This window comes from Carcharhinus amblyrhynchos, chromosome 17, assembly GCF_965287045.1.
Source record: "Carcharhinus amblyrhynchos chromosome 17, sCarAmb.v2.hapA, whole genome shotgun sequence".
NCBI classification, from domain to species: Eukaryota; Metazoa; Chordata; class Chondrichthyes; order Carcharhiniformes; family Carcharhinidae; genus Carcharhinus; species Carcharhinus amblyrhynchos.
Genome location: NC_137340.1, coordinates 56283299 through 56860014, shown reverse-complemented (window position 1 = coordinate 56860014; position 576716 = coordinate 56283299). Strand labels below are relative to the sequence as shown.

The window sequence follows — 576716 nt, the reverse complement described above, 5'->3', positions numbered from 1 at the left end:
TGTGTCTACCCCAGTCCAACGCCGGCATCTCCACGTCATGGGTGGGTGATGTCAGAAGGTGGAACAACTTTGTAACTTGAGCATACCTGTGCTGCAGCTTAATGTTTTTAAAATTTGTATTCATCTCCCTGCAGAGATTCTTGGGTTAGATTGTCGCAAAATTTGGAAGCTGTTCCAACACTTGATCCTAAAGCTAGGACTGGAAGACCATATTTTGGAGTGACTTACTGATCAGTTAATGCTGGAACTCAGGTAGGGTGAAAGAACGATTTAGGGTATGCTCTTTAATTACACTTTTTAATTTTTATTGTTGTTATGTATAGCTGTGATGATGGTGAGGGTCTGTTGCAGGATTAATATTCTAGAGAATTTAAATCTCAATATGACCGTTTGAGAATTTGAAATCTGTTTGAAGAGAAAGTTCTCTATGTAACAGTGATCAGGAACTTTCTGTATTGTCAAAACATGCCAGTAGGTTCATCAATGAAGGAAATCTGTCGTTCTTACCAAATCTAGCTTGCATGTGATTTCAGTTCCATCTCAAACACTCAATTGCCTTGTTACCTTCTGAAGGACAACTAGCAATGGGCAATAGATGCCAGCTTTTTCAATGATGCCCACACCTGATGATTAATAGGGAAAATGCTGCATCAAGGCTCAGATTGTAACGACAGTGTGCTCCTGAAAATATGGATTTCAGCAAGGCATTCGATAAGGTCCCCCATGTAAGACTTCTTGAGAAAGTGAGAGGGCATGGGATCCAAGGGGCTTTGGCCTTGTGGATCCAGAACTGGCTTGCCTGCAGAAGGCAGAGAATGGTTGTGGATGGGGCTTTTTCTTCATGGAGGTCGGTCACCAGTGGAGTGCCCCAGGGATCTGTTCTAGGACCCTTGTTGTTTGTCATTTTCATAAATGACCTGGATGAGGAAGTGGGGGGATGAGTCGGTAAGTTTGCTGACATGAAGGTTGGTGGTGTTGTGAATAGTTTGGAGGGATGTCAGCGGTTGCAGCATGACATAGATAGGATGCAAGACTGGGCGGAGAGGTGGCAGATGGATTTCAACCCGGATAAATGTGTAGTGGTCTATTTTGGCAGGTCCAATGGGATGAAGGAGTATAATATCAAGGGTTAGACTCTTAGCAGTGTAGAGGATCAGAAGGACCTTGGGGTCCGGGTCCATTGGACTCTCAAATCGGCCTCGCAGGTGGAGGATGTGGTCAAGAAGGCATATGGTGTACTGGCCTTCACCAATCGAGAGATTGAGTTTAGGAGTCGGGAGATAATGCTGAAGCTTTATAAGATCCTAGTCAGACCCCACTTGGAGTACTGTGCTCAGGTCGCCTCATTACAATTAAAATGTGGAAGCTATTGAGAGGGTGCAGAGGAGGTTTACAAGGATGTTGCCTGGATTGGGTGGCATGCCTTATGAGGATAGGTCGTGGGAGCTAGGTCTTTTTTCCTTGGAGTGACAAAGAATGAGAGGTGACCTGACAGAGGTGTATAAGATGTTGAGAGGTATTGATCAGGTGGATTCTCAGAGGCTTTTCCCAGGGCTGAAATGGTCGCTACAAGAGGACACAGGTTTAAGGTGCTGGGGAGTAGGTACAGAGGAGATGTCAGGGGTAAGCTTTCCGCTCAGAGAGTGGTGGGTGAGTGGAATTGGCTGCTGTCGGTGGTGGTGGAGGTGGATTCGTTAGGGTCTTTTAAGAGACTTCTGGATGAGTGCATGGGATTTAATAGGATTGAGGGTTATAGATAGGCCTAGTAAGTAAGGATATGATCAGTGCAACCTGTGGGCCGAAGTGCCTGTTTGTGCTGTAGTTTTTCTGTGTTTCTAAATATAGAAATCACAGATGGTCCTGGGGTTGATCCCTGATCTGTATTCATCTGTGTTGGGTGAGCATTTAATCTCTGCACCATCAACAAAATGGGGAGGTAATAAATCAGCTCGGCTTTATTCCTGACAAAGAACTTGAATTTCTATAGGTCACAGAATGTTGCAAAGTGCTTCCCCTCCAATGAGTTTGTGTTTCTGCAGTCAGGATGTGGAAAAAGATTGCCTCTGGATGAGAGAATGTCCAGTGGGGATGTTGAGTGAGCACAGAATCAGGCTGTGTGTGGTACCGTGGTGCATGATTCACAATCTGAGTTTTTGGGTGAATAATGTGTGAAGACCGTAGCTGCTTGTGAATCTATTCTCCCGCCAGCATCAGCAGCTCTGGGAAGTAACAGAAATTCAGTGGAGGAAATGGAAGGTGAGAGGAAAATTACAAATAAATTTTAGTACAATACTGATTCCCAATGAGTAGGCTGAACTTTTCTCGAGTTCCTGAATCAAATACTTTAATACGCGAAAGAGCCAGTAGGTTTTCAAGAAATCTGGGTCCAGGCCATTAATGTATTTTTGGACCATAATCAGAGGGCAGAATGGGAGAGAAACTTTGGGAATTCTGTTGGAAGGGAAGAATGTTGGTTTGGATCAGTGATTTTTTCCCCCGGCTGTGAGTTTTAATCTTGGTGGCTGTGAGCAGTTTTCTTCCCCAAGGGAGGACCAGACCGGAGGGCAGTCACTCTGAGCTAGTTCCTGGTTTCCAAGTAGCAGTTGTAGATCTGCATTGCAGAGTTTCTGACTGGGCTGTTCGATAAGGAGCGTGTATGTACTTTGGCACAGTGTGGTGAAGCATCAATTTGTACTGCAGCAAATGCACAGCCAGTTTCAAGGTGCAATAGAGGCAGTTAATAAGAGTGTACAAAACCACACTGTACAGAGAATGGAGAAACTTAGAGGAATTTATATCCGATCACCATAAACATTTCATAATGAGATGGCCTAATTAGCAGTTCAAGGAGATCAATGAAAGAAGCATAAAATGTGTGTCATATCATAATTACAGGATGTATTAGATCTTTTCTTTGTGTGGTTATTTACAGCCTAAATCTATTGTGGGTGTTGTGAGAGTCCAGAATGGTGTTGAGAATATTTTGTTCAGTGCTATCATGAAGGATATTTTTAGATATGTTACTGGATTCAGTGACCTGGATGAATAATCTGCAGCAAGTAAGACAGTATGAGCATTTGAATTCTGTTTGAAAATTCTTAAATAAAAGGTGGTTTTGGTAGACGTGACCATGAAGCTGTCAGATTGCCACGAAATGCTGAAAGGATTCACTAATGTTCTTCAGGGATGGAAACCTGCACTGCTGACCTGGCCTGGGCAGTATGTAACTCCACTTCCATGGGAGCATACCTGACTCTTAACTCTCCTCTTAAGTGACCTATCAAACCCATCTGCTAGTGGTCAAGAAGGAGGCCTCCCCTCACACTGCCTCCTGAGCTCTTTGCCCAGTCCCCTTCAGCTGGAGCTGTACCCCTGAGCTCTGCCCATAAGTTTTCCCCCAAGCTCTCTGCACTGCACATTATGTTCTGCTGCAATTCTTGCCCAATAGCTGAGCAGCTGACCTCAGCTGACCAACTTGTTTTAGAACAAATTTATCTGCTTGCTTTCCATTATTTTCCTTTTTCAGCTGGGTAACTTTAAATCCCAAAACTCTGTTTCACGGTCAGGGTTTTCCTAAAGGTTTACCTTTAGCTCAAGCTAGGGAAATCATAGAATCTTACAGTACAGTAGGTGGCCTTTTGGCCCATCGAGCCTGCACTGACAACAATTCCATTCAGGCCATATCCCCATAACTCTACATAATTACACTACGTAATTACCCTGACACTAAGGAGCAATTTAACGTGGCCAATCCATCGCACCCACACATCTTTAGAGTGTGGAAGGAAACCAGAGCACCCAGAGGAAACCCACGCAGACACGGGGAGAAGGTGCAGACTGCACACACACTGACCTGAGGCTGATATGAACCCAGATCCTTGTAAATCAGCAGTGCTAACCATTGTGCCACCGTGCTGCCCTTAAATAAGCAGAGGATGTTCTAGATGATAAAGTCATCAAAAGCAGCTCTCTCCTTTTGAGGGAGATAGACTGGTAGCATTTTAACCTGAGTATCACCACACCTTCAACCAGCCTTTATAAATAATCTCAGCCTGTAAGGGAATCGAGCCCACGTTGTTGGCATTGCTCTATATCATAAACCAGCCATCTAACCAACTGGAGCTAACTGACTCCCATCTTTCAGCCTTTTTCTAAATCCAAACCAATTTGGTCTTTTTAACCTTTGTGCAAGCTCCTTCCCACTTTCCTGTGCAATAAACATAGATTTCCTGTTCTCACCCAGACTGACTTGTCTGTGAGCTTCAGATATCTTTCAGAAAGTCTGTCTCTGATCTCGGATGAAGCTTCTGCTGGACCCTGCCTCTTGAAGCCTGTCTCCAAGGCAGTGTGAGTCACATAAAAATTCTACCTGGATATAAAACTTAAGTATCTATCCTTTTAGAATCCTCATTCTGTTCTATCTTAAAACTAAATAGACAGTTTAATTACTGTTTACAAAACCAAACATTCTCAACACCTTGGGGCTTTGGTGACAAAAAGTTTATCCACCGCTAGCACAGATACTTCTGCCAATGCCAATAAGTATCCAATACCTTGCATCATCTTCTCATTAAAACCATCTGGGCCCCTCGTTAATCTTTAACAGTCAAAGCACTAAGTTTTATTTTCAGCAAAAATCAGAACCAGTCACATGTTCCCTTTCGTTCCTCCATTTTACCCCAAGTTAAAGATACTGTCCCAAAACATAGCCCTTTTTAAAATAAACTTCATATTTACAACACGAGGGAGTTTTTCAACTTTCTTTGCCAGTGTAAAATGAGTGATAGATTGTTGGCAGCCTGTTCCATATCTCTCCCTGTTTTTAGTCCCATGCTGGATGTACACTGGGCAGCTGAGTGCAACAAGTCAGAATGAGCCTCCAGGAGTTTGGAAACTGGCAGTGAAGAGTCTGTGCAGTCGGAACAAAACTATTAAAAACGTTATATCAGGGCACTTGGTAAAATTCAAGAAATTATAGAATGTAGAATCCCTACAATGCAAAACCAGGCCATTTACCCCATTGCGTCTGTACTGACTCTCTGACAGAGCATTTTACCCAGGCCCAGCACTCGCCCTATCCCTATAAACCCCATGTATTCACACAGCTAATCCCTTAACCTACACATCTTTGCACTGCGGAAGAAAACCGGAGCACCTAGAGGAAACCCACGCAGACATGGGCAGACTCTGCACGGACAGTGACCCAAGCTGGGAATTGAACCTGGGTTCCTGACGCTGTGAAGCAGCAGTGCTAATCAGTGTGCCACCGTAATGCCTTGGATCCCTGGCACTGAGACAGCAGTGCTAACCACTGTGCTACTGTGATGCCCAGATCAGGCAGACTCAACATAGTTTTGAAAAAGGAAAAGCATATTTTAATTTATTTAAATTTTTTTTCAAGGAGTCACGTGCTGTGCATGATGACGAACCAGTGGATGTACTGTACTTAGATTTCCAGAAGGCATTTGATAATGTGCCACATCAAAGATTATTTAATAAACTAAAAGCTCATAATGTACACAGTAAAAAGGAAACTAAATGGTGATTGTAGAGCTCTGATGTGCTGAAGGATCTGGGTGTCCTATTGAATGAATCACAAAAGTCTGTACAAGTACAGCAAGAATCACAAAAGTCCAGAATACAGATACAGCAAGTAATGAGGAAAGCTAATAGAATGTTATAATGAGGGGAATTAACTAAAAAAGTAGGGACGTAATGATGCAGTTCTACAGGGTGTTGGTGAGACCACATCTGGAGTAATGTGTACAGTATAAGTCTGTTCATTTAAGGAAAGGCGTCAATGCATTCAAAGCAGTTCAGAGAAGGTTCACTAGACTAATCCCTGGAATGGCTGGGTTTTCTCACAGGGAAAGATTGGTGAGGTTAGATTTATATCTACTAGAGTTTCGAAAAATAAGAGGTGATTTAATTGAAAGCTTTAAGATCCTGAGGGGTAATGACAGGGTGGGTGTGGAGACGATATTTCTTCCTATTTTTTAAAAAGTTTATTTATCAGTGTCACAAATAGGCATACATTAACACTGCTATGAAGTTATTGTAAAAATCCCCTCGTTGCCACTCCGGCACTTGTTCAGGTACACTGAGGGAGAATTTAGCATGGCCAATGCACCTAACCAGCATGTCTTTCAGACTGTGGGAGGAAACCAAAGCACCCGGAGGAAACCCATGCAAACACAGGGAGAATGTGCAGACTCCACACACAGTGACCTGAGCCGGGAATGGTGCTGTGATTGCTAACCACAGTGCCTCTGTGCTGCCTCATTGTCAGAGAATCTAGAACCAGTGGGTCACTGCTTAAAATTAAGGGGCTCACTCATTTAATATGGAAACGAGCAGAAAACGTTTCACTCTGGGTGGTGAGACACTGGAACTCTTCCTCAAAATACAGTGGAAGCAAAATCTTTAAATATTTTTAATGGAGAGCTAGATAGATTCTTAATTAACTGGGGGTAGGGGGATGAAAGGTTGTTGGGGGTTGTCAGCAGTGTGGGATTGGGGTTACAGTCAGATCAACCATCATCTTATTGAATAGGAGAGTAGGCTTGAGGGGCTAAGTGGCCTACTCCTGCTCCTAATTCATACATATGTCAGTCTGATGCGCTTGTCTGTACAGTACTTGTCTTATATTTCTTTTGTCATTGAGAGTGCTGCCAATGTCCTTGCGTTTTGAGGAGTGGAATTTCATGACCCAGATTTTGGAATTGTGGCAATGCTTTCTTTTTTTTTAGTTTTCTATTTTTAGAAAGTATGAGACATGTGAAAATCCTGGTTAGACTTTTTGTCCTTTCCGTTTACTCTAAGTTCCCTACCTCTTGAAAGTTCTACTTCTTGCTGGAATATGGATTCTATCCACATTAAGTATCCCAGCGGACAAACATTAGAGTCCAGACATTGAGTGTCAACATTATGAAGTGCTTCAAAAGATTAGTCACTGCACAAATCAATTACTGCCTCGCAGATTGCCTGGATCCACTACAGTTCACCTACCACCACAACAGCTTCACAGCAGATGCCATTTTTCTGGCCCTGCACTCAACCCTGGACCACCTAGATAACAAAGATGTCTATGTCAGACTCTTATACAAAGGCTATAGCTCAGCCTTTAATACCATTATTCTCATGAGACTCGTTTCCAAATCCTGTAGCCTGGGGCTCGGCTCCTCACTCTGCAACTGGGTTCCTAACTCTCACGCACCACAATCAGTAAGTGTAGGCAATAGCACCTCCTCCATGATCATCCTCAACACCGGTGCTCCGCAAGGCTGTGTCCTCAGCCCCCTACTATACTCCTTATACACCTCTGATTGTGTAGCCAAATTCCCCTCCAATTTGATTTTCAAGTTTGCTGACAATATCACTGTAATGGGTCGGATCTCAATAATGAAACAGAGTACAGGAATGAGATAGAGAATCTGGCAAGCTGGTGCAATGACAATAATCTTTCCCTCAATGCCATCAAAACAAAGAAGATAGCCATCGACTTCAGGAAGCACAGTAGAGAACGTGCCCCTGTCTACGTCAATGGGAACAAAGTAGAAATGGTCAAGAGGTTCCACGTTTTTGGTGTTCTGGTCCACCCCAGACTAGTTAATAAAGCTCACCAACGCCTCTACTTTCTCAGGGGACTAAGGTAAGTTGGCATGTCAGCTATGACTGACCAACTTTTACAGACTCACCATAGAAAGCATTCTTTCTGGTTGTATCACAGCTTGGTGTGGGCTCCTGCTCTGCCCAAGACTGCAAGGAACTATAAAAGGTCGTGAACGAAGCCCAGTGCGTTGCTTATACCAGCCTCCCATCCATTGTCCACACTGCCCACTGCCTTGGAAAAGCAGACAGCATAATCAAGGACCCCACAGACCCAGACATACTTTCTTCCCTCAGGAAAAAGATACAAAAGTATGAGGACATGTACCAACTGATTCAAAAACAGCTTCTTCCCTACTTCCATCAGACTTTTGAATGGGTCTATCTTGCATTAAGCAGGTCTTTCTCTACACCTCAGCTATGCCTGTGATACTACTTTCTGCACTCCCTCCTTTTTTTTCCTCTATGAACGGTATGTTTTGTATAGTACACAAGAAACAATACTTTTCACAGTATGTCAATCCATGTGACAATAAATCAAATCAACAAGCTGTTCAACCATGAGGCTAGGGTAATAAATGTGCCAGATCCTGTCCTCATACATGTACCTGTGATCCAGTGTGGATCATTGGATAACAAGAGCAAGTTATCCCCTGATTTCTCTGCTCTAATCTTGGTTTCTGGAGATCAAATCAAAGATCTGACTCATTTTTAGACTCTGCCCCCAGTCTCCCCAGCCAGTGCAACTAATAAATAGTCCATCTGTTCTCCCTAATGTATTGAAAACTTTGATCGAGTTACCCTTTCTTGCGAAGGTGAGAGGGCATGGGATCCGAGGGCCTTTGGCCTTGTGGATCCAGAACTGGCTTGCCTGCAGAAGGCAGAGAGTGGTTGTGGATGGGTCTTTTTCAGCATGGAGGTCAGTCACCAGTGGAGTGCCCCAGGGATCTGTTCTAGGACCCCTGCTGTTTGTCATTTTCATAAATGACCTGGATGAGGAAGTGGAGGGATGGGTAAGTAAGTTCGCTGATGACACGAAGGTCGGTGGTGTTGTGGATGGTCTGGAAGGATGTCAAAAGTTGCAGCAGGACATAAATAGGATGCAGGACTGGGCGGAGAAGTGGCAGATGGACTTCAACGCGGATAAATGTGTAGTCGTCCATTTTGGCAGAACCAACGGGATGAACGAGTACACTATCAAGGGCAGGAGTCTTAGTAGTGTTGAAGAGCAGAAGGATCTTGGGGTCCGGGTCCATAGGACTCTTAAATCGGCCTCGCAGGTGGAGGATGTGGTCAAGAAGGCGTATGGTGTACTGGCCTTCATTAATCGAGGGATTGAGTTTAGGAATCGGGAGGTAATGCTGCAACTTTATAAGACCCTTGTCAGGCTTCATTTGGAGTACTGTGCGCAGTTCTGGTCGCCTCACTATAGGAAAGACGTAGAAGCTATTGAAAGGGTACAGAGGAGATTTACAAGGATGTTGCCTGGACTGGGGGGCATGCCTTATGAAGTTAGGTTGAGGGAGCTGGGACTCTTTTCCCTGGAGAGACGAAGGTTGAGAGGCGACCTGATAGAAGTTTATAAAATGTTGAGAGGAATAGATAGGGTGGATTCTCAGAGGCTATTTCCCCGGGTTGAAATGGTCGCTACGAGAGGACACAGATTGAAGGTGCGGGGAGGCAAGTACAGAAGTGATGTTAGGGGTAAGTTTTTCACTCAGAGAGTGGTGAGTGAGTGGAATCGGCTGCCGTCAGTGGTGGTGGAGGTGAACTCGCTGGGGTCTTTTAAAAGACTTCTGGATGAGTATATGGGGTTTAATGGGATTGGGGGTTATAGATAGGTCTATAGATTGGTAGGTGTTGATGTGATCGGCGCAACTCGTGGGCCGAAGGGCCTGTTTGTGCTGTAGTGTTCTATGTTCTGTGTACCCCTTACCCTTCCAAATTGCAGTCAATAAAATCCTAGTTCTTGTAATCTCTTTCAGTTTACTCTTTTGACCAAGCTTGTGTGACAATATGAAGCAGTCTCTGTTGTGGTTTCCATCCAGGAGCCCCTGACAAAACATCTGGGTTTGCAACTGATTTCTAGAACAAGTCATCCCTCTGACGAGCAATTTTTAATTTGCTTTTCAGACAGCTGCTATTTTCTATTGTAGAAAATACAAAAAAAAACCTGCTTTTGTGATGCTTGTTTTTATGTGAACTTTCTGGTATGCAGGAGCCAGTCCTGGTATATCTAACCCTGTGCTGTACCTGTCCTGGGAGTATTTGATGGGAACAGTGTAAGGGGAGCTTTATTCTGTATCTAACCCCGTGTTGTACATGTCCTGGGAGTGTTTGGGACAATGTAGAGGGAGCTTTACTCTGTATTCAATCCTGTGCTTTAGCAATTAACTTGGGGAAGCTTATTGCCTAGTGAAACATTTGATACAGGTAGGTATCAGAGCTTATAATAGAGAACAAGGAAATGGCAGAGCAATTCAACTTCATGGAGGAAGCCACCGATAACTTCCCAGAAATGGTAGAACATAAGAAATAGGAGCAGGAGTAGGCCATCCAGCCCCTCGAGCCCGCCCGCCATTCAACAAGACCATGGCTGATCTGTCGTGCCCCAGTTCCACAGTTCCTTAGTTCTTAGGAAATTAAGGTCTAGTGAGAAGGAGGAATAGAAGGAGATTAATATTGTAAAAACAGAGTACTAGAGAAATTAATAGCATTGAAAACTGATTAACCAACACCCCAGGCTTCTAAAGAAGATGGTAATGGAAATAGTGGATGTGTTTGTTGTCATCTTCAGAAATCCTGGAACAGTCCCAGTAGATTGGAAGGAGTCAAAGGTAACCCTGCTATTTAAAAAGGGAGAAAACAGGATTACAGACCGGTCAGCCTAACATTAGTAGGGAAAATGCTAGAGTCTATTATAATGGATGTAATGACAAGACATTTGGAAAATATCAACAGGATTAGACAAAGTCACCATGGATTTATGAAAGGGAAATTATGGTTGATAAGCCTAATGGGGCTTTTTAAGAATGTAACTAGTAGAATAGATAAGTGTGAACCAGTAGATGTGGTGTATTTGGATCTCTGAAATCCTGTGATAAAGTCCCATGTATGAGGTTAGTGTGCAAGCCTAAAGCATGTGGAATTGGGGGTAATATATTGGCATAGATTGAGAATTGCTTTGCAGACAGGTAACAGAGTTGGAACAAATGGGTCTTTTGGAGTGGCAGTGGTCAATGCTTGGGCCCCAGTTGTTTGCACAATATATTAATGATTTGGATGAGGGAACCAAAAGTAATGCGCTGGGAATGTGAGTGGTGAGGAAGATATAGAGACTTCAAGATGAGTAAGTGGGAAAATACATGGTAGCACCCAGAGAAAGCCCATGCAGACATGGGGAGAACATGCAAACTTCACACAGCCAGCCATCCGAGGCTGGAATTGAACCTGGGTTCCTGTGAGGTAGCAGTGCTAACCATTATACCACTTTGTAAATGATCATATTAAATGGTAGAGCAGGCTTGAAGGGCCGAATAGCCTACTCCTGTTCCTATCTTCTGTGCTTCTATATCAAGAGATATGGTAGGGGCCCAACCTGATCAATTTTTACATAGAACGTAGAACACTACACAAACAGGCCCTTCGGCCCACTAGTTGCGCCGATCACTTGTATACCTACTAAGCCATAGACCTATCTATAACCCCCAATCCCATTAGATCCCATATACTCATCCAGAAGTCTTTTAAAAGACCCCAGCGAGTTCGCCTCCACCACCACCGACGGCAGCTGATTCCATTCACTCACCACCCTCTGAGTGAAAAACTTACCCCTAACATCTTCTCTGTACTTGCTTCCCTGCACCTTAAACCTGTGTCCTCTCGTAGCGACCATTTCAGCCCTGGGAAATAGCCTCTGAGAATCCACCCTATCTATTCCTCTCAACATTTTATAAACCTCTATCAGGTCGCCTCTCAACCTTCATCTCTCCAGGGAGAAGAGTCCCAGCTCCCTCAACCTATCTTCATAAGGCATGCCTCCCAATCCCGGCAACATCCTTGTAAATCTCCTCTGTACCCTTTCAATAGCCTCTACGTCCTTCCTATAGTGAGGCGACCAGAACTGCACACAGTACTCCAAATGGGGCCTGACAAGGGTCTTATAAAGTTGCAGCATTACCTCCCGACTCCTCAACTCAATCCCTCGATTAATGAAGGCCAGTACACCATACACCTTCTTGACCACATCTTCTGCGAGGCCGATTTAAGGGTCCTATGGACCCGGACCCCAAGATCCTTCTGCTCTTCAACACAGCTAAGACTCCTGCCCTTGATATTGTACTCCTTCATCCCATTGGACCTGCCAAAATGGACCACTACACATTTATCCACGTTGAAGTCCATCTGCCACTTCTCCGCCCAGTCTTGCATCCTATCTATGTCCCGCTGCAACTTCTGACATCCCTCCAGACCATCCACAACACCACCAACCTTCGTATCGTCTGCGAACTTGCTAACCCATCCCTCCACTTCCTCATCCAGGTCATTTATGACAATGACAAACAGCAAGGGTCCTAGAACAGATCCCTGGGGCACTCCACTGGTGACCAACCTCCATGCAGAAAAAGACCCATCCACAACTACTCTCTGCCTTCTGCAGGCAAGCCAGTTCTGGATCCACAAGGCCAAAGCCCCCTGGATCCCATGCCCTCTCACCTTCTCAAGAAGTCTTGCATGCGGGACCTTATCAAACGCTTTGCTGAAGTCCATGTAAACCACGTCTACCGCTCTTCCTTTGTCAATGTGTTCAGTCACATTCTCAAAGAACTCAACTAGGCTCGTAAGGCACGACCCGCCCTTGACAAAACCACGTTGACTATTTCTGATTGTTCTAAACTTCTCCAAATGTTCATAAATCTTGTCCTTCAGAAGCCTCTCCATCAACTTACCAACCACTGAGGTCAGACTCACTGGTCGGTAATTTCCCGGGCTATCCCTGTTCCCTTTCTTGAAAATAGGAACCACATCCGCAATCCTCTGGAACCTCTCCCGTCTCCATCGACGATGCAAAGATCATCGCCAGGGGCTCTGTAATCACTTCCCTCACCTCCCACGGTAACCTGGGGTACATCCCATCCGGTCCCGGTGACTTGTCTATCTTGATAGAGTTTAAAAGTTCTAACACACCCTCTTCCTTAACATCCACGTACTCAATCTTTTCAGACTGCCACAAACCTGTAGTACAACCTCCCAGATCACTTTCCACCGTGAATACCGAGGCAAAGTACTCATTAAGCACCTCTGCCATTTCTTCCGGTTCCACACAGACTTTTCTCCCTTCACCTTTTATAGGTCCAATCCCTTCTCTTCTCATCCTTTTACTTTTTACATATTTGTAGAAGGCCTTGGGGTTCTCCTTAATCTTAGCTGCCAAGGCCTTCTCATGACCCCTTCTGGCTCTCCTAACTTCCTTTTTAAGCTCCTTTCTACAATCCTTATACTCCTATATCCTTACCATCTCTTAGCTCTCTGAACCTTTTATACACCTTTCCTTTTCTTCCTGACTAGGTTCACCACAACCTTCGTGCACCACGGTTCCCGTGCCCTACCAAAACCTCCTTGTCTCATTGGAATGATATCGTGCAGAGCTCCAGTCAAACATTCCTTGAATATCCGCCACCTTCCTTCTGTACTTTTCCCCAAGAACGCCTCCTTCCAGTTTATTCGTCCAGTTATCTGCCTAATGTCTTCATATTTCCCCTTACTCCAGACAAACACCTTCCTAGCCTGCCTGATCCTATCTCTTTCCAATGCAATTGTGAAGGAGATAGAATTATGATCTCCATCCCCAAGATGCTCTCCTACCAAGAGATCCGACACCTGTCCTGGTTCATTAGCCAGCACCAGATCAAGTACAGCCTCTCCTCTCGTAGGCTTATCCACGTACTGTGTCAGGAAACCTTCCTGAACACACCTAACAAACTCCTCCCCATCCAAACTCCTTACCCTTGGGATATTTTGTTATGTATTTTTGAATTGTATGGCACAGAGGAAGGTAATTTAGTCCATCATGCCTATCATAGAGTGCACAAGAGGTCCTTTGGCTCATCGAGTTTCTATTGGCGTGAGAAACACCTGACCTAGCCACCTAACCCCACTTGCCAGCACTTGGTCTATAGCCCTGAACGTTATGATGTGTCAAGTGCTCATCCAGGTACTTTTTAAAGGATATGAAGCATCCTGCCCCCACCACATTCCCAGGCATTGCATTCCAGACCGTCACCACTCTTCAAGTAAAAAAATTTTCCCCTCATCCCTACCCCCTTCCCCAAACCTCCTGCGCCTCATCTTGAACCTATGTCTTCTTGTGATTGATCTTTCAACTAAGGGGAAAAACTGCTCCTTATCCACTGTGTCCATGTCCCTTGTAATCTTGAACACCTTGATCAGGTTGCCCCTCAGTCTTCTCTGTTTCAGCGAAAACAGTCCAAGCCTACCCAACCTCTTCTCAACTTAAATGTTCCATCCCAGCAGCATCTTGGTGACTCTCCTCTGCACCCCCTCCAGTGCAGTCACATCCTTCTAATAATGTGGCGACCAGAACTGCACACAGTACTCTCTCTGTGGCCTCACCAAAGTCCCTATACAACTCCAACGTGACTTCCCTGCTTTGGTGATCTATGCCTTGATTTGATAAAAGCAAGTGTTCCCTATGCCTTTTTCACCACCCTCCATCATCTCATGTGAGAATACCATCCACCAGGTACACGGTACATACACTTGCAACTCGGCCAACGTTGTCTACCTGATGCGCTGCAGGAAAGGATGTCCCAAGACATGGTACACTGGGGAGACCATACAGACGCTATGACAACGGATGAATGAGCACCGTTCAATGATCACCAGGCAAGACTGTTCTCTTCCTGTTGGTGAACACTTCAGTGGTCACGGGCATTTGGCCTTTGATCGTCGGGTAAGCGTTCTCCAAGGCGGCCTTCATGACACACGGCAGCGCAGAGTTGCTGAACAGAGACTGATAGCCAAGTTCTGCACACGTGAGGATGGCTTCAACCAGGATTTTGGGTTCATGTCACACTATCTGTAACCCCCATGACTTGGCTTGCAAACTCTCACTAACTGTCCTGGCTGGAGAAAATGCACATCTCTTTAACCTGTGCTTAACCCTCTCTCCACTCACATTGTCTGTACCTTCAAGACTTGATTACCTGTAAAGACTTGCTTTCCAACCATTATTTTGTAAATTGAGTTTGTCTTTATATGCCGTTTTTGTGAACAGAACTTCCACTCACGCGATGAAGTGACAGTGCTCCAAAAGCTTGTGGCTTGTGCTATCAAATAAACCTGTTGGATTTTAACCTGGTGTTGTGAGACTTCGTGTTGTGCTTATCCCAGTCCAACGCCGGCAGCTCCACTTCATTGCGATTATATAGGGCCTTGGTCAGGTCACACAGAATTACAGAATACTACAGTGCAGAAGAGACCCTTCGGCCCATTGAGTCTGCACCAACGCATGAAAGGCCCTGATCTACCCACCTAATCCCGCTTACCAGCACTTGGCCCGTAGCCCTGAATGTTATGGCGTGCCAAGCGCTCATCCAGATACTTTGTAAAGGATGTGAGGCATCCCACCTCCACCACCCTCCCAGGCAACACCTTCCAGACCATCACTGCCCTCTAGTTAAAAAGTTTTTTCTCAAATCCCTCCTAAGCCCCCCACCCCTCACTTTTAACTTGTGCCCCTCGTAACTGACCCTTCAACTAAGGTGAACAGCTGCTCCCTATCCACCCTGTCCATGTCCATTTTGAATCTTGAACATCTCAATCAGGTTATCCCTCAGTTTTCTCTGCTCCAATGAAAACAACCCAAGCTTATCCAATCTCTCTTCATAACTTAAATGTTCCACCCCAGGCAGCATCCTGATAAATCTCCTCTGCACCCCCTCCAGGGTGTTTATGTCCTTTCTATAATGTGGCAACCAGAACTAAACACAGTACTCTAGCAGTGGCCTCACCAAAGTTCTGTACAGCTCAATCATGACTTCTCTGCTTTTGTAATCTATACCCTGTTTGATAAAGGCGAGTATGCCATATGCCTTATTCATTACCCTATTTACCTGCGTTTCTGCCTTCAGAGATCTATGGACGAACACACCAAGGTCCTTTTGTTCTTTGGAACTTCCCAGTGTCAGACCTGGAATATTGTGCGCTGTTTAGGTTTCCTTATCTGAGGAAGAATGTTCTTACTCTGGAGAGAGTGCAGAGAAGGATTCCTGGGATGGTGGGATTTTTGTGTGAGAAGAGATTAAGGTGGTTAGGATTGTATTTGCTGAAGTTTAAAAGAATGAGGGGGAATCTCATTGAAACCTGTAAAATTCTAACAGGGCTAAACAGGATAGATGCAAGAAGGATGTTCCAGATGGTGGGAGTGTCTAGAACCACATGTCACAGTCTGAGGATACAGGGTGAACCGTTTGGGACAGAGATGAGGAGAAATTTCTTGACCCTGGTATTCGCTACCACAGAAAGCAGTTGAGGGCAAAACTTTCTATGTTTTCAAGAAGCAGAAGCAGTTTGAATAAAGTACTTCAGATGAAGGCGATCAAAGGATAAGGGAAGAGGGTGGGATCAGGCTATTGAGTTGGAGGATTACCTGTGATCATAATGAATGGTGGAGCACACCTGAAGACCTGAGTGGCCTCTTTTCTTATTTTCTGTTTCCACAGAAGTTCCTAGTGTCATGCCGTTTATTGAATTCTTCCTTGTCAAATTATTCCTTCCAAAGTGCAACACCTCACACTTTTCAGGGTTAAATCCCATCTGCCACTTATCTGCCCGTTTCATCATTCCATCTGTCTCGTACAGTGGCTTCGGGCAAGGCTAGGGGAGTGGGGTCTGCTTACTAATCAACACCTCGTGTTGCCTAGAGATAGCAACACTGGCAAGTTTCTGCTCCCCAGACCTAGAATACTTGATGCTATAGTGCCACCCACCCCATGCGGACGTGAAAACCACGCTGGGTGAAATATACACAACTACAAATAGCCTTGAGATGAAACGTCCTGAGGCTTTGCTCATCGTGGCCGGGGACTTCAATCAGGCTACGTTTGAGCGTACTACCAAGATACCATCAACACGTCTGCTGTTCCACCAGAGGCCCAAACATGCCAGACCACTGCTTCACAAATCTCAAACATGCCTCCCAATCTATCGCCTGCCCACACTTTGGCAAATCAGGTCACAAGGCTGTGCTCCTGCTCCCGGCTTACAAGCAAAAACTGAAGCAGGAGAATCCATCAAAGTTGTGCAATGTTGGTCTGAGGAATTGGATGATCTCCTACGGGGCTGCTTGGAGTCAGAGGACCAGTCAGTATTTAAAAACTCTGCGACCAGTCTGAACAAGTACGTCACTACAGTAACTGACCTCATTGGTATGTGTGTAGAAGACTGTGTGCCAAAGAAACAAATCTGCATGTTCCCCAACCGGAAACCACGGATGAACAGGGATATCCACTGCTTGCTGAAGTCACGGTCTGAAGTGTTCAAGTCAGGTGACTCTGACCTATACAAGAAAGCCAGATATGATCTAAGGAGATCCATTAAAGATGCCAAACGACAGTAACGGATCAAGCTAGAATCCCAGGCTGGCCACACAGACCCCACCGACTGTGGCAAGGTCTGCAAGAAATAACAGGCTAGAAGTTTAGTCATATAAAACTGCCGACTCCTACGCACCTCTCCCTGATCAGCTCAATGTATTCTGTGCCTGTTTTGAGCAAGAGATTAGTGAGAGCATGTCCTCCATCCTAGAAGCCCTGGAGGAACCTGTATCTGGGGTCACCATTGCAGATGTCAAGGCAGCTTTCTTGAAGGTCAACCCATGGAAAGTGACTGACCCGGATGGGGTACCCAGACAGGCACTCAGATCCTGCGTGGATCAGCTGCTGGGGGTATTTGCAGACATCTTCAACCTCTCTACAACAATCTGAGGTCCCTATCTGCTTCAAGAAGACGATCATCATCACTGTACCTAAAAAAAAAACAAGGAGCATGCCTTAATGACTATTGCCTGGTGGCTTTGACATTCATTTTGAAGTGCTTTGAAAGGCTGGTCATGGCGCAAATCAATTCCAGCCTCCCAGACTACCTAGTTCCATGACAGTTTGCCTACTGTTGCAACAGGTCCACAGCAGACTCCATCTCCCTGTTGTCCCTGTGCTCAACTCTAGAACACCTAGATAACCAACACATCTTTGTCAGACTCCTATTTATTGACTATAGTTCAGCCTTCAACACCATCATTCCCACAAAACCCGTCCCCAAACTCTGATCTGGGCCTCAGCTCCTCCCTCTGTGACTGGATCCTGAACTTCCTAACTCACAGACCACAATCAGTAAGGACAGGCAACGACACCTCCTCCATGATCATCCTGAACACCGGTGCCCCACAAGGCTGTGTTTTCAGCCACCTACTATACTCTTATACACCTATGACGGTGTAGCCAGATTCCCCTCTAATTCGATTTTCAAGTTTGCTGACAACATCACCGTAGTGGGACAGATTTTAAACAATGACGAGACAGAGTACAGGAATGAGAGAGAGAAACTGGCAACAATAATCTCTCCCTCAATGTTAGCAAAATGAAGGAGATTGTCATCAACTTCAGGAAGCGTAAAGGAGAACATGCCCCTGTCTACATCAATGAGGGTGAAGAAGAAAGGGTTGAGAGCTTCAAGTTTTTAGGTGTGCAGATCACCAGCAACCCTGTGCTGGTTTCCCCCCCCCCATGCTGACACTATAGTTTAGAAAGCCCACCAATGTCTCTACTTTCTCAGAAGACTAAAGAAATTTGGCATGTCAGCTACAACTCACCAACTTTTACAGATGCACCATCAAAAACATTCTTTCTAGTTGTATCACAGCTTGGTATGGGCTCCTGCTGTGTCCAAGACTGCAAGAAACTACAAAAGATTGAATGTAACCCAATCCATTACACAAACCAGCCTGCCATCTGTTGACTCTGTCTACACTTCCTGCTACCTTGGGCAAAGCAGCCAGCATAATTATGGACCCCACTGACCCCGGACATTCTCTCTCCCACCTTCTTTCATCGGGAAAAAGATACAAAAGTCTGAGGTCCCGTACCGACTGACTCAAGAACAGCTTCTTCCCTGCCGCTGTCAGACTTTTGAATGGATTTACCTTGCATTAAGTTGAACTTTCTCTATACCCTAGCTATGACTGTAACACTACATTCTGCACTCTCTCCTTTCCTCCTCTATGAATGGTATGCTTTGTATAGCACGCAAGAAACATTACTTTTCACTGTATGTTAATACATGTGACTATAATAAATCAAATCAGCTTCTGTAGCCCAAGACACACTGCCACAAAGAACAAAAAATTACAGCACAGGGACAGGTACTTCAACCTTCCAAGCCTGCTGCACGATTGAACTAAAACCCTCTACAGGGCACTGTATCCCTCTATTCCCAACCTATTCATGTATTTGTCGAAATGCTCCTTAAATGTCTCTATCGTATCTGCTTCCACTACCTCTCCCGGCAACGAGTTCCAGGCACCCACTACTCTCTGTGTAAGAAAAAAACTTGACTCATACATCTCCTTTTAAACCTTGTTCCTTGCTTGTTAAATCTACACCCTCTAGTAATTGACTCTTCCACCTTGGGGGAAAAAACTCCTGACTATCCACTCTGTCTATGCCCCTCATAATCTTGTAGACTTCTATCAGGTCCCCCTCAACCTCCGTTGTTCTAGTGAGAAATACCAAGTTTCTCTAACCTCTCCTCATAGCTAATGCCCTCCATACCAGGCAACATCCTGGTCTGGTAAACCTTTTCTGTACCCTCTCCAAAGCCTCCAAATCCTTCTGGTAGTGTGGTGACCAAAATTGAACACTATATTCCAAGTGTGGCTTAACTTAAAGTTTTATAAAGCTGCAACATGACTTGCCAATTTTTAAACCCAATGCCCTGGCCAATGAAGACAGCCATGCCATATGCTGTCTTCACTAAATTCTCCATCTGCGTTGCCACTTTCAATGACCTGGGTGCCTGTACACCCAGATCACTCTGCCTGTCAATACTCTTAAGCGTTCTGCCTTTACTGTAAATTCCTATCTGTACTAGACCTTTCAAAATGCATTAGCTCACATTTGCCTCACTGTTAACCTACCAGCCAATCTTTGTGTCATCTACAAATTTGCTAATCCTACCCCCCACATAGTTGCTGACGTTGTTTATATAAATTATAAATAATAGGGGACCTTGTAGTACACCACTGGACACTGCCTTCTGTCATAACCTACTGTCTCCTACAACTAGGTCAATTTTTAATCCAGTGGATCAAATTGCTCTGTATTCCATGTGCATTTGCCTTTTTAAATTTCCAGTGTGGGAAAGGCACGGCTGAAATATGGTTTCTGTCTGATGGACTCTGATTACTCCCCACCCCTTTGCCAGGAACGCTTTTATTTGCAAATAAATTTAAAATTACACACTATTTACATTATAAAAATTTACATACTGGTCTATACCAGTGCTAGTGCTCATACAGGCCTCTTGCAACCTGGGCCACATCATCCTATCAACAACAACTGACTGGTATTTGTAATTGTGCCTCTAACATAACAAAACACCCCTGGTGCATCACAGAAGCTCAAATAAAATTGGATTTGAAGTCATATAAGAATATTCGGCCATATTACCGAGATCTTTGTCAAAGAGGTAGGTTTAATAAGCGCTTTAAAGGAGTAGAGAGAGAATTTAAGAGTTTAGATTCACAGCAGCTGAAGGCACAGCCATCAATTGTGGAGTGATTCAAGTTGTGGATGTGCAAGAGGCTGGGATTGGAGAATAATGCCAAACCTGGGAGCGTTAGAGGGTTGGAAGAGGCATATCCTTCTATTCCTTTTTCTCTGTTTATCTACTAACTTCCCTTTTAATGTATCTGTGTTATATGCCTCAGCTGCTCCCTGTGCAACGAGTTTCACATTCTCGTACACTCTGGGTAAAGGAGTTTGTCCTGACTGATTCTTTAAGGCCCTTAATTTTCATTTCCCCCCCACAAGTGGGGTAAAGTATATTCTTTAAAGTTGTTATGACAGGGTTTGACAGGGTAACCGTAAAGATATCTGAGAGGAAATCCTTGGTCTTTTCTAGAGAAAGACTTGCAGCTGCTGAATGGATTTTACTTACTACCTCTTGCATGTAGGGTATTTCATGTCCTGAAAATTTGCGATATAAAAATTAATAAGTAACTTGTTTTGCTGACCACTCTGTTTGCTCTCTTGTGATGAGCCTGATGCCCTCAAGTTGCCTACTCGCTGACTAGTGGAAATATATTTCCCTGGTTTATTTCACCATGCCCTCTGTCCTTTGCTAACAAACAGTTGTCCAGTGCTGTGGCCAACCACCAGTTGTTTGACAATGATCTGATAGCTGGGTCCACGTGGCTCTTGTTTACAGTCCAGCTTGTGAAATTCTTTACCCCCTCCCTCGTCCTGAATCTGCTGACATTCGCTGTAATTTGATCCCATGGGTACAAGCCATATTCAGTCCCCCTCTCAAATGGCTGTTAATCCCGTGTTGGGACAAAAGGAGGTCATTTAGCCTCACATGTCTGATCAGTAAGATAATGGCTGTTTTTCTGCCCTTTCTACATATCCCTAGTTAACATTCAATCTCTAATTCAAAATTAATCATTAATTTAGCTTCAATTGCCGTTTGTAGAAGAGAGTTTCCAAACTTCTGCTAACTCTTCAGTGTAGAACTGTTTCCTCTTTTGGCTATAATTTTCTGTCTATGCTTCCTGGTCCTGTACTGTACAGCCAGGGGAACTGGTTTTTCTCTATCCAATCTGTTCTCATTAATGTCTTGAAATCTTTGATCAAATCATCCCTTAATCACCTAAATTCCACGTTATACAACCCTAGTTGTATAATCCCTAATTTAATCTTTGGAGTGCAGCTATCATTCTTGTAAATCTACATGGCACTCTGCTTTAAGGCTTTCCACAGCTGTGGTGTCCGGAACTGCTCCCACCCCATATACTGTCTACGCATGTATAGTTAATTTAGAATCATCAAGTTTTTTAATATTCTTTCATGGGATATAGGTGTTGCTGACTAGGTCAGCATTTTATTGTCCATCCCTAATTGCCTTTGAGGTGATGGTGAGTTGCCATCTTGAACCACTGCTCTCCATGTGATGTGGTACATCAACAGTGCCAGTAGAGAGGCAGTTCATGATGTTGACTGAATGACAATGAAGAGATGCTGATATATTTCTAAGTCAGGATGGTGAGTGGCTTAGAGGATAGCTCCCAGCTGGTGGTGTTCCCATGTGTCAGCTGCCCTTGACCTGGATGGTACTGGTTATGTGCTGCCTAAGGAACCTTGTGATGGGACATGGGCGTTGCTGACTGGCCAGCATTTATTGACACTTCCTAGTTTCCCTTGAGGGTATACACTGCTACCGCTATTCGTTAGTGGTGAAGGGAATGAATGTTTGTGAATGTGGTGCCAATCAAGTGGGGTGCTTTGTCCTTGGTGGTGTTGAGATTCTTGAGTGTTGTTGGAGCTGCATTCCTCCAAACAAGTGGGGAGTATTGTATCACACACGTGACTTGTGTCTTGTAAATGGTGGGCAGGTTTTGGGGAGCCAGGAGGTGAGTTTCTCCCTGCACAATATCTAGCCTCTGACCTGCACTTCTTACCACAATATTTATATAGCTAATCCAGTTCGGTTTCTGGTCAATGGTAACTGTCTTTAATAAACCTAAACTAGAGGAAGTAAAAGGAGTAATGTAAAGGAAAGTCACGAAAGGGCAGTGCACCCATGTGGAGTGCTCCTCCTCTGATGTGGGAAGCTAGGCGCACTTCCAGTGTCACAGGTGACCATGTATGCAGGAAGTGTCTCCTGTTGGAGCTACTGGAAAGCCACGTTTCAGAGCTGGAGCTGCCAGCTCCAGTGACAGTGGAATGACAGTGGAACTAGATTCTCACTAGATAGAGATGAGGTCCCAGAGTATTGGTGGTCTGTAAATTTTGTACCATTATTTAAAAAAAGTTGAGAAAACTATAGGTCGGTCAGTTCTGACTTCAGTAGTGGACAAGTTATTAGAAACAATTCTGACACAGAGTAACCTGTCACTTAGAAAGGCATTGATTGATCAGGAATAGTTAACATGGTGTTAGGGGAAGATCAACTTCATAGAATTTTATGAGGAAACGGCAGGGAGGATTAATGAGGGTAGTGCAGTGGGATTTTGTCTAAATTCAGTAAGCATTTACTAAAATCTGTGTAAATGCTTACATGATTTCAGTAAGCAATTGACAAAAGTCCAATGTGACAGACTAATCAAGAAAGTGAGATGTCATATGATACAGGGGAAAGGGGCAGGTTGAATCCGAAATTGCGACAGGATACAAAGGGTAATGGTTGATGGATATTTCTGAGAATGATAAAGTGTTTCCAATGGTGTTCCACAGGGCGGTTGCCCTGGAGTTGTGTTGTTTGTTGTAAATATGAATGATTTTGACTTGTCTTCCTTTGGAATGTTGGAAAATATGGTGTCCAAAGTGGAGTAGAAGCCTTTGGACTCTTCAGTGGCATCAAGGGTTGGGGACATAGACACTCGTGACCTGTTGCCTGCAGGTTCTTGGCAAGTTAACAGAGGGTTATGAAGTGCTTGTTGATGCTGACAGAGAGCTCTGAGTTGATTGATGAATTTGTTCTTGATAGTGAATCCAATTCCATGTGTTCTGATCTGATGTGTGAGGTCTCCTCTCCAAAAGAAGGTGTAACCACTGCTACCTTCCTTCAGCTGCCCATCATCTGCTTTTTGATGGCTCTGCCCTGCAGGAGTCCCAGTGTTGAAGTGCCTGCGTTCACTGATTTTAGCAAAGGGCAGTTCTCTGTCCTGGTTGATTCTTTTGAGGGTTTGTGCATTCCAGCTTCTGAAATTGAAGTTAACATTGATTTTCTAACTGCAGGTAGATGAGCCTGTTGGATGTGGTTTCCAGCTGGGGTGGAGAGAGGACAGACTCAGGCCTGGTTTGTACTTGGATGGGAGACTGTCTGGGAACACCAGTAGGCGAGGCTTCCTCTTGTGGACTATATAAGAACATAAGAAATAGGAGCAGGAGTAGGCCATCTAGCCCTTCGAGCCTGCTCCGCCATTCAATAAGATCATGGCTGATCTGAAGTGGCTCAGTTCCACATTCCCGCCCTCTCCCCATAACCCTTAATACCCTTGTCTGTCAAAAACCTACCTACCCGCGTCTTAAATATATTTAGCGAGGTAGCCTCCACCACTTCAACAGGCAGAGAATTCCAGAGATTCACCACCCTTTGAGTGAAGAAGTTCCTCCTCAACTCTGATCTAAACTGCGCCCCCCCCATCTTGAGGCTGTGCCCTCTAGTCCTGCTGTCCTTTCTGAGCGGGAAGAATCTCTCTACCTCTACCCTATCCATCCCTTTCATTATCTTATACGTCTCTATAAGATCCCACCCCCATCCTTCTAAACTTCAATGAGTACAGACCCAGTCTATTTAGTCTCTCTTCATAGTCCAACCCCCTCATCTCCGGTATCAGCCTAATGAACCTTCTCTGTACTCCCTCCAAGGCCAAAATATCCTTGCGCAAGTGCGGTGACCAAAACTGCACACAGTACTCCAGCTGCGGCCTCACCAGTACCCTGTACAGTTGCAGCAAGACCTCCCTACTTCTTTATTCTATCCCCCTCGCTATAAAGGCCAGCATCCCATTCGCCTTCCTGATCACCTGCTGCACCTGCAGACTGGGTTTTTGCAACTCATGCACAAGGACCCCCAGGTCCCTCTGCACCGTAGCATGCTGCAGCTTTTCACCCTTTAAATAGTAATCCCTCCTACTATTATTTCTGCCAGAGTGGATAACCTCACACTTGCTAACATTATACTCCATCTGTCAGGTCCTCGCCCACTCGCTCAGCCTATCCAGATCTCTCTGCAGACTTTCCACACCCTCCATGCAATTTGCTTTTCCACTCATCTTTGTGTCATCAGCAAATTTTGTTACCCTACACTCAGCCCCCTCCTCCAGATCATCGATATAAATGGTAAATAGCTGAGGCCCCAGCACCGATCCCTGCAGCACTCCACTAGTCACCAACCGCCAACTAGTGGTACGGGTAACTGAACTGGTAAATCAGAACTCAGAGCAACGGCCTAGGGTTCCGAGTTTGAATTCCACTATGGTTAAATTTGAATTGTAAAACAAACTTGGTATGCTGTAACTGAAATGAAGGCAGTGTAGGACATTGTACTTTGACCCAGCGGATCTGAGACTTTGTACTGAACTTTCTGAAATGCTTGTGTCTCGAATGAAGGATATGTTACGAATTGGAAACCATGTGTCTTGGTGGGGAAAGATCTGTTGACAGTTTAATAGGAGTTAGTAACATGAGTGAGTACATGGAGCTATGTTTGACAAGAAGCTGACATTTGAACCATTGGGAGATGTGTGGATCAGGCTGTACTTCAGGTACTGTCTCCGACAGATGGCGAGTACATTGGATGTGACTTTTCATTGTATGGTGCTATTCGTCATTATGTGAATGACAGTCCAGCCTCCTGCTGGAATTGGAAAGTTGAGTTCGAGTCCTGATGTCGAGTTTTAGCAGACAGACGAGGGCAGTTCTGAGGAGGCTGCTATTTCTTCAGACAAGATATTGAATCCTGATAACCTGTTCCAGTAAATGTTCAAGATCAAGTGGCATTATTAGAAGGTGAGAACTTGCCCAATGTCCTGCCCAAAACAGAAATATTTAATTCTGGCACTGCCCCGAGTTAAAACAGATACTGAAGAGCAATGTGTGAGTTGTAAGGCAGCTGAGTGAGTCACTGCAGCTCAGGTACTGAGGAAATACAGGCTTTGATTGGAATTAGCAGCCACTTGTTCTCGTGGAAATTGGAAAATTCAGGTCATTATTTGAACAGCTCTCTTGGTGCATTGGCCAACAAGCATTCACTCGATCATCGCCACCAAGATATAATGAAGTGATCATTCAGCAAAGGATGTTGCTGTGTGCAGTTCAATTGTCAAATTTGTCTATTTCTGCACACAGAATGATTTATGTGAAAGTTTCAGTGCTCTTTCTGCTGTGCTGAGACTCTGTATTAAATTACACTTTCATTTTCTTTCTAGACAATGAGTGCTGCAGAGTGTAAAACTCCCTGATGTTTCTAAATGTACCTTTTAATTTGTATCTGTAATAGGTGAGCATTCTCTTATCCTGCTCGCTTCCGTTCCTGCTATGCCTGTGGAAAGGGTCAGTGATTAATTGGTGAATGATTAGAGTGAGACCCTGGAATTTGAGCGTTGGCACCTCTCGTCTTTAACTGAGAAATTATTTGTGCAATTAATGCACGTGGACCCCTTGTCCAATGATGTGCCTGGCCTTGCGGACCTGGGAGTTGAGTAGTGTGCTTTTTCCGGTGGCGTGCCCAGTCTGGCAGGCCCCCGGTCCAGCAGTGTGCCCGGTCTGGCAGGCCCCCGGTCCAGCGGTGTGCCCGGTCTGGCAGGCCCCCGGTCCAGCGGTGTGCCCGGTCTGGCAGGCCCCCGGTCCAGCGGTGTGCCCGGTCTGGCAGGCCCCCGGTCCAGCGGTGTGCCCGGTCTGGCAGGCCCCCGGTCCAGCGGTGTGCCCGGTCTGGCAGGCCCCCGGTCCAGCGGCGTGCCCGGTCTGGCAGGCCCCCGGTCCAGCGGCGTGCCCGGTCTGGCAGGCCCCCCGGTCCAGCGGCGTGCCCGGTCTGGCAGGCCCCCCGGTCCAGCGGCGTGCCCGGTCTGGCAGGCCCCCCGGTCCAGCGGCGTGCCCGGTCTGGCAGGCCCCCCGGTCCAGCGGCGTGCCCGGTCTGGCAGGCCCCCCGGTCCAGCGGCGTGCCCGGTCTGGCAGGCCCCCCGGTCCAGCGGCGTGCCCGGTCTGGCAGGCCCCCCGGTCCAGCGGCGTGCCCGGTCTGGCAGGCCCCCCGGTCCAGCGGCGTGCCCGGTCTGGCAGGCCCCCCGGTCCAGCGGCGTGCCCGGTCTGGCAGGCCCCCCGGTCCAGCGGCGTGCCCGGTCTGGCAGGCCCCCCGGTCCAGCGGCGTGCCCGGTCTGGCAGGCCCCCCGGTCCAGCGGCGTGCCCGGTCTGGCAGGCCCCCCGGTCCAGCGGCGTGCCCGGTCTGGCAGGCCCCCCGGTCCAGCGGCGTGCCCGGTCTGGCAGGCCCCCCGGTCCAGCGGCGTGCCCGGTCTGGCAGGCCCCCGGTCCAGCTGTGGGCCCGGTCTGATGCACCCTGATTTAGTTCTGTATGTTGAAATGGAGGAATGAGGCATGAACTCCATCAAAGCAGTTAGGCCCACAGCTCCGTGGGTTTATTGAGGCTGAGGCGACATCTGGTAAGAATACGTTTTACCTGCAGTGCCAAAGTGGCAATAACATTTGGTTCTCGTGTGTGCCCTTTAATTCCTCTGCTAACGTACCAGCCTGGGAGAATATTTGTAACTCCTTCGTGTTGTGATTGTCATCTGGGCAGAGATCAGCAAATGTCAACGCTTAGAAATATGCACTTAACCATTAAGATCAAATCACCATTTTTGATTTGATTTATTATTGTCACATGTATTAACATACAGTGAAAAGTATTGTTTCTTGGGTGTGATACTGACTACGCATACCGTTCATAGAGAAGGAAAGGAGAGGGTGCAGAATGTAGTGTTACAGTCATTGCTCGGGTGTAGAGAAAGATCAGCTTAGTGCGAGGAAGGTCCATTCAAAAGTCTGACGGCAGCAGGAAAGAAGCTGCACTTGAGTCAGTTGGTACGTGACCTCGGACTTTTATATCCTTTATCCAGCAGAAGAAGGTGGAAGAGAGAATGTCCGAGGTGTGTGGGGTCCTTAATTATGTTGGCTGCTTTGCCAAGGTAGTGGGAAGTGTAGACAGAGTCAATGGATGGGAGGCTGGTTTGTGTGATGGACTGGGCTACATTCACGACCTTTTGTAGTTCCTTGCGGTCTTGGGCAGAGCAGGAGCCCATACCGAGCTGTGATACAACCAGAAAGAATGCGTTCTATGGTGCATCTGTAAAAGTTGTTGAGAGCTGACATACCAAATTTTCTTAGTCTTCTGAGAAAGTAGAGGCATTGTTGGGCTTTCTTTAAAGATAGTGTTGGCATGGGAGGACCAGGACAGGTTGTTGGTGATCTAAAAACACCTAAAAGTTTCGTCCCCGTTGATGTAGACAGGGGATGTGGACAGCTTTGACTCTGTCTCTCTTCCAACGCAGGTATTTCTAATTCAGACACAGCAGCTGCAAGTTCAGCTTGCTAATGCTGTGTTTCCAAGATATGTAACCACAGTGACTGCTGCTTATTGTCCATATCCTGTCTGACAACCAGGCCTGTTGCAAGGTTCAATATTGCCACCAGATCCATTGTTCTGATATAGTTTATTGGTTTTTGCATGCATAGTACTGCAGGGACCGTAAGCGAATGGATTTTGAGTGACTTAAGAGAGTTGAAATTGGGTCCCTCATTGTTGCATCAAATGGGCATTTTCCACATTCATTGGGAGGTTACTGGTTTGTTTGGCTCTATAATAAAGTTCATCCATCCTCTGTCACAACCAGAAATGATTGACTGAGAACAAAGTGGTTAATCCCAAGCACGGAAACAGAAAACACTGGAAAACCTCAGCAGGTCTGACTGCATCTGTGGGAAGAGAATAGAGCCAACGTTTTGAGTCCAGATAGCATAGATGCTGTCAGACCTGCTGAGATTCTCCAGCATTTTCTGTTTTTTGTTTCTGATTCCAGCATCTGTAGTATTTTGTTTTTAGTTAATCCCAGACATGGGAACCTTTGTTCCTTGCCCTTCCTTGTGCATTGTATACCACTTTAACACCAATGTGGTGACTGAGTGATGACCTGTGTGCATCTGCCCATGTGCAATTAACCGCCCCTGATAATGGGTTACTGTCCAGAGAGCTGTAATTAAATTAAATAGTTTTCTCGAACTGTTGCTGTGTCTGAGGTTGGAGGTGTCAGTGACTTCTGGGATAGGACAGCAATCACATCTTGGGTCTGTTATTTAGCTTGGCTTCATCAGATGTTTGGAGTAAACTATTGAGCAGCTACAATCCTTATGGTCATCACAAAATAGTGAGATGCTGGAATTATTCAAAACAGATCAATAGTTATCTGCTTGGAGAACCTCACCTATTTGGGTCCAGTGTTTCTGAAAACTTGAAGCTTTGACCAGAAATTTCTGCTAGTTCTTCTGCTATGCAATGGCATTTTCTCTCATCTTCTCCCTCTCCTTTGCCCCTTCCCCATTTCAGATTACAGAAGCAAATATGTGCTCGTGGAGTGAGAAACTCAATGCTGACCTCTCTGGGACCATGGATGGCAGTACCATGAAGAAATACCGACGTGAAGCTTACCACCGGTATGTAGCAGTGAATTGCTGTACCTGAGAGACATTTACTTGAGAGATGAGGCATTGACATTTGTATGTTGAGGGAGGGATGCAAGTGACAGAGAGGCATGAGCATCAGGAAGCCTATCCAGGTATCTCGGGCTAGGGGAATCAGAAAGACCACTTGGACACAAGGTTTCAAACAAGTCCAAGAGCATTGGATATCTCAGAATTAAACAACATGGCCAGGTTATCCACAAATGGGCAACCACTGGTCATTAAGCACAGCAACAGTTGAAAGCTCAGGGATGGATTTAGCAGCACTTTGTACCATTCATCTCGGCTCAGTCAATATTTTGTGAGAAGAACAGCTTACCAGAATTGCTTGGCTGCAGATTATTTTCTCTGCTAAACAATCAGAAAAAAATAGCTCTGGATGTAGACTGTGATGACAGGGGAGGTTAGTGTGAGTGTGTTCAGTCAGGTGTGTGACTATGAAATTGTGGCGAGCTAATAGTATCTGAAGGTTATGTTGCTGAGATTGAGCGGGCCTGTACCTGGCCCTTCAAAGGGAAATGTTTGATTCTAGGATTAGTCAGTTCCATAGAGAGACTGCTTGTGATGTAGGAGGGACAGAATGATATGAAAATGCACTGCTGTTCACCCATAATCCTTGCAGTGATACAGTGGCTTGGGTGCTGGAAGCCCGTGGTGAATCAGGACACATATGACAGTCAGCAATTGTGGAAGACACTGCAACCTGGTTAGTCCTGCCCTCTGTCCAACATGCTCATGCATTTGCTGGTTAACATAGTTTACTGAGTAGTGATCAGAAACCCTGTGAAGTGGCTAATTGTATACTGCTACCTGAGGGCAGCTGTCACTGCAGAGATTAGGGAAGAACCTGAAACTAAAAACAGGAAGCGTTGGAAATACTCAGCAACTCTGACAACATCTGTAGGGAGAGAAACAGAATTAACATTTCAGGTCAAGGTCTTTTTGTCTTTGTTTTAATTACCTTCCACCTTTTACAATTTGCCCATCACAGGAGTGTTTGTAATAACTTCCATACAGTACTTTTTAACTAAAGAATAAACAACCATTCTAAAGGCTTTCAAAAGTGTTAAGCGGGTTTGTGATGGAGGTACAATCTGATTAATCTTCTCTGCTAGACAGCTGAACACACATTAAAATAAACTGTTTTTGACCATAATCTGAATTTAAATGTGCAAACTGAGCCTAGGGATTTGTATATAATGTTAGGAATAGGAACAGAAATAGGTCATTTACTCCCTGATCTGCTCGTTATAAATCCCACTGTGAATTGTATCCTGGTCTGGGAGACTATCATTAGGTTTGTAAACCATTTATATAACAAAGAATGAAATCTTCCAGTCTGACATCCAATATGTGTCAAACCAGTATGGAATAAATACAGGTGTACCATTCCTCTGATAGCTTTATATCTAAGGCATGATTGGCACCCCATTGTTCCACACAGACCAGAAAGGGTAAAACTGCATTCTTGGACTAATTAACTAATTTCAGTCCTGGGGGAGCAGGTGGGAGTAGGTCTGTACTGTCTGGGTTCATACTGACAGAACAGCAGGGTGCTTGTACAAGCAGGAGAGAAGACAATCCCTGTATAGTGACTGGTGGTATGTGTGGTACCCAGGAAACTAGATCTGAAAAATCTCTCTGAGAGTCGTGTTTGGAAAAATAGACAGTTCAGGACTTATAAGGTGTTATAACTCAAGTTAGTCAGATGATGAAGGATGTAACTGATGTGCTTATTGACAGAAACACCCACGGGGTGGCACAGTGGTTAGCACTGCTGCCTCAAATGCCAGTGACCCATGTTTAATTCTGGCCTCAGGTCATTGTCTGTGTGGAGTGTGCATGTTCTCCCTGTGTCTATGTGGGTTTCTTCCGGGTGCTCCGGTTTCCTCCCTCAGTCCAAAAATGTGCGGGTTAGGTTGATTGGTCTTGCTAAATTGACTCCAGTGTCAGAGGGATTAGCAGGGTAAATATGTGGGGTTACAGGAATAGGGCCTGGGTGGGGTTGTGTTTAATACAGACTTGATAGGCTGAATGCCCACCTTCTGCACTGTAGGATTCTATGATATAATGTGCACCTCCAGTCTAACCACAGCAGCTTCAGCCTGCTCCAAAATATATACTTACTAATTAACAAATAAAATCTGAACAAATGAAGCACAATTATTAAGAAACACTTGGTGGAGTTTCTGAAAACTCTGCTTTACAGGAGGAGATTTGTGGGATTTGTGGAGAGCTTGGATTAAATTGTCCTTGATTAAAGCTTGAGTAGCTCAACTGAAACACTGAACGAGTAGTTCAGTTTGACTATAACTCCAGTTTGTTAGAGCAAATGTCGCAATTTCACATCAACAACAGGAAATGCAAGTTCTTCAGGCAGCGTTAAGCAAATGGATCTCTGTCTGAGAGCACACCAAGGTCAAATCGCTACAACATCAGAGTAAGATGAATAAGATATTTGGCCGTGACATCTGCTGTGCTGCAATGGCTGTCATCTCTGAAGGGGCAGGAGCCATGAAGGAGGGGGCCAGTGGTGGGATTGGGGAGGGGCAGAGGCTGGAGTCACAGTTGTGTGGGCTGAGAGGCTGAGGCCAAGAATTGGGGCAGGCTGGGGCCTCAGTGGGGCAGTGTCCAGGGGTTGTGGAGTGAGGCCAGGCTGGACCTGTGGGCTCAGTGAGGACAGGGCTGCAGGCTTGACTGACGATAGGCCTGGCCAGCGGCTTGGGGAGGACGTGTTTTTTCCCACCATCAGCTACAAAATCAAGTTTCCTTTTTTCAAGTGCACACACGTCAAATCTGTAACCTCTTTGTAGCAAATTCCTGATGTGTGGGGTTATCCAAATGACCCCTTCATCTTTTATCGAGGACAATTCTTCAGCTTCTAATGGGTAGGTTTTCCTTTCTTTCTTTCTCCTTCTTTGGCTCTTTTCCTTTTCTAATACACTTGTTCCCCTTTTCAGTTATGTTGTTTCTGTTTTTCACTTTTGCTTACTCATTTCCCTGGTAATGATGAGTTTATTTTTCATAGAAAGATAAAAAATCGGTGTAAGAGTAAACTGTTCAGCCCTTTGAACCTGCTCCACCATTCAATATAATAATGCCTGACCCTCTTGTGTTATAATCCCAGTTGATGTTGTTACTGGAACCCTGGCTCAAAGCTGATAACTAGTACTTTTTTAAAAAAATGGTGGAGGAACAGAGATGTAAAGGGGAAAATGCATTTACTAAATGTGAATAATTTTACCATAATACAATATTCCTTTACTTCCATATATCTTCACAAATATGTACAGATTTCAATGGATAATACAGGTTACACACTGTATCTTAATGCTATAATGTTGTTGGTAAATACAGAGTCCCTGTAACCCAATAGGCTAATTGTGATCAGACAACATCCCACTCAAATCAAGAGATGTCACCGAATTTGTGGATTTCTTCTCAAATTCACACAAATGTTTCAAAACTCCAGTCTTGAAAAGACACACCTTAGAATCTTTCAAGCAATGTTTTCTCTTGGCTGTTTTGGCAAAGGTCCATCTCCAGGATTTCCAACTCTCCTTTCTGTACTCTTTTACCTTGAATTGCTACTTGCATCCAATCTTCTACAGAAACTCTCTATTCCCTAACAGAATACTGCTGTTTCAAAGACTGGAAATAACAACACCAACCGTATGATTGTATCTCTCTAGCTGATTTCAGCCAGTCTGCCCTTTCCAGTTCTGCCTTTAACTTCAGTGTACAGTAGCCTGCTCAAACCGAAGTTCCTGTTTTCCTTTTCAATCTTCCTGAGAACCTCTCTTCTTTCCCTAGCTTCTGGAACTAACTGTCCATTAACTTCTGAACTACTACTTGTCCCGTTCTCCATTTATGTGGTTTTCTGGTTACCAGCAGAGCTGAGAGCTGTTCAGTCTCTAGCTTCCAAGCTCCAAATGCTATGAACTCAATTAAAATACAATCTCCAGGTCTGTCTTTGCTAAAGTGGCTCCTGTTGTTATGCAACATCTTATTCTTCCTCCAAGCTCCTATTTTCACATTGTAAACCCTCTCAACATAATGAAGATATGGTTTGAACTGAAACCAAAAAGCCCCATACATGCAAACACCTTTGTTTATAACACAAACCCAACTAGAATTTTACTGGTTCTAACCCAGAAACGCTTAATTAAGCCTACTTAAAATCTATATCTTATTTCTAACAATGTTAGTGAGAAGACTAGAATACAAAGATGATCCTGGATAAGGATTGCAAAGATGATCCTAGATAAAGATTGCAAAGGTGATCCTGGATAAAGGATTGCAAAGATGATCCTGGATAGGTGTGAAAGTAACAGGGTAGTTGTTATGGGGGACTTTAACTTTACAAATATTAATTGGAAAAGCTATAGCTCAAGCACGTTAGAGGGGTTAGTTTTTGTCCAATGTGTGCAGGAAGGTTTCCTGACACAGTATGTAGATAGGCCAACAAGAGGTGAGGCTACATTGGATTTGGTACTGGATAATGAACCAGACCAGGTGTTAGACTTGAAGGTAGGTGAGCACTTTGGTGATAGGACCACAATTTGGTTACGTTTACCTTAGTGATGGAAAGGGATAGGCATATACCGAAGGGCAGAAGTTATAGCTGGGGGAAAGGTAATTATGAGGCTATTAGGCAAGATTTAGGATACATTGGTTGGAGTAGGAAACTGCAGGGGCTGGGAACATCTGAAATGTGGAGTTTATTCAAGGAGCAGCTACTGTGAGTACTTGATAAATATGTACCTGTCAGGCAGGGAGGAAGTGGTCGAGCGAGGGAACCGTGGTGTACTAAGGAAGTTGAATCTCTGGTGAAGAGGAAGAAGGAGGCTTATGTAAAGATGAGACGTGAAGGCTCAGTTAGGGCACTGAAGAGTTTCTCCTTGGCTCCTTCCTGGCTAATTTGTGAGTTAAGAAGAGCTAGAAGAGGACATGAGAAGACTTTGGCGGATAGGATCAAGGAAAACCCTAAAGCTTTCTACAGGTATGTCAAGAATAAAAGATTGGTTAGGGCAAAATTAGGGCCAGTCAGAGACAGCAATGGGAAGTTGTGCGTGGAGCCTGAAGAGATGGGAGAGGCACTAAATGAGTATTTTTCATCAGTATTCACGCAGGAAAAAGTCAGTGTAGTCGAGGAGAATACTGAGATACCAGGTAGTAGACTAGACAGGATTGAGGTACAAAAGGAGGAGGTGTTAGCAATTCTTGAGAGTATGAAAATAGGTAAGTCCCCTGGGCTGGATGGGATTTATCCTAGGATTCTCTGGGAGGGTAGGGAGGCGATTACAGAACCTTTGGCTTTGATCTTCATGTCGTCATTGGCTTCAAGTATAGTACCGGAAGACTGGAGGATAGCAAATGTTGTCCCCTTGTTCAAGAAGGGGAGTTGAGACCATCCTGGGAATTGTAGATCGGTGAGCCTCACTTCTGTTGTGGGCAAAGTTTTGGAAAGAATTATAAGGGATAGGATTTATAATCATCCAGAGGGAAATAAATTGATTAGGGATAGTCAACATGGTTTTGTGAAGGGTAGGTCATGCCTCACAAACCTTATCGAGTTTTTTGAAAAGGTGACCAAAGAGGTGGATAAGGGTAAGGCAGTTGATGTGGTGTATATGGATTTTAGCAAAGCATTTGATAAGGTTCCCCATGGTAGGCTACTGCAAAAAATGCAGATGCATGGGATTGAGGGTGATTTAGCAGTTTGGATCAGGAATTGGCTAGCTGATAGAAGACAGAGGGTGGTGGTTGATGGGAAATATTCAACCTGGAGTTCAGTTACAAGTGGTGTACCTCAAGGATCTGTTTTGGGGCCACTGCTGTTTGTCATTTTTATAAATGACCTAGATGAGGGTGTAGAAGGATGGATTAGTAAATTTGCTGACGACACCAAAGTTGGAGGAGTTGTAGACAGTGAGGATGGATGTTACAGTTTGCAGAGGGACATAGATAAGCTGCAGAGCTGGGCTGAGAGGTGGCAGATGGAGTTTAATACGGAAAAGTGTGAGGTGATTCACTTTGGTAAGAATAACAGGAGTACAGAATATAGGGCTAATGGAAGGACTCTTAGTAGTGTTGACGAGCAGAGAGATCTCAGGGTACATGTGCATAGCTCCCTGAAAGTTGGCACCCAGGTTGATAAGGTTGTTAAGAAGGCGTACGGTGTGTTAGCTTTTATTGGTAGAGGGATTGAATTTCGGAGCCGTGAGGTCATGTTACAACTGTACAAAACTCTGGTGCGGCCGCACTTGGAGTATTGCGTACAGTTCTGGTCGCCGCATTATAAGAAAGATGTGGAAGCATTGGAAAGGGTGCAGAGGAGGTTTACCAGGATGTTGCCTGGTATGGTGGGAAGGTCTTATGAGGAAAGGCTGAGGGACTTGAGGTTATTTTCATTGGGGAGAAGGAGGTTACGAGGTGACCTGATTGAGGCATACAAGATGATCAGAGGATTGGATAGGGTGGACAGTGAGAGCCTTTTTCTTCGGATGGTGATGGCTAACACAAGGGGACATAACTTTAAATTAAGGGGTGGTAATTATAGGACGGATGTCAGAGATAGGTTCTTTACTCAGAGGGTAGTAAGGTCGTGAAATGCCCTGCCTGTAGCAGTTGTGGACTTGCCAACTTTAAGGGCATTCAAGTGGTCAGTGGATAGCGTATGGATAACATTGGAATAGTTTAGGTTAGAGGGTCATTAGACGCAATATCGCGGGCCAAAGGGCCTGTACTGCGCTGTAATGTTCTATGTTCTAAAGCAGGGAGATACTATTGAGGCTTTGGAATATTGTGAGCAATTTTGGGCCCTGTATCTAAGGGAGGATGTGCTGGCATTGGAGAGGGTCGAGAAGAGGTTCACAAGAATGATCCCTAGAATCATTCTTGTCAAGAGCTTGTCGTATGAGGAACGGTTGAGGACTCTGGTTCTGTACTCAGTGGCGTTTAGAAGAATAAGGAGGGGATTGCAATGAAACTTAGAGAATAGGCCTGGATACGGTGAACATGGGAAAGATATTTCCATTAGTAGGGGAGACTACAACCGAGGGCACAACCTCAAAAGAAAGGGGATGACCCTTTAGAACTGAGATGAGGAATTTCTTCAGTCAGAGAGTGCTGAATCTTTGGAATTCATTGCCACAGAGAGCTGTAGAGGCCAGGTCATTGAATGTATTTAAGACTATGATAGACTGGTTCTTGATTGGTAGGGGGATAAAAGATTACAGGGAAAAGTCGGGAGAATGGGATCGAGAAACATATCAGCCATGATTGAATGGTGACGCAGACTCGATGGGCTGAATGGCCTAATTCTGCTCCTATATCTTAAGGTCTTATTTTATTCAGCAATGCAGATCACTTAGAACTACCTCTGCTTCTTGGCATTTTCTCAAAGGCCCACTTTCTTTCTCTCCCCAAACCCCTTGACCCCTAGAAACCTATTTCCTCCTCAAATGTATTCAGTGACTTTGCCTTCTACAGGTTCATCACCCTCTGTGAAGATCTTTCTCCTCATCTTAGTCCTAAATGGCCCACCCAATATCCTGAATCAATGACCCTTTCTTCTAGATGCTCCAACCAGAGGAAACACCATCATTGCATCCAGTCTTGCCTTGTCAGAATTTTATATGTTTCATTGAGATCCCCTTCCGTTCTTCTAAATTCCTATAATCCTACTCCACCCAATGTCTCCTCATTCAACAATCTTGCCTTCTCAGGAAACAGCCTGGTGAGTCTTTGCTGCAATCCTTTCTTAGATAAGGAGGCTAAAACTCACACAGTACTCCCAACTACTGATGTTTTCTCCCTTTCTCCTTTTTTAAGTCGTGGGGTTCCATTTTCTACCCTTGAGTCTGCCAGAACTGCTCCAGAATCTGTGGAATTTTGGAAGTTGATGACCAACACGTCTGCTATTTCCATGGCGACCTCCTTTAGAATCCTGGGCTGTAGATTATCTGTCCCTGGTGATTTATCAGCTTTCAGTCCCAGTAATTTCTTATCACTTTTTTTTACTAAAACTAATTTAGCACAATTTCTCCTTCTCTCTAGACCCTTGGTTGCTTAGTGTTTCTAGGAAGTTATTTGCATCTTCCTCCATGAAGACAGAACTAAAATAGTTGTTTAATTACGCAGCTGTTTCCTTGTTTCTCTATTGTAAATTCTCCTGTTTTAGACTAAGGGATACAAATTTGCCTTCACTAATATTTTTCTTTTTCAGAGTGTTTGTTAATCGTAGTTTGGCAATGGAGAAGATTAAATGCTTTGGATTTGACATGGACTACACCCTCGCAGGTGAGCAATGCTAGTTTGACTGTAATTCCTTGATTTATATTCTATTTGCTGTCTAACTCTGAAAGTGCTGATCAAGTGCAGTGTATCTAACTATTAGATTTTCTGCCTAATTCTCTTCCCTGCTGCCACTTTTGGGGTTCTAGGAGTTCTGGCCAGAGTTCAGAGTTCAGAGACCAGACTTCATGTGTGAGCCTAGGCGGTGCGTGTTGATAGGCTACAGGCTGTAGTGACTGTAACAGCTGAGTCTGTTTGTCCTCCGTGACATTGACACAGAATGGGTTCCAGAGGAGCCTGAATCCTGACTGATTATAGTTGACAAAACTGCTGTTGTAGTTGACAGCTTGAAGACCACATTCAAGTGGAATGGAATGTAGTAACCATCCCAGGACTTTACTTTTAAATGAAAAAGACTGATCTGTAAATCCAGAGGTCAGGGAGGAGCGCATTGGGGAGGTTCAGGCCTTGGTGTGCAGAGGATTTGGTCCTACATGTGGAAGTAAGCAGGTGGGAAAATTGGATGACCTTTCTTGTTCTGATAAATATTGTAGCTACAACAGTCTGAGTATGTTACGCAGTGCAGCCAGTCCTGAGCCAATATCAGAAGGATCGTTCCACTCCCTGAAGCTGCCAACTTCTCCCAGATTGCTTTGCATTCACTCGCACCAGCTGTGCTGTTTCCTAATCTCTTCCCAGCGAAGCCATTTAAACAGAACTATACACAGTGTTTCCTGCAGTGTCAAGGGATTTCTGGCTCAGTTCTTGGAATTAGTGAAATGCAGGGGCCTCATTATTGGCAGCAATAGAGGAATTTATACAGAAGGAATGCTGCTGTGTAGAGGTCTGTACTTGGTGCTCAGATACTTCATAGCTTTAATCTAGCTAACCATGTCACAGTAGAAGCAGACAATATGACCTTGGGTATGGAGTACCAACCTGTTCATCCCAGAATAATTGCTATCAGATCATGTTCCCTCCATGCTGCTTTCACAGCTTCCTATGACTATACGATTTCGGAGTTGGAGGAGGCCACTCAGCCCCTTAAGTCTGCTCCGTCATTCTATATGATCAACGCTGATCAGATAATAACCTCCCACCTATCTCCAACAACCTTTCACCTCCTCGCTAACCAAGAATCTTTCTATCTTTGCCTTAAAAATATTCAAAGACTCCACTGCTTTTGAGGAACAGTTCCAAAGACTCAATTCCTGTGGAGAAAAAAAGCTCCTCGTCTCTGTCTTAAATGGAAAATGTCTTAATGTTTTTAAACAGTGACCCCCTAATTCTAGATTCTGCTGTAAGAGGAAACATCTCTACATCCACTCTGTCAAAGCCCCTCTTACTATTATAAACTCCGATGGATATAAGCCTAGCTTGTCCAACCTTTCTTCAAAAGACAACATGCTCATTCCTAGTCTAGTAAACCTTCTCTGAACTGCTTCCAATGCATCTAAATCCTTCCTTAGATAAGAAGAACAATACAGTGCACAGTATTCCAGATGTGGTCTCACCAATGCCCTGCACAATTGTGACACAACCTCCTTACTTCTGTATTGAGCTCACTCTCAATAAATGATAACGATGACATTAACCTTAATTACTTGCTGTATCTGCCTTTTGTCCATTTGCATCTCGGAGCTCTGCAATCTCTCACTGTTTAGATAATACCCTTTTCATTCTTCCTGTCAAAGTAGACAATAACACATTTACTTTCATTGCACTTCATTTTCCAAATCTTTGTCCACTCATCTAACCTTTCTATGTCCCTTTGTAGTTGTCTTATGTCCTTTCACAATTTACTTTCCTACTTATCTTTATGTTATCAGCAAATTTAGCAACTATACATTTTGTCCCTTCATCCAAGTGATTTATAAACATTGTAAAAAGTTTGAGGCCCCAGCACTGATCCCAGTGGTTCACCAAATTTAATCCTTCCTCCCATATATGCCTCTTATATAAAGAGCAAGAGGGTAGCCAAGGAGAGGGTTGGCCCACTCAAGGATAAGGAGGTAGTGTATGCGTGGAGCCAGAGGAAATGGGCAAGGTATTGAGTGAGTACTTTGCATCAGTATTCACCAAAGAAAAGGACTTAGTGGATGATGAGTCTGGGAAAGGATGTGTAAATAGTTTGAGTCATGTTGAGATAAAAAAAAGAAGGTATTGGGGTTTTTGAGAAACATTGAGGTAGACGAGTCTCCAGGGCCTGTTGGGATTTACCCCAGAATATGAGAGAGGCAAGGGAGGATATTACTGGGGCCTTGAGAGAAATTTTTGTATCCTCACTGGCTACATGGGAGGTCCCAGAGGATTGGAGAATAGCCAATATTGTTCCTTTGTTTAAGAAACGTAGCAAGAATAGTCCAGGTAATTGCAGGCCAGTGAGCCTTACATCAGTGATGGGAAATTATTGGAGAGGATTCTTCTAGACAGGATTTATTCCCGCGAAGTAAGTGGATGTATTAGTGAGAGGCAACATGGTTTTGTGAAGGGGGAGTCGTGTCTCAAGAATCTGATCGAGATTTTCGAGGAAATGATGAAGATGATTGATGAGGGTAGGGCAGTGGATGTTGTCTATATGGACTTCAGTAAGGCCTTTGACAAGGTCCCTCGTTCATAGAACCCTACAGTGCAGAAAGAGGCCCTTCGGCCCATCAAATCTGCACCAACCGCAATCCCATCCAAACCCTACCCCCATATCCTTACATATTATTACCTGCTAATCCTTCTAACCTAAGCATTTTTTAGGACACTAAGGGGCAATTTTAGCATGGCCAATCAACCTAACCCGCATCTTTGGACTGTGGGAGGAAACCGGAGCACCCGGAGGAAACCCATGCAGACACGAGGATAACGTGCAAACTCCACACAGACAGTGACCCGAGCTGGGAATCGAACCCAGGTCCCTGGAGCTGTGAAGCAACAGTGCTAACCACTGTGCTACCTTGCCGCCCATAGCAGATTGGTGCAGAAGGTGAAGTCGCATTGGATCAGAGGTGAGCTGGCAAGGTGGATACAAAACTGGCTCGATCAAAGACGACAGAGGGTAGCAGTGGAAGGGTGCATTTCTGAATGGAGAGCGCTGAACAAGTGGTGCCCCTCAGGGATCAGTGCTGGAAGTTTGCAGCTTGTAATATATATAAATGATTTGAAGGAAAATGTAACTGGTTTGATTAGTAAGTTTGCAGTTGACACAAAAGTTGGTGGATTTGTGGATAGTGATGAGGACCATCAGAGAATACAGCAGGATATAGATCGGTTGGAGACTTGGGTGGAGAGATGGAGTTTAACTTACTGAAGTCCATGTAGACAACATCCACTGCCCTACCCTCGGACAAATGTGAGGTAATGCATTTTGGAAGGCCTAAAACAGATGGGAAATATACAGTAAATGGCAGAGCTCTTAAGAGTATTGATAGGCAAAGGGATCTGGGTGTACAGGTACACAGGTCACTGAAAGTGGCAATGCAGGTGGAGAAGGTAGTCAAGAAGGCATACGGCATGCTTGTCTTCATTGGCTGGGGCATTGAGTTTAAAAATTTGGCAAATCATGTTTCAGCTTTATAGAACCTTAGTTAGGCCGCACCTAGAATATAGTTTTCAATTCTGTTCGTCACACTATCAGAAGGATATGGAGGCTTTGGAGATGGTACAGAAAAGATTTACCAGGATGTTGCCTGGTATGGAGGGCATTAGCTATGAGACGAGGTTGGAGAAACTTGTTTTTTTTTCCACTGGAGCGACGGAGGTTGAGGGGAGACCTGATAGAAGTCTACAAGATCATGAGAGGTGTGGACAGAGTGGATAGTCAGAAGCTTTTTCCCAGGGTGAAAAAGTCAATTATTAGGGGGCACAGGTTTAAGGAGCGAGGGGCAAGGTTTAAAGGAGATGTACGAGGTACATTTTTTACACAGTGGTGAGTACCTGGAACGCATTGCCGGGGAAGATAGTGGAAGTGGATACGGTACTGACTTTTAAGGGGCATCTTGACAAGTACAAGAATGAAATGGGAATAGAGGGATATGGTCCCTGGAAGGATTGGGAGTTTTAGTTAAATCAGACAGCATGGTCAGTGCAGACCTGGAGGGCTGAAGGGCCTGATCCTGTGCTGTAATTTTCTTTGTTTTTTTTTGGTTCTATTCCCTGTTAGCTAGCCAATCATCTATCCCTACATTATTAGCTTTTTTCTATTATAACCTTTGATGCGGCACCTTATCAATTAACTTTTGGAAATCTAAGCCCAGTACCTCCATTGGTTCCCCTTTATCCGCAACCCATGTAACTCCTTCAAATAATGCCAATTATTTAGTTAAACATGATTCCCCTTTCACAAACCCATGTTGACTTTGCCTTAAGTTCTCTGCCATAGCATCATTAATAATGAGTTCTAACATTTCCCTGTGACAGATGTTAACCTGTAAATTTCTACTTTGTCTCGCTCCCTTTTGAAATAGCATTTGCTATTTTCGAATTGAACAAAACCTTTCCAGTATCTGGAGAATTTTGGAAAATTAAAACCCAACGCATCAACTATCTCATGAGTCACTTCTTTTAAGATCCTAGAATGAAATCCATCAGGAACTGGGGATTTATCAGTCCACAGTACTGCTTGCCTGGTGATTAAAATTTTTCTGAGTTCCTCTCTCTCACTTCCTGATTTACAGCTATTTCTGGGTTGATAATTCTATCATCTAGAATACAGACTGATGCAATAGACCTGTTAATTTCATCTAGCATCGTCTTATTTTCCATTATTAATTCCCCAGACTAACTTTCTATAAGACCAATGTTCACTTTGTTAGCTCTTTTCTTATTTAAATATTTATAGAAACTTTTTCTATCTGCCTTTATATTTTTGGCTAACTTTCTCTAATGTTCCCTTTTCATAAGTCTTTTTAAGTTTGATACTGTTTAACTGTATCCTGGAACTCCCTGCACATGTCCCCTAACAGTCCTGAGGATATATCTCCACCTCACGGACTACAGCAAAGTCAGCTCAGTACCACCATCTCAAGGGCAGTTGAGGATGGGCAATAAATGCTGGTCTAGCCAGTGGCGCTCTCATCCCATGATTGAATGAATTAAAAAAGTATATTTTTTAGTTAACCATGGATGATGGATTCACCACTAGGAATTTTTCTTTCTCATTGGAATGTAACTATTCTGGGTATTCTGAAATATCCCTTAAACTGTCTGCCATTGCAACTATATTGACCTATCCCCTAACCTCGTTTGCTAGTTTGCTTTAGCAAATTCTGCAGTCATATCCTCCTAATTGCCCTTAATTAAGTTTAAAATATTAGTCGTGGATACCCTCTTCTCTCCCTCAAACTGAATGTAAGTTTCAGTTATAATATGATTGCTGCCTCCTGGAGGCTCTTTTGCTGAGATTATCACTTAATTTTATCTCATTGCACAATACTAAGTCTAGTATAGCCTGCCATTTGATTGGCTTCAGAACCTGCTGTTCTTGGAAACTATCTTGAAAACATTCTATGAACTCCTCACCAAGGTTATCTTTGCCCATCTGATTTTTCCAACCTGTATGTCGATTTCATTGCCCCATGATTATCCCTGTATCTTTCTGACAAGTTCCCATTTTTCCTTCATTTATATTCTCTCCTACTTCATACACCCCTCCCCCCCACATAAGTGACATCTCGCCCTTTTCATTTCTCATCTCAACTCAAACCACTTCTACATCCTTGTTTCCTGAACTTGTCATCCCTCTCTAATCTACTAATACCCTCACTCATTAACAGAATCCCCTCTTCACCTTTTCCTTCCATCCTGTCCTCCCTAAATGTCATGTAACCTTCATATTCAGGTCCCAAACTGCCATCCTGTAGCCATGTCTCTGTCATGGCTAGCAGATCATACTTATTTCCATGTGCACCCGGTTCATCGGGTTTGTTTTGAATTTCCCAAAATTAATTTATGGGATATGGGCATTGTTCGCTACGCTGACATTTGTTGCCCATCCCTAATTGCCCTTGTGAAGTTGATGGTGATCTGCCTTCTGCATGCATTCTGAAACAGAGCCTTTAGCTTTATCCTTTTAGTATTTTGGTAACTTCTAGCCTTATATGCTGATTTTCTCTTAGATTTGTATGCACTATCCCTTCCTGTTATGGTCATAGTCATAGAGGTTTACAGCATGGAAACGGGCCCTTTGACCCAACTTATCCATGCTGCCTTTTTTTTTAGAAACGCTAAGCTAATCCCAATTGGCCCATATGTCCCCATATCCATCTTACCCAGGTAACTGTCTAAATGCTTTTTAAAAGACAGAATTGTATCCGCCTCTACTACCGCCTCTGGCAGCTTGTTCCAGACACTCACCACCCTCTGTGTGAAAAAACTGCCCCTCTGGACACTTTTGTATCTCTCCCCTCTCACCTTAAACCTATGCCCTCTAGTTTTAGACTCCCCTACCTTTGGGAAAAGATATTGACTATCTAGCTGATCTATGCCCCTCATTATTTTATAGACCTCTACAAAATCACCCCTCAGCCTCCTACGCTCCAGAGAAAAAAGTTCCAGTCTATTCAGCCTCTCCTTATAACTCAGTCGATCAAGTCCCGGTAGCATCTCAATAAATCTTTCCTGCACTCTTTCTAGTTTAATAATATCCTTTCTATAATAGGGTGACCAGAATTGCATAAAGTATTCCAAGTGTGGCCTTACCAATGTCTCGCACAACTTCAACAAGACGCCCCAACTCCTGTATTCAGTGTTCTGACTGATGAAACCAAGCATGCCGAATGCCTTCTTCACCACTCTGTCCACCTGTGACTCCACTTTCAAGGAGTTATGAACTAGATCTCTTTGTTTTGTAACTCTTCCCAACACCCTGCCATTAACTGAGTAAGTCTTGCTCTGGTTCAATCTACCAACATGCACCCTCTCATTTGTCTAAATTAAACTCCACCTAACATTCGTCAGACACTGGCTTAATTGATCAAGATCCCATTGCAATTGAAGATAACTCTCTTCACTGTCCACCAATCTTGTGTCTTCTGCATTCTTACTAACCATGCCTCCTATATTCTTACCCAAATCATTAATATAAATGACATGTAACAGTGGCTTCAGCACTGATTGCTGAGGCACAGCTCTGGTCACAGGCCTCCAGTTTGAAAAACAATTCTCTACACCACTCTCTGGTGTCTGTTCATCATTTCCCATATTAGTACCTTTCTCACTCCCCTTGTCTCTGCTCTTTGGTTTACTGCATGTTCCCAAATTTGGTCCCCTACACAAAACCCTGTCTACTTTCCTAGTTATATGGCTTGCTAGAACACCAGCTCCAGTACAGTTCCAGTGTCCCATAGGTGTATGATACAGCCTCCACTTCCCCAGTACAGGTGCCAGTGCCCCACAAACTGGCCAAGCTCCTCATACTGACTTTACAAAACCTCCTTCCTTGTTCTGCCTATGTCATTGATATCTGCATAGACCATAAAAGTGAATTCTTCCCCCTCCACTGCAAGTTCCTCCCCAGGCCAGAGCAGATGTTCTGAATCCTGGCACCAAGCAGGCAGAGTGGGTTTTAACAAAAAGAAAAGATGTCACTTGCAACTTAAAATCCAATCTAACTTATAACAGGTTTATTCTGGGACCTCTTGCCTCTACAGAGTACCAACTGACAGAGTTTTGAAAGTAAAACAGCATCCTCTGCAACATCCAAATGGCATCACCATCAAATTAAGTGATTAGTTTTTATATCAAACTGCAGCCTAAGAGTTTAACATCCCTCTCTCTTTATTTCTGTTGTCCTAACATCAAATTATTATGCTGTTATGCATAGGATCAGTAATACTCTAGACACAGTTCTATACATCTTTAATCATTATACACAGTCAACAAGAAAGTCGTTTATTCCTCTTTGGTTGTCATAAGAACATAAGAAATAGGAGCAGGAGTAGGCCATTTAGCCCCTCGAGCCTGCCCCGCCATTCAATAAGATCATGGCTGATCTGAAGTGGCTCAGTTCCACTTTCCTGCTTTCTCCCCATAACCCTTAATCCCCTTGCCTACCAAAAACCTATCTACCCGCGTCTTAAATATATTTAGCGAGGCAGCCTCCACCACTTCAACGGGCAGAGAATTCCAGAGATTCACCACCCTTTGAGTGAAGAAGTTCCTCCTCAACTCTGTTCTAAACTGCGCCCCCCCTTATCTTGAGGCTGTGCCCTCTAGTCCTGCTGTCCTTTCTGAGTGGGAAGAACCTCTCCACCTCTATCCTATCCATCCCTTTCATCATCTTATATGTCTCAATAAGATCCCCCCTCATCCTTCTAAACTCTAACGAGTACAAGCCCAGTCTATTCAGCCTCTCTTCATAGCTCAACCCCCTGAACTCCGGCATCAGCCTAGTGAACCTCCTCTGCACTCCCTCCAAGGCCAAAATATCCTTGCGCAGGTGCGGCGACCAAAACTGCACACAGTACTACAGCTGAGGCCTCACCAGTGCCCTGTACAGTTGCAGCAAGACCGCCCTACTTTTATATTCAATCTGCCTCGCTATGAAGGCCAGCATCCCATTTGCCTTCCTGACCACCTGCTACACCTGTAGACTGTCTATGACTTTCTGGAAATTGCTTGTTCTTGACCCAATAGGTATGATTTGTAACTTCAGTAGATACTTCTCTTGGAATCATTCTGATGTGGTATGGTTGCATAGACACAATCATTAAGAAACTTGGATTTAACTAAGTCTTCCATTGTAGTATTTACAGCACTAGGAAATAAAAAAGTTGTTACCTGGAGATTATTCTGAGAAACCATTTCGAGATGGCAAAAGTTGCTCAGCAAGGCGTTGCCAAACTAGTTCATCTTTGGTGAACTGTGTAAGAAATTTGACTTATTTCTGATAACACTGGCTGGTAGCCATTTCTCACTCCTGGCATAATTACACAGTCATACTCAGTGCACATTCCAACAAGGAGGTAATTTTATTCTTGTGTCTCATTTAGCAACTTTAGATTGTTTTTGACACTCTACTTTTGCTGAGGTTTCTGGAGGTAACAAATCAAATGTAGTTCCCAACTTTCTCTTAATGAAGGTGAACTTTGGGTAGTTGAATGAATAATGTTTCTGAGATGCCAGAAATATCACACAGTGTAATAATGAACCTCGCTCTTTTGAAGCTTTTAAAGAATGTTTCAAGGATTGAATGAATCAGCGAATGCATTGGCTATGGATAAGGTGTAGATTTTAAATGATGAACACCATTTACTTTGAGGTAATCCTCAAATTCTTGTGAAGTAAACTGTGAACAATTATTGCTAACCACCTGTTCCAGTTTACCAAATCTTGCAAACATTTCTTTGAATCTTTCAATGGTTTATTCAGTTGTGGGAGGTCCCAGGATAACTTCTGGCGACTTTGAGTGTGCATCAATTATGACAAAGAACGTGTAGCCCTCCAGGGCCCAGCAAAATCTACATGTAATCATTGCAATAAATTTTAAGCCATTCGCAAGGATTTAAAGGAGACAGTGGTGGTGTATTCTTGTTCTTGCACAAGATTGACACTGCGTCACTTTTTCTTCAATCTGAGCATCCAGATTTGGCCTCCAAAAATAATGTACTAATTCCTTCATCTGGACTATACCAGGATGTTGTTCATGTAGTTGTTTAAGAACTTTTCACTCAAACAAGGAGGATTGATCCCTCGGAGTCCCCACAATAGGCACTACCTTCAACTCAAGCTTTCTTGACATATCTGGTTCCAAGTCAAGATGTGAACAATGCATCCCAGCTATTGTTCCTGTTGAACCATATCCATCACCTTCCCATCATAGGATAATTTCTGCTCTTGAGAAGCTGTCACAGCAAATGATCAACTAGTGAAAAATAAAGAATATTAGCAAGACTAAATGGTGGCATCTGCTCAGTTGCTATACGTAAATGTGATAGTGCACCAGCATGGCACTCTGACAATATTTTATATCCTCTGCATATGCAGATTAGATCAGTGACCAGCTTTACAATCAGCTAGGAACTAATTAAAGCCTGCCTTTATGTGGCCAAAAAATAGTAATTAAAGGTCGATGATTAGTCAATGATGTGAAATGACTACCATATAAATAATAATGAAATCTTCCTACACCCAAACATTATACAGGTTGCTTCTTTTTCTAGCTAAGCATAGGTAGATTCAGCACTGGTCAGAGTACGCAAGGCAAAAGCTGTTGGTGTTTCTTCTCCCAAAGGCATAATATCTGAAACTGCTGCCCCTACTCCATAAGGCAAAGTGTCACAAGCAAGCAGTAATGGTAGCTTCGGATTAAATGAACTAATTTCAGACTTTTGCAAAGAATCTTTAACATCATAGAACATAGAACATTACAGCGCAATACAGGCCCTTCGGCCCTCGATGTTGCATTGACCTGTGAAACCAATCTAAAGCCCATCTAAACCAACTATTCCAATATCATCCATATGTTTATCCAATGGCAATTTAAATGCCCTTAATGTTGGCGAGTCCACTACTGTTGCAGGCAGGGCATTCTACGCTCTTACTACTCTGAGTAAAGAACCTACCTCTGATACCTGCCCTGTATCTATCACCCCTCAATTTAATGCTGTGTCCCCTCGTGTTAGCCATCGCCATCCGAGGAAAAAGGCTCTCACTGTCCACCCTTACTAATCCTCTGATCATCTTATATGCCTCAATCAGGTCATCTGGCGAACTCGCTGGGGTCTTTTAAAAGACTTCTGGATGAGTATATGGGGTTTAATGAGATTGAGGGTTATAGATAGGTCTGTAGGTTGGTAGGTGTTGATGTGATCGGCGCAACTCGTGGGCCGAAGGGCCTGTTTGTGCTGTAGTGTTCTATGTTCTATGTTCTATGTTCTATCTCGTAACCTTCTTCTCTCCAATGAAAATAACCTCAAGTCCCTCAGCCTTTCCTCATAAGACCTTCCCACCATACCAGGCAACATCCTGGTAAATCTCTGCACCCTTTCCAATGCCTCCACATCCTTCCTATAATGCAGCGACCAGAACTGTACACAATACTCCAAGTGCGGCCGCACCAGAGTTTTGTACAGCTGCAACATGACCTCATGGCTCCGAAATTCAATCCCTCTACCAATAAAAGCTAACACACCGTACGCCTTCTTAACAACCTTATCAACCTGGGTGCCAACTTTTAGGGGTCTATGCACATGGACACCAAGATCTCTCTGCTCATCCACACTACCAAGTATCTTACCATTAGCCCAGTACTCTGTATTCCTGTTACCCTTACCAAAGTGAATCACTTCACACTTTTCCGCATTAAACTCAATTTGCCACCCCTCAGCCCAGCTCTGCAGCTTATCTGTGTCCCTCTGTAACCTGCAACATCCTTCTGCACTGTCCACAGCTCCACCAACTTTAGTGCCATCCTCAAATTTACTAACCCATCGTTCTACACCCTCATCCAGGTCATTTATAAAAATGACAAACATCAGTGGCCCCAAAACAGATCCTTATGGTACACCACTAGTAACTAAACTCCAGGATTAACATTTCCCATCAGCCACCACCCTCTGTCTTCTATTAGCTAGCCAATTTCTGATCCAAATCGCTAAATCACCCTCAATCCCATGCGTCCGTATCTTCTGCAATAGCTTACCATGGAGAACCTTATCAAACGCTTTACTAAAATCCATGTACACCACATCAACTGCTTTACCCTCATCCACCTCTTTGGTCACCTTCTCAAAGAACTCAGTAAGGTTTGTGAAGCACGACCTATCCTTCTCAAAACCATGCTGACTATCCCTAATCAAATTATTACATAAGAACATAAGAAATAGGAGCAGGAGTAGGCCATCTAGCCCTTCGAGCCTGCCCCGCCATTCAATAAGATCATGGCTGATCTGAAGTGGATCAGTTCCACTTTCCCGCTTTCTCCCCATAACCCTTAATTCCCTTGCCTACCAAAAACCTATCTACCCGTGACTTAAATATATTCAGCGAGGCAGCCTCCACCACTTCAACGGGCAGAGAATTCCAAAGATTCACCACCCTTTGAGTGAAGAAGTTCCTCCTCAACTCTGATCTAAACTGACCTCCCCCCCCGCCTCCTTATCTTGAGGCTGTGCCCTCTAGTCCTGCTATCCTTTCTAAGCGGGAAGAATCTTTCTACCTCTACCCTATCCATCCCTTTCATTATCTTAGACGTCTCTGTAAGATCCCCCTCTCATCCTTCTAAACTCCAACGAGTATAGACCCAGTCTATTTAGTCTCTCTTCATAGTCCGATCCCCTCATCTCCAGTACCAGCCTAGTGAACCTTCTCTGCTCTCCCTCCAAGGCCAAAATATCCTTGCGCAAGTGTGGCGACCAAAACTGCACACAGTACTCCAGCTGTGGCCTCACCAGTACCCTGTACAGTTGCAGCAAGACCTCCCTGCTCTTATATCCCCCTCACTATAAAGGCCAGCTTACCATTCCTTACTCGATGATTATAAATCCTATCTCTGAGAATCCGTTCCAGAACTTTGCCCACAACAGAAGTAAGGCTCACTGGTCTACAATTACCAGGGTTGTCTCGACTCCCCTTCTTGAACAAGAGAACAACATTTGCTATCTTCCAGTCTTCTGGCACTATTCCTGTAGACAATGACGACCTAAAGATCAAAGCCAAAGGCTCTGCAATCTCCTCCCTAGCTTCCCAGAGAATCCTCGGATAAATCCCATCTGGCCCAGGGCACTTATTTATTTTCATAACTTCTAGAATTGCTAATACCTCCTCCTTATGAACCTTAATCCTGTCTAGTCGAATAGCCTGGATCTCAGTATTCTCCTGTCTTTTTCCTGTGTGAATATTGATGAAAAATATTCAGTTATCGCCTCTCCTTTCTCTATGGACTCCACGCACATCTTCCCACTACTGTCCTTGACTGGCCCTAATCTTACCCTAGTCATTCTTTTATTCCTGACATACCTATAGAAAGCTTTAGGGTTTTCCTTGATGCTACCTGCCAAAGGCTTCTCATGTCCCCTCCTGGCTCTTCTTAGCTCTCTCTTTAGGCCCTTCCTGGCTAACTTGTAACTCTCAAGCACCCTAACTGAGTCTTCACTTCTCATCTTGACATAAGTCTCCTTCTTCCTCCTCACAAAAGATTCAACTTCTTTAGTAAACCACAGTTCCCTCGCTTGACCACTTCCTCCCTGCCTTACAGGTACATACTTGTCAAGGAGACACAGTAACTATTCCTTGAACAGTTCCACATTTCAATTGTACCCAATCCCTGCAGATTCCTTGCACATCCTATGTATCCTAAATCTCATCTATTCGCATCATAATTTCCTTTCCCCCAGCTATAACTCTTGCCCTGCGGTATATACCTATCCCTTTCCATCGCTAATGTAAACGTAACCGAATTGCGGTCACTATCACCAAAGTGTTCATCTACCTCCAAGTTTAACACCTGGTCTGGTTCATTACCCAGTACCAAATCCAAAGTGGCCTCGCCTCTTGTTGGACTATCTACATGCTGTGTCAGGAAACCTTCCTGCACACATTGGACAAAACTGACCCATCTAAAGTACTCGAACTATAGCTTTTGCAGTCAATATTTGTAAAGTTAAAATTCCCCGTAACAACAACCCTATTAGTTTCGCTCCTATCCAGAATCATCTTTGCAATTTTTTCCTCTACATGTCTGGAACTTTTCAGAGGCCTATAGAAAACTCCCAACAGGGTGACCTCTCCTTTCCAGTTTCTAACCTCAGCCCATACAATGTCAGTAGACGAGTCCTTATCAAACGTCCTTTCTGCCACCATAATACTGTCCTGACTAACAATGCCAGACCTCCCCCTCTTTTACCACCTTCCCTGATGTTACTGAAACATCTAAACCCCGGAACCTGCAACAACCATTCCTGTGGGTGCTTTTTTGGTTGGCAGTTGGTGACTAGTGGCATGCTGCAGGGATCGGTGCTGGGGCTTCAACTGTTTACCATTTACATAGACGATCTGGAGGAGGGGGCTGAGTGTAGGGTAACAAAAGTTGCTGATGACATGAAGGTGAGTGGAAAAGCAAATTGCGTGGAAGGTACGGAAAGTCTACAGAGAGACCTGGATAGGCTGAGTGAGTGGGCGAGGACCTGGCAGATGGAGTATAACATTAGCAAATGGTAGAAATAATAGTAGGAGGATTATTATTTAAAGGGCGAAAAGTTGCAGCATGCTACAGTGCAGAGGGACCGGGGGTCCTTGTGCACGAATCGCAAAAACCCAGTCTGCAGGTGCAGCAGGTGATCAAGAAGGCGAATGGAATGTTGGCCTTTATAGCGAGGGGGATAGAATATAAAAACAGGGAGGCATTGCTGCAACTGTACAGGGTACTGGTGAGGCTGCAGCTGGAGTACTGTGTGCAGTTTTGGTCCCTGCATTTGAGAAAGGATATATTGGCCTTGGAGGGAGTGCAGAGAAGGTTCACCAGGCTGATAGCAGAGATGAGGGGGTTAGCTTATGAAGGGAGATTGAATAGACTGGGTCTGTACTCGTTGGAGTTTAGAAGGCTGAGGGGGGATCTTATAGAGACTTACAAGATAATGAAGGGGATGGATAGGATAGAGGTACAGAGATTCTTCCCGCTTAGGATAGCAGAAATAGAGGGTACAGCCTCAAGATAAGTGGGGGGGCAGTTTAGATCGGAGTTGAGGAGGAACTTCTTCACTCAAAGGGTGGTGAATCTCTGGAATTCTCTGCCCATTGAAGTGGTGGAGGCTACCTCATTGAATATATTTAAGTCACGGGTAGGTAGAGTTCTGATAGACAAGGGAACTAAGGGTTATGGTGAGAAAGCGGGAAAGTGGAACTGATCCACTTCAGATCAGCCATGATCTTATTGAACGGCGGAGCAGGCTCAAAGGGCTAGATGGCCTACTCCTGCTCCTATTTCTTATGTTCTTATGTCCCGGCTCTATCCATGTCTCCGAAATGGCCACAACATCGAAGTCCCTGGTACCAACCCATTGCTGCAAGTTAGAACATAGAACCCTACAGTGCAGAAACAGGCCCTTCAGCCCATTGAGTCTGCACCGACCACAATCCCACCCAGGCCCTATCCCATCTTCAGCTATTCTGAATATTCTTCTCAGGTGAAGCTGACATAGCCCAACAAGCTTTTACAATGTGACCCATTTTGCCACAATTCTTGCATTGAGTCTCCTTGCTCCATATTCAGTCACTAATGGTCCATTTTGGCACATTTGTGACATGCTTATTGCTGTTTTGACTTCTTATGGACAGTTCCCAACTTGTGAATCTTCATTCCTGCACCAAACTGCCTGTTAAGCAGCCAGCTCCATCAACACTGCTAACTTTATACTCATAGCATGCTCAGTGAGCAATCATCCTTGGATAGCCTTATTTTGGAGACCATAAATTAGACAATCTTGAACAATATCTTCTAATGACTTGCCACAATGTGGTGCAAGTCTTTTTGAGGTTGCCACAAACTGAGCAACACTTTTGCCCTCCGCTTGAGTCCTTTGATGGAACCTGAATCATTCCGCTATTACCAATGGCTTTGGAGAGTAATGCTCTTCAAGGATCTTTGTCAAGTCGACACAAGTTTTGATTTATTTGCTGGATAAACCAAGTTCCAGAGCAAATTAAAGGTTGTACTTCCTATTGTGCTGAGAAAAGCTGGTATGAGCAACTCATTTGCAATTTTATTCACTTGTACAATATACTGAAAATGCTTTGCCTCGGCACTTATGATTCATTTTCTTAATTGAAAATGCCCATGGATCATAGTTGACCCGCCAGATTGATTCCGGGGCTGAAAGGGTTGATGTACAAGGAGAGAAACACTTTGGGCTTATACTGACTGGAGTTTAGAAGGATGAGAGGGGATCTGATCGAGGTATTTAAAATTCTAAAAGAGATTGATAAAGTAAATGTAGACCAAATGTTTTCCCTTATGGGGCAATCTAGAACAAAACGTCGCAGGGTATAGGCTGAGAGATGGCAGATTTAGTACTGAGATGAGGAGGAATGACTTCTCAAAGGGTGGTGAATTTGTGGAGTTCACTGCCCCATAGTGTGGTGGTGTCTGAATCATTAAATGGTTTCAAGAAGGAGATAGATATTTTTCTAATAAAAATGGGTTAAAGTAATATGGAGTGCAGATAGGGAGATGGGTTTGAGACCAGGGAGAGATCAGCAATGATCTGATTGAATGGTGGAGCAAGCTCGCAGGTCTGAATTTGCCTCTTTCTGCTCCTAATTCCTATGTACTGCACCCTTCTGTAATCTCTCTACATTTAAATAATATTGCTTTTTTAGTCTTCCTGCCAAAATAGACAGCTTCACATTTTGCTGCATTCTATTTTCACCTGCTTTCTTTTGCTCACTTAGTAAACCTATCCATTTCTCATTACAAACGCTATCTTCCTCACAGCTTACTTTTGTACCTATCTTTGTATTATCTGCAAATTTGGGGACAATGTAATCTGTTGCTTCATTTGCCAGTAATACAGATCCAAATAGTTGACGACTTGGTACTGATGTCCAAGGCACTCCATTAGTTGCAGTTTGCCATTTGACCTATTTAGCCCAAGAATGGCACGGTGGCTAGCACTGCTGCCTCAGCACCAGGGACCCAAGTTGATTCTGGCCTTGGGCGATAGTCTGTCTGTTTGCACATTCTCGCCCAGTATCTGTTCGGGTTTCCTCTGGGTGCTCTAGTTTCCTCCCACAGTCAAAAAATGTGCAGATTAGGTTGATTGGCCTTGCTAAATTGGCCCTTAGAGTCAGGGGATTAGCAGGGTAAATATGTGGGGTTATGGGGAGAGGGCCTTAGTGGGATTGTTGTCGGTGCAGGCTCAATGGCCTCCTACTGCACTGTAGGGATTTTATGATTCTATTTTCTGTTCGTTAGTCAATTTTGTATCCTTGTAAATATTATCACCTCTAACAGCATGATCTTTATCTTGTGCAGTAACTTTATGTGGCGACTTATCAAATGCCTTTTGTAAAGCAAAATATACTACATCTACTGTTTCTCCTGTGTATAGCTTGCTTTTTGCATTCTCAAAGAACTCTAATCAGTGCATTCACTATCTTTGTAGTCACTTCCTTTAAGGCCACTGGGTGCAGGGCCTCCCATCCAGGCATTTTGTCAGTTCCTCAAGCTGTAGATATAGTTGCTGTGGAACACACTGGTGTCTAAATGCTACGGCTGCAACATATCACCCGCTCCACCGAAGATCTTGGGGTCCAGGTTCATAGGACACTCAAATTGGCTTCGCAGGTAGAGGCTGTGGTTAAGAAGGCGTATGGTGTACTGGCCTTCATCAGTCGAGGAGTTGAGTTTAGGAGTCGGGAGATAATGCTGCAGCTTTATAAGACCCTGGTCAGACCCCATTTGGAATACTGTGCTCAGTTCTGGTCGCCTCATTACAGGAAGGATGTGGAAGCTATTGCAGGTGCAGCAGGTGGTCAGGAAGGCTAATGGGATGCTGGCCTTCATAGCGAGGGGGATTGAATATAAAAGTAGGGAGGTCTTGCTGCAGCTGTATAGGGCATTGGTGAGGCCGCAGCTGGAGTACTGTGTGCAGTTTTGGTCGCCACACTTATGCAAGGATATTTTGGCCTTGGAGGGAGTGCAGAGGAGGTTTACTAGGCTGATGCCGGAGTTGAGGGGGTTGAGCTATGAGGAGAGGCTGAATAAACTAGGCTTGTACTCGTTAGAGTTTAGAAGAATGAGGGGAGATCTCATTGAGACATATAAGATGATGAATGGGATGGATAGGATAGAGGTGGAGAGACTCTTCCCACTCAGAAAGGACAGTAGGACTAGAGGGCACAGCCTCAAGATAAAGGGGGGGGGCGGTTTAGAATGGAGTTGAGGAGGAACTTCTTCACTCAAAGGGTGGTGAATCTCTGGAATTCTCTGCCCGTTGAAGTGGTGGAGACTGCCTCGCTAAATATTTTTAAGACGCGGGTTGATGGGTTTTTGATAGGCGAGGGGATTAAGGGTTATGGGTAGAGGGCGGGAATGTGGAACTGAGCCATGACAGATCAGCCATGATCTTATTGAATGGCGGGGCAGGCTCGAGGGGCTAGATGGCCTACTCCTGCTCCTATTTCTTATGTTCTTATGAAAGGGTGCAGAGGAGATTTACAAGGATGTTGGCTGGATTGGGTGACATGTCTTATGAGGATAGGTTGAGAGAGCTCGGTCTTTCCTCCTTGGAGAGACGAAAGATGAGAGGTGACCTGATAGAGGTGTATAAGATGATGAGAGGCATTGATCGAGTGGATTCTCAGAGGCTTTTTCCCAGAGCTGAAATGGTTGCCACAAGAAGACACAGGTTTAAGGTGCTGGGGAGTAGGTACAGAGGACATATCAGGGGTAAGTTTTTCACTCGAGGGTGGTGAGTGAGTGGAATCGGCTGCTGCCGGTGGTGGTGGAGGTAAATTCGATAGGGTCTTTTAAGAGACTTCTGGATGAATACATGGGGCTTAATAGGATTGAGGGTTATAGGTAAGCCTAGTAGGTAGGGATATGATCGGCACAACTTGTGGGCCGAAGGGCCTGTTTGTGCTGTAGTTTTTCTGTGTTCTATCTTCCAAAACCACCTCTCCTCGAGGACTGATTGGACAGAGAAAGGAATGTGTGTATTAGTCAGTAACTGGGATAAAGAGGGTGCGATAGTGTGGTCACTAACTGGGATAAAGAGGGTGCGATAGTGTGGTCACTAACTGGGATAAAGAAGGTGCGATAGTGTGGTCAGTAAGTGGGGTCCAGTTAACATGTGTGACCTTGCTTCAGTCTTTCTGTTAAGAGGAGGAAAGCTGCGCTTGAGCTGAGTAACTTCTCACGGACAAAACAAGGAGAGAAAAGAAAAGCCAAAGGTCATAGAGTTAAAATAATAGCTCAAAGAACTTGTGGGAAAAATGAGAAGTTTCTCCAGGGGGTTGTTAATACCTGGAACACACTAAGTTAGAGTGGTGGAAGCAGATTCTAAGGGATCTTTAAAAGGCATTTGGACATGTGTTAAGAGGCAGCAGGTACATAGGAACAACACCACCTACAAGTTCCTTTCCAAGTCACTCACCCTCCTGACTTGGAAATATGTCGCCATTCCTTCACAGTTGCTGGGTCAAAATCCTGGAATTCCCTTCCTAACGGCATTGTGGGTCAACCCACAGCATGTGGACTGCAGCGAGCTCACTAACATCATCTCAAGGGTACATAAGGATGGGCAATAAATGCAGGCCTGCCAGCTATACTCACATCCCACAAGTGAGTAAAATAAATCAGGACAGTGAGTGAAGAGCAGGAAAGTGGAATTAAATTTGATAACTCCTGCACACGGGCTGATACAGGCAGTATGGGCCAAAAGGCCTGGTTCTGTGCTACAGGGTTCTGTGATTTTTAAACTGAGCTTGCCATCTCCATCGGGAAATGGTTCCATTCAGTTGCTCTGAGTCGTACAGAATAGGTGGTCCCTTGTTTGACCTCGGCATGTCTCGTCTTACTTGGGACACCTATTGGGGATAGGTAACATGGGGGCTTCTCTTGTCTTCAGCATCAAGGAGTTAGGAATGATGTAGGAATGAGCTGGGGAAAGGGTTAATGGGTTAATATTAATGGGTGATACAGTGTTGGAAGTACTGAGATTCTTCCTGTCTGTTTCAGTGTCTGCAAATGATCCTCAAAGAGTAAGGAGTTCCCTTACCAACATCCCTGATTCAACCAAAGGCTGGCAACCTATCTGCTTACTGTGTACAGGTGGTGCAAACAGTGATTGTATTTCAATAAGAACTTGTGATTGTACAGTGATTTGGGATATGGTAAGACTCTGTAACACAGAAACTTAGAAGCAGAAGTAGGCCATTCAGCCCTTTGAGCCTGCTCCACCATTCATTATGATCATGCCTGATCATCAAATTCAATATCCCTTGATCTTTTTAGCTCCAAGAGCTACATCTAATTTCTTCTTGAAATCAGACAAGGCATCAATACAATGCATGTGCCTGTGGGTTTGGATTAGAAACCTGTTTTGTATATCACTGATTCTTTGCTTTATTGCTGGTTTAGGTTAAAATTGTGGTTCTCCTTTGTTTCTGTTTGTTGCCATTTTTGTATCTCGCATTTGTGCTCAGAATTTGACATTGCTCAGATGGGTGCTGAGCCAGAAGTGCATAAAATCTCACATGCAGTGTGGTCCAGCAAGCCCCTCAAGTTCAAGGGCAATTAGGGATGGACAATAAATGCTGGATCAGCCAGCGATGCCCACATCCCCTAAACTGATTTTTTAAAAAAAATCATCAAATCCTTGTGTGATATTTCAATCGCTGGGAGTGCATGCCTGCCGACAAGAAGGCAATTTAAATTAATTAATCAGCACTTGACTGGGATTTTATGTTGACCCGTCTGCCTTTATGGTTGACAAGTCATAGAATCATAGAACCCTACAGTGCAGAAAGAGGCCCTTCGGCCCATCGAGTCTGCACTGAACACAATCTCACCCAGTCCCTATCCCCATATCCCTACATATTATTACCCACTAATCCCTCTAACCTAAGCATCTTAGGACACTAAGAGGCAATTTTGGCATGACCAATCAACCTGGCCCACACACCTTTGGACTGTGGGAGGAAACTGGAGCACACGGAGGAAACCCACGCAGACACAGGGAGAATGTGCAAACTCCACACAGACAGTGACCCGAGCCGGGAATCAAACCCAGGACCCTGGAGCTGTGAAGCAGCAGTGCTAACCACTGTGCTACCGTGCGGCCCACTGTGGGCTGATTGGCCAGGCAGCCTTTACGTTTAGGCTGCAGCCTTAATCCAGAATGGGATGAAAGGTCAGATCTCAAGTAAAATTAACAAAAATGTCGAGGGACTGAGGTCTGTGTATGATTGTGCTGCTTTGAACTTGTGGCATAGCTGATTTTTTTTATGGGTTATCAGCTGCCTCAGGCAGCTGCGCAGCAAGCGTCCCCCTTGAGGGGAACATGATGTGGAGATGCCGGCAGGAGATGGGACAGGGGCAAGGCAGTGAAAATGGAAGTACCAGCCCACATGCTCCTTCTTCTCAGGCAGCACTCAGCCTTTCACAGAGCGTGTTGCACATTGGATGGCCACGAACTGGCCAACCAGTGGTTCATTGACAATGCATTAAGTTTCATATTCTCCTCCCGTGTGTGTGTGTGTGTGTGTGTGTGTGTGTGTGTGTGTGTGTGTGTGTGTGTGTGTGTGTGTGTGTGTTGTATCTCTCTGTGACAGTCTATGTTGAGCATTGTAGTTATTGCTGCCAGGGACTGCGACATGTTGCAGGAGGACATTGTTAAGCTTGCAGTTCTGGCCATCAAACTGACAAGTTGATTTTACCATGCAGGGTGTTTTGGTAGGAAGAATAAGCAGGCTGCATAACCCTAGGGTAGAGGAGTGAGGGATCTGTGATACAGTTCCATAGATCACTAAAAGTAGCAATGCCAGTTAACAGGACAATGAAAATAACTAATCAAGCACTTGGGTTTATTTTTAAGTGGGACAGAATTGTATGGTAAACGTGTTGTCAATAGTCTCTCGATTTGAGGCTGACATCCATTCAGGATGGTGACTTCCTGCCATTTTGTGTGACTGAATAGGTTAATTCTCCAGATCTCTGGGCATGTGGGGAAGGCAGCTAGTGGGATTCTGGACATGTGATTTGATTCCTTTTCTTTGCTTCTCTGCTTCTGCTCTACCTCATTATTAAGATATTATGGTTCAAAGTATAATGCAGTTTGATGGACAGTTTATTACCATTGGTCATAAGCTCCTCCCAGTCATTGTCAGTGTTGCCACAAGGAAAGCTTTAGTGTTTTTGAATTGTTTTCTTTCCCTTTCCCCCAGAACATTAGTCATTTGTCTGTGGGAGGAAGAGCTTTTCATCCATCCTTAGTGTCCAGTCCATCTCAGTTGATTTTGCAGGAAGTAGATTTATTGAATGGCTCCTTCTTTACTGTAGGCATTCAGCCAATTTTGCCTCCCTGAAGGAGCAATTCACCTGGAGCTTCTTCCTGTAGCCCTGAACAATCTTCCTATTGAGCTAATAATCCAATTCCCTTTTAAAGCCTCAGTTGAACCTTCCTTCACCATCCTCGGTGCATTGCAGAGTCCAACCACTCACTGCGTGGAACAGGTTTCTTCTTTTGTTGTCATTGCCTTTTTTTGGCAATTAACTCTGTGTCCTCTGGTTCTCAATCCTCCCGTTAGTGGGAGCAGCTTTTCCCTAGACTATTCTCTTTGACCCTCATGATTTTGAGTGCTTCTATCAAATCTGTCAGTCTTCTGTTCTCCAAGAAAAACATTCCAACTTCTCTAAATCTCTCTATGTAGAAGTTCCTCATCCCTGGATCCGTTCTTTGAATCTTTTCTGCACGCTCTCAAATGCTTTCACATCTTTCCTAAAGTGCAGTGACTAGAACTGGACGCAATACTCCAGCTGATTTCAAACCAATGTTTTATGCAGGTTTAATATAATCACCTTTCTTTTGTAGCCTATGCCCCAATTAATAACATCCTGAATTCAGGATGTTTTATTAAGTGTTCCCTTGACTTGTCCTGGCACCTTCAATAATCTATGCATATATACATTCAGGTGTACATTTATTCTGCTCCTGCACCCCTTTTAGAATTGTACCCTTTAGTTTACCTTGCCCCTCTGTATTCTTCCCAAAAAAAAGGAATTATATCACACTTAAATTTCATCTGCCATTTGTCCTTTTCACAGTTCATAATACTTCCAAGTTTTGTATTGACTGGAAATGTTGAAATTATGCCTGTACGTCAAGCCTAGGTCACTAATATATCAGGAGGAGAAGTCCTACTGCTGATCCCTGGGGAGCTCCATATAAACCTTCCTCCATAATGAAAATCAACCTTTCACCAGTATTCTTTGTTTACCATCACTCAACCAATTTTATCCACTTTGTCTGAATGCTTTATGTATTTATTTATGGTTATGATTTATTCTTTATTTATTATTATTTTTATTTAAAAATAATTTTTTTTTGCTTTATTTATTAGTGTCACTTGTTCCTGCAATGGAGTTACTGTGAAAATCCCCTAGTTGCTTGTGGATCCAGCTTCAAGAAAGACATTAGCATTTGATTCCTGCGTTGAATCTGGACGATGTGATGCAGGCATTGCTAATTCAATTTCTTTAGCACTGTGTCTTCGATCCAAAATCTAGGTCTCACTGCAATTCTGGAGTGTGAATCTCTGAGGGTTATTAGTCTATGGAATTCTCCTCCCTGGAGAGCAGTGGAGGCAGGGTCATTTCACACCAGAATTATAGGGAGAGGATAGCTTGATCTTGGGATTGGACATAGCTCGGTACAACATTGAGGGCCGAAGTGCTGTACTGTGCTGTAATGTTCTATGAATATTTTAAGGTTCAATTAGATTCTTGATTGACAAGATGGTCAAAGAGTATTAGGGGATAGACAGGAAAGTAGAACAGAGAACACAACCCAGTCAGTTGTGATTTAATCAAATGATGGAGCCAACTTGAGGGGTTGGCTCAACTGCTCCTAATTAATTTATTGCCCATCTTTAGCTGCCCTTCAGAAGGTGAATTGCTGCAGTGCATCTTGTAGATGGTGTGCACGACTACCACTGTGCGTTGATGGTGGAGAATTTAATGGTGCTATTCAAGCGGGGCTGCTTTGCCCTGGATGCTGTCGAGCTTCCTGAGTGTTGTTGGAGCTGCACCCATCCTGACAAGTGGAGAGTATTCCACCATTCTCATTGTGGTTGTTCAAAAGTGCCTAGCAGCAGAACTAACTAATAAAACCTTTTATGCCGTTCCATTTAAGAGAGAGAGAGAGAGATGAGAGTGGCCCAAGTCTTGGTCATTAGGGAAGGAGGAGGAGTACAGAACTGACCTAAGGAGTTGGGTTTAACTAATTCTGTCCTTCAGTTTGCCTCTGCTGCTCATTTCGAGTTGACTTGGCAAAATTCATATGAAAGTTTGAGTTGGAAGTGGAAGTCTTTCAGCCTGAGTTTTCCTCTTTTTCCAGCTAGGTTTCTGAATAGGTTTTTGGGGAGGAGGACAGAGTGGGTATCTGTCTCCACACTGAGCAGCCTGTATACATTAGCACTGGTGAGCACACACTCATTAATGTGAATTGCCAGTGCCTATGACACTGTACACATCAACACCTTGACTTTATAATTTTAAATAGAAGTCAACATTTATTTTAGAAAATGAAATCTTTCCACTTTCTTCTGTAATTTCCTGAAAATGGACCCTTTGCTGGAGGTATGAGTGTTGATAATTAATTAGTTATTTACATGCTGCTGGCACCATCTGAAGAGAATGTTGTGCAGCAGTTTATCCTTCAAGTGATTTGTAATGCATTCCAAACCTGGCAGCAGATCAATGCTGACTGTGAACTGGAAGAGTAACAGCAGATTTTATCTTTGCATCTCGCTGGCAGACATCACATGGTCAGCTACCCTTCATTGTTCTCTTCTAAAGCTGTTTCTCAGGATAGAGGGGGACCTGTTTCCACACTGATGTGTTCTGAGATGCTCATAAATCCAATGTGTGACCTCCAGTCTTTGCTTGGAGGGTTGGATAGATGTGTTGTTCTGAGAGTTATACTAAAGCCTTGACTCTGCATTTTCCCAATTCTCTTGGATGTATTCAGTATCGTCCTGAATTATATCCATTTCAGTTGGTCACAAGGTAGGGACTCCCAGGAGTTTGACCTTTTTAGGAGTCTTTTGACGATATTCCTAAAACATTCTTCAGTGTAAAATAATGCTGTCCTTTGATCCCTGTGTATAGTGGATGCATTGGAAATAATGTGCTCCTTAACAGTAAATTGGTGCAAGACACAGGCATAAGTTCTTCTAACTTGAGGCACATCTGTCTTCACACCATCCATCATACTATGTCTCATGACAGGCCCAACTCTCTCCTATCACCTAGTGAAATGAGATGTCTTAAAATAATTAATTCATCATGCAGTAAAAGCTCCTTGATTTCTCCATTTCTTCCAGACATGGATCGTGAGCCAAGACCTTGACTGCTGTCCTCTAAATGAAAAGGGCATTAGCTACTAGTTGGAGCGGCTACATATTTTGTTGTGTTTCGTTAAAAAAAAGGACCTGTGCTGCAAGGTGCTAACTATGAGAATCCTGCAGGAATTATTAGTGGGAGATGAAACTCATTCCCCATTCCTTTATCCTGTCTTTAAAACTATATAAAGTTGTATTAGAAAGTTCCAAAGAAGAGTCATAATTGACCCAACACTTAGTATGTTTTTCTCCCTGTGCATGCTGTCAGACCTGCTGAGTTTTTCCAGTATTTTCTGCTTATTCTATATAGAGATTGGCATGAAGACTGTGTTTGGAGATTTGTATGTTAAGTGAGTAACTATCAGAGTCTTGTCTTTAAGTTTAAAAGATTTTATGACTTTGTTAGAAACTGGAATTTTGAGTATTTGAGGAGGTGAGAAGTGAAGGGTTCTGAGATCTGAATTTTACCAGACTGGCAGAGGCATTGGGGGGAGGCCAGTGTCTGTCTCCCTGCTGCCATTAGATACTCTCAGTGGTGGAAGGGGCTTGCCAAGCTAGCCACTGAGAGGTTGTTTCTCTTGGCTAGGGAATCTGGAACATTGTTTAGATTATTAAGATTAGTTCTCAGGTTATTAGGACTAAGATGAAGATAATTTTTTCACTCCAAAAGGTTGTGAATCTTTGGAATTCTCTATCACACAGTTGTAGATGCATCATTGAATATATTTCAGACTGAAACAGATTGTTAGTCTCTCAAGGGAGTTATGGGTGGTAGCAGGAAATTGGAACTGTGGCTGAGAAATAGCCATGAATGTATTGAATGGTGGAGCAGGTTCAAGGGATCCCACTGCCTATTGCACCTATTCCTGTTCTTATGGGAGCATTAACAGCGTGGCCAAGTACTGATTGGAGATGGATGGCCAATTAACTGCCACTTGTTGCTCTTGCCAGGATTTGCCCGGTATCGGGAATGGACCCCGGCATTTGGGGAAACCATCAGCAGCCTCTTGGCAGGTTCCCAGGTTTGGAGGCCTTCCATTTGAACAAGTCCTGCACCATCCTGGACGTGAGAGAGAGATTGGCAGGGTCTTTAACCACTCGTCATGCTGCCCTTTATTATTCTATTTTTCAAATGCTCTTCTACCTCTTATAAGCTGTTAAGGATTCTGTTCCAAAACGGTTTCTGGTAGGGTATTTAATGATTAATAGCCCTCCACATAAGTAAATAATTATCTCAACATCCTTAGTTCCTTTGAGGAAATTGTCCTTTAAGAAATAATGTTCCCATTTCACCTTTTCGGAAACTTTAATTTACAATTCCTCTTATAGAAGAAACAGCTTGTTAATCTTGCACTCAGCTGCTCTTTTGAAAGTGGCCCGTACTGGGATAGGGGATGGTGGGACTCTGGGCCTCTATGTTTGAGACCCTGGGCTATTTTGGATGAATTCTGCTGGAGTTATCCCTTTCTAGAGGTTTATTTGCTTCTCTTCCCCATCGCATCCATATCTAGATCATTTTGTGAGGAAAATCCTACTGATTCACCAATGTCTTTTTTAGAGAGGATGTAAACTACTTTCCCATCTCAACATAACTGACTCCTAACAGCCCCACCACGACGTAGCAAAGCAGTATTAAGAACAAAGTACAGTGGTTCAGAGAAAATGGCCACCACCACCTCCTTGGATCTACTTAGGATAAATCTCAAGAATGAATGATTTATAAAGCACCTATTTTTCAAATACGCAGTGATAGTGTGAGGTCACTTTGTGTTAAAGCAATTGTTTTTAATTACATCTGTTTTTTCTTTACTTTTTATCATAGTTAAGCTGCTACATTGGGAAACGGATTAGCTAATGCAGGCCAAAGGTCTACGTTGACCCTTGAGGTGGGGAATCAGTGAGAGCTGAGTGTGAGGTAGTTTCTGTGGTTTGACTTTGCTGCAAAGAGGTCTTTTCTTGTTGAACACCAGCTGGAGTGTAAAGAGTGAGAGAAGGTGACGTGAACAGCAAATATTAGTTAGGTCATCCCAAATTATTTTTCAAGAGTTTGTACGTTGTAGAAGGCAAGGAAAGCTGTCATTTGGAGTCAGTGGAAAAGATGAAGTTAGAAGAGGATACTGCATCGTGATTGATTTTGTTTTCAACATGTTGATGGTGGGAAGTGAATCAGGATAGCTAATAGGCAGGCACACTTGGAAACCAGGGGACTGCTAAATATAGTGGGGATAAATATAGAGAAAGATTGTAATAGGGAGAATGAACGAAACGAGGGAGGGCTGTCAAGATTTTCTGGTATCCTGCCCAGGTGTTGCAAGGTGATAAGTATAGTATCAATGCCTTTGTGGATTTGCTTTTCATAGAAAATTAAATTGTCAGATGGGATATCCTTTGCAACTGAAATGGCCGTTCACATGAGTTCAAAAGACATAATGAAAACAAAAATATAACTAACTGGTAAAAGTGTAAGGATTGATTCGTGAGACGTGGCAGGTGTTGGACTTGAGTTAGGGAAGGAATAGTGCCTCTCCGTAATTAAAATCAATACAGGTTTGATGCTGCAATGCAGAGCTTGGAGAAGATCAGGATTCAGACTGTGTCACTGCTCACAAACTGGTGACTTTGTGCATTAAGGTTCTGTGATTAATGTAGAGTAAAATCATCAATAAAAAAGTGTGAGGTAATTTACTTGGAGAAGGCTAACAAGGCAGTAGATTACATGACGAATGGTTAGGACCCTGGAAAGTACTGAAGATTAGGGGGAACCTCGGAGTGCATTTCTACAGATCCCTGAAGGCAGCAGATAGTTAAGGTGGTTAAGATGCCATATGGAATCCTTGCCTTTAATAGCCAGTTATGGAATACAAGAGTGAGAAGGTCATGCTGGAACTGTATAAAACACTGGCTAGCCACAACTAGAGTAATGTGTGCAGTTCTAGTCACCACACTACAGGAAGAATGTGATTGCTTTGGAGAGGGGTGCAGAGGAGATTCACCAGGATGGTGTCTGGGATAGAGGGTCTAAGCTATGAAGAGAGACTGGGTAGGCTGGCACTGTTATCCTTAGAGCAGCAAAGGTAGAGAAGGGACCAGATAGGAGGTGTATAAGATTTGAGGGGCATAGGAAAATCGGTGGATAGGAAGGTAGTTTTTCCATTAGCAGTGGGGTCAATAACCAGGGAGCAGGGATTTATGGAAAGAGGTAGAATGCTAAAAGTGGAGCTGAGGAGAAACTTCAGCCAGAGAAGAGTGGGAGGCTGCAACTCACTGCCTGAGAGGGTGGTTGAGTCAGAAACTCTGGTAACACTGAAAAATGTTTAGATATTCACTTGCCTCCAGCTCTGTGGACCAAGCACTGGAAAATGGAATTAGTGTAGTCAGATCTTAGTTGACGACGTGGACACGATGGGCCGAATGGCCTCCTGCTGTGCTGTAAACGTCTACGAATCTAAAAAAGTAGGTAAGAAATGTGGAGGCTGTTGATAGCGAAGGAGAAATGTGGTGGAAGAGAGGGCAAAGCCCTCAGAACAGTGAATCAGTGAGAGGACAAATATCAGAAGGTGAGTCTTTAGCTCCAGCTGAGATACCACAGTATGAATGGAAACTGGGTTAGTCAAGAAATAAGATTCAGATGCTGGCTTCACACCACTGTGGTTACGGCTTGGTGGAAGGGGACCAACACTTTATCTGTTTCACCCCACAGCTAGCGTACTTCCTGTTGGCTGAGAAAGGAGGGTTGCTGTCGCACTCGAGGAGGAGTTTGCGGCCTCTCGTCCCCCTCCCAGCTGTAGGAGGTAAGATGGAGGGGATCTGCTACAAGTGGGAAAAACAAAGTAATTATTTATGGGCTAACAGGATATGAGTACTCTGATTTTCCAATGGTAGACAACACTCTACCCACTCTCTCTGGGCTGGTTTGAGTGTTGACTCTGGCTGGTACGTGACGATCAGTTTTAATCAGTGCATTTCACAGTTAGGAGAGAATCACTGACAGACGAGATGGCACATATTCTGCTCATTATATAAACTGGTTCTTCTTACTTGGGCCGCATTATACAGCTCTCAGTCTCACAGAATCCCATTGTAAAACAGGTGAGGATTCTCCATCCCAGAGGAGCTTTCCTCCCTGACTTTTTCCTTGGCACCATTAGTTGATGAATTGGGAGGAGGTAGTTATATTAGATAGGAACTATCGTAAGGAGGAGTGCAAGGAGTGCACTGGTTAAGAATGCATGTATGTAAACACACAATGTGTTGAATAAAATCTGTGATCGACAAGTGCAAACAGCTGTTTGGGTGCGGGCTGAAGGTTTAATATTCATGGGTGCAAAATTTCAAGAAAGATAGGAAAAGGAAAGAGGGAGGATGGCAGTGCTGGTTGGAGGAGACATGGTAATGTTGGAAAGAAAGGATATCCTGGAGGGACTGAAGACAAAATCCATTATTTAGACTTGAGAAGCAAGAAAGGTATGATCATGTTACTGAGAGGATTCTATCAGCTTCCAAATAGTCGGTAAGAGATAGAGGAGCAAATGTGCAGGGGAATGGCAGAGATGTGCAAGAGGTAAAGAGCGGTGATGTTGGGCAACTTTAACTACCCAAATATTGATTGTGATTTTAGAGTAAAGGGCAAGGTGGAGAAATTTATGAAATGTGTTCAGGGGAACTTTAGCTACAAGGTTAGTTTGGTGAAGCCAGGGATTGTTTTCCTTGGATAGAATGAGATTGAGGAGTGATTAGATTGAAGTATACAAGATTATGACAGATTTAGAAAAAGTAGTCAAAGAAAAACTTCCCATTAGCAGTTGGTACAGGGGTTAGGGGACCCAGATTGAAGGTTTTGGGGAAGAGATGCAAGGGAATATAAGAACATAAGAAATAGGAGCAGGAGTAGGCCATCTAGCCCTTCGAGCCTGCCCCGCCATTCAATAAGATCATGGCTGATCTGTCGTGGCTCAGTTCCACATTCCCGCCCTCTCCCCATAACCCTTAATCCCCTCTCTTATCAAAAACCCATCAACCTGCGTCTTAAAAATATTTATCGAGGCAGCCTCCACCACTTCAACGGGCAGAGAATTCCAGAGATTCACCACCCTTTGAGTGAAGAAGTTCCTCCTCAACTCCGTTCTAAACCGCCCCCCCCCCCATATCTTGAGGTTGTGCCCCCTAGTCCTATTATCCTTTCTGAGCGGGAAGAGTCTCTCCACCTCTATCCTATCCATCCCATTCATCATCTTATACGTCTCAATGAGATCTCCCCTCATTCTTCTAAACTCTAACAAGTACAAGCCTAGTTTATTCAGCCTCTACTCATAGCTCAACCCCCTGAACTCCGGCATCAGCCTAGTAAACCTCCTCTGCACTCCCTCCAAGACCAAAATATCCTTGCGTAAGTACGGCGCCCAAAACTGCACACAGTACTCCAGCTGCGGCCTCACCAATGCCCTATACAGCCGCAGCAAGACCTACTTTTATATTCAATCTCCCTCGCTATGAAGGCCAGCATCCCATTCGCCTTCCTGATCACCTGCTGCACCTGCAGGCTGGGTTTTTGCGACTCATGCACAAGGACCCCAAGGTCCCTCTGCACCGTCGCCTGCTGCAGTTTTTCGCCACGGAAGTGATAATCCTTCCTACCATTATTCCTACCAAAGTGGACCACCTCGCACTTGCCAACATTAAATTCCGTTTGCCATTTCCTGGCCCATTCGCCCAGCCTATCTAGATCCTTCTGTAGACTCTCCCCACCCTCCGCGCAATTTGCCTTTCCTCCAATCTTGGTGTCATCAGCAAATTTTGACACCCTACACTCGGTTCCCTCCTCCGGATCATCTATATAAATGGTAAATAGCTGAGGCCCCAGCACCGACCCCTGAGGCACTCCACTAGTCACCATCCGCCAATCCGAATAGCACCATTGACCCCCACTCTCTGCCTCCTATTTGACAACCAATCCTCTATCCACGCTAACACCCTACCCCCAACTCCCTGTCCCCTGACCTTCTGCAATAACCTCTTGTGAGGTACCTTGTCAAACGCCTTCTGAAAATCCAGAAAGACCACATCCACCGGCTCTCCTCTATCCACCGCCCCAGACACATCCTCATAGAACTCCAGTAAATTTGTCAGACACGACTTCCCTTTAACGAAACCGTGCTGCGTCTGGTCTATCAAGCAATTCCCCTCAAGATGCCTCACTATTTCCTCCTTGATGACGGATTCTAACATTTTACCTACAACAGACGTTAAACTAACCGGCCTATAATTCCCTGCCTTTTGCCTGGCAGCCTTCTTAAACAACGGCGTAACATTAGCCGCTTTCCAATCTTCCGGCACTTCCCCGGAATCCAGCGACGTCTGGAAAATAACCACCAAGGCATCCACTATCACCTCCGCCATTTCTTTCAGAACCCTCGGATGCATTCCATCCGGTCCTGGCGACTTGTCCACAATCAGCCCCTCCAGTCTGTCGAGCACCGCCTCTCTAGTAACAGTAATGTCATTAAGACCCTCCAGTCCTACCACCTTTCCATCTCTAACACCCGGCAAATTATTCACGTCCTCCTCTGTGAAGACAGAAACAAAAAAGTTATTCAGGACCTCAGCCATATCCCCATCCCCTACCACTAAGTCCCCCTTCTCATCCTCTAAGGGTCCAACGTTCACCCTAGCCAGCCTCTTCCTTTTTATATATTTATAAAAACTCTTGCTATCCTTTTTTATATTAAGCGCTAGCCCAGCTTCATAGTTTCTCCTACCCTTCTTTATCATCTTCTTTGTCAATCTTTGTTGACATTTAAACCTCTCCCAATCCTCTTCTTGCCCACTACTCTTAGCTACTCTAAACGCCTCCGCTTTTAATTTAACACTTTCCTTCACCTCCTTCGTTATCCACGGCTTATTACCTCTCCTCCTATGGTCCTTTTTGACCATCGGAATAAATTTCTGCTGAGCACCAAGAAAGATCTCCTTAAAGATCCTCCACTGTTCCTCAGCAGACCTACCTTCCAGCGCGCTCCCCCAGTCCACATTCGCCAATTCTTCTCTCATCCTACCGTACTCCCCTCTGTTCAAACAAAGAACGCGCGTCTGGGAACCCACTTTCTCCTCCTCCATCTGCACCAGAAACTCCACCATACAATGATCACTCTCCCCAAGAGGATACTTCACCGCAAGGTCCCTAATTCTACCTGCCTCATTACATAGCACCAGATCCAAGATAGCTCGCTCCCTCGTCGGCTCCAACACACACTGTTCCAGGAAACTATCCCGGCAGCATTCCAAGAACTCCTCCTCGAGCCCACTGCGTCCAACATGGGTCGACCAATCTATATGTAGATTGAAGTCCCCCATAACTACGGCTGTCCCATTCCTGCACGCCACACTTATTTGCGCGTTAACAGCCCGCCCCACCTCCAGATCATTATTTGGGGGTCTATAGACGACACCCACCAGCGTCTTCCTCCCTTTGCTGTTCCTAATCTCTACCCACAACGATTCCGCTTTCTGCTCCTTGGCTCCAATATCATCCCTTGCTACCACCCTGATGCTATCCTTAATCAGCAGAGCTACGCTCCCCCCTTTTTCCTCTCGTCTATCCTTCTTAAACACTTGATACCCCTGGACATTCAGCTCCCAGTCCCTGTCACCTTGCAGCCACGCCTCTGTAATGGCCACCAGATCATATCCATTTGTGTCGATCTGCGCCACCAGCTCATCCACTTTATTCCGAATGCTTCGTGCATTCAGGTAAAGTGTCTTCATCCCAGCCTTCACCTGGACCCTATTTGCCGTAACGCCACCAACCATACTCACGCCCCCTACTCCCTCTATTATTGGGAATAAGGAAGAATGTTTTTATGGAGCAAGGGGCAATGATTACTGGCCACAAGGATCGTGGGAATGGAGCAAGGCAGTGATTTCAGAAGGAAATTTGGTGAGCAGTTAAGGGAAATAAACTTGCAGGCCAGAGGGATAGAGCAAGGGAATGAGACTGAATGGTTTGTTCTGTGGAGAGCTGCCATGGAATCGAGAAGCTGAATGGCTTCCTCTGACTTCAGGGATTACTGTAGCTGCTGTAGTTAACAACCTTGTAATCCAGTCTTTTCGAAACATTTACAATTCTGCTAATCATTTCATCCATAACAAAATTGGCTGAAAAATAGGAAGTGGAGGGTAATGGTGAGTGGATGTTATTCAGGTCAAAGGAAAGTTTATAGTGGTGTTCCCCAGGTTGCTTTTCCTGATATATCTTAATGATCTTGATGTACAGAGGACAACTTCAAAGATTGTGGATGACGCAAAATTTGGAAAAGTTTGGAAACAAAAGGACATAGACAGGTTGGCGGAGCAGCTGATCAGTGGCAGCTGGAGGTCAATGTGGAGGAGTGTGAGGTGATGCATTTTGGTAGGAAAAACATGGAGAGACAATATGAAGTAAGGGGTAAATTTCTAAAAGGGTGCAGGAGCAGAGGGAGCTGGGTGTATCTGTGCATAGATCATCGAAGGTAGCAGATCAGGTGGAGAGAGCAGTAGATAAAGCATATAGTATTCTGGCCCTTATTAATAGGGGTAGAGAAGACAGGAGTGAGGAGTTTGTGCTGAACTTATTGAAGACACTAGTTAGATCTGAGCTGAAATGTTGTGAACGGTTCTTGGTGCCGCACCAGAGGAAGGATGTGAACACATTGGAGAGTGTGCAGAAGAGACATACAAGAATGTTTCCAGGAATGAAGTTTTACTTATGAGGACAAATTGGTGAGATTGGGACTGTTTTCCTTGGAGAACATATAGAACATTACAGCGCAGAACAGGCCCTTCGGCCCACGATGTTGCACCGACCAGTTAAAAAACAATGACCCACTAACCTAAACCAATCCCTTTTCGTCCATAAACCTATCCACGGATCTCTTAAACGCCCCCAAACTAGGTGCATTTACAACTGCAGCAGGCAGGGCATTCCAATCCCTCACCACCCTCTGGGTAAAGAACCTACCCCTGACATCCGTCCTATAACTACCCCCCCTTAATTTAAAGCTATACCCCCTCGTGCTAGCTTTCTCCATCCGAGGAAAAAGGCTATCACTATCCACCCTATCTAAACCTCTAATCATCTTATATGTTTCAATAAGATCCCCTCTTAGCCGCCTTCTTTCTAGCGAAAACAACCCCAAATCCCTCAGTCTCTCCTCATAGGACCTCCCCTCCATACCAGGCAACATCCTGGTAAACCTCCTCTGCACCCTTTCCAAAGCCTCCACATCCTTCCTATAATGTGGGGACCAGAACTGCACACAATACTCCAAGTGCGGCTGCACCAGAGTTGTGTACAGTTGCAACATGACGCTGCGACTCCTAAATTCAATCCCCCTACCAATAAACGCCAAGACACCGTATGCCTTCTTAACAACCTTATCTACTTGATTCCCAACTTTCAGGGATCTATGTACACATACACCTAGATCCCTCTGTTCATCCACACTATTCAGAGTCCTCCCGTTAGCCCTATACTCAACACATCTGTTATTCCTACCAAAGTGAATTACCTCACACTTCTCCGCATTAAACTCCATCCGCCACCTCTCGGCCCAGCTCTGCAACCTGTCTAAGTCTCCCTGCAAACTATGACACCCTTCCTCACAATCTACCACACCTCCGACTTTGGTGTCATCAGCAAATTTACTAATCCACCCAACTATACCCTCATCCAGATCATTAATAAAAATTACAAACAGCAGTGGCCCCAAAACAGATCCCTGAGGCACACCACTCGTAACCGAACTCCATGACGAATATTTACCATCAACCACCACCCTCTGTCTCCTATCTGCTAGCCAATTCCTGATCCAATTTCTTAGATTACCCTCAATCCCATACATCTGCATTTTCTGCAGAAGCCTACCATGGTGAACCTTATCAAACGCCTTCCTAAAATCCATATATACCACGTCAACTGCCTTACCCCCATCCACCTCTTTGGTCACTTTCTCAAAAAACTCAATAAGGTTAGTAAGGCACGACCTACCCGCTATAAAACCATGCTGACTATCCCCAATCAATTCATTACTCTCCAAATAACTATAAATCCTATCCCTAATAATTTTTTCTAAAACCTTGCCCAGAAGTAAGACTCACCGGTCTATAATTCCCGGGGAAGTCTCTGTTCCCCTTCTTAAACAATGCGACAACATTCGCTATCCTCCAATCTTCCGGTACTATACCTGAGACCAACGACGACCTGAAGATCAGAGCCAGAGGCTCTGCAATCACCTCTCTTGCCTCCCAGAGAATCCTAGGGTAAATCCCATCCGGACCAGGGGACATATCTATTTTCAAACCCTCAAGAATATCCAGCACATCCCCCTTATCAACTGCAATACTGTCCAGTTTACAACCCTGTAACCCAGTGTTCTCCTCAGCTACATTTATGTCCCCCTGCATGAACACCGAAGAGAAATATTCGTTCAATGCCTCTCCAATCTCTTCCGGTTCCACACACAACTTCCCTCTACTGTCTGTAACTGGCCCTAATCTTGCCCTAACCAACCTTCTGTTCTTAACATACCTATAGAACGCCTTAGGATTCTCCTTGATTCTATCAGCCAAAGTCTTCTCATGTCCTCTTTTAGCCCTTCTTAACTCACTCTTCAACTCCCTCCTAGCCAATCTAAAACTTTCTAGTGCACTACCTGAGCCCTCAAGTCTCATCCGAACATAAGCCTCCTTTTTCTTTTTAACCAACGAATCAACTTTTTTAGTGCACCATGGTTCCCTAGCTCTACCAATTCCTCCTTGCCTGACAGGGACATACCTATCAAGGACTCGCAGTAGCTGCTCCTTGAAAAAGCTCCACATTTCGGACGTTCCCAGTCCCTGTAGTCTCCTAGTCCAACCTATGCTTCCTAATTCTCTCCTAATAGCCTCATAATTACCCATACCCCAGCTAAAACTACTGACCCGAGGTTCATGCCTATCCCTTTCCATCACTAAGGTGAACGTAACCGAATTGTGGTCACTATCACCAAAATGCACACCAACTTCCAAGTCTAGCACCTGGTCTGGCTCATTTCCCAGCACCAAATCCAATACAGCCTCACCTCTAGTTGGCCTATCTACATACTGAGTCAAAAAACCTTCCTGCACACTTTGTACAAAAACTGACCCCTCTAACGAGCTAGAGCTATAGCAATTCCAATCAATATTAGTAAAGTTAAAGTCCCCCATAACAATTACCCTATTACTTTCACTCCTAACCAGGATTGTCTCCGCAATCCTTTCCTCAACCTCTCTAGAACTTTTAGGAGGTCTATAAAAGACTCCCAACAGGGTGACCTCTCCTCTCCTATTTCTAATCTCCGCCCATACTACCTCAACAGACAAGTCCTCATCAAACTTCCTCTCTGACACTGTGATACAGCCCTTGACTAATAATGCTACCCCTCCCCCCCCTTCTACCTCCTTCTCTACTCCGACTAAAGCATTTGAACCCCGGAACCTGCAACAACCATTCCTGACCCTGCTCTATCCATGGAGAGGAGAGGCTGAGAAGAGATTCGATAGAGATATTCAAAATCATGAGGGGGCTGGACAGAGTAAGACAGGGAGAAACTATTGCTGCTCGTAAAAGGATTGAGAATGAGGGGGCACAGGTTTAAAGTGATTTGCAAAAGAAGCAATGTGGTGTGAGAAAAGCCTTTTTCACCCAGCAAGCGATTGGGGTCTGGAATGCACTATCTGGAAGTGTGGTGGAGGCAGGTTCAATCAGGACACTCCAGGGGACATTAGATGATTTGTGCAGGGATACAGGGAAAAGGCAAGAGAGTGACACAGACTTGATGCTTGTTTGGAGAGTTGGTGCCAACATGTTGGGTCAAATGGCCTCCTTCTGCACTGTAATGATTCTGTGATACTTCACCTGTGAGCAAGAGAAGGCAGTGACCCCACACTTGCTCCCTGCTGGAGGAAGCTGCTCGATGAATGAGCTGTAAAGGGGCTGCTGGAGACAGCAGTAAAGTGTAAAGTTACTGGACTAGTAATCCTGAGGCCCAGGTTACTGAGGACAGGAGTTCAGATTTCACCATGGCAGCTAGTGGAATTTGAATTCAATCAATACATCTGGAATTTGCAGAAGGATCATTTAGATCCAGAACTTTAACTCTGTTTCTCTCTCCACAGACGCTGCCAAACTGGCTGAGCTTTTCCAGCATTTCCTGTTTTTATTTCAGATTTCCAGCATCTGCAGCATTTTACTTTCATATGAAACTATCATCGCTTGCTGCAAAAGCCCATCTGGTTCATTAATGTCCTTTAGGGAAGGAAATCTGCCTTCCTTATCTGGTCTGGTTTACATGTGATTCCAAACCCACACCAATGTGGTTAACTCTTCACTACCCTTTAAAATGAGGCTTCTCAGTTGGGGATGGGCAGTAAGTGCTGGCCTTGCCAGTGATACCCACATCCCATGATTGGATAAAGGGATTCCTGGATCCCTTTGAAATAGAGGCATATGTTGTTGATCTGATTTCACAGTCTGCAAATGAATCAAACCTGCCAGGGCTACCGATGAGTAGATTTATCGTTTCAGAAATAGTAGCTACAGGCTCTGCCAGGAGATAACGACACCACAGCCAGAGAGGCAAGTGAGAAGATTGGCTTGGGCAAGATAATGAATAGTAGTGAAAGGAAGTTGAGTGTGTTGTGTGAAGATAGTGTGCAGAAGGACAGTGGTATCTGCAGTGTTGTGTCACAGGGCCCAGTGAATGTTTTTGCACCTGGTGTTTGGTTAGCAAGTCCAGCAGCGAGGGGCTGTTTTTACTCGTTTTGTGTTGAGAATATTTGAGTGCTTCGGTTTACTGATGAACCATTACCATGTGGTTAATTTTTTTTATCATAAACGGTCTCTTGGTTATTTAGTAAATTGTGCATCATAATATCTAGAGAGCTTCCCAATTAACATCATCACTGCAGCAATTCCTCTTCCAGCATGCCATTTGGATGCAGTTGTATCTATAATGATATCTTTAAGAAATCATTAGAAATAGAAGCAAAGTCTAGGATTATCAAATTACTTTGAGGAAACCTGAGTAGTGTGCTTCTTAATTACTGCATAGGGATTTTTAAAATTATTTTATGGGAATGGGCTTCACTGTTGAGGCCAGCATTTATTGCCCATATCTAACTGATGGTTAGACGATGGTGAACCAACCTTTGAACTTGCGCAATCTGTGTGGCGTAGGCACACCCACAGTGCTGTTAGGGAGTTCCACGATTTTGACCCAGTGATAGTAAAAGAGCAGCGATATATTTCCAAGTGTGGTTCGGAAGAGAATTTGTGGGTGTTACCTTTGCTGTCCTTGTCCTTCTAGATGGTGGAGGCCATGGATTTGGCAGGTGCTATGGAGGGAGCTTTGGTGAGTTTCTGCAGCACGTCTTATAGATGGTACACACGACTCACTGTGTACCTGTGTTGGAGGGACTGAATGTTTACAGTGTTGGGTGGGGAGGCGGGCAATAAACAGGCTGCTTTGTTCTGGATGGTGTTGAGCTTCTTGAGTGTTGTTGGAGCTGCGCTCATCCAGGCAAGTGGGAGCATTTCTCTCAAGTAGAGTGTGAGTATTAGAAAGGAACATGAGAGGAGGAAATTACACACTTACACTTCTCTGCCTCTCTTTGTTGCTTTATTCTTTTAAAGCCTGTCTTAAAATATATCTGACCAAATTTTTGGCGAATTGACACAATAAGTGACTCAGTCTTGAATTTTGTTTTCTGATGCTCCTGTAAAGTCCCTTGGGAGGCTTAAAGATGCTACATAAATGTAAGCTGTAATGAGAATTGTGAGAAAGAGTAATTAAACCCTAAATAAGTGTGGATTGGTGAGAGGGAGCCTGCATGGATTTAGTGGAAGCAGTTGAGGAAGAAGCACTGCCTGTCTTGAGGAATCAGCTCATGGGTCAGGATAAAGAGCTGCGATCGTCATTGAAAAGCTGGATTGGTTTATGTGCTGAGGATGAAGAACCAGGATTGGTTATTGTGTGGAGGATGAAGAGTTGGGATTGGTTACTCTATGAAGAATGAAGAGCTATGATAGGTTACAGTTGAGACGAGCCCAGGATTGATTAGATTGGGGCAAACAATGTGTGGGGCTTGGCTACCATGGAGAAGAGCAGATTCCAGGCAAATGTTATCCAAGGTTTCAAATTCCTGAAAGGAATCAATAAATTGAACTTTATTGATTTTGGAATTACCACAAACTCTCAATCTTGGAAAATTAGGTTTAGGCCAAAATTCAGACAGGTTAGATTAAATGCTTATTAATGTAATGGAGCGTGGAAATGTCTCCTAAAGAGTGAGAGGATAATGGTGGTAGATATTGAAGGGTAAACTGAGGGAGAAGTGGATAGATGTTTAAAGGAGCAGATGATTGAGAGGTATGTAAAGACCCAGCAATGCTTTCAAATATCCTTGATGGTCAGTGCTTAATGATAGTAGCACACAATGTGGTTTCCATCAGACCAGAGTTCTGATACGACAGCCCACAGGATGACAGTTAGTTGTAGCACATAACTGTTTGTGCAACCTTTCCTCTTGTTTAGATCCGGTTGATGTCATGTGTAGCTGCATGTATCTGAACTGTTAAGGAGCAATAACTTGTCAACTCTCATTCATCTACTCCTATGGAAGCAGACCGCACTGAACTTGGAGGGGGTGGCTGGGACCCTGCTCGGCCTCTGCTAGGATTGGTGGTGAGGATGACTGGGAGACTGCTTGGCTAGGGAGTGCTGTGACTGGAATTCTGCTGGCCTTCTGATGGGTTTGATGAGGGGGCATTAACTGGGACCTTGCTGGGCCTCTGCTTGGCTTGGCTGGGACGATTGGGTCTCTTCTGAGCTTGAGGAAGATGGGAACAGGCTTCAGCTGGGTTTGTGGAAATTGGGAGCTGGGACCCTTTTGGGTCACTGGCGTTATAGAATCAGAGTCAGAGAATCCCAGTGCAGAAGGAGGACATTTGGCCCATTTGAGTCTACACTGACCACAATCCCACCCAGGGCCCATCCCCACAACCCCATATATTTACCCTAGCTAGTCCACCTGACACTGAGGGGCAATTTAGCCTGGCAATCCACCTAACCTGCACATCTTTGGGCTTACTCTGGATATTAATTATCCAGGGTGATGGGTTAACGAGAAATATTGGAAGTAGCTTGTGGAGAGAATATTGTTTCTCTGCTAAGTTGCTAGCTGTCTTGTACACTGAGTCTCTCCAAAACTAACCATACAATTGGGTCATTAAATAACATACTGAGTCGCTTGTATTTGACTGTGACCTTCCAACAAGGGTGGTGAGGGATTGGAATGCCCTGCCTGCTGCAGTTGTAAATGCGCCTAGTTTGGGGGCGTTTAAGAGATCCGTGGATAGGTTTATGAATGAAAAGGGATTGGTTTAGGTTAGTGGGTCATTGTTTTGTAACTGGTCGGCGCAACATCGTGGGCCGAAGGGCCTGTTCTGCGCTGTTATGTTCTATGTAACACCAACACCATTCCTTCCACAGGGTCTTGACAGGTAATCACATCTTTACAAGTGCAGACAGTGTGAGTGGAGAGTCTGCACCTTTAAAGACTTGATTACCTGTTAGACATGCATTCCAACCATTATCTTGTAATTGAATTTGTGTCTATATATGCCCTGTTTGTGAAACAAATCCTGCACACACCTGATGAAGGGGTAGCACTCTGAAAGCTCATGCTACCAAATAAACCGATTGGACTTAAACCTGGTGTTGTGAGACTTCTTACTGTGCCCACACCAATCCAATGCTGGAAACTCCATTTCTTGAATCGGTGCTGTGGGTTGAACCACAATGCCGTTAGAGCAGGAATTCCAGCATTTTGACCCAGCGACTGCGAAGGAACGGCGATATATTTCCAAGTCAGGATGGAGAGTGGCTTGGAGGGGAACTTGCAGGTGGCAGTGTTCCCAGGTGTCTGCTATCCTTGTTCTTTGAGATGGAAGTGGTCGTGGGTTTGGAAGGTGCTGTCTAAGGATCTTTAGAACATAGAACATAGAACATTACAGCGCAGAACAGGCCCTTCGGCCCACGATGTTGCGCCGACCAGTTACAAAACAATGACCCACTAACCTAAACCAATCCCTTTTCGTCCATAAACCTATCCACGGATCTCTTAAACGCCCCCAAACTAGGCGCATTTACAACTGCAGCAGGCAGGGCATTCCAATCCCTCATCACCCTTTGGTGAATTGCTGCAGTGCATCTTGTAGATATTACACACTGCTGCTACTGAGTGTTAGTGGTGAAGGGAGTGGATGTTTGTACATGTGGTACCAATCAAGCAGGGCTACTTCTTCCTGGATAGTGTTGATCCCCATCCAGGCAAATGGGAGTATTGCAATGCACATTTGACTTGTGCCTTGCAGATGTTGGACAGGTTTTGGGGAGTCAGCAGGTGAGTTACTCGCCACAGTATTCCCAGCCTCTGACCTGCTCTTGTAGCCGCTGTGTTTATGTGGTGAGTCCAGTTGAGTTTCTGGTCAATGGTAACCCCAAGGAAGTTGACAGTGGGGGAATCATTGATGGTAACACCATTGAATGTCAAGGGGCAGTTGTTAGAGTGTCTCTTACTGGAGATGGTCATTGCCTGGCATTTGTGTGGTGCAAATGTTACTTGCCAGTTATCAGCCCAAACCTGGATACGGTCCAGATCTTGCTGCATTTGAACATGGACTGCTTCAGTATCTGAGGAGTTGTGAATGGTGCTGAACATTGTGCAGTCATCGATGAACATCCCCACTTCTGACCTTATGATGGAGGGAAGGTCACTGATGAAGCAGCTGAAGATGGTTGGGCCTCAGACACTCCCCTGAGGGACTCCTGCAGAGATGTCCTGGAGCTGAGATGACTGACCCCCCACAACCACAACCATCTTCCTATGTACCAGGTCTGACTCCAACCAGCGGAGAGTTTGCTCCCTGATCCCCACTGGTTCTAGTTTTGATGCCAGACTCGGTTGAGTGCAGCCTTGATGTTAAGGGCCATCACTGTCATCTCACCTCTGGAATTCAGCTCTTTTGTCCATGTTTGAACCAAGGCTGTAATGAGATCAGGAGCTGAGTGACCCTGGCGAAACCCAAACTGGGTGTCACTGAGCAGGTGCTGCTTGATAGCACTGTTGATGTGATTCAGTTGGTCTCAGTGCTCTGTGTTAGGAGGATAAAATTAGCTTTGTGTGTCACTGTCAGGTGAGTATAGGATCAAGTTATGCTGTCATGCCCTCCATAGTTAATCAGCTTGCTAGCAATCCCACCCTTGTTCTCACACACGTGAAGCATCTAAGTGATGTATCATAGGGTGAATGGACCTTTACAAAGACCCGGGAAGAGAACCGGCTAAAGCAGTTTGATAGGTTGTGAAATTTCTTCCTAATACATGGCGGTGGCAGCCAGAAGTGGGTAGGAGTCCGAGTTCCTCTTGCCCGTTACCTGGTGTTACTAGTAGAGTTACTGCCATTGGCCAGGAAGCAGAATTGCCAAAGCGTTTACCCATGGCCCTGCAAACTCCGCTGCTGTGTGGGAGTTGATGATGACTAATTGCGCCACATCCTGCAGTGCGCCTGAGTCATTATATCCTGCCACTGCTTTTATCTGTGTTCAGAGATTAACGTAGCAACTTCTGCTCTGGTGTTCAGAGTAGAATTGAAGGGTCAGTTTCTGAAACAACCGTTGATTGTGGAGAATGAAGCAGCTACAGTTGTGCTAGTGAATGCCAGACTGGATCCACCTCACTGAGGGTCTTCACACCGTCACCTGCTTTATAGGATTTTTACATTTGTTCAGTTTAAATATATTTCAGCCACCAGTGGGAAAATTTTTTAAAAATTAATTTGAGGTGTGGGCATTTCTGGCTAGACCAGCATTAGAGCAACAAAGTGGTTAGCACTGCTGCCTCTCAGTGCCAAGGACCCAGGTTCAATTCCGGCCTCAGGTCACTGTCTGTGTGGAGTTTGCACGTTCTCTCCGTGTCTGCGTGTGTTTCCTCCGGGTACTCTGGTTTCCTCCCACACTTTAAGGATGTGCAGATTAGGTGGATTGGTAATGCTAAATTGTCCCTTAAGATGTCCAAGATGTTTAGATTAGTGGGGTAAATACGTGGGATTATGGGGATAGGGCGTAAGTAGGATGCTCTTTTGCATAGTCGGTGGGCCAAATGGCCTCCACTGTAGGAATTCTGCAATTTATTGCCCATTTCCAGTTGCCCTTCAGAAGCTGCTGGTAACCCACTGCGGTCCCTGATGTGCAGTCCCACAGTGCTGTGAGGCAGGAAGTTCCTGATTTTTGACCCAGTGACAGTGAAAGAACAGCGATATGTTTCCAAGTCAGGATGATAAGTGACTTGGAGGGGAACCTCCAGGTGGTGATACATGTATCTGCTGCTTTTGTTCTTCTATATGGTAGAGCTTGTGGGTTTGGAAGATGCTGCCTAAGGAACCTTGGTGAATTGCTGCAGCGTATCTTTTGATGGCGCATACAGCTGCCACTGTCCATCAGTGGTAGAGAGAGTGAATCTTTGTGGAAGTGGTAGCAATCAAATGGGGCTGCTTTGTTCTGGATGGTGTCAAGGTTCTTGTGTTGTTGGAGCTTCACTCCTCCAGGCAAGGAGAGAGTATTCCATCACACACCTGACTTGTGCCTTGTAGATGGTGCACAGGCTTTGGGGAGTCAGGAGGTGAGTTACCAGCCACAGGATTCCTATCCTTTGACTTGCTTTTGTAGCCACAATATTTATATAGCTCGTCCAATTCAGTTTCTGGTCAGTGGTAACCCCCAGGATGTTGATATTGGGAATTTAGTGATGGTAATGCCATTGAACGTCAAGAGGCAATGGTTAAATTCTCTCTTGTCAATGGTCATTGCCTGGCGTTTGTGTGGTGTGAATGTTACTTGCTACTTGTCAGTCCAAGCCTGGATATTGTCCAGATCTTGCTGCATTTGAACATGGACTGCTTCAGTATCTGAGGAGTGGCGAATGGTGCTGAACATTGTGCAGTCATCGATGAACATCCCCACTTCTGACCTTATGAAGTAGGGAAGGTCACTGATGAAGCAGCTGAAGATGGTTGGGCCTCAGACACTCCCCTGAGGGACTCCTGCAGCGATGTCCTGGAGCTGAGAGGATTGATTCCCAAGCACCACATCCATCGTCCTTTGTGCCAGGTGTGACTCCAGGCAGTATTGAGGCAGTGTTTGTAAGGGGTCCCTGGGGAAGTGACAGTATTCATAAGGTTTCCCAGTCTTCATTTGTGATTCCTTGTCCAGAAATGTTTGAAATGACAGCTTTAGAGCCTCAAGCTTTTTAACCTTCAGATTTTGAATTTAAATCCTTTAAAATTGACCGATTCCTCTGTCAACCTGTTGCCTGTAACCTTTCTTTGATTCTGTGAGTAGAAACAGAATGAGGCAGATCAGATGTGCGTGTTCGTCCTTATCTCTGAATCAACAAGCTGATGTGTTGGTTTGATGTCACTCGAGCTGTTTATCACTAACGATGACGTTTACACTCGCTTTCTCTTGCCAATCCATGAGCGTGTCTATTCTAGGCTCTGGCCAATGCCTGGGCTATCCCATCTATTTGAGCTCAACCAACTATAAATGTCTGAAAATAATTTAATAAGGAGCTATGAATAGCCATGAGAGCAGAATGATTACACTAAGGTGTCGGTGAACCTGTGTCACTAACATTGGTAATTCTCTGTTTATAAAAGCAAAATAACGCAGATGCTGGAATCTGAAACAAAAACAGAAAAGGCTGGAAAATCCCAGCAGGTCTGCCAACGTATCACGTTTAGACCCTTTGTCAGAGTTAACGCTCTGTTTGTTGGCGACTGGATATTTCCATTATTGTTCAGATTAGAATCAGGGATGTGGATTTGATTCAAAGATTTAACATGTGATCAATAATAACACAGTAATTCTCAGACTGCGAAATCAAACTTCCATACACGTTGTAAAAATAAACCCTCCCCCAGGCACACAGTATATAAACATCTCCTCATCCCCACTCCCACCCTGATAACAAATTAAGAACACAAGAACAAGGAGCAGGAGTTGGCCATCTGGCCCCTCGAGCCTGCTCCGCCATTCAATAAGATCATGGCTGATCTTTTCGTGGACTCAGCTCCACTTACCCGCCCACTCACCATAATCCTTAATTCCCTTACTGCTCAAAAATGTATCTATCCTTGCCTTAAAAACATTCAATGAGGTATCCTTAACTGCTTCACTGGGCAGGGAATTCCACAGATTCACAACCCTTTGGGTGAAGAAGTTCCTCCTCAACTCAGTCCTAAATCTGCTCCCCCTTATTTTGAGGCTATGCCCCCTAGTTCTAGTTTCACCCGCCAGTGGAAACAACTTCCCTGCTTCTATCTTATCTATTCCCTTCATAATCTTATATGTTTCTACAAGATCTCCCCTCATTCTTCTGAATTCCAATGAGTATAGCCCCAGTCTACTCAGTCTCTCCTCATGAGCCAATCCTCTCAATTCCAGAATCAGCCTAGTGAATCTCCTCTGCATCCCCTCCAGTGCCAGTATATCCTTTCTCAAGTAAGGAGACCAAAACTGGACACAGTACTCCAGGTGTGGTCTCACCAGCACCTTATACAGCTGCAACATAACCTCACTGTTTTTAAACTCCATCCCTCTAGCAATGAAGGACAAAATTCCATTTATCTTCTTAATTACCTGCTGTGCCTGCAAACCAACGTTTTGTGATTCTTTTTACCATTTAAATAATAGTCCATTTTGCTGTTATTCCTACCAAAATGGATGACCTCACATTTACCAACATTGTACTCCATCTGCCAGACCCTCGCCCGTCAGATTATCTATATCCCTTTGCAGACTTTCAGCATCCTCTGCACATTTTGCTCTTCCACTTATGGTGACAGTGCAGAACTTTTCCTGCTTGTTCTTGTCCTGTCCTTTTATGATTGGTCACACCATCTTTCTCCAAGATCTCTACACTCTAGTCAGAAGAAACCGCCACCCCTGGCACCCCCCTGGCCTGCACCCCTCTCTCCCCAACCATCCTCCCCCCCCCCCCCCCCCCCCCGCCCCATCCTGTTTATGTTTAATGCAAAATACAGCAGGTGATAGAAATCTGAAATTAAAAAAAGTGGAGGATGACATGTCCGGCCTGGCAGCATCTTTAGGGAGCGGAATAGAGTTAATGTTTCCAGTCTGAAGTTGCCAGCCTGAAAGATGCATTCTGCCTCTGTTCACAGGTGCTGTGTCTGAATTGCTGAATGTTTCCAGTATTTTGTGTTTTTATTCTATTATCAACGCCAGAGAATCATTTGTAACCACTTCTCCTGCTCCTGAACTGTTACTCGTGGTCTTCCCCCAAGGATTTATCCTTGGCCCCTCTCCTATTTCTCATCCACATGCTGCTTTTAGTAAATCCAAATGTGACAGGAACTATAAAATAAATGGCAGAACCATCAGGGACATAGACACACGGAGAGATCGGGGAGGACAGAGGTGGAAAAGGTGGTGAAGAAAGCAGATGGCATGCTTGGCTTCATCGGACGGGGCATCGAGTATAAAAGTTGCCAAATTATGTTACAGCTGTATGAAACATTGGTTAGGCCACATTTGGAAACTGTGTCCAATTCTGGTCACCACGTGGAGGCTTTGGAGAGTGTGCAGAAAAGGTTTACCAGGATGTTGCCTGGTATGGAGAGTAGTCACTATGAGGCGAGATTGAATAAACTGGGATTGATCTCCCTGGAAAGATGGAGACTGAGGGGCGACCTGATAAAAGGTTATAAAATTATGAGGGGTATGGATAGGATGAACAGTTGGAAGCTTTTCCCAGGGCAGAAATGACAATTACAAGGGGCACAAGTTCAAGGTAAGGGGGGAAAGGTTCAGTGGAGATGTGTGGGGGAATTTTTTTTACAGGGGGTGGTGGGGACCAGGAATGCGCTGCCAAGTGAGGTGGTTGAGGCAGATACATTAGTGACATTTAAGACATTTAGATAGACACATGAACAGGCGGGGAATAGAGGTGTTTGGCTTAGATAGGACAACGTGACCCATGTAGATTTGGTGGGCCGAAGGGCCTGTTCCTGTGCTGTATTGTTCTTTGTTCTTGTTCTTTGCTTCTTGGTGATTTCATCAGAAGCTGCTGAACATCGATTCCTGTTCGGCCCATCGAGCCTTCACCGACAACAATCCCACCCAGGCCCCATCCCCATGACCCCACATATTTACCCTGCTAATCCCCATGACACAAGGGGCAATTTATCATGACCAATCCACTTAACCTGGACTGTGGGAGGAAACCGGAGCACCCAGAGGAAACCCAAGCAGACACGGGCAGAATGTGCAAACTCCATAAGGTCACCCAAGACTGGAATTGAACTCTGTGCTCCGTGAACCACTGTGCCGCCTTAACCTCACCACCTCCTCTGCTGTTGCTAAATTATCAGACTGTGTATCTAATATCCAGTGTTAGATGAGTAGAAAGTTTCTCCAACTAAATGTTGGGAATACTGAAATTTCTGTAAACTGTTTCCTTGCTCATGACTTCACCTTCTCTATTGCCAGAGATTAAGATTAAACCATTCTGTTCACAAGCTTGGTGTTATATTTGACCCTGAGATGAGGGCCTGAGCTCCTTTTGCAGCATCACTCAGGCCATTTGTTTCCATAGCTGTAACATTGCCCCAAGGTGCTTTATGGAGCTTTATCAAAATTTGACACCAGGCCAAATAAGGGGATGTTCAGACACATCAGCAAGAAGCTTGCTTAAACAGATATGTTTTAAGGAGAATCGTAAGGAGAGATGAGGAGCGTAAAGTGCTTAGGGAGGCAATTCCAGAGCTTTGGAGAACTGAAAGAATGACTGCTATTGGTGAAGTAATTAAAATCTGGAATGCAATGGAGTCCAAATGTGGAGGAGAGCTGAGATCTTGGAGGGTTTTAGATTCCAGAGATTAGAGATTGGCAATGTCATAACCATGGAGGGATTTGAAAACTGGGATTAAAATTTTAACTTTGACTTTGAGAGCTATTTCAATATTGGTACCAAAACCTGATTGGAGGGTTCAAGCATGGAGCTCCAGGAAAAATGTAAACATCAAGATGTAAACATTGTAAACATTCAAGAACTTTGGAAAAGGAAGGGAGGTTTGAGATAGGGCGGTAGTTTGCAAGGATAGTGAGAACAAGGCGTTCTTTCTTTAAGGGGAAGTTGACAGATTTGAAGGAGGGAGAGACAGAACCTGAAGAAAGAGAACTTACAGCAATATCAGCCAACATGGGAGCACGGAGGAGAAGCTAAATGTCCAGCAGATGATGGGGTTAGGTCAAGGGCTTGTGTTTCATGGATAAGTGAGGTCATGAGGGAAGACAGGAGGGAGAAAGTTAACTGTGTGGGGGGAGGGGAGGGGAGGGAGGGGGGGAGGGGGGGAGAGGGGGAGGGAGGGAGGGGGGAGGGGAGGGGAGGGGGGGGAGGGGGAGGGGAGGGGGAGAGGGGGAGGGGAAAGAGGAGTGATCAGATTGTCTTAAAATTAGAGACAAATCCATGAGATTTGCTGTTTGTTATTGGAGGTGAGGACAGAGAAAGGGGAGGGGTTTAAGATGGTTTGTAGTGGGTGAATGAATCTGGGAGTTAACTTTTCATTCGAGATGTATTGCCCTCATAAAACAGAGGGTGATACCCTGCATTGAGTTTGTGTCTTCCATTGATGTTGCTGAGATGTAGTACAGCTGCCAGGAGATGATTGTGTGTCACTCGATCAGTTTAAACCAAAAGATAAAGGAACCTTTTTGGAAATGCTGTATTTGCTGGGGTTCACCGTACACCTGGCCAGGGTTCCTTCGGCTTCCTGTAGCTGGGCTGTTATAGGCTATAAGAAGTCAATATGCAATGAGACATTTCCGAGGGAACATAGAATCATAGAATCCCAACAGTGCAGAAGGAGGCCATTTGGCCATCAAGCCTGCAGCAACCACAATTCTACCCAGACCTTATCCCCTTAACTCCAGGAATTTACCCTGCTAATCTCTCTGACACTATGGGGCAATTTAGCATAGCCAATCAACCTGATCCGCACATCTTTGTGGACTGTGGAGGAAACTGGAGCAGCCAAAGGAAACTCACGCAGACACTGGGAGGATGTGCAGACTCCACACAGACAGTGACCTGAGGTCAGAATTGAACCCAGGTCCCTGGCTCAGTGAGGTAGCAGCACTTGCCACTGTGCCGCCAGATTAATGTGGACGCTGATGTGAATTTGTGGAAACTGGACCTGGTTAAGTAATTAGATCCACGTTCTGACTCTTGGGACAGGCTCTAAAGCAACCTCAGCCTCTCGTTCCCAGCCTAAAAGCAAACGGTAGCACGAGGTGAATTTTTGCTGGGACCTCAATGTTTGTTTCTCATTCTGGCTTGACCAATGTGACTGTTATTCCCAACATGCACTGTGGGACAGAAACATTGGCGTTGGATTTTGGCTGTTAACTTCCATTCAGTGAAAATAAACTTTCTTTGAGCTGTCATCAATCCCAGAATGGAATTCTGCAGCTTCTTGCTGCTGTGTGGGTGTCAGGTGAGTTCCACTTCAGGTTTGGTCAGGTTGCTCTGTAGCTTGGTCAGATAACTTACTGATTATTGCTGTGTTGCCAATATCATTCCCCAACCTATATTGCAAATGCACATTATCTGGTTACTACCATTTGCTGTTTTTGAAATCATGCTGTGCAAAATTCACTACCATGTGTTGGTGACCTACCTACTTAGGGCGGCACAGTAGCACAGTGGTTAGCACTGTTGCTTCACAGCTCCAGGGTCCTGGGTTCGATTCCCGGCTCGGGTCACTGTCTGTGTGGAGTTTGCACGTTCTCCTCATGTCTGCATGGGTTTCCTCCGGGTGTTCCTCCCACAGTCCAAAGATGTGCGGGTTAGGTTGATTGGCCATGCTAAAATTGCCCCTTTAGTGTCCAGGGATGCGTAGGTCGGAGGGATTAGTGGGGATAATATGTAGGGATATGGGGGTAGGGCCTGGGTGGGATTGTGTTCGGTGCAGACTCGATGGGCCGAAGGGCCTCTTTCTGCACTGTAGGGCTCTATGTTTTCAATTTTACAGTGTCTAAATTACAAAAGCATGTTGTTAGCAGTGAAATGTTTGGAATGCTCTGGTGGTTTAAAAAGCACCATACAAATACCAACCCTTCATTTGTGTCAGTTTTGTCAGTCTGATTTATACCAAGCCTCTGGCCTCTCCATTTTCTGAGACTGAATCGTGGTGTGCTGTGTAAATGCAGTTCTTTGCAAATGATGACATGTGCCATGTATCGGCAGTCCCTTACAGATAATAATCTGTGCCGTGTGTACACATTCCCTCACAGATAATAATCTGTGCCGTGTGTACACATTCCCTCACAGATAATAATCTGTGCCGTGTGTACACATTCCCTTACAGATAATAATCTGTGCCGTGTGTACACATTCCCTTACAGATAATAATCTGTGCCGTGTGTACACATTCCCTTACAGATAATAATCTGTGCCGTGTGTACACATTCCCTCACAGATAATAATCTGCGCTGTGTGTACACAGTCTCTCACGGATGATGACATGTGCCATGTGTACGCAGTCCCTCAGTTCTAAGTTGTTTTTGTCTTTGAATCATAGTGTTTACAATACAGAAAGAAGGCTATTTGGGGAGTTGTGGACATGCCAGCTCTCTAGCACATGCCCCCACCTTTTCCCCACCCCCTCCAAATTACTTATTCCTCTAATTATGCGGTCTCATTTGATTGCTTCACTGGAATCTCCCAGGCAGTGCCTGCCAGATCCTAAGGCTGGAATTCTCTGTATTTACCTGTGGCGGGGATTCTCGAATCCAGCTGTCGCGAATGGAGTTTTGACTGAGTTCCAGATTCTCTGTTCTCACTGGCAGTTATGTGAACGAGATCAGAGAATTCTGGCCTAAATATTTGCTGTGTTTTTAAATCAAAGTTTCTCCTCTGGTTGCTGTTGTTTCTTTTGCCATTCATCATAAATCAGCATCCTGGAGTTTCCAATCTTGCCGCTAATGTGAACACTTCCCTGTATTGAATTTCATCTGCCTCTTATCTGCCCATCCACCACCCTATGTCCTCTTAAGATTTATCACCATTGTCCTCATAACTCTCAATACTTCAAGTTTTAGACCAGGTGAAGATTTTGAAATTGTGCTAAGCATCCAGGTCTGTATCATTAATCTAGATCAGGAAAACAGGATCCTAACACCAAACTCTGAGAAGCCCCCCTGTATCCCTTCCCACTGTCTGAAAAGCAGCCACACACTCTCCTTCCTGTCACTCAGCCAACTCTGTATCCAAGCTGGCACTGTCTTTTTTTGTCAGTGTTCTCACTTTGCAGAACGTCTGCTCACTTTATTAAACACTTTTTGCAAGTCCACGTGCACAATATCAACACTCTCTGTTACCAGATCAAAAAATTCAAGCAAGTTAGTTGAAAATAATTTGCACTCAACAAATCTGTGTTGCATTTCCTTAATTAATACACATTTGTCCAGCTGACTGTTAATGTTGTCCCAAATTATTGTTTCTAAAATTCCCCATTAACGAGGTTAAACAGATGGGCCCGTATTTGCTGGGGTTATGTTTGATGAGGGGGTTGGCCTGTGAAGAGAGACTAAATAGACTGGATCTGTACTCGGAGTTTAGAAGGATGAGGGGGGGATCTTATAGAGACGTATAAGATAATGAAGGGGATGGATAGGGTAGAGGTAGAGAGATTCTTCCCGCTCAGAAAGGATAGCAGGACTAGAGGGCACAGCCTCAAGATAAGGCGAGGTGCGGGGGGGCAGTTTAGATCAGAGTTGAGGAGGAACTTCTTCACTCAAAGGGTGGTGAATCTCTAGAATTCTCTGCCCGTTGAAGTGGTGGAGGCTACCTTGCTAAATATATTTAAGTCACGGGTAGATAGGTTTTTGACAGACAAGGGTATTAAGGGTTATGGGGAGAAAGCAGGAAAGTGGAACTGATCCACTTCTGATCAGCCATGATCTTATTGAATGGCGGGGCAGGCTCGAAGGGCTAGATGGCCTACTCCTGCTCCTATTTCTTATGTTCTTATGTTGCACTGCCTTTTAAAGATTGTTGCAACATTTGTGATTCTCTGACTCCCCTCCTGGTCTGTCTGTCTGTCACATGTAAGCTTACATTAACACTGCAATGAAGTTACTGTGAAAATCCCCTATTCGCCACACTCCAGCACCTGTTCTGGTACACTGAGGGAGAATTTAGCATGGTCAATGCACCCTAACCAACATGTCTTTCGGACTGTGGAAGGAAACCGAGACACCCAGAGGAAACCCACGCAGACACGGGAGAACATGCACATTCTGCACAGGCAGTGACCCAAGCCACGAATCAAACCCGGATCCCTGGTTCCATGAGGCAGCAGTGCTAACCATGGTGCTGCCTGTTTCCACTCTCACTTCCCTCAGTATCCTGGGATTGACTCCTGATGATGTGTCAGACTTCAGTACAAAATACCTCCTTCAATTTTCAATCCACCCAATGTCCCAACTACTTCCTCTTTCACAAGACTTTGGCAACATCTTCTTCCTTAGTAAAAACGGATGCTAAGTACTCATTTAGTAGCTCAACCATGCCGTCCTTTCCAATTCAGCTCCTGAATGATTTCAATCCTTTCTCTGGCAACAGTTTGAGATTGTCAGTCTGTCCTCAACCTTGCTGACACATTTGATCATGAATATGTTTCTAACCTTGTGCTCACACCATTTCTAAAATTGCTTATTTTCAAAACACCTGTCTCAGTTTATCAGCTGTTAAACCTTTGTTCATGCCCTTGTTACTTGGTTATTTGGCTGGTCTCCTATATTCTTCCCTACGTAAACTCGAGGGTATGCAGAGTTCTGCTGTCTGCATTAGCTGACCTGTATTGACCCCCAGTCAAGCAATGCCTCGATTTTAAAATTCTCATCCCCATTTTCAGATCTGTCCAGGGTCTCGGCGCTGACTATCTCTGTAACCTCCTCCAGTCCTATAACCCTCTGAGACATTGGCCCCCCTTCTAACACTGGCCACTCAGCATCCTTGATCCTAATTGCTCCACCATTGGTGGCTGCATTCTAAATTGCTGTATTGCACCTCTCTCCCTCTCTCCCTCTCTCCCTCTCTCCCTCTCTCCCTCCTGAAAAGACATTCCTTAAAAACTACCTCTTTGCCTAAGCTTTTGGTCACCTGACTAAATATTTCCTAATGCTGCTCAGTGTCACATTTTGTTTTAGACTGCTCCTGGAAAGCACCTTGGGACATTTTGTTACGTTAAAGGCACTGTATAAATATGTTATCAAATATTTTAGGATATACTCTCTTTGTTTTGGCAGTGTACAAGTCTCCCGAATATGAGGCTTTAGGCTTTGATCTGACTGTGGAACGCTTGGTCTCCATTGGATATCCTCAGGAACTGTGCAATTTTGTCTATGATCCTGTTTTTCCAACAAGGTAGGAGTGTGTTGGCATGGTGGGGGTTGTGGGAGGTGGGGAGAATGACATTTATTCTGTTGGGTTTGTAAACAAGAGCATATCTCAATGAAGAAAAAGCCTGTGTATTCTGGTGTGTTCAGTTTACTCACCGGTTAAAGAAAATGTGTCATCCATAGTTGTGTGATGGAGATTGTGCTGGAGAGGCTGAAATTATTGCCGATGACTAAATCAACACTTTAATTTACAGTGTTTTTCATCGATACTTTGAAATCTTTTCGAAGGCATGAATGGCAGTTTGAGTATCTGCTGAGCAGGGACAGGTGAAGTTGGGTGATACTACAGAGGTGGAAATAGACAATCCTCTGTCAGCACAGATAGAGTGTCAGCAGCTTAGCATGTGGTCACATTTGACACCAAGGTTGCGAACGAGTCTGACTTAATCTCAGACTGTTTCTACAAAGAAGGATGGAGTTGGTAGCTGGGGAACAGAGTTTGCAACGGGGATTGAAAGCAATGGCTCAGTTTTCCCAGTATTTAAATGGAGGGGGGGGATTTCTGTTCATCCAATACTGATTTTTGGATAAGCAATCTGGCAATTTAGCAGTAGTAGAGGACTCAATAGAGATGCTGCTGAGATGGGACAGGGTATCACCAGGGTATGTGAGATCTTATCAGACGTATGTGAGATGAGTACCTGTGAGAAGTGTTTTGTTTTTAAATCGTGTTCTCTGCAACTACAACAGCTTTGGTTTTTATCATTATTGTCAGGCTGTCTGGTTAGAAGTCCTTTTATTGCTGCTTCAGTGGTTTAAATGGGGCTTAGTTTGTTTTTACTCTGGGCCTCAGATACTTTCTGGGATTTGTTTTATGAGCCTATGTTGTTAGGGGGAAGACTGGTGGGCAGGTTGTGTGTTTTGGTTAATTTTTTTTCTTTATAGTGAATTCAAGGTTTCACTTTCAATTTGGTTGCTGGCTGCAGTTTTAGTTTAGAAGGGAGTGGAAATCAGACTGAAAAGCAGCGTTTTTCTCCCTCTCTTTCTGTTATTGGGAATTCTGCTGGTGAGCTGGAAGCAAGACTTCCTGGATTGGAAAATCTGTTGGTGGGTTGCTAATTAGTAGCTAGAGCCTCAGTCTCTCTCCCCAGTGTTTTGGGAAGCTGTTCTGATTTCAAGCTGCTCTGGGTGTATATCCAGAGGGCTGCTAGAAATCACGAGGCTGGCAAGTCAGAGTTTCAATTCTCCAACCAAAGGGCTAAGTTCCAGCAACACGTGAGCATTTTCTGTGCTAAACCTGTGCAAGGGTTTTATATCGGGAAGTTAGATTGGAACATTTCCTATATTCATTAATGTTTATACATTGTCATCGTTGTTTTTATCCTTGTTTGTAATTGGTAAAAATTATTATTTAATATTTTCTTTCGATACATGTTAACTGTATTCTTAAATCAACTTTGATAAAAGGCAAAGGGCGGCACGGTAGCTCAGTGGTTAGCACTGCTGCCTCACAGCTCCAGGGTCCTGGGTTCAACTCCCGGCCTGGTCACTGTCTGTGTGGAGTTTGCACATTCTCCTCGTGTCTGCATGAGTTTCCTCCGGGTGCTCCGGTTTCCTCCCACAGTCCAAAGATGTGTGGGTTAGGTTGATTGGCCATGCTAAAATTGCTCCTTAGTATCCCGGAATGTGTAGGTTAGAGGGATTAACAGGTAAAATATGTAGAGACATGGGGGTAGGGCCTGGGTGGGATTGTGGTCGGTGCAGACTCAATGGGCCGAAAGGCCTCTTTCTGCACTGTTGGGTTCTATGATTCTATGAAGAGCACTCGAGTGGGCCATTTGAATCATACCTGAAGTGAAACATCTCATGTTTACCCTAACCAAATTCAAAATGTAAAACTTATGATCCAGGTAGACTTCATAAAACATTTTGTAGTTTCTGACCTGAGTTTTAATGTGTTTGTAAACTGCTAAGGTTCAGAATGTCAATGGGAAATTAGAGGGTGCCAAGAATAGATTCAGAAGGGACAGCAGAGTAAATGGAGAGAAGCCATTGCAAGCCAAACCCTGCCTGTAATTAGGTAAGGACTTTACCAGATTTAATTCAGTTTTCCAGTTGAATATGGTTAGATCTGAACTCTCTTGCTAAACCAACTGCATATTCTTCATTTGGATAACGTTAATATTTAAGGGACAACAAGCTGATGCTCTTAAAGGGGTAGGCACCTGATTTAAACATAGAACATAGAACATTACAGCGCAGAACAGGCCCTTCGGCCCACGATGTTGCGCCGACCAGTTAAAAAAAAACAACAACAATGACCCACTAACCTAAACCAATCCCTTTTCGTCCATAAACCTGTCCACAGACCTCTTAAACGCCCCCAAACTAGGCGCATTTACAATTGCAGCAGGCAGGGCATTCCAATCCCTCACCACCCTCTGGGTAAAGAACCTACCCCTGACATCTGTCCTATAACTACCCCCCCTTAGTTTAAAGCCATGCCCCCTCGTGCTAGATTTTTCCATCAGAGGAAAAAGGCTATCACTATCCACCCTATCTAAACCTCTAATCATCTTATATGCTTCAATAAGATCCCCTCTTAGCCGCCTTCTTTCTGGCGAAAACAACCCCAAATCCCTCAGCCTCTCCTCATAGGATCGCCCCTCCATACCAGGCAACATCCTGGTAAACCTCCTCTGCACCCTCTCCAAAGCCTCCACATCCTTCCTGTAATGTGGGGACCAGAACTGCACACAATACTCCAAGTGTGGCCGCACCAGAGTTGTGTACAGTTGCAACATAACGCTACGACTCCTAAATTCAATCCCCCTACCAATAAACGCCAAGACACTGTATGCCTTCTTAACAACCTTATCTACTTGATTCCCAACTTTCAGGGATCTATGTACACATACACCTAGATCCCTCTGCTCCTCCACACTATTCAAAGTCTTCCCGTTAGCCCTATACTCAATACATCTGTTATTCCTACCAAAGTGAATTACCTCACATTTCTCTGCATTAAACTCCATCCGCCACCTCTCGGCCCAGCTCTGCAACCTGTCTAAGTCTTCCTGCAAACTATGACACCCTTCCTCACTATCTACCACACCTCCGACTTTGGTGTCATCAGCAAATTTACTGATCCACCCAACTATACCCTCATCCAGATCATTAATAAAAATCACAAACAGCAGTGGCCCCAACACAGATCCCTGAGGCACACCACTTGTAACCGAACTCCATGATGAATATTTACCGTCAACCACCACCCTCTGTCTCCTATCCGCTAGCCAATTCCTAATCCAGTTCCCTAGATCACCCCCAATCCCATACATCTGCATTTTGTGCAGAAGCCTACCATGGTGAACCTTATCAAACGCCTTACTAAAATCCATATACACCACGTCCACTGCCTTACCCCCATCCACCTCTTTGGTCACTTTCTCAAAAAACTCAATAAGGTTAGTAAGGCACGACCTACCCGCCACAAAACCATGCTGACTATCTCCAATCAACTCATTACTCTCCAAATAACTATAAATCCTATCCCTAATAATTTTTTCCAAAACCTTGCCCACAACAGAAGTGAGACTCACCGGTCTATAATTCCCGGGTAAGTCTCTGTTCCCCTTCTTAAACAATGGGACAACATTCGCTAACCTCCAATCATCTGATACTATACCAGAGGCCAACGACGACCTGAAGATCAGAGCCAGAGGCTCTGCAATCACTTCTCTTGCCTCCCAGAGAATCCTGGGGTAAATACCATCCGGACCAGGGGACTTATCTATTTTCAGACCCTCCAGAATATCCAGCACATCCTCCTTATCAACTGTAACACTGTCAATTCTACTCCCCTGCAACCCAGTGTCCTCCTCAGCTATATCCATGTCCCCCTGCGTGAACACCGAAGAGAAATATTGGTTCAATGCTTCACCAATCTCCTCCGGTTCCACACATAACTTCCCTCTGCCGTCTATAACTGGCCCTAACCTTGCCCTAACCAACCTTCTGTTCTTGACATACCTATAGAACGCCTTAGGATTCTCCTTAACCCTATCAGCCAAAGTCAGAGATTTAGGAACGAAACCACCTCTAAGTTATGGGAAATTGGTACAATTGTTGACACCGTTCACTCTATCTAAACTTAAACAGGGTGTTGAATAAGTAACGAGGCAGGATAAGGACTCATTTTTCCTTGGATGATTGGTTGTACCACAGAATACATACATTGCAGAAAGAGGCCATTTGGCCCATCAAGTCTGCTCCAAGCTGCCGATAGAGCATGCCACTCAGGTCACCTCCCCCCGCCTCCTCCCCCCCCCACCCCGCTCCCCCAAACCCCCTCCACAAATCCTGTGTGTTTCCCTTGGCTAATCCACCTAACCCCCACATTGGACGGTGGGAGGAAACCGGACCACCCAGAGAAAACCCACACAGACATGGGGAGAATGTTCAAACTCCACGTAGACGGTGACCCGAGGCTGGAATTGAACCTGAGTCCCTGACGCTGTGAGACAGCAGTGTGAACCACTGTGCCACTGTGCTGTGGTTGGGTTACTTTGTAAAGATAGTGTTTCTTTGACTGATTTCCATGTGTATTGGAAGTACTTTTTTTATCCTCTTAATTGCGCAGGGGTCTGATATTTGACACATTATATGGGAACTTGCTGAAGGTTGATGCATATGGGAACATCCTGGTCTGTGCCCATGGATTCAACTTCATGAAGGGGTAGGTACTAAATCTCTGCTGATTTCCTCTGTGCTCCTGTGTGGGTTTGACTGATCCAACACATCTTAAGGTTATCATTAAATGGTGTAATTGTGTTTTTATGTTAATATTGAAATCAGATTTTGAATAACCTTAAGTTAACTGATTTTACTTGGAATAGCGCTCTATATTGTGCATGGTTTAAGTATTCTGAAGGCCTGCTGACTTCATTTATAAGATTGCTTTCTCCAACATTTCCAGTGTATATTGAGGCTCTTGATTGACAGTTCAATCCTAAAGACCAGAAATGCCCCCAAGAAGCTGCCTTCTTGAACCACTGCAGTCCCTCAGGTGTAGATAGACCACAGTGCTGTTAGGAAGGGAGTTTGACCCAGCAACAGTGAAGGAATGACAGTATATTTCCAAGTCAGGACGGTGAGTAGCTTGGAGGGGAACTTGTAGATGCTGATCCCATGCATGAGCTGCCCTTCTAGATGGTCGAATTCATGGGTTTGGAAGGTGCTGTTAAAGAAGCCTTGGTGAGTACTGTACTGCGTCTTTTAGATGGTGCACACGGCTGCTGCCGTGTGTTGGTATCGGAGAGAGTGGATGGGGCACCAATTAAGTGTGTTGTTTTGTCCTGGATGATCATGGACCTCCACTCATTGAAGTTTAAAAGAGTTGGAGGTGATCTTACTAAAACACACATGATTTTGAGGGGACGTAGAATATGTTTCTCCTTGTAGGGGAAATCTAGAACTGGAGGGCATATCTCTGCATTGAAGTCAATATGAGAAGGAATTTCTTTCCTCAGATACTTGTTAGTCTGTGGAATGCCCTTCTCCAGCCAGCAGTGGATGCCGACTCATTGAATACATTCAAGGCGCAGTTAGACATTGATTGACAAGGGAGGTGAGAGTTATGAGGAGCAGGCAGGAAAGTGTTTTTAGGGCTGTGTTGAATCAGTTATGAGATTCCTGAGTGTCAGCATAATTTATTCCTACTCCTATTACGATCATATAAGGGCTGTACGTGAACTGATCAGGTGAGAGTATTGATGAAGAAGAATAATGCATTACCTCAATAGTCTGCTAATATAATACACCACCACCCTAGTCCATATACACTAAAATAAATTGAAGCGACAGTGCTATTTCACACTTGTATATCACTGTAGGAATTTCTTAAGTCAACAGTTCTGCCCCTAGACTGGTGATGCAGCATAAGGATGAACATTGTGGTGAGTGGCAGAAACTGATGGTTGGAGTTGATGCTTGTTTCCCTGTCTGTTCCTACTTTCCCATCTTGTACCAGTTCACTGAGTAATGCCCCTTAAGTTATATATAACCAATTCTCTCTCTAATGGAGAGAGTTGCCAGTGGTCCTTTGTGGACGATGGGTGATTTATTTATTTACTTACACGGCCCTTACTGGATGAGCCTGCTGTGGTGCTGAGCTGTTTATAGATAAAGAAGTTTTTCCTGTGCTGATGTGGTGCTGTCACTTGGTGCTAACAGATAACTGTATTATGTGACATTCATGTGTTTTGTGCAGCCCAGAAATAAGAGAGCAATATCCAAACAAGTTTATTCAGAGAGATGACACCGAACGCTTTTATATCCTCAACACACTCTTCAATTTGCCGGGTAAGCTTCTTGACTCTGACTGACAGGAGAGGCTGGAGGTGGTTCGGGAACCAGAGGGAGAAATATAACTGTCGCCACTTGGAGTGAAATAAAATCTGTCCCCTGGGAGGGGAGAATATGAAAGTTACTGAGGTTATATCTTTGCATTTTTATGCAATAGTGATTGGAATTGTGGAATGCAATCCCCAATTGTACAAAAATCCTGCAATCTCACAAAAAGTACAATTTATCTCATTGGGGTTGCTATAAACCAGTGACCTTGATTTAAAATCGAGTGGGATCCTCACTGTTATCCTGGGGAAGGAACTTAAGATCCTGACACTTGGTCCATGTCTTGTGAGGGGAAATACCAGAAAGTGACATAGCCACTGGGCGAGGCAGCAAGACACAAAGCCTTGTGCTTAGGCCTTTGTAAAGATATCTTTTCAATGGAAACCTTAGGTTTTATTTTATCCCTTTAGTGGAACTGGGAAGCTTCAGTTAGTGACCTTCTGACCAGCTGTTGTGAAGTTAGAAGCTGCCAAGGGGGTGACATTGCAGTGGACAGTATACCATGTCTTGTCTTCTTTGGCACAGTGCTTTGACAAGCTGCTGATCCGAGCTGTTTTCTTGGTGTTCCATTCCATGACAGCGAAAGTTGTGAAACCCTTCCCTTATGTTGTTATCTAGTCACTCTTACTCAGTACCTTCCCATATTTCCCCTCTTGTGTTCCTTGGTGTTGGTTGTTACTGTTGTTTTAGGTGCTAAGGCTGTCTGAGTGCGAGTTTGGTTCTCATTGGGGTTCCTGTTATCTTTCCCTCTGCAGAAACCTATCTGTTTGCTTGTCTGGTTGATTTTTTTACGAATTGTCCCCGATACACAAGGTAAGCATTGGTGTGCTTGGGGACAAGCTCACGCCTACTGGATGCAGAACTGCATCGATCTGTGAGCATCGGGGCTTCCCCTGTCGGTTTGCTGGAGCCTCTCATTTTCTCAGTGCTGAAGTTTACATGCTGCAAGATGATTTATATGTGTGAATATCGAATAACTCCTTGGTGTAATTACGTTGACAACTTGGTGACAAACAAGTCTGTATTGCAAAGCATGTACTTTCCACCTTATCATTTGCTCACCCATTTAATCTCTCTCCTCAGTCGATATCCACACCCTGATCCCCACGGGTATGTGACCAAAGCAGCAGAACATTAATCCAGCCTCACAGTTTGTCCCGAGCTTGTTGGCCCTCCTGAGCAGTTCAGGAGTCACAGTCATAGAGGTTTACAGCATGGAAACAGGCCTTCGGCCCAACTTGTTCATGCCGCCCTTTTTTTTAAACCTCTGAACCAGTCCCAATCACCCACATTTGGTCCATATCCCTCAATACCCATCTTACCCATGTTATCGTCTAAACAGTTTTTAAAAGACAAAATTGTATCTGCCTAATGTGGCAGAGGGGTGGGGATCAAAACTGTAGGTTAGTAAGCACAGAGGCTGGGGACGACGTGGGGCCAGGACAAGGCTAGCTAAGAAGAAGAGCATTCTGGAGGAGGATGACCTCAGTGGGCCTGGAGTGCATCTGCTTCAGTGCGAGGAGCGTAACAGGTAAGACAGATGAACTTAGGGCCTTAATGATTACGCGGAATTTGGATGTGGTTGCGGTGACGGAGACTTGGTTTAAAGAAGGACAGGACTGGCAGCTGAATATTCCAGGGTATAAGTGTTTAAACTTGGAGTTGTCAGACTTTTTACTGTTTTAGAACATAAGAACATAAGAAATAGGAGCAGGAGTAGGCCATCTAGCCCCTCGAGCCTGCCCCGCCATTCAATAAGATCATGGCTGATCTGTCGTGGCTCAGTTCCACATTCCCGCCCTCTCCCCATAACCCTTAATCCCCTCTCTTATCAAAAACCCATCAACCCGCGTCTTAAAAATATTTAGCGAGGCAGCCTCCACCACTTCAACGGGCAGAGAATTCCAGAGATTCACCACCCTTTGACTGAAGAAGTTCCTCCTGAACTCCGTTCTAAACGCCCCCCTTTTATCTTGAGGCTGTGCCCCCTAGTCCTACTGTCTTTTTTGAGCGGGAAGAGTCTCTCCACCTCTATCCTATCCATCCCATTCATCATCTTATATGTCTCAATGAGATCTCCCCTCATTCTTCTAAACTCTAACGAGTACAAGCCCAGTTTATTCAGCCTCTCCTCATAGCTCAACCCCCTCAACTCTGGTATCAGCCTAGTAAACCTCCTCTGCACTCCCTCCAAGGCCAAAATATCTTTGCGCAGGTGCGGCGCCCAAAACTGCACACAGTACTCCAGCTGCGGCCTCACCAATGCCCTATACAGCTGCAGCAAGACCTCCCTACTTTTATATTCAATCCCCCTCGCTATGAAGGCCAGCATCCCATTTGTGTCAACAAAGATTGACAAAGAAGGGTAGGAGAAACTATGAAGCTGGGCTAGCGCTTAATATAAAAAAGGATAGCAAGAGTTTTTATAAATATATAAAAAGGAAGAGGCTGGCTAGGGTGAACGTTGGTCCCTTAGAGGATGAGAAGGGGGACTTAGTGGTAGGGGATGGGGATATGGCTGAGGTCTTAAATAACTTTTTTGTTTCTGTCTTCACGGAGGAGGACGTGAATAATTTGCCAGGTGTTAGAGATGGAAAGGTGGTAGGACTGGAGGTTCTTAATGACATTACTGTTACTAGAGAGGCGGTGCTCGACAGACTGGAGGGGCTAATTGTGGACAAGTCGCCAGGACCGGATGGAATGCATCCGAGTGTTCTGAAAGAAATGGCGGAGGTGATAGTGGATGCCTTGGTGGTTATTTTCCAGACGTCGCTGGATTCCGGGGAAGTGCCGGAAGATTGGAAAGCGGCTAATGTTACGCCGTTGTTTAAGAAGGGTGGCAGGCAAAAGGCGGGGAATTATAGGCCGGTTAGTTTAACGTCGGTTGTAGGTAAAATGTTAGAATCCGTCATCAAGGAGGAAATAGTGAGGCATCTTGAGAGAAAGTCCGTGCTAGAGCAGACGCAGCATGGTTTCATTAAAGGGAAGTCGTGTCTGACAAATTTACTGGAGTTCTATGAGGATGTGTCTAGGGCGGTGGATAGAGGAGAGCCGGTGGATGTGGTCTTTCTGGATTTTCAGAAGGCGTTTGACAAGGTACCTCACGAGGTTATTGCAGAAGGTCAGGGGACATGGAGTTGGGGGTAGGGTGTTAGCGTGGATAGAGGATTGGTTGTCAAATAGGAGGCAGAGAGTGGGGGTTAATGGGTGCTATTCGGATTGGCGGTTGGTGACTAGTGGGGTGCCCCAGGGGTCGGTGCTGGGGCCTCAGCTATTTACCATTTATATAGATGATCTGGAGGAGGGAACCGAGTGTAGGGTGTCGAAATTTGCTGATGACACCAAGATTGGTGGAACGGCAAATTGTGCGGAGGGTGTGGAGAGTCTGCAGAAGGATCTAGATAGGCTGGGCGAATGGGCCAGGAAATGGCAAATGGAATTTAATGTTGGCAAGTGCGAGGTGGTCCACTTTGGTAGGAATAATGGTAGGAAGGACTATTACTTACGGGGCGAAAAACTGCAGCAGGCGACGGTGCAGAGGGACCTCGGGGTCCTTGTGCATGAGTCGCAAAAACCCAGCTTGCAGGTGCAGCAGGTGGTCAGGAAGGCGAATGGAATGCTGGCCTTCATAGCGAAGGGGATTGAATATAAAAGTAGGGAGGTCTTGCTGCAGCTCTATCGGGCACTGGTGAGGCCGCAGCTGGAGTACTGTGTGCAGTTTTGGGCGCTGTACTTATGCAAGGATATTTTGGCCTTGGAGGGAGTGCAGAGGAGGTTTACTAGGCTGATGCCGGAGTTGAGGGGGTTGAGCTATGAGGAGAGGCTGAATAAACTGGGCTTGTACTCGTTAGAGTTTAGAAGAATGAGGGGAGATCTCATTGAGACATATAAGATGATGAATGGGATGGATAGGATAGAGGTGGAGAGACTCTTCCCGCTCAGAAAGGATAGTAGGACTAGGGGGCACAGCCTCAAGATAAAGAGGGGGCAGTTTAGAACGGAGTTGAGGAGGAACTTCTTCACTCAAAGGGTGGTGAATCTCTGGAATTCTCTGCCCATTGAAGTGGTGGAGGCTACCTCGCTAAACATTTTTAAGACGCGGGTTGATGGGTTTTTGATAAGAGAGGGGATTAAGGGTTATGGGGAGAGGGCGGGAATGTGGAACTGAGCCACAACAGATCAGCCATGATCTTATTGAATGGCGGGGCAGGCTCGAAGGGCTAGATGGCCTACTCCTGCTCCTATTTCTTATGTTCTTATGTACACTCGGTTCCCTCCTCCAGATCATCTATATAAATGGTAAATAGCTGAGGCCCCAGCACCGACCCCTGGGGCACTCCACTAGTCACCAACCGCCAATCCGAATAGCACCCATTAACCCCCCACTCTCTGCCTCCTACTTGACAGCCAATCCTCTATTCACGCTAACACCCTACCCCCAACTCCATGCCCCCTGACCTTCTGTAATAACCTCTTGTGAGGCACCTTGTCAAACGCCTTCTGAAAATCAAGAAACACCACATCCACTGGCTCTCCTCTATCCACCGCCCTAGACACATCCTCAAATTCGTCAGACACGACTTCCCCTTAATGAAACCGTGCTGCGTCTGCTCTATCAAACAATTCTCCTCAAGATGCCTCGCTATTTTCTCCTTGATGACGGATTCTAACATTTTACCTACAACAGACGTTAACTAACCGGCCTATAATTCCCTGCCTTTTGCCTGCCACCCTTCTTAAACAACGGCGTAACATTAGCCGTTTTCCAGTCTTCCGGCACTTCCCCGGAATCCAGCGACGTTTGGAAAATAATCATCAAGGCATCCACTATCACCTCCGCCATTTCTTTCAGAACCCTCGGATGCATTCCATCCAGTCCTGGCGACTTGTCCACAATCAGTCCCTCCAGTCTGTCGAGCACCGCCTCTCTAGTAACAATAATGTCATTCAGGCCCTCCACTCCTACCATCTTTCTATCGCTAACACCTGGCAAATTTAGGCAAGACAGAGGAGGGGCAATATTAGTTAGGGAGCATATTACAGCGGTGCAGAGGGTGGACAATTTAGAGGGGTCATGTAATGAGTCACTGTGGGTGGAATTCAGAAACAGGAAGGGCACAGTCACTATGCTGGGGGTGTACTACAGGCCTCCCAACAGACCACAGGAAGTGGAGGAATGGATATGTAAGGAGATTCTGGATATGTGAAGAAAAAATAGGGTTTCTGTAGTGGGAGACTTTAATTTCCCGTGTATAGACTGGAAAGTGCTTAGGGCTGGGGGTCTGGACGGGGAGGAATTTGTAAAATGCGTACAGGAAGGATCTTTGGAACAATATGTTGATAGTCCAACTAGAGAGGGGTCTACACTGGACCTAGTACTGGGTAATGAGCCTGGTCAGGTCATCAAAGTTTCAGTGGGGGAACATGCGGCAAATAGTGACCACAATTCTGTAAACTTTCGGATAGTAATGGAAAAAGATGAGTGTTGTCCTATGGGTAAGGTGCTGAATTGGGGGAAGGCTAACTACAGCTGGATTAGGCAGGAATTGGTGGCCGTTGATTGGGAGAGGCTGTTCGAGGATAAATCCACATCTGGCATGTGGGAGTCTTTTAAGGAACAGTTGATGGGGCGGCAGGACAGGCATGTGCCTGTTAAAAAGGAAGGATAGGAAAGGTAGGATTCGAGAGCCGTGGATAACCAGGGAAATTGAGGATCTGATTAAAAAGAAAAGAGGCGTACATTAGGTCCAGGCAGCTAAAAACAGATGGAGCTCTGGAGGAATACAGAGAAAGTAGGAAAGAACTCAAACGGGGAGTTAGAAGGGCAAAAAGGGGTCATGAAATGTTCTTGGCAGACAGGATTAAGGACAATCCTAAGGCATTTTATACATATATTAGGAACAAAAGAGTTGTCAGGGAAAAAATCGGACCTCTCAGGGACAAAGGAGGGGAATTATGCTTAAAGCCCAAGGGAATAGGGGAGATCCTAAATGAGTAATTTACATCAGTATTCACAAAGGAGAGGGACGTGTTGACTGGGAGTGTCTCAGGGAAGTGTTGACCCGTTAGAGAGAATCTCCACTACAAGGGAGAAAGTGTTAGGTTTTTTAGGGAATGTTAAAACTGACAAATCCCCAGAGCCTGATGGCATCTATCCCAGACTGCTCAGGGAGACAAGAGATGAAATTGCTGGGCCTCTGACAGAAATCTTTATCTCTTCACTGGACACAGGTGAGGTCCCTGAGATTGGAGGATAGTGAATGTGGTCCCGTTATTTAAGAAGGGTAGCAGGGATAACCCAGGTAATTATAGGCCAGTGAGCTTGACTTCTGTGGTAGGGAAATTGTTGGAGAGGATTCTTAGGATATATGCACATTTAGAACCGAATAATCTCATTAGTGATAGACAGCATGATTTTGTAAGAGGGAGGTCATGCCTCACAAATGTGGTGGAGTTTTTTAAGGAGGTGACAAAAACGGTTGACAGGGGAAGGGCTGTGGATGTTGTCAATATGGATTTTAGTAAAGTGTTTGACAAAGTCCCTCATGGCAGGTTGGTGCAAAAGGTTAAATCTCATGGGATAAGAGGAAAGGTGGCTAGATGGGTGGAGAACTGGCTTGGCCACAGGAGACAGAAGGTAGCAGTTGAAGGGTCTTTTTCTGGCTGGAGGTCTGTGACCAGTGGTGTTCCGCAGGGCTCTGTACTGGGACCTCTACTATTTGTGATATATATAAATGATTTGGAAGAAGGTGTAACTGGTGTGATCAGTAAATTTGCAGATGACACGAAGGTGGCTGGACTTGCGGATAGCGATGAACATTGTCAGAGAATACAGCAGGAAAATTGGGCGGAGAAATGGCAGATGGAATTTAATCCAGATAAATGTAAAGTGATGCATTTTGGTAGGACTAATGTAGCGGGGAGCTATACATTAAATGGCAGAACCATCAAAAGTACAGACGCACAGAGGGACCTGGGGGTGCAAGTCCACAGATCCTTCAAGGTGGCAGCACAGATGGAGAAGGTGGTGAAGAAGGCACATGGTATGCTTGCCTTTATAGGACAGGGTATAGAGTATAAAAATTGGCATCTGATGTTACAGCTGTATAGAACGTTGGTTAGGCCACATTTGGAGTGCTGTGTCCAGTTCTGGTCGCTGCACTACCAGAAGGACGTGGAGGCTTTAGAGAGAGTGCAGAGAAGGTTTACCAGGATGTTGCCTGGTATGGTGGGATATAGCTATGAGGACAGATTGGGTAAATTGGGGTTGTTCTCCCTGGAAAGACAGAGACCTAATAGAGGTGTATAAAATTATGAGGGGTGTGGACAGGGTGAACAGTGGGAAGCTTTTTCCCAGGTCGGAGGTGATAAACATGAGGGGTCACAGGTTCAAGGTGGGGGGCGGTAGCGGGGGGAGGTTTAACTCAGATATCAGAGGGATGTATTTTACACAGAGGGTGGTGGGGGCCTGGGATGCACTGCCAAGCAAGGTGGTGGAGGAGGCGGACACACTGGGATCGTTTACGAATTATCTGGATAGTCACATGAGCAGATTGGGAACGGAGTGATGCAAAAGAATGGTCTAGTTGGATCAGTGAGTCGCGCAGGCTTGGACGGCTGATGGGCTTGTTTCCTGTGCTGTATTGTTCTTTGTTCTACTACTACCTCTGGCAGCTTGTTCCAGACACTCACCACAGTGTGAGAAAAAATTGTCCCTCAGGACTCCTTTGTATCTCTCCCCTTTCACCTTAAACCTATGCCCTCTAGTTTTAGCCTCCCCTACCTTTGGAAAAAGATATTGACTATCTAGCTGATGTACGTCCCTAATTATTTTATAGACCTCTAAAAGATCACCCCACAGCCTTCTATGATCCAGAGGAAAAAGTCCCAGTCTATCCAGCCCCTCCTTATAACTCAATCCATCTAGTCCCGGTAGTATCTGAGTAAAGCTCTTCTGCATTCCTTCTCGTTTAATGATATCCTTTACATAATAGGGTGACCAGAACTGCACACAGCTGTACCAATGTCTTGAACAACTTCAACAAGATGTCCACTTTCAAGGAGCCATGAACATGTATCCCTAGATCTCTTTGCTCTGTAACTCTCCCCAGTGCCCTACCATTAACTGAGTAAGTCCTGCCCTGGTTCAATCTACCAAAATGTATCACCTCACATTTGTCTAAATTAAATTCCATCTGCCATTCGTCAGCCCACTGGCCCAATTGATCAAGATCCCGTTGCAATTGGAGATAACTTTCTTCACTGTCCACTGTGCCACCAATCTTAGTGTCATCTGCAAACTTACTAACCATGCCTCCTATATTCTCATCCAAATCATTAATATAAATGACAAATAACAGTGGACCCAGCAGTGATTCCTGAGGCACACCGCTGGTCACAGGCCTCTAGCTTGAAAAACAACTCTTTACAACCGCCCTCTGGCTTCTGTTAAGAAGCTAATTTTGTATCCATTTAGATACCTCACCCTGGATCCTGTGAGCTTTAACTTTATGCAACAACCTACCATGTAGTACCTTGTCAAAGGCCTTGCTAAAGTCCATGTAGACAACATCAGCTGCACTGCCCTCATCTACCTTCTTGGTTACCCCTTCAAAAAACTCAGTTGAATTTGTGAGATACGATTTTCCACTCTCAAAGCCATGCTGACTGTCCCTAATCAGTCCTTGCATCTCTAAATGCCTGTAGATCCTGTCTCTCAAAATACCTTCCAACAATTTACCCACCACAGATGTGAGGATCACTGGCCTGTAGTTCCCAGGCTTTTCCCTGCAGCCCTTTTTAAACAAAGGCACAACATTTACCACCCTCCAATCTTCAGGAACCTCACCCGTGACCATTGATGATTCAAATATCTCTGCTGCGGGATCGATGGGAACCATGGGATCCTGTAGAATATTTCCTGCTTCTAATCAGAGCCTATCCCTGTTATTCTCTCATCCTCAGCCAGATTTGTTTTTTAAGAGAGTGACAGTGGTTGATTTTTATTGTGTCTAATCCTTTACCTAAGCACTTTTCCAAATGTTCACAGTGCAGAAGGAGGTCATTCAGCCCAGTGAGTCTGTACTAACTCTCTGAAAGAGCACTGTGCCCAATCCCGTACCCTTGCCTTATCCCTGTAATCATGCATATCCTCTCTTTTCAAATAGCAGTCCAATTCCCCTTTGAATATCTTGGTCGAATGCATAACCCTCTCAGGAAGTGTGTTAAAGTTAAAAGTTTATTCCAAACTCCAAACATCTGGGTGAAAACATTTTTCCTCACAGCACCACAATTATTTTGAATCTGTTCTCCTAATTCTTGATTCTCTCTCGAGTGGGCACAGTTTCTCACTATTTACCCTGTCCACACCCTTCAGGACCTTGAATATTTCTATCAAATCTATTCTCAGCTGCCTTTTCTCCAAGGAAATAATCCCTGCCTCTCCAATCTACCCTATAGCTACTGTTCCTTATCCCTGGAATCATTCTGGTGAATCTCCAATTCCTTCACATCCTTCCTCAAGTGTGACTCCCAGGATGAGACACAGTCTCTGGATGAGGCCTAACTATGTCTTATACAAGTTCAACATGAACTCTGTACTCTTGTACTCAATGTTAATAAAACCTAAGATACTAAATGCTTTATTTACTGCTCCCTCAACATGCCCTGCCATATTCAGTGACTTCTGCATGTATACATTGAGCTCCCTCTGTTCCTGCATCTCCTTTAGAGTTTCTCCCTTTAGTTTGTACTGCCTGTCCATCACCTCACACTTCTCTGCATTGACTTTTATCTGTCACTTGTATGCCCAATCCATCAACGCGTCTCTGTCCTTGCAAAGTTTAATACAATCCTCATCATAGTTGACAATTTTTGTATCTTCTGTAAATTTTCAAGTCACTTCCTGGTGACGCCAATCCAGTAATTGGAAATGTAAACTGGAAAAAAAAACTAAAAACTTGTCTGAAGATGGACAATCATTTTGAATCTTATCACCTACTGGATAGTGAACCCTGTACTTGTACAGTGCCTGTGTCGATCTTGTATGTCTGTCAATCTTGTTCCAATGGGGAAAAAAGTCCATTCCAAGGAAATTCTCCTTGTGATTTCAGCCTTAAATCCCAGACTTATCCTTGTCACTTTTCTCTCAACTCTGCTGATGTATTTTAAAAGTAGAGACTTTAAACTTGTCCACGGTTCCAAACCTGCCCTCAAGTGAACCTGTGCAGACAGAGAATTGGAAGATGATGTGTGGCCTGCTGGGAGTGTAGAACAAGTGCTGGGACATGAGTGTGAATTCTAGGCTGGACTGACATTCAGGAGCTTTGTTCGATTGGGCTCAGAAATATTTCTGAGTTTCATCTCCATAACCTGTGATTGTCTGCTTTCTTTACCCTCTCTCCCTCAATGGAGTCCATGATAATGCAGGTTGTGCAAGGCTTAGCAATGAATCTGCCTGTTGGTTCAGGTGATGTCTTGTTGCACTCTCTCCTTTGGCTGCCATTGACAGTTCTTGTGCTGGGATTGGAGGAGAACTTGCCTGATCTAATGTTCTTTCACATAGCTGTGAGACAGGATTTAAAGATGGTGATCTCTTCATGTCCTACAAGAGTATGTTCCAGGATGTGCGGGAAGCAGTCGACTGGGTTCACTACAAGGTAATTATCCTGGTGTTAAAACAGACTTCTTGGTTTATCCCATTTCTACTGATGCACAAATCAACTTCTGACCCAGAAACTATGAATTCCAACCAATGAGCTAAGTATAAATGACATTGTTTTAAATCCCGAGACCTTGAAAGTGAGACTTGCGTACACGTGTGTAGGCTTGTCAGTCTCGCTCTTGTACATGTGTTGCCTGTATTGGGCTTGTACATGTGTTGCCTGTATTGGGCTTGTACATGTGTTGCCTGTATTGGGCTTGTACATGTGGATACAATCAAATGCTGCCATCAAGTGATACAAAGAAGAACTGCAGCATTTAATAATTTTTGAGTTGTGGTAGATCTTGACTCAAATCATTTAGAATCAGAGGTTTACAGCATGGAAACAGGCCTTTCGGCCCAACTTATCCATGCCACCCAGCTTTTACCATCAAGCTAGTCCCAATTGCCCACGTTTAGTCCATATCCGCGATTCCCATCTTACCCATGTAACTGTCTTTTCAAAAGACAAAATTGTACCCACCTTTACTACTACCTCTGGCAGCTTGTTCCAGACATTCACCATCCTGTGTGTGAAAAAATTGCCCCTCTGGACCCTTTTGTATCTCTCCCCTGTCAGATTGAACCTGTGCCCTCTGTTATATAACCACATCCCTCACACCGTACTCTGCTCAACAATATAACAATGAACAGTTTTTAAAATTCCATCCAGTCAATCAGGGTGTTTCAATGATGCTGCACAAATGAGAATGAATGTCTCACCTGTAGATTGTGGGGTAAGAATGCTCCACTATAAACACACTCTGTCATTTTATTTAGGGATCCTTGAAAGAGAAGACTTTGGAAAACTTGGCAACATATGTTGTGAAGGAGGTGAGTTAGTTAATTCACTACAGGTGTCCCAAAGCACTCTGAATGTGCATCTGTGGGCTGCTGGAGGGAGTGAGGTGCTGGGTGCTGGTCAGCAGGTGCTGTGGGGTATCTGAATGGGGGTGAGAGGCTGGATGTTGTGGGGTATTTGGGTGACGGTGAGAGGCTGGGTGCTGGAGGGGGGTATCTGGGTAGGAGTGAGGGGCTGGGTGCTGGGGGGTGTCTGGGTGGGGGTGAGAGACTGGATGCTGCGGGGTATCTGGGAGGGAGTGAGGGGCTCGGTACTGGGGGGGTATCTGGGTGGCAGTGAGGGGCTGGGTGCTGGTCAGGGGGTGCTGGGGGATATTTGGGTAGGGGTGAGGGGCAGGTTGCTAGAAGGTATCTGGCTAGGGATGAGGGGTAGGGTGCTGGGGGGTATCTGGGAATTGCTCCAGAGGTGAGTATTGAAGCTAAGTGGTATTATAGGAAATCTGGGGCAGGACTTGTTCCTGTGGGATCTTGATGCTGCTTTGGTGTAGGGAGTGTGGCCATGTTGCCAGATGTGGTATAGGGCCAGGTATAGTTTGACACTGAGCTTGGTTTCTCTTTTAGCCAAAGCTCGCATTGCTGCTGAGCCGAATGAATGAAGTTGGCAAAGTGTTTCTGGTGACAAACAGTGATTACACCTACACCAATGTGAGTATCTCCTCTGGGATTAGACATGGCCTGCGGGCAGTGAACTGTCCATGCGATGTACTTCTGTGTCTGAAATTCTTCCCGCTCATCCCCACTCTCTCTGCCTGGGGATAGAAGTGAAACGGTTTGCAAACTGCTTAATTACAAATCAGTGAGGACTACCAGATATCAGAATGAAGCAGTATGTGAGGACGGCCAATCTATCGACATCTTGCAAATTATCACAATGATTCCTTTGGCTTTTTTGCTCATCTTGTGAAACATTGCTTAAAATGGAAAGCTTTTTCTTTGCCCTCCTCCCATTCGAGATTTGGGCTACCTCCAGAACGGGTCAGTCTGGTTCAGTTTTTGAACCAGGTTTGGTTTTGTGTCAACGTTAAGAAATCCACAATGGATTTCAGACTTAGTCTGACCATTCAGAGCCTTTTAGTTTGTAATAGCCATCAGAGCTGGAGCGAGGTGAATGTAAAGACCAGCACTGGGATTTTCCCACCATTCACACCAATGGGACTCCCCCATCCCGCTGAAATGAATGGAGATTTGGCTATTAACCAGATTTTCCATTTTTGCTGCAACAGGAGTGAGGCATGAATGTGCAGTAAGATCACATTCCAGCTTTATTCATTCAGTATCATCCAAATATCTGCACTGATCAAATAGTAAGATGGATACTAAGGGGCAATTTAGCATGGCCAATCAGCCTAACGCATACATCCTTTGGACAGTGGGAGGAAACCAGAATACCCGGAGGAAATCCATGCAGACAAGGGGAGAACATGCAGACTCCACACAGACAGTGACCCAAGGCCGGAATTGAACCCGGGTCCCTGGCGTTTTGAGGCAGCAGTGTTAACCACTGTGCCACTGTGCTGCCCAATATGCTTGACATTCTTCAGTCTCCAATAGGGAGCAGAGATTATTCGGTTTTAATTTTAATAGAATGATCCTTATTTTTTTAAACAGTATTTGATAACCAGTCTCTGCAGGTGCAGCCTGGGACATTCATCCACTTTGGAAGAGAATGGAATCAGTTTGTCTCTCCTCTGAATATTAGTGTATGTTCAGTGACAGCTGAGTGTGTAAATGTGCCTGTACATGTTAGCTGTGTGAACTCAGTGATAGCAGTGTGTGTGAATATTCCTCTTTATGATGTGTTAATATTCAGCATTCTCCCCATCACAGGCTTTGTTGCTAATCATTCCAATGGTTCTTTTATTTTACAGAAAATCATGACGTATATGTTTGACTTTGCTCATGGCCCCAAGGTAGGTGATATTTGTGGAATTGCAGCATTGAACTGGGAATAGTAATGTGTCAACAGCAGCAAGTATTGTTCTAGGAATTTCTGATTATTCGCTGATTGACTGATACTGAGAGAGCAAATGGGGAAAGAGTAAAGCTGTCTGTGCTGCAGCCTGCTGTTGCGATCGGTGTGTTCATATCAGCAACAGCACAAAATAGATGCATGTTGCATTTACAAAGGACAGATCCAATTTACAGAAAGCTGTAGAAAACTGTAGGTTGTACTGCAGGTTTGCGGCGGACTTAAAAGATTGAGTATGTGGACGTTAAGAAAGAGGATGTGTTGGAATTTTAAAATTCTATCAAGATAGACAAGTCGCCGGGACCGGATGGGATGTACCCCAGGTTACTGTGGGAGGTGAGGGAAGAGATTGCAGAGCCCCTGGCGATGATCTTTGCGTCATCGATGGAGACGGGAGAGATTCTGGAGGATTGTGGATGTGGTTCCTATTTTCAAGAAAGGGAACAGGGATAGCCCGGGAAATTACTGACCGGTGAGTCTGATCTCAGTGGTTGGTAAGTTGATGGAGAGGATTCTGAGGGACTGGATTTATGAGCATTTTAGAAAAGTTTAGTATGATCAGAAATAGTCAGCATGGCTTTGTCAAGGGCAGGTCGTGCCTTACGAGCCTAGTTGAGTTCTTTGAAAATGTGACTAAACATATTGACAAAGGAAGAGTGGTGGATGTGGTTTGCATGGAATTTAGCAAGGCGTTTGATAAGGTCCCCCATGCAAGACTTCTTCAGGAGGTGAGAGGGCATGGGATCCAGGGGGCTTTGGCCTTGTGGATCCAGAACGGGCTTGCCTGCAGAAGGCAGAGTGGTTGTGGATGGGTCTTTTTCTTCATGGAGGTCGGTCACCAGTGGAGTGCCTCAGGGATCTGTTCTAGGACCCTTGCTGTTTGTCATTTTCGTAAGTGACTTGGATGAGGAAGTGGAGGGATGGGTTTGTAAGTTCGCCGATGACACAAAGGTTGGTGGTGTTGTGGATGGTCGGGAGGGATGTCAGAAGTTGCAGCAGGACATAGATAGGATGCAAAATTGGGCGGAGAAATGGCAGATGGACTTCAACGCGGATAAATGTGTAGTGGTCCATTTTGGCAGGTCCAATGGGATGAAGGAGTACAATATCAAGGGTAGGACTCTTAGCAGTGTTGAGGAGCAGAAGGACTTTGGGGTCTGGGTCCATAGGACTCTTAAATCAGCCTCGCAGGTAGAGGATGTGGTCAAGAAGGCGTATGGTGTACTGGCCTTCATTAATCGAAGGATTGAGTTTAGAAGTCGGGAGATAATGCTGCAACTTTACAAAACCCTTGTCAGACCCCACTTGGAGTACTGTGCGCAGTTCTGGTCACCTCACTACAGGAAGGATGTGGAAGCTATTGAAAGGGTACAGAGGAGATTTACAAGGATGTTGCCTGGATTGGGAGGTATGTCTTATGAAGATAGGGTGAGGGAGTTAGGTCTCTTCTCCCTGGAGAAACGAAGGTTGAGAGGCGACCTGATAGAGGTTTATAAAATGTTGAGAGGTATAGATAGGGTGGATTCTCAGAGGCTATTTCCCAGGGCTGAAATGGTTGGTTGCTACGAGAGGACACAGGTTAAAGGTGTTAGGGAGCAGGTACAGAGGAGATGTTAGGAGTAAGTTTTTCACTCAGAGGGTGGTGAGTGAGTGGAATCGGCTGCCATTGGTGTTGGTAGAGGCGAACTCGCTGGGATCTTTTAAAAGACTTCTGGATGAGTATATGGGATTTAATGGGATTGGGAGTTACAGATAGTTCTATGGTCTGGTAGGTATGGATGTGATCGGTGCAACTTGTGGGCTGAAGGGCCTGTTTATGCTGTAGTGTTCTATGTTCTAAAATAAGGAGGTCAGAAATAATATTAAATTGGAGAAGAGGGTACATGGGGTCAGGAGGTATGATTTAATCAAAGGTGGTGCTATTGACACTGGACTAATAATCTAGAGACCCGGGGACCCGGGTTTGAATCAAACCATGGCAAATGGTGAAATTTGAGTTCAATAAAAACAGCAGGAATTAAAAATCTAATGATGACTATGAAACCATTGTCAATTGTTATAAAAACCCATCTGGTTCACTCCTGTCCTTGGGAAAGGAAATCTATCATGTGTCATCAGATCCACAAAATTGTGGTTGACTCTTGAAAGTCACTCAGAGTAATTAGGGATGGACAATAAATAAGGATTCTCATTCTGGCTGTCTCTTGCTTGCCCATGTACAACTCTGCTGTCTTCCTCTTTCACATATGTCTGCAAGCTGTCTAGTCCCATTGTGCAACCCAGTGGTGTCTCGGTCTCTTTGCTCTTTCTCTGTGTTGCATCTCTGACTGCGTTTGTATTTCTGTCTTTTTCTTTCTTTGCCTGTTAGTGTCATGCTCTGTCAGTCTCTCAGGCACTCTGCCCTGATGTGACTCCAGTTTCCTGTTTCACTAAAGCAAGTTATCTTTCGTGAGCTATTTCCTTGGTATTTTGTGCGTGATGTGGAGATGCCAGCGTTGGACTGGGGTGGGCACAGGAAGAAGTCTCACAACGCCAGGCTAAAGTTCAAATAAACCCTGATGGACTTTAACCTGGTGCTGTGAGACTTATTTTGTATTTGATCTAGGGTATCTGTCACTCTGCATGCCTTTTAGATATGGAGTGTAGATTGTGACCTGTGATAAATAATTCTGAATGTTTGGAGCTCTTGCTAACATGTTTTGTTCTGCTGTAGCCTGGAACTGCTCACCGTCCCTGGCAGTCATACTTTGACCTGGTTGTAGTCGATGCTCGGAAGCCGCTGTTCTTCAGCGAGGGGACAGTTCTGCGACAAGTGGACAAAGTGAGTGATTTGAGATTGAGATGAGTTGAGGGGATTGAGCTATGAGGAGAGGCTGAATAAACTAGGCTTGTACTCGTTAGAGTTTAGAAGAATGAGGGGAGATCTCATTGAGACGTATAAGATGATGAATGGGATGGATAGGATAGAGGTGGAGAGACTCTTCCCGCTCAAAAAAGACAGTAGGACTAGGGGGCACAGCCTCAAGATAAAGGGGAGGCGGTTTAGAACGGAGTTGAGGAGGAACTTCTTCACTCAAAGGGTGGTGAATCTCTGGAATTCTCTGCCCGTTGAAGTGGTGGAGGCTGCCTCGCTAAATATTTTTAAGAAGCAGGTTGATGGGTTCTTGATAAGAGAGGGGATTAAGGGTTATGGGGAGAGGGCGGGAATGTGGAACTGAGCCACGACAGATCAGCCATGATCTTATTGAATGGCGGGGCAGGCTCGAAGGGCTAGATGGCCTACTCCTGCTCCTATTTCTTATGTTCTTATGTTCTTATGTTCTTATGAGATTCAGCCTTGAATCTTCATTTTGGATTGAGAGTGAATTAAATGGATTTTGGTGTCATTGTCTTTGGACCTAAGGAAGATTGAACAGGCTACTTTCCAAAAGGTGAAAAATTAGAATCAATAGATGACCAAATAGCTCTGGACACACGGATCATTAAAACATCTTTAACAAATGTAGAAAATAGTCAAAAGGGCTCATGGAGTGCAGCCTCTACATCTGGGGGATTAGAATCTAAGGGTAGAAGTCATGCTGCAGCTATATGAAGCCAGGATTACACTGCACCTGTCGTTACTAGGAATGGTTCTGGGTCCCACACTGTTAGGAGGATTAACCAGAATGATGCCTGGACTCCATGTGTTATGTTTCAAGAAAGAATGACAGGGATTAGGGTTGCATTCCCTAGAGCTTTGAAGGTCAAGGGACAATTTGGTTAAAACTTTCAAGATTTTAAAGGCAGCAGATAGATGGAGAGAAGCTACTTCTGCTGGTTTAGGGAACAGTCTAAACATTAGATCAAAACCTTTCACGAGTGGGAGTGAGGATGGTAGAGAGGTGGAACTTTCTACTGAAGGCAGCACTTGATGCTCGATAAATAAGATTTTAAATCTGAGGTTGGAAGATTTTTGTCAGTGGAAGGGATAGGGTGGCTGTGTGGAGGTGGGTGTAGGCATGTGAGTGGTGGGAAACAAGTGAGACATGATTTCACTGAATGTAAAACAGACTCAAGGGGCAGAATGTCCTCTGTGTGTTTATAAAACATGGAGATTAGCCCTGAGCTGGAATATTTAATTCTGGGCCCTACACTTGGATGTAAAGTAGATTTACCAGAATAGTAGCAGCACTGAGGGAGTAACCAGAGAGTCATAGAGGTTTACAGCATGGAAACAGGCCCTTCGGCCCAACTTTTCCATGCCGCCCTTATTATTTTTTTAAAAAACCCCTAGGCTAATCCCAATTGCCCGCATTTGGCCCATATCCCTCTATACCCATCTTACCCATGAAACTAAATGCTTTTTAAAAGATAAAATTGTATCCGTCTCCACTACTACCTCTGGCAGCTTGTTCCAGACACTCACCACCCTCTGTGTGAAAAAATTGCCCCTCGGGACCCTTTTTTGTATCTCTCCCCTCTCATCTTAAACCTATGCCCTCTAGTTTTAGACTCTCCTACCTTTGGGAAAAGCTATTGACTATCTACCTTGTCTACGCCCCTCTATAAGGTCACCCCTCAGCCTCCTTCCCTCCAGAGAAAAAAGTCCCAGTCTATTCAGCCTCTCCTTAAAACTCAATCCATCAAGTCCCAGTAGCATCCTAGTAAATCTTTTCTGCACTCTTTTTAGTTTAACAATATCCTTTCTATAATAGGGTGACCAGAACTGCACACAGTGTTCCAAGTGTGGCCTTACCAATGTCTTGTACAACTTTAACAAGTTGTAAAGTTGTTAAATGTTCAATGTTCTTGAACATCGAATGCAGTGTTCTGACTGATGAAACCAAGCATGCCGAATGCCGCCTTCACCACCCTGTCCACCTGTGACTCCACTTCCAAGGAGTTATGAACCTGTACCTCTAGATCTCTTTGTTCTGTAACTCTCCCCAGTGCCCTATCATTAACTGAGTAAGTCCTGCCCTGGTTCAATCTACCAAAATGCATTACCTCACATTTGTCTAAATTAAACTCCATCTGCCATTCGTCAGCCCACTGGCCCAATTGATCAAGATCCTGCTGCAATTGGAGATAACTTTCTTCACTGTCCACTATGCCACCAATCTTAGTGTCATCTGCAAACTTACTAACCATGCCTCCTATATTCTCATCCAAATCATTAATATAAATGACAAATAACAGTGGGCCCAGCATTGATCCCTGAGGCACACCGCTGGTCACAGGCCTCCAGTTTGGAAAACAACCTTCTGCAACCACCCTCTGGCTTCTGTTTGGATACCTCACCCTGGCTTCCGTGAGATTCAACCTTATGCAACAACCTACCATGCGGTACCTTGTCAAAGGCCTTGCTAAAGTCCATGTAGACAACATCAACTGCACTGCCCTCATCTACCTTCTTGGTTACCCCTTCAAAAAACTCAATTAAATTTGTGAGATGTGATTTTCCACTCACAAAGCCATGCTGACTGTCCCTAATCAGTCCTTGCATCTCTAAATGCCTGTAGATCCTGTCTCTCAAAATACCTTCCAACAATTTACTCACCACAGATGTGAGGCTAACTGGCCTGTAGTTCCCAGGCTTTTCCCTGCAGCCCTTTTTAAACAAAGGCACAACATTTACCACTCTCCAATCTTCAGGCACCTCACCCTGAGGCTGGAATGAATGTCCTCAGAATATAGAAAGTTAAAGGATATGAGGATGTGTCTAGGGCGGTGGATAGAGGAGAGCCGGTGGATGTGGTGTTTCTTGATTTTCAGAAGGTGTTTGATAAGGTGCCTCACAAGAGGTTATTACAGAAGGTCAGGGGGTGTTAGCTTGGATAGGGGATTGGCTGTCAAATAGGAGGCAGAGAGTGGGGGTCAGTGGGTGCTATTCGGATTGGCGGTTGGTGACTAGTGGAGTGCCCCAGGGGTCGGTGCTGGGGCCTCAGCTATTTACCATTTATATAGATGATCTAGAGGAGGGAACCGAGTGTATGGTGTTGAAATTTGCTGATGACACCAAGATTGGTGGAACGGCAAATTGTGCGGAGGGTGTGGAGAGTCTGCAGAAGGATCTAGATAGGCTGGGCGAATGGGCCAGGAACTGGCAAATGGAATTTAATGTTGGCAAGTGTGAAGTTGTCCACTTTGGTAGGAAGGACTATTACTTACATGGCGAAAAACTGCAGCATGCGACAATGCAGAGGGACCTCAGGGTCCTTGTGCATGAGTCGCAAAAACCCAGCTTGCAGGTGCAGCAGGTGGTCAGGAAGGCAAATGGGATGCTGGCCTTCATAGTGAGGGGGATTGAATATAAAAGTAGGGAGGTCTTGCTGCAACTGTACAGGGCACTGGTGAGGCCGCAGCTGGAGTACTGTGTGCAGTTTTGGTCACCGCACTTACGCAAGGATATTTTGGCCTTGGAGGGAGTGCAGAGGAGGTTTACTAGGCTGATACCGGAGTTGAGGGGGTTGAACTATGAGGAGAGGCTGAATAAACTAGGCTTGTACTTGTTAGAGTTTAGAAGAATGAGGGGAGATCTCATTGAGATGTATAAGATGATGAATGGGATGGATAGGATAGAGGTGGAGAGGCTCTTCCCGCTCAGAAAGGACAGTAGGACTAGAGGGCACAGCCTCAAGATAAAGGGGGGGCGGTTTAGAACAGAGTTGAGGAGGAACTTCTTCACTCAAAGGGTGGTGAATCTCTGGAATTCTCTGCCCGTTGAAGTGGTGGAGGCTGCCTCGCTAAATATATTTAAGACGTGGGTTGATAGGTTTTTGATAGGCAAGGGGATTAAGGGTTATGGGGAGAGGGCGGGAAGGTGGAACTGAGACACGACAGATCAGCCATGATCTTATTGAATGGCGGGGCAGGCTCGAGGGGCTAGATGGCCTACTCCTGCTCCTATTAATGTTCTTATGTTCTTAGGTGGATTTGAGGTGTTCAAAGAAGAAACTGTTTCCACTGACAGGAGAGACTGTATCCAAAGGACATAAATTTAACTGATAGAAGAATCGGGGGCAGATGAAGAGTATTTGTCTTGTGCAGTGCGTTGTGGTGACTGGGAATGCAATGCCTGCAAGGCTGCTGGAAGACACAGGCTTTCTCTTGGAATTTTAGTAATACAACACAAGAGGCCAGTGTGCCTGTATAAAAACCCTTTTTCCCTTATTGTGTCTCTGGTTGTTTTGCTAAAAAGGCTTAAATCTGTAACTTTCAGTTACTGGCTCTGACAGTCACCAGAAACAGTTTCTCATTAAACCTTATCCAAACCTTTCATGATTTTAAAGTTTTGTCAAATCTGATGAAAAGTCAATGGAACTTTGTGTTTATCTCTTTCTGTTTCAGAGGGTGGTTGTTGGTCATTCACATTGCCGTGGGTCTGGATTTGTGGACATTCACTATGCTCCGTCTACCTCAACTTGCCCTCCATGATTCTTCTTTCATGGAGTGTGGTCAACATTTATTGCCCATCCCTAATTGCCCTTGAGAAAGTGGTGCTGAGCTGCCTTCTTGAAACTGTAGTCCATGTGGTGTAGGTATGCATACACTGCTGTTAGGGAGGGTGTTCCTGGACTTTGACCCAGCAGCAGTGAAGGAATGGCCAATATATTTCCAAGTCTGGATAGTGAGTGACTTGAAGGGGAAATTGCAGGTGGCGGTGTTCCCAGGTGTCTGATGCTCTTTGTCCTTTTAGATGGTAGTGGTCATGCGTTTGGAAGAAGGTGCTGCCTAAGGAACTTTGGTGAGTTCCTGCAGTGCACCTTGTAGATGGTGCACACGGCTGTGACTGAGCGTCGGTGTTGGAGAGATTGAATGTTTGTGGATGTGGTACCAATCAAGCAGGGCTGCTTTGTCCTAGATGCTGTCATGTTTCTTCGGTGTTGTTGTAGCTGCACCCATTCAGGCAAGTGGGGAGTATTCCATCACACTCCTAACTTGTGCCTTATAAATGGTGAACAGACTTTGGGAATTCCAGTGGTGAGTTACTCACTGTGGAATTCTCAGCCTCTGACCTGCTCTTGTAACCACAGTGTTCATATGGCAAGTCCAGTCCAGTTTCTGGTCAATAGTAATCCCCAGGTTGCTGATAATGGGAGATTCAGCGACGGTAATGCCATTGAATATCAAGGGGTGATGGTTAGATCCTCTCGTGCCTGGCATTTATGTGGCATGAATGTTAATCATCACTTGTCAGCCCAAGCCTGGATATTGTCCGGGTCTTGCTGCATTTGAACATGGACTGCCTCAGTATCTGAGGAGTGGTGAATGGTGCTGAACATTTCGCAATCATCAGCGAACATCCCCACTTCTGACCATATGATGGTGGGAAGGTCATTGATGAAGATTGTTGTGCTTAGGATGTCATTAGTAAGCATCATTTTGTTTATATTGCCTCTCACCTTCCCACCCTTAAGCAGTAAACTTTTTTGGTTGTCACGTCCCTCTGAAATTTTTGTGTCATCTGCAAACTTTGATATATCCTGTGCAGCCTTGCTCACATCCTTAGTAAATATATAAAAATGTACTGCTGTATTATACGAAGCTTTGTGATGATAAGGTGAAACTGACTGAATCCACTAGTTGTGGAGGCAGGATGAGAGTCTGATCTTTCACTGCTCTGACACTCTCTGATAAGTTAGGTTAGTTACAGGAGGGTATCTACATTTTATTCTAATAACAATGGGGTTCCTAGTCTGGAGGAGGGGATTGTAGGAAGGGTATTGGTGGTCTGGAGGGTGTGTAAATAGAGACCTCCAACATGTATTGAATGCGTTTCACTTTTTTTTGTATAGGCAACTGGACACCTGAAGATTGGGACACACACAGGACCTCTCCAACATGGGATTGTATATTCAGGTGGTGAGTGACTAGCGTTTTGTTCGCACCTTCCATCCATAGGCAACCTGTTGCCTGACTTTGATTAAACTCACTGTAAGGGATTGGGGGGAAATAGAGTTCATTAGTCTCTACATTTACACTGCCTGTGTCCTGATAATATGGACAGCACTCCATCTGGCCAGAGTTTGATGACTCTCAAAGGCACTTTTACTTCCCTGTCTCCCAAAAGACTATCCTGGTGTGTGAGCGAGTAGTCCTAGGGTCTAGGGCCAGTGGTCCTAGGGGGAACTGTATCCCACTGAAGGATGGGGAAGATGGTTTTGGGGTTTGGGAAGTGTTGGTAGTGGTGCAAGAGGGTGACCAGTCCAGTGGATTGGAACCATGAGGTGGTTATTATTACAGTAAGTTCTTGCATTGAGATTTTAAAAAGATCTTTGAAGAAGTGGAATGCGGGTTGAGGGTGGCAGGCCAGTGGAATGGGTTGTTGGGGCTGAAGCTGTCCAAGGATGTTGGATACTTTGTCCAGACACACTCTGAGGAACTGGTTTGTATTTGAACTTTGGTAATTTTGGAATGTTGTCCTGGGAATTGGTACCATTGTTACATGTCCTCAGAGGACTCAGAATTGTTGAAAATACTAGGGGATTCAAGCTTGTTAAATCTAGTATGGTAAGTCCTTATTTTAAGTTGCTTCATTTTAAAGTTCTGTTGTCTTCTGTCCAATTTTCCTGGTTTAAGCTGCAAATTCATTTTAGAGTTGTTTTGTGGTGTCACCCATCGTGCAGCAAGCATCCTTATGCATCCGCTCACTTGATGTAATATCTGGTCCTGTGATCAGTGCCAGCGTTAAGGATGTTCTTTGTACTGATTTCTTTTTTAATTCCGTCATCCAAAGCCAGAATTGTTCCTTTCAAGTAGGAAGTGGGATTTAAATTTTGGAGGCTCAGAGGTACCTGCTCTGGGTGAGACTTTTAAACATGAGCCAGAAACCACCAGCTGGGGCTGGTAGTGTAGCTGCTGCTGCAGAGAAAGTAAGAAAAGCCATCAGCATGGCAGTGAAACTGGACATCTTACAACTTATTGAGGCTACGTAGTTTTGAATAATTTGAATTTATAAAGAAATTATTTTGTAGTTTGGTGATTTATTTTATTTCAGCTGAATGCACAGTGCTGCATTCATGGGGTACAGTTGAGAATTGGCCATTGGAACCGAACTCCGGCTTTAACATTGATTTCTATGAGTTGTTTCATTTCAAAGTTGTAATTTCTAGGAACACAACCACAACTTAAACTGAGGACTTGTGGAAATGTTAGTCTGAAGCCTAAAGCTGAAAGTTAAAAAGCCTCATGATTTTTGGGGGCTGTTTTTCAGGTTCCTCGGATATTATGGGTGACCTGTTGGGGGCAAAAGGCAAAGACATTTTGTACATTGGTGACCACATCTTTGGTGACATCCTGAAATCGAAGAAACGGCAGGGCTGGAGAACATTCCTCGTCATCCCTGAACTTGCACAAGAGCTGCATGTCTGGACTGACAAGAACAGTAAGAACACACCACAGACTGATGAGTATTGACTGTTGTTTACATGCCTTAGATATTTTTTGGCAACCAGATGCCAGGAAGCCCTCACTCAGTGTCTGTCCCGGAGTTGAGGGGGTTGAGCTATGAAGAGAGGCTGCATAGACTGGGCTTGTACTCGTTGGAGTTTAGAAGGCTGAGGGGGGATCTTATTGAGACATATAAGATGATGAAGGGGATGGATAGGGTAGAGGTGGAGAGGTTCTTCCCGCTCAGAAGGGACAGCAGGACTAGGGGGCACAGCCTTAAGATAAGGGGGGGACAGTTTAGAACAGAGTTGAGGAGGAACTTCTTCACTCAAACGGTGGTGAATCTCTGGAATTCTCTGCCCGTTGAAGTGGTAGAGGCTACCTCGCTGAATATATTTAAGATGCGGGTAGATAGGTTTTTGGTAGGCAAGGGGATTAAGGGTTATGGGGAGAAAGCGGGAAAGTGGAACTGAGCCACTTCAGATCGGCCATGATCTTATTGAATGGCGGGGCAGGCTCGAGGGGCTAGATGACCTACTCCTGCTCCTATTTCTTATGTTCAATTTTCTTTTGTTGGGCCAGTGACCCCATGTTGGAGCTTAGGGCACTGAGCTCCCTCTCACTTCTTACCTAGACCAATACTTGTGTGCCCAAGGATCAGTATCTCACTCCCACACACTCCCCTGTATCACAGTCTGTGTGTGTTTCTGTATCACAGCAAAGTGATGTTATTAAAGATAGAAGGATGGTAGGCCAGATAGTAAAGATAGAAGGATGGTAGGAGTTGAGGGCCTGAATGCGATTATTGTCACTAGAGAGGCAGTGCTTGATAGACTAAGGGGACTGAAGGTGGACAAGTCCCCAGGACCGGATGGAATGCACCCCAGGGTTCTGAAGGAAATGGCAGAGGTGATAGTGGATGCCTTAGTGATTATTTACCAAAATTTGCTGGATTCTGGGGAAGTGCCGGAAGATTGGAAAATGGCTAATGTTACGCCGCTGTTTAAAAAAGGTAGCGGACAAAAGGCAGGGAACTATAGGCCATTAGTTTAACATCTGTAGTTGGAAAAATGCTTGAATCCGTCATCACGGAAGAAATAGCGAGGCACTTGGAAAGGAATGGTTTGATAGAGCAGACGCAGCACGGATTCGTTAAGGGGAAGTCGTGTTTGACGAATTTATTGGATTTCTATGAGGATGTGACTAGTGCAGTAGACAGAGGGGAACCGGTGGATGTGGTGTTTCTCAACTTTCAAAAGGCATTTGATAAGGTACCTCACAAAAGGTTGCTTCAGAAGGTTAGGGTGCATGGAGTTGGGGGTAAGGTATTAGCGTGGATAGAGGATTGGTTGTCTAATAGGAGGCAGAGAGTTGGTATCAATGGGTGCTATTCTGGTTGGCAGTTGGTGACTAGTGGAGTGCCGCAGGGATCAGTGCTGGGGCCTCAGCTATTTACCATTTGTATAGATGATCTGGAGGAGGGGGCTGAGTGTAGGGTGACAAAATTTGCTGATGACACGAAGATGAATGGAAAAGCAAATTGCACGGAGGGTGTGGAAAGTCTGCAGAGAAATCTGGATAGGCTGAGCGAGTGGGCAAGGACCTGGCAGATGGAGTACAATGTTAGCAAGTGTGAGGTTATCCATTTTGGCAGAAATAATTACTATTTAAAGGGCGAAAAGCTGCAGCATGCTACGGTGCAAAGGGACCTGGGGGTCCTTATGCATGAGTCGCAAAAACCCAGTCTGCAGGTGCAGCAGGTGATCAAGAAGGCGAATGGGATGCTGGCCTTTATAGCGAGGGGGATAGAATATAAAAGCAGGGAGGTCTTGCTGCAACTGTACAGGGCACTGGTGAGGCTGCAGCTGGAGTACTGTGTGCAGTTTTGGTCGCTGCACTTGTGCAAGGATATTTTGGCCTTGGAGGGAGTGCAGAGGAGGTTCACTAGGCTGATACCGGAGATGAGGGGGTTGGACTTTGAAGAGAAACTAAATAGTCTGGGTCTGTACTTGTTGGAGTTTCGAAGGATGAGGGGGGATCTTATAGAGACATATAAGATAATGAAGGGGATGGATAGGGTAGAGGTAGAGAGATTCTTCCCGCTTAGAAAGGACAGCAGGACTCGAGGGCACAGCCTCAAGATAAGGTGGGGGGGGGCAGTTTAGAACAGAGTTGAGGAGGAACTTCTTCACTCAAAGGGTGGTGAATCTCTGGAATTCTCTGCCCGTTGAAGTGGTGGAGGCTACCTTGCTAAATATATTTAAGTCACGGGTAGGTAGGTTTTTGACAGACAAGGGTATTAAGGGTTATGGGGAGAAAGCGGGAAAGTGGAACTGATCCACTTCTGATCAGCCATGATCTTATTGAATGGCGGGGCAGGCTCGAAGGGCTAGATGGCCTATTCCTGCTCCTATTTCTTATGTTCTTAAAGTGCCTTTCCTTCTTTTCCAGCTTTGTTTGAGGAGTTGCAGAGTCTGGATGTGTTTCTAGCCGAACTGTATAAGTGAGTATCAACAAGCTTTTGGTGATGAATTCAAAATAGCAGGGTAATTAAATCAGGTTACTGAAAACTTTAAGCAGCTCATTAGCTTGCATTAACTCTGAAAGTGAATAGTTACATACAATGATTGCAGGGTAGCTGAGAGATTTAGTTGAGTTTTGTGTTAGTTAACTAGACCCCTTAATTAGATTCTAGTCTGGAAGTCACTTTGGCTATCTGCTATTCTATATACAGATCACTCAAACTTTTTGCTATTAGGATTTCTTCTCCATAATTATATAATGTTAGCTCTTTGCCAATTTACTAATCTTTGTTCCTTCTGCTCAGGCACCTGGATAGCAGCAGTAATGAACGCCCGGATATCAGTGCCATTCAGAGACGGATTAAGGTGAGGCACAAGCCATCTACACTGTTTGTATAGGAGTCGGTCTCTGATTGGTAAAAGGCTTTGAAGGTTAAACTATGGGTCCATAAATTCCCAAAGACTTGGAGTATAATTAGTATCCTCAATAATTCTTTGTGCGAGTAGTTACATTGTCATCAGCCCCTCTCTCTCAGGCTCCCACTGACCCACTTTCTGCTTCGGCGTTCCATTCACACAAGCTGTACTTCCTATACACTACCCTGTCATACTCCCTCATGATTTCCAATTCACCATCCAATTATTCTCTCTCTCCCCTCCTCTCATCATTAGCTCTTGTTTATATTTCTCCATCTCTCTTGGACTATCCCATCACTATAGTTTCCCATCGCTGGCATCATCTGGTTGAATCTCTACTGTATGTTCTCTATAATGAACACTAAATTGCACACTATTGTAATTGAGATTGAACAACGTTTGGATGAATTATTTCTGTCCTGAGGTGGATTTCCACAAAGCAACCCTTTCCCATCGATTCGTGTTCAGTTTCCCTGCAGCTCTGTATTTTGCCACTCTCTCCATTCTTGGTGCCAGGTTGATTCCTGTGCTTCCACCTCCTGGACTAACATCCAATAAACTGAAAGCCCCACACTTTCAGTACTTATACAGCCAGATGTTCCATTTGACTTCTTGTTCTCTGCCCGTCTGGCTTCGGTACAGGTCTTATCACCGTTATTGCTAGCTATGGAATCTTACTATGTTAACTTTCTTATCTCTAGTGTTCTGCACAAGAATCTTCCTCATCCTCCCAGTGTTATTACTTCCTAATGGATTATGAGCACCACTTATGTACCTTGAACACTGCTCTGAACTTGGTCACTCCCACAGCCAGAGTCCCTCATTTCCCTGCCAGTGTGTGTGGTTGACTGAGTACATTACAGATCAAAGAAAGTACAGCAAGTGATTGACACTCTGCACTTTCTAGCGTGATGTTTCTGGGTGTAGTGATTTGCTGGTTGTTGAATCTGTTCCTCTTGTGCTCTGCTCTCCATAATCACATTCGTCATCGGAAATGAGCCGCTGCAGATTGTCTTGTACTAGCTTATCTTCATAATTTAAGTATTTCTGAATTAATTTTTCAGAATGATTTGTTGTTTGAATGTGACTGTTTTCCAAGAAATACTCAGTACTCTAAATGGACCTTTGAGAGATTGATTGATTATAGAATCATATAGCACAGGAGAGGTCTTTTGGCCCATTGAGTCTGCACCGACACATTAGAAACAACTGACCTTCCACCTAATCCCGTTTACCAGCACTTGGCCCGTAGCTCTGAATGTTATGATGTGCCAGGTGCCCATCCAGATACTTTTTAAAGGATGCGAAGCATCCCACCTCCACCACCCTCCCAGGCAGCGCATTCCAGACCGTCACCACCCTCTAGGTAAAAAGATTTTTCCTCACATCCCCCCCCACCCCCCCAAACCTCCTGCCCCTCACCTTGAACCGATATCCCCTCGTGATTGACCCTTCAACTAAGGGTTACAGCTACTTCGTATCCACTCTCTCCATGTCCCTCATAATCCTGTACACCTCGATCAGGTCGCCCCGTCCACCTTCTCTGCTCCAATGAAAACAACCCAAGCCTATCCAACCTCGCTTCATAACATAAATGTTCCACCCCAGGCAGCATCCTGGTGAATCTCCTCTGCATCCCCTCCAGTGCAATCACATCCTTCCTATAATATGGTGATCAGAACTACACACAGTACTCTAGCTGTGGCCTCACTAAAGTGCTATACAACTCCATCAGGACTTCCCTGCTTTTGTAATCTATATCTCAACTGATAAAAGTAGATGTCCCGTGTGCCTTTTTCACCACCCAACTAACATGTGGTCAGAGATCTGTGGACAAACGCACCAAAGTCCATTTGTTCCACAGAACTTCCTAATGTACCCTTCATTGAATATTTCCTTGTCATATTACTCCTTCCAAAGTGAACCCTTTTAAGGGTTTAATTCCACCTGCCGTTTATCTGCCCATTTGACCATTCTGTCTATATCATCTTATAGCACAAGACACTCTGCCTTACTGTTAACCACCCGTCTAATCTTTGTGTCATCCACAGATTTTCTAATCCAACCCCACCCATAGTCATCAATGTTATTTATATAAATGATGAATAAGGGGCCCAGCACAGATCCCTGTGGTACACCACTGGACACTGGCTTCTACTCATGAAAGCAGCCTTCTGTTATTAGCCTCTGTCTCCTACAACTGAGCCAATTTTGAAACCATTTTATCAAATTACCCTGTATCCCATGTGTATTTACCTTAGAACATAGAACACTACAGCACAAACAGGCCCTTTGGCCCACAAGTTGCACCGATCACATCTATACCTACCAAGCCATAGAACTATCTGTAACTCCCAATCCCGTTAGATCCCATATACTCATCCAGAAGTCTTTTAAAAGACCCCAGTGAGTTCGCCTCTACCACCACTGACGGCAGCCGATTCCACTCACCACCCTCTGAGTGAAAAACTTTCCCCTGACATCTCCTCTGTACCTGCTCCCCAGCACCTTAAACCTGTGTCCTCTCGTAGCGACCATTTCAGCCCTGGGAAATAGCCTCCGAGAATCCACCCTATCTATTCCTCTCAACATTTTATAAACCTCTATCAGGTCGCCTTTCAACCTTCGTCTCTCCAGGGAGAAGAGACCTAGCTCCCTCAACCTATCTTCATAAGGCATGCCTCCCAATCCAGGCAACATCCTTGTAAATCTCCTCTGCATCTTTTCAATAGCTTCCACATCCTTCCTGTAGTGAGGTGACCAGAACTGCGCACAGTACTCCAAGTGAGGTCTGACAAGGGTCCTATAAAGTTGTAGCATTACCTCCCAACTCCTAAACTCAGTCCTTCGATTAATGAAGGCCAGTACATCATACGCCTTCTTGACCACATCCTCCACCTGCGAGGCCGATTTAAGAATCCTATGGACCCGGACCCCAAAATCCTTCTGCTCTTCAACCCAGCTAAGACTCCTACCCTTGAAATTGTACTCCTGCATCCCGTTGGTCCTGCCAAAATGGACCACTACACATTTATCCGCGTTGAAGTCCATCTGCCACTTCTCCTTCTTTACAAGTCTCCCATGTGGGACCTTGTCAAAGGCTTTGCTGAAATCCATATAAACTACATCAACTGCACTACCCTTGTCTACACACTTGTCCTCAAAAAATTCAATCAAATTTGTTAGAACAATGAGAACAAAGAACAATACAGCACAGGAAACTGGCCCTTCGGCCCTCCAGGCCTGCGCCGCTCATTGGTCCAACAAGACATTCTTCTGTATCACTCCGTTCCCAGTCTGTTCATGTGACTATCCAGATAAGTATTAAATGATCCCAGCGTGTCTGCCTCCACCACCCTGCTTGGCAGTGCATTCCAGGCCCCCACCACCCTCTGTGTAAAATACATCCCTCTGATATCTGAGTCAAACCTCGCCCCCTTCACCTTGAACCTGTGACCCCTCATGTTTGTCACCTCCGACCTGGGGAAAAAAGCTTCCCACTGTTCACCTTATCCACACCCCTCATAATTTTACACACCTCTATTAGGTCTCCCCTCATTCTCTTGCCAGTTTACCCAATCTCTCCTCATAGCTATATCCCACCATACCAGGCAACATCCTGGTAAACCTTCTCTGCACTCTCTCTAAAGCCTCCATGTCCTTCTGGTAGTGCGGCAACCAGAACTGGACACAGCACTCCAAATGTGGCCTAACCAACGTTCTATACAGCTGTAACATCAGATGCCAATTTTTATACTCTATACCCTGTCCTATAAAGGCAAGCATACCATGTGCCTTCTTCACCACCTTCTCCATCTGTGCTGCCACCTTGAAGGATCTGTGGACTTGCACCCCCAGGTCCCTCTGTGCGTCTGTACTTTTGATGGTTCTGCCATTTATTGTATAGCTCCCCGCTACATTAGTCCTACCAAAATGCATCACTTTACATTTACATTACAGCGCAGAACAGGCCCTTCGGCCTTTATCTGGATTAAATTCCATCTGCCATTTCTCTGCCCAGTTTTCCTGCTGTATTCTCTGACAATGTTCATCGCTATCCGCAAGTCCAGCCACCTTTGTGTCATCTGCAATATTACTGATCACACCAGTTACACCTTCTTCCAAATCATTTATATATATCACAAATAGTAGAGGTCCTAGTACAGAGCCCTGCGGAACACCACTGGTCACAGACCTCCAGCTGGAAAAAGACCCTTCCACTGCTACCCTCTATCTTCTATGGCAAAGCCAGTTCTCCACCCATCTAGCCACCTCTCCTTTTATCCCATGAGATTTAACCTTTTGTACCAACCTGCCATGAGGGACTTTGTCAAACGCTTTACTAAAATCCATATAGATGACATCCACGGCTCTATCCTCGTCAACCGTTTTTGTCAGCTCCTCAAAAAACTCCACCACATTTGTGAGGCATGACCTTCCTCTTACAAAAACCATGCTGTCACTAATGAGATTATTCTGTTCTAAATGTGCATATATCCTATCTCTAAGAATCCTCTCCAAAGGCAAGCTTAGGCATGATCTCCCTCTGACAAAGCCATGCTGACTATTCCTGATCAAGCTTTGCCTTTCCAAGTGGAGATAGATACTTTCCTTCAGAAGTTTCTCTAATAGTTTCTCTACCACTGACGTGAGACTCACTGGTCTGTAGTTCCCCGGTTTATCTCTACAACCCTTCTTAAATAGCGGAACTACATTATCTGTTCTCCAGTCATCTGGCACTTCCCTCGTGGCTAGAGAGGAGTTGAAAATTTGGGTCAGAACCCCTGCAATCTCCTCCCTTGTCTTCCACAGCAACCTAGGGCACAATTCATCTGGACCTGGAGATTTATCCATTTTTAAGATTACTACACCTTGTCCTTCCCCTTTCAATTTGCTCAAGAACCTCACAGTCTCTCTGCCTGAATTCCACACCATCGTCCTTATTCTCTTGGGTGAAGATGGATGTGAAGTATTCATTCAACACTCTACCAATGTCCTCTACCTCTACCCACAGATTGCCCCCTTGTTCCCTGATAGGCCCTACTCTTTTCCTGGTTATCCTCTTCCCATTGATATACTTACAGAACATCTTATGATTTTCCCTACTTTTACCAGCCGGAGCTTTCTCATAACCCCTCATTGCATTCCCGAATGCTTTCTTAAGCTCCATCCTGCACTTTCTATACCTCACTCATGCCTCCACTGATTTACTCCCTTATACTTTTTAAAAGCCTTTCTTTTCCTTCTCATTGCATACTAAATATCTCTGATCATCTGTGGTTTTCTGGGCTTGTTACTCCCACCTATCACCCTAGAGGGAACATGCTGGGCTTGCACCCTCCCCATTTCCTTTTTGAATCCCCCCCACTGCTGTTTTGTAGATTTTCCCATTAGTAGCTGTTCCCAGTTTACCTTGACCAGATTCTGTCGTCTTTTACTAAAATCTGCTCTCCCCTAATCCAAAACTTTGTTTTGCAGCTTGGCTATTTCCTTGTCCATACCAAGCTTAAATTGTACCATGTTGTGATCGCTATTGCTAAAATCCTCCCCCACCAATCACCTGTTTGGCTTCATTCCCCAGAATCAGGTCCAGCACAGCTCCTTCCCTTGTTGGACCCTCCACATATTGATATAAAAAGTTCTCCTGTACACATTTCAAGAAATTTAGTCCATCCAAGCCCTTAACACTATGTATCTCAGTTAATGTTGAAATCACTTTTATATAATAACCTTATTATTGTTTTTACACATCTCCACAAACTGAGCACAGATCAGGGTCTATAATAAGCACCTAACAATGTGGCTGCACCTTTTTTATTCCTAAACTCTACCCACAAAGCTTCATTTGATGCCCACTTCAAGATATCATTCTCTCCTTACTGCAGTAACTGAGTCCTTACTGATAATGCAATACTTCCTCCTCATTTATCTCCTCCTGTCTTGCCTGAAGTTTCTATATCCCAGAATATTGAGTTGCCAATCATGTCCTTCTATCAACAATGTTTCGTGGCTACCATATCGCACGTGTATTAATCATTGTCCTCTACACATCCATTTTACCTGTGAGACACCTGGCATTAAAATAGAGGCTATCTGCCCTGGCCTTACACCCTTGAAACTTAATACAGCTGCACTCCCTCTGACTTGTTGTATGATTTTGTGCCCATATTCTGCTAAGTCTGTACCCCTTTCCCTTACCAAATTAGTTTAAATTCATCTTAACAGCACTAGCAAAATGTCTCGCAAGCATGTTAGTCCCGTTCTAAATCAGTTTTGGTTGATATTGAAAGAGATGAAAGGTTGATGTTGAGCATATTGTACCAGTCAATGAGCTTTTATATTATCCAGACTGGGGTCTCACCTTCTGGTCACTGTTTCAGGTTGTGATTGGTAATGGAGGTTCCCAGTACTGCTGAGCAAATGCAAACCAGAGGGCTCTGAACAAAGCTTGCTCAAACTCCAATCTCTCTTTAATTCCCCTCCTTTCCCCAATGTTGTACTTTTCTTGTTTCTTCTATCTTTTGCCCTTGCTTTGAACACTGCACCATACCTGACCTCTGAAGATTGATTTTAAGGTTTTTTTTTCACGCCTCTGTACTTTTCCTCTTTGTAGAAAGTCACTCACGACATGGACATGTGCTATGGGATGATGGGGAGCCTTTTCCGCAGTGGCTCCCGTCAGACACTTTTTGCCAGTCAGGTGATGCGTTATGCCGATCTATATGCAGCATCCTTCATTAATCTCCTGTACTACCCCTTCAGTTACCTCTTCCGTGCTGCCCATGTCTTGGTGAGTATTTGAGATCTGCTCAGAATTTGGTTTGTTCTCCCTGCAGACTTGTCATATTTTCTAAAGACATGCTTCCTACACAGCTCAATGTTAGATGCGCTGCCCAGTGCAGTATTGAACCATTCAGACTTGGGCCGATGCTGCTAATCTCAGTCAAACTGGTAATGGAAATAGCACTTGCTGTCAGTGATCTGGGCTGAGAAGGAGGAGAATCAGCAGGATTCTTATTCCTAAGAACTATCCGGCAAGAGAGCAGCACAGTAGCAGAGTGTTTAACATTGCTTCCTCACAGCGCCAAGGACCCGGGTTCGATTCCCGACTTGGGTCACTGTCTGTGTGAAGTTTGCATGTTCTCCCCGTGTCTGTGTAGATTTCCTCTGGGTGCTGTGGTTTCCTCTGATAGTCATAATGTGGAGATGCCGGTGTTGGCCTGGGGTAAACACAGTAAGAAGTCTGACAACACCAGGTTTACCAGAGACTATCAAATACATCGGTTGGACTTAAACCTGGTGTTGTCAGACTTCTTACTGTGTTCTTTTGATAGTCCAGAGATGTGCAGGTTAGATTGATTGGCTATGTTAAATTGCCCCTTACTGCCAGGAAGACTAGGTGGTAAAAGAGGGGGAGGTGTTGCAAAGTTAGTCAGGACAGTATTATGGTGGCAGAAAGAACGTTTGATGAGGACTCATCTACTGAAGTAGTAGGGGTTGAGGTTAGAAACAGGAAAGGAGAGGTTCCCCTGTTGGGAATTTTCTATAGGCCTCTGAAAAGTTCCAGAGATGTAGAGGAAAGGATTGCAAATGTGATTCTGGATAGGAGTGAAAGTAACAGGATAGTTGATCTGGGGAATTTTAACATTACAAATATTGATTCGAAAAGCTATAGTTCGAGTAATTTAGATGGGTCAGATTTTGTCCAGTGTGTGCATGAGGGTTTCCTGACATAGTATGTAAATAGTCCAACAAGAGACAAAGAACAACACAGCACGGGAAACAGGCCCTTTGGCCCAACGAGCCCGCGCTGCCATTATAACATTAAGATGAAGTTACATTGGATTTGGTATTGGGTAATGAACCAGGCCAGGTGTTAGATTTGGACATAGGTGAACACTTTGGTGATAGTGACCACAATTCAGTTACATTTACATTAGCGATGGAAAGGGATAGGTATATACCGCAGGGCAAAAGTTAAAGCTGGGGGAAAGGAAATTATGATGCGATTAGGCGCGATTTAGGATGCATTGGATGTGGAAGGAAACTACAGGGGATGGGCCCAATTGAAATGTGGAGCTTGTTCAAGGAATAGTTACTGTGTGTCCTTGATAAATATGTACCTGTGAGGCAGGGAGGAAGTGGTCAAGTGAGGGAACCGTGGTTTACGAAAGAAGTTGAATCTCTGGTGAAGAGGAAGAAGGAGACTTCTGTCAAGATGAGAAGTGAAGACTCAGTTAGAGCGCTTGAGAGTTACAAGTTAGCCAGGAAGGGCCTAAAGAGAGAGCTAAGAAGAGCCAGGAATAAAAGAATGACTAAGGTAAGATTAGGGCCAGTCAAGGACAGTAGTGGGAAGATGTGCCTGGAGTCTGAAGAGATAGGAGAGTTGCTAAATGAATATTTTTCATCAGTATTCATACAGGAAAAAGACAAGGAGGAGAATACTGAGATACAGGCTATTAGACTAGACGGGATTGAAGTTCAGAGGGTTAAGGTTAGTAATTCTGGAAAGTATGAAACTAGCTAAGTCCCCTGGGCTGGATGGGATTTATCCTAGGATTCTCTGGGAGGCTAGGGAGGAGATTGCAGAGGCTTTAGCTTTGATCTTTAGGTCATCATTGTCTACAGGAATAGTGCCAGAAGACTGAAGGATAGCAAATGTTGTCCCCTTGTTCAAGAAGGGGAGTAGAGACAACCCTGTAATTATAGACCAGTGAGACGTCTGTTGTTGGCAAAGTTTTGGAAAGGATTATAAGAGATAGGATTTATAATCATCTAGAAAGGAATAATTTGATTAGGGATAGTTAGCACGGTTTTGTGAAGGGTAGGTCTTGCCTCACAAACCTTATTGAGTTCTTTGAGAAGGTGACCAAAGAGGTGGATGAGGGTAAAGCAGTTGATGTGGTGTATATGGATTTCAGTAAAGCGTTTGATAAGGTTCCCCATGGTAAGCTATTGCAGAAGATACGGACGCATGGGATTGAGGGTGATTTAGCGATTTGGATCAGAAATTGGCTAGCTGTAAGAAGACAGAGGGTGGTGGCTGATGGGAAATGTTCATCCTGGAGTTCAGTTACTAGTGGTGTACCATAAGGATCTGTTTTGGGGCCACTGATGTTTGTCATTTTTATAAATGACCTGGATGAGGACATAGAAGGATGGGTTAGTAAATTTGCGGATGACACTAAAGTTGGTGGAGCTGTGGACAGTGCGGAAGGACGTTGCAGGTTACAGAGGGACACAGATAAGCTGCAGAGCTGTGCTGAGAGGTGGCAAATGGAGTTTAATGTGGAAAAGTGTGAAGTGATTCACTTTGGAAGGAGTAACAAGAATAGAGTACTGGGCTAATGGTGAGTTACTTAGTCGTGTGGATGAGCAGAGAGACCTTGGTATCCATGTGCATAGATCCCTGAAAGTTGGCACCCAGGTTGATAAGGTTGTTAAGAAGGCATACAGTGTGTTAGCTTTTACTGGTAGAGGGATTGAGTTTCAGAGCCATTAGGGCATGTTGCAGCTGTACAAAATTCTGGTGCGGCTGCACTTGGAGTATTGTGTACAGTTCTAGTCGCCGCATTATAGGAAGGATGTGGAAGCATCGGAAAGCGTGCAGAGATTTACCAGATGTTGCCTGGTATGGTGGGAAGGTCTTATGAGGAAAGGCTGAGGGACTTGTTTTCATTAGAGAGAAGAAGGTTAAGAGGTAACTTTTGAGGCATATAAGGTGACCAGAGGATTAGATACGGTGGACAGTGAGAGCCTTTTTCGTTGATGGAGATGTTTGTAATATATATAAATGATTTGGAAGAAGATGTAGCTGGTGTGATCAGTAAGTTTGCAGACAACACAAAGATTGCTGGAATTGTGGATAGTGATGAACATTGTCAGAGAATACAGCAGGATATAGAAAGGCTGGAAAATTGGGCAGAGAAATGACAGATGGAATTTAATCCAGATAAATGTGAAGTTATGCATTTCGGTAGGTCTAATGTAGGGAGGAACTATACAATAAATGGCAGAACCATCAGGAGTGTAGACACTGAAGGACCTGGGTGTGCAAGTCCACAGATCCCTAAAGGTGGCAGCACAGGTGGAGAAAGCGGTGAAGAAGGCATATGGCATACTTGCCTTTATTGGACGGGGCATAGCGTATAAAAATTGGCATATAATGTTACAGCTGCATAGAATGTTGGTTAGGCCACATTTGGAATACTGTGTCCAGTTCTGGTCACTACACTACCAGAAGGACATGGAGGCTTTAGAGCGAGTACAGAAAAGGTTTACCAGGATGTTGCCTGGTATGGAGGGTCTTAGCTATGAGGAGAGATTGGGCAAACTGGGGTTGTTCTCCCTGGAAAGATGGAGGATGAGGGGTGACCTGATAGAGGTGTATAAAATTGTGAAGGGCATAGATAGGGTGAACAGTGGGAAACTTTTTCCCAGGTCAGAGGTGACAAACACAAAGGGTCACAAGCTCAAAGTTAAGGGGGCAAGGTTCAACACAGATGTCAGGGGGACGTATTTTACATAGAGGGTGGTGGGGGCCTGGAATGCGCTGCTAAGCAAGGTAGTTGAGGCGGACACGCTGGGATCGTTTAAGACAAATCTAGATTGCCACATGAACAGACTGGAAATAGAAGGATACAAACGAATGGTCTAGTTGGGTGCAGGAGGGCTGAAGGGCCTGTTCCTGTGCTGTACTGTTCTTTGAGATGGCGAGCACAAGGGGACATAGCTTTAAATTGAGAGGTAATAGATATTGGACAGATGTCAGAGGTAGGTTCTTTACTTGGAGAGTAGTAAAGGCATGGAATGCCCTGCCTGCAACAGTTGTGGACTTGCCAACATTAAGGGCATTTAAATGGTCATTGGATAAACAATGGATGATATTGGAATAGTGTAAGTTAGATGGGCTTTAGATTGTTTTCAAAGGTCGGTGCAACAGTGAGGGCCGATGGGCCTGTAATGTTCTATGATGTAGCTGGGGTAAATGCATGGAGTTATGAGATTGGGCATGGATGGGATTGTGGTTGGTACAGAATCGCCGAAGGGCCTCCTTCTGTACTGTAGGATTCTATGAAATTGTGGGCTAGGATAGGATCGGGTTCAAATATAATATCCTCCACAGCTAAGTGGAGTGTACATGAAGAATAATGAGCTGGTTGAGATTGAATTATTGCCAGTACGTATTGTATAGTAAGGTACCAAGTACTGATGCACTTTGATTGGAGGATACTTACTTCACTGGTAGTTTGTTTTGTTGGGGTATGGAATCCTCTTTATTTCAGGTATGGTTAGATCAAGACAATACCTGCTCTCTACCCTAACGGTGCAGTTTCTACCCCAGTATACACCTTCCTCCACTACTCACTGCCCCAGAACATTAATCCATTTAATTCATCAACCATTCATTGAAATCTGTGCTATTATGAATCTAATACGAAGTTGCATGCAGTTTTGTGCAGTAGGATTGAGGTTAAGATCACTTCAAGGAAGAATCCAACAATAACCTGAGTGGTGACTTGCCATGTCAGCTTTGGTTGATGTTGAGCATATTGTAGCAGTCAATGAGCTTTTATATTATCCAGACTGGGGGTCTCACCTTCTGGTCACTGTTTCAGGTTGTGATTGGTAATGGAGGTTCCCAGTACTGCTGAGCAAATGCAAACCAGAGGGTTCTGAACAAAGCTCGCTCAAACTCCAATCTCTCTTTAATTCCCCTCCTTTCCCCCAGTGTTGTGCTTTTTTTTGTTTCTTCTATCTTTGCCCTTGCTTTGTACATTGCACCATACTTGACCTCATTTTCCCTGTTTTTCTATTATGCACTGTCTGATCTCTTTTGCACACACTCTCCTCTTGAGCTTTCCTCCTGGCTGTTCCCTGAACTGCACTTTTGTTCTTTAGATGCCTCATGAATCGACTGTGGAGCACAGCCATGTTGATATCAATGATGTTGAGTCTCCAATGGCAACTCGCAACCGCTCAACAAGCTCGATGGATATCAAAGACACTGAATACAAACGACATCATCTGACCCGGTCAATTAGTGAGATCAAACCCCCCAATCTTTTCCCTCAAACTCCACAAGAAATTACACACTGCCATGATGAAGATGATGATGAAGAGGAGGAGGAGGAGGAGGAAGAATAACAAGAAAATGAAGCTCCTAATCCTACCCCCATCACATGAAAGTGAGAATCAGTTTAAAATGTGTACGGTTGAAGATTAGTGATCTGGTTCAGAGTGGAGAGACTATTGTGAAATACTCAACAGATTCCAAAGGACAGGATTTGGTTTAGTCCTGTAAATTTGTGAAAAGAGCAAAATCTTGAAACTTTTCCCTTTTTTTGTGATTTATGCAAATAAATTTTAATCATATTTGCATTGAATACAAGAAATTATGGACATTGAAGACTCAGCTGAATAAAGTGTTACATCTGGGACGGTGTTGGATGTTTCACTAAAGATTTGAAAGTGAAGCGAGTGCAGAATTCAGCCTGTGATTCCTCTCCATTTTTGTCTTAACGCAGCCCGAGATTCTGACAGCACCAGCAACAAGTTGTCTTTCAAGCTCCTCTTTTCCTGAGTTTTTCATGGATCCGTCCTTTGATTCTGATATGCTTTACTTTCATATTTTTATCAGCTTGGAGGCTCATCCCAAGCTATGGAATTTGAATGTGTGCAAGATAGGACCTCAATCAGGGAAATTTATGCATTCATTTTCATCAAAGCACAAACTTTGCTTCCACAGCAACCTCTTGAGTCCAGGGTGTGCAGAGGGGAAAGGGCTTGAAAAATGAGCTCTTGGTGAAGTTGCCTTTGTTGTACAAAAGGTGAATGGGTGGTGAGTGTTTATATGTCTTGTTATTTGTCTTTTCAATACAAGGCTGTAAGAGTTGCCACATCCACAACAGGGATATAAAGGGGAATGGGGCCATAATTCTTTATAAAATCACTGTGCAAGTGCAATTTATATTTTGGTAATTTTATTCTGCCTACTTTTCCCAGTTGAGATTTTGAAACAAAAAACAATACAGCACAGGAACAGGCCCTTTGGCCTGCCCAAGCCTGCACCGATCATGTGTTCCTAACTAGGCCATCCATCCGTTTGTATCCCTCTATTCCCAGTCTGTTCATGTGGCTATCTAGATAAGTCTTAAATGATCCTAGCATGTCTGCCTCAACCACCTTGCTTGGTAGTGTATTCCAGGCCCCACCACCCTCTGTGTGTAAAATACATTCCCCACATATCTGTATTGAACCTTGCCCCCCCCTTACCTTGAACTTGTGACCCCTTGTGTTTGTCATTTCCTACCTGGGAAAAAGCTTCCAATATTCACCCTATCTATGCCCTTCATAATTTTATAAACTTCTGTCTTTCCAGGGAGAACAACCCTAGTTTCCTCAATCTCACCTCATGGCCAATACTCTCCATACCAGGCAACATCCTGGTAAACTTTTTCTGCACTCTCCCCAAAGCCTCCACGTCCAGGCTCTGATCTGTGAATGGATACGAGGAAATCAGAGTGCAGCTTCCCCACAGTGGCTTGGATCAAAAACCAATCAGGTGCAGTACTAGCAATTTCTGTTAGTTGGATCCCTGATGTGGAAAATTAAAAAAAAATCATAATTGTAGTGATGGGGAGAGTAGAAGGAGCTTTACTCTGTATTTAACCTATGCTTTATCTGCCCTGGGAGTGTTTAACATAACAAAGTACATTTAATATGATACCATCCAGGACAAAGCAGCTTATTGGATTGGTATCTCAGCTGCCACTTTTAACTATTTAATCCATTCACCACCAGTGTAGTGTGGCAACAGTGAGTAACAGCTACAAGAGGCACTGTAGCAACTCACTAAGCCTCTTTCAGAAATATCTTCCAAATCCACACCCGCTAGCGCTACACAGCACCTTGAGGGGCGGAAACTTGCAACATGTAGACTGGATTTGACCACATTGCCATTTCACTGTGTCTACATAAAGCGGCAGTTAGTTGATGCCTTCTACTGCAGGCTGTCAGTTACCCACCACAGAGAGACTGCTGGTTTTAATAAAACTGATGCTAGGCTGTTTTGATGCTATTGTGAGGTTTGGGTGAAATTGAGCTTGGGTTATTCTGTATTTAATATTACTTGCACTTTTAATTGGTTTTAAGAAACAATGTTTGGGATACAATTTTCATTTTCTGATCCTGCCCAGCATGAGAAAATGCAGTTTTTTAGATGGCAAGCTTGTTGTCCCCACAGTAAATGTGCCAGCTATCCATGTTCTTAAATCATTGTTTCAGACCTTCAACTCTTGTCAACTTTGAAACCTTACAGGCAAAGGAGTCGTTTCAGGGATTCTCAGTGTGAACTCTCCAGAACGGTCTACAGCACTGGCATCTGTTTTCGTTCAGAGTACAGTCTTTGTTGCCTTATTATTTCAGTCCAAATATAAAAAAAATCCAGGTTGGAGATGATTATTATTTTATGTTTTTAAGTAGCTGACTGAATAAATTGTTTTGTCAGTTGGACCTGGCTTACCGCCCCCTCTCTGTCCCAGTCTGTCTGCAGAGACTTTCAGCAATTCCTGTTAAAATTTGATTACCATTCACCATAAGCAATGTTTACCAAGCAAGTTGGAGCTCTTGGCTGAGTGTACGCACCTGCCAAGCCAGAGCCCAGACTTCACCACACAAATCTCAGATGATCTTCAATGTGGCCTATATACAAGTGGGGTCGGGGCAGGGGGGGGTGGGGGGGGGGGGGGGAGGAGGGAAAGAATAGGATATGAAAGGAGGACAACTTGTGTAGAAATGAATAAACTTAGTTTTGGTGCCATCAACAGAAGCAGTTACTTCTCCAGTAGTGAAATGCCACATGAAGAAGAATACTGAATGAATAAGGAACTTTGAATTCCAAACATCAAAAACCTACACAGTATCAGTTAAAGAATCTAAAGTCTGTGGCTGCAGTTTCCCCTTTTTAATGCGTGTTTCCTGTAAACCTATCAGTACTGGGGCCAGAACTCTGTACCCTTGTAATATCACACTGATCTATCTGGTATGGCAAAAGATGAGCATTGATTAAAATAAAATCTATTTTCCCAGTTTTATGAAAGTGAGAGTTTGGAATTATTGTGGGTGGGAGGGGCAGGTCATCCTGAGAGTAATGCTCAGGGCCAGCAAATAAAGATGCACAAACTAGGGACTTGATGATAGTAGCAGTCCTTTCTGTCTCAGTTTTTCTGTTCAATTGTAAAATGTATATTATTCCTAATGCTATTTGTAAACTAAAAGGATGAAACATTGATCGTAATTATTATTAGAAAGTGTGAGCAGGATACTGCATCCTGGGAAGGAATAATATTGTGAACTGTTAATCAAGACTAGGTATGAGATTGTACTACCATCATTTCACACACACTCCTTACCCAATGCTGACAATGTCTCAGAGCAGGGGTATAGGGTAGGAGGAGTGATGGAAGGTTGCACTACACATTGCCAGCACTTATGGAATAGAGAGAAAGATTGTAGGAGGCCTGACCCAGGAACCACATGTGGGAAACATCTTGGTGAGCATAATTAAAAAAACTAACAAACTATAAAATATTATATATTGTACATTACATAAATACAAAGACAGCAATATTAAAAAAGGTTTTAAGATGTTCACTTAATACAAAAGATATCACATTCACATCAATTATTGAAGATTCAATAATTAAATAAGGTTTTTTGGAAATAAGAAGGGTATTAGCACTTACTCTCTAACTATAGAGATTTCACAGTCTTAATCTCCAGTAACTGTCGTATTCGCTGTAACTCTACAGAAAATGTTTGGAAATCAGTCCAGCAGTCGCTAACCCTTTATATCAATCCCAGTTAGCATGGCAGCAGGGTACAGGCAGCTGAACCTCTCCCCCACTTCTAGCAAGAGGGATGTTATTGGGTGATAATTTACTTGCTGGTGTGGAACTATTAAGGTCCATTCTGTTCTCCTACAGTCTAATGATTAGTCACAGAAGCAAATGTCACATATAACAGGATTTAAATGACAGCATCAGTAACACACACTACATGAAAAGCAAGGGATTAGCTCTGGAATTTGCCTAATATGAACATAAACTTATAAAAGCTATGATCAGTAATAAAAGGGATTTTCTGCCTGTTTAATGCTTTTATCCACTTAACCGATTACCATTGACCTGCTATACATCTAGCTTAACCTCTTACAGCATTCCCCTTCCTCCTGATGGGCTGATGCTGACTCAAAAGTGATCATCTTAGATGGTGAGCTGGAGGCCATAGAGGAATTGTTCAAGCTCTCTTGTCTAAAGATTACATTAAATCCTGTTGAAGAGTATGTGGACTATAAAGATGATCAGGAAGCAAGTGATGCCTGATAGGGACTGAAACATCAAAGCAGAAAAAAAAGCAAATCTTGAGGTGAGGCAGTTACACATCAAACACCAGCTCCCATGTCTGACATGTGCCTGCCCCAAAGCTCCTACTAACACCCCTGAACTTCTAACACCAGCAAATCTCCAACCCTCCACTCTGACTTGCTTTGCTGAGTGTCCTCATGGTTTTAGGTCACTTGTTAGTCCCACTGGATGTTGATAAATGGCCTGTGATCATACTGACATGAGTAATTATAAAATGATAAATGACTAAAATAAATTCATTTCAAATCAGCAGGTTAAGCCCAAACAGTAACAGCCTTATTTTCACAGTTACTCAGTACCTTTCAGCTACTTGCTTTTTCCACTCTCGCTCCACTCCCATAACCAGCCTGATTTTGTGCACCTAAACATAGCACGAGATTGTCCCTTTTATCTGATCCATAGGCTGGCCACCCTGTTAAACGAGGCAGCATTATCACAAATTATACAGTTTCATATTCAGTCTGTTACCACAGGATATTAAAGCAACTAGTCATAGTTCCCATGAGTGCAATTAGTGGTTTTCTTACAGCTCCCACAGAGATCTTCACAGCTTCACATTTTGAACAGGAAGATTGAACTACATGGCCGATTCCCTCGTTGACACAGTGATTATCCGGTTCACTCCAAGGGGTTCCTGCTTTTCCTAAAGAGATGAATGTGCATCAGCCAGAAGCATGGTATTGACCCTCAGCGCTGACCCTCTGACAGCGCGGCACTCCCTCAGCGCTGACCCTCTGACAGCACGGCACTCCCTCAGCAATGACTTGGATTGTTAAATTTATTATGCCATCATGTGCTACCAGTGTGTAAGATTGATATTTGCTCTGATTTGTTTTTCTTATGTCTTGTTCTGATTTGGACTCATTGTGGTCTCAGGCTCAACTGGATGTGCTAATGTTATGTTTAAAGTTTAGTTATTAGTGTCACAAGTAGGCTTACATTAACACTGCAGTGAAGTTACTGTGAAAATCCGTGTTGGAGGAGTCCAATGGCATCCTTCGGAGTATCTTTTGTGAAAGTACTGGGATTTTTATTGAGACACTTTGATTGGTGTTGGATTTGGTTTTACTAGACCGAGCTCAGGTGCAAGGAGTTATTTTGTTTTTAGGAGTGGGGCTTGTGGCCCATCAAAAAATTTGAAAGCTGTAAATTATTTTAAAAGTTAAATAGGCATTAAAAAGTGGAAGAAAACTGACCTGGATGGTGTCATCAGGGACTGGTGACCCACAGCAGTGGACCAAGGAATGGAAAACCCCTCAACGCTGTATTTAGGCAGTGCTTTCACCACCAACTTCAGGATCACTGCAAGCAATTGTAGCAATTCTGCAGCTAACTCAGCCTGGTCCAGAAAGTTTCAGGAAACCAGGGTAATGACAGAGAAAACTGGGGAAATGGTAGTTAGAAAATCTTTAGGACATTCCTACAGTGTTCCTCAACCTCAGTTCTTTCTCCTATAACGGAGAAGACATATGGAGGTTCAATGCTCCAAGTAATCAGACCCTATAACTCATTCCCAGGACAATCATTGAAAATTTATTCCCCAAGCTGGGCAGCAGGGCTTGTGTTCAGTTACACATCACAAGTCCTGTGATCAGTGAGCCACAAACATAGGCAGCAGCCATGAATCAGAGTTTACAACACTGAATAAGCCATATCAGCCCAGTGCATCTATGCTGACTGATCCCACTGTATGTTCTTGTAGCAGAGGCTTTTACCTTTTGTTTCAGAAGCAGATTCAAAAGTAACAAACCAAAAAGAAAATTGGAGAAATATTTAAAGGGAAAAGATGTCCAGGGCTGAGAAGTGAGAGGGGTGTGGAGGGATATGGTCCAGGTGCAGGTCAGTGGGACTAGGCAGAAAAATGGTTCGGCACAGCCAAGAAGGGCCAAAAGGCCTGTTTCTGTAATGTTCTATGGGGACAGAGCAAAAGGTACATTAATCAGATAACTCTACCCAAGAGCTGGCACATGAATGAGGGGCCAAATCACCTCCTCCTAAGCTGTCCCATTCAATAATTTTGTGTCCAATTTTCAAGGCAGAGCTACAATGCTTTCTATTGCAACCGCTCCATGCAATATATACCAACAGTTGAACTAGGTTTCCCATCCTACAAAAGCCATGTTGCATCTTCCCTTTAGTTTGAGGGAGATGGCTAACTGAAAGTTGAGCTGATTTAAGGTGAATGCCTGTTTCTGATTCAGAACCGAGACCAGTGCAGCCATTAGTCTCATAGCAAAATCAAGAATCAAACTAAACACAATACCTTCCTGTTGTTGAGAATTTCATCTGTGGATTTTGATCGGATGCGATTGAAGTACAGTGCTGGTGATTCTACACATTTCTGAAATTGTAAAGGACATTGAGAGAGAGTCCGGTACTGGCTTTGAAAAATTCCATTCTTATATCAGCTTCATCTGAATCATTACGGCCTTCAGAAAATGTAAAAGTTCAACACACTCCTGTGTTGTCTCATATCTCCTCCAAACACATTCCAGAAACACTATACATCGGTGAGATCATTTCCCTGCATGTTACTGAGAACGTGATCCCAGCACCAAGGCAGCTCCCTGGCACCTCTCTGCTATCAGTGCAATTCACTTCCATCATGAAATTGAACCGATCTTGCTCTTCCTATTGCAGACTTGCAGGTTTGGCGAATTTATAAAAAATTCGAAGCATCAGATTCTAAACCAACAAATAAGAGTGTGTGTTGTGAGGGTGCTCAGTCTCACCTGCGCCACATTCTCCATGTCATTCACGTGTGTCTGTCCACGGTTTTCAGTCATTGTGTCTGGTGTCAGGATTTTGTCCTTTCTTTCAGTGGTATACTGGCCACCCAAAACTTTACGCTGTTGAAAACAGAAGCAACTCTCAGTATGATTTCAAGACTGACCCTAGATCCAAGCAGTCTTCATCTGTACACACTGAAAAGGGAAACTTATCGGCCTCACATAAAATGTGTGACTGGACGCAGAGTAACAAGAACATAATCTACCCCATGCACACTGCCCCGCCTCCCCCTCCTCCCCGCCCCCCCACCCCCAACCACCTCATTCAAATCTGTGACACAAAATGCCACCTTTGAACAAAATTATCAACTCTCCATTCTACATCTTGCTCAAAGGAATTATCAAAGCAGGTGGGATCTTGGGCTTCATAAGTAGAAGTGGAAAGTTATACTGAATCTTTATAAAGCTCTGATTAGGCCCCAACTGGCGTATCAAATGCACTTCTGGTCAGCACACATTAGGAAGGATGTGAAGGGGTACAGAGGAAATGTCCCAGGATGGTTCCAGGGATGAGGGGGGGTTTTAGCTCCAAGTTCAAGGCAGGAGAAGCTGGGTCTGATCTCCTTGGAATAAAGGAGATTGATAGAGGTGGAGGAGATTATGTCAGGTTTAGATAAGGTAGACAGGAAAAGCTGTTCCCATTGACTAATAAAGTCCAAGATTAGGGGATAGAGATTTAAGGTTTAGCTAAGAGATGCTATGGGGAATGGGAGGAAGAACTTTTTTAAACACAGCAAGGTGGAAGCAGAAGCAATGACTTTGAAGTGAAATTGGATAGACACCCGAGGGCAATAAACTTACACGGTTACAGGAAGAGAGCAGGGGAACGGAACAGAATGGACTACTCCACACATCCAGAGTGGACTCAATGTGTAGTGGTCTTCTTCTGTGTTGCAATGATAGTTTGGACTGTGGTGGTCAACTCTGCAGTGAACAAAATTAATTTGGGGAATGTGGGTATCCAGCCCCAACTGCCCTCCATTTCAAAGGGCACTTAAGAGTCAACCACATTGCTGTGGCTCTGGTGTCACACATAGGCCAGAATGGTCTTGCTGCAGCTGTATAGGGCATTGGTGAGGCCGCAGCTGGAGTACTGTGTGCAGTTTTGGTCGCCACACTTACGCAAGGATATTATGGCCTTGGAGGGAGTGCAGAGGAGGTTTACTAGGCTGATACCGGAGTTGAGGGGGTTGAGCTATGAGGAGAGGCTGAATAAACTGGGCTTGTACTCGTTAGAGTTTAGAAGAATGAGGGGAGATCTCATTGAGACGTATAAGATGATGAATGGGATGGATAGGATAGAGGTGGAGAGGCTCTTCCTGCTCAGAAAGGACAGTAGGACTAGAGCGCACAGCCTCAAGATAAAGGGGGGGCGGTTTAGAACAGAGTTGAGGAGGAACTTCTTCACTCAAAGGGTGGTGAATCTCTGGAATTCTCTGCCCGTTGAAGTGGTGGAAGCTGCCTCGCTAAATATATTTAAGACGCGGATTGATAGGTTTTTGATAGGCAAGGGGATTAAGGGTTATGGGGAGAGGGCGGGAATGTGGAACTGAGACACGACAGATCAGCCATGATCTTACTGAATGGTGGGGCAGGCTCGAAGGGCTAGGTGGCCTACTCCTGCTCCTATTTTTTATGTTCTTATGTAAGGACAACAGATTTCCTTTCCTTAAAGATATTAGTGATCCAGATGAGGTTTTAAAACAATCAACAATAGTTCCCTGGTCATCATTAGACTTTTAATTCGGATTTTTATTGAATTCAACTCTCACCATCTGCTGTGGTGTATTTTGAACCCAGATCTTACCTAGGTATAGTCCAGTGACAATATCACTATGCCATTGCCTCCCCAAACATCCTGGTTGACAGATTAAGACAGTGGACAATTCACTGGCCTGATTTCTCTGAGCCCTCCTCAGTCAGCTGAAATTGTCATTTCTGCTTGCCTCTCCCAACACCCTTCCAGTCAGCCTCCAGTGACAGTCCCCAGTTGTCCCCATCTTCATATCTTGCAGATGTCCTTGTAGCGGAGGTATAAAAGTCCAGGAGATTGTGACCCAGCGGCCAGTTCACTGGATGGAAGGTATCAAGTATATATATGCCTGTCATCCATCCAATTACTGTGACTGAACCCACGCAAGAGTTGTTAGCTTAAAAAACAAGCATGTTGATGGAAGTAGGACCTGAGTTGAAGACCTTGCCCTGCCAAGAGCTGCTTTTTAAATGTCTGAGAAAGCAAAGGTAGAACTTCTGGAATATAGGTCAGACCAGGTGGAAAATCGCCTCTCACCAATTTGACTGCATTTTTTTTGAAGGGGTAACTAAGAAGGTAGATGAGGACAGTGCAGTCAACATTGTCTACATGGACTTTAGCAAGGCCTTTGACAAGGTAGTGCATGGTAGGTTTTTTGATTTATTATCACATGTATTAGCATATAATGAAAAGTAGTGTTCTTTCACACTAAACAAAGCATATTGTTCATCGAGAAGGAAACAAGAGATTGCAGAATGTAGTGTTATAGTCATAGCTAGGATGTAGATAAAGATCAATTTAATGCAAGGTAAGTCCATTCAAAAATCTGACAGTAGCAGGGAAGAAGCTGTTCTTGAGTCGGTTCGTGCATGACTTCAGACTTTTGTATCTTTTTCCCAACGGAAGAAGTCGGAAGAGTGTGTCCTGGATGCATGGGGTCCTTAATTATGCTAGTTGCTTTGCCGAGGCAGCGGGAAGTGTAGGCAGAGTCAATGGATGGGAGGCTGGTTTGTGTGATGGATTGTGCTACATTTATGGCCTATTGTAGTTCCTTGCGGAGTTCGGTAGAGCGGGAATCCATACCAAGCTGTGATACAACTACAACTATGCTTTCTATGGTGCATCTGTAAAAGTTGGTGAAAATCGTAGGTGACATGCCAAATTTCCTTAGTCTTCTGAAAAAGTAGAGGTGTTGTTAGGCTTTCTTAACTATAGTGTCAGCACATGGGGACCAGGACAGGTTGTTAGCGATCTGGATACCAAAAAACTTGAAGCTCTTGGCCCTTTCTTCTTCATCCCCATAAATGTCGATAGGGGCATGTTCTCCTTTATGCTTCCTGAAGTTGACGATAATCTTCATGTTGTTGACATTGAGGGAGAGATTATTGTTGCCGCACCAGTTCACCAGATTCTCTATCTCAATCCTGTACTCTAACTCATCATTGTTTGAGATCCAACCCACTACAGTGGTGTCATCAGCAAACTTGAAAATTGAATTGGAGGGGAATTTGGCCACACAGTCATAGGTGTATAAGGAGTATAGTAAGAGGCTGAGAACACAGCCTTGTAGGGCACTGGTGTTGATGATGATCACAGAGGAGGTGTTGTTACCTATCCTTATTGATTGTGGTCTGAGAGTTAGGAAGTTCAGAATGCAGCAGCAGGGGAAGGTGCCCAGGCCCAGGTCATGGAATTTGGAGATGAGTTTTGTGGGAATAATGGTGTTGAAGGCTGAGTTGTAGCCAATAAATAGGAGTCTGACATAGGTGTCTTTGTAATCTAGGCGTTCCAGAGTGGACTGCAGGGCCAGGGAAGGTGGTGTCTGCCGTGCGCCTGTTGTGGCAGTAGGCAAACTGTAGTGGATCCAGGTAGTCCAGGAATGCCATAAGCATAGACAAGGGTCATGGGTGGAGAGGGGACTCAATGTTAAAATGGTGGCGTGGGCTCGTTAGGCCTGTTTTGTTCTTTGTTCTTTGAGGCTGAAATTGATTTGTGCCATGACAAGCCTTTCAAAACGCTTCATAATGATGGATGTCAGAGCCACCAGCCGATAATCATTAAGACACGCTTCTTGGCTTTTCTTTGGTACCAGAATGATGGCCGTCTTCTTGAAGCAGATAGGGACCAGATTGTTGTAAAGAGAGGTTGAGGATGTCTGTAAATACCCCCACCAGCTGATCCACGCAAGATCTGAGTGCACATCCAGGTACCCCTTCTGGGCCAGTCGCTTTCCATGGGTTGACCTTTGGGAAGGCTGCTCTGACATCTGCAATGATGGCCTCAGATGTAGGTTCATCCAGGGCTTCAAGGGCATGTTCTTGTTGACCTCTTGCTCAAAACAGGCATAGAATGCATTGAACTGATCAGGGAGGGGTGCGTTGGAGCTGGCGATTGTTGCGTGACACTAAATTTCATGGGATCCAGGGTGAGGTAACCAATTGGATACAAAACTGGCTTGCGACAGGAAACAGAGGGTTGTTTTTCAAACTGGAGGCCTGTGACCAGCAGTGTGCCTCAGGGATCAGTGCTGGGTCCACTGTTATTTGTCATTTATGTTAACGATTTGGATGAGAATATGGGTGACACGGTTAGTAAGTTTGCAGGTGATACCAAGATTGGTGGCATAGAACTTAACAGCGCAGAACAGGCCCTTCGGCCCACGATGTTGCGCCGACCAGCTTTTAAAAAAAAACAACACTAACCCACTAATCTAAACCAATCCCATTTCGTCCATAAACCTATCCACATATCTCTTAAACGCCCCCAAACTAGGCGCATTTACAACTGCAGCTGGCAGGGCATTCCAGTCCCTCACCACCCTCTGGGTAAAGAACCTACCCCTGACATCAGTCCTATAACTAACCCCCTTAATTTAAAGCCGTGCCCCCTCGTGCTAGCTTTCTCCATCCTAGGAAAAAGGCTATCACTATCCACCCTGTCTAAACCTCTAATCATCTTATATGTTTCAATAAGGTCCCCTCTTAGCCGCCTTCTTTCCAGCGAAAACAACCCCAAATCTCTCAGTCTCTCCTCATAGGATCTCCTCTCCACACCAGGCAACATCCTGGTAAACCTCCTCTGCACCCTCTCCAAAGCCTCTACATCCTTCCTGTAATGTGGGGACCAGAACTGCACACAATACTCCAAGTGCGGCCGCACCAGAGTTGTGTACAGTTGCAACATGACGCTGCGACTCCTAAATTCAATCCCCCTACCAATAAACGCCAAGACACGGTATGCCTTCTTAACAACCTTATCTACTTGATTCCCAACTTTCAGGGATCTATGTACACATACACCTAGATCCCTCTGCTCTTCCACACTATTCAAAGTCCTCCCGTTAGCCCTATACTCAACACATCTGTTATTCCTACCGAAATGAATTACCTCACACTTCTCCACATTAAACTCCATCCGCCACCTCGCGGCCCAGCTCTGCAACCTTTCTAAGTCACCCTGCAAACTATGACACCCTTCCTCACAATCTACCACACCTCCGACTTTGGTGTCATCAGCAAACTTACTAATCCACCCAACTATACCCTCATCCAGATCATTAATAAAAATTACAAACAGCAGTGGCCCCAAAACAGATCCCTGAGGCACACCACTCGTAACCGAACTCCATGACGAATATTTACCATCAACCACCACCCTCTGTCTCCTATCTGCTAGCCAATTCCTGATCCAATTACCTAGATCACCCCCAATCCCATACATCTGCATTTTCTGCAGAAGCCTACCATGGTGAACCTTATCAAACGCCTTACTAAAATCCATATACACCACGTCAACTGCCTTACCCCTATCCACCTCTTTGGTCACTTTCTCAAAGAACTCGATAAGGTTAGTAAGGCACGACCTACCCGCTACAAAACCATGCTGACTGTCTCTAATCAATTCATTACTCTCCAAATAACTATAAATCCTGTCTCTAATAATCCTTTCCAAAACCTTACCCACCACAGAAGTAAGACTCACCGGTCTATAATTCCCAGGGAAGTCTCTGCTCCCCTTCTTAAACAATGGGACAACATTTGCTGTCCTCCAATCTTCCGGTACTATACCAGAGACCAACGACGACCTGAAGATCAGAGCCAGAGGCTCCGCAATCACCTCTCTTGCCTCCCAGAGAATCCTAGGGTAAATCCCATCCGGACCAGGGGACTTATCTATTTTCAAACCCTCTAGAATATCCAGCACATCCCCCGTATCAACTGCAATACTATCTATTTTACACCCCTGCAACCCAGTGTCCTCCTCAGCTACATTCATGTCCCCTTGCGTGAACATCGAAGAGAAATATTGGTTCAACGCCTCTCCAATCTCCTCCGGTTCCACACACAACTTCCCTCTACTGTCTGTAACTGGCCCTAATCTTGCCCTAACCAACCTTCTGTTCTTGACATACCTGTAAAACGCCTTAGGGTTCTCCTTAATCCTATCAGCCAAAGTCATCTCATGTCCTCTTTTAGCCCTTCTTAACTCCCTCTTCAACTCCCTCCTAGCCAATCTAAAACTTTCTAATGCACTACCTGAGCCCTCAAGCCTCATCCGAACATAAGCCTCCTTTTTCTTCCTAACCAACGAATCAACTTTTTTAGTGCACCACGGTTCCCTGGGCCTACCAAATCCTCCTTGCCTGACAGGGATATACCTATCACAGACAATAAAGAAGGTTATCTAGGATTGCAACAGGAACTTGATCATTTGGCCAATGGGCTGACGAATGGCAAATGGAGTTTAGTTTAGACAAATGTGAGGTGATGCATTCTGGATGATCAAACCAGGGCAGGACTTACTCAGTTAATGGGAGAGCACTGGGGAGAGTTATAGAACAAAGAGTTCTAGGGGTTCATCGCCCCTCAAAAGTGGAGTCACAGGTGGACCGGGTGGTGAAAAAGGCATTCAGCATGCTTGGTTTTTTTGGTTAGAACAATGAATACAGGGGTTGGGATGTCTTGTTGAAGTTGTAGGAGACACTGGTAAGACCACACTTGGAATACAGTGTACTATTCTGGTCACCCCTATAGAAAGGATATTATTAAACTAGAAAGAGTCCAGAAAAGATTTACTAGGATGCTATTGGGACTTGATGGTTTGAGTTATAAGGAGAGACTAGATAGACTAGTCCTTTTGCCCCTGGAGCATAGGAGGCTGAGGGTGATCTTATAGAGTTTATAGAATAATAAGGGGCATAGATCAGATAGACAGTCAACATCTTTTCCCAAAGGTGCAAGAGTCTAAAACTAGAGGGCATAGATTTAAGTTGACAGGAGAGAGATACAAAAGGGTCCAGAGGGGCAATTTTTTCACACAGAGTGGTGAGTGTCTGGAACAAGCTGCCAGAGATAGTAGGCAGGGACAATTTTGTCTTTTAAAAAAGTATTTAGACAGTTACATGGGTAAGATGGGTGTAGAGGGATTTGGGCCAAACGCAGACAATTGGTATAAGCTGGGCAGCATAGACAACTTGGGCTCTAGGGCCTGTTTCCATGCTGTAAACCTATACAAGTCTGCATTCTTTTCTCCCGCCTGGCTTTTGTTGTCCAGGTTTTACCACTGGAGACCAATGCACTGAGGACACAGCTTTGGCAAATTCGCAGTTTGGTGTTCTCATTCAGGGTGCTGTTGTTTCACACTCTTACTCAGCTTGGACATAACAGCTGCAGCTTTTGCAATGTGTGTTGATTTTATCATCTAATGGCAGATTGCTGGTGATTGTGGAGTTTAGATATGTAAAATTATCAACAACCTCCAGTGTCACATTGCCAGCGCTGATAGATGGCGGAATGGCAATGTCCAGGACCATGTTGTTTATCACCCTGATGCAAATGGTGAAACCAAACTTTTCATTGATGTGAAGGAGGCATCCATTTGCCGTTGATGGTGTTCCTCTGTATGGAATATCAGTGTGGAACCATCAGCATAGAGGAATTTTCTGATGAGGACTTGGCATTTATTTGTTGTGGATCTAAGGCGGACAAGACAAAACTCTGGTGCGGCTGCACTAGTATTGCGTACAGTTCTGGTTGCCGCATTATAAGAAAGATGTGGAGGCATTGGAAAGGGTGCATAGGAGGTTTACCAGGATGTTGCCTGGTATGGTGGGAAGGTCTTGTGAGGAAAGGCTGAGGGACTTGAGGTTATTTTCATTAGAGAGAAGAAGGTTACGAGGTGACCTGATTGAGGCATACAAGATGATCAAAGAATTGGATAGGGTGGACAGTGAGAGCCTTTTACCTCGGATGGTGATGGCTAACACGAGGGGACATAGCTTTAAATTAAGGGGTGGTAATTATAGGACAGATGTCAGAGGTAGGTTCTTTACTCAGAGGGTAGTAAGGTCGTGGAATGCCCTGCCTGCAGCAGTTGTGGACTCGCCAACTTTAAGGGTGTTCAAATGGTCTGTGGATAGGCATATGGATAACATTGGAATAGTTTAGGTTAGAGGGTCATTAGATTGGTTCCACTGGTCGGCGCAACATCGAGGGCCGAAGGGCCTGTACTGCGCTATGTTCTATATAAGACTGAGCCGCTTTCCATCAGTTCCAGTATGCAACACTCATTGTAAATAACTGAAGGCAATATGACAACAGGAAAAATAGTGTCAGAGTGTTGGTGCAGAGCATTACCCTGTTTGACCGCACTGTGGATCTCAAAGTGTTTGCTGTTGTCCTGTCACTGCTGACCTACACTCATTTGTCATAAAGAGTGCAGGCTGAAAATGAGAGGCAAACTGGCACAGAGCAAGTGGGAAGCATACTAACTGTCTTTGAAGAGCTCCAAATGTGACGCCCTCAAGAAAGGGTGTAAGGGCAGTACTACCTCAGGCCAATTAGTTTATCAAAGATGGGTAAGATTTCATAATTCATAATCAGACAAAAAATTAGAGAAAAAAAAAGTCAATTAAGAAGCGCGCACGCACGTATTTGTCAAAGACAGACCGTGCCCAAGTAATTTAACTGATTTCTTTTAGGACATAAGAACATAAGAAATAGGAGCAGGAGTAGGCCATCTAGCCCTTCGAGCCTGCCCCGCCATTCAATAAGATCATGGCTGATCTGTCGTGGCTCAGTTCCACTTTCCCGCCCTCTCTCCATAACCCTTAATCCCCTCTCTTAACAAGAACCCATCAACCCGCTTCTTAAAAATATTTAGCGAGGCAGCCTCCACCACTTCAACGGGCAGAGAATTCCAGAGATTCACCACCCTTTGAGTGAAGAAGTTCCTCCTCAACTCCGTTCTAAACCGCCTCCCCTTTATCTTGAGGCTGTGCCCCCTAGTCCTACTGTCTTTTTTGAGCGGGAAGAGTCTCTCCACCTCTATCCTATCCATCCCATTCATCATCTTACACGTCTCAATGAGATCTCCCCTCATTCTTCTAAACTCTAACGAGTACAAGCCTAGTTTATTCAGCCTCTCCTCATAGCTCAACCCCCTCAACTCCGGTATCAGCCTAGTAAACCTCCTCTGCACTCCCTCCAAGTGAGCTAATGAAGAAAGTTGATGAAGGGAATGCGGTGGATGTTGTCGATATGGATTTTAAGAAAGCTTTCAACAAAGTACCACATAAAATGCTGCTTAACAAAACTGCAGCTTATGGAATTGGAGGGATGGTGTGGGGGGGCGGGGGGGGGGGCGGGTGCGGTCAGTATCCAAATTGGATAAAAAAAGGCTAAAGAATGTGAATTGTAGTAGATGGCACTACTACCACCCAGAGGAATGACGGCAACAGGCATGAGAACACAAGACCAGTGATTTGTAAAGGGTAATATGCATTGGCCTTGACAATGTTGCCTACATCCCTCAAATGATCAAAATAAATGCCCTTGAGAAGACATCTTCTTAAGCCACTGCACTCAAGGCAGTGCTGTTAGGGAGTTCCAGGACTTTGACCCAGCAATAGTGATATACTTCCAAATCGGAATGGTGCATGGCTTGGAGGGGAACGTGAATTTGTTGCCCTTACACTTCCAAGTATAGATTGTGGGTTTAGAAGTTGCTGTCAGAGCCTTGGTGAGTTGTTGCAGTGCATCTTGTATATGGTACACACTCCTGCCACAACGTGCCAGTGATTGAGGGAGTAGATGCTCAAGGTTGTGGATTGTGTCACAATCAAGCTGACTGCTTTGTCCTAATGGTATCGATCTTCTTGTGTGTTGTTGAAGCTGCACTCATCCAGGCAGTAAGTGGAGAGAATTCCATTACATTTCTGATTTGTACCTTGTGGTGGACATGCTTTGGGGAGTCAGGAGGTGAGTTATTCACTGCAGAATATATAGCCTTTGATCTGCTCTTGTAATCACAGTATTTCTATAGCTGGTCCACTATAAATGTGGGGTGATGCATTTTGGTAGATTGAACCAGGACAGGACTTACTCAGTTAATGGTAGGGCACTGGGGAGAGTTACAGAACAGAAGGTCTAGAGATACGGGTTCATAGCTCTTTGAAAGTGGAGTCACAGGTGGATAGAGTGGTAAAGAAAGGCATTCGGCATGCTTGGTTTCATTGGTCAGAACATTGAATACAGGAGTTGGGAGTCTTGTTGAAGTTGTAGAAGACATTGGTAAGGCCACACTTGGAATACTGTGTACAGTTCTGGTCACCCTATTATAGAAAGGATATTATCAAACTAGAAAGAGTGCAGAAAAGATTTATAAGGATACTACTGGGACTGGATGGTTTGAGTTATAAGGAGAGGCTGGATAGACTGGGACTTTTTCCTCTGGAGTGTAGAAGGCTGAGGGGTGATCTTATAGAGGTCTATAAAATGATGAGGGGACAGATCAGCTATAGTCAATATCTTCTCCCGAAGGTAGGGGAGTCTAAAACTAGAGGGCATAGGGTTTAAGGTGAGAGGGGAGAGATACAAAAGTGTCCAGAGGGGCAATTTTTTCACACAGAGGGTGGTGAGTTTCTGGAGCAAGCTGCCAGAGGTAGCAGTAGAGGGGAGTACAAATTTGTCTTTTAAAAAGCATTTAGACAGTTACATTGGTAAGATGGATATAGAGGGATATGGGTCAAATGGGGACAATTGGATTAGCTTAGGGGTTTTAAAAAAAAGGACGGCATGGCCCAAATGGCCTGTTTCCCATGTTGTAAACCCCTATGACTTCAGTCTCTGGGCAATGGTAATGCCAGGATGTTGATTGTGGGTAATATAGCGATAGTCAGATTCTGTCTTGTTGAAGGTGGACATTACGTGGCACTCGTTCAACATAAATGTTACTTGTCATTTGTCAGCCCAGAGCTGAATGTTGTCCAGGACTTGTTGCATATGGGCATGGACTGTTTCACATGGTGCTGAACATTGTGCAACAAACATCCCTACTTACAGCCTTATGATAGAGGGAAGATCATTGATGAAGCAGCTGAAGATGGTTGGGCCTAGGACACTACCCTGAGGGACTCCTGCAGTTGAGATGCTTAACCTCTAACCACCACAACCATCTTCTTTTGTGTGAGCTATGACTCCAGCCAGTGGAAAGATTTCCCCCAATTCCCAGTGACCTCACTTTTGCTAGAATTCCTTGATGTCACACTCTGTCAAATGATGTCAAAAGCTGAGTGGTTTTGACAGACACAAACTGAGCATTAGTGAGTAGGTTTTTGTCTAACGGCACTGGAAATGACACCTTCCATTACTCTGCTGATAAATGTATAGATCAGGTTGGCAGCAACTGGCCAGATTGGGTTTGTCATGGGTATTGTGGACAGGAGATATTCTGCAAAGATTTCTAACCTGTGCTATGTCAAAGGCCAGTCCCACACACATATGGCATTGTGTACATTAAGATGGCTGCAGCTTTTGACATGAGCAACGTATGCCTCTTGCTGCACACCATGTAGCCGGGAGTCACTTGTATACATGCTCTCCTTTTCCCCTCTGGGTTGAAAGTGGGGTGGTTTGTATTTTAATTGTAGGTTTATCTAAGTAGCGCCATGCTTGGCTTACCTTAATGCGACCTCCAAAAGACTTGGAGCGCATGTGTTTCTTGTGTTTTGGTGAAATGAGTCCTTCAGGAGTACCAACCACGGAGCTTTTATGAAACTGCAACAGGACAAGAAGAAAAGATAGTGTGAAATGGAGAACCTATAGGAGATAGTGGATATCACATTGTACATGCCATCTGCCTCTTCAACATTCTGCCTGCCCTCGACATCTCTGAAAGACCAAAAATCTTTCAGCTTAAGCGCACCTTACAACAGAGCATCTACAACTCTGAGGCAGTGGTCCTCAAAGTACAGGCCAGTGTGAGGGTTGGTCAGGTGGCCGATTCTAAAATACAAATCATTGACCCGCAATGCCACAGGCAAGGCCAACACCAAAGAACAGGTTCAAAGCATGGTCCCCACCACATAGCACAACCAAACTGGTTCCCATATGCACTGCACAAGTCATCAGAGCTGTGAGCAACAACAATGCACCTTTATGAATAAGATTTCTGTTACATACAGCTGCAACATGTGAATCCCCAAGCTTTTCCTCTCTCCTATATCTCTGAGTAAGATCATTTCAAAGTTTTACAAAACTCAGAATGACGACATTTTTCAGGCTGCAAAACACAAGCAGCAATATTCTCCTCTTTTTGCTTTCCAAACTCTTATATTTTACCCACCTTGTTAAAATGACAAACAGACTGCCCCAGGGCAACAGGAGGGAAACTCGTGTGTCATTGCAGCAAGGGTAAGGTTTGGTATCTCCTATAGTGGTCAGGAGAGAGGCCAGTTGGATAAAGGTTTGAACACAAGGCCTCTATTCATTTCATTGAGGTTCTCTGCATCCAGGAATCAGAAGGAACAAATTTTGCTTCCCAGTTTCTGCCAGAGACTGGTGTGGACAGAGAAAGAACGACTACAACGATGATTTAACAACAATAATGGCAATACTGGCTTGAAGGAGCGATTCTGACAGAGTTAAGCATTCTGGGACTTTTGACCAATTTATAATTAACAGATGCAGATCATAAAGTTGCTGTTGCTGTGATTTGCTCTGTGAACTATGACCTGACATTTCCTGTGTTGACCAAATATGGGAAGTTGTTTGTTTTTGACTTAGACATGATGGCACAAATAGGGGAGCAGACAATGTGAGCTGCATGACATTTGAACTAAACATTATGGAGTTGTTTGAGAGTAACTCCATTGGCCTGGTCGAGCAATACATTTGGTTTCCGGTTACACCATTGACTGGATGTCACAGAGCTTTCTGGAAGGTTAGGACATTTTTGGGGATAAAGGCAGCCCTTTTGTCTCCAGTGATAACTCTAGAGTTCAACTATTGCAAGAGTATCCTGAAGTACGTCTTCAGATGAGGACAGAATCTACATAAGGAATCCTCGTGGCCATAGGAGTGAAAGTAATAGGGTAATTGTTATGGGGGACTTTAACTTTACTAATATTGATTGGAATAGCTATAGCTCTAACTCCTTAGAGGGGTCAGTTTTTGTACAAAGCGTGCAGGAGGGTTTCTTGACTCAGTATGTTGACAGGCCAACTAGAGGTGAGGCTATATTGGATTTGGTGCTGGGAAGTGAGCCAGACCAGGTGTTAGACTTGGAAGTTGGGGTGCATTTTGGTGATAGTGACCACAATTCGGTTACGTTCACCTTAGTGATGGAAAGGGATAGGCAGGAACCTCGGGTCAGTAGTTTTAGCTGGGGGAAGGGTAATTATGAGGCTATTAGGAGAGAATTAGGAAGCGTAGGTTGGACTAGGAGACTACAGGGTCTCGGAACGTCCGAAATGTGGAGTTTTTTCAAGGAGCAGCTACTGCGAGTCCTTGATATGTCCCTGTCAGGCAAGGAGGTATTGGTCGAGCTAGGGAACCGTGGTGCACTAGGAAAGTTGATTCGCTGGTTAAAAAGAAAAAGGAGGCTTATGTCCGGATGAGACTTGAGGGCTCAGGTAGTGCACTAGAGAGCTTTAGATTGGCTAGGAGGGAGTTAAAGAGAGAGTTAAGAAGGGCTAAAAGAGGACATGAGAAGACTTTGGCTGATAGGATTAAGGAGAATCCTAAGGCGTTCTATAGATATGTTAAGAACAAAAGGTTGGTTAGGGCAAGATTAGGGCCAGTTTGAGACAGCAGTGGGAATTTATGTGTGGAACCGGAAGAGATTGGAGAGGCATTGAACCAATATTTCTCTTTGGTGTTCACGCAGGGGGACATAAATGTAGCTGTGGAGAACACTGGGTTACAGGGTTGTAAACTGGACAGTATTGCAGTTGACAAGGAGGATGTGCTAGTTATTCTTGAGGGTTTGAAAATAGATAAGTCCCCTGGGCCGGATGGGATTTACCCTAGGATTCTCTGGGAGGCAAGGGAGGAGATTGCAGAGCCTCTGGCTCTGATCTTCAGGTCGTCGTTGGTCACTGGTATAGTGCCAGAAGATTGGAGGTTAGCAAATGTTGTCCCATTGTTTAAGAAGGGGAACAGAGACTTCCCCGGGAATTATAGACCGGTGATTCTTACTTCTGCTGTGGGTAAGGTTTTAGAAAAAATTATTAGGGATAGGATTTATAGTTATTTGGAGAGTAATGAAATGATTAGAGACAGTCAGCACGGTTTTGTGGAGGGTAGGTCGTGCCTTACTAACCTTATTGAGTTTTTTGAGAAAGTGACCAAAGAGGTGGATGGGGGTAAGGCAGTTGACGTGGTGTATTTGGACTTTAGTAAGGCATTTGATAAGGTTCACCATGGAAGCCTTCTGCAGAAATTGCAGATGTATGGGATTGAGGGTGATTTAGGAAATTGGATTAGGAATTGGCTGGTGGATAGGAGACAGAGGGTAGTGGTTGATGGTAAGTATTCGACATGGAGTTCAGTTACGAGTGGTGTGCCTCAGGGATCTGTTTTGGGGCCACTGCTGTTTGTAATTTTTATTAATGATCTGGATGAGGGTATAGTTGGGTGGATTAGTAAATTTGCTGATGACACCAAAGTCGGAGGTGTGGTAGATAGTGAGGAAGGGTGTCTTAGTCTACAGGGAGACTTGGTCAAGTTGCAGAGCTGGGCCGAGAGGTGGAGGATGGAGTTTAATGCGGAAAAGTGTGAGGTAATTCACTTTGGCAGGAATAATGGATGTGTAGAGTATAGGGCTAACAGGAGGACTCTGAATAGTGTGGATGAACAGAGGGATCTAGGTGTATGTGTACATAGATCCCTGAAAGTTGGGAATCAAGTAGATAGGGTTGTTAGGAAGGCATATGGTGTCTTGGCGTTTATTGGTAGGGGGATTGAATTTAAGAGCCGCAGCGTCATGTTGCAACTGTACAAAACTCTGGTGCGTCCGCACTTGGAGTACTGTGTGCAGTTCTGGTCCCCACATTATAGGAAGGATGTGGAGGCTTTGGAGAGGGTGCAGAGGAGGTTTACCAGGATGTTGCCTGGTATGGAGGGGAGGTCCTATGAGGAGAGACTGAGGGATTTGAGGTTGTTTTCACTAGAAAGAAGGCAGCTGCGAGGGGACCTTATTGAAACATATAAGATGATCAGAGGTTTGGATAGGGTGGACAGTGATAGCCTTTTTCCTCGGATGGAGAAAGCTAGCACGAGGGGGCATAGCTTTAAATTAAGGGGTGGTAGTTATAGGACGGATGTCAGGGGTAGGTTCTTTACCCAGAGGGTGGTGAGGGATTGGAATGCCCTGCCTGCTGCAGTTGTGGATGCGCCTAGTTTGGGGGCGTTTAAGAGATCCGTGGATAGGTTTATGGATGGAAAGGGTTTGGTTTAGGTTAGAGGGTCATTGTTTTTTAACTGGTCGGCGCAACATCGTGGGCCGAAGGGCCTGTTCTGCGCTGTAATGTTCTATGTTCTATTTCATTCTAAATTGGGTAGTATCGATTTTCAGTTAAAGAATTAAAGTTTAATAAAAGAGTTAAAGTGTCGCAATTGTTGTAAATTTGAGTTTGGTACCTAAAGTGTTAAAGAAGTTGTGTTTAAGTATTTAAAGTTGACTCAGTGTCTTTATTTGCTATCAGAGGTTAAAACATACTGGTTTAGTCAACACTGGGATACCAGAGACAGCTCACTTGCAATACCTCACCAGCTGATTCTCACAGCATGAACCTACAAGGGATATCCTGGTCCCTCCACACTGATGCTGTAGTTAAAAAAGTCTATCAACCCCAAACATCCGTCCTCTACTTTCTCAGGAGGCTAAAGAAATTCAGCATGTTCCCACAACTCTCACCAACATTTACAGATGCACCATAGAAAGCATTCTTTCTGCTTGTATCACAACTTGGTATGGCTCCAGCTCTGTCCAAGACCACAAGAAACTACAAAGGGTCGTGAATGAAGCCCAGTCCATCACGTAAACCAGGCTCCCATCCATTGACTCAGTCTACACTTCCCACTGCCTTGGAAAAGCAGCCAATATAATCAGGGACTCCACGCACCCCGGACATACTCTCTTCCACCTTCTTCCTTTGGGAAAACGATGCAAAAGTGCCAACTGACTCAAGAACAGCCTCTTCCCTGCTGCCATCAGACATTTGAATGGACCAACCTCGCATTAAGTTGATCTTTCTCTGCACCTTAGCTATGAACGTATCATTACATTCTGCACTTTCTTCTTTCCTTCTCTACGTATGGCATGCTTTGTCTGTATAGCACGCAAGAAACAATACTTCTCATTGTATACCAATACACGTGACATGGGTAGCACAGTGGTTAGCACTGCTGCCTCTCAGCGCCAGGGATCCAGGTTCGATTCCCAGCTTGGGTCACTGTCCGTATGGAGTCTGCATGTTCTCCCCGTATCTGCGTGGGTTTCCCCGGGTGCTCTGGTTTCTTCCCACAGTCCAAAGATGTGTGGGTTAGGTGGATTGGTATGCTAAATTTCTCCTTCGTGTTAGGGGGACTAGCTAGGATAAATACATGGGGGTTATGGTGATAGGGCTTGGGTGGGATTGTGGTCAGTGCAGACTTGAATGGCCTCCTCCTACACTGTAGGATTTTATGATTCTAATAAATCAAATCAAGCCAAGGGCATCCCTGTTCTCACCATCATTATGGGAAATAATCAGAAACAAGGACCCGACCTCTCCTCAGGCCAAACTCAGCTGGTCAAATGGTTAACCTAGCATAGGAAACAGCAGCTGATTAATTTCTGGGCCTTTCTGATTTGTACACTATCACATCAGCTCACCAGTTAGAGAAGCTACAACTGGATTGCTTCCAAACATCCTTACCTGTCTCACCAACCTCTTCTTCTTGGCTGAGTCAGGCATATTGCTGACATGTTTAAAGAGCTCCTTTAGGGCCTCCTCTGTATGTTGGTGTGTTTCCTCCTTGGATCTCAATACAGAATGCAGCCTGTTCCGCTTTGCAGAGTTACCAGGAAGGGAATCCGGGCAATTTGGAGCTGGCAACAAGTCCAGATCATCCTGAACAGAAAGAGAATTCTAAACATCCCAATAAGCATTACAAAACAATTCTCAAAGGACAGAGAAAACGAGATACAGAACACAGGGACTCATTCAGCACCATTCCTATTACAGCCTCTGTGCAATGTGCCCTATTACAGACAATAGCTACCGATTTATTTTCCACAGCCCCTGTACACTCTCCTAAATCACAAAACCTAACCACTCATTTAAACATCTACAAACATTCAATTCCTCACCACCAATGCTCAGTAGCAGCAGTGTGTACTATCTACAAGATTTACTGCAGCAATTCACCAAAGATCCTTAGACAGCACCTTCCAAATCCATGACCAGTTCAATCTAAAAGGACAAGGGCAGCAGATACATGGGAACACTGCCACCTGCAAATTCCCCTCCAAGCCACTCACCATCCTGACTTGGAAATATAATCGCTGTTCCTTCTCAGTTGCTGGATCAAAATCCTGGAATGCTCTCCCTCGCGGCATTGTGGGTCAACCCTTAGCACATGCACTGCAGCAATTCAAGGGCAACTAGGGATGGGCAATAAATTCTGGCCAGCCAGTGACACCCATGTCCCATGAATGAATAAAAAAAAAACCCATGTACGTTTTCCCCCATTACTGACTCCAAGCCGATTGTCATTGATGTCAGAAAGCATAAAGGAGAACATGCTCCTGTCTACATCAACAGGGATGAAGTAAAAAGGGTCGAGAGATTCAACGTTTTAGGTGTCCAGATAACCACAACCTGCCCTGGTTCCCCCATGCTGACACTATAGTTAAGAAAGCTCACCAACACCTCTACTTTCTCAGAAGACTAAGGAAATTTGGCATGTCAGCTACGACTCTCACGAACAGATGCACCATAGAAAGCATTCTTTCTGGTTGTATCACAGCTTGATATGGCTCATGCTCTGCCCAAGATCGCAAGGATCTACAAAAGGTTGTGTATGTAGCCCAATCTATCATGCAAAGCGGCCTCCCATCCACTGACTCTATCTATACTTCGTGCTGCATCAGCAAAGCAGCCAGCAAAATTAAGGACCACATGCACACCAGACGTTCTCTCTTCCATCTTCTTCCTTTGGGAAAAAGATGTAAAAGTCTGAGGTCACGTACCAACCAACTCAAGAACAGCTTCTTCCCTACTGCTGTCAAACTTTAGAATGGACTCACCTCGCATTAAATTGATCTTTCTCTACACCTTGGCTATGACTGTAACACTACATTCTGCACTCTCTCATTTCCTTCTCTATGAATGGTATGCTTTGTTTGTATAGCAAGCAAAAAACAATACTTTTCACTGTATGCTAATACATGTGACAATAATAAATCAAATCAAATAAAGCACCCGTTTAAACTTCACCGATACTTAATGACGTAGATGAACAGAGACACTCCATGGATTTAAATACTCAAATTCCTGGAACTGCCATCAAAGGATTCAGCAAACTCATAGAATCTATATCGTGCAGGAGGCGGCCATTTGGCCCATTGAATCTGCACCGACTCTCCAACAGATCATTCATACTAGGCCCTATTCCCATAACCCGACATAGTTACCCCTAACCAACACATCTTTGGACACTAAGGGGTGATTTGGCATGGCCAATCCACCTAACCTGCAGATCTTTGGACTGTGGGACGAAACCGGAACATCTGGAAGAAACCCATACAGACTCAGGGAGGAAGTGCAAACTCCACACTGACAGTCACCCAAGGATGGAATTGAACCCAGGTCCCTGGCACTACAAGGCAGCAGTGCTAATCACTGTGTCATCCTGTATAGAAAACTTGGAAGTATTGTAAACAGTGAGGGTGGTGAACTTCAGAAGGTTGGTGGAATGCGCAGATTTGTGGCAGATTAAATTTAATTGAGAGAAATGCAAAGTGATTCATTTTCATAGAAAAAAGGTGCAGAGACAATTTGGACAATTCTAAATCGGGAGCAGGAGCAGTGGGACCTGTGGATAAAAGTGCACAAAAGATTGAAGCTGGCAGGGCAGGTTGAGAAAGAAGTAAGTAAAATATATGGGTTCCTGGGCTTTAGAAATAGACTGCAAAAGCAGGAACATTGTGTTAACCTGCATAAAATGCTAGTTCAACCTCAAGAGGATTGTATCCAGTCCAGTTCTGGGCATTACATTTTAGGAAGGATGAAAAGGCATTGGATAGGATACATATGAATTAGGAGAAGGAGTAGACCATTTGGCCCATCAATGTGCTCTGCCATTCAATAAGATCTGTTTGCTGCCTCAGCTCCACATTCAACCAATTCGGATGATCTTAGACTATCTAACTCTGCATTCAAGTTATTCAATGACCCTTGCCCCTATGGCTCCTGAATTGCAAATATTCACAACCCTCAGAGAAAAAGTTTCTTCTAATCTCTACCTTAAAACGTGTCTCATAGTTCTACTCTCTCCTACAAATGGAAACATCCTTTCAGCATCCACCCTGTCCAGTTCCTGCAGGTCTTATATCACCTCTCATTCTTCTAAACTCCAATGGGTACAGGCCCAGCCTGTCCAATATTTCTTAACAGATAACCACCCCATCCCAGGAATCAGCTGAGCGAACTTTCTCAGGATTGCTTCGAACAGATCTTTTCTAACATAAGGAGAACAAAATTTTACACGGTATTCTCGTCTGATTAGCAAGTTTGCCAATGATATTAAAATTGGCGGAGTTGCAGATAGTGATGAAGATTGTCAGGGAATACAGCAGGATATAACAAAGAACAAAGAACAACCCAGCATGGGAAACAGGCCCTTTGGCCCAACGAGCCCGCGCCACCATTTCAACAAAGCATTTTCCTACACCTACCCTGCCCCATGTGTATGTGAATGGTACCCCTAATGTAGCCAGATTCAGGGGAGAATAGTGTAGGGTCAATTTGGTACACCAATCAGCCTAAGAGCACATCTTTGGGGTGTGGGAGGAAACCGGAGCACCCGGAGGAAACCCACGCAACCACAGGGAGAATGCGCAAACTCCCACAGACACAGGCCCAAATCCATGTATCTGCACAGCTAGCAGTGATAGTCACTGAGCTGTTGTGGTGCCCGTCTGCTGGTCCAGGATTAAGCACACACAATGACACGAAGTACTAGGCCACTCTCGAAACATCCAAGAGCAGCCCACGCACGGCCCACCGTGTGCATGCCCCTCGTTTGACAACAAGGTGGACCGACACCTGTGGATTAAGAGAGACAAAACATTAACAAGTAATATTACATTTCCAGTGTTGTCCCGAGGCTCTGACCCTTTTTAATACCGTCTTCTATAACCCTCCATCCCTGTTTCACTCATGTGCCTATCATAAGAACATAAGAAATAGGAGTAGGAGTAGGCCAACTAGCCCTTCGAGCCTGCCCCGCCATTCAATAAGATCATGGCTGATCTGTCGTGGCTCAGTTCCACATTCCCACCCTCTCCCCATAACCCTTAATCCCCTCTCTTATCAAAAACCCATCAACCCGCGTCTTAAAAATATTTAGCGAGGTAGCCTCCACCACTTCAACGGGGAGAGAATTCCAGAGATTCACCACCCTTTGAGTGAAGAAGTTCCTCCTCAACTCCGTTCTAAACCGCCCCCCCTTTATCTTGAGGCTGTGCCCCCTAGTCCTACTATCCTTTCTGAGCAGGAAGAGTCTCTCCACCTCTATCCTATCCATCCCATTCATCATCTTATATGTCTCAATGAGATCTCCCCTCATTCTTCTAAACTCTAACGAGTACAAGCCTAATTTATTCAGCCTCTCCTCATAGCTCAACCCCCTCAACTCCGGCATCAGCCTAGTAAACCTCCTCTGCACTCCCTCCAAGGCCAAAATATCCTTGCCTAAGTACGGCGCCCAAAACTGCACACAGTACTCCAGCTGCGGCCTCTAAACAAGTCCAGCGTGCCTGCCTCCACCACCTTACTTGGTAGCGCATTCCATACCCCCACGACCCTTTGCGTGAAAAACCTTCCTCTAGTATCCAAATTATACTTCTCCCCCCTCACCCTTAGATCGTGACCTCTCGTAATAGTTGTCCCCAATCTAGGGAAAAGCCTGCCACTGTTGACTCTATCTATTCCCTTCATTATTTTATACACCTCTATCAGAACCCCCCCAGTCTCCTTCTTTCTAAGGAGAAGAGCCCCAGTTTTTCCAATCTTTCCTCGTAACTCAGTCCTTCCATACCAGGCAGCATCCTCCTCTGCACTCTCTCCAGGGTCTCCACGTCCTTCCGGTAGTAAGGTGACCAGAACTGGACGCAGTACTCCAAATGCAGTCTAACCAATGTTCTGTACAACTGAAGCATTAGACGACAGCTCTTATACTCTACACCCCTTCCTATAAAGGCTAGCATTCCATAAGCTTTATTCACAACCTTCTCTACCTGTGTTGACACCTTCAGAGACTTGTGCACTTGCACTGCCAGGTTTCTCTGCATTTCTATACTCTTAATCGGTCTACCTTTTATCATGTAACTCCTCCCTGCATTATTCCTTCCAAAATGCATCACCTCGCATTTGTCAGGATTAAATTCCATCTGCCATTTATCTGCCCAATATACCAACCTATCTATATCTTGCTGCGTCACCTGACAATCCGCCTCAGTATCCGCCAAACCTGACATCTTGGTGTCATCTGCAAACTTGCTGATCACACCACGTACACCCTCTTCCAAGTCGTTTATATATACTACAAAGAGAAGAGGTCCCAGTACTGAGCCCTGCGGCACACCACTGGTGACTGACCTCCAGCCAGATAATGACCCTTCCACTACTACTCTCTGTCTCCTGTTGCCCAGTAAAAAGTCTGACAACACCAGGTTTTAGTCCAACCTATTTATTTGATAATATACTCACAAGCTTTCGAGGGACACCCTCTTCGTCAGGTGAATGGAGAGTTCTCCATTCACCTGACGAAGAGGGTGTCCCTCGAAAGCTTGTGAGTATATTATCAAATAAATAGGTTGGACTAAAACCTGGTGTTGTCAGACTTTTTACTGTGTTTACGCCAGTCCAACGCCGGCATACCCACATCCTGTTGCCCAGCCAGTTTTCAATCCGTCTACCTACCTGTCCTTGTATTCCATGTGCCTTAACTTTTTCTACCAGCCTACTGTGAGGGACTTTGTCAAACGCCTTACTGAAATCCATATAGACGACATCAACGGCTTGTCCATTGTCAACCGTTTTTATCACCTCCTCAAAAAATTCTACCAGATTCGTAAGGCAACACCTCCTCTGAACAAAGCCATGTTGCGTATCCCTAATCAGATCGCAATGCTCCAAATGCTGATACATCCTATCCCTAAGAATTTTTTCCAATAATTTTCCTACCACCGATGTCAAACTCACTGGTCTATAATTACCAGGGTTATCCCTACTGCCCTTTTTAAACAGCGGTGCTACATTAGCTACCCTCCAGTCCTCTGGGACCTCACCTGTGTCCAAAGAAGAGACAGAGATTTGCGTCAGAGGCCCAGCAATCTCATCTTTCACCTCCCTAAGCAGCCTGGGATAAATGCCATCAGGCCCTGGAGCTTTATCCGTTTTAATGCTACCTAAAAACCCTAGCACTTCCTCCCTCGTAATGGATATTTCCTTCAAATGATCTACAGCTCCCTCCAAGACATTACAAGGCACCAAACCCCTCTCCTTTGTGAATACCGACGCAAAGTATTCATTCAGCATCTCCCCCATCCCCTCAGACTCGATGCATAGCTCCCCTCCTTTGTCCCTAAGAGGACCAATTTTCCCCTCTAACCACTCTCTTGCTCCTAATATAAGAGTAAAATGCCTTTGGAGTTTCCTTAATCCTATCAGCCAAAGCCATTTCATGCCCTCTTTTTGCCCTTCTAACTCCCCTTTTAAGCTCCCTCCTACTCTCTCTCTATATTTCTCCAGTGCTCTCTCTGTTCCCAGTTGTTTCGACCTAACATATGCCTCTCTCTTCTTCCTCACCAAGTCTTCAATACCCCCTGTAATCCACGGCTCTCTAATCTTGCCTTTCCCATCTTTCCTCTTTGCCGGCACATGCCTTTCCTGCAACATTATCAGTTTGCTTTTGAAAGCCTCCCACTTACCAACCGTGGACTTGCCCGCTAACAACCCCTCCCAATCAGTGTCCTTCAGCTCCCTCCTAATTTGGCTATAGCTCGCCTTCCTCCAGTTCAGCACCCTCCCCTTTCCATTTTTATCCTAAAGTAGACAGACTTGTGATCACTGTTAGCCACATGTTCGCCTTCTGCAACCTTAACCACCTGCCCCGGCTCATTACCCAACACTAAATCCAGTATAGCCCCCTCCCTAGTCGGGCTAGTTACGTACTGCTCCAAGGACCCTTCCAGCACACATTTTACAAATTCCTCCCCATCTGTACCTCCAGCTCTAGGCATCTTCCAATCCACTCCAGGAAGATTAAAGTCACCCACTACATCCACCTTATTCTTTCTACACCTATCTAAAATGCCTCTGCAAATACCTTCCTCCATTGACCTCGGGCTGTTGTGTGGCCTGTAGTATACCCCTAGCATCGTAATCTCTCCCTTTTTATTCCTCAACTCCACCCACAGTGGCTCGATCCCTAACTCCTCCATATTATCCTCCCTCTGCACTGCTGTGATGTGCTCCTTTACTAACAACGCCACCCCACCACCTCTCTTCAACCCTCCTCTGTCACACCTAAAACACTTATACCCAGGAACATTCAGCTGCCAGTCCTGCCCTTCCTTTAACCACGTCTCCGTCACTGCCACCACATCTAAATTCCTCACGAACATCAAGGCCCTAAGCTCATCCGTTTTACCCGTCACACTCCTCGCATTGAAACAGATGCAGTCCAACCCTCCAGGCCCACTTGGAACCTCCTTCCCCCTGATAATTTTCCTTTCACCCAAACCTACCCTATCACCCAACTCACTCTTGACCCCAATGTCTAATCAGCCATCAGTCTCATCCCCACCCCCCCTCCCTATTAGTTTAAACCCTGCCTAAACACTCCAGCTAACCTCCCTGCTAAGACATTTGTCCCCCTCCCATTCAAATTCTCCCCATCCCTCCTGTACAGGTGCCCTTCTCTCACAAATACTTCCCAGTGATCTACAAAAGTAAAGCCCTCTACCTTGCACCAATCCCTAAGCCATGCATTCAGCTGCATGATCTCATTATTCCTAGCCCTGCTGGTACTAGGCAGCAGCCCAGAGAATGCCACTCTGGAGGTCCTGCTCTTCAGTTTGGACCCCAACTCCCTAAATTGCCTGCGTACATCTGCCCTACTCTGCCTTCCTACATCCTTCATTCATTCTGAATGGCTGGAAAATTAGGTGGAGAAATGGCAGATCGAGTTTAATCCGGACAAATGCGAGGTGATGCATTTTGGTAGATCCAATTCGGGTGGGAGCTATGAAATAAATTGCAGAACCATCAGGAGCATAGACACACAGAGAAATCTGGGAGAACAGAACCATGGATCCTTAATAGTGGCAGTACAGGTGGAAAAGGTGAAGAAAGCATATGGCATGCTTGCCTTCATCAGACGGGGCATCAAGTATAAAAATTGGCAAATTATGTTACAGTTATATAAAATATTGGTTAGGCCACAGTGGGACTACTGTGTCTAATTCTGGTCACACTACCAGAAGGACTTGGAGCCTTTGGAGAGAGTACAGAAAAGGTTCACCAGGATGTTGCCCGGTATGGAGGGTATTAGCTATGAGGAGAGATTGAATAAACTGGGATTCATCTCCCTGGAAAGACAGACTGAGGGGTAACCTGATAGAAGTCTATAAAATTATGAGGGGTATAGATTGGGTGAACAGTTGGAAGCTTTTTCCCAGGGCAGAAATGACAATTACAAGGGGGTAGAAGTTCAAGATAAGGGGGCAAAAGTTCAGTGGAGATGTGCGGGGGAGTTTGACTTATTACACAGAGGGTGGTGGAGCCCGGGAATGTGTTGCCAAGTGAAGTGGTTGAGGCACATTTAAGAATTACCTTGATAGGCATATGAACAAATGAGGTATAGAAGGGCATAAGTGGGTGGTCTAGATAGGGGAACATGATCAGTGCAGGCTTGGAGGGCTGAAGGGCCTGTTCCTGGAATGTACAGTTCTTTGTTTTGTTCTAGCTGTGATCTCACCAGTGCTCTGTAGAGTGCTATTTTTATATTCTTCTTGCAATAACCAACAACATTCCAGATGCCTTCCTAATTGCCTGCAATACCTGCACACGAACCTATTGTAAATCGGGGGAACAATCCGAGGATACAGGGTAGACTGTTTACAGCAGAGATGAAGAGAAATCTCTTCACCCAGAAGACGGGCAGCCTGTGGAATTCACTACCACAGAATATGTGTATAAGATGTTGAGAGGTATAGATTGGGTGGATTCTCAGAGGCTGAAACGGTTGCTACGAGAGGACAAGTTTAAGGTGCTGGGGAGTAGGTACAGAGGAGATGTCAGGGGTAACTTTTTCACTCAGAGGGTGGTGAGTGAGTGGAATCGGCTGCCGTTGGTGGTGGTGGAGGAGGCAAATTCGATAGGGTCTTTTAAGAGACTTCTGGATGAGTGCATAGGACTTAATAGAATTGAGGGTTATAGGCTGATACCGGAGTTGAGGGGGTTGAGCTATGAGGAGAGGCTGAATAAACTGGGCTTGTACTCGTTAGAGTTTAGAAGAATGAGGGGGAAGAGTCTCTCCACCTCTATCCTATCCATCCCATTCATCATCTTATACGCCTCAATGAGACGTATAAGATGATGAATGGGATGGATAGGATAGAGGTGGAGAGACTCTTCCCGCTCAAAAAAGACAGGAGGACTAGGGGGCACAGCCTCAAGATAAAAGGGGGGCAGTTTAGAACGGAGTTGAGGAGGAACGTCTTCACTCAAAGGGTGGTGAATCTCTGGAATTCTCTGCCCGTTGAAGTGGTGGAGGCTGCCTCGCTAAATATTTTTAAGACGCGGGTTGATGGGTTTTTGATAAGAGAGGGGATTAAGGGTTATGGGGAGAAAGCGGGAAAGTGGAACTGAGCAGCGACAGATCAGCCATGATCTTATTGAATGGTGGGGCAGGCTTGAAGGGCTAGATGGCCTACTCCTGCTCCTATTTCTTATGTTCTTATTATGTTCTTAGGTAAGCCTATTTGGTAAGGATATGATCGGCGCAACTTGTGGACCAAAGGGCCTGTTTGTGCTGTAGTTTTTCTATGTTCTATGCTCTAATGTAGTTGAGGCCAAAACATTGAATGTTTTCAAGAAGCAGATATAGCACGTGAGACAAAGGGTATCAAAGGATATGGGAGGAAGGTAAGATCAGGCTATTGAGTTGGATGATCAGCCATGATCATAATAAATGATGGAGCAGGGTCGAAGGGCTGAATAGCATTCTCCTGCTCCTATTTCATATGTGCCAGGATTACCAAATGCATCATACCTAGAGCTCTGCAACCTCTAATTAAGTAGCATAGGTAAATTCACATTTTCCCAAATTATGCTGCATCTGCCAGATTTTTCCCTCGTCACTTAACCTGTCTTTATTCTGACTTTTTCTTCATAAATTTCCTACCTTTGTGCCATCAGTAAATTCAGCAACAATACATTCAGTTCCTCTGTCCAAGTAATTGATATCAATTGCAAAGAGTGGAAGCCCCAGCACTGATGCCTGTAGCACTCCATTAGTTCCATGTGGGACTAATTCCCAGTTCTCTGGGAGGCAAGAGAGGTGATTGCAGAGCCTCTGGCTCTGATCTTCAGGTCATCGTTGGTCTCAGGTATACCGGAAGATTGGAGGATAGCGAATGTTGTCCCATTGTTTAAGAAGGGGAACAGAGACTTCCCCGGGAATTATAGACTGGTGAGTCTTACTTCTGTTGTGGGCAAGGTTTTAGAAAAAATTATTAGGGATAGGATTTATAGTTATTTGGAGAGTAACGAAATGATTGGAGACAGTCAGCACGGTTTTGTAGCAGGTAGGTCGTGCCTTACTAACCTTATTGAGTTTTTTGAGAAAGTGACCAAAGAGGTGGATGAGGGAAAGGCAGTTGACGTGGTATATATGGATTTTAGTAAGGCGTTTGATAAGGTTCACCATGGTAGGCTTCTGCAGAAAGTGCAGATGTATGGGACTGAGGGTAATCTAGGAAATTGGATCAGGAATTGGCTAGCAGATAGGAGACAGAGGGTGGTGGTTGATGGTAAATATTCGTCATGGAGTTCAGTTACGAGTGGTGTGCCTCAGGGATCTGTTTTGGGGCCACTGCTGTTTGTAATTTTTATTAATGATCTGGATGAGGGTATACTTGGGTGGATCAGTAAATTTGCTGATGACACCAAAGTCGGAGGTGTGGTAGATTGTGAGGAAGGGTGTCGTAGTTTGCAAGGTGACTTAGACAGGTTGCAGAGCTGGGCCGAGAGGTGGCGGATGGAGTTTAATGCGGAGAAGTGTGAGGTAATTCACTTTGGTAGGAATAACAGATGTGTCGAGTATAGGGCTAACGGGAGGACTCTGAATAGTGTGGATGAACAAAGGGATCTAGGTGTATGTGTACATAGATCCCTGAAAGTAGGGAATCAAGTAGGTAAGGTTGTTAAGAAGGCATACGGTTTCTTGGCGTTTATTGGTAGGGGGATTGAATTTAGGAGTTGCAGTGTCATGTTGCAACTGTACACAACTCTGGTGCGGCCGCACTTGGAGTATTGTGTGCAGTTCTAGTCCCCACATTATAGGAAGGATGTGGAGGCTTTGGAGAGGGTGCAGAGGAGGTTTACCAGGATGGAGGGGAGGTCCTATGAGGACAAACTGAGGGATTTGGGGTTGTTTTCGCTAGAAGGAAGGCGGCTAAGAGGGGATCTTATTGAAACATATAAGATGATTAGAGGTTTAGATAGGGTGGATAGTGATAGCCTTTTTCCTCGGATGGAGAAAGCTAGCACGAGGGGGCATGGCTTTAAATTAAGAGGGGGTAGTTATAGGACAGATGTCAGGGGTAAGTTCTTTACCCAGAGGGTGGTGAGGGATTGGAATGCCCTGCCTGCTGCAGTTGTAAATGCGCCTAGTTTGGGGGCGTTTAAGAGATCCATGGACAGGTTTATGGATGAAAAGGGACTGGTTTAGGTTAGAGGGTCATTGTTTTTTAACTGGTCGGCGCAACATCGTGGGCCGAAGGGCCTGTTCTGCGCTGTAATGTTCTATGTATGTGGCCAATCCAAACACGGCCTGTTTATGGTTTTGTTTGCCCGCTAGCCAGCTAATCCACTTTCTTTGCTGATAGTTGGCCCCGACACCATGAGTAGTGTGAGGAAAAGATTCACCTGAATGACGCCACAAAACCTGGTGGGAATGTGGATGGTGTGGAAGATGTAAAGAGGCTTCAAGATGATTTGCACAAGTTGAGTGAGTGTGAAAATACGTGGCAGATACAGAACAATATGGATAAATGTGAAGTTATCCAATTCAGACAGAGAAACAGAACTGCAGAGTATTATTTAAATGGAGATAGTTTGCTAAACACTGATGTTCAAAGGGACATGGGTGTCCTAGTACACCAGTCATTGAAAGGTACAGCAAGTTAGGAAGATAAATGACACGTTGGCCCTCATTGCAAGAGGACTTTTGTACAGATGCAGCTGTGCAGGGCTTTGGGTACACTGCACCTGGAATATTGTGTGCAGTTTTAGTCTCCTTAGCTGAAGGAGAATATACTTTCACAGAGGCAGTGAAGGTTCACCAGACTGATTCCTGGGATGGCTGGATTGTTGTATGATGAAAGATTGGGTCGATTGGGCCTGTATTCACAAGAATTTAGAAGAACGATAGGGGATTTCATTGAAATATATAAAATTCTGACAGCACTGGACCGACTAGATGCAGAAATGTTGTTTCCCCTGGCTGCGGCGGTGAGCATGGGGTCATAGTCACAGGATATGGGCGAGGCATTTAGGACTAAGATGAGGAGAAACCTCTGCACACAGGTGAGTGAACCAGTGGAATTCTCTGCCACAGGAAGCTGTGGAGGTCAAGTCACAGAACGTAGTGAAGCAGGAAATCGAATTCAAAACTCTAAAAGTGTCAAAGAGAGAGCATGGGAGTTTAGTGTTGAGATAAAGGATCAGCCATGATTATATTGAATGGCGGAGCAGTCTCAAAGGGCCGAATGGCCTATTCCTATTTTCTAAGTTTAATGGTCCCAGGGAAGATAGAAAGATTGGAGAAATTGGGGCTATTTTTCTTGGAGAAGAGAAAATGATGAGATTTGATAAATGTGTTCAAAATCATGAGGGGTCTGGACAGAGTAGATAGGGAGAAACTGTTCATGTTGTCAGAATGGTTGAGAACCAGAGGGCCAGTTAAGACGCGCACTGCCCCGGGCGCACGCAGCTTCAAGCTTACCTTTCAAATGCAATTGGATTATTATCTAAAGGGAAATAAATTCCAGGATTTCAAGGAATAGGCAACAGAATGGGATTACATTCATTTTTCTTCCAAAAAGAGATGGTACAGACATGATGGGCAGAATGACCTCCTTTGGTGCTATAACACAATCTATGGTTCCAGGTGGCAGCTACTGCCTTGCTTCACTCAGTGTTATAAGGGAAGCTGCTACATGCCCAGCTATTATCTCAGTAGTGATGTGGGGACTGACCTTAGGGTGTTTCAGGTTCTTTTAGACAATAAGAAATCAGATATCTTACCCTGATCACTGAGAGCTTTGATCCTGCAAACTGTAATCTGGCAAGTTCTCTGATATATGCTGGTGCCTGTACAGAAAACAGATTAGAATAGAAGCCTTAAGTTAATTATAATTAATCCAACAATCTAACCATCTCTCCGTGACATTACAATCACTGAATCTCTTGACGTTCAATGGGATTACCATTGCTGAATCCCCACTGTCAACATTCTGGGGGTCACCATGGACGAGAATCTGAACTGCACCTAGCCATATAAATACTGTGTGGTTACAACAGCAGGTAAGAGGCTGGAGGTCACTCAACGAATAACTCACTTCCTGACTCCCCAAAGCCTGGCCACCACCTACAAGGCACAAGTCAGCACTGTGTTAAAGTTCAGTTAAAGTTTATTTATTAGTCTTACTTGTGTAAGGTTTAAATTAACACTGTCATGAAGTTACTGTGAAATCCCTCTAATTGTCACAGTCCAGCGCCTGTTCACGTCAATGCACCTAACCAGCACGTCTTTCAGACTGCGGGAGGAAACCTGAGCACTTGGAGGAAACCCAGGGAAGAACATGCAAACTCTACGGACAGTGACCCAAGCCGGGAATCGAACCCGGGTCCCTGGTGCTGTGAAGCAGCAGTGCTACCCACTGTGCTGCAATACTCTCCATTGCTTGGATGAGCGCAGCTCCAACAACACTCAAGAAGCTCAACACCATCCAGGACACAGATGCCCGCTTGATTGTCACCACATCCACAGGCATGCAATCCTTTCACCACAGATGGACAATGTGCATCTACAAGATGCAATGCAGCACTCACCAAGATTCCTTAAGCAGCACCTTCCAAACCCACAATCTCCACCACCTCAAAAGATATAAGCAGTGAAAGCAGTAGAAGTCACCATGTGCCAGTTCACCTCCAAACCACTCACCATCTGACTTGGAAATATATTGCCGTTCCTTCACGGTCACTGGATCAAAATTCTGGAAGTCCCTCCCTAATACATTGTGGGTGTACCTACACCACATAGATTGAAACAGCTCAAGAAGGCAGCTCACCACCAGCTTCTCAAGGGTAATTAGGGATATGGACAATAAATGCTGGCCTAGCCAGTGATGCCCATATCCCATGAACAAAGAAAAACAAAAATCCAGATCTAAGTTGATAACTAATGAACCACAAATTATGGAATGAAGTAAATCTCAAAGACTCTCTAGAACCTGGCAGACACCAGCTTTGCTGTCTCTCACTAAATCCCAACAACCCATAAGCTTGTCTTCAGATTCATATCTAACTACGTAAAAACATCAATCACTGGACACAGCAACAAAAAACATTTCAACCAGACTTTTAAAGGGATTAGCTACATTTCTTGTCAGAACTTTGTTTTTACAGCACCTACTCCCAGTTTTCACCACAGCAATCATTCCTACAGGGAGCACATCTCACCATACCACATACACTCTGGCTTGCAGCCTGCCCCCACACACTCCCCGGTCCTCACACTGCCCCCCATACCTCCTGGTTCTGCACCAGCACGCAGTACCCACAATACTCCAATCACATTCTGTAGTGTGAATATTACTCCAAGCAGGTGCAATAACATGAAGTATTGCACTTGTACTAAACTTGAGTGCTTTACAGAGTTAGGAATTTTTAAGTCCCACAATTAACCAAAGTTTTGAATCAATCACATCTCCATTTGTCTCAATCCACAAGACAATCTGTATTCCCTTACCCGGAAGAGCTTCTGAGAGTGTTTAATTAAAAACGCTGTTCCGTTATTTAATTTGGTGATGTTTCCTTGAAGGTCAGCAGCCATCAACTGTTAGGTGCAGAGAAAGATGAAATGAAATCAGCAGAAAAGGACAGGTAAAGACAAAGATCAAATACAACAAATAATTGAATAAGTCAGTACATCCAAACTAGAAAATGCTGGATCTTATGCTCTATGTGTGATCTTTGCAACATCGCTGGAAATATATCAGCACTGCTGCCTCACAGCACCAGGGACAGGGACCAGCTTGGGTCACTGTCTATGTGGAGCTTGCACGTTCTCCCCGTGCCTTCATGGCTTTTCATGGATGCTCCAGTTTCCTCCCACACTCCAAAGGTGTGCAGTTAGGTTGATTGGCCATGTTAAATTGCCCCTCCATGTCAGAGGGATTAGCAGGGTAAATGCATGGGCTTACAGCAATAAGACCTGGGTGGGATTGTTGTCAGTGCAGACTCAATGGGCCAAATGGCCTCCTTCTGCACTGTAGAGATTTTATGATTCTATATGTGAAGGTACATGACATTAGAAAGAGTCAGTGAGATGTTTTAATGTCTCTGAAGTCAGTGTGGGAGGATATTGATTTCATTCTCAAAGACAGGATGAGGTTACTCACAGCAGACTTAAGTCTAAATTCTTGCTTTCGGGCATCAAAAATAAAATTAAGTTGGAGAATACAGTGCATTCAGAGGTTGTCAGATGTTACTTTTAAAAGCAGTTAGTCTCTTTGCCTATGTGAAAATAATCAAATGAGGATTGCCATTAAATCAAGGAGAAGCCTACTTACATTCTTTGGCCAGAGAATGTGTGGAGCAAACATTAGTGCCAGGTTGTAGGCAGTCATCTTGTTTCTGTCCTGGTGTTTGGCTGTTTGGTACAGTAGATCCAACAGTAACTTCAGCAGGTTGCGATTGGGTGAGGGCAGCAACAGGAAGAGGAGCTGAAGGGCTTCGATTTGGCGCTCCTTGTCAGGAACAAGCTTCTTTCCCTTCGTATCAAATACCATTAGATCTAACAGGAGAAAACCAATTACACATTCCAGAACCAGACACCCAGGAACATCACTTTCAGAAATGACTTGCCATTAAGTATCTAAGGGGAGATAGTGACATAATCGGGGGGGAATTAGTAAGCCAGAGACTCAGGGTACTGCTCGGGGGACCCAGGTTCGAATACCACCTCACAGATGATGAACTTTAAATTCATTAAGAAATCTGGAATGAAAAATCAATGACCATGACGCCTAGGCTGATTGGTGTAACAAATTGTCCCTAAATTATTCTCCCCTTAATCTGGTTTCCAATGGGGGTACCATAAGCATAGACATGGGTCAAGGGTGGAGGAGGAAAAGCACATTGTTAAAATGGCGGCGCGGGCTCGTTGGGCCGAAGGGCCTGTTTCCCATGCTGTGTTGTTCTTTGTTCTATGAAGCCATTGTTGATGGTCATAAAAGCCATCTGGATCACTAATGTCCTTTATTGAAGGAAATCTGCCATGCTTATCTGGTCTGGCCTACAAGCCACTCAGTTCAAGGGCAATCTGGGTTGAGTTCGAAATGTTGGCCTAGCCAGTGATATCCACATCTCATTAATAAAAAACAAACCTAGCCTTCACACAAACACACACGTGCACACTGCTTCCTGTATCTGCCTCCCCCGTCTCTCACACACATACGCATGCACACAGCTGCTTCCTGTAACTGTTCATGCATGCGTGTACACGCATGAGAGGATGTAAGTAGTAGAGTTGATGAGGAGCCGCCAGTGGTCTATTTGGACTTCAAGGCGACTTTCTAAACTCCCACATAAGAGATTAGTGTGCAATGTTAAAGCACATATGACTGTGGATATAGAAAACTGGGAATCAGGTAAGAAACAAAAGAGTAGAAATAAAATGGCCTTTTTCTGAATGGCAGACAGTGACTAGTAGCTATAAATTGAAGGAATGAGCAGAGACCTCGGTATCCTCGTACACCAGTCACTGTAGGTAAGCATGCAGGTGAAGCAGATGGTAAAGGCAAATGATATGTTAGTCTTAGAACAAAGAACAAAAACAGCCCAGGAAACAGGCCCTTCGGCCCAATGAGCCCGCGCCGCCATCCCAACACCACCAGTTCCCCCCTCCACCCATGAACCTTGTCTAATGTTTTATGGCCATCCACATTGAGGGAAACTAATTTAGGGACAATTTATTACTGCCAATCAGCCTAACAGCACATCTTTGGGGTGTGGGAGGAAACCAGAGCACCCGGAGAAAACCCACGCAAGCACGGGGAGAATGCGCAAACTCCCACAGACACTGGCCCAAATCCATGTGTCTGCACAGCAATCAGTGATAGTCACTGAGCTGTCGTCTTGCCCAGTATCTGGTCCAGTCTAGGCACACACTAACGACATGAAGCACTAGGCCAATCTCGAACAACCAAGAGCAGCCCAAGTACAACCCATCGCGTGTATGCCCCTCGTTGGACACAAGGCGGACAGACTTGAAACCTGTGAATGAAAAGAAGGAAAAAAAGTGAGCAGATTAGAGTACAAGATTGGGATGTCCTGCTGAAATTATACATGGCCTTGGTGAGACCACACCTGGAATTTTATGTGCAGGTTTGCTTCTCCTTACCCAAGGAGGGATGTTCTCACTCTTGACAGTGTGCACAGAAGGTTTATCACCCTGATTCCTGGGATGGCAGGACTAATGTATGAGAAGCGATTGAGTTGGTTAGGATTGCATTTGTTGGAGTTCAAAAAAAAAATGAGTGGGGCGATCTCATAGAAACCTATAAAATTCTAACAGGACTAGACAGGGTCGATGCAGGAAGGATGCTCCTAATGAGGCTGTCCAATACCAGGTCACAGACAGAGTCACAGACATTTACAGCATGGAAACAGACCCTTAGGCCCAACTTGTCCATGCTGCCTTTTTGTTTAAGCCCCGAGGCTAGTTCCAATTGCCCGCATTTGGGCCATATCCCTCGATAGCCATCTTACCCATGTAACCATCTAAATCCTTTTTAAAAAGCAAAATTATACCCATCTGTACTATTACCTCTGGCAGCTTGTTCCAGACACTCACCACCTTGAGTGAAACAAATGCCCCTCTGGACCCTTTTCTGTCTCTCCTCTCTCACCTTAAAACTATGTACTCTAGTTATAGGCTCCCCTACCTTTGGGAAAAGATATTGACTATCCAACTAAACTGTGCCTCTCATTATTTTATAGGCCTCTACAAGATCACCCCTCAGCCCTCTACACTCCAGAGAAAAAAATCCCAGTCTACCCATCCTCTCTTTATAACTCAACCATCAAGTCCTGTTAACATCCTGGTAAGTCTTTTCTACACTCTTTCTAGTTTAATAATATCCTTTATTTAATAGGGTGACTAGAACAGTACACAGTATTCCAAGTGTGGCCTTACCAATGACTTGTACAACTTCAACAAGATGTCCCAAGTCCTGTATTCAATGTTCTGACTACTGAAACCAAGCATGCTGAATATGTTCTTCACCACTCTGTCCACCTATGACTCCACTTTCAAGGAGCTACGAACCTGTACCTCGGATCTCTTTGTTCTATAACTCTCCCCAACGCCCTACCATTAACCGAGTAAATCCTGCCTGGTTCAATCCAACAAAATGCATCACCTCTCATTTATCTAAATCAGGGGTCTCCAAACTATGGCCTGTGGGCCGCATCCGAGTCGGAGTTTGGAGACGGCTGATCTAAACTCCATCTGCCATTCGTCAGCCCACTGGCCCAACTGATCAAGATGCTATTGCAATCTGAGATAACTTTCTTCACTGTCCACTATGCCACCAATCTTGGTGTCATCTGCAAACTTACTAACCATGTCTCCTACATTCTCATCCAAATCATTAATATAAATGACAAATAACAGCGGACGCAGCACCAATCCCTGAGGCACACTGCCGGTCACAGGTCTCCAGTTTGAAAAACAACCTTCTACAACCACCCTCTGGCTTCTGTCATCAAGCCAATTTTGTATCCACTTAGATACCTCATCCTGGATCCCGTGAGATTTAAGCTTATGCAACAACCTCCCATGCAGAACCTTGTCAAAAGCTTTGCTAAAGTCCATGTAGACAACATCAACAGCACTGCCCACAGGTATCTTCTTGGTTACCCCTTCAAAAAACCCAATCAAATTTGTAAGACATGATTTTCCATTCACAAAGCCGTGCTGACTGTCCCTAATCAGTCATTGTGTTTCTAAATGCCTGTAGATCCTGTCTTTCAAAATACCTTCTAATATCTTGCCCACCAGGGTAAGATCACTGGCCTGTAGTTCCCACGCTTTTCCCTGCAGCCTTTTTTAAACAAATGCACAACATTTGCTACCTTTCAATCTTCAAGCGCTTCACCTGTGACTATTGATGATTCAAATATCACTGCTAGGGGACCCACAATTTCCTCCCTAGCCTCCCACACTGTCGTGAGATACACTTCATCAGGTCCCGGGGATTTATCTACCTTGATGCGCTTTAAGACTTCCAGATGTCATAGTCCGAGGATTACTGAAATGAGGGGAAATTTCTTCATCCCGAGAATGGTAAATCTGTGGAATTCTCTATTATAAAAAGCAGTTGAGGCCAAAACATTGTATGTTTTCAAGGAGTCAGAGATCGCTCTTGGGATGAAAGGGATCAAAGGATATGGCAGGGGGAATGGGATGAAGTTACTGAGTTGGATGATCAGCCATGATCAGGCTCACACATACATGGATTGCTGTACTCTGTACCTGCTATTTTGAGATGAGCATTATAATGTCTATGACTGAGGAGAGGTTCTGGTAGTTCTCCGAGGAACATTTTCAACAGGGTTGCCACATCATTTGGATGAAACTCTCCGGAATCCAGATTTACATCTGTGCCGCTGTTCAAAGCGTCTTTCAGGGACTGCAGTCGGACACTGTTCCCTGGAATACGGAATAAACCCTCCACATGGAGATCTGTGGTAGAGAACAAGGGAAATAAGGTTGAAGAGTTAGTGATATGATGAAAATGAAGATGTGAACAATAGAAACACAGATCAAGTACAAACAGATTTTTTTAATGGCAAAAATTCAATGTTAATTGATCAGAGATATGTAATGTGTGATCAGGATTAGGAAGGATTCTGATTTACGATTGCAGTAAAAGAATCATTTTTAAATTCTCCTAGATTCTCAGTTTATTTCAGTTATGTAAGATTGCTGCACAGCATAAATGTCATTGGGAGATTGTGTCTGATTAAAGGCAGCACGTGCCAGTATGGAGCTATTGAGGAGACAACACAGAGACTTTAATGTCAGCTCAAGGTTTTGCTTCTCAGTGCAAAGACAGATAGGAAAGGATTGAGGGCAAGGGAAAGGGGAGGGGGCAAGATGAGTTGGATGATCAGCCATGATCATAATGAATACTGGAGCAGGCTTGAAAGGCCGAATGGCCTACTCCCAGTCCTATATTTTATGTTTCTAAGATAGAGGGGGGAAGTTAAGCTGGAAAAGGTAGAGTTGGGCAAAAATTAAAAGGAGAGAAGAGCAAATATGAGGGAGATGGAGAGAGAGGGAGGAACAGGTGGGGGGGTTTGAAACTAGATTGGCAGGGGTGTGGGAACCCAAGGGCTAATTCAGAGCAGGGAACAGGACTTGAAAAATTAGTGATTCTGAAAGACAGAAGAAGCACAGGTTAAACGTGTATAGCAGAGGAAATCATTAACAGGTAAATTTGTAAATGCAAGGAGTACACCAAATTAAGCTGATGAGCTGAGAGCAGATATATACACATGGCATCATCAATATCACAGAAACTTGGCTTAAAGAGAGGCACAAATGGCAAGTGACCACCCCTGGCTATACAGTTTTCAGCCACGGTAGGTTGGGGAATAAATAAAAAGGTAGAGGTGTAGCCTTATTGGTTTAAAAAAAAATCAATTACTGACGCGAGAGGAATGGTAAGAACAAAGAACAAAACAGCACACGATTAGGCCCTTCGGCCCACCAAACCTGCGTTGATATGTCATTTCTATCCCTCTAAATATACAAAATTAAGTGTCAAATGACGTCTTATGGATTGAGCTCAGAAATAAAAAGGGAACAGCTAGGAGTGTCTATCAACCCCGAAATAGTGGGAGGGAGTCAGAAGTGCAAATCTGTAGGAAGATGTAATACCCTAACAATGCTAGAGGTTGGGAGAATTAAAGAAATGGCAGAGAAACTGAATTGGTAGTTTGTATCAGTCTTCATGGTGGAAGACATCAGTAACATGCCAGAACTTCAGGGGCAGACTCACTAAGGAGAAGGTGCTAGGGAAGCTGAAAGTGGATAAATAATCCGGACTGAATGGACTACACTCCAGGGGTCTGAAGGAGATAGCTGAGGAAATTGTGGAGATATTGGTGGTGATCTTTCAGGATTCACTGGAGTCAGGGAAGGTCCTAAAGGACTGAAAAAAGACTAATGTAACACCCCTGTTTAAGAAAGGAGTGAGGCAGCAAATGGGAAATTGCAGGCCAGTTAGCCTGACCTCGGTCATGGGTAAGATCTTGGAATCCATTATTAAGGATGAAATTACGGAGCACTTGGAAGTGCATAATAAGAACATAAGAAATAGAAGCAGGAGTAGGCCATCCAGCCCTTCGAGCCTGCCCCGCCATTCAATAAGATCATGGCTGATCTGTCGTGGCTCAGTTCCACATTCCCGCCCTCTCCCCATAACCCTTAATCCCCTCGCTTATCAAAAACCCATCAACCCGCGTCTTAAAAATATTTAGCAAGGTAGCTGCCACCACTTCAACGGGGAGAGAATTCCAGAGATTCACCACCCTTTGAGTGAAGAAGTTCCTCCCCAACTCCGTTCTAAACCGCGCCCCCCCCACCTTTATCTTGAGGCTGTGCCCCCTAGTCCTACTATCCTTTCTGAGCAGGAAGAGTCTCTCCACCTCTATCCTATCCATCCCATTCATCATCTTATACGTCTCAATAAGATCTCCCCTCATTCTTCTAAACTCTAACAAGTACAAGCCTAGTTTATTCAGCCTCTCCTTATAGCTCAACCCCCTCAACTCCGGCAGCCTAGTAAACCTCCTCTGCACTCCCTCCAAGGCCAAAATATCCTTGCGTAAGTACGGCGCCCAAAACTGCACACAGTACTCCAGCTGCGGCCTCACCAATGCCCTATACAGCCGCAGCAAGACCTCCCTACTTTTATATTCAATCCCCCTCGCTATGAAGGCCAGCATCCCATTCGCCTTCCTGACATGCTAAAATAGGACTGAGTTAGCATGGCTTCATCAAAGTGAGGTCATGTCTGACGAGTCTGTTAGAATTCTTTGAGGAGGTAATAAAAAAGTTAGACAGAGAGCCAGCAGACGTGATTTATTTGGGTTTCCAGAAAGCCTTTGACAAGGTGCCTTGCAGGAGGCTGCTAAATAAACTCAGAGCGAATGGTGTTAGAGGCAAGGTATTGGCATGGATAGAAGATTGCTTGACAGACAGAAGGCAGAAAATGGGATAAAGGGGTTCTTTTCAGAATGGCAGTGGGTGACTAGTGGCGTTCCACAGGGTTCAGTGTTGGGACCACAACTTTTCACTGTATACATTAATGATCGGGAAGATGGGACTAAAGGCATGGTTGCTAAATTTGTGGATAAGGCATAGAGTCATAGATGACCTTGTTGATCCTTAAGAGGCCCTACTCTCTCCCTAGTTACTTTTTTGCCCTTTATGTATTTGTAGAATCTTTTGGATTCTCCTTTGCCTTATCTGCCAAAGCAATCTCTTGTTCCCTTTTTGCCCTCCTGATTTCTCTCTCAACTCTACTCTAACGACCTCTATACTCTTCAAGGGATCCAATTGATGCCAGCTGCTTATGCACGTCAAGTGCCTCCTCCTCCTTTTTGACCAGGGCTTCAATATCCCAAGTCATCCCGGATTCCCTACTTCTACCAGCCTTGCCCTTCACACTAAAAGGAATGTGCTTACTCTGAACCCCGGTTAACACACTTTTGGAAGATTCCTACTTACCAGATGTCCCTTTGCTTGCCAACAGACATTCCCAATTAATTTTTGAGCGTTTCTATCTGATACTATCAAAATTGGCCTTGTGCCAATTTAGAATTTTAACTTTTGTGCCAGGCTTATTCTCCATAGCTATCTTAAAACTAATGGAATTATGGTCACTGGTCCCAAAGTGATCCCTCACGAAAACTTCTATCACCTGTCCTTTCTTATTCCCCAAGAGGAGGTCAAGTTTTGCCCCCTCTCTAATCGAGCCATCCACATACTGAATGAGAAATTCCTCCTGAATACACTCAACAAATTTCTCTCCATCCAATCCTTTAATACTATTGGTGTCATAGTCATAGAGACTTACTGCACAAAAACAGGCCCTTTGGCCCAACTTGTCCATGCTGCCTTTTTTTTAAACCCCTAAGCTAATCCCAATTGCCTGCATTTGACCCATGTCCCTTTAAAACCCATCTTATCCATATAAGTATCTAAGCGCTTTTTAAAAGACAAAATTGACTGTCCCAGTCAATGTTGGGAAAGTTATTTATGGTCATCTACGTGTGGATCCACAAGAAATGGGTGAGATCCTAAATGAATAATTCTCATCAGTATTTTCTGTTGAGAAACATAAGAACATAAGAAATAGGAGCAGGAGTAGGCCATCTAGCCCTTCGAGCCTGCCCCGCCATTCAATAAGATCATGGCTGATCTGTTGTGGCTCAGTTCCACATTCCCGCCCTCTCCCCATAACTCTTAATCCCCTTGCTTATCAAAAACCCATCAACCCGCGTCTTAAATATATTTAGCGAGGTAGCCTCCACCACCTCAATGGGCAGAGAATTCCAGAGATTCACCACCCTTTGAGTGAAGAAGTTCCTCCTCAACTCCGTTCTAAACCGCCCCCCCTTTATCTTGAGGCTGTGCCCCCTAGTCCTACTGTCCTTTCTAAGCAGGAAGAGACTCTCCACCTCTATCATTTCCATCCCATTCATCATCTTATATGTCTCAATGAGATCTCCCCTCATTCTTCTAAACTCTAACGAGTATAAGCCTAGCTTATTCAGCCTCTCCTCATAGCTCAACTCCGGCATCAGCATGGACGTTACAGAATTTGGGGAAATAAACAGTGAAGTCTTGAGGAGTGTACATATAACAGAAAAGGAGGTGCTGGAAGTCTTAAAGTGCATCAAGATAAATAAATCCCTGGGACCTGATGAAGTCTACCCAGAACGTTGTGGGAGGCTAGGCAGGAAATTGCAGCTCCCCTAGCAGAGATATTTGAATCATCGAAAGCCACAGGTGACGTGCCTGAAGACTGTAGAGTAGCAAATGTTGTGCCTTTGTTTAAGAAGAGCTGCAAGGAAAAAACCTAAAGTCTATAGTGGGTAAATTGTTAGAAGATATTCTGAGAAACAGGATTTACAGGCATTTAGAGAGGTAAGGTCTTATTAGGTACAGTCAACATGGCTTTGGGAGTGGAAAATCACGTCTCACAAATTTGACTGAGGTTTTTTGAAGAGGTAACCAAGAAGATAGATGAGGGCAGTGCAGTCAACACTGTCTACATGGACTTTAGTAAGGACTTGGACAAGGTACCGCATGATAGGTTGCTGCATGAGGTTAAATCTCAAGGGATAGCCAATTGGATACAAAATTGGCTTGACGACAGAAGATGATTGTAGAGAGTTGTTTTTCAAACTGGAGGCCTGTGACTAGCGGTGTACCTCAGGGATCATTGCTAGGTCCACTGTTACTTGTTATTTATGTGAATGATTTGAATGAGAATTTAGAAGGCATGGTTAATTGGTTTGCAGATGACACCAAGATTGGTGGAATAGTGAATAGTGAGAAAGGTTACCTGGGATTGCAACGAGATCTTGATCAATTGGGCCAATGGGCTGACGAACGGCAGATGGAATTTAATTTAGATAAGTGCAAGGTGATCATTTTGGTAGATTGAACCAGGGCAGGTTTTACTCAGGGAATTTGGGAGAGTTACAAAACAAAGAGATCTAGGGGTACGTGTTCATAGCTCCTTGAAAGTAGAGTCACAGGTGTACAGGGTGGTGAACAAGGCATTCAGCATGCTTGGTTTCATTGGTCAGAACATTGAATATAGGAGTTGGGACGTCTTATTGAAGTTAGACAAGATATTGGCAAGATCACACCTGGAATACTGTGTGCTGTTCTGGTCATCCTATTTTAGAAAGGATATTATTAAACTTGAAACAATGCAGGGAAGATTTATTAGGATGTTATCGGTACTTGATGATTTGAGTTATAAGGCTGAAACGCTCAATTCATGTAAAAGGTACCTGGATGATCCTCAAGTGCTGGAACTCACAAGGCTATGGACCAGGTGGTGGAAAATGGATTAAAATGAATGGTTGTTTTCTTTGTCTTTTTTGGCTAGCGCAGACATAATGGACTGAATGGCCTCTTTTTGTGCTGTAACTTTGCTATGGTTCGAGGAAAGGTGAGGGGAGATTAGGAGAGTATAGGTAGCAAGATACATTATCACAGCTTCACTCACTTTTATAGAGATAATCGATGAGCTGGTAAACTTGAGCGATTCCCTCTTCTGTTAGTGGAGCTCCAAACACAATTCCCTTCCCTAAAATTAAACCACAAAACACATTAAAATTCAGTTACCAGAACATTGCTGATGAATTCCACAATCAACTGTATTTTTGTTACTGCCTCACATATTCATGCACTCAGCAACAGCAACTGTTGCAACAGCAAATCCCAAAAGGTGTAAGAGGAGGCCATTTGGCCCATCAAGTCTAAATTGATTATTGAAAGAGCATCCGGTTCAAGCCACCCCGCCGACCTATCCCCTTAGCACTGCACATTTAGCATGGTTTACCAGGATGTTGCCTGGTATGGTGGGAAGGTCTTATGAGGAAAGTCTGAGGGACTTGAGATTATTTTCATTAGAGAGGAGGAGGTTACGAGGTGATCTAATTGAGGCATACAAGATGATCAAAGGATTGGATAGGGTGGACAGTGAGAGCCTTTTACCTCATAGAACATTACAGCGCAGAACAGGCCCTTCGGCCCACGATGTTGCCTCGGATGGTGGTGGCTAACACAAGGGGACATAGCTTTAAATTAAGGGGTGGTAATTATAGGACAGATGTCAGAGGTAGGTTCTTTACTCAGAGGGTAGTAAGGTCGTGGAATGCCCTGCCTGCAGCAGTTGTGGACTCGCCAACTTTAAGGGCATTCAAATGGTCAGTGGATTGGCATATGGATAACATTGGAATAGTTTAGGTTAGAGGGTCATTAGATTGGTTCTACTGGTTGGCGCAACATCGAGGGCTGAAGGGCCTGTACTGCGTTGTAATGTTCTATAATCCACCTAACCTGCGCATCATTGGATGTTAAGGGGCAATTTAGCATGACCAGTCCACTTAAACCACATTCTCCCATCCTGCTGTGCTATATTTTGAGCAAAACAGGCCAAGAGATTGTCATGTCAATTTGCAGGATTCATGTGGGCACTCGTGACTCGCTTGATCCTTGCAGCACCAGATGTCTGGTAGAGGCCCAGTCCCCACTGGAAATCGGCAGCAAGGAGCAAAGACTATTTCAATGATCATTTGAATATGATTTCAATGTGATTAGCAGGCTCACGACTAAAGTCTCCGGGCCCACTAGCATTTCCCAGAGTGTTTCACTCCAGGGAGGGTTTACAGTAGCTCCCCACTTTTGGGGAGCTAACGGCCAACCAACCACAGTGAAGGTGGGGGCAGGGTGGTAAATTGGGCCCCCCAGAGGATCGAGCCGGCGGGGGTACCTCTTGGACACTGGCATCCTGGCAGTGCCAGCTTGTGCTCCCTGACACTGCTCAAGGGGCAATGTGCAAATGCCCAATGGGGCATCTTGGCACTGCCCACCAAGCTGAAGATTACAGAGCTGGGGAAGGAGGGGCTAGGTTGGGGCTGAGCCCGAGCTGTGAGGGGGAGGGGCACATGGAGATCCGGCAATGTGGGGATCACAGGGCTGGCCAGCGATCTGGAGACTCAGTGTGGGGCCACTGAACATGCACCGATCTCAGCGCTGATAGACCAGCGTGTGCGCAGTGGCCCGCTCAGCATGCTGGTTTCAGCCTTTCCAGCGGGAACAGGCCTGGCCCCCTGAAATCTAATGGTATTCATGCTGATAGCCTCTGCAGTGCAGTGAGATTCTTCCCTGAACTCCCACTAAATAAAGCAGGGTGAAATCCTCCAGTTTTCACAAGAATTCATCACTTAGTAATTTTTTTGGGTGAATTTCACCCAACATCTTTGAGCTGAGGGAGGTATCAGGAGCACCCAGAGACATGGAGTTTCCTCCAGATGCTCCGGTTTCCTCCCACAGTCCAAAGATGGGCGTGTTTGGTTAATTGGCCATGCTAAATTGATCCTAGTCTCAGGGGATTAGTGGGGTGGATATGCAGGGTCGCAGGAGTGGAGCTTGTGTGGGATTGTGGTCAGTGCAGACTCGATGGGCCAAGTGGCCTCCTTCTGCACTGTAGGGATTCTATGGAACATGCAAACTCCACACAGTCACCCAAGGCCGGAACCGAATCTGGGTTCCTGCATTGTGAAGCAGCAGTGCTAACCACAGTACCATCCTTGTAATTATATCTCACACTTTGTGCAAAACATTGAGACACTTTATTGGAGTGTTATAAAACAAAATGAGGAGACACATGAAGAGATATTAGGTTCGATGATGAAAAGCTTGGTGAAAAAGAGCAAGCCAGAATCAACCAACCAGAGAATGGGCCGGAACCAATCACAGACTGTGTTTACTGACAGTGACACAACAAACATTACTGTAGTCAGTTCCCAGAGTTTTGTTGCCAGGGTGGTGGTGAGTAATCAATGTAGTTCACAGCTCCTGATGATAGTCCCAAAAGCAGACGTGCCTTTTTTATAACTGGATGTAATTTTACTCCGGAATGAATGAAATGGTTCTCTAAAATAGGCTGTCCCTGTAAGCTATAATTACGTCTCTCGGCATTCCTGGAGAATTCTGACTGTTGTCAAGGAACAACTTATGGGGATTGATTTGATTTGATTAATTATTGTCACATGTATTACATACAGTGAAAAGTATTGTTTCTTGTGCCCTAAACAGGCAAAGCATACCATTCATAGAGAAGAAAACGAGAGAATGCAGAATGTAGTGTTACAGTTGTAACTAGGGTGTAGAGAAAGAGCAACTTAATGCAAGGTAAGTCCATTCAAAAGTCTAATAGCAGCAGGGAAGAAGCTGTTCTTGAGTTGGTCGGTATGTGACCTCAGACTTTTGTATCTTTTTCCCGAAGGAAGAAGGTGGAAGAGAGAATGTTTGGGGTGCATGGGGTCCTTGATTATGCTGGCTGCTTTGCCGAGATAGTAGCAAGTGTAGACAGAGTCAATGGATGGGAGGCTGGTTTGCATGATGGATTGGATACATTCACGCTCTTTTGTAGTTCCTTGTGGTCTTGGGCAGAGCAGGAGACATACCAAGCTGTGATACAACCAGAAAGAATGCTTTCTATGGTGAATCTGTAAAAGTTGGTGACAGTTAACTGACATGCCAAGTTTCCTTAATCTTCTGAGAAAGTAGAGACGTTGGTGGGCTTTCTTAACTATAGTGTCAACATGGGTTAACCAGGACAAGTTGTTGGTGATCTGGACACCTAAAAAGGTGAAGCTCTTGACCCTTTCTACTTCGTCCCCATTGATGTACACATGAGTATGTTTTCCTTTATTCTTTCTGAAGTTGATGACAATCTCTATCGCTTTGTTGCCATTGAGGGAGAGATTATGTTGCCACACCAGTTCACCAGATTCTTTATTTCATTCCTGTACTGAGAGGTGGTGATATCCTAGTCATGCCTCAAGCCCTAGGTGAATAATCTGGGGACACAAGTCCAATCCCATAATGGCAGCTGGTGAAATTTGAATTTAATTTATAAATCTGGAATTAGAAGATAGTCTCAGTAAATGATGACCATGAAACCATTGCTGTGGAAACCCACCTGGCTACTGATGTGAAATCCGCTGTTTTCATTGGCCTTCATTAGACTCCAACCCATAGCAAGGTGGTTGACTCTTAAATATCCTCCAAAATAGTCCAGCAAGCCATCAGTTGTATTAAACAGCAATGAAGTCTAAAAGCTCATGAAATGTAGCAACAGAAGTAGGCCATTCAGCTCATCGAATCCGCTCTACTATTCAATGAGATCATGACTGACTGATCATGGTGATATAGTGGTCAGCACTGCTGCCTCACGTTGCTAGGGACCTGGGTTCAATTCTGGCCTCGAGTGACTGTGTGGAGTTTGCATGTTTTCCCCGTTCTGCGTGGGTTTTCTCCAGATACTCCGGTTTCCTCCCACATTCCTAAAATGTGTAGATTAGGTGGATTGGCCTTAGTAATAGGGCCTGAGTGGGATTGTTGTCGGTGCAGGCTCAATGGATCGAGTGGCCTCTTCCTGCACTGTAGGGATTCTATGAACCCTCAATTCCCTGACTGATTAAAAATCTGTCTCAGTCTTGACCATATTTAATGACCCAACCTCTACAGCCTTTTGCGGTAAAGAATCCCACAAATTCACGATCATCCGAGAGAATTTCCTGCTCATCTCTGTCTTCAATGGGTGACTCCCTACTCTGAGAAAATGCCCTCTAGTCCTAGACTCGCTCACAAGGTATCAACCGCTCAGCATCTGCCCTGTCAAGCCTGAGGATCCTATACATCTCAATAAAGTCATCTCTCATTCTTCTGAACTCCAATGAGTACGGGCCCAACCTACTCAACACTCCTCATAAGGATATTCCCACAAACCCTGATCAACCTCGTGAGTTTTCTCTGGATTGGCTCCAATGCCAGTATGTCTTTCCTTAGATAAGGAGACCAAAACTGTTCATAGAATTCCAGATGTGGTCTACCTAATGCACTGTATAGTTTCAGCAAGATCCTATTTTCATACTCGATTCCCTAAGAAATAAAAGGCAGCATTCCATTTCCAATTAGCTGTTGAACTTGCATGCTATTTTCTTATAATTTATGCACAATGATCACCAAATCCTTCTATGCTGGAGCTTCTCCATTTCAATTCTTTAACATCTGTCACCGGGAAAATACTAGAGTCCATTAGAGAGGGTGCAATAGCAGAACATTTAGAACTTCATAACATAATCACATAGTCAGCATGGCCTCATGAAAGGGAAATCATACCTGACAAATTTATTAGAGTTTCTTGAGATGCTGATAAGCAGGATAGAAAAAGGAGAACCAAATACAGAATTTTTCCTACACTATCTCCCATCTGCCAAGTTGTTGCCAACTCAGCTAACCTGCCTTCCCACCTATTTTTGTTTCATCTGCAAACTTAGCAACAGTGCATTCACTTCCCTCGTCTGAGTCATTAATATACATTGTAATTAATTGTGGCCCCAGCACCAATCCCTGTGACACTCCATTAGTTATAGGTTGCCATCCTGAAAATGCCACTTTCCCAAGTCTGTTTTCTTTATTCACTCATGTGACATTGCCCATCCCTAGTTGCTCTTGGCTAGATCATTTAAGAGGGCAGTTAAAGGTCAACCACATTGCTGTGGCTCTGGAGTAACATGCAAGGCCAGACCGAGTAAGGACTGCTGATTTCCTTCCCTAAAGGACATTAGTGAACCAGATGGGTTTTTCTGACAGTCAACAATGGTTTCATGGTCATCAGGTTCCAGATAATTTTTAACTGAATTCAAATTCCACCATCTGCCACGGCAGGATTCACAGAGGTCATAGAAATATGCAGCACAGAAACAGGCCCTTCAGTCCAACTTGTCCATGCCGCTCTTTTTTTTTCAAAAAACCCCTAAGCTAGTCCCAATTGCTTGCATTTGGCCCATATCCCTCTATACCGTCGTACCCACGTAACTGACTAAACGCTTCTTAAAAGACAACATTGTACCCACCTCTACTACTACCTCTGGCAGCTTGTTCCAGACATTCCCCATCCTGTGTGTGAAAAAAATTGCCCCTCTGGACATTTTTGTACCTCTCGCCTGAAACCTATGCCCCTTAGTCTTAGACTCTCCTACCTTTGCGAGAAGATATTGACTTTCTAGTTGATCTATGTTCTTCATTATTTTATAGACCTCTGTAAGATCACCCCTCAGCCTTCTATGCTCAAGAGAAAAAAGTTCCAATCTATTAAGCCTCTTCTTATAACTCAAACCATCAGTAGCATCCTAGTAAATCTCTTCTGCACTCTTTCTAGTTTAATAGTATCCTTTCTATAATAGGGAGACCAGAACCATACACAATATTCCAAGTGTGGCCTCACTAATGTCTTGTACAACTTCAACAAGACATCCCAAACTCTTGTATTCAATGTTCTGATCAATGAAACCAATCATTCTAAATGCCTTCTTCACCACTCTGTCCACCTGTGACTCCACTTTCAAGGAGCTATGAACTTGTACCCCTAGATCTCTTTGTTCTGTAACTCTCCCCAACGTCCTACCATTAACTGATTCCAGTTAATAGTTAACTGATTAACTATTAGTCCAGCAATAATACTAGGCTATTGCCTCCCATCTTCTTTCAGTTAGCTAAACCACTACCTATGCTAATATACTACCCCCAATACCATAGATTTATCCCTTCATGAAGCCACGCTGATTTTGTGCGATGACATTGGTATGGAGAGCATTAGCTATGAGGAGAGGTTGGAGAGACTTGGTTTGTTCTCATTGGAGCGACAGAGGTTACGGAGACACCTGATAGAAATCTACAAGATTATAAGGGCATGGACAGAGTGGATAATCAGAAGCTTTTTCCCAGGGTGGAAGAGTCAATTACCAGGGGGCATAGGTTTAAGATGCAAGGGGCAAGATTTAAAGGAGATGTATGAGGCAGATCTTTTTTTACACACAGAGGAGTGGGTGCCTGTAATTTGTTGCCAGGGGAGATAGTGGAAGTGGACACGGTAGTGACTTTTAAGTGGTGTCTTGACAAGTACATGAATAGGATGGGAATAGAGGAATATGGTCCCCGGAAGGGTAGGGGGTTTTAGTTCAGTTGGGCAGCATGGTTGGTGCAGGCTTGGAGGGCCGAAAGGCCTATTCCTGCGCTGTAATTTTCTTTGTTCTTTGTACATTTTCTGTAGTGATAGATATTTTGTTTATTTCCTCCCCTATCATACCTATGAGTGTCTTCCACTTTGAAGACTGACAAATGTATTTGTTTAACTCCTCTGCCATTCCCTGATTTACATTATTATTTCCCCAGTCTCATTTTCTAAGGGCCTATGTTCACTTTGGCCTCTCTCTTCTTTATATTTAAAGAAGCTCTTGGTATCTGTTTTTATATTGCTTGTTAGCTTAGTTTGTCTTCTCCCTATGTTTTTTTGGTCATCTTTAGTTGATTTTCAAAACATTCCCAATCCTCTGGTTTACACTAATCTTTTGCAACGCTACATGTTTTTTCTTTCAGTTTAATATTATCCTTAACCTGCTTGGTTAGCCATAGTTGATTCATCCCCTTCCTAGAAACCTTCTTCACCACGGGGGGGTACATCCTTGTTGTGAGTCATGAACTACTTTCATGAACATTTTCTGCTTAACTCCTTTCCCAGTCCACTCTAGCCACACTGCCCTTTCCTTCGTAATTACCTTTAAATTTAGCAGTTATTTCTAGCCCCCGTTTCTCATTCTCAAACCGAATGCTAAATTCTACCAAGTTATGGTCGAGGGGACCTCTTACTTGGAGACTATTTATTAAACCAGTCTCATTCCACATGATCAGATCCAAAATGGCCAGATCCCTGATTGGATTCACAAGATATTGTTCTAGGAAATGCTCCCGAATACACAAACTTTTCCTCATGGCTACTTCTGCCAATTTGATTTTGCCAATCTACATGAAGATTAAAGCACTGCCTTTTTTTTTACATGCTTTCTATCTTCTGATTTATTCTCCATCCTACAGCAGATACCGTCAGGAGGCCTATACACTACTCCCAATAGTGCCTTCTTCTTTTTGATATTTTTTACCTCCACCTACATGGTTTCTACATCTTCCAATCCAATATCATTTCTTGCTATCATACTTAATCCATCTCGTACTAACAAAGTTATCTCACCAGCCTTTCCTTTCTGCTCTTACAAAAAGTCAGGTACCTTTGAAGATTTAGTTTCCAGTTTTGATCTCCTTGTAACCACATCTCTGTTATGGTTAGAAGATCAAACCCATTCACCTCAACTTGTGCCGTTAATTCATTTATTTTGTGATGAATATTATGTGCATTTAAATAAAGTGCATTAATTTTGCCTTGTTACCATTTTTTCCTTTCTTGATCCTATTTGTTGCTGTTTTTTTTTAAAATGTGGCCTGGTGGCACAGTGATTAGCACAACTGTCTCACAATGTCAGGGATCTGAGTTTGATTCTTGGGTGACTGTCAGTGTGGAATTTCTTCCCACAGTTCAAAGATGTGCAGGCTAGATTGATTAGCCATGGTAATTGCTTGGGGTTATGGGGATAGGGCAGAGAGTGGCACAATGGTTAGCACTGTTGCCTTACAGCAAGAAATCTCACAACACCAGCTTAAAGTTGAACAAATTTATTTGTAGCAAACGCCCCAAGCTTTTGGACCACATTGTTCCTTCGTCGGGTGGGAACGTATTCTGAAAGCTTGGGGCATTTGCTACAAATAAATTTGTTGGACTTTGGTAGACAGAGGGGAACCGTTGGATGTGGTGTTTTTAGATTCCCAAAAGGCGTTTGATAAGGTGCCTCACAAAAGGTTGCTGTAGAAGGTTAGGGTGTACAGAGTTAGCGTGGATAGAGGATTGGTCATCTAATAGGAAGCAGAGTTGGAATCAGTGGGTGTTAATCTGGTTGGCAGTTGGTGACTAGTGGAGTGCTGTAGGGATCGGTGCTGGGGCCTCAACTGTTTACCATTTACATAGATGATCTGGAGGAGGGAGCTGAGTGTAGGGCGACGAAATTTGCTCATGACACAAAGATGAGTGAAAAAGCAAATTGCGTGGAGGGTGTGGAAAGTCTGCAGAGACGTCTGGATAGGCTGAGCGAGTTGGCGAGGACCTGGCAGATGGAGTATAATGTTAGCAAGTGTGAGGTTATCCACTTTATCAGCCGTGATCTTATTGAATGGCAGGGCAGGCTCGAAGGCCTGCTCCTGCTCCTATTTCTTATGTTCAAGCTAGTGTTGTGAGATTTCTGTTTTACCCCAGTCCAATGCAAGCATCTTCACATCATGACTACCATCGTCTCACAGCACCAGGGACCAGGGTTTGATTCCCAGCTTGGGTCATGTCTGTGTGGGTTTTCTTCAGGTGGTTTCCTCCCACAGTTTGAAAGATGTGCTGGTTAGGTGCTTTGACCATGTTAAAATTTTCTCAACGTACTCGATTAGGTGCTGGAGTGCATGGAGGAGATTTTCACAGTAACTTCATTGCTGTGTTAATGTATGCCTACTTCTGACTAAAAAATAAACTTTAACTTTTAAGAGTCACCATTTAGTGTGCTACTGCCAATTCTGGGAAGCTCACTGCCATTTAACACTCACTTGAACATTAACTGGCAGTGAGCAGGACTTCCATCCACTGTGGGAAGGAAGTACCATCTGAGAGCTTTTCATCTAGCCAGGCACAGAGTTGCCATGGTCAGAAGTGGAGGCTCAGATCTTATAAGGTCCCAGAGGGGAGGGCACTCAAACTCTGAAGGGGCCTTCAGATTGAGGCACACCTCCCCCGCTACCCCCTCACTTCAGTCCATGGTGGAGAAAAAAAAATGTTTTCTACCCCATTTGCATTCTATTGAGGCTGGGCAGGAAAAGGCCATTTAAAAGCCTTAACATCTCCCTGCCTGCTGTCGAACCATGAAATTGTGTTTGAGCAGGCAACGTCTTGAGGTTATCCCATCCATTCAATTTTACCCTATGTCCCGTAAAGGAAAAAAAACCTGCTCACTGACGCCTGAGCTCATTACAGCTTTCATCGAAATATGGACAAAAGAACTGAACTCAGGAGATGAGGTGAGAGTGATTGTCTTGACATCAAGGCTGGATTTGACAGAGCATACCGAGCCCAAAGGGCTTGATTGTAGTTGTTGGCGGTCAATCACCTCAGCCCCGGGACATTGCTGAAGGAGTTTTTCAGAATAGTGCCCTCAGCCTGATCACAGTCAGCTACTTTATCTTCCCTCCATCATAGAGTCAGGAGTGGGTTGTTTACTCTTGATGTTCAGTGCCATACCCAACTCCTCAGTTACTGAAGCAGTCCAAGTCTGGCTACAGATGGACAATATCCAGGCTAGGGTGGATAATTGGCAAGTAACATTCACGCCACACAAGTGCCGGGCAGTGATCATCTCTAACAAGAGAATCTAACCATCTCCCAATGATATTCAGTGGCATCGCCATTGCTGAATCCCCCACTATAAACATCCTGAGGGTTACCATTGACCAGAAACTGAACTGGACTAGTCATATACATACTGTGGTTCCAAGAGCAGGAGAGGGGCTGAGAATTTTGAAATTAATAACTCATCTCCCGACTCTCAAAGCTTGTCCACCACCTAGAAAACACAAGTCAGAAGTTTCTTTTGGAGTAGTTGCCACTTGCCTGGATGACTGCAGCTCCAATACTCAAGAAGCTCAGCACCATCCAGGACAAAGTAGCCCACTTAACTGGCATCCCATCCATAACTTTCACTACCCGCTGCCTTCATCATAGGCGTAAAAGCAGCCACGTGTACCAGCTATAAGATGCACTGTAGCAACTCGCCAAGGCTCCTTCGACAGCCATGATCTGTACCACCTAGATGGCCAACAGCAGCAGTCACTTAACGAGCTTGGAAATATTGCACTGTTCCTTCACGAGCACTGTGGGTTTAATTGACAATATGGACGGCAAGGCAATATCATACGCCATATCATATGTTTATATTTTTAAGGCAATTACAGGTGGGCAATAAATGCTGGTCTAGCCAGTGATGCCCATACAATTATATTGTTCTATAGCTGATTCACAGAAGCCCTACAGTGCAGGAGGAGCCCATTGAGTCTGCATCGAGAACAATCCCACTCAGGCCCAATTCCTGTCACCCCAAGTATTTTACTCACTAATCTCCCTGACATTAAGGGGCAATTTAGCATGGACAATCAAGCTAACCTGCATATATTTGGAGTGCGGGAGGAAATCGGAGCACCCGGATGAAACCCATGCAGACATGGGGGGAACGCGCAAACTCCACACAGACCGTGATCCAAGCTGGGAATTGAACTCCGGTCTCTGTCGCTGTGTGACAGCACAGACATACAAGAGACAAGTAGGATGAATTTTATCATGAAGGGAACAGAGCAAAGGGTCTCTGGGGAGATAATTTACACCAGGTGGAAATGCTATGAATAGAAACAGGAAAATCCTGGCTAATTATGGCGCAGTAGATGGTCTTGCAGGTTAGCGATGTGAGTGTAGATAACAAGAGAGACAGAAATAGAATAATTCCCTTGCCCAACAAGAATCGAAGGCTATTGGAGGCAGAGGGGAATGCCGAATTTGAAACACAAACAGATCAGCCACGATCTTATTTAATAGTGGAACAGGCTTCAGGGGCCAAATGGTCTACTCTTGCTCCTATTTCGTACATGTAGTGATAGTGTTGGAAACCAGCACTGACCTTTACGTTTCAGGAAATGGAACGAGCGGAAGAAGCTGGAGCTGGTGCTGCTGGGTAAACTGGGCTCCTCCTCACCAATCAATTGTGCAAACTCTGTGCCAGGAAGGTCGATGAGACGGGTTAGGTTGCTCACAACCAGTTCCAAAAACACCTCTGGCTTCTCATGGCGAAGTTTTTCCACAAAGAAGTCTGGGTTAAAGATGATGGGCTTGCTGCGGAGTAACGGCTCATTGCTAATCACAATGTTACAACTCATGTCCCTGCCAAAAACAGATGCAAACTGCTTTCACCAATTGAGATGCTGAGATAAACCTTCAGAATTTAAACCCACCACCATGTAGAATGAATCATATGCAGTCCTCAAGGGCTCTAATTATTACACTAACTCACCCCTACACTCCAACCTCTGGCTTTTGTTCCTGGGATCTTTCTGCTCACTGACCAGATTATTTGAGATCCTTATCTGCCCGTCTAAGCCTCCCTTTAACTTCAGTTCCTCCGGTCACCTCAAACCCAGCATCAGTTTCTCTTTTAATGCATAAGCCCCGTTATCTGTCTTACACACATCTATGATCTCACATTAAATCATTCTGTAGCTATGAAGCAGCCACATTTTTCTTCCGCCTTCCCCAATCCTGACTGCTGTCCACTATCCCCTACTGGCCTTATTCACTTTGCTTTTGTTCTATATACAGCTAGCCGGTCCTCTCAAAAACATTGGAGCTTTATCCTCTCTCCACCAGAATTCACCACTTTTTGCCTTTGCTGAGGAAAATAGGAATTTCTGAATGAAAATGGACAAGATCTTTGCAGTTCACCTTCCATCATCCTGATGTCACATAATATTGGAATCACTGATCAATCACTAACAAGTGGTCTGGAAAACATCCTGATATAATTCTCACATCAGTTACCCTATCCAAACTCCTTTTGCATCTATCCTGCCTCTTACCTCCTGCCCCACCTCTGCACCACAGTTCCTCCTCCCTCCACTCTCTCCATCCTCCTGCTGAAAATATCCTCATTGTTGGATTTATCCCCTATCTGCCCCTTCCTCATGACTTCACCAGTAGATGCTCCATAAAAGCCACCATCTTACCACACTACTCTCCCCACAAGGCTCCAATCTCTAAATCCTTGTTCTATCCTTTTTGCATCCAAATCACCATGCATTATCTCAGATATCCAATTTTTGCCCTATTATTCCCACCAAGGCAACCCACAATCTCGGGTCAGGCCCTTCACCCATTGCACCACCTAGAATTCACAGAATTGTTACAGTGCAGAAAGCCATTTGCTCCATTGTGTATGCACTAGCTCTCTGAATGAGCAAATTACAATGTGTTATTCTCCTACCTTGCCCTGTAACTGCACGTCCTTTCTTTTCAGACAACAGTCTAATTGCTTTTTAACTACCTTGATTGAACCTGCCTCCACCACATTCTCAGGCATGCATTCCAGATCTTAACTATTCAGTGTAAAATGTTTTTCCTCATATGACCACTGCTTCTTTTGGCAATTACTTTATATCTGTGCCCTCTTGTTCTCGATCCTGAGTGGGAATAGTTCCTCTGTAACTACCCTGCCCATACCCCACATCATTTTGAATAGTTCTATTAAATCTCAACCTTCTCTTCTCCAATAATAGGAAATATGTCCCAGCTTCTCCAATATATTCACATAACTGAAGTTCTCAACCCGAAAACATTCCCGTATCTTTTTTGCACCATCTCCAATGCCTTCACATCCCTCCTAAAACATGCAGCCTGGAATTAGAAACAATACTCCAGTTGAGACCAAATGAGAATCTTATACGAGTTCAACATAACCTCCTTGTTCTTGTACTCGATGCACATAGTAATAAAGCCTTGGATAGTGTATGCTTTATTAACCATTCTCTCAATCTGTCCTGCCACTTTTATTGGCTTGTGCACTTTGGGGAACTCCACTACAAATTGCTCTCCTGTATGAAGAACATTCCTGTTTCCGAACAGAATCATACAATCCCTACAGTGCAGAATGAGGCCATTTGGCCTATCAATTCTGCTCCAAAAGCAATCCTATCCAGGCCCTATTCCTGTAACCCCACATATTTACCCTGCCAGTCCCCCTGACACTAAGTGGCAATTTAGCATGGCCAATCAACCTAATCTGCACATCTTTGCAGTGTGGGAGCAAACCGGAGGAAACCCATTCAGATACAGGGAGAACGTGCAGACTCCACACAATCACCCAAGGCCAGAATCAAACTTGGGCTCCTGACGCTATGAAACAGCAGTGTTAACCGCCTTAAGTAATTCCAGCTCCTTTCAAATCATGCTGCAGTAGACCAAGAATTTCCATTATCAGCTACAATCTGTTTCCATCACTAGGTCAATTTCATATTCACATTACCACTGTCTCTTTTTACTCCACGAACCATAACTTTACTCTCATGTTTGTTGTGCAGAACTTTATCGAATGCCTTTTGGAAGACCATGTACATACATCAACAGTATTTCCCTCACTGACCCCCTCAGTTATCTTTAACACAATTTAAATCTATGCCAACTTTCCTTGTTTAACCCATATCTGCCCAGGTGATTGCTAATCTTGTCCTGAATTATTGTTTTTATAAGTTACCACCAAAGTTAAACTGACTGGCCTGTAATTGCTGGGCTTATCTTTACACCCTTCCTCCTCTGACCTATCTCAGGATTGTAAAAAGTCTGACAACACCTGGTGTTGTCAGACTTTTTACTGTGTTTACGCCAGTCCAACGCCAGCATACCCACATCATGACTATCTCAGGATTGTCACAGTGCAGCAGATGGCCATTTGGCCCATTGTGTCTGCACCAGTTCTCCAAACGAGCAACACTACTTAGTGTCACTCCCTTACACCCCTGCATACTGTTTCTAATCAAGTAAAGATCATTAGTAAACCAGATGGGTCTTTACAACTACTGAATGTTGAATACTAGTTTTTTAAAATATATGTTTGAAGTTCCCCCAGTTGTCATGGTGGGATTTGAAGCTGTGTCCAGTATTTGTCTCTCCACAGCCAAACTCAGTGCCTGACATTTAGCCCGGGAAAGCAGTCCTCCTGCTCTGTGCTGTCAGTGCGCTACTAACCGCACCCCCACTCCCTATCCGTCTCCCTCCCACCTTCCTCTCTATCTCTCTGTCACTCTCTCCCCGTTCCCTCTCTCTCTCTCACACACTCCCTCCCTCACACGCATATACATACAGGCACTCACTCTCCCTCTCTCTATGTTTTTCTCACCGACATTCCGACATGTTCAAATCGCCGCCGCGGCCGTTGAGGAGTCTCGATTTCTATTGGCTGCCGCTCAACGGCTTCTGCTCCGATTGGATTATTTGAAATCAAATCGAGTTCGCGAGCCTCCTACGCGCATGCACAAACCGCAAGCATCATGGGAAATGTAGTTCCAGTTCCCCACCCGAGTCAACTACATTTCCCAGAGTGTTCTCAGGCACTCACCTCAGGATTTAAAGGTGAACTGCACTGAAGCAGCAACACTCAGTCACTGATGGGAAACAGTGTCTTTAGAATTGAGACCAGCAGAATTCCAGGCACATTGTGCCAGGAGTATGGAAAAAAACCTGGCGAATAACATCCATAAGAAGTCTCAAAAGAGACTTTGGCTAAAGTCCAACAAGTTTATTTGGTAGCAAAAGCCATCTTCATCAGGTGAGTGGGATTTCAGTTCACAAACAGGGCATATAAAGACACAAACTCACAACCTGATACAAACCTGTTGGACTTTAACCTGGTGTTGTCAGCAAGAGTACTTCTTACTGTGTTTACCCCAGTCCAAGGCCGGCATCTCCACATCATGAATGACATCAAGTCATAACGGCCATTTGGACAGCTGATGTGGAGGCGATGAGCCAAATGGCCTCCTTATGCCATCACAATTCTGGTAACCCCAGAAAATTCATCCCAATGACAACTCTATACTTGAGTCAGGCACTATCAGAAGAAAGGGGGACTTAGTGGTAGAGGATGGGGAAATGGCTGAGGCCTTGAATAACTTTTTTTGTTTCGGTTTTCACGGAGGAGGATGTGAATAATTTGCTGGGTGCTAGCAATGGAAAGGTGGTAGGAGTGGAGGGCCTGAATGACATTATTGTTACTAGAGAGGCAGTGCTCGAAAGACTGGAGGGACTGATTGTGGACAAGTCCCCAGGACGAGATGGAATGCATCTGAGGGTTCTGAAAAACATGGTGGAGGTGATAGTGGATGCCTTGTTGATTATTTTCCAAATGTCGCTGGATTCTGGGGAAGTGCCGGAAGATTGGAAAATGGCTAATGTTACGCCGTTGTTTAAGAAGGGTGGCAGGCAAAAGGCAGGGAATTATAGGCCGGTTAGTTTAATGTCTGTTGTAGGTAAAACGCTAGAATCCGTCATCAAGGAGAAAATAGCGAGGCATCTTGAGGAGAATTGTTTGATAGAGCAGACGCAGCACGGTTTCGTTAAGGGGAAGTCGTGTCTGACGAATTTATTGGAGTTCTATGAGGATGTGTCTAGGGCAGTGGATAGAGGAGAGCCGGTGGATGTGGTCTTTCTTGATTTTCAGAAGGCGTTTGATAAGGTGCCGCACAAAGAGGTTATTACAAAAGGTCAGGGGGCATGGAGTTGGGGGTAGGGTGTTAGCGTGGATAGGGGATCGGCTGTCAAATAGGAGGCAGAGAGTGGGGGTCAATGGGTGCTATTCAGATTGGCGGTTGGTGACTAGTGGAGTGCCCCAGGGGTCGGTGCTGGGGCCTCAGCTATTCACCATTTATATAGATGATCTGGAGGAGGGAACCGAGTGTATGGTGTTGAAATTTGCTGATGACACCAAGATTGGTGGAACGGCAAATTGTGCAGAGGGTGTGGAAAGTCTGCAGAAGGATCTAGATAGGCTGGGTGAATGGGCCGGGAACTGGCAAATGGAATTTAATGTTGGCAAGTGTGAAGTTGTCCACTTTGGTAGGAAGGACTATTACTTACATGGCGAAAAACTGCAGCATGCGATGGTGCAGAGGGACCTCGGGGTCCTTGTGCATGAGTCGCAAAAACCCAGCCTGCAGGTGCAGCAGGTGGTCAGGAAGGCGAATGGGATGCTGGCCTTCATCGCGAGGGGGATTGAATATAAAAGTAGGGAGGTCTTGCTGCAACTGTACAGGGCACTGGTGAGGCCACAGCTGGAGTACTGTGTGCAGTTCTGGTCGCCGCACTTACGCAAGGATATTTTGGCCTTGGAGGGTTTACTAGGCTGATACCAGAGTTGAGGGGGTTGAACTATGAGGAAAGGCTGAATAAACTAGGCTTGTACTCGTTAGAGTTTAGAAGAATGAGGGGAGATCTCATTGAGACATATAAGATGATGAATGGGATGGATAGGATAGAGGTGGAGAGGCTCTTCCCGCTCAGAAAGGACAGTAGGACTAGAGGGCACAGCCTCAAGATAAAGCGGGGGGGCGGTTTAGAACAGAGTTGAGGAGGAACTTCTTCACTCAAAGGGTGGTGAATCTCTGGAATTCTCTGCCCGTTGAAGTGGTGGAGGCTGCCTCGCTAAATATATTTAAGACGCGGGTTGTTGGGTTTTTGATAGGCAAGGGGATTAAGGGTTATGGGGAGAGGGCGGGGATGTGGAACTGAGACACGACAGATCAGCCATGATCTTATTGAATGTTGGGGCAGGCTCGAAGGGCTAGATGGCCTACTCCTGCTCCTATTTCTTATGTTCTTATGTTCTTATGTTCTCCTCTTATGAGGAGATTGGAGAAGTATTGAACCAATATTTCTCTTCGGTGTTCACGCAGGGGGACATGAATATAGCTGAGGAGGACATTGGGTTGCAGGGGTGTAAAATAGAAAGTATTACGGTTGATAAAGAGGATGTGCTGGAATTTCTTGAGGGGCTGAAAATAGATAAGTCCCCTGGTCCGGATGGGATCTACCCTAGGATTCTCTGGGAGGCTAGAGAGGTGATTGCAGAGCCTCTGGCTCAGATCTTCAGGTCGTCATTGGTCTCTGGTGTAGTCCCGGAGGATTGGAGGATAGCGAATGTTGTCCCATTGTTTAAGAAGGGGAACAGAGACTTTGCCGGGAATTATAGACCGGTGAGTCTTACTTCTGTTGTGGGCAAGGTTTTAGAAAAAATTATTAGGGATAGGATTTATAGTTATTTGGAGTGTAATGAATTGATTAGAAATAGTCAGCATGGTTTTGTAGCAGGTAGGTCGTGCCTTACTAACCTTATTGAGTTTTTTGAGAAGGTGACCAAAGAGGTGGATGGGGGTAAGGCAGTTGACGTGGTATACATGGATTTTAGTAAGGCGTTCGATAAGGTTCACCATGGTAGGCTTCTGCAGAAAATGCAGATGTATGGGATTGTGGGTAATCTAGGAAGTTGGATCAGGAATTGGCTATCAGATAGGAGACAGAGGGTGGTGGTGGATGGTAAATATTCATCATGGAGTGCAGTTACGAGTGGTGTGCCTCAGGGATCTGTTTTGGGGCCACTGTTGTTTGTAATTTTTATTAATGATCTGGATGAGGGTATAGTTGGGTGGATTAGTAAATTTGCTGATGACACCAAAGTTGGAGGTGTGGTAGATTGTGAGGAAGGGTGTCATAGTCTGCAGGGAGACTTAGATAGGTTGCAGAGCTGGGCCGAGAGGTGGCGGATGGAATTTAATGCGGAGAAGTGTGAGGTAATTCACTTTGGTAGGAGCAACAGATGTGTCGAGTATAGGGCTAACGGGAGGACTTTGAATAGTGTGGATGAACAGAGGGATCTAGGTGTGTGTGTACATAGATCCCTGAAAGTTGGGAATCAAGTAGATAAGGTTGTCAAGAAGGCGTACGGTGTCTTGGCGTTTATTGGTAGGGGGATTGAATTTAGGAGTCGCAGTGTAATGTTGCAACTGTACACTACTCTAGTGCGGCCGCACTTGGAGTACTGTGTGCAGTTCTGGTCCCCGCATTACAAGAAGGATGTGGAGGCGTTGGAGAGGGTGCAGAGGAGGTTTACTAGGATGTTGCCTGGTATGGTGGGGAGGTCCTATGAGGAGAGACTGAGGGATCTAGGGTTGTTTTCGTTGGGAAGAAGGCGGCTAAGAGGGGATCTTATTGAAACATATAAGATGATTAGGGGTTTAGATAGGGTGGATAGTGATAGCCTTTTTCCTCGGATGGAGAAAGCTAGCACGAGGGGGCATAACTTTAAATTAATGGGGGGTAGCTACAGGACGGATGTCAGGGGTAGGTTCTTTACCCAGCGGGTGGTGAGGGATTGGAATGCCCTGCCTGCTGCAGTTGTAGATGCGTCTAGTTTGGGGGCGTTTAAGAGATCTCTGGATAGGTTTATGGACGAAAAGGGATTGGTATAGGCTAGTGGGTCATTGTTTTTGTAACTGGTCGGCGCAACATCGTGGGCCGAAGGGCCTGTTCTGCGCTGTAATGTTCTATGTTCTATGTTCTATGTTAAATAGTCCCAAGGAAGAGCCATATTTTACACAAATGTTAGACATAAGTGATGCCCAAGTCGCTGAGTTTTTCCAGCACTTTATGCTATTATTTTAGATTGCCAGCATCAACAATATTAGCCCTAGTTTCCCAAATTTTTTTTTTACATATCTCTATTTCCTCATACCAGGCAGCATCCTATTTCTGTAGAGTGCTACCAATCGTATAGTGTGGAGCCAAAAACAGCAGGCAGTGCTCCAACAATCTCGGCAGTGACAGGGATATATCCGATGGTTCGAGTACTGAGTCTATATGGGTACAACTAAGAAATAAGGGAGAGATCACTTTGATAGGGTTGTACTACAGTCCCCCAAATAGTTAGCGGGGACTTGAGGAATGAATATGTAAAGAGATTACTAATAGTGCCAAGAAAAATAGGGTGGTAATTGTAGGAGACTTTAACTTTTCCAATGTTGACTGGGACAGTCATAGTATTAGGAGCTTAAATGGAGAGAAATTTGTTGCATGTACTCAGGAGGAATTTCTTATTCGATATTTGGATGGCCCGACTAGAGAGGGGGCAAAACTTGAACTCTTCTTGGGAAATAAGGAAGGACAGGTGACAGGAGAGTTAGTAACGGATCACTTTGTGTTGTGATGTTAGGAAACTTGGGGAAATAAATAGTGATGTCTTGAGGACAGAGAAGGATGTGCTGGAAGTCTTAAAGCGCATCAAGGTAGATAAATCCCTGGTGATATAAAAGCAAAATACTGCTGATGCAGGAATCTGAAACAAAAACAGAAAATGTTGGAAAATCTCAACAGATCTGACAGCGTTCGCTCGGAGAGAATAGAGCTAACATTTTGATCTAAATGACCCTTTGTCAGAGCCCTGGGACCTGATGAAATGTATTCCAGGACGTTGTGCCCATTCACATTGTTTCTCTGTCTTTGCTTCTCACTGACTTCCTCGCCCTATCTTCCATCATTTTCCATTCCTTCTCTTCCAATTTACCCCAATTCTCCCATCCCGCTTCCGAGCCTAACTAAGTCTTGTCCTCTCTGTAACTGCTGGACTCAAAGGTTGTACTTGGTCTTGGCTCCTCATGTGTAACACAATTAGAGTTTGTGACTAATGTTATCCTGTCACTATCCAATCAACGCCCTGCAGTCAATGGATATACTCATTAACAAACAAGCAGTTTTACATTTTACCATATTTAGTCCAAAATTTCAGTTCTCCTCAACATCATAAAATATTACTTACTAAATGTGTAAGTGCAATACACCTCCTCAGCTGCTTACTAAACAGAAGACAAACATAGGACAGAGCAAACAGCGTACTGTTTGTTGTCCAGTGCTGCCCCAGAGCACAGAAGCTGTGACGTCTTCTCCGGAGCTTTCAACATGTCATTGATGAAGACGAACATGTCGCCAGGGCCATCCCCACAACCCCACTTCGTGCCTTCAAACAACCGCACAACCTCAGACAGACCACTCAGCCTTCAGGAGAACAGTGACCACAACACCACACAACCCTGCCACAGCAACCTTGCAAGATGTGCCAGATCATCAACACGAATGCCATCATCTCACGTGAGAACGTCATCCACCAAGTACATGGTACATACTCTTGCAACTCGGCCAACGTTGTCTAACTGATACGCTGCAGGAAAGGATGTCCCGAGGCATGGTACACTGGGGAGACCATGCAGACGCTCCAACAACGGATGAATGTACACCGCTCAATAATCACCAGGCAAGAGTGACCTCTTCCTGTTGGGGATCACTTCAGTGGTCACGGGCATTCTGCCTCTGATCTTCGGGTAAGCTTTCTCCAAGGTGGCCTTCATGACATACGACAACGCAGAATCGCTGAGCAGAAACTGATAGCCAAGTTCCGCACACATGAGGACGGCCTCAACCAGGATCTTGGGTTCATGTCACAGTATCTGTAACCCCCATGACTTGCCTGGGCTTACAAAATCTCACTAACTGTCCTGGCTGGAGACAATACACATCTCTTTAACCTGTGCTTAACCCTCTCTCCACTCACATTGTCTGTACCTTTAAGACTTGATTACCTCTAAAGACTCACATTCCAACCATTATTTTATAAATTGAGATTAAGTCTATATTTGCCCTGTTTGTGAACACAACTCCCACTTACTTGATGAAGGGGCAGTGCTCCGGAAGCTAGTGGCTTTGTGCTACCAAATAAACCTGTTGGATTTTAACCTGGTGTTGTGAGATTTTTCACTGTACTAAGCTAAACTCTGAAGGTCATCCCATTTGTTTTACAACTTATTTTATAGTGTACCACTTAAAATTAAAAATTTGGTCGAATCCCTCAATCAAATCATTGATGTCACTCTTGATATTGTTCAGGTGTTTAAGTTTTGAAAGATTAGCACAAGGGGAAATTCAACTTTCCCTTCATTTTGGAAGGACCATTTCTCTACTTGGTAAATACCTGGCCAATGGCAGGCCTCCCCTTGCGGAGATTACATCAAGCAGATAAGAGAAAAGAAGGTTAATAATCCCAGGATCTCACAAACTATTCCTCCAGTACAATACTTGGACCTTCCCACAGTCCTGCCACTGAAACTAATTTGGTTTGAGTATCTTACAATTAATGATTTATTCACTTTTGCTCCTCGTATTGGACAGGAGAGGATTTACAAATGACTGTAGTACTGTGAACAAAATTGAGTTTTAGAAATAAGAACACAGAATGTCATCTGCAATACCATTTTATTTACACTTATAATTATTTCTACACAAAGCTTCATAATCACCTTATGTAGAACATCAGATCCACATAAATAAGTTCTCTTCATGGTTTAACAAAGGAAATCCTAGATATTAAAACATCTAATATATAAAGCTGTAGCAAAGCCTTCATGTGTTTAGTTACAATCAGAAATATAGACACTAATTTCCCAACAGTTACAGTACAAGTAACATCCTGGAATATCCAGGACACAGGATCTGCGATTGATCACAGATGTTCTCCTATGGTTTTGGTTGGGGTTCTTTGTTAGATTAATATAAAACAATGAATTGCAGGATCAGTATGATTCAAGTCCTGAACGGCTACAAATTCAGAAACAAGTCTCTCAGCAATGCTGTAGAGGCGATCACATAATTGTTTTAGCAGGAAATTATGCAACATGACAATTGTTTTAACTTGAAAAGTGCAGACATCATTTTCAGAAGCACATCAGTTTAAAACATTCCCCAAATCACATGTATATGTCCTTCTACGTCAACTTTTATTTGCTTAGTTTACTGTTCTCAATGACATCAATATAGATAATACACATTCATGAAGGGCCTAGTCTGTGTGGCAGAAGTCTGTTTTACAGTATTTACTATCTGCTAAAAGGAAAAAGGGGGCACATTTTAAGAGTTGGGCTAGATTTTATTTTCAGGACTAATGTGGGAAAGCAGAACATTTCAAACATTCATAGGACAGACTACACTCTACACTGTCTGATCAGCAACACCCAGGATAGGTATAGCACAGGATTAAATACAGCATAAACCTCTCTCCACACTGTATCCATCAAACACTCCTGGGACAGGTACAACACAGGTTAGGTACACAGCAGAGCTCCCTTTACACAGCCCCAAAATATCCAGGTGGCATTTTCCAATTCCCATTCCAGTTACATCATATAGTCTCTTCAACTGAGGTCAACAATTAGTGTTAACACAGGGCTAGGTTTGTATGTGGGATCTGGTCTGTTAAGAATTGGATTAAGATTGCCTCAAACCCTATTCAAATTGGGCACAAATTGGGCAATTAGAGTCATTGGGATATACAGCACAGAAACAGTCTCTTTGGCCCAACCTGGTTTCCTAAACTGAACTAGTCCAGTTTGCCTGCATTTGGCCCATATCCCTCTAAACCTTTCCTATCCATGTACCTGTCCAAATGTCTTTTAAATGTTGTTATTGTACCTGCTTCTACCACCTGCTCTGGCAGCTCATTCCAAACATACATCACCGTCCATGTGAGAAAGGTGCCCCTCATGTCCCTCTTAAAGCTTTCCCCTCTCACCTTAAACCTATGTCCTTTAATTTTGGACTCCTCTACCCTAAGAGGAGATCTTGTCTATTCACCTTATCTATGTTCATGATTTTATCAAACTCTATATGATCACCTCTCATCCTCCTATGCTTCTTATAATTCAAATCTTCCAGTACCGTTAACACCCTTATAAATCTTTTTTTCACCCTTTCCAGCTTAATAACATCCTTCCTATACGCCAAATAGCACTCCCAAAACGTGGCCTTATCAATGTTCTGTACAGTTGTAACATAACATCCTAACTCCTGTACTCAATACTCTGACCAATGAAGGCAAGTGTACCAAATGCCTTCAACACCCTGTCACTCTGTGCAAAGATATGCAGGTTAGGTGGATTGGCCATACTAAATTGCCCCTTAGTGTCAGGTGGACTAGCTAGGATAAATGCATGGGGTTATGGGGAAAGGGCCTGGGGGTGATTGTGGTCAGTGCAGACCCGATGGGCCGAATGGCCTCCTTCCGCACTGTAGGATTCTGTGATACTGCGACACCACTTTCAATGAACTATGTACTTGTGCTGCTAGGTCTATAAAAATAGCACCTCACCTTTATCTGAATTAAACTCATGTGCTATTCCTCGGCCCACTGGCTCAGTTGATCAAGATCCCATTGTAGTCTTAGATAACCTTCTTCACTGTCCACTGCACCACCAATATTGGTGTCATCCACAAATTCATTAACCACGCCTCCTCTATTCTTATCCAAGTTGGTTATATAAATGACAAACAACAGTGGACCCAGGAATGATCCCTGCAGCACATCACTAGTCACAGGTCTCCAGTCTGAGAAACAACCCTGTACCAACAGTCCCTGTACCAACAGTCCTACCGGCAAACCAATTAGGGAGAGGCAAATAATATTGGCCTAGCCAGTAATGCCAATATCCCACAAATGAATAACAAAATGACAAGGAACATTCAAGCAATTACTCATTGTTAGATTGGAATGCAAATTGGAGGCAGGGTTGACTGGCACTTAAAGACGTAGAGATGGCAGAGAGATGTAGATGGAAAGGTTAAGTGAATGGGCAACAAAGTGGCAGATGGAATTTAATTTGGGCAAGTGTGAAGGTAGTCATTTCAATAGTAAGAATAGAAAAGCAGAAACTTTTTTTTTAAGGTGTGAAATTTGTAAATGTTGTTTTCAGAGTGGGGTACCCATACAAGGAATACATACAAATTTAACATGCAGGTACAGCAAATGAACAGGGTGCCAAATGGCATGTTGACCATTATTGTAAGGTGACTGGAGTACAGCAGTCTTGATACAGCTGTAAGGGGTAGGTTAACAGCTTGCTAGAGGCTTGCATGTGGTTCAGAATAATAACAACAGCATGGGATCAATTCCTGGTCCAACTAAGGTAGACTGGAGACCTGTCTCCTCGTCCTGCCTCTGACAGTGGAAAGCAATGGCAAACCATCGCTGGCAAAAATGCCATGAAAAGCAGCTCAGGATAATGCATCAGAACACAATGAGCCTCCTTTCATGCAGAATACTCACTGAATGGAATGGTTTGATGAGGAAATTATGCACAGTTTTAATCTTCATACTCAAATGTGGAGTCAGTACAGAATAGGTTTACTAGATTGGTCTCTGGGATGAAAGGGTTGTTCTATGATGACAGGCTGAACAATTTGGGTCTACACTTTCTAGAGCTCAGAAGAATAAGAGGTGATCTCATTGAAAGATACAAGATTCTAAAGAGGCTTGAAAGGATAGCCAATAAAGACAGAGATCGTTTCCTCTGGCTTGGGAAGCTAAACCATGAAAAAAGAGCCACTTGATAAGAGGTTCAATTATTTAGGATGAACTTGAGGAGAAATGTCTTCACTCTTTGTGAATCTTTGGAATTCTGTACCCCAGAGGGGTGTGGCACTCCATTGTTGAGTATTTTAAAGTTAGACAGACAGACCTTTGGTTTCTCAGGGAATCAAGGGATATGGGGAGTGGGCAGGAATGTGGACTTAAGGCTGATGATCAACAAGGATTGGAGCAGCAAGCTTGAATAGCAGTATGGTCTACTGTTACTATTTCTTAACTTCTTAAGAAATACAAAGATTCACTGATAGTAAGGTAGCCATTGCTAATTACAGGTGGCACTGAGTTGGTGGTGTGGTGAGGCTCTGCCCCACTCCAATTAATTTTAAGGTTGTAATGGCTATTAGAAACCTGTGACATCTATCACCTAGACGGATGAGGGTAGCAAAGCATGGAACATCATCACCTGGAAATTCCCCTCCAAGCGACACACCATCCAGATTTAAACTATATCATCATTTATTTGCTGTCTGATGATACTGTGCCTTTAAGAAATGTATTTGGGTCATGTTTCTTGTGCAGGATCTGTTTTAACAGTTTATTTTATTATTGGTGCCATTGTCTATACATGTAAGTCCCTGCAGCAACAAAATTGATCTTAATTACTACAATGTATGTTTTAATCTGGACTGTAGGGTTGTTATTTTAATATTTTCAATTTTTAGATTGGGGATTGATTGACAAGAAAGATCAGGTGATTGGGTGGAGCTAGACTTATGCAGAGAAATCAAGCTCAGTTGTTGTTTGGGAGCTGTGAAGATCAGAAATAGCTCTGCGTTTCTCTGGCAATTGGAACCTGCAGAAAATAGGTTTCTTTCACTTAAGTTCTGCTGTTTGAAGTTAGCTTTTTCTTTGGAAACAACTTATGGGAATTAGAGGGCAAGTGTTTTTCTGTATCTGTTCAGAAGGGTTAAAAAGGTGAGCAAATCTGTTTTTGGTGCTAATTATTTCTGAAATAGGATTTATGACTATGGGGATATTGCTTAAATTGGAACAATAGAGTTAGAAAACTATTAATTATATTGTGTTATGTTTAAATATTTCTAATTGGTAAAAATTATGTTAATTATGTTATATTTTAACTGTGCTCTTAAATAATGTTTTATAAAATAAAAAATTCATAGAGAGTCAATAGAATCACACCTGAAGAGAAAATCTTATGCACTAATGCCAAAAGTCAAAAAAAGCTGGGGTCTAGGCCAACTACATAACATACCTGGGAGTTTCTGAACTGGTTCCTGACACTGTCACTGGGCCAAAAACCTGGAATTCCCTCCTGAACAGTGCTGTGGGTGCACCTACAATAATTCAAGAACGTGACTAACTACCACTTAGCGTTCCCAAGAGCAATCAATGCTGACTTTGCCACGACATTCATAATCCCATTAAATTAAAGTACTTGTTAAACAAAAATTTAGAAATGAAACATAGAAGGGACTTAAAGAATTTTTGTCAAATATCAAACCCTGCTTTTGGAATAAATACACAGTTCAATGGGTTGTGTGTCAACTTCCCAATGATGGTGATGCACTCCTGTGGTTTGAATATAAGCCACACACTGGTGATGTGACCTCACAAAGTGGTACTATTCTCAATTGTGTTTAACCGACTCTTAACATCAGAATTTAAAAAATACCACAGGGTATTATAATATGGAGCACTTATCGAGGATACTGCCAAAGAACGGAAAACACTGCAGTAGATTAGTTAGCAAAATGAATTCATGCATTAGCAGGTGGTGCAAGATCATTAATTCAAGTATATGACTATAAACATGTCTAGCTCTACGCTGGGAATGCAATTTCTCAAGTTGTCAATTAAGTGCTAGGACAGATTTTGATAGCTTTAAAAGACAGTTCTGGAAAAGGTGCCACGTTTTGACCCTTGTGGACAATCATATTGATTTCTATACCATCTGAACACCTCAAACACCAACCAGCCTCATGAGTGATCGCCTCTACAGTACGGAACACCAAACAATCCAAAATAAATCACACAAAGTTAACATGCATGTGTAGAGATTCAAACTCACCAAATTCACTCCATTTCCTCTTCAGCAAGTTCAATCTGATAGCCCCCACCTTGATTAGGGTGTTAGGATGGGGGTCAGGCAGGAATACAACTCGGGCCCAAATCACAAGCAGAAATACTTCAGATAGAATAAAATATCATCTATTAAAATAGTCTAGATATACAGAGTTTGTGTTGGTTAGTAGATAATAGTTACTTCCTTGTGCAGTCCACTGTCTCAGGTGTTGGACAGTGAACTAGGCGCAGACTCACAGGTATTATGAAGCAATCCAGAGTCATTCACTGAAATTGGCATTTGAAAATTACAAAACCTTGACTTCAAAGAATTGGGCTGTTTTTTCATGCAATCTCTCATCTGACACCGAAACTCCTCAGATAACTTATTCCAGACAGTAGCATTTTACCAAACGTGCGGGAACAGAATGGAACAGTTTTTTAAAAATTCATGGGATGTGGGCATTGCTGGCTTATCCCTAATTGTCCTTGAACTGAGTGGCTTGCTAGGCCATTTTGGAGGGCATTTTAAAGAGTTAACCACATTGCTGTGGATCTGGAGTCACATGTAGGCCAGGCTAAGTAAGGATGGCAGATTTCCTTCCCTAAAAGGACATTAGTAACCAGATGGGTTTTTACGACAATCAAAATGGTTTTGTGGTCATCAGAATTTTAATTCTAGATTTTATTCCATTCAAATTTTACCATCTGCCATTGTGGGATTTGAACCCAGGATTCCAGGGCATCATACTGTGTCTTCAGATTACTAATCCAGCGACACTACCACTATGCCATTGCCTCCCGATTAATGTGCTAAATCACACTGCCCTCTTTCCTATTTAGTGAAGGATCCTACTAACATTGTCTGCTACCACAATGCTACACATGCCAGAATATTTCACTGTTTATAAAAGTTTCACTTTAAAATGAAGATTTGCATTGATACAGCAATCTATCTCATCTCTCTGACATGTTTCACTTCATAATCACTTAGAAATACAGTGACGGTTACTTTGGAAAATGTAGTGATGATTATTTTGGGGAACGTGGGATGGTTCTTTCGGGAGATGAGTGATAATTAGACAGGGAAATGCTGGGACGGATATTTAGGGGAATGCTGGAACGGTTATTTAAGGAAATGTGGTGAATGTTTAGGGGAATGTAGTGAGGATGAGTTAAGAAATGCTGGGATGGTTATTTAGGGGAATGTAGTGAAGATTATTCAGGGAAATGTGGGGATGGATACTTAAGGGAATGCTGGGATGGTAATTTTAAGGAAATGCCAGAGCGATAACTTAGGAAAATGCGGTGATATTTAGGAGAGTGCGGTGACGGTTATTTAGGGGAATAGAAGGGTTTCAAAACCCCCAATGTGCTGAGTCGCTTGTACTACTAACTAAGCCAGGTTGATAGTAGGATGTTCTAACAGGGCTCCTGTATTTTACACTAAAGTGAGTTTCTTGGTATCTGTTAGATTTTTGACAAATCGTGGATAATTTCTTCAATTTAATTGGACTCCTCTAAGTGCAAGTTCCAGGGTCTGGGACAGTGCATAGCATGGGGCCCTATACTTGGATAAAGCTTAGGGTGCTGTGGTATTGAGGCTCTATTGTTCCTAAGACCTGATTTAGCACAAAATCCAAAGGGATTCTGTTCTCAATAAGAGTCAGAAGTCACAGCACAGGTTACATGTTTTAGGGTTGCTGCATCATGAGGATGTGTGTCCATCATTACAGATAGGCTGAAATACAACTGCAAGCAGGCAACACAAAAACATACAGAGAGAGAGAGAGAGAGAGAGAAGGGTAACACTTCAGCTCAGTGACCTTCCTGGATTCTGATGAATGGTAATAGACCTGAAACATTAACTCTGCTCTCTCTTTCAATGCTGCCTGACCTGCTGTTCATTTCCAGTATTTTTAGATTTTATTTCAGATATTCAGCACCCGCAGTAGGGGTTGAGGAGGTGGTGACCAAACCAAGAGGACAGAATTTGAATTGACTACATTAGCTAGTGTTGAAATCTAATCTATTTGTTCTGATGCAGTTTTGCTGCAATTCAATTCCAACTTCCTGTAATGAAATGACTGGAGCAAATACTGGGCACAAATAATGAATTTTGAAAACACTTATTTCAGGTTTAACTGATACATAAACTACTAGATTGCTCAGAATAATACAGGAATCTGAAATAACTACTGAAATCTTCTAATTGCAGTGGAAGCCCTCAGACATGCAGCACTATTCCAGTCTCAAACTCATCAATTGTCACCACCTGACCAGAACATGCCCTGGCCCTCCAGTATATATCTCTGCAGAGCCAATGTGATCCACTGCAGAAATCTGGAGACCATTCCTTGTTGTCTGATGAAAAGATGATTAATCCAAAATAGATAAAACAAGAGTGTTATAATTAAAATGATGGCATTAGTGATATAAACTCACTGCTCCCAGTCTGCGTTTATCATTGGATCACTAGGAAATCAAGTCACACAACTTATCCCGGACCTCTTGATACGAACAGTCCCATTAGGTTAGAAACATTTCAATCCAAATAGCCACATGCTGATTGTCTTCAAACTTATAGGTGGTATAGGAGCAGCGGCCAGTCCTTGCTGCAGGTTACCAGATCAGCAGTACTATAAGTATGTTATACTGAAGAGTAAGAGAAATGTCTCAAGAGTCCCACAGTTAGGATCCTGTGGAATGTAGACTTGGGACAGGGTAGAACTTGGAAATTCGACTCTGTGCAGATGGGTTGAGGCATTCAGATTCCCCGCTCATCTTGAAAAAGACTTCCTGCTCCTGCAGCTTGCGAGCAAATTCTTCCTCTAAAGCCTGAAATGGATTTGGACAAACAAACAATCAGTGATGGAGAAAGAAATACCACTTGCAGTAAATACAGCCTGGATATAAACAAATTACATTCAACACATTGGAAGAAAAAGGGAACACTGGCCTCTTTCAGTAGCCTCTTCTGCCTCAACCACTGACTTTATGGCAGCTAAGGCAATAATAACAATTTATATTTAACACCTTTAACATAATAAGAACATAAGAAATAGGAGCAGGAGTAGGCCATCTAGCCCTTCGAGCCTGCCCCGCCATTCAATAAGATCATGGCTGATCTGTCGTGGCTCAGTTCCACATTCCCGCCCTCTCCCCATAACCCTTAATCCCCTCGCTTATCAAAAACCCATCAACCCGCGTCTTAAAAATATTTAGCGAGGCAGCCTCCACCACCTCAACGGGCAGAGAATTCCAGAGATTCACCACCCTTTGAGTGAAGACGTTCCTCCTCAACTCCGTTCTAAACCGCTCCCCTCCCCTTTATCTTGAGGCTGTGCCCCCTAGTCCTACTGTCCTTTCTGAGCGGGAAGAGTCTCTCCACCTCTATCCTATCCATCCCATTCATCATCTTATATGTCTCAACGAGATCTCCCCTCATTCTTCTAAACTCTAACGAGTACAAGCCTAGTTTATTCAGCCTCTCCTCATAGCTCAACCCCCTCAACCCCGGTATCAGCCTAGTAAACCTCCTCTGCACTCCCTCCAAGGCCAAAATATCCTTGTGTAAGTACGGCGACCAAAACTGCACACAGTACTCCAGTTGCGGCCTCACCAATGCCCTATACAGCTGCAGCAAGACCTCCCTACTTTTATATTCAATCCCCCTCGCTATGAAGGCCAGCATCCCATTCACCTTCCTGACCACCTGCTGCACCTGCAGGCTGGGTTTTTGCGACTCATGCACAAGGACCCCGAGGTCCCTCTGCAGTCGCCTGCTGCAGTAATGAAATGTCCTAAGGTGCTTCACAGGCACATTATAAATAAAGTCTGACATCAAGCTACATAAGGAGATATTCAAGTAGATAACCAAAACTTGGTCAAAGAGGAAGGTTTTAGGGGGAAAGTGACGTAGAGGGAGGAGTAGGTGGGGAAATTCCACAGCTTAGCACCTTGGCAGCTAAAAGCACAACCATCAATTGTGGAGCAATTAAAATCAAAGATGCTGTAGAGACCAGAATTAAATGAACGTAAATATCTCAAGGGTTGTGTGGCTGGATATTACAGATATAGAGGAGGGGACGAGGCCAGGAGGGATTTGAAAACAAGGCTGAGAATTTTTTGACCGAAGAAGTGTACAAGTCAGTGAGCACAGAGGTGATAGGGGAACAGGGCTCGTTGCAACTAAGGACAAGGACAGCAGTTTGGAGCGACTTCAAGTTTACAGAGGATAGAATATGGTTCAGCAGCCAGGGATGCAGTGGACTCAAGTCCAGGGGCACAAAGATAGTAATAAGGGTTTCAGCAGCAGGTTAGCTGAGATATATAATGGCATTGGAAACATTCATGGCAGGAATAGGAGGTCAGAAGCTCATCTTGAGGTCAAATGTGACACCAAGATTGTGATCAGTCTGGTAGTTTCAGGCAATTGCCAGGGACAGGGACAGAATGGAGTTTGAACAGTCAAACAAAAATGCTTTCTGTCCTGTAGAACTGCTTGTTTCCACTTTGCATTCAGGAGCGACATGGTGGCACAGTAGTTAGCATGGCTGCCTCACAGAGCCAGGCACCTGGGTTCAATTCCAGCCTCGGGTCACTGTCTGTGTGGAATTTACATGTTCTCCCTGTGTCTGTATGGGTTTTCTCCAGGCGCTCTAGTTTCCTCCCATAGTCCAAAGATGTGCGGGTTAGGTGGATTGGCCATGCTAAATTGCCCCTAATGTGAGGGAGATTAACAGGGTAAATATATGGGATTACACGCATAGGGCCTGGGTGGGATTGTGATTGGTGCAGACTCGATGGGCCAAATGGCCTCCTTCTGCACCATAGGGATTCTATGAGTCCTCAGGATGTAGTTGTGCATCATTCGTCAAATATAGAAGTAGGCACTATTCTATATGGAAAATTAAGTATGGACTGCTTCAGACTTCATGTAGCTACACTTCCACTTTTGCATCTCTCAGGGTGTGTTAGTGCTGATTGCAAATCTTCTGGCAGGAACTGAAGTGAATACTGCATTGCGTTACAGAATAGGAGATATAAATCTTCTCTAACTCGCACTGATCCAGATTTTGAGATGAAAGCTCAGTGCACAAACCACTCAGACAGAAGAACTTGCACCTCTCTAATGTGGCTGGATGTGACTCCACATTTCAAGCAACAATACAAAAATCCCCAATGTTCTGACATGAATCTTTAATGAATGACATTTAAGACACACTGTGGGGTAGATTTTTTGATATGGGTGAAATTTAATCCTGAATGGTTATATACACTGCAAACTGCACCCAAAACAAAGTATGCTGTTGTGGTCAAATGGACAACACTTGATAAATTAGGCCCAACATAAATTTGAACATTTTAAATTAAAACAGCTAAAACTACTTCTATGAGGGTTACCACAGGTCAAAAGCCAATACAAGGGAACATCGGTTCAAGGTGAGAGGTGGGAAATTTAGGGGGGAATGTGAGGAAAACTTTTTTTTACCCAGAGTGTGGTAACAGTCTGGAATGCGCTCCCTGGAAGGGTGGTAGTGGGCGGGGGGGAGGGGGGTGGGGTGTGTGTGTGTGTGTGCGTGCTGCCTCACTCCTTTAAAAAGTATGTGGATGAGCACTTGGCACGTCATTACATTCAGGGCTATGGGCCAAGTGCTGGCAGATGGGGGTTAAGTGGGAGTTCAGGTGTTCCCAATGTGTTGGTGTGGATGGGCCGAAGGGCCTCTTCTGCGATGTATATTCTATGAGATGAAGGTTGGTTTCAGGCTACAGCAGACATCTATTTTCTTTATACCTACCTAGCACAGAAACGACTGCCAACACCTATAGTTATGGTTAGTGACATCTTGGCCCAATCAGGCATCACTGTCCCTGACTTGTCAGCCAAGCATGATGACATCCAGTGCTAGCTGAACGTACATTTCTTCCAAATAAATATTGGCAAGATTGATGCCAGCATCTTCAATCTCAAGCCATCAATTCCAACGCTCATCGTCAACAGTATCTGATGCAGAACCAGACTACATGTAACATGGACATCGTATTACATAGAAACATAAAAAAATTGGAGCAGGAGGCAGCTAATTGGCCCTTTGAGCCTATTCTGCCTTTCATTATGCTCATGCCTGACCATGGTCTAACTCAATAGCCCAATCCTGCCTTCTCCCCTTAAGCCCCAAGTGCTATATCTAGCTACCTCTTGAATACATTCAATATTTGGCATTAACTACTCTTTGTGGTGATGAATTCCACAGGCTCACCATTCTTTGGGTGAAGAAATGTCTCCTCATTTCCGTCCTAAATGGTCTACCCTGTATCCTCAGACTGTGATCCCCAGCGTTGGGCACCCCCAACCATCTGGAACATCCTTCCTGCATCTACCCTGTCCAGTCCTGTCAGAATTTTATAAGTCTCTGTGAAATCCCCCCTCATTCGTCTGAACTCCAGTGAAAACAATCTTAACCTAGTCAACCTCCTCATACATCAATCCTGCCTTCCCCAGAATCAGCCTGGTAAGCCTTTGCTGCACTCCCTCAGAACATCCTTCCTCAGAAAAGGAGACCAAAACTGCACACAGTATTGTATGAGTGGCCTCACCAAGGTCCTGTATAATTGCAGCAACACATCCCTGCTTCTGTACTCAAAACCTCTCGCCACGAAGGCCACATGCCTTTTGCCTTCTTTATTGCTTGCTGTATCTGCATATTTACCTTCACTGACTGATGCACAAGGGCACAGAGATCCCACTGCATACTCCCCTCTCCCAATTTATAGCCATTCTGCTTTCTTGTTTTTGCTTCCAAAGTATTGAAGCATGAGGTAAGTTTCCAACCACATATCTATGCCATGACCAAGACTACATATCTCTATCAGAACATTGTCTTTCTCTGCTCATTTGCTCCTCAAATCCTCATCCGTGTCTTTATTTGTCTAGACTTGATTACTCCAATGCTTCCCTGGCTGGTCCTTCAACTTCCATCCTGCATAAGCTTGAGCTCTCCAAACAATATTGCTGGTGCTCTAACTCACTTCTAATTGCTTCTGTGCTCTATATTGTCCCTCAGTCCAGCATTGCCTCAATTTTAAAATCTTTATCTCTGTTTCAAATCACCCCATGGCCTTGCCTCCGTATCTATGTAACCTTCTCCAACGCACTCCATTCCATTCTAATTAAGGAGTTGAAAACAAAGTAAAGTAAAAGTTTAAAGTAAAGTTTATTTATTAGTCACAAGTAAGGCTTAAATTAACGCTGCAATGAAGTGAAAATCCCCTAGTTGCCACATTCCAGCACCTGTTTGGGTCAATGCACCCTAACCAGCTTGTCTTTCAGAATGTGGGAGGAAACTGGAAACCCCAAGGGCACAGAGGTGCTAGTTATATAAAGGTGGAAAGTTCTCACTGAGGTTCACATTTCTGAGTCAAAAAGGAAGGAATTCAGCTCTTTATTTCACGCTCTGAGCTGGCAGTGTCTAATGCTGCAACTTACCAACATTTCTTACCTCACTTAACGAAAAGTTCACAGTAAAATACAAATTCAAATCCACGTTAATATACTTCATTGGGTTTACCTTCTTCCTGGGCCGCAACTTGTCCCTCCACTCTTTCAGCTCCTGGCAGTGCTCCTCATCCACTTCCTTCAACTTGTGTGTCTCATGTTCAATTAGCAGATGGCACTTTTCATTCTATTAGGAAAAGATTAAACAAAAATAGTCATCAAAACAGACTATGATTCAGCAAAACGAGCAGAGAGAGATACCTAGTGACAGTGGAGGCCTGAGACCAGGAGCTGAGATTAACTCAGCACAGGGAGAAATTGAGAGTGACGTGAGAATTAATGTCGGGACAAGAAGTGGTAGAACCTGAGGGAACTAAGATGAAGAAGTTCAGAAGTATGGAGCAAGGTTAAATATATAATAATTAAAAAGGGTTTAAAAGTTTGAGGCTTTAATTTTTAAAAATTACCTTTTGTAAGTCTCAAGTTTTATTTCTGATCAATTTATTTAGTGGACTAAAACAGAGAAACGGCAGTTTACCTCAGTCATAGAATCCCTTTAGTACAGAAAGGAAGCTATCTGACCCATCGAGTCTGCACTGACTCTCTGACAGAGTATCTTACCCATGCCCTCTCCCCTGCCCTATCCCTGTAACTCCACACATTTACAATGAGCAATCCACCTAACCCATACATGTTTGGACACTAAGGGGCAATTTAGCACAGCCAATCCACCTAATCTGCACATCTGTGGCCTGCGGGAGGAAACCGGAGCACCCAGAGAAAACCCGCTGAGACAGGAGGAGAATGTGTAAACTCGCTACGAGAGGACACAGATTTAAGGTACGGGGAGGCAAGTACAGAAGTGATGTTAGGGGTAAGTTTTTCACTCAGAGGGTGGTGAGTGAATGGAATCGGCTGCCGTCAGTGGTGGTGGAGGCGAACTCGCTGGGGTCTTTTAAAAGACTTCTGGATGAGTATATGGGATTTAGCGGGATTGGGGGTTATAGATAGGTCTATGGATTGGTACGTGTTGATGTGATCGGCGCAACTCGTGGGCCGAAGGGCCTGTTTGTGCTGTAGTGTTCTATGTTCTATATACAAGCACCCAAGGCTGGAATCGAATCCAGGTCCCTTGTGTTATGATGTAGCAGTGCTAACGACTGTGCCACTGTGCTGCTCCATTGAATTGCCATGTGGGAATTCCCAAGACATTTCTCACGGCCTGCGCAGAAAACTAAATTAGCTGGGGCAGCTCGGGCTCCAGGTTCTGGAGTTTGAGCAGCCGAGTCACTGTGGCATATTTTCAAGGCTGAGAGCTTACAACAACATGAACATATGAAATAGAAGCAGGCCATTCAGCCCCTTCACTATTCAACTGGGTCACAGCGGGTGAACATTCCCCATCTACCCCAATAACTTTTGATTCACTTTTCTAACTAGGATGCCTCCAATTTAATGGAGGATGTGATAACTAGACATGTAGAAAATATCAACAGGATTAAACAAAGTCACCATGGATTTATGAAAGGGAAACTATGTTTGACAAACCTACTGGAGTTTTTGAGGGATGTAACTAATAGAATACATCAGGGTGAACCAGAAGTGGTATATTTGGATTCTCAGAAAGATTTTGATAAAGTTCCACATAAGGTTAGTTAGTGTGCAAAACTAAAGCACATGGAATTGGTGATAATATATTGGTACGGATTGAGAATTGGTTAGCAGACAGGAAACAGAGTTGGGATAAATGGGTCTTTTTCAGAGCGACAGGCAGTGACTAATGGGTCCTGCAGGGATTAATGCTTGAGCCAGCTATTCACAATCTATCAATGACTTGGACAAGGGAACCAAATGTAATATTTCTGAGTTTGCTGATAATACAAAATTTGGTGGGAATGTGAGTGGAGAGGAAGATGTAAAGAGGTTTTAAGGTATTTAGACAAGTTGAGTGAATGGGCAAATACATGACAGATGCAGCATAACGTGGATACATGTGAAGTTTTTCACTTCAGATGGAGAAACAAAATGGCAGTGTATTATTTAAATGGTGGTCGTTTGAGAAATGTTGATGTACAAAGTGACCTCGGTGTCCTTGTACACCTGTTACTGAAAGCAAGCATACTGGCACAGCAAGAAGTTTAGAAGGCAAATGGTATCAGCTTCCACTGCAAGAGGGCCTCAGGATAGAACACAGAACACTACAGCACAAACAGGTCCTTCGGCCCACAAGTTACATAAGAACATAAGAAATAGGAGCAGGAGGAGGCCATCTAGCCCTTCGAGCCTGCCCCACCATTCAATAAGATCATGGCTGATCTGTCGTGTCTCAGTTCCACATTCCCGCCCTCTCCCCATAACCCTTAATCCCCTCGCCTATCAAAAACCCATCAACCCGCGTCTTAAATATATTTAGCAAGGCAGCCTCTACCACTTCAACGGGCAGAGAATTCCAGAGATTCACCACCCTTGGAGTGAAGAAGTTCCTCCTCAACTCCGTTCTAAACCGCCCCCCTTTTATCTTGATGCTGTGCCCTCTAGTCCTACTGTCCTTTCTGAGCAGGAAGAGCCTCTCCACCTCTATCCTATCCATCCCATTCATCATCTTATACGTCTCAATGAGATCTCCCCTCATTCTTCTAAACTCTAACAAGTACAAGCTTAATTTATTCAGCCTCTCCTCATAGTTCAACCCCCTCAACTCCGGCATCAGCCTAGTAAACCTCCTCTGCACTCCCTCCAAGGCCAAAATATCCTTGCGTAAGTGCGGTGATCAAAACTGCGCACAGTACTCCAGCTGCGGCCTCACCAATGCCCTATACAGCTGCAGCAAGACCTCCCTACTTTTATATTCAATCCCCCTCACTCTGAAGGCCAGCATCCCATTCGCCTTCCTGACCACCTGCTGCACCTGCAGGCTGGGTTTTTGCGACTCATGCACAAGGACCCCGAGGTCCCTCTGCACCATCGCCTGATGCAGTTTTTCGCCACGTAAGTAATAGTCCTTCCTACCATTATTCCTACCAAAGTGGACAACTTCACACTTGCCAACATTAAATTCCATTTGCCAGTTCCTGGCCCATTCGCCCAGCCTACCTAGATCCTTCTGTAGACTCTCCACACCCTCCGCACAATTTGCCTTTCCTCCAATCTTGGTGTCATCAGCAAATTTCGACACCCTACACTTGGTTCCCTCCTCCAGATCATCTATATAAATGGTAAATAGCTGAGGCCCCAGCACCGACCCCTGAGGCACTCCACTAGTCAGCATCCGCCAATCCGAATAGCACCCATTGACCCCCACTCTCTGCCTCCTATTTGACAAACAATCCTCTATCCACGCTAACACCCTACCCCCAACTCCCTGTCCCCTGACCTTCTGCAATAACCTCCTGTGAGGTACCTTCTGAAAATCCAGAAAGACCACATCCACCGGCTCTCCTCTATCCACCGCCCTAGACACATCCTCATAGAACTCCAGTAAATTTGTCAGACACGACTTCCCTTTAACGAAACCGTGCTGCGTCTGCTCTATCAAGCAATTCCTCTCAAGATGCCTCGCTATTTCCTCCTTGATGACGGATTCTAACATTTTACCTACAACAGACGTTAAACTAACCGGCCTATAATTCCCTGCCTTTTGCCTGGCACCCTTCTTAAACAACGGCGTAACATTAGCCGCTTTCCAATCTTCCGGCACTTCCCCAGAATCCAGCGATGTCTACCAAGCCATAGAATTATCTGTAACTCCCAATCCCATATACTCATCCAGAAGTCTTTTAAAAGCCCCCAGTGAGTTCGCCTCTACCACCACTGACGGCAGCCGATTCCACTCACTCACCACCCTCTGAGTGAAAAATTTACCCTTAACACCTCCTCCGTACTTGCTTCCCAACACCTTAAACCTGTGTCCTCTCGTAGCGACCATTTCAGCCCTGGGAAATAGCCTCCGAGAATCCACCCTATCTATTCCTCTCAACATTTTATAAACCTCTATCAGGTCACCTCTCAACCTTCATCTCTCCAGGGAGAAGAGACCTAGCTCTCTCAACCTATCTTCATAAGGCATGCCTACCAATCCAGGCAACATCCTTGTAAATCTCCTCTGCACCCTCTCAAGAGCCTCCACATCCTTCCTGTAGTGAGGCGACCAGAATTGCGCACAGTACTCCAAGTGGGGTCTGACAAGGGTCTTATAAAGTTGCAGCATTACCTCCCGATTCCTAAACTCAATCCCTCGATTAATGAAGGCTAGTACACCATACACCTTGTTGACCACATCCTCCACCTGTGAGGCCAATTTGAGCGTCCTATAGATCCAGACCCCAAGATCTTTCTGCTCCTCAACACTGCTATCCTTGAAATTGTACTCCTTCATCTCATTGGTCCTGCCAAAACGGACCACTACACATTTATCCGCGTTGAAGTCCATCTGCCACTTCTCCACCCAGTCTTGCATCCTATTTATGTCACACAGCAACTTCTGACATCCCTCCAGACTATCCACAACACCACCAACCTTCGTGTGGTCGGCAAACTTACTAACCCATCCCTCCACTTCCTCATGCAGGTCATTTATGAGAATGACAAACAGCAAGGGTCCCAGAACAGATCCTGGGACATTCCACTGGTGACTGACCTCCATGCAAAAAAAATCCATCCACAACCACTCTCTGCCTTCTGCAGGCAAGCCAGTTCTGGATCCACAAGGCCAAAGCCCCTTGGATCCCATGCCCTCTCACCTTCTCAAGAAGTCGTGCATGGGGGACCTTATCAAACGCCTTGCTGAAGTCCATGTAAACCACGTCCACCGCTCTTCCTTCGTCAATGTGTTCAGTCACATTTTCAAAGAACTCAACTAGGCTCGTAAGGCACGACCTGCCCTTGACAAAGCCGTACTGACTACTTCTGATCATTCTAAACTTCTCTAAATGCTCAAAAATCTTGTCTCTCAGAATCCTCTCCATCAACTTACCAACCACTGAGGTCAGACTCACCGGTTGGTAATTTCCCGGGCTATCCCTGTTCCCTTTCTTGAAAATAGGAACCACATCCACAATCCTCCAAAACCTCTCCCATCTCCATCGACGATGCAAAGATCATTGCCAGGGGCTCTGCAATCACTTCCCTCACCTCCCACAGTAACCTGGGGTACATCCCATCTGGTCCCGGTGACTTATCTATCTTGATAGAATTTAAAAGTTCTAACACATCCTCTTCCTTAATATCCACATACTCAATCTTTTCAGTCTGCTGCAAACCTGTAGTACAACCTCCCAGATCACTGCCTCGGTATTCACGGTGGAAAAAGTACCCATTAAGCACCTCAGCCATTGCTTCCGGTTCCACACAGACTTTTCCCCCTTCACCTTTTATAGGTCCTATCCCTTCTCTTCTCATCCTTTTACTCTTCACATATTTGTAGAAGGCCTTGGGATTCTCCTTAATCTTACCCGCCAAGGCCTTCTCGTGACCCCTTCTGGCTCTCCTAATTTCCTTTTTAAGCTCCTTTCCTACAAGCCTTATACTCCTCTAGATCCTTAACATTTCCTAGCTCTCTGAACCTTTTGTACGCCTTTCTTTTCTTCCTGACTAGGTTCATCACAACCTTCGTGCACCACGGTTCCCGTGACCTACCGAAACCTCCTTGTCGCATCGGAACGTTGTCGTGCAGAGCTCCGGTCAAACATTCCTTGAAAATCCGCGACCTTCCTTCAGTACTTTTCCCCAAGAACACCTCCTTCCAGTTTACTCATCCAATTATCTGCCTGATGTCTTCATATCTCCCTTTACTCCAGATAAGCACCTTCCTAGCCTGCCTGATCATATCTCTTTCCAATGCTATCGTGAAGGAGATAGAATTATGATCTCCATCCCGAGATGTTCTCCCACCGAGAGATCTGACACCTGTCCTGGTTCATTAGCCAGCATCAGGGTCAAGTACAGCCTCTCCTCTTGTAGGCTTATCAACGTGCTGAGTCAGGAAACCCTCCTGAACACACCTAACAAACTCCTCCCCATGTCTTCCTGCAGCTGTACGGGATCATGGTGGGACCATAACTGGAGCAGTGTGTGCAGTTTTAATCTCATTAACAAAGAGAAGATTTAATTGCCATAAAGAGAATGCAGCAAATGTTCACTGGACTATTTCTGGGATGAGAGGATTGCCGTGAAAGGAGAGATTGGGTTGACTGTGTCTGTATTCATTGGATTTAAAAAAATGAAAGGGGCTCTCTAATCAAAACACAAAATTCTGACAGGGCTGGACAGACTGGATGCAAGAATGCTGCTTCCTCTGGCTATGTGGGGGGGAGGGGCAGGCAGTCTAGAAGAAAGGGTCTCAGTCTCAGGATAGGCTATTTAGTACTGAGATGAGGAAAAACTTATTCACTCAGAGGTCAGTGAACCTTTGGAATTGTCCATCATAGAAGGCCCTTCTGCCTCCTGCCTCCACCGCCCCCCCCCAAACCCCCACCCTCCTGTCTCTCTTCCCACCCTACTCTCACCACCCCCCCCCAGGCCCTCCTGCCTCTCTTCCCACCCTACTCTCTCTTTTGTCCCCCTTGTCCTCCTGCTTCCCTCTTTCCTGTTTGAAAAGGGCTCTTTTCTATCAAAACAGTTTGAGAAGCACTACACTGAAAACATTATCATGACACTCTGAACATGCAGCACTTTTGCATCATGAGTATGATATATTATTTAGGTGGCAGTGATGGGGGAAGACGTGAATAGGTAGGATTGAGGAATATGAGGAGAAGGCGGGTAGGTGGAATTGAGGCTTGGGGGAGAAGATAACTAGGGAGAGTTGAGAAATAATGGGGAGAAGATGACTGAAGGATATGGGGAGGTGGTGGTTGGGCAGGGTTGAGGGATATCGGGAGAAGGTGATTGACGGATATGGGGAGGTGGTGGGAGATGGGATTGAGGGATATAGCTGGAACGTGGTTAGAAATATATCTCAAAGCCATATTCCCACTTTCTCCCCATATCCTTTAATTCCATTAAAATCTAAAGAAAACTCTCTTTTTTGAATACATTCAGTAACTTAGCCTCCATAGCTTTCTGTGGTAGAAAATTCCACAGGTTCTCCACCCTCTGAGTGAAGACATTTTTTCTCATTTCAGTCCTAAATGGTCTACCCCATTTAGTTAGGTAGGATTAAAGGATATGGGAGGATGGTGAAATTCAGGGATATAGGGAGATAGTGAGAGGTGTGGGAACAACCTTGGGGTTAAAAACAAGGATGGGTTTACCCCAGCCCAATAAACCTTACCTGTCCTGAAAACGTTTAAGTTCTAATAGACAGCTGTCAATTCACCAAGAAAGCTACACCGCACAGAAAGAGCATTCACACTCACTGTAATGGGTGAGCAACATTGCTTGATTTAACAATGGTATTTGTGCTGCAGCCTATAGCTTTACCTGTAATTGCTGTAATTCCCTAATGTTGGCGTCACACTGGAGCTGTAGGTCTCTCATCTGGTTTTCATGTTTTTGGTGCTGTTGCAGCCTCTCATTCTTTTGCCTCTTCTCCTCCTGGCTTGCAAACTGCCAAATAAAGCAATAAAGAGTGTATAAAGAGCTGTGAGTGAAGCCCAGTGTGTTCAGGGAGCTTGTCAATGCTCTCACAATTCAAGCTTCTCCTAACAGTCTGGTTAACTTTGCGATAAGTTAAATGGAGAATGGGCAACTCATGAAATGGAAATGAAACATGCATAACTCATACACAAACACAAACTGGGTGGCAGCATTAAACCTTACTTCACACAGTGGAAAGTTGCACAAGATGTCCGCCATAATTGCTTCACATTCCAATGTTCAAAACAAGACAAACAAATCACATGTTCTCAGCTGAACAAAAACTGAATATTTGCTAAGACATCAATTGATAAAGATGTAAAACAAATGAGTAGAATCAACAGAAAAATATCACTTCACTCTCACCAATATCTGAACCTGTTTTCTAAGAACAAGTGCATGAGTGAGGGTAGGTGTGCACGAGTGCGAGTGCCCCAACTGCTATATCTAACTGCTTCTAGAAAACACACAATATTTTAGCATCAACTACTTTATGTGGTACAGGCTCACCACTCTCTTCTCAACTCTGTCCTAAACAGCCTACCCTTTATCCTCATACTGTGACACCCCACCATTGGGAACATCCTAGTTGCATCTACCTTGTCTAGTCCTGTTAGAATTTTATAGGTTTTTATGTGATCCTGCCTCAGTCTTCTAAACTCCAGTGAATATAATCCTAACCAATTCAATCTCTCCTAATACGTCAGTCCTGTCATCCCAGGAATCAGTCTAGTAACTCTTCTTTGGACTGGAACATCTTTCCTCAGAAAAGATCAAAACTCTGCACAATATTCCAGGTGTGGCCTCATAAAGGCTCTGTGTAATTGCAGCAAGACATTCCTGCTCCTGCATCGAATCCTCTCGCTGTGAAGGTCAATATATTATTTGCCTTTTTGCTGCTTGCCGCACCTGCGTTCTTATCTTCAGCAACTGGTGTATGAGGACACAGATTTCATTGCACATTCTCCTCCCCTAATCCAAAGCCATTCAGATAATAATCTGCCTTCCTTTGTTTTTGCTACCAAAGTGGATAACTTCACATTTATCAAACTTATACTGCATCTGTTATTCATTTGCCCATTTGCTCAACTTGGTCAAAACACACTGAAGGATTTCTGCATCCTCCTCAGAGCTCACCCTCCCATCCAACTTTGTTCATGTGCAAGTTTGGAAATATTACATTCAGTCCCCCCATCCAAATCTTTATATTGTGAATAGCTGGGGTCTAAGCACTGATCCCTGCGGTACCTCACTAGTCACTACCTGCCACTTGGAAAAAGGCCCATTTATTCATACTCTTAGTTTCTTGTCTGCCAACCAGTTTTCTATCCATCTCAATATACTACTCCCAATCCTATGTGCTTTAATATTACATGCTAATCTCTTATGTGGGATTTCTTCAAAAGCCTTCTGAAAGTCCAAGTAGACCACATCCACTGGCTCCATCCCCCATCAACTCTACTAGTTATATCCTCAAAGAATTCCAGAAGATTTGTCTAGCATCATTTCCCTTTCGTAAATCCATGCTGACTCTGCCCAATCCTGCCAATGCTTCCCATGTGTTTGGCTATAAAATCTTTGATAATTGATTCTAGAATTTTCCCCATTATTGACATCAGGCTTATTGGTCTACAATTTTGTTCTCTCTCTACTTCCTTTTTTAAATACTGGTGTTACATTAACTACCCTCCAATCTGTAGGAACTATTCTAGAGTCTCTATAATCTTGAAAGATCAACAATGCATCCATTATTTTTTGGGCCACTTCCTTAAGTGCTCTGGGATGTTCATCATCAGGCCCTGGAGATCTATTGGCCTTCAAATCCACCACCATTTCTATATTAACACTGATTTCCTTCAGTTCCTCTCTATCACTAAACCATGTGTTCCCCAATATTTCTGGTATTTAATTTGTGTCCTCCTTTGTGAAGACAAAACCAAAGTACGTATGCAGTTGGTCAGCCATTTCTTCGTAAATTATAAATTCCCCTGTTTCTGACTGCAAGGGACCTACATTTATCTTCACCAATTTTATTCTCTTCACATACCCACAGAAACTTTGAGTATTTTTGTGTTCCCCACAAGCTTACTCTTAAACTCTATTTTCCTCTTCTCAATCAGTCTCTTGGTCCTCCTTTGCTGAATTCTAAACTGCATCCAATCCTCAGGACTGTTGTTCTTGGCCAATTTGCATACTTCCTCCTTGGATCTAATACTATCTCTAATTTCCCTTATAAGTCATGATTTGGCTACTTTTCCAATTTACCTTTGCGCCAGACAGGAAATTGCTACAGTTGGCCCATGCGCTCCTTGAATATGCCATTGCCTATCCACCGTCATCCCTTTAAGTAACATTCTAGCAAAGCTTCATTTATTAAGATCCAGGACCTTAATCTCAGAATCAATAATATCACTCTCCTTCCTGATGAAGGATTCTATCATGTTATGGTCACTTATCCCCAAAGAGTCTCGCACAACTAGGTGACCAATTAAAAGTTAGGGATATTGGCACAAGTAAACATCCAATAAGCCAAGGATTCTCACACCACATTTGGACACGCATCAAAACCAGCCCCACTCATCTCCAGCCACATTGGTAGTGAGACTTGAGCAGCACCTCCAAAGAGTTCCCATCAACAGGAAGAATAATCATCAAGACATCCACAAACAGGATATCTCAAGGAAAGATACAATCCTCCCCCTCTCGACCAAATGAGGAAACCCTGTAGGACTAAAGACAATAAGTGGGAGCCTATACTGGCACCCCACGTACCCAGGAAATGAAAGGAAACTTTGGGGAGAGAGAGGAACACCAGGATAAAACCACAGACACAAGATGTAGTTTGACAGTATATATTCTCACATGCAGAATATCAGGGACTGACCTACTCAGCCTTGGATAATGTGGAACCCAAATAGCCGGGGCTTACACTCAGGCTCCACAGACAACAGGGTGCTACCCACCCAGGGGAACTGAACCAAAGTAGCAGAGTTTTCCAGAAGTACCCAAAAGGGGACATCTTGGGGGAGGACAAACTTACTCGCTCATCTAATATATTTTCCACAGAATCTGGGAACGGATAATTAAAGTAGCTACTGCGCTAACCTACCCAGCCAAGATAAACAAACAACAAGGTAATTAATAAAAGGGCTGGCAGGTCAGGAGTACTCACATTCCCCCTGAACTTCAAACAAAGTAAACTTCCCCTATCTCCAGGCACACCAGAGACACCACTCACACCCTGCCTTCAACAGGGTTTCACACATTTTGCCCTCATCAGGGAAATCCTAGCAACAGGCGTCGGCATCCAGACATCTCGGGATGGACAAAAATCTCCTTCTCACAACAGGATGATGTGCTCATTGTACATTCCAGAAGCCAAACTACCAAGCAGCCACTGTCACAATTTGTGCAGCCAAGGGAAAAATACCCAAGAAAGACTAAACAATTAAGGATTCCCCAGCCACACTTGTGCATGCGTGCCTGTGAATATTTCTTGCAAGTCTAGCTATGCCGGAGGCACCAACAACAATAAAACTGAGTCTTTTCCAGGAAGCATTGTGTGTCTGTACCTTCCCTGGAGACCGACAAGGATCCTTTAATCCCAAAGCAACCAAAATACAAAAGAATAACATGACATTATTAGTTCTAAATGGAGTTTTCCTCTCACCATCTCTATCCAAACCGCTTACTGTGGTGCTACTCATTATTCATATTTAAAGGATACCATATAATGCAATCCTCCATTATAAATGCCCGGAGTACAATACAAAAAAATGGATAAATATTGCACAACTCTAATGTCATTCCAGCCCAGTCCCCAGCAGAATAATGGAAGCCCATTCTCAGCCAACTGGTAAAGAAATATCGTCATATTACAAAAACTAAATATTTAAATCTGACACAGAGGCTGAAGCAGGGTGGGTAGATCCCCTTACCCACTTCGCTCCCTCGGTACCCAATGGAAAGATCAAGATTGAAAGTAAATGGTAACACACTTTCAACTAAGGTCTCCTTCATTTAAGGACCAGAGCTTACTGGTGGATAAATTCCATCATAAATAAATAATGTATTCCACCATAAATAAATAAATTGATATCCCTGGTTTTCAAAGAATAACAGATGCCCTATACCTCAGAGTACAAACAAAGAACATCACAGCATGGGAAACAGGCCCTTTGGCCCAACAAGCCCGCGCCACCATTTTAACAATGTGCTTTTCCTCCTCCACCCTTGACCTATGTTTATAGTACCCCCACTGGAAACCAGATTAAGGGGAGAATAATTTAGGGACAATTTGTTACACCAATCAGCCTAAGACCACATCTTTGGGGTGTGGGAGGAAACCGGAGGAAACCCACACAACCACAGGGAGAATGCGCAAACTCCCACAGACACTGGCCCAAATCCATGTATCTGCACAGCAAACAGTGATAGTCACTGAGCTGTCGTGGTGCCCATCTGCTGGTCCAGTTTAAGCGTACACAAACGGCGCAAAGTACTAGGCTACTCTCGAAACATCCAAGAGCAGCCCACGCATGACCCACTGTGTGCATGCCCCTCGTTAGACAACAAGGTGGACTGACGCACCTGTGCAGTAAAAGAGAAAAACCATCAACACATGTAACAGTTGATTTCCAGGAACGTCCCGAGGCTCTGATCCTTATTTAAAACAGTCTCCTCTAACCCTCCGTCCCTATTTCACTCACGTGTCTAAGTAAACCTTAAACAAGTCCAGCGTGCCTGCCTCCACCACCTTACATGGCAGTGCATTCCGTACCCCCACGACCCTCTGTGTGAAAAACCTCCCTCTAGCATCCAAATTATACCTCTCCTCCCTCACTTTAAGCCCGTGGCCCCTTGTGATATTTGTCTGCCACTGTTTACTCTATCTATACCCTTCATTATTTTATACACCTCTATTAGATCCCCCCTCAATCTCCGTCTGTCTAAGGAAAACAGCCCCAACTCACCCAATCTTTCCTCATAACCCAGTCCTTCCATCCCAGGCAGCATCCTGGTAAACCTCCTCTGCACTCTCTCCAAGGTCTCCACGTCCTTCCGGTAGTAAGGTGACCAGAACTGGACGCAGAACTCCAAATGCGGTCTAACCAACGTTCTATACAACTGTATCATTAGATGCCAGCTCTTGTACTCTATACCCCTCCCTATAAAGAATAGCATACCGTAAGCTTTCTTCGCAACCTTCTCCACTTGTGTTGCCACCTTCAAGTGGCACCTTATGCACTGGCACTCCCAGGTCCCTCTGCATTTCTATACTCTTAATAGGTCTACCCTTTACCATATAACTCCCCTCTACATTATTCCTTCCAAAATGCATCACCTCGCATTTATCAGGATTTAATTCCGTCTGCCATTTATCTGCCCAACATACCAGCCTATCTATATCCTGCTGTGTTGCCTGACACTCCTCCTCACTGTCCGCCAATCCTGCCATCTTTGTGTCATCTGCAAACCTGCTGATCACACCACGTACGCCCTCTTCCAAGTCATTTATATATATTATGAATAGAAGAGGTCCCAGTACTGAGCCCTGTGGCACACCACTGGTGACAGACCTCCAGCTAGAAAAGGACTCTTCCACTACTACTCTGTCTCCTGTTACCTATGATGTGGATGTGCCGGCGTTGGACTGGGGTAAACACAGTAAAAAGTCTGACAACACCAGGTTTAAGTCCAACCGATTTATTTGATTAATCAGTAATCTGTAAACTGTCTGTGCTTTATACGCTCTGTCTGAGGCCAGAACTCTCCATTCACCTGACGAAGGGACTAACCCCAAAAGCTAGTAAGTGTACTATCAAATAAATCGGTTGGACTTAAATTTGGTGTTGTCAGACTTTATCCTGTTACCTAGCCAGTTCTCAATCCATCTAGATACCTGTCCCTGTATCCCATGAGCCTTAACCTTTTCAACCAACCTACCATGAGGGACTTTGTCAAACGCCTTACTGAAATCCATATAGATGACATCAACGGCTAGTCCTTTGTCGACCGTTTTTGTCACCTCCTCAAAAAATTCTACCAGATTTGTAAGGCAAGACCTCCCCTTAAAGCCATGTTGCGTATCCCTAATTAGATCGCAACGCTCCAAATGCGTATACATCCTATCCCTAAGAATTTTTCCCAACAACTTTCCTACCATTGACATCAAACTCACCGGCCTATAATTACCAGGGTTATCCCTACTACCCTTTTTAAACAGTGATACCACATTCTCTATCCTCCAGTCCTCTGGGACCTCACCTGTGTCCAAAGAGACAAACATTTGCGTCAGAGGCCCAGCAATCTCATCTTTCACCTCCCTAAGCAGCCTGGGATAAATGCCATCAAGGCCCCGGAGATTTATCAGTTTTTAAGCTGCCTAAAAACCCTAACACTTCCTCCCTCGTAATGGATATTTCTTTCAACTGGTCTACAGCTCCAAGACAGTATAAGACACCAAGCCCCTCTCCTTCGTGAATACTGACGCAAAGTATTCATTCAGGATCTCCCCCATTCCCTCAGACTCGAAGCACCGTTCCCCTCCTCCGTCCCTAAGAGGACCAATTTTCCCTCTAACCACCCTTTTGTTCCTAATATAAGAGTAAAATGCCTTTGGATTTTCCTTAATTCTATCTACCACAGCCATTTCATGCCCCCTTTTTGCCCTTCTAACTCCCCGTTTGAGCTCCCTCGCACTCTCTCTATATTCCTCCAGTGCTCTCTCTGTTCCCAATTGCTTAGACCTAACATATACCTCTCTCGTCTTCCTGACCAAGTCCTCAATATCCCCTGTAATCCACGGCTCTCTAATCCTACCTTTCCCATCCTTCCTCTTAACTGGCACGTCTTTCCTGCAACTTTTTCAGTTTTCCCTTGAAAGCCTCCCACTTGCCAAACATGGACTTACCCGCAAACAACCTCTCCCAATCAGTATCCATCAGCTCATGCCTAATGCAGCTGTAACTTGCCTTCTCCCAGTTTAGCACCCTCCCCCTCGGACAGCACTCATCTTTTTCCATTATCATCCTAAAGTAGACAGTTGTGGTCACTGTTAGCCACATGTTCACCCACTGCAACCTCAACCACCTGACCCGGCTCATTACCCAGAACTAAATCCAGTATAGCCCCCTCCCTAGTCAGGCTAGTTACATACTGCTCCAAGGACCCTTCCAGCACACATTTTACAAATTCCTCCCCATCCAAACCCCCAGCTCTAGACACCTTCCAATCCACTCCAGGAAGATTAAAATCTCCCACTACAACAACCCTATTCTTAATACATATCAAACACCCCTGTCAGGATAAAAGACAACATCACAAAACCAGGATTATAATCACAAGGGGAGTAGTGCAGGATTAATGATGAACTGCAGGATAATATAGCCATCCATGGAACTCGAAAAGGTCGAAGCTTCGACAGGATTGTTGATAATATCAAGGAACTATTCATGGTTTCCCCTAGATCTCTGCACCTCCACTGTGTTGTTTGGAAACTTCAGCAGACAGAGAGAGAGACCGAGGCCCCCGCAGGTGTCAAAGTCTCATTGCGTCTGGTCGCCTCTAGCTCTTCTCAACTAAGACCGAGGTTAGGATAAGGTGAGATCAACAATTGAGATATATAACCAAATCCAGATTTCGAAGATTGGACATAGTATGCCTTTGAAGTTGAAACGGCCAGCCTTCAGATCAAGATTACAAAAGCATGGCAGCCAGTTCTCAAATTCAGCTGGGAATATATACTTAGCTCCTCCCGGAAGTGTGGACACACAGACATTCTTTTGCCAGCTCCATCTCCCCAAATTGACCAGGGTGTCCGACATACCTGACATTAGGAGTTCCAAGGAGGGAAGGTGACTTGCACCGAGGGAATGGCCCTCTCAACTCTTAGCATTCTCCCCTCCCCTTCATTCATTTCTTTTGGGCTATCTTGCAATTCATTGATGTCAGCACCAATGATCTGTGTCAGAGAATGAGACCATCATCCACAACTTTACTCACAATGGCACCCAACATCTCAATGTCTATAACATTGTCAAGAGTGTGAGCTTTGCTCACCAGCTAAACTGCAGCTGTGAACAAGGGCCCATACCCCCAGCTGTCTCTGCCTGCCTTGATCAAACCAGGATTTTCTTGATTTTGCTTGGCCCACCGCCACCCAAATTGAACCAGGATTTTCCAGGAACATAGCAGAGTATACACTCCAGGATTAGATAATCATGGGTTGTACACCTCATCAGATGTGCAGGTTAGCTGGATTGGCCATATTAAAAAGTGTCCCAAAGTATATAGATTAGGGAATTAGAAGGGTAGATACATAGAGTTATGGAGTAAGCCTGGGTAAGACTCAGTGTCGGCTTGATGGGTTGAATGGCCTCCTTCTGTGCTGTAGGGATTCAATGATAAACAAAGAGATTAAACGATGAGTAGCACCAGAGCTTGGGACAACATAGTCGTTCTCGCACTTAGATCACATCACCCCCTTGCCTGCCACTTGTTAAGGGTAATTTTTATTAATTACTCCACTTTTAAAATTATGTATTGCTTTGACATTTTTTTAAAAAAATCATGTTTAATGTTGTGCGAGACTTTATCTCGCTGAAATTTGTTCACTGGCCCCTTCAGTGAGAGAAGCATAGAAATGTGGCTTCCCTATGATAAGACTGATGCACAGTTTTCCAGTTCTCCAACATCTCAAATTTAAAATTCTAATCCTTGTCTTTAATCAGAACAAGTCAGGCCCCTTCCTCAGTGCTGTAACCTGAAGCCTACAACCATCCCCACTCCCCGAGTTCCCTATTCCACTGATCCATATCTCATGCGTTCTCACTTTCTTTAGCCCACTATTTGCAGCTGTATCTTAAGCTGCCAAGTTCCAGGGTCTGGAGTCTCTTCTTGAGACTCTCTACGTTGCCCACTTCTTACTCTTAAATAACTTCTCATTTGCAACTCCCTGACCAATCTTTCATTCTCTTTAGAACATAGAACACTACAGCACAAACAGGCCCTTCGGCCCACGAGTTGCGCCAATCACATCAACACCTACCAATCTATAGACCTATCTATAACCCCCAATCCCATTAAATTCCATATACTCATCCAGAAGTCTTTTAAAAGACCCCAGCGAGTTCGCCTCCACCACCACTGACGGCAGCCAATTCCATTCACTCACCACCCTCTGAGTGAAAAACTTACCCCTAACATCACTTCTGTACTTGCCTCCCCACACCTTCAATCTGTGTCCTCTCGTAGCGACCATTTCAACCCGGGGAAATAGCCTCTGAGAATCCACCCTATCTATTCCTCTCAACATTTTATAAACTTCTATCAGGTCGCCTCTCAACCTTCGTCTCTCCAGGGAGAAGAGTCCCAGCTCCCTCAACCTAACTTCATAAGGCATGCCTCCCAGTCCAGGCAACATCCTTGTAAATCTCCTCTGTACCCTCTCAATAGCTTCTACGTCCTTCCTATAGTGAGGCAACCAGAACTGCGCACAGTACTCCAAATGAGGCCTGACAAGGGTCTTATAAAGTTGCAGCATTACCTCCCGACTCCTAAACTCAATCCCTCGATTAATGAAGGCCAGTACACCATACGCCTTCTTGACCACATCCTCCACCTGCGAGGCCGATTTAAGAGTCCTATGGACCCGGACCCCAAGATCCTTCTGCTCTTCAACACTACTAAGACTCCTGCCCTTGATAGCGTACTCGTTCATCCCATTGGTTCTGCCAAAATGGACGACTACACATTTATCTGTGTTGAAGTCTATCTGCCGCTTCTCCGCCCAGTCCTGCATCCTATTTATGTCCTGCTGCAACTTTTGACATCCTTCCAGACCATCCACAACACCACCGACCTTCGTGTCATCAGCGAACTTACTTACCCATCCCTCCACTTCCTCATCTAGGTCATTTATGAAAATGACAAACAGCAAGGGTCCTAGAACAGATCCCTGGGGCACTCCACTGGTGACTGACCTCCATGCAGAAAAAGACCCATCCACAACCACTCTCTGCCTTCTGCAGGCAACGTCTGAGGCCAGAACTCTCCATTCACCTGACGAAGAGGCTGTCCCCTCGAAAGCTAGTGAGAATATTATCAAATAAATAGGTTGGACTAAAACCTGGTGTTGTCAGACTTTTTACTGTGTTTACGCCAGTCCAACGCCGGCATACCCACATCAGTTCTGCAGGCAAGCCAGTTCTGGATCCACAAGGCCAAAGGCCCTTGGATCCCATGCCCTCTCACCTTCGCAAGAAGTCTTGCATGGGGGATCTTATCAAATGCCTTGCTGAAGTCCATGTACACCATGTCCACTGCACTTCCTTCGTCAATGCGTTCAGTCACATTTTCGAAGAACTCAACCAGGCTCGTAAGGCACGACCTGCCCTTGACAAAACCATGCTGACTATTTCTGATCATGTCAAACCTCTCCAAATGCTTGTAAATCTTGTCCCTCAGAAGCCTCTCCATCAGCTTACCAACCACTGAGGTCAGACTCACCGGCCGGTAATTTCCCGGGCTATCTCTGTTCCCTTTCTTGAAAATAGGAACCACATCCGCAATCCTCCAATCTTCCGGAACCTCTCCTGTCTCCATTGACGACGCAAAGATCATCGCCAGGGGCTCTGCAATCACTTTCCTTGCCTCCCACAGTATCCTGGGGTACATCCCATCTGGTCCCAGCGACTTATCTATCTTGATAGAATTCAAAAGTTCTAACACATCCTCCTCCTTAATATCCATATACTCAATCTTTTCCATCTGCTGCAAAACCGTAGCAAAATCTCCCAGATCAGTTTCCACTGTGAATACTGAGGCAAAGTACTCATTAAGCACCTCTGCCATTTCCTCTGGTTCCACACAGACCTTTCCCCCTTCCCCTTTTATAGGTCCTATCCCTTCTCTTCTTATCCTTTTACTTTTCACATATTTATAGAAGGCCTTGGGATTCTGCTTAATCTTACCCACCAAGGCCTTCTCATGACCCCTTCTGGCTCTCCTAATTTCCCTTTTAAGCTCCCTTCTACAATCCTTATACTCCTCAAGGTCCTTAACATCTCCTAGTTCCCTGAATCTTTTGTACACCTTTCTTTTCCTCCTCACTAGGTTCACCACAGCTTTCGTGCACCACGGTTCCCGTGACCTACCAAAACCCCCTTGTCTCATCGGAACGTTGTCATGCAGAGCTCCAGACAAACATTCCTTGAACATCTGCCACCTTCCTTCGGTACTTTTCCCTAAGAACGCCTCCTTCCAGTTTATTTGTCCAAGTAACTTCCTCACTTCTTCGTATTTCCCCCTACTCCAGACAAACACCTTCCTAGCCTGCCTGATCCTATCTCGTTCCAATGCAATTGTGAAGGAGATAGAATTATGATCACTGGATTGGATTGCACCTCAGTGTTGCACTTTGGGATGTTTTTCTACATTAGAGATGTTATCACAGAATCCCTACAATGCAGGGGGAGGCCATTCAGCCCATCAAGTCTGCATCAACTCTCCGACAGAGCATCTTACTCAGACTCACTGCGCGCTATCCCTTAACCGGATGCATTTACCCCACTATACCCCCTAACTGAGGGGCAATTTAACATGGCCAATCTACCTAATCAGCACATCCTTGGACATGTTTATATAAATACAAGTTCTTGTTATTCCATATTAACAAAAGCTCACACCCAGTGCCAATGCGATCTGGGGAACTACTAATTTAAACAGTATACATCTGACCAGCTTTAGCAAACCAAAGGTTATTTTTGGTGGGCTCAGTAATGAGAGAACTTGTATTCTTTGGCAGCGATCTGACTGCAAGATACACAAGTTTTCCGTTTGTAGGACAATGGTTCCATTAATTGGTGAGCTATAGTTTTTTTTAGAAAGGCTGTGTTATTCCAAGTTTCACAACCAACAGCTTTCTGTTGCAACTCACCCGGCAATGACTTCAGGCAGAGCTGCTTATTCATACACACTGACTCAAAAAGACACACAAACCACTTACGAAAAGAAGTTAACAAAGAACAACTTAAATTTGCCTTTTTTGGCCACGTAAAGAAAGATGAAAAGATCTAAATACACAAATCCTATTGCTCAAAATGCAATGGATATGCTTCAGAGGCATTACAACTGACCAAATGTAATGTATTTATGATGTGGAGATGCCAATGCTAGACTGAGGTGGCCACAGTAAGAAGTCTCACAACACCAGGTTAAAGTTCAACAGGTTTATCTGGAATCACCAAATAAACCTGTTGGACTTTAACCTGGTGTTATGAGAATTCTTACTGTAACCTATTTATAACATTAAAACAAAAGAATATTAATGAGGATCAGTTGTATGGTTTAGTGGCTCATTTTATTTTATTACTGCATATGCCATTTTTTAAACTGACCCACTTCACACAAACTCCTTCTCCTCTAAAACTCAACCCTCATCCTACCCAACAGTAAGTTCTGCTGTACCACGCTATTCTTGCCAGTTGGCCCTGGCTTCCTCTCCAGTTTACAAAGCCAAATACCCTCTGGACACATTTTTGACCTTATTTCCTTTGCCTCTTCCACCTTCTCTATCCCAACATTCCAATTCTGATCCACTTTTTGCCTCCCTCCTTCTGCTCTATAATGCCCTACACAGCCTCAGAACATTCCAAACTGCTTTACTGCCAATAGCATAATTGTAAAATGTAGTCGTTATTGTGACATAGGAAAAGCAGCTAAGTTGCCAATTTCAACAACAGCAATTTATGTTTATATAGCATCTTTAATGTAATAAAGCATCCCAAGGCTCTTCCCAGAGCCACATAGGATGAATTAGGAAGGAGAGGTAGAGAGTTATAGAAAGGAAATTCCATCCTAAAATGTTCTCACAGTTCCCAATTCCTGTGCATCATCCTTTTCCCGGGACTGATGATAAGGGAAATGCACATTGTGGAGCAACCCACCCCTCACCTGTTTAATCTTCTCCCGGTCCTGTTCTGGTGAACTTGAGGAGCCAATTCGCAAACTCTTTTTGAACATAGCCATGCGAGTCTTAGCTTCACTGCGCTGGATTTTGGGCAATCTGCCTCTCTCTTGGGTTTGTCGATTCTTCAGATCCTCAATAAGTCGCTGGTTGTATCTCTGCATCTGTTCCATTTCCTGTTTACACAAACAGCACAAGCTACCGACCTACAAGTCAACACACTGCAAGAAACTCCTGGGATGAAATGCTTTGAGGTAACATTGTAGGACAAATACAGGACAGCTGCTCAAAGAGGCAAAAGGGAACAAAGACTGGGGCAAAGGGAAACAAACAAGGATGGGAAGGAGTGGGGTAGAGCAAGTTCAAAACAAAGAATCAAACAAGGATGGGGAAGAGCAAGGTCAAAAAGGAGAAGATTTAAATCTCTGGGACAGTTGGCAGTTTCCAATAATTCCTGAGGCAGCTAACTGTCAAATTTAGTTAACCATACAGACAAGTTCTAATTGTGAAAAGTCACAAAATACAGTGAATGAGAGATGGTGGGCTGACCTTCTCGTGTCTTTTTAAGAGTTGGTGCCTCTGCATGAAGTACTGGTCTTTCAGCTGCTGCTTCAGAAGTTGGTGTTTTTCCTGCAGGTGCCGTTCCTCCAGTTCCCAGATTGCTGCTTCTCTGGCTAAAAACAAGGCAGAAAAATACAGTTCACACCCTCTTGTCACATCACTCAACAATTTCACTCAGACCCCATCACACAAACCAATCTCAGTATTAATACAGGAAAGGAGTAAGCGACAGTATTAAGGATAACATTACAGTGCTGGAGAAAGAAGATGGCCTATAGGGGTCAAGGACAAAATATAGACTTATTTGAATTATTTCATGGGATGTTGGCATTGCTAGCTAGGCCAGCATTTATTGCCTATCACAAATTGAGAAGGTGATGAGCTGACTTCTTGAACTGCTGCAGTCCATGAGGTGTAGACACATCTATTTGCTTAGAGGTAAGGAACAAAAATGACCTCTTTGGTGCAGTTAAATTACCTGTTGTTGTCTATAAGCCACCAACTAGCGGAAAGGAACAAATTATAGAGTGCTTATAACAAGGGGCTTTAATTATCAATATTTAATTACCAAATATAGACTGGGATAGTATTAGTGTAAAGGACAGAGGGGGTTAAGAGTTCCTTGAGTGTGTTTGGGAAAATTTTCTTCAGCAGTATGTTTCCAGTCCAACGAAGCAGGAGGTACTCCTAGGTGTGATCCCTGGAAATGAGGTGAATCAAGTAAATCAAAGTTTTGGTCGGGGAATCTTTAAGGGAATAGTGATCAATGTATTAAGTTCTCTGGAAGTAACCTAATAACACATTTAGACTCTCAAGTGTTTCCTCGCAGTTCAATTTAACCAGAGAAAGATCAATTTCAGAATTTTTAATTTCTGGTTCCTCCTCCTGACCTACAACCATCGGTATCTTATGTTTGTCCTCTCTGTCAAAGTATTTTTGATATATTTACATGGCATGCTCAGACTGTTCCTTCTATTCAGAGTATTCACAGCATTGTTTAGCTCACTCAGTTTCTTTTCTTTGTAAAGGTGCAGGTTTAATCACTGCTGCAGATTTTCCTGTCACTTGACATGTGTGGCATATGTGACAGATTTTAAGAACATAAGAAATAGGAGCAGGAGTAGGCCATCTAGCCCTTCGAGCCTGCCCCGCCATTCAATAAGATCATGGCTGATCTGTCGTGGCTCAGTTCCACATTCCCGCCCTCTCCCCATGACCCTTAATCCCCTTGCCTATCAAAAACCTATCAACCCGCATCTTAAATATATTTAGCGAGGCAGCCTCCACCACTTCAACGGGCAGAGAATTCCAGAGATTCACCATCCTTTGAGTGAAGAAGTTCCTCCTCAACTCCGTTCTAAACTGCCCCCCCTTTATCTTGAGGCTGTGCCCTCTAGTCCTACTGTCCTTTCTGAGCGGGAAGAGCCTCTCCACCTCTATCCTATCCATCCCATTCATCATCTTATATGTCTCAATGAGACATATAACCACCTCTTTATACAGTCCAGGCCAACAGAAATGTTTTTGTATCTTAGCTTGAGCTTTCCTAATTCCTAGGCGGACAGAGTCCCAGCGTAAGGAGGTTATATTGAATTTGTATAAGTCACAAGCTGACTCTCAGTTGATTGTTTCTGGTCATGGGCACCACACTTCAGGAAGGACGTGAAGGCATCGGAAAAAGCAGTGAAAAGAATAACGATAATGGCTCCTGGGATGAGGAGCATCAGCTATGAAGACAGATATGGCTGAGAGGAAGTTTGACAGAGGCATTAAAAATCTTGAGGGGTCTGGACAGAATGGATAGGAACAAACTGTTCCTACTTGTTAAATAATCGAGAATGATCAGGCAGAAATTTAAGTAATTAGTAAAAGAAGCAATGATGATATGAAAACTTTTTCACACAGTAATTGGTTAGGGTCTGGAATACTCTGCCCGAGAGTGTGGTGGAGGCAGATTCCATCAAAGTATTCAAACTAGAATTAGAATATTATTTTGAAAGAAATAATGTGCAGGGTTATGGGGAAAAGGTGGGAGTATGAACCAGATAACTTGCTCAGAGAGCGGGTGCAGACACAATGGGCCAAATCCGGGTGTTAGAGATGGAAAGGTGGTAGGACTGGAGGGTCTCAATGACATTACTGTTACTAGACAGGCGGTGCTCGACAGACTGGAGGGGCTGATTGTGGACAAGTCCCCAGGACCGGATGGAATGCATCCGAGGGTCCTGAAAGAAATGGCGGAGGTGATAGTGGATGCCTTGGTGGTTATTTTCCAGACGTCGCTGGATTCCGGGGAAGTGCCGGAAGATTGGAAAGCGGCTAATGTTACGCCGTTGTTTAAGAAGAGTGCCAGGCAGAAGGCGGGGAATTATAGGCCGGTTAGTTTAACGTCTGTTGTAGGTAAAATGTTAGAATCCGTCATCAAAGAGGAAATAGCGAGGCATCTTGAGGGGAATTGCTTGATAGAGCAGACGCAGCATGGCTTCGTTAAGGGGAAGTCGTGTCTGACGAATTTACTGGAGTTCTACGAGGATGTGTCTAGGGCGGTGGATAGAGGAGAGCCGGTGGATGTGGTCTTTCTTGATTTTCAGAAGGTGTTTGACAAGGTACCTCACAAGAGGTTATTGCAGAAGGTCAGGGGGCATGGAGTTGGGGGTAGGGTGTTAGCGTGGATAGAGGATTGGTTGTCAAATAGGAGGCAGAGAGTGGCGGTCAATGGGTGCTGTTCGGATTGGCGGTTGGTGACTAGTGGAGTGCCCCAGGGGTCGGTGCTGGGGCCTCAGCTATTTACCATTTATATAGATGATCTGGAGGAGGGAACCAAGTGTAGGGTGTCGAAATTTGCTGATGACACCGAGATTGGAGGAACGGCAAATTGTGCGGAGGGTGTGGAGAGTCTGCAGAAGGATCTAAATAGGCTGGGCGAATGGGCCAGGAACTGGCAAATGGAATTTAATGTTGGCAAGTGTGAGGTGGTAGGACTAATGGTAGGAAGGATTATTACTTACGTGGAGAAAAACTGCAGCAGGCGACAGTGCAGAGGGACCTCGGGGTCCTTGTGCATGAGTTGCAAAAACCCAGCTTGCAGGTGCAGGTGGTCAGGAAGGCGAATGGGATGCTGGCCTTCGTAGCGAGGGGGATTGAATATAAAAGTAGGGAGGTCTTGCTGCGGCTGTATAGGGCATTGGCGAGGCCGCAGCTGGAGTACTGTGCGCAGTTTTGGGCGCCGTACTTACGCAAGGATATTTTGGCCTTGGAGGGAGTGGAGAGGAGGTTTACTAGGCTGATGCCGGAGTTGAGGGGGTTGAGCTATGAGGAGAGGCTGAATAAACTAGGCTTGTACTCGTTAGAGTTTAGAAGAATGAGGGGAGATCTCATTGAGACGTATAAGATGATGAATGGGATGGATAGGATAGAGGTGGAAAGACTCTTCCCGCTCAGAAAGGACAGTAGGACTAGGGGGCACAGCCTCAAGATAAAGGGGGGGGCGGTTTAGAACGGAGTTGAGGAAGAACTTCGTCACTCAAAGGGTGGTGAATCTCTGGAATTCTCTGCCCGTTGAAGTGGTGGAGGCTACCTCGCTAAATATTTTTAAGATGCGGGTTGATGGGTTTCTGATAAGAGAGGGGATTAAGGGTTATGGGGAGAGGGCGGGAATGTGGAACTGAGCCACGACAGATCAGCCATGATCTTATTGAATGGCGGGGCAGGCTCAAAGGACTAGATGGCCTACTCCTGCTCCTATTTCTTATTATGTTCTTATGGTCTCCTGCTGCATTACAACAATTCTGTGATTGTTAACACCTCACCTCGCATCAGCTGCTGTTTGTTGTTGAGACACTCTCGCTCAATAGTGGCAAGCTCCAGTTTGTGCTGATGGATAATTTTCTTCAGTGCTCCATCCAACTCCTGCTGCTGCTTCTGCAGAAACTCCTGCTCCTAATGAGTAACCATCGTGAGATGCATAGAGAGAGATTGGTGTACAAGTCACAAACTAGCCTCATAGAATACACAGGCAGAAATAGATAGCAAAACAGTTTATGGGTGATTAACAAAAGTACAAGGTCGTTAGCAGGTCAGTTATTATTCTAGTTAAAAGAAGGAACGATATGGCAATGGCAAACAAGTCAATGCCCACTGAGAACAGATTTAAAGTAACTGGCAGAAATATCAAAGAATTAAGGAGAGACTTTTTCTTCCAGAAAATTGAACTCAATGCCATTATCTGTGATAAAGATAGAAACCACCATCATGTTTATAAAATATTTGAATGTGCTACAACCTACAGGATTACAGGACGCGAGCTGAAAAGTGGGATTAGGCTGGCTAGTACTTTTCCAGCAGGCGCTGACACATTGGGCTGAATGGCTTCCCGTCAGTGCTGTAAGAAATAAGGGGTCACCCATTTAAGACAGAGATGAGGAAAAGGTCTCTCAGAGAGTAGAGTGCCTTTGGAACTCCCTTCCTCAAAGGACATTAGAAGTAGAGTTCTTGAATGTTTCAAGGCAGAGCTAGATAGATTCTTGATAAACAAGGTGGGAAAAGGTTACTGCAACAGGTGGGATAAGCTATGATCTTATTGAATGATAGAACAGACTCAAAAGGCCAGATGGCTGACTCCTGCTCCCTGTTCATAAATTTTCCATATTATTTATGTTTCCACCTTTTGGTAAACTTTAAAATTGCAATGGCTCCCACACCAATGACGCTACTGAACTTATTTAGTGCACTGATATCAGGCAGGTCTGTTTTATCTGAACATGCTTCAAAGTTGTGGGCTAGAGTATTTGTATGAGACAATAACATCCTGTCTCGGATTGAACCCACTCCTAAGTGGAGTCTTGGACAGCAAAACCTGCTTTTTCCAGATCCAATCATGGACAAATGTTTTTTTTTGTGACTTTAGTGAACAAATCTTACACATCCAGTGGTGTGGTTCTCTGAAACACTTGCTGTTCCACCCTGCCTTCTGAATTGACAAACTGATGAGCTGTACGGTAGCAGGATCACTGGTCTTCACAGAGATGTAATGTTCATGGGGGTGGGATAAAGACTCTCATTATTGGATTCTTGTAGACATTTAAAGTTTTACACGGTGCAAACATTAGCAATTGGAGGAAAATACCTCTCATTGCATTCAAACTGGGCAGGGTGGGGGAATGTGTATAGCTGCCTGTGGGAGCCCACATTACTGTGAAATATCTGCAAGTGGCAAGGTCTGGAGTGCAAAGCCATTTAATCATAGATAGCTAATCACCCAAAACACTTCAATTATTAATCTGCAATATACACCATTTCTATTACATAATAAACAATCTCTATAAAATAAGCCTGGATTCAAATATACCCTTAAAATGTTCAATAAAGGCAAGAGATAGGATTACCACACCTGCTGATTAAAATCCTACCTGATTACTGTAAGATTTAGTCAGGCAGCTGCAGGTAATATCAAATCAAGCCAATGCATACATTGCAGCTCTGTTTGTAACTCAGCAAATCTTGACGTATAATGGATCCACACTGGGATTTAAACAAGTGGGCTGTAAATCGTAAAGTGCAGGGATATCAGGCCCAGAGGAAGGATCACAGGGTCATCTGATCCAGAGGAATTCATTGGAGGGCCATCTGCTCCAGAGGGGTGGGTGGTAGGGTAATCAGGACCAGAGGGAGGGGTTGCAAGGTCAACAGGTCTAGAGGAAGTAGTTGCAAGGTGATCAGACGCTCAGAGAAGGGTGACAGAATCATCAGGTGCTCTTCTCCAGAATGGGCCATCACTAAGGGCACAGAGAGGGGTGCAAGGCTTCTCAGGAACAGAGAGAAAGTTATACAGTGATGAATGCTAGGTCAACACCATAGGATCCAGACCTGGATTCAGAAAGAGCAATGTTACACTGACTGCCCAACACCTGCAGTTCCAGAGAATGAGGAAATCTAATTGAACTGCTGAGATGGAAGCAGTCTTCATGATGGAAGAGATCCTGATGTGCTCCAAAAGTCAAAGGGAGAGGATGCTCTTGTGGTACTAAAACAACCTTTGTATAACCAGATAAATCCATACATTTCTCATCCATGCTGTATCTTGACTTTTATTTTTATTCGTTTGTCCAAGAATCATCCAGTAATTAAAGCCTTGAAGCCACTACATGCAATGATAGCTGTGGATATATACCTCATGGGAATACTGAATTCATACACAGTCATTCTTAGATATGTCACATTGTTCCTTTTCATGGAACAAAGAATATTTTCTTTTGGACTTATCGACGTTTCATCCTTTATAATTCCCTTAATAGAATGCTTCTGATGTGGGTTACGTTTAAAAGGACCAATAAATGAAGCTGTCAACCAAGCAAAGTAACCAAAAAATTACTATCCCATCTGAATAGATGGTAAAGACAGTTGAATACAACATCATGTTTGACAAATTTATTACAGTTCTTTGAGGATATAATGGATGGATAATGGAGAACCAGTAGATGTAGTGTATTTAGACATCCAAAATTATTCAATAAGTTGGCACATAAGGATTACTGCATAAGCTAAGAGTTCAGTATTGAGGTTGATATATTAGCATGGACAGAGGTTTGGCTATCTAACAGCAAACAGAGGGAGCAATCTTACGGCTCATCACACTGATCAATCGTTGTGGTAAGCCAGTAAGATTACAAGAAAGGTGAAAAACCGGGTTTGTGTCTGGTTTCTTGCCTCTCGTGGTGATACCAGCACTGAATTGCTAGCATAATCAGACTCATATTTGGGAAGGGCTAGAGGCTGATTTAAATCCTAATTTAAATATTATTAGTCAGCCTGGGACAGAATAATCCAGGCTCACTTGTCTTAATGGCTTCACCAGTGTAGGTCCTCACCAGCAAGGATCACAGCAATGGGGACCAGAACTGATGGCCCCACCGGTGGGACTAGAGGCCATTGAGGCTCCCAGGTGGTCAGGGGCAGCGACAGTGCCCCTGGCAGTGTGAAAGGGGAGGGGCAAGGCCTGAAGGCACTTGGGGAGCTGAGCACTCTGCAATTAGGGATCGTCAGGGTTGGCAATCAGCCCGCGGCGTGAATGGGGCGGCCTACTTCTCTTGTTTCTTACGATCAGCCTGGATCTAAGTTTAAAGTTACGTTGTAGCTTTGTATCCAACAGAAGTTAAATTGAGATTGGTCCAAATCACTTCACTTTGCAGGACAAAAATGGGCAGCGTTTGATCTACTCCCCTATCCAGAGGGTGGCACGTAGCGTCTGACGGTTTCCCATTCCCACGGTTTAGACTTTAACTTTTCCAGAAGGTTCAACCGAAGATAGTCACCAGTACTTGGACGGGTCAAAAGCAGAATCCCAAAACATGCAATATTGCCCACAGCACACAGACAAGACAGAAAACTCAAGAATCACACAAAAGGGTGGAGGGACTTACATCCTGAAGCTGTGCGTTGAACAAGGTGCACGAAGATAACTGAAAAGACTGTATCATAACCTGGGCGACACCCTGTGGATCAGAATACAATGGACTTCCCGCGTCAGCAAATGGACAAGGAGGCAGCACACACCACATCCAGATCATCCAACACATCCAAACTGCTGGGTGCAGGTGGGCAGAAGCACTGAGCAGGAAGCGCAGCAGTATTACAGATGATGAGGCAAAAAGAAAAAAGAAGGCAGAAGAGGCAGACTAAAGTTTAGGTAAAGGCTCTCACCCAATTCCTTAACCTGGCTTTTCTCATTGATGAAGCTGCACTGTAGCTCCAGCATTTCCTGTTGTACAGATGGAAGAAGCAGCAGCTCGCAGTCACAGAGGAAAGTGCTTTCAGCAGAATATGGGTACTGAGAGACAACATTAAGGGCACAGCATGCCAGACTGGTTTTACGCAGTGAACCTTATGTAGCAAATAGTCAGCTAGTAATCCCACACGTGACTAGTCACTCAATAAATCTCGAAAGTACAGAGGTGCTTCATCCAACAGCAAGTGAGAACAACACAAAATCAGTACTGAAATAGAATTCTGGGTGATATTCACAGAGTAAGTGACACCTATTAGTCCTTTCTCTGCTCTTCCATTGGTATTAACAAGGTCCAGTGCGCAAAAGACTCTGCAAATCTCACTGTGAGACCCCACAGTGCTGATCCACAGGTTCTAACTCATTATTATACACAGGGATAGTTACACTATCTCAACTTCTTTCGCTATCTCCTTCATTAGGACTATGGGGAAACTGCAAAGTGTAAGGTTAACTCCAGAGAATATGGCAGCATAGAAACAGCCCAATTATCTGTACTGGTGTTTATATTCCAAACAAGTCTCGTCCCATATTACCAACTTGGTCTCAGGCTTTCAGAAGATCTTTCTATTCTCAGGGTAGTGTCCTAAGCCAAACCACATTTACGTTTGTTCATCAAGGACCTTCCCTCCATCCACAGCAATTCCGTGCTGAGTAACTCACTTCCTGACTTCCCAAAACCTGCCCAAAATCTAGAAGGACAAGTTAAGATTGTGATGGAACACTTTCCACTTGCTTGGATTAAAGCAGCTCCAACAAGACTCAAGAAACTCAACACCATTCAGAGCGGTATGGTAGCACAAAGGTTAGCACAGCACCGGGGACCTGGGTTCAATTCCCAGTTTGGGTCACTATGTGGAGTTTTCCCTGCGTCTGTGTGGGTTTCCTCCGGGTGCCCCGGTTTCCTCCCACATTCTGAAAGATGTGCTGGTCAGGTGCACTGACCTGAACAGGTGCCGAACTGTGGCGACTAGGAGAATTTCACAGTAACTTCATTATGGTATTAACGTAAGCCTTACTTGTAACTAATAAATAAACTTGAACTTTAACAAAGCAACCCATTTGACTGCCACCCCTCCACCACCTTAAACATTCATTCCTCTCACACTTGTAGACAATGGCAGCACTGTGTACCATCTACAAGTTACACCACAGCAACTCATTAAGGCTCCTTAGAAAGCACCTTCCAACTCGCAACCTTTACAATAACAAAGGGAATAGATACATGGGAGCACCACCACCTGCAAGTTCCCTCCCAAGCCACACATTCCCGACTTGGAACGATATTAACGTTCCTTCACTGTTGCTGGGTCAAAATCCAAAAATTGCCTTCATAATAGCACTCAGCGTACTTACACCATAGATTGCAGCAGTTCAAGAAGGCAGCTCATCACCACCTTCTCAAGTTGCCGCATACTTAAGTTAATAAAACAACACACAGAGTGCTGTAAAAACTCGCATCTTCGTTAGGTAGAATTTTGATAGGGTGTAAAACTTCTGATAAATTTAATGTGCACCAAATGGTTACATTAAGATCAAGATATCCATGCACACACAATAACAAGGTGGAAACTAAACCTGTCATTTTTTTCCCCCAACAATGAAAAAGCACCTGTGTGGCGTCAGCAAACAGTGACAGAAACTCCACTGTTCTGGGCCAGACCTTGTAATTTTGCCAGATCAGATTTCCTGCTGTTGTCCTGACAGTTTTACTGACATTTGAACACCTTCCTTTATCGAAGTGACCTCAATACAGTTCCTGGTTTCATGGCACTTCGTCTCATTCACAACACAACACTCTCACCTCATTGTCTTAGTGGCAGCTGGATATGTTTCTGTGGAAGCTAAGAACCTTCCAGGGCCTCAGTGTTTTGGCAATTCTTCATCATAAGCACTGAGTAACAGAATGGCAACACACCCAAGTCTTCTCCCGGACTCATCCAATGTTCATAAACATGCACCTTGTAGTAACTTTGCCGAGGCTAGGTCCAGTATAACACTTTCATTAAAAGTAAGAAAAGCCACATCCACAGCTTACAACAAATCCAGGCCTGTGCTCTGGACCTCTGTGACCTATGGTTCATACTGTGAGTGAGGGTTTTAAACTCCTGCCACTTGTCTGTCATTGGGTGAGCTCCTGCTTGCTCAGTGGGAAGTTCGTATTCCACAAAGCCCATGAGCATCCCCAACAATAGAGAATCTAATTCTCACCTCTTGGGATTCAATGACATTACCATTGCTGAATCCCCAACTATCAATACCCTGGGATTAATTAATGACCTGAAAATGAACTGGACTAGCCATATAAACACTCTGGTTACAAAAGCAGGTCAGGGACTAGGAATTCTGTGGAGAGTAACTCACCTCCTGACTCCCCAAAGCCTGTCCATTTACAAGACAAGTCGGGAGTTATTGGAATACTCTCCACTTGCATGGATGAATGCAGCTCCAACACTCAACACTCCAACACTCAAGCTCAATACCATCCGGAACAAATCAGAGTGTTTCACATCTCACCCACAAGCATTCACTCGCTCTGCCACCAATGCACAGTGGTAGCCGTGTACACCATCTACGAGATGCACTGCAGAAATTCGCCAAAGCTCCTTTAACAGCATCTTACAATCCACAACCACTGGGTCAAGATGACAAGATGTAGAAGACATATGGGAACATCACCATCTGAAAGATCTCCTTACTCACCTTCTTGACTTGGAAATATATCAAGCTTCCTTCACTGTTGCTGCATCCAAATCCAGTAACTTTCTCCCTAAATGCCTGGTGGATGTACCTACATAACATGGACTGCAGTAGTTGAAGAAAAATGCTCACCAACATTTTATTGATGGCAATTAAGGATGCACAATAAATGCTTGCCTAGCCAGTGACATCCACATCCCATGAATGAATAAAGAAAAAAAACTTACTCAGGTTACGTAACTCAGCACAGACCAGGACCATCTTATTCCCAGAACCATCAGGTTCAGGAATTTACATCCAAGTACTGTAGAAGCAAATTAAACTGAGACATGCAGTGACATAATGCTGAACAGCAACTGGTTAGCAGCGTTTACATTGGCTTCAGGGGATATTTATTCAGACAGATAAGCTTTTGTCAGTAAGAAAAGTAGCACAGTTGATGAATGTCAGCTGCTAGTTACCTGGGCATGCAAGGACTGCGAAAGCTCCTCTCGGATTCGTTTCATTTGTTCTTTTCTCTGTTCTTTGGGGAGTTTATCCACTTCATTTTTAACCTACAAGCATGCAGAGGGTTTGGGGAAGTACATTTCTTTTACACTGGCAGAATTCAGCAGTAAAGATCACAGCCTGGGCTGGATTAAATCAGTGCCAGTTTAGCATAGGATTAGTATCTTAAGCCATGTGTTACTGGAGTTTAGTATTTATTTGAAAAGGTAATGAGTTAAAAGAGTTGCCATTTTGCAGAATTTTAATATGTGAGTGCTGTAAAGCTTTTGGCAGAGGTGCTACATCTGGGAATGAACTTCAATGTTAAACTTCAATAATTATAGAAAGATAGAGAACATCTTGAAACACTGCTGAGTCAATAAATAACTCTAAATTATAGTGTTTGTATTGTGGGAAAATGCAGCAGTTACTGTGCTATTGTGGAAAATGCCACAAACAGTCATGAGATGAATAATTAGTAATCAGTGCTGGTTGATGGCAGAATGTCTTCCAGTTCACCCAGAGAACTTTCTCTCAATAGTGTCACCAGCGCTCTTACAACAATTGGGGTCTCAACTTAGCATCTTATTTGAAAGGCTGAATCAACAACACTGCAGCACTCCTATGTCTGGATTACTTGCTCAAATCTGTTAAATCTTACACCATGACCTTTTGACTCAGAAGTTGAGAGTGCTGTGCCCTGAGCCAAGGTTGGCATTGTGATGTTATAGAGCAGGTTATCACCTGATATATTTTAATCTGGAACTAAATGATCATTACTTATATGATATACAACTCTCAGAACTCACATATTAAAAGGATCAGTTAAGAATATGAAGTTATAGAAAGTAGCATGTTCCAGCTTGCAGCAGCTTAACCCACCAGTGTGATAAAAAACTGACTGGATAGATTAGAATTAAACACTCAAGACTGACAGCCTTCTCTAACAGGATCGAGTAAATCCAGTGGGCAAGGAAGCTTCTCCACTGATAGGTTATGGTGCTGCAGGGTGTAACAAGCTTAGCATTTGGAGTTTCACTTTTCTAAGCCAAGCAACACCAAAATGCTCAAAGCTCAGATTCCCATTTCCAACAGCTGTCCTCCTACATGTAGGGATTGTGCCAGTAACAGGTCCAGCTCCTGCCTCAGAGAACTCACCACAGAACAAAGGAGAAGATAATGCAAGGAACAAGTTATGAAATTATGTTAAAAATCAAACTACAAGTGCCAAAGTAAAGTGTTGGCAGCTACTTGGTGACTTGATTCTTTCTATGTGTAGTCAGAAGCCTGCTTCTGACCAAAAGCTTGTGCTTCCTTCAGTTACTGAAATGGAGGAGAGTAAACCCAAGGATTAGTAAAATGGAGAAGACAGCCAGTTACAAAGTTAAGAATAGAATGTGTACAGGAACAGCTGTGCAAGCAGAGTTGTTCCTCACAATGGATGAAGAAGCTGTCCTAGGATAAGCCTGAGGCAGATACCACAGTTGGTTGGTGTGTAGCTGTTTTAACTGTACAGGGGCTGCAAAATTCACAACAGGCAGCACATGACTTCATCAAAACATTGCAAGCTCATACTTCCAGCACGTCAGGTCTGATCCAGGACAGTGCAGCAAGTCTCATTGTTTTGCTGGTAACTGCTTGATTGGGTGTGGCAGGGATTGTAAAGTGATTGCACAGTGCTGCTGCATTCCACACAGAACCCTCAAGGTTGTTTTATATGTTCCGCAGTTCTGCCCTGCTCCTCCTACTACTCTCAGTAGAAAGGTGGCACAGATTGCCTAAGTCCGTCTCCATGACTACTGTTTGCAGCACTCCAGCGGAGGACAATAAAAAAAAACAGGGTTCTGGTTCTAAATCTCTGACCCACAGCCCAATGCTAGGAAGTGGAACATCATGGCAGTGCACTGGCACATCTTCCCAAAGCCGAGTGCCAGAGGACTATACCAGCAAAATAGTCTGAAACATACTGGAAGTAGCAGACTTGCTCTTAAAAACAAGATTTCCAACTTGCATTTTCCAAGGCTTGGAAAAGTTGTTAATGCAAATGATGTTCTTTCGTCCTACATTTTTTCAATTTACAATTGAATATTATTGAACGCAGGGTTTGAACAGAAGACTATCCTTCCATTTTGATAAGCACACCAAGCAACTTTGCTGCCTCAGTTACTGCAGATGAAATAGATCTGAAATCACCACCTGCCACTCAGACACAAGCCACGACCACACCACAGACCAAAGATAACCCAGCCGGGAAGGTAGAGTGTTCAACCAAAACAGAGACACGTAAAATGCACAAAATTAAAGCAATGTCAGTAACAAAAACAAATCCATAAAATATAAACATTAACAACAAAAATAAAGCAGTGATAGTCCAGTACCAGAGCTGGGTGGTTTCTCCTACACACACTGGGCAGCCTGGGGACACTGGGTACACTGGATCACCCAGGGGCACTGGGCAGCCCAGGGACAGGGGACACACAGGATTACTGGGGGTGGGGGGACACCAAGCAGTTCAGGGATACAGGAAATGCTGCCCCTGTGACCCGCCGTGAAAATCAAACTCTGATGCTTCGACCCACGCAATCCTACAATGGATGTGAACAGTCTAGATCTTATACCCATCTCTGGTACCAAACTTGCACTAACAACAATGCAGCATAGCGCCATTATATCAGGTGACCAAGGCTTACCTGCACAATAAGAACAATTCCCACCAGCATTACAGAGCTAGAGAGGGATCATTCTCTGAATCAATTGTGAACACCGGAAAAACTGAGGGCAACAGCATCCCTTGGCATCTGTATCAAATGTTTCTTGGCCTCTGTGCTTCCTCCAATGACACATCAAACACTCCCAGGACAGGCACAGCATGAGGTTAGATACAGATTAAAGCTTCCTCTATACTGTGCCCATCAAACTCTCCCAGGACAGGTACAGCACAGGATTAGATTCAGAGTAAAGCTCCCCTACACTGTCCTATCGACGATTCCCAATCTAACTGCTCACCCAAACTCACATTTGGTGGAGTATCAGGATTGTGATAAAATACACAGCCTCTGGAACAGAGGCCTGCCCACACAGCTCTGCTCAAAGCCAAACTGAACACTGATATCTGGACATTCATCACAATGGGTGAGGCAATCAGGGGAGGGCAATGATGAAAAGCCATAGTCATTTAGAGGCAGCTGGATTCTCAGATTGTGTCGGTTCTTTCCGGAAACAAGCAAAAATGTGTTGCATGGCCTTCCTGACCCAGATCCAATCTGTGATCAGAACGTATCCCAGGAGCTACTAATGAAAGTTTCAGTAACAGAACCTGTCTAACCAGAAGGGAACAAATGGGTGCTGGGTGGGTTCAAGCAGCAGGATTGGTGGGAAGGGAGTAGGGGGTCTGTTGGGTGGGGTCCCAGGAACTGCTGATCAATGTTTCAGAACCAGGACGGAGGGGTGGTGGTGGGCACAAGCAGCAGAGCACAAACATGGGCCTTGGTGGGCACATAACCTCTATAATATAGTCAAATATTGCCATTTCCGTTCTGCATTCATCACACTGCTTCCTAACCAGAACAAGAGGACAAGACCCTTCTAATGGCAGTAACATTCCAGTTCCTGTAAGGACATAACAAAGTGACAGCTGCCTACATCTAACATGTCCAATCATTAATGCTTCACAGGGATATCTGGATGACTGACTTTAGCTGCCTAACTCCAGCAAGTCAGCGAAGCTCTCTCTGTTCTTCAGTGTTGCCACTCAACTAGGAGACTTGGAAGAAACTGATTGCCAGTCTAGACAGAAACTAAAGTTAGCCAAAAGCTGACAGCTGAGAATGCCTTTCCATGATGTTACTCAGAGTTCACTCTGCAGTGAGAAAAAGGCCAGACAATCAGAAGGAAAGTATCAGACAGACAAAGGAGATCTCACAGCAGTCACCTGACCGACTTATACAGCAAGATGAAAGAACACCCAGGAAAGCACTCTGTCAGTGATGGTTAGAGATGGATAGAAAGATTACTGGGCAGTTTCCTGCCTGATCCACAGCAGACTTTCTTGCCAGCAGTGTACTGTCTTGGCCAAAGACCACCAAGTCAGTAAACGTCTTCTCATTTATTAGAAGTGCAAAATAGTGACTAGACGCAGGGGTTAGTGCAAAGGCAAAACTGCAGAGTTATGAGCTACAAAACAGAGATGGCACAACAAACAGAAAAGTAGTTTGGAGACTGCAGACTAATTAGTAAAGCAATCAGAATCTACAACATGGTATCACCTGGAGTTAGTGGAAATTTTCCGAGTTTCGAGTACTAAAAATGAGGAAAATCTCTTCAAAGAAGAGTAACTGAAGTTAATGTGCAGCCTTATGCGAAGCCAGATGATGCACGTTGCCAAATGGTAGAATATCAAATGCATTCTAATCATCCATACTGACCTTAGAGCAGTTGGGATTTATTACTCTAGATGGTTTTCAATCTGTGGGGATCTAATAGTGAGACATGAACTTTGATTTGGTGGGATCTATTACTCAGACTTGAACTAATCTTAAACCTGGTGGAATATAACTGTAACAAGAATTGATTTTTGATCAGAGATCTATTGCTCTGATACCAAGTGATCGCCAATCTGATGGAATCTATTACTCTGAAAGTATACAGAATAAATGGGAAGATACTGAAGGATGTAGAGGAAGTGAGACGCCATGGGGTGCATCTCCAAAGATCCCTAAAGTTTACAAGATAGGTCGATAAGGTGGTTAAAAAGGCATACAGAAGTTTCTTTTATCAGCCAAGGTATAAAAATATGAGCAGTGAGGTCATGCTGGAACTATATAAAACATTAATTAGACTGAAGTTTGAATAGTGTGTGTAGTTCTGGTCACCTCATTACAGAGAGGATTAGACAGGAGATTGACGAGGGTGTTGCCAGGCCTGGAAAACTGCAGCTATGAGGAAAGATTGGAGAGGTTGGGGTTGATCTCCTTGGGACAGAGAAGGCTGAGGGGAGATTTGACAGAAATGTACAAAATTGAGAGGAGCCTGGGTAGAGTGGATTGAAAGAATTTATTTACTGTAGCAGAAAGGTCAGAGACTAGGAGGTACATTTGGCAGAAAGATTAGATGGAGCTGCGGGAACATTTTTTCATCGAGAGGATTCTGGGGGTCCGAAAGGTATTATCGAGACAGAAGCCCTCACCTCATTTAAAAAGTGTTTGGATATGTACTGAAGTCCAGAGTTACAGACCAAATTCTAAAAATAGGATTGAAGGCTGGATGGCTCATTTGTCAGTTGGCACAGACAGAAGGGGAAGAATGGCTGCCTTCTGTGCCATAAACATTTCTCCATTTTCTCAATTTTGTGAGAGTCTGCAAAGGAGAAGTGTGCAGGGCTATGGGGAGAGGGACAGAAAGCAGCAGTAATTGAATTGCCCAGCATGGACACAATCAGCCAAATGGCCTCCTTCTGTTCTGTAATGATTCTATGACATGAACTGACATAGGATCTGTTGGAGTCAGTTACTCTGACATGAACTGATGTCTGACCTGAAGGGTTGTTTCCTTATATAACGTCTCTAAACAAAGTGGATTCTATTGCTTGATCCACTATGCTGTTGTCCCCCCTGTTCTTCTGAAGATGCAGATTCTGCTTGTATACAGGCACCAACAGCTCATCAGAATCTTGACGAAGCAAGCATTCTGTGTAGTTACTGAAAATCAACATGCTATTCAAATTGATAGAAACAACTGCTCCTTATGTGAAATTTATCCATCTGCACATTTCAGAGGAACAATGGATAACAAGGAGCAGCAGGAACCCGTATTGATTTGAATTCAGTGACTGATTGCTGAACCTAACTGAGATCTTTGCATTTCGATGTTTTACCACTTCATCGGCTATTCTTAACTGAATATATCTCCTATCCTGGTATCTGAAACTCTCCTGCTCCTTCACCTAGCTGCCTGCTGGCTGACACTGCTCTCCCCATGACAGTGCATCAGTTTCACCGAAACTGAACTATTGAAAAACCTGGCCCACATTAGAATTTATAAATTGTGAAGTGCAGAGCATTGACTGACTAGTATATCGAGACAGGATATATTAGTCAACAGTGTTAGTATATGGTAAAGAGTTAGATTATGACAGATACAGAGCACTTGCACCAAGATACAGCCATAATGTCAACTTGAATGTCTCCACTATACAGAGCAGCTTGAAACGGCAACATTGCAACCTGTTTTAGTAAACTTCACCCTGTAACACTCCTAGTTCTCATACTCTCAAGAGAATTGGAATGAGTTTCAAGTCTAATCCTAAACTCCAATTCAGTAAGAGAACATTTAAAGAATCTGAATATTGCTGCAAAAAAGGACATTGTTGAAGTTTTTTGTCTTGCACTCATCAAGGCAAACTGAAGAATACTAAATTTCGTAACAATCGTAACAATTTGTACCACAGAAGGAGAGGGGAGCTGACTGGTTGGCAAGTCAACTCAATTGGCCAATTAGTCGCCACCAATATGGAGGGGTACAATGTGAGCATTGCATAGACAAAGTTCCAATCTCCCACCCATCCTGGACAAAGCACAAGCTACACAGATCCCTCACCTGGCTGCGTGCTGGCCAACACTGCTCTCCCCATGAATAGTGCATCAGCCTGCGCTGTTTCCTGCCCAGATGGCATTCTCTGCTCCAGTGTGGACTCTTACCTCTTTTTTGCGATTTTTTAACATACTCTGGAACTTTGACAGCTCCTTTTCCTGGTCGGCTTTGATTCTCTTTGCTTCATCTCGCAAGCGGGTAGTGTGGTCCTGCTCAAGGCGCTCAATTGTCTGTTTCTGCTGCCGCTCTAAATTCTCAATCTCATGGTCATACTGGCGCTTCTTACTCTGAAGAGAAGCAGGATAAACCAGCTTGTTTCAAACACTGTTCAATCACAAACAATCCCACCTCAAAGCAGTCACTTTTCCTTGAAAAGAAACTTGGAAATAAATTATCAATTGGAATTCAAATGCTCTGTCATCACAGGATTCGAATCCATGTTCTCTGGATTATTTGTCCTTTAAAATAATCATTACAAATGGGGTAGCTATGTCTGGTATGACAAAAACAGAAAGGGCAGGAGGTATCTATTTGGGGAGAAACCAAATTAGCACTTAAGGTCAATGATCTTTTGTTGGAAAATTAGGGATGCAACAAGATTTTAGCAAGTATAGTGGCGGGGAAAAGAATGAAAGGAAAGGCCTTGGTTCGAAGACAGGAGAGATTAAATGACAAAAGAGACTGTGACGCAAGGCAAAACATTATAGCAACATAAAAAGTAAAGAAACAAAAATGGGTTGAGAACAGCTGCCATCCAGAAAAATTAGTCCAAGAATTATGATTGGAAGTTGTTGAATCTGGGAGCCTGTAAAGTGTCTAATTGCAAGATATAGTGTTGTTCCATGAGCTCAGCTTGAGAGGCCGAAAACAGAAAGGTCAAAATGGGAATGTGTATTAAGTAGATTAATTGTGTTTAATTGTATTCAGATCGTGGGCGTTAACTGGGCATACACTTGCGCTCCTATAGATAGAAAACTGCTTGTTTGCATAGCTTCAAGACTTGGCTAATGTGGCAGAGCTGACGGCTACATCCTTGAAAGAAAGGAGCTGGAATTCTACCCGAGGAAGATCAGAGCAAAAATAAACAGTAATTTACAGAAAATGTGATCAATAAATCATTTGTCACCAAAGAAAAGATACTAAGCTGTGGTTGTTTGGTAAGGAAGTGCATTCTTGCAATGAGTAACTCAATAAATGCAATGAAAGTGTGTAAAGATTGGCTCCAATTCTATTCTTCAACAACTGGCTTTCTGGAGTGTAACAATGGGATAGAGAATCAAAGGTACGTTTGTTATGCTGCTAGCATGCTTTATAGGAAGATGCATACTGATCACATAATGGCGCAGATTTTTAGACTCACTGTCATCTCCTGTTCAAAGCGACGGAAGATCTGCTCGCGCTGCTGCTGCAGCTTATTGCTGAGTTGCTGCTGCGTGCGCTGTTCTTCCTTCTGAAGCAGCCGCAGTTCACGCAACTCCTGACGCCTGCGGAGAAAGCGGAGACTCAGCAATGAAGAATTCTAACGTTCAAAGACTGTTTCATTCAGATGAAGACACAAAGTTACACAGACAAAAATACAATTCCTATATATCTGAGGTCCAGTTGTGGTCCATCAAGAAAGTTTAGATTGGCGTTTGAGGGACAGATAAGGCTGCAGCTTCTTGTTCAAAGCGAATTCCAGCAACAAACAATCAAAAGCCATCTGCCACTTCCAAACTACCACTGCCCATCACAAACTATTCATAGTGTCTTCTGTACCATTTCCCTTTGGTTTTGTAATTCAAATTACTCATGACTACCACAAAGGAAGCGGGTTTTCCAGTATCCTGAAGATAATTCTTGATTTATTTTCAATGGTTGTTTACAGTTCAGTTAACAATCTTGTCAATGGATTTGAATCTCAGCAGGCAGAAATATACTCTCCTGATTGAGCTCCATGCTCATTTCTCTACTTAGATATTATATTGGTTTCATCAGCAAATGTTTAAATACAATACACTGAGTTTATCTCAAATCCGGCTTCAAAAGAATTAATGGATAAAAAAGGAGAGTTTGCTTTAGCTCAGTATTTTCCAAGCTCTGATATATAAAAACAAGTGACTTGATTTCTTAAAAAAAGCAAAATACGCAAAGTTTGGAAATTGGAAACAAACTCAGCAAGTCTGGCAGCATCTGTACAGATAAAAACAGAGTTAACTGGTGGGACTCTCTGGCCGTTCACTCCAGCAGGGTTGTCCCCTGCAGAGAGAAATTTGGCTGAGTGCCAAATCTTCCATCCTCTCTGGAAGCAGAAGCAGCAGCAGCAGGGTGAACAGCCGAAGAATTCCATCCAACATTTTGGATCTGAATGATGCTTCCACAGAATGGTTTCCTTCCTGTGTGTAAACTGTGTAAATATGTTGTGCTTCAAATCAAAATGCAAGTTCCAAAACTTATAATAGAGGATAAAAACAGGCAGCATTTGCTACTCAGATATAGAATGCTTTCTGACAAGTTGTGGAAGCTTTCTTCTATATTTAAGGATATTGTTGCAAACAGTAACGAGTCAAATCATAGAATCCCTACAATGCAGAAGGAGGCCATTAAGTCCATTGAGTCTACACCAACAACAATCCATCTAGACCCTATTCCCATAACCCCACACATCTACCCCACTAATCCCTCTAACCTATGCATCCTGGGACACTGAGGGGCAATTTAGCATGGCCAATGCACCTAACCCATACATCTTTGGAATGTGGAAGGAAACCGGAGAACCTGGAGGAAACCTACGCAGACACGGGGAGAATGTGCAAACTCCACACAGTCACCGAAGGCCAGAATAGAACCCAGGTCCCTGGAGCTGAGGCAGCAGTGCTAACCACTGTCCGTCAATTTGCAGATCTTGCTGTATTTATTTTGTTATGTTTCATGTCCAACATTTTTACAACCTTTCATGTTTCATTTCATTTTAAATATACTAGCTGTACGTTGAAACATTCCAATTGAGCTTAATATTTATTATCATCTTAAGAATGCATTAAAGTTAAAAATAAGTCACAATAATTCAAATGAATTCACCAAACATGCAACATTGAAATGAGGGGAGTGATGAGGCTGTTTAAAACACAAGTCTTTCCTTAATTTAACATAAGAACATAAGTAATAGGAGCAGGCGTAGGCCATCTGGCCCTTTGAGCCTGCCCCGCCATTCAATAAGATCATGGCTGATCGGTCGTGGCTCAGTTCCACATTCCCGCCCTCTCCCCATAACCCTTAATCCCCTCGCTTATCAAAAACCTATCAACCCGCGTCTTAAAAATATTTAGCGAGGCAGCCTCCACCACTTCAACGGGCAGAGAATTCCAGAGATTCACCACCCTTTGAGTGAAGAAGTTCCTCCTCAACTCCGTTCTAAACCGCCCCCCCACTTTATCTTGAGGCTGTGTCCCCTAGCCCTACTGTCCTTTCTGAGCGGGAAGAGTCTCTCCACCTCTATCCTATCCATCCCATTCATCATCTTATATGTCTCAATGAGATCTCCCCTCATTCTTCTAAACTCTAATGAGTACAAGCCTAGTTTATTCAGCCTCTCCTCATAGCTCAACCCCCTCAACTCTGGTATCGGCCTAGTAAACCTCCTCTGCACTCCCTCCAAGGCCAAAATATCCTTGCGTAAGTGCAGCGACCAAAACTGCACACAGTACTCCAGCTGCGGCCTCACCAATGCCCTATACAGCTGCAACAAGACCTCCCTACTTTTATATTCAATCCCCCTCGCTATGAAGGCCAGCATCCCATTCGCCTTCCTGACCACCTGCTGCACCTGCAGGCTGGGTTTTTGTGACTCATGCACAAGGACCCGAGGTCCCTCTGCACCATCGCCTGCTGCAGTTTTTCGCCACGTAAGTAATAGTCCTTCCTACCATTATTCCTACCAAAGTGGACCACCTCGCACTTGCCAACATTGAATTCCATTTGCCAGTTCCTGGCCCAGCCTAGCTAGATCCTTCTGCAGACTCTCCACACCCTCTGCACAATTTGCCTTTCCTCCAATCTTGGTGTCATCAGCAAATTTCGACACCATACACTCGGTTCCCTCCTCCAGATCATCTATATAAATGGTAAAAAGCTGAGGCCCCAGCACCGACCCCTGGGGCACTCCACTAGTCATCAACCGCCAATCCGAATAGCACCCATTAACCCCCACTCTCTGCCTCCTATTTGACAACCAATCCTCTATCCACGCTAACACCCTACCCCCAACTCCATGCCCCCTGACCTTCTGCAATAACCTCGTGAGGCACCTTGTCAAACGCCTTCTGAAAATCCAGAAAGACCACATCCACCGGCTCTCCTCTATCCACCGCCCTAGACACATCCTCATAGAACTCCAATAAATTTGTCAGACACGACTTCCCCTTAACGAAACCATACTGCGTCTGCTCTATCAAGCAATTCCCCTCAAGATGCCTTGCTATTTCCTCCTTGATGACAGATTCTAACATTTTACCTACAACAGACGTTAAACTAACCGGCCTATAATTCCCTGCCTTTTGCCTGGCACCCTTCTTAAACAACGGCGTAACATTAGCCGTTTTCCAATCTTCCGGCACTTCCCCAGAATCCAGCGACGTTTGGAAAATAACCACCAAGGCATCCACTATCACCTCCGCCATTTCTTTCAGAACCCTCGGATGCATTCCATCCGGTCCTGGGGACTTGTCCACAATCAGTCCCTCCAGTCTGTCGAGCACCGCCTGTCTAGTAACAGTAATGTCATTGAGGCCCTCCAGTCCTACCACCTTTCCATCTCTAACACCCGGCAAATTATTCACGTCCTCCTGTGTGAAGACCGAAACAAAAAAGTTATTCAAGACCTCAGCCATTTCCCCATCCCCTACCACTAAGTCCCCCTTCTCATCCTCTAAGGGTCCAATGTTCACCCTAGCCAGCCTCTTCCTTTTTATATATTTATAAAAACTCTTGCTATCCCTTTTTATATTAAGCGCTAGCCCAGCTTCATAGTTTCTCCTACCCTTCTTTATCAACTTCTTTGTCAATCTTTGTTGACATTTAAACCTCTCCCAATCCTCTTCTCGCCCACTACTCTTAGCTACGCTAAACGCCTCTGCTTTTAATTTAACACTTTCCTTCACCTCCTTCGTTATCCACGGCTTATTACCTCTCCTCCTACGGTCCTTTTTAACCATCGGAATAAATTTCTGCTGAGCACCAAGAAAGATCTCCTTAAAGATCCTCCACTGCTCCTCAGCAGACCTACCTTCCAACGCGCTCCCCCAGTCAACATTTGCCAATTCTTCTCTCATCCTACCGTACTCCCCTCTGTTCAAACAAAGGACACGTGTCCGGGAACCTACTTTCTCCTCCTCCATCTGCACCAGAAACTCCACCATACAATGATCACTCTCTCCAAGAGGATCCTTCACCACAAGGTCCCTAATTCTACCCACCCCATTACATAACACCAGATCCAAGATAGCTCGCTCCCTCATCGGCTCCAACACACACTGTTCAAGGAAACTATCCTGGCAGCATTCCAAGAACTCCTCCTCGAGCCCACCGCGTCCAACATGGGTCGACCAATCAATATGTAGATTGAAATCCCCCATAATTATCGTTCCATTCCTGCACGCCGCACTTATTTGCGCGTTAACAGCCTGCCCCACCTCCAGATCATTATTCGGGGGCCTATAGACAACACCCACCAGCGTCTTCCTCCCTTTGCTGTTCCTAATCTCCACCCACAACGATTCCACGTTCTGCTCTTTGGTTCCTATATGATCCCTTGATACCACCCTGATGCTATCCTTAATCAACAGAGCTACGCTCCCCCCTTTTTCCTCCCGCCTATCCTTCCTAAACACTTGATACCCCTGGACATTCAGCTCCCAGTCCCTGTCACCTTGCAGCCACGTCTCTGTAATGGCCACCAGATCATATCCATTTGTGCTGATCTGCGCCACCAGCTCATCCACTTTATTCCGAATGCTTCGTGTATTTAGATAAAGTGCCTTCATCCCAGCCTTCACCTGGACCCTATTTGCCAGAACGCCACCAACCATACTCACGCCCCCTACTCCCTTTATTATTGGGACATCCTCGGCCTCTTCCCTTACCTGTACCCTCTCCTTAACTTTAGACCCCGTAATGTCACCTACCCTCGCACCCTCCCCCCCCCCCCCCCCCCCTCCCCAAATTAGTTTAAAGCCCTGTCTACAGTCCTATTTACACGATTCGCCAGGACTCTGATCCCAGCACGGTTCAGACCAACCCCATCCCACCTGAACAGGTCCCACCTACCCTAATACTGATGCCAATGCCCCATAAATTCAAACCCATTCCTCCCACACCAATCCCTGAGCCACCCATTCACTTCCTTAATCTTATCAAACTTACGCCCGTCTGCACTCGGTTCAGGCAGTAGCCCAGAGATAACCACCTTGTCGGTTCTACTTTTTAATTCCATTCCCAGCTTTTCATACTCCCTCCCCAGATCCTCAGTTCACATTTTGCCTACGTCGTTGGCACCCACATGTGCCACAACAACTGGATTCTCACCCTCCCACTCCAGGTTCCTCTGCAGCCCAGATGTGACATCCCAGGCCCGAGCACCAGGCAGACAACACACCCTTCTGTGCACTTTGTCATTGTGACAAAGGACAGTGTCAATACCCTTAACCCCACTATCCCCAATTACTACTACGTTCCTTTTCACCTTCTCTTTGCCTATGTTCTGCTGCATCACTGTACTGTGTGCAGTTTGCTCACCAACCTCACCTCCCTCGTTCTCGTCTAGACTGGAAGCAAGAACCTCAAACCTGTTATGCAGAGTGAGAGGCTGAGGCATCTGCTCCCCACCCTCCTTCCTCCGCTCCCCACCCCCCTTCCTCCTCTCAGCAGCCCCCTCTTGTTCCTGAGTTAGCCAGTCTAGGGGGGGGTGGATGTCACTTGCACCCCATTGACAATGGCACCCTCTCTCCCCCTGATGAGCCTCAGTGTCTGTAGCTCAGAGGCCAGCTCATCTACCTTGAGCTGGAGCTCCTCCAGCAACCTGCACTTACTGCAGACATGGTCACTGGGAAGGACCCTGGGGTCCACCAGCTCCCACATCATACAGAAACAACACATCACATGCCCCTCCATTATTCACTGTAGTAATATTGAAAATTTCCACACGAACTTACCTGGCCCAATTTAGGAAGTAAATTTCTATAAGTAGGGAAATTAATTATCAATCCATATAAATCTGTAAAGCCAGTTTATACAGGATACAATGTCCTAAAATTGGTAGGAAAGGCTGCAGAAAGGATTACTATGAACCACAGGCTACAAAAATACCAGGGATTGAAATATTATTGTCAAATGCAAGTTAATGTTGGACATTCACTGAGGGATAATCTCAAATCAAGATTAGAAATTCATCCAAAAGAATCATTTGATCCAAAATAAAATTCAACAACTGAGACAAGTGGCATTACAATTAGCACGAAAGAAGTTACCAGCAATTAGACTCTTACCTGAGGTATCTCATTTCTTCATTGTTTTTGTCATTATCTGTAACAATTTTTGATGTTGTCACTTTTACCTCCACACCATCTACCATAAACTTACGAGTTTTTTTCAATGTCTTTTTCTGTTGTCTCATTTCCTGATAAATTACCATAAATAAAGAAAAAAAGTGAGTGAAAAACATCGTCGATCTGTTGCACGTGGCCTCACAGCTGCCAGTCTGCTGCACGGGTCCCTTCGCTACAAGCTCACCGCACCGGAACTTGGGGCACAGATCAGCTAGAAGTCAATATCTTTTCCCAAAGATAGGGGAGTCTAAAACTAGAGGGCATAGGTTTAAGGTGAGAGGGGAGAGATACAAAAGTGTCCAGAGGGGCAGTTTTTTCACACAGAGGGTGGTGAGTGTCTGGAACAAGCTGTCAGAGGTAGTAGTAGAGGCGGATACAATTGTCTTTTAAAAAACGTTTAGATAGCTACATGGGTACGAAAGGTTGTAGAGGGATATGGGTCAAATGCAGTCAACTGGGATTAGTTTACAGGTTTAAAAAAATAGGGCGGCATGGACAAGTTGGGCCGAAGGGCCTGTTTCCATGCTGTAAACCTCTATGACCTGTGCCACCCACCTGTGGTGCCAGTCCCCGCTCCACACAGCTGATGTGCCAGCCCTCATCCTAGGATCTTAAAGTAGGTGACTAGTGAGATAGTTGGTGTATTGGTTGTAATTCTCTGAAACTTCCTCAGTCCGGGGAAGGTCCCATTAGTTTGAAAGAGATCAAATGTAGCTCCATTATTCAAAAAGGGGACAGAAAGTGGGAAACTGCAGGTCAGTTAGCTTAACACCTGGAATTTGGAAAATGTTAGCAGCAGAACCTATAGCAGGCATTTGGATAAGCTGACATAACTTATTGAAGTTCTCTGAGGAAGTAACTTGTGCTGTGGATAAAGGGGAACTGATGGACGTACAGTACTTCGATTTCCACAAAATATTTGATAAGGTACCAACTCAAAACTTTCTGTGGAAATAAAAGCTCATGTTATAGGGGGTAACATAATGGCATGGATAGAAGATTGGTTGGTTAACAGGAAGTAGAAAGTAGGCATACATGGATCTTTGTCTGATTGGCAATATATAATGCATGGTATGCCACAGGAATCAGTGCTGGGGCCTCAATTTATATAAATGATCTGGATGAAGGGATGGATATCAAATTTGCTGGTAACCAAAGGTAGGTACGAAATTAAGTTATAAAGAGGACTTAGGGAAGTTACAAAAAAGATATAGATAGGTTAAAGTGGGCAAAGATTTGGCAAATGATTGGCTTTCTGAAAACATAGGATCGAGTAGCTCAAGGGCCTAGTTTAACAATATCAATCAAAAATTTCAACAAAGGCCAATCATCACTTCTGCAAAAATAACTAGCGATGGTCAGTAAATTACAGTTTTTACCCACAATTGGAATTTAATCTTCAAAAAAAGATGTGTGATTTGATTCCGATCTTAGTTTATTACCTGGAGTGATATGGATCCGGTCTCCTTGTTGCGGGACAGAAAGCTGGAAATGGACAGGCTCAAGTCAATACTGTTGTTGTCTGCCATTGACCCACTCCCAGAATCGGCATCTCTCTCTTCCTCTTTACCAATGCTCTTAGACTGAGCAGCAGGATCCTCATTTTCCTTCATCTCTTCTGTGTTGACATTAATGTCAGGAATCATCTCCAGCTTTATGTCCTCTGGACTCTCACTGTCAACTTCCTTCACCGAACAAGGCGCAACACCTTGTGCCTCACGTAACTCTCCATTCACTATTACCCCTGCTGGATAAGAACTGGTTTTAGATTGTGCCTTGGCCTCAGCCTCTGTCTCTGTAGTGGTCTTTACACCACTCTCGATTACGAAGTCTCCCTCAAGGCATCCTTCGCCTTCGATTGACTGTGTAGCAGAGTTCACTCGGAGGTCATCAGCCAGTTGCTCCTGCTTTGTTTCTTCATTGGGAAGTGTTAGTGTGTTTATGGTCGGCTCTGCCAACTCCTCTCCTCTCTCCTTTGCAATCACGTTCTGCATTGCTTCAGTTACATCTTCCTTCGGCTGCAAACCAATCTCAATTACGGTAGGAGCTTCTTTCAGTGCTTCTTCCTCAACTTTCTTCGGCTCAGTCACAGCCAAGGAGTCTGTTAGTTCAGCGTCGGCTACTTTGTTCTCCTCCTCAGCCTCGGCCTTGTGCTCCCTCTCAGCCTCCACATGGTTTTCTTGCTCAGCCTCCCCCTCATTTGGTTCTGTGACTATGACCTGCTCTTCCGCTCCAACTGTTTTTCCTTCTGCCACCACTGATTCTTTCTCCCTTTCCTCTTCAGGTTCTCTAACATCTCTGTGCACCTTACCTTCCTTCAGATGTTCCTCAGGACCATCCTCAGCTCCTGGGATTTCTACAATCAGCTCCTCTGTCTTAGATTTCTCTTCAGATGGTGAGGGTTTCCTCACTTCAGCATTCAGGTCCTCACTACCTCCTTGCACCTCTTCATTACTGACGTCAGATGCATTGTTCTCCGTCAGCCTGTCGCTCTCAGGCTTCTCCCCTTCGCTGGTACCAATCCCCTCATCCGACAGTTTGTCACTGACCTTGTCTGCATTTTCCTCTACAGGCTCAGTCTCCATTTTCTCAGAAACAGATTCAAGGATTGATGGAGACTGGGAGAGTTTCTCGTCCTCGGAGCTGGCTGTGCTGATATCTGATGGGGCACGTTTATGTCCTGGCAAAACCTACAGGAAAATAGCATTAAGGTCTTTTGCTGCTTAATTTGAGTCCAGTTATACAAGTGCAGTTCATTTATTTTAAACTAATCATTTCCAGTATGGTCCATAAAACATTCCAATATGGAATCCACATCACAGCATAAAGATAATACACAGAACAACCATTTATATAGAGAAAGTCTGCATTAGCTGATTCACGCAATACATGAACTGCCAAGAGCAACATTAACAGGGGCTAGGAACCCACCATCTCAACTAGAAATGGAGTTGGAAGAAACATAAGGAGCAAATGATGCCCTTTGGTGTATAAGTGAAGTTACCAGATGCCGCCATTGGCAGTCTGACTGCTCCAGAACATCAACAGCAGAGGGAAATCCAAGGTGGAAGTAAGAACATTCAGCCCAACAAAGGTTGTCCACAATGCATTAACTTTCCATTAAGAACATAAGAAATAGGAGGAGGAGTAGGCCATCTAGCCCCTCGAGCCTGCCCTGCCATTCAATAAGATCATGGCTGATCTGTCCTGTCTCAGTTCCACATCCCCGCCCTCTCCCCATAACCCTTAATCCCCTCTCCTATCAAAAACCTATCAACCCGCGTCTTAAAAATATTTAGCGAGGCAGCTTCCACCACTTCAACGGGTAGAGAATTCCAGAGATTCACCACCCTTTGAGTGAAGAAGTTCCTCCTCAACTCCGTTCTAAACCACCCCCCCTTTATCTTGAGGCTGTGCCCTTTAGTCCTACTGTCCTTTCTGAGCGGGAAGAGCCTCTCCACTTCTATCCTATCCATCCCATTCATCATCTTATATGTCTCAATGAGATCTCCCCTCATTCTTCTAAACTCTAACGAGTACAAGCCTAGTTTATTCAGCCTCTCCTCATAGTTCAACCACCTCAACTCCGGTATCAGCCTAGTAAACTTCCTCTGCACTCCCTCCAAGGCCAAAATATCCTTGCGTAAGTGCGGCGACCAAAACTGCACATAGTACTCCAGCTGCGGCCTCACCAGTGCCCTATACAGCTGTAGCAAGACCTCCCTACTTTTATATTCAATCCTCCTCGCTATGAAGGCCAGCATCCCATTAGCCTTCCTGACCACCTGCAGGCTGGGTTTTTGCGATTCATGCACAAGGACCCCGAGGTCCCTCTGCACCGTCACATGCTGCAGTTTTTCGCCAAGTAATAGTCCTTCCTACCATTATTCCAACCAAAGTGAACAACCTCACATTTGCCAACATTAAATTCCATTCGCCAGTTCCTGGCCCATTTGCCCAGCCTATCTAGATCCTTCTGCAGACTCTCCACACCCGTTGCACAATTTGCCATTCCACCAATCTTGGTGTCATCAGCAAATTTCGACACCCTACACTCGGTTCCCTCCTCCAGATCATCTATATAAATGGTAAATAGCTGAGGCCCCAGCACTAACCCCTGGGGCACTCCACTAGTCACCAACCGCCAATCCGAATAGCACCCATTGACCCCCACTCTCTGCCTCCTATTTGACATGATGTGGGTATGCCGGCGTTGGACTGGCGTAAACACAGTAAAAAGTCTGACAACACCAGGTTTTACCATGATAATATATTATCAAATAAATAGGTTGGACTAAAACCTGGTGTTGTCAGACTTTTTACTATCCTATTTGACAGCCAATCCTCTATCCACGCTAACACCCTACCCCCAACTCCATGCCCCCTGACCTTCTATAATAACCTCTTGTGAGGCACCTTATCAAACGCCTTCTGAAAATCATGAAACACCACATCCACTGGCCCTCCTCTATCCACCGCCCTAGACACATCCTCATAGAAGTGTCATTGTGACACTTAATCAATGAAGGAATTAAATATGATTCTCCCAGAGGAAACCAACCTTTTCCTACGATTAAAAGCACCGAGGAAGGTAATTTAGATCATCCATAAATTATAGAATCTCTACAGTGCAGAAGGTCTGAAAGAGTATCTTACCCAGTCCCACCTCTGCATCATAGCCTTGTAACCCTGCACAGTTGCCACTGCTAATCCACCTAACCTACACATCTTGGACACTGAGGGGCAATTTAGCATGGCCAATTCACCTACTCCGCACATCTTTGAACTGTGGGAGGAAACCAGAACATCCAGAGCAAACTCCAGTTTCCTCCCACTGTCCAAAGTTTGGTAAATTAGGTGGATTAACCATGGTAAATGTGTGGGATTATGGGGATTGGTCAGGGGTTGAGCCTGGGTAAGACACTGTTGCAGACTTGATGGGCCAAATGACCTCCTTCTGCACTGTAGGGATTCTATGATTCTACTTGACCCACCTCATTTCCAAGAACCAGGTCTAGCACTGCCTCCATTGTTGTTGGACTGAGGGATGCATATTGCTGTCAAGAATTCTCCTGGAACTCTTTCCCCCCCTCTGCCCTTTACACTACCTCTACCCAAATCTACATCTAGATAAAGTTCCTCATTATAATTATTCTACAATTTCTGCACCTCCGTAATTCCCTAACACATTTATTTCTCTACATCTTTCTCACCAGTTGGTGGCCAATAAGGTTACACCATGCAATGTAATTGCACCTATTTCTTACCAGCACCTGCCTAATTATAGGATTAGACTGAATATACAGCAGTGGAACAAGCTATCCTGAGTTATTTCCTCCAGTCAAGCCTCCTTCCAAACGTTCTCAGCTAAATTCATCATCCTAATTCTCTATTCCCTTCCCCCTCATATACTTGCCTAGCTTCCCTTTAGATGCACCGACACCCAATCATTGTGGTAGCGAGTTCCATTTTCTCACCACTGTTTGAGGGAAGAACTTTCTTTTAAATTCCTTATTGGATGGCATGATAATTATCTCACACTGTGAACACCGTCTTTTGTTCCCATTTTAAAAGGCTGATGACTTTTAGGTCTGAACAAATTGCTGTCCCCCATCTAGGTCAAAGTGCTTCACTGAACGATCTGGTGGCTGGTTGGGTTTGAGAACTGGCAAGATGATGGACATCAGTCTATAACGTAAAACTGCGAAGCAAGCAAGTTCACACAGCCCAAGCAGCCAAACTGTTGACTACTGAACATGATTGCGCTGGAGATAGACATCTGATACTCACTGCTGCATTTTCAGAATCCTCCTCCTCTTCATCTTCCTTGCTCTCCTCAATCTCTTCTGTGACCTCTGCCTTTGCTTCTGCAATCAGCTCTCTCACTGGCTTACTGCTGTCAACATTCACCACAAATGGGTGCTGTAGAGAAAGCGGAGTAGATTTAAGAACAAATGCTCAGAGACGCACATATTTTAGATAGTCAAACCTGTGACCTCTATAGGCATGGAAAAGACAGCAGGAGCATTGGAATTGGACCACCTACCAGTTTCCTTCCAAAACACACAATCCTGACTGGGACTTATAACAACATTCCTTCACTGTTGCCAGGTCAAATCCTGGGACTCCCTCCCTATCAGCACTGTAGGTGTACCAATACTACACAGATTGCAGCAATTCAAAAAGGCTACTCACCATCATCTTCTCAAGGGCAATTAAGGATGGACAATAAATACTGGCCTTCCCAGTGATGCACAAATCCAATGTACACATGTCCTGAACTAATGCCCAAAGTCACAAGATCTCTGTCACCGAATTAGGCTCTGCATGAATAACTATACTGCACCAGGCTGCAGTGGAGTATCCACTGAGAAAGAACGAGATGTTGGGGCTCTGTAGCGTTCTCATGGGTTGCTACACCACTTAGATGAAGTGATTCTAAACACTGTTGCAATTAGGGTGCAGCAAGAGACTGTTTACACCTACAGAACTTGAACAATACTAGAAATCTGAAAGACAACTAGAATGTTGTTTTGTCTCTTCAGATATTCACAGAATCACTGAACTGTTACGGTGCAGGAGGCCATTTGGCCCATTGTGCCTTCACAGCGCTGACTCTCCAAACCAGCACTGTGGTTAATGCCATGCTTGTGTCTTTTCCTCGTATCTGTGCATATTACTTAAATAGAAACAATCATTTAATGCCCTCTAGAATGCCTCCATTGGCAGTATATCCCAAATCCCAACCACTGACTGGGTGAAAAAGTTTTTTCTCAATTCATATTTGCTTCTTAAAATCATTTTAATCTGTGCCCTCTCTTTCTTGATGGATCTGCTGTGCAATTCTAGAATATGACATTCAACTTCATTAGACAACAAAGCCTTTAAACTGAACAAGTGTTCACTCTGAATCAGTACTGAAAAAAGGCTTAGTGAAGAATGTAATAAAAATAGAAAATGGTGAAGATATTCAATGGTTTTGGCGGTATCTATGATGAGAAACAGAGTTAGCATTTTAGTCTGATACCTTTCATCAGGGGTGAGAAGGGGATGGTGTAGTGATAATATCATTCAGCCAGTAATCCAGAGGTCCAGGCAAATATTTTGGGGGACGTGGGCCCAAATCACACCAGGATGGAATTTAAATTCCATTAATATATCTGAAATGCTACTTAAACAGTAAGGGTTAATAAGGAACAGGACAGGCTCTAGATCAGCCTGGGACAAGGGTCAATGAAGTGGAATTGGCTCAGAACCATTTGAATATGACACAAGGACTCTGCACATTACACTGGTTGATGATTACGACACAAATTCTCAGCACCAATGACAGATTAACAAAGCACAGTGCAAATCTCTAAGTCCAATGCAGATACACACACAAACATGTTCTAGCCTATACTCACAGATGCATGGGGTGTTAGGCAAAAACAGCAAAGTCTGACAGACATGAAGCTGTTATTTTTCGAGTGATCTTCGTGCAAGGGAGTGTAGAGACCACAAAGAAGCTCCAGTTCGGTTTCCTTCAGCTGTTTCTCCTCCAATTCTAAATCTGCACACTCTGACTGGCTGTTCGATATAGTGACCAGCTGTTGCACAGAATAAGTGGCCCTTAAATTGTGACAGGCCAATGAGCTCCACATGCACCCAGAACATAACAGAATTCCTAGACTTTCACCTGTCACTTCACGGCTAAAAGCACTATCCAATCTGCCGCTGAATCAAAGGAAGCTGGAAAGACTGAAGTGCCATCCTTAGACTGATCTCACAGTAAGCCTCAGTACTCCAGGATAAATGGCCAGGGTTCCCACATCTCATTATTACCTAGTGACAGCTGCAAGAGATTGAGAGTGTGCAGGTTTAGCGAGGACAGGATCAGATTCCGCTATGAGGCTGCTTCACTCACTGTCAGCTTCATATCATGGCTCAGCGGATAACCACTCACCTTTGAGTCAGAAGGTTGAGTGCGCAAAGCTCATTCCAGAAATTTGACCACATAAAGCAGGCCCGCACTGAGGGAGGGGGCGCCCCACACTGAGGGAGGGCTGCCCTAACAGTGGAGTTATCTTTCAAATGAAATATTAACCAATACCACTTCTCATTCTTCCTTATTTGTTCCTGGAAGGAATGTGTTGCTGGTTAGGACAGCATTTATTGTCCATCTCCAATTTTTAACAAATGTCAAAAATTAATTTATGGGGCATCGCCAATGTTGAATCTGAACACCCCCACAGCGCCAGGTTCTGTGTTGTGATTTTGATACAATTGAATGGCCTCATCAGGCATTTCAGAAGGTGGTTAAGACTCCCACAATGCTGTAGGTCTGGAGTGACCTGTAGTTCAGACTGGGCAGGACAGCAGATTTCCTTGCCTGAAGGACATCAGTGAAGTGGGTGAGTTTAAGGCAATTCAGTAGTTTTGCAGTCACCATTACCGAGACTAGTTTCTTTTTATTCCAGATTTATTAATTCACAGAGATAAATTCTTCTCAGTTGTCACAGTGGGATTTGAGCTCATGTTTCCACAGCACTGTCGTGGGCCTTTGGATTATTAGTCCAATAAAGTTATTATATTACCATTTCCTACCTGAAAAAGCAATTAAGTTTTTAAAGTTTGAACTGCTCACAGTGTTAGGTCTTCAGCCCTCCCACTTGCATATTTACAAATCAGGATTATTGCCTCAGCAGTGATTTACTCAGTACCCCTCACCAGTTTCACTACTACAAGTCAGAATGTGAAACTGGTCCCCATTCACTTTCCAAACCTGGGTTACTCACCTGCAGCAGTTGCTGGCATGACCACCTCACCTCAACGTTCTTCTCCAATGCCTTCCTCAGGAAATCACTGAATGCAGGAGACCTACAGTAAGAAACAGCAGCCATTAAATATTATAAGAGATTTACAGAACTCTATCACAGCTCTTAGAAACAAGCCGAGTGCTATTATCTAGGCTGATATGGATGCTAATGTGCACAGTGAGAACCACAACCAGCAATAAAACAAATGTTCCTAAAGAGCAATAATAGCAGCGACTAGGAATGGAAATAAGAACAGAAACACAAAGTCAGTCAGCAACTCGTGTCCAACTTTGACAAAATGTTACACATGAAACGTTAACTTTGCCCTTTTTTTTCCACAGAAGATTACTAACATTGGGAGAATTTCCAGCATTTGATTAAGTGATGCTGGCGGTCGAACGAACATTCAACTCCCTTACTCTTCTTTCAATAGTGTCATGAATTCTTCAATAGCCACCTGAGCAGGTAAAGGAACTGTAGTTCAGTCTCTCTCAGTGCTCCACTCAACTGTCACCATAGATTACTTAGCGAAGTTCGAGTATAGGGATGGAATCCATGGCCTTCTGGTGCAGAGGTGATATATCACCTCACAGCCAATCTACTGCCAACCATTACCAAGCAACAGATTAAACTTGAGGGTGTAAATGCTGCTACATGTGTTAGAATATCAGCCACATTGCAAGCAGCATATTAATTTGCTCAAAAGCCAGAATCCCAACTGTACTCATGGTGTGGTTTAAAAAAATTCACTGTTGTAGAGTAAAGTTTTCACTGCACTGTCCCATCAAACATTTCCAGGCAAGGGACAGCACACACCCTTTGACAACACTCTTATCAGCATGTCCATCCCATTTCCTGCATTTCTGTTCTCATCCCTTCCCCTCAGCCTACAGCCACAGTAGGGTTCCCCTTGACCTTATTTTGCACCCCACCAGCCTTCATATTCAAAGCTTCATCCTCCTCCATTTCAGGCACCTCTTCTTCAATTGCTACTCTTTCAGCATTCCAAATGGACAATTCCCCCATGACACCCTGATTTAATTTATTATTGTCACACGTACCAGTATACAGTGAAAAGTATTGTTTCTTGTGCACTATACAGACAAAACATACCGTTCACAGAGAAGGAGAGAGTGTAGAATGCATTGTTACAGTCATTGCTAAGATGTACAGAAAGATCAACTTAATGCAAGGTAGGTCCATTCAAAAGTCTGATTGCAGCAGGGAAGAAGCTGTCCTTTAGTCGGTTAGAACATAGAACATTACAGCGCAGAACAGGCCCTTCGGCCCACGATGTTGCGCCGACCAATTAAAAAAGCAATGACCCTCTAACCTAAACCAATCCCTTTCCATCCATAAACCTATCCACGGATCTCTTAAACGCCCCCAAACTAGGCGCATCTACAACTGCAGCAGGCAGGGCATTCCAATCCCTCACCACCCTCTGGGTAAAGAACCTACCTCTGACATCAGTCCTATAACTACCACCCCTTAATTTAAAGCCATGCCCCCTCGTGCTAGCATTCTCCATCCGAGGAAAAAGGCTATTACTGTCCACCCTATCTAAACCTCTAATCATCTTATATGTTTCAATAAGGTCCCCTCTTAGCCGCCTTCTTTCTAACGAAAACAACCTCAAATCCCTCAGTCTCTCCTCATAGGACCTTCCCTCCATACCAGGCAACATCCTGGTAAACCTCCTCTGCACCCTCTCCAATGCCTCCACATCCTTCCTATAATGTGGGGACCAGAACTGCACACAATACTCCAAGTGCGGCCGCACCAGAGTTTTGTACAGTTGCAACATGACGTTGCGGCTCCTAAATTCAATCCCCCTACCAGTAAACGCCAAGACACCGTATGCCTTCCTAACAACCTTATGTACTTGATTCCCAACTTTCAGGGATTTATGTACACATACACCTAGATCCCTCTGTTCATCAACACTATTCAGAGTCCTACCGTTAGCCCTATTCTCTACACGTTATTCCTGCCAAAGTGAATTACCTCATACTTTTCCACATTAAACTCCATCTGCCACCTCTCGGCCCAGCTCTGCAACTTGTCCAAGTCTCTCTGTAAACTATGACACCCCTCTTCACTATCTACCACTCCTCTGACTTTGGTGTCATCAGCAAATTTACTGATCCACCCAACTATACCCTCATCCAGTTAGTACATGATTCAGACTTTTGTATCCTTATCCCAATGGAAAAAGGTGGAACAGAGAATGCCCGAGGTGTGTGGGGTCCTTAATTATGCTGGCTGCTTTTCTGAGGCAGTGGGATGTGTAGACAGAGTCAATGGATGGGAGGCTGGTTTGCGTGATGGACCAAGCATCATTCACGACCCTTTGTAGTTTCTTGCACTCTTGTTCAGAGCAGGAGCCATATCAAGCTGTGATACAAGGAGAAAGAATGCTTTCTATGGTGCATCTGTAAAAGTTGTTGAGAGTTGTAGCTGACATGCCAAATTTTCTTAGTCCTCTGAGAAAGTAGAGGCTTTGGAAAGCTTTCTTAACTATAGTGTCGGCATGGGGGGACCAGGACAGGTTGTTGGTGATCTGGATGCCTAAAAACTTGAAGCTCTCAACCCTTCCTACTTCACTCCCATTGACGTAGACAGGGCATGTTCTCCACTACGCTTTCTGAAATTGACGACAATCTCCTTTATTTTGTTGACATTGAGGGAGAGATTATTGTCGCTGCACCAGTTCACCAGATTTTCTATCTCATTTCTGTAGCCTGGCTCGTCATTATTTAAGGTCCAACCCACTACTGTGGTGTTGTCAGCAAACTTGGTCCACTCCTCAATCACCGCAGCATCTCCAGGCCTTTTACCTCTTCCCTTCCACAGTCTAGGCATTCTCACTTCTTGCTGGTGAATCAGTGATTAACTTGTTCTTTTTTCAAGTTTGTAAACCGTGCTCACTGCTCACAATGCAATCTTCTCTACATTGGTTGATTGTGTTTGGTCTCCCAATCTGGTTGACCACTTTGCAAAGAAAGTAATTCCGGTTGTCATTTTAGTTCTCTGCCAGAACTTTACAGCTTTTTGGACTGAAAATTGAGTTTGCCAATTTTGAATCATGATCTCCTCTATTTTTCCACACACCAGCTTTGGGTAATCATTCTGCTAATTCCAGCTTATTCCTCCTGTAAATACATCATTCAATTCAAAGGCAAAACAAAAAGTTGGAATAAGGTGAGGTTCATAAAGAAGATGGTAACAGAGGAGGAGAGAGTAAGTGGAATCGAATAGGATGGATTATTCTGACACTGTCAAAATCCTTGAGGATTTAGATGGTACAACTGCTACTTTGAGAACAGTACAGGTTTAACCCATGCATAACACTGAACTACAAAATGGTTCTGAATGGAATATTTACAAAGATACCAAAGACTTGCATTGAAAGTAGATGCTTGTAATGGACTAGCAGCCAAGTATACTTGCCATCGGGACGGCTGTGCTAGTGTGGGTGGGTCCGCTTTAGCAATTTTCAGCAGGACTCTCATTGGGTTCAGCTCATGGTGTGGTGGCTCCATCTGAGCCATCTCAATAAGAGTGACGCCCAATGACCAGATATCGGCCTTGTAATCGTAGGGTTTGTCCTTTGACGTCTCACACATCACAACTTCAGGGGCCATCCTAGAGAAAAACAGCGCAACACATCATTGCATATCCGAAGCATTACTAACTTACTTACAGTCTGAAGGATACTAACACCACACATTAGGAAATATTCAGCCCATTTACTATGAAATGAGCACAGACTAATAAATACCTGGTAATATACTGACCGAAAGGAACATAGGAGTAGGCTATTTGGCTCATCGAGTCTGCTCCGCCATTCAAATAGTTTATGGCTGATCATTAACCCTTATGCTATTTTTCCTCACTATCCCCATATCCCTTGATGTCATTAGTATCTAGAAATCTATTGATGGAGCAAAGAATTGCAAAGATTCACCACCCTTTTGGTGAAGAAATTCTATTTCATCACAGTTTCAATTGGTCTGCCCCTATCTGAGACTATCCCCCCTGGTTTTAGGCTCACCAGCCAGGGGGAAGATCCTGTCCACATCCACCCCGTCACACACGGGAAGAATTTTTTAAGTTTCACTGAGATCACCTCTCATTCTTTGAAACTCCGGGGAATACAGGCCCAATCTCCTCAATCACTCTCACAGGACAGTCCCACAGCCCCAGTGATTAACCTAGTGAACCTCCACTGCACTCCCTAAATGGCATGTACACCCTTCCTTAGATAAGGACACCAAAATTGCACACAATACTACAGATGCGGTCTCAAGGCTCTACATCACTGCAGCAAGGCATCTTTACTCCAACTCAAATCCCTTGCTGATGAAGGACAATGTACCATTTGCTTTCCTAATTGCTTGCTGCACCTGCGTGCTGGCTTTCAGTAACTCGTGAACAAGGACACCCAGGTCCCTTTGGGCATCAATACTCCCCAGCCTCTCACCATTTAAGAAATACTTGGCTTTTCAGTTTCTTTCCAGCAATGTGGATGACTTCCCATTATATTCCATCTGCCATCTTCTTGCCCATTCACTTTGTCCAATTCCCCCCGAAGTCTCCTTGAATTCTCCCCACAACTCTCACTCCCACCTAGTTTGTGTCATCAGCAAATGTGTAATTATTATATTTGATCCCTTCATCCAGCTATATCTGGTGTTTCAGTTATATAGTTTGGGAATAGCTGGGACCTAAGCATTGATCCTTGCAGTGTCCCACTATTCACAGCCAGCTGCCCTGTGAATGGCCCGTTTATTCCTACTTCCTGCTTTTCATCTGTTAACTAATTTTCAATCCACAGCAGTATATAACCCCCAATCCCACGTGCTCTAATTTTGTTTACTGAACGCCTGTATGGGACCATACTGAAAGCCTTCTTAAAAAAAGGAAACTGATAAATACCACAACATCTTCACAACGCACAAGCACAGCAGTAAAAGCCACATCTTACCAGTAAGGTGTCCCGATAAAGGAGTCTCTCCGTTGCAATGTCCTGTTATTCTTTGCTGAAACCCCGAAATCAGCTGCAATAGAAAAAGAAAGGCATTTAGCTGGAGACATTGATCCAGGGTCTGCAGAGGTACAACAAACCCAACAATGAACCTGTTAAACTGACTGCAGGCACTGGACAGTGAGTGCAGGTCCCAGCTCCCACCTCGATAATAACAGAAATTCTACTTTGTTAATGAAATACATGGCAGCCATTATAGAGTAGAAAGGCTAGATTAAAAAGATCAGAATGCCCCAAACCTGCCTCAATTCTACTCATTATAAATGTTGGGAGAATAGAGGGCAAAGATAGAAAATTAACACTGTGCATGGCCAATGCTGCCACACACAACACCTTGGACATTTCTGTCGTCTTCAAATGCAACTATGTTCCACATCTAATAGCTACCTCAGTGACCCGAGTATAGAAAGAGTCACCAATGATTCTCATGAGCCAACCACAATCCCTCCTTCCAAAGTTAAACGAAGTGTAAGTAGCTGCTTCATTCTAAGGCCACCACCCAAAATATTAAGCTGTCTTTTCTCCCTCGGAAACAGACTGGCTCACTCAGTTGAGGATGGGTTTGCTGCATTTTTGGCTAACAAATATTTCTACTTGGCCAGCTGTATATCTCACTGTTACAGACAGGTTACAAGCCAGCTGTACATCTCACTGTTACAGGCAGATTACAAGCCAGCTATATACTTCACTGTTATAGACAGATTACACAAGCCAGCTGTATATCTTACTGTTACAGACAGATTACAAGCCAGTGTCGATCTCACTGTTGCAGACAGACTACAAGCCAGCTGTACATCTCACAGTTACAGATTATAAGCCAGTTCTGTGAAAGAACAGTCAGGTTGAAGCTTTACCCAGTTTGACATCTCCTTCCATGGTAAGCAGGATATTCCCAGCCTTCAAGTCTCGGTGGATCACCTTGTTGTCATGAAGGTAGCTCAGGGCTTCCAATGTATGCTTGCAAATTACTTGAATTTGAGGCTCAGTTAGTGCTCTTTCCAATTCTAGAACAAAACAAAATGAAGCAACAAGATGCAAAGATTATACTGAATATGGAGTAAGAACATAAGAACTAGGAGCAGGAGTAGGCCATTTGGCCCCTCGAGCCTGTCCACCATTCAATAAAATCATGGCTGACACTTTCGCGGACTTGACTCCACTTACCTGCCCACTCAACATAGCCCTTGGGGTACGGGATGGAGTGATTGGGATGTCCGAAGTATCATGCTTCCAAAGGTGTGACAGTATCCAAGAGTACTGCTGAACACTGCCCAGCATAGAGGGTTCCAGCCATTTCTAAGTGTGGTCTCTCTGGTGACGAGGCATCCTGCTGCAGTATCTGCTTTCTGCCACAGGGGATCGCCAATGAGCCGAACATGGACTCCTCTTAGCAGACCTGGAGCAGGTTAATTTGATCTGACAAAGTTCATTTCCTGGATCCCAGAGTCTTCCCTAACACTCTTCTATCCCCTCACAGAAAAAGGCACAAATAATTTCAGCTCCTTCCATGTTAACAAATGCCAAGTAATATTGCAAAGTCTGTATTCACGATGGAATGGGCTGGTGGAGAGGCAGTTCCCACTCTATCCTCTCTACCCTTTCCATGCTTCATCCAGGTTAGGTAGGAAGGGACTTTATCAAAATTAAAGGATGGAACTAAAGGGGGAGACCCTATATTGGAGAGATGTAAAGAAATGTAAACTATGGGTTTTAATTATTCACCTATCTCAGAGATCTATAAAATAACGAGGAGCATAGATCAACTAGATAGTCAATATCTTTTCCCAAACGTAGGGGAGTCTAAAACTAGAGGGCATAGGTTTAAGGTGAGAGGGGAGAGAAACAAAAAAGTGTCCAGAGGGGCAATTTTTTTCACACAGAGGGTGGTGAGTGTCTGGAAAAGCTGTCAGAGGTAGTAGTAGCGGTGGGTACAATTTTGTTTTTTAAAAAGCATTTAGACAGTTACATGTGTAAGATGAGTATAAAAGGACATGGGCCAAATGCGGGCAATTGGGACTAGTTTAGGGGTTTAAAAAAGGAGGGTGGCATTGACATGTTGGGCTGAAGGGCCTGTTTCCATGCTGTAAACCACTATGCCTATCAATTAGTTCAGGTAGGAAGCCAAAGGAGAAAGAGGAATGGGACAACAGCAATGTGTTTGCTGGGGAGAGGGGAGGGGTCAGCAGGGGGGGCGGGGTGTGTGTGTGTGTGTGTGTGTGTGTGCGCGCGTGCGCGCGCTAATTGGATCCCAGAATCAAAGAGCACAGAGAGATATTGTATAGAAAACACGTTTGGGGGGAGGGTGGGATGGTGGTGAGATGTGATGAGGCAGGCTGTGTGATGAGGTGAAGGGGAGAATGCTTAGGTTCAGGGATCTTAGAAACCAATTGAAATTAAATGGCCATAAAAATTAATAAAAAAATTATAGATTGGAACTTAGGAAAAAAGATTAAGATAAGGAAAAGGGAGATAAAGAGGGAACAAGAAGAAAAACATCAAAGAGTATTGAAGGGAGCAATGAAGTTTTTTTTATTCTCAACCTCAACGGTTTGTGGTGGTTTATCACTGAAGGTTAGGAGAGACAGGCTTTCAGTTTTTAAGTGGCTCAAGGGATATGAAGAGCAGGTGGGAAATTGGAGTTGAATCCAAGCTCAGCCATGATCACATTGAATGGTGGAGCAGGCTCAACCAGACACATTGGCTCCTGCTTAAATTTCTCAGTATAAAGTCTGCCAGTCAATTGGATGGCACAGTGGTTGGCACAGTGGATAGCACGGCAGCCTTGCAACGCCAGGGATCCAGGTTCAATTCTTGGCTTGGGTCACTGCTTATGCAGAGTCTGCACATTCTCCCCGTGTCTGTGTGGGTTTCCTCCGGGTACTCCAGTTTCCTCCCACAATCTAAAGATGTGCTGGTTATGTGCATCAGCCATGCTAAATTCTCCCTCAAGCACTGAAATGTGGTGATTCGGGGATTTTCACAGTAACTTCATTGCAGTGTTAACGTAAGCCTACTTGTGACACTAATAAATAAAATAAGGTGAAGTTTTTAAGAGAAGATTGTTAATCTGTAAATGATGATCAATAGGTGGAGGTTTTTAATAAATACATTGCATCAGATCTTCATTAGTGAAGGACAACTTAAAAGTTAATTTATTTATTAGTCACAAGTAGGTTTCCATTAACACTGCAATGAAGTTACTGTGAAAATCCCCTAGTCTTCACACTCTGGTGTCTTTTTGCCTACACCGAGGGAGAATTTATCACAGCCAGTGCACCCTAGCCAGCATATCTTTTGGACTGTGGGAGAAAACCGGAGCGTCTGGAGGAAACCCAGACACAAGGAGAATGTACAGACTCCACACAGACAGTGACCCAAGCCAGGAATCGAAACCAGGTCCCTGGCACTGTGATGCAGCAGTGCCAACCACGGTGCAACCGTGGCACCCCATTAATTGAGAGAAGAGGATTTTTGATGTGGATAAGCGTAACATGAACATAGGAGCAGGGGTAGACCATTCAGCCCCTGGAGCCTGTTCTGCAATATAATGAAGAATCATGATTAGTTAAACTAAAGGAAGATAAAGCACCGGGGTTTCTCTTGCTACATCGTAGGATTCTGAAGGAGCTAAGGGAGGAAATTGCAAAGCCCAAGAAATGGTATTTCAGGCATTATTGGTTTTTTTTTCAGATTTCTAGTATCCTCATTATTTTGCTATGGTATGGGTGTTGGCATGAGCTGGGGAACTGGAGAATAGTCAAATGTTCTAACCACATTGAAAATATGAGACAGAGCTCCTCTGGGTAAGTGCTGCGCAGTTAACTTCTGTGGTAGAGAAAATTTAGTCTTTAATTATGGATAAAATTACCATTTATAAAAAGAGAAAAAATAAATAGCCAGAAGGGACAACTGAATTTGACAACTTTACAGATATATTAAAGGGGAAATGCAGCAGATGTAAGTGTGACATAGACTTCAGGAAAATCTTTGAAAAGATACCATGAACAGATTAAGGGTTTGGAACTAGAATGTAGGTAGTGAAGTAGACTGAAATCAGCTAAAAGGAAGAAAACTGAGTGGGAGTTAAAGACAGTTCCCACAGTGATTACATATAAAGAGTTCTGTCTTTAAGTTTCTTTAGAAGATCAAAGGATGTTGGTAAGATGGTGGAATTGACTAAAAAAAAACCTTCAAAAAGAAGGAAAATTGAGTTAAGTAACAGCAGGAATGCCAATGGAAGTGTTTCCAATGGAACTGTACTCAATGCTTCCATGATAAGAGATCAGGTTCAGGGAGACATGATGAAGTGCAATGATGAAAGGTCTGACAGGATGAAGTGAACACAGTAAGAAGTCTCATAACACCGGGTTAAAGTCCAACAGGTTTATTTGTAGCAATCGCCACTAGCTTTCAGAACTGGCTGTTCCTTCGTCAGATGGGGTGAACTCCCACCTACCTGATGAAGGAACAGCCAGTTCCGAAAGCAAGTGGAGTTTGCTACAAATAAATCTGTTGGACTTTAACCTGGTGTTGTGAGACTTCTTACTGTGTTTACCCCAATCCAACGCCGGCATCTCCACAAGATGGAGTGAAGCAGACAACTCCCACTATTTGACAGCCTGAAATAAGAAGTGAGTAATACATGATTAAAATAAGAGGCAGAAAGTTATTTCATAAGGAGAACTGAGAGGCTGTGGAATCCAATCCCAGGATTAGAGGTAGTGGCAAGAAACTATGTGAATATTAAAAATCAGATTTATTGATTTGAGTTATTATTGTCACATGTATTGGGATACAGTGAAAAGTATTGTTCCTTGCGCGCTATACAGACAAAAGCATACCATACATTGGAAGGAAAGAAGAGAGAGCAGAATGTAGTGTTGTAGTGAGTAAGTGATAGAATAAATGGAGGAAGAGGAACGGCAACAGGACTATTGACTCACATGGAGGGTAAAGGCCAGCAGACACTGGTTGGGCTGAATGGCCTGTTTCTATGTTGTAACATTTAATCATCTATTTCTTTGTACTTCTTGCCACTTTCAGCACACAAATGTAAAGCCACATACTGTAGTATCAATGTTGGAATCATGCACAGCATAATTCTACAGAACTTACCCAGCATGACTGCATCCACAGCTCCTCCTGCACAGAACTCAATCAGGATCTATGGAAACAGAAGGTCAGCAGTTAGAGACAAGGCAGCAGAGGTCTTCGAACAATAGTGCATCCAACCACCAGTCAACTCTGACTGAGAATAAGCCATTTAGTCCCTCTGGCCTGCACCACCATCCATTAAGACCATGGCTTATCTGCCTCAACTCCATTTACCCACCTTCCATCTGTTAACTGTGAGACTATCCAATATAAACCTACCTCAATAACAGCAATGCAGAACAAAAATCTTAGTGGCAATGAAGCTGAGTGAACAATTCCACTGGTGATCACATACTGAGTGTCACTGGATCCCTCTGCTTAATACAGCTGGTGAAAATACAATGCACTTTTATTTATTACTGTAACAAATAGGCTTACATTAACACTGCAATGAAGTTACCGTGAACTCCCCTAATAACCACACTCCAGTCCAGTGTTCAGGTACGCCGAGGGTGAATTTAGCACCTAATCAGCATATCTTTTTGACTGTGGAAGGCAACTGGAGACCTGGAAGAAACCTACATAGGTATGGGAAGAACATGCAGACTCTGCACAGATAGTGGCCCAAGCCAGAAACTGAATCCGGGTTCCTGGCGTTGTGAGGCAGCAGTGTTAATCACTGTGCCATCATCCCGCCCTGGTGCCTACCAGCGATCTTTCTGAACACATTTGCAAAGTGATTACAGACAATGACCAGAGAATTCTTCCTGCTGCTCTCAGTCGCAATTCCCAACTGTTTTAGCAGCATTCTCTGCCATGGTCTAAAATGGAGAGTTTACCCCTTGGCTTGACCGAGGGTGGTGGTGGTGGTGGGGGGAGGGGGAAGAGGAGGACGACTGTTGGAGTAGTAAATTGCCTTGGGAGATAATCAGCTGCTAATGATGCAACTGCCTTAAGACAGCCTAGTGGTGTGGGGTGAACACAGAGGTGATGAAATCGACATCCTCGATACGTCACACGTTGATCACAAAAGCTCCATGTCAAGAAAACAAGTCATTAATTTGGGGGGATTTCACACAGTATACTTTGAAGCTCATTAAGGGTAGCACATGGAACAACGAAACCTTTATAGTCGGAAATAAAAACAGAAAGTGCTGTAAAGTCTCAGGTCTGACGAAGAGTCATCCAGACTCGGAACGTTGGCTCTATTCTCTCTCCACAGATGTTGTTGAGATTTTCTGATTTTGTTTCAGGTACCAGCATCTGCAGTAATTTGCTTTACAGGCTTATCCTTTGTAAGTTTCATCCAATACCCAAGAAATATAAAGGGATAAAGCCAAAATATATTTAGAACTTGTCACAATGCCTTCAGTATACTGAGATAAATACGAACTCAAGTCTCTTGCAGTCATGCATTACTTCATCTGCATCATTTGAAAGAAATTCTCAGAGCTGTAACTGTCTGACAGCTGTGGGGGAGCTATCAATGGGGCCTTACAGCTCCAAATATAGTCAATGATGTCATACAGTTCCAAGGAATATTCTGTGGCTCGAACACTCAGACATATTTTGCCTCCCGTGGGGTCACTGTACAGCAGCCTATCCCAGTTGTTCTCATTCCCTCAATAAATAAAACAGTAAAAAGTTGTGAAGCACTTCTGGATGTGAATTCCTCTTCAGCTGATTCAATAGTAATTAATCTTTTGCATCACATTCTGAAAGGACAAGGTTTCCAGGGATTATGTTTCGTAAACTGGGTTGGTTTCAACTCACAGAAAGGCTGAGGCAAAGTGAATACAGAGAAACTGTTCTTATTTGTTGAAGGGTTGAAATCAGAGGGCACCGAATTAAGGTGAATGGCAAAAGAAACAGTGGCGATTTGAAGAAAATCCCTTTTTCACAAAGTGAGTGATCAGGATCATAGAACATAGAACATAACAGCACAAACAGGCCCTTCGGCCCACGAGCTGCACCGATCACATCAACACCTACCAATCCACAGACCTATCTATAATCCCCAATCCCACTAAATCCCATATACTCATCCAGAAGTCTTTTAAAAGACCCCAGCGAGTTCGCCTCCACCACCACTGACGGCAGCCGATTCCATTCACTCACCACCCTCTGAGTGAAAAACTTACCCCTAACATCACTTCTGTACTTGCCTCCCCGCACCTTCAATCTGTGTCCTCTCGTAGCGACCATTTCAACCTGGGGAAATAGCCTCTGAGAATCCACCCTATCTATTCCTCTCAACATTTCATAAACCTCTATCAGGTCGCCTCTCAACCTTCGTCTCTCCAGGGAGAAGAGTCCCAGCTCCCTCAACCTAAGGCATGCCTCCCAATCCAGGCAACATCCTTGTAAATCTCCTCCGTACCCTTTCATAGAACATAGAACACTACAGCACAAACAGGCCCTTCGGCCCACGAGTTGCGCCGATCACATCAACACCTACCAATCTATAGACCTATCTATAACCCCCAATCCCACTAAAACCCCATATACTCATCCAGAAGTCTTTTAAAAGACCCAGCGAGTTCGCCTCCACCACCACTGACGGCAGCCGATTCCATTCACTCACCACCCTCTGAGTGAAAAACTTACCCCTAACATCACTTCTGTACTTGCCTCCCCGCACCTTCAATCTGTGTCCTCTCGTAGCGACCATTTCACCCGGGGAAATAGCCTCTGAGAATCCACCCTATCTATTCCTCTCAACATTTTATAAACTTCTATCAGGTCGCCTCTCAACCTTCGTCTCTCCAGGGAAAAGAATCCCAGCTCCCTCAACCTAACTTCGTAAGGCATGCCTCCCAGTCCAGGCAACATCCTTGTAAATCTCCTCTGTACCCTTTCAATAGCTTCTACGTCTTTCCTATAGTGAGGCGACCAGAACCGCGCACAGTACTCCAAATGAGGCCTGACAAGGGTCTTATAAAGTTGCAGCATTACCTCCCGACTCCTAAACTCAATCCCTCGATTAATGAAGGCCAGTACACCATACGCCTTCTTGACCACCTCCTCCACCTGCGAGGCCGATTTAAGAGTCCTGTGGACCCGGACCCCAAGATCCTTCTGCTCTTCAACACTACTAAGGCTCCTGCCCTTGATAGTGTACTCGTTCATCCCGTTGGTCCTGCCAAAATGGACGACTACACATTTATCCGCATTGAAGTCCATCTCCCACTTCTCCGCCCAGTCCTGCATCCTATTTATGTCCTGCTGCAACTTCTGACATCCTTCCAGACCATCCACAACACCACCGACCTTCGTGTCATCGGCGAACTTACTAACCCATCCCTCCACTTCCTCATCTAGGTCATTTATGAAAATGATAAACAGCAAGGGTCCTAGAACAGATCCCTGGGGCACTCCACTGGTGACTGACCTCCATGCAGAAAAAGACCCATCCACAACCACTCTCTGCCTTCTGCAGGCAAGCCAGTTCTTGATCCACAAGGCCAAAGCCCCTTGGATCCCATGCCCTCTCACCTTCTCAAGAAGTCTTGCATGGGGGACCTTATCAAACGCCTTGCTGAAGTCCATGTACACCACGTCCACTGCACTTCCTTCGTCAATGTGTTCAGTCACATTTTCGAAGAACTGAACTAGGCTCGTAAGGCACGACCTGCCCTTGACAAAACCATGCTGACTATTTCTGATCATGCCAAACCTCTCCATGGTAGGCTTCTGCAGAAAATGCAGATGTATGGGATTGGGGGTGATCTAGGTAATTGGATCAGGAATTGGCTAGCAGATAGGAGACAGAGGGTGGTGGTTGATGGTAAATATTCGTCATGGAGTTCGGTTACGAGTGGTGTGCCTCAGGGATCTGTTTTGGGGCCACTGCTGTTTGTAATTTTTATTAATGATCTGGATGAGGGTATAGTTGGGTGGATTAGTAAGTTTGCTGATGACACCAAAGTCGGAGGTGTGGTAGATTGTGAGGAAGGGTGTCATAGTTTGCAGGGTGACTTAGAAAGGTTGCAGAGCTGGGCCGCGAGGTGGCGGATGGAGTTTAATGTGGAGAAGTGTGAGGTAATTCATTTCGGTAGGAATAACAGATGTGTTGAGTATAGGGCTAACGGGAGGACTTTGAATAGTGTGGAGGAGCAGAGGGATCTAGGTGTATGTGTACATAGATCCCTGAAAGTTGGGAATCAAGTAGATAAGGTTGTTAAGAAGGCATACGGTGTCTTGGCGTTTATTGGTAGGGGGATTGAATTTAGGAGTCGCAGCGTCATGATGCAACTGTACACAACTCTGGTGCGGCCGCACTTGGAGTATTGTGTGCAGTTCTGGTCCCCACATTACAGGAAGGATGTGGAGGCTTTGGAGACGGTGCAGAGGAGGTTTACCAGGATGTTGCCTGGTATGGAGGGGAGATCCTATGAGGAGAGACTGAGAGATTTGGGGTTGTTTTCGCTGGAAAGAAGGCAGCTAAGAGGGGACCTTATTGAAACATATAAGATGATTAGAGGTTTAGACAGGGTGGATAGTGATAGCCTTTTTCCTAGGATGGAGAAAGCTAGCACGAGGGGGCACGGCTTTAAATTAAGGGGGGGGGTAGTTATAGGACTGATGTCAGGGGTAGGTTCTTTACCCAGAGGGTGGTGAGGGACTGGAATGCCCTGCCAGCTGCAGTTGTAAATGCGCCTAGTTTGGGGGCGTTTAAGAGATCTGTGGATAGGTTTATGGACAAAATGGGATTGGTTTAGATTAGTGGGTTAGTGTTGTTTTTTTTTAAAAAGCTGGTCGGCACAACATCGTGGGCCGAAGGGCCTGTTCTGCGCTGTAATGTTCTATGTTCTATGTTCTAAATGCTCGTAAATCTTGTCCCTCAGAAGCCTCTCCATCAGCTTACCAACCACTGAGGTCAGACTCGCCGGTCGGTAATTTCCCGGGCTATCTCTGTTCCCTTTCTTGAAAATAGGAACCACATCCGCAGTCCTCCAATCTTCCGGAACCTCTCCTGTCTCCATTGACGACGCAAAGATCATTGCCAGGGGCTCTGCAATCACCTCCCTCACCTCCCACAGTAACCTGCTGTACATCCCATCTGGTCCCGGCGACTTATCTATCTTGATAGAATTCAAAAGTTCTAACACAGGTGGAGGCAGATTCACTCGTGCTTTTCAAAAGGGAATGAGGTAATTATACAAAGAGAAAAGGATGGGGGAGTGAGACTAACTGAGTTGCTCTTGCAGAGAGCTGCCAGGGACATGACAATCTAAATGATCTCCTTTTGTGCTGTGAACATTCCGTCATTTAAATTGGATCCTGTGTTACCATAAAGGCACTGCCTTCTCAACCTTGCCCCTCACCTTAGGTATGGTGACTCTCAGGTTAAATCACTAACACTCAGCTCTCTTTCAAAAAAGAGAAAGTAGCCAATGGCAACTTTTACTTTTACTTTCACATTGGATACTGCGGTGCAGCAGCACATTATCAAATACTGCCAGAACAACTGAATTCTGTGTGTTTGAACATGTGGAAGTACTGACTAAGAGACAAAAAACAAAAAATCAGAATCGGAGCTACAATTACCTCATTTCTGCCCTTCCCACCCCAATGGGAATAGAAGGCAATTCAGCTCGAGCTTGCTCTATCATTCAATGAGATCATAATTGATCAGAATCCTAATCCCATCTATCTACCTTAGCTCCACTGTTCTGAGACTGAATGAAATGATGGCTAATTTTTAAATCAACGGATATGTTGTCCATAAGACACGACACAAACAGCAACCTATAACTATATGCATCTAAACTTTTTTTTTGATGTTTTAGTGTAGACTTCTGCTAAACTATAAAATGGCTATTACATGTCATAAGAACGTAAGAAATAGGAGCAGGAGTAGGTCATCTAGCCCTTCGAGCCTGCCCCGCCATTCAACAAGATCATGGCTGATCTGAAGTGGATCAGTTCCACTTTCCCGCTTTCTCCCCATAACCCTTAATTCCCTTGTCTATCAGAAACCTATCTACCCGTGACTTAAATACATTCTCTCCCATTTTCTCACCCATTTGGCACTTCAAATCTTTTTAGTAAGATTGCACCCACAATCTACATCATTTCTCAATATTTAAATTAAATCTCCCCTAGTCTAAACTTTCCTTCAGTTAAAAAGCCTAATCCTACCATGAGAAAATGAAGAGAGACAGGTTAAATTGGACAGCAGGATAGAAAGAAGTTACCAGATTGAGAGGAATAACACAGAGAACTAGGACCATAGAGAAATAGGATCAAAAAGAGATAGGATGGATGTAGAGGGATATGATGGATAAAGTGATATGATTACCTGCTTGTTCGGGGCATGGCTTTAAATTAAGGGGGGTTAGTTATAGGACGGATGTCAGGGGTAGGTTCTTTACCCAGAGGGTGGTGAGGGATTGGAATGCCCTGCCTGCTGCGGTTGTAAATGCGCCAAGTTTGGGGGCGTTTAAGAGATCCATGGATAGGTTTATGGACGAAAAGGGATTGGTTTAGGTTAGTGGGTCATTGTTTTTTAACTGGTCGGCGCAACATCGTGGGCCGAAGGGCCTGTTCTGCGCTGTTATGTTCTATGTTCTATTCAGCGAGGTAGCCTCCACCACTTCAATGGGCAGAGAATTCCAGAGACTCACCACCCTTTGAGTGAAGAAGTTCCTCCTCAACTCCGATCTAAACTGCTCCCCCCCCCTTATTTTGAGGCTGTGCCCTCTAGTTCCGCTATCTTTTCTAAGCAGGAAGAATCTCTCTACCTCTACCCTACCTATCCCCTTCATTATCTTAGACGTCTCTATAAGATCCCCCCTCAGCTTTCTAAACTCCCACGAGTACAAACCCAGTCTATTCAATCTCTCCTCATAGGCTAACCCCCTCATCTCCGGTATCAGCCTAGTGAACCTTCTCTGCACCCCCTCCAAGGCCAATATATCCCTCCGCAAATGCGGCAACCAAAACTGCACACAGTACTCCAGTTGCGGCCTCACCAGTACCCTGTACAGTTGCAGCAAGACCTCCCTGCTTTTATATTCTATCCCCCTCGCTATAAAGGCCAACATCCCATTCACCTTCTTGATCACCTGCTGCACCTGCAGACTGGGTTTTTGCGACTCGTGCACAAGGACCCCCAGGTCCCTCTGCACCATAGCATGCTGCAGCTTTTCGCCTTTTAAATAATAATCCCTCCTACTATTATTTCTACCAAAATGGATAACCTCACATTTGCTAACATTATACTCCATCTGCCAGGTCCTCCCCACTCACTCAGCCTATCCAGATCTCTCTGCAGACTTTCCGCACCTTCCACGCAATTTGCTTTTCCACTCATCTTCGTGTCATCAGCAAATTTCGTCACCCTACACTCGGCCCCCCTCCTCCAGATTATCTATATAAATGGTAAACAGTTGAGGCCCCAGCACCAATCCCTGCAGCACTCCACTAGTCACCAACTGCCAACCAGAATAGCACCCATTGATACCAACTCTTTGCTTCCTATCAGACAACCAATCCTCTATCCATATTAACACCTTACCCCCAATTCTGTGCACCCTAACCTTTTGCAGCAACCATTTGTGAGGCACCTTATCAAATGCCTTTTGGAAATCTAAAAACACCACATCCACCGGTTCCCCTCTGTCTACCGCACCAGTCACATCCTCATAGAAATCCAATAAATTTGTTAAACACAACTTCCCCTTAACAAATCCGTGCTGCGTCTGCTTGATCAAACCATTCTTTTCTAGGTGCCTCGCTATTTCTTCTTTGATGACAGATTCTAGCATTTTTCCAACTACAGATGTTAAACTAACTGGCCTATAATTCCCTGCCTTTTGTCTGCTACCTTTTTTAAACAGCGGCGTAACATTAGCCGTTTTCCAATCTTCCGGCGCTTCCCCAGAGTCCAGCGAATTTTGATAAATAATTACTAAGGCAACCGCTATCACCTGTGCCATTTCTTTCAGAACTGTGGGATGCATTCCATCCGGTCCTGGGGACTTGTCTACCTTCAGTCCCGTTAGTCTATCAAGCACTATCTCTCTAATGACAGTAATCGCATTAAGGACCTCATCTCCTACCATCCTTCTATCTTTAATATCCGGCAAGCTATTTGTGTCCTCCTCCATGAAGACCGACACAAAAAACTTATTTAAAGCCTCAGCCATTTCCTCATCACCCACCGCTAAATCCCCCCTCTCATCCTCTAAGGTCCAACATTCCCTCTAGCCAGTCTCTTTATATATTTGTAAAAACTTTTACTATCATTTTTTATATTTAGAGTTAGTTTAGCTTCATACTCTATCTTTCCTTTCTTTATCACTTTCTTAGTCATTCTTTGTTGTTTTGTAAATCTTTCCCAATCTTCTAATCACCCACTATTTTTAGCTGCTCTGAACGCATCAGCTTTTAATTTAATACTTTCCTTTATTTCTTTCAATAACCACGGCTGGTTATCCCTTCTCCTACAGTCCTTCTTTACCATTAGAATATATTTCTGCTGAGTACCAAAAAAGATCTCCTTAAAAATCCTCCACTGTTTCTCAGCCGTCTGACCAACCAATCTGTGCCCCCAATCTACATTCGCCAATTCCACTCTCATCCTATCATACTCTCCTCTGTTCAAACAGAGGACACAGGTTCGGGACCCTACTTTTTCATCCTCCATCTGCATCAGAAATTCAACCATACTATGACCATTCGTCCCAAGAGGATCCCTCACAAGAAGATCCCTAATTCTACCTGCCTCATTACACAGTATAATCACATGACCCAAGGTTGGCCATTTGTTCTGGAAGGTTCCAACAGAGACTACAAGAACCAGAAAGTTCTACTCCCATCCCTCTGGAAGCTCACACCACATTTTAAGGCCACATTACAATCACAAAACTAGACAACGAAGAGATGAGCTGATTTTCCCAGCTGGGACGATAACAAGTATTGAGACATTGAAACATGTTATACCTGATGAAGTGTTAACAGCCACCATTTTACTCCCAAGGGTAACACTGGATTTTAGTCAATGTGGCTGCAATTAATAGATCATGCCACATGACCCCATGTTTCCCACTTTTTAGATTACTTTAATATTAAATTTCAAGCCTCACCATTCACAGCTCAAAGGTTTAGCATCAACTGAAAGGAACTCCAGCAGCCCCGTTAGTAGCCGGACACCATCTCGGAACTCCTTAAAGCCTGCTTGTTTTGAAAAGTCTCTGATCATTGTTTGCCAAGAGGTCAAGTGCAGAAAGCCCATTGTGCTACTGCATCATTCATTTCAAGGATGTTCATGTTCTAACCAGAATCTCATCTGGACTGAACTCTGCCACAAAGAAAACACCTTTAGGAATCTGACATCTCTAACTCTGGAAGTCATGTGAACTAATCTCCATTTTTGTCTACCTTCATGTTCCTCAAGACCCCCAGTATCTCCTCCTTTTTGATCTCAACATGACTCAATCTAACTACACACCCTTCCCAGGCTCATCATCCACCAAGTCCTTCTCTTTTCTGAATACTGAAGCAAAGTACTCATTTAATACCTCGCCCATTTCCTCTGAGTCCAAGCATAGATTCCCTCCCCTGTCCATGAGTGGGTCAAACCTCTCCCTGGTTACCCCCTTGCTCTTTATATATGTAAAAAAAAGCCCTGGGATTTTCCTTAATCCTGCTTGCCAATGACTTTTCTTAACCTCTTTTAGCCCTCCTTATTCCTTGCTTAAGTTTCTTTCTACTTTCTTGTATTCCACACTTGCTTTGTGTGTTCCCAGCCTCCTAACTTTGACAAATGCTTCCTTTTTCTCTTCGATCAGGTTCACAATATCTCTTGTTATCTAAGGTTCCCAAAACTTGCCATACTTATCCTTCATCCTTTTAAGTATGTGCTCGTCCTGAATTCCGATCAACTTACTTTTGAAAGCCTCCACATGCCAGATGTTGATTTGCCCTCAAAACATCTTCTCCCGCTCTACATTCTTCAATTCTTGCCTAAAATTGTTTTAATTAGCTTTTCCCCAATTTAGCATCTTCAGTTGAGGACTACACTTGTCTTTATTCATCAACACCTCAAAGCTTACTGAATTATGATCACTGTTCCTGAACTGCTCCCCTACTGAAACAAACATCGACCACCTGGCCGGGCTCATTCCCCAGTACCAGGTCCAGTATGGCCCCTTCCCTAGTTGGACTATTTACAAACTGCTTCAAGAAGCCCTCCTAGATGTTTCTTACAAACTCTGCCCCATTCATGCCCCTAGCATTAAGTGAGTCCCAATAGATATAGGGGAAGTTAAAATCTCCCACCACAACAATCCTGTTACTTTTACACTTTGCCAAAATCATAGATCATAGAACCCTACAGTGCAGAAAGAGGCCCTTCGGCCCATCAAGTCTGCACCAAACACAATCCCACCCAGGCCCTACCCCCCCATATGCCTACACATTATACCCACTAATCCCTCTAACCTACGTATCCCTGGACACCAAGGGGCAATTTCTTAGCATGGCCAATCAACCTAACCCACACATCTTTGGACTGTGGGAGGAAACTGGAGTACCTGGAGAAAACCCAAGCAGACATGAGGAGAATGTGCAAACTCCACACAGACAGTGACCCGAGCCGGGAATCAAACTCAGGACCCTGGAGCTGTGCAGTAGCAGTGCTAACCACTGTGCTATCCTGCATCTGGCGACATATCTGTTTCTCTATCTCCATTCGCTGTTGGGCTGCCTATAGTAAACCGTCAACATTGTGACTACACCCTTCTTATTCCTGAGCTCTAAGCATAGTGCCTTGCTGTATGAGCCCTCCAAGGTGTTCTCCTGCAACACAGCTGTGCTATTCTCCGTAACCAGTATGCAACTCCCCCACCCCGTTAACATCCCTCTCTATCCTGCTTGAAACATGTGTATCCTGGAATGTGAAGGAAAATGTGATCTGTTCAGAATTCTGCTTGACAATAAACCGAGTGCTTTGTATACCATGGATACAATGGGGCCCAGGGTGAAACTCACTGAGAGCAAAGGGCAGAACATTCCCACCTGAAGCAAAGTCAAAGCAGCTGGACAAACTGTGGACAGACACTGGAGGTTTTTAGACAGAGGTCTCTCACAGGCAAGAGCTGTAGTTTTAAAGTTTATTTCATTAGAGTCACAAGCAGCCTTACATTAACACTGCAATGAAGTTACTGTGAAAATCTCCCAGTTGCCACACTCCAGAGCCTGTTCGGGTACACTAAGGCAGAATTTTAGCATTTTGGAGTTGCCAGCAAATTGATGAAGTCTGCCAGTCCTTGCTGAGCTCTCAGGGAGGATGGACGGTGTCTGGTCAAAGAGAAACGTTATTTGGCGATATAAAGATGCTGGAAGATTTGTCCTGGCAAAGCTCAAAGGAGAAATTACCAAGTCGGCCTTTCCAGATAGTTAGCTTGGAAATTCTCCGAAAACAGAGTCAAGCACCTCTCGATAGTCACTTGACATTTTTTCTTGGTGAAACTGGAGTGAGCTTGGACTGTGTCCTTTAAAGCCTTTAGTCCTATGGACAACATACTAGAAAGTATAGACATGCAACAGGGGCTTATAGATCATGTTAACACAATAATCAGAGTTTTTTCTGTAGTCTAGTTTAGTTAATGTTGCTTTAAGTTTGTGTGCTATAGTACAAGTCTTAAAACTTATTGTGCAATTTTTTTAAGTTGGTCATCGGGAATTTCTTTCTAAAATTATTGATCTCTATGCGAAGCTAAATGTGACTACAGCACAAGTTCCTTTCCTTTAGATTTTATTTCTTAACATTTTAATTTTTATTGCACCTGATTTAAGTATTTATTTTAAATTCATTCACTGGAAGTGGGTATCGCTGGCAATGCCAGCATGTATTGCTGATCTCCAATTAACCTTGAGTGACTTTGCTCGGTTATTTCAGAGACCAGCATGTCTCTTACACTTCTGAGAGTCTGGAATTACATGCAAGGCAGACTGGACAAGGACAGATTTTCTTCCTGAAAGTGCTACTGATACAATTTTTTTTTTTAAGATTTACTTTTTAAACTGAATGGTGATTCCCCCACCTACCGTGGTGAGATTTGAACAGATTTCTCTGGATTATTAGTCAGACTTCTGGATTACAACTCCAGTAGCATTTTTTTTAAATTCACGTTTACATGACATGGACATTGCTGGCTGGGCCAGCATTTATTGCCCATCCCATTCCTCCATTTCAGAGGGCTTTTGAGAGTCAACCACATTGCTGTGGGTCAACCACATTGTTGGAGTATCGTGTAGGCCAGACTGGGTAAGGAGCGCAGATTTCCTTTCCTAAAGTACATTAGTAAACCAGATGGACTTTTCTGACAATCAGCAATAGTTTCACGGTCATCATTAAATTTTTACCTCCAGATTTTATTGAATTCAAATTTCAGTATCACCTTGGTGTAATTTGAATCCCAGTTTCCAAAGCATACCCTGGGTCTTTGGATTACTAGTCCAGTGATAATTCCATTGTGCCACTGCCTCCCCACAAAACCCACATCATCAAGCCTTCTGTCTGACTGATCTGTATACACGGACCTGTACTTCCTTGGAGCACCACTGTTTCTACCTTTTCACCATGTACTTGAATTTAACATTAGTTTAGCTTAAAATAGATGATCTCACTCTTACCTGTCTGGAAATCTAACCGTCACAATTGTGTCACTCTATCAACATCTTTTGTAATTTTATGCTCCCATCTGAACTGCTCACGATCCATCAATCACTGCGTCAGCTTGGACAATGGCTCTCAATTGTGCCATACAATTGATTAATTAATGCAAAGAAATATCAATAGGACCCAGTACAGATCCTTATGGACAATACCAGTCATTTCCTTCCACTTCAAGCACACATCTTTTACCTTGCATCTACCTGGGAGGTGTTGCTCTTAATTTTATTCTGAATAGAATTTGTATCATGTAAAGTGTTTGTTATTAATCTAGTCCGAAGAATAGAATAAATTAAACATGCATTCAATTTACTACGGATCAGGGGACACTTGTTGACAAAATACCGTTTGCATTTTATTCTAAGAAGGGGCACAGGCACAGCTCCCCACCATACTTTTAAAATTAAGGCAGTATATTGTCACTGGACTAGTAATCCAGAGACCCAAGCTAATGCTCTGGGGACCAGGGTTCAAATCCCACCATGGCAGATGGTGAAATCTGAATTCAATAAAAACATGGAATGAAAAGATTAAGGATGACCATTGTTGATTGTCATAAAAACCTAACTGGTTCACTAATGTCCTTTTGGGAAGGAAGCCTGCCATCAGTACCTGGTCCGGCCTACATGCGACTCCAGACCCACAGCAATGTGACTGGCTCTCAACTGTCTTCAGGTATGGGTAATAAATGTTGGCCAAGCCATGGCACCCACATTCCATGAAAAAAAAATAAAAAACAATTCTTGAACCCTCCCCCCCTGTAAACTTCCCCATCTTGAACCTGATTTTCCTCAGCATTTCCTCTTGAATATGATGTCACCTCCCAAACCCATGTCACTCTTTCTCAGAATTCCATGTCTGAATCTCTCTAATCAGGTTTCCGGTGCCAAATTAGCTTTTACCAAAGTTACAAACAGCATATTATGTGACTGAGACAAAGGTAGACAACTATCACTTTGCATCCTCCTGAATCCATCGACAGCCTTTCATCATGAAATTCTGCTCCAATGCCTCTCCACCATCACTCAGCTGGGTGGGACAGCATTTGCATCGGTTTCATTTTAATATCTTTCTAGTCATAAACAAAGAATCACTTGCAATGGCTTTTCTTCCCACTCCCACATTGTTATCTCTGATGTTCTCCTAGCATCTATCCTTCGCTCCTCCTCATTTTCATCTACATGTTTACTCTTAGTGATCTCATCCAAAATCAGCTAGTATCCTTATGTATGCTCATGACACCTAGCCCTACCTTACTCCTCCTGTCTTAAAATTACAAGACTGTCCGACCTTCAGTACTGGAAGAATAGAAATATCCACCTAATAAACATTGGTAAGATGGAAGTCATTGTTTTTAGTCCCGCCACAAGCTCTGCACCCGAGCCACCCTATCCCTGAAGACCAGGAAGACCACGTCCTGCCATCATAAAGACTGCTGTCGGAAGGTAGGAATGGCATCAATCTCTTACATAGAAAGGACATGGGATCCTACAATCAGAATTTAGAGAGTAAAGCAGAAAACTAGCCAGCAAGACCTCAAATGTAGTAATCTCTGAGTCACTCCCAGCGAGAAAGCGAGTACAGAAATAGGAAGATATGGCAGATGAACGTGTGGCTGGAAAGATGGCTCCTTCCTATTTCAGAGGGCTATAGATTCCTGGGACAGACTCAGGGGGTAAATTGCATCTGTACAAGCCAGATGGGCTGCACCTGAAAAGAGCTGGGACCGAGTTCCTTGCTAGTGCTGTTGGGAGAGCCCTAAACTAACTTGGCAAGAGAAAATATTAGAGAGGAATACCAGGGTGCACAAGATACTGGGGCGGGGGGGGGGGGGGGTGGAAGGAGGAGGAGGAGGAGGGTAAGGGAGAAAATAATAAATCAAAGTTACTGCATGTATGTGAATGCAGGGAGCACAGTTAACAGGATTGTGGAGTTACAGGCACAGATTGCTATGTGTAAATATGATGTGGAGATAACAGAAAACTGGTTCAAGGGAGGGCAGGACTGGATGTTTAATATTTCTGGACACAAGGTGTTCAGAATAGATAGGAAAGGAGGAGGATGGCAGTATTGGTTAAGTAGAGCATTGCAGTGCTGGGGAAAGAGGATTCAAGAGCAGAATCAATTTTATTGGAGCTAAGGAACATAAAAGGTGCAATTACATTGTTCAGTGTAGTCTGCAGACCATCTAGTGAAAAGGATGTACAAGAACAAATTTGCAAAAAATTACAGAGATGCAAACATTATACAGTAGTTATCATGAGAGACTTTAATGACCAGAACGTAGACTGAGATAGTGGTAGTGTATAGGGCAAAAGTTTCTGGAACGTGTTCAGGAAAATTTCCTGCAGCAGCGTATGTCCAGTCCAACAAAAAAGGATGCACGGTTGGACCTGGTTCTTGGAAATGAGGTGTACCACGTGGATCAAGTGTCAATGGGGGATGTTTAGGAGACAGTAATCATTGAAAAGTGCGAGATGATGCATTTTGGAAGGAGTCATTTGACAAAGTAGTACTCAGTGAACAGCAGGACACTGGGAAATTCTGAGGAACAATGGGACCTTGGGCAGGTTTGTCCATGGATCTGTGAGGCAGAAGGGCATGTTAGTTGGGTGGTGAAAAAGACAAATGGGACACTTGCCTTTATTATTTGAGGCATAGATTACAAAAGCAGGGAAGCCATGTTGGAATTGTACAGAACTTTGATGAAGCCGTAACTAGATTACTGTGTGCAGTTCTGGCTGCCACATTATGGGAATGGCGTGATTGCACTGGAGGGGTTGCAGAGGAGATGGAACATTTAAGTTATGAAGAGAAGTTGGATAGGTTGGATTTGTTTTGTTTTTGGAGCTGGGAAGGCAACCTAATTGAGTTGTACAAGATTATGAGAGACATAGACAGAGTGGATAAGGAACAGTTGTTCCTCTTACTTGAAAGGTCAGTCACAAGGGGACACACGTTCAAGGTGAAAGGCAGGCGGTTTAGGGTGGAGATGTGAGGAAAAACTTCTTTATCCAGAGGGTGGCCTGGAATGCATTGCATGGGAGGGAAGCGGAGACAGGTTGCCTCATATACTTTAAAAAGTAGCTGGATGAGCACTTGGCATGTCATAACATTCAAGACTATGAGCCAAATGCTGGAAAACAGGATTAGGTAGGTTAGGTGTTTCTCACACATCGATGCAGACTTGATGGACTGAAGCGTGTCCGTAGGTCTAAGGGTAGTCAAATAAATGGCAGGGTCCATGGGGAGACGTGTCAGCTGTGCAAGGTGCAATATGTGGGAGTTCCTGGAGACACAGCATCTCCAGAAAGTCCACATCTGCACCAAATGTCTGGAGTTGCAGCGTTTGAGGGCCCGGGTTAGGCAACTGGAGTTGAGGCTGGAGGATTTATTTTTAGTGAGGGAAAATGAGGCACTAATGAATAGAAACCAGATTCAAGAGGGGATCCCAGAACCAAGGAGGGGGGATGGGTGGGTTACAGTTAAGAAGGGGAAAAAGAAGAGGAGTAATGTTCCAAAGGCTACCCCAGGGGTAGTCTCTCAAGATAGCAGGGGTAAGGCACCAACTGAGGTGGAAAAGGCACGAGGGGAAGAGGAAAATGCCTCAGAGGGAAGGAAGGGGGCTGGATGTGAATAGTGGTGGGGGACGGGAGGGTTAGAGGAATTGATAGGCGGTTCTGTGGGCAAAAGCGGGACTCCAGGATGGTGGTCTGCCTCCCTGGAGCAGGGGTACAGGATGTGTCGGAGAGGGTAGAGGGAATCTTGAAGGGCCAAGGGACCCAGGCGGATGTAATTATACATGTAGGAGAGAAGGACATAGGAAGGAAGAGTAGGGGGGAAATACGTATGCAGTTCAGGGAGTTGGGAGCCGGGAGCCAGGCTGAAGTGTAGGGCCTCCAGGGTGGCGATCTCTGGGCTGCTGCCAGTGCCCAGCAATAGGGATAAGAATAATGAGATCCTGCAGCTGAATGATTGGTGCAGGACAGAGGGTTTTAGTTTTGTTGACCATTGGGAAGTCTTTGCAAAGGAAGGGCACTTGTCTAAGAGGGTTAGGGAACACTTAAATGGGAAGGGGACACATATTTCAGCTGGGAGGTTGGCTGGAGTGTTTAGGCAGGGTTTAAACTAGTATGGAGGGGGGTGGGGAGGAGAGAGACAGCTCAGGCACTGGGAGTGAGTTGGAGGTCAGGGTAAGTCTAGATGATAGGAAAATCCCCCAGGAGAAGGAGGATCTGAGGGGGCCTGAGGGTCTTAGGTGCATCTGTTTTAATGCGAGGAGTGTGACAGGAAAGTCGGATGAACTTAGGGCCTTGATGTTCACGAGGAATTTAGATGTGGTGGCAGTGACAGAGACATGGTTAAAGGAGGGGCAGGATTGGCAGCTAAATATTCCAGGGTATAAATGTTTTAAGCATGATAGGGGAGGGTTGAAAAGAGGAGGGGGAGTGGCGCTCTTAGTTAGGGTGCAGCTCACAGCGGTGCAGAGAGAGGATAACATGGAGGGGTTGGAACTTGAGTCTCTGTGGGTGGAGTTGAGGAATAGGAAGGGGGCCATTACTATACTAGGAGTGTACTATAGGCCGCCTGATAGCCCACGGGCAGTGGAAGAGGGTATATGTAGGGACATTTTGGATAAGTTTAGGAAGAACAGGGTTGTTGTAGTGGGAGATTTTAATCTCCCTGGGGTGGATTGGAAGGTGCCTAGAGCTGGGGGGTCTGATGGGGAAGAATTCGTAAGATGTGCATTGGAGAGATCCTTGCAACAGTGTGTAGATAGCCCGATTAGAGAGGGGGGGCGATACTGGATTTAGTTCTGGGAAATGAGCTGGGTCAGGTGGTTGAGGTTGCAGTAGGCGAGCATGTGGCTAATAGTGACCACAACTCCGTCTACTTTAGGATACGAATGGAAAAAGACGAGAGCTGTCCTAAGGGGAGGGTGCTAAATTGGGGGAAGGCTAGATACAGCCAGATTAGGCACGAGCTTAGGGACACAGACTGGGATAGGCTGTTGGAAGGCAAGACCACGTTAGGCATGTGGGAGTCTTTCAAGGGAAAACTGCAAAGGGTGCAGGAAAGGCATGTGCCAGTTAGGAGGGAGGATGGGAAAGGTAGGATTAGGGAACCGTGGATTACTAGAGATATAGAAGACCTGGTTAGGAAGAAACGAGAGGCGTATGTCAGGTCTAAGCAGCTGGGAATGGAGAGAGCGTTGGAGGAATACAGAGAGAGTAGGAGGGATCTCAAACGGGGAGTTAGGAGAGCAAAGAGGGGCATGAGATGGCTTTGGCAGGTAGGGTTAAGGAGAATCCAAAGGCATTTTACTCCTATCTTAAGAACAAAAGGGTGGCTAGGGGTAAAATCGGTCCTCTCAGGGACAGACGTGGGGAATTGTGCTTAGAGGCAGAGGGAATGGGGGAGATCCTGAATGAATACTTTGCGTCAGTATTCACGAAGGAGAGGGGCTTGATGTCTAGTATGGTCATTGAGGGAGCGGTAGACCAATTGAAAGATCTATCGATTACAAGGGAAGAAGTGTTAGGGCTTTTAGATGGCATTAAAACTGATAAATCTCCGGGGCCCGATTGCATTTATCCTAGGCTGCTTAGAGAGGCGAGGGATGAGATTGCTGGGCCTCTGACGTGAATCTTTGTCTCTTCTTTGGACACAGGTGAGGTCCCAGAGGACTGGAGGATAGCGAACGTGGTACCGTTGTTTAAAAAGGGTAGGAGGGATAGCCCGGTGAGCTTAACGTCAGTGGTAGGTAAGTTGATGGAGAGGATTCTTAGGGATAGGATGTATGCGCACTTAGAGCGTTGCAATCTGATTAAGGATACGCAGCATGGCTTTGTCAAGGGGAAGTCTTGCCTTGCAAATCTGGTAGAATTCTTTGAGGAGGTGACAAAAACGGTTGACGAAGGACGAGCCGTTGATGTCGTCTATATGGATTTCAGTAAGGCGTTTGACAAAGTCCCTCATGGTAGGTTGGTACAGAAGATTAAAGCTCATGGGATATGTGGTCAGGTATCTAGATGGGTAGAGAACTGGCTTGCAAAGAGGATAGTAAAAAGTCTGACAACACCAGGTTTTAGTCCAACCTATTTATTTGATAATATACTCACTAGCTTTCGGGGTTACCCCCTTCGAAAGGTGAATGGAGAGTTCTGGCCTCAGACAGAGCATATAAAGCACAGACAGTTTAGAGATTACTGATTAAAATGCGAATCCTTACACCTAACCTGCTGTTCAAGACCTGAAGTGGCTGATAATGTGAGTGGAAGGAGCACTGATCACAGTTTAAAGAGATGTGTATTGTCTCCAGACAGTACAGTAAGTGAGGTTTTGCAAACCCAGGCAAGTCATGGGGGTTACAGACAGTGCGACATGAACCCAAGATCCCTGTTGAGACCGTCCTCATGTGTGCGGAACTTGGCTATCAGTCTCTGCTCAGCGACTCTGCGCTGTCGTGTGTCGTGAAGGCCGCCTTGGAGAATGCTTACCCGAAGGTCAGAGGCTGAATGCCCGTGACCACTGAAGTGTTCGCCAACAGGAAGGGAACAGTCTTGCCTGGTGACTGTCGAGCGATGTTCATTCATCCGTTGTCGTAGCGTCTGCATGGTCTCCCCAATGTACCATGCTTCGGGACATCCTTTCTTGCAACGTTGTCTACCTGATACGTTGCAAGAAAGGATGTCCCGAAGCATGGTACATTGGGGAGACCATGCAGACGCTACGACAACGGATGAATGAACATCGCTCGACAGTCACCAGGCAAGACTGTTCCCTTCCTGTTGGCGAACACTTCAGTGGTCACGGGCATTCAGCCTCTGACCTTCGGGTAAGCATTCTCCAAGGCGGCCTTCACGACACACGACAGCGCAGAGTCGCTGAGCAGAGACTGATAGCCAAGTTCCGCACACATGAGGACGGTCTCAACAGGGATCTTGGGTTCATGTCGCACTATCTGTAACCCCCATGACTTGCCTGGGTTTGCAAAACCTCACTTACTGTACTGTCTGGAGACAATACACATCTCTTTAAACTGTGATCAGTGCTCCTTCCACTCACATTATCAGCCACTTCAGGTCTTGAACAGCAGGTTAGGTGTAAGGATTCGCATTTTAATCAGTAATCTCTAAACTGTCTGTGCTTTATATGCTCTGTCTGAGGCCAGAACTCTCCATTCACCTTTCGAAGGGGGTAACCCCGAAAGCTAGTGAGTATATTATCAAATAAATAGGTTGGACTAAAACCTGGTGTTGTCAGACTTTTTACTGTGTTTACGCCAGTCCAACGCCGGCATACCCACATCATTGCAAAGAGGAGTCAGAGAGTAGTAGTGGAGGGGTCTTTTTCTAGCTGGAGGTCTGTCACTAGTGGGGTGCCGCAGGGCTCAGTACTGGGACCTCTTCTCATTGTAGTGTATATAAATGATTTGAAATTTGCTGATGACACCAAGATGGCTGGATTGGCAGGCAGTGAGGAGCAGTGTCTGGCAATACAGCGGGATATTGATAGGCTGGTTGATTGGGCAGATACATGGCAAATGGAGTTTAATCCGGATAAATGTGAGGTGATGCATTTTGGCCGGAATAATGTAGCGGGGAGGTATATGGTAAAGGGTAAGCCCGTAAGGAGTACAGAATCGCAGCGAGACCTGGGGGTGCAAGTGCACAAGTCTTTGAAGGAGGCAGTGCAAGTGGAGAGTGTGGTGAAGAAAGCCTATGGTATGTTAACCTTTATAGGAAGGGGTATAGAATATAAGAGCTGGAGTCTAATGTTGCAGTTGTACAGAACGTTGGTTAGGCCGCATTTGGAGTACTGCGTCCAGTTCTGGTCGCCTTACTACCGGAAGGACGTGGAGACTCTGGAGAGAGTGCAGAGGAGGTTTACCAGGATGTTGCCTGGTATGGAAGGACTGGGGTATGAGGAAAGATTGAAGAAATTGGGGCTCTTTTCCCTTGAAAGACGCCAACTGAGGGGGGAATCTAATAGAGGTATATAAGATTATGAAGGGTATAGAGTAAACAGAGGTAAGCTATTTCCTATGATAGAGACACGTAGGACAAGGGGCCATGGACTTAAGGTGAGGGGGGAGAGGTACAACACAGATATTAGAGGGAGGTTTTTCACACAGAGGGTAGTGGGAGTATGGAATGCTCTGCCAAGTAAGGTGGTGGAGGCAAACATGCTAGAGTCATTTAAGAGTAACTTAGACAGGCACATGACTGGATTGGAGATGGGTGGATATAGGAGATTGTTTTAAATAAGGGTCATTAGCATTGGGGCGTCCCTGGTAATGTAAATGGGTATGATATGATAATAATGTTTTTCTCTTTTCATTCACAGGTTTTAAGTCGGTCTACCTCGTGTCCAACGAGGGGCATACATACGATGGGTCGTACTGGGGCTGCTCTTGGTTGTTCAGGATTGGCCTAGTGCTTCATGTTGTTAGTGTGTGCCTAAACTGGACAAGATACTGGGCAAGACGACAGCTCAGTGACTATCGCTGATTGCTGTGCAGACACATGGATTTGGGCCGGTGTCTGTGGGAGTTTGCACATTCTCCCTGTGCTTGCGTGGGTTTTCTCCGGGTGCTCCGGTTTCCTCCCACACCCCAAAGATGTGCTGTTAGGCTGATTGGCAGGAATAAATTGTCCCTAAATCAGTTTCCCTCAATCTGGATGGCCATAAAACATTAGACAGGGGTCATGGGGGGAAGAGGGGGGCTGGTGGTGTTGAGATGGCGGCGCGGGCTCGTTGGGCCGAAGGGCCTGTTTCCCGGGCTGATTTTGTTCTTTGTAAGGACCTCTTCTGCACTGTGATTCTCTGATCGCACAGTAAGGTTTAGGATGATGATAGAAAAAAGACAATAGACAATTGAAAGTAAAAATAATTAACCGGGGGAAAGCCTACTTCAATGAAGCTGGGCTGGTTAGAGTGGAACAAAATGCTAGCGGGATAAAGTGCAGATGAACAATGGGCTACCTTCAAAACAGAGATGGTACTTGAAAGGGAAGCAAAGACAACTAATCCCAGAAGGTGAAAAAACACATGAGGAAAGTGAAGAGGGATAATGAGAAAAAACTGGCAGCCAACAAAACGATGAATTCTAAGGTTCTTCCCATAGGCATATAAAAAGTAAAAGAAGAATAGGGCCAATTAGGAACCTAAAAAGACACAGAGGTTGGGGAATGGCTCAGGTATTAAATGAGTACTTTGCATTCATCTTTACTAAGGAAATAGGTGTTCTCCAGCACATGGTGACAGATAAGGAAACTCTGTGCCTAGAAGGGTTCAAAATTGATAAGTTCATCAGATATAGGAGCAGCATTAGGCTATGTGGCCCACTGAGTCTGCTCCGCCATTTGATCATAGCTGATATGCTCCCCTTCCCCATTTACCTGCCTTCTCCCCATAAACCCATTACCAATTAAAAATCTGTCCAACTCCTCCTTAAATTTCGTTTATTTATTAATCACAGGTAGGCTTACATTCATACTGCAAAGAAGTTACTGTGAAAGTCCCCAAATGGCCACATTCCAGTGCTTGTTGAGGTATGCTGAGGGTGAATTTAGCTTGGACAATGCACCTAATCAGCAAATCTTTTGGACTGTGGGAGAAAACCAGAGCACCCGGAGGAAACATACGCACACATAAAGGAGAATGTGCAAATGTGCAGTGACCTAAGCCGGGAATCGAACCCGTGCCCCTGGAGCTGTGAGGCAGCCCTCAGTTTATTTACTCACTGTCCCAGCATCCACCATACTTTGGGGTTGCGGATTCCACAGAATTCACAATGTTTTGGAATTAGTAGGTTCTCCTCAACTCTGTTTTGAGCTTGCTACCCTCATCCTAAGACTATGACCTCTCGTCCAAAGTGTCCCACAGGAGGAAGCATCTGCTCCACATCTACTTTATTCATATCTTTTATCATCTTGCATACCTCAATTTGATCTCCCCTCATTTTTCCAAATTCAGAGTATAGACCTAAACGGATCAATCCCTCGTCTTTGGAATCAATGTAGTGCACTTCCTCTGAGCTGCCTTCAATGCCACTACATCTTTCCTCAAATAAGGGGACCAAACTGTTATGAGGAAGAAGTGTTGAATAGACTGTCAGTACTGAAAGTTGACAAGGCACTTTGAGTGGATGAGATATATGAAGTACTGCCCTTCAAATGAGATGGAAAATGACATCCAAGATCCAAGACCCAGAGATGGAAAGTTCATGTTTAACAAAAGCATTGTTATTAATGATGGGAGGAATGCCTCTTACCCACAGCTTGTTTTCATAGTAAAATGCGTCAAGCAGCTTGACAATATGATGGTGATCACATGATGCCAGGATATCAATTTCCACAATATAATCTTCCAACTCTTCCTCACTCTTTGTTTCAATCACCTTTGCTGCAGCAAGAATTCCTGTTTGTTTATTCTGCGCCTGTGTTTAGAAGTAAGCACATTGTTAGATAGTGCTGGCACCAAATGTACATTCATGTAATGAGTGTAATATTAAGAACAAAACAGTGTAACAAAATCATACACATATGTTATATATATGTGTGCCTGTGTATGTATTACACGCATACAAAAGTTCTCAAAAGTTGTGCAACAACTGTTTATTTGCTCAGAGAATGAAATTGCAAACTTACAACATCTTAGAGCCAATCTAAGAGATGGATTGTTAAACTAGAACAGACTGGAGATAGCAAATGCAATAGTCAATGCAGATTTCAAAACAAAGTGTTCTTTGAATTAACAGATTGAGTGAATAAGGGTTATACGAGAGGTAATATATGCGGATTTTCAAAAAGCCTTCAATATGGTACCAGATAATAGAATGTGTGGACAAGTATCAGAGTGGAAAGCAAATAGGCTAAAACCAACAAAATAAACATAGAAATAAACATACAAAACCATTCAGGCCTTCAAGTCTGCTCCATCATTTATTACGATCATGGCTGATCATCAAATCCAAAACGCTGATCCCACGTCCTCCCCATATCCCTTGATCCCTTTAGCCCCAAGAGCTATATCTAATTGCTTCTTGAAATCACACAACACTTTGGCCTCACTACATTCTGTGATAGTGAATTTCACATACTCACCATCCTCTGGGTGAGGAAAGAAGGAAATACAGGTTTATGGCTGTTACTCTGATTAACCAATGGTAGGAAGTGCTGTTCCACAAAGACTGGTGCTGGGATCACTGCTGCTTACAATTTACATAAACAATATGAATTTGGGAGTCAGAAAGACATTTTCAAAATTTACGGATGACACCAAACTGGGAAATGTTATCAATATGGAAAATCACATGGTATGGATGTGTAATTAGCAAATTAAATTTATTTCAGATAATTGCGAAGTAGTATATTTTAGTAGGAAGAATAAGAAACCACATACTGTTTAGAAAATAAGTGTCTAAATGGGATAGAGGAACACAGAGGTGCGAGGATTTAGATGCACAATTCACTAAACATAGTGACACAGATTAATGATGCCGCACAAAAGAAACAAAGCACCTGGCTTCACTTTTACAGGGCAAATTGTAAAGCAGGAATTTTATAGTAAAGTTGTATCAAACTTAATTTAGACAACAGCCAAAGTACTGTGAACAGTTCCAGAATCCACATTACAAAAAGGATATAGAGGCATTGGAGAAGATACAAAAAAGGTTTATTAGAATAATCCAGAATCAAGAGCTTTTTAATCATCAGGAAAGGTCGAGCAGACTGCGGCTCTTTCCACAACAGAAGGGAAAGTTGAGGTGAACTGATTGAGGTCTTGAAGATTTGAAAGGGTTTGACAGAGTTGACGTGGAAAAAGTACCATTTCTCGTAGGCAAACTGAACTAGCGACCATAATTATAAAGATTACAAATATATCCAAAAGAGAAACCATTGGAAAATCTCAGCAGGTCTGGCAGCATCTGTAAGGAGAGAAAAGAGCTGACGTTTCGACTCCAGATGACCTTTAACAAAGCTAATGTATCCAATTGGGAATTTAGGAAAAACTGAAAGTGGTGACAATGTGGAACTCACTATACTTGGGAAAGGTTTTAAATATTAAATTTAAACATTTATTAAATTAATAAAGACTTGAAGACACAAAAACACCTTTACACAGTTAACAATACTTTGACAAACACATCCTAAAATGTTGAATCTTAAATAGAGCTAAACCCCCTTATGATGGCAAAAGTCCTTTTAGATGTTCTAATCTATAAAAATTCCAATAACGTTACCACATAATGTCCTGCTGCTCCAGGGGAAACCTGACACAGGCTTCTCTGCCCTATGATAACTGTCTCCAGCACAGACTTTGTTTATCAAGAGTTCATATCCAACCCTCATCTTCAATTCCTCTTTAAATATGCTTTTCCCTTTGATCTTCCTCTCCATTGTTTTTGTAGTCTTTCTTGGCTAGGGGTGTGACTGGTTCTGGAGCACAAGTCTTCAGAATTTATAATGGGTAATAAGAAAATGGCAGAAGAGCTAAATAAATACTTAGGATGGAATTCTTCTATTCTGACACTAGATGGGTGCTTGGGGTGGGAGGGAGGAAGCTTCGCAGCAGGGGAGAGCATTGGGGGAAGGGGGAAGAGTCTACAGACATAGGCAATTGGCCGGGAAAAGTCTGCAGACTGAGGTGATTGGTGGGGATGGAACTCTGCAGTCTGGGGCGATCGGTGGGGAGCACGTCTGATGTCTGGGGGTTGTTGCAGGGGTGGGGGGGTGGTTTGGGAAGGGGGCAGGTCTCTGGGAGATTGGGGTCAGGGTGCCTGCACAATGGCACCCCAAGAGTTCAGCAGGTGGTTTCCCCAGCAAGCCATCACATCCTGGCACATTTGTACTAAGTGCCATAAGAATATCACTTGCAGCTTGCCCAAAAAACCAGCACAATTCTCTCCTGTTTTTTCACTCATTCATCACTTAGAATTTTTTTTGCAAGATTGTGCCCTTAATTTTTCAAAAATAGCCCAACATCACTGGTGTAAAGCTTTGCAGATTTACGCAATGGGAATGGAACAGGGTTAAAAAATGAATTTCTCCACTCTCGTTTCTATCCCCACCCTGCAGGATCTCTATTTTAATCATTTTTTGAGAATGCAACTCGTAGAGTTGACTGAGGACAGCCAGTGGATGTGGTTTATTTAGACTTTCAGAAGGCTTTCGACAAGGTTAAGGGGGGGTAGCTACAGGACGGATGTCAGGGGTAGGTTCTTTACCCAGCGGGTGGTGAGGGATTGGAATGCCCTGCCTGCTGCAGTTGTAAATGCGTCTAGTTTGGGGGCGTTTAAGAGATCTCTGGATAGGTTTATGGACGAAAAGGGATTGGTATAGGCTAGTGGGTCATTGTTTTTGTAACTGGTCGGCGCAACATCGTGGGCCGAAGGGCCTGTTCTGTGCTGTAATGTTCTATGTTCTATAACAGAATACGATGTAAAGTTAAAGCACATGGGATTGCAGGTGATGTCTTGAGATAGATAGAAAGCTGGTTAGCAGATAGGAAACAAAGAATTGGCATAAATGAGTCTTTTTCTGATTGGCAGTCAGTGATTAGTGGGGTGCAGCAGGGATCTGCACCAGGATCCCAACTGTTCACATTATATATTAATGATTTAGAAGAGGGAATTGAATGTATTATATCCAAATTTGCAGATAATACAAAGTTGGATGGGAGGGTGAGCTGTGAGGAGGATACAGAGATGATTCAGCATGATTTGGACAGGCTGAGTGTGTGGTCATGTGCAAGGCATTTGCAGTATATTGTGGATAAATGTGAGGTTATCCACTTTGGTAGCAATAATAGGAAAGCAGACTATTGTTTGAATTGATGTAAATTGAGAATGGCGGATACTCAACGAGACCTTGGAGCCCTTGTGCCTCAGTCACTGAAAGTAAGCATGCAGGTACAGCAGGCAGTAAAGAAGGCAAGTAGTGTGTTGGCCTTCATAACGAGAGGATTTGTGTGTAGGGATAGAGATATTTTATTGCAATTGTATAGGGCATTGGTGAGGCCCCACCTGGAGTATTGTGTGCAGTTTTGGTGTCCTTATCTGAGGAAGGATGTTCTTGTTATAGAGGTAGTATAGCGAAGGTTTGCCAGGCTGATTCCTGGGATGGCAGATCTGTCATACAAGGAGATACTAAGTCAGTTAGCATTATATTAGGTGGAGTTTAGAAAAGTGAGAGGCGATCTCATAGAAACTTATAAAATTCGAACATGATTAGACAGGGTAAGTTCAGAAAGAATGTTCGCATTGGTGGGGGGGTCCAAAACTAGGGGTTATAGTTTGAGGATAGTAAACCTTTTCAAATTGAGGTGAAGAAAAATTTCTTCACCCAGAGGGTGGTGAATGTGTGGAATTCACTATAATGCAGTTGAGGCCAAAACGTTTTATGGATACTGGAGATGAGGGGATTAGCTTATGAGGAGAGATTAAATAGACTGGGCCTGTACTCGCTAGAGTTTAGAAGGCTAAGGGGACTCTTATAGAGACTTACAAGATAATGAAGGGACTAGATAGGGTAGAGGTAGAGAGATTCTTTCTGCTTAGAAAGGAAAACAGAACTAGAGGGCACAGCCTCAAAATAAGGGGAGGGGGGGGGGGGGGCGCAGTTTAGAACGGAGTTGAGGAGGAACTTCTTCACTCAAAGGGTGGTGAATCTCTAGAAGTCTCTGCCCATTAAAGTGGTGGAGGCTACCTCATTGAATATATTTAAGTCACGGGTAGATAGATTTCTGACAGACAAGGGAATTAACGGTTATGGGGAGAAAGCAGGAAAGTGGAACTGATCCACTTCAGATCAGCCATGATCTTATTGAATGGTGGGGCAGGCTCGAACGGCTAGACGGCCTATTCCTGCTCCTATTTCTTATGGTCTTATGTTTTCTGATTTCAAGAAGAAATTAGATGTAGCTCTTGGGGCTAAAGGGATCAAAGGATATGGGGGTGGGGGTCAGGTTATTGAATTCAATGATCAGCCATGATCCATAATGAATGGTGGAACAGGCTCTAAGAGCCTACTCCTGCTTCTAGTTCCTATGTTTCTACATTTCTACTCCCAACTGCTGTCTATCACACGCTCACTGAAATGATTTCTTCAATTGCACAGCGCAGTATTTTTCAGTTTTACACAGGTTAGCAGATGATTTCATATCAACTTTAATCAGACAGCATTTTCTCCCTTTTTTAGCAGCAAGGAGGGACCAGTCATCTCAAATAGGCAGCTCCCAATATTTGAGATATCAGTAATTTACCAGAATAATCTGCCCCTCCCAACCCATAAAGTATATCAGACTGGGTGTGTATTACACCAGGATCAGATGGCCTTCTGTACTCATTCTCCCAGTAACGACACATGCACATGGGGCAGGAATTTGAATCATTAATGAGTGCACTCAACCACCTCTACACACTGATACAGCCGAAACATGCAGAAACGGTACATCAATATAGCAGGTACAAAACAAGGCCTGTGCCTGAAAAGACACAGGCAATGATAACCTAAGCTTCTAGTTAACCTTTCCAACACAAATCCAGGCATTTCACACTTAAATTTTCAATTTCAGATATTATAGTATTTAAAAGTAAAATAAATAGCTTAAGATCAAGCTCTCTGCGTGATTTCCACATACAACTCACAGTCCTATATATATCCAGAGATTGAGGGTAAAATGTGGACTGACAGATTGCTTTGTACACAAGTTATCTGGATGGTAATAACTCATTCACTCACTTGTCCTGACGTAGGAGTCTCTTTTCTACCTATTCTGGACTCCCACAACTTCCCAGATAAGCTCCCTGTATCTGCTTTGCAGTCCCCTGCTCCTCACTGGTCATGTTTACTCTTCAGCTCCTGAACTGCCATCTCCTATTGCTCTTTTCTCCAGCTGTTAGGGCTCTGTTCTCCTCTTTGGCTTCCAATCTTCAAGTCCACACACACATCAGTTTCGTACTCCTTTTTGCCTTTTGGATCTGGTTCCTGCATCCCTTGAGCCAGGTCCTGATTGCCCAGCCTATTCTTCCAATATCCTTTTGCAATTGTTTAGTGTTCTCTGCATACTTCATTCTACCACTCATCTTCATGTCATCTGTCTTGCTATTTCTTTCTTGACGACAGATTCAAGCATTTTCCCTACTACAGAAGTTGAGCCTATAGTTACCCACTTTTTGTTTACTGCCTTTTTTAAACAGTGGCGGCATATTTGCCATTTTCCAATCTACCCCAGAATAAGAACATAAGAACATAAGAAATAGGAGCAGGAGTAGGCCATCTAGCCCTTCGAGCCTGCCCCGCCATTCAATAAGATCATGGCTGATCTGTCGCGTCTCAGTTCCACGTTCCCACCCTCTCCCCATAACCCTTAATCCCCTTGCCTATCAAAAACCTATCAATCCGGGTCTTAAATATATTTAGCGAGGCAGCCTCCACCACTTCAACGGGCAGAGAATTCCAGAGATTCACCACCCTTTGAGTGAAGAAGTTCCTCCTCAACTCCGTTCTAAACCGCTCCCCCCCTTTACCTTGAGGCTGTGCCCTCTAGTCCTACTGTCCTTTCTGAGCGGGAAGAGCCTCTCCACCGCTATCTTATCCACCCTATTCATCATCTTATATGTCTCAATGAGATCTCCCCTCATTCTTCTAAACTCTAACGAGTACAAGCCTAGTTTATTCAGCCTCTCATAGTTCAACCCCCTCAACTCTGGTATCAGCCTAGTAAACCTCCTCTGCACTCCCTCCAAGGCCAAAATATCCTTGCGTAAGTGCGGCGACCAAAACTGCACACAGTACTCCAGCTGCAGCCTCACCAGTGCCCTGTACAGGAATCCAGCAAATTTTGTTAAATTATCACCAGTGCATTTGCTATTTCTCCTCTTGTACCCAGAGATGCATTCTGTCAGGGCCAGACTTGTTTACCTTTAGCCCGTTAGCTTACCTAACACTGCTTCTTTAGTGATAACAGAACCATAGAACATTACAGCTCAGAAACAGGCCTTTTGGCCTTTGTCTGTGCTGAACCATTTTTTGCCTAGTCCCACTGTCCTGCACTTGGGCCACATCCCTCCACACCCCTCTCATCCATGAACCTGTCCAAGTTTTTCTTAAATGTTAAAAGTGACCCCGCATTTACCACTTTATCCAGCAACTCATTCAACACTCGCCCCCCAATATTCCCTTTAAACTTTTTTCCTTTCACCTTTAACCCATGCCCTCTAGTTTTTTTTTCTCCCCTAGCCTCAGTGGAAAAAGCCAGCTTGCATTCACTATCTATACCCATCAAAATCTTATACACCTCTAGCAAATCTCCCCTCATTCTACTACGTTCCAGGGAATAAAGTCCTAACCTATTCAATCTCTCTCTGTAACTCAGCTTCTCAAGTCCCAGCAACATCCTTGTGAACCTTCTCTGCACTCTTTCAATCTTATTTACATCCTTCCTGTAACTAGGTGACCAAAACTGTACACAATACTCCAAATTCAGCCTCACCAATGCCTTATATAACCTTACCATAACACTCCAACTTTTATACTCGATATTCCGATTTATAAAGACCAATGTATCAAAAGCACTCTTCACGACCCTATCCACCTGTGACCTCACTTTTAGGGAATTCTGTACCTACATTCCCAGATCTCTCTGTTTAACCGCACTCTTCAGAGTCCTACCATTTACCCTGTACGATCTACTTTGGTTTGTCCTTCCAAAGTGCAATACCTCACACTTGTCTGCATTAAATTCCATTTGCCATTTTTCTGGTTGGTACAAATCCCTCTGCAAGTTTTGAATCCTTCCTCACTGTCCACTACACCTCCAATTTTTGTATCATCAGCAAATTTGCTGATCCAATTTACCACATTATCATCCAGATCATTGATATAGATGACAAATAACAATGGATCTAATACTGATCTCTGTGGCACACCACTTGTCACAGGCGTCCACTCAGAGAAGCAATCCTCCACAACCACTCTCTGGCGTCTTCCACTGAGCCAGTGTCTAATCCAATTTACTACCTCTCCATGTATACCTAATAATAATCGTTCCTTAACTGCCATAGCTTTCCTGTTACCAATTTTTGGCATGTTATTTGAGCTTTCCACTATCAAGACTGACGCAAAATACCTGTTCAATGCCTCAGTCATTTCCTTATTTCCAGTTATTACATCCCCTTTCTCATCCTTGGAAGGATCAATGTTTACCTTAACCACTCTTTCTTTTTAAATATTTGTAGAATCTTTTGCCATCTGTTTTTACGTTCTGAGCTAGTTTACTCACCATCCATGTTACTTTTCTTCATAGCTTTTTCCATGGTTTCTGTTGGCCTTTAAAGATTTCCCAACCCTCTAGTTTCTCACTTTGTATGCATTGTATGGAGGCCAAGTCTCTGAATATATCCAAGGATATAGTTTTTTTATTTTAATGACATCAAGGGATGTGGGGAGAAAGCAGGAATATAGCCTTGACATAGAGGATCAGCCACGATCATAATGAATGGTGAAGCAAGCTCAATGGGCTGAATGACCTAATCCTGGTCCTAGTTTCGATGTCTGAACCTCACTCCAGCTCCTGATTGCTCTCCTCTGCCAATCCACTCTGTGCTAACTTGTTGGGAACATTGGCAGAAATGTGTGGAACAGTCTGCATTCTTCAAAATGAGATTTCTGGTAGCCTTATAAATGGGTTATTTTATTTCTTCAGGTTCTGAGGAACAGAAGGGTCACCGTGACTGGCAGCATTTATGCTAATCGCTCCAAATTAGATTACATGCTGGACCTACAATCATTTCAATACATGTACACATACACTATGGTCATTTTAAGCAGGCAGTAAAATTTGGTTAAAGATGGAAGGAGGCGTTCTTAGGGAAAAGTACCGAAGGAAGGTGGCAGATATTCAAGGAATGTGTGTCTAGAGCTCTGAATGACAACGTTCCGATGAGACGAGGGGGGTTTGGTGGGTCGAGGGAACCGTGGTGCACAAAGGATGTGTTGAACCTAGTCAGGAAGAAAAGGAAGGTGTACAAGAGGTTCAGGGAATTAGGAGATGTTAAAGATCTTGAGGAGTATAAGGACTGTAGGAGGGAACTTAAAAGGGAAATTAGGAGAGCCAGAAGGGGTCATGAGAAGACCTTGGCGAGTAAGATTAAGGAGAATCCCAAGGCCTTCTATAAATATGTGAAAGGTAAAAGGATAAGAAGAGAAGGGATAGGACCGATAAAAGGTGAGGGGGGAAAGGTTTGTGTGGAACCAGAAGAAATGGCGGAGGTGCTTAACGAGTACTTCGCCTCAGTATTCACGGTGGAAGCCGATCTGGGAGATTTTGTTATGGATTTGCAGCAGATGGAAAGGATTGAGTACGTGAATATTAAGGAGGAGGATGTGTTGGAACTTTTGAATTCTATCAAGGTAGATAAGTCGCCGGGACCAGATGGGATGTACCCCAGGATACTGTGGGAGGCGAGGGAAGAGATTGCAGAGCCCCTGGCGATGATCTTTGCGTCGTCAATGGAGACGGGAGAGGTTCCAGAGGATTGGAGGATTGCGGATGTAGTTCCTATTTTTAAGAAAGGGAACAGAGATAGCCCGGGAAATTACCGACCGGTGAGTCTGACCTCAGTGGTTGGTAAGCTGATGGAGAGGCTTCTGAGGGACAAGATTTACGAACATTTGGAGAGGTTTGACATGATCAGGAATAGTCAGCATGGATTTGTCAAGGGCAGGTCGTGCCTTACAAGCCTAGTTGAGTTCTTCGATAATGTGACTGAACACATTGACGAAGGAAGTGCCGTGGACGTAGTGTACATGGACTTCAGCAAGGCGTTTGATAAGGTCCCCCATGCAAGACTTCTTGAGAAGGTGAGAGGGCATGGGATCCAAGGGCCTTTGGCCTTGTGGATCCAGAACTGGCTTGCCTGCAGAAGGCAGAGAGTGGTTCTGGATGGGGCTTTTTCTGAATGGAGGTCAGTCACCAGCGGAGTGCCTCAAGGATCTGTTCTGGGACCCTTGTTGTTTGTCATTTTCATAAATGACCTGGATGAGGAAGTGGAGGGATGGGTAAGTAAGTTCGCTGATGACACGAAGGTCGGTGGTGTTGTGGATGATCTGGAAGGATGGCAAAAGTTGCAGCAGGACATAGATAGGATGCAGGACTGGGCGGAGAAGTGGCAGATGGACTTCAACGCGGATAAATGTGTTGTCGTCCATTTTGGCAGAACCAACGGGATGAACGAGTACACTATTAAGGGCAGAAGTCTGAGTGGTGTTGAGGAGCAGAAGGATCTTGGGGTCCGGGTCCACAGGACTCTTAAATCGGCCTCGCAGGTGGAGGAGGTGGTCAAGAAGGCGTATGGTGTACTGGCCTTCATTAATCGAGGGATTGAGTTTAGGAGTCGGGAGGTAATGCTGGAACTTTATAAGACCCTTGTCAGGCCTCATTTGGAGTATTGTGCGCAGTTCTGGTCGCCTCACTATAGGAAAGATGTAGAAGCTATTGAAAGGGTGCAGAGGAGATTTACAAGGATGTTGCCTGGACTGGGAGGCATGCCTTATGAAGTTAGGTTGAGGGAGCTGGGACTCTTTTCCCTGGAGAGACGAAGGTTGAGAGGCGACCTGATAGAAGTTTACAAAATGTTGAGAGGAATAGATAGGGTGGACTCTCAGAGGCTATTTCCCCGGTTTGAAATGGTCGCTACGAGAGGACACAGATTTAAGGTGCGGGGAGGGAGGTTCAGAAGTGATGTTAGGGGTAAGTTTTTCACTCAGAGGGTGGTGAGTGAATGGAATCGGCTGCCGTCAGTGGTGGTGGAGGCGAACTCGCTGGGGTCTTTTAAAAGACTTCTGGATGAGTATATGGGGTTTAATGAGATTGAGGGTTATAGATAGGTCTGTAGGTTGGTAGGTGATGTGGTCGGCGCAACTTGTGGGCCGAAGGGCCTGTTTGTGCTGTAGTGTTCTATGTTCTATGTTCTATGGTGATGATTTCTCTGGAGCACTGCTTCAAGGTGGAGTTGTTCAGTGTGAGGATGCTGCAGAGGAAGCTCATTACTCATTCCGATTCTTGCCAATGATTTGGATTTTCCAGTTCAGATCTTCTCCTTCTGGTTCCAATATTTATTTTAAGCCCGCATGTGGTGGTGCCTACTTATTACTTCCAGATTTACCTCATCACTTTACCATTTTTAAACTTCCTACATCCAATACACCGGGTCTCAGTCTTGTGTCAGTTTCTCAAATCAATTTATTTATAACATAAAAACACATGCAACACTCAAAATGTCAGAGCCGTCATGGAGGGCATGTGTGGTTTCTAACTCACTACACCTACACTGCCTTTTGGATGAGATGCTAACCAATGTAAAAAAAATCTCATGGACTATCCTGAAAAGGAGCAGGAGAATTTTCACACTAATCTAGCCAATTTTTACCCATAACCAACATTAGTGAAACAAATACTGCACTGCAATCTCTACATTTCAAAACTGAGCACACTTCAGTAATACCTGATTGCTGTATAATGCCATGGGACATCCTGAATTGCATATACAAAATCTAACTCTTTTTTCTCAGTTCAAGTTACCAAAACAAATGCAAGTGTTGTGAGAACAAAGAATGAAGAAAAGTACAGCACAGGAACAGGCCCTTCAACCTTCCAAGCCTGTGCCAATCATGATGCCTGCCTAAACTAAAACTGTATGCACTTATGGAATCCGTATCCTTCCATTCCCATCCTATTCACGTATTCGTCTAGTTGTCCCTTAAATGCTGCTATCGTTCCTGCTCCCACCACCTCCTCATGTAGCACGTTCCAGGCATTCATCGCCCTGTGTGTAAAAAATTTGCCTTGCACATCTCCTCTAAATGTTTCCCCATGCACCTTAAACCTATGTCCCCTAGTATTTGACTTTTCTACCTGAGGAAAGAGCATCTGTCCACACCACTCAATCTTGTAAACCTCAATCAGGTCACCCCTCAACCTCCATCGTTCCAGTGAGAACAAACTGAGTTTATCCAACTTCTCCTCATAGCTAATACCCTCCAGACCAAGCAACAGCCTGGTAAACCTCTTCTGTACCCCCTTCAAAGCATTCACATCCTTCTGGTATTGTGGCAACCAGAATTGTACACAATATTCTAAATGAGGCCTTGCAGCATGACCCGCCAATCTTTATACTCAATGCCTCAATTGATGAAGGCAAGCATGCCAAAAAGTGTGGTGGTATTTTAGTGCTGATGCCTTGATATCCATTCTAACAATACTTGTGATTTTTAACAGATTTAAAATGATCTATTCAGTGAAGTCTGCAATTTATTTGAATGAGAGTCTTCAGAGAGTTGTGAATGCTGATGTCACCCTACAGACACCAGTCATAAAGCCCAACCTTCGACCCTTCCCAACCCTGGAGTGCTTTATGATCTGGAGGAGGGGATTGAGTGTAGGGTAACAATGTTTGCTGATGACACAATGATGAGTGGGAAAGCAAATTGCGTAGAGGATGCGGAAAGTCTGCAGAGATTTGGATAGGCTGAGTGAGTGGGCGAGGATCCGGCAGATGGAGTATAACGTTGGCAAGTGTGAGGTTATCCACTTTGCAAGGAATAATAGTAAAATGGACTATTATTTAAATGGTGAAAAATTACAACATGCTACTGTGCAGAGGGACCTGGGGGGCCTTGTGCATGAATCGCAAAAACTCAGTCTGCAGGTGCCGCAGGTGATCAAGAAGGCGAATGGAATGTTGTCCTTTATTGCAAGGGGGATGGAGTACAAAAGCAGCGAGGTCTTGCTGCAACTGTACAAGGTACTGGTGACGTCACAACTACAGTACTGTGTGCAATTTTGGTCCCCTTATTTGCGAAAGGATATATTGGCCTTGGAGGGAGTACAGAGAAGGTTCACCAGGTTGATACTGGAGATGAGGGGGTTAGCTTATGAGGAGAGATTGAGTAGATTGGGCCTGTACTCATTGGTGTTTAGAAGGCTAAGGGGTGATCTTAGAGACATAAGATAATGAAGGGCCTAGATGGGATAGAGGCAAAGAGATTCTTTCCACTTAGAAAGGAAACAAGAACTAGAGGACACAGCCTCAAAATAAGGGGGAGTCAGTTTAGGACATAGAACATTACAGCGCAGAACAGGCCCTTCGGCCCACGATGTTGTGCCGACCAGTTAAAAAGCAATGACCCTCTAACCTAAACCAAACCCTTTCCATCCATAAACCTATCCACGGATCTCTTAAATGCCCCCAAACTAGGCGCATTTACAACTGCAGCAGGCAGGGCATTCCAATCCCTCACCACCCTCTGGGTAAAGAACCTACCCCTGACATCCGTCCTATAACTACCGCCCCTTAACTTAAAGCTATGCCCCCTCGTGCTAGCATTCTCCATCCGAGGAAAAAGGCTATCACTGTCCACCCTATCTAAACCTCTAATCATCTTATATGTTTCAATAAGGTCCCCTCGTAGCCGCCTTCTTTCTAACGAAAACAACCTCAAATCCCTCAGTCTCTCCTCATAGGACCTCCCCTCCATACCAGGCAACATCCTGGTAAACCTCCTCTGCACCCTCTCCAATGCCTCCACATCCTTCCTATAATGTGGGGACCAGAACTGCACACAAAACTCCAAGTGCGGCCGCACCAGAGTTTTGTACAGTTGCAACATGACGCTGCGGCTCCTAAATTCAATCCCCCTACCAATAAACGCCAAGACACCGTATGCCTTCCTAACAACCCTATCTACTTGATTCCCAACTTTCAGGGATCTATGTACACATACACCTAGATCCCTCTGTTCATCCACACTATTCAGAGTCCTACCGTTAGCCCTATACTCTACACATCTGTTATTCCTGCCAAAGTGAATTACCTCTCACTTTTCCACATTAAACTCCATCCGCCACCTCTCGGCCCAACTCTGCAACTTGTCCAAGTCTCCCTGTAAACTAAGACACCCTTCCTCACTATTTACCACACCTCCAACTTTGGTGTCATCAGCAAATTTACTAATCCACCCAACTATACCCTCATCCAGATCATTTATAAAAATTACAAACAGCAGTGGCCCCAAAACAGATCCCTGAGGCACACCACTCGTTAACTGAACTCCATGACGAATACTTACCATCAACCACCACCCTCTGTCTCCTATCCGCCAGCCAATTCCTGATCCAATTACCTAAATCACCCTCAATCCCATACATCTGCATTTTCTGCAGAAGCCTTCCATGGTGAACCTTATCAAACGTTTAGAACAGAGTTGAGGAGGAACTTCTCTCAGAGGGTACTGAATCTCTGGAATTTTCTGCCCAGTGAAGCGGTGGAGGCTACCTCATTGAATATGTTTGAGTCACAGGTAGATAGATTTCTGATCAATAAGGGAATTAAGGGTTATGGGGAGCAGGCGAGTAAGTGGAACTGAACCACTTTCAGATCAGCCATGATCTTACTGAATGGCTGGGCAGGCTCGAAGGGCTAGGTGGCCTACTGCTGCTCCTATTTCTTGTGTTTACTCACTGTTCTTTCTGTGGGTGGTGGACTGTACTTCTATAAAACAGAAATTTAAAAAAAAACCCATAAGGCTGAAAATGGTAAAAATACACAGTAGGTCCATCAACATCTGTACAGAGAGGATGTTATAGATATTAGACTATCAGTTGGTCTTAAAGGAATAGGCTCCATAGAATTGGAATTCAAAAACAGGATCCTTAGAAAAGTTGCATAGATCACACTGTCAAGAAGCACAAAGAAACCTTCCCCACACAACCACAACACACAAAGCAAAATACTGTGGATGCTGGAAATCTGAAATAAGAACACAAAATTCTGGAAATATTCATTATCATAGAAGGAGAATAATAATAATAATAATAGAATCCCTACAGTGCAGAAGGAAGCCATTCAGCCCATCAAGTCTGCATTAACAACAATCCCACCCAGGCCTTATCCCTGTAACCCCATGCGTTTACCCTGCTAATCACCCGACACTAAGGGGCAATTTAGCAAGGCCAATCAACCTAACCTGCACATCTTTGGACTGCGGGAGGAAACTGGAGCACTCGGAGGAAACCCACGCAGACATGGGGAGAACATGCAAACTCCACACAGACAGAGGCCAAATTGAACCCAGGACATTGGCACTGTGACGCAGCAGTGCTAACCACTGTGCCACCATGCTGCCCTATTACGTCAGACAGAATCTGTGCAGGCAGGCAGGGAGTTAATGTTTCTGGTCAATGGCCTTTCATCACACGTCAAGTCATCAATTTTAAACAATATGACACAAAGACAGGAAAGTAAGTTGTGAAGAGGAGATAAGGAGGCTAAAAGGGGATATACAGTAAAGTTCCGCTATTTGCGGAAATTCCAATTGTGCGAAATCTCACAAAGGATAAAATCGTAAGTCAACAGTATTCCAATACATTCCTGGCTTGTGGCTTGTAGATGGTAGACAGGGTGGCCTTTGACGGGTCAGTTGGTGAGTTACTTGCTGCAAGATTCCTAGCCTCTGACCTGCTCTGGTAGCCACGGTATTCATTTGGCTAGTCCAATTCAGTTTCTGGTCAATGATAACCCCAGGCTATTGACAGTGGGCAATTCAGTGATGGTAATGCCATTGAATGTCAGGGCACAATGGTTAGATCCTCTCTTGTTGGAGGTGGTCACTGCCTGATGATACTTGTGTGGTGCAAATGTCAGCCCAATGCTGGTCTTGCTGCATTTGGACATGAACGACTTTGATATCTGCATCTGACCTGCTCTCTGTGGTTTATAAGAACATAAGAAATAGGAGCAGGAGTAGGCCATCTAGCCCTTTGAGCCTGCCCCGCCATTCAATAAGATCATGGCTGATCTGTCGTGGCTCAGTTCCACATTCCCGCCCTCTCCCCATAACCCTTAATCCCCTGTCTTATCAAAAACCCATCAACCCGCGTCTTAAAAAATATTTAGCGAGGTAGCCTCCACCACTTCAACGGGCAAAGAACTCCAGAGATTCACCACCCTTTGAGTGAAGAAGTTCCTCCTCAACTCCGTTCTAAACCGCCCCCCCCTTTATCTTGAGGCTGTGCCCCCTAGTCCTACTATCCTTTCTCAGCGGGAAGAGTCTCTCCACCTCTATCCTATCCATCCCATTCATCATCTTATACGTCTCAATGAGATCTCCCCTCATTCTTCTAAACTCTAACAAGTACAAGCCTAATTTACTCAGCCTCTCCTCATAGCTCAACCCCCTCAACTCCGGCATCAGCCTAGTAAACCTCCTCTGCACTCCCTCCAAGGCCAAAATATCCTTGTGTAAGTACGGCGCCCAAAACTGCACACAGTACTCCAGCTGCGGCCTCACCAATGCCCTATACAGCCGCAGCAAGACCTCCCTACTTTTATATTCAATCCCCCTCGCTATGAAGGCCAGCATCCCATTCGCCTTCCTGACCACCTGCTGCACCTGCAAGCTGGGTTTTTGTGACTCATGCACAAGGACCCCAAGGTCCCTCTGCACTGTCGCCTGCTGCAGTTTTTCGCCACGTAAGTAATAATCTTTCCTACCATTATTCCTACCAAAGTGGACCACCTCGCACTTGCCAACATTAAATTCCATTTGCCATTTCCTGGCCCATTCGCCCAGCCTATCTAGATCCTTCTGTAGACTCTCCACACCCTCCGCACAATTTGCCTTTCTTCCAATCTTGGTGTCATCAGCAAATTTCGACACCCTACACTCGGTTCCCTCCTCCAGATCATCTATATAAATGGTAAATAGCTGAGGCCCCAGCACCGACTCCTGAGGCACTCCACAAGTCACCATCCGCCAATCCGAATAGCACCCATTAACCCCGACTCTCTGCCTCCTATTTGACAACCAATCCTCTATCCACGCTAACACCCTACCCCCAACTCCATGTCCCCTGACCTTCTGCAATAACCTCCTGTGAGGTACCTTGTCAAACACCTTCTGAAAATCCAGAAAGACCACATCCACCGGCTCTCCTCTATCCACCGCCTAGATACATCCTCGTAGAACTCCGGTAAATTTGTCAGACACGACTTCCTTTTAACGAAACCGTGCTGCGTCTGCCTCGTTATTTCCTCCTTGATGACGGATTCTAACATTTTACCTACAACAGACGTTAAACTAACAGGCCTATAATTCCCTGCCTTTTGCCTGGCACCCTTCTTAAACAACGGCGTAACATTAGCCGTTTTCCAATCTTCCGGCACTTCCCCGGAATCCAGCGACGTCTGGAAAATAACCACCAAGGCATCCACTATCACCTCCGCCATTTCTTTCAGAACCCTCAGATGCATTCCATCCGGTCCTGGCGACTTGTCCACAATCAGTCCCTCCAGTCTGTCGAGCACCTCCTCTCTAGTAACAGTAATGTCATTAAGACCCTCCAGTCCTACCACCTTTCCATCGCTAACACCCGGCAAATTATTCACGTCCTCCTCCGTGAAGACAGAAACAAAAAAGTTATTCAGGACCTCAGCCATATAAGAACATAAGAACATAAGAACATAAGAAATAGGAGCAGGAGTAGGCCATCTAGCCCTTCGAGCCTGCCCCGCCATTCAATAAGATCATGGCTGATCTGTCGTGGCTCAGTTCCACTTTCCCGCCCTCTCCCCATAACCCTTAATCCCCTCTCTTATCAAGAACCCATCAACCCGCTTCTTAAAAATATTTAGCGAGGCAGCCTCCACCACTTCAACGGGCAGAGAATTCCAGAGATTCACCACCCTTTGAGTGAAGAAGTTCCTCCTCAACTCCGTTCTAAACCGCCTCCCCTTTATCTTGAGGCTGTGCCCCCTAGTCCTACTGTCTTTTTTGAGCGGGAAGAGTCTCTCCACCTCTATCCTATCCATCCCATTCATCATCTTATACGTCTCAATGAGATCTCCCCTCATTCTTCTAAACTCTAACGAGTACAAGCCTAGTTTATTCAGCCTCTCCTCATAGCTCAATCCCCTCAACTCCGGTATCAGCCTAGTAAACCTCCTCTGCACTCCCTCCAGGGCCAAAATATCCTTGCGCAGGTGCGGCGCCCAAAACTGCACACAGTACTCCAGCTGCGGCCTCACCAATGCCCTATACAGCTGCAGCAAGACCTCCCTACTTTTATATTCAATCCCCCTCGCTATGAAGGCCAGCATCCCATTCGCCTTCCTGACCACCTGCTGCACCTGCAAGCTGGGTTTTTGCGACTCATGCACAAGGACCCCGAGGTCCCTCTGCACCGTCGCCTGCTGCAGTTTTTCGCCACGTAAGTAATAGTCCTTCCTACCATTCTTCCTACCAAAGTGGACCACCTCACACTTGCCAACATTAAATTCCATTTGCCATTTCCTGGCCCATTCGCCCAGCCTATCTAGATCCTTCTGCAGACTCTCCACACCCTCCGCACAATTTGCCTTTCCCCCAATCTTGGTGTCATCAGCAAATTTCGACACCCTGCACTCGGTTCCCTCCTCCAGATCATCTATATAAATGGTAAATAGCTGAGGCCCCAGCACCGACCCTGGGGCACCCCACTAGTCACCAACCGCCAATCCGAATAGCACCCATTGACCCCCACTCTCTGCCTCCTATTTGACAACCAATCCTCTATCCACGCTAACACCCTACCCCCATCCCCTACCACTAAGTCCCCCTTCTCATCCTCTAAGGGACCAACGTTCACCCTAGCTAGCCTCTTCCTTTTTATATATTTATAAAAACTCTTGCTATCCTTTTTTATATTAAGCGCAAGCCCAGCTTCATAGTTTCTCCTACCCTTCTTTATCATCTTCTTTGTCAATCTTTGTTGACATTTAAACCTCTCCCAATCCTCTTCTCGCCCACTACTCTTAGCTACTCTAAACGCCTCCACTTTTAATTTAACACTTTCCTTCACCTCCTTCGTTATCCACGGCTTATTACCTCTCCTCCTACGGTCCTTTTTGACCATCGGAATAAATTTCTGCTGAGCACCATGAAAGATCTCCTTAAAGATCCTCCACTGCTCCTCAGCAGACCTACCTTCCAACGCGCTCCCCCAGTCCACATTCGCCAATTCTTCTCTCATCCTACCATACTCCCCTCTGTTCAAACAAAGGACGCGTGTCCGGGAACCCACTTTCTCCTCCTCCATCTGCACCAGAAACTCCACCATACAATGATCACTCTCCCCAAGAGGTTCCTTCACCGCAAGGTCCCTAATTCTACCTGCCTCATTACATAACACCAGATCCAAGATAGCTCGCTCCCTCGTCGGCTCCAACACACACTGTTCCAGGAAACTATCCCGGCAGCATTCCAAGAACTCCTCCTCGAGCCCACCGCGTCCAACATGGGTCGACCAATCTATATGTAGATTGAAATCCCCCATAACTACGGCCGTCCCATTCCTGCACGCTGCACTTATTTGCGCGTTAACAGCCCGCCCCGCCTCCAGATCATTATTCGGGGGCCTATAGACGACACCCACCAGCGTCTTCCTCCCTTTGCTGTTCCTAATCTCTACCCACAACGATTCCGCTGTCAGTTGAGTTTCTGGTCAATGGTAACCTCAAGGATGTTGACAGTAGGGGACATTCAGTGATGGTGGCACCATTGAATGTCAAGGGGCGGTGGTTAGAGTGTCTCTTATTGGAGATGATCATTGCCTGCCAGCTGTGTGACACAAATGTTACTTGCCAGTTATCAGCCCAAACCTGGATATTGTCCAGATCTTGTTGCATTTGAACATGGACTGCTTCAGTATCTGAGGAGTTGCGAATGGTGCTGAACATTGTGCAGTCATCGATGAACATCCCCACTTCTGATCTTATGAAGTAGGGAAGGTCACTGATGAAGCAGCTGAAGATGGTTGGGCCTCAGACACTCCCCTGAGGGACTCCTGCAAAAATGTCCTGAAGTTGAGATGAGTGACCCTGCACAACCACAACCATCTTCCTAATGTGGCAGGTATGACTCCAACCAGCAGAGTTTGCCTCCTGATACTCATCGGACCAGTTCTGCAAGGATTCCTTGATGCCACACTCGGTCGAATGCTGCCTTGATGTCAACAGCTGTCACTCTCACCTTACCTCTGGAATTCAATTCTGTTGTCCATGTTTGAACCAAAACTGTAATGAGGTCAGGAGCTGAGTGACCCTGGTGAAACCCAAATTGGGCGTCACTGAGCAGGTTATTGCTAAGCAGTTGCTGCTTGATAGTGTTATCGATGACCCCTTCTATCACTTTACCGATGATCGAGAGTAGACTGATTGGATGGGTTGGCTTTGTCTTGCTTTTTGTCTACAGGACACACCCGGGCAATTTTTGTACTGGAAGAACTTGACTAGGGGAACGGCAGGTTCTGGAGCACAAGTCTTCAGCGATATTGCCAGAATGTTATCAGGGCCCAGTGCCTTTGCAGTATCCAGTGCCTCCATCCATTTCTTGATATCATGTAGACTGAATCAAGTTGGCTGGAGGCTGGCATCTGTGGTGCTGGGGACCACTGGATCATCTACTTGGCACTTCTGGGTGAAGGTGACTGCGAGTGCTTCAGTCTTATTTTTTGCATTGATGTACTAGGGTTCTTCCATCATCAAGGATGGAGTTATTCATGGAACCTCCTCTAGTTAATTGTCCACCACCATTCACAACTGAGATCACTTTGCTCTGTCTATCATTTGCTGTTTATACTGTTTGGCATGCACGTGGCCCTGTTTGGTAGCATCACCAGTTGACACCCCATTTTTAAGTATGCCTGGTGCTGCTCCTGGCATGCCCTCCTACACTCTCCATTGAATCAGGGTTGATCCCCTGGCTTGATGGTAACGGTTGAATGGGGGGGATACGCCAGTACATTAGGTTACAGATTATGCTGGAGGACAATTCTGCTGCTGTTGACGGCCCACAGCGTCTCATGGATGCCCAGTCTTGAGTTGCTAGAATTGTTCAAAGTCTGTCCCATTTAGCCGGGTGATAGTGCCACACAACACGATGGAGTTTATTCTCAATGTGAAGGCGGGACTTTTATCTCAACAAGAACTGTGCAATGGTCACTCTTACCAATATTGTCATGGACAGATGCATCTGCAGCCGGCAGATTGGTGAGGATGAGGTCAAATATGTCATTTGCTCTTGTTGGCTCCCTCACCACCTGCTGCAGACCCAGTCTAGCAGTAATGTTCTTTAGGACCCGACCAGCTCAATCGGTGATGCTGCTGCCAAGCAACTCTTGGTGGTGGAAACTGAAATCCCCCATCCAGAGTACATTTTGCACCCTTGCCAGTCTCAGTGCTTCCCCCAAGTGTTGTTCAACATGGAGGGGCACTGATTCATCAGCCAAAAGAGGACTGTACATGATAACCAGGAACTGGTTTCCTTGCCCGTGTTTAACCTGAAACCATGAAACTTCATGGGGTCTTGAATTGATGTTGAGGACTCCCAAGGCAACTCCTTTCTGACTGTATGCCACTGTGCCGCCACACTTGCTGGGTCTGTCCTGCTGACGGGACAGGACACATCCATGGATGGCAACGGTGATGTTTGAGGTGTTATCTGTAAGATATAATTCTGTGGGAATGACTATGTCAGGCTGTTGCTTGACTAGTCTGAGACAACTCTCCCAATTTTGGCACTAGCCCCTAGATGTAAATAAGGAGGATCGATAGGGCTGTTTGTTTTGCTGGTGCCTTTTCCAGAGCTTAGCTCGATGTCAGATGGATCATCTGGTTCTATTTCTTTCTAGCGATTAATATAACTGAGTGGCTTGCTAGGTCACTTCAGAGGGCAGTTGAGAATCAACCACATTGCTGTGTGTCAACCACATCACATGGTGGCCAGGCCAGGTAAGGACGGAAGACTTCCTTCCCAAAAGGACATTAGTGAACTAGATGGGTTTTTCTGACAATTGACAATGGTTTCACGGTCATCATCAGACTCTTAATTCCAACTATTTTTATCGAATTCAAATTCCACCATCTATCATGGCAGGATTTGAACCCATGTCCCCAGAACATTAGCTGAGTTTCTGGATTAACAGTCTAGTGGTAATACCACTAAGCTATCACATCCCCAGTGAATGTTTGTGGAAGGGGTAGCAATCAAGCAGGTTGCTGTCAAGCTTCTTGAGTGCTGTTGCAGGTTCCTCATTCAGGCAAGTGAACAGTAACGCACTACACTGTTGATTTGTGCATTGTAGATAGTGGACAGGCTTTGGGGAGTCAGAAGATGAATTATTCACAGCAAGATTTCTAGCCTCTGACCTGCTCTTGTAGCCACATTATTTACATGGCTAGTCCAATTTAGTTTCTGGTCAATGGTAACACCTAGGATGTTGATAGTAGGGGATTCATCAATGGTAATGCCACTGAATGTCAAGGGGCGAAGGTTAGATTCTGTCTTGTTGGAGCTATATTTTTCTTTGCAATGGAACAAGATCGATTAGGATGTGAGTGAATGTCACCATAACTGCTAAGTATACCCAGCAGTCTCCAACAATGTTCCCCGTCTCCAGCATTTAGTTTTCTATAAGTACTTAGAACATTGTGTTGTTAGGGCAAGATTAAGGAGATTGGGAAAAGGTTTGTTTGGAGTAGAAACACCAGCAAGAGCCAAATGGTTATACCTGTGCTGTACTACGTAATTCCGGTTTCATTAGTCATTATGTTGAGCCAAAATATGCAGGGTAGATCTGTCATAAAAGGCTGACGTAACCAGCTACTAGCTAGGATGGCTCTTGCAAGGGGAGAACTCCAATCAGCAAAGCCATCATCAGGGGTGGTAATTTGTGATTAAAGAGTCATAGCTGTGTACAGACTTCTGAGCAAGAACTGAAAGGAAGTCTCTGCATATCTTGTCAAATGCTCTCAGCACAACTGCAGGCAAATGGATAAAGCAGTATAAAGTGGTTACACTGAACAATGTGAGAAATGCTGTTTGAGTTTCACAAACCCACAGTCACCAATATTTATAGAACATGATATAATAAATATTACACCATCATTTCCTCTTCCTAATACAGGAAAGCAACAAAAAGGAGCCAAAAGAGTCAATGGAATTTGTGAAAGTGCTGAAAGTTAATGCATAAAATGGTGAGATACTGAACCAGATCAAACAGATTCGATCTGCATGCGTGCTGGATACCAACCCTAGCCTTCCCCAAAGCACCCTGACCTTTTTAACTCCCCACCCCCGACAAAGCCAAGAAGTCATAGCGAGATCTGTGTCCACAGGTGAACCTCACCAACTGGCCAATCTTTGCCAGTCAGGAGGGGGATTTCCTAATCTAGTTTGCTCTGACAAACAGATGCTCTGGTTCACTGCAACATTCCTACTGTTAGCCCAGTTATGGTTAGTTAACCTGGCACAAATTGAAGATTTTTCAAGTTACTGGATAATCTCCCTAAATAAATTTGATGAGCCAGTCTGCTCTGGGATTACTGATTTTAGCTGGGACAACATTAGGGATAACATATAAATAATTAGATGTGTGGGTTAGGTTGATTGACCATGCTGAGAAATTGCCCCTTAGTGTCCAGGGATGTGCAGGTTAGAGGGGATTAGAACATAAGAACATAAGAACATAAGAAATAGGAGCAGGAGTAGGCCATCTAGCCCTTCGAGCCTGCCCCGCCATTCAATAAGATCATGGCTGATCTGTCGTGGCTCAGTTCCACTTTCCCGCCCTCTCCCCATAACCCTTAATCCCTTCTCTTATCAAAAACCCATCAACCCGCTTCTTAAAAATATTTAGCGAGGCAGCCTCCACCACTTCAACGGGCAGAGAATTCCAGAGATTCACCACCCTTTGAGTGAAGAAGTTCCTCCTCAACTCCGTTCTAAACCGCCTCCCCTTTATCTTGAGGCTGTGCCCCCTAGTCCTACTGTCTTTTTTGAGCGGGAAGAGTCTCTCCACCTCTATCCTATCCATCCCATTCATCATCTTATACGTCTCAATGAGATCTCCCCTCATTCTTCTAAACTCTAACGAGTACAAGCCTAGTTTATTCAGCCTCTCCTCATAGCTCAATCCCCTCAACTCCGGTATCAGCCTAGTAAACCTCCTCTGCACTCCCTCCAGGGCCAAAATATCCTTGCGCAGGTGCGGCGCCCAAAACTGCACACAGTACTCCAGCTGCGGCCTCACCAATGCCCTATACAGCTGCAGCAAGACCTCCCTACTTTTATATTCAATCCCCCTCGCTATGAAGGCCAGCATCCCATTCGCCTTCCTGACCACCTGCTGCACCTGCAAGCTGGGTTTTTGCGATTCATGCACAAGGACCCCGAGGTCCCTCTGCACCGTCGCCTGCTGCAGTTTTTCGCCACGTAAGTAATAGTCCTTCCTACCATTCTTCCTACCAAAGTGGACCACCTCACACTTGCCAACATTAAATTCCATTTGCCATTTCCTGGCCCATTCGCCCAGCCTATCTAGATCCTTCTGCAGACTCTCCACACCCTCCGCACAATTTGCCTTTCCCCCAATCTTGGTGTCATCAGCAAATTTCGACACCCTGCACTCGGTTCCCTCCTCCAGATCATCTATATAAATGGTAAATAGCTGAGGCCCCAGCACCGACCCCTGGGGCACCCCACTAGTCACCATCCGCCAATCCGAATAGCACCCATTGACCCCCACTCTCTGCCTCCTATTTGACAACCAATCCTCTATCCACGCTAACACCCTACCCCCAACTCCATGTCCCCTGACCTTCTGCAATAACCTCTTGTGAGGTACCTTGTCAAACGCCTTCTGAAAATCCAGAAAGACCACATCCACCGGCTCTCCTCTATCCACTGCCCTAGACACATCCTCATAGAACTCCAGTAAATTTGTCAGACACGACTTCCCTTTAATGAAACCGTGTTGCGTCCGCCCTATCAAGCAATTCCCTTCAAGATGCCTCGCAATTTCCTCCTTAATGACGGATTCTAACATTTTACCTACCACAGACGTTAAACTAACCGGCCTATAATTCCCCGCCTTTTGCCTGGCACCCTTCTTAAACAACGGCGTAACATTAGCCGTTTTCCAATCTTCCGGCACTTCCCCGGAATCCAGCGACGTCTGGAAAATAACCACCAAGGCATCCACTATCACCTCCGCCATTTCTTTCAGAACCCTCAGATGCATTCCATCCGGTCCTGGCGACTTGTCCACAATCAGCCCCTCCAGTCTGTCGAGCACCACCTCTCTGGTAACAGTAATGTCATTAAGACCCTCCATTCCTACCACCTTTCCATCGCTAACACCCGGCAAATTATTCACGTCCTCCTCCGTGAAGACAGAAACAAAAAAGTTATTCAAGACCTTCGCCATATCCCCATCCCCTACCACTAGCTCCCCTTTCTCATCCTCTAAAGGACCAACGTTCACCCTAGCCAGCCTCTTCCTTTTTATATATTTATAAAAACTCTTGCTATCCTTTTTTTATATTAAGTGCTAGCCCAGCCTCATAGCTTCTCCTACCCTCCTTTATCAACTTCTTTGTCAATCTTTGTTGACATTTAAACCTTTCCCAATCCTCTTCTCGCCCACTGCTCTTAGCTACTCTAAATTCCTCCGCTTTTAATTTAACACTTTCCTTCACCTCCTTCGTTATCCACGGCTTATTACCTCTCTTCCTGCTGTCCTTTTTAACCATCGGAATAAATTTCTGCTGAGCACCAAGAAAGATCTCCTTAAAGATCCTCCACTGCTCCTCAGCAGACCTACCTTCCAACACATTCCCCCAGTCCACATTCGCCAATTCTTCTCTCATCCTACCATACTCCCCTCTATTCAAACAAAGGACGCGCGTCCGGGAACCCACTTTCTCCTCCTCCATCTGCACCAGAAACTCCACCATACAATGATCACTCTCTCCAAGAGGATCCTTCACCGCAAGGTCCCTAATTCTACCCGCCTCATTACATAGCACCAGATCCAAGATAGCTTGCTCCCTCGTCGGCTCCAACACACACTGTTCAAGGAAATTATCCCGGCAGCATTCCAAGAACTCCTCCTCGAGCCCACCTCGTCCAACATGGGTCGACCAATCAATATGCAGATTGAAATCTCCCATAACTACTGCCGTCCCATTCCTGCACGCCGCACTTATTTGCGTGTTAACAGCCCGCCCCACTTCCAGATCATTATTCGGGGGCCTATAGACGACACCCACCAGCGTCTTCCTCCCTTTGCTGTTCCTAATCTCCACCCACAACGATTCCACGTTCTGCTCTTTGGCTCCGATATCATCCCTTGCTACCACCTTGATACTATCCTTAATCAGCAGAGCTACGCCACCCCCTCTTTCCTCCTGCCTATCCTTCCTAAACACTTGATAGCCCTGTACATTCATCTCCCAGTCCCTGTCACCTTGCAGCCACGTCTCTGTAATGGCCACCAGATCGTATCCATTTGTGTCGATCTGCGCCACCAGCTCATCCACTTTATTCCGAATGCTTCGTGCATTCAGATAAAGCGCTTTCATCCCAGCCTTCACCTGGACCCTATTTGCCGTAACGCCACCAATTGGGACATCCCCGGCCTCTTCCCTTACCTGTACCCTATCCTTAACTTTAGACCTCGTAGCGTCACTTACCCTCGCACCCTCCCCCCCCCTAATTAGTTTAAAGCCCTGTCTACAGTCCTCTTTACTCGATTCGCCAACACTCTGGTCCCAGCACGATTCAGACCAACCCCATCCCGCCCGAACAAGTCCCACCTACCCCAATACTGGTGCCAATGCCCCATAAATTCGAACCCATTCCTCCCACACCAATCCCTGAGCCACCCATTCACTTCCTTTATCCTGTCAATCCTACGCCCGTCTGCACTCAGTTCAGGCAGTAGCCCAGAGACGACCACCTTGTCGGTTCTACTTTTTAATTCCATTCCCAGCTTCTCATACTCCCTCTGCAGATCCTCAGTCCACACTTTGCCTACGTCGCCGGCACCCACATGTACTACAACGACCGGGTTTTCACCCTCCCACTCCAGGTTCCTCTGCAGCCCAGCTGTGACATCCTGTACCCGAGCACCAGGCAGACAACACACCCTTCTGTGCACTTTGTCATTGTGACAAAGGACAGTGTCAATACTCTTCACCCCACTATCTCCAATCACTACTACGTTCCTTTTCCCCTTCTCTTTGCCTATGTCCTGCTGCATCACTGTACCGTGTGCAGTTTGCTCACCAACCTCACCTGCCTCGTCCTCTTCCAGACTGGAAGCAAGAACCTCAAACCTGTTATGCAGATTAAGAGGCTGAGGCCTCCGCTCCTCACCCCCCTTCCTCCTCCTCCCAGCAGCCCCCTTTTGTCCCTGACCCTTAGATTTAGCCAGTCTAGGGGCACCCTCTCTCCCCCTGATGAGCCTCAGTGTCTGTAGCTCAGAGGCCAGCTCATCCACCTTGAGCTGGAGCTCCTCCAGCAACCTGCACTTACTGCAGACATGGTCACTGGGAAGGACCCTGGGGTCTGCCAGTTTCCACATCATACACAAACCACACATCACATGCCCCTCCATTATTCACTGTAATTTTTTATGGGAAAAAATTTTTTTTCCTTGTTTCTTGCTGTAGTAGTTTTGAAAAAATTTTTTTCCTTGTTTTTTTTCAAACAAACTCACCTGGCCTTTTTCCTTCAAGCCCTTTTTGATATTAAGCCCTATTAACTCACTCTGTTTCCCCCTCACTCCGCTGCCCGCTCAGACGCTGCCCGCTGTCTACACCAGGCCTCCTTTTAAACCTGGCGCTGATTTAAAGCAGGCTGGTCCACAAATGCCTTTTCACCACACCCTCAGAATTCTTAAAGCAGTAAATACAATAAATAAATGCTTTAAACAGTTCTACAAAGAGTAAAGTGCTTTAAACTTATTTTAAACAGGTTTTTAACAGGTAAAATCTTAGCTCTGTCTCTCTCTCTCTCAGCTCCAGCAAACAATGGAAGGCTTCACCGTGTGGCCCCTTGATAATTAAGCAGGCTGGTCCACAAATGCCTTTTCACCACACCCTCAGAATTCTTAAAGCAGTAAATACAATAAATAAATGCTTTAAACAGTTCTACAAAGAGTAAAGTGCTTTAAACTTATTTTAAACAGGTTTTTAACAGGTAAAATCTTAGCTCTGTCTCTCTCTCTCTCAGCTAGGGATATGGGGATAGGGCCTGGGTGGGATTGTGTTCGGTGCAGACTCAATGGGCCGAAGAGCCTCCTTCTGCACTGTAGGGTTCTATGATTGATTCTATGAATTAGAATATCCTATTTAACTCATGTCTGTGGCAACCTAGTACACTATGTTCACCGCACACAATACACTCATCATGTAAACAGACATCATAGTTCACACAAATACACCAAAACCAATAATTCACAAGCTGTACCAAACACAACCCTATGCATTACAACATATCAAACCTTATAGTATACACTGTACTGGAGGCAGAACTGAATTGCAGAATCAGCTGCCTGATTCAGAGGTTTTGATGAACATTAACCCCCACGACCCCACCCCTCCCCCTTGTTCTAGATTCTTCTCTCACAAGAGGAAACATCCCATCGGCATCCACCCTGTAAAGACTGCTCTGAAACTTATTTTTCAATCAGGTTGCATTTCACTCCTCTAAACTCCAGTGGATACAAGTCTAATCTGCCCAACCTTTCATCATAAGATAACCCATTAGATTCCAGGCATCAGTCCAATAAACTTTCCCTGAATTGCTTTCAACATATTTAAACCCTTCCTTAAATAAGGAGACCAATACCATACTCCACACTGAGCAAGCTCAATGGGCCAAGTGGCCTACTCCTGCTCCTAACTCATAGATCCATACAAGCTGACCTTAAATTCGTGCCAACTTTCTTTTCTGGCATGTCAAGCTGTATGAAGTTAGTAATATTTGTATAAATCTAAGTATCTGAAAAAGACAATGTGCAAAACTGTTAATTTGTGCTTTATGTTAGAATCTTCTCAATGGGAATTGCTGTGCTTCACACTGTCACAATAGTTAAACAGAGACTTAAATGGTAAAAAGCATAGTTGTACAGATTCAATAACTGAAAGGGATTTTAATAACTTCAACCTTCATCTTTCTCATCTGACCCTCTAGAGCAGCCTGGATACAGTTTAAAATCTTGCTGAAAGGAGACTATGGAACAGGAGCATTTTCCCCAGCTGCTGTGTGTAAAACATCAGCTGCACATACAATTCACAACAGAGCCAGCCATTCCCTTTCTAAAATCAGAATGCACAATATTGCAGGTATTTAATCTCATGCATGGTCCTCACAGGATGTAGTGCTAATGCGATGAACACATCAGTACAATGTAGCTGGTACTTGCTCTGAGTAATCCCAATCTTGAACTGGGCAGATTCTGCTGACAAGTGAAACAAAAATATAAGAAAAATAATTATTCAATTTAGCCCAGTACTTCAACAGACCCTGTTAAATTTTCATGTTATAGTCTGTCACGTCAATCATAGAACAGTCCAGGAGATAGCCATTCACCCCATCATGTCCATGCCAGCTCCCTGCAGAGCAACTCAGCTAGTCACAGTCTCTTGCCTTCACCTTGTAGTCCTGAATTTCTTTTTTCTTCGAATCATTCTCCAATTCTTTTTGAAAGTGATGAATAAATCTGCCCCCACCATCTGCATTCCAGACCCTAAACACTAACTGCAGAGAAAGGTTTTCCCTCGTCTCACTTTCCGTTCTTCTGCTAATCACCTTAAACCTTTGGTTGTCAACCCTTACGCCAATGGCAACAATTTCTCCCCATTTACTCTGTTCCACGTAATTTTGAACATCTCTATCAAATCACCTCTCCGCCTTCATTTCTCGAAGGAGAACAATTCCAGGTTCTCCAATAGTCTTCATCCATGGAATAACTCCTGTAAATCTTTCCTGCGCCTGCTCTAATGTTTCCACACTCAAGTGCAGTGCTCAGAATTAGACAGTGTTTTAGAAAGATGTATCTCTTTGCTTTTGTATGCTATACTTCTAATTCAGGATCATGTGTGCATTTAGAAACATTTCCACCTGCAACAATTTACGAATATATACTCCCAGCTCCCTCAATTTGTGCCCCTCCTTTCGAGTTGGTTTCATACTGTCTTTCCTCATTGCTCCTACCAAGCTGAATTACCTTAAGCTTCACTACATTGAACTTCATCTGTCATATATATGGCCATTCCACCAGCCTGTCTACATCCACTTGAAGTCCATTACTATGCAGCACACAATTCACAACATTTCCAAGTTTTGTGTTGATCACATATTTTGAAACTGTGCCCTATACACCCAAGTCCAGGTCATTTCATATATTGATCAAGAAAAGCAGTGGTCCTAATTCCAACCCTGGTGAACCCCACCATATAAAACTTTCTCCAGTCTGAAAAACAATCATTCACCTCTACTCTCAGTTTCCTATCACTCAGCCTACTTTGCATGCACACTGTCACTGAACTTTTTATTCCATGGGTTTTAACTTTTTTGTGGAGATGCCGGCGTTGGACTGGGGTAAACATAATAAGAAGTCTCACAACACCAGGTTAAAGTCCAACAGGTTTATTTGGTAGCAAAAGCCACTAGCTTTCGGAGCGCGGCTCCTTCGTCAGGTGAGTGGGAGTTCAGTTCACAAACAGGGCATATAAAGGCACAAACTCAATTTACAGACTAATGATTGGAATGCGAGTCTTTACAACTAATCAAGTCTTAAAGGTACAGACATGAGTGGAGAGAGCATTAAGCATAGGTTAAAGAGATGTGTATTGTCTCCAGACAGGATGGTTAGCGAGATTGTGCAAGCCCAGGCAAGTCGTGGGGGTTACAGATAGTGTGACATGAACACAAGATCCCGGTTGAGGCCATCCTCATGTGTGCTGAACTTGGCTATCAGTTTCTGCTCAGTGACTCTGCGCTGTCGTATGTCATGAAGGCCACCTTGGAGAATGTTTACCCGAAGATCAGAGGCTGAATGCCCGTGACCACTGAAGTGCTCGCCAACAGGAAGGGAACAGTCTTGCCTGGTGATTGTCGAGTGTTGTTCATTCATCCGTTGTCATAGTGTCTGCAAAGGTTGCCCCAATGTATCATGCCTCGGGACATCCTTTCTTGCAGCATATCAGGTAGACAATGTTGGCCGAGTTGCAAGAGTATGTGCCGTGTACCTGGTGGATGGTGTTCTCACTGTTCTCCTAGGAGAATAGTGATCACGACATCACACAACCCTGCCACAACAACCTCTGCAAGACATGCCACATCATTGACACGGATGCCATCATCTTTAAGAATTGATTAGCTGTAAAGACTCGCATTCTAATCAGTATTCTGTAAACTGTGTGTGCCCTTAGATGCTCTATTTGAGACTAGAATTCTCCACTCACTTGATGAAGGGGCAAACCCCGAAAGCTTGTGGGTTTACTGTCAATAAACTTGTTGGACTTTAACGTGGTGTTGTGAGACTTCTTACTGTGTTTACTCCAGTCCAACGCCAGCATCTCCACATCATAACATGCCTGTATCCAAGGAGGTGTGGAAGATTGTAGCCAGTTCCCCACAATTTTCACCCTGATTTCCTCCACCCTCTCTCTCTCTCTTCACCCCCCCACCGCCATGTCCGTAGATGTAGCCGATGCATCCTGGTGGTTTATCAATTTTAAGTAAAGCCAATCTAATATTTCTGTCAAGTTTTAGCCCATTCCCTACCTCAGCAACCTCTTTTTTCATTACGACTTTGACTGCATCTTTTTATTAAAGACAGATGCAGGTTACTCAATTAAAACCTCAGACGTGTCCTCTGTCTCCTTGGTCCCCAAGCAGCTCCGCTCTCTCCTTTACCACCTCTTCACTATTTATATGTCAACAGACGGCATTTTGATCCCTTTTATGTTATTTTCTTCTCTTATTCTCTCATTAATTCGCATTTTTCACAACCACCCTGAGCTTTCCACATTCAGCATTGTTCTCACTTATATTATCAACCCAACACCTGTCAAACACACCCTATTCTGATTCATTTTACTCCCTATGAGTCATCCTTAGAGTTCTGCCTGTCTTCCTAACTTTTCCTCTCATGGCAATGTGCCTTGTCTTTTTCCATACTATCTTTCTAAAGGGAGCTAATTGTACTGTTAGCTTTTGCCTGATAATCCTTGATTCTAATTGACCTGGGCCAGACACATGATTTTACAATACAAAAACAAAGGACGTGGTCAAGTAGTGGTCAGCTAATTCGCTTCCCAGCATATTTTTGGGAAACTTCTCCGGTGGCAAAAATGCATTGGGGAGCTGTCCCAGTGCAATTCTCCATTATTATTCCTGCGCCTTTATGTCTAAGTCTGCCATCATGCAGCAGGGAAAACTAATACCCTTGTATCCAGGAATATTATTGCTCCATTCTGCCCATTTTTGAGCCAGCTCTCTGATATCACTTCAGCATCTCTTCCTGCATGGCTATTTGTGCTTATAGTTCATCAATCTTATTTACCACACATTGTGCAATCACATACATGCAGAGTAAAGTTAATTTAGACCCTCTTACAGTGCCATTACATAATACTTTATTATTTCTTATTTTAATGTGATCAGTCTTGTCCAAATCTATGCAAGCCTTATTTTTCCCTCCTAATGTTACCTCCTGGGTTCCATCATCCTGCCAAGCTAGTTAAAACTTTCCCATAGAACACCAGCAACTGCCCTTGGTCCCAGGTCTGTTTAGACACAATCAGTCCAGCCTGTACAAGTCTCCCCTAAATCAATCTCAAGTACTCAGGAATTTAAAGTCCTCCCCCTGCACTAACACTTCAGCCAGCACTAATCTACCCTTTCCTACCATATCTATAGTCAATAGTGCATGGCACCCAGAGGGATTCAGAAATTACCACCTTTAAGGTTCTGGTAGTCTCCTTCCAGGCTCCTTAAAACCATCCCCTACCAACGTAACTGCTACTGATGTGGACCATAACTGCTGGCTGGTCGTCTTCCTCCCTCAGAGTACTCTGCAGCTGCTCTGTGATATACTGGACCCTGGCACCAGGGAGACAACAAACACACCAACCTGGATTCACTGATGCTGCCATAAAATGCCCATCTATTTCCCTAATTATAGAATCACGTTTCACTATTGCTTTTACAATTTTCCTCTTGACCCTTCTACAGGTGAGCCAGTTGTGGTGCTGTGGGCTTGACTCTACAAGTCCAATGTTCAAATCCTGGCACCCTCAAAACTGAGACCATGCTAGATTTCAGGTTTTCCTGGATTTTGGACAATAAAATTAGATTGCCTATCCTAGGCCAAATTCTATGAATAAAAGATACATAATACACAATAATCGAGCAATCAATACTTTACACTTTTCATCAAGCCTAATGACTTGCAACGAGCTCGAACCTTGAGAACAAAGTGCTTCTGAACGAGTCCAAACAGATTTACTTTAAATCCATGCTTTCTAATAACAAAATGGAAAGGTTTTTGCCTCCTTAAAACATTGTGGAGGCTTTTTCTGATGGGGAGGTGGTGGAGCAGGGGTATTGTCACTGTACTAGACCCAGGGTAATACTCTGGAGATGCTGGTTCAAATCCTACCACAGCAGATGGTGAAATTTCAATTCAATAATAAAAATGATGATCATGAAATCATTGTCGATTGTCGTTAAAAACCCATCTGGTTCACTAACGTCCTTTACTCGTTCTGGCCTACATGTGACAACAGATCCAAGCTTCTCAGTTCAAGAGCAGTTAGGGATGGGCAATAAATGGTGGCCTAGCCAGCGACACCCAGATCGTGTGAATCAATAAAGAAAAAATACATATATTTTAGTAAGGCGTTTGATAAGGTTCACCATGGTAGGCTTCTGCAGAAAATGCAGATGTATGGGATTGAGGGTAATCTAGGAAATTGGATCAGGAATTGGCTAGTAGATAGGAGACAGAGGGTGGTGGTTGATGGTAAATATTCGTCATGGAGTTCGGTTACGAGTGGTGTGCCTCAGGGATCTGTTTTGGGGCCACTGCTGTTTGTAATTTTTATTAATGATCTGGATGAGGGTATAGTTGGGTGGATTAGTAAATTTGCTGATGACACCAAAGTCGGAGGTGTGGTAGATTGTGAGGAAGGGTGCCATAGTTTGCAGGGAGACTTAGACAGGTTGCAGAGCTGGGCCGAGAGGTGGCAGATGGAGTTTAATGCGGAGAAGTGTGAGGTAATTCACTTTGGTAGGAATAACAGATGTACAACATAGAACATAACAGCGCAGAACAGGCCCTTCGGCCCACGATGTTGCGCCGACCAGTTACAAAACAATGACCCACTAACCTAAACCAATCCCTTTTCGTCCATAAACCTATCCACGGATCTCTTAAACGCCCCCAAACTAGGCGCATTTACAACTGCAGCAGGCAGGGCATTCCAATCCCTCACCACCCTCTGGGTAAAGAACCTACCCCTGACATCCGTCCTATAACTACCCCCCCTTAATTTAAAGCCATGCCCCCTCGTGCTAGATTTCTCCATCAGAGGAAAAAGGCTATCACTATCCACCCTATCTAAACCTCTAATCATCTTATATGTTTCAATAAGATCCCCTCTTAGCCGCCTTCTTTCCAGCAAAAACAACCCCAAATCCCTCAGCCTCTCCTCATAGGATCTCCCCTCCATACCAGGCAACATCCTGGTAAACCTCCTCTGCACCCTCTCCAAAGCCTCCACATCCTTCCTGTAATGTGGGGACCAGAACTGCACACAGTACTCCAAGTGCGGCCGCACCAGAGTTGTGTACAGTTGCAACATAACGCTGCGACTCCTAAATTCAATCCCCCTACCAATAAACGCCAAGACACCGTATGCCTTCTTAACAACCTTATCTACTTGATTCCCAACTTTCAGGGATCTATGTACACATACACCAAGATCCCTCTGCTCATCCACATTATTCAAAGTCCTCCCGTTAGCCCTATACTCGACACATCTGTTATTCCTACCAAAGTGAATTACCTCACACTTCTCCGCATTAAACTCCATCCGCCACCTCTCTGCCCAGCTCTGCAACCTGTCTAAGTCTTCCTGCAAACTATGACACCCTTCCTCACTATCTACCACACCTCCGACTTTGGTGTCATCAGCAAATTTACTAATCCACCCAACTATACCCTCATCCAGATCATTAATAAAAATTACAAAGAGCAGTGGCCCCAAAACAGATCCCTGAGGCACACCACTCGTAACCGAACTCCATGATGAATATTTACCATCAACCACCACCCTCTGTCTCCTATCCGCTAGCCAATTCCTGATCCAATTCCCTAGATCACCCCCAATCCCATACATCTGCATTTTCTGCAGAAGCCTACCATGGTGAACCTTATCAAACGCCTTACTAAAATCCATATACACCACGTCCACTGCCTTACCCCCATCCACCTCTTTGGTCACTTTCTCAAAAAACTCAATAAGGTTAGTAAGGCATGACCTACCCGCCACAAAACCATGCTATCTCCAATCAATTCATTACTCTCCAAATAACTATAAATCCTATCCCTAATAATTTTTTCTAAAACCTTGCCCACAACAGAAGTGAGACTCACCGGTCTATAATTCCCGGGGAAGTCTCTGTTCCCCTTCTTAAACAATGGGACAACATTCGCTAACCTCCAATCTTCCGGTACTATACCAGAGGCCAACGACGACCTAAAGATCAGAGCCAGAGGCTCTGCAATCACTTCTCTTGCCTCCCAGAGATGTGTCGAGTATAGGGCTAACGGGAGGACTCTGAATAGTGTGGATGAACAGAGGGGTCTAGGTGTATGTGTACATAGATCCCTGAAAGTTAGGAATCAAGTAGATAAGGTTGTTAAGAAGGCATACGATGTCTTGGCGTTTATTGGTAGGGGAATTGAATTTAGGAGTCGCAGCGTCATGTTGCAACTGTACACAACTCTGGTGCGGCCGCACTTGGGGTATTGTGTGCAGTTCTGGTCCCCACATTATAGGAAGGATGTGGAGGCTTTGGAGAGGGTGCAGAGGAGGTTTACCAGGATGTTGCCTGGTATGGAGGGGAGGTCCTATGAGGAGAGACTGAGGGATTTGGGGTTGTTTTCGCTAGAAAGAAGGCGGCTAAGAGGGGATCTTATTGAAACATATAAGATGATTAGAGGTTTAGAAAGGGTGGATAGTGATAGCCTTTTTCCTCGGATGGAGAAAGCTAGCACGAGGGGGAATGGCTTTAAATTAAGGGGAGGTAGTTATAGGACGGATGTCAGGGGTAGGTTCTTTACCCAGAGGGTGGTGAGGGATTGGAATGCCCTGCCTGCTGCAGTTGTAAATGCGCCTAGTTTGGGGGTGTTTAAGAGATCCGTGGATAGGTTTATGGATTAAAAGGGATTGGTTGAGGTTAGAGGGTCATTGTTTTTTAACTGGTCGGCGTAACATCGTGGGCCGAAGGGCCTGTTCTGCGCTGTAATGTTCTATGTTCTATTATTCCACACTTGTGATCCAGCCACACTAACAGAATCAAGCACAGCAAGCCTGTTTAAGTAGGCAGAACGATTTGGATACAATAAGAGCACTAACAGTGAGTGAGCAGAGGTTGGGCAGTTTGGACCAGGCCAGGCCAAAGGTCATTCAGGTCAGGTTGGAGCATAGCAACATGACCGGCAAGCTATTGTAAACAAAGCAACAAACTTAGGTGATCAAAAGCTAGTGCCTATTTTTATTGTCCTGGCTTTTAGATAGCAAGTCCAAATAAGAACTTAATATCAAATGGATTTTTTCAAAAATGCCTACTTTTTGGACAAGCAGATGCTGACATCCTACCTGTAACTGCATTTTCACAGTAACAATCACCCTCACCTGTATTACTAGTGGGAGAGCAAGATGTACTCAGGAAACTCCTGCTTTACCTGTGTATCCCTTCTTGACTGCCTGCATACCTTTTAAGCTGCAAGGTGATTACAGCCAGAAATATACTATCCACAAAACTTCCAGCCTCGCAAATGCACTGCAGCGACCCAGTGAAGCTGCTAAACCTGGAGCTCAAGCTGCTCCAGCTGCACAGGTAGAAGCCCAGAACATCGGACAAGATATGAACTCAACGGACAAAGTAAGGTATACTACTTTGCCTCTGTTAGACTACTAATTTATTTAACCTTAAGGTTTAAATAAAGGCTCACTGGCTACCCATCTAAAAAATGCTGCCTGTGTGATGTCATTTTACTTCAGAAGCAGTTAAGTTATCCATAATTCTGCAATGTTATTTTGAGGCCTCTCTGATGGGGTCACCTCAATACTGAAAAGGTTAACAAGCTTTTACCAGGCTAGGTTCTGGGGAGAAAGACTAATTAATTTGTTGCCATCGTGTTTCAAACAGACTCTTTTTATAGTCATAACACTGTAGACCAGAATATGAAAACATCTTCAGTTATGTAATCCAGCTAAAGTGTAATCAAGTAGAAGAATCAAGAACACTTGGGGAAAGGGAGGAGCCTAGATACACAGACAGTGTTTGTTTGATCTCAGTCACATACCCAGGTCCCAACAAAAGGCACAATTTGAGCATAATTGTGGTATCACTAAATACAGCCAGGTAAAGAGATGGATACTTCTTTATAACTGGAGATAGAAAGTCATTACCCCGCACCCACACAACACTTAACAGTATGTACATTTACTCTTGGATCTTGCTGATAACCCAGTTATTGTCTTTAGTCGGGGAAAGACAACCATGGGTACAACATTAGGTGTCAGGGCAGAAAATAAGTATTGCAGCAAAATTACACAGATGTCATACACTTATACATTGTCCCAATAACTCGAATATGTGTGACAAGATCCAGTTTCAAACTCAAAGGTCATTGCTCCAATGAGCAGTGTCATCTGCCATAGAAAGAGGAGTTTCCAGTTTAGGAAGAGTCCTTTGAGGACTTCTTAACTGCAATGTAAGTTCTTTTCGATTCATATTCTCTCATTAAATAATCCCAGCCTCCAGCTCTCGCCCAGGCTAATCGAATACTCCAGCTCTTGCCCCAAACTCTTATAATTTCTAAGAATGTATACCAAACCCTTTTGATGCTAATCAATTGAGCATCACTTGACTTTGATAAAGAGTATTACTTATGTCAATAATTCATTGCCCCCATAAACCTATAACTTCCCCATTTAGAGTGCTTATTTTCAAATCAATACCGCTTGTGCTCATAAGAACATAAAAAAGAGGATGGTGTTTTGGTCTTTCAATTCTGCTGCCCCAGTCAATTTGATCATGGTGATTTTGGGCTTCAACTCCACTTTTCCACTGCCTCTTAATTCCCTAAGAGACCAAATATCTGTTTATCTCAGCTTTATTATGGCATATCTACAACCCTCTTGGGTACAGGATTCTAAAAATTTTCAACTATTAGAACAAAAATATGTTTTCTTATTTCACACGAAATCTTTGGCTCCTTACCCTGAAGCCATACCCTCTTGAACATATCTAACGAACTGGCCCCAACAGCTTTCTGTAGTAGAGAATTCCACAGGTTCACAACTCTGAGTGAAGAAGTTCTCCCTCATCTCAGTCCTGAATGTTCTAGATTCCTCAGCCAGGGAAAACAACCTCACTCTCTCTACTCTGCAGTAGGCACAAAGTGGCACAGTTGTTCAGGGCACCTGGTTTCAAACCTCACCATGGCAGCTTGTGGAATTTATATTCAATTAATAAATGTGTTAGTCTCAGTAATGGCGGTCATGAAACTAACATTGAATATTATAAAAACCCATCTGGTTCATTAATGGCTTTATCATAAAATCCCTACAGTGCAGGAGGCGGCCATTCGGCCCTCACGCTTGAACTGACAATAATTCCACCCAGGTCTTATCCCTGCAACTCCATGCATTTGCCACACTAGTCTCCCAGGCACTCAGGGACAATTTAGCACGGCCAATTAACCTAACCCACACATCTCTGAACTGTGGGAGGAAACCGGAGCACCTGGAGGAGGCCCACGCAGACACAGCAAGAATGTGCAGACTCCACACAGACAGTCACCCAAAGGCAGAATTGAAGCCAGAACTGAACCCTGATCCTTGGCACTGTGAGGCAGTAATGCTAACACTGTGCCATCGCGATGTCCTTTAGGGAAGGAAATCTTGTCTTTACCTGGTCTTACCTACATATGACTCCAGAAGTGCAGCAAAGTGGCCGACTCTGAACTGCTCTCTGAAATAGTCTAGCAAGCCACTCCAGGGCAAGTAGGGAAGGGCAACAAATGCTGACCTTGCCCACGACACCCACTTCACATGAAAGAAGCAAGCAAGCTATCAAGTTCCTGCATAGTCTTGAATGTTCCAATGAGATCACCTCTCATTCTTCTAAACTCAAGAGACTCTAGAAACAATTTGAGTATAGGAGTGAAGATGTCTTGCTGCAGTTATACAGGGCATTGGTGAGGGCACACCTTGAGTTTTGTGTCAAGTTTTGGTCTCCTATTCTGAGGAAGGACATTCTTGATATTGAGGGAATCCAGCAAAGGTTCACCAGACTGATTCCTGGAATGGCAGGACTGACATATGAAGAGAGACTGGATCAACTGGGTTTGTACTCACTGGGACTTAGAAGAATAAGTGGGGATCTCATAGAAACATATAAAATCCTGATGGGACTGGACAGGCTAGATGCAGGAAGAATGTTCGCAATGTTGGGGAAGTCCAGAACTAGAGGCCATAGTCTAAGACTAAGGGGTAAGCCATTCAGGACTGAGATGAGGGAGAACTTCTTCACTCAGAGTTGTGAACCTGTGGAATTCTCTACTACAGAAAGCTGTTGGGGCCAGTTCATTAGATATGTTCAAGAGGGAGCTGGACGTGGTCCTTGTGGCTAAAGGGATCAAGGGGTATGGAGATAAAGTGGGCATGGGATATTGAAAGTGCAGTCAGCCACGATCATACTGAATGATGGCGTAGGCTTGAAGGCACAAATGGCCTACTCCTGCACCTATTTTCTATGTTTCTCATTAGCTCAGCCACTCAATTTTATTTATTAATTCCATCCTAAGGATTAATCTAGTGAGCCTTTGGTGGATGTCCAGCTTGCAGTCATGTTCTGTCCCGATGGTACCAAAGGACTCAAAATGCTCAAATGTGTGGTGGATTAATGCAAGACTGTACTCCTGCTAGGGCAAAATCTCAAACTGGTCCCTAGCCTTGATTTCCTCCTTGAATACTGGTGCCTCACAGGCTGAGCGGCCTCATGGCAATACCCTTGTGCCCTTTTACAGTGCACAGAGGGGTTTCTAAATGGGCTGTTGCTATACACACTCCACTTCCCTGCCCTTGCATGTTGCTTGGACATGTTCTGACATGTCTTGTTGCCATTCAGCAGTGGAGATCAGATCAGATCAGACAGATCAGCCATGATCTTATTGAATGGCGGGGCAGGCTCAAAGGGCTAGATGGCCTACTCCTGCTCCTATTTCTTATTAGGTCCCCATTCGAGGTCTCTCTACGGAGAAGTCTCCTCCTTAACGTAAGAGACCTGGGCTGGATAATGTTACACACAGCAGTCTCATACACAGCTGTAAGTTGCATCAGTTCACAGACTCCTAAGACACCTGCCCTTTCTGCTGCCTTGTGGAGTCCACGCACTATGTGTATTAGCTTGTGATATAATGCACCCTCTTTTCAATTTCTTAGAAAACTTTTTACTGCAGTTTTGTTTGCACTTCAGTTCCACATCCCTGATCTAGAGCATTCAGAGCAGAGAAGGGTAGAAAAGGGGCAGGAACTTCTCATGAACTTGCTCCCGGTATAGCCAAACTGGCCATTAACTGGTCCAGTCAGCAGATGATCGAGAGGGTTATCCAACCTGATTGTCTGCCCCTCCACCACAGCTACATCCGTGGCCAGGTATCACTTGAGAGGGAATACACAGTATCTACCCAGCACCATTGAGGTCTTTCATGCCTGGTGGGCACTGCAGGGACATTTTGATTTAATGTTTTAAGCCTCCTTCTGTTTAACACAATATCTTTTAAGAGGCTGCTCCTTTAATTTGTCCCTCTGTTTATTTAATTCATCATTGGTTATTTTAAAGTAGGAATAAGGGGCACAGATGACAGGTCTGGGACCAAAATATTTCAGCCAGCATGAAACAAATTCACATGCTGATAAATCTAGCACATCTGACACTCTGAGACCTGGATATAAACTGAATTCAAGAATGAGGAGAACTTGAATCTTATTCAGTGAGGTGGAAACAGGGAGACTCAGAAAAACACTGCAAAATACATTTAATCTTTCACTATTTGTTAGAGGGAACTCTCCCCTTGATCGACTAGCAGGACTGATGGAATGCATCCCAGGGTTCTGAAGGAAATGGCAGAGGTGATAGTGGACGCCTTAGTGATTATTTACCAAACTTCGCTGGATTCCGGGAAAGTGCCGGAAGACTGGAAAATGGCTAATGTTACGCCACTGTTTAAAAAAATAGCAGGCAAAAGGCAGGGAATTATAGGCCGGTTAGTTTAACGCCTATTGTTGGAAAAATGCTGGAATCCGTCATCAAAGAAGAAATAGTGAGGCACCTAGAGAAGAACTGTTTGATAGAGCAGACGCAGCACAGATTCGTTAAGCGGAAGTCGTGTTTGACAAATTTATTGGAATTCTATGAGTGCGGTAGACAGAGGGGAACCGGTGGATGTGGTGTTTCTCGATTTTCAGAAGGCGTTTGATAAGGTGCCACACAAAAGGTTGCTTCAGAAGGTTAGGGGGCATAGAGTTGGGGGTAAGGTGTTAGCGTGGATAGAGGATTGACTGTCTAATAGGAGGCAGAGAGTCGATATCAATGGGTGCTATTCTGACTGGCGGTTGGTAACTAGTGGAGTGCCGCAGGGATCGGTGCTGGGGCCTCAGCTATTTACCATTTATATAGATGATCTGGAGGAGGGGGCTGAGTGTAGGGTGTCGAAATTTGCTGATGACACAAAGGTGAGTGGAAAAGCAAATTGTGCGGAGGGTGTGGAAAGTCTGCAGAGGGATCCAGATAAGCTGAGCGAGTGGGCAAGGACCTGGCAGATGGAGTACAATGTTAGCAAGTGTGAGGTTATCCACTTTGGCAGGAATAATAGTGGGAGGGATTACTATTTAAAGGGCGAAAGGCTGCAGCATGCTACGGTGCAGAGGGACCTGGGGGTCCTTGTGCGTGAGTCGCAGAAACCCAGTCTGCAGGTGATCAAGAAGGCGAATGGGATGTTGGCCTTTATAGCGAGGGGATTGAATATAAAAGCAGGGAGGTCTTGCTGCAACTGTACAGGGCACTGGTGAGGCTGCAGCTGGAGTACTGTGTTCAGTTTTGGTCGCCGCACTTGCGCAAGGACATTTTGGCCTTGGAGGGAGTGCAGAGGAGGTTCACTAGGCTGATACCGGTGATGAGGAGGTTGGACTATGAAGAGAGACTAAATAGACTGGGTCTGTACTCGTTGGAGTTTAGAAGGATGAGGGGGGATCTTATAGAAACGTATAAGATAATGAAGGGGATGGATAGGGTAGAGGTAGAGAGATTCTTCCCGCTCAAAAAGGACTAGAGGGCACAGCCTCACGATAATGGGGAGCAGTTTAGAACGGAGTTGAGGAGGAACTTCTTCACTCAAAGGGTGGTGAATCTCTGGAATTCTCTGCCCGTTGAAGTGGTGGAGGCTACCTTGCTAAATATATTTAAGTCACGGGTAGATAGGTTTTTGGTAGGCAAGGGAATTAAGGGTTATGGGGAGAAAGCGGGGAAGTGGAACTGAGCCACTTCAGATCAGCCATGATCTTATTGAATGGCGGGGCAGGCTCGAAGGGCTAGATGGCCTACTCCTGCTCCTACTTCTTATGACAGCTTGGTTTCAAGATACGTGAGCTGAGCAAAATTTAAGCATCAAGAGAACGGACAGTAAGTGAGATTTGTTTATCAGCCTCCATAGAGGAATGTTAAGATTCACTTTCTTATAGACTTTGCTGAACATTTTATTTTGAAAGCTGCAAAATGTTTGCAAAAGCTTTTATCACAACACTTTAAATGTTGCAGCTCAAAGGAAATTTGCATGAAACAGTCTTGAAATGGGATACTGACTTCATTCCTATTCTGCAACACTCATATACGAGATAGAATCAAATAATAGTTGCAATAATAATAATAATCAATACTAATAATCAAATGTAATGAGATAATTCATTTTGTAATAATCCTTGACAAACATTGTTGTAGACTGAAAAGTCATATCATGAAAATAAACACCCACCTTCGTAATAACACGAGATTGAACAGCGTTTAAATCACACATGGTGTAGTAGCAATGTCACAGGACTAGCAATTCAGAAGTCCAGGTTAATGCTCTGGGATACAGGTTCAAATCCCACCATGGGAGCCGGTGGAATCTCAATTCAATTAATAAACCTGGAATTAAACGCTAGTCTCAATACTGGTGACATATGCCCAAACATAAGAATTAGGATGGTTGTAATCTCCTGTATACCCCTGACAATCTTTCAACCCTTTGCTTAACAAGAATCTATACTGCTGCCTTAAGACTCTGCTTCCACTACCTTTTGGGGAAAGAGTTCCAAAACTCCCTCAGAGGGGAAAAAAATCTCATCTTTGTTTTGTGTGGGCAACCCTTATTTTTAAGACAATGACCCCTAGTACTCGATTCAGCCACAAGAGAAACCATCCTTCAGCCATCAAGCCTATTTGATACACCTCAGAATCTTGCATGTTTCATGAAACTATAATCAACTGCCAGAAAAATCCATCTGGTTCATTAATATACTTTAGGGGAGGAAATCTGTCATCCTTACAAAGTCTGGCCTGTATGTGACTCCAGATCCACAATAATGTGGCTGACTCTCAACTGCCCTTTGAAATGGCCTAGAAAGCCACTCAAATCAATGGCAATTAGGGATGGGCATCAAATGCAGGTCCTTCCAGTGTTACCAATATCCCATGAAAGAATAAATTTAAAAAATTACAGAAATAGATTTCAAAGTCAATAAACAGCTCATAGTTTTAATAAGCCTCACTTGCAGAGCTGTAAGCATTTACAGCTGCTCTGACCTCTATTAAAGCATTTGCCTACATTAAGTTTAAGGAGTCAAGTCTCAAGCTCCAGCACATTGTTAGTGTGTGGTTATTGTTACAATCATACTTTTAACAACTCCACAGTAGACCAAATATCATTAGCCCAGTGCAGATATTATTGGATCTGGAATCCTTTTCTTCCATTAAGATTATTTTGGGAAGTGCTTTAGAATGAGATAAACAGAATACCACATGACAACTGATGTGATACTGCATAATTGACAAGTGAATAAGTTGCATACACTGATAAAGTTTGAGTGTTGTATTTATTTTGGGATGTGGCTATCACTGACAAGGCACCTTGTTTCGCCTATCCCTAATTGCCCTTGAGGTGGTGATGGGGAGCCACCTTCTTGAACCACTGCAGTCCATGTGATGTAAGTATACCCACAGTGCTAAGAGGAAGGGAGTTCTATTATTTTCCACATTCAGTTTTTAAGAATGATTTAAAGAAAATCTCAAGTAGATACTGTATCTGCAGTGGCCAATTGCTATTCTTCAACCAGTATGACCTAAACAAATTAACTGCTCGTTATCTCAATGCAGATCATGGGAACTTGGGATGTGGAAACGAACCATATTTGCCAAAATAAGAGCAGTAATTTCAAAAGCACTTTCTAATAGTGCTTTGGAATGTCCTGATGATGGGAAAGGTGATGGGAATCTGGAATGCCTGGCAAGTGGAGTCCAAAAAGCTTACAACCTTTAAAAAGTATTCAGATGAGCATTTGAAACTTCATAACATTCAGGGATATGGGACAAGTGCTGGAAAATGAGATCAGTGTGACTTTAGTGGGAGTTACTGTCAGTGCAATCTTGATGGGCTAAATTGCCTTTTCTGCGCTGTATGACTCTAACTCCAGATGCAAATACTTTCTTTTCCTCATGTTGAGGAGTACAACAACCGAGGTGTGGTTAATGCAAACGTTTAAGATTGGGCACTTTGTGCACAGAAGTTGCCTGTGCAAGGTTGAGATTTGACTGTGCCTTTCTGCCGATACTTTCACATGTTTAAAAGGTGACAGCAATACTAGTTAAGTTTATTCGTTTCACAAGTAGGCTTACATTAACACTACAACAAAGTTACTGTGAAAAATCAATGCGATATGGGATGCATCTCACAATTCAGCTCCAATAAGTAACTGCTGTTACCACACCTATCCCCGAGGCAACACCTACAAAACAAATAGTTTATCACAAAACTTCACTTCTCAAACTGCTCCAGTTTTAATTTAAACAAAACGTTTTACTGAGAAACCCAGGCAAACAGCCAAATTCCACATCTTTGCTGAAAGGAGTAAAAAAGTTAGTTTAAAAAGGGAAGTGAAATGTGTCTGGAAATGTGTGGGATAATTTTATCCAATGTAACATGCCCCACCTAGCTGCTAGCGGGGTGGGGCTGGGCAACATTACTGAAATTCACAGCATTCTGAAAGAGCATTATAGCACACAGTCTCTCAGTCTTCAGCAGGGTATACTTGCTCTGAATGTTGCAGATTTTTATAACACCAGAACATCACTATTATATATGTTACTAATTGGAGTTTCAAAATAAACAATAATTCCTACAAATTAAACTCCATTTGTCTCATTGCCAAGCATGCTCGCTTAACTAGTTTTACAATTTTCCCATGATGTGATTGGATCATCTTTGCTCAAACACTTCCGAGCGTGTTTATCCAATTGCAGGGTTTGATGTGGTCAAGGCAGTGTTTAGGCCGTCCTCAAGCAGCATGATAACAAAACAGAAACAGGCTGAAGACAATTAAAACGAGGGACATCTAAAACTAAACTGCAAACCAAATTGCAGAACTGGACAGTATCTATCATAGAATCATATCATAGAAACCCTAAAGTGCAGAAAGAGGCCATTTGGCCCAATGTGTCTGCATTGTCCACAATCCCACCCAGGCCCTACCCTCATATCCCTACATATTTACCTGCTAATCCCTCTATCCTATGCATCGCAGGACACTAAGCGGCAATTTTTTAGCATGGTCAATCAACCTAACCCGCACATCTTTGGACTGTGGGAACTGTGCTACCATGCTGCACCACCCCGCCTTGAGGAACCAGAGGAGGCCACTCAGCCCCTCTCGAGCCTGTTACACAGGAACAGGAGGCCATTCAGCCCCTCTCGAGCCTGTTACACATGGACAGGTGGAGGCTATTCGGCCCTTCTCAAGCCTGTTACATTTGAACAGAAGGCCCATTCACCCTCTCTCCAGGAAAGGAGGCCATCCAGCCCCTCTTGAGCCTGTTATGCAGGCACAGGAGGAGGCCCATTCAGCCATTCTTGAGCCTGTCTCAACAATCAGTCATATCAGGGCTAATCTGTATCTTAACTCCATCTACCCATCTCAATTCCATGACCCTTAATTCCCCCATCCCATATCCAACGAAACTCTTGAGGTTGAAATTTCCAATTGCACCACCCCACCACTCCCTGCCCCCCCGCCCCCACAGCTTTTGGGGAGACAGAGTTCCAGTTTTCTGCTCCCCTTTGTGCAGGGAAGTGCTTTCTGAAACCCACCCCCCCCCATCCTACCCACTGCCAAATGGCCCGATTCTCATTTTAAATTTCTGTTGTTGTGGACTCTCTCCCTTTCCCCCACCAGAGGAAACCATTTCTCTCCATCAACCCTATTGAATCCTTTAATCATCTTAAACCACCCTCCCCCCACCTCGATCAGATCATCCCCTCAATCTTCCACGCTTGATGGGATAGGTCACTCTTGTAGAGGGTTCAGTACAAAATGATCTTGGGACTGAACATGTTAAACTCTGAAACCCTTGGACCGCGTAGGGTATATGTGCATTGAGTTGCGCAAACTCAGTTTTATTTTACCACCACTTACCCCACAGTAACACTACTGAATCACTGACAGAGTAAATTAAATTTGATGCGTTCAATTTTAACTTGTCAGTTAGTGTGCGGATATCATAATGTTAGCTTACAGCTCCATGAGGTGAAAGTATATCAGAGTGAAAAAGGACCATTTGGCCCATCAGTCCTGATTCATCCAGAGCCACAATTCTGTAATGAACCACTTAATGATCCCATACTTTAGGGAAACACTACCTTCCTCGTCCAAGCTCTATTGAGGAAACAAAGAATTCAAGGAATTTCATTATTAAATGTCATTCAACCTCGATTCACTCCCAACAAAATCAATCCAGCTTTGTTAAAGATGTTAATTAGATCTGAAGCAACTCCTTTCTCAAGAAATCTCCCCTCCCGCATATCCACTCCTCATGAGAAAAATCCTTAATGGCATTGGAAACTTGTGAATTTAATACTGCTATCCTCTAATTCTAAGCCAACAATGAACCAGACTGGAGACTTTAAGCAGGAATTGCTTTTCAATCCTCACTTCCGGTTAGGATTATTTTAGGAAAAGCTTTAGTATTACATGAAATAACAATTCCCAATCTCAGGACAAAATCTTATTCCTCCTTATAATGCAAAATTACTTGTGAAAATAACAAGACATTGCCTCACAGCCCCTCCAGCTACACATGTACAGATTTTTTACAAATGGAGGTAGCCTGCAGCAGCTACAGTAGGAACACTGGCTTTGCCACTCATGTAACATGTCAATAGAGTCATAGACGTTTACAGCATGGAAACAGGCCCTTCAGCCCAACTTGTCCATACCGCCCTATTTTTTAAACTCCAAAACTAATCCCAATTGCCTGCATTTGGCCCATACCCCTCTACACCCTCATACCCATGCAACTATCTAAATGCTTTTTAAAAGATAAAACTGTACCAGCCACTACTACCACCTCTGACAACTTGTTCCAGACACTCACCACCCTCTGTGTGAAAATATTGCCCCTCTGGACACTTCGGTATCTCTCCCCTCTCACCTTAAACCTATGCCCTCTAGTTTTAGACTCCCCTACCTTCGGCAAAAAATATGACCATCTACCTTGTCTGTGCCCCTCATTATTTTATAGACCTCTATAAAATCACCCCTCAGCCTCCAACACTCCAGAGAAAAAAGTCTCAGTGTATTCAGCCTCTCCTTACAACTCAATCCTTCAAGTCCTGGTAGCATTCTAGTAAATATTTTCTGCACTCTTTCTAGTTTAATAATATCCTTTCTATAATAGGGTGACCAGAATCGCACAGAGTATTCCAAGTGTGGTCTTACCAATGTCTTGTACAACTTCAACAAGACGTCCCAATTCCTGTATTCAATGTTCTTACCGAAGAAACCAAGCATGCCGAATGCCTTCTTCACCACTCTGTCCACCTGTGACTCCAATTTCAAAAAGCTATGAACATGTACTCCTAGATCTCTCTGTTCTCTCCCCAAAGCCCTAGCATTAACTGAGTAAGTCATACCCTGGTTCAATCTACCAAAATGCATTACCTCGCATTTGTCTAAATTAAACTCCATCTGTCATTCGTCAGCCCACTGGCCCAATTGATCAAGATCCAGCTGCAATTGGAAATAACCTTCCTGACTGTCCACCATGCCACCAATCTTGATGTCATCTGCAAACTTACTAACCATGCCCCCCTATATTCTCATCCAAATAATTAATATAAAATGACAAGTAACAGTGGGCTCAGCACTGATCCCTGAGGCACATCGCTGGTCACAGTCCTCCACTTTGAAAAACAACTCTCTACAACCATCTTCTGGCTTCTGTCAAGAAGCCAATTTTGTATCCATTTAGATACTTCACTCTGGATCCTGTGAGATTTAACTTTATGCAATAACTTACCATGTAGTACCTCGTCAAAGACCTTGCTAAAGTCCATGTAGACAACATCAACTGCACTGCCCTCATCTACCTTCTTGGTTACCCTTTCAAAAAACTCAATTAAATTTGTGAGGCATGATTTTCCACTCACAAAGCCATGCTGACTGTCCCTAATCAGTCCTTGCATCTCTAATTGCCTGTAGGTCCTGTCTCTCAAATACCTTCCAACAATTTACCCACCACAGGCTAACTGGCCTGTAGTTCCCAGGCTTTTCCCTGCAGCCCTTTTTAAACAAAGGCACAACATTTGCCACTCTCCAATCTTCAGGCATCTCCCCATTAGTATCGAAGATTCAAATATCTCGACTAGAGGACCTGCAATTTCCTCCCTAGCTTCCCACAACATCCTAGGATATATGTTAGCTTACAGCTCCATGAGATGAAAGTATATCAGACTGAAAAAGGACCATTTGGCCCATCAGTCCTGATTCATTCAGAGCCACAATTCTGTAATGAACCACTTAACGATCCCATACTTTAGGGAAACACGACCCATCAGGTCCCAGGGATTTAACTACCTTGATGTGCTTTAAGACTTCCAGCACCTCCTCCTCTGTAATATGTACACCCCTCAAGACATCAACATTTAATTCCCCAAGTTCCCTAATATCCATGCTTTCCTCAACAGTAAATACTGATGAGAAATATTCATTTAGGATCTAACCCATCTCTTGTGGATCTGCCCATAGATTACCTTGTTGGTCCTTTGGCCCGACTCTCTCTCTTGTTACTTTTTTGCCCTTTATGTATTTGTACAAACTTTTTGGATTCTCCTTTGCCTCATCTGCCAAAACAATTTCGTGTCCCCTTTCTGCCCTCCTGATTTCTCCTTTAACTCTACTCCTATGCCCCTATACTCTTCAAGAGATTCACTTGATCCCAGCTGCCTATGCACGTCATGTGCCTCTTTCTTCTTCCGGACCAGGATCTACATTTACTTGTGCCTCCCACTACCTTCAACGTGAAGCCAGTTCCAATACTTGGATTTAACTCTGATGCATGGTTGTTACTTCAAAACATTCCAATAGATTCATCAGACACTATTTTGTAAATCTGTACAGACTTTGTCTGATTATACCACTGCCTTCGAAATGCCGAGTTATGGAATCTTTGCTAATAGACTCTAGCAACTTCCCCAGTACTGACGTTAGGCTCACTCGTCCATAGTTCCCTGTTTTTTCTCTACCTCCCTTTTTGAATAGCGGATTTACATTAGCCACCCTCCAATCTGTAGGAACCATTCCAAATGCCAAAGATTTTGGAAAATGACCACCAATGGATCTATTATTTCCATGGCCAGTTCCTTAAATACTCTGGGATAAAGATTATTAGAACCTGGAGATTTATCTTCCTTCAATCCCATCAATTTCCCTACTAATGCAGATTTCCCTCAGCTCTTCAATAAAACTTGTTTCTCTTGGTGCTTCTGGTACATTATTTATATCTTCCTTTGTGAAGGCTGAAGCAAAGTACAAATTTAATTCCTAAGCCATTTCTTTATTCCCTGTTACTGACTGTAAGGAGCCTACAATTATTTTTGTCAATTTTTTTTCTTTTTACATTTCTATAGAAACTTTTACAGTCAGTTTTATATGTTTCCCACTAGCTTACTTTCATACTCCATTTTTCCCATCTTAATCAATCCCTTGGTCCTCCTTTGCTCAATTTTAAACTGCTCCCAATTCTCAGGCTTATTACTTCTTCTTGCCAATTCGTTTGCATCTTCCTCACATCTGATACTATCTCTAATTCCCTTGTAAGCCATGTTTTGGCCATAATTCCCTTACCACTCTTGTGCCAAACAGGAATAAACAGCTTCTGGAGTTCATTCTTTAAATGCCTGTCCATTGCCTTTCCTTTCAGTCATGTTTCCCAGTCCATCATGGCCAATTCACACCTCACATCATCATAGTTCCCTTCACTGAGATTCAGGGCCCTGGTCGCAGAATCAACTACATTATCCACCTCGACAAAGAGTTCTACCATATTATCATCACCAAAGGGTTCTCCACAACTAGATTGCCAACTAATCCCTTCTCATTTTGTAACATCCAGTCCAAGGTGGCCTGCTCCTTGTTGGTTCCTCAACGTATTGCTCCAGAAAACCATACCGTATGCACTCCAGAAACTCTTCCTTTATTGTACTGTGACTAATTTGACCCTCCCAATCTATATGCAGATTAAAGTCACCCATAATTACAGATGTTCCTTTGACATATGCATTTCTGATTTCCCCTCTAATGCTTTTCCCAATATTATCTCTACAGTTTGGTGGTCTGTACACCATCTCCAATAACATTTTTGCCCCTGGTTGCTTCTTAATTCGACCCATACGGATTCCACATCATCTATGCTAATATCTTTCCTCAGTATTATATCAATATCATCTTTGATCAACAATGCATCTCCACCACCTTTCCTTTTCTGTCTGTCCTTCCTAAACACTGAATAGCCCTCAATGTTTAGTTCCCATCCTTGCTTGCCACAGAGCCACATCTCCATATGCCAACTATATCATACTCTTTACATCTATCTGTGCAACTAATTCATCCATTCTGTTTCGAACGCTCTGAGCATTCAGGTAAAAAGCTTAAGGTGGGCATTTTTAACATTACTTTTCCCTTTCCTACTATTTTTTACTTGGTTCTTATCTGACTCTGGCCCTTGATTTCTTTGTCTATCACTCTCCTCATTATCTTTTCCTCTTGTTCTTAATTCCCCTGCTTGGAATCCTTGCAAAGGTTCCAACCTCTTGCCATACTACACTTGATGTGATGAGTCCAGCAAGACTGCAAATTATTACACATGAAAAGGGTAGCAGCGGTGGTTAGCATTGCTGCCTCAGAGCGTCAGGTACCCGGATTCAATTCTGGCCTTGATTGACTGTCTGTTGTGGAGTTTGCACATTCTCCCCATGTCTGTGTGGGTTTCCTCCAGGTGCTCTGATTTCTTCCCATAGTCCAAAGATGTGCAGTCAGGTGGACAGGCCATGATAAATTGTCCCTCGGTGTCCCAAGATATGTAGGTTAGGGGGATTCGCGGAGCAATACGTGGGTGGGATACTCTGACAGAGAGATGGTGCAAATTCAATGGGCTGAATTACCTCTTCTACACTGTAGGGATTCAATGCATTGTTTGCCCAATGAAACATTTTGCATGCATGAAGTTAAAATATAAGCAAAATGATATTTAAATTGGCAGCTAGCCAGAGAAATGAAAACAGGCTCTTTTGTTCGGGGGTTTAGGATTTCTTTGTACTTTAAAAAGTTTTCTCAAAAACTGCCTCAGAATGAAAGAACTCCCAGCTCTGCCAGCTTAGACTAGGCTAACATTCAGACACTGGATGACTTCCAAGAACTATCATACAAGCAAACTCAAAGAGCAGCTCTGGCACTGACACACTAGTCTCACACACTTGTTTTCTGCTTCTATTTTGTAAATTAGGCACCATGGAACCTTTTCCTGAAAAAAATCTCAGTTCGAACCAAAACATACACGTTTTTAAATGACATTTATCAGCTCCTGATTCCAGCTTAAATAATATAAACTTTGAAGTCCAGTAAACTCAACTTGAAATACAGTAACCACATTCCTGACATTGATTTACAGCATTTTACAATAAGGTTTGGAATCGTGATGCTGCACAGTATTGTAGTACATATTCAAAAGTAGATCTATAACACCATGATTTCCCAGGCAGCAAAATCTTTGCCGTTTATTCTGAGAAGCGGATTCCCCCAGCATCGGCTAAACAGATAAATAATTACTGCGGCATCAAGCGTTTAAAAATCACAATCCATAACTTTAGTTCTGATGATTGTACCTTCCATGACTTGACAAGATTGATGCAGGACAGGGCTGGGCATGGGAAAACTGCAGCTGGGCTAAATGCCCATTCTGCCAATGGCAGTGTTTACATTTCCTGAGATAAGTCTCAGAACTTCAAAGGCAGCAAAACCACCTCATTTAGTTTCTAACACTGCTGTTAATTTCAGAGCTGCTGCAGACAGAAATGCAGGAAATGCACAATATAGTTCCAGAGAATAAACTGGAGTAATAAACTGGGGCAACATGGTGGCACAGTAGTTAGCACTGCTGCCTCACAGCTCCAGGGACCTGGGTTCGATTCCTGGCTTGTGTCTGTGTGGAGTTTACACATTCTCCCCGTGTCTGCATGGGTTTTCTCCAGGTGCTGTAGTTTCCTCCCACAGTCCAAAGATGTACAGCTTAGGAGCAATTTAGCGTGAGCAATGCATCTTAATGTCCTGGGATGGGTAGGTTAGAGAATTAGCGGGTAAATATGTGGTGTTACGGGCCTAGGTGGGATTGTGGTCAGTGCAGACTCGATGGGTCGAATGGTCTCCTTCTGGACTGTAGGGCTTCTATGATAAACACTTCAAAAAGTGTTCTGCCATTTCTGTCAACTCCAAAATGATGCCACTATATTCCTCTTCAGCATTCAGCAGGGACAGCTTGCTCTGTGATACCGTGATCTATTCCTCCACCACGCCCAACTCCTCATCTCATTCCCACAGCACCTTTGCTTGCAGTCACAGAAAGCACCTCCCTCTTCACCATTCAAGGTCTTAAACATTCCTTTCAGGTTAAGCAGCATTTCACTTGCATACCCTTCAATTTGGTGTATTGTATTTGCTATATGCGGTCTCCTGTACACTGGGAAGCTAAATGCAGACTGGGTGATGCAGATACCTTTTCTCTGTCCGCAAGCATGACCCTAACCTTCCTGTTGCTGCCATTTCAGCTCAACATCTTGCTCTCATGCCCACATATCTATCCTTGACCTGCGGCAGTGAAACTCAATGCAAACTGCAACAGCAGCACTTCATCTTCCAATCAGAGGATTGTCAGAGGATACAATAAGATATAGATAGATCAGAGACTTGGGCGCAGAAATGGCAGGAGGAGTTTAATCCTGACAAATACATTTTGGAGGATCAAATTCAGGTATGAATTATACTGTAAATGACAGAACCCTTAGGGACATTTACATACAGATGGATCTGGTTGTATCCTTATGTTCTTATGTGTGGGTCCACAATTCCCTAAACATGGCAACACAGATGGCCAAGGTGATTAAGAAGGCATACGGCATGCTTGCCTTCATCAGCCAGGCATCGAGTACAAGAGTTGGGAAATTATGTTGCAGCTATATAAAATCTTGGTTAGGCCACCTTTGGAGTATTATGTGCAGTTCTGGTCACTATGCTACCAGGATTTGGAAGCTTTGGACAGAGTGCAAAGAAGGCTCACCAGAATGTTGCCTGGTCTTGAGAGTGTTGGCTATGAGGAGAGGTTGAATAAACTAGGAACGTTTTCATTGGAAAGGCGGAGGTTGAGGGGAAACCTGATAGAGGTCTACAAAATTATGAGAGGCATAAACAGAATGGATAGAGGTTTTTTCCCCCCAGGGTGGAAGTGTTAATTACAAGGAGGCACAGGTTCAAGTTGAGAGGGGTAAAGTTTAAGGGAAATGTGTGGAGGAAGTTTCTCATGCAGAGCAATGGATGCCTGGAATGTGTTGCTAGAGGAGGTAGTAGAAGCAGGCACATTAGCAACATTTAAGAGGCATCTGGATGGGTGCATGAATAGGGAGGGAAGAGAACATAGAACATAGAACACTACAGCGCGGAACATGCCCTTCGGCCCACAATGTTGCGCCGACCAGTCTTATTTTTTAAAAAAAAACATTGACCCACTAATCTAAACCAATCCCTTTTCGTCCATAAACCTATCCACCAATCTCTTAAACGCCCCCAAACTAGGCGCATTTACAACTGCAGCAGGCAGGATACAGGCTAAGCAAGGACAGAAAGTTTTTAGTTTAGTGAGGGTATCATGATTGGCATAGCTTTGTAGGGCCAAAGGGTTTGTTCCTGTGCTGTACTTTGTTCTTCTTTGTTCAATATGGGTTTGTTAATTAAGCAGTTAGACTCAACACCAATATTTGTACAAAACTTTTCATTGTATGCTAATACATGTGACAATAATAAATCAAATTAAAATCAGTGGAAGTGACCCAGAAACACCAATAAGCAGCAGCGAAATGACTTGTTCAGAGACAGCAGAAAACTATTACCTAGTACAAAGAAAAAGAACAAAGAAAATTACAGCACAGAAACAGGCCCTTTGATCCTCCAAGCCTGCACCAACCATGCTGCCCAACTTAACTAAAACCCCCTGTGCTTCCGGGGACCATATCTCTCTATTCCCATCTCATTCATGTACTTATCAAGATGCCACTTAAAAGTCACTACCGTATCTGCTTCCACTATCTCCCCCAGCAACAAATTCCAGGCACCCACCACTCTCTGTAAAAAGTCTGCCTGGTACATCTCTTTTAAAACTTGCCCCTCGCACCTTAAACCTGTGCTCCCTAGTAATTAATGCTTCCACCCTGGGAAAAAGCTTCTGACTATCCATTCTGTCCATGCCTCTCATAATCTTGTAGACTTCTATCAGGTTTCCCCTCAACCTCCATCGCTCCAGTGAGAACAAACCAACCTCTCCTCATACCTAATGCCCTCCATACCAGGCAACATCCTGGTAAATCTTTTCTGTACCCTCTTCAAAGCCTCCACATCCTTCTGGTGGTGTGGCAACCAGGGTTGAACACTATATTCCAAGTGTGGCTTAACTAAGGTTCTATAAAGCAGCGACATGATTTGCCGATTTTTAAACTCAATACCCCGGCTGATGAAGGCAAGCATGCCGTAGGCCTTCTTGACTATCTTCTCCACCTGCACTGCCACTTTCAGTGACCTGTGTACCTTTACACCCAGATCCCTTTACCTATCAATACTCCTAAGGATCCTGCCGTTTACTATATATTTCCTATCTGTATTAGACAAAGAGGATGTTCAAAGTGTTTTGCAAGAACAAGCCCACAAAACATATTGATGGATGACTTTATGCCTCTTTCCTGAAGATAATGACTTTTGTTGGGGTACAATTCCATGGGTATCTCTTGGTAACTCATCCAAGTGATCATTCTTCATGAGCGCCAAACATTTAGTTAGAAGTGCATCCAGCTGTGGGCAGTGTCACATCATTACCACGACCATTCTTGCCTTCACCCAAAGTCCACTGACATCAGTAGTTCCAGCAGGGGGTCACTGGACAGTCACATGAAGTAGGAACGAAACTTGAAAGTGTGATAATGCTGTTTGAGGTAGCCCAACCATTAATCAAAGACCAACAAACTTAACTACAGTCTACAGACCAAATATGGGGGCCTCTGGCATAATCTTTTCACAATGAACTTCAATAAAGATAGGGTAAGTGAAAACTATAACATTGCAGTCTTCAGAATTGGCTGCTTTTGAAACAAAAATGCTAGTAATGGGCAGCATAGTAGCACAGTGGTTAGCACTGCTGCCTCATAGTGCCAGGGACCTGGGCTCAATTCCGGCCTTGGTCACAGTGTGGTGTTTGCACATTCTCCCCATATCTGGGGGGTTTCCTCCAGGTGCTCCAGTTTTTTCTCTCAGTCCAAAGATGTGTAGTTTAGGGTGACTGGCTATGCTAAATTGACCCTAGTGTCAGGGGGATTGCAGTGTAAATGTGTGGGGTTATGAGAAGAGGGCCTGGTGGGATTGTGGTCGGTGCAGACTCAATGGGCCAAATGACCTCCTTCTGTACTGTAGGGATTCTATCATTCTATTAAATGGATGTTCAGTGACTGTGGACCCAAAGGTTCCATTAGTTAGCATTATCAAGTAGGGTGACTATGCCTTTAATGAAACCTCCAGCCTCATTCAGTTCTTAAAATTTTTACTGAATAAATGTCAGGATCCCACAATGAAACTCATCATCATTTTGTCTCTGGCTCGATTGTATCAATATGAATTGTGATTAATTCGTGCTACATACAGCACCATTGAGTAAACAATATGTAAATGGCATCAGTTATCAAACTTTACAAAACTAGTGAAAATAAGAGTGCAAAAAACATGTAGTACCAGTGAAGAGATGGTGAGGAACAGCACAACCAAGTGCTGGAGCTACAGAATGCACAATGATTTGCACTTAGTGGCGTGTGACAATCTCAGCCAGCTGAGAAATCTTACTGTTCACCCTCTGCTTATTAATGTGGTCTCAGTTTCATTTCTTGCTCAACATATAACACTGTTTCAGTTACAAAATTAACAGCAGTTCCATCTCAGGTAAGTTGTGTAAAACACATCTATCCATACTGCAAGCTCAGTGCATCAGCACATTGTTAAACAGAAGAAAATATATATTCATGCAGACATTTGCATCACGAAAACAACACCAATTCAAGCAGTGGAGCTCAGTGATTCAGAGCTACAACTGCAGTAGCTCCACTAATATATCCACATGGAGTTCATTAACCAGGATTAGAGAGCTGGATCTCAGTGGAACTGGGATACTGCCGCCTCAAATCCACCCGCTGAACACAGATTATAGCACAGTACACAGTGCCTCAAAACCAGTAAACTCAGGACCTAGGCTGTGCTGGATTTTGGATCAGGCAATTGGGTGGAGTGTAATTTAAAACAAGTCAGGCCAGTGGAGTAAAGAAAGGTCCTTCAGAGCGTGGGACTGCAAAATAACTAGGCCAGTGCCACCCTGTGCTAATGCAGCGCCTAGGTTAATTGTCCAGGTTATTTTTAATTTTACTCAATTAAAATTGATGCATACACGTTCTAAAAATGTCTGTTTTTTGGACAACTGGATTTGCAACACTTAAAAAAAATCCTACTGATATACTTCAGTCTTGTCACTGTAAAACATAGGGGATGGCCAGTAAAACTTTGAGGTCGGGTCAACCTATTCTAGCTTCCGTTTTCTCAAAATTGGGCTATTTTTGGACAGAACACTTGTATGAGGTATGCAAATAAGTTGTCCATTAGTTTTACACAAGATTATTTGGTGCTATCCATCTCTCAGTTCCTGCACATAGTATCCAGTACAGATATATCACCCATCTCGTAGTCCTATGAATGCATGCTGATAAATAATCCATGCTCCAGTCCCTGCATGTGGCATATGTGTAAATAGACCATTCTCTTACTCCCTGCACACCATATATCTATAAATAAGCACGTCTCTAAGTCCCTAAACAGCGTGTACCTGTTAAATAATCCAGTTTCATTCTCCTGGTGTAAGGCATACCAGTAAATGCTGAAACATTTGTGCCTCAATGCAGCAAGACATGGATAACATTCATATTTGGACTGATAAATGGCAAGTAACATTCATGCTATACAAGTACCAGGCAATAACCATTCCAACAATAAAGAATCTAACCACTTCTCCTTGACATTCAATGGCATTATCATCACTGAATCCACTAATATCAAATTCCTAAGGATTACTGTTGACCAGAAACTAAATTAGATCAACCATATAAATACTGTAGCTACAAAGCGGATCAGAAGCTGGAAACTCACCTCTGACTTCTAAAGCCTACCCACCACCTACAAGGTACAAGTCAGGAGAGTGATGGAATACTCTCCGCTTGACTGGACGAGTGCAGCTCCAACAGCATTCAAGAAGCTCAACATCATCCAGAACAAAGCAGCCCACTTGATTGGCACCCCAGCCAATGCCTTTAGATGCATGGCTTCCATCAGTGGTGCACGGAGGTAGCTACTCACATCATCTACAAGATGCACTGTAGGAACTCACCAGGTTCCTTCAGCAGAGCCTTCTAAATCCATGATCTCTACCACCTGGAAGAACAAGAGCAGCAGATGCCTGGGAGCAACAACGCCAACTGCAAGTTCCACTCCAAGCCACTCACTATCCTGACAAGGAACTATACAGCCATACTTCACTATCGCTGGATCAAAATCCAGGAACTCCCTCTCAACAGCACTGTGGGTGTACCTACACCACATAGATGACAGCAGTACAATATGGTTGTTCACCACCGCCATAACAGTGGTGGTGAGATACCATAATTCAAGGTCTGATTATACATAGCCAGCACAGCTTTGTGCGTGGGAAGTCACATCTGACAAATTTTCTAGAGTTTTTTGAAGAGGTAACCAAGAAGGTAGGGCAGTAAATCTTGTTTGTATGGACTTGAGCAAGACCTTTGACAAGGTCCCGCAAGCCAGACTAGTCTGGAAGGTTAGGTTGCATGGGGTCCAGGGAGAGCTAGTAAATTGAATTTAAATTTACTAGTAAATCTAATAGAGCTAGTAAATTGACTTGATAGCGGGGAGCAGAGAGTGATAGTCAAAGGTTGCTTCTCAGACTGGAGGCCTGTGACTATTGGTGTGCCTCAGGGGTTGGTGTTGGGACCCTTGTTATTTGTTACTTACATAAATGATTTGGATGGATATACACAAGGCTTGGTTAGTAAGTCTGTAGATGATACTAAATTAAGGAGGTATCGTTCATAGCGAAGAAGGTTATCAAAAATTACAGGGGGATTTTGATTAGATAGGGAAGTGAGCTGAGGATTGGCAATGGATTTCAATATAGATAATAGGGCTTGTACAGTGAATGGTAGGGCTGTGGGGAGTGTTGAGGAACAGAAGGACCTAGGAGTACAAGTACATAGTTTGCTGAAAGCAGCATCACAGGTAGACAGAGTGGTGAAGAAGGTGTTTAGCACACTGGCCTTCCTCAGTCTGGGCATTGAATGTAGGAGTTGGGACATTATGTTACAGTTGTATAAGTCATTGGTGAGACCACACTTGGGTGCTGTGCACAGTTTTGGTCATCCTGTTATAAGAATGGCATTGATTAAACTAGAAAGAGTGCAGAGAAGATTTATGTGGATGTTGCCAGGATTAGTGGGCCTGAGTTATAGGGAGAGGTTAGCCAAGCTAGGTCTTTATTCCTTGGAATATCGGAGAATGAGGAGTGACCTTACTGTGGTGTATAAAATCATGAGGGGCATCGACAGGACGAACACGTAGTGTTTTTTCCAGGGTTTGGTGAATTGAAAACTAGAGGACATAGGTTTAAGGTGAGAGGGGAAAGATTTAAAAGGGATCTGAGGTACAACTTCTTCATGCAGATGGTGGTGTACACACGAAATGGGCTATCTGAGGAAGTAGTTGAGACAGGTTCAATAGCAACATTTAAAAAGCATTTGGATAAGTACATGGATGGGAAAGAATTAGAGGGATATGGGCCAAACCGCAGGCAATAGGGGCTAGCTGGGAGGGCACCATGGTCAGCATGGACTGGTTGGACTGAAGGGCCTGTTTCTATGCTGTATTACTCCCAGAACTCTGTAACAGCAATTAAGGACAGATGAAAATGCAAGCCCTTTTCATTTAAAAATTAAAACCAAACATATCAGAGTCTCTGTTCACAGCATAACTCTAAATAATATGTTTTCTTACTCCCTGAATATGGTATTCCTTTAAATAAACCCATTCTCAGTCCCGGTGCACAGCACATCTGTCACTAAGCCAATGTGGTATAACTAACTGCCAATTTCAATACAATATTGCTCAGCTAATCAAGGGCTGAAGATTCCAAAGCTTTAGAATTCTGAAACCATAATGATCTATTCCACTAATGGAAATCAGTGAAGCATTATCAATAAACTGAGTCACAGTGAGACACTGATTGCATCACCCTGGTTATGGTGCTGTTCTCAGAATTCAGATATCACATCCATTACTTCTTATAGTCCTGTAAAAATGATCTTCTAATCCTCTCCAATCAGTAACCACAAAGGAAGCAATTGACTATCATTCGTACATGGTGTTTAATCTCCAATTCATTGCACAACTTCAACAACACAGCCCAATATCACTTCCTCTTCTTCAACAGTTTCTTACCTCCTGTATGAAGTTATCTGCAATATCAAGATAGATGTGACAGAATTATTAACAGGGAAGATCTTATTTGCATCGAAACAGTCATTTCTACTTATTTTAACCAATTTGTTTAGTACATTAAGCATTAACTCAAGTAGAGATTGACCAGCTAAAACCACAGCAGTGTGCCCCAGGACCAATATGATAATGATGATGATGAAAAGTTATTAGGGGTGGGCAGGAACGTAATGCTGAAGTTACAATCAGATGAGCCATGATCTTGTTGAATGGCACAGTAGGCTCGAGGGACTGAGTGGTTTACTCGTGCTCCTAATTCATATGTTCGGATATTTGATAAGGTGCCACACGAAAGGTGATTGTGTAAAATAAGGCCCCTTGGTGTAGGGGGTAACATATTGAAATTGTTTGAAGATTGGTTCATATAGAAGTTTACAGGATGGAAACAGGCCTTTCTGCTCAACTTGTCCATGCCGCCCCGTTTTTAACCATTAAGCTAGTCCCAATTGCCTGTATTTGGCCTATATCGCCTCGATACCCATCTTACCCATGTAGCTGCCTAAATGTTTTTTAAAAGACAAAATTGTACCCACCTCTACTACTACCTCTGGCAGCTTGTTTCAGTCACTTACCACTTTCTATCTGAAAAAATTGCCCCTCTGGATGCTTTTGTATCTCTCCCCTCTTATCTTAAACCTATGCCCTCCAGTTTTAGACTCCCTTACCATTGGGAAATGATATTGATTCTACTTTATCTATACCCTCATTATTTTATAGAGCTCTATAAGATCAGCCATAGAAAACACAGCAGTGGCTAACTCCTCTCCCAACTCATATATTTGCACGATGATGGAGGATTCTCCCATTGTTTTGATGCATGAGCATTCAGAAAAAAAAAGTTTACTGTCCAGGTTTATGTTGTCTGAGATGTGAGGCTGAGTCTTGACTTGTATAACAGATTGCTAATACTGCATTTGAAATCAGTGTTGGAGAGATAGTTGGAGGCCCTGCACTCATTTGTCCTGAAGGCACTTGATTCTGTTCTTGTCAAAAATCATTTGGTGACATAGTCTGTCCAAGGTTGGTTTATTCTCCCCATGTGTTGGGACAAATATACAGACAAACCATACATCTGTGATCAACTCCAGAGAGACTAACCCTAAAGCGCTGTGATCTAAGACTGACATCTAGACAGACTAACCATATAGCACTGTACTTTGATTTGATTTATTGTCACATGTATTAGTGTACAGTGAAAAGTATTGTTTTTTTGCAAGCTATACAGACAAAGCATACCGTTCATAGAGAAGTTCTTTGTGGGCCAAAGGGCCTGCATTGTGCTGTAGTTTTTGTTCCTAGAAGGGGTGTGTGCAGAATATAGTGTTACACTCATAGCTAGGGCGCAGCGAAAGATCAACTTAGTGCGAGGTAGGTCCATTCAAAAGTCTGACAGCAGCAGGGAAGAAGCTGTACTTGAATAGGTTTATACGTGACTTCTGACTTTTGTATCCTTTTCCCAGAAAGTGGAACAGAGAATGTCGGGGGTGCATGTAGTCCTTAATTATGCTGGCTTCTTTTTCAAGACATCCAGTATAATTAAGAACTCCACTTGGAGCAATAGATAAGGCATATTTATGTTCATTCTCTCATGAGATGTGGATGGCACTGGCAAGGCCAGCATTTGCTTTCCACCCCTAATTGCTCTTGAACTGAGTTGTTTGCTCAGCTGCTTCAGAGGGCAGTTAAGAGTCAACCACATTGCTGTTGCTCTAGAGTCACAAGTATGTGACCAGGGAAGAATGGCAGATTTCCTTCCTCAAAAGATATTAGTGAATAAGACAGGTTTTTCTGACAAATCGACAATAGTTTCATGGTCAGCATTAGTGAAACTAGCTTTACTTTCCAGATTTTATTGTATTTAAACTCCTCCAGCTGCAGTGGTGGGATTTAAACCCATTCGCCTGGGCATCTAGATTCTGGCCTCTGATAATGCCTCCAGTGGCATTACCATTGTGCCACCATCTCTTCAAAGAAGACATTTGATAAAATGCCACACAAAAGGTTATTCCACAAAATTAAGACCCATGGAATTTGTGGAAATATACTAATATGGATTGAAGATTGGATAGCTGACAAAACACAGAACAGCAATAAGCAAATCATTTTCAGATTAGCAGGGTAGAAGTAGAGAAACATTAAAAATAAAAGCAGGAGTCAGCCATTCGGCCCTAAGGACCTGCTCTACATTCAGTTTGATGACGGCTGATCATCAAATTCAATATCCTGAGCCCCCTCCTCCCCATATTCCTCAATCCCTTTAGCCCCAAGAGTTGCATCTAATTTCTTCTTGAAATCAGGCAACATTTTGGCTTCATCTACATTCTAATGGTAGTGAATTCCACATATTCACCACACTACCAGAAGGATATGGAGGCTTTGGAGAGGGTACAGAAAACATTGACTAGGATGTTGCCTGGTACAGAGGGCATTAGCTATGAGGAAAGGTTGGACAAACTTGGTTTGTTCTCACTGCAACGGAAGTTGAGGGGAGATAGAAATCTACAAGATTATGAGAGGCATGGACAGATTGGATAGTCAGAAGCTTTTTCTCAGGATTGAAGAGCTGACTACTAGGGGGCACAGGTTTAAGGTGCGAGGGGCAAGGTTTAAAAGAGATGTACAAGGCAGCTTTTGTTTTACAGAGAATGGTGGGTGCCTGGAACTCGTTGCTGGGGGAAGTAGTAGAAGCGGTTATGATACTGACTTTTAAGGGGCGTCTTGACAAGTACATGAATGAGATGGGAATAGAGGGATATGGTCCCCAGAAGGGTAAGGGGTTTTAGTTAAGTCGGGCAGCATGGTTGGTGCAGGCTTGGAGGGCTGAAGGGCCTGTTTCTGTGCTATAATTTTCTTTGATCTTTTCTCTAAACCTTGTCCTCCAGTTCTAGATTCCCCACAAGAGAAAAAATTCTTTCTGCATCTATTCTATCAAGTCACCCAAGTATATGTTTTAGTAAGTTCACACCTCAATTCCAATGAGCATAGGCCCAACCTTTTATCATAAGACAAAACCTTCATCCCAGGAATTAGCCTAGTGAACCGACTCTTGAACCATTTCCAATGGAAACATGTCCCTTCTTAAATGAGGTAATCAAAACTACACATAGTACTCTAGGTGTGGTCTCACCAATGTCCTGCACAGTTGTAGCAAAATTTCTTTACTCCAACTTTCTATTTACCTTCCTAATTTCTTGCTATATGTAAATGTTAACTTTTTGTGATTCATGCACAAGGACAAAAAGATTCTTCTGTACTGCAATCTCTCTCCATTTAATTAATATTGACTTTTTGAATTCTTCCTGCCAAAGTGAACACTCACATTTTCCCATATCATACTCCATCTGCCAATTTTTTGTTCACTCTTTTACTCCTTTGCAGACTCTTTGTACCTTCTTTACAACTTTTCTACCTATCTTTGGACCAGCAAATCAGAGCATAATACAGTCATTTTCTTATCCAATCCACTGATCACAAATCATTGGGATCCCAGCACAAGTCCCTGTAGCACTCCACCAATTACTGTTTGACAACCTGAAAATTACCCAATTGAATTTATCTTTAGTTAGCCAACCCTCTACCCATCATGCCAAAAAAAAGGGTGGCACAGTAGCACAGTGGTTAGCACTGCTGCTTCACAGTTCCAGGGTCCTGGGTTCGATTCCTGGCTTGGGTCACTGTCTGTGTGGAGTTTGCACATTCTCCTTGTATCTGCGTGGGTTTCCTCCAGGTACTCCGGTTTCATCCCACAGTCCAAAGATGTGCAGGTTAGGTTGATTGGCTGCTCGGTGCAGACTCGATGGGCCGAAGGGCTTCTTTCTGCACTGTAGGGTTCTATGATCATGAGCTCTTAGATTGTGCAGTAAATAACCTCTTATGTGACACCTTAGCAAATGCTTGTTGGAAATCCAAATACACCACGTTTACTGGTCACCCTTTATTCGCTCTACTGGTTATATCAAAGAGTTCCAATAGATTTTCCAAACACACCATGCATTTCACAAAATCATGTGACTCTGCCTGATTGTATTAGGATTTAAGTGACTTGCTAATACCTCTTTAATAATGGATTCTAGCCTTTCCCCACTGATAGATGTTGGGCTAACTGGCCCATTGTTCCCTGGTTTCTAACTCCATTCTTTCTTGAATAATGGTGTTATATTGTAATTTTCCAATCCATTGGGATCTTTAAAGAATCTAGCAAAGTTTTGAATATTACAAATAATGCATCCACTATCTTTGCAATCAATTATTTTAAGACTCTAGAATGCAGTACATCAAATCCAGGGACTTGTCAGACTTTAGTTTTCCTATTACCTTTTCTCTAGTGAAAACGATTATTTTTAAATTCCTCCCTTCCTTTTATCTCTTGATTCTTGACTCTTCTGTTGTAAAGCCAGATGCAAAATACTTGTTCAAAAATTCTGCCATTTCCTTCCAAATTTCCCCATCTCAACCTCTTATGGGAGCAAAGCTTACTTTAGCTATTCTCTTTCTTTTAAAATACTTAGTTTTTACTGTTGAAGTTTTTACTGTCTGTGTTTATATTTCTTGCTGGCTTTCTCTCAAATAACAATTTCTCCTTCATTATTTATTCTGTCATTCTTTGCCAGTTTGTTTTTTTTAATTTTCTGGCCTCCCATTAATCTTTGTGACACTTTGTAAATCTCTGTGTACATATTTTCTTTTAATTTGATACTAACCTTAATGTCTATTGTTAGCCAATGATGGTGCAGTGTCTTTCTTTGTCAATGAAATTTATCTTTGTTGAAACTTATATAATATCTCAATTGCCTGCCGCTGTTTCTTTATCATTTATTTACCTTTTAACTTATTTCCACATTCCACTTTAGCCAACACGTCCTTGTAATTGCCTTTATTTTAAGCTTGAGACTCTAGTTTCAGACACACAATTCTCACTCACAATTAATTCAAACTGAATGTGAAATTCTGTCATATTCATTCTTACTTAATGGATCTTTTACCAAGAGGCCATTAAGTAATCCTCTCCTCACATATTAACATGTCTAAATTGCCCATCCCTTGGTTTGTTCCAGAAAGCATTTTTCTAGGGAACTGTTGAATACATTCTATGAAATCATCCTCCAGGTCACTTTTGCCACAAATATATCTCAACTGGAGACTTGGGCAGAGAAGTGGCAGATGGAGATTAATCTGAACAAATGTGAGGTAATGCATATTTGGAAGGTCTAACACAGGTAGGAAATATACAGTAAATGGCAGAACCCTTAAGAGTAGTTACAGCCAAAGGGATCTGAATGTACAGGTACACAAGTTACTGAATATGGCAACGCAGGTGGAGAAAGTAGTCAGGAAGGGATATGGCACGCTTGCCTTTATTGGCTGGGGTACTGAGTTTAAAAATTGGAAAGTCATGTTCCAGCTTTATAGAATCTTAGTTAGGCCGCATTTGGAATATAGTGTTCAATTTTGATTGTCACACTACAAGAAGGATGTGGAGGTTTTGGAGAGGGTACAGAAAAGATTTACCAGGATGTTGCTTGATATGGAGGGCATTAGCTACGAGAGGAGGTTGGAGAAACTTGGTTTGTTCTCACTGGAGCGACAGAGGTTGAGGGGAGACCCAATAGAAGTCTACAAAATTATGAGAGGCATGGAGAGCAGTCAGAAGCTTTTTCCCAGGGTGGAAGAGTCAATTACTAGGGGACACAGGTTTAAGATGCGAGAGGCCAGGTTTAAAGGAGATGTACAAGCCAGATTTTTTTTTTTACACAGAGTGTGGCGGATGCCTGGAACTCGTTGCCGGGGGAGGTAGTGGAAATGGATAAGATGGTGAGTTTTAAGGACTGTCTTGACAAATACATGAATAGGATGGGAATAGAGGGATATGGTCCCCAGAAGGATAGGGGGTTTTAGTTAAGTAGCATGGTTGGTGCAGCCTTAGAGGGCCGAGGAGCCTGTTTTTTAAAAGACTTCTGGATGAGTATATGGGATTTAATGGGATTGGGGGCTACAGATAGGTCTATGGATTGGTAGGTGTTGATGTGATCGGCGCAACTCGTGGGCCGAAGGGCCTGTTTGTGCTGTAGTGTTCTATGTTCTATGTTCCTGTGGTGTAAGTTTCTTTGTTTCTTGATTTATCCAATCCATACGAAGATTCAAATCTCCCATGAATATAGCACTACCTTTTTTAAAAAGTCCCCCTTATTTGATTTATACTCTGCCCTACAGTTTAGTTACAGTAAGAGGGTCAATAAACTACCCCAGACAGTGACTTCTTCCCTTTGCTTTTTCACATCTCTACCCCAACTCATTCTATATCTTGATTCCCCAAACCAAGATCATTTCTTACCACTGTACTGATCTCATCCTTAGTTAATGGACCCAGCCCACTTCTTTTCCCTTTTATTTCCTTCCAAAATGACAAATACCCTCCCCTCCAATCTTCTGATTCCAGCATGGTTACTTTGCTACCATGTTACCATATGGCACAAATAAAAATAATTGGTTATCAGTTCATCCATCTTGAACTAATGCACAGAATAGAATCTATCCCCCTAACTATACTGCCCACACCACTATTACATTCCATTTTTCACCCTGGCAACTTGTATGGCCCCCTGCATCACAATGTTGTGGTCATTTTGTTCACCCTCACTACAGTATCCTCTCTCATTTATACAAATTACAAGAACTTTGAACGTACTCGACAATTCCAAGCATTGAGGCTCCTGCATCACTATCATCTGGTACCTGGCTCACACCCACATGTCCCTTGACCACAGACCAATCTGAGGGACCAAGCCTAAGAAGTGTAACTGCCTCCTGGAACAAAGTGTCCAGGTAACATTCCCCTCCCTGAGGCGATGCAGAGTCAGAAGCTCAGACTCCAGCTCATCAACTTGGAGCTGAAGTTTCTCAGCTGAGAACCACAGATAGGGTTGCTGTGGATCACATACATGTCCAACAGTTCACGTGCTCTCCAGCTGCCACTCAGCATCTGCCCTGTTATCTTTATTGTTTATTACCTTTCAAGTTCTGAAATATCACAACTGTTGGCTGTATACCAAGTAGTTTAATGAATCTATAAATTTAATTCAGTACTTGTATCTCTCTAGTACAGGTTAAAACTACTGCCTGAGTTTAGAAAGATAAAATCTTAAAAACTCACCAAATAATCACCTATTTGCTCACCAACTTCTGGGAGCTGATGAATGTCAAAAGTAGCAATTCCTTCCCCCTCAGCACTGAATTCCCAAATTGTTACTCGTACCTCATCACAGTCAGCCCTTGTCGCACTCTGTGTTCACAATCTCATTCTGAGCCCAGTACCCAGCTGGTAAAATCTCTCCTGCACTCTCAACCACCTCAAGTTCCCTCCTGAAGGAAAGATTTTTAAAGTCAGGACAGCAGGTGTCATTGACAGGCCAGTGACTTAGTGAACTCTTTCCACCAAAGGTCCAACAACCCAAGTTGCTGCTGTTTGCAATTATCTCGAAGCCACCATATCAATTTATCTCAGCTGCTTTCTGACTCACTTCAAACTCAATGGTTTCCTGTTTGTATTCTTTTCCCTTCATCTAAGTTTCTCAGAAAATAATAGGGATCTATGGCTGTTTTCAGAAAGTGCCACACTCTGCCTTTCACCAACCTGTCATCAGTTTTGGCCTCACCTTATAGACCTTGCCAAAGGCTCCATCGCCCAGCTCTCCAATGATCTGCCAGACCTCTTCGGGGTTCACATCCTTTTTCACATGTTCAAACTGCTTTTTCTTCTTCTCCCCTCCAATCTTAAAAATCTTTCGAAAGTTAAAGAAGGACATTTTCAGAACTGAACAAATGGATTTTCTGACTTTCCAATCCTAAAATTTAGGGTTGATCAGTCCCTGATCCTGTCCATCACTCCAGAACACACTGGTGCGGGGCTTCACTCCAGAACCTTCCCGGGGGCTTCACTCCAGAACCTTCCCGGGGGTTTCACTCCAGAACCTTCCCGGGGGCTTCACTCCAGAACCTTCCCGGGGGCTTCACTCCGGATGCCGCTCGGGACTCTGGCTGCCGCGCTTTACTCGGGATTACCTCAGGACTGACTCTGCGTCCCGGGGGGGGGGGGGTTCGGGGTTCAATGTCAGCCTCGCCCCGGGTTCACTGGGGGAGCCCGGGCTGCCGCTACAGTGCCGGGTTACTGCGGGTCGCCAAGCCGACTGCTCCCGGCCTCATTCCCGCTCCAGGATCGCACAGGCCCGGGATCCGCCTCCAGCCGCCTCGCTCGGTGCGCGCGCTCTTGCAGACAATGCGTGTGACCCAGGCTCGCTCCCGCACTCCGTGCGCGTGACCGGGCTCGCTCTCGCACGCACCCCCTCGCACGCCGACCCTATCGTCTCCTGAGTGACAGCCGAACCAACCAATCAGTACTCGGAGCTCAGGGAAAGGCGGGTTTGAGTGGGAGGAATCCTCCAGTCCGCCCAATCGAGCGCCGATCGCAGCGAAGAATCAGCAGCAGCAGCTTGTCTGGCGGGGGGGGCAGAGGAGCGGGGCGGGCGGGGCGGGGCGGGCGGGGCCGGCGCGGGAGGGGGCGGGGCTGGTGTTGGAGGGGACGAGGAGCGGGGGCGGCCGGGGAGCGGGGCGGGGCGGGGCTGGGCTGGTTTCGGTGGGGGGGCGGGGCTGGCGTCGGGGGGCGGGGCCGGCGTCGGGCCGTCGCGGGGAGAAGCGCGCTGGGCCTTGGGCTGAACCCGGAGCGGTGTACAGGTAGGTAGTGTTTCCTTAGGCTATGGCCCTGTCACTGGGGGACAACCTCCTGAAACACTCTCTCTGGAGTCTGATCTCTGACAGTAGGAAGTCTCACAACGCCAGGTTAAAGTCCAACCAGCTTATTTGATAGTAAACCCACAAGCTTTTGGGGGTTTGCCCCTTTGACAGAGTATGCTCTGTTTGAGACCAGATCTCTCCACTCACCTGACGAACGCCAGTCCAACGCCAGCGTCTCCACATCTGATCCCTGCCAACAGGGAGGCCACTCAGCCCATTGTACTGCTGCTGGCTCTGTGGGAGCAACAACCCCACTCATCGCCTTTCCTGCCATTGCTTCACAAACTCTGTCTGGATAATTATCCAGTTCCCTTTTCATAGCCTCCACCCAAATTCCAAACCTGAATACCCACTTTTTTTGCTGAAACTTAAAACAGAGGTGAGGAGGAACTACTTCTCTCAAAGTTTAAAGTTTCTCTATTAGATAAAAACATAGCTGTAATGTGGAGATACCAGCATTGGACTGGGGTAAACACAGTAAAAAAACTCACTACACCAGGTTAAAGTCCAACAGGTTTATTTGGTAGCACGAGCTTTTGGAGCGCTGCCCCTTCATCAGGTCAGTGTCTCGTTAAAGGTCCTGTACGATGAAGAGGTCTTGTTCGAACCTGTGCATGAAGGTGTTGGCATATTGAGATGTGAATTTGGTCCCCATAGCTGTTCCGTGTGTCTGGATGAAGAACTGGTTGTGGAAGGTGAAGCTGTTGTGGACCAGAATGAAGCGGATGAGTTTTAGAATTACACCTGAAGATTGGCAGTTGTCAGCGTTGAGTACTGAGGCCATCGTCATGGGGGATGCTGGTGTACACCGAGACAGCCATTGTGATGCGGAGTGTTCCTGCTTCAACTGCTCCATGGGTGCTGAATTTCTGCAGGAAGTCCGTAGTGTCACAATAGAAGCTGGGGGCTCTTTGTACAATGGGTTTCAGGATGCCCTCGAGGTAGCTAGAGAGATTGTCACACAGGGTCCCATTGTCTGATACAATGGGATGGCTGAGTGTATTGGCATTGTGTATCTTCAGGTGGCAATAGAGATTTCCAACATGAGGAGTACGTGAGATGAGAGCATGGAGGGTGCTCTGAAGGGTCTTGATCAGTCTGTTGAGTTGATGGGTGTTTCTTTGGTTGGATTTGCGGGTAAGATGAACTGTCCTTGAACTGAGTGTCTTGCTAGACTGTTTCGGAGTCAAATATGTTGCTGTGGATCTGGAGTCACATGTAGACCAGGTCAGGTAAGGACAACAGGTTTCCTTCCCTAAAGAACATTAGCGAACCAGATGGGTTTTAATGACAATCAACAATGGTTTCATGGTCATCTTCAGATTTTTATTGAACTCAAATTTCACCATCTGCTGATGTGGGATTTGAATCTGGAACTCCAGGGCATGACCCTTATTTTTGGATTACTGGGTCCATCAACAATATCATTATACCATTGCCTCTCCTGCTATTCTCCCATCTTCTACCCATAACTGTCTCCGTAATCTTATTTTAAAAACTCAATCAATTTAGTTAGGCAGGATCTGTCTTCAACTGATCTGTGCTAACTTTCTTTAATTAATCCAAGTAACTGTCAATTTTGTTTGTTTTTTCTGTCCTGAATTATCATTTCTAAAACCTTTCCCAATACTCAAGTGAAACTTACTGATGTGTCGCTGGTGGTTTTAACTTGCACCCTGTTTTGAACAATGTGTAACATTTGCTGTTGATTAAGGACAAAAGAGGGAACCTTGGATAGGATGTTGGATAGGATAGTTATAGCGTAGAGATAGCAGAAACTCTGGCCACAACCTCCCCGTGCCCCCCCCCCCCACACATACACACACACACATATTTACACCTGCTAATTCTCCTAACCTACACATCTAAGAACACTAAGAGGAATTTAATGTGACTAATCTGCCTAATTCTGTGTCCCACGTGGGCTGTTCTGCCCTTGGCTTGCTAGACTATTTTATTGATGTTTCATGGCAGTCTGCAGAAGAATACTTCATCTTTGATCAGGCACTTCATAGCATTCAGATCTTAACCTTTGATCCAATTCAGATGCTGATAGTGGTTCTGCTATTGCTATTTAACCCTACTCAAGACCATCTTGTATTTCTGGTTTTTTGACCCAATACCACCTCCTTTTATGTTGCCCCATCAACTTTTACACATTTAATTTCTCCTGCTGTCCGTGGCACACTGGTTAGCATTACTGTCTCACAGCAGCAGACACACAGGTTCAATCTGCCTTGGGTGACTGTGTAAAGTTTGCACATTCTCCCCACGTCTGTGTGGGTTCCCTCTGGGTGCTCCAGTTTCCTCTCTTAGACCTAAGATGTACAGGTTAGGTAGATTGGCCGTGTTAAATTGCCACTTAGTGGCCCAAGATGTCTGGGTTGAGGGATTTTCTGGGTAAATATGGGAATAGGGCCTGATTGGGATCCTCTGTTGGAGACTCAGCGGCGTAGACTTGATGGGCCGAATGGCCCCTTCCTGCACTGGAGGGATTCTGTGATTCTGCTCCATGATTCTATCAGAAACCTAGCCCCAGTCTTTAAAGTTGTAATGTTACTATTGCTTCCCTGTTTCTGCTGTGAAGCCGTCAATTTGAAACCTTAACTCTGTTTCTCTCTCCACAGGTGCTGCCTAAGAGGCTGAGTGTTTCTGTTTGTGTTTATCATTTTCACAATCTGCAGCGTTTTCCCTCTTTGGGTGGTTTTAGTTTGAGGAGATTGAGGAAGATGGTGCTCTGTGGGTGGATATCTGTGTAGATTCAGGGCAGGTTACTCAGCTGATCTGGATGTTGAGCATTTGAACCCATGAGTGTCTGGGGTACAGGGATCAGAGTCTGGTTTGGGGGGAATTGGAGCCGCTTTGGTGAGGATTGGGGATCAGAGCTGTGGGGGGGGTGGGTGAAATCAGTGGAAATGGATTACAGAGAGTGGAGGGGGTTGGGCTGAATTTGGGAAAGGGATTGGATTTAGACTAAGCTGTTTAATCTTGTGTTGATTGATTGTATTAGTCTGTGCTCGATCCTGAAGCAGTGAGTGCCTGGGGAGGAATTTAAACTCTGAACACATCCCCAAATCTCCATATTTAATTGGATTGTGAGCTGAATGTTATGAATTTCTTTGGTTGAAATGCAGGTGGAATGTACAGGCTAAGCAATGGACTTTGGAGCTTCAGTCATTATGCAAAGTGAAGGTGAGAGTGCTGAGGACATACCACCCAGCATACTCTGGGGCCTAGACCCAATACACAGCGCATTTGTAAAACTCTACATCAAGGACATCTTGGAACTTAAGAAATTTCAACCTATCCCAGGTAGGTCTCGAGATGAACAGTTTGTTCAAATAAGGAAGAATGACTCTCCAGCACAGGGTTAGAAACAGAGCTTCCTCTACACTGTCCCCATCAAACACTCCCAGGACAGGTACAGCACGGGGTTAGATACAGAGTAAAGCTTCCTCTACACTGTCCCCCATCAAACACTCCCAGGACAGGTACAGCACGGGGTTAGATACAGAGTAAAGCTGCCTCTACACTGTCCACATCAAACACTAAGAAGTCTCACAACACCAGGTTAAAGTCCAACAGGTTTATTTGGTAGCAAACGCCATTAGCTTTCAGGGCTTTGCCCCTTCGTCAGGTGAGTGGGGAGCTCTGATCACAAACAGGGCATATAAAGACACACACTCAGTTTACAGAATACTAATTAGACTGCGAGTCTTTACAGCTAAGCAAGTCTTAAAGGTGCAGACAATGTGAATGGAGATAGCAATAAGCGTAGGTTAAAGAGATGTGTATTGTCTCCAGACAGGACAGTTAGTGAGATGTTGCAAGCCCAGGCAAGTCATGGGGGTTACAGGTAGTGTGACATGAACCCAAGATCCCAGTTGAGGCCGTCCTCATGTGTGCGGAACTTGGCTATCAGTCTCAGCTCAGCGACTCTGTGCTGTCGTATGTTGTGAAGGCCGCCTGGGAGAACGTTTACCCGAAGATCAGAGGCCGAATGCCCATGACCACTGAAGTTCTCGCCAACAGGAAGGGAACAGTCTTGCCTGGTGATTGTTGAGCGATGTTCATTCGTCCGTTGTCGTAGCGACTGCATGGTCTCCCCAATGTACCATGGCTCAGGGCATCCTTTCCTGCAGCGTATCAGGTCGACAATGTTGGCCGAGTTGCAAGAGTATTTACCATGTACCTGGTGGATGGTATTCTCACGTGTGATGATGGTATCCGTGTTGATGATCCGGCATGCCTTGCAGAGGTTGCTGTGGCAGGGTTGTGTGGTGTTGTGGTCACTGTTCTGAAGGCTGGGTAGTTTGCTGTGGACAATGGTCTGTTTGAGGTTGTGCAGTTGTTTGAAGGCAAGAAGTGGGGGTGTGGGGATGGCTTTGGCGAGATGTCCGTCTTCATCAATGACATGTTGAAGACTCCGGAGAAGATGTCGTAGTTTCTCCACTCCGGGAAAGTACTGGATGACGAAGAGCGCTCTGTACACCATGTCCCGTGTTTGTCTTCTGAGGAGGTCAGTGCAGTTTTTCACTGTGGTACGTCGGAACTGTCGATCGATGAGTCGAGCGCCGTATCCTGTTCTTATGAGGGCATCTTTCAGCATCTGGAGGTGTCTGTCACGATCCTCCTCATCTGAGCAGATCCTGTGTATACAGAGGGCTTGTCCATAGGGGATGGCTTCTTTAACGTGTTTAGGGTGGGAGCTGGAGAAGTGAAGCATCGTGAGGTTATCTGTGGGCTTGCGGTACAGTGAGGTGCTGAGGTGACCATCCTTAATGGAGATGCATGTGTCCAAGAATGCAACTGATTCTGGAGAGTAGTCCATGGTGAGTCTGATGGTGGAATGGAACTTGTTGATGTCATCATATAGTTGTTTCAGTGATTGTTCACCATGAGTCCAAAGGAAGAAAATGTCATCAATGTATCTAGTGTATAGCATCGGTTGAAGGTCCTGTGTGGTGAAGAAGTTTTGTTTGAGCCTGTGCATGAAGATGTTGGCTTATTGAGGTGCGAATTTGATACCAATAGCTGTTCCGTGTGTCTGGATGAAGAACTGGTTGTTGAAGGTGAAGACATTGTGGTCCAGGATGAAACGGATGAGTTGTAAAATTGCATCTGGAAATTGGCAGTTGTTGGTGTTGAGTACTGAGGCAGTTGCAGCAGTGCCATCATTGTGGGGGGTGCTGGTGTACAGCGCCAAGACATCCATTGTGACAAGGAGTCCTCCTGGTTCAACTGCTCCATGTGTGCTGAGTTTCTATAGGAAGTCCGTAGTGTCGTGACAAAAGCTGGGGGTTCTTTGTACAATGGGTTTCAGGATACCCTCAACGTAGCCAGAGAGGTTCTCACACGGGGTCCCATTGCGTGATATAATGGTACGGCTGGGTGTGTTTGCCTTGTGTATCTTTGGGAGGCAGTAGAGATCTCCAACACAGGAGTACATGGGATGAGAGCAAGGAGGGTGCTCTGAAGGTCCAGCTCAAAGGCCTTGATCAGAGTGTTGAGCCTTTAGGAGAACAGTGATCATGACACCACACAACCCTGCCACAGCAACCTCTGCAAGACATGCCGGATCATCGACACGGATGCCATCGTCTCACGTGAGAATACCACCCACCAGGTACACGGCACATACTCATGCAACTAGGCCAATGTTGTCTACCTGATACGCTGCAGGAAAGGATGTCCGGAGGCATGGTATATTGGGGAGACCACACAGACGTTACGACAACAGATGAATGCACACCGCTGAACAATCACCAGGCAAGAATGTTCATAGGAACATAAGAAATAGGAGCAGGAGTAGGCCATCTAGCCCTTCGAGCCTGCCCCGCCATTCAATAAGATCATGGCTGATCTGTCGTGGCTCAGTTCCACATTCCCACCCTCTCCCCATAACCCTTAATCCCCTCTCTTATCAAAAACCCATCAACCTGCGTCTTAAAAATATTTAGCGAGGCAGCCTCCACCACTTCAACGGGCAGAGAATTCCAGAGATTCACCACCCTTTGAGTGAAGAAATTCCTCCTCAACTCCGTTCTAAACTGCCCCCACCTTTATCTTGAGGCTGTGCCCCCTAGTCCTACTATCCTTTCTCAGCGGGAAGAGTCTCTCCACCTCTATCCTATCCATCCCATTCATCATCTTATACGTCTCAATGAGATCCCCCCTCATTCTTCTAAACTCTAACGAGTACAAGCCTAGTTTATTCAGCCTCTCCTCATAGCTCAATCCCCTCAACTCCGGCATCAGCCTAGTAAACCTCCTCTGCACTCCCTCCAAGACCAAAATATTCTTGCGTGAGTACGGCGCCCAAAACTGCACACAGTACTCCAGCTGCGGCCTCACCAATGCCCTATACAGCCGCAGCAAGACCTCCCTACTTTTATATTCAATCCCCCTCGCTATGAAGGCCAGCATCCCATTCGCCTTCCTGACCACCTGCTGCACCTGCACCTGTTCTCTTCCTCTTGGTGAACACTTCAGCAGTCACGGGCATTTGGCCTCTGATCTTCAGGTAAACATTTTCCAAGACGACCTTCACAACATACAACAGCGCAGAGTCGCTGAGCAGAGACTGATGGCCAAGTTCCACACATATGAGGACGGCCTCAACTGGGATCTTGGGTTCATGTCACACTACCTGTAACCCCCATGACTTGCCTGGGCTTGCAACATCTCACTTACTGTCTTGTCTGGAGACAGTACACGTCTCTTTAACCTATGCTTAATGCTATCTCCACTCACGTTGCACCTTTTAAGACTTGATTAACTGTAAAGACTGGCAATCTTATCAGTATTCTGTAAACTGAGTGTGTGCCTTTATATGCCCTGTTTGTGATCAGAACTCCCACTCACCTGAGGAAGGGGTAGAGCCCCAAAAGCTAGTGGCGTTTGCTACCAAATAAACCTGCTGGACTTTAACCTGGTATTGTGAGACTTCTTACTTTGGTTATCCCATTCCAACGCCAGCATCTCCACATCATGCCCATCAGACACTCCCAGGACAGGTGCAGCATGGGGTTAGATACAAAATAAAGCTCCCTCTACACTGTCCCCCCCATCAAACACTCCCAAGACAGGTACAGCATGGGGTTAGGTACAGAGTAAAGGTCCCTCTACACTGTCCCCCATCAAACACTCCCAGGACAGGTACAGCACAGGGTTAGATACAGAGTAAAACTCCCTCTACACTGTCCCCCCATCAAACACTCCCAGGACAGGTACAGCACGGGGTTTGATACAAAGTAAAGATACAGAGTAAAGCTCCCTCTATACTGTCCCTATCAAACACTCCCAGGACAGGGACAGCACGGGGTTAGATACAGAGTAAAGCTCCCTCTACACCGTCCCCCCATCAAACACTCCCAGGACAGGTACAGCAGGGTATGTGTTTGACACAAGTGAAGTATCTGGTTTTAAACGGTCCAACCCCTTTGACCAGATTACTGAGTGAAGTGGGCCCTCTGGTGTGTAGATCTGATACTGCACAGCACTGGCGGTTTGTGGATTATGTGATCAGTTCATTTGTCTTTCTTTGTTCTAACTCATGAATAATTAATTTGATTCTTACTCTGATAAATTTGACTTGTCTCATCTTGTTGTGATTATGTCTCATTGAAATCTAAAATCTTGTAACACCAAAGGAGGCCATTGTGCCATTTGTTCGTTAGGGTCACAAGTAGGCTTACATTAACACTGCAATGAAGTTACTGTGAAAATCCCCTAGTCATCACACTCCCGTGCCTGTTTGGGTACACTGAGGGAGAATTTAGCATGGCCAATGCACCTAACCTGCATGTCTTTTGGACTGTGGGAGGAAACCGGAGCACCCGGATGATACCCACACAGACACGGGGAGAATGGGAAGTCTCCACGCAGATGGTGACCCAAGTTGGGAATAGAATCCGGTTTCCAGGTGCTGTGAGGCAGCAATGTCAACCACTATGCCACCCATATAAGGAAAAGAATTGTGAGAAGAAGATCTTTAGTGAAGAAGAGAACCGACATCGAAACCCTGCACCATGGGCCATTGTTGATGTCGCCCAAGTCTGGTAATAGAAGAGAGCTCGTGAGAAGCCCTGAAGTTCCAAGAAGGTGGCTGGAGATTGGTGACTCCGTACTGTGGGCTGTTTGGGCAAAGGTACTCCTCTGAAACAGTAATGTTCTGCTTGGCATGACCAAGAGCTGTAGTTGTGCTTGTGAGTTGGCGCTTGAATGCATTCTCAGGAAACCAGGGGATTGGAATCTCAGGAGTTGGGAGAAGGGCCATTGTTGATGCTGTCCAAGTTAGGATTTTTGGAGATAGTTGAAACGCCAGATCTTCAAAGGTGAAGATTCGAATCCCTTGTGAGGGGGAAAGAGTTTCAGTGAGGTCGGTTGTCTCACTGTTGTCTGTGTGGGTTGCTGAGAATTCCATGGACTCTGCCTAGGTTGCATTTAGTATTTATTGTATAGTGTTTGACAGGAAGATATAGACGGGTCGGTCAGGTGAGCAGAGCAGTGCCAGATGGTATGATAACTGCGATGCACTGGAAGAAATAACAAGATGCAGGAGTATTTAGTGAGTGGGAAGCTCAGAGGAACAGAAGGATCTTGGGGTAATTATTCACAGATCCCTGAAGCTGGCAGAGCAGGTTAATAGTATAGTTAAGAAGGCATAAGGGACACTTGCTTTTATCAGTCACAAGGAAGTGACTTCTTTCAGAGAAAGGAAGTTATGTTGCAGCAGTACAGAATGTAGGTTAGGCCACAGCTGCATTACTGTATGCAGTTCTGGTCACCTCACCATAGGAAGAATGTGATAGCATTAAAGGGGGTACAGAGGAGATTCACCAGGATTTTGCCTGGGATGGAGCATTTGAGCTATGAGGAGAGACTGGATAGGCTTGGATTTTTTCTCTCTGGAGCAGATAAGGCTGAGTGGGGGACATGATTGAGGTGTATAAGATTATGAAGGGTGTGGACAGGGTGAATAGGGAGCTGTTCCCCTTGATTGAGGGGTTAGTCATGAGGGGGCATATAAATATAACATTCAAGGATGTGGGATTAGTGCTGGAAAATGGAATTAGTACACCTTTAGTGGTAGATATTGTTGGTGCAGACCCGATGGGCCAAAGGGCTTTTTCTGTGCTGTATGATTATGACAGTTTGCTTGTAAAGTCAAACGCAACTCATATTAACTCTCTTAAAAGTATAAGATTTATATTGTGCATAATGCTCTCTCCACTCACACTGTCGGCCTCTTTAAGACTTGAATAGCAGGTTAGGTGTAAAGATTCACATTCTAATCAGTAATCTGTAAACTGTCTGTGCTGTTATATGCTCTGTCTGAGGCCAAAACTCTCCATTCACCTGACGAAGGGGCAAACCCCGAAAGCTAGTGAGTTTACTATCAAATAAATTGGTTGGACTTAAACCTGGTGTTGTCAGACTTCTTACTGTGGGTAAGCCAGTTCTGGATCCACAAGGCAACAGCTCCTTGGATCCCATGCCCTCTCACTTTCTCAAGAAGTCTTGCATGGGGGACCTTATCGAATGCCTTGCTGAAGTCCATATAAACCATTGGGAAGTGATTCAGAAAGGGCAGTGAGAGTGGACATTACACGTGCTTGCCAATGTTGAGAAGCAGGAGTACAGCAACCGGAATTTAAAAGCCCCAGAGGATTGGGATGACGTGGTTTGTGAATTGAGTGGGAGACTTAAAGTATTGGAAAGAAAAATCAAAGTTCAGAATGAGGAAGCAGTCCTGTTACTCAGAGAGAATGAAATAAGAACCATTGGGAATGACATCTGGAGAAACAGCATGATCCGAACATAGTCAAAGCTCAAACCAAGCAAGAATGTGTGAACATCAAAACATCTTAGTAATATCCCTCAGAAGGCTTGTTGATCAGATGCTAACAAGTTATGCATCTGACCAAGGATCATAACAATATCAAATCTCTTAATCTTCTTTAAGAACACGCCCAGCTTCTGCAGTCTTTCCATAAAATTCCCATTTCTCCATTATAGTTCCAGTAAATCTCTTCTGCACACTCTCTAAATTCTGTATTCAATCAATATAGAATTGATCGGGTATTGACGGGTACTCCAGCTAAGGACTTATGAAATAAATATAACTGTTTAATGGAACTCCCTTGCTTTTGTATACTATTCCTTAACTAATAAGACTAATGATCCCCTATGTTTTCCTAATAACATCTCAACTTCTACTGCCACTGAAGATTTGCATATGGACATCCTTTGGTGTGTGTTCCTGTACGCCTGTAAAATGGTGGTTTAGTTTATGTTGTCTCTCATTCACCCTCCAAAATGTATCACTTTCGACTTCTCTGTTTTACTTCATCTGTCTCTTACTTGCCCTTTTCTTCAATAGACTGTTACTGTTTTCCTCACTATTTATTACGTTTCTGTGTTGATATCATCAGCAACATTGGAAATGATGGCCTGTATACCCATGTCCAAGTCACCAGTGCATATATTAAAAAGCAGCAGTGGTCGTAATACTGATCTCTGCAGAACATCAGTGTACACCTTCCTCCAAACTAAAAAATCTGTTCACTTTTATTTTCTGTTTTCAGTCTCTGAGCCAGTTTTGTATCCACGTGGCCACTGTCCTTTAATCTGATAGGCTTGTTAGCAAAATTGAAGTCCATTATTTGGTACTTTGTCAAATGCCTTTTGAGATGCCATATTCACAACTGTGTTACCCCATCAATCCTCTCATTACTGTATTACCATAAAGAACTCAATGCAGCTAATCCCACACAATCTGCCTTTCATAGATCTATACTTTAGTCCAGTCCTTCCTTAGTTTTGTTGCAGCAAAGCTGACGTTTGAAGCTGTGGAAATGTTTGCAGATTAACACAGTGATTTAATCTTGATTTGCACAGGAATGTTCTTCTATAAAACCCATCCTATCACCAAGGTGGATATCTTGGGTACCATTGTCCAGAGGCGGGAGAGGGAGAAGCTTTTCAATTTTGGAGGTTGGTATTTCTGGATGGATTGTGTATGTATTTCCACATGGATTCCTTAGCACATCAGAGTACAGACATCCTAAAGGAGAGCAAAATACTGCAGATGCTGGAAATCAAAACAGAAAATATCCGAAATACTCTCAGTCAGGCAGTATCTGTGGAGAAAGAAAGAGCATTAATGTTTAGGTCAATGACCTGTCATCAAAACCCTGCCCATCCCCAAGTACATCTCAATCCCTGAACCTGGAACTCACTAGTTTGGTGTGATCTCCCCGAACAATTAAGTTTGAGCGGGCACCTTTGGGTGTTCTGCTGAATTGGTGGAAATGGGGTGCAATGGTGCACTGCACAACTGCCTTATTTTGACAGAGCGTAGCTGTCCACTGGGTTCATGTGGGCTTCAGAGAATGATTAGAAATGCAGTAATGGAAAGATGGGTGTCACTGTGATCACGTTAGATGTGGCATGCAATCTCAGACCTTCCCTGAGCTGGCAACACATAAACAATGATATTGAACCCTGGCTGACTGCTGCAAGACACGGTGTCTAAAACCAAGCACCAGTACAATAATCCCTAGGTCATTTTACCTTCACAATGCCAACACCGAGAGAACTAGACATCACACTGGATAGCCAGAGAATGGAGTACAATCCCCACTATATATGTAGCTGTCACCCTTGACAGAATGCGTGAGCAGCACGGTGGCACAGTGGTTCGCATTGCTGCCTCACAGCACCAGGGACCTGGGTTTGATTCTGGCCTTGGGTCTGGGTGGATGGGACCCCAAGGACCTCTGCTCTTGCCGTCACATTATCAGCTGCAGAATACTGTGCATCAATACAGAACCAATCTGCCTCACTAAATCTATCCTCGTGCAGCTCAAGTCAACAAGTACTCACCTGGCACTGAGTCCTGACACCCTTCCCACCCCACAACATCAGCAACATAATTACAACAGGGAAGCTACTGGAGAAAGTCTACTCCCAGCCATGTCCACTCTTCTTCAAAGATCTCCTCAACCCACCAGCAGTACACCTTCCCTCACACCAGTGCTGAGGAGCTATGGCAGGATGATTGACAGGAAAAGATCATCCCCACTGCGTATTTACATGCCTTGCTCTCCCATGGTGACACTGGGTCCTTTTAAAGGATATTCACACTGCACATGTGCCCTATATGGCCATCTCACATCAGTGAGGTTGACAAGACCACCAGGCTGCTGCTCTGCTGCTTTCCAGTTGGGCTGAAGGGACTGTTTCCATGCTGTAAACCTCTATGGCTCGATGACAAACAATGACTCTCATTGTCAACAAGCCTCTGCTGACTAAACTTGAATGGCAGGATTAAAGAAATCCACCTAGCCACTGACAAGGCTACGCTTGGCCCTGTGACCATACAGGTGCTCAATAAAATCATTACTGTAAATTATTCTGCTGCTGCTGACTTGCTCACTTGTACTTTAACTCACTGTTGGAATCTGCTTTGCAGTGGATGATGGAACTGGAGTGATCAGCTGCTTGTGGTGGAAAAAACAAAGAACAATGGAAAATGTAAAACTAGGTACTGTGTTTTTATTATTCATCCTGTCACTTATCCATCCCTAGATACCCTTCAGAAGGTGGTGATGAGCTGCCTTGAACCGTTGCAGTCCCTGCATGGCAGCATCTCCACATCATTGCAGGTGCATCCATGGGATTTTGACCCAACGACCCACATACTGTTCCTCTGGCACTGTCACTTTACAGCCTGTCAGCAACCCTTCCCTGCACTTAGCTGATGATCAACAGTGGCCTGATAGGGCAGTAATCTGCTCAGTTGGATTTGTGCTGCTGTGTGTGTACAGAACTTAACCTGGGCAATTTTCCACGTTGTCAGGCAGAAGCCAGTGTCGTAACTGTACTGGAAGAGCTTGGCTGGGGGAACGGCAAGTTTTGGAACATACATCTTCAGTACTATTGCTGGAATATTGTCAGGACCCATTGTCTTTGCAGCCTTCAACTGTTTCTTGATAATATGTAGAGTGAGTTCAATTGGCTGCAGACAGACGTCTGTGATTCTGGGGACCTCCGGAGGAGACCGAGATGGATCATCCACTCGGCACTTCTAGCTGAAGATTGCTGCGAATGCTTCAGTTGTTGTCCTTGCTCTGGTGTGCTAGGGCTCCTCCACCATTGAGGATGGGGATATTTGTGGACCCCCCTCCTCCAGTGAGTTGTTTAATTGTCCACCACCATTCACGCTTGATCTGGCAGGACTGCAGAGCTTAGCTCGGATCCATTGGTTGCACAGAATAAACTGAGTAAATCTTTCACTTCAAATTCTCCTGAGTGCCACTTTCCTCCAACAGCTTCACCTTCCTGTGGTCTGAACCTCCTGGAACAGCTGGGTAGGATCAATCAGCTGGAGAAAAATAACTTCCAGCTCCAACTGGGTGCTGTTGTCCAGGTCAGGGGCTGCCTCAGAGTCTACAGAGATCAAAGAGAAATCAAATGCATCAGTATCTGTGAGTCACTCTGCCTGTGGTGGCTGCTGCTGTGTGTGTGGGTGGGGGGTGGGATATCTGTGTGTGTGTGTCTGTCCATCTGTGGGGTGGGATATCTCTGTGTGTAAGTAGGGGTTCTGTGTGTGTGTGTGTGTGTGCGCGCGCAGTGTCAAGACTGAGAGTTTGTATGGAATCATCTGAGCAATGAACCTTTGTGAATTCAGCCACTTTTTTTATTTTCATGATGTAGGTGTTTCTGGAAAGCTCTAATCTTTGCCCAGCCTGATCTGGGGAGCGCAACAGACTGCGCTCGCGCACGGAGGGGCTCTGGTTAGGCTCTGACTCACGTTCCTGCTTTGTTACCATGTTCTGTTTGTAGCTAAGGTGGTCGATCCTGTATTCAATGCACAGATCTCACGGATGCTGGAGCTTCCATATCTTTATCGGAACTTTTACGATAAAACATGTCAAATACAAATGGATTCTCCCGAGTCAAAGTAAGAACAAATGGGGGGGAGGGGAGGGGAGTGAGGGGGGAGGGGAGGGGAGTGAGGGGGGAGGGGAGGGGAGTGAGGGAGGAGGGGAGTGAGGGAGGAGGGGAGTGAGGGAGGAGGGGAGTGAGGGAGGAGGGGAGGGGAGTGAGGGAGGAGTGGAGGGGAGGGGAGTGAGGGAGGAAGGGAGGGGTGGAGAGTGAGGGAGGAGGGGAGTGAAGGAGGAGTGGAGGGGGGAGAAGTGAGGGAGGGGACTGGGGGAGGAGTGGAGCCGAGGGGACTGGGGGAGGAGTGGAGCTGAGGGGACTGGGGGAGGAGTGGAGCTGAGGGGACTGGGGGAGGAGTGGAGGGGGTGACTGGGGAGATGTGCAAAAGGAGGGGCAGAGTGGAAGAGAGGCAGCAGTCAGAATGGAGGGTGTGGCGAGAGAGAGAGATGAGGAGTGTGTGAGAGAAGAAAGAAATGGGATGGAAACACAGGGAGTGAAGGGGAGTTCCATGAGCACATTATTATTTCACTGTTTCGGTAGTCAGTTATGTCTGTTTCCTCATTGATTCTAACAATCTGCTCACCTCTCTCATCCACCTTTTCTGTTCTTCTCTTTCACATGGTCTGCAGTCCACAGGGAGCACAGAGCCTGTCGCTGCAGCAGAAGATCAAACAGTTTCTGAATCAGAACAGAGTGAAGAATTTCTATCAGCAGGAGCTGGAGGCCGTTGATTCACTGGTCTGCATTATTCAACAAAGCTTAGCGAGCTTGTGTCAACAACAACACCTGCCCGACACCTCACAGGTAGGTGAAAGCGAAACCTGGTCCGCACAGCGCAAGAGGCAGGTGGGAGGAAGTGATTGGTGAGTTGAGGGGATGGGGGAGGTGAATCATAGAATCCCTACGGTGCAGAAGAAGGCCATTCGGCCCATCGAGTCTGTGCTGACTTCAATCCTACCCAGGCCCTATGTCCATAACACCATGCATTTATCCTAGCTAGTCCCCCTGACCCTAAAGGGCAGTTTAGCACGGCCAATCCACCTAAATACATTTTTGGAGTTTGGGAGGAAACTGGAGCACCCGGAGGAAACCCACACAGATATGGGGAGAATGTGCAACCTCCACACACAGAGTGACCCAGGCCAGGAATTGATCCTGTGCCTCCCAGCACATTTGGCAGTATAATGCAACAGTACTAATCACTGCCACCCTACCTGTGAGGTATGGAGTGGGCGTTGTTGTAGACATGAGCTCGTTAGGCTTTGTTGAATAATGCAAACCAGTGCGTCAACGACTTCTGATTGGTGGGTTATGGGGGGAGAGGTTGGTGATTGGTGGGTTGAGGGGGTGGGGAAGGTGATTGGTGAGTTGAGGGGATGCATAGAGTTGGGGTTTGAGGGTATGTGGGTGGGGAAGGTAGTGTAGTGAGAGTGAGGAGGTTGGTGCAATATGACTGACGTTACAAATGTGCTCACTGTCCCTCTCCCTCCCCTCCTCTCTCTGTCTCTCTCTCTGTCTGTCTCTCTCTCTCTCTGTCTGTCTCTCTCTCTCTGTCTCTCTCTCTCTCTGTGTCTCTCTCTCTCTGTCTCTCTCTCTCTCTCTCTGTCTCTCTCTCTCTCTCTCTGTCTCTCTCTCTCTCTCTCTCTCTGTCTCTCTCTCTCTCTCTCTGTCTCTCTCTCTCTCTCTGTCTCTCTCTCTCTGTCTCACTCACTCACTCAATCTCTGTCACTCAATCTCTCTCACTCACTCTCTCTCTGTCACACTCTCATTCTCTCTCGCTCACTCTCTCTCGCTCACTCTCTCTCGCTCACGCTCTCTCGCTCTCTCTGCCTCTCTCGCTCGCTCTCTGTCTCTCCTTTATGCACCTGCTGGTTGGTGTTGAAGGATCCGCCCAGTTCAACCTCTGTATCGAAGAAGATTCATCAGGCTTTCCAGGATGCTGTGTGTGCCCTGCAGGTGGAGGGAATCATCTTCCAGAAAAAGGCCGGATACAGTGAGCTCTTTCTGGTATGCATCAGAGCAAACCACCCATATTATCTACATTCTGAGCTTGCCAAGCTGTATGCGTTGCCCTTCCCTCCCTGTCCCCACCCATCCCCATACTATCCCCCCTTCCTCTTTCTCTCTCTCTTCCTTTGTCCCACTATCTCATTCCCTTTTTTAAGAACACCTTGAGTGACAGCCATGTATATTTTATATGTTGGGAGTGATGCCACATCCAAGTTGTCGGTGTTGATTTAGCTATTAAACATTGTCTATTCATCTGTTCCCAAATCTTCATGCCTGCAGATATCTTTGTCGACCCATGGGGGTCTGGTCAGCTTCACCCAGTATCTGCAGAACTCCACCAGTGACCAATCCCCATCATTCATTACCATTAATAACGAAATGCACAGATCAGTATCTGTTGTGTTGTTATATAAGCACCTTCCTGTTGGAATGTACATGCTGATGCCTTTAATGGGTGTGAACATGCATGAATGATGTGATTGGGGATCTGTGTAACTGCAGCCTCCAGTTCAGAGTCTGCTGTATTTCAGTGTTCAAATGAGTTTTGGAAGAGAGCAGAGACTGGCCTGAATATGTAGAAAGATTGGCACTTTAACTTGGCAAATGGAATTGCAGATGGGGCTAAGAAGTACTGAGTTCTCTCCTGTGTGTGTGTGTGTGTGTGTGTGTGTGTGTGTGTGTGTGTGTGTGTGTGTGTGTGTGTGTGTGTGTGTGTGTGTGTGTGTGTGTGTGTGTGAAAGATTTACAAGCTAGTGAGGAATTTAGCAATACCACAGAGATTGGAGGGCATTCGATTTGTGGATTTACTTGCACTCTTCAGAATCACCACAATCCTCAGTGATTGTCCAGCGTCAAGTTCTATCGTCATTTTCAGAAGACAGGACAGTCTGTAGCTAACTTTGTTGCTGAATTAAGACAACTCTCTGAACATTTTGAGTTTGGAGCAGTATTGGAGGACATACTGCGGGACAAATTAGTGTGTGGCATCAATGGGGACAGCATTTGGCATTCTTTATTGGGAGAGGCCACACTGACTTTCAAGAAGTCTATAGAAATTTCTCAGGAAATGGCTGGCAACAATGTAAAAGATATTCAAAAGGCCAGTGGTGATGCAAAGGCGAATGCAGTGTATCAAGTGAGAAAAGAGGCAGCAAACAAAAGCAGTGGAGTGTTCGAGGTGTAGGGGGACACACTATACAAATTATTGCAAATTCATGGACGCTGTCTATCACTATTTCAACAAAAAAGGACATTTGGTTAAAACGTGCACGGGTGTTTAAAACAAAATGAAGCTAAGCAGGGAAATTCAAAAAGGCTTCAGTTGGCTACACATCCTGGAAAGCTCCGAGCAGGCAGAGGAACACTCTTACAATATGTTTAATGTGAGTGAGAGGCGCATGGAGCCTGTTTATGCTGCAGTGAAGGTCAATGCAAAACATATTAAGATGGAGGTGGACACAGAAATCTCTAATTAACGAGGAGACCTACAGGAAGGCTTGGGACTCTAAGCAGGTGCCTGCCCTCAGGCAGAGATCCTGCTTCAGACATACACCAGAGAAGCTGTACCATTGTTTGGGGTGTTAGAAGTGGACATTGCATACAACAACCAAGAAACAAGGGCACAGCTCTTAGTGGTAAAAGGGAAAGGGCCTAGTTTGTGAGGGTGTGACTGATTCTGTACAATTTTGTTGAACTGGGAAGAGATTAAGCTGTCACAAATGACATGGGACGTCTTTCAGAAGTATCCTGAGATTTTCAAAAATGAACTGGGTATGTTGTTTATTGATTCTCAGGCTACTCCTCGCTTTTACTACTAGCCCTGGACAGTGCCCTATGCCATGCAAGGCAAAGTGGAGGAGGGATTGGAGTGGCTGCAGAGGTTTGGAGGGCATTCAGTTCTCTCACTGGGCAGCTCCAAATGTTCCTGTCTTTAAAGTGATGGTGCTGTGTGGATACGTGGGGGTTACAAACTTCCCATTAATCAGGCCTCCAAATTGAACGCTTATCTGTTGCTGTGGCTGGAAGATTTGGTTTCACTTTGCAGAGGGACAGACGTTTCAAAAACGTGACATGAACCATGTCTACCAGCAGCTTTTGTTGGAGGAGGACTCAGAGCAGCACATCACAATCAACACTGACAAGGGTTTGTTCAGATACAGTGATTTTTGGGATTTCCCCCAGCCTGGCGATTTTTCAGAGGATAATGGACAATCTGTTGCAGGGGATTCCTCATGTAGCAGTTTACTTGGATGATATTCTGATCACAGGAAAAGTGAGGAGGAGCCCCTCAGGAGCCTGGAGCAGGTGGTAGAGATATTTTCACAGGCAGGGATGTACCTGAAGCATAGCAATAGCTGCTTCCAACCACAGAGTGTGGAATATTTGGGGTGAAGAATCACAGAGCAGAGTCTGTCCCCTGTAAAAGACAAAGTCAGGGCTATGAAGGAAACTCCAAACCCCAGAAATGTGTCTGAGCTGAGGACATTTGGAGACTGGAATGGTTGTCCCACCCCCTGGTCATCCACAAGTTTTGGACGAAGTTCATGAGGTTCACCTGTGTGCCTGGAATGTTTAGGCAGGTCATATGTTTGGTGGCCTAAGGACTTGGAGAACAAAGGGAAATCCAATCAAAAGATGGTGCCACCAGCACCACTACATCCGTGGGGATGGCCTGATTATCCGTGGTCTGGACTTCACGTGGATTTTGCAGGGCCTTTTATAGGTCACATGTTTTTAGGTATCATGGACATTAATTCTAAGTGGTTAGAAGTACAAATCAGATGATGGTCCAGTGACCATCATTAGGGGACCCGGATTCGAGTCCCAACCACGCCCCGACCCCCACCCCAACCTCATCCCGGCCCCGACCCAACCTTGCTAGGGGCTGGGAGCAGTGGAGGTGCTAGTTATATAGATTGACATACTGACAGTGTTTGTGAATGTTCTGTAGGTGACTGATGAGGAGGAGGAATTGCACAGTGTGACGCTCGGAATCGTTCGAGACGATTCCACACGACCAAAATGTAAGTGACGTCCTGTCCTCTCAATCGTGTTGCCTTTGTTGGGGCTACTTCTGTATGTGAACCTCCTCTGATTGAGCGACAGGCGCGCAGTGACAGATATCCATGTAGGCAAGTAGTGGGAAATGACGATTTACATTTGTGTAGCGCCTTTAACATATACAAGACATTCTCAGGAGCTTCAGAGATGAAGTCAGATAAAAGTAGTGACTAGTTGTCCCCTGGTTTTGTGAAGATACGTTGCCCACACTCAGCGTCCCAGTGTGCAGTGAATCACACTCACTGCTTTAGCTGAGCAACCTCTTAACCCAGCGGGTTATCCCACAATCCTGCAGTGACACGTACGTCACTTTCAGATGATTTGAGTTTGTGACCCCAGAGTTACTGGCCTAATACTATTGTCACCTGGCTACTGTAGCCACGTTTACAATAACATCACTTGACATCTCGGAGACTGAGTGTTTGAAGCAGATATACTGTTCACTCTGAGGGAGCTAGGCTGACAGAACTTTACTCACACAATTCTGTTAAACATGGTGGGAGTCGATCTCACCAGGAAATGGAGAAAGATTGGAACAGATAGAAACCATTAGAAAACCATAGAAAATTACAACTCAGAAACAGGCCTTTCTTGTCTGTACCGAACCATTTTTTGCCTAGTCCCACTGACCTGCACTTGGACCATATCCCTCCACACCCCTCTCATCCATGAACCGGTCCAAGTTTTTCTTAAATGTTAAAAGTGACCCCACATTTACCACTTTATCCTGGCAGCTCCTGTGGGGGGTTGGTTAGTGTTGATTTAAAGTGAATAGGGAGAAGGCACAGTGTCCATGGTGGGAAATTTACTATTGCTCGATCAATGGGAGAGAAGGGAAGACTGGGAGAGATGGGAGAAGAGGGGAATTAGAATTCAGAGTGCTGTACCGGTCTTGCTAGGTTCCCTGCAGGTACTATCACCTTCTGCAATCTCTCACAATGTGCCCCTACCAGCACCAGGTATTCAATTCATTTTCTGATTTCTGTAGATGTTGATAAAGGCTGTCCTTTCCATCACATCCTGAGCTGTGTGCGGCACAGTTACAGTGAGGGAGTTAGTGAAGCTGCAATGCAGAGGGTGCTCGACAGACTGGAGTGTAACAGCGAGATAGTCAGCACCATGGACCAACACTACACAGCATCCTGAGTGGGACTCAGCCTGAGAGACTTCCTTCTCACGGGGCCCCAACTTAGCCTCCAAGAACAACCCTGGCATTGGACTCTGCTGGACCTCAGGGGACCTGAGCCTTGACGCACTTCGCCCACAACGGTGATTCTCGGGCCGTAAGACAGGATTTTGGAGTCTTCGTCCTCTTATCCATCGGGTGGCACAGGAATGTATCACAAGCCACAAAGGATTCCACTAACTGTTGGATAACGTTTGTGGGATGTTTTGATTTTATATTTATCTACCACAATGAATAAAATAGAGAACTTGAATTTATTTAAGCACAGTACGTTTTATAGTCAATGAGACAACGCAAACTGCTTCAAAGCTATTGAATTAGCGTGAAGTCCAATTACTGTTATGTAGGAAAAGCAGTAGACATTTTATGCACAGTATCATCCCACAACCAACGATCAGACTAATGATCAGACAAGCTGTCCTTGGCTTGTGTGGGTCAGGGGAAACTGGACCAGGCTACAGAATTGACCTTGCTTTGACCTCAGGACCACACAATGAATGGAACTGTGTGTAGTCAGCCGGTGAGAGCGGTGAGCATGATTAGAGTGACAACCATGCACAGGTGGATCTGGATCTCATGAATTATTTCTGGATTGTCCGGGAGCAGGTAAAGGTGGGGAATTATAGGCCGGTTAGTTTAACGTCTGTGGTAGGTAAAATGTTAGAATCCGTCATTAAGGAGGAAATAGCGAGGCATCTTGAAGGCAATTGCTTGATAGAGCAGACGCAGCACGGTTTCATTAAAGGGAAGTCGTGTCTGACAAATTTACTGGAGTTCTATGAGGATGTGGCTAGGGCGGTGGATAGAGGAGAGCCGGTGGATGTGGTCTTTCTGGATTTTCAGAAGGCGTTTGACAAAGTACCTCACAAGAGGTTATTGCAGAAGGTCGAGGGACATGGAGTTGGGGGTAGGGTGTTAGCGTGGATAGAGGATTGGCTGTCAAATAGGAGGCAGAGAGTGGGGGTCAACGGGTGCTATTCGGATTGGCGGATGGTGACTAGTGGAGTGCCCCAGGGGTCGGTGCTGGGGCCTCAGCTTTTTACCATTTATATAGATGATCTGGAGGAGGGAACCGAGTGTAGGGTGTCGAAATTTGCTGATGACACCAAGATTGGGGGAACGGCAAATTGTGCGGAGGGTGTGGAGAGTCTGCAGAAGGATCTAGATAGGCTGGGCGAATGGGCCAGGAAATGGCAAATGGAATTTAATGTTGGCAAGTGTGAGGTGGTCCACTTTGGTAAGAATGATGGTAGGAAGGACTATTACTTACGTGGAGAAAAACTGCAGCAGGCGACGGTGCAGAGGGACCTCGGGGTCCTTGTGCATGAGTCGCAAAAACCCAGCTTGCAGGTGCAGCAGGTGGTCAGGAAGGCGAATGGGATGCTGGCCTTCATAGCGAGGGGGATTGACTATAAAAGTAGGGAGGTCTTGCCGCAGCTGTATAGGGCATTGGTGAGGCCGCAGCTGGAGTACTGTGTGCAGTTTTGGGCGCCGCACCTGCGCAAAGATATTTTGGCCTTGGAGGGAGTGCAGAGGAGGTTTACTAGGCTGATACCGGAGTTGAGGGGGTTGAGCTATGAGGAGAGGCTGAATAAACTAGGCTTGTACTCGTTAGAGTTTAGAAGAATGAGGGGAGATCTCATTGAGACGTATAAGATGATGAATGGGATGGATAGGATAGAGGTGGAGAGACTCTTCCCGCTCAAAAAGACAGTAGGACTAGGGGGCACAGCCTCAAGATAAAGGGGGGGCGGTTTAGAACGGAGTTGAGGAGGAACTTCTTCACTCAAAGGGTGGTGAGTCTCTGGAATTCTCTGCCCGTTGAAGTGGTGGAGGCTACCTCGCTGAATATTTTTAAGACGCGGGTTGATGGGTTTTTGATAAGAGAGGGGATTAAGGGTTATGGGGAGAGGGCGGGAATGTGGAACTGAGCCACGACAGATCAGCCATGATCTTATTGAATGGCAGGGCAGGCTTGAAGGGCTAGATGGCCTACTCCTGCTCCTATTTCTTATGTTCTTATGAGTGCTGGCTCCCTGAGGTTGACCGAGCCTGCACTGACCTCTGACTTGTGACCCTTCATTCACTGGGGTCCGTTAGCTCACTCACTTCCTGTCAGCCTGGATTAGGTTCTCCAGTCTAGGGAGTGAGACATGAACCCACTACCCACTGACTCTGGTGAGTTCTCGTCACTGAGCTGGGACGATCAGCGAGGTGTAATATTGGTCATGGAGCTTGCACTACTTCCTGTGAATCATCAACAGGTCCTGGGTTTCCGATTTTATACAGACATGCGATATGGCTTCACTGACAAGGCCAGCATTTATTGCCCATCCCTAATTGCGCTCAAGAATGTGGTGGTGCGCTGCCATCTTGAATCAGTCCCTGACGTGTATGTATACCCAGAGTGCTGTTAGGGAGAGAGTTCCAGGATTTTGTGCTTGACACCACACTTGGTCAAATGTTGCCTTGATGTAAAGAGCTGTCACTCTCACCTCACCTCTGGAATTCAACCTTTTTGTCCATGTTTGAACCAAGGCTATGAAGAGGTCAGGATCTGTGTAGCCCTGGTGGAACCCATTGCTGAGAACATTGCTGAGCAAGTGTCACTTGATAGCACTGTTGATGACCCTTCCATCATTTTACTGATAATCAAGAGTAGACTGGGTAGTAATTGGCCGGATTGGATTTGTCCTTTTTGTATACAGGACATACCTGGGCAATTTTCCACATTGGTGGGTAGATGCCAGTGTTGTAACTGCATTGGAAGAGCTTGGCTAGGGGAGCGGCAAGTCCTGGAGTAGAAGACTTCAATACTGTTCCATGAATATTATCAGGGTTCATTGCCTTTGCAGTATCCAGTGCCTCCAGCTATTTTGTTATCTCATGTGGAGTGACTCGAATTTGCTGAACACTGGCATCTGAGATGCTGAGGACCACTGGAGGAGGCCGAGATGGATCATCCACTCAGCAATTCTGGCTGAAAATTATTGTGATTGCTTCAGTCTTTTGTACTGATGTGGAGGAGGTGATGGCCTCATGGTATTATCACTAGACAATTAACTCAGAAACTCAGCTACTGTTCTGGAGAGCTGGGTTTGAATCCCGCCACGACAGATGGTGGAATTTAAATGCAATCAAAAATATCTGGAATTACAAATCTGCTGATGACCATGAAACCATTGTTGATTGTTGGAAAAATCCATCTGGATCTCTAATGTCCTTAAGGGAAAGAAATCTGCCATCCATACCCCATCTGGCCTATGTGTGACTCCAGAGCCACAGCACTGTGGCTGACTCTCAACTGCCCTCTGAAATAGTCCAGCAAACCATTCGGTTCAAAGGCAATTACGGGTGGGCAATAAATGCTGGTCCAGCCAGTGATACCCATATCCTATAAATGAATAAAAAAATGTGCAGGGTCTCTCCATCATTGAAGATAAAGTATTTGTGGAACCTTCTCCTCGACGGAGCTGTAAATTGTCCACCCCATTTACAGTTGGACGTGGCAGGACTGCAGTGCTTAGATCTGATCGATATTTGATGGAAGGTGCAGGGGGGAAGAGGGGAGATTGGGGAAAGGAGGATTGCGAGCTGGAAGCGGTGAATAGATTCCATGGTCCCAGTATCTGTGTTGACACCAGAATCAGAGTTGACACCTGATCAGAGTTTTGTAACTGGCTGTGAAACAGTAGTAAGAACTGTGGGTGGATGCTCACTGAGTGTTTGTGAAGCGAGCGATTTATCTGGAACATGTGACCTGTTCACATTCAAAGCCACATCGAGTCATAAAGTCAGACCTCAAATGCATACATGCTAAAAGTATTTATTGAAATGTTTGACAGATTGATTTGGACAAGGAATAGCAACAGTTTAGGGAAAGGCAGAGTGAGACCGAAGAACCATTCCTGGTATGGTATCTAAGCTGCAGGAAAGCTTTAAAACCTTGTAGGAATTAGGTGCTAGCAACCTCCGCCCCCCCCCCCACAAAAATCAGCACCCAGGCATCTAGTGCTCTGTTGGCAATGAGACAGCAGGGGTATTCTCAGAAGCCAGGTCAGGTTTCTCAATCTCTGTTTACCCATCACCAAACCTGGAACCAGCGACTGATTTTACAGCCTGTTACCCTAAACACTGTCAGGGTGTACGGGGATACATTCTGATCAGCTAGTGATAAACAGTGAGGTTCCTCTTTAACCAGATTCCTGGACAGTGGATAATGAGTCTGCTTTGTTCACCTTGGTCACCTGCAACAGTGTCACAGCGACACTGCACCGACTGAGGCTTTGGGGCTATCACTGCGTGTAACATGAGAATTTCACCAACCCCAGTCCAGGTGTGTGGAGAGTGGGAGGGGGCAATGCGATGGAGCTGGTTGGGGGGGGGGGGGGGAGGATGGTTGGGGGGGGGGGGGAGGATGGTTGGGGGGGGGGGGTGGGGGGGGGGGGGGAGGATGGTTGGGGGGGGGGGGGAGGATGGTTGGGGGGGGGGGGTGGGGGGGGGGGGGGAGGATGGTTGGGGGGGGGAGGTGGGGGGGGTGGGGGGAGGATGGTTGGGGGGGGTGGGGGTGGGGGGAGGATGGTTGGGGGGGGGGGGGGGGGGGCTGGGGGCACATCAGACTGCCTCCTCCTCAATGGCCAAGGACTGTGAGTGTGCAGGAACTGGACAGAGCTGATACTGAGAAGCTGCTTCCTCGGGCTGAAGAATCTACATGATGTGGATGTGCCGGCGTTGGACTGGGGTAAACAGAGTAAAATGTCTGACAACACCAGGTTTTAGTCCAACCGATTTTATTTGATAGTAAACTCACAAGCTTTCAAGGGGACTCCTTCTTCGTTAGGTGAATGGAGAGTTCTGGCCTCGGACCAGTCTGGAGGCAATACACATCTCTTTAACCTGTGATCAGTGCTCCTTCCACACACATTGTTGGCCACTTTAGGACTTGAACAGCAGGTTAGGTGTAAAGATTCGCATTCTAATCAGTAATCTCTAAACTGTCTGTGCTTTATATGCTCTGTCTGAGGCCAGAACTCTCCATTCACCTGACGAAGAAGGAGTCCCCTCGAAAGCTTGTGAGTTTACTATCAAATAAATCGGTTGGACTAAAACCTGGTGTTGTCAGACTTTTTACTGAAGAATCTCACCAGCCTCTAGATAAAGCAATGATTAGACTGAGATCAAATTCCTTCCATCAAACGTTTGTGAATTTTGGGAATGCTCTGTCCCAAACAGTTACATCAGTGAATATTTTTGAGTCATTTACAACACAGAACAGAGGCCATTCAGCCCAGTGAGTCAATACCAGCTCCTCATAGCGTAATCCACTCTGGCCCTGTTACCATACAAGTTAATTTCTTTCCAGCACGCACGCACCCCATTGCCTTTGATTCAGTAACAGGATGGAGTGCAGCCCCTGGATAAGGAGAAACTGCAGATTCCAGTCTGATTGTATGATCAGGAAGGGCAGTACTGTGGTGGCCAGCGGTACAGTAAGTGGGTCAGCATTTCCGCTCAGCAATATTCATTTAGCTGCTGCTGAGTAAATTCTATGAGGAATCCACTTGGTTTGTTTTTTTTCAAAATATTGATTTTATTCCAAAAGAAGAATTTTACAATTTAAATAAGACAGGCTGTAAGATAGTTGGCTGGTTAGTGGAATCATTGTAACCTGCAGGCACCCTAATACACCAGAGAAACATTACAACAGCACACGTAACTCTGCGAAGGAATGGAAATACAGATACTGAATGCATAGGCCCCACATCATTCCCCTTCACCTCTGGGCCACTCAGCCCATTCAGAGCTCATATAGGATTTCAACCAGTCATCTCTGCCCTCCTGCTGCGCACCCCCCCCCAACTGCAACATTACAGCTCTGCTGTCAGTATCCCTGCTTCTCAAACTCTTGCTCAGCTTCATGTTAGAATGGTGATCCAAGACATCCCAGTGTTTAGCTGTTGGCCTGTTAAAGCTGGCAGCTGACTGACTCCAGTGAGAACGAATGGAGTCCACTGCCTTGTGGGTTTACATTTTCTTCAAGCCTCATGAACTTGCTGATGTGCTTGCTCCAGAGGAGCTGAGATCTAAAGCTCTCATTCTGCTGAATTTATCTGCTTTTCCCTCCTGCTATTCTGTACCTGGGGAAATCAGTCCTGGGTTGGGTGGAGGAATGTCTGCCTACACAGGGACTGTCAGCTCACCCTCCTGGGCTGAGGGGCGGTCAACCTACCCCTGGGCCGAAGGGTGGTCAGCCTCCCCCCCGGGCCGAGGGGTGGTCAGCCTCCCCCCCGGGCCGAGGGGTGGTCAGCCTCCCCCCCGGGCCGAGGGGTGGTCAGCCCTCCCTGTGGGCCGAGGGGTGGTCAGTTCTTCCTGTGGGCCGAGGGGTGGTCAGCCTCCCACTGGGCCGAGGGTGCGGTCAGCTCTCCCCGTGGGCCAAGGGTGCAGTCAGCTCTCCCCGTGGGCCAAGGGTGCGGTCAGCTCTCCCCGTGGGCCAAGGGTGCGGTCAGCTCTCCCCATGGGCCGAGGGGGCGGTCAGCTCTCCCCATGGGCCCAGGGTGCGGTCAGCTCTCCCCGTGGGCCGAGGGGCGGTCAGCCTCCCACTGGGCCGAGGGGCGGTCAGCTCTCCCCGTGGGCCGAGGGGTGGTCAGCTCTCCCCGTGGGCCGAGGGGTGGTCAGCTCTCCCCGTGGGCCGAGGGGGCGGTCAGCTCTCCCCGTGGGCCAAGGGTGCGGTCAGCTCTCCCCGTGGGCCGAGGGGCGGTCAGCCTCCCACTGGGCCGAGGGTGCGGTCAGCTCTCCCCGTGGGCTGAGGGGTGGTCAGCTCTCCCCGTGGGCCGAGGGTGCGGTCAGCTCTCCCCATGGGCCAAGGGTGCAGTCAGCTCTCCCCGTGGGCCGAGGGGGCGGTCAGCTCTCCCCATGGGCCAAGGGTGCAGTCAGCTCTCCCCGTGGGCCGAGGGGGCGGTCAGCTCTCCCCATGGGCCAAGGGTGCGGTCAGCTCTCCCCGTGGGCCAAGGGTGCGGTCAGCTCTCCCCATGGGCCGAGGGGGCGGTCAGCTCTCCCCATGGGCCCAGGGTGCGGTCAGCTCTCCCCGTGGGCCCAGGGTGCGGTCAGCTCTCCCCGTGGGCCGAGGGGTGGTCAGCTCTCCCCGTGGGCCGAGGGTGCGGTCAGCTCTCCCCATGGGCCAAGGGTGCAGTCAGCTCTCCCCGTGGGCCGAGGGGGCGGTCAGCTCTCCCCATGGGCCAAGGGTGCAGTCAGCTCTCCCCGTGGGCCGAGGGGGCGGTCAGCTCTCCCCATGGGCCAAGGGTGCGGTCAGCTCTCCCCGTGGGCCAAGGGTGCGGTCAGCTCTCCCCATGGGCCGAGGGGGCGGTCAGCTCTCCCCATGGGCCCAGGGTGCGGTCAGCTCTCCCCGTGGGCCGAGGGGCGGTCAGCCTCCCACTGGGCCGAGGGGCGGTCAGCTCTCCCCGTGGGCCGAGGGGTGGTCAGCCTCCCACTGGGCCGAGGGGCGGTCAGCTCTCCCCGTGGGCCGAGGGGGCGGTCAGCTCTCCCCGTGGGCCGAGGGGGCGGTCAGCTCTCCCCGTGGGCCGAGGGGGCGGTCAGCTCTCCCCGTGGGCCAAGGGTGCGGTCAGCTCTCCCCGTGGGCCGAGGGGGCGGTCAGCTCTCCCCGTGGGCCGAGGGGCGGTCAGCTCTCCCCGTGGGCCGAGGGGGCGGTCAGCCTCCCACTGGGCCGAGGGTGCGGTCAGCTCTCCCCGTGGGCCGAGGGTGCGGTCAGCTCTCCCCGTGGGCCGAGGGGCGGTCAGCTCTCCCCGTGGGCCGAGGGGCGGTCAGCCTCCCACTGGGCCGAGGGTGCGGTCAGCTCTCCCCGTGGGCCGAGGGGTGGTCAGCTCTCCCCGTGGGCCGAGGGGTGGTCAGCTCTCCCCGTGGGCCGAGGGGTGGTCAGCTCTCCCCATGGGCCCAGGGTGCGGTCAGCTCTCCCCGTGGGCCGAGGGGCGGTCAGCCTCCCACTGGGCCGAGGGGCGGTCAGCTCTCCCCGTGGGCCGAGGGGTGGTCAGCTCTCCCCGTGGGCCGAGGGGGCGGTCAGCTCTCCCCGTGGGCCGAGGGGGCGGTCAGCTCTTCCCGTGGGCCGAGGGGGCGGTCAGTTCTTCCCGTGGGCCGAGGGGCGGTCAGCTCTCCCCGTGGGCCGAGGGGCGGTCTGCTCTCCCCGTGGGCCGAGGGGCGGTCAGCCTCCCCCACTCCAAGGGACGGTAAGCCTTCCCCCTAGACCGAGGAGAGTTCTTCAACTCCATGGCACGGGGTTTCGGCCATCCCATGTTAAATGTCCTAAAGTAAAGGTCACGACCTTCCCTGGGTCTCATTATACAGTGAATACTGGAACCATTCTGCTGCTGTTGTTGACCAGCTACAGGGACATGATGGACATCTGACTGCCTCCTTCTCATTGGCCAAAGATTGTGAGTGTGAAGGGACTGCACAGTGCTGACACTGAGGAGCTTTTTCCTCTGGCTGAGGAATCTTCACCAGTCTCCGGGTAAAACACTGATCAAATAGACTGAGATCAAACTCCTTCCATCAAACGTTTGTGAATCTTGGGAATTCTTTATCCCAAATGTTGGCAGATGCTTCATCATTGAATATTTTTGAGTCATTTACAACACAAAGTGGCCATTCAGTCCATTGAATCAATGCAAGCTCCCCACAGAGCAGTCCACTCAGTCCCATTCCCACCATTTGATCACAGTGGCCCTGCAAATGTGTTTTCTTCGTCCAATCAATTTCCTTTTGGAATCAGTGATTGATTCTGCTTCCACCACTCTTGTGGACAGAGTCCCAGATCATTACCATTTGCTGTAACAAAGTTCCTCCTTGCATTCCCCTCTTGTCCAAAACCTTAACTCTTATGTCATCAGCCAATGAGAACAGCTTCTCCTGCCTACCGTATCTAAACCTGGCATAATCTTCTCCACCTCTATCAAATCTCCCCTCAAGCTCCTTTACTCCAAGGAGATCAGACCCAGCTTCTCCAACTTTAACCTTGGATGAAAAAAACCGCCTGGAAGCATCCTGGTAAATCTCCCTCTCAAGGACCCTCCCCTTCTTCCTAAAGTGCAGTGAACATGGCTGGATGTTATACTCTAACTGGGACCTAACCAGAGCTTTTATAAAGGTTTAGCATAGAGTAGGCTGAGATGGATTGACAGATCTTTAATCTCTTCAGGATATCAGGGATATGGGGAGCGGGAGGAAAAATGAATGAGGCAGACAATCATATCCATGATTAGATTGAATGGTGGAGCAGGCTCGTGGGCTGTGCAGTCTACTCCTGCTTCTAACTCTATGTTCTAACAATATTTGGTGGCCAATGGACAATAGATTGGGAGCATTGTCTAACCCATGTGACCACTGATTTGGGAGGTAGTTGACAGATTTCTAGAGTTGGCAATGATCTAAGACCAGGTAGAGAAAGGTGAGAAGGGAACCTCCTGCAGCAGAGGCTCACACAGATCAGTCACTATCCATCAGTTTTCATGGATATAATAACTGGTGGTTAGAACGACAGGTTAATATGCTGTATTACAGAAGGCACAAAAAAGACATTTGCATGCATTTTTCTTCCACAGTTAAGCTGCTGAATAAGGGTGTGATATATCGGCAAAATCACTGCCTGGCGCAAGAAGAATAGTAGCAGGAGACAATCATAAAGCCCCTTGAGCCTGCTCTGCATGAATCGTTTCATCACTTGGTGCCAAGAGCTCGTTTTCGGGTCCTCCTGTGTGATGTCTGACCTACAAAAAACAAAGTTCATTGAAAAACTCACAATTCCTTTCCTGAACAAGATCACAAGAGGAGAGGGCTCGACTGAGAAGGGTCTGGAGAGGAGGGGGTTGGACTGTGAAAGGGGTGTCATGGATTTGCCTAGTACCAGCAGGAACAAGAATTTAACAAGAAATGATCAGATACAATCCACCCAGCAACAGGTAAGAACCTGCACTGTAACAGAAGTAGCCAACCATCAAAGGAGATGATGAGATGCGACCTTTCACGTAACAAGATTAGCCCACCTTCAAACAGAATCTGGTTTAAATAGCTCTATCATCAGGTAACAGCTTACTAGATGGCTAAAAGATCAGTGGAGGAATGTAAAAGTGGCGAGATGTAGACAACCTATATGCACAGAAGGAAGAATCAAAGTGGAACCAATATAATTTCCTGCAGAAGCAGGCAGGCCAGTTTAACATCTCACAGTGGAGAAGCCATTTTAATTCTTAAAAGTTTTTAGAGGCAAGGTAGTGCAGAAACTTCTGTAAAGGCAATTTAAATTTCTTCGCTGGACCAGGATTTGGTCATCTGCCTTGTATTGTGTGGTAACTATAAGCTGGATTTGACTTGCAGATTTATTTAACTTGGATGTTGTTGGCAATGGGAATTCAGGAATCGCACATACATATATTTTGGAACAAGGGATAATTTTGATATAAACAGTGTGAGAGTTTAGTTATTCTGACTGGGAGTTCCACGCGAATCCTCATACCATTCCAAAAACAAAACTATATACCACGGTGAACCAGTGTTTCAATAAAGACACATCCGTGTAGTTTGTGATAGGTCAGGAAAGGAAGGGGCTCGATGACAAAAGGGGGCTGGAGAGGAGGGGATTGGACTGTGAAATCACGATAAAGAAGCTCAGACTATAATGTCCAGCTCCTCTGTGTCTCTCATTGCATTGATTACCTGTAGCTTTCCGTCTCCTTTCCTTCTGATCAGCCTGTAGCTCAAGGTTCTCATGGGAGAACCACGCAGCATAAGATTCCCCAGGTTTCTCTGTAACAGAAATCAGCAAAACATGAGCTGAATTGCCAGGGCCTAATCCTTCCCGTGCCCATCATCCCATCCCCTGCAAAAACCTTCATACAGTGATAACACGTGGAGATATATACTGCCCAGAAAGACTGAGCTCCTTCATTGATATTCTGATAAATTGGAGGCAATTATATTAGTTGGAGGAAAGCCAGGGGTGGGGGGGGGTCACGCAGGATAGCCATCTGTTAGGAGGTTGATGAATCTTTGCCTCCTCCCAGGCCAGAGGATTCTTAAAAATCTTTATTCCGTTCTTAAAGTTACAAAGCCGATGTGCAGAGTGAACCGGGCAGACATTCCATCAGTTGCTAGTCTGGGTAAGCAGTGAAGGATTCTTGCTGATAATCTTGTTATGATGAATGCTAAATATATTTTGGTGATGGCTGTGTATTAATGAACCGAAGGGTGATGTTACTGTCAGTGATAGAAATTCACTCCCTGTTACAATCCTTCAGGAACAGCTCTGACCTGCACAGTATTCCAACACCAACCTCTTTACAAATCCTCAATTTTCCACTCTGTTCCTAACCAGATAGTCCACAAGATCTTTACAAGTCACTTTGCCCACTTCTTGAGATCGAGAAAAGCAGCATAAGCATCCATCTGGTGAACTGTAGATTAAGATATCGCTTTAATCCACACTTTGCTTGGGGTGGATATCAGTGGGTTTAATGGGCTTACACTAGATACAGAATAACTAACAACCTGGTGCTGGTAAGGGCCTGTACATCTGGGTTATGATCAACAGACAGCTGGGTAGGGCAAAGATATGGCATGCTAAGAAAGAACTTCAATACCAATATAAAGGGATATGGGCCAAAAGTGGGCAATTGGGACTAGCTGAATGGTAAAAAAGGGCGGCATGGACAAGTTGGGCTGAAGGGCGCGTTTCTATACTCTAAACCTCTATAACTCTATGACCAACAGTCTAATCAGTGAAGGAGAACCCACCTTTTGACAACTCCTCTAGTTCAGCCTCGCTCCTGTAGGTTGTGTCCTGCCAAACCCCTCCTAAGGAATGTGAAGTTTCAGAGGCAGCTGATTGGCTGGAGGAGCTGCGTGACGTTTCAGACATGTGATGGGCTCTGGATCCATCTGATTGGCTGGAGAAGCTGGATGATGTGTGATGGGATCTACTGGCTGCAATTTAAACAGGAGACATTTACAAATCCTGATTTGTCATATATACAGTGATTCAGCATATACCCTGTACTCAAAACAGGCCAGCAGCAGGATGTGTGAAGCCCACCCGTGCATTGTATAGGAAGAGCCAGGGAGTGAAATTATACAGCCTGCTTTTGGGCCCCTTATCCATCTATCTGCCTCACTATCCTTCAGTGTCTGACTCTCTCTGTATTTCAACCTCTATTTCCCTCCCTCTACATCGATGGAGATAATTTTCTAATTTATGGTGATAGTGATTTCAATAACTCTGGGCACAATGAGAACAATCTGGGTCACGGTGAAAGTTTTTTAAAAGTTCTCTCCTGGGGTGTCGCCATTGCTGAATGGCCAGCATTTACTGCCCATCCCTAATCATCCTTGAGAAGGTGATGGTGAGCTGCCTTCTTGAATTACTGCAGTCCCTGAGGTGTAGGCACACCCACAGTGCTGTTAGGGAGGGTTACAGGACAATGAGAGACTTGGAGAGGAACCTCCAGTTGGTGGTGTTTCCAAGTATCTTTCATTCTAGATGGTGGTACTTGTGAGTTTGGAAGGTGCTGATGAAGGGGCCATGGTGAGTTCCTGCAGTGCATCTTTTAGATGGCACACACGGCTGTCACTGTGCCTCAGTAGTGGAGATAGTGAATGTTTGCCGATCGGGTGCCAATCTTTGGATTATGGTGAAAGTGATCACACTTGTCATGAAAGATATGGCTCTTTTCAAATAGCGATTTTTAATTCACTTATTAGAAACTTGCACTTTTAAAGAACAGATTTTTGTAACCAGGTGAGAAAGGACGATGGGATATCATAGCCAAGACGGCTGCCCCAATTCCTATCACCATACCTTCCACAATCCACTTCACGGGCTTGGAGACACAGGAGCCTCAAAGATCCCACCAGAGACAATAAACCCATGAAGAATGTTAAAGTCTCTATCTCCTGTTCATTAACAGCACATAATGTCAAGCACCTAAGATTCAACTGTTGAAGATGGGACATTAAATCTAATTACTTGGGTCATGAGACAATGCATAAGGTAACTTTGCAAACATGAGCTAATCAAATTAACTCTTGGAATATGTGTACAACAGTCTTATTTTGGATTCTCCTTCAGACAGTGGAGAGAGCGAGTTGCATGACGAGCAAACCCCTTTTGTGTGTTAAAAGACAATTTTACAGAGTTAATGCTGAGGCTGAACTGAAGACAGGCAGTTTAAGCTCTGAGCATTGCTCTCTCTCATAAGAACATAAGAAATAGGAGCAGGAGTAGGCCATCTAGCCCCTCGAGCCTGCCCCACCATTCAATAAGATCATGGCTGATCTGAAGTGGCTCAGTTCCACTTTCCTGCCCTCTCCCCATAACCCTTAATCCCCTTGCCTACCAAAAACCTATCTACCCGCGTCTTAAATATATTTAGCGAGGTAGCCTCAACCACTTCAACGGGCAGAGAACTCCAGAGATTCACCACCCTTTGAGTGAAGAAGTTCCTCCTCAACTCCGTTCTAAACCAAATGTGGACTGGGGGAGCGCGTTGGAAGGTAGGTCTGCTGAGGAGCAGTGGAGGATCTTTAAGGAGATCTTTCTTGGTGCTCAGCAGAAATTTATTCCGATGGTTAAAAAGGACAGTAGGAAGAGAGGTAATAAGCCGTGGATAACGAAGGAGGTGAAGGAAAGTGTTAAATTAAAAGCGGAGGAATTTAGAGTAGCTAAGAGCAGTGGGCGAGAAGAGGATTGGGAAAGGTTTAAATGTCAACAAAGATTGACAAAGAAGTTGATAAAGGAGGGTAGGAGAAGCTATGAGGCTGGGCTAGCACTTAATATAAAAAAGGATAGCAAGAGTTTTTATAAATATATAAAAAGGAAGAGGCTGGCTAGGGTGAACGTTGGTCCTTTAGAGGATGAGAAAGGGGAACTAGTGGTAGGGGATGGGGATATGGCTAAGGTCTTGAATAACTTTTTTGTTTCTGTCTTCACGGAGGAGGACGTGAATAATTTGCCGGGTGTTAGAGATGGAAAGGTGGTAGGAATGGAGGGTCTTAATGACATTACTGTTACTAGAGAGGTGGTGCTCGACAGACTGGAGGGGCTGATTGTGGACAAGTCCCCAGGACCGGATGGAATGCATCCGAGGGTTCTGAAAGAAATGGCGGAGGTTATAGTGGATGCCTTGGTGGTTATTTTCCAGACGTCGCTGGATTCCGGGGAAGTGCCGGAAGATTGGAAAACGGCTAATGTTACGCCGTTGTTTAAGAAGGGTGCCAGGCAAAAGGCGGGGAATTATAGGCCGGTTAGTTTAACGTCTGTTGTAGGTAAAATGTTAGAATCCGTCATTAAGGAGGAAATTGCGAGGCATCTTGAAGGGAATTGCTTGATAGGGCGGACGCAACACGGTTTCATTAAAGGGAAGTCGTGTCTGACAAATTTACTGGAGTTCTATGAGGATGTGTCTAGGGCAGTGGATAGAGGAGAGCCGGTGGATGTGGTCTTTCTGGATTTTCAGAAGGCGTTTGACAAGGTACCTCACAAGAGGTTATTGCAGAAGGTCAGGGGACATGGAGTTGGGGGTAGGGTGTTAGCGTGGATAGAGGATTGGTTGTCAAATAGGAGGCAGAGAGTGGGGTTCAATGGGTGCTATTCGGATTGGCGGTTGGTGACTAGTGGGGTGCCCCAGGGGTCGGTGCTGGGGCCTCAGCTATTTACCATTTATATAAACAAAGAACAACACAGCACGGGAAACAGGCCCTTCGGCCCAACGAGCCCACGCCGCCGTCCTACTATCTCAGTGACCTATTCATGATTTTAGTCTACGTCTAACGTGCGAGGATCAGGGAGGTCCAATTTAGGGACAATTTTAGTACCCAATCAATCAGCCTAAAAGCACATCTTTGGGGGATGTGGGAGGAAACCGGAGCACCCGGAGGAAACCCACGCAACCACGGGGAGAACGTGCAAACTCCCACAGACACAGGCCCAAATCCATGTGTCCGCACAGCAACAGAGATAGTCTCTGAGCTGTCATGTTGCCCTCGAGATGGTCCAGTTTAAGCACACTAACGACACATGAAGCAATAGGCAACTCCCGAAGCAACATCCAAGAGCAGCCCACTACAACCTGCCGCCTGCATGCCCCTTGCTGGACTTAAATGCCTGTGGAGACAAAAAAATTCATTATTAAACAGGCAAAGACTAACATTCCTGAGGCAAAATGTATTCCCAAGCCTACAATGTTCAGTAAGGCCTACTATATCCCCCTATATGTAGCCCGCTCATATGGCTGTCTAAGTGACTCTTAAACAACCCTAGCGTGCCTGCTTCCACCACCTTACTCGGCAGTGCATTCCACACCCCCACTACCCTTTGCGTGAAAAACTGCCCTCTAATATTTGTCTTATACCTAGCCCCCCTCACCCTAAGCCCGTGACCCCTCGTTCTATCCATTTCTAGTAGCGGAAAAAGCTTACCACCATTTACTCTATCTATCCCCTTCATAATCTTATAAACCTCTATTAGATCCCCCCTCAGCCGACGTCTCTCAAGGGAAAACAGCCCAAGTTCATCCAATCTTTCCTCGTAAGACAGCCCTTCCATACCAGGCAACATCCTGGTAAATCTCCTCTGCACTCTCTCCAGGATCTCTACATCCTTCCGGTAGTACGGCGACCAGAACTGGACACAGTACTCCAAGTGAGGCCTAACCAACGTTCTATACAACTGCAACATCAAACTCCTACTCTTATATTCTATACCTCTTCCTATGAAGGCTAACATACCATACGCTTTCCTCATCACATTCTGCACCTGTACCGACACCTTCAGGGACTTATGCACTTGCACCCCCAGGTCTCTCTGCGTATCTATACTCCGGATAGTTCTACCTTTTATCGTATAACTCCCCTCCACATTATTCCGGCCAAAGTGCATCACCTCGCATTTCTCCGGATTAAATTCCATTTGCCATCTATCTGCCCAATCTACCAGCCTGTCTATGTCCTGTTGCATTGCCAGGCACTGCTCCTCAGTACCCGCCAATCCAACCATCTTGGTGTCATCAGCAAATTTGCTGATCACACCACCTACCCCCTCTTCCAAGTCATTAATATATACCACAAATAGAAGAGGTCCAAGTACCGAGCCCTGCGGCACACCACTGGTGACAGGCCTCCAATTGGAAAAGGAGCCTTCCACTACTACTCGCTGTCTCCTCCTCCCAAGCCAGTTCTCCACCCATCTACATACCTGGCCTTGTATCCCATGAGCCTTCACCTTTTCTATCAGCCTACCATGAGGGACCTTGTCAAACGCCTTACTGAAATCCATATAGACAACATCAACGGCTTGTCCTTCGTCAACCGTTTTTGTCACCTCTTCAAAAAATTCCACTAGATTCGTAAGGCACGACCTCCCTGTAACGAAGCCATGCTGCGTATCCCTGATCAGATTGCAGCGCTCCAGATGTTCATACATCCTATCCTTGAGGATCCTCTCCATTAGCTTGCCTATAACTGAAGTCAAGCTCACCGGCCTATAATTCCCTGGGTTATCCCGCTGACCCTTCTTAAACAACGGTACTACATTTGCAATGCGCCAATCCTCTGGGACCTCACCTGTGTCCAAAGAAGAGACAAAGATTTGCGTCAGAGGCCCAGCAATTTCATCCCTCACCTCCCTTAACAGCCTGGGATAGATGCCATCAGGCCCTGGAGATTTATCCGTCTTTATACTATCTAAGAGTCCCAACACTTCTTCCCTCGTGATGACTATATCCCTCAACGGATCCTCAAACTCCTCAAGCACAGCACCAGACATCAGGCCCCTCTCCTGCGTGAATACCGACGCAAAGTATTCATTCAGGATCTCCCCCATTCCCCCAGGCTCCAAGCATAGTTCCCCTCCTCTGTCCCTGAGAGGGCCAATCTTCCCTCTAACCATCCTTTTATTTCTAACATAGGAGTAAAATGCCTTAGGATTTTCTTTAATCCTACCCGCCAAAGCCATTTCATGGCCCCTTTTTGCCTTTCTGATGCCCCTTTTAAGTTCTCTCCTACATTCTCTGTATTCCTCTAACGCTATCTCTGTCCTCAAATGCCTAGATCTAATGTACGCCTCCCTCTTCCTCCTGACCAGGTCCTCAATATCCCTAGTTACCCACGGCTCTCTAATCCTACCCTTCCCATCCTTCCTCTTGACCGGCACGTGCCTTTCCTGCAAAGATTTTAGTTTTCCCTTGAGAGACTCCCACATACCCAGCGTCGACCTGCCATCAAGCAGCTTACCCCAGTCCGTATCTTTAAGATCCTGCCTAATCCGGTTGTATCTAGCCCTCCCCCAGTTTAACACCCTCCCCTTAGGACAGGCTTCATCTTTATCCATTAATATCTTAAACCAGACAGAGTTGTGGTCACTGTTAGCCACCTGCTCTCCTACTTCAACGTCAACCACCTGCCCAGGCTCATTCCCCAGAACCAAGTCCAGTATAGCCCCCTCCCTGGTCGGGCTATCCACATACTGCTCCAGGGATCCTTCCATTACACACTGTACAAATTCCTCCCCGTCAGCACCCTCTGATCTCGGCACCTTCCAGTCTACCCCGGGGAGATTAAAATCTCCCACTACCACCACCCTATTCTTCCTGCACTTATCTAGAATGTCCCTACTTATCCCTTCTTCCACAGCCCTCAGGCTGTTGGGCGGTCTGTAGTACACACCCAACATAGTAACATCTCCCTTCCTATTCCTCAACTCCACCCATAGCGACTCGATTCCTATATCCTCTATTCCTCCCTCCCTCTGCACTGCTATGATGCAATCCTTAACTAACAACGCCACTCCCCCACCTCTCTGTGACCCTCCCCTATCATGCCTGAAGCACTTATACCCGGGAACATTCAACTGCCAGTCCTGCCCTTCCTTCAACCAAGTCTCTGTCACCGCCACCACTTCCAACTTCCTTTCGAACATTATTGCCTTCAGTTCATCTGTTTTGCCAGTCACACTCCTAGCATTGAAACACATGCACCGAAGACACTCAGAAACAATTCGATCCTTCTTCCTACCCTCTGGGCTTACCCTATCCCCAATCCCAGTTCCGTCCACATCCCCACCCCCCCTCCATATTAGTTTAAACCCTGCCGAAACACTCCAGCTAACCTTCCAGCTAAGATATTCACACCCTTCCCAGTTAACTGTACCCCATCCCTCTTATATATTTGCCCCTCTTTCATAAAGACTTCCCGATGGTCTACGAATCTAAAACCCTCTGCCCTACACCAATCCTTCAACCACGCATTGAGTTGGAGTATCTCATTATTTCTAGCCCTGCTAGCCCCAGGCACCGGCAGCAGCCCAGAGAACGCCACCCTGGAGGCCCTACATTTCAGCCTAGCCCCCAACTCCCTGAACTGCCTACGTATGTCCCCCCTGCACTTTGTTCCTACATCCTTCTCTCCTATGTGCACTATCACATCAGACTTGGTCCCTCCACCCTTCAAAATTCCCTCTACCCTTTCTGAAACATCCTGTACCCCTGCCCCAGGGAGGCAGACTACCATCCTGGAGTCCCGCTTTTGCCCACAGAACCGCCTGTCAATCCCTTTGACTCTCCCATCCCCCACCACTATCTCACACCCTGCACTCTTCCCTTCCTCCGAGGTATTCTGATCTCCCTCCCTTGCCTTCTCTACCCCAGCTGTCACCCCACCCTTGATATTCCGGGATAATTCCTCTGGGGCGGTCCTAGTGCCACGACTCCTTTTCTTTTTGCTCTTCCTAACTGTGACCCATCCGTCTCTCCTCCTAGGTCCTGGTATCTGCTCAGTGTTACTGTCCCTATCCATTATATAGATGATCTGGAGGAGGGAACCGAGTGCAGGGTGTCGAAATTTGCTGATGACACCAAGATTGGGGGAAAGGCAAATTGTGCGGAGGGTGTGGAGAGTCTGCAGAAGGATCTAGATAGGCTGGGCGAATGGGCCAGGAAATGGCAAATGGAATTTAATGTTGGCAAGTGTGAGGTGGTCCACTTTGGTAGGAAGAATGGTAGGAAGGACTATTAGTTACGTGGCGAAAAACTGCAACAGGCGACGGTGCAGAGGGACCTCGGGGTCCTTGTGCATGAGTCGCAAAAACCCAGCTTGCAGGTGCAGCAGGTGGTCAGGAAGGCGAATGGGATGCTGGCCTTCATAGCGAGGGGGATTGAATATAAAAGTAGGGAGGTCTTGCTGCAGCTGTATAGGGCATTGGTGAGGCCGCAGCTGGAGTACTGTGTGCAGTTTTGGGCGCCGCACCTGCGCAAGGATATTTTGGCCCTGGAGGGAGTGCAGAGGAGGTTTACTAGGCTGATACCGGAGTTGAGGGGATTGAGCTACGAGGAGAGGCTGAATAAACTAGGCTTGTACTCGTTAGAGTTTAGAAGAATGAGGGGAGATCTCATTGAGACGTATAAGATGATGAATGGGATGGATAGGATAGAGGTGGAGAGACTCTTCCCGCTCAAAAAAGACAGTAGGACTAGGGGGCACAGCCTCAAGATAAAGGGGAGGCGGTTTAGAACGGAGTTGAGGAGGAACTTCTTCACTCAAAGGGTGGTGAATCTCTGGAATTCTCTGCCCGTTGAAGTGGTGGAGGCTGCCTCGCTAAATATTTTTAAGAAGCGGGTTGATGGGTTCTTGATAAGAGAGGGGATTAAGGGTTATGGGGAGAGGGCGGGAAAGTGGAACTGAGCCACAACAGATCAGCCATGATCTTATTGAATGGCGGGGCAGGCTCGAAGGGCTAGATGGCCTACTCCTGCTCCTATTTCTTATGTTCTTATGTTCTTATGTAAACCGCCCCCCCTTTATCTTGAGGCTGTGCCCTCTAGTCCTACTGTCCTTTCTGAGCGGGAAGAACCACTCCACCTCTACCCTATCCATCCCTTTCATCATCTTATACGTCTCAATGAGATCTCCCCTCATTCTTCTAAACTCTAACGAGTACAAGCCCAGTCTATTCAGCCTGTCCTCATGGCTCAACCCCCTCAACTCTGGTATCAACCTAGTGAACCTCCTCTGCACTCCCTCCAAGGCCACAATATCCTTGCGCAGGTGCAGCGAGCAAAACTGCACACAGTACTCCAGCTGCGGCCTCACCAGTGCCCTGTACAGTTGCAGCAAGACCTCCCTACTTTTATATTCAATCCCCCTCGCTATGAAGGCCAACATCCCATTTGCCTTCCTGACCACCTGCTGCACCTGTAGGCTGGGTTTTTGCGACTCATGCACAAGGACCCCCAGGTCCCTCTGCACCGTAGCATGCTGCAGCTTTTCGCCCTGTAAGTAGTAGTCCTTCCTACCATTATTCCTACCAAAGTGGATAACCTCACACTTGCCAACATTGTATTCCATCTGCCAGGTCCTTGCCTATTCGCCCAGCCTATCTAGATCCCTCTGCAGACTTTCCACACCCTCCGCACAATTTGCTTTTCCACTTATCTTGTGTCATCAGCAAATTTCGACACCATACACTCGGTTCCCTCCTCCAGATCATCTATATAAATGGTAAATAGCTGAGGCCCCAGCACCGACCCCTGGGGCACTCCACTAGTCACCAACCGCCAATCCGAATAGCACCCATTGACACCCACTCTCTGCCTCCTATTTGACAGCCAATCCCCTATCCACGCTAACACCCTACCCCCAACACCATGCCCCCTAACCTTCTGTAACAACCTTTTGTGCAGCACCTTATCAAACGCCTTCTGAAAATCGAGAAACACCACATCCACCGGTTCCCCTCTATCCACCGCACTAGACACATCCTCATAGAATTCCAATAAATTCGTCAGACACAACTTCCCCTTAATGAAACCATGCTGCGTCTGCTCTATCAAACAATTCTTCTCAAGATGCCTCGCTATTTTCTCCTTGATTACGGATTCGAGCATTTTTCCTACAACAGACATTAAACTAACCGGCCTATAATTCCCTGCCTTTTGCCTGCTACCCTTTTTAAACAGCGGCGTAACATTAGCCATCTTCCAATCTTACGGCACTTCCCCGGAATCCAGCGAGGTTTGGAAAATAATCACCAAGGCATCCACTATCACCTCCACCACTTCCTTCAGAAACCTTGGATGCATTCCATCCGGTCCTGGGGACTTGTCCACCGTCAGTCCCTCTAGTCTGTCGAGCACCACCTCTCTAGTAACAATGATCTCATTCAGGCCCTCCACTCCTACCATCTTTCCATCGTTAACACCCGGCAAACTATTCGCGTCCTCCTCCGTGAAGACCGAAGCTAAAAAGTTATTCAAGACCTCAGCCATTTCCTCATCCCCCACCACTAAATCCCCCCTCTCATCCCGTAAGGGTCCAACATTCACCCTAGCCAGCCTTCTCCTTTTTATATATTTATAAAAACTCTTACTATCCTTTTTTATATTTAGCGCTAGCCCAGCTTCATAGTGTATCCTTCCTTTCTTTATCAACTTCTTTGTCATTCTTTGTTGATATTTAAACCTCTCCCAATCCTCTTCTCGCCCACTACTCTTAGCCACTCTAAATGCGTCAGCTTTTAATTTAATACTCTCTTTTACCTCCTTCGTTATCCACGGCTGATTATCTCTCCTCCTACGATCCTTTTTTACCATCGGAATAAATTTCTGCTGAGCACCAAGAAAGATCTCCTTAAAGATCCTCCACTGTTCCTCTCCAAACATCCAAGCAAGCTGCAAACTCACTGAGACCAAACAACTTACTATTCTACCTGTCTTTGTCCCGTCAGCAAATTTAACATCAAAAATTATTAACACAAATTGCAAACAGTTGATGTCCTGGCACTGATCTCTGTGGTACACCACATTACATCTTGCCAACACAAAAAAAGACTCATTTATGCTTCCTGTTAAAAAGCCAATCTTCAATCCATGAGCTTTTATTTTCCACAATAACCTTTGATGCGACCCTGATCAAATGTCTTCTGGAAATCTGAGTACAGTACATCCACTGGTTCCCCTTTATCCACAGAACAGGATACTTCCTGAAATAACTTCAATAATTTGGTTAAACATGATTTCCCTTTCAGAAAACCATATTGATTCTGCCTGATTACCTTAAGCTTATCCGAGTATCTTGCTGTAACATTTTTAATAATAGCTGCTAACATTTTTCCGTGATAGATGTTGAGGTAACATGTCCATCCTATTGAAATCATTGGATTGAAAAATTGAGCAATTTCCACAATTGTTACTCAGGCAGTAAATAGAAAATTAGCTCCATTGAGACAAAGGGAAGAAAACAGATTGAAATACAGAGAGAGAGAGAGAGACTGAGGGACAACAAGACAGAAAGAGAGAGACACTGTGGGACAGAGAGACAGAGAGAGAGAGACACTGAGGGACAGTGAGACAGAGAGAGAGACACTGAGGGACAGTGAGACAGAGATAGAGACACTGAGGGACAGTGAGGCAGAGAGAGACACCAAGGGACAGTGAGACGGAGAGAGAGAGAGATACTGAGGGACAGAGAGAGAGAGAGACACTGCGGGACAGTGAGACGGAGAGAGACACTGAGGCACAGTGAGACAGAGAGAGAGAGAGACACTGAGGAACAGTGAGACGGAGAGAGACAGACACTGCATGACAATGAGAGAGAGAGAGAGAGAGACACTGCGGGACAGAGAGAGACAGACACTGCGGGACAGTGAGACAGACAGAAACACTGCAAAGGACAGTGAGATGGACAGCGAGAGACAGACAGCGAGGGAACTGAATTACTGGCTGGGTGAATCTGCCTGTAGCAGGTTCTCAGACAGTGCGTTCCTGAACTGAATCACTGGGCGAGAAATCTTTCTCTCAGATCACTTTAACTTCTTTTCCCAATAATGTTAAATTCTGCCTTCTGGTATCAACCCTTTCATGTGCGCTCAGTTTCTATTTATCAGATCCCTGGATGGGGCAGGGCCAGGGGGAATTAACTTGTCTGTTATTTCTTTAAAAGAGAATGGAATCTTGGAGTTGTGATGCTGTAGATGCTTTCTGTTGGGAATCGAGAGCAGCTAGCCCCCAAGTGGGGAAGGATTGAGGCTTCACTACAGGAGTTAAAAATGGTTTTCACGCTGGGTGTTGTGGAAGGAGAAGCTGCTGTGTTGGAAATAAACCTGTCTTAAGGTACAGGCTGGCTTCAGACTTTCCTCAATATGTGGTTAATGGAGTTAACACTAGGTGCTAAATTCCAGCTGAGGCCTAACTAATAGCAAATTCAATAGAATCTCCTTGCTCTTGTACTCTATGGCCAGAAGTTTACCGTCCCACCCGTTATGGGAATCGGAGCAGGTGGGGATTGGACCACGTAAAACTCTCTTGACCTTGGGTGGAATTTTATGGTTTCAGGAGGAGCAAGGCCATAAAATCCCACCCTTTATCCCTATTAATGAAACCCAGGATACTGTATACTTTATTAACTGCTCCCTCACCTTGTCCTGCCATCTCACATTTATACCCAGCTCCTTCTGCTCCTCTACATTCTTTTTAGATTTATAACTGGAGTAGATTTGTAAACAGATATTACAAGGCAGGTTTTAAGGAGTGTCTTAAAGGAGGAAAGTCCGGTATGAGGCAGAGATCGAGGGAGGGAATTCCAGAGCTTAAGGTCAAGGTAACTGAAGCATGGCCACCAATGATGGAGCAAAGAAATGGGAAGAACACAAAAGACCAGGATGAGAGAGATGCAAATAGCTCAGAGAGTTACATAGAACATAGAACATTACAGCGCAGAACAGGCCCTTCGGCCCACGATGTTGCGCCGACCAGTTACAAAAACAATGACCCACTAGCCTATACCAATCCCTTTTCGTCCATAAACCTATCCAGAGATCTCTTAAACGCCCCCAAACTAGACGCATTTACAACTGCAGCAGGCAGGGCATTCCAATCCCTCACCACCCGCTGGGTAAAGAACCTACCCCTGACATCCGTCCTGTAGCTACCCCCCCTTAATTTAAAGCCATGCCCCCTCGTGCTAGCTTTCTCCATCCGAGGAAAAAGGCTATCACTATCCACCCTATCTAAACCTCTAATCATCTTATATGTTTCAATAAGATCCCCTCTTAGCCGCCTTCTTTCCAACGAAAACAACCCTAGATCCCTCAGTCTCTCCTCATAGGACCTCCCCACCATACCAGGCAACATCCTAGTAAACCTCCTCTGCACCCTCTCCAACGCCTCCACATCCTTCTTGTAATGCGGGGACCAGAACTGCACACAGTACTCCAAGTGCGGCCGCACTAGAGTAGTGTACAGTTGCAACATTACACTGCGACTCCTAAATTCAATCCCCCTACCAATAAACGCCAAGACACCGTACGCCTTCTTGACAACCTTATCTACTTGATTCCCAGTTGTGAGGTAGAAGGAGGTTAAAGAGATGAGGGAGGGGTTTGGAGGACAAAGACTTGGAGGGATTTGAAAACAAGGACAAGAATTTTAAAATTAAGTTGTATGAATGGGAGCCAATGTGGGTCAGCATGCACACCGTGAGGTGAATGGGGTCAGTGAGATCAAACCACAGGCAGTCAGGTATTGGTGACCTCAAATTTTGTCTGATGTTTAAAATTGTTCTTTGGACACAGTCAAAGAGGAGAGAGATCGGAAACAGTTACAGAGTGCTGATATAGTTGAGCATGGATCAGATCCAATTGATTCACAAACTCAATCATAAAGGAAGTGCCTCACCTCCTGTGTGCCTGGTCTCCTTTCCTGATGCTGCTTGTTGTTCCTTGTAAGCTAGAAAGGATAAAAGTGGATTTTAAGAACAAAAATATGAAAGACTTACATTCTTATAGTGTTATGTATTTCTATTAATTCTGATCTGATTTGATTTATTATTGTCACATGTATTAATATACAGTGAAAAGTATTGTTTCTTGTGCACTATACAGACAAAGCATACCGTTCATAGAAAAGGAAACGAGAGGGTGCAGAATGTAGTGTTACAGTCATAGCTAGGGTGTGAAGAAAGATCAATTTAATGCAAGGTAAGTCTATTCAAAAGTTGACAGCAGCAGGGAAGAAGCTGTTCTTGAGTCGGTTGATAAGTGATCTCAGATTTTTGTATCTTTTTCCTGACAGAAGAAGGTAAAAGAGGGAATGTCCGGGGAGCATGGGGTCCTTAATTATGCTGGCTGCTTTTCTGAGGCAGTGGGAAATGTACACAGGGTCAATGGATGGGAAGCTGGTTTGAGTGATGGACTGAGCTTCGTTCATGACCCTTTGTAGTCTTTTGCGGTTTTGGACAACATAAAGAATGGTTTCTATGTTGTATCTATAAAAGTTGGTGAAGGTTGTAGCAAAGATGCCAAATTTGTTTAGTCTTCTGACAGTGTAGAGGTGTTGCTGGCTTTCCTAACTATAGTACTGGTGTGGAGGGTTCAGAACAGGTTTTTGATGATCTGGACACCTAAAAACCTGAAGCCCTAGCCTATTTCTACTTCATCTCCATTGATTAGACAGGGGCATGTTCTCCTTTATGCTTCCTGAAGTCAATGACTATCTCCTTCATTTTGCTGACATTGAGAAATTGTTGTCATTACACCAGTTCATCAGATTCTCTATCTCATTGCTGTACTTTGTCTCGTCATTGTTTGAGATCTGACCCACTATGGTGGTGTCATCAGCAAACTTGAAAATTGAGTTGGAGTGGAATTTGGCCTCACAGCCCTAAATGTATAAGGAGTACAGTAGGGGGCTGAGAACACGGCCTTGTGGGACACTGGTGTTCAGGATGATCGTGGAGGAGGTGTTGTTGCCTGTCCTTACAGATTGTGGTCTGAGAGTTAGGAAGTTCAGGATCCAGTTGCAGAGGGAGGAGCTGAGCCCCAGGCCACAGAGATAGGTCTTGGCTTACTAAGCTCTGCTGTATTAATGTATTCACCAGGAGTGATGCCCCAAGTCCCTGGTGCAGGAAACAGGCAGAGATGAAGCAGCCATGTAAATACACACCCATAAAAAAGTTCCGTTTTTAACCCTCTGTGCTTCCTAGCATCATTCTCCAACATACAACATAGAAACTGCCAACTGGGATGATGAATGATACAGCTAGCCACCCAGGAAAACACTTACCCAGGAAAACCGCAAGAATGGAAAAGTTAGAAAATAGTGTTTTTGCAATTGTTCCGGACTCGACAGGCTCCGTGTACATGAGTAACTGTATTCTGCAGTAATTATAGACTGGGTGTGTTAAACAAAGACTGAAGCTTGGGGTGTTGCCTTGTGTAAAAAAAAATCAAGGTAGCTGCTAAAACACATTGTGAAGTATGTGGAAACCTCCATCAGGAACAAACCAGCAGGAGGTTTCAGCAGTGTGGGAGCCTTTGATGAAAATGTTGAACAATGCAATCCGATATCGAGCATTTTGACTATTGTGTGTAGGCAAACAAAATAGCTGAAGATGTTACCGTGCCATCTTTCCTGAGCGCGATGGGGGAGAAAGCATTTAATCTCCTCCGTAGTTTAGAGAAACCGGAGAAGCCAGGCTCTAAAGCGTATGACTAGATCATCGATATTTTACAAGCACATTTTCCATTGAAACCTTTGGTGGATTGCACAGTGCTTCAGATTCCATAAAATGAAACTAAGGGGGGAGTCAATTGTGTAATCCATGACTGTGCTAAAGAGATTGCAAAATATTATTGAGTTTGGAGATGTGCTGAATGACACTATTCAAGACAGATTTGTTTGTGGTCTGTTTGAAGGAATACAGAAACAGTTGTGAACAGAGAGTAACTTTATTCTGAAAAAGGCTGTGAAAATTGTTTCTATGGAACTGACTGCTAAAGAAACTTAGAGTGAAGGGCAAGGCTGGTAGGCGTCAGGAACCCTGGATATTGAGGTCCTGGCAAGAAGAAGAAAGAGGCACACGGCATGCACAGACAGCTGAGATCAAGTGGATCTCTTGAAGAGTATAGGGGGTGTAGGAGTAGAGTTAAGAGAGAAATCAGGAGGCAAAAACGGGACATGAATTGTTTTGGCAGATAAGGCAAAGGAGAATCCAAAGAGCTACTACAAATACACAAAAGAGTACCAAGGGAAAGAGTGGGACCTCTTAGGATCAACAAGATAATCTATGTGCAGATCAACAAGAGATGGGCAAGATTCAAAACAAAAAATTCTCATTAGCATTTACTGTTGAGAAAAGCATGGATGTTAGGGAACATGGGAAAATAAATATTGATGTCCTGAGGAGTGTACATATTACAGAGGAGGTGGTGCTGGAAGTCTTAAAGCACATCAAAGTAGATAAATCCCCAGGACCTGATGAAGTGTATCCCAGGACATTGTGGGAGGCTGGGGAGGAAATTGTGGGTCCCCTAGCAGAGATATTTGAATCATCAATAGTCACGGGTGAGGTGCCTGAAGACTGGAGAGTGGCAAATGTTGTGCCTTTGTTTAAAAAGAGCTGCAGGGAAAAGCCTGAGAACTACAGGCCAGTGATCCTCACATCTGTGATGGGTAAATTGTTGGAAGGTATTTTGAGAGACAGGATCTACAGGCATTTAGAGATGCAAGGACTGATTAGGGACAGTCAGCATGGCTTTGTGAGTGGAAAATCATGTCTCACAAATTTAATTGAGTTTTTTGAAGGGGTAACCAAGAAGGTAGATGAGGGCAGTGCAGTTGATGTTGTCTACATGGACTTTAGCAAGGCCTTTGACAAAGTACTACATGGTAGGTTGTTGCATAAGATTAAATCTCACGGAATCCAGGGTGAGATATCTAAATGAATTCAAAATTGGCTTCTTGACAAAAGCCAGACAGTGGTTGTAAAAGGTTGTTTTTCAAACTGGAGGCCTGTGACCAGCGGTGTGCCTCAGGGATCAGTGCTGGACCCACTGTTATTTGTCATTTATATTAATGATTTGGATGAGAATATAGGAGGCATGGTTAGTAAGTTTGCAGATGAGACCAAGATTGGTAGCATAGTGGACAGTGAAGAAAGGTCTCGCCAATTGCAGCTGGATCTTGATCAATTGGCCCAGTGGGCTGACGAATGGCAGATGGAGTTTAATTTAGACAAATACGAGGTGATACATTTTGGTAGATTGAACCAGGGCAGGACTTACTCAGTTAATGGGAGAGCATTGGGGAGAGTTACAGAACAAAAAGATCTAGAGGTACATGTTCATAGCTCCTTGAAAGTGGAGTCACAGGTGGACAGGGTGGTGAAGAAGGCATTCAGCATGCTTGGTTTCATCGGTCAGAACACTGAATACAGGAGTTGGGATGTCTTGTTAAAGTTGTACAAGACATTGGTAAGGCCACACTTGGAATACTGTGTGCAGTTCTGGTCACCGTAGTATAGAAAAGATATTATTAAACTAGAAATAGTGCAGAAAAGATTTACTACGATGCTACTGGGAGTTGATGGTTTGAGTTATAAGGAGAGGCTGAATAGACTGTGATTTTTTTCTCTGGAGTGTAGGAGGCGAAGTGGTGACTTTATAGAGATCTATAAAATAATGAGGGGCATAGACAAGATAGATAGTCAATATCTTTTCCCAAGGTAGTGGAGTCTAAAACTAGAGGGCATAGGTTTAAGGTGAGAGGGGAGAAATTCAAAAGAGTCCAGAGGAGCAATTTTTTCACAGTGGGTGGTGAGTGTCTGGAACAAACTGCCACAGTTAGTAGTAGAGGCAGGTACAATTTTATTATCTAAAATGTATTTAGATAGTTACACGGGTACGATGGGTATAGAGGGATATGGGCCAAATGCAGGCAATTGGGATTAGCCTTGGGATTTTGAAAAAAAGGGCGGCATGGACAAGTTGGGCCGGAGGGCCTGTTTCCCTGCTGTAAGCCTCTATGAGTCTATGATTCTAAAGAAGTTCAGCTCTGGAGTTCATGTACTCGAACGGAGACTGAATTGACACATAAGAACCTTGAAATTCATACGTGTCACCGCTGCATTTTGCAGCGGAATGCTGGTGTACTGACATAGGGCAGGATTTTCTGGCCCCACGCTCCTAGACCAGAAGTCAATGGACCTTTAAATGGTCCGCCAAATTTTCTGCCCCGCTCGCTATAATTCAGATGGCAGGTGGGATGGAAAATTTCCATCCGTGGTATGTGGAAACTTTGAGAAAAAATGGACACAGCACACACCTGCTGGAAAAACAAGCAAGCTCCAAGTAAAAATACAAAACAAGAATAAACTAAGACAGCATTTAAACAAAACAAAAGGAAAAATGGTCCTGCAGTACAAAAGGATTGAAAAAACATAGCAACTCACAGTCTGGGGAGGAATTATCTCTGAATGTGCTAGCCATCGCTTGTGCTACATACCAATACTAGGCCACACCACTGCTGGATGGAAGGATGGAAGTTGACACGGGGGCAGCAGTCTCCCTGCTGCCAGAGACTGTTTACAAGGAGAAACTTAAACACATTCTTTTGAAGCTGTGAAGGACAGTTATGACGATGTACAGAGATGAAGTGCTCCCACTGAAGGGGTGCATCAAATTAGCTATGCAACTTATGGGCAAACAGTAGGTTTGTCTCTACATTTAGTAAAGGGCAACTATCCAGCATTGATGGGTCGTACAAGGCTGGAGAAGATTTGATGGAACTGGGTCAAAGTCAATATGATGACCAATGGAGAATCAGATCTCTCAAAAAAAAATAACAGGAGAAGGCAAGCAAAATGCTTGAAGGCAAGGTGTGTAGTATATGCTATTAGGCCGAAGTCGGAGATTAATTTTGAATAACTTGCAAAGCTGGGAGTCTTGTCGACTCTATCATTAAGAAAGCCCATTGATGCCTCTACTTTCTCAAAAGACTAAGGAAATTTGGCATGTCAGTGATGACTCTCACCAATTTTTACAGATGCACCATAGAAAGCATTCTTTCTGGTTGTATCACAGCTTGGTATGGGCTCCTGCTCTGCCCAAAACTGCAAGGAACTACAAAGGGTCATGAATGTAGCCCAATCCATCACGCAAACCAGCCTCCCATCCATTGACTCTGTCTACAATTCCGCTGCCTTGGCAAAGCAGCCAGCATAATTGAGGACCCCAAGCATCCTGGATATTCTCTCTTCCACCTCCTTCCATCAGAAAAAAGACGCAAAAGTCTGAGGTCACGTACCAACCGACTCAAGAACAGCTTCTTTCCTGCTGCCTTTTGAATGAACCTACCTTACATTAAGTTGATCTTTCTCTCTACCCTAGCTATGGCTGTAACAATACATTCTACATTCGCTCCTTTCCTTCTCTATGAACAGTCTGCTTTATCTGATAGCGCGCAAGAAACAATACTTTTCACTATGTACTAATACATGTGACAATAATAAATCAAATCAAAGTCTTGGAACTTGTCAGTGTCAGTGAATGAGCCACACCAATAGTTCCAATCATCATTAAGGATGGATGCATAAGGATTTGCAGAGACTTCAAGTTCTCCATTAATTCAATATTAAGTGCTGAACAGTACCCGTTACCCCATTTTGAAGACTTGTTTGTAGGATTGGCAGGAAGCCAATATTTCGGCAAAATTAACCTGAGCTAGGCTTATTTACAGATGAATTGGAAAGTAGTCACAGGAATTTCTGACGGCCATGACTCATAAATGCTTATTCCAATAACAAAGGTTGCCATTTGTTATCACCTCAGCTCCTGCATTGTTTCAAAGAACAGTGCATCAGATCCTGAGTGAACTGAGTGGAGTCCAGTTTTAACAGGATAACATTCTAGTCACTGGAAGAGACAAAATCAAACATCTTTGGATGCTGCTGTTTAATGACTGGAAAATTATGGTCTGAGAGTCCACAAGGACGAGTGTGAGTTCTTCCAGTCCATCACTGAGTATTCAAGACGCACGATTAATGCTACAGGTCTTCACAAATCTCCTTCTAAGGTTAAGGTTAAACAGAGGCAGCTGCACCTCGGAATATTAATCAGATACGTTCCTTTCCAAGATTGATGAACTACTATGGAAGATTTGTTCCAAACTTGGCAACAATTCCGAAACAGTTACACAACCTCGTGTCAGAATAAGAATGGGAGCGGTCAGATCAATGCCGAACTTGTTTTGGACTTGCTGGGAATGTTCAAGTTATTTTTGTGCTGCAGAAAATATGGATAGACCTTACGCAATGTCCCAGAAAACAGCAATGGGATAATGACAGGATAATCCATTTTAAAAATATTGGTGAGAGATAAAGGTTAGCCAGAAGTGTGGAAAGATTGTCTGTTCCAAATATCGCATGGGATCCTTGATTCCACTCGGGGGGGCACTTCTGACAGCATAGCACCCCATTAGTACTGAACCTCATCATCCAAAATGTTTGTCAGACACTCCGAGTCACTGAAAGCTATCAGTCATGTGTAACAAATAATTAGGAAGGCAAATGGTATGTTTGGTCTCCTTATCTAAGGAAGGATATACTGGAATGCAACAGAAGTTCAACACACTGATTCCTGGGATGGCAAGATTGACATATGAGGAAAGATTGGAGGAACTGGCCTCTATCCCCTGGAGTTTCATAGAATGAGGAGTGATCTTATTCTCCTAGGGTGTGACCGGGTGGATGTGGGTACAATGCTTCCCCTGGCTGGTGAGTCTAGATGTGGAAATGCTGGTGTTGGATGGGGTAAACACAGTAAGAAGTTTCACAACACCAAGTTAAAATCCAACAGGTTTATTTGGTAGAAAATGCCACTAGCTTTCGGAGTGCTCCAGCTATGTCGAGGGCATCCTGAAACCCATTATACAAAGAACCCCCAGATTTTGTCGCGACACTACAGACTTCCTCCGGAAACTCAGCACACATGGAGCAGTTGAACCAGGAGCACTCCTTGTCACAATAGATGTCTCGGCACTCTACACTAGCATCCCCCACGACGATGGCATCGCTGCAACTGCCTCAGCACTCAACGCCAACAACTGCCAATCTCCAGATGCAATTTTACAACTCATCCACTTCATCCTGGACCACAATGTCTTCACCTTCAACAACCAGTTCTTCATCCAGACACGTAACAACGTTGGGGACCAAATTCGCACCTCAATAAGCCAACATCTTCATGCACAGGTTCAAACAAGACTTCTCCACCGCATAGGGCCTTCAACCGATGCTATACAGGAGATACATTGATGACATTCTCTTCCTTTGGACTCATGGTGAACAATCACTGAAACAACTATATGAGGACATCAAGTTCCATTCCACCATCAGACTCACCATAGACGCTGTGTGTGTGTGAGTATATTGCTGGGAAAAGGGGAATGTTCTGAACTCAAATCATTTTCTTGCATTTGTATTGAGATCTTTCCAACCGTTCTATCTGGTTTCCTTATGTAATAAATATTTTATTCCTAATATTAAAAATTCCTCAGTGGGCTCCTGTGAATGTGTTCAGTAACTATCCTCCACGGTTTTAAACAAAAGAACAAAATTAGGATCTGTCAAGCCAGTTTTCACACTGGGATCTGATTTGTTCAGGTGTAATTGCAGCTGGGATTGTAACAGGAAGCTTAAACGCTGAGTGTGTTCAGGACAGAAATTGATAGATTTCTGGATACTAATGATATGAAGGGATATGGGAATAGTGCAGGAAAACGGTTGCTATGTTTCTAAAATGATTATGCACAGGATGCTGATTAATCTCACTCTGGGGAATTCTTCTAATGGAAAGAAACTCCCCAACATCAGGAGTTCCCAACACCGAGAAATCCTCCACAACACCCACTGCTCTCACCTCTCAGGTATTCCTCGTATGCTGTCCTGTTCCCATTGAAAAGTTTCTTCCAGTTATCTTCAAGAAAGCTGATTATCCCAGATGTTCCAGAGCTGTGTGATCTGTGCACAGTCCAGCCGTTATCTATAAAGGAGGATGTCAGATCTGATTAAAAGCTGGCAATGTGAATCTGTTTAGTGGACACTGTGATACTAGAGTTGTCATGAAATAACACAAGGTCAGGGCATTTGGATAGAAATTGTTTGATCGGATTACTGTCCAATTACTGGAGGTTAGCAGTTAGAGATGGCAATGAGCAATCATTGAATAGTTCTAACACAGAAAGTGACTATTTGGCCTGTCTTGCCCATGTTAACTTTTTGTAAGAGTAACTCACCTAGCCCCAATCCCCCATCTTTTCCTCACAATTATCTCTCTTCAGATAATGATCCAATTCTCTTTTGAAGGCCACAACTGAATCTGTCTCCACCACACTCTCAGACAGTACATTCCAGATCCAACCCACTCACTGTGTGAATCTGTCTCCACCACACTCTCAGACAGTACATTCCAGATCCTAACCACTCACTGTGTGAATCTGCCTCCACCACACTCTCAGACAGTACATTCCAGATCCTAACCACTCACTGTGTGAATCTGCCTCCACCACACTCTCAGACAGTACATTCCAGATCGCAACAGACACTTCCAGATGCTGAAAGGTGCCCTCATAAGAACAGGATATGGCACTCGACTCATCGATCGACAGTTCCGACGCGCCACAGCGACAAACTGCACTGACCTCCTCAGAAGACAAACACGGGACACAGTGGACAGAGTACCCTTCGTCATCCAGTACTTCCCTGGAGCGGAGAAGCTACGACATCTTCTCCGGAGTCTTCAACATGTCATTGATGAAGACGAACATCTCGCCAAAGCCATCCCCACACCCCCACTTCTTGCCTTCAAACAACCGCACAATCTCAAACATACCATTGTTTGCAGCAAACTACCTAGCCTTCACGAGAATAGTGACCACAACACCACACAACCCTGCCACAGCAGCCTCTGCAAGACATGCCGGATCATTGACACGGATACCATCATCTCACGTGAGAACACCACCCACCAGGTACATGGTACATACACTTGCAACTCGGCCAACATTGTCTACCTGATACGCTGCAGGAAAGGATGTCCCGAGCCATGGTACATTGGGGAGACCATGCAGTTGCTATGACAATGGACGAATGAACATCGCTCGACAATCACCAGGCAAGACTGTTCCCTTCCTGTTGGAGGACACTTCAGCGGTCACGGGCATTCAGCCTCTGATCTTCGGGTAAGCATTCTGCAAGGTGGCCTTCCCGACACACGACAGCACAGAGTCGCTAAGCGGAGACTGATAGCCAAGTTCCATGCACAAGGACGGTCTCAATCGGGATCTTGGGTTCACGTCGCACAGTCTGTAACTCCCATGACTTACCTGGATTTGCAAAATCTCACTAACTGTCCTGTCCGGAGACAATACACATCTCTTTAACCTGTGCTTAACGCTCTCTCCACTCACATTGTCTGTACCTTTAATACTTGATTAGCTTTAAAGATTCACATTCCAATCATTATTTTGTAAATTGAGTTTGTGTCTTTATATGCCCTCTTTGTAAACAGAACTCCCACTCACCTAACGAAGGAGCAACGCTCCAAAAGCTAGTGGCATTTGCTCCCAAATAAACCTGTTGGACTTTAACCTGATATTGTGAGACTTCTTACTTACGGTGAGTCTGGAACCAGGGGACAGTCTCAAAAGAAGGAGCAAGACATTTGAGACCGAGGTAAGGAAGAATTTCTTCATCAAGAGGTTGGCGGAACTTTCAAATCCTCTACCCAAAGAGGGCTATGGAATGTGAGGAACAAGAATAGCTTGTTTAATTTTATTTATAATTGTGTGTAAAGAAAGATGCAATATGGTTTATAATAATAATAAGGATGATCACTGGAATGAAGAGCGTGTCTATGCAGAATGTTTGAGGACTTTAGGCCTGTACTCATTCGAGTTTAGAAGGATGGGTGGGGGGGGGGTGAATCTTATTGAAACTTACAGGATACTGCGAGGCCAGGATTGAGTGGACATGGAGAGGATGTTTCCACTAATAAAAACCAGGTACCAGGAGAGAGACAAGAATCCCAGGCCAGGGTCGCTATGACAAGAGGGAGTTTGCAGAACTTCATTCATATCAAAGCAAAGGACTGGAGATTGTTTTAAAGTTAAATTATTATTATAAACCATATTGCATCTTTCTTCACACACAATTATAGATAAAATTAAGCAAGTTATTCTTGTTCCTCACATTCCATAGCCCTCCTAGAACCAGAGGCCACAACCTCAGGCTAAAGGGATGATCTTTTAAAACAGAGATGAGGAGGAATTTCTTCAGCCAGAAAGTGGTGAATCTGTGGAACTCTTTGCCGTGGAGGCCGGGTCATTGAGTATCTTTAAGACGGAGATAGTTAGGTTCTTGATTAATAACAGGATCATGAGTTATGGAGAAAAGACAGGAGAATTGGGATGAGAAAAATATCAGCCATGATTGAATGGTGGAGCAGACTTGATGGGCCGAGTGGCCTCATTCTGCTCCTGTGCCTTATGATCTTATGGTTTCAGTTTGGGTTTTTTGTGAGCTTGGTGCTGGATAGTCTGGAGGACCACTTAGCAAACAGTTCAGGTTTTCTGGATTTATTTGTATACATGTACTTTAATGAGGTTTTACAACCCTCAAAGTGAAGGGATTGGTTAGAAAGGATTTAGCAGTTTAGTGATTTTGGGGAAAACCAAGTAGAATAAAAAACTGCTGCTGCATAGTGACAGGTTTCCGGAAAAAATGGAAAAGATGTCCAGAGTGTGTACGTCAGAGAGGGAAGGTCGGAGTTCTGGGCTGTTTGATATGAAATACTGCAAGGCTGATGGGGAACTGAGTTTAGGGAACTTGTGTTTGCTTTGCAGTTGAAGTGATAGTTTAGAATCCAGTTTTGTGTGTCTCAGGAAATACCATTGGGAGAAAGCCACCGAGCAAATGCTCAGAACTCTACCAGAAGAAAACTATTTGCAACTGGGCTAGCTGAAGCCATTACCTTTAGTGTTTAGATAGTGGTAAATCTTCACTGGGGTTCTGTGTGTGTGAGTATATTGCTGGAAAAAAGGGAATGTTCTGAACTCAAATCATTTTCTTGCATTTGTATTGAGATCTTTCCAACCGTTCTATCTGGTTTCCTTATGTAATAAATATTTTATTCCTTATATTACAAGTTCCTCAGTGGGCTCCTGTGAATGTGTTCAGTAACTATCCTCCACAGTTTTAAACAAAAGAACAAAATTAGGATCTGTCAAGCCAGTTTTCACACTGGGATCTGATTTGTTCAGGTGTAATTGCAGCTGGGATTGTAACAGGAAGCTTAAACGCTGAGTGTGTTCAGGACAGAAATTGATAGATTTCTGGATACTAATGATATGAAGGGATATGGGAATAGTGCAGGAAAACGGTTGCTATGTTTCTAAAATGATTATGCACAGGATGCTGATTAATCTCACTCTGGGGAATTCTTCTAATGGAAAGAAACCCCCCAACATCAGGAGTTCCCAACACCGAGAAATCCTCCACAACACCCACTGCTCTCACCTCTCAGGTATTCCTCGTATGCTGTCCTGTTCCCATTGAAAAGTTTCTTCCAGTTATCTTCAAGAAAGCTGATTATCCCAGATGTTCCAGAGCTGTGTGATCTGTGCACAGTCCAGCCGTTATCTATAAAGGAGGATGTCAGATCTGGTTAAAAGGCTGGCAATGTGAATCTGTTTAATGGACACTGTGATACTAGAGTTGTCATGAAATAACACAAGGTCAGGGCATTTGGATAGAAATTGTTTGATCGGATTACTGTCCAATTACTGGAGGTTAGCAGTTAGAGATGGCAATGAGCAATCATTGAATAGTTCTAACACAGAAAGTGACTATTTGGCCTGTCTTGCCCATGTTAACTTTTTGTAAGAGTAACTCACCTCGCCCCAATCCCCCATCTTTTCCTCACAATTATCTCTCTTCAGATAATGATCCAATTCTCTTTTGAAGGCCACAACTGAATCTGTCTGCACCACACTCTCGGACAGTACATTCCAGATCCTAACCACTCACTGTGTGAATCTGTCTCCACCACACTCTCCTGCCTCTCATCATTCTTCCTGTCAGAATGAATTGCCTCAGAATTCTCTGCATTAAATTTCACCTCTTGCCCACTGTGGCCCAGCTCATCAGGCTGACTATGTCCTAGTGAAGTCTATCAGTATCTTTATAGTTCACAATTAGCAAATCTTCAAAGTCTGAAATTGTGCCCCCATCCAGATTATTCTTACAGATCAAGAAAGGCAGTGGTTCCCTAAGTAAAGCCATGGGATAACTTCCTCCAGTCTGAAACAGTCTCTGCTGCTGTTTCCTGTCACTCAGGCAACACCATATCCATGCTGCCACTCTCCTTTTTATTCCTTTAGCTCCCACGTTGCTGCTAAGACTCTTACGTGGTATTTTATCAAACACTTCTTGGAAATCCATGTACACCTCATCAACCCTCCGTGTCCACTCATCAAAATATTCAATCCAGCTCGTTGAACATCACATCTTCTGATGTCAGCACTGGCTTTCCTTAATTAATCCATATTTGTCCAAGTGACTTGTTAAATTTATCCCAGATTAATACCAGTAGCACCTAGGATTAGGCTTTTGGTCCCAATTGGTGCTTGAGGAGGACGGCACGCCACGGTGGTGGTGGTGGTGGGGGGGCGGGGAGTGGGGGGGGGGGAGTGCAGCGGCGGTGGATTGGGGGGTGTAGAGTGGGGGGGTGGTGGGGGGTGTGGGTGGTGGAGTCCAATGATTATTAGTGAAACAGCACAAGGTCTGGGAATCCCATACAATCCTGGGAATCCTGTAAAAATCCCACTTCTCACCTCGCAGATATTTCTCGTATGCCGTCCTGTTCCCATTGAAGGCTTTCTCCCAGTCAAACTCAAAATGGCCAGACTCCCCAGGTATCCATGATTGTCGAGATGAACTATGTGACGTCTGAACATTCCGTCCACCACCTACAGGAGGCCAAAGATGAAAAGCATTTACTGGATGATATCCCATTGCTGCAGCCCATTGGATAATAGACTGATTCATAAGAGGGGTACAGGGGATCATTTGCCTAGATCAATATTTGACCTGTATCACAACAGCATCAGTGAACCATAGAAAAGTTAGGGTGGGCCATTCAGCCCATCGATCTGCACCAGACAAAAAGAGAAAGAAAGAACAAGCAGATCATTTTATTCCCATTTTCCAACATCTGGCCTTTAAGCTTCCAGCACTTCAGACACTGATCCAATCTCAACATTAAATTCCAATGTTCACTACCCTCTGGGTGAAAAAGCTTTTTGTCATGTCCCCTCTAATCCTTCTACCAATCACCTTAAACCCTAAAAATGTATTAAAAAGAGCAAAGGTAAATTATGAAAGAAAATTAGAGCAAAATAAGACAGACGGCAAAAGCTTCCATAAGTATATACAGTGGAAGAGAGTAGCTAAAGTGAATGTTGGTCCCTTTTAGAAGATAAGACTGGGGTGTTGATAATCAAAAACACAGAAATGGCTGAGGCACTAAATCAATATTTTGCCCGAGTTTTCACAATGAAGGACACAAGTACCATCCCAATAGTAACAGAAAATGCAGAGGTTATAGAAAGGGAGGAACTTACAGCTATCATCACTAAGGAAAAAGTATTAAACAAACTATTCAGATTGAAGGTAGGCAAGTCCCCAGGGCCTACTGGCCAACACCCTAGCGTCTTAAAGGAAGTACAGATGACGCTGAAGGAGGTGGGATAGTAAGTTGTGATAAAAGAAATTTACAAATGGATATGCATAGGTTAAGTGAATTCTTATCATTCTTATGTTGCCTGGGAATTGACCCTCAGCTAGGGGAAACAACTCATAGAGTCATAGAGGTTTACAGCATGGAAACAGGCCCTTTGGCCCAACATGTCCATGCCACCCTTTTTTTCAAACCCCAAAACTAGTCCCAATTGTCCACATTTGGCCCATACCCCTCTCTACCCATCTTACCCATGTAACTGTCTAAATGCTTCTTAAAAGATAAAATTGTATTATTACCTCTGGCAGCTTGTTCCAGACACTCACCCCCCTCTGTGTGAAAAAATTGTCCCTCTGGACCCTTTTGTGTCTCTCCCCTTTCACTTTGAAACTATGCCCTCTAGTACCATAGAACCATAAAAAATTACAGCTCAGAAACAGGCCTTTTGGCCCTTCTTGTCTGTGCCGAACCATTTTTTGCCTAGTCCCACTGACCTGTACTTGGACCATATCCCTCCACACCCCTCTCATCCATGAACCTGTCCAAGTTTTTCTTAAATGTTAAAAGTGACCCCGCATTTACCACTTTATCTGACAGCTCATTCCACACTCCCACCTCTCTCTGCGTGAAGAACCCCCCCCTCCCCTAATATTCCCTTTAAACTTTTCTCCTTTCACCCTTAACCCATGCCCTCTAGTTTTTTTTCTCCCCTAGCCTCAGTGGAAAAAGCCTGCTTGCATTCACTCTATCTATACCATCAAAATCTTATACACCTCTAGCAAATCTCCCCTCATTCTTCTACGCTCCAGGGAATAAAGTTCTAACCTATTCAATCTCTCTCTGTAACTCAGCTTCTCAAGTCCTGGCAACATCCTTGTGAACCTTCTCTGCACTCTTTCAACCTTATTTACATCCTTCCTGTAACTAGGTGACCAAAACTGTACACAATACTCTAAATTTGGCCTCACCAGTGCCTTTTGTAACCTTACCATAACACTCCAACTTTTATACTCGATACTCCGATTTATAAAGGCCAGTGTACCAAAAGCACTCTTTACCACCCCATCCACCTGTGACGTCACTTTTAGGGAATTCTGTACCTGTATTCCCAGATCCCTCTGTTCAACTGCACTCTTCAGAGTCCTGCTATTTACCCTGTACGTTCTATTTTGGTTTGTTCTTCCAAAGTGCAATACCTCACACTTGTCTGCATTAAATTCCATTTTTAGAATCTCCTACCTTTGGGAAAAGATATTGACTATCCAGCTGATCTATGCCCCTCATTATTTTATAGACCTCTATGAGATCATTCCTCAGCCTTTTACGCTCCAGAGAAAAAAATCCCAGCCTCTCCTTCTAATTCAAACCATCAAGTCCCAGTAGCATCCTAGTAAGTCTTTCCTGCTTCCCTATCTGGCCCCTCATAATTCTATTCACCTCAATTAGGTCGCCTCATAGCCTTCTCTATTCTAAGCAAAACAACCCCAGCCTATCCAATCTCTCTTCACAACTGCAATTTTCCAGCCCTGACAACATTTTTGTAAATCTCCTTGCCCTTACTCCAGAGCGATTACGTCCTTCCTGTAACGTGGTGACCAGAACTGCAAACAAAATTCTACCTGTGGCTTAACCAGCGTTTTATACAGTTCCATTATTACATCCCTGCTTTTATATTCAATACCTCACCCAATAAAGGAAAGTATTCCATATATTTTCTTGTCCAGCTGTCCTGCCACCTTCAGGGATCTCGGGACAGAACTCCAAGGTCCCTCACCTCCTCAACTTCTCTCAACATCCTCCCGTTTTTTGAGGATTCCCTTGCGTTGTTTGTCCTTCTGGGGGGGCGGTTTAGAACGGAGTTGAGGAGGAACTTCTTCACTCAAAGGGTAGTGAATCTCTGGAATTCTCTGCCTGTTGAAGTGGTGGAGGCTACCTCGCTCAATATTTTTAAGACGCGGGTTGATAGGTTTTTGATAGGCAAGGGGATTAAGGGTTATGAGGAGAGGGCGGGAATGTGGAACTGAGACACGACAGATCAGCCATGATCTTATTGAATGGCGGGGCAGGCTCGAGGGGCTACATGGCCTACTCCTGCTCCTATTTCTTATGTTCTTATGTCCTCCTCAGATGCACTACCTCACACTTTTCCAAATTGAATTCCATTTGCCACTTCTTTGCCACTTAACCAAACCATTGGTGAACGAACATACAAATTAGGACAGTAGGCCAGTTGGCCCCTCCAGCCTTCTCCACCATACAATAAATCCTGGCTGATCTGATTGTAACTTTAACCTCACATTCCTGATAACCTTTCTCCGCTTGTTCATTAACAACCTATCCAGTTCTGCCTTAAAAATATTCAGAGATTCTGCTTCCACTGCCTTTTGTGGAAGAGAGTTCCAGAGATTCATCAACCTTCTGAGAGAAATAAAATTCTCCTCAACCCTGTCTTAAATGGGTGACCCCTTATTTTTAAACAGTGACCCCAAATTCTAGATTCTCCGACAAGTGGAAACATTTCTAAGATTGGGAGTGGACAGCTATCCTCTTCACTATCAACAACCTGGCCAATGTTAAGAACATAAGAAATAGGAGCAGGAGTCGGCCATCTAGCCCTTCGAGCCTGCCCCGCCATTCAATAAGTTCGTGGCTGATCTGAAGTGGATCAGTTCCACTTTCCCGCTTTCTCCCCGTAACCCTTAATTCCCTTGTCTACCAAAAACCTATCCACCCATGACTTAAATATATTTAGTGAGGTAGCCTCCACCACTTCAACAAGCAGAGAATTCCAGAGACTCACCACCCTTTGAGTGAAGAAGTTCCTCAACTCCGATCTAAACTGCCCCCCCCCCTTATCTTGAGGCTGTGCCCTCGAGTCCTGCTGTCCTTCCTAAGCGGGAAGAATCTCTCTACCTCTACCCTATCCATCCCCTTCATTATCTTATATGTCTCTATAAGATCCCCCCTCATCCTTCTAAACTCCATCGAGTACAGACCCAGTCTATTTAGTTTGTCTTCATAGTCCAACCCCCTCATCTCCGGTATCAGCCTAGTGAACCTTCTCTGCACTCCCTCCAAGGCCAAAATATCCTTCCGCAAGTGCAGCGACCAAAACTGCACACAGTACTCTAGCTGCGGCCTCACCAGTACCCTGTACAGTTGCAGCAAGACCTCCCTACTTTTATATTCAATCCCCCTCGCTATAAAGGCCAACATCCCATTAGCCTTCTTGATCACCTGCTGCACCTGCAGACTGGGTTTTTGCGACTCGTGCACAAGGACCCCCAGGTCCCTCTGCACCGTAGCATGCTGCAGCTTTTCGCCCTTTAAATAATAATCCCTCCTACTATTATTTCTGCCAAAGTGGATAACCTCACACTTGCTAACATTATACTCCATCTGCCAGGTCCTTGCCCACTCGCTCAGCCTATCCAGATCTCTCTGCAGACTTTCCGCACCTTCCACGCAATTTGCTTTTCCACTCATCTTTGTGTCATCAGCAAATTTCGACACCCTACACTCGGCCCCCCTCCTCCAGATCATCTATATAAATGGTAAACAGTTGAGGCCCCAGCACCGATCCCTGCGGCACTCCACTAGTCACCAACCGCCAATCAGAATAGCACCCAATGTTTGTGTCATCTGAAAATTTGCCAATCATGCCTCCCACATTTAAATCTAAATCATTCATATCAACAACAAACAATAAGAGCCAATACTGAGCCCTGGGGAACAGCACTCGAAGCTATTTTCCATTCTCAAAAAATTCACTGACTATCACCCTATGTTTCCTGAGACACGAGGGAAGGGATTATCCAGCTGCACTCACCCTGAAACCAGAAAACCTTGTCCAAGTTTAACGAACCTTTCCACAGTTCCCCCCGCCCTTGCCCCCCACGAGTCCCGTGGTGGGCAGAACTGGAACATTTACCCCAAGGATGTAGACTGTGTGACTAAGTATCCTGACATTGCTCAAAATGGACATCCCATAATATTCCCTTTTCCTTAGAGTAACATAAGAACATAAGAAATAGGAGCAGGAGTAGGCCATCTAGCCCTTCGAGCCTGCCCCGCCATTCAATAAGATCATGGCTGATCTGAAGTGGATCAGTTCCACTTTCCCGCTTTCTCCCCATAACCCTTAATTCCCTTATTGATCAGGAATCTATCTACCCGTGACTTAAATATATTTAGTGAGGTAGCCTCCACCACTTCAATGGGCAGAGAATTCCAGAGATTCACCACCCTTTGAGTGAAGAAGTTCCTTCTCAACTCCGTTCTAAACTGCCCCCCCCCCCTTATTTTGAGGCTGTGCCCCCTAGTTCTGCTATCCTTTCTAAGTGGGAAGAATCTCTACCTCTACCCTATCTAGTCCCTTCATTATCTTATAAGTCTCTATAAGATTCCCCCTCATCCTTCTAAACTCTAATGAGTTCAGACCCAGTCTACTCAATCTCTCTTCATAAGATAATCCCTTCATCTCCAGTATCAGCCTGGTGAACCGTCTCTGTACGCCCTCCCAGTCGCCCTCCCAGTCCTGGTAACCCTGCAACCACGTTTCCATAATGGCCACTAGATCATACCCATTTGTGCTGATTTGCGCCATCAGCTCATTCACTTTGTTCTGAATGCTTCGTGCATTCAGGTAGAGTGTCTTCATCCCAGCCTTTATCTAGTCCTTATTTGTAGAAACGCTACTAACCTCTCTCGTGCCCCCTACTCCTTTAATTAGTGGAAGATCCTCAACATTAACCTGCATACGTACCCTCTCCTTTACTTTAGATTTTGTAATTTCCCCCACCCTCCCCCCGCCCCCACTAATTAGTTTAAAGCCCTACCTACAGTCCTAGTTATATCACAACCTTAGGTTTTTTAAAAATGTGGCCCACAAGGTTGCTGGAACGTGAGCTGATAGCAGGGTGGTGAGGAGAGCTGGGGCATCAGGGAACTGGCTGAAAAACAGGACAGTCTGTCTCCTTAGCCAGTCAGATGAAAGATTGGGGAATAAACATTTACACGCCAGCACTAATTCATAGTCTTACCCCTCAAGAACTCCTTCAACCACAGCTCCGTTCTGTTAGTTCCATCCTGCCAGAGCACTCTGCTATGTCCAGGACCTCCAATGATGATGGTGCGGCTATCAATCAGTCCGTTATCTAAAATAGTAAGTGTCCAAGTCAGAAAGTGCGGTTCCACTGTGGCTGGGTTCAGCTGATTCACTGGTAAAGGTCAGACGCTGTCTCCCGATCCCAAGAGCAAAGTGGTTCATTTAGTTTCATTCAGAAAAGGTGATCATTTGGACACAGTTATATTCAATACTCTGTATATTGTGAATTACATCTATCTCCCTGTGTGTAACAAATGCCCTGCTTCAAAGAGTCTGAAAACCGGTTCTAAGTTGAAGTGGGATTGGGATTCTCCAACTGCCAAAGTGATTTTCCATTCTTGATCCGCTGGAGATTGGTGTACACCAATCCTAAAATTGTAGCACAGATGATAACTAGCACTTCATCAGAATAAGAAGTCTCATAACACCAGGTTAAAGTCCAACAGGTCTATTTGGTAGCACAAGCTTTTGGAGCACTGCTCCTTCATCAGGTGAGTGAAACTTTGAAATAAAACTGTTGGACTCTAACCTGGTGTCATGAAACTTCTTACTGTGCTTACCCCAGTCCAACGCTGGCATCTCCTCATCATGATCTCATCAGAAAGCAGAATGTTAGATATTGTTACAAAGGGCAGTTTCCCCATGCAGATTACCAGTGATTACCAAGTGATTGGGTAGATTATACTTTGCTTAATCTTTATGTTTCTGATGATATTTCAAAACGAAAAGAAAGTAACCATTTGGAGATTTTCAGAGCAGATGCAGAACAGGTAAAAATGTGGGCAAGTTTGGAAAGGAATGGGGTTATATCTCAGGAATCACACCAGCGAGTTCTGCTGTTTTGAGATTGGGTGCCATTTTTAAAGCGTGCCCCCCATCTCTGCGTTCGCAGACAGGTTCCCCCTCTCCCTAAATACAACAATGGCGACCCTCTCCCCCCGCAAGGAGACCACCACCAACCCATCAACAAAGAGTGGCATCCTCACCCCCCACCACTGAAAGGGTTACCCCCTCATGCCACACATGCATGAGAATGATTTGCCCCAACCCCCTCCTTCAGTCACCACCTACCCCTCTCAGAATCCCCCTAAGCTCCCATCGGGACTCAGACCCCCCAACATCTAAGTGCATTTCAGTTTCTTTTTTGTATAAATATTGCACTTAGGAGTAATGGAGTCCTTGAGATGCATTCAAGCATGAAGGGAAAAGTAAATAAATATGGTTGACTGGAGGCTGAGTAAAAACCATTAAGTTGTTAATCAAATGGTAGTTAAAAGGACTGGACTGAAATTGAATGGAAATAAAGGTTTTCAAAGGGTTGGACAGTATTTCAAAAGCTTTTAGCTTTTAATGAAGGCTCAGAGACTTGAAATAAACATTGCATTGAAACAATAGGGCTGAGTGAACAGCTGAAGAGAAGGGAAATCTCCCCTTAGTGAAAGTGGGTGACTTTTATCAGTCAGAGGACTTGAAAGGAATCTTCTCACACCTGCAGCTTCTTGGACAGAGGGCAATCCACTCTGTTGAATGGAGTGCTGCGATGATTTGGAACACTTTCAACTGTCCAGGGGGCATGGAGATTAAAGTGACCAGGGAACTCACATGGCTTTCGAGGACAGAGACAATGATGAGTACTTTGCCCCAGGGATGGAGTCTGAATTCCCATCCTGAAACTGCAGATTACCTTTCCCTGGACTCAAACAGGCCATGAGACCCCCATCCTGGGGGAGAGTGGCAAGGTCAACCCCTCGCCCCCAGCCCAAGCTCACCCAACCTCAGGACTCTTGGGGAACATCCCTCTGAAGCTGGGCAGTGATAGAGGGGCACATGGGCAGTGGACCTACCTCCCTGACCCCCGCCAGGGTTCAGCACACCACGGCCATGTTCTCATGACCAACACTGAAGCCCACCTGGTGCAGTTCCCACTGGGGAGGTGAGTGAATAGCAGCCAGCCCTGAAAGAGCCTGATAATTCTTTAGAATCAGTGGTTTTAAATAGTTATCAGATTCCTATTGCTGTGGGCAGGAACCCGATCGGATTCGATTGCGGGGTGGGCCAAATGAATCCCAACTGTGTTCATGCGTTTTTGGCCTGATGCCCCATTCAGGGTGATTGGGATTCTCATCAGTGGTGAATGGGCCTGGTAAATACCCCTCCTCCCCACATCTGGAATACTGTGTACAGTCCTGGTCTCTTTATATAAGGAACATCATTGCATTAGAAGCAGTTCAGAGAAGATTCATGTGAACGATTCTGGGATGGAGGCATTATTTGATGAGGAAAGGTTGAATAGGATGGGCCTGTATCTATTGGAGTTTAGAAGAATGAGAGGTGACCTTATTGTAAATATAAGATCTTGACGCTGACAGAGTGTTCCCCATTGTCAAAGACTGGAACTAGGGAACACAGTTTAAAAATAAAGAGTCTCCCATTTAAGACAGAGGTGAGGATATATTTTTTCTCTCAGAATGTTGTTGGAATGTGGAATTCCCTTCACCAGAGGGCAGTCTGGATCTGGTCACTCACTATTTCTAAGGCTGAGTTAGAATTTAGATTGACCAGGGAGTGGAGGGGGATATGGGATTGGCAGGAATTGAGGCCATAAGAAGGTCAGCCATGATTTTATCAAATAGCAAAGCAGGCCTTGAAGAGCTGAATGGCCTATTCCAGCTCCTAATTGTACGCTCATAGATACACTGTGATAATGATCCCAACCTGATTTTGTATTCATGACCTACCTTTCATATATTGGGCAAGTCGTGGAGCTACTTCAGAATATACAAGGTGGCCTGGGGGTCCGGGAGGTCCTGCAGGCCCAGTGATGTACGGTCTCATTCTGTCACCTGGAGAACAGACATACAGCAATTAGCAACCATTCAGAGAGGAGTACAGGCCAGATTGTCCAACCCAATGTTACAGCCTGGAGAGATCCTAGAGAACTTCCTCTAGTCTTACTGAGGGCACCATGAGCAGACAAGAGTAGGGGGTCAGTGAACGGCGGGGGGGGTTGGTGAACAGCATGGGGTCAGTGAACGGCAGGGGGTCAGTGAACGGCGGGGGGGTGGTTGGTGAACAGCATGGGGTCAGTGAACGGCAGGGGGGGGTTGGTGAACAGCATGGGGTCAGTGAACGGCAGGGGGTCAGTGAACGGCGGGGGGGGTCGGTGAACGGCAGGGGGTCAGTGAATGGTGGGGGGGGGGTCGGTGAACAGCAGGGGGTCAGTGAACGGCAGGGGGGGGTCAGTGAACGGCGGGGGGGGTCAGTGAATGGCAGGGGGTCAGTGAACGGCAGGGGGTCGGTGAGCGGCGGGGGGGGTCGGTGAACAGCAGGGGGTCGGTGAATGGCGGTGGGGGGGGGGTCGGTGAACGGCAGGGGGTCGGTGAGCAGTGGGGGGGGGGGCGGTCGGTGAACGGCAGGGGGTCGGTGAACAGCAGGGGGTCGGTGAGCGGCGGGGGGGTCGGTGAACAGCAGGGGGTCGGTGAGCGGTGGGGGGGGGGCGGTCGGTGAACGGCAGGGGGTCAGTGAATGGCGGGGGGGGTCGGTGAGCGGTGGGGGGGGTCGGTGAACAGCAGGGGGTCAGTGAGCGGTGGGGGGGGGGGTCGGTGAACGGCGGTGGGGGGGGGGGGGGGTCGGTGAACAGCAGGGGGTCGGTGAATGGCGGTGGGGGGGGAAGTCCTGAATCCTGCCATTTCTATCCTTCATTTTTGCAGTGCCTGTCCTGCACTTCAATCAATTAGTCTTTAAAAGCCTCCCACGTGCCAGATGTGGATTTGCCCTCAAACAGCTGCTCCCAATCCACATTCCCCAGTTCCTGTTTAATTTGGCTGTATTTGTCCCTCGCCCGTGTAAGCACCCTCACCCAAGGGCTACTCTTGTCCATGTCAATGACTACCCGAAATCTTACGGAATTATGGTCGCTAAGCCCAAAATGCTCCCCCACTGAAAAATCGATCACCTGTCCCGGATCATTCCCCAATGCCCAGTCTAGTGCAGCCTCTTCCCTGGTAGGATTGTCAACGTACTGTATCAGAAAGCGCTCCTGGACACATGTAGCAAATTTCTCTCCATCCTGGCTCTAAGGCAGTCCCAGTTAATATGGGGAAAGTTAAAGTCACCCACCACTACTACCCTGCCTTTTTCACACCTTTCCAGTATCTGACTACACAACTGATCCTCTGTCTCCTGCGGGCTGTTGGAGGGGTCTATAATATACTCCCAACACTGATTTCACCCTTCCTATTCCATAATGCCTCACTACAAGATCCCTCCAATCTCTCCTCCCTCAACACAGCTGCAATCCGCACCCTGATCAGTAATGTAATTCCCCCACCCCTTCTGTTTCCCCTTCTGTCCCGTGTAAAACAACGGTATCCCAAAATGTTAAGCTGCCATTCTTGTCCCTTCTTTAATCATGTCTCCATAATTGCAATTACATCATAATTGTAGAATTTAAATCTTGTTATGTCAGACTGAGATTAAATAAAAACAGATGTCGCTGGAAAAACCCAGCCTGCTTGGTAGCATCTGTGGACAGAGAGTCAGAGTTAAGTTTCAAGTCCGTACAACTATTCTTTGGAACTTACTTGAGAAATAATGAATGATTTCAGTCTTGAGCTGTTGTCGATCTTCAGGATATAAACTGCCCCCTCTTCCTGGTGGTCCTGGGGGTCCTGGGGGCCCTTGAGGGCCTGCGATACTATAACCTGAATCTGGAGAGACACAGAGGCATTGTGATTAGCTTAGGTGTTACTGGACTAACACAATGGGGATGGAAATGGTGTCGGCACTCAGACATTACTGACCAGCTAGTGCCTAAGAGTTTACAGCACTGCACACAATCATCAATCAATCATTTCCTACAGACTCAGAACACCCACAGACATCTCTCAGTCTCACTCCATCTCCTCTCCCCACTGCCTATTACACCTACCCTCACTGCCATTTCTGCAGAAAGCCTTCAGCACCACATCCCTACCTCATCTCCTTCAAGCCCCAATTCCTCACCTGAGAATCTGGGCACTGAGGTTTGGTCAAAATCAGAGGGCATAGGAACATAAGAAATAGGAGCAGGAGTAGGCCATCTAGCCCTTCGAGCCTGCTCCGCCATTCAATAAGATCATGGCTGATCTGAAGTGGATCAGTTCCACTTTCCCGCTTTCTCCCCATAACCCTTAATTCCCTTGACTATCAGAAACCTATCTACCCGTGACTTAAATATATTTAGCGAGGTAGCCTCCACCACTTCAATGGGCAGAGAATTCCAGAGATTCACCACCCTTTGAGTGAAGAAGTTCCTCCTCAACTCTGATCTAAACTGCACCCCCCTTATCTTGAGGCTGTGCCCTCTAGTCCTGCTATCCTTTCTAAGCGGGAAAAATCTCTCTACCTCTACCCTATCCATCCCTTTCATTATCTTATATGTCTCTATAAGATCCCCCCTCATCCTTCTAAACTCCAACGAGTACAGACTCAGTCTATTTAGTCTCTCTTCATAGTCCAACCCCCTCATCTCCGGTATCAGCCTAGTGAACCTCCTCTGCACTCCCTCCAAGGCCAAAATATCCCTGCGCAAGTGCGGCGACCAAAACTGCACACAGTACTCCAGCTGCGGCCTCACCAGTGCCCTGTACAGTTGCAGGAAGACCTCCCTGCTTTTATATTCTATCCCCCTCGCTATAAAGGCCAGCATCCCATTCACCTTCCTGATCACCTGCTGCACCTGCAGACTGGGTTTTTGTGACTCGTGCACAAGGACCCCCAGCTCCCTCTGCACCGTAACATGCTGCAGCTTTTCGCCTTTTAAATAATAATCCCTCCTACTATTATTTCTGCCAAAGTGGATAACCTCACGCTTGCTAACATTATACTCCAGCATCACAACCAAAATCAGAGAAAATTTTATTAAAAATATAATCAAATTACTTTGAATGTAGGAAACAATGTCTTCAATGCGGATGTTCCCACCTCCAAGACCAGGAGGTCCAACTGGTCCTGGGAGACCCCGAGGCCCAGGGGGTCCAGGCTGGCTGAGAATTCTTCGGAAGGCAGAGGCTAAATTAAATAAAATGAGACTTTGTTCAGAATGTGCAAAAAACACAAAAACAACAATTAGAAAACCTGCTCCAGCACAATGAATATTGGAGAGTCAGGTTGACAGCACCTTCCAAAATGGTGACCACTGCCATCTAGAAGGACAAGAGCAGCATTCACATGGGAAAACTCCCACCCAGAGGTTCCTGTCCAAGCCACTCTCTATCCTGACTTGGAAAATTTACTGTTCCTTCACTGTTGCCGGGTCAAAATCCTTGAACTCCCTCCCTAACAGCACAGTGGGTGTATCTACACCACATGGACTGCAGCAGTTCAAGAAGGCAGCTCACCACCGCCTTCCCAAGGGGCAATTTGTGACGGGAAATAAAAGCCTATCCGGTGACACACAGATTACACCAATGAGTTTAATGAAAAGGTGTAAGTCCGGGGGTAAGGCAGCAACTGGAGAGCGGTGGGAACCAGAGCTCTGTGATTACATTCTGCTCTTGACCTAACTACCAATCACATGACAAGAATCGGTTAAACAATAATGTGACTTCTTTATTTGAAGATAAGATGACAGAGATAGTGAGGAGATGATAGATCTCACACAACTCCGAATCCTGCTGCTGATAGACCAAATACACGTCGTGTGACAGATACATCATATCCTGTGTCAAGGTGCTCATGGCTGTCAGCAGTTTAAGTTACATCCCTTCACCAGGCCAGGGGGAGGGAGCCTGGCCCTCTGGGGAATCCGGGCTCGGGGGAGGGGAATCCGGGCTCGGGGGAGGGGAATCCGGGCTCGGGGAAGGGAATCCGGGCTCGGGAAGGGAATCCGGGCTCGGGAGGGGAATTCGGGCTCGGGAGGGGAATCCGGGCTCGGGAGGGGAATCCGGGCTCGGGGGAGGGGAATCCGGGCTCGGGAAGGGGAATCCGGGCTCGGGAAGGGGAATCCGGGCTGGGGGAGGGGAATCCGGGCTGGGGGAGGGGAATCCGGGCTCGGGAGGGGAATCCGGGCTCGGGAGGGGAATCCGGGCTCGGGAAGGGGAATCCGGGCTCGGGAAGGGGAATCCGGGCTCGGGAGGGGAATCCGGGCTCGGGAGGGGAATCCGGGCTCGGGAGGGGAATCCGGGCTGGGGGAAGGGAATCCGGGCTCGGGAGGGGAATCCGGGCTCGGGAAGGGGAATCCGGGCTCGGGAGGGGAATCCGGGCTGGGGGAGGGGAATCCGGGCTCGGGAGGGGAATCCGGGCTGGGGGAGGGGAATCCGGGCTCGGGAGGGGAATCCGGGCTGGGGGAGGGGAATCCGGGCTGGGGGAGGGGAATCCGGGCTCGGGAGGGGAATCCGGGCTCGGGAGGGGAATCCGGGCTCGGTGAAGGGAATCCGGGCTCGGGAGGGGAATCCGGGCTGGGGGAGGGGAATCCGGGCTGGGGGAGGGGAATCCGGGCTCGGGAGGGGAATCCGGGCTGGGGGAGGGGAATCCGGGCTGGGGGAGGGGAATCCGGGCTCGGGAAGGGGAATCCGGGCTCGGGAAGGGGAATCCGGGCTGGGGGAGGGGAATCCGGGCTGGGGGAGGGGAATCCGGGCTCGGGAAGGGGAATCCGGGCTCGGGAGGGGAATCCGGGCTGGGGGAGGGGAATCCGGGCTGGGGGAGGGGAATCCGGGCTCGGGAAGGGGAATCCGGGCTCGGTGAAGGGAATCCGGGCTGGGGGAGGGGAATCCGGGCTCGGGAGGGGAATCCGGGCTGGGGGAGGGGAATCCGGGCTGGGGGAGGGGAATCCGGGCTCGGGGAGGGGAATCCGGGCTCGGGAAGGGGAATCCGGGCTCGGGAGGGGAATCCGGGCTGGGGGAGGGGAATCCGGGCTGGGGGAGGGGAATCCGGGCTCGGGAAGGGGAATCCGGGCTCGGTGAAGGGAATCCGGGCTGGGGGAGGGGAATCCGGGCTCGGGGAGGGGAATCCGGGCTCGGGAGGGGAATCCGGGCTCGGGAAGGGAATCCGGGCTGGGGATGGGAATCCGGGCTCGGGAAGGGGAATCCGGGCTGGGGGAGGGGAATCCGGGCTCGGGAAGGGGAATCCGGGCTGGGGGAGGGGAATCCGGGCTCGGGAAGGGAATCTGGGCTCGGGAGCGGAATCCGGGCTGGGGGAGGGGAATCCGGGCTCGGGAAGGGGAATCCGGGCTGGGGGAGGGGAATCCGGGCTCGGGGAGGGGAATCCGGGCTCGGGAGGGGAATCCGGGCTCGGGAAGGGAATCCGGGCTGGGGATGGGAATCCGGGCTCGGGAAGGGGAATCCGGGCTGGGGGAGGGGAATCCGGGCTCGGGAAGGGGAATCCGGGCTGGGGGAGGGGAATCCGGGCTCGGGAAGGGAATCTGGGCTCGGGAAGGGGAATCCGGGCTGGTAACGTATATTTAATTCCATTGCTGCCTGGCAATACTTACTCTGTAGAACAGCCATCAGCTCACTGCCGGACACAGAGCCTGGTGAGCCAGGAGGGCCGGGTGGTCCCTGGACCCCAAGACTCATTCCTGAACCTGGCAGGGGAGACAGAAATACAAGGAGTCATGAAACTACCACTGTCACTCAGTATTGGGTTTACATCATCACAGCATAAAAACTCAGGGACCAGTGTCAACCTGGATGAGGAATGAATCTTTTTGTCTTGAACATCACTGTGTAGTCAGTGTGTCCACCTCGTCACTGCATGGTCAGTGTGTCCACCTTGTCACTGCATGGTCAGTGTGTCCACCTTGTCACTGCATGGTCAGTGTGTCCACCTTGTCACTGCATGGTCAGTGTGTCCACCTCGTCACTGCATGGTCAGTGTGTCCACCTTGTCACTGCATGGTCAGTGTGTCCACCTTGTCACTGCATGGTCAGTGTGTCCACCTTGTCACTGCATGGTCAGTGTGTCCACCTTGTCACTGCATGGTCAGTGTGTCCACCTCGTCACTGCATGGTCAGTGTGTCCACCTCGTCACTGCATGGTCAGTGTGTCCACCTCGTCACTGTTTGGTCAGTGTGTCCACCTTGTCACTGTTTGGTCAGTGTGTCCACCTTGTCACTGTTTGGTCAGTGTGTCCACCTTGTCACTGTGTGGTCAGTGTGTCCACCTTGTCACTGTTTGGTCAGTGTGTCCACCTTGTCACTGTGTGGTCAGTGTGTCCACCTTGTCACTGTGTGGTCAGTGTGTCCACCTTGTCACTGCGTGGTCAGTGTGTCCACCTTGTCACTGCGTGGTCAGTGTGTCCACCTTGTCACTGTTTGGTCAGTGTGTCCACCTTGTCACTGCGTGGTCAGTGTGTCCACCTTGTCACTGCGTGGTCAGTGTGTCCACCTTGTCACTGCGTGGTCAGTGTGTCCACCTCGTCACTGTTTGGTCAGTGTGTCCACCTTGTCACTGCATGGTCAGTGTGTCCACCTTGTCACTGCGTGGTCAGTGTGTCCACCTTGTCACTGTTTGGTCAGTGTGTCCACCTTGTCACTGCATGGTCAGTGTGTCCACCTTGTCACTGTGTGGTCAGTGTGTCCACCTTGTCACTGTTTGGTCAGTGTGTCCACCTTGTCACTGCATGGTCAGTGTGTCCACCTTGTCACTGCATGGTCAGTGTGTCCACCTTGTCACTGTGTGGTCAGTGTGTCCACCTTGTCACTGTGTGGTCAGTGTGTCCACCTTGTCACTGCATGGTCAGTGTGTCCACCTTGTCACTGTGTGGTCAGTGTGTCCACCTTGTCACTGTGTGGTCAGTGTGTCCACCTTGTCACTGCGTGGTCAGTGCATCCATCTCACTACCACTCAGTACTCGTCACCAAAATCTATTCATCTCTATGTTAACAACTCCAGTTGACTCTCAGGATTCCTGGCTTTTCCAGGAAGGATGTCCCAGGTTTCCACTCCCCATTGTGTGAAGAAACACTTCCTAATATCCCGACCTGGGTTGAATTTTAAGCTTCTGCCCCTCATTGTTCTGGACTCCCCTCACCAGAGGAAACAGATTCTCTCTGTCCACCCGAGTCACTCCTTTAATTCTCACAAACACCTCAATGAGAACATCCCCCTCATCTCTGAAACTCAGGGGAAATACCAGCCTGCTCTCTGCAACTGCTCCTGAGAGTTTAACCCTTTAAACCCTGTCATCATTCTGCTGAACCTATACTGTGTCCCCTCCAATACCAGTATCTGTTCTCTGAGTTGTGCTGTCCAGAAATGCAGACTTACTCAACAGTCTGGTCTGAGCAGAGCTCTGTAACACCATCACTCCCTCTGCTTGGTGTTCCAGCCCTCATGTGAATAAGGCCAACATTCAATTGGCCTTTTGATAGTTTGTGTACCGACTAGCTTTCACTAATATCTGTACTCAGATAGCCAACTCCCTTTGTTTTTCCACAGCTCCAATCTCTCATCCTTTACACAATATTCCCATTTTTATTTTCCAGTTGTCTTCCTACTTTCCCACATTGACCTCTATCTGCCATATCTCCATCTGACACTCACTCCTCATGTAATCTCGGACGCGGGTAGCAATGTCTGCGTAATTGAGCTGGACATTGGTCCCTCCTTCTACTACTGTGTAACCTGAGTGGCCGGGTGGTCCTCGTGGGCCTGGAGGTCCCGGTGGTCCCATCAAATAACGTCGAATGTTCTCATCTGGAGAGAGAATCTCAGAATTAGCCAAACATTCAATAACCTGAGATTATAACCAGCACCAAAGACCAAACAGGCCAGGATGCTTAGCCTGGACTTGATCAAGGTCTCTAAAATTATGAAAGAGCTTAATAGGGCGAATGAATACAAGATGTCTTCACTTGGGGAAGAATTGAAGATTAGGGATCAGAAATATAAGGTAGTCACAAATCAATTCAATGGGAAATTCATAGAACAAAGAACAGTACAGCACAGTACAGGTCCTTCGGCCCTCGATGTTGTGCCGAGCTATGTCTAAACCCAAGATCAGGCTATCCTATTCCTTATCATTTTGGTGTGCTCCATGTGCCTATCCAATAACTGCTTGAAAGTTCCTAAAGTGTCCATAAGAACATAAGAACATAAGAAATAGGAGCAGGAGTAGGCCATCTAGCCCTTCGAGCCTGCCCCGCCATTCAATAAGATCATGGCTGATCTGTCGTGGCTCAGTTCCACATTCCCGCCCTCTCCCCATAACCCTTAATCCCCTCGCTTATCAAAAACCCATCAACCCACGTCTTAAATATATTTAGCGAGGCAGCCTCCACCACCTCAACGGGCAGAGAATTCCAGAGATTCACCACCCTTTGAGTGAAGAAGTTCCTCCTCAACTCCGTTCTAAACCGCTCCCCCTTTATCTTGAGGCTATGCCCCCTAGTCCTACTGTCCTTTCTGAGCGGGAAGAGTCTCTCCACCTCTATCCTATCCATCCCATTCATCATCTTATACGTCTCAATGTACGTCCGACTCCACTATCACAGCAGGCAGTGTATTCCACATGAGAAAAGTCTTTACCCAGAGCGTGGTGAGAATGTGGAACTCGCCTCCACAGAGATTGGCTGAAAAGAATCGTAGGGATGTATTTAAGGGAAGCTGGATGAAAACCAGGAGGCAGACAGGAAGAGAAGGAATTAGAAAGGTGAGTTGTGTGGGAGGGGGCTTCACATCAGCATGGACCTGCTGGGTGGAGGGGGCTTTCTGTGATGTAGATTCTGGGTAATTCAATAAATAAACTAGATTGTAGGTGTAGAGAAAGAAGGTGCTCCATCTGGGGGCTCACTGCCGCTGGCATTCTGTTGGTGCTCAGTCTGAAATATCAGGTTGCTTGCTGAGAACCCCCGTCCATGTGGTCATTTGATTGATGTAAAGGTGGGAATAAGCCCACAAAGGCAGAATCAGTGATGATTCTGGGTGGGGAGATTGATTTTAATGAAATATAATGTGCATTGTGTGGGAAACAGCAGTTGAAGCCCAGATGTAAGAGTGTCCACTGGCAGAGGAAAGGTCCCTGAATTTACTAACGGCATTTCACTGAATAACTCTGGTTCACGGTGACTGAATGAATGAAGGAGATTATTCCACCCACAGCCTGTGAGGATTGCTGGGTTTATCTTTATATAGGAATATAGGAGCTGGAATAGTCCATTCATCCCCTTTCGACTGTTCTTCCATTCAGATGTACGGTGGCTGATCTGTAACTGAACTCTATTCACCTGCCTGTTTATCGTCTCCAATTGTTAACCTTGTTTCTTTTTCAATTAGTTTGCTGACATATTCAGCAGCCCCTGAGTGCTATTTCACCTCTTCAATGTGTTTGTGATATATTTCCTGCTCATACTCCCCCTCCACTGGCAATACAAACATGTTGTTCTAACACAAGCAATGTGCAAATAGCCATTAACTGCACTGACCCACACAGACCTTGACCAAGTTCCCTCAAACCATACCTGAGCAGGGGGTTATTGAAGTGATGCTTACCCTGGATCATTGCGCTAAGGTCCCCGGTCACAGTGATAGATCCTGGGGCACCGGGAGCACCGGGAGGTCCTGGGGGACCAGGTCGGCCCAACGAAGCCACCAAGCCTAGAAGCAAAGAAAAATTGGTAAGAATGACGTGAGGGAGAGTGGACATGTTACCGTACCGGACATGTTACCGTAGCGGTCATGTTACCATACCCGGGCTCGGTGCTAGAAGAGAAACATAGGGATTAGGAGCAGAAGTTGGCAAATTCAGTCCTTCGAGCTCTGCCATTCAATGAGATCATGACTGATCTCTCCCGGGTCTCAAATCCACCTCTCACCTGTTCCCATATCTCTTATCCTTTTTTTATTGGAAATGTATCTATCTCCTTCTTGAAACTATTCAATGATTCAGACTCTACTGTGCTACTGACCAACGAGTTCCACAAATTCACCATGTTCTGTGAGAAGTCATTCCTCCTTTTCTCAACCTACACCTGTGATCTCTTGTTCGAGATTGCCCCATAAGAGGAAACATTTGGTCTACATTTACTTTATCAACTCCTTTTAAAATTTTATATCCCTCAATCAGATTCCCTCTCATCCTTCTAAAGTCCAGCGAGAACAAGCCCAAGCTGTTTAATCTCTTCTCATACGTCAACCCCTTCATCTCGGAATCAATCTGATGAACCTATGAATGGAGACTGGGTACCTTGTGTTCCCAGGAGCTGTGGTCTGAGTGAGGATTAATGACTTGGGTTTAAAGTCAATGCTGAGACTCAGCTGGTGAACGTTTCCATCTGTGACACTGAGAGTCTGGCCTCATCACACCACATTGAGAGGAAGCCATTCAGCCCCTTAGACCTGCTCCACCATTCACTCAGATCATGGCTGATCTGATTGTGGTCTCAGATCTGCTTTTAATCTTCCTCACATAATTCTCAACTCCCTTGCCTAACAAAAATCTGCCTCAATCTGTTTTAAATAAATTCAACCTCTGCTTCTTGCTGAGGAAGATAATCCTGTACACCAATCACCCTCTGGGAGAAACAGTTTCTCCTCATCTTCTTCTTAAAAAGGAGATCTCTTATTTTTAAACAAACTGCCCTAGTTCTGGTCTCCCCCACAAGAGGAAGCATCCCCTGGGTCTCCACCCTGTCAATCGCCTCAGGATTGTATAAGTTTCAATAAGATCACCTTTCAATCTTCTAAACCCCAATGGGTACAGGCCCAACCTGTTCGACCTTCCCTCCAACGCCAATCCTTCCATCCCAGGAACGGCTCCAGTGAACCTGCACGACAGCTTCCAATGGAATTCCCACTGAGCTTCTTGGAGACACAACCATCTGAAACAGGCTGAGAACCAGCTAGCAGAGGGACAGCCTTTCGGATTGAGGCACTCACTGTCCTGAAACATCATGGATACTCCCCCCCTCACTACACAGTCACCATCCACCCCACCCTCCCAGTATCTCACTCCACTGGCCACCGTTATCCATACTTATTGCACTCTACACACACCAGACACACCTTCACATATACACTCGGTGTACACATTATACACACTTGTGCGCGCACACGCATACACATGTGCTCACACACACAGCAACACAACACACACAGTGACATAGCGTACACATATCAGTGAGCTCAGAGTGTACCCATGCAGTGATCTCATACATGGAGTGTATACATGTGAATATAAAAATTAGACACAGGAGGAGGCTATTCAGCGCCCCCCAGGGCTGCTTCACCATTCAATAGGATCTTGGCTGATCTGACTTTGACCACAATCCACCTTCTGCCTATTGCCCAAAACATTTGACTCCCTTCTTAGTCAAGAATCTTCTACCTCAACCTTACAAACATTCATTGTTACTGCCCCCACAGCTCTCTGGGGAAGTGCGTTCCAAAGAGGACCCATTTATGCCGACTCTTATTTCCTGATAGTTAACTAATCCTCTATCTGTGCCAATATGTTACTCTCGACACTGTGAGTTTCACTTTGTAAAGAAACCTTTGATTTGGTATCTTGTCAAATACCTTTTGGAAATTTAAATACAGCACATTACACATTCCTCTTTATCCATGTTCTTGTTTTTCTCCAATAAATTAGTCAAACAGTATTTCCCTTTCACAAAACCTGATTGCTTTGGGATTTTCCCAGTGTTCCGCTTTAATCTCCTCAATATGAGATTCCAGCGGTTTTCCTGTGACAGATGTTAAGCTAACTGGCCTGTAGTTTCCTGTCATTTCCCACCTGTCTAGGGGCAAGGAGTCACATTTGCTCATTTTCAATCTAATATTACCCTTCCTAACCCTAGGGAATTTTGTGAAATTAAAACCAAAGCATCTACTATCTCAGAAGCTTCTTCTTTTCCATCCCTTGGATGAAATCCATCAGAATGCGGGAATTTGCCAGCTTTTAGCTTTAATCATTTTCTCAATACTCTTTCCCTGGTATTTGGAATTGTTTTAAGTTCCATCCTCTCTTCATCTCCTGGTTCACAATTATTTCCAGAATGTTATTTATAACCTTTACAAATGTAAAACAGCTGTTCAATTTGCCCATCGTTTTCTAATCTTCCATCATTAATTCTCCATTCTCACTCTCCAGGGGAACAATACTTAGACCGTGCATTTAACTCTCGAATCTGATTTATGCTACACTAATTTGCTGGTGGTCCAGGTAACAATCCTTCAAGGTTCTGCTTTTTAATTTGGTCTCTAGCTACTCACACACCCTCAGTACAATCTCTTTCCTAGTTCTACCTATGTTGTTGGTATTTACATAAACAAAGAAGACTGGATCCTCCCCTTCTCCCTGCAAATTCCTCGCCAGTCCGCAGTAAATATCCTGAACCCTGTATCCAGGCAGACATCACAGCCGTCTGGACTCTTGCTCTTAGTTAGAGAATTATAGATTCGAATGTTCTTAGCTACTGCTACATTCCTATTAGCTCCCCCTGTTGGAATGGCTTCTTACACCATATTTCCATGGTGTGTTTGTTCATCCACTCTGCAGCCACTGCTTTCGTCCACCCTTGAAGTGAGTGGACAATCACAAAGGCTGAAGCTAATACACTGCTGTCCTCATCCTGCTTCACTCACCCTCACAGCTTCCTATCCCTGATCAATTCAGAAAGCCCTATCCTAAGCACTGTGATTGGCTGCAGCTACAATATTTCCAGGTAACTTCCCTCTTGTTGCAGTGTCTGCAGTTCAGCCTCCAGCTCAATGACTTGGAGTAAATCTCAATGCGGGACATTTACTGCGAGCCTGTTTACCCAGATCATCCCAGCAACAGGAACCCCCACACTCTGAACTCACTTCACCTGCTCTGCCAACTCTGTGTATGAATAAATTTATTTTTAATTAAAATGAGTAACATTCTACTCCAAATAAGCTTTACTACTCCTAGCACACTGAACCACAAGTAATAAAACCTTACCTGTAACTAAATTGTTGCACGTGTTTTGAAGATAATCCAGTAAAATATTCGCAAACCAATCGCTTTCTGTTTTCCTAAGATGGGACACTGATTTCTCCCAGTCTGTGGCCTCACCTCTCTGCAGCCGGTGATTGGATTGGACTGGGTCGCTCTGCTCAGTGCTGCAAACTGCTCCCAGTCCTCCACTCACTTTTACACACACACAGTGTACACACATACACTCAGTCTATATGCATATTCAATGTACATACACATTCAAATAGACACGCACATATACACATGTATATGCATACTCACATGTGTACTCACACACATGCACAAACACACTCACATGTGCACTCATACACACGTACATGTACACACATGCATGTCTACACATACACACAGACATAAACACACACCCGATACACATGCACACACACATGCATGTGCACACATACACATGCACATACACACACACATACCTACACGTACACACACATAATAAGCACACACTCACATACACATGCACACATACAAACCTTACACAGTGTAAAAGGCAGCTGCAAATTTACAAAAAACTCAGAGATTGAGAATTACTTCTGGTGTAGTCGGTGATGAAGGCCTCCGCGTCTGACCGACTCATTCCATCTCCCCTTGGGCCTGGGGTTCCTGGAGGTCCCTGGGGTCCACGGAGATATCGCTGGACATCATCACCTGTAGGACACAGAGATCAGGCAGTGAATAGCATTGTTCCTGTTACACTCCCTTTGGGCTGGCACTAACCCACAAACATCACCAACTGCATCACCCACACTCCACATACCATCAGCTTTTACACTGCTGTCCCATCAAACACTCCCAGGACAGGGACAGCACGGGGTTAGATACAGAGTAAAGCTCTCTCTACACTGTCCCCCCATCAAACACTCCCAGGACAGGTACAACACGGGGTTTGTCTTTGTACTTACTCTGCAGATACAGAGACAGTTCAGAGTTTGACATTTTTCCAGGTGGACCGGGTGGTCCTGGAGGTCCTCTCTCGCCTACACCCATTCCTGCATCTGCAAACAAGAACATCCATTAGAAAACTGCCAATCCGGCCGTCTGACCCCCAACATGGCCGCATTGCTCAACCCCTTTAGCTGCTTGTATTTTCTCTTCAGTTTTCTTTCTCCCTGTTCTGAAAGTATTGAGCTAGGTAGCGTACTGACCCATGGACACTGAGCAATATTGAGGTACCGTCCTGGTTTGGGATACAGCGTTGGATTTGAGTGCAGACCAGCTTGGGATTAGAGTCCCTTGGGCACCGAGCAACACTGGGGCACAGTTGGTGCCAGTCAGCCTGCGAACCTAGACTTTGAAAGTCATTCAGCTATTTCACTGGGAGAGGTGTCACAACCTGGTCTGATCTGTTCCTCAAACAATCAAAGCCCCCACCCCTGCCACCTTGTCCAGTAACCTCCTGTTCCTGTGGGAGAATGAGCAGAAACCCTGGATTACTGTGGTATTGAGGGATTGAAATGGGATCTGAGTGCTTCCTGTACGGTTGCACTCAGGACTATGGTGGGCAGTTCCGCGGGCAGTCCCGTTACATTTGACAATGTTGGGAAGATTTCTCAGACTCAACAACAGCAGAAATGGATCTTACTTCTCATGTAATCAATTACTTGATTGGAGATCTCCGAATATTCCCGACGTTCCAGTCCTCCACGATCCCCTTTGGGACCTGGGGGTCCTGGGGGTCCTGGCTGTCCCATCATTGATCGCCGGATGCCATCAGCTGCAAAACCAAATAAAGTGGCTGAAACCCCCTTTTTCAATCACAATACACCCCTCAGCCTTCTATGCTCCAGAGAAAAAAGTCCCAGTCTATCCAGCCTCTCCTTATAACTCAAACCATCAAATCCCAGTAGCATCTTAGTAAATCTTTTCTGCACTCTTTCTAATTTAATAATATCCTTTCTATAACAGGATGATCAGAACTGTACACAATATTCCCAAGTGTGGCCTTACCAATGTCTTGTACAACTTCAAGAAGTCCCAACTCCTGTATTCAATGTTATGACCAACAAAACTAAGCATGCCAAATGCCTTCTTCACCACTCTGTCCACCTGTGACTCCACTTTCAAGGAGCTAAGAACCTGTACCCCTAGATCTCTTTGTTCTGGAACTCTCCCCAGCGCCCTACCATTAACTGGGTAAGTCCTGCCCTGGTTCAATCTACCAAAATGCGTCACCTCGCATTTGTCTAAATTAAACTCCATCTGCCATTCATCAGCCCACTGGGCCAATTGATCAAGATGCCCTTGCAATTGGAGATACCTTTCTTCACTGTCCACTATGCCAGCGATCTTAGTGTCATCTGCAAACTTACTAACCATGCCCCCTACGTTCTCATCCAAACCATTAATATAAATGACAAATAACAGTGGGCCCAGCACTGATCCCTGAGGCTGGTCACAGGCTTCCAGTTTGAAAAACAACCCTTTGCAACCACCCTCTGGCTTCTGTCAATAAGCCAATTTTGTATCCATTTCGATACCTCACTCTGGATCCTGTGAGATTTAACTTTATGCAACAACCTGCCATGCGGTACCTTGTCAAAGGCCTTGCTAAAGTCCATGTAGACAACATCAACTGCACTGCCCTCATCTACCTTCTTGGTTACCCCTTCAAAAAACTCAATCAAATTTGTGTCTCATGATTTTCCACTCACAAAGCCATGCTGACTGTCCTTAATCAGTTCTTGCATCTCTAAATGCCTGTAAATCCTGTCTCTCAAAATACCTTCCAACAATTTACCCACCATAGATATGAGGCTCTCCAGCCTGAAGTTCCCAGGCTTTTCCCTGCAGCCCCTTTTAAACAAAGGCACAACATTTGTCACTCTCCAATCTTTGAGCACCTCACCCATGACTATCGATGATTCAAATATCTCGGCTAGGGGACTTGCAATTTCCTCCCTAGCCTCCCACAATGTCCTGGGATATACTTCTTACTGCGAGTTACTATAACTGATTGTTAATCCACACCTTGCTAACTTGTTACCTATCAAACTTTTAATGGTGAATTAATCTTTTGGATTCATTCTTGCCCAGTGGTTAATTCTTGACAAATCTGATTTGATTTGTCATTGGGGATTTATTGCCAATGCTCTGTACCCAATCCATCGTATTAAAAAGGTGAATGCTGAAAGGATGGTTCCCTTATGGGAGACAATAGGAGACATGATTTAAGAACTCTCTCTCTATTTAAAGAGTTCTCCCATTGAAGGAGAAGATGGGAAGGAATGTCTTCCCTGGAAGGGTTGCTGCTCTGTGGAATTCCCTTCTCCAGAGGCTGGGGGTCATTGAATATTTTCAACTGAGCAAGATCGACCCTTCACTGACAAGAGAGTCAAATGGTGCAGGGGGTAGACAGAAAAGTGGAGGCTCCAATCAGATCAGCCATGGAGAAACAGGTTTGAGGGGCTGAATGGCCATTCTTACTCCTAGTTTGTATGTAATGTATACCCCATACAGCTTACCCCTGCACACTATACCCACCCCTGCTTGCACTATATAATTATCAGTGTCCTAGAAACATCACAACTAGAATCAGGAGGAGGCCATTTGGCCCTTTGAGCCTGCCCCACTATTCATCTGATCATGGCTGATCATCAAACAATAGTCTGATCCTGCCTACACTACCACCCCCCACACCCCCCTATCCCTTGATCCCTTTAGCCCCAAGAGCTATATCTAATTTCTCCTTGAAATCAGACAACATTTTGGCCTCAACTGCTTTCTATAGGAGTGAATTCCACACATTCACCGCCCTCTGGGTGAAGAAATTTCTCCTCCCCTCAGTTCTAAAAGGTTTACCCCTTATTCTCAAACTATGATGCCCTGGTTCTGGACTCCTCCCACCATCGGGAACATTCTTTTTGAATCTACCCTGACTAACCCAGTTAGTCAGTTGGGGTTGCCATGGATACTCACTCTGTAGGTACTCAATCACGGTCTGCCTGATATTAGCATTGGAAGTGAACCTGGATTCTCCTGGAGGTCCTACAGGGAGGAGGAGAAAGTAAAGGGGGGGTGTGAGTAAGAAGACAGTGCATACTGAGTGGATGTTACATTATGGTAAACTGAGATATCCAACACACACCAAAGCTTCGAATGTGTTGACCAGGCTTCCCAGAGCCAGCTCACCATTCAGGAGCCAGGAGCTGTGTGGATCTAACTGACATCAGGAATCTTTCAGGCACAACAAGCAAGCCAAAAGAGAAAATGCTGGAAAATCTCAGCAGGTCTGGCAGCATCTTTGTCAAAGCATCTGGACTTGGAACGTCAGATCTTTTTTCTCCTTACAAATGCTGCCAGACCTGCAGAGATTTTCCAGCATTTTCTCTTTTGGTTTCAGATTCCAGCATCCGCAGTAATTTGCTTTTATCAGAGCAAGGAAGCCCAGTGGAGACAAGGTCCCCTCCCCTCAGACATGTAATAATGGCCATTCACACAGATTGAAACCAAACACCAAAGACACACACACACACACACACACACAGACACCGAGAGACAGACACACACAACAGAAAGAGACTGACACACACACACTGAGACACACACAGATAGACACACACACATGCAGGCACCAACAGACAGACTCACACATACACAGACACTGAGACACACACACACACACACACACACACACACACGCATAGACAGACACTGAGTTACACACACAGACAGACTCCGAGAGAGACATCGAGAAACTCACACAGACACTGAGAGACTCACACACACAGATAGGCACTGAAAGACAGAGAGCTTTGTACAGTCACTGGCCAGTGACCATTGGTCTGGTTCAAACTGACCAGTATTTATCTCTCAATGATCGAACTGAATGGTTCAGGACAAATAATTTCTCCTGGGCAAGTCTCACCTTGTGGTCCTGGTGGGCCAGGGGGTCCCGGGGGTCCTTGAAGGACTCTGCCATCAGTTGTAACTACAGGATGCAGAGAGAAGGGTGGAGAATAACAATGAGCAGAAAACCCTCAATTATAATCCATCCAATATTCCCGCTATCGTTCCCACCATTCAACTCTGCTGAATGAGGCTCCACTTTTCACACACGATCACTCACACTCCCTGTCTGCGTGTGTCACTGACAGAGTGTCACTCTGTCCCATTTCACAGATTTGAGCACAAAATTCAGGTTGACATTCCTATTGCAGTACTGAGGGAGTGCCGCACTGTCAGAGGGTCAGTGCTGAGGGAGTGCCGCACTGTCAGAGGGTCAGTGCTGAGGGAGTGCCGCACTGTCAGAGGGTCAGTGCTGAGGGAGTGCCGCACTGTCAGAGGGTCAGTGCTGAGGGAGTGCTGCACTGTCAGAGGGTCAGTGCTGAGAGAGTGCCACACTGTCAGAGGGTCAGTGCTGAGGGAGTGCCGCACTGTCAGAGGGTCAGTGCTGAGGGAGTGCTGCACTGTCAGAGGGTCAGTGCTGAGGGAGTGCCGCACTGTCAGAGGGTCAGTGCTGAGGGAGTGCCGCACTGTCAGAGGGTCAGTGCTGAGGGAGTGCTGCACTGTCAGAGGGTCAGTACTGAGGGAGTGCCGCACTGTCAGAGGGTCAGTGCTGAGGGGGTGCCGCACTGTCAGAGGGTCAGTACTGAGGGAGTGCTGCACTGTCAGAGGGTCAGTACTGAGGGAGTGCCGCACTGTCAGAGGGTCAGTGCTGAGGGGGTGCCGCACTGTCAGAGGGTCAGTACTGAGGGAGTGCCGCACTGTCAGAGGGTCAGTGCTGAGGGAGTGCCGCACTGTCAGAGGGTCAGTGCTGAGGGAGTGCCGTACTGTCAGAGGGTCAGTGCTGAGGGAGTGCCGCACTGTCAGAGGGTCAATACTGAGGGAGTGCCGCACTGTCAGAGGGTCAGTGCTGAGGGAGTGCCGTACTGTCAGAGGGTCAGTGCTGAGGGAGTGCCGCACTGTCAGAGGGTCAGTACTGAGGGAGCGCCGCACTGTCAGAGGGTCAGTGCTGAGGGAGTGCCGTACTGTCAGGGGAGGTTGGGACGAGGATGTTTTGTGCTGTTGGAAGTTCCACCTTTCAGATGAGATGTTAAACTGAGGCCCCGTCTACCCTCTCAGAGCTAAGAGGTCCCACAGACACTACACAAAGAGCAGAAGATATACCCACTGTACTGGAGCCAATATTGCTTCTTCAACTATAACCGTCAGAAACAGATGATCTGGCTCATCACTGCTAGTGGGATCTTGCTGTGCTCAAGATGGCTGCTGTGTTTACCACCAGCACAGACTAATTTCAACAGGAGCTGATTCATTCTAAAGTGTTTTGGGAGATTGTTGACACTGTAGATAAAGCCTCCTTTCTGGAAGGAATCACACTTCTTCCTGCGACTCAGTCAGTCAGTGGCTGATTTTCCTCTTCCCAAACTGGAGACACCAATTCCACTGAAGGTGGGAGGTTTGAGCAGGAATGACAAAGATTGAGGAAGGTCCCTGCTCTGGTTAGTCCCTAGCTGGAACATCACCATCCGCTGCCCAGTGACTGATTCAAAACAACCCCAAGAATCCAGGGATTAGAATGAGCAACATTCCTACCTTGTGATGATCGTCCGGGAATACCTGGAGCCCCTGGAATTCCTGTGTCACCTAGCAACACAAAGCAGATCAGGAAAGAGTGAGAATGGGATTGAACATTTTGCCATCTTCTTCCTGATCGCGATGCAGAAACTGGGTAATCTCTCTCTCCGAGTGCAACCTTTGTAACAATCAATAAATCAATGGCACAGGGAGTCCCTTCACTGAGGGGATTCATGGAGTACTGATGAGTGAAATCGAGGGGAGGCGTTGGCCTCATTATATTATCGCAAGGCAATTAATCCACAAACTCAGCTAATGTTCTGGGGACCCGGGTTCGAATCCTGCCATGGATTCAGTAAAAAGAATCTGAAATTAAGAACCTATTGATGACCAGGAAATCATTGTCAATTGTTGTAAAAACCTATTTGGTTCACTCATGTTCTTCAGAGAAGGAAATCTGCCATCCTTACCTGTTCTGGCCACCTGTGACTCCAGAGCCACAGTGATGTGGTTGACTCTCAGCTGCCCTCAGGGCACAGGGATGGGCAATAAATGCTGGCCAGCCAGCGACACCCACGTCCCACAAATGAATAAAAAAAGTGGCTTTGTCAGGGAGCTGTTCAACAGTTAAAGGCAAAATACTGCGGATGCTGGAATCTGAAATATGTACAAAACATTGCCTCTATTATCTCTATGGGGAGAGAATAGAGGCACTGTTTTGAATGTTGGTTTGATTCTCTCTCCCCACAGATGCTGTCAGACTGCTGAGATTGTCCAGCACTTCCTGTTTTTGTTATTGCAATGTTTACCGGTGTGTGAGGCACTGAGTGTGTCTAGAACACAGGCCGCGATTGCAAGAGTTCTGTTACTAATTGTCCAGAGAATGAAAGTGCAAATTCCAGTGTTTGAATTTATTTTTTAAATAAAGTAATTTTAGTAAAGTTGACCATGGAATTGTTCAATTGTCAATAAAAACACAACTGGTTTACAATATCCTTTAGGGAAGAGGTGCAGATGCTGGCGTTGGACTGGGGTGGGCACGGTAAGAAGTCTCACAACACCAGGATAAAGTCCAACAAGCTTTTTGGTATCACGAGCTTTCGGAGCGCTGCCCCTTCATCAGGTGAGTGGAGAGGTAGGTTTCACAAACACAGCATAAATAGACAAAGGCACAATTACAGGTACAAACAATGTACGTGGAGAGAGGTTTCAGAGTGTGAGCTGTCTCAAGCCAGGACAGTTAGTTGGGTTTTGCAAGCCCAGGCCAAATGGTGGGTTATGGAGTGTGACTTAAAGCCAAGATCCCGGTTGAGGCCATCCTCAAGTGTGCGGAATTTGGCTATCAGTTTCTGATCCTTTCGGGAAGGTGACTTGCCGACTTTACCCAGGTCCACTCACTCAGCTACCTTGCTGCCCTAAACTGGATTCTGAAAGGGCCCAGCAGGCCAGTTAGTTCAAGAAGAGGTTTATCGTCATCACCCGAGGGCAGCCAGGGATGAGTATTAAATGTTGTCCCTGTAAGCAGCATCCCCCTCGGCAGAATACGCGGCTGCAGCAAGTTTCACATTACATCACAGCAGTTTATCAAAAAATTCGCAATCGCCCTCCCCTCCAGACAGTGACACTGAGTCCAAGAACAGTCCCACCCCAATAGCTCCGGAAGGGGAGCCGGGAGCCAGGATCGCGGGTGGTTATCTGATTCCTGTGTGATCACCGAGCGTTGTGTCAGTGAATGTGACCGAAATCCACTTCGTTCTGCACACTGACCTCTGTCGCCTTTGGGACCGGGACGTCCAACTGGTCCTGGGGGTCCGGGGGGACCGGGGACAAAAGAATCTCCTATGGGATAAGAATAGAGTGAGGTCAGAGTGTGGCAGTGTTCATGGGAAACGTGCTAAACCCCCTCCTCAGTTACTGTCAGACTGCAAAAACACTGGAAGCAGCGAGCCCAGACCCCTGGGAATAATGTTCGGGTTGATGATGAGACAGTGCGTCCCCAGAGACACCCCCCTGACAAACTGCTCATCATCAGATCAGCCTCAGAATCCTGCCCCTATTCCCCTGAATGGACTGACCCAGAGAGACCTCCCCCAACACACACAATCATTCCTGACCCCAGGAGGTGAGGAGGGGTCACTGTGGGGTCAATGTTCTGTCCCCGGTTGGTGCTGCCACCAGGGTAGAATTTCCAAAGCTACTGCTGGGGAGGAAGAAATCACAACACAGACCGGACCCAGCAACACAGACCCAGCAACACGGACCCAGCAACACGGACCCAGCAACACGGACCCAGCAACACGGACCCAGCAACACGGACCCCGCAGCACGGACCCCGCAGCACGGACCCAGCAACACGGACCCAGCAACACGGACCCAGCAACACGGACCCCGCAGCACGGACCCAGCAACACGGACCCAGCAACACGGATCCAGCTACACGGACCCCGCAGCACGGACCCCACAGCACGGATCCAGCAACACGGACCCAGCAACACGGATCCAGGTACACGGACCCAGCAACACAGATCCAGCTACATGGACCCCGCAGCACGGACCCAGCAGCACAGACCCAGCAACACGGATCCAGGTACACGGACCCAACAACACGGATCCAGCAACACGGACCCCGCAGCACGGACCCCGCAGCACGGACCCCGCAGCACGGACCCAGCAGCACGGACCCAGCAGCACGGACCCAGCAGCACGGACCCAGCTACACGGACCCCACAGCACGGACCCCACAGCACGGACCCAGCAACACGGACTCAGCTACACGGATCCAGCAGCATGGATCCAGCAACACGGACCCAGCAACACGGGCCCAGCAGCACGGCATGGACCCTGCAACATGGATCCAGCTACACAGATCCGGTAACACGCGATTCCAACCAAACCTCCTGAATGCTCAGGGACGGGAACAGACTGTCCCCACGGCATGGACACTAATCGCACAAACCGGGATAATCGGGGTATGATGGTGTTATAAAAGGGGGGTGGGGGGTTTGATTCCTCTCTGATAGCTAACACCTAACCACTCAAGGAGAAGTACCTCACTTTATAATCTGTTAAAGTGCATGTGAGAAATAGCATGGTCTGATCTTCAGTAACTCCGAGTGGTTAAATCAAATTAACTCCCTGAGATTCTCTCTGTAAGACAGTAAGTAACAATTTATTTATCTAACTAACAGTGAGCAGCTTAACTAAACTATTAACTATTAACAAAACTATTAACAAACCAAATAAAACACGATTGTGCTGTCTCACAGTGCCAGGGACCCGGGGCAGCACGGTGACACAGTGATTCACACTGCTGTCTCACAGTGCCAGGGACCCGGGGCAGCACAGTGACACAGTGATTCACACTGCTGTCTCGCAGTGCCAGGGACCCGGGACAGCACGGTGACACAGTGATTCACACTGCTGTCTCACAGTGCCAGGGACCCGGGGCAGCACGGTGACACAGTGATTCACACTGCTGTCTCACAGTGCCAGGGACCCGGGGCAGCACGGTGACACAGTGATTCACACTGCTGTCTCGCAGTGCCAGGGACCCGGGGCAGCACGGTGACACAGTGATTCACACTGCTGTCTCACAGTGCCAGGGACCCGGGGCAGCACGGTGACACAGTGATTCACACTGCTGTCTCACAGTGCCAGGGACCCGGGGCAGCACGGTGACACAGTGATTCACACTGCTGTCTCACAGTGCCAGGGACCCGGGGCAGCACGGTGACACAGTGATTCACACTGCTGTCTCACAGTGCCAGGGACCCGGGGCAGCACGGTGACACAATGATTAGCACTGCTGTCTCACAGTGCCAGGGACCCGGGGCAGCACGGTAACACAGTGATTAGCACTGCTGTCTCACAGTGCCAGGGACCCGGGGCAGCACGGTGACACAGTGATTAGCACTGCTGTCTCACAGTGCCAGGGACCCGGGGCAGCACGGTGACACAGTGATTAGCACTGCTGTCTCACAGTGCCAGGGACCCGGGGCAGCACGGTGACACAGTGATTCACACTGCTGTCTCACAGTGCCAGGGACCCGGGGCAGCACGGTGACACAGTGATTAGCACTGCTGTCTCACAGTGCCAGGGACCCAGGGCAGCACGGTGACACAGTGATTAGCACTGCTGTCTCACAGTGCCAGGGACCCGGGGCAGCACGGTGACACAGTGATTCACACTGCTGTCTCACAGTACCAGGGACCCGGGGCAGCACGGTGACACAGTGATTCACACTGCTGTCTCACAGTGCCAGGGACCCGGGGCAGCACGGTGACACAGTGATTCACACTGCTGTCTCACAGTGCCAGGGACCCGGGGCAGCACGGTGACACAGTGATTAGCACTGCTGTCTCACAGTGCCAGGGACCCAGGGCAGCACGGTGACACAGTGATTAGCACTGCTGTCTCACAGTGCCAGGGACCCAGGGCAGCACGGTGACACAGTGATTCACACTGCTGTCTCACAGTGCCAGGGACCCGGGGCAGCACGGTGACACAGTGGGTTAGCACTGCTGTCTCACAGCGCCAGGCACCCGGGTTTGATTTCCAGCTTGGGTCACTGTCTGTGTGGAGTCTGCACGTTGCCCCCGTATCTGTGTGGGTTTCCTCTGGGTGCTCCGGTTTACCGAAAGATGTGTGGATTAGGTGGATTGTTCATGCTAAATTGACTCTTAGTGTCAGAGGGATTAGCAGGGTATATATATGGAATTTGGGGATAGGGTCCGGGTACACCAATTTCACAACAATAGACGCAGGGACAAGAGGCTGATACTTACCCCCTCCAGATGGAGCTGGCAATCCAGGCTGACCAGCCTCACCTACAGAGAGCAAAAGGGGAACCAATCAGCTGAACACTCACTGTAACACTGATGTCTCCCACACCCCTCACTGTAACACTGATACACCCCACACCCCTCACTGTAACATTGATATACCCCACACCCCTCACTGTAACACTGATATACCCCACACCCCTCACTGTAACACTGATACACCCCACACCCCTCACTGTAACACTGATATACCCCACACCCCTCACTGTAACACTCTGATATACCCCACACCCCTCACTGTAACACTGATATACCCCACACCCCTCACTGTAACACTGATACACCCCACACCCCTCACTGTAACACTCTGATATACCCCACACCCCTCACTGTAACACTGATATACCCCACACCCCTCACTGTAACACTGATACACCCCACACCCCTCACTGTAACACTGATACACCCCACACCCCTCACTGTAACACTGATATACCCCACACTCACTGGAACACTGATACACCCCTTACCCCTCACTGTAACACTGATATACCCCACACCCCTCACTGTAACACCGATATACCCCACACCCCTCACTGTAACACTGATATACCCCACACCCCTCACTGTAACACTGATATACCCCACACCCCTCACTGTAACACTGATATACCCCACACCCCTCACTGTAACACTGATATACCCCACACCCCTCACTGTAACATTGATACACCCCTTACCCCTCACTGTAACACTGATACACCCCTTACCCCTCACTGTAACACTCTGATATACCCCACACCCCTCACTGTAACACTGATATACCCCACACCCCTCACTGTAACACTGATACACCCCACACCCCTCACTGTAACACTCTGATATACCCCACACCCCTCACTGTAACACTCTGATATATCCCACACCCCTCACTGATATATCCCACACCCCTCACTGTAACACTCTGATATATCCCACACCCCTCACTGTAACACTCTGATATACCCCACACCCCTCACTGTAACACTCTGATATATCCCACACCCCTCACTGTAACACTCTGATATACCCCACACCCCTCACTGTAACACTCTGATATACTGTCCTGTGGTTATCTGGTAAGTCATGTTCCTACCTTTGTGACCTTGCCGACCTGTAATGTAGACAGGTTTTGTATTAGTGCAGTGATACTATCCCAGAAACCTCACACAATCTCCACTGATCCAATGTGGAGTGAAAGGTGACAATATTCCCCGAATCCCTGTCAAAATGTTGCCCACTGGTTCCCCCAATCTTCCAATCAGAATCTAGCACGAACACTGAGTGACTAGGTCAGTCTGAAGACCCCCACTCATTCTACATGGACTGTGCTCACTGCACCCGCTTCAGGCTGGCCAGAACCCAGTGTCCAGAGCTACGGCCAGCCAGAGACAATGCTGTGGTCAGTTCGCTGGCTGAGTCCAGTGCCCAGAGCTGGTGTAAGCGTATACTGGGTTCAGACGCCGCTAACCTGGGGCTGGGACTGTTTGTTGTACAATGTTGAAGATTTTACCTCCCAGCACTGGAATGTTTGCTCCCACAATCTGCTGTTTGGTGTTGAGGGGATTGTTCTGACCCGGAGAAACTCAGAGCACTGACACAAACTGGAGATGGTACCGGATGTGTGGAACAAGCTGGGAAATGGGCCAAAGCCAACTAGGAAATGGGAAAAATGATGTGTTTACCTGGCAGTCCAGGGGGCCCGGGGGGTCCAGGGGGTCCGGCAAACAGAGGGCCTGTGGGAGACAGCAAATCTCATTAAAACGTTTGATAAAATGAGCAAACTCTGATATTTAATTGTCACTTTAATCGTACTGACACATGGTAATGTTACCGGCTGTGAGAGTGTGGTTCAGTATGAAACATAGACATGGTGAGATGAATTACCTCTGTAGTCGGTAGAACTCTCAATGCCTGGCATTCCTTGGGGTCCGGGAGGTCCAGGGGGTCCAGGGGGACCTGGTCTACCTTCACCTGGAGCACAGAGTGAGGGAAGAGTGATGAGTTCGCTCTCTTTGGACTTTAGGAGTTATTGCACAGAGAGTCAGTCTATGGAGTGATTGGGTGTTAGCTCACGGTAATCACCTCAGTGCCAATCGCTGGGGAAGTTCCTCACTCACTGTCCCTGAGCTAGGCTCTGTTCCCAGAGTCTGGAGAAATAATGGGAATGTTTCCAAATGACCCTTTAGGATACCCAGCGGACTGGTGTGTGATAAGCACCAAATTGAGCCCAAATTCCACGGAATATCAGGAACTGAACTGTCAGCTCTTTGGTTTGACGAGGTTGAATGAGAAATATCCCTTTGTTCACATGATATTCCGACACCTGACCTTCGCTAATCCAGGCCTCTCTCCAGGTGCCAGGAGAGGCGTCCGGAAGGCCGCAGGAATCACTGGGAGGACAGCTATCCCTCAGCCAATGTAAACCAGCACAGTTACAGCAGAGGAAAGCTCCGACATTGTCACTCAGTGCGGAGCACACTCCCAGTCAACCAGTCCTGGATTCAACTCCCAATCCAGATACTTCAACCATTTTATCCCAACAACATTCCCAATGGAAAACCAAGGGAGTGCTGCACTGTCAGAGGGTCAGTGCTGAGGGAGTGCCGCACTGTCAGAGGGTCAGTGCTGAGGGAGTGCCGCACTGTCAGAGGGTCAGTGCAGAGGGAGTGCCGCACTGTCAGAGGGTCAGTACCGAGGGAGTGCCGCACTGTCAGAGGGTCAGTGCTGAGGGAGTGCCGCACTGTCAGAGGGTCAGTGCTGAGGGAGTGCCGCACTGTCAGAGGGTCAGTGCTGAGGGAGTGCCGCACTGTCAGAGGGTCAGTGCTGAGGGAGTGCCGCACTGTCAGAGGGTCAGTGCTGAGGGAGTGCCGCACTGTCAGAGGGTCAGTGCTGAGGGAGTGCCGCACTGTCAGAGGGTCAGTGCTGAGGGAGTGCCGCACTGTCAGAGGGTCAGTGCTGAGGGAGTGCCGCACTGTCAGAGGGTCAGTGCTGAGGGAGTGCCGCACTGTCAGAGGGTCAGTACCGAGGGAGTGCCGCACTGTCAGAGGGTCAGTGCCGAGGGAGTGCCGCACTGTCAGAGGGTCAGTGCAGATTATCTGATGAAACACCATCAGCAGTAATATTTGGGATACCCAGCGGACTGGTATGTGATAAGCAGAGCCTGATTCCCTGGGGATGGAGTTAGTGTTGAGTGTTTTTGTGCAGACTCTGTGTGTGTTTCCAGAATAGTTTGTGTTGGAGATGATGATATTGAACACTCACCCGGTATCCCAGCAGCACCAGGGAGCCCGGGTGGTCCCCGAGAACCTTCCCCTGTGTCACCTGGGAAACAGAGTGTGAAATATCATAGCAGCACGGACGGACAAACCAGCGCCAACAGTCAGCCCCACCACGCACACCTCCTTCGCAAACCTCTCCACTCCCCTCCGGAGCCCTCCCCTCCGTGCTGGAACACTCCCCACTTTACACCCATCCTTCCAACCCTCTTATTCCCCACCATCTCCTCTGCACACATTCCTGACCCTGTCATCCCCTCATTTCTCCTCTCTAATCCCCTGTAGCCCCTTCCACCCCTGCAGCCCCCCCACCCCTGCAGCCCCTCCCACTTCTGTAGCCCCCCCCACCCCTGTAGCCCCTCCCACCCCTGCACCCCCCAGCCCTGTAGCCCCTCCCACCCCTGTAGCCCCCCCCACCCCTGTAGCCCCCCCCCACCCCTGTAGCCCCCCCACCCCTGCAGCCCCTCCCACCCCTGTAATCCCTCCCACCCCTGCCACCCCCCCACCCCTGTAGCTCCTCCCACCCCTGTAGCCCCTCCCACCCCTGTAGCCCCCCCACCCCTGTAGCCCCCCCCACCCCTGTAGCCCCTCCCAGCCCTGCAGCTCCTCCCACCCTGTAACCCCCCCACCCCTGCAGCCCCCCCACCCCTGTAGCCCCCCCACCCCTGTAGCCCCTCCCACCCCTGCAGCCCCTCCACCCCTGTAGCCCCTCCCACCCCTGCAGCCCCTCCACCCCTGTAGCCCCTCCCACCCCTGCAGCCCCCCCCACCCCTGCAGCCCCCCCCACCCCTGCAGCCCCTCCCACCCCTGCAGCCTTGCTGCCTGAAGTGTTTCTGGGTGAGGAAAGGATTCCAGCCATTCACTGCTTGATTTTAATCAGCGATAATTAACATTCTCACCTTTGGGACCTGCAGGTCCTTGTGGTCCTGGGGATCCAACAATACTCTCTCCTGTGGGGCAGGATGTCGAATAACAAGGATTTAGTTGGGTTATGTAATAGCATCATTTTTCATTCTACACCAGATATACACCTTGCTGGCTGGGCCAGTTAGTTATTGCCCATCCCGAGTTGCCCTTGAACTGAGTATCTCGTTTAGCCATTTCAGAAGCAGCTTAGAGTCAACCAACTCTGCTGTGGCTCTGGAATCACATGTAGACCAGACCAAGTAAGGACGGCAGATTTCCTTCCCCAAAGGACATTAGTCAACCAGATGGGTTTTTGCAGCAAGCAGTGACAGTTTCATGGTCACCGTTACTGAGACTAGCCTTCAGTTCCAGAGTTTATAAAATTAATTTAAATTCTACAAGCTGCTGTGATGGGATTTAAATCTGACCCCAGAGGGTTCACTCAGGGCTCTGCAGTATCTAGACAGTTACATGGGTACGATGATATAGAGGGATATAGGCCGAACGTGGTCAATTCGGACTAACTTAGTGATTAAAGAAAAGGGAACATGAACAAGTTGGGCCAAAGGGCCTGTTTCTGTAAAACTCTATATCTCTATGGTTCCCAGGACAGGTACAGCACGGGGTTAGATACAGAGTAAAGCTCCCTCTACACTGTCCCCCCATCAAACACTCCCAGGACAGGTACAGCACGGGGTTAGATACAGAGTAAAGCTCCCTCTACACTGTCCCCCTCATCAAACACTCCCAGGACAGATACAGCACGGGGTTAGATACAGAGTAAAGCTCCCTCTACACTGTCCCCCCATCAAACACTCCCAGGACAGGTACAGCACGGGGTTAGATACAGAGTAAAGCTCCTGCTTTGTGACTTGAACATACATGTTAATTTGAACATACATGTTAGTATCAGTCGGTCAGGGGTCAGGAAGGTGAGGCATGACCTGTGTGACCCAGTTATCTCGAGTTACACTTGAGCAGTGCCTCAGTGACCTCCTTTCTAACATTCACTCCCAGGAGAGGAGAAGCATGAGTGCTTCCATTACCATCTGTGTATCTACCTGATCGTCCTGGGCGTCCGGGTGGTCCAGGAGGTCCCGGGGGTCCCTGTATAACCTCCGATCTCTCTGATCCTGAAAGAGTGAAATTGATCAGTATCAGATCCATAACAATTACAAAACAGAGTCTCCCAATCACAGGCAGGTTTGTGCACGGGTTTCAATTACAGGTTAAACATGATCGCTTCGAATAACAGAATGGGCTGAACAGGCTGAATGGCCTCATCCTGTTCCTGTGTAACAGGCTTGAGGGGCTGAATGGCCTCCTCTTGTTCAATGTAACAGGCTTGAGGGGCTGAATGGCCTCCCCCTGTTCCTGTGTAACAGTTTCAAAGGGCTGAATGGCCTCTTGCTTCCCAAGACTCCAACTCCACTCACCTCGAACGTTCACAATTTTTCCAGGGGTACCGGGTTCACCTGTAAAAAAAAATCAATAGTTACAGCATTAAACCAGACCTGTGTCTGCTTGGCTCAATAGCAATCACTGAGGGAGTGCCGCACTGTCAGAGGGTCAGTACTGAGGGAGTGCCGCACTGTCAGAGGGTCAGTGCTGAGGGAGTGCCGCACTGTCAGAGGGTCAGTACTGAGGGAGTGCCGCACTGTCAGAGGGTCAGTGCTGAGGGAGTGCCGCACTGTCAGAGGTTCAGTGCTGAGGGAGTGCCGCACTGTCAGAGGGTCAGTGCTGAGGGAGTGCCGCACTGTCAGAGGGTCAGTGCTGAGGGAGTGCCGCACTGTCAGAGGGTCAGTGCTGAGGGAGTGCTGCACTGTCAGAAGGTCAGTACTGAGGGAGTGCCGCACTGTCAGAAGGTCAGTACTGAGGGAGTGCCGCACTGTCAGAAGGTCAGTACTGAGGGAGTGCCGCACTGTCAGAGGGTCAGTACTGAGGGAGTGCCGCACTGTCAGAGGGTCAGTACTGAGGGAGTGCCACACTGTCAGAGGGTCAGTGCTGAGGGAGTGCCGCACTGTCAGAGGGTCAGTACTGAGGGAGTGCCGCACTGTGAGAAGTTCAGTACTGAGGGAGTGCTGCACTGTCAGAGGGTCAGTGCTGAGGGAGTGCTGCACTGTCAGAGGGTCAGTGCTGAGGGAGTGCCGCACTGTCAGAAGGTCAATACTGAGGGAGTGCCGCACTGTGAGAAGTTCAGTACTGAGGGAGTGCTGCACTGTCAGAGGGTCAGTGCTGAGGGAGTGCCGCACGGTCAGAAGGTCAGTACTGAGGGAGTGCCGCACTGTCAGAGGGTCAGTGCTGAGGGAGTGCCGCACTGTCAGAAGTTCAGTACTGAGGGAGTGCTGCACTGTCAGAGGGTCAGTGCTGAGGGAGTGCCGCACGGTCAGAAGGTCAGTACTGAGGGAGTGCCGCACTGTCAGAGGGTCAGTGCTGAGGGTACTACTGTGGTTAGTACTGAGGTATTAAAGCCAGTCTTTACTGAATGTGACAGGTTCTCAGGCAGTGCAGTGTAAATTGTTGGGAGAGGTTTCTAACTCCCAGAGAATATCTGTCAATGTAGCTGCTTTACTCACCGCGGGGACCTGGGTCTCCAGGTAACCCTGGTAAACCTCGTATTCCTTGTGCACCTGTTGTAAAGAATCAGAACCGTCATTTATTCAGATCACACACGAATCACCCTCTCCCCATTCCACTCTCTCATCCTAATATCCCCAACCCCTCTGCCTTTCAGCTCTCTCCCAATTACTCCTTCCTGGTACGTGCACTTTCACTCAGTGTAATGTCACTAGTCACCCCGGACATCGTACCCTCAGTCACTGCGCCCCAAACAGCCCCATTACCATTAAGCTGCCCCCATTAACCCCAGCTCCAGGGGCTCCGTCCCCAGTCACCACCATGCCTCCTTTCTCCCCAAGTCTCCCCATTCTCCCTCTGCTCTCTGTTATTCAGTTGGGTGCTGGATTTACCTCGCTGTCCATGCTGACCATCAGCTCCTGGAGAACCTGAGAAAGGAGAAGAGAATTCATCAGCACATCACCCAACTCCACAAAGAAAACCCCCACACAAAACCCCCACACAAAACCCTACACAAAACCCCCACAGAAAACCCTACACAAAAACCCCCACACAAAACCCTACACAAAAACCCCCACACAAAACCCTACACAAAAACCCCCACACAAATCCCTACACAAAAACCCCACACAAAAACCTACACAAAAACTCCCACACAAATCCCTACACAAAAACCCCCACACAAAACCCCCACACAAAACCCTACACAAAAACCCCCCCACAAATCCCTACACAAAAACCCCCACACAAAACCCTACACAAAAACCCCACACAAAAACTCTGCTCCCAAAAAACCCACTCCCCAAAAACCCCCCAAAAAAGCTAACTCCATGCAAACCGCACCCCCCCACCCCCCACAACCCGCACAAAAAGACTTCTCCATACATCCCTACAAAAATCCATTCCTTTCCGATCTTCCCAATGTGATTGAATTACTCACCAGTTGATCCCTTCTGTCCTGGTTCTCCGATTGCCCCAGGCAACCCACGGGGACCTGGTTCACCTGCAAGGAGCCAAGGAAAGGCCATTAGTGCAGTTAGAGAGTGTCTGTATTCTTCCTGCTCTGATCTTATGACCAAGTAGAAACCTCCTCTGTTGCTAGGGTCACGTGGGGCTGGGGAGAGAATCCCAGTTCTGAGGCCGTGCTCCATCACCTCCCTCAGAACAAACAGAGTGATCGGCAATAAGACTCTCCCACACTCCTGGAATCCCCAGTTTAAAGCTCTTGGTCCTAAACATTGTTGTGAGTAAGCCCAACACTGAGGCACTGGCTATTCCAAGATAAATCACATCAGCTTTCCCCATCTGGAGTAGCAGAGTGATTCATTTTCTCATTGGCTGGAAGGTAATGCAGCAGGAAGACAGGTTACCAAGCAACCAACAGCAAAAGCCTAAGGTTGGAACTATAGAATCCTTACAATGCAGAAAGAGGCCATTCAGCCCATCGAGTCTGCACTGACAACAATCCCACCCAGGCCCTATCCCCGTGACCCCATACATTTAACCTAGCTAATCCCCCCTGACATTAAGGGGGATTAACCAGCATGTCTTTCAGAATGTGGGAGGAAACCGGAGCATTCAGAGGAAACCCATACAGACATGGGGAGAACATGCAAACTCCACACAGATAGTGACCTAAGCCAGAATTGAACCCAGGTTCCTGGCGCTGTGAGGCAGCAGTGCTAACCACTGTGCCACTATACTGGGAAGTCATATGATGAATACATCCAATCAGTGTTGCTGACCCTAATCACTAGCCCACCAGCTGCACGATGGGCCTGCAAGTGAGTGGGGGAGAGGGAGGGGGAAAATGGCCGGGAGGGGGGACTGGCCATATCTACTACCACCTGTTTTTCTAACCAGTTCAAAGCATCCTCTGGAAATGAATTTGGCACCTTCAGACCAAAGGAACCTCAGGATGTTCACTATGACTCTATGATTAGCCATCGGTCAACAGCATTTCCCCACATAGCTGAGATATATTATTACAAAACAGAAACTGATGAAAGCACATAAGGTACATAGATGTTCTTCCTGCCCTGCTGCAATTGAGATCCTTAAGATGGTAATTAAAGTGAATGAAGGGCCTCTCCTGCCATTCTGGCCTGAGTTAATCTGTGAAACTGGCATTGTACAGTACTGCAGCAATGCCAACGCCATTCATTGGACAAACTAAACAGCAAAACTGAGGATTTGGAAAATTTGGCACTGTTATAAGTATCATTATAAGTAATTAAGGTTCAGTGGCATCATTGTGGGCAAGTGACAGCACTGAGCTTGGTACCTTTGTGACCCTTGTAATATCGCCCCAGTAAGAAACTACTTACCCTGTAACCCTCGAGAACCCCGCTCTCCAGTATCACCTGGAATTACAACATAAGGGAATAGTTACAGACAATAAAACTAAAATAATCTGGAATATGGAGCTGGTCTTGATGGGGGAATCACTCATAATACAGTCAGTGAAGGTTAACAAATGCAAAAGAACAATTGATTGCTGTAACATTAAATCCGACTCTGTACCTTTAACTCCAGGGAGGCCATTCAATCCACGTTCACCTAGAGCAGAAAGGGATTTTCACAATGTCAGGGAAATGCTGTAAATACTTCACAAGGACAAGACTCACAAGCTAATAAAATACACAGACACTTTAGACACAAAGGAACCATCAATAAAAGCTGTATTGATGTTATCAGAGCATCAGATGCTATGCAGAAAAGATTTACTGGGATGCTACCAGGACTTGATGGATTGAGTTATAAGGAGAGGCTGAATAGACTGGACTTTTTTCTCTGGAGCGCAGGAGACTGAGGGGTGACCATATAGAGGTCTATAAAATAATGAGAGGCATAGACAAGGTAGATAGTCAATATCTTTTCCCAAAGGTAGGGGAGTCTAAAACTAGAGGGCATAGGTTTAAGATGAGAGGGGAGAGATACAAAAGTGTCCAGAGGGGCAATTTTTTCACACAGAGGGTGGTGAGTGTCTGGAACAAGCTGCCAGAAGTAGTAGTAGAGGCGGATACAATTTTATCTTTCAAAAAGCATTTAGATAGTTACACGGGTATGATAGGGGGATATGGGCCAAATGCAGGCAATTTGGATTAACTTAGGGGTTTTAAAAAAAAGGGCGGTGTGGACAAGTTGGGCCGAAGGGCTGGAGGAATCGTGTTAGAACCGATCAGCTCAGAATCACTCACTGAAATAGAGGCTAATTTCCATGAAGAAATATTCTACCTTTCGAATGCTCACATCCCATCTTTGTCTGTTTGCAAAACTAACTCTCACCTCATTGACCGCTCTCTGGTATTTACCTTTTGGACCTGGAGAGCCAGCTTCTCCTTTGAACCCTGAAGATCCTGGTGAACCTATGGAAAAGTAACAATCCGCATTAGTATTCAGAAATTACTGCTAATCTCCTCTCACATCCTTCTCCTGCCAGGTTCTCACTCAGTTGCTGGGATTGCCAGCTCCATGAAATGCTAGGGGGGGTTTAGAATTGTGCTCAGACAGAGCAAGGTGAGAGGCTGACATTGACACTCAATGTGGTGACACCAGATTCTCCTCTTGACTTCATGGATCATTGTTACTCCCCTGATCAACAAGTGCTTCCTGAACCCACATCGACTCTTGAGAAATGGTCATTTCCTGTCCATAACCAATGGCCCACATCAGAGGAAACAGGAAATATTACAAGGCTGTCACCATTAAACTGAACTACACCACATTAGAAAGAAAGAACTTATATTCACAACTAATCCCCCACATCTTCAGGATGACCCAGAGTGTCACACCCAATGAAAGCCATGTGGTGCAGTGACTGTTGTGTTGGTAAGGAGGGTAATGGGAGAAATTACCAATAATATGCTGGTGTTAATTGGAAGAATATTGGATAAGACTGGGAGAATTCTCTGTTTCTCTATAAATGCAGCCATGGTTTATATACAGTGACTGCCAGAGATGGGAAAATTGGAATTGGCTGAGCAAGCATTCACCTTACTGATTACACAGCCAGAAATTCATTTAATGTTAAAGTACCAGCCACTTTAAAATCCATTCTAATAATCAGTGACTGTGTGGCCTTGACAATGGTAGCAAACATTTTGCCTAACTGTATGCTACACTCTCCCACTCAATGCCACTTTGGGGTGAGAATCGGTGCTGTTATTACAACATCTTTCCAAAGAATTCAACAAAGAATTCAACATACTAATTACCTTGAGAACTTTGCATTCCAGTGATTTCATTCACCTTCTGTATCCTTCACAGGAGCGACTGGAATGCAAGGTTCTCAAGGTAATTAGTATGTTGAATTCTTTGTTGAATTCTTTGGAAAGATGTTGTAATAACAGCACCGATTCTCACCCCAAAGTGGCATTGAGTGGGAGAGTGTAGCATACAGTTAGGCAAAATGTTTGCTACCATTGTCAAGGCCACACAGTCACTGATTATTAGAATGGATTTTAAAGTGGCTGGTACTTTAACATTAAATGAATTTCTGGCTGTGTAATCAGTAAGGTGAATGCTTGCTCAGCCAATTCCAATTTTCCCATCTCTGGCAGTCACTGTATATAAACCATGGCTGCTTTTATAGAGAAACAGGGAATTCTCCTAGTCTTATCCAATATTCTTCCAATCAACACCAGCATATTATTGGTAATTTCTCCCATTACCCTCCTTACCAACACAACAGTCACTGCACCACATGGCTTTCATTGGGTGTGACACTCTGGGTCATCCTGAAGATGTGGGGGATTAGATGTGAATATAAGTTCTTTCTTTCTAATGTGGTGTAGTTCAGTTTAATGGTGACAGCCTACACTGAAGAAACTTCTCATCTGTATAAACTCTTTCTGAAACTGCTCAGTATGACAAGACATTCACAATCTGACTGGATAATCCTGATTAGATCCACATTCTCCCCCCCGTTAAATAAAGAAGTTTCTCCTGAATTCCCTATTGGATTATTACAGATTATCTTTTATTTATAGACTCTAGTTCTGCTCTCATCCACAAATGGAAATGTTGGCTGGAATTCTCTGACCATTCACACCCCGCTACTGCTGCCAGCCAAGATGGAGGATTCGGCGCAATAACGGAGACCCCCCAGTGACGCCGTCACGGAGACCCCCCCAGTGACGCCGTCACGGAGACCCCCCCAGTGACCCCGTCACGGAGACCCCACAGTGACCCCGTCACGGAGACCCCCCAGTGACGCCGTCACGGAGACCCCCCAGTGACCCCGTCACGGAGACCCCACAGTGACCCCGTCACGGAGACCCCCCAGTGACGCCGTCACGGAGACCCCCCAGTGACCCCGTCACGGAGACCCCCCAGTGACGCCGTCACGGAGACCCCCCAGTGACCCCGTCACGGAGACCCCACAGTGACCCCGTCACGGAGACCCCACAGTGACCCCGTCACGGGGACCCCACAGTGACCCCGTCACGGAGACCCCCCAGTGACCCCGTCACGGAGACCCCCCAGTGACCCCGTCACGGAGACCCCCCAGTGACCCCGTCACGGAGACCCCACAGTGACCCCGTCACGGAGACCCCACAGTGACCCCGTCACGGGGACCCCACAGTGACCCCGTCACGGAGACCCCACAGTGACCCCGTCACAGAGACCCCCCAGTGACCCCGTCACGGAGACCCCCCAGTGACCCTGACCTGCTGCCCAGATGGAAAACCACAGCAAAGATGGGAATATGAATACTGTTTTTTTTTCGTGGTGAGTTCAGCATTTATTGTGTCTGTAGAATACATCACTGTTTCTTTTTATGCTTCCTAATATTATAGTTTTGTAGATGCTCCTTATTCCCTGTTCTGTGACCGCTCTCCGAGGTCTTTGCTTCTCTCTCCCATCACCCTCTCTATAATCGCCTGTCTACACCATGAACAAGCTCTGCGGACTAATGGCAGCTTCATGCTTGTGCAGAGTCCCAGCCTCTCAGGGAAGTGTATTCCTCACTCATACCTTTCATTCCGGGTAGTCCTGGAGGTCCGGGAAATCCCGGCTCACCTGAAAAAAAACAAACAGCATGTTCAAACTAAGCAAAGACAATGAAACCGAATCACAGCCAGGCCTCTGATCCCCACCAACTGGAGAAACAGTCAGGACCAACAGAATTCCATTGGGCCAGAAGGATTGAAATTCTCTTCATCTGGATACACGTGGAAGGTAGGAAATGTTCTTTTATTTCAACAGGCTTTCCCTATTTTTCAATGACACTTCTACCTCTGTATCCTCCACGTGTAACTATCCAGCAACTCTCAAAACTACAATCAAAATCAATGAGAGAGTCGCAAACCACGCAAACCAGCCTCCCATCCAGTGACTGTCTACACTTCCCGCTGCCTCAGGAAAGCAGTCAGCATAATTAAGGACCCCCACGCACCCTGGGCATTCCCTCTTCCACCTTCTTCCATCAGGAGAAAGATATAAAAGTCTGAGGTCATGTCCCAACTAACTCAAGAACAACTTCTTCCCTGAAGCTGTCAGACTTTTGAATAGACTTATCTTGCATGAAGTTGATCTTTCTCTACACCCTAGTTACGACTGTAACACTGCATTCTGCACTCTCTCCTTTCCTTCTCTATGAATGGTATGCTTTGTCCATATAGCGTGCAAGAAGCAATATTTTTCACTGTATGTTAATACATGTGACAATAATAAATCAAATCAAACCAAGTGTGAATCTAGGAGTTGTCAAGAGCAGGAGTCGAATGGACACAGTCCAGGAACCTCTCTTCATGGGATTCTGGTTCTGTGCATCATCCAATAGGAGAGAGTGCAGCAGAGGAATGCAGCCAGGAACTCGGTGCTACAGTCATGAGGTCAGTAAGGCCCAGGTGGAGGCCAGCCGGTCTGGTTCCCCTTTCTCTCAGGCTTACCATGAGGACTGAAACAGCAGGAGCTGTCACCATCCTCTGTGAAATCAGGACTGTTACCGTAACCATAGAGCTATTGAGATAGTTAGGGTATAGATGAGTTACGATTCATCCTCTCACCTCTCTCTCCCTTACTACCCCTCGCTGATGACCCAGAGTCACCTGGAGGTCCTCTTGCGCCTTTCTCCCCAGGTTCACCTGAAATCAAACAAGAAGTAGACCAATCATCATTGATTCTGTGTTCCCATTAAAACTCCTCTCTATCCTCCCACTGGTCAAGCTGCTGTCCTCTCATTGGTCAATAATACCCGCCATCCCCCAGTTAATCAATAATAGCCCTCGTCGTTGGTCAATAACTACACACCAGTCCCTCCATTGGTCAATAACTCCCACTGTTCCATGTCTGCCCCCCATGCCCCTCATACTGTTACCCATCCCCACCATAACCCACATTTTCCCATGGATCAATAATACACTCTGCCCCCCCGTTGGTCAATAAACATCCCTCCTCACCACCCCTCCCCCACCACTCCTCCCCTGCCACCCCTCCCCCACCAGCCCTCATCCCCCTGTTGGTCAATCACTCCCCCTATCCTCCCATTGGGCCTTACCTGCGTTTCCTTTCTGGCCTCGCTGTCCTTCCCGTCCAGGAGAACCATGGGAACCTGTAGAGGAATATTATAATAAAATAATCACAATTCAGCTTTAGACCAGCTCTTTAAGGTTCTCATTGCTGCTCACCATCCAACAGCAATTGGGCAGTGAAGTGTGGCCACAGAGCTGGAGACTGTCTCTCTTACCTCACTAACTGCAGGATAAAATTTCTAGCTTTGTATGATATCGGAAGGTCAAGGGTTAGCGTGATTCTTAACTAGGTTGACTAACTGATTGAAGATTTTTGGGGCGATCTAACCAAACAAATTCTAAGTGACAAATGAGCATGAAAATAGGAGAGATTCACACTGATTTTTTGGATGAGCTCCCAGACACAATAGAGGAAAAGAGCCCAAATGTGATTCTCGCCAGCAGGTAGAGGGGACGGAGACTATTCTCACTGGGAAGCTGGCTTCTGAGTTTGAGGAGCACCGTTGCACTGGTGCCCTGACCTCCCAGTGCACATGTGCATATAGTGGGGAGCTTCCTTTCCCGCCCACCATGGGAATTGCAGCAGGTTGGGGAGGATGAACTATGGAAAGATTCGAATGGGATTTTCCGGTTTTAGGGCAAGTGTGGCCAGAAAATCCCGCTCATAGTGAGCACAGCATACTGGGAGATACCCCCCAGTCCGCCCTCACCCCTCCACCCTGTCCCCCACACCCACCCCGCCCCCCTACACCTCCCATCCTGCCCCCCACACCCCCACTCCACCCCCTGCTTCATCCCCCGCCCCCCCCACCCCACCACTGCCCCCTGACAATCCCCCAGTCTCCACCCTGGATATCGCTGCCCCGCAATTCCCCCCCCCCCACTCCCCACAATACCCCTGTCTCCACCCTGGACATCACTGATAGCGTCCGGGGCTCATTAATTACATTAAAATCAGCTAATGCATATTGAAATTAGCTTTGCACCCTTTAATTGCCGCAGTGGGAGCAGCAAGATCACACGAGGCAAGAATCCAGTGCAAAGCTGATTTCTCCCCCCTTGTCCAATCTTACCGGCTCACCATGCCAATGGCCGGTGGGACGAGTCGGTAAAATTGCCCCAGTGTGTCTGGAGCTGCGTGTGAGGTTAAACTCCACACCAGGGTTGTAAGTGTGTGTGCTGCAGACTGTGAACAGTACCGCCTCCTGCCTGTCCTCAGCTGCTACTTCATTCACCACAAAATAATCACAGCCTCTCGATCTCAGGGTCAAATCACAGTGTTTAGGAATACTGGAATCATAGAATCCTACAGTACAGAAGGAGGCCATTTGGCCCATCAATCCCACCCAGACCTTATCCCCGTAACCCCACATATTTACCCTAGCTAGTCCCCTGACACTAAGGGGCAATTTAGTATGGCCAATCCACCTAACCTGCATATCTTTGGACTGGGAGAAAACTGGAAGAAGGTGTGGTTTAGGGATAGGGGGAGAAGGCAGGATTTAGGGATACAGGACACAGGTGGGATTTCGGGATATGGGGAGAAGGTGGGATTTCGGGATACAGGAAGAAGAGGGGTTTAGGGATATGGGGAGTGGTGGGATTTAGGGATACGGATGAGGTGGGCGAGTGAGATTGATTTCTGAAAAGACTGAGGCCTATTGATTGATTATTTCATCTTCCTGAGGTTACTGTGTTCTGTACAAGTCACTTTGGCATAAATTAAAGTTACCTGGAATTCCAGGATGTCCTGGGTCACCTTAAAAAAAAAACACAGATTAAAGAAAATATTAGCGCAATTTGAGAGATGAGAGAGATCCACCAAAAGAAAGTGGAAGAGATTGAGAGAAGGTGGAAGATCAGACTGTAAAGTATAGGAAAGAGGCAGAGAAAGCAAGTTAAGATGCTCTGTAATGCACTTTCCAAAGGGCAAAGAATCAGATTTAATCAGGATTCAGTGGGAGGAATGAGTGATATTGGAGAAGGTGGAATTGAGAGTGATTCAGATAGAGGTAGAAGGGAGGAGGGGAGAGAGATGGACAGAGACTGAGGCAGTGATAGAGGGATGGATGGTGGGAGGGAGGGAGGGAGATAGAGAGGAGGAGACAGGCAGTGAGAGTTATTGAGGTGGAAGCAGCCAGAATAACGTGAATGATGAACACAGTGCCACAAACTGGAGCATGAAGAGGAGCAAACAGTTACAAACAAAAGGAAGTTTTCCAGCTCACCTTTCATCCCTGGTTCACCTGGTGAAAGAAAGTAGAACAGAAAGAATTGTTATTAGAATTTTATTACAATTAAACAGGGTTTTCTGGGCCAGAGAGGCTGTTTGTGAGCAGTTATGAATTTCGTCATAGGGTCAGAGAGGTTTACAACATTGAAACAGGCCCTTTGGCCCAACTTGTCCATGCCACCCTTTTTTTTAAACCCCTAAGCTAATCCCAAATGCCCGCATTTGGCCCATATCCGTCTATAGCCATCTGACTCATGCAACTATCTAAATGCTTTTTAAAAGACAAAATTGGATCGATCTCTATTACTGCCTCTGGCAGCTTGTTCCAGACACTCACCACCCTCTGTGAAAAAAACTTGCCCCTCTGGACACTTTTGTATCTCTCCCCTCTCACCTTAAACCTACGCCCTCTAGTTTTAGACTCCCCTACCTTTGGGAAAAGATATTGACTATCTAGCTGATCTGTGCCCCTCATTATCTTATAAACCTCTATAAGATCAACCCTCAGTTTCCTACGCTCCAGAGAAAAAAGTCCCAGCCTATCCAGTCTCTCCTTATAACTCAATCCATCAAGTCCCAGTAGTATCCGAGTAAATCTTTTCTGCACTCTTTCTAGTTTAATAATATCCTTTCTATAAAAGGGTGACCAGAATTGCACACAGTATTCCAAGTGTGGGTCTTACCAATGTCTTGTACAACTTCAACAAGACGTCCCAACTCCTGTATTCAATGTTTTGACTGATGAAACCAAGCATGCTGAATGCCTTCTTCACCACTCTGTCCACCTGTGACTCCACTTTCAAGGAGCTATGAACATGTACCCCTAGACCTCTTTGTTCTCTCCCCAATGCCTTACCATTAACTGAGTAAGTCCTGCCCTGGTTCAATCAATCAAAATGCATCACCTAATATTTGTCTAAATTAAATTCCATCTGCCATTCATCAGCCCACTGGCCCAATTGATCAAGATCCTGTTGCAATTGGAGATAACTTTCTTCACTGTTGTTCAGTGTGTATTAGGAATCCAGTTATACCTCACTGAACACACTGTAACTTCTTCCCAGGTTTTATAGTCAGGCTAAGAGGGTTAATGGGCAAGTTCTCGTGCCATCAGTGATTTCTATTCAGCTTAAGTAGTTTACCCCGTAGAGGAGCAGTGAATCGCTGACAGGAACTTTCTTTCACATGTTTAACTGCAGATGTGTGACTTCTAAAGCTGCAGTCCGTGTCAGAGGCAGAATAGTGAAGGACAATCCAACCAGAATATCTGTGTCTGTGTTTACTGGATGCTGTGATTAAAGGGACGGTTTCTGCAATCTCGTGATACCAGTGTTCCGCAACACTCATTCTCCCTTCCTCATCTCATTCCTTTTAATTTCCCTTCCTTCCCCACCTCTAACCCCTTCCACTCAGCTCCAACACTCTGGAAATTTGGAAAGGGAATAGCATCAGGAAACAGACCACAATCTGGCTGTCACGCTCCAGGACACGGAGCTAAAGGAACACGTCACAGACAAAGATTAAAGTTTATTTATTAGTCACAAGTAGGCTTACATTAACACTGCAATGAAGTTACTGTGAAAATCCTTTGTCGCCACACTCTGGTGTCTGTTTGGGTACACTGAGGGAGAATTTAGCATGGCCAATCTACTTAACTAGCATGTCTTTTGGACTGTGGGAAGAAACCGGAGCACCCAGAGGAAACCCACACAGACACGGGGAGAATGTGCAGCCTCATCACAGACAGCGACCCAAGGTGGAATTGAACACGGGTCCCTGGAACTGTGAGGCAGCAGCGCTAACCACTGTACCACCGTGCTGAACCCAGTACACAGAATCAGAGAGACATACTGCCAAGCCCTCAGGCCTCATTGTGACTGTCAGTGTGCACAGCGGGGGCTGCACTGCCGGATACACAGTGCTGGCACGGCACAGAAATGGGGCTGAATTTAGTTGGTAATTGATTCAACTGTCTGCCCCCTCCCCCCCACTCCCACCGCCTCCACCCTCCCCCAGGCTGGGAGGATGAGCTGAAGAACCATCACAACACAGCCTCCCCCATTCCCACCCCCATCTGCCCCCAATCCATACCAGCCTGTTACCATCCAGCTGGGAAAATCCCAATAAAATTAAAGCTCCATCATATTGGTTCCTTACCTCGTGCTCCTCTCACCGAGTCTGTAATTAAAGATAAGCAGATTCAGTCCTGGGTAGCAGCAAGAGGGACATCAGTCCCATCACTTCCCCCTTAAAGAACATTTACTGTCTGCTGACTAAAAATAATTCCCAATCCAGAACTTTCAGCTGAGCAGTTATGGATCACTCAAAGTCATCTGTCTCTGCCCTACCTCACACTATGTCTCTAGCCATGTGGCTCATGCAGACAGACAGACAGACAGACGGATACGTAGGCAGATAGACAGACAGGCAGACAGACAGACAGACAAGTGGATAGACAGACAGGCAGGCAGAGCTCTCTCACTTAAAGGATAGTTGAGTTGAGGGTACAACAGCGATGAGGGGACAATTAAAAGGGGGGAACATGGGGATAGACTGGGATTGAGGGATATGGGGATGTACTGGGATTTGGGATGAAAGAGATTTCCAAAGAGAGATGATGTGCTGATGAAGGTCTCTTGTTTCCTGAACCTTATTGATCAAGGAGTATCACAGTGTTTAATCCATCACCCAACACCAAGTGCTTTGCCTATTTTACCAGCACGATGCTCTCACCTCGATATTGCGGAGACAGTAGCTTGGCTTCGATCTGGTTCCATAGGTCACGCTTGATATCTCCTGAGCTCCAAGACTCTGTGTCCAGCCTGGTCACAGGCCCACCATTCACAGAGGCAAACTGGTCCTTCTCAGCAACTTGCTTCTCAAATCTTGATCCAGTTTCCAGCGCGTTGACACGAGATTTCAGCTTCTTCACCTCGTCCGCTGTAAGGTGAGAGGCATGTGGATTAACCTGGGCTCAACCTGAACACAATCCAACCAGGAGACAGTTCAGGAGTGATTGGAAGAATAGACAGGGGGGTTGCCAACTCTCCTGGATTGCCCTGGAGTCTACAGGAGTTGAAGGTTAATCTCCTCAGCACTGCTGTGAGAAAAGCAGGGAGTAATATTCCTGCCGTATTCCGATAAATTGTCTGTTTCCCTTCAACCCTTCAGTCCCAGTATTATAAAGCACTGGAGCTGGGAAAAATAGGAAGTGATCAAAGCTCCAGGAATGCATCCAATTGGAGCTGGCAACCTGGTTACTTGGGTTACCTGAAACAAAGCCCACACCAGCCAACCCCAGGGCATTGCCCACTCCCTGAACACTCAGATATAGGGCTGGACTTTCCTCCATAACTGTTTTTATTCATTCACAGGCTGTGGGCTGGCCAGCATTTATTGTCCATCCCTAATTGCCCCTGAGAAGGTGATGGTGAGCTGCCTTCTTGAACCTGCTGTAAGACCTGAGGTGTAGGTACACCCACTGTGCTGTCAGGGATGTAATTCCAGGATTTTGACCCAGGGATTTGGGAGTCAGGAGATGAGTTACTCACCACAGAACGCCCAGATTCTGACCTGCTCTGGAGCTGCAGTATTTCTATGGTGAGTCCAGTTCAGTTGTTGGCCAATGCTAACCTCCTGAATGCTGACGGTGGGGGACTCAGTGATGATAATGCCATTGAATGTCAACGGGTGATGGTTAGATTCTCTCTTGTTGGAGACAATCATTGTCTGGCGTTTGTGTGGCGTGAATGTTACTGCCACTTGTCAGCCCAAACCTGGATACTGTCCAGATGTTGCTGCATTTGAACATGGACTGCTTCAGTATCTGAGGAGTTGCGAATGGTGCTGAACATTGTGCAATCATTGGGGAACATCCCTGCTTCTGACCTTATGATGGAGGGAAGGTCACTGATGAAGCAGCTGAAGGTGGTTGGGCCTCAGACACTCCCCTGAGGGACTCCTGCAGAGATGTCCTGGAGCTGATAAGATTGAGCTTTGAAGTTTCAAGTTTAAAGTTTAAAGCTTTGAAGTTTAACGTTTATTTATTAGTCACAAGTAGGCTTACATTAACACTGCAGTGAAGTTACTGTGAAAATCCCCTAGGCGCCACACTCTGGTTGCCTGTTTGGGTACAGTGAGGGAGAATTTAGCATGGCCAATCCACCTAACCTGCAGGTCTTTGGACTGTGGGAGGAAACCGGAGCACCCCGGGGAAACCCATGCAGACACAAGGAGAATGTGCAAACTCCACACAGACAGTGACCCAAGCCAGGAATCGAACACAGGTCCCTGGCGCTGTCAGGCACAGTGCTAATCATTGTGCCACCTCCGATCTCTGCCTTCCCCAGCCCCTAGTCTCTGCCTTTCCTCCAGCTCCTGTTCCCTACCCCCTCCCCTCGCCACCCCCACCTGCACTTACCCAATGCGATGAGGCCGAAGAGAAGGCCTAGGAGCAGTAACCAGGCCAGGAGCAATCCCAGCAGCCACTTCCACCAGCTGCAGCAGCGACAGCAGGAGCACCAGGAGGGGATGGAGCCCAAATCCTCCTCACTCGATCGGATCTCTGCAAAGAGAGGCAGAGGAGATGTGATCACATTTCCAACACAGCCACAGGATGGGTCTTTCCAAGTTCACAGGCAGAGCGGCAGGGTTTTGGGATGTACTATTGTCCATGTACTATGGTAGCAAAAACAGGAGGGCAGATCATTACCTGAATGGCTGTAACTTGGGGGAGGGGAGTGTGCAGAGGGACCTGGGTGTTCTTGTGCACCAGTCACTGAAGGTAAGCATGCAGGTGCAGCAGGCAGTAAAGAAGGTGAACGGCATGTTGGCCTTCATTGCGAGAGGTTTCGAGTACAGGAGCAGGGATGTGTTGTTGTAATTATACAGGGGCCTTGGTGAGGTCACACCTGGAGTATTGTGTACTGTTTTGGTCTCCTTTTCTGAGGAAGGATGTTCTTGCTCTCGAGGGAGAGCAGTGAAGGTTTACCAGGCTGATTCCGGGGGGACTGATGTATGAGGAGAGATTGACCAGGTTAGGATTGTTTTCACTGGAGTTCAGAAGAATGAGGGGGATCTCATAGAGACTTATAAAATTCTAACAGGGCTAGACAAGGTAGATGCAGGGAGGATGTACCCGATGGTGAGGGAGTCCAGAACCAGGGGTCACAGATAAGGATTCAGGGTAGACCATTTAGGACGGAGGTGAGGAGACATTTCTTCAACCAGAACCCTGGCCTGTATATTTTTACAAAGGAATTAGATACACCTCTTGGGGCGAAATGGTTCAAAGAGTATGGGGGGGAGCGGGATCAGACTATAGAGTTGGATGATCAGCCATGATCATCCAATGAATGGTAGAGCAGGCTCAAAGGGCCAAATGGCCTCCTCCTGTTTCTAATTTCTAATCCCTGTGTTTTAAGTCATGATTTGCTTGGATAGAAAATAAGACAAAAAAGTCTCCAATGGCAGGAGGGTGGGTGACAAAGGGACACAAATTTAAAATAATTGTGAAAAGCACCAGAGGCAGCAGAGAGAAACATTTTTCACAGAGTGAGTTGTTGTGAATGAGTTGTTTTAATCTGGAACCTACCTGGAAGCCAGTTGGAAGCAGATTCAACAGTAACTTTCGAAAGAGAGATTGGGTAAATATTGAAGGAAAATTTGTAGGGTTATGGGACAGAGACGGGGTGTGGTATTAATTGGCTAGCTCTTTCACAGACCTGTCACAGGCATGTTGGGCTAACTGCTCTCTTTCTGTGCTATATCATTGTGTAATTTACAAACAGGGGCTTAGCACTTTTTATATCGACAGCCACTGAACCTTGAACTGTCGCTGCATTTCACCCAATCCTTCAGCTTGGCTTTGAGCCACAGGAGGGGCAGCGGGGTTTGTTCACTGACCTGCATACGTGGCCTTGTCCTTAGTAGACATTTTCAAACCTGCTGGATAAACAGAAACAGGAATACTCATTTCACCAGGAAACAGCCAACTGTGTAGGATAGAGCAATAGAGAGAAAGTTAGAAACAAAGAAAGAGTGATAGAAAGTATCAAAGAGAGAGAAACTGAAAGGGCGAGAGAGAATCAGATCGAGATTGAAGCTTTAACTAAACTCCAAAATGATTAATTTCCAACAAATTACCAGTTTGTGAAATGCAACAGCACATATGGGGATCTTAGCCACTGCTGTTGGTCCTCCCAGCAGCTGGGGACACTGATTCCCTGCTTCGTCTATTCTATCCTCTACTTACCATTGGTTTGAGCCTTGACTCCTGATGCTGTGCCGTTGGAGAGCACATGCCCTTGTTTCAATGCGCCATCTGTCACTGATGCTGAAAGGCATAAACCCAGGATCAGTTTAACCCACAGAGTCTCACAGCAGGAAGCCTACACTTCATTCCATTAACCTCCCCCATTCCACTTGTGACACCATCAGCCTGTGCCCAGAGCATGGCCAGAGGGTGAATGGGGGATACAGAGGGCAGGAGGGGGTGCAGGAGTGAAAGGAGGTGAGGCAGCACAAGGTCGAGTGGGTGCAGGGGAACGATGGAGGGGCAGAAGTGAGGGGGCAAAGAGGCAATGGGGTTCAGGAGTTGTGATAGTGCAGAGGATTGAAGGGTGCAGGGATATAGGAGCAGACAGGAAAAAGGGTGAGGTGGGTGTGTGCAATGGACTGACAGGGCTGATGGGGACTGCAGAAGGTTGGGCAAGCGAGGAAAGGAGTGCAGGGGATGAGAGTGTTGAAAGGGCTCAGAGTGTGCTGGGTTTGAGGGGAGAGCGGAGTGAGAGTCTATGGGGTTGTGGAGGTTGAGTGGACACAGGGCAAAAGCAATGAAGGAAATGTAAGCAGCAAGGAAGTACATGGGGCAAAGTGTTGGAGGGGAATTCAGGGATGACCAGGCAAGGGGATGATTTGATTTGATTTATTATTGTCACATGTATTAGCATATAGTGAAAAGAATTGTCTCTTGCACGCTATACAGACAAAGCATACCGTTCATAGAGAAGGAAACATAGAAAAACTACAGCACAAAACGAGAGAGCGCAGAATGTAGTGTTACACTCATAGGTAGGGTGTAGAGAAAGATCAACTTAATGTGAGGTAATTAGTGAGAGTTGTAGCTGACATGCCAAATTTCCTTTTCTGAGAAAATAGAGGCATTGGTGGGCTTTCTTAATCATAGTGTTGGCATGGGGGGGCCAGGACTAGGTTGTTGGAGATCTGGACACTTAAAAACAACGTGCAAGGTGGTAGGGGGTGTTACAGGGGGCAAGAGGCTGAGGAGTCGCAGGGGGCAATGGGAATGAAAGGTGAGGAGACTGAACTTTTACCAAATGGAGATTGGGTGAAGGTTTTAGCTGTCAGGAATCTGCATTCTGTACTTGTGTCTTGTTCCACTATTTTCCAACGTTATGCTCTCTCTAAATATTTACTTCCCTGTTGTAACCTCCAGACCACTTTAACCTCCATAACCTATCCTCACCCTAACCCTAACACTGACCCTAATCCTGACCCTGAGGGTGGGTGTGGGGGGGTTGGGTGGGTGTTGGATGGGGGTTGGGTGGGGGTTGGGTGGGGTGTTGGGTAGGGGTTGGGTGTTGAGTGGGGGTGCGGGGGGGTTGAGTGGGGGTTTGGTATGGTGGGGTTGGGTGGGGGTGGGGGAGTTGGGTGGGGGTTGGGTGGGTGTTGGATGGGGGTTGGGTGGGGGTTGGGTGTTGGGTGGGGGTTGGGTGTTGGGTAGGGGTTGGGGGTTGGGTGGTTGGATGCGGGGGGGTGTTTGGTGGTGGGGGGTGGGTCTGTGTCTGGCTGGGCTGGGACTGGGGAATCGCTGCCGGTGGGTGGGTGTGAGCATTACCGGTAAAGTTGCCGGCAGTGCCAGAGAAGAGTTTGCCGGTGTCTTTGCTCAGGATCAGAAGCTCGGTGTCCTTCTTCGGGGGAGAATTTTCCTTCTCCAGCAGCAGAAACTTGTAATCTTTCCGTAAAATATCGTCAGCATCCGTGGTCCCGACTGTGGAGAGAAACATTGTGACCCAAGGATAACTGATTCAAATCCCGACCTGATCCAGGGGTCGGGGCGGTGATGGCTGAGGGGTATTAACGCTAGATCTTAATCCAGAAACTCAGCTAATATTCTGGGGACTTGGGTTCAAATCCTGCCACGGCAGATGGTGGAATTTGAATTCAATAAAAAATATCTGGAATTAAGAGTCTACTGTTGACCATGAAGCCATTGTCAATTGTCAGAAAAACACATCTGGTTCACTAATATTCTTTAGAGAAGGAAATCTGCTGTCCCTACCTGGTCTGGCCTACATGTGACTCCAGAGCCACAGCAATGTGATTGATTCTTAACTGTCCTCTAAGAGAAACAAGTGATGGGCAATAAATGCTGGCCAGCCAGCGACACCCATATCCCACAAATACCCCCAAAGCCCAAACAACACACCCTGATACTGTGCGGGATATCTGTGTGCTGGGACCACTGGGATATCAGTGTGCTGGGACCATAGAACCGTAGAAAATTACAGCTCAGAAACAGGCCTTTTGGCTCTTCTTGTCTGTGCTGAACCATTTTTTGCCTAGTCCCACTGACCTGCACGTGGACCATATCCCTCCACACCCCTCTCATCCATGAACCTGTCCAAGTTTTTCTTAAATGTTAAAAGTGACCCCACATTTACCACTTTATCCGACAGCTCATTCCACACTCCCACCACTCTCTGCGTGAAGAATCCCCCCCCCTAATATTCCTTTTAAATTTTTCTCCTTTCACCCTTAACCCATGCCCTCTGGTTTTTTTCTCCCCTAGCCTCAGTGGAAAAAGCCTGCTTACATTCACTCTATCTATACCCATCAAAATCTTATACACCTCTATCAAATCTCCCCTCATTCTACTACGTTCCAGGGAATAAAGTCCTAACCTATTCAATCTCTCTCTGTAACTCAGCTTCTCAAGTCCCGGCAACATCCTTGTGAACCTTCTCTGCATTCTTTCAATCTTATTTACATCCTTCCTGTAACTAGGTGACCAAAACTGTACACAATACTCCAAATTCAGCCTCACCAATGCCTTATATAACCTTACCATAACACTCCAACTTTTATACTCGATACTCCGATTTATAAAGGCCAATGTACCAAAAGCACTCTTTACAACCCTATCCACCTGTGACGTCACTTTTAGGGAATTCTGTACCTGTATTCCCAGATCCCTCTGTTCAACTGCACTCTTCAGTGTCCTACTATTTACCCTGTACGTTCTACTTTGGTTTGTCCTTCCAAAGTGCAATACCTCACACTTGTCTGCGTTAAATTCCATTTGCCATTTTTCAGCCTCTGGGATATCCATGCGCTGGGAGTGCTGCGATATCCGTGTGCTGGGAGCGTTGGGATATCCGTATGCTGGGAGCGCTGGGATATCTGTGTGCTGGGAGCACTGGGATATCCGTGTGCTGGGAGCACTGGGATATCCGTGTGCTGGGAGCGCTGGGATATCTGTGTGCTGGGAGCGCTGGGATATACGTATGCTGGGAGCGTTGGGATATCCGTATGCTGGGAGCGCTGGGATATCTGTGTGCTGGGAGCGCTGGGATATCCGTGTGCTGGGAGCGCTGGGATATCCGTGTGCTGGGAGCGCTGGGATATCCGTGTGCTGGGAGCACTGGGATATCCGTGTGCTGGGAGCGTTGGGATATCCGTATGCTGGGAGCGCTGGGATATCCGTGTGCTGGGAGCGTTGGGATATCCGTATGCTGGGAGCGCTGGGATATCCGTGCGCTGGGAGCGCTGGGATATACGTGCGCTGGGAGCGCTGGGATATCCATGCTGGGGTTGCCGGTATATCTGTGCTGGGATATCCGTGTACAGTGGTCTCCAGGGTAACAGTCACTAACCTGTGGAGTTGCTCTGGCCTGTGGTCACCACACTGGAATTTGTCACAAGATTTTTCTGCACTCCCAGCGCTGCAGGGTCCGTGAGAGCAGAGGCAGAGTCGGCAGCCCGAGGCACCAAGAATAGAATTAAACAAACACGGTGATAACACTGACATAAATAGAGGCATTAATAACAGACTAAACCACTCAGTGTCTAAACCCCATCTCACCATGCTGACTCTCACTGGGATACAGTTCCTGAAGGTGCTGACTGTCACTGGGATACAGTTCCTGAAGGTGCTGACTCTCACTGGGATACAGTTCCTGAAGGTGCTGACTCTCACTGGGATACAGTTCCTGAAGGTGCTGACTCTCACTGGGATACAGTTCCTGAAGGTGCTGATTCTCACTGGGATACAGTTCCTGAAGGTGCTGATTCTCACTGGGATACAGTTCCTGAAGGTGCTGACTCTCACTGGGATACAGTTCCTGAAGGTGCTGACTCTCACTGGGATACAGTTCCTGAAGGTGCTGACTCTCACTGGGATACAGTTCCTGAAGGTGCTGACTCTCACTGGGATACAGTTCCTGAAGGTGCTGATTCTCACTGGGATACAGTTCCTGAAGGTGCTGACTCTCACTGGGATACAGTTCCTGAAGGTGCTGATTCTCACTGGGATACAGTTCCTGAAGGTGCTGACTCTCACTGGGATACAGTTCCTGAAGGTGCTGATTCTCACTGGGATACAGTTCCTGAAGGTGCTGACTCTCACTGGGATACAGTTCCTGAAGGTGCTGACTCTCACTGGGATACAGTTCCTGAAGGTGCTGACTCTCACTGGGATACAGTTCCTGAAGGTGCTGACTCTCACTGGGATACAGTTCCTGAAGGTGCTGACTCTCACTGGGGTACAGTTCCTGAAGTTGGGCAAGGACACAGCAGGTAGAATATACTATGGAAACTGTGAAGTTATTTACTCTGGTATCAGGAAGAAATATGCAGATTATTTGCTAAATGGTTAGAGGTTAGAAAGCATCGATGTTCAAAAGGATCTTATTGAAACCATAAAATACTGAAAGGAATAGACAGTGGTTAATACGGGTAAGATATTTCCCTTGGTTGGGAAGTCTAGAACGAGAGGGCACAGTTTCAAATTAAGATGGAAGCTGCCTAGGATTGAGATGGGAAGAAATTTCTTTACACAGGGGGTTGTGAATGTTTGAAGTTCTCCTAGCCCAGTGGAATCGCTGAGTGTATTTAAAACTGAGATTGATAGATTTTTGATTAACAATGACATAAAGTGATGTGGGGATAGCGTGGGGAAAAGACACCGAAGCGGATAATCAGATATGATCGTATTGACTGGCACAGCAGGCTTGATGGGCTGAATGGCCCGCTCCTGCTCCTATGTTTTTGTAGAGAGCCGGTACAGGGAATGGCACTGAGGCCAACTGTTTTGCTTTGCTGGGACCAGTGATCCCAATACAGACTGGAGATTGACATAGTCACAGCCAAAGTGGCTGGGCTGTTACTGGTTACTCTATACCCAGCTATCTTGTTTAGTTGCTATTCCTTAATCCTGCAGACACGGCACTGTAACATGACGAGAGTTGATGCTGTGATTATTGGAGCGTTACTCACCTGAGTTAGAGTTTGTCTGGGTTAGAGTATTACCGGTGACCAGGCCAGATGTGGCTGTGAGATTATTCTGAACCCCTTGAACTGTCAACAAAACAGAAGATAAAAAATGAGTTAGTGCAGAGTGTGTTTGGAATTAACAGTGAGTGGAGACACACGCTGCCCTTAAACCATCACTCCTGGGTTCTGGGACAGTCCAATTCCTGTGCAAAGCCCATTCCTCTGCTCCAAGTGACATGCACAACCAGCAGTTCATCCTCACACCTGACCTTTGATCTCAGACAGTCTGACCACATGATGACTGGGGATACCAACATGAGGTCACATGACTATTAATGCCAACCTGTGCTGAGTTAGATCAAATGGCCCATTTCCAGGTTGTAACTTATTTCAATGAGGATGCCATTCAGTCCCTCGAACCTGGTCTGCCATCTAACTAAATCGTGGCGGATCTGCATCTTAACTCCATTTCTCCACCTCGGTTCCATATCACCTAACATTCTATCCAACAACATTCCATCAGCTTAGGCTGAAAATTTTCTGCAATCCCTCCCCCCTCTGCCCACCCTCCATGCCCCCCATCCCACACCCCCATGCCCCCCACCCCAGCCCCACATATGCACCCCCCACCCCCCCCCCCACCCCCCCCCCACCCCTGCACCCCCCTGCCCCCGTCTGAAGAATTTGAAAGCTTTTCCTGAATCGGAGAATTGCAGATTTCTGCTCCTGTTTGTGTGAGGAAATGCTTCGTAACATCACACCTCAACACCGAGGCTCGAATGTAAGGTTCTACTCCTTAATTCAGGACTTTCTGTCTATTGAGTCTATCAAATCCTTTAATCATCTCTTTAACACCTCACATTCATCTTTCATACATGATGAAATAAAAATTGATATTGTCCCCTGAACGTAACCCTGTTAGTCCCAACATCATTATGCTGAATCCTTACTGCACACACCCCACTGATGGTGCTGATGTGGGATCCCCAACAGAACACAACACTCCGTATGGACCTAACCAGAACTTTCTCAAACTGTATGAAGTTTACCCGGTGTCAGTGTATTGATCCACTCGATTGGAATATCTAAATCAGTTATCCAGAAACTGACCTGCTGGAGTGGTCAGTCCCACACTCCCGGTCACCGGGCTTGTAGCTTTGTTATTCTGGGTTTCATTTACTGAGAAAAGGAAAGTGAGATGAGAGTCAATGGAGATTGAGTCAGTCCAGTGCCAAAGAGAAGTCACTTAGAAAAACAGCCACTCAAATGCACTCACTCAGCACTCTGTAGAGAAGCTGCAATCACTGAACTCCACACACACAGCCTCTGTTTAATTACAGAGCATTTGTACATTGCAATATTGAGAGAACTCACTCAGCATTGAAGGAGTCCACATGTGAGAGATTTCACGCACAGTGAACCTCAGAAATGTCAGACTCCATCCAGAGCAGCAGATATGATTTTCACCACCAGAAACTGGTCAACTTCTAAAGAATGAACAGGAATATATATTCTAAGAGAATACAAGCTATTAAGTGTCACTTGAGGTATTGTAGAACACACCACCAGATACTCAGGTTCGATTCCTGGCTTGGATCATTGTCTGTGCAGAGCCTGCACAATCTCCCTGTGTCTGCATGGGTTTTCTCCAGGTGCTCCAGTTTCAGTCGAAAGATGTGTATGTTAGGTGGATTGGCCATGCTGAATGCTTGGGGGTTATGATGATGGAACATAGAACATAGAAAAACTATAGCACAAACAGGCCCTTCGGCCCACAAGTTGTGCCGATCATATCCCTACTTACTAGGCTTACCTATAACCCTCAATCCTATTAAGTCCCATGTATTCATCCAGAAGTCTCTTAAAAGACCCTATCGAATTTGCCTCCACCACCACCGACGGCAGCTGATTCCACACACCCACCACTCTCTGAGTGAAAAAGTTACCCCTAACATCTCCTCTGTACCTACTCCCCATCACTTTAAACCTGTGTTCTCTCGTAGCGACCATTTCAGCCCTGGGAAATAACCTCCGAGAATCCACCCTGCCTATACCTCTCAACATCTTATAAACCTCTATCAGGTCACCTCTCATCCTTCGTCTCTCCAAGGAGAAAAGACCGAGCTCCCTCAACCTATCCTCATAAGGCATGTCACCCAATCCAGGTAACATCCTTGTAAATCTCCTCTGGGTAGGAGGAATAGGGCTGGGTGAGCCTGGATAAGATGCTCTTTTGGAGAGTCGGTGCAGGCTCACTGTGCCAAATGGCCTCCTTTGGCAATGTGGAATCGACAGATTCTGGGTGTTACTGGGTATAATACTTCTGTATATACTATATATAAATACACATTATCCATTACTGCGTATAGCACTATATATAACACTACGCTACTGGGTATGACACTATTTGTTATTCAATAGCACACTATGCGATGCTGGATATAACACTACATATATTCTTTAACAGCACACTGTATGTCATTTGATATAACACTAATGTATACACAGCTCCTGAATAATAAAAAATCAGAACGGAGAAAGAGTTTGAGAGGAGGATGGCTAGGAAAGATAAGCATTAAGAGTTTCTACAAGTATTTAAAATGGATATCAGGAATTAAAATGAGTCTATGTCCTCCAGACACAGTCTTGTGAATTAATAGCAGGAAATGGCAGATACAGTGAACAGATATTCTATATCTGCTTTCGCTGGAGAGAATACAAATACTATCCCAGACATAGTAAAACGAATGGCAAAAGGGAGGAAGGAGGAAACTTAAAAACCATTACAATTACCATGGAAAAGGTACTGAGAACATGATCAGAATAAAAGGCAGAATAAAAGGCAGACAACAACCTTATTGAGTTTTTTGAGAAAGTGACCAAAGAGGTGGATGGGGGTAAGGCAGTGGACGTGGTGTATATGGATTTTAGTAAGGCGTTTGATAAGGTTCACCATGGTAGGCTTCTGCACAAAATGCAGATGTATGGGATTGGGGGTGATCTAGGGAACTGGATTAGGAATTGGCTAGCGGATAGGAGACAGAGGGTAGTGGTTGACGGTAAATATTCATCATGGAGTTCGGTTACGAGTGGTGTGCCTCAGGGATCTGTGTTGGGGCCACTGCTGTTTGTGATTTTTATTAATGATCTGGATGAGGGTATAGTTGGGTGGATCAGTAAATTTGCTGATGACACCAAAGTCGGAGGTGTGGTAGATAGTGAGGAAGGGTGTCATAGTTTGCAGGGTGACTTGGACAGGTTGCAGAGCTGGGCCGAGAGGTGGCGGATGGAGTTTAATGCAGAGAAATGTGAGGTAATTCACTTTGGTAGGAATAACAGATGTGTTGAGTATAGGGCTAACGGGAAGACTTTGAATAGTGTGGAGGAGCAGAGGGATCTAGGTGTATGTGTACATAGATCCCTGAAAGTTGGGAATCAAGTAGATAAGGTTGTTAAGAAGGCATACAGTGTCTTGGCGTTTATTGGTAGGGGGATTGAATTTAGGAGTCATAGCGTTATGTTGCAACTGTACACAACTCTGGTGCGGCCGCACTTGGAGTATTGTGTGCAGTTCTGGTCCCCACATTACAGGAAGGATGTGGAGGCTTTGGAGAGGGTGCAGAGGATGTTTACCAGGATGTTGCCTGGTATGGAGGGGAGATCCTATGAGGAGAGGCTGAGGGATTTGGGGTTGTTTTCGCTGGAAAGAAGGCGGCTAAGAGGGGATCTTATTGAAACATATAAGATGATTAGAGGTTTAGATAGGGTGGATAGTGATAGCCTTTTTCCTCTGATGGAAAAATCTAGCACGAGGGGGCATGGCTTTAAACTAAGGGGGGGTAGTTATAGGACAGATGTCAGGGGTAGGTTCTTTACCCAGAGGGTGGTGAGGGATTGGAATGCCCTGCCTGCTGCAGTTGTAAATGCGCCTAGTTTGGGGGCGTTTAAGAGGTCTGTGGATAGGTTTATGGACGAAAAGGGATTGGTTTAGGTTAGAGGGTCATTGTTTTTTTTTAACTGGTCGGTGCAACATCGTGGGCCGAAGGGCCTGTTCTGCGCTGTAATGTTCTATGTTCTATGTTCTAAATCCCCAGAAGCTGATACAAACATACTAAACATATAAAATAGGGGCAAGAGTCGACCATTCAGCCCTTCCAGCTGCTCCTCCATTCCACAAGATCATAGCAAATCTGTCTGTGTTTCTATTGCCACATTCCTATCTGGAGTAGATAACCTTTCATTCCCTTGCCTGTCTAACTCCACCTCCACTGCCTTCTGAGACAGTGGGCAGAATTTTACAGCCTGAGGTCAACAGGGATTTCCATTGTCGGATCTTCACCCTGCTGATTCCGTGGTGAGCGAGGTGGTAGACTTCCAGGCAGAGGTTTCAAAGTCACAGATTCCTCTGAGAGAAAATGTTTCTCCTTATCTCTGTCCTAAAAAAGGGGTGACCCCTAATTTTAGGAAAACGCCCCCTAGTTCTGGACTCACCCACTAGAGAAAACTTACAAATGGATATGGCTACGTTGGTGAATGGGCTAAAATTTGTCAGATGGAGTTAGATGTGGATAAGTGTGAGGTTATCCATTGTGGTCAGAAATATAAGAAGGCAACTTCTTGTCTAAATGGAGAGCAACTTCAGAGTGCAGGGGGATCTGGGTATCTTTGTGCAGAGGGGTTGTATCCTATAGAAGATAATAAGGCAAACAAGTGGAATCTTACTGTTTATTGCTAAAGAAATTGAATATAAAAGTAATGAAGTGTTTGCTAGTGTACAAGGCATTAGTGAAACCGCACTCAGAACATTGTGGACAGTTTTGATCCCCTTACTTGTCTAGGGATGCAGTAGCATTGGAGGAGGGTTCAGAGAAGGTTCACTAGATTGATCCCAGAGAGTGGGGGTTTGTTTTATGAAGAGAGATTGAACAGTTTAGGCCAATACTCCCTGGAGTTTAGAAGAATGAGAGCAGATCTAATTGAGGGATATGACATGATAAATGGGATTGACAGGATGGACATGAAGAGGACGTTTACTCTTGTAGGGCAATCTAGAAAAGAGGTTCTAGTTTTAGGATAAAGGGTAGCAGATTTAAAACAGCGGTGGGGAGAAATTATTCCTCTCAAAGAGTGGTGAATCTGTGGAATTTACCGCCCCAGAGTATGGTGGATACCGGGACACGGAGTAAATTTAAGGACGAGGTGGACAGGTTTATAATTAGTAATGGGATGAAGGGTGAAGGTGAACGGCTGCAGTGAGATCAGCCATGATCATGTTGAATGCTGGAGCAGGCTTGAGTGGCTGAATGGCCTCCTCCTGATCCTAGCTCTTATATTCTTATGTCATGGGGATCAGCAGTGGGTTCTCAGCTGTTTACAATTGATATCAATGACTAAGGTGCGCGGTTGTTAAATTTCTCAATGGCCCAAACATTGGTAAGTTGAGACGAGGATATAACAAATCTGCAAAGGGACATAAACAGGATAAGCATAAATCTGGAGTATGCAGGAAAAACAGATGTTAGGAAAACAAATGATTTTAAAGGATTTATATTTGTAAACATTAGAAGTAGGGTATAATTTTAAGTGGGTTTAATTTAAGGCTGGACCAATGTGTTTGCATCTGTGTGTGTGTGTGTGTGTGTGTGTGTGTGTTTTTATCTGTGTGTGTGTGTGTTTGTATCTGTGTGTGTGTGTGTGTGTGTGTGTGTGTGTGTGTGTGGTGGAGAGTGGGGGGACAGTGAGTGGAGGTGTTAGTTTCAATTCCAGCTGTGTTCCTATTGTGCTTGGAGAGGGTTACAGAGAGAAATGTAAATAGAAGTAGCAGTGGTTGCTTAGCAATGGGGTCCCTTTTAAGGTTGGAAGTTTTAGTTTTTAGCTATAATTGCAGACATTTTACTGGGGAGTGAACATCTATTAACTCTGCCAAAAGAAAGACTAGACAGCACAAGGGAACAGCAAAGCAGCAGGCTTCCCAAAGAACCAGATATAATCCAGATAACTTGGGAATTGGGTATAACCTCCGCCATCTTCAGATATTCCTGAAGAGAACAGAGACCCAAGATATTGTTCAGAAAAATTCTGGGGAGAAAGTAAACAAAGTGCTCTGACTTAAAGAGACAGTTTAGTGACCAGATTTAAGTTCGGAAGCAGACTTCAGAGGTAATTCAAATGTTTGATGCCATCTTAATGGAGTCTGGGACTCTATAGTTAAAGCAATTGTGAACGTTTGTACAACAGTCAAGACAAAGGAATATTAAAGGGGAAATGGGAACACTTGAATAGAGGATTCATTGTTAAAGGCGAAATGGAAGGTTTGTTTAAAAGAATCATTTTGAAAACCTAAACTGGATTTTGGAATGCAAACTGCTGATGGAAAGCATTATTGTAAAAGAAGATTTTAAAGCATGTTTTTTGTGAGCGGAGTTCGGAATATTTCCTGTGACAATCATGTTAAGGCATTCTGAGGAGAAATCCAAAAACATTCACCTGACGTTCAAAGTGGAGAGTATATTTGACCACAGACATCTTGTGTGTTTATGGGGATGCTGTACTACTGAGATCATTGTAGCTTTTGATTTGATTTATTATTGTCACGTGTTAGCATATAGCGAAAAGTATTGTTTCTTGTTCTCTATACAGACAAAGCATACCATACATAGAGAAGGAAAGGACAGAGTGCAGAATGTAGTGTTACAGCCAATAGCTAGTGTGTAGAGAAAGATCAATTTAATACGAGGTAGGTCATTTAAAAGTCTGACGGCAGCAGGGAAGAAGCTGTTCTTGAGTCGGTCGGTAAGTGACCTCAGACTCTTGTATCTTTTACCCGTTGGAAGAAGATGGAAGAGAGAATGTCCGGGGTGTGTGGGAACCTTTATTATGCTGGCTGCTTTGCTGAGGCAGCGGGAAATGTAGACAGAGTCAATAACTGGGAGGTTTACATGATGGATTGCGCGACATTCACGACTTTAAGATACAGGCCAGAAGGTGCAAGACAGTATTGTATCATAACCCAATGTTTTCTTGTTCAATAAATGTTTTTATTTCTGCTATTGTTAAAATTAGTTAGCGATCCTATGACTCTGTTCTTCTGTGTTTTATAAGCACAATAAAAGTTACGGTCACTTGAGCCAGAGTTCCATTCTGGAATCTGTTCGTTCAGTTATAACAACAACTGGCATCATAATATAGCAAAGCAGTACATTTAAATGGCAAGGGATTGCAGAACTCAGTGGTACCCGAGGGGGGTGGGGAATCTGAGACATGAATCACATTAGTCTGCAGGTACAGCAGGTGATTAGGATGGCAAATGAGATGTCAGTATTTACTACGGTGGGAATTCAGTATAAAAGTAGGGGTGGCACACTGGTTAGTGCTGCTGCCTCACAGCACCAGAACTCAGGTTCAAGTCTGGCCTTGGGTAACTGTCTGTGTGGAGTCTGTACATTCTCCCCGTGTCTGTATGGGTTTCCTCCAGGTGCTTCGGTTTCCTCCCACAGTCTGAAAGACGTGCTGGTTAGGTGCATTGACCCGAACAAGTGCTGGTATGTGGCGACTAGGAGAGTTTCACAGTAACTTCATTGTGGTGTTAATGTAAGCCTTACCTGTGACTAATAAATAAACTTTAACTTTAATATTTGTTACAGTTGTGCAGCCACATCTGGAGTACAGTTTACTAAAGATCGGATATAATTGCATTGGAAGAAGTTCAGAAAGATTCACTTGATGGGTTCCTGAGATGAGGGGCTTATGAGGGAAGATTGGATATATTGGGTCTGTTCACATTAGAGATTAGGGAAATGAGATCTGATTGAAACTCCATGGGGCTGGATACTGCCAGGATGTTACTCTTATGGGACAGACTAGAACTAGTCACACATTTTGGAAATACAGAACGGGGAGTTTTCCCATCCCACCCACCGCAGGAATCGTAGCCGGTGGGTGGGTGGGGGGCAGGGGAGGGGATGGAGGGAGGGGGGAATGGACCACGCAAAGGTGTGTTGGCATTGGGTGGGACTTTCTGCTTTTGGGGCTAGCACAGCTGGAAAATCCTTCCCAATCTCCTATTGAGGCTGGAGATGAGGTGGGGGGTTTCTCTCTGAGGATCAATGAGCTGCAGAAATCCCTAGAGCAATGGGGGCAGGGTCACTGAATATTTTTAAAGCAGAGTCCGACAGATTCCAGTTCCCAAAAGGGGAGACAGACAGAAAGCAGGAAACTGCAGACCAGTTAACATCTGTCACAGGGAAAGCGTTGGAAGCTATTATTAAAGATGTCTTTGCAGGTCACTTGGAAAAATTCACAGTAATCGGGCAGAGTCAACATGGTTTTGTGAAAGAGAAATCATGTTGTTAGAGTTCTTTGGAAAAGTAACATGTGCAATGGGTAAAGGGGAACTTGTAGACATGCTGTACTTAGATTCCCAGAAGACATTTGATAAGATGCCAACTCAAAAACTCTTGTGGAAAAGATAAGAATTGAACCTGGGTCTCTGGTGCTGTGAGGCAGCAGTGCTAACCACTGTGCCACTGTGTCCCATGTTCCTGACTGAGACCCTGGTGTGTGAGCAGTGCTGATTCTGGTATTGCTGGGGTCTGGTACCTACCCATTAGAGAAGTGGATCCACTCGTGCTGAACATCTGTGTAGTGGCTGAGTTGAGGTTGTTCCGGTATTCTGTCACTCCCAAATTCGCGTTGTCCACAGGAATAGTTGTAGTCCAGATGCAGGCAGGCAGAGTGGCATTCAGGATAGCAGTGTCATATTTCCCAGAGACTAGAAAATGGAAAACAGCAATCAGTTCCAAGCTCGTGAGTTATAAACATGCCGGTCAGAGTGAGGCAGAGGCACTGGGGAAGAGAGAGAGAAAACTACACACTGGGAGTGGGAGTCGGCTGTTTAGTGCTTTGAGCCTTTTCTGCCATTCAGTGAGATCATGGCTGACCTTCCCCTACAGCACCACTTTATGTCAAGAGGTCTAGAATACAAGAGCGGGGATGTACTTCTGAGGCTGTATAAGGCTCTGGTCAGACCCCATTTGGAATACTGTGAACAGTTTTGGGCCGCGTATGTAAGGAACGATGTGCCGGTCTTGGAAAGGGTCCAGAGGAGGTTCACAAGAATGATCCCTGGGATGAAGAGTTTGTTGTATGAGGAACGGCTGAGTTTGTACTCGGAGTTTAGAAGGATGAGGGGGGATCTTATTGAAACTTACAGGATACTGCAAGGTCTAGATAGAGTGGACGTGGAGAGGATGTTTCCAGTAGTATGAAAAATTAGAACTAGAGGGCACAACCTCAGGCTAAAGGGACGATCCTTTAAAACAGAGACAAGGAGGAATTTCTTCAACCACAGGGTGGTGAATCTGTGGAACTCTTTACTGCAGAAGGCTGTGGAGGCCAGGTCATTGAGTGTCTTTAAGACAGAGGTAGATAGGTTCCTGATTAGTAAAGGGATCAGGGGTGATGGGGAAAAGGCAGGAGAATGGGGTTGAGAAAAATATCAGCCATGATTGAATGGCGGAACAGACTCAATGGGCCGAGTGGCCTAGTTCTGCTCCTATATCTTATGGACTTATGGTCTAAGACATCTCTTTGTTTATACACAAATCCTCTAATAATGGTTGAGCTATGAGGAGAGGCTGAATAAACTAGGCTTGTACTCGTTAGAGTTTAGAAGAATGAGGGGAGATCTCATTGAGACATATAAGATGATGAATGGGATGGATAGGATAGAGGTGGAGAGACTCTTCCCGCTCAGAAAGGACAGTAGGACTAGGGGGCATAGCCTCAAGATAAAGGGGGGGCAGTTTATAACGGAGTTGAGGAAGAATTTCTTCACTCAAAGGGTGGTGAATCTCTGGAATTCTCTGCCCGTTGAAGTGGTGGAGGCTACCTCGCTAAATATTTTTAAGACGCGGGTTGATGGGTTTTTGATAAGCGAGGGGATTAAGGGTTATGGGGAGAGGGCGGGAAAGTGGAACTGAGCCACGACAGATCAGCCATGATCTTATTGAATGGCGGGGCAGGCTCGAAGGGCTAGATGGCCTACTCCTGATCCTATTTCTTATGTTCTTACGTTCTTATGTTCCCAATTGCTTGCTGCACCTACATGTTCGCTTTCATTGACTTATGAACAAGGACACCCAGGTCCCTTCGGACATCACCATTTAGAAACATAGAATCATAAAAAATAGGAGCAGGAGAACCCGTTTGGCCCTTCGAGCCTGCTTCACCATTCATTCTGCTCATGACTGATCATCCAACTCAATAACCTGTTCCTGCTTCCTCCTCACATTCTTTGATCTCCTTTGCCCAAGAGCTTTCTCTAACACCTTCTTGAAAATTTTCAATATTTTGGCCTCAGATACATTCTGTGGGAGTGAACTCCACACATTCACCACCCTCTGGGTGAAGAATTTTTTCCTCATTTCATCCTAAACAGTCCACTCCATATCCTCAGACTGTGACCCCTGGCTCTGGACTCTGAAATTTAAGTAATAAGAATATTTCATAGTTTAATATTGAAGAAATACTCTGTATTTCTGTCTTTCCCACATTTCTCCACATTGTATTTCATCTGCCAAATTTTTCCCTCATCGCTCGGCCTCTCCAAGTCTCCTTGAAACCCACTGCATCCTCGTCACAACTCCCACTTCTACCTAGCCTTGTGTCACAGAGGGAGAGAAGCAAAGAGAAAGTGAGGGAGTCAAACAAAGGGAGTGAGTGTGATGGGGAAACTGAGAGGACAAGAAACAGGGAACAGGGAGAGGAGGAGAGAGATGGACAGAAAGAGAAAGGAAGGAAGAAGATTGGAGAAGATGAGAAGTTCAGTATTTTATCCAAAGATTTTTCGATAGGGGTTTGAAAAGGTGCCTCACAAAAGGTTGCTGCAGAAGACTAAGGTACACGGAGTTGGGGGTAAAGTGTTAGAGTGGATTGAGGATTGGTTATCTAACAGGAAGCAGAGAGTTGGAATAAATGGGTGCTTTTCTGGTTGGCAGTTGGTGGCTAGTGGTGTGCCGCAGGAATCGGTGCTGGGGCCTCAACTGTTTATCGTATACATAGACGATCTGGAGGAGGGGACCGAGTGTAGGGTAACAAAGTTTGCTGATGATACAAAGGTGAATGGAAAAGCAAATTGTGTGGAGGATGCAGAAAGTCTGCAGAGAGATTTGGATAGGCTGAGTGAGTGGGCGAGGATCTGGCAGAAGGAGTAAAACGTTGGCAAGGGTGAGGTTATCCACTTTGGAAGGAATAATAATAAAATGGACTATTATTTAAATGGAGAAAAATTACAACATGCTACGGTGCAGAGGAACCTGGGGGTCCTTGTGCATGAATCACAAAAACTCAGTCTGCAGGTGCAGCAGGTGATCAAGAAGGCAAATGGGATGTTGGCCTTTATCACGAGGAGGGGATGAAATATAAAAGCAGGGAGGTCTTGCTGCAATTGTTCAAGGTACTGGTGAGGCCGCAACTGGAGTACTGTGTGCAGTTTTGGTCCCCTTATTTGCAAAAGGATATATTGGCCTTGGAGGGAGTACAGAGAAGGTTCACCAGGCTGATACCGGAGATGAGGGGGTTAGCTTATGAGGAGAGATTGAGTAGATTGGGCTTGTACTCAGTGGAGTTTAGAAGGCTGAGGGGTGATCTTATAGAGACATATAAGATAATGAAGGGGCTAGATAGAGTAGAGGCAGAGAGATTCTTTCCACTTAGAAAGGAAACAAGAACTAGAGGACACAGCCTCAAAATGAGGGTGAGTCAGTTTAGAACTAGAGTTGAGGAGGAACTTTTTCTCCCAGAGGGTAGTGAATCTCTGGAATTCTCTACCCATTGAAGAGGTGGAGGCTACCTTGTTGTAAATGTTTAAGTCATAGGTAGATAGATTTCTGATCAATAAGGGAATTAAGGGTTATGGGGAGAAAGCGGAAAAGTGGAACTGAACCACTTTCAGATCAGCCATGATCTTATTGAATGGCGGGGCAGGCTCGAAGGGCTAGATGGCCTACTCCTGCTCCTATTTCTTACGTTCTTACATTATTTTCGTTCAAATCTTGGGATCACTTTGCTCATTGAATTGGGATTAAGAGTTGGGAATCTGCAATTAGTCTCGGAGCGGATGAGGGGGGAATGTTAGAACCATAGAACCATAGATCATTACAGCTCAGAAACAGGCCTTTTGGCCCTTCTTGTCTGTGCCGAACCATTTTTTGCCCGGTCCCACTGACCTGCACTTGGACCGTATCCCTCCACACCCTCTCATCCATGAACCCGTCCAAGTTTTTCTTAAAATGTTAAAAGTGACCCCACATTTACCACTTTATCCGGCAGCTCATTCCACACTCCCACCACTCTCTGCGTGAAGAATCCCCCCCTAATATTCCCTTTAAACTTTTCTCCTTTCACCCTTAACCCATGCCCTCTGGTTTTTTTCTCCCCTAGCCTCAGTGGAAAAAGCCTGCTTGCATTCACTCTATCTATACCCACCAAAATCTTATACACCTCTATCAAATCTCCCCTCATTCTTCTACACTCCAGGGAATAAAGTTCTAACCTATTCAATCTCTCTCTGTAACTCAGCTTCTCAAGTCCCGGCAACATCCTTGTGAACCTTCTCTGCACTCTTTCAACCTTATTTACATCCTTCCTGTAACTAGGTGACCAAAACTGTACACAATATTCTAAATTCGGCCTCACCAATGCCTTATATAACCTTACCATAACACTCCAACTTTTATACTCGATATTCCTATTTATAAAGGCCAATGTACCAAAAGCACTCTTTACCACCCTATCCACCTATGATGCCACTTTTAGGGAATTCTGTACCTGTATTCCCAGATCCCTCTGTTCAACTGCACCCTTCAGAGTCCTACCATTTACCCTGTACGTTCTACTTTGGTTTGTCCTTCCAAAGTGCAATACCTCACACTTGTCTGCGTTAAATTCCATTTGCCATTTTTCAGCCCATTTTTCTAGTTGGTCCAAATCCCTCTGCAAGCTTTGAAAACCTTCCTCACTGTCCACTACACCTCCAATCTTTGTATCATCAGCAAATTTGCTGATCCAATTTACCACATTATCATTTGGATCATTGATATAGACGACAAACAACAATGGACCCAGCACTGATCCCTGTGGCACACCACTCGTCACAGGCCTCCACTCAGAGAAGCAATCCTCCACAACCACTCTCTGGCTTCTTCCATTGAGCCAGTGTCTAATCCAATTTACTACCTCCCCATGTATACCTAGCAACTGAACCTTCCTAACTAACCTCCCATGAGGGACCTTTGTTAAAGGCCTTGCTGAAATCCAGGTAGACAACATCCACCGCCTTTCCTTCATCCACTTTCCTGGTGACCTCCTTGAAAAACTCTAATAGATTGGTCAAAAATGACCTACCACACACAAAGCCATGTTAACTCTCCCTAATAAGTCCCTGTCTATCCAAATATTTGTAGATCCTATCCCTTATCACACCTTCCAATAACTTGCCCACCACCGACGTCAAACTTACTGGCCTATAATTTCCCGGATTTCTTTTGGAACCTTTTTTAAACAACGGAACAACATGAGCCACCCTCCAATCATCTGGCACCTCCCCTGTGAATACTGACATTTTAAATATGTCTGCCAGGGCCCTGCAAGTTCACTACTAGCCTCCCTCAAGGTCTGTGGGAATATCCTGTCCGGTCCTGGAGATTTATCCACTCTAATTTGCCTCAAGACAGCCAGCACCTCCTCCTCTTTAATCTGTAAAGGTTCCATGACCTCCCTACCTGTTTGCCCTATTTCTGTGGACTCCATGCCCTTCTCCTCAGTAAATACGGATACAAAAAACCCATTTAGTATCTCCCCCATCTCTTTTGGTTCCATACACAGTCTATCACTCTGGTCTTCAAGAGGACCAATTTTATCCCTCACTGTCCTTTTGTTCATAACATACCTATAGAAGCTCTTTGGATTTTCCTTCACTCTGTCTGCCAAAGTAACCTCATGTCTTCATTTAGCCCTAGGGAATAATTTTCAGGATTCCTGAGCCTGAACACTAGCCGATGACTCTGTGTAAAAGCAGGTTAATAAAAACATAAAGAAGCCAAACCACTCAGCTTCATTACTAATGGGGTAGAATCGAAAATCCTGGAAGCTTCAGTAATCCAGGAAGTATTAAGTTCAGTGGAGATGCTCCCTTACCTGACTGTGTGCTGGCGCTCACCATCTTTGTCTCCACAACAGCTTTCTTGGGGTATGGGAGGGTGCTTGTGGTCATCCGCGGAGGGCTGATACTGGCTGAGCGACTCCCTTTTAGCAATCGCTTCACATCATCCAGCTCCGTCCCTGAACACAGAAATTAAATAAGATAGATCAGAGGCTGGAGAGAACCCCTCCAGGTATAACAGCCCCATTCAATAACATAGGGGCACCTCCCCGGGTACAACAGCCCCCTGATCATTAACATGGGGAATAACACCACCCCCCCAAACCCCCTCCGGTATAACAGCCTGGATCATTATGATGGTGGAACGCCCTGGGTATAACATGGGATGGTGTTCTCTCCATAGAATCATAGAAAAACTACAGCACAAACAGGCCCTTCAGCCCACAAGTTGCACCGATCTTATCTCTATGTTATGTCTAGGGGGGTGGAATGGGAAAATCCTCAATGCCTCATAACACTGCAGCACAATATCCCTACCCCAATACTCAATCCTCTTGTGGGGAAGGCCAACATACCATTTGCCTTCTTTACTGCCTGCTGTACCTGCACGCTTACCTTCAGCGACTGATGAATGATGACATCAAAGTCTTGCTGAGTATATCCATCTCTCTCAATTTACACCAATTCAAACAATAATTTGTCTTCCTATTATTGCTACCAAAGTGGATAACCTCACATTTATCCACATTATACTGAATCTGCCATGTAAACACCCACACACTCAGCCTGTCCAAATCACACTGAAGCATCTCTGTATCCTCCTCACAGCTCACCCTCCCACCCAACTTTGTATCATCTGTTTCGGTCCCACCTTCCCCCGGAGCTCCCCCAAGTTATACTGACAGCTGCAAGGCCTGAAGTGGCGTACTTACATCGTCCGGATGGTGAAGCACTCTGGAGACGTGCTCGGATTGCACTCTCTGAAACACAAGAGGTTCCTGTTACACAATTGTACAAGAGAGGAAGAGAGGGCATGCAGATTTTTAATCTCATCCTCCTCATCCTAGCTGAGTGAGAAGCTGCCGTGGGCAATCTCAATCCTCAGAATTATTCACATTCACAATAAACAGCAGCAATGTACATTTATACAGCGCCCCAAACATCCAAAACACCACAGCGTGCTTCACTGGGCGAGTCACTGATCAGATAATCCAATCTTTGATCAAAGGGGGAGGGGATTCTCAAGGCCAAAGGAAGTTGTGGGAGAGAGGGCGGAGGAGGTGGGGGGGCGGGGGGCGAATTTTGTGAGAAAGATTCATGGAGAGGAATTCGGGAGTGTGCGTTGAGGATGCAGCAGGAAGTTCAGGACCTTAAGAGACTGATATGTGGTCACCTTGACAATAGCAAGGTGCCAAAATCAGCAAACAGCCAACTGGATGAATTCTGACTGGGACTCAGGCACTAGTTTCTCATCCATGTCTGGACAGGGTGGGGTTTTGTTGAAACCATTTACCATGGTGGGATTCAAACCAGAGACCCCTGAACATTGCCCTAAGTTAGTCATTTATAGACTCAGCGACCTATGGAACTGGGCCAATTGGAAACCATGATGTGACAGGATTGGCCAATACAAGGATCAAATCCTGCTGCCATGGTCTAACCACAGAAGCTAACCGGCCAATGGCGAGGCAATAGGGTTGAGGGTTAATTGCATTTTGGAGTTGAGTTATATTCAGATGGAGAGCGTTAACTAGGATTAACTGTACTCAGATATCATTCCCAACAGCCTGAAACAGCAGCAGTCGAGTTGAAGGGGCAGAATTTGTGTCTCTGTGGATAAAAGTGTAAAAACACGAAACTCCATCTCAACCCTCAGTGCCTGCCTATCTGCACTCTAACACCCAACCCAGCTCTGAAACAGCACCAGCGGATCAGGAATCACCAACACGCAATCGGACACAGCTTCAGATCAATATGTCGTCTTAAAGACAATGGCCCAAATTCTCTGACCGTTCACGCCCCACCGCTACTGACAAAGAGGCAAAGACGTGGTCCCTCAGTCAGTTTATCACATCCTCAGTACTGACCCTCTGACAGTGCGGCACTCCCTCAGCACTGACCCTCTGACAGTGCGGCACTCCCTCAGCACTGACCCTCTGACAGTGCGGCACTCCCTCAGTACTGACCCTCTGACAGTGCGGCACTCCCTCAGCACTGACCCTCTGACAGTGCGGCACTCCCTCAGCACTGACCCTCTGACAGTGCGGCACTCCCTCAGCACTGACCCTCTGACAGTGCGGCACTCCCTCAGCACTGACCCTCTGACAGTGCGGCGCTCCCTCAGCACTGACCCTCTGACAGTGCGGCACTCCCTCAGCACTGACCCTCTGACAGTGCGGCACTCCCTCAGCACTGACCCTCTGACAGTGCGGCACTCCCTCAGCACTGACCCTCTGACAGTGCGGCGCTCCCTCAGCACTGACCCTCTGACAGTGCGGCACTCCCTCAGCACTGACCCTCTGACAGTGCGGCACTCCCTCAGCACTGACCCTCTGACAGTGCGGCACTCCCTCAGTACTGACCCTCTGACAGTGTGGCACTCCCTCAGCACTGACCCTCTGACAGTGCGGCACTCCCTCAGTACTGACCCTCTGACAGTGTGGCACTCCCTCAGCACTGACCCTCTGACAGTGCGGCACTCCCTCAGTACTGACCCTCTGACAGTGTGGCACTCCCTCAGCACTGACCCTCTGACAGTGCGGCAGTCCCTCAGTACTGACCCTCTGACAGTGCGGCACTCCCTCAGTACTGACCCTCTGACAGTGCGGCACTCCCTCAGTACTGACCCTCTGACAGTGCGGCACTCCCTCAGCACTGACCCTCTGACAGTGCGGCAGTCCCTCAGTACTGACCCTCTGACAGTGCGGCACTCCCTCAGCACTGACCCTCTGACAGTGTGGCACTCCCTCAGCACTGACCCTCTGACAGTGCGGCACTCCCTCAGTACTGACCCTCTGACAGTGTGGCACTCCCTCAGCACTGACCCTCTGACAGTGCGGCAGTCCCTCAGTACTGACCCTCTGACAGTGCGGCACTCCCTCAGCACTGACCCTCTGACAGTGCGGCACTCCCTCAGCACTGACCCTCTGACAGTGCGGCACTCCCTCAGTACTGACCCTCTGACAGTGCGGCACTCCCTCAGCACTGCTGTGTGTGTTGAAGCTCATGTCTCTGGAAGCAGATTTAAACCCATGACCTCTCGATGTGGGGTCATAGTGTGACCTACTGACCCAATGAGAGTTGCGGGGAGAAGGCAGGCTGCAGTTAGGGCTCGCATCTCAGGCTAGTGAGCACCAAGTGTCAGGGACAGCTGTTGCTGTGCACATCCCAATCCCTTCCTAATCCCTGTGCTCTGCCTGAGCTCAGGATGGGATGTGGCAGCTCCAGATTGCACCATGAGTTTGCTGGGCCTCGGGACAGACTCTGAACCAGTCACTGAGAAGCAGGTATAATCTTACCTCGACTCTGACTCCGTCCTCTGGTGTTTGAGGTACCTGAGAAGCAACAAGACAGAGTTAGTGCAGAGTGTTGTACACCTGGGAATGTGCTGGAGAGAAATGATGTCCCACAGTGTTCAAGCATCAAATCACCTGGGCTGGAGCTGCAGTTTCATTGCTTGGTGCAGTTTCTATTCTGCTGACTGGGTGGGGGGAAGACATTGAGGAAGAAATTTTCAGGAAAATTATAGATGGTGAAAGAATTATCCAGTTAGTTATAACATGGACTTTAATCATCTTTAGACAGACTGGGATAGTGCTACATGGAACAGAGCATCAAATAATCCCTACACTGCAGAAGGAAGCCATTCGGCCCATCGAGCCTGAACCAACAACAATCCCACCCAGGCCCTATCCCCGTTATCCCAGTTATTTATCCTAGCCAATCCCCCTGACACTAAGGGGCAATTTTAGCATGGCTAATTCACCCAAGCTACACATCTTTGGAGTGTGGGAGGAAACCGGAGCTCCTGGAGAGTCAAGTGGGTCAAGCGTGAGAAGATTTAAAGGACAGCGATTAATGTATCATCAATCTGAGGGTGTGTCTGGAAATAGACAAAGAGGAATCCAGGATAATGAAGCGGAGGGAAGCCAGCTCCAAGGGGGTAAAAGACCAAATAATCGGGAATCCAGGCTTTGCTGGCAGAACTGTGACTGAATAATGGGCTACCTTTAAAGAGGAGATAGTTCAAACTCAGCTAAGGTACATTCCCACAAAGGGGAAAGGGAGGGTAAACTAATCAGAAGATAGGAGATAAAGATTACGGTCAACAGAGAAATTGTATTTCAGATGTCAGGTGGATAATATAAAGTTTGAAGTTTATTTGTTAGTGTCACAAATAGCCTTGTATTCATAGAATCTCTACAGTATAGAAGAAGGCCATTTGGCCCATTGAGTCTGTGCTGACCACAATCCCACCTAGGCCCTCTTCCCATAACCCTACACATTTACCCTGTTTGTCCCCGACACAAAGAGGCAATTTAGCACAGTAATCCACCTAACCGTCTTTAGACCGTGGGAGAAAACCGGAGCACCGGGAGGAAACCCACGCAGACACAGGGAGCAAATACAAACTCCACACAGGTGGTGACCCGAGCCGGGAATTGAACCCAGATCCCTGGTGCTGTGAGGCAGCAGCGCCAACCACTGTGCCACCATGCCGCCCCCATTAACACTGCAATGAAGTTATTGTGAAAATCCCCTTGCCACCACACTCCAGCACCTGTTCAGGTACACTGAGGGAGAATTTAGCACGGCCGATGCAGCAAATATGGATTAATTATGAAAAGCTAGCAGGGATTTATTAAGTGCAAATTTCTTGAGGTTTTGATGAGGTAACAGTCAGTGAATGAAGGGAATGCTGTTGATGTGATGGACGTGGATTTCCAAAAGACTTTTGATAAAGTTAATATAGCAAATGGCATCCTGGGCTTTATAAATAGAAACACAGAATCATAGAGGAACAAAGACTATAAAGACAAGTCAGTGATGTTATACATGAATAAAACACAGTTTGGCTTCAGCTGGAGTCCAGTTCTGGGCACCAGATTTCAGGAAGGATGTGAGGGCATTAGAGAGAGTGCGGAAAAGATTCACAAGCATGGTTCCTGCGATGAGCGACTCCAGTAACATAGAGAAATCGGAGAACTTCGGACTGATCATGCTGGAGAAGAGAAAGCTGAGAGGAGATTTCACAGAATGATTCAAAACGATGAGGGTTCTGGGCAGAATAAATAAATAGAACTATTGAGAATCAGAGGTTACAGAGCTCAACACAGTGAGTGGTTAGGGTCTGGAATGTACTGTCTGAGAGTGTGGTGGAGACAGATTCACGCAGTGAGTGGTTAGGATCTGGAATGTACTGTCTGAGAGTGTGGTGGAGACAGAGTCACACAGTGAGTGGTTAGGGTCTGGAATGTACTGTCTGAGAGTGCGGTGGAGACAGATTCACGCAGTGAGTGGTTAGGATCTGGAATGTACTGTCTGAGAGTGTGGTGGAGACAGATTCACACAGTGAGTGGTTAGGATCTGGAATGTACTGTCTGAGAGTGTGGTGGTGACAGATTCATGCAGTGAGTGGTTAGGGTCTGGAATGTACTGTCTGAGAGTGTGGTGGTGACAGATTCACACAGTGAGTGGTTAGGGTCTGGAATGTACTGTCTGAGAGTGCGGTGGAGACAGATTCACACAGTGAGTGGTTAGGATCTGGAATGTACTGTCTGACAATGTGCTGGAGACAGATTCACACAGCGAGTGGTTAGAGATGCAAGAACCGATTAGGGACAGTCAGCATGGCTTTGTGAGTGGAAAATCATGTCTCACAAATTTGATTGAGTTTTTTGAAGGGGTAACCGAGAAGACAGATGAGGGCAGTGCAGCTGATGTTGTCTACATGGCTTTTGACAAGGTATCGCACGTAGGTTGTTGCATAAGGTTAAATCTCATGGGATCCAGGGTGAGGTATCTAAATGGATACAAAATTGGCTTCTTGACAGAAGCCAGAGGGTGATCGTAGAGGGTTATCCCAGGGGACTTATCTATTTTCACACTTTCCAGAATTGCTAATACCTCCTCCTTATGAACCTCAATCCCGTCTAGTCGAATAGCCTGGATCTCAGTATTCTCCTGTCTTTTTCCTGTGTGAATACTGATGAAAAATATTCATTTAGTGCCTCTCTTTTCTCTATGGACTCCACGCACAACTTCCCACTACTGTCCTTGACTGGCCCTAATCTTACCCTAGTCATTCTTTTATTCCTGACATACCTATAGAAAGCTTTAGGGTTTTCTTTGATCCTACCTGCCAAAGACTCCTCATGTCCCCTCCTGGCTCTTAGCTCTCTCTTTAGGTCCTTCCTGGCTAACTTGTAACTCTCAAGTGCTCTAACTGGGTCTTCACATCTCATCTTGACAGAAGTCTCCTTCTTCCTCTTCACAAGTGATTCAACTTCTTTCGTAAACCACGGTTCCCTCACTTGACCACTTCCTCCCTGCCTCACAGGTACATATTTATCAAGGACACACAGTAACTATTCCTTGAACAAGCTCCACATTTCAATTGGGCCCATCCCCTGTAGTTTCCTTCCACATCCTATGCATCCCTAATCTTGCCTAATTGCATCATAATTTCCTTTCCCCCAGTTATAACTCTTGCCCTGCGGTATATACCTATCCCTTTCCATTGCTAAAGATAGTAATGAAGTTCAGCTGAGACATGAAGGCTCAGTTAGGGCGCTTGAGAGTTACAAGTTAGCCAGGAAGGACCTAAAGATAGTAATGAACATAGTAATGAAGTTACTGTGAAAATCCCTTAGTCGCCACACTCCAGCACCTGTTTGGGTACACTGAGGGAGAATTTAGCATGTCCAATGCACCTAATGAGGGAAGGGACCATACTGGACCTGGTACTGGGCAGTGAGCCTGGCCAGATGGTCGATGTTTCAGTAGGGGAACAGTTCGGGAACAGTGACCACAATTCAGTAAGTTTTAAGGTACTGACGGATAAAGACAAGTGTAGTCCTCAAGTGAAGGTGCTAAATTGGGGGAAGGCTAATTACAACAATATTAGGCAGGAACTGAAGAATGTAGATTGGGGGCAGATGTTTGCGGGCAAATCAACATCTGGCATGTGGGAGGCTTTCAAGTGTAAATTGATAGGGATTTAGGACCAGCACATTCCTATAAGATGAAGAATAAGTATGGCAAGTTTTGGGAACCTTGGATAACAAGATACTGTGATCCTAGTCAAAGAGAAAAAGGAAGCATTTGTCAAAGCTAGGAGGCTGGGAACACAGGAAGCAAGTGTGGAATACAAGGAAAGTAGAAAGAAACTTTAGCAAGGAGTAAGGAGAGCTAAAAGGGGTCATGAGAAAGCATTGGCCGGTAGGAATAAGGAAAATCCCAAGGCTTTTTTTACGTATATAAAGAGCAAGAGGGTAGCTAGGGAGAGGTTTGGCCCACTCAAGGACAAGGGAGGGAATCTATGCATGGAACCAGAGGAAATGGGCGAGGTATTAAATGAGTATTTGCATCAGTATTCACCAAAGAGAAGGACTTGGTGGATGATGAGTCTGGGAAAGGATGTATAGATAGTTTGAGTCATTGTTGAGATCAAACAGGAGGAAGTATTGGTGTTCTTGAGGAACATTAAGGTAGACAAGTCCCCAGGGTCAGATGGGATATACCCCAGAACACTGAAAGAGGCAAGGGAGCAAATTTCTGGGGCCATCAAAGAAACCTTTGTATCCTCACTGGCTACAGGGGATGTCATGATGTGGAAATGCTGGCGTTGGACTGGAGTAAACACAGTAAGAAGTCTCACAACACCAGGTTAAAGTCCAACAAGTTTATTTGATAGTAAACCCACAAGCGTTCGGAGTTTGCCTCCTCGTCAGGTGAGTGGAGAGTTCTGGTCTCAAACAGAGCATATAAAGGCATACACAGTTTACAGAATACTGAATGCGAGTTGCATTTTAATCAGTTGTCTGCACCTTTAAGGATTGATTAGCTGTAAAGACTAAAGTTGTAAAGCTGTAAAGCTGTTGGACTTTAACCTGGTGTTGTGAGACTTCTTACAGTGGACGTCCCAGAGCATTGGAGAATAGCCAATATTATTCCTTTGTTTAAGAAGGGTAGCAAGAATAATCCAGGTAATTACAGGTCGGTGAGCTTTACATCAGTGGTAGGGAAATTATTGGAGAGGATTCTTTGAGGAAATAAGTGGAAGTATTAGTGAGAGGCAACATGGTTTTGTGAAGGGGAGGTCGTGTCTCATTAACTTGATCGGGTTTTTTGAGGAAGTGACAAAGATGATTGATGAGGGTAGGGCAGTGGATGTTGTCTACATGGACTTCAGTAAGGCCTTTGACAAGGTCCCTCATGGCAGACTGGTGCAGAAGGTGAAGTCACATGGGATCAGAGGATTGCTGGCAAGGTGGATACAAAACTGGCTCAGTCAAAGAAAACAGAGGGTAGCAATGGAAGGGTGCGTTTCTGAATGGAGGGCTGTGACAAGTGGTGTTCCTCCGGGATCAGTGCTGGGACCTTTGCAGTTTGTAATATATATTTAAATAATTTGGAGGAAAATGTAAATGGATTGATTAGTAAGTTTGTGGACAAAGATTGGTGGATTTGTAGATAGCGATGAGGACCATCAGAGGATACAGCAGGATATAGATTAGTTGGAGACTTGGTCGGAGAGATGGCAGATGGGGTTTAATACGGACAAATGTGAGGTAATGCATTTTGGAAGGTCTAATACAGATAGGAAATATACAGTAAATGGCAGAACCCTTCGAGTATTGTTAGGCAGAGGGATCTGGGTGTACAGGTACACAGGTCACTGAAAGTGGCAATGCAGGTGGAGAAGGTAGTCAAGAAGGCATACGGCATGCTTGCCTTCATCGGCCGGGGCATTGAGTTTAAAAATTGGCAAGTCATGTTGATGATTTATAGAACCTTAATTAGGCCACACTTGGAATATAGTGTTCAATTCTGGTTGCCACACTACCAGAAGGATGTGGAGGCTTTGGAGAGGGTACAGAAAAGATTTACCAGGATGTTGCCTGATATGGAGGGCATTAGCTATGAGGAGAGGTTGGAGAAACTTGGTTTGTTCTCACTGGAGTGACGGAGATTGAGGGGAGACCTGATAGAAGTCTACAACATCATGAGGGGCACGGAGTAGACAGTCAGAAGCTTTTTCCCATGGTGGAAGAGTCAATTACCAAGGGGCACAGGTTTAAGGTGTGAGGGGCAAGTTTTAAAGGAGATGTACAAGGTAGATTTTTTACACAGAGAGTAGTGGGTGCCTGGAACTCTTTACTGGGGGAGGTAGTAGATGTGGACATGGTAGTGAGCTTTAAGGGGCATCTTGACAAGTGGGTGAATAGGATGGGGATAGAGGATTATGGTCACCAGAAGGGTAGAAGGTTTTAGTTATGTTGGGCAACATGGTTAGTACAGGCTTGGAGGGCTGAAGGGCCTGTTCCTGTGCTGTAACTTTCTTTGTTCTTTGTTCTGGTTCTAACCAGCACGTCTTTTGGACTGTGGGAGGAAACTGGAGCACCCAGAGGAAACATACGGAGAGAATGTCAAGCTCCACACAGACAGTGACCCAGGCCGGGAATCGAACCCGGATCCCTGGTGCTGTGAGGGAGCAGTGCTAACCACTGTGCCATTGTGTGTCCTGTCAAACACTCCAATGCTGGAGATGGGGCAGGATCCTCCTGTCTCGGTGGGATGTTGTATGTTCTGTTTTTATTGGGTAATTAGGAGGAAATGAAAGTTTGATATTCTTACTGAATTCTTTCCGTGTGAACTCTGGGGAGGAATTTCCACTGGAACTGCCTGTAAAAAAATCAACATTGAGTTCAGCTAGCTGTTTCGCAGATTTCAGCATTCCAGTGTTCACTGACCTCACCACTTCTCTCTCACTGCTTTACTCATGCTTTACGTGGCGAAAAACTGCAGCAGGCGACGGTGCAGAGGGACCTCGGGGTCCTTGTGCATGAGTCGCAAAAACCCAGCCTGCAGGTGCAGCAGGTGGTCAGGAAGGCGAATGGGATGCTGGCCTTCATAGCGAGGGGGATAGAATATAAAAGTAGGGAGGTCTTGCTGCAGCTGTATAGGGCATTGGTGAGGCTGCAGCTGGAGTACTGTGTGCAGTTTTGGTCGCCGTACTTACACAAGGATATTTTGGCCTTGGAGGGAGTGCAGAGGAGGTTTACTAGGCTGATACCGGAGTTGAGGGGGTTGAGATATGAGGAGAGGCTGAATAAACTAGGCTTGTACTCGTTAGAGTTTAGAAGAATGAGGGGAGATCTCATTGAGACGTATAAGATGATGAATGGGATGGATAGGATAGAGGTGGAGAGACTCTTCCCGCTCAGAAAGGACAGTAGGACTAGGGGGCACAGCCTCAAGATAAAGGGGGGGCGGTTTAGAACGGAGTTGAGGAGGAACTTCTTCACTCAAAGGGTGGTGAATCTCTGGAATTCTCTGCCCGTTGAAGTGGTGGAGGCTGCCTCGCTAAATATATTTAAGACGCGGGTTGATGGGTTTTTGATAAGAGAGGGGATTAAGGGTTATGGGGAGAGGGCGGGAATGTGGAACTGAGACACGACAGATCAGCCATGATCTTATTGAATGGCGGGGCAGGCTTGAAGGGCTAGATGGCCTACTCCTGCTCCTATTTCTTATGTTCTTATGTTCTCATTCACTCTCTCCGTGATTCTCCATCTCTTTGTCTCTCTCTTTCTGTCTCTCCCTCTGTCTCAGTTTCTTTATCCCCCTCTCTGACCTCACTCACCTTCATCTCTCTCCTCACTTTCAATCTCAGTCTCTCTTTCTCTCTCCCTCTCTGTGTCTCCCTCCCTGTCCCTCAATTTGTTTATCCCTCTTCCTGTCGCTCTGTCTTCTCTCTTTGAATCTCTGTCTGCTTTCTGCTCTCCCCATCCTCTTTCTCTCTGTCTCTTGCTGTCTCACTCTCTTGCTCCCTGTGTCTTTCCCTATCCTCTCTCTGTCTCCCTCTCTCTCTCTCTCTCTCTCTCTCTCTCTCTCACTCCCCCGTGTCTCTCTCTCTCTGGTCAGTCACAGTTCCCTCTCCCTCTCCTCCACTTACCCTCGTATCCTCCCTTCCGGTCAATGGATGTTTTCCGTTCCAGTGTTGTGTCCGGTGAAATGGAAAGTGTTGAAGCTGGGAATCGGTTCCGGGAATATCCTGTTCTTCCTGAAACATAAACCAGAATCACAGCATTAATATGGTAAACATTTGCACCAAATCTCATCTCATTGATAGGGTGTTGTAAGTACAGACAGACAGGCTCTGGGACAGGTGTTCAGGTCTGGGTGATGGTGTCAGGGTCAGCTGTTGCTGGGGGTCCTCAGCGATGGGAAATTGGGGAGTGTCAGTCTCAGCGAGATCAGACCCTGCCCTGGAGGTAATTCTGCTCCTACTCCCTCCCTCCCTCACTCTCCCCTCCTATCTTTCTCTCTCTGTGTCTCTCCTTTTCACTCTTTCCTTCTTTACTCCTGTAGGAATTAATAGGTGCTTTTCAAATTAGCAGGCAGTACCTAGTGAGGTGCCACAGGGATCAGTGCTGGGACCCCAGCTATTCACAATATATATTAATAATTTGGATAAGGGAACAAAATGTAACATCTCAAAGTTTGCAGATGACACCAGGTTGGGTGGGAGGGTGAACTGTGACGAGGATGCAGAAATCCTTCAGAATGAACATAGAACATAGAACATAGAACACTACAGCACAAACAGGCCCTTCGGCCCACGAGTTGCACCGAATACATCAACACCTACCAATCTATAGACCTATCTATAACCCCCAATCCCATTAAACCCCATATACTCATCCAGAAGTCTTTTAAAAGACCCCAGCGAGTTCGCCTCCACCACCACTGACGGCAGCCGATTCCACTCACTCACCACCCTCTGAGTGAAAAACTTACCCCTAACATCATTTCTGTACTTTCCTCCCCGCACCTTAAATCTGTGTCCTCTCGTAGCGACCATTTCAACCCGGGGAAATAGCCTCTGAGAATCCACCCTATCTATTCCTCTCAACATTTTATAAACTTCTATTAGGTCGCCTCTCAACCTTCGTCTCTCCAGGGAAAAGAGTCCCAGCTCCCTCAACCTAACTTCATAAGGCATGCCTCCCAGTCCAGGCAACATCCTTGTAAATCTCCTCTGTACCCTTTCAATAGCTTCTACGTCTTTCCTATAGTGAGGCGACCAGAACTGCGCACAATACTCTAAATGAGGCCTGACAAGGGTCTTATAAATGATCTGGACAGGTTGAGTGAGTGGGCTAATCAATGGCAGATGCAGTATAATTTGGATAAATGTGAGGTTATTCACTTTGGAAGCAAAAACAAGGTGGCATATTACTGCCTGAATGGCTGTAAATTGGGAGAGGGGAGTGTGCAGAGGGACCTGGGTGTCCTTGTGCACCAGTCACTGAAGGTAAGCGTGCAGGTGCAGCAGGCGGTAAAGAAGGCAAATCGTATGTTGGCCTTCATTGCGAGAGGTTGAGTACAGGAGCAGGGATGTGTTGTAATTATACAGGGGCCTTGGTGAGGCCACACCTGGAGTATTGTGTACAGTTTTGGCCTCCTTTTCTGAGGAAGGATGTTCTTGCTCTCGAGGGAATGCAGTGAAGGTTTACCAGGCTGATTCCGGGGATGGTGGGACTGATGTACGAGGAGAGATTGACCAGGTTAGGATTGTTTTCACTGGAGTTCAGGCGAATGAGGGGGGATCTCATAGAGACTTATAAAATTCTAACAGGACTAGGCAGGGTAGATGCAGGGAGGATGTACCCGATGGTGGGAGTCCAGAACCAGGGCTCACAGTCTGAGGATTCAGGGTAGACCATTTAGGACGGAGATGAGGAGGCATTTCTTCACCCAGAGAGTGGTGAGTCTGTGGAATTCATTACCACAGGAAGTAGTTGATGCCAAAACATTGAATGTATTCAAGAGGTGGCTGGATAAAGCACTTGGGGCGAATGGGATCAAAGGTTATGGGGAGAAAGCAGGATTAGGCTATTGAGTTGGATGATCAGCCATGATCGTAATGAATAGTGGAGCAGGCTCGAAGGGCCAAATGGCCTCCTCCTGCTCCTATCTTCTATATTCCCGTGTTTCTCTGTCTATGTTTCTTCATCACTATCCTTCTCTTCATCTATCTCTCTCTCTATTCATTAACTGTTTTCCTCTCATTCTCTTCCTTTTCTTGACCATCTCTCTCTCTCTCTCCATCTCTTTATTGTTCCACTCTCTCCTGTCCCTCTTTCCCCTTCACCCTCCCTTTCTCCATCACTTTCTTCTTTACTCTCTCTCTTTCTTTATCATTCTCCCCTCTCTTGCTCCCTGTCTCTTCCTCTCCTCTCTCTCTGCGCCCTCTCCTCTGTGGTCCTTACCTGTGCTGTGATAGCTGGTGCTGGTGGATGAAGAAATGCCCTCTGTTCCAAACCCTCCAGTGAGAACCTGCCGTCGAGAGGAGGAAGCAATGCTGCTGTAGGTGCTTCCTGTACAAAACACACAACAGACAAAATAAGGAGAAGAAGTCACGCCTCAGCTGCTCAGAGCACTGCTTAGAGAGTGCAGGAACAGTGTGTACAGCCCTGGGCACTGCTGCGTGGGGAGGATACACTGTCCTGAATGCAGTAAGTAGACATGCCGGCGTTGGACTGGGGTAAACACAGAAAGAAGTCTGGTGTTGTGAGACTTCTTACTGAATGCAGGAATGCAGAGCAGATTCACCAGAAAGTTCCCAGGACTACAGGAGTTAGATTGTGAGGAGAGATTACATAAACTAGGACTGTATTTCCTGGAATATCGAAGATTAAACGAATCATTTGATTGACATTTTTAGAATTGGACAGGTTTAGTGAGGAATGGTTTCTGCTCTACAGAGAGTTTAGGACGAGGGGCTTAATCAGAAAATCAAAGCTCAGCCAGCAAGTGGGAAATGAGGAAATGTTTCTTCACACACAGGATGGGTGAAATCTTTGACAAAAGCTTTGACAGAGGGATACGAAACTGGCTTCTTGACAGGAGCCAGAGGGTGGTTGTAGAGAGTTGCTTTTCAAACTGGAGGCCTGTGACCAGCGATGTGCCTCAGGGATCAGTGCTGGGCCCACTGTTACTTGTTATTTATATTAATGATTTGGATGAGAATATAGGAGGCACGGTTAGTAAGTTTTCTGATGACGCTAAGATCGCTGGCATAGTGGACAGTGAAGAAAGGTATCTCCAACTGGAATGGGATCTTGATCAATTGGGCCAGTGGGCTGACAAATGGCAGATGGAGTTTAATTTAGACAAATGTGAGGTGATGCATTTTGGTCGATTGAACCAGGGCAGGACTTACTCAGTTAATGGTAGGGCGTTGGGGAGAGTTACAGAACAAAGAGATCTAGGGGTACAGGTTCTTAGCTCCTTGAAAGTGGAGTCACAGGTGGACAGAGTGGTGAAGAAGGCATTCGGCATGCTTGGTTTCATTGGTCAGAACATTGAATACAGGAGTAGGGACATCTTGTTGAAATTGTACAAGACATTGGTAAGGCCACACTTGGAATACTGTGTACAGTTCTGGGGTCACCCTATTATATAAAGGATATTATTAAACTAGAAAGAGTGCAGAAAAGATTTACTACGGTGCTACCGGGACTTGATGACTTATAAGGAGAGGCTGAATAGACTGGGACTTTTTTCTCTGGAGCGTAGAAGGCTGAGAGATGATCTTATAGAGGTCTATAAAATAATGAGGGGCATAGGTCAGCTAGATAGTCAATATCTTTTCCCAAAGATAGGGGAGTCTAAAACTAGAGGGCACAGGTTTAAGTGAGAGGGGAGAGATACAAAAGTGTCCAGAGGGGCAATTTTTTCACACAGAGGGTGGTGAGTGTCTGGAACAAGCTGCCAGAGGTAGTAGAGGCGGGTACAAATTTGTCTTTTAAAAAAGCATTTAGACAGTTACATGGATAAGATGGATATAGAGGGATATGGGTCAAGCGGTAGGGGGAGGCGGGGGGGTGCGCGGGGTGGTGTAAAGACTGAAGGGGGAGAGCAAAGGAGAAGACAATGAGGTAGATGAGTTTGAGCGAGGGCAGAGGGAGTGGAGAATGAGGGAGGGGATGCGAGGGAGTTGAAGAGTTCCAAATGTTGGGAACGAATGTCTTGGAGAGGGAGCCTGAGATGGAAATTGGGATTTTAGCAAATGCAGGTGGAGAAAGGAGGGAGAAGAAAATTCTGAGATTGCAGCATCAATAAAATAGAAACACGAGGAAGGGTGTGAGAGAGAGAGAGAGAGAGAGAAAGAGAGAGAGAGGAAGAGAGAGAGAAAGAAAGAGAGAGAGAGGGAAAGATAGAGAGAGAGGAAGAGAGGGAGAGAGCGAGAGAGAGAAAGAGAGAGAGAGAGAGAAAGAGAGAGAGAGGGAGAGAGAGCAAGAGAGGGAGAGAGAGAAAGCAACACACAGAGACAGAGAGAGCAAGAAAGGGCGAGAGAAAGAGAATGAGAGAGAGCGAGAAAGAGTGAGACAGCGAGGGAGAGAGAAAGGGAGAGCAAGAGAGAGAGCGAGATAGAGAGAGCGAGATAGAGGGAGAGTGAGAGGGAGAGGGAGAGTGAGATAGAGACCGAGACAGAGCGAGAGAGAGAGAGAGCTGGGTAGAGAGTCGCTGAGAGATGGAGTGGCAGAGTATGTTACAGACTCAAGGAGAGGGACAAAGAGTGACAGAATAACAGCAGGAAGGAAACACAGAGTCAGAAGGAAAGAGACAGAGATGGATTGGAAGAATGGAGGTAATGAGGGAGTGAGTGAAAGTGAATAAAGGAAATGCCTGGAGGCTTTGGTCACTCCCTGTATCCACACTCCTGCTCTCCTTCGAGCCTCAGATTGTGTTTGGAAGCCTGTCTTTCCCAAGGAAATCCTTTAACCTCTGACATTTCCTAATAGTCACTGATTCTACCATAATCCAGAATAAGCTTTTCACAACACACACACACACACACACACACACACACACACACACACACACACACACACACACACACACACACACACACACACACACACACACACACACACACACACACACACACACACACACACACGTGCAGAGACACACACATAGCCAGACACAAGCCCCCCACACCCATACGCACTTATACAATCACACACACCTACACCATGACACTGAGAGCCCTTCCCCTCTCCTTTATGGACACTTTCTCCTCTCTCCCTAAGCAGGACTGCAGAATCCCCACCCTGTAAATCGCACTGTCCCAAGTCTGTGCAGAGCTACTCACGTGGTGGGAGTGAGGCCAATTTTGAGGTGATCATCTCAGTGACAGCTGCAACAGAAAAGCCAATGATTGAACAATAGAAACTTGAATTTATATAGCACCTTTAACATGGTAATACATCCCCAGATGCTTCAAAGGAGGGTTAATAAACTCGACCCCGAGTCACATGGAGAGATATTGGCCAATATCTTCTGTCTCATTGGCGGTTGGGATTTTCTGGTGCTGTTGAATGTGAATGGAGTTTTGGCTGGAATGCTAAATTTTCCATTCCCGCTCACAAGGGTCCCATCATGGAAAAGACCGGAAGACACCATCCATTAGATTAAAGACCAAAACCCCAGCTAAAGAGGCAGGAATCACAAAGTGTCTTCAAGGAAGAGGCCTTGAGATGTAAGAAGGGAATTCCAGAACTTTAGTGTCCAGAGTAGGAGATGGCTGAGTGGTATTATTGCTGGATTTTTAATCCAGAAACTCAGCCAATGTTCTGAGGACCTGGTTCGATCCAGGGTTCAAATCCCAACATGGCAGATGGTGGAATTTGAATTCAATTTAAAAAATATCTGGAAGTAGGAATCTGCTGATGACCATGAAACCATTGTCGGAAAAACCCATCTGGTTCACGAATGTCCTTTAGGGAAGGTGTATTCCTGAGCATTGGCATCCTTCGCTGTCTGGCCTACATGTGACTCCACAGACACAGCAATGTGACTGACTCGCAATTGCCCTAGGGTGACTAGGGATGAGTAATAGATTCTGGCCAGCCAGCGATGCCCATGTCCCACAAATTAATAAAAACAGAGACATTTAAAAGCACCACCAACAATGGCAGAGATCCAGAAGTAGCAATGCTCCAAAGGTCAGAGCTGGAGGAGGCGCAGAGATCCCAGAGGACTGTAGTGCTGGAAGGGATCACAGTGGGGCAAGGCCATGTAGAAATCGGAAAACAAGATGAAAACTGCAAAATCTTGGTGTTGCCAGACTGGGAGTGGGTGTAGGTCAATGAATACAAGGGTATTGGGTAAATTTATCTTGCAGTGAGTTAGGATAAGGGCCTAGATTTTACCATTCAGATTTACAGGGTCTGAAAGATGGCAAACTGGCCTGGAGTCCATTGAGATCATTGAGTGTAGAGATGACAAAGGTTAACAATCAAGGACTGCGGTGGTTTGAGAAGGCAGCTCACCACCACCATCTCATAGACAACTAGGGACAGGCAATAAATGCTGGCCAGCCAGTGATGTCCTCACCATGTAAACAAATGTTTAAAACATTACTGGTTAAAGAACTGTCGAAATGACCCAATGTATGTTAAAGCCAGACAATGGAAACTGGAAAGCAGCTCCTCGTCCCGAGACTCTCAAACCCAGAGCAGGCTGCTTATGACTCAGGTTCACTCACCAGCATTCTACCGCCCTGCCCGCCACAGAATCGGAGCGGGCGAGGGGCAGGTGAGGGGCGGGCGAGGGGTCAGCGAGGGCAGGCAAGGGAGAGGAGAATGGAAATGTCCACTGATGCTCCGGTCTCGATCGAGCGAGGCCATAAATTGTGTTTCAGGAGGATGTGAACTCCATGAGTGATTGATTCTTTAATCTGCTCAAAGTACAAGTCAGGCTGTGCACTGGGAGTGTGTGACAGGTGCCTGCATCAGCAGTTGTCAGTAACAGTATGGGGCAGGTCCGTCTGTGCGGTACTGACCCTTGGATGTCAGCTGGAACTGGTTAATACGGAGAATGTTACTGACTCAGGTCTGGGAAACAGGGTTACAAAGGGTGGCTCATGTACTCTCACTGGACTCTCACTGGACTCTCACTGGACTCTCTCTGACTACCTCCTATGTATCTCCTGCTCATCTAATCCCTTACAGAGCCCACTCCTTGACTCAGTCACCACATTGGGCAAATCTCCGGCCCCCCGAATGACCCCAACTTTACCCTTCATTATTCCCACCAGCCTCAGAAAATGTGTCCTTACCACTCTCCGAGTAACCGCCTCCATCCATCCTCCTGCTTCGGCTATTCTCTATTTCAAAGTTACCTGTTAGGGAATTGGAAACACCTGGAGTTAGCACCCGATCAGAGGAACATTTCCGTATCAGAGACTCACACATATTCAGACACACCCAGGAGTGAGGCTGGACGCAGATTCAGGCTCAGGGCCAGGGCTATGGGCCGGGTTCTCTGACCTCGCCCACAGCTGGGGTTCTCCAGTCCCGCTGCAGTGACCGGTGATTTGGCTGTGCACCAAATTCTCTATTCTCACTGTCAGCGTGGTGTGAACGGTGGGAGATTTCCAGCCTATCTCCCGGGAATGATTTGTGAGTCCAGATGTTGCAAATTCTGCTTCAACCAATCAGCGTTCCTTTCAGATTTTACAACACTGTCGAGTGAAATCTAAAATAAAAGCACAGTCTGCTTACCACTGTCTGTGTACTCCTCGTGATTCAACTTCTGATAATTTCCCGCACCATTCATTGCATAGTCAGCTATCGAGAAAGAGAGAAAAGACATTAAGACCAGCAATGAGGACAATGTCAGATATTTAAACAGCATTTCCAAACATATTGAAGCACATGGAATTGGGAAACTTGGTGAGATGGATCAGAAACAAGCTTACTAATAGGACACAAAAGGTAATGGGTAGAAGGTTGTTTGAGTGATTGGAGGCCAGTATTCAGTGGTGTATCACAAGGTTCAGTGCTGGGACCCTTACTGTTTATTATATAAATAAATTATGTAGGTGATAAAGAGGGGGATTGGTAAGAAAGTTTGCAGATGACACCAAGATTGGTAGGGTGGTTATTGGTGAAGAAGGCTGTAGGTTACAGGAAGATATAGACGGGCTGGTCAAGTGGGCAGAGCAATGGCAGATGGTATTAAGTCCTGATAGGTGTGAGATAATGCTCTTTGGAAGAAGTAACAAGACAAGGCAGTATTTATTGAATGGCAGGACACTCGGAAGCTCAGAGGAACAGATGGATCTTGGGGTAATTATTCACAGATTCCTGAAGGCAGCAGAGCAGGTGAATAGGGTAACAAGGACCTAAGAACATAAGAACTAGGAGCAGGAGTCGGCCATCTGGCCCCTCGATCCTGCTCCGCTATTCAATAAGATCATGACTGATCTTTTTGTGGACTCAGCTCCACTTACCCGCCCACTCACCATAACCCTTAATTCCTTTACTGTTCAGAAATTTATCTATCCTTGCCTTAAAAACATTCAATGAGGTAGCCTCAACTGCTTCACTGGGCAGGGAATTCCACAGATTCACAACCCTTTGTGTGAAGAAGTTCCTCCTCAACTCAGTCCTAAATCTGCTTCCCCTTATTTTGAGGCCACGCCCCCTAGTTCTAGTTTCACCTGCCAGTGGAAACAACTTCCCTGCTTCTATCTTATCGGTTCCCTTCATAATCTTATATGTTTCTATAAGATCTCCCCTCATTCTTCTGAATTCCAATGAATATATCCCCAGTCTGCTCAGTCTCTCCTCACAACCCAACCCTCTCAACTCCAGAATCAATCTAGTGAATCTCCTCTGCACCCCCTATAGTGTCACTATATCCTTTCTCAAGTAAGGAGATCAAAACTATACACAGTACTCCAGATAGTTAAGACAGCATACAGGACATTCGCTTTCATCAGTTGTGGTATGGCGTATAAGAGCAAGGTGGTAATATTGGGATGTTGGTTAGGCCACAGCTAGAATACTGATTGCCACACTACAGGAAGGCTGTGATTGCTGTAGAGAGAGTGCAGAGGAGATTCACCAGGATGTTGCCTGGCTGGAGCAGTTCAGCTTTATAGAGAGGCTGGGGTTGTTTCCCTTGGAGCAGAGAAAGCAAAGGGAGGACCTGATTGAGGTGTATAAATTATGAAGGACAAAAGTAGGGTAGACAGGAAGGGACTTCTCCCCTTGGGTAGAGGAGTCAATAACCAAGGGGCAGAGCAGGAGATGTACAGAGAATTTGAGAAAAACCTCTTCACTCAGAGGGTGGTGAGAATCTGGAACTCTCTGCCTGAAAGGGTGGTAGAGGCAGGAACACTCAAGAAGCATTTAGATGGGTAGTTGAAACATCAGAGCACACATGGCAACAGAGCAAGTGCTGGGAAATGGAATTAGAATAGATAGGTGTTTGATGGCTGGCATTAATACGATGGGCTGAAGGGCCTCTTTCCATGTTGTAAAATTCTGACTCTGCTAATTAGGACACCCAGATCCCTCTGCACCTCAGAGCGCCGCAATTTTTTACCAGTTATATAATGAAGTTTTTTATTCTTTCTGCCAAAGGGACAGTGATGGCCTGGTGGTATTATCGTCAGACTATTAATCCAGTATTCCAGCTAATGTTCTGGGGACCTGGGTTCGAATCCCATCACGGCAGATGGTGGAATTTAAAAAAAAGATATTTGGAATTAAGAATCTACTGATAACCGTGAAACCATTGTTGATTGTCAGAAAAACCCATCTGGTTCATTAATGTCCTTTTGGGAAGAAAATCTGCCATTTCTGACCTGCTCTGGCCTACATGTGACTCCAGAGCCAAAGCAATGTGATTAACGCTTAACTGCCCTCCGAGGGCAACTCGGGATGGGCAATAAATACTGGCCAGCCAGCGACATCCATGTCCCATCAATGAATAAAAAACATGGAGAATTTCACATTACACTCCGTTTGCTGTAATTTAGACCATTCATGTAACCTTTACCTGTCCTTTTGTAGCCTCCTTACATTCTCTTCACAAGTTACTTTCCTATCTATCTTTGTGTCATCAGCAAATTTAGAAACTGTGCCTTCAGCCCCTTCATCCAAGTCATTTATAGAAATTGTATAAAATAGAATCCCCAGCGCTGATCCCTGTGGCTCTCTATCCTCACATCCTGCCAACCAGAAAAAGACCTATTTATGCCAACTCTCTATTTGCTGTTAGCTAGCCAGTCTTCAATCCATGCCGATATGCTACCCCGTAAACCATGAGATTTTCTTTTCCGCAATAACCTTTGGTGTGGCTCTTTATCAAATGTCTTCTGGAAATCTAAGTACCGTACATCCACTGGTTCCCCTTTATCCATAGCACATGTGACTCTTTCAGAGGACTCCAATAAATTGGTTAACCTTGCAAGGGAAACAATGGTTAACCGATCCTATGACTCTAATAACGAGGACATCCAGATCCCTCTGCTTCTCAGAGCTCTGCAAACAGCTCATCCCTAAACCATAAAATCCTGCCTGAGGTCGACAGACCTTCCCATGTTCTGCCTGTTGCCCGGTTACATTCCTGTGGTGGGTGGATGGTAAAATTCCAGCCATTGATTCTGCCCAATTGCCTTGAATTTTTCCAACTGCCCTGCTAGAACATTCTTCATAATGTCGCGATTCTCTCCCATTTTCCTGCTTGTTCTGCAGTTAGAAATTGTTTTGTAAAATCGCAGCCATAGTCCTCAAATTCAAACCCATCAAACACTCCTCCTGCATTGTGCAGGCTTAATGATCTGTGATTTAGTCTACAATGTTCCAAATATCCACATTCTGAACTTTGATCGGAAACTAACTGTGCTCGATGTGTGAAAATGGAGAGTTCCATGTCATTCTGCTCAGTCAGCTGGAGAGGAGGGAGGGAGAGGGGGCGAGGAGGGGGAGCGGGGAGAGGATGGGGAAGGGAATGAGAAGAGGGGAGAGGAAGAGGGGAGCAAGGAGAGGAGGAGGGAGCGAGGAGGGGGGGAGGAAAAGGGGGGAGCGAAGAGAGGAGGGGAAGGAGCGAGGAGGGGGACCAAGGAAATGAGCGGGAGGAAAAGGGGGAGCATGGAGAGGGGTCAGAAGAGAGAAATTCACAACATGCCTAAGTGCAGAAGGAGGTCTTTTGACCCTGCATTGCACTGACAACAATCCCACCCAGGCCCGATCTCCATAACCTCACAAATTTGTCCTACTGCTCCCCTGACACTAAGGGTGGAATTTTATGAGATTTTTTCTAACTATTGGACAGACGTGAAAATGGGGGAGTTCCAGATCTGATTTTTGGGGGAGTTTTCAGGTCCAATCTTATGCAGTCTGTCTTTAAAACTTTGACGGAGTCTGTTTTCTGCTACAGAAGGCTGTGGGCGGGGCTTAACTTACCAGACAGCCTGTAGAGGGAGGTATTGCGCATGTGCAGATCTCCGATGCTGCGCATGTGCATTATCAGTAGGGGTCTGATGGACAAAGATAGAGCTGCCAGGCCCCTGCTACTGCAGGCAGCCTCAACCAGCAACCCCTCCTACACCCCTGCGTTCATGGGGGCCCATGTCCCGAGAGGCAGACCCCCCCACCCGCTGTCCAGACAGATTGTGACCCCTTCACCTTCCCCCACTGATGGCATGCAGCATGGCAGCGGTTCCTGCCTCCCACAGGCCCTGCCCTCAATTGGCCCCACCTGGCATTGCCCTGGTGCCTGACTGCCACTGCCCAGGGGGCACCCCCGACTTGCACTCGGTTTGCCAGGGGCCTCAATGGCCTCCGGTTCCACCGGTGAGGCCGATGCAACTGTTCTCCATTCATGGGGACCGGAGTTTTCCTCGCCAGAGAGAACCCCTCCCAATGAGGCCATAAAGACAAGCGGATGATTGAGTGCCGAGCTCGCTAAACACAATTTTAATAAAGTTCAACAAACTAACCAGCCTCTTGCACATTACTGGCAAGAAACCAACTGTGCCAGAAATCCAAACGTTGTAAACTTGTGCCAGCTGTGAAAACCATTCGCGCTAGCGGCTTTACGCCTGAATTTATAGCATTTTCCCGCCACAAAATGAGTGTAAAGCTCTGGGTTTGTTTTTCCTGGAGCAGAGCAGGCTGAGGCGGGGTCTGAGTGTACAAAATTATGAGAGGCATAGATAGGGTAGATCGTAAGAATGTTTTTCTTTTTATAGCTGCAACGTTATTTCCCAACTCTTGTACTTAATAAACTGCTGTATGTTTTTGTTGTATCTATCAGAGTTTGGTATAAATCAATTAAAAATACAGAATGATTTTGTGAAATGTGAAGTTTGGTTTAAGGCCAGAAGGCATAGGTTTACGGTGAGGAGTAAGTGGTTTAGAGGGGATCTGAGGAAGTTTATTTCACCCAGAGGGTGGTGAAAATATGGAACATGCAGCCTGAGAGGATGCTGGAGGCAGAGACTCTCACAACATTTAAGAAGCATCTGAACGAGCACTCTAATCGTCAAGGCATAGCAGCCTAAGGACCAGTGCTGGTAAATGGGATTAGTATTGATGGTTAGCATAGACAGGGTGGGCCGAAGGGCCTGCTTCCATGCTGTATGACTATAACATGGAGAAACAATATCATCAAAAGGGTACAACAGAAAGGGATGCAGGAATCGAGGATCCTGGGTTTATAGGCAGAGAAACTACTGAAGGAGGCAGGACGGGTTGAGATAGTGATTAATAAAGAACACGGGATCCTGGGCTTTATTAATACGGACATAGAGTACAAGAGCAAGGAGCTATGTTCAATTTGTATTAGACACTAGTTCATTCTCAGTACTGTTCTGGGTGTTACACTTTAGGAAAAATATGAAGACACTTGGAAGAAAGTTTAATTTAGATAATTATTTACAATTAATTGTAGTTTAGTTATGGCATTGGGCAAATAATCAAAATATGTCAACCCAATTTGGTTTTCTGCTGAATTCTGGGACTACCTCATCACATAACTCGGTCTTAGCATCAGACTTAAAGTTAACAAGGGAGGAAACAAAATGGCCCTTAAACCGTAAACGCCAAGTTTGAACAATCAGCGGTACGGAACCACCCAGCTCACTCGCGATTCAAATACCAACTCCAGTCTCTAATTCAAAGCTCTGTGCTACAGAGAGAGAAATAACATCCAGCTTTGTGCAATTAACTCTTGCAGTTTAACTTGTGACATTTAAAATAAATCACTATCTTTCACAATAATTATCTCTTAATTTTGAAGTTTAAAATTACATTTTGTAATTAGCTATCGTTATCTTAAATTTTAATCTGTTAGTTGAGTGTGTCGTGTGATATGTAGCACACCGATCAGCATCAAACACTGATTTGAAATGTATTTTATATAGATTCTGTGTAATTGCTGTAACTTCACATTTCACAAAATCATTCCATATTTTTAACTGATTTATACCAAACACTGATAGATACAACAAAAATATACGACAGCTTTATTAAGTACAAGAGTTGGGAAATCATGTTGCAGCTGTATAAAACCTTGGTTAGGCTGCATTTGGAGTATTGTGTGCAGTTCTGGTCACCACACTACCAGAAGGATGTGGAAGCTTTGGAGAGAGTGTAAAGAAGGTTCACCAGAATGGTGCCTGGTCTCGAGGGTGTTGGCTACGAGGAGAGGTTGGATAAACTAGGATTGTTTTCACTGGAAAGACGGAGGCTGAGAGGAGACCTGATAGAGGTCTACAAAATGATGAGAGGCACAGACAGGGCAGATAGTCAGAGGCTTTTTCCCCAGGGTGAAAGGGTCAATTACAAGGGGGCAGAGGTTCAAGGTGAGAGGTGGAAAGTTTAATAGAGATGTGTGGGGGAGGTTTTTCACAGAGTGGTGGGTGCCTACAACGTGCTGCCAGAGGAGGTGATTTTTAGTTTAATTAGGGCATCATGATGGGCACAGGTTTGGAGGGCTGAAGGGCCTGTTCCTCTGCTGTACTTTGTTCTTCATTCAAAGCAGTGAAAACACATTAAGGGACTGTTCTAATGAAACAAAAAACAGAAAATGCTGGAAAATCTCAGGAGATCTGACAGCATCTGTGGAGAGAGAATAGAGCCAATGTCTGAATAACCCTTTGTCAGAGCTGGTTTCTGGCGATCCACTTCTTGGATAAGCAAGTAAGAGGATTAAGAAGCTTGGAGGTCACCAAGCTGAAGAGACTGGGAAGCCCTGAGAATAGTATTAGAGAGCAGCTGTGTGACAAGCTCACCGTGGCGGGGGGGAGTGAATGACTGATCTGAGTGCAGAGATCAATCTTGTTGTGTTTGTATATTTGAGTCCTTGCCTTGTAGACACAATAATTTATATTGTGCAAGCACCTGGACTGCATTGTGAAATGCACTAACAATAAATAAATTGTTCAATTATCTCAAGCAAAACAAGCAGATTTCACTGAGCAAGTTATGTAGCAAGTGCCTGCTGTCCACGGGGGAGGCAGGGATAAGGGAGAGAGAACAGAGACTTTGTGTATACCTGTGCTCAAAGCTGAATCAGAAAGCAAGAACCGCAGCGTGCTAACGGCTCGCCCTGACTTTCACCTGTATTAATCTACAACTTATTAAAGATTTCCTGAATTGCTTCACCAAACTGTCTCTGTGTCTTAAATAGTTCAAATCTCAAACGAACACAATTAGAATTTAAATTTAAATATTGCCAAGAATTTGCAGATTGGAGAGTTTACAAAAGATTCATGAGAACAGTTCCAGAGGTGAGGAGCTTCAGTGATGAATAGGGATTTGAAAAACTACATTGTGAGGGTTGAGAGGAGATTCCATGAAGTTATTCAAAACCAGGAGGGCTGTGGACTGAGCAGATGGAGAGAAAACATTCCCAGTGGCGAAATGGGTCAATTGGCCTCCTGCACTGACTGATTCTGGGCCTGTGATTAACCTCAGCAACCCTCGCTGTTACTGCTCCAGGAAATTATGGTCAGTACCCAGTCCACTGTCTCTCCCAGACAGTCAGTGTCCAGTCCACTGTCTCTCCCAGACGGTCAGTACCCAGTCCACTGTCTCTCTCAGACGGTCAGTGTCCAGTCCACTGTCTCTCTCAGACAGTCAGTGTCCAGTCCACTGTCTCTCCCAGACAGTCAGTGTCCAGTCCACTGTCTCTCCCAGACGGTCAGTACCCAGTCCACTGTCTCTCTCAGACGGTCAGTGTTCAATCCACTGTCTCTCTCAGACAGTCAGTGTCCAGTCCACTGTCTCTCCCAGACGGTCAGTACCCAGTCCACTGTCTCTCTCAGATGGTCAGTGTCCAGTCCACTGTCTCCCTCAGACGGTCAGTACCCAGCCCACTCTCTCCCTCAGACGGTCAGTACCCAGTCCACTGTCTCTTCCAGACGGTCAGTGTCCAGTCCACTGTCTCCCTCAGACGGTCAGTGCCCAGTCCACTCTCTCCCTCAGATGGTCAGTGTCCAGTCCACTCTCTCCCTCAGATGATCAGTGCCCAGTCCACTCTCTCCCTCAGATGGTCAGTGCCCAGTCCACTCTCTCCCTCAGATGGTCAGTGCCCAGTCCACTCTCTCCCTCAGACGGTCAGTACCCAGTCCACTGTCTCTTCCAGATGGTCAGTGTCCAGTCCACTGTCTCCCTCAGACGGTCAGTGCCCAGTCCACTCTCTCCCTCAGATGGTCAGTGCCCAGTCCACTCTCTCCCTCAGACGGTCAGTGCCCAGTCCACTCTCTCCCTCAGACAGTCAGTGCCCAGTCCACTCTCTCCCTCAGATGGTCAGTGCCCAGTCCACTCTCTCCCTCAGACGGTCAGTGCCCAGTCCACTCTCTCCCTCAGATGGTCAGTGCCCAGTCCACTCTCTCCCTCAGACGGTCAGTACCCAATCCAGTCTCTCCCTCAGACAGTCAGTGCCCAGTCCACTCTCTCCCTCAGACGGTCAGTATCCAGTCCACTCTCTCCCTCAGACGGTCAGTGCCCAGTCCACTCTCTCCCTCAGATGGTCAGTGCCCAGTCCACTCTCTCCCTCTGACGGTCAGTACCCAATCCAGTCTCTCCCTCAGACAGTCAGTGCCCAGTCCACTCTCTCCCTCAGACGGTCAGTATCCAGTCCACTCTCTCCCTCAGATGGTCAGTGCCCAGTCCACTCTCTCCCTCAGACGGTCAGTATCCAGTCCACTCTCTCCCTCAGATGGTCAGTGCCCAGTCCACTCTCTCCCTCAGACGGTCAGTGCCCAGTCCACTCTCTCCCTCAGATGGTCAGTATCCAGTCCACTCTCTCCCTCAGACGGTCAGTACCCAGTCCACTCTCTCCCTCAGACGGTCAGTACCCAGTTCACTCTCTCCCTCAGACGGTCAGTGCCCAGTTCACTCTCTCTGCCACTGTCTCTGCCCAAAAATAAAAGCAAAGTACTGCTGATGTGGGGAATCTGAGACAAAAACACAAAATGCTGGAAAATCTCAGCAGGTCTGGCAGCATCTGTGGAGACAGAAACGAGTTAATATTCTGAGACTGTGTGACTTTTCAAGAGTCATAGGAATGCGAAACATTAACTCTGTTTCTCTCTCCACGGATGCTGCCAGACCTGCAGAGGTTTTCCAGCAGTTTCCTGTTTCTCTCTCTCTCTATCTGGACCAGCTAGTTCACACAATTTAGCAAGAGTGTTGCAAGAAGTCTTTTTAAAATCTCACATCTGTATCGATGTGGATTGAGTCTGCTCTCACTGCATCTCCTGTGAATTCCTGCCTCAGCAACAGCAGTGCTTACATTACTGGGCGAGTGTGAATCCACAGGACTGTGGACTTTAATGAGAATAGCCAGTTACACGTTGGTATAAACTGCTCCATTTCCTGGACACCCAGCATTATCTGGATCTCCCTCTGCTCTGAAATAAACAGCTAAATTTCACAGCTCAATGTTTGGAATGACGCTGTCTGTCCAACCAGAACATAAAATGAAATGGAGGAAGGAGTTTAAAATAACTCTGGTAATTAGAGATAGACCATCAGGGCTTGATTCATCCTGTCAGCTCCCACTGCTCTCCCTCTCTCCAGAAAGGATAAAGGCTGATTTCCCGTACAGTGGCCAGTGTTTCCCAGCAAATCCAGACCAGGGACTTCCTGCAGCCAACCTCAGGTTCAGGCTGGGTCAACTCAATGAAAAGGAAATCATGCAGCAAAGAGAAAGGCCAATCAGCCCTTCTCCCCGTGCTGGCTCTTTGAGAGAGCTATCCAATTAGTCGCCAGCCCGCATGTCACTGGCAAATCTTGCTATTTCAATACTTCAATTTGAAAAATGTTGAATCATCCTATCAGGCAGCAGATTCCAGATCAGAATAATTCACTGCATAAAACCAATCTCCTTACATCCTCTCCACCAATCACAGACCCCAAACCCTCCACCAATCACAGACCCCAAACTCCCCACCAATCACAGACCCCAAACCCTCCACCAATCACAGACCCCAAACTCCCCACCAATCACAGACCCCAAACCCTCCACCAATCACAGACCCCAAACTCCCCACCAATCACAGACCCCAAACCCTCCACCAATCACAGATCCCAAATCCTCCGCCAATCACAGACCCCAAACCCTCCGCCAATCACAGACCCCAAACCCTCCACCAATCACAGACCCCAAAATCCCCACCAATCACAGACCCCAAACCCTCCACCAATCACAGACCCCAAACCCTCCACCAATCACAGACCTCAAACTCCCCACCAATCACAGACCCCAAACCCTCCACCAATCACAGACCCCAAACTCCCCACCAATCACAGACCCCAAACCCTCAGCCAATCACAGACCCCAAATCCTCCGCCATTCACAGACCCCAAACCCTCCGCCAATCACAGACCCCAAACCCTCCACCAATCACAGACCCCAAACTCCCCACCAATCACAGACCCCAAACCCTCCACCAATCACAGACCCCAAACCCTCAGCCAATCACAGAACCCAAACACTCCACCAATCACAGACCCCAAACCCTCCACCAATCACAGGCCCCAAACCCTCCACCAATCACAGACCTCAAACTCCCCACCAATCACAGACCCCAAACTCCCCACCAATCACAGACCCCAAACCCTCAGCCAATCACAGACCCCAAATCCTCCGCCATTCACAGACCCCAAACCCTCCACCAATCACAGACCCCAAACCCTCCACCAATCACAGACCCCAAACTCCCCACCAATCACAGACCCCAAACCCTCCACCAATCACAGACCCCAAACCCTCAGCCAATCACAGACCCCAAACACTCCGCCAATCACAGACCCCAAACCCTCCACCAATCACAGACCCCAAACCCTCCGCCAATCACAGACCCCAAACCCTCCACCAATCACAGACCCCAAACCCTCCACCAATCACAGACCCCAAACCCTCCGCCAATCACAGACCCCAAACCCTCCACCAATCACAGACCCCAAACCCTCCGCCAATCACAGACCCCAAACCCTCCGCCAATCACAGACCCCCAAACCCTCCACCAATCACAGACCCCAAAACCCCCACCAATCACAGACCCCAAACCCTCCACCAATCACAGACCCCAAACCTTCCACCAATCAGCGACCTCAAACCTTCCACCAATCACAGACCACAAACCCTCCACCAATCACAGACCCCAAACCTTCCACCAATCAGCGACCTCAAACCTTCCACCAATCACAGACCCCAAACCCTCCACCAATCACAGACCCCAAACCCTCCGCCAATCACAGACCCCAAACCCTCCGCCAATCACAGACCCCCAAACCCTCCACCAATCACAGACCCCAAAACCCCCACCAATCACAGACCCCAAACCCTCCACCAATCACAGACCCCAAACCTTCCACCAATCAGCGACCTCAAACCTTCCACCAATCACAGACCACAAACCCTCCACCAATCACAGACCCCAAACCTTCCACCAATCAGCGACCTCAAACCTTCCACCAATCACAGACCCCAAACCCTCCACCAATCACAGACCCCAAACCCTCCGCCAATCACAGGCCCCAAACCCTCCACCAATCACAGACCCCAAACCCTCCACCAATCACAGACCCCCAAACCCCCCACCAATCACAGACTGCAAACATTCCACCAATCACAGACCCCAAATCCTCCGCCAATCACAGACCCCAAACCTTCCACCAATCATTGACCTCAAACCTTCCACCAATCACAGACCCCAAACCCCTCACCAATCACAGACCCCAAACCCTCCGCCAATCACAGACCCCAAACCCTCCGCCAATCACAGACCCCAAACCCTCCACCAATCACAGACCCCAAACATTCCACCAATCACAGACCCCAAACCCTCTGCCAATCACAGACCCCACACCCTCCACCAATCACAGACCCCAAACCTTCCACCAATCACAGACCCCAAACCCCCCACCAATCACAGACCCCAAACCCTCTGCCAATCACAGACCTCAAACCCTCCGCCAATCACAGACCCCAAACATTCCACCAATCACAGACCCCAAACCCCTCACCAATCACAGTCCCCAAATCCTCCACCAATCACAGATCCCAAACCCTCCACTGATTACTGACTTTATAGGACCCTTGTCAGACCCCACTTGGAGTACTGTGTGCAGTTCTGGTCGCCTCACTATAGGAAGGATGTGGAAGCTATTGAGAGGGTGCAGAGGAGATTTACAAGGATGTTGCCTGGATTGGGAAGCATGCCTTATGAAGATAGGTTGAGGGAGCTGGGACTCTTCTCCCTGGAGAGACGAAGGTTGAGAGGCGACCTGATAGAGGTTTATAAGATGTTGAGAGGAATAGATAGGGTGGATTCTCAGAGACTATTTCCCAGGGCTGAAATGGTCGCTACGAGAGGACACAGATTTAAGGTGCAGGGAAGCAAGTACAGAGGTGATGTTAGGGGTAAGTTTTTCACTCAGAGGGTGGTGAGTGAGTGGAATCGGCTGCTGTCGGTGGTGGTGGAGGCGAACTCGCTGGGGTCTTTTAAAAGACTTCTGGATGAGTATATAGGATCTAACGGGATTGGGGGTTATAGATAGGTCTATGGCTTAGTAGGTATATAAGTGATCGGCGCAACTAGTGGGCCGAAGGGCCTGTTTGTGCTGTAGTGTTCTATGTTCTATGTACTGACCCATTCGATCGCCTTGTCAGAGATACAGCATTTCAAAGTTTTGCAAACATTAAAAACAAACAGTTCAGCAGTGCTGTCAAATCCAATGCACAGAATCTGAGTCTGAAACTCAGGTGTGTCAACTGATACATAAATAAATGCATAAGAAATGATTTAAAATGCAGGGAAATGTTGACAATGTTGTGAACTGTACAGGTGGGGCCCACTCTGGACTCCAGATGAGAAAGTTTTATGTCTATAATGATAGAGTTCCTACCTGCCACTCCACGCTGTAGCTCTGTGTGAAATGCTGATTGTGCTGCTTTCTCCCTTTCCACCTCCCTATGTGTGAGGTGTGGACACTGACTGATTCAATTGGAATGCCTTTCCGTTCCCTTTGCTCTTTTACTTTAATAGCTCAAATCTGATTGGTGTTCTGAATAAGGAGCAGCCCGGGCAGGTTGGGAGTGACTAAAAGCCTCACCCAGCAGAACAAACCTTGCCCTAAGGCTGCAACTTTACAAACACCCTCACCTGGCTCCTTCCTGCCGTGTGTGTCACTCCAGGAGATATTCCCTGCCTGAAAGAAATCAACATACTCCTCCCCACTCCACCCTAATCCCTTCTCAAGAGCACGCAATGATTCATCCCCATCTCAGAGCTAGAGGTGTCAATGTCTACACTACAAAGCTGAAAGTGTTCCGCTCGACCAGCTCAACATGTCAAGAGGAACATGAATCGAGACCCTCTCCTTCCCACTGACTGCATCAAACACCAAAACAACATCAGATCTGGGAAGGACTGGCAGTGTTGGAGCGAGCATGTAATTCCCTAAAATCCAGTGATGAGATGTGGCAAGCTGTTACTGTCTGCCTAATAACCACAAACTGCTTTTCCCAAAACCCACAGACACAGAGGTCAGGGCGGGACCTTAACCCTCACTGTCGTCAGTCAGTAACAATTCTTTTCTCTCTCACTCTCCTCCTGGCTCCTTTATTTGCTTTCCTCTTTCTGGATCTTTCACAATGCCAGATGTCCTCTTTGACAGTGGTGTTCTAGTCCTTTTCCCGAATTGTCTCTATTTGGCATTGTGGTTCACGGTTCTCTCTGCTGTCTCCACTCTGTGACCCAGCTCAGTGCGAATGCCCTTGTTTAATCCCACTCTCACCTGACTGTAGCCAAAGTAACTTTATTATAGAATTGTACAGCCAAAAACTAGTTCATTCACTGTAACAGCTCTTTCAAGGAGTTTTTCACTTATCCCCATTCCCATTTGTTGCTTTTAGCTGATTTTCATTTCAAACATTTCTAAATCACTTACCATCTGCTCAAACAAATTTTCAAGTATTTCTTTATATTTCAAGCTCCTCATACCAACACCATCCTAATAAACCTGTTCGAGTCATAGAATCCCACAGTCCAGAAGGAGGGCATTCGGCCCATCGGGTCTGCACTGACCACAATCTCACCCAGACCCTCTGCCCATGACGCCATGAATTTACCCTAGCTCGTCCCCCTGACACTAATTTGCACGGCCAATCCCACACATCTTTGGACTGTTGTGTACTCTTTCTAGAGGCCCAACTTCTATCCCGCAATGCAGACCTGCCACACAGCCCCTAAGGGAGATCTTACTAAGGATTTACATCAGTGCCTTTAACGTCCTGGGGATCTGTTTCCTCAAATCTCTCTGCCCTTGCTCAGCACCCAGTATAATTCCATTCACAGTGTGATTTCTGCTGGGTTTTGTTACCCACTTCCACATTAAAGGGAATAAAGAGACTGGAATGGAAATGGATAACTCACTCTGGAAAACCCTGACCCTCTCCTGGGGAGGGTGCAGCATTTAATGCAGTGAGCACACACTCAACCTGACCAACCTGTATGGGTAACTTCCTTCTCTCTCTTCTAGAGTCTTACATTGTGCCAGCAGCGAATCCAATCAGTTTAGACCGGCATCTCCAGATGGTTCTCCTCACCTTGTTATTTAGAAGCTGCTTTGGGGTGAACTGACCCCCATTCTGTGGGGGAAAGAAATGAATTAATTGAAGCTCGAGACTCACTCCTGCCTTTTGTCTCAACGGATCAGCGTTCCCACATTGAACAGAATATCTCAAATTCTTCACACTCAGTAGTTAAACTCACATCGTCTCGAGGAAAAAGAGGAGAAACAGGGAAGTATCAGGGTGGAAGGGAAGGATTATGAGGAGGGTTCTGATTGATGGAGAGATGCAGATATCTGTGCAGAGGAAAGGAACGCAGTGATGGGGAGGGAGACTGTGCTAGTCCATGGTGACCTACCTCACACTTGTACGGGTGATACTCCTTATGTCTAGATAACCAATCGTCTGTCTCCAGTGGAGAGAGTTGTCTACAGTCTGTTGTTAACCATGGCTAATTACCTAACTGTGAGACTGCAAAAGTTCAAACCTCACCCAGCTGACCCAGACAGGCTGACCCCGTGACCCCAGACTGACCCAGTGACTCTGACTGACCGAGTGACCCCGACTGACCCAGTGACCCCGACTGACCCAGTGACCCCAGACTGACCCAGTGACCCTGACTGACGCAGTGACCCCAGACCAACCCAGTGACCCTGACTGACCCAGTGACTCCAGACAGACCCACCAACAGCAGACGAACTGACCCAGTGACCCCAGACTGAGCCAGTGACCCCAGACTGACCTACCAACAGCAGACAAACTGACCCAATGATCCCAGACCGACCCAGTGACCCCAGACCGATCCAATGACCCTGACTGAGCCAGTGACCCCAGACTGACCCACCAACAGCAGACAAACTGACCCAATGACCTTAGACTGACCCATTAACCCCAGACTGATGCACTGACCCAGACTGATCCAGTGACTCCAGGCTGACCCAGTGACCCCAGACTGACACACTAACACCAGGTTGATCCAACAACAAGCAGAAAGACTAACAGAGGGTAGCCAGGGAGAGGGTTCGCCCACTCAAAGACAAGGGAGGGAATCTATGTATGGAGAGCCAGAGAAAATGGACGAGGTATTAAATGAATATTTTGCATCAGTATTCACTAAAGAGAAGGACTTGATGGATGATGATTCTGGGGAAGGATGTGTGGACAGTTTGAGTCACGTTGAGATCAAAAAGGAGGAGGTATTGGGGTTCTTGGGAAACGTTAAGGTAGACAAGTCTCCAGGGCCTGTTGGGATTTACCCCAGAATATTGAGAGAGACAAGGGAGGATATTACTGGGGCCTTAAGAGAAATTTTTGTATCCTCACTGGCTACATGGGAGGTCCCAGAGGATTGGAGAATAGCCAATATTGTTCCCTTGTTTAAGAAACGTAGCAAGAATAATCCAGGTAATTACAGACCGGTGAGCCTTACATCAGTGGTAGGGAAATTATTGGAGCGGATTTTTCAAGACAGGATTTATTCCCACTTGGAAATAAGTGGACGTATTAGTGAGAGGCAACGTGGTTTTGTGAAGGGAAGGTCGTGTCTCACAAACTTGATCGAGTTTTTTGAGGAAGTGATGAACTTAATTGATGATGGTAGGGCAGTGGATGTTGTCTACATGGACTTCAGTAAGGCCTTTGACAAGGTCCCTCACGGCAGACTGGTGCAGAAGGTGAAGTTGCATGGGATCAGAGGTGAGCTGGCAAGGTGGATACAAAACTGGCTCGATCAAAGAAGACAGAGGGTAGCAGTGGAAGGGTGCGTTTCAGAATGGAGGGCTGTGACAAGTGGTGCCCCTCAGGGATCAGTGCTGGACCCTTGCAGTTTGTAATATATATAAATGATTTGAAGGAAAATGTAACTGGATTGATTAGTAAGTTTGCATTTGACACAAAAGTTGGTGGATTTGTGGATAGCGATGAGGACCATCAGAGAATACAGCAGGATATAGATCGGTTGGAGACTTGGGCGGAGAGATGGCAGATGGAGTTTAATCCGGACAAATGTGAGGTAATGCATTTTGGAAGATCTAATACAGATAGGAAATATACAGTAAATGGCAGAACCTTTAAGAGTATTGATAGGCAGAGGGATCTGGATGTACAGGTACACAGATCACTGAAAGTGGCCACGCAGGTGGAGAAGGTATTCAAAAAGGCATATGGCATGCTTGTCTTCATCAGAAGAGAGGGGATTAAGGGTTATGGGGAGAGGGCGGGAAAGTGGAACTGAGCCACGACAGATCAGCCATGATCTTATTGAATGGCGGGGCAGGCTCGAAGGGCTAGATGGCCGACTCCTGCTCCTATTTCTTATGTTCTTATGAGATGTGCAAGGCAGATTTTTTACACAGGTTAGTGGGTGCCTGGAACTCATTGCCAGGGGAGGGAGTGGAAACAGATACAATAGTGAGTTTTAAGGGGCATCTGGACAATTACATGATAGAGGGATTTGGTCCCTGGAAGGGTTTTAGTTCAGTTGGGCAGCATGGTCAGTGCAGGTTTGGAGGGCTGAAGGGCCTGTTCCTGTGCTGTAATTTTCTTCGTTCTTTTCTTTGTTCTAACCCAGTGATGCCAGACTAACCTACTGACCCCAGACTGATCCACTGACCCCAGACAGCTAGCCACTCACCCTAGACAGACTGACCCAGTGACCCCAGATAGTATGACACAGTGACCATAGACAGATTCAGCCACTGATCCCAGCGTGACCCGCTGACCCTAATCTAGACAGAGTCACTCACTGACCCTAGTCTAGGCAGTGTGACCCACTGACCCTAGTCTAGACAGTATGACCCACTGACCCTAGTCTAGGCAGTGTGACCCGCTGACCCTAGTCTAGACAGTGTGACCCACTGACCCTAGTCTAGACAGTATGGCCTGCTGACCCTAGGCTAGACAGTGTGACCCACTGACCCTAGGCTAGACAGTGTGACCCACTGACCCTAGGCTAGTCAGTGTGACCCACTGACCCTAGTCTAGACAGTATGACCTGCTGACCCTAGTCTAGACAGTGTGACCCACTGACCCTAGTCTAGTCAGTGTGACCCGCTGACCCTAGTCTAGACAGTATGACCTGCTGACCCTAGTCTAGACAGTATGACCTGCTAACCCTAGTCTAGACAGTGTGACCCACTGACCCTAGTCTAGACAGTGTGACCCGCTGACCCTAGTCTAGTCAGTGTGACCCGCTGACCCTAGTCTAGACAGTATGACCTGCTGACCCTAGTCTAGACAGTATGACCTGCTGACCCTAGTCTAGACAGTGTGACCCACTGACCCTAGTCTAGTCAGTGTGACCCGCTGACCCTAGTCTAGACTGTATGACCCGCTGACCCTGCTCTAGACAGTGATGCAATGACAACAGACACAGGCTGTGGGAAGACATTAAATGAGTAGCCAGAAAGGTCTTGCCAACACTGCGCCCTCCTTATGGAGCCCCACCCCCTGGAACCCACCACCCCCCCCCCCCCCCCCCCACAGAACACCCTCCCTCACATTGCCCCCTCACAGTGCCTTGTAATAGCCCTATGACACTGCCCAGGCAATGCCAAGGGACTAACTGACCATGACAATACAATATACTGATTGTATATTGGCTATGGGAGGAAGTGAACAGGTGGGCTAAACTGTCTTCTGAGCTTCACTGCTTTCTCGTCTTTAAGTATGAGGGCAGTTGTAGATTAGAAGTCCTTATGGTGCTGGGAGTCAGCATGGAGCTGTAGGAGATACTGTGGAGCTGAGGACTGCCCCACTGCCCCATTTCAGCTGCTGTGAGGCCACAGTGAGGAGAAAACAACTACAATGTCACAGGAAACTAGTGTTTGGCCAGCAATTGTAGACCGTAAGGGTCAGTGGGTGAAAAACAAGCTTCTGGATTAAGGGAAAGTTAGGGCTTACAGATGCAGAAACCTGAACTCTAGGTTTCAGAATCAGAACTGTGGCTGGAGTCACGGTGACACATCTGTGAGGCTGAGAGATACGTGGAGAGCACATTCAGAGAGGTGATCACATCGCAGTTTGAGGATCTGGAGGTAGAGAAGGGTGGGTGACCATCAGGTAGCCCAAGAGAACTGGGTAGGTCATGTCACAGACCTCTGGGATCCCACTCAGAAATGAGTTTTCCATTTGGGAAGCTGGTTTCTCAGGGTATTGCCATCAACCAGGGTTGTGACAGTGTGAGTGATTCGGCTGTTCAGGAAGGGAGAAAGAAGGGAGAAGGGGAGAGCAACAGTGATTGGGGATTCGTCAATTAGAGGAACAGACAAGGGTTTCTGTGGCTGTAAATGTGACTCCAGGATTGTGTGTTGCCAGGGTCAAGGATGTTACAGAGTGACTGCGGGACATCCTCCTGGGGAAGGGTGAACTGCAGCCTCCTGGAATCTCGTTAACATTGTTTCTAAGTTTGTTAGATGCTTGGCCTGTGTTGATCCACTTATAAGGACAACATTAAGGTATGCTGCAACTCACTGTGGCCCATGTAGCAGCCTCTTCATTGTCTTCGGAATAGTGCACTGTCAAAGACACATCACCAGACAGGAGTAGACCTTCGTGTGTGTTATTTGTGACATACCCGCAGCAAGTGTTATCTAATTTGAGTTACAGGTACATGTGAATCATATCCAGCTTTGTGTAAGATTGGCCTCCTGCCAGTTCTATTTTGGCCCTCCAGTTCTCGAGATTAGTTATTTATTAGTGCGGTGGCCTGATTAAATGTTAGTCTATAATCGCCATAAATGCACAGACCTTGTTCTATTTCAGCACGGGGCCTATTGGTGTTGCCCATTCTGAGGACTGAACTGTCTGGATGTTTAGTTATTCCAATCTGTTTAACTCAGTATCTACATTCTCTTGTCAGACATATTGTATGTGTGTTCCCCAATCGGGGAATTGCTTCTGGATTAACATAAATTTATTTTGTAGCCCTTTGATTTGCTGAATTTGTCACAGGTGACCCACGTTGCCCTATTTTCTTAACAGTTCGAGCAGTCCCCCTCTTCACTTGGAAAACCTCGGGCAGATTAATCTTGATTTCTTTAAGCCAATCACTCCTGGGAAGGTTTGACCCTTTAGCTATCACAGTTACTGCTGGGGACTGGGTAGATTGTTATCTTGAGTTCACAGGTACCGTGCTGCTGCTTTTTATGTCTATTGCTTCTTCTGTAGAAGCTGACAACTCAACAGAAGAGCTTTCCAAGTTCAATGTCTGGACTCCCTCACTCAGTTACTGAAATGTGTGCTCCCCCTGTATCCAATTCATCTCAATGGGCTTCCCATTTACCCAGAGTGTTACAGTAAGAGGATCTGATTTGCTGTTTTTAGATTAAACAGAGAGTGAACACTAGAATTACTGCTGCCAAACTCTTCCCACAGTGAATATTTGTAACATCTTGGTTAGTCAGCTACTCGGTGATGTTGCCTTGGTTCTGCACTGTTTAATCAAATATCCTCTTTTGTGACAACCAACCCTTCCACAGAGACATTGCTGGCCTCACTGCTGCTCCCTGCTCACCCACCCCGTCCCCACCATCTCCTCCCCACTCAGAGACATGACTGCCTGCTCACCTCATGCCCGCATGGATCCGGATAATGTGGGCACACAATCCCTCCATCCCTTGAACACATTGTCCTTACTGCTGCCCTGCAGAGAACTAGTGTTGTGCTGACATGCGCACCCCTAGCTTGTGAGCTTTCCCTTCCTTCAATGGGAACCTTGAGCATTGCACCATCCCCGCACACAGCAGCTTACTGAATGGCAACCAATCAGCTCCCTGAGGGATCAATGGCACTCAACTGAATGCAGCCTTCAAAATCTCTCACAAGGACTTGCAGCCAATGGGCCCCTGACTGACCACACTCCCTGCCCCCACACTCCCCTGACTGGCCACACTCCCTGCCCCCACACTCCCCTCACTGGCCACACTCACTGCCCCCCCGCACTCCCCTGACTGACCACACTCACTGCCCCCACACTCCCCTGACTGACCACACTCACTGCCCCCACCACTCCCCTGACTGACCACACTCACTGCCCCCCCCCCCCGCACTCCCCTGACCGACCACACTCACTGCCCCCCCACCACTCCCCTGACTGACCACACTCACTGCCCCCACACTCCCCTGACTGACCACACTCACTGCCCCCACCACTCCCCTGACTGACCACACTCACTGCCCCCCCCCCCCACACTCCCCTGACCGACCACACTCACTGCCCCCCCCCACCACTCCCCTGACTGACCACACTCACTGCCCCCCCCGCACTCCCCTGACCGACCACACTCACTGCCCCCCCCCACCACTCCCCTGACTGACCACATTCACTGCCCCCGCACTCCCCTGACCGACCACACTCACTGCCCCCACACTCCCCTGACCGACCACACTCACTGCCCCCCCCCACCACTCCCCTGACTGACCACACTCACTGCCCCCACACTCCCCTGACTGACCACACTCACTGCCCCCGCACTCCCCTGACCGACCACACTCACTACACCCACACTCCCCTGACCGACCACACTCACTGCCCCCCCCCACCACTCCCCTGACTGACCACACTCACTGCCCCCGCACTCCCCTGACCGACCACACTCACTGCCCCCCCCCACCACTCCCCTGACTGGCCACACTCACTGCCCCCACACTCCCCTGACTGGCCACACTCCCTGCCCCCACACTCCCCTGACTGACCACACTCACTGCCCCCGCACTCCCCTGACTGACCACACTCACTGCCCCCACACTCCCCTGACTGACCACACTCACTGCCCCCCCCCACCACTCCCCTGACTGCCCACACTCACTGCCCCCCCCCCACCACTCCCCTGACCGACCACACTCACTGCCCCCGCACTCCCCTGACTGCCCACACTCACTGCCCCCCCCCACCACTCCCCAGACTGCCCACACTCACTGCCCCCCCCCGCACTCCCCTGACTGACCACACTCACTGCCCCCGCACTCCCCTGACTGACCACACACACTGCCCCCCCCCACCACTCCCCTGACTGACCACACTCACTGCCCCCCCCCACCACTCCCCTGACTGACCACACTCACTGTCCCCACACTCCCCTGACTGACCACACTCACTGCCCCCCCCCCGCACTCCTCTGACCGACCACACTCACTGCCCCCACACTCCCCTGACTGGCCACACTCACTGCCCCCCCCCGCACTCCCCTGACTGACCACACTCACTGCCCCCACACTCCCCTGACTGGCCACACTCACTGCCCCCACACTCCCCTGACTGACCACACTCACTGCCCCCGCACTCCCCTGACTGACCACACTCACTGCCCCCGCACTCCCCTGACTGACCACACTCACTGCCCCCCCCCACCACTCCCCTGACTGGCCACACTCACTGCCCCCCCCCGCACTCCCCTGACTGACCACACTCACTGCCCCCACACTCCCCTGACTGACCACACTCACTGTCCCCACACTCCCCTGACTGACCACACTCACTGCCCCCCCCCACCACTCCCCTGACCGACCACACTCACTGCCCCCCCCCCGCACTCCCCTGACCGGCCACACTCACTGCCCCCCCCCACCACTCCCCTGACCGACCACACTCACTGCCCCCACACTCCCCTGACTGACCACACTCACTGACCCCACACTCCCCTGACTGACCACACTCACTGCCCCCCCGCACTCCCCTGACTGACCACACTCACTGCCCCCACACTCCCCTGACTGACCACACTCACTGCCCCCCCCCCCGCACTCCCCTGACCGACCACACTCACTGCCCCCCCCCACCACTCCCCTGACCGACCACACTCACTGCACCCACACTCCCCTGACTGACCACACTCACTGCCCCCCCCCCGCACTCCCCTGACCGACCACACTCACTGCCCCCGCACTCCCCTGACTGACCACACTCACTGCCCCCCCCCACCACTCCCCTGACCGACCACACTCACTGCCCCCACACTCCCCTGACTGACCACACTCACTGCCCCCCCCCCGCACTCCCCTGACTGGCCACACTCACTGCCCCCGCACTCCCCTGACTGACCACACTCACTGCCCCCCCCCACCACTCCCCTGACTGACCACACTCATTGCACCCACACTCCCCTGACTGACCACACTCACTGACCCCCCCACACTCCCCTGACTGGCCACACTCACTGTCCCCGCACTCCCCTGACTGACCACACTCACTGCCCCCGCACTCCCCTGACTGACCACACTCACTGCCCCCACACTCCCCTGACTGACCACACTCACTGCCCCCCCCCCGCACTCCCCTGACCGACCACACTCATTGCACCCACACTCCCCTGACTGACCACACTCACTGCCCCCCCCCACCACTCCCCTGACTGACCACACTCACTGTCCCCGCACTCCCCTGACTGACCACACTCACTGCCCCCACACTCCCCTGACTGACCACACTCACTGCCCCCGCACTCCCCTGACTGACCACACTCACTGCCCCCCCCCACCACTCCCCTGACTGACCACACTCACTGCCCCCCCCCACCACTCCCCTGACTGACCACACTCACTGCCCCCGCACTCCCCTGACTGACCACACTCACTGCCCCCCCCCACCACTCCCCTGACTGACCACACTCACTGCCCCCGCACTCCCCTGACTGACCACACTCACTGCCCCCCCCACCACTCCCCTGACTGACCACACTCATTGCACCCACACTCCCCTGACTGACCACACTCACTGCCCCCCCGCACTCCCCTGACTGACCACACTCACTACACCCACACTCCCCTGACTGACCACACTCACTGCCCCCCCGCACTCCCCTGACTGACCACACTCACTACACCCACACTCCCCTGACTGACCACACTCACTGCCCCCCCCCACCACTCCCCTGACTGACCACACTCACTGCCCCCGCACTCCCCTGACCGACCACACTCACTGCCCCCCCCCCGCACTCCCCTGACCGGCCACACTCACTGCCCCCCCCCACCACTCCCCTGACCGACCACACTCACTGTCCCCACACTCCCCTGACTGACCACACTCACTGCCCCCCCCCCCGCACTCCCCTGACCGACCACACTCACTGCCCCCGCACTCCCCTGACTGACCACACTCACTGCCCCCCCCCCACCACTCCCCTGACTGGCCACACTCACTGCCCCCGCACTCCCCTGACTGACCACACTCACTGTCCCTACACTCCCCTGACTGACCACACTCACTGCCCCCACACTCCCCTGACTGACCACACTCACTGTCCCCACACTCCCCTGACTGACCACACTCACTGCCCCCCCCCACCACTCCCCTGACCGACCACACTCACTGTCCCCACACTCCCCTGACCGGCCACACTCACTGCCCCCCCCCACCACTCCCCTGACTGACCACACTCACTGCCCCCGCACTCCCCTGACTGACCACACTCACTGCCCCCCCCCACCACTCCCCTGACCGGCCACACTCACTGCCCCCACACTCCCCTGACTGACCACACTCACTGCCCCCCCCCACCACTCCCCTGACTGACCACACTCACTGCCCCCACACTCCCCTGACTGACCACACTCACTGCCCCCACACTCCCCTGACTGATCACACTCACTGCCCCCCCCCACCACTCCCCTGACTGACCACACTCATTGCACCCACACTCCCCTGACTGACCACACTCACTGCACCCACATTCCCCTGACTGACCACACTCATTGCCCCCGCACTCCCCTGACTGACCACACGCACTGCCCCCCCCCGCACTCCCCTGACTGACCACACTCACTGCACCTACACTCCCCTGACTGACCGCACTCACTGCCCCCCCCTGCACTCCCCTGACTGACCACACGCACTGCCCCCCCCCGCACTCCCCTGACCGGCCACACTCACTACACCCACACTCCCCTGACTGACCACACTCACTGCCCCCACACTCCCCTGACTGACCACACTCACTGCCCCCACACTCCCCTGACTGACCACACTCACTGCCCCCCCCCGCACTCCCCTGACCGACCACACTCACTGCCCCCCCCCCCCACTCCCCTGACTGACCACACTCACTGCCCCCGCACTCCCCTGACCGACCACACTCACTGCCCCCCCCCCCCACTCCCCTGACTGACCACACTCACTGCCCCCACACTCCCCTGACTGACCACACTCACTGCCCCCACACTCCCCTGACTGACCACACTCACTGCCCCCACACTCCCCTGACTGACCACACTCACTGCCCCCCCCCGCACTCCCCTGACCGACCACACTCACTGCCCCCCCCCCCCACTCCCCTGACTGACCACACTCACTGCCCCCCCCCCCACTCCCCTGACTGACCACACTCCCTGCCCCCACACTCCCCTGACTGACCACACTCACTGCCCCCACACTCCCCTGACTGACCACACTCACTGCCCCCCCCCGCACTCCCCTGACCGACCACACTCACTGCCCCCCCCCCCCACTCCCCTGACCGACCACACTCACTGCCCCCCCCCCCCACTCCCCTGACTGACCACACTCACTGCCCCCACACTCCCCTGACTGACCACACTCACTGCCCCCACACTCCCCTGACTGACCACACTCACTGCCCCCACACTCCCCTAGTAAGCCAGAGCAATATGCAACAAGTGACCCTTCCCCCAGGAACAGGAACTAATTCCTTCTCCTCACCCCTTAACGAGCACCCTTCAGTGGTGGCTGATTTCCCCAAAACTGTCAGGAGTGGACACATAGCCAGTCAGGCCTCAAATGTGTCTGCGCGGGTCAGAGGCTGACCAGGAGCCCTGCTAGATGCTGTGGAGGAGAGATGTGAGCAGATCTTCCCCAGCCAGGGCCCTCAACCAAGGATCTGCCACGGCATTGTGGGAGGAGGTGGCAGAAGCGGTGAATGCCAGGAGCCGGACACCGCACTCTGGCCAGCAGTGATGGACAAAACTGTACCATCGTTCGAGCAGCAAGGGTGAGTGAGCATCCCACTTGGAACACCACACATGCTTGACATGGACCTCAAACCCTGCTTAGATACCTGAAGTAAGAAATCTCACAACACCAGGTTAAAGTCCAACAAGTTTATTAAATGATGAGAGGAATAGATAGGGTGGATTCTCAGAGGCTATTTCCCTGGGTTGAAATGGTCTCTACGAGAGGACACAGGTTTAAGGTGCTGGGAAGCAAGTACAGCGGAGATGTTAGGGGTAAGTTTTTCACTCAGAGGGTGGTGAGTGAGTGGAATCGGCTGCCGTCAGTGGTGGTGGAGGCGAACTCGCTGGGGTCTTTTAAAAGACTTCTGGATGAGTATATGGGATCTAATGGGATTGGGGGTTGTAGATAGGTCTATGGCTTAGTAGGTATAGAAATGATCGGCGCAACTTGTGGGCTGAAGGGCCTGTTTGTGCTGCAGTGTTCTATGTTCTATGTTCTATGTAAGTTTATTTGGTAGCAAACACCACCAGCTTTTGGGGCTCTGCCCCTTCTTCAGATGAGTGGAAGGCGCAGAGCCCCAAAAGCTAGTGGCTTTTGCTACCAATTAAACCTATTGGACTTCAACCTGGTGTAGTGAGACTTCTTACTGTGTTTACCCCAGTCCAACACCGGCATCACCACATCATAGATACCTGAAAGGCCATGTGACTCTTCCCCCAGGAACAGAATCTAACCCCTTCCCCTCACCCCTCAATGAGCACCCTTCAGTGGTGACCGCTTTCCCCGAAACTGTCAGCACAACGCCTGGGACACAGGCACACATTGCGCACCATGCACTGCAATATGTTAATGCTTGCTATCCACATTATGTTCCCACAGGAAAAGGATTTCCACAATGGACAGGAAACGACAGATTTGTGGTGGTGTTCCTGACCTGCAGCAGCTGACCAGCACAGAGAAGCGTTCCATGGAGCTGGCAGGGAGTGTCGGGACATCCAGAATGGTCACTGACAGCTGGGTTGGTGTCCAGCATGCAAGTGGGCAGAAGCGCACCCTCAACATTGGTCCTGTTCTCAGTAAGTGCGATGCTGCCCAGAATGTTTTGTCTCCCTCCTCCTAATGCATGTTCTTTTTAACAGCTCTGGACCCAGAGGAACCCGGCCTTCGGACGTTGCTGCTGCCCCTGCTGCTCTGGATCAAACTGTCCACGACCCTCTGGGGGACACCTTGGCGGGAGATAATGAGGAATCCTCTGAGGGCAGCACCGCTGAAGTGTCACCGACATGCACCACACAACCCACCAACACAGAGACTATCACCACAGTGGGTACCTTTAGTGCTGAGGCTTCTGGATCAAGATCTGATGAGCACATCACAGACACTGATGCGCATCGGGTGGAGACGGGCACATCTGAAGGCTCGGGCACATGGAGATCTGCTGGAGGCCAGGCTGCAGCTGTCCCCAAGCTAGCTGCTGGCCTTCTGGATTTGTTCCTCCCCAGGTTGGTGGAGTTGCATCAGGAAACTCAGGGAGTTGTGGAAGGACTGTCAGCAACCATGCTGTGACTGCAAGGCTGTTTAGGGGAATCCAACTGTCTGATGCTGCAGGAGGTGGTGCCGAAACAGGGTGTGAACCAGGCCAACACTGCATGGTGGCAACGGCAGTGGAAAGTCTGGCTCAGGGCTCTGAACTCATGGGTGACAGGGTCCAGGCGAATCTGGCCCAATTTTACCAAACGGGCGCAAAATTGCTGTAAATTCGGGCATTGGGCCTGTAACGCGATCTGCACCCGAAACCAAGCTGATCGCGCCTTTACCGACACCCGATTTGGGTGCGGGTCCGGTCCGAGCCCTAATCGGGCAGTCCGACACATGCATTTAAATCGATTTAATGAACCGCGCGCCCAACTGTACCCCCAAATCCCATTTTACCGTCTTCAGGTCCGTTCCAGATCCGCATCAACCTACAGAATAAAAATCCAAAGTGGATTCCTATTCTGCAGGGGAACCTCCGAAGCCCATCCTCCTCAAACACCCTTCGCAGACCCCCCACTAACCACCCCGGTGAACTGAACCCCCAGGGAGGCAGACCTCCCCCAGCAGACACCCCCCCGGGAGGCAGGCCTCCCTTTGGCAGACTTGTTGTGAGATTTCTTACTGCGCTCGGTGGACATCCTGCAGCACCTTCCTGGCCTTCCTCTGGAGAACGGGGGTGGGTGTCTCTCCTGCCCAGGCGCTGTTTCAGATTTCTTTCAAACTGCACACGCTCAGTCCCGAACGTTCCGGCAGCGCTAAGCCCCGCCCACAGCGTGGACCGGACCGGAGCCAGCAAAAAGCGTATGGGCGCGCTGGAACGGGATTCCGGCTCGAATCCGGTTTACGTCCGGATCTGGCACTTAACCTCCGATTGGTAAAATCTGGCCCACAGCGGGCCACGGGCAAGTGTGTTTTTGGCATCCAGGAGGCACAGCATTTGGGAGACACTGCTGGCCATGGCTGGGACTCTCGTTGGCAGCCTGGAGACAAAGCAGGCTGTGGCTGTGAGCCTCAACAACTTAACCCAGGCTCAGAGGGCTACTGCTGAGGGGCTCCAGAGTCTGGCTTGCTCACAGAATGATGTGGTGGAGGCGTTCTGGAGCTTGTCCGAGTCTCAGTGGGCGAGGGTTGAGGGATCACAGATCATGGGGCAGGCACATCTGGGCCTCCAGGATTGGCTGAGCCGGGTGACGCCGGAGCTTCTGGAGCTCAGTGCAGTTACCCTGGCATCCCATGGAGTGCCCCCGGGACTTCTGGGCACCCCAGGGGAGGAGGAAGGGTGTGAACCCATGCCAAGGCCCTCCACCCAGGAGATCTTGGACATCCCAAGACCTTTCAATTTCCCCCTTCCTCACACCGGGGCATCTCGGGGCCAACAAGATGAACACGGTGGCACCGAAACAGTGCCATCCACAAGTCAGCTGGGGTCCTTCAGTTCCCAGCCATCCAGGGGATGTCTGCCAAGAACATCACTGGCAACGGGGTGTGTGTCACAGCTGGACACTTCCACCTCCGATGTGCATCCTGGGTAGTACCGAAAAGAAGCAGTAGACAGCACAGAGTGCCTGTCCCACCTTCCCTCACATCCACCAGACCCATGGCGCAAGTGCCCCCCACCCTGCCCCCTTTCTTGGCCAAAGAGATGTCTCCCCGACCCTTACAGTTCCAGGCCAGGGTGGCAGTGTGCCTTGGGAGGACAGGTAGGAGTCAGACTCGAAGTGCACCAGAGGCAGGATCCCAGTGTGCAAAACAGCGAGTCACCATCATCCTCCAGCCTTCAATCAAGACTCACAACCATTGCCAACCCAGGCACGGGGGGGGGGGATGAGAGAGACTGGGGAAGGGTGATGTGGTGGTTCGAGGGTCCAGGACGGTTTGGAGGGGGAATAGCGGCTGCACTTGCTCCTGGGGTGTGGGGAATGTGGTGATTACAGCCCCCTCACTGCACAGCATCAGTTGGGTGAAACAGGCTGCAATCAAGGTGCTCCTCACTGCCCTTCCCTGTCGGACACCTGCCATTGCCACCTGCTCTCTTTCCTCCAGCTCTTCATATGGTGGGGCACCCACCTCGCCCCCTCTCCCTCCTCCTCCTCCTGCTCCAGCTGGTCTCCCTGCTGCTGGGTGATGTTGTGCAGAGTGCAGCTGATGATGTGTGATGTACACACACGGTCATACTGGAGGCCCACCCCAGCCGAGCAGTCCAAGCAGTGGAACCACATCTTCAGCAGGCTGATGCACCAAGTGGCTGCATGGGTCTCACTGTAGCGGGTCCCCGCCTCGGTCTGGGGCCTCCGCACAGGCATCATCAGCTACACTCGCCTCACATCACCTCACATTTGCCCGGATTAAACTCCACCTGCCATCTCTCCGCCCAAGTCTCCAACTGATCTATATCCTGCTGTATTCTCTGATGGTCCTCATCACTATCCGCAAATCCACCAATCTTTGTGTCATCTGCAAACTTACTAAACAATCCAGTTACATTTTCCTCCAAATCATTTATATATATTACAAACAGCAAAGGTCCCAGCACTGATCCCTCAGGAACACCACTTGTCACAGCCCTCCATTCAGAAACACACCCTTCCACTGCTACCCTCTGTCTTCTTTGACCCTCTCACAACACCAGGTTAAAGTCCAGCAGGTTTATTTGGTAGTAAACACCACTAGCTTTCGGAGCGCTGCTCTTTCATCGGGTGAGTGGGGAGTTCTGATCACAAACAGGGCATATAAAGACACACACAGTTTACAGAATACTGATTAGAATGCGTGTCTTTACAGCTAACCTGCTAATCCATCGAGGACGGTCACCTCAGCACCTCACTGTACTGCAAGCCCACAGATAACCTCACGATGCTCCACTTCTCCAGCTTCCACCCTAAACACGTTAAAGTAGCCATCCCCTACAGACAATCTCTCCGTATACACAGGATCTGCTCAGATGAGGAGGATCGTGACAGACACCTCCAGACGCTGAAAGATGCCCTCATAAGAACAGGATATGGCGCTCCACTCATCGATCGACAGTTCCGACGCACCACAGTGAAAAACCTCCTCAGAAGACAAACACGGGACACAATGGACAGAGTGCCCTTCGTCGTCCAGTACTTCCCCGGAGCGGAGAAGCTACGACATCTTCTCCGGAGTCTTCAACATGTCATTGATGAAGACGAACATCTCGCCAGGGCTATCCCCACACCCCCACTTCTTGCCTTCAGACAACTGCACAACCTCAAACAGACCATTGTCCACAGCAAACTACCCAGCCTTCAGGAGAACGGTGACCACAACACCACCCAACCCCGCCACAGCAACCTCTGCAAGACATAGAACAAAGAATATAGAACATAGAAAAACTGCAGCACAAATAGGCCCGTTGGCCCACAAGTTGCGCCAAACATGTCTCTACCTACTAGGCTTACCTATAACCCTCTATCTTACTACGTCCCATGTACTTATCCAGAAGTCTCTTAAAAGACCCTATCGAATCCGCCTCCACCACCACTGCCGGCAGCCGATTCCACGCACCCACCACCCTCTGAGTGAAAAACTTACCCCTGACATCTCCTCTTTACCTACTCCCCAGCACCCTAAACCTGTGTCCTCCTGTGGCAGCCATTTCAGCCCTGGGAAATAGCCTCTGAGAATCCACTTGATCTATACCTCTCATCATCTTATACACCTCTATCAGTTCACCTCTCATCCTTTGTCTCTCTAAGGAGAAAAGACCGAGCTCTTTCAACCTATCTTCATAAGAAATGCCACCCAATCCAGGCAACATCCTTGTAAATCTCCTCTGCACCCTTTCTATGGCTTCCACATCCTTCCTGTAATGAGGTGACCAAAACTGAGAACAGTACAAGTGGGGTCTGATCAGGGTCCTATACAGCTGCAGCATTATCTCCCGACTCCTAAACTCAATTCCTCGATTGATGAAGGCCAGTACACCATAAGCCTTCTTAACCACATCCTCTACCTGTGAAGCTGCTTTGAAGAGTCTTACCCTTAATATTATATTCCGTTATATTATGACCTGCCAAAATGAATCATCACACACTTATCTGGATTGAACTCCATCTGCCACTTCTCTGCCCAGTCTTGCATCCTATCAATGCCTCATTGCAACTTCTGACATCCCTCCACACTATCCACAAGACCTCCAATCTTTGTGTCATCGGCAAACTTACCAACCCATCCCTCCACTTCCTCATCCAGGTCATTTATAAAAGCCACAAAGAGTAAGGGTCTCAGAACAGATCCCTGGGGCACTCCACTGGTGACCAAACTCCATGCACAAAAGGACCACTCTTTGCCAACCACTCTTTGCCTTCTGTGGGCAAGCCAGTTCTGGATCCACAAAGCAATGTCCCCTTGGATCCCATGCCCCTTCACTGTCTCAATAAGCCTTGCATGGGGGGCTTTATTGAACACCTTGCTGAAGTCCATATAAACCACATCTATCGCTCTTCAAAAAATTCAACCAGGCTCGTAAGGCACGATCTGCCCTTGACAAAGCCGTGCTGACTATTTTTGACCATACTATATCTCTCCAAATGTTCATAAATCCTGCCTCTCAGGATCTTTTCCATCAACTTACCAACCACTGAGGTCAGACTCACTGGTCAATAATTTCCTGGGCTATCTCTTCTCCCTTTCTTGAATAAAGGAACCACATCCGCAATCCTCCAATCCTCCGGAACCTCTCTCGTCGCCATTGATGATGCAAAGATCATCGCCAGAGGCTCTGCAATCTCTTCTCTCGCCTCCCACAGTAACCTGGGGTACATCCCATCCGGTCCTGGTGACTTCTCTAACTTAGAACATAGAACATAGAACACTACAGCACAAACAGGTCCTTCAGCCCACTTGATGTTTTTCAAAAGCTCCAACACATCCTCTTTCTTAATGTCTGCATGCTCAAGCTTTTCAGTCCACTGCAAGCCTGCACTACAACCACCAAGATCCTTTTCCACTGTGAATACTGAAGTAAAGTATTCATTAAGCACCTCCGCTATTTCTACCGCTTCTGTACAAACTTTCCCACCGTCACACTTTATAGGTCCTATTTCTTCACATCTCATCCTTTTGCTCTTCACGTATTTGTAGAACGCCTTGGGGTTTTCCTTAATCTCACCTGCCAAGGCCTTCTCATGACCCCTTCTGGCTCTCCTAATTTCCTTCTTAAGTTCCTTCCTACAAGTCATATAACACTCGAACGACCCAGCTGAACCTTTTTTTCATCCTTACATACGCTTCCTTTCTCCTCTTAACCAGACACTCAACCTCCTTTGTGAACCATGGTTCCATCACTCGGCCATCTCCTCCCTGCCTGACAGGGACATACCTATCAAGGACACGCAGTATTTGTTCCTTGAAAAAGCTCCACTTTTCGTTTGTGCCCATACCTGACAGTTTCTGTTCCCATCTTATGTTGGACCATTGACAGGATGCCACCATCTCACGTGAGAACACCACCCACCAGGTACAGGGTAAATACTCTTGCAACTCGGCCAACATTATCTACCTGATACGCTGCAGGAAAGGATGTCCCGAGGCATGATACACTGGGGAGACCATGCAGACGCTACGACAATGGACGAATGAACATCGCTTGACAATCACCAGGCAAGACTGTTCCCTTCCTGTTGGGGAACACTTCAGTGGTCACGGGCATTCGGCCTCTGATCTTCGGGTAAGCATTCTCCAAGGCGGCCTTCATGACACACGATAGCGCAGAGTCACTGAGGGGAAACTGATAGCCAAGTTCCACACACATGAGGACAGCCTCGACCGGGATCTTAGGTTCATGTCACACTATCTGTAACCCCCATGACTTGCTTGGGTTTGCAACATCTCACTTACTGTCCTTCTCTCAAGGCCCCAGCAACTTCCTCCCTTGCCTTTCTCAATATTCTGGGGTATATCCCATCAGGCCCTCGGGACTTGTCTACCTTAATGTTTATCAAGAACTCCAATACCTCCTCCTTTTTGATCTCAACATGACTCAAATTATCTATATATCCTTTCCCAGACCAGGTTTGGAGAGAGGCAACAATGAATAAGACTGAGCCACTCAGCCTTGTGATCAGGTGTTTGGTGATAAAGAATGTGCTGACTTTCTCATCTGGAGGCACAATCTCTTCTTGTGTGGACTTGCCTATATCCAGAGAGTTGAGGTTCATGACAGGAGGAGTCACAGATTAGGAATCCCATCTTTGTGCAAGAAAGTTTCTGGATCAATTAAAATCCCTCTGCTAACCATTGCAAAGCCTTAGTAATCTCCCCTGTGCTTGTCCAGTCGCAATCCATTGCTAATGCAGGGAGTTCCATTCTCTCTATGAGCCATCTGCAGTGATGGACTCATTGTTTTTGAAATAAAGACAGTTTCTGGATTTACTCAGGAAATGAGACAGTTACAGTGAGGAAAGGAAACCAAGTCAAGTCTTCTCCTGCACAGGCAGCTCAGCAGAAAACCCGCTCTGCGCTCCAAATAGAATTTACATTCCAGCATTGTCAGCACTAATAACTCACAAAATATTCCAATCTCCACACTCACACCCCAACCACACCCAAATATCAAAATCCTGATTAATGAAATCACTTCCTCGCTAGCCAGTTATTATACCTGGAAATTTGTGTCTTCTGGCTGTCCAGTATTTCATACACTGGAGGGTGGGAGATGTTGGAGGAGACCTGGCCTGAAAAGAAAATCTGGCTGGAAGTAAATAGTGAAGGTCATAGAGTCATAGAGGTTTACAGCATGGAAACAGGCCCTTCGGCCCAACTTGTCCATGCTGCCCTTATTTTAAAACCCCTAAGCTAATCCCAATTGCCTGCACTTGCCCCATATCCCTCTATACCCATCTTACCCATTTAACTATCTAAATGCTTTTTAAAAGACAAAATTTGTACCCGCCTCTACTATTACCTCTGGCAGCTTGTTCCAGACACTCACCACCCTCTGTGTGAAAAAATTGCCCCTCTGAATACTTTTGAATCTCTCCCATCTCACCTTAAATCTATGCCCTCTACTTTTAAACTCCCCTATCTTTGGGAAATGATATTGACTATCTAGCTGATCTGTGCCCCTCATTATTTTATAGACCTCTCTAAGATCACCCCTCAGCCTCCTACGCTCCAGAGAAAAATTTCCCAGTCTTATCCAGCCTCTCCTTATAACTCAGTCCATCAAGTCCCAGTAGCATCTTAGTTAATCTTTCCTGCATTCTTTCTCATTTAATAATATCCTTTCTATAATAGGGTGACCAGAACTGTACACAGTATTCCAAATGTGGCCTTACTAATGTCTTGTACAACATCAACAAGACGTCCCAACTCCAGTATTCAATGTTCTGACTGATGAAACCAAGCATGCCGAATGCCTTCTTCACCACTCTGTCCACCTGTGACTCCACTTTCAGGGAGCTATGAGCCTGTACCCCTAGATCTCTTTGTTCTGTAACTCTCCTGAACGCCCTACCATTAACTGAGTAAGTCCTGCCCTGGTTCAATCAAAGTGCATCACCTCGCATTTGTCTAAATTAAACTCCATCAGCCCACTGGCCCAGTTGATCAAGATTTCCAAAATAATGTTGTTTCAAAATAAGGCACAAACAATTCTATTTATCATCCATTTCATTTTAAGGAAGAAAATACTCGGCCACACATACTTTGAAGTGATCAGGGTGATCATAAGTGATTATGTCTTCTCACCCCTCTGTAACCTTTGACGTGACTATAAAATAATAATGTCAAACAATCAGGTCTATAAAATAACGAGGGGCACAGATCAGCTAGATAGTCAATACCTTTTCCCAAAGGTAGGGGAGTCTAAAACTAGAGGGCATAGGTTTAAGGTGAGAGGGGAGAGATACAAAAGTGTCCAGAGGGGCAGTTTTTTTCACACAGAGGATGATGAGTGTCTGGAACAAGCTGCCAGAAGTAGTAGTAGAGGCAAGTATAAATTTGTCTTTTAAAAAGCATTTAGGCAATTACATGGGTAAGATGGGTATAGAGGGATATAGAAACATAGAAAAACTACAGCACAAACAGGCTTTTCGGCTCACAAGTTGTGCCGAACATGTCCCTACCTACTCGGCATACCTATAACCCTCTATCTTACTAAGTTCCACGTACTTATCCAAAAGTATCTTTAAAAGACCCTATCGAATTTGCCTCCACCACCACTGTCGGCAGCCGATTCCACGCACCCACCACCCTCTGAACGAAAAATTTACCCCTGACATCTCCACTGTACCTACTCCCCAGCACCCTAAACCTGTGTCCTCTTGTGGCAACCATTTCAGCCCTGGAAAAAAGCCTCTGAGAATCCACTCGATCAATACCTCTTAAATACTTATACACGTCTATCAGGTTACCTCTCATCTTTCGTCTCTCCAAGGAGAAAAGGCCGAGCTCTCTCAACCTATCTTCATAAGGCATGCCACCCAAACCAGGCAGCATCCTTGTAAATCTCCTCTGTACCCTTTCAATAGCTTCCACATCCTTCCTGTAATGAGACGCCCAGAACTGCGCACAGTACTCCAAGTGGGGTCTGACCAGGGTCTTATAAAGCTGCAGCATTACCTCCCGACTCCTAAACTCAATTCCTCGATTGATGAAGGTCAGTACACCATCGCCTTCTTAACCACATCCTCTACCTGCGAAGCTGCTTTGAGCGTCCTATGAAACTGGACCCCAAGATCCTTCTGATCTTCCACACTGCCAAGAGTCTTACCCTTAATATTATATTCTGTCATCCTATTTGACCTGCCAAAATGAATCACCATACACTTATCTGGGTTGAACTCCATCTGCCACTTCTCCACCCAGTCTTGCATCCTATCAATGTCTCGCTGCAACTTCTGACATCCCTCCACACTATCCACAACATCTCCAACCTCATCAGTAAACTTACCAACCCATCCCTCCACTTCCTCATCTGGGTCATTTATAAAAATCACAAAGAGCAAGGGTCCCTGAACAGATCCCTGGGGCACTCCACTGGTGACTGACCTCCATGCAGACTATGACCCATCTATAACCACTCTTTGCCTTCTGTGGGCAAGCCAGTTCTGGATCCACAGAGCAATGCCCCCTTGGATCCCATGCCCCTCACTTTCTCAATAAGCCTTGCATGGGACATCTTATCAAACACCTTGCTGAAGTCCACATAAACCACATCTACTGCTCTTCCTTTGTCAGTGTGGTTAGACACATTCTCAAAAAATTCAACCAGGCTCATAAGGCACGATCTGCCCTTGACAAAGCCGTGCTGACTATTTTTGATCATACTATATCTCTCCAAATGTTCATAAATCCTGCCTCTCAGGATCTTCTCCATCAACTTACCAACCACTGAGGTTAGGCTCACTGGTCGATAATTTCCTGGGCAATCTCTACTTCCTTCCTTGAGTAAAGGAACCAAATGGGCCAAATGGGGGCAATTGGGATTAGCTTAGGGGTTTAAAAGAAAGGACAGCATGGGCAAGTTGGGCCAAAGGGCCTGTTTCCATGCTGCAAACTTCTATGACTCTATAACAGAATTAGAGGAGGTGGGCGAGACATTGCATGTGCAAAAAAATGGATAAATGGATTAGATGAATTAGAATTAGATCAGTATTCACCAAAGCATTTAGCATTGGAAAGGGTGCAGAGAAGGGTGCAGGATGTTGCCTGGTATGGTGGGAAGGTCTTACGAGGAAAGGCTGAGGGACTTGAGGTTGTTTTCATTGGAGAGAAGAAGGTTAAGAGGCATACAAGATGATCAGAGGATTAGATAGGGGGGACAGTGAAAGCCATTTTCCTCGGATGGTGATGGCTAACATGAGGGGACATAGCTTTAAATTAAGGGGTGGTAATTATAGGACGGATGTCAGAGGTAGGTTCTTTACTCAGAGGGTAGTAAGGGTGTGGAATGCCCTGCCTGCAGCAGTTGTGGACTTGCCAACTTTAAGGGCGTTCAAATGGTCAGTGGATAGGCATATGGATAACATTGGAATAGTTTAGGTTAGAGGGTCATTAGGTTGGTTCCACTGGTCAGCACAACATTGAGGGCCGAAGGGCCTGTACTGCGCTGGAATGTTCTATGTTCTAAACAGAAGGACTTGTTTGATTCTTTACCAATGTTCATCCACCATACATCTTATTGCAAGGCTGAGTGGTTCAGTCTTCCCCATTGTTGCCTCTCGCTGAACCAGGTCACCTAGTTGACCTTGATGGGATTCACCGAGCCCGGGGAAGATGGTGGTTAAAGCCACAAATCAAGTTTAAATCTGCAGGCAAAGGGCTTTCTGTCAGTGACAGAATGTTGGGCTCAAACTCGATTTGTGTGAATCAGCCCCATTTCCTGTCTGGTGGATCAGTACTGGGTGGAGCTGCAATGTGCTGGGTGGGATTTTGATGACAGAACCTCTGAAGGAAAATCATTTACAGCTTTCTCAAACATGTTGAGCCATCTCTCAGCATGAAGCTCCAGTTAATCACTGCCAGTTCCAACCTCCCACATCGCTACACTCTGTGCAAGCAGCTGTAGGTCCTCATTGCGACCTCAGCTTAAAGAGTCACGTCAAAATGCAACATATAAGAAACAGGAGCAGGAGTAAGCCATTCAGCCCCTCAAGCCTGCTCCGCTGGTTAGGAAGATCATGGCTGACTTGCTGCGGCTTTAACTCCACTTTCTTCCCTGTCTCCATAACCCTTGGCTCCCTTGTCAATCAAAGGTCTTCCTCTGCCTCAAATGTATTCACTTAGCCAACCTCCAGTGTTCACAGTGGAAGAGAATTCCAACTGATCCTCTGGGTGAAGAAATTGCTCCGGATTTATGTCTTAAATGGGAGACTCCTTGTAGAAGTTCTGAGTTCCAATGACTGGTGACCAAAGACTTATAACAACAACAGCTTGTTCAGTATTCTGAATAGCTCTTCCACGCTTCCACTTTGCACAAACTCCGGATAGAAGTCCTACGCCCCCAACATGTGACCCTTTAATTTGCTGCATCATCGCAGCACCATGTGACCACTCGGTCTACATCTTCCCTGCTAAAGTTGAGACATGGTTCATATGGTGTTGTGGTCACTGTTCTCCTGAAGGCTGGGTAGTTTGCTGCGAACAAGGGTCTGTTTGAAGTTGTGCTGTTGTTTGAAGGCAAGAAGTGGGGGTGTGGGGATGGCCATGGCGCAATGTCCGTCTGCATCAAAGACATGTTGAAGGCTCTGGATAAGATGTCGTAGCTTCTCCACTCCAGGGAAGTACTGGACAATGAAGGGTACTCTGTCCACCATGTCCCGTGTTTGTCTTCTGAGGAGGTCGGTGCAGTTTCTCATTGTGGCGCACGGAAATGTCAGGATCAAATTTGCACCTCAATATACCAACATCTTCATGCACAGGCTCAAACAAAACCTCTTCACCACACAGGACATTCAACCAATGCTATACACTAGATACATCCATGACATTTTCTTCCTTTGGACTCATGGTGAACAATCACTGAAACAACTGTATGATGACATCAACAAGTTCCACCCCACCATCAGACTCACCATGGACTACTCTCTGGAATCAGTTGCATTCTTGGACACACGCATCTCCATCAAGGATGGTCATCTCAGCACCTCACTGTACCGCAAGCCCACAGATAATCTCACGATGCTCCACTTCTCCAGCTTTCACCCTAAACACCTTAAACCCCATTGTTTAAGAAGGGGAACAGAGACTTCCCCGGGAATTATAGACCGGTGAGTCTTACTTCTGTTGTGGGCAAGGTTTTAGAAAAAATTATTAGGGATAGGATTTATAGTTATTTGGAGAGTAATGAATTGATTGGAGATAGTCAGCATGGTTTTGTAGCGGGTAGGTCGTGCCTTACTAACCTTACTGAGTTTTTTGAGAAAGTGACCAAAGAGGTGGATGGGGGTAAGGCAGTTGACGTGGTATATATGGATTTTAGTAAGGCGTTTGATAAGGTTCACCATGGTAGGCTTCTGCAGAAAATGCAGATGTATGGGATTGAGGGTAATCTAGGAAATTGGATCAGGAATTGGCTAGCAGATAGGAGACAGAGGGTGGTGGTTGATGGTAAATATTCGTCATGGAGTTCGGTTACGAGTGGTGTGCCTCAGGGATCTGTTTTGGGGCCACTGCTGTTTGTAATTTTTATTAATGATCTGGATGAGGGTATAGTTGGGTGGATTAGTAAATTTGCTGATGACACCAAAGTCGGAGGTGTGGTAGATTGTGAGGAAGGGTGTCATAGTTTGCAGGGAGACTTAGACAGGTTGCAGAGCTGGGCCGAGAGGTGGCGGATGGAGTTTAATGCGGAAAAGTGTGAGGTAATTCACTTTGGTAGGAATAACAGATGTGTCGAGTATAGGGCTAACGGGAGGACTTTGAATAGTGTGGATGAACAGAGGGATCTAGGTGTATGTGTACATAGATCCCTGAAAGTTGGGAATCAAGTAGATAAGGTTGTTAAGAAGGCATACAGTGTCTTGGCGTTTATTGGTAGGGGGATTGAATTTAGGAGTCGCAGCGTCATGTTGCAACTGTACACAACTCTGGTGCGGCCGCACTTGGAGTACTGTGTGCAGTTCTGGTCCCCACATTACAGGAAGGATGTGAAGGCTTTGGAGAGGGTGCAGAGGAGGTTTACCAGGATGTTGCCTGGTATAGAGGGGAGGTCCTATGAGGAGAGACTGAGGGATTTGGGGTTGTTTTCGCTAGAAAGAAGGCGGCTAAGAGGGGATCTTATTGAAACATATAAGATGATTAGAGGTTTAGATAGGGTGGATAGTGATAGCCTTTTTCCTCGGATGGAGAAAGCTAGCACGAGGGGGCATGGCTTTAAATTAAGGGGGGGTAGTTATAGGACGGATGTCAGGGGTAGGTTCTTTACCCAGAGGGTGGTGAGGGATTAGAATGCCCTGCCTGCTGCAGTTGTAAATGCGCCTAGTTTGGGGGCGTTTAAGAGATCCGTGGATAGGTTTATGGACGAAAAGGGATTGGTTCAGGTTAGTGGGTCATTGTTTTTTAACTGGTCGGCGCAACATCGTGGGCCGAAGGGCCTGTTCTGCGCTGTAGTGTTCTATGTTCTATGTTAAACACGTTAAAGAAGCCATCCCCTACGGACAAGCCCTCCGTATACACAGGATCTGCTCAGATGAGGAGGCTCACAGCAGACACTTCCAGACGTTGAAAGATGCCCTCATAAGAACAGGATATGGCGCTCGACTCATCACTCAACAGTTCTGACGCACTACAGTGAAAAAATGCACTGATCTCCTCAGAAGACAAACATGGGACACGGTGGACAGAGTACCCTTCGTCGTCCAGTACTTCCCCGGAGCAGAGAAGCTATGACATCTTCTCTGGGCCCTTCAACTTGTCATTGATAAAGATGAACATCTCACCAGGGCCATCCCCACACCCCCACTTCTTGCCTTCAAACAAACACACAACCGCAAACAGACCATTGTCTGCAGCAAACTACCCAGCCTTCAGGAGAACAGTGACCACAACACCAAACAACCCTGTCACAGCAACCTCTGCAAGATGTGCCGGATCATTGACATGGATGCCATCATCTCATGTGAGAATACCATCCACCAGGTACACGGTAAATACTCTTGCAACTCGGCCAATGTTGTCTACTTGATATGCTGCAGGAAAGGATGTCCCAAGGCATGGTATATCAGGGAGACCATGCAGATGCTACAACAGCGGATGAATGAACACCGCTCGACAATCGCGTTTGATAAGGTCCCCCATGCAAGACTTCTTGAGAAGGTGAGAGGGCATGGGATCCAGGGGGCTTTGGCCTTGTGGATCCAGAACTGGCTTGCCTGCAGAAGGCAGAGAGTGGTTGTGGATGGTTTATGGAGGTCAGTCACCAGTGGAGTGCCCCAGGGATCTGTTCTAGGACCCTTGCTGTTTGTCATTTTCATAAATGACCTGGATGAGGAAGTGGAGGGATGGGTTAGCAAGTTCGCAGACGATACGAAGGTTGGTGGTGTTGTGGATAGTCTGGAGGGATGTCAGAAGTTGCAGCGGGACATAGATAGGATGCAAGACTGGGCGGAGAAGTGGCAGATGGACTTCAACGCAGATAAATGTGTAGTGGTCCATTTTGGCAGGACCAATGGGATGAAGGAATACAATATCAAGGGTAGGAGTCTCTGCTGTGTTGAAGAGCAGAGGGATCTTGGGGTCTGGGTCCACAGGACTCTTAAATCGGCCTCGCAGGTGGAGGATGTGGTCAAGAAGGCGTATGGTGTACTGGCCTTCATTAATCGAGGGATTGAGTTTAGGAGTCAGGAGGTAATGCTGCAACGTTATAGGACCCTTGTCAGACCCCACTTGGAGTACTGTGCGCAGTTCTGGTCGCCTCACTGCAGGAAGGATGTGGAAGCTATTGAGAGGGTGCAGAGGAGATTTACAAGGATGTTGCCTGGATTGGGAGGCATGCCTTATGAAGATAGGTTGAGGGAGCTGGGACTCTTCTCCCTGGAGAGACGAAGGTTGAGAGGCGACCTGATAGAGGTCTATAAGATGTTGAGAGGAATAGGTAGGGTGGATTCTCAGAAGCTATTTCCCAGGGCTGAAATGGTCGCTACGAGAGGACACAGATTTAAGGTGCTGGGGAGCAGGTACAGAGGAGATGTTAGGGGTAAGTTTTTCACTCAGAGGGTGGTGAGTGAGTGGAATCGGCTGCCGTCGGTGGTGGTGGAGGCGAACTCGCTGGGGTCTTTTAAAAGACTTCTGGATGAATGTATAGGATCTAATGGGATTGGGGGTTATAGATGGGTCTATGGCTTAGTAGGTATACAAGTGATCGGCGCAACTAGTGGGCCCAAGGGCCTGTTTGTGCTGTAGCGTTCTATGTTCTATGTAATCATCGGGCAAAGTTGAGACAGCCAGTGGTATTTAGACAGTCCATGGATAAGATGGCTATAGAAGGATATGGGCCAAACATGGACAATTGGGACTAGCTTAGTGGTGAAAACTAGGCTACATGGACAAGTTGGGCCAAAGGGCCTGTTTCCATGCTGTGAATCTCTATGACTCTATATCACTTTGCAGATCTTTGGGCTGGATTTAAGGACCCTGTCATACGGATGGGGATAGGGCGGGGCTGGGCTGGAAAATGCAGTGGGCCATTCAAACCTCCATGACTTTGGCAGAAGTGGAAAATCCCACTGGTGGGAATTTTCACCCTTAATACCCTTCTCACAGCTTACTTTCCTTCCTATCTTTGTATCATCAACAAATATGACAACACAGGTCTTTTTATCGGAATCACTAATATGGATTGTAAATAGTGGAGCACTGATCCTGTGATGCTCCATTGATTCTCAACAATGATTCTCGGAGGCTATTTCCCAGGGCTGAAATGGTCGCTACGAGAGGACACAGGTTTAAGGTGCTGGGAAGCAAGTACAGAGGAGATATTAGGGGTAAGTTTTTCACTCAGAGGGTGGTGAGTGAGTGGAATCGGCTGCCGTCGGTGGTGGTGGAGGCAAACTCGCTGGGATCTTTTAAAAGACTTCTGGATGAGTATATGGGATCTAACGGGATTGGGAGTAACAGACAGTTCTATGGCTTAGTAGGTATAGATGTGATTGGCGCAACTTGTGGGCCGAAGGGCCTGTTTGTGCTGTAGTGTTCTATGTTCTAGTTCCATCTCCCAACCCTAAAACAACCCATTTCCCCACTCTCCGTTTCCTGTTTGCTATTCTCTGATCTTGCTAATAAAACATCTCTTATCTCGTGTGGCAGCATTTCCTGTGGTACCTTATCAAATTATTAAAACAAGTAACCCATAAAAAAATGATTTTCGCCCAGACACAGAAGGGACTTTGGAGCTGATTGAAATCTTGACCCTCTGTCAAATCTGCATCAACATTTCATCCCATTCTGTTTGATACAGTTTCCACTCTGAATGCTGCTGCAGATAGTTCATACACTTACCACTCACTCGCAGAGGGAGGTTAAGTAGAGGGGAAGGAAAGAAAAGAGACTAAGGAAAGGTGAAAAGAGAATGAAAGAGTGAATGGGGAAGTGGAGGGTGAGGGATGAGGGGATAGTGGGACTGGGAAGGGACAGGGATGGGTGCAGTATGAGATGGTGCAGTGGTGGGATGATTCACTGGAGTTATATGAAGGATGGTTGAGCTTCTCCTGCCCTCAGGAAATTTCCATCAAGACACTATTCTTGCCTTCTTCTCAGCACCATTCAGCAATCCTGCCAGGGTGTGCCAGCTTGGGTCAAGTACTCTGTTTGGGGTGGATGGAAACTGGGGGGAGTAAAGGTTCTGTGCATTTTATTTGAAATTGGTGTCAGAATTCTCCATTGATACTAGATGACATGCCGCAGTGAGAATTCTGCCCAATCCAAAACTCCAATCACATAAAGACCCATTCAACCATCACTCTGGTACATTCAGGGGGATGAGGAGGTTAAAAACATGGGGTTAGGGGGATAATCCCTGGGTGGGACTGTTGTCAGTGCGGACTCAATGGGCGAAATGGCCTCCTTCTGTACTGCAGGAATTCTATGATTCACCTCTGGTCCAGCAAGACTTTTCAAATCCTTCCCTGGCCTTACTCTTCCTCTGCAGCTTCTCCCAGTTCAGCACTCCTTCAATTCTGGATTCTTGTGTATTCTCTGATTTTCAGTTCACCGTTGGTGGTGCTGCCTTCAGCTTCAGGGACCCGGAAACTCTGGAATAACTCCCAAAATCCTCTTCACCTCTCTTCACTTTTAAGACACTCCTTAAAACTAACCTGGAACAAAGAACGTTACTGCACGGGAACAGGCCCTCCAGCCCACCAAGTCTGTCCAACACAGATGCCCCTCCAATTTAATATTTTCTTGCTTCTATGTGGTCCATGTCCCTCTATTCCCTGCCTACTCACCTCTTTGTCATCCTTTCTATCTCTCCTGAAGCATCTAAATCCTGGAATGCTAAACTGCCAGTTCTGCTCTTCTTTCATCCAAGTCTCTGTATTTGCCACAACATCATCATTCCATATAGTAATCCAGGCTTTAAGTTCATCTTCCTTATCTGTCATACTCCTTGCGTTAAAGCAAACACACCTCAGACCATCTGTCCTGTCATGTTTTGTACACTCTCCTTGTGTGTTATTTCTCTGAACCTTACTGGACCCATTCACTGAGCTCTCCGTAGTTTTTGTACTCTCTAACCTACTACTGTAAATCCCACCACCCCAACCCCCCCCCCCCAGCTTATTAGTTTAAAACCACCCGAACTGCACAATCAACTCTCCCACTAGGATGTTAGTGCCCTTCCAGTTAAGATGCAAACTATCCTTTTCATACAGGTCCCACCTGCCGTAGAAGAGATGCTGGTGGTCTAAAAGTCTGAAGTCCTCCCTCCTGCAGCAACTCTCCAGCCTCTTATTAAGCTGCACTGTCTTCCTGTTTGTAGCCTCACGACCACTTGGTACGGGGAGTATTCCTGACAATACAACCCGGGTAGTCCTGCATTTCATCTGCCTTCCTAAGTCCCTGGACTCATTCTGCAGGACTTGATGAAACTCCTTTGATTGGGTTTCTCTCTGAATGTCTCCCTGAGCAATCAGTGTTGATTTCTCAGTTCCTGTGATGCAGCCTGAATGTTTCACAGTGTTAAAGGCGCTATATAAATACATATTGTTATAGGAGTACTGACCACCAGTTAGAATCCCTGCTTGGAAACGGCAGCAGGTGAGCAAGGGCAGAAAGTCATTTTGGGTGATTTTAGCCCCGTGATGGAATCTCTTCCCACGGCAGAAGAGAAAAACAAAACATCACCCAGTGTTTGAACACTGTTTGTGTTATATTGGCGCCTGGCTTAAGTCACTAACAAACAGCAGACAGCTCTCCTTGACAGAGAAACAAACAGCACGAATGCTGTTCCTTCCAGTATGGAGCACAGCATTTATTGGCTGTTTAAGGAGCAGCTTGCTCACTGTGGCAACTGAAACAATACTTTCTTTCAGAGATTGTTACTAGGCGTTGCTTGTTATTCTCTTGGGCAAAGATCTCAAGCCCCAGCTGCTTTTGTAAAGACTGAGGCCCTTTTGAGAATGAATCAAACCTTCCGGAAGTACAGAGGGTGAAGGTATGTAAGCAGTAAACAGGCAATAACATACACGATTCACACCACCCCAGCAAATAAATAGGCAGACCAGTCTCAACACATGAAAGCAATGGACTCATTCAGTGACAGTGGCGCAGTGGTTAGCACTGCTGCCTCAGAATGCCAGGGACCCGGGATGGCATGGTGGCACAGTGGTTAGCATTGCTACCTCACAGTGCCAGGGACCCAGGTTCAATTCCCAGCTTGGGTCACGATCTGTGTGGAGTTTGCATGTTCTCCCCGTTTCTGCGTGGGTTTCCTCCAGGGAGTCCAGTTTCCTCCCACAGTCTGAAAGACGTGCTGGTTAGATTGATTGGCCATGCTAAATTCTCTCCCAGTGTACTCGAACAGGCGCCGGAGTGTGGCGACTAGGGGATTTTCACAGTAATTACATACAGTGTTAACGTAAGCCTACTTGTGAGTGTCTTGCTCAGCCATTTCAGAGGATATTTAAGGGTCAACCACGTTGCTGTGGCTCTGGAGTAGGCCAGACCGGGTATGGACGGCAGATTTCCTTCCCTAAAGAACATGAGTGACCCAGATGGGTTTTTCTGACAATCGACAATGGTTTCATAGTCATCAGTAGATTCTTAACTCCAGATTTTTTTTACTGAATTCAAATTCCACCACCTGCCATGGCAGGATTGGAACATTAGCTACATTTCTGGATGAACAGTTTGGTGATGATACCACTCAAACAGCACACTCCGGATGTATTGCCATCAACAACATTGACTCCATTTCAAAAGCAGCTCATTGGCTCACTCCTTCGTAATCCCTTTTGGTTATAAACAAGTACAAGTTCATCATTCTGACATCGATTAAGAAAGAAATATTGGCCTCACCAGTGAGAACTTCCCAGTTTCCGTTACAAAATAATACTTGTTGGAGTTTTCACATTGATTTGAAACACAGTGCGGCACTCCCCCAGCACTGACCCTTTGTCAGTGCAGCACTCCCCCAGCACTGACCCTCTGACAGTGCGGCACTCCCCCAGCGCTGACCCTCTGACAGTGAAGCACTCCCTCAGTATTGACCCTCTGACAGTGCGGCGCTCCCTCAGCACTGACCCTCTGACAGTGTGGCACTCCCCCAGCGCTGACCCTCTGACAGTGCGGCACTCCCCCAGCGCTGACCCTCTGACAGTGCGGCACTACCCAGCACTGACCCTCTAACAGTGCGGCACTCCCTCAGCACTGACCATCTGACAGTGCGGCACTCCCTCAGTACTGACCCTCTGACAGTGCGGCACTCCCTCAGCACTGACCCTCTGACAGTGCGGCACTCCCTCAGTACTGACCCTCTGACAGTGCGGCACTCCCTCAGTACTGACCCTCTGACAGTGCGGCACTCCCTCAGCACTGACCCTCTGACAGTGCGGCACTCCCTCAGCACTGACCGTCTGACAGTGCGGCACTCCCTCAGCACTGACCCTCTGACAGTGCGGCACTCCCTCAGTACTAACCCTCTGACATTGCGGCACTCTCTACGTACTGACCCTCTGTCAGTGCAGCACTCCCTCAGTACGGACCGTCTGACAGTGCAGCACTCCCTCAGTACTGACCCTCTGACAGTGCGGCACTCCCTCAGCACTGACCCTCTGACAGTGCGGCACTCCCTCAGCACTGACCCTCTGACAGTGCGGCACTCCCTCAGTACTGACCCTCTGACAGTGCGGCACTCCCTGAGCACTGACCCTCTGACAGTGCGGCACTCCCTCAGCACTGACCCTCTGACAGTGCGGCACTCCCTCAGCACTGACCCTCTGACAGTGCGGCACTCCCTCAGCACTGACCCTCTGACAGTGCGGCACTCCCTCAGCACTGACCCTCTGACAGTGCGGCACTCCCTCAGCACTGACCCATGACAGTGCGGCACTCCCTCAGCACTGACCCTCTGACAGTGCGGCACTCCCTCAGTACTGACCCTCTGACAGTGCGGCACTCCCTCAGCACTGACCCTCTGACAGTGCGGCACTCCCTCAGCACTGACCCTCTGACAGTGCGGCACTCCCTCAGCACTGACTCTCTGACAGTGCGGCACTCCCTCAGTACTGACCCTCTGACAGTGCGGCACTCCCTCAGCACTGACCCTCTGACAGTGCGGCACTCCCTCAGTACTGACCATCTGACAGTGCGGCACTCCCTCAGCACTGACCCTCTGACAGTGCGGCATTCCCTCAGTACTGACCCTCTGACAGTGCGGCACTCCCTCAGTACTGACCCTCTGACAGTGCGGCACTCCCTCAGCACTGACCCTCTGACAGTGCGGCACTCCCTCAGCACTGACCCTCTGACAGTGCGGCACTCCCTCAGCACTGACCCTCTGACAGTGCGGCACTCCCTCAGCACTGACCCTCTGACAGTGCGGCACTCCCTCAGCACTGACCCTCTGACAGTGCGGCACTCCCTCAGCACTGACTCTCTGACAGTGCGGCACTCCCTCAGTACTGACCCTCTGACAGTGCGGCACTCCCTCAGCACTGACCCTCTGACAGTGCGGCACTCCCTCAGTACTGACCCTCTGACAGTGCGGCACTCCCTCAGTACTGACCCTCTGACAGTGCGGCACTCCCTCAGCACTGACCCTCTGACAGTGCGGCACTCCCTCAGCACTGACCCT

The 576716-nt window shown here is 45.8% G+C and overlaps 5 protein-coding genes across 11 annotated transcripts in view; 2 read left to right on the top strand and 3 right to left on the bottom strand.

Annotated features, from left to right (window-relative positions):
- nt5c2a (5'-nucleotidase, cytosolic IIa) overlaps positions 1-137302 on the top strand; it is a 140893-nt gene extending 3591 nt beyond the window's left edge. The window contains exons 2-19 of one of the 2 annotated variants that reach the window (XM_080206010.1): positions 135-252; positions 29002-29108; positions 37366-37439; positions 90925-91042; positions 95660-95755; positions 97289-97380; positions 98187-98244; positions 107996-108089; positions 108914-108967; positions 109556-109639; positions 110863-110904; positions 113677-113784; positions 119741-119807; positions 121159-121329; positions 123786-123837; positions 124162-124222; positions 130887-131063; positions 136175-137302. In XM_080206010.1, coding sequence (XP_080062136.1) covers positions 29017-29108; positions 37366-37439; positions 90925-91042; positions 95660-95755; positions 97289-97380; positions 98187-98244; positions 107996-108089; positions 108914-108967; positions 109556-109639; positions 110863-110904; positions 113677-113784; positions 119741-119807; positions 121159-121329; positions 123786-123837; positions 124162-124222; positions 130887-131063; positions 136175-136420 — 1686 coding nt within the window. In that variant the 5' untranslated portion in view covers positions 135-252; positions 29002-29016 and the 3' untranslated portion in view covers positions 136421-137302. Of the gene's footprint in view, positions 1-134; positions 253-29001; positions 29109-37365; positions 37440-65457; positions 65521-66180; positions 66272-90924; positions 91043-95659; positions 95756-97288; positions 97381-98186; positions 98245-107995; positions 108090-108913; positions 108968-109555; positions 109640-110862; positions 110905-113676; positions 113785-119740; positions 119808-121158; positions 121330-123785; positions 123838-124161; positions 124223-130886; positions 131064-136174 lie in introns of those variants that run through there. The other variant, XM_080206011.1, reaches the window with a different exon arrangement.
- Positions 137303-139901: 2599 nt separating this feature from the next.
- On the bottom strand, positions 139902-200100 carry arhgap19 (Rho GTPase activating protein 19). Its single transcript, XM_080206009.1, has 12 exons — positions 200048-200100; positions 196784-197043; positions 185626-185706; positions 179844-180053; positions 175876-176099; positions 175053-175139; positions 173327-173392; positions 160442-160636; positions 155202-155297; positions 143433-143549; positions 142964-143041; positions 139902-141343 (listed from the first exon to the last, which is right to left on the bottom strand). Exons 1-12 carry the CDS (start codon positions 200059-200061, stop codon positions 141278-141280), a joined length of 1494 nt encoding a protein of 497 aa, XP_080062135.1. The 5' UTR covers positions 200062-200100; the 3' UTR covers positions 139902-141277.
- Positions 200101-209170: 9070 nt separating this feature from the next.
- Positions 209171-376502, bottom strand: slka (STE20-like kinase a). 3 transcript variants are annotated; one of them, XM_080206006.1, is made up of 20 exons: positions 376234-376502; positions 375893-376158; positions 307827-307991; positions 284884-284932; positions 280623-280772; positions 279709-279781; positions 278172-278366; positions 274698-274779; positions 271711-271842; positions 267363-268610; positions 265861-265991; positions 259701-259824; positions 258448-258627; positions 251728-251820; positions 244596-244725; positions 240775-240899; positions 240213-240401; positions 227103-227228; positions 219757-219870; positions 209171-215023 (listed from the first exon to the last, which is right to left on the bottom strand). In XM_080206006.1, exons 2-20 carry the CDS (start codon positions 376040-376042, stop codon positions 214877-214879), a joined length of 3603 nt encoding a protein of 1200 aa, XP_080062132.1. In that variant the 5' UTR covers positions 376043-376158; positions 376234-376502; the 3' UTR covers positions 209171-214876. The 3 variants fall into 3 exon arrangements, with proteins under 3 accessions (XP_080062132.1, XP_080062131.1, XP_080062134.1); XM_080206005.1 differs by having other exon boundaries at positions 375893-376502; XM_080206008.1 differs by lacking the exon at positions 251728-251820 and having other exon boundaries at positions 375893-376501.
- A 417-nt stretch (positions 376503-376919) lies between these two features.
- On the top strand, positions 376920-397495 carry stn1 (STN1 subunit of CST complex). Of its 4 annotated transcripts, XM_080206001.1 has the most exons (11): positions 376939-376967; positions 378050-378259; positions 380162-380339; positions 387930-388025; positions 389506-389577; positions 390365-390520; positions 390879-390996; positions 391607-391781; positions 392862-392984; positions 395938-396010; positions 397036-397495. In XM_080206001.1, the coding sequence occupies exons 3-11, from the start codon at positions 380183-380185 to the stop codon at positions 397191-397193; spliced, it is 1128 nt and encodes a 375-aa protein (XP_080062127.1). In that variant the 5' UTR covers positions 376939-376967; positions 378050-378259; positions 380162-380182; the 3' UTR covers positions 397194-397495. The 4 variants fall into 4 exon arrangements, with proteins under 4 accessions (XP_080062129.1, XP_080062127.1, XP_080062130.1 ...); XM_080206003.1 differs by lacking the exon at positions 378050-378259 and having other exon boundaries at positions 376920-376967; XM_080206004.1 differs by lacking the exon at positions 376939-376967 and having other exon boundaries at positions 377017-378164.
- Positions 397496-405399: 7904 nt separating this feature from the next.
- On the bottom strand, positions 405400-541940 carry LOC145354547 (uncharacterized). Its single transcript, XM_080205999.1, has 62 exons — positions 541851-541940; positions 529197-529262; positions 528752-528814; positions 526784-526828; positions 523893-524000; positions 521573-521680; positions 520252-520299; positions 513912-513947; positions 511326-511373; positions 510429-510572; positions 504835-505002; positions 497343-497411; positions 496236-496316; positions 494615-494683; positions 492577-492729; positions 490972-491052; positions 490623-490664; positions 489139-489282; positions 487452-487658; positions 486876-486896; positions 484714-484731; positions 484218-484244; positions 482512-482565; positions 482021-482098; positions 480981-481031; positions 480901-480914; positions 479710-479716; positions 478322-478375; positions 477531-477566; positions 477335-477370; positions 475948-476010; positions 475400-475435; positions 475007-475060; positions 473867-473905; positions 473492-473563; positions 472424-472474; positions 471511-471570; positions 470134-470220; positions 469932-469982; positions 469343-469360; positions 468211-468252; positions 465193-465264; positions 463444-463494; positions 461774-461836; positions 460825-460893; positions 458492-458623; positions 457812-457904; positions 457441-457557; positions 453429-453533; positions 451482-451634; positions 449428-449520; positions 446880-447008; positions 445541-445666; positions 443696-443800; positions 440893-441006; positions 434946-435080; positions 433630-433752; positions 429974-430096; positions 421956-422006; positions 409033-409221; positions 407956-408045; positions 405400-407009 (listed from the first exon to the last, which is right to left on the bottom strand). Exons 2-62 carry the CDS (start codon positions 529249-529251, stop codon positions 406960-406962), a joined length of 4821 nt encoding a protein of 1606 aa, XP_080062125.1. The 5' UTR covers positions 529252-529262; positions 541851-541940; the 3' UTR covers positions 405400-406959.
- Positions 541941-576716: the final 34776 nt, after the last annotated feature.

Coding starts and splice junctions, on each gene's coding strand:
- LOC145354547 (XM_080205999.1), bottom strand. CDS start 529,251: ATGAATGGTGCGGGAAATTATCAGAAGTTGAATCACGAGGAGTACACA. Junction 470,221..471,510: donor TGGTGCTGCTGGGATACCGG/GTGAGTGTTCAA, acceptor TCTGTGCTCCAG/GTGAAGGTAGACCAGGTCCC. Junction 451,635..453,428: donor CCTTAGCGCAATGATCCAGG/GTAAGCATCACT, acceptor TTCTCTCTCCAG/ATGAGAACATTCGACGTTAT.
- arhgap19 (XM_080206009.1), bottom strand. Junction 176,100..179,843: donor TGCTCATCTCAAAATAGCAG/GTACAGAGTACA, acceptor TTCTCCTGTTAG/ATCTAATGGTATTTGATACG. Junction 160,637..173,326: donor CAAAGCTCTCAGTGATCAGG/GTAAGATATCTG, acceptor CTTTCTGTTCAG/GATGATCTGGACTTGTTGCC.
- slka (XM_080206005.1), bottom strand. CDS start 376,042: ATGTCCTTCTTTAACTTTCGAAAGATTTTTAAGATTGGAGGGGAGAAG. Junction 268,611..271,710: donor AGGATTCTGAAAATGCAGCA/GTGAGTATCAGA, acceptor ATTTTCCTGTAG/GTTTTGCCAGGACATAAACG. Junction 259,825..265,860: donor GAAGAAATGAGATACCTCAG/GTAAGAGTCTAA, acceptor CTTTCTCCGCAG/GCGTCAGGAGTTGCGTGAAC.
- stn1 (XM_080206003.1), top strand. CDS start 380,183: ATGGACTTTGGAGCTTCAGTCATTATGCAAAGTGAAGGTGAGAGTGCT. Junction 388,026..389,505: donor GAAGCTTTTCAATTTTGGAG/GTTGGTATTTCT, acceptor TCTGCTTTGCAG/TGGATGATGGAACTGGAGTG. Junction 391,782..392,861: donor ACCTGCCCGACACCTCACAG/GTAGGTGAAAGC, acceptor TTGGTGTTGAAG/GATCCGCCCAGTTCAACCTC.